We start from the raw sequence: 576,716 nt of genomic DNA on the forward strand, positions 1-576,716 counted from the left end.
GGTTCCAGGCTTTTTCCTGCATGATTGCAGGAACACAAAGCTTTTGCCAGGGATGATGCCGGGAATTTAATTAAAGTAATGAGAAATAAGACTTTTCTAGCAAGAGGTGGGAGTTTATTTCTGCTGGCCTACACACGGGTATTCTTTGTGTCCATGATGTCCTGGGATTCATCCACTGATGAGACAGTTATGGAAGCTTTTTCCTGGGATGCTTTGCTTCTCTAGGAGTTGTGTTGTTCTAGGGCTATCACAAAGCTCTTGGTACGTTGCAACATTGGCCCTGGATTCTGGCCACTGAACTTTAAATCCAGGCAAGTCAGATATAATTAGGACATCAAAGGGCTTATAGATAAATAGTGTAAAGGCCATGGCCAAGACAGCGTGCAGCTCTACTTGATAACGTAACACAGATATAACACTGCCTACATCAAATATCTGCGATTGATGGGAGCCAGGCCCACACAATAGCCTCCTAAGATCTCTGGTCCTGTCAGCTGCTGACCTTCTGGGTATCTGTCAAGTATCTAACTTTCCCAAGTGAGACAATGCAGTGCATCTCTGGAAAAGCACTTCAATATTCTCTTAAGAAAGTATAAACACTGGGCTTGGGTTGTAGCTCAGTGGTAGAGCACTTGCCTAACATGAGCAAGGCCTTGGGTTCAATCCCAGCACTGCCAAAATAAATAAATAAATTTATAAATAAATAAATAAATAAAGTGTGAGCATTATTATTACAAGGATAACTCCTGGGTGGGACGTGGAAGTAAGCGATGGTTACATGTGGAGAACATTCTGGGGAGAAAAAAATTCATCCTAGACCATCCCATTGGCCTATTGATGTCTGCATTTTCCCTTCATCTCCCCTCTACCCCCCTGGCTGTAACCAGCAAGGATCAGGTTGTCATATCTTTGGGGAAAGACGAACAGACCAAGAGAGTGACATTCAGTAGTTCTGAGATTGGAACCCAGGTAGAGCTATCAAAGTATTGTCATATCTATAAGGTTGTGAAAGAGATGAGAGGTGTACATGTGTACTGAGGTGCTGGAGCTTTGGATTTGGAATGTCCCCCCAAAGCCCATGGGTTGAACCATGGGACCAGGCTTGGTCCCTAGTTCTGGCACTATTAGAAGTTGGTGGGATTCTTAAGAGGAGGGGCCTAGAGGAGGTCTTAGGTAACTTTGGGGTGTGCCCTGAAAGGGGATAATGGGGCTCTAGCCCCTTTCTCTTCCTCTTTTTCTTTTGTTCCTGAAGTTTGTTATAGCAAAGGAAAGTTAACACAAGCAGCTTCTTAATAAATCTTTGAAATTAAAAAACAAAAACAAAAACATGTTTTGCAAGACATTTTTGAGGAAATAAACCATTCTTATATAGTTGTTTTTAGGTGAGCATTTACATAGATTGACACATCATTTTTAAAATTCTGATAATAAACCTATTTTTAAATATGCAGACTGGGCCAGTGATAGAAGAAATGTTGTCTAATGAGAAAGAGGCAGTGTCCCAAACACTAATACTAAAAACTCTCTGTTCATAACCCTCCAAAGGCTTCTTATTTCATTCAGTGTAAAATCCCAGGTCTTCACCTGTGGCCTCTCTCCTCTAGCCTCTCTCCCACCTCCAATGCTGCTCCTTCAACTGGCCAGGGGGCTCCTACTTTGGGGACATCAATGCTTGCTCTGTCCTCTGCCGGTGGGACCACCCCTCCCCAGGTTTCCCAGATCTCCTGCAGGGAGAACCTTCCTTCAAGGTCACATTTCGGGCTTTCCACTTGCCCCACTATGCTTTTCTTTTGAAATACCTTCATCTGGCACATGCATATCTACTGTATACAAACTTCACACAAAAAGCAAGGGCCCCTCTTGGTACATAGTAGGCACTCAATAAACTGCGAGCAGGACAGGCTGAGTGAACATCCCTCACAGAGCATACTGTTTTGAGGAAGAGATAGGGGAAAAGAAATCTATGCTATGGCACAGCAAGTGACAGGTAGAGACAGTTGTCACCCTGGAGCAGGGCCTGGAGAGGAAATTTGTCTAGGAGCAGCTTCACTGGGGTGGGGGGGGGCAGGGGTAGCTAGAAAAGGCATCTTCTCCTTCTACCTCTCATCTCTTCTTTCTTTCCAGAATTTTAGGCTGAACAGAAGCATTGGAATTTGGTTCCTTTTGGGAGATCACTTGACATTGAGATAGGAATTGGGGAATAGGAGAATTACTGAGTCTCAAAGGAAGTGTCTAAACTGACCAGTGAGTTCATTTCCATCCTGTTCACCGAGAACCCTCTGGTCCTGAGTCCAATTCCCCTTTCTTTCTGGGAACTCCTTGGTCCCTTCTTCAGAGACATCTCTTCTCCCATGCCAGTATGAATGTTTTTCATTCACTCTAATTTGCCCCAAATTTAACAATCATTGTTTTATCAATTTAATCAATAGTTTCTTATTTGTGTGCTATTTTTTTGGTCTGACTCCTTCTGTAATGTATATGATGATAATGATAATGTTATGATTTAGGGGTGTAGTGGACCTCATAAACACTACTCTTTTCTTCCTGGGCTCATCCTTTTCCTTCATTGAACTCCTTCAGTACTCCACATGCTCATAAATTATTCTTAAAACAGGATCAATTGGAAATGACAGACTAGTACAGGGACTATTATTTTGATAACAGGTTCCTAAACTGATTGAATTAAGATAATTTTTTCTAACATTTGTCTGTCTTCCTCAACATTTAGAATGGCATTTTACACAGTAGATGTTCGAAGAATCAATAATTTGATGTCCTTAACATGCACAAAAGGAATCAAATATATTTGCACATATATATGACTATATAGAGCTTTTGCATATTTATGTAAAAGTCATGTTCATAGAGGAGTAGTAATTAGGAGCATTTTGCTTTATAGTGTAGTGTTCTATTAAAATCCAATACTAGCAAGACATGTATTCCTGGAAGAATTGTTTCTCATTTTATATTGACTAAGGCTACACTTAAGTTGTTTTCAAGGAGTTTTCTTCCAAAAAAGACAAGAAAACATAACTTCAAGCCAGACACAGTGGCAGGTGTCTTTAATCCCAGCCTCTTGGGAGGCTGAAACAGGAAGATTGCAATTTTGAGGCCAGCCTGGGCAATTTAGCAAGATCTTGTCTCAAAAACCAAAGGCGGAGGCGTTGGGGATATAGCTCAGTGGGTAGAGTCTTGCCTCACAAGCACAAGGCCCTGGGTTCAATCCCCAGCAACACAAACAAACAAAAACAACAACAACAAAAAAGAAAACAAAGGCCGAATGTTCTCTCTGATAAGTGGATGCTGATCCATAAAGGGCATGGTGGGAAAAATAGAGGAACTTTGATTGGCCAAAGGGGAGGGAGGGGCAGGGAGGGGGCAGGAAAGATAGTGGAATGAGATGGACATCATTACCCTAGGTACATGGATGACTGCACATGTGGTGCAACGCTATATCATGTACAACTAGAGAAATGAAAAGTTGTGCTGTGATTATGTACAATGAATCAAAATGTGTTCTGCTGTCATATATACCAAATAAATAAATAAATAAATAGGGCTAGGGATACTGTAGCTCAATGGTAGAGCATTTGTCTAGCATATGCAAGGCCTTGGGTTCCTCCCAGCACTGCAGGGGGTGGTGGGATTCTCAGAGTTCAGGATGATGCAGATTGCCAGCTGTAATAACAAGAGGATTGGAATAATTATGGAGCAGTGCTGACAACATAAAGTCCCATTTTAAATGCTTCACATAATCCTCTGTCTTCACAGGAATTATCATTCCCATTTTACAGAAGAGGAAAGAGAGACTTACATTAAGTGATTTAAATGAAAATTAGAGCTGGGGCCAGAGCAGTTGGGAGTCCTTACTGGTCTCCCCTGGAGTTGTCCCTATTCACTGGGGGAAGATCATTAACCTCTCAGGGCCTTCTATATACCTTGGGGGTTATTCTGCCCTGGCAGAGTGAGTCCACATGGCTTTAGAGATTTATTATATATAATTGTTTTAGAATGTTCTAGGCTTAAACTGTCAAGCAGCCTGATTCTTCCAACTCCGTTGTAAGAATTGATTTCCAAATTTGAATCCTCAACACTTCATGTATGGGCCAGAACTGTTTGGGTCAGGAATCACTCCTTAGGTCATGAAAATGGTGGTGCCCAGTTCTTTGGCTATAAACTGACAGTTTCTTAGACAAGAGAGAGCCATTTAAATGGAGCCCTGGGAGCTGCCAAGAGTAAACTCTCAGCATGGAAGAAGCAGCCCCACATCTGAAGCTTTGCAAACAGACCTGAGCGCTGCGGAGATCTCTTTAAAACCAATTGCTCTGGAATGTCTTGGACTTGGCTTCCAAGTCTGGGCTGACGTAGCCACTGTGAATAGGCACCAGGGCAAGGACCAGGGGTGGCATGGCACACCATCACCGGCCTGGAGAGATGTATCAGTTGAGCCCTTTGTGGCTGCCCGGGGCCACTACTGTCTGGAAACACGTTTGTCCGAGGCACAATTGGGGACATGACAGACATTTCCTGTGACTGATCAGTTGCCTCAACTGCCATTAGTAGTGAAATCCTGCTTTCATTGTCCTTGGAAGAGTTTCAATCCCCAGGTGGGAGAGATGGGAACACCTGGTGGGTGGTGGCAGAAAGCAGAGGGCTGGGCGGAGGAGGAGCATGCGCAGCACCAGCTTTCTGGGAGCTCCTTAGGGACTTGGGACCCCCGAGATACCGTACTCTTTCCCTCTTTTTGCTACTGTTGTTTATACTCTGTCCCCCTCACTGTGTAGAAATATTTGATCTTTGACATGAAGAACTATAGAACTGCCCATCAAACACTTGATCATTGGAGGTGTTTGTGCCCACAGATTTGTCTGAACCGCTTTTGTGCTAGAGAACAACTCTCTGGTATGTCTTTGCCCCCAGGATCTGTACAGTTTGTTCTGAGCAGAGGATGAATGTGGATCTCAGAAAAGATGAATTTGTGAAAATAAATGGCGCATGGCTGCTTCCATTTTAATAAGTGATGTTTTCTTTTCAAATATATAAGCAGGACTAGAGACTGAACCCCGAGTTCTCTACCACTGAGCTACATCTCCAGTGCTGTTTAAATTTTTTTTTTTTTTTTTTTTTTTTTTTAGATAGGGTCTGCTAATCTGCTGAGCTTAATACGATCCTCCTGCCTCAGCCTCCTGAGTTGGGGGAATGATGGGCGTGGGCAACGCACTCAGCTAGTGTTACCCTTCCCCAACATTCAACAATATTTCACAATACAAAGGGTAAGTTTTACGAGGGAGGCTGTAGATGGGGTGTATTTTATTGTTCCCAGGGAGCTGCCCTGTGCAGAAGAGAATCTCACTGAAAGTTACAGGCTTACCCTGGGTCCCATAGGAAGGGACAAAGTTTTAACTCTACCAGCTGGTCCTGGTGGGAAATAGGGGAGGTATTCAGCCCCCATGTTCCCACCTTGGTAGCAGCAGGTATTGTTTTATAAGCAAATGCCCTGAGATAAATGAGCTGTTCATCAGAGAATATATCAAAAACTTTTCTTCACCTTACGGTTTATAGAAATAAATCCACAAATGCCACATAGACTTTCTTTTCCTTCCTTCCCTCCCTCCCTCCCTCCCTCCCTTCCTTCTTTTTTTTTTCTTTTTTATAAGGCATAGAAAGAGGTTTATTTAGGAAGGCAGATACACATTAAAGGGCATGAGCATCTGCCACCACATGGACTGTCCAGTCGGATGTGACTGTCCATAGACACTTTCTGCCTCTTCTTAATTTCAAAAACTTCCTTTTCTAAAATTGGCCAGTCTGTTTTTCTTCCAGACCAACTCAGAAGTGAATTATGTTATTTGATTTCCTGGAAAAAAAATTATGTTATTTGAGCTCTCCCTGAACTTGGTAATGGTCTAATGCTCCTCAGTGTATCACTTGATTCTGTGATTGATAATTAGACAAACCAAGTTGACCTGCTCTCCCTGTAAATAACCTTGTGAATTTTTGGAAAATTGATCTGGGAACACTCAGTTAGTGTACTGTCAAGACATAGCCTCTCTGTCCTGCTTGGAAATGGACAGTGCTCTTCTTCCAAAATGGAGATGAGATCACAGGATATCCAGTCATGGATACTATCTGGATTTTGAACATATTGACACATCTACAGCACCAAAGAAATCCCAACTTGAAATACAACTAGGGAAGCTATGAACTATGAAGTTTTTGAATTTTATGGTAGAGCCTTGTGTGGCAAACTGGGTGTCAGTCACCGTTAATGGACCGTGACCAATGGGAACCTTTCTGCCTCTTTCATCTTTACCCTGCAGGTTTTTTTTTTTTTTTTCCCTAATGAAAATGTGCTAGTGAGGAAAGAATCGGGATAATAATTTCCTTTCTTTCCCTTGTGTTTGCTTCGCCTGGCAAGTTCTCCTTTAATAAAAGGCATGATAAGCAAGTGTGAGAATATCTACCTTGATGTTTGAGACAAAAACATTCTCAGAGAATGCCAGACTTCCACGAGGGGAAATTGAAAACCGACTGACTCCCTTCCCCACCCAAGCAGGGCACCACCACTTTGCAGCCCCTTCTTCTAAGCCCAGACCCTTGAAGCTGAAGATTTTCAAAGAAGTAGGGTGTGTCACTGCAGCTGCGGCATCAAACAAAAGCAAACAGATTAAATTAATTTAGGCTTCAAAATCAGTCCCATTCTCTAATTCATAAAATACTTCAAACACCGCAAGAAATGTCATCTCCCAGATGATTGGGGCTAATCCACTTTATCTCTTTTTCCTCTTGCATCTGAATGCAAACTATCAAGACATACCTCACCAGTCAAAATAAACTCCTCATTCCAAATGCTTCCGCCAGCATCTAATAAGAGTCTTCTCCACTCTGTACACAAAACCAGCTCTGCTTCTAAGGCACTTTAGGAGCTCTGTGCGAAAGAGAGGAACAATGTATTCATTACAGTCTGTTAAGTTGCCAGCACTAGGCAATTAAAAGGTAGGGCTTGTGGAAACACTGCAAAACAGCACAGTTAGCCCTATTGTCTTCTCATTAACAAGATTGTTATTTTAGCTCTCCAGGTGGAAGCTTAAGAAACAAAACATTCCTGGCTCCTAAGGCACTCCAGGAAAATAAGGCGATGTTGACAGCTAGGACTATGCAAAGAACGGGTAGACTATAAATAAATTCGCATATCTTCGTGATCGTAATAAATATAATTCCACATCCATTTTATTGGAATAGATGCAGAAAACACTTAAAGGGACATCAAAGTCCTCCCCAAAGCAAAGCGCTCCTGTCCCCCTGAATCGGTGGAAGCTGGTGCTGCTAAGTAACGCTTCCCCCTTGGGACAGAGAAATTTGGAATTTTTCCTGCAACATGCTATGTTGTCGATTGCCACAGACAGTGCTGGAAGGAACTGCTGAGACTCTTGTTATCTGCTCTCTGCCCGAGATCTGCACCGCTTGGCAATCGTTTAAAAATGATGGCCCACGTCTTCACCATTTGCCAAGCGTGAGTACTTTTGTGGCAAAGAGGAATGCGGCTCTCTTTGATTCTCGAATTCCTCCTGGTTTCCCTGTGTGGGTGGAAAAGCGGCCAAGAATGTCAAGGATTTGAATTCTTTTCTGTTCTAAAGAAACAAAATGAAGCAATGTATCCTGATACAGATTTTACATGCAATGCCAATGAGCTTTAAGTTTCACAAGATAGATAACTTGGTGATTTTTCTTCTGATTCCTTGACAATATAAAACATTAGTTTCCTTTTTAGGTAAATAAGAGAAAGTCCTGTAAGAATAGAATTAAGAGATTTTTTTTTCTGAATTATAAACCGTATTTACTGTAAGATAAAAGTATAATTGCCATTGCTTAAGGCGTGAACAGTTTCAGGGAAATTTACTTTCCCCGTAAATTTCTCAGGGACCTGATATTTATTTTAACCCAAGCCATAAATTTCTTCAGTCTAACATTAGGTAGTGTGAAAGACTAATACGAACATCATGCAGTTTCAATGATATGCTGGTTGGCAACTCACTGTAATGGCCAACTCAATGGCAGTTTTAGGATTTTGCTAAAGAAGACCATGCAATGCTTTGTTAATTAAAACTTGATATTGGAAAGCACATAGCTTTTTTAAAAAATGAACTTTTACCCAAACAAAGCCTTAAATTAGTGGTTTTTCATGAAAGCCTCCTCTAACTAAACTGGAGAGAAAAAGAAAAACTGTTAGCTAGAGAGAACCAAATACCAAATACCTCGAAAATCAAATGTTTTGCTCCTTATTAAGTCAGATTTAAGAGCATTACTAAGTTGCAGCTGGACTGATTTTTCACTTTTTGGGAAGAGAAACAAGTCCGGGCATTAAACGTGTAATAGCAATTATCATCTGCATGTGGATTTAATTATGAAAAAAATAAGGTTTTTATTTTTCATAATTGTCATCATCATGATCCAATTTCCATGTCAAGCCTGGCGCTGAGTGGGAAGGATCGCAAGTGTCTTCCAGCTCTCTTAGCCTTCTTAGCCCCCCACATGGCACCCCTGTCTTCTCCTTGCCCAATATTTCTTCTTTTAGCTTCTAGTAGGACCTGCTAAAAACTGATTATTTGGAGGAATTAGTAAAACAACAACAACAAAAAACGTTTAAGAAGAAAAACAACTTTAATGAAGTCTTGGAAAGAGGACGTGCCAAGACCCAAGACTAGAATCCAATATGGGTAAGGAAGATAGTTCTTTTTTACTCTGGCTGTAACTCCAGTACTGGGAAGATTATCTGTGCTAATAGCAGAGGTGGGGTGGATCCAATTTCATTGAAGACAGTTGTGTGTGTGTGTGTGTGTGTGTGTTTTGCTGGGCTTAGGAACTACTCTGAATCAAATGGCCCTCCTGGTCTCTCTTTAATTTTAGACTGTTTATCTCTCAAAATGGATTAGAGATTGGTTATAACACACACATAATGGGGTAAAAACCAAGATAATAAGATTAAAAGAAAATAAGTCTGTAGCTGGGATTGGCCAACTTTTTCTGTAAAAGGCCAGAAAGTAAAGATTTTTGGTTGTGGGGGCCATGCTGTTTCTGTCACAATTCTGCCTGTCTCTTAAATGCACTGGAACATTTTTAATGGAATAATAAACAGGCAGCTGGCCCGATTTGCCTGTGAGCTGTAGTTTTCTCACCCCTGGTCTAGACTCAGAATATTAAGATTACACTAAGGAAAGTATATTTTTAGTGAGCCGTATAACTAGAAGGGACTGAATCATTGCTCTAGGGCATCCAAATTTAGTTATGAGTTTCCTAAAGGTCAAAGAGGAAAACCAGACTTATGTTTAAAAATCACACTTTCCAAGCTGGGCGCAGTGGTGTAGGAGGATCACAAGTTTGAGGCCAGCCTGGGCAATTTAGCAAGACCCTGTTTCAAAATAAAAAGTAAAAAGGGCTAGGGGGTGTGGCTTGGTGGTAGAGCACCCTTGGGTTTGATTCTCAATAAGGGGAGGGGTGGGGGAAGAAATCACACTTTCCATGAGATTAGCATGCACTGGCTGCTCTGAGAGGTTCTGGCATGTGGTTGTGGTAATCTAAAGTCCCTGAGGCATAAGGGACAAAGTCCACAGCATCATATTTTTGACAGCCAGTTTCATATAGCTGGCTGTTAGGCACCCCTTTAAGTGAGCCAAGGGCCTGGTTCCAAAGCATGATTTTGAAGAGCTGCTTTGAGGACGTGGGGCCCTTGTGTGTATGTGTGTGTGTGTGTCGGGGGGGCGTTGGGGGTGGTGATCCAGGCTCAATGAAACCGAGGTGAGGTGCAGAGACAGCTGATTGGCTACAGCTTGGTGTTGTCTTATTTGAACATGGTTTGAACACTTGGCCACCTGCTTGTCATTGGCTGAAGCTCTACTGCTATGATTGGCTGAGACTCAGCTCTTTGTTCCTCCCAAGTTCAGCTTTTGGGTACTAGGTTACTTTGCAGTTTGATATATAAGGACTCATGTTCACAGGATCCTCAGGCCAAGTTTAGTTTGATTTAACAGGTGTCAGGATTCTTCTTAACTATAAGGCCCTGATTGGACCACATATAATTATATTCCTGCTCATTCTATTGGGGTTTGGAGACCAACTGGGCTGAGGTCCCGATTCTTGCTTTACCATAAAACATAGAGGGAAGTCTAATGGCAATTATTTTCATGTCTTGCTATTACTTCACTCCCTTGGGATGGGGATATAGCTCAGTTGGTAGAGTGCTTGCCTTGCATACAGAAGGCCCTGGGTTCAATCCCCAGCACCACACACACTATATATATATATATATATATATATATATATATATACACACACACACACACACACACACACACACACTCCCTTGATTACTGGTATTATATTAATATCCACTTATTTAATGGTTTCTTGGTGCCAGGTACTTGGCTAAGCACTCACCTATATACATTATCTGGTTTACTTCACACAACTCCATTGGGATATATTCCACTACTATTCTTTCTTTCTTTTTTTTTTCTGATGATGGAATTGAGACTCAGAGAGATTAGTAGTTTGCCCAGAATCATTCACATAGTATATGGATGTGAGAGTAAGCTGATTCTTCACCAAGACTCTTTTTTTTTAAAATCAAATATTCTTTTTTTTTTTTAAAGAGAGAGTGGGAGAGAGAGAGAGAGAGAGAATTTTTTAATATTTATTTTTTAGTTCTCGGCGGACACAACAGCTTTGTTTGTATGTGGTGCTGAGGATCGAACCCAGGCCGCATGCATGCCAGGCAAGCGTGCTACCGCTTGAGCCACATCCCCAGCCCTCACCAAGACTCTTAACCACCATTCCTTTTTCTAAAAGTTTTTTAGTTGTGGTTGGACACAATATCTTTATTTTATTTTATTTATTTGTTTTTGTGGGGTGCTGAGGATCAAACCCAGTGCCTCACATATGACAGATGAGCACTGTACCACGGAGCCACAACCCCAGCCCCCACCATTCCTTTTAAGAGAGTTCTCATGACTTCCTGGATGTCTGCCCTGACCTTCCTGAAGTCTTCCTGGTGTTATGATTTCCTAGAAGACACTGCTACTAGTTACTTCTAGTTGTGGCTTTTCAGCTTCTAGAACCCTTATATAGCCTTAGTTCTCATATTATTTATGAGGATCTTGACCCTTTGGATAATCTTCTGGGCCCCCCTCTCTGCCTCTCAACCACCCTTTCTGGGTCACACTGGTCATTACTGGCACTTCCACCCCAGTGTTATGGTTTGTGTGTGAGGTGTCCCCCAAAATCTCCTGTGTGAGACGATGTGAGATGGTTCAGAGGGGAAACGATTGGGTCACAGCTTTAACCTAATCAGTGAATTGCTCCCTGATGGGAGTAACTGAGTGGTAACTGGAGGCAGCTGGAATGGGGCTGGAGGAAAATGTTCTTTGGGGGGGCGTAGCTATGGGGTATATATTTTGTATCTGCAGAGTAGAGTCTTCCTTTCTCTCTCATTGCTTTCTGATCATCATGGGAGCTGCTTCCCTCCGCCACACTGTCCTGCCATAATATTCAGCCTCACCTCAAGCCCCAAGGAAGGGAGCAACCTTCTATGGACTAAGACCTCTGAAACCATGAGCCCTCAAATAAACTTTTCCTCCTACAATTGTTCTGGTGAGTCTTTTAGCCACAGCAGTGAAAAAGTCGACTGAAACACCCAGTATGAACAAAGATTGGATTTTTAGTTCACATACACTTTCTACAATCTTTATAGCTGTGTTCTATATCGGGTCTACTAAAGGCCAGAAAAGTAAAAGACCTGTTCAACCTCATGGTGATACGTGGAAGATAATACATGTATTAACAATATCTTTCTTAATATGGCCATTCTGTTTGCATGTAACATCAATGGAGACTTTATAATATCGGCAACATTTCGCTGGCATGGCCATGCTTCCAAATGGAGAATGTTAGTAATTTTCCATGACCAGCTCTGGGTTACAAAGAATGTTATTAAATAAACCATCAAAGATATAAGGATTACTGAAATGACAAGTATTTTCTGTCCTCAGTGATGGAAACCAAATATGCTGTTCACATTGCAGACATATATAACCCATTGGACTGTTTCAGGAACACAATAGGGTGAAATCAGGGACGAAGAGAGAATGGAAAATAAAATCCATTCATTCATTCAGTTACAGATAGGCTGAGAGAGAGCCAAGGTCATAGCTAAGAAGATAATCGGAAGGCCAAGCCTAGAGAGGGGGAAGCAGAAATGAAAAAATGAGCAATGATGTAAAAAGCCAGAAGGCATTGAGAACCGCATGGAATGTGGCCTGAGGAATGGGTCAGGGTGAGAAGTTCAAAAGTAAGACTCTGGACTGTGAAGCACTCAACACTCATGGGCCACGGGGGCCAGCTTGGCTGCATAGAGCATCGCAGCAAGCGTGGCTTGTTGACTCAGGGGCTCCTGTATGGGATAATCACAGGTCACAAGAGTTATTCCTTGGCTGTATCAGTTGGTGCCTGACTTGATTCCGACAGGATCTGAAATCTCATTATAATGATAGATTTAGATACTTTCTGGAAATGGAATTGCTTATCTTGAAAAATTTCAATGGAGCATTACAAGTTGTGCCAATTATCTACTGGTTAATGACACCGTTTTGTAATGCTGACTCTATGCTTCAAAATGCAGAACAATCAAAACAGCCCTTGCAGACTTAAACTTTAAATAACATCATAGGGACCTAGTTAGGATAGAGCTTCTTAATGAGAAAGGTTGATCGGTTTGCAAAAGCAAGATTAAAAAAATATCATGGCTTGCTGGGAGGTCTGTTAATGTTATGCAAAACACAGTGGAATTTTTGAAGCTCCAGGTTTGGATAGACCCATGGGGGCTGCTCTGTCATGGGCTCTCTACCTGTTGTCCAGTTTTGAGGAAGCTGCATTAGGGAGAGTGAGGAAACCACCCTCAGCCCTTCAGGGGAAAACTTCTTCAGAGTGGAACCAAGTTTGGCAAGTCTCTGAGGTCTGGAGTGAAATACAATAAAATTTGCATTTATATAGCACTCCTTATGCTCTTGCTCTATATGTGCTATCCATATTAAATAAAAACACAATTAAGAGTTAGTTCTAAAATACCAGGTCAAACATATCAAACAAAATCAGGAATGGCAATTAGTGCTGGAATACCAGAACAAACAGATGGCTATTGAGTTTGGATTTAAGAAGAGAAATAGGATGTGCCAGCTGCATATCAATAGAGAAGGAATTCTGGAGCTTGGGTGACAAGGGTGGGAGGTTGGGCTACAGAAAGGGACAAGTTGGGACAGTGATCAGGCCTGTGCAAAGCAATGATTAGAAATAGTAAAAATTCAGTGCAGCCGAGATAATTGGACAGGCAATACATGCCAGCTACTATGCCCTGTGCTGAGGGTCCAGATTAATCAGATTTGGATTCTGTCTTTCAACCACTTTTAGCCCAGTTCAAAGGAAGAAAGCCTGTGTGAAACCACTTGGGGGCCCTTCCTTCTTCATGGCAGCCTAAGACTTTCTTCCAAGCATAAAAATAAGGCCATGATGTTCTACCTAAAAGTTGGGGGCGGGGGAAAGGCTCAGGTCTCTTCTCTGTTGTGGAATCAAAAAAAAAAAAAAAAAAACCTCTGAAAACCCAAAGGATTTTCATAAGATGGAGGTGAAACTTGGTGTGAATATTCATAGGATTCACTGTAGAAATACCAATGCGTTTTATAATGGGGTCTTATCCGAGACTCTGCCGGGTGTATTACATCCATAATTATGTATTATATAATTATATAATTAAGTATGTGCACTGAATTACTTTTGTCACATCCAAAGACGTCTGGACTCTGGAATACATCAAAGTCCCACATTTTTGGGTAAAGATATGACCTGTCATAAAGTGTTCTCTCCGCGTCCCTCTGTTTCCTCATCCTGCACTCCCTTTTAATTCAGTATCTGGTTTTGTTCCACGCTCCCGCTGAATTGCTCTCCCCAAGGCTTCTTTCTGCTGGATTCCACAGCTTTCTGTTTGCCTTTCTTCTCCTTGCTCTGGTGGCAAAGGCATGGTATCCCCTTTCTTACTGGCTGAATCCTTGCCTTCATCCCAGGACTCAGCATAATCTCCCCTCCCCTCCCTCCTTGACTAAACCGCTTGTTTGTTTGCACCCTTCCGAGGTCAGCGCTCCCTGCAAGGCCTCTCTCCTCGAAGGAATTCCCCGAGGGTTGACCTGATCTAATCTCCCCCCTCTGTTTCTCCCCTGGAGAGCTCATCCATTCTCGCCTGTCACCGCTGGGCAGAGGCTCCTAAATCTACATATTCAGATTTGACCTGTCACTGGAATTCCTGTTGCTGCAGATGTTTGCTGATCGCATTCTCTAATTGTCTCTGTAGCACCTCATTTTCAACATCTCCCTTCAAAAATCACACCCAGGCCTCTGTAGGTGTGAAGAGGTAGAAACTGGTAGGCTGGATCCGGGACTGCTGGACAGAAGGAGGGAAACGGGTTTTTGACTGTATCTGTTGTTGGACCTCTGCATGTGTTGCTTATAAAGAAAGTTTTCAAAAAAGAAAAATCATTCGACATTTTAGAAAAGGTAAAATTATGGAGACAGTGACAAGATCAGTGGTTGCTAAAAATCAGACGGGCAACACTAGGTAGGAAACAATAATTAAAAAAAATTTTTTCAGTTGTACATGGACACAATACCTTTATTTATTTTTTTCCTCTCTCTTTTTTTAAATGTGGTGCTGAGGATGGAATCCAGTGCCTCACACATGCTAATAAAGTGCTCTACCATTGAGCTGCAACCCTAGCCCCAAGAACACAGGACTTTGAGGGCAAAAATTATACTGTATGGTACTGTAAATGGGGGATGTGTATCATTATGCATTGATCAAAACCCACAAAATGTACAACATAGAGTGGGACCTAATTTTTTTTTAGTGCCAATAAATAAAGTTTTATTGAAATGCAGCTGTGCTGATCCATTTACTGATTGCTTATGGCTGCTTTTGGGCAGTTGAGATCACATAACAGACTACGACTTGTACAGTCTAAATAGTTATTATCTAGCCTGTGACAGAAAAATTTTGCCTTCCCTCTGATATGAACTATGAGACTCAGAACACACACAAAGACATTCTTATTGCTACTGTGATCTTTCTGAATGGATCAAGAAATTTATGTTATCTAATTGTCAAGGCCTTGGAGTTGCATGACCCTTTAGAGGTGCCATTCACGTTCAATATAATGGGTATAGTGCCCCCTGGAGGAACTCTGTGTGATGGAGAGGCCCCTGCTGAGAATGAGGATGCCACCGCCTTCTTTTTTTTTTTGACTGGGGGGCACTTTACTACATCCTTTCTTTTTCTTTCTTTCTTTCTCTATTTTTTAAATTATTATTATTGACAGGGTCTTGCTAAGTTGCTGAGGCTGACTGTGAACTTGTGATCTGCCTGCCTCAGCCTTCTGAGTTGCTGGGATTTCCGGCAAGTGCCAACATGCCCAGCTGTATTTTTAAAAAATTGATATAATAATTATATACCTTTAAGGAGTACAGTGTGATGTTTTGGTATACTTATAGATTGGGTATTGATCAACTCATAGCACTTAATTCCGATAATAGCCCTGCTAAAAAGTCCCTGCCTGGGGGCTGGGGTTATGGCTAGTGGCAGAGTGTTTGCCTAGCATGTGTGAGGCACTGGGTTTGATTCTCAGCACCAAGATCAATGAATAAAACAAAGGTCCATCAACAACTAAAAGGAAAAAAAAATGTCCCTTCCTGTTAGGGATGATCCCCTAACTTCATATCTATAGATGTAGATATAGATATATTAGGGCTGAGGATATAGCTCAGTTGGTAGAGTGCTTACCTTGCATGCACAAGGCCCTGAGTTCAATCCCAAGCACCACTACAACAAAAGGAGAGATTATACTCTCAAACTAGAACTAGAACTCACTTCTTCTAGAACTTACTTCTTCTCTTCTTCCCCTCTGCCTTCTTCTTAACGGAATTCTTTAATCAAATGAATTCTTACCCAGACTCCTCCACATAGAGTGGAGCTTCTCTGCAGGAAGCCAGGCCAGCCAGGGGCTCTCTCTCTGGTCCATGAGGACTGCAAAAAGAAATCCCCAAATTCCTCCAGCCCTGAAAGCTACGGGTTCTGTGGGACTAGGTTCCTAGAGAGCATCCCAAGCCCAGAGACTGGACCAGCCCAGAGCTTTCCAGAGAGCTTGGTGGCAGTCCCATCACATCTGAGGCCACATATTCTGGCTCTGTTAACCAGAATTTTTCCTGGTGCTCATGCTTTCCCTCAGGAAATTAAGCATCACCCAGTTGTCTGCTTTAGTAATAGTAACAGATGAAGTTTCCTGAAACCTTACTACTTGCTGGAGACAGGGGCTAAGACCTGGATGGGCCTTTTGTCATTTAATTCAGAACAGAGCTCAATGTGGTGGGGACTATAATTATTCCTATTTTACAAAGGAGAAAGCCCTAGAGAGTCTTTTGCAAGGGTGTGCTACTGTTAGGGGTATAGAGGCTGGATATAAAGCCAGGCGGCTTGATGTCAGAGCCCATCTGTAGCGGGTATCATGGATGCTCAATTCTCCTGAATTGCTCTTAAAACAACAAGTGAGTTATATCTACTTATAACTCACTTGCTGAGTAACTTTGGGCAGATGCAATTTTTTTTCTTCCTCCTCCTCCTCCTCCTCCTCTTCTTTTTCTTGTCCTGAGGATTTAACCCAGGGACACTCCTCTACCACTGAGTTACATCCCCAGCCTTTTCAATTTTTATTTTGAGACAGGATCTCACTAAGTATTCCAAGCTGGCCTTGAACTGATGATACTCCTGCCTTAGTCTCACCAATTACTGGGATTATAGGTGTGCTCCACCACTCCTGGTGCACACTTAACTGATTTATTGAGGGGGTCTAACTCTTCTTACTTGCCCTAATGGACCAAGTAGCATTTTGTTCATTTTGTTCTAAGCCTCCAGCAGCAGTCGAGGTAAGAGGGGTTGGGATGAGCATTGCTCAAAGACCTGTGTGTTAAAGGCTTGGTGTTCAGCCTGTGGTGCTATTGGGAGACGGTGGAACTGTTAAGAGGGAAAGCCTAGTGGGAGGTCTTCTGGTCATTGGGTCCTGCCCTTGAAGAGCATGTGGCACCCTGGCCCCTCCCTCTTCCTCTCTTTCACTTCCTGGCCACTATGTGGTGAACGGCTTTGCTTAACCATGTGCTCCCTGCCATAATATGTGCCAATGAAGACTAGGGGCTATAAATGCCATAGATAGTGGGGAGGGGCACATCTCTAAAGCATTCCCCAGGCAGTGGCCAAAGATTTTTAGTATGTGCAGGTAAAATATTCAGGAATAGTTTTGTTTTGGAGAATTTGTCTAGGCCAGTCTTTGTGGACTGAGCTGCACATTGACATCACTTGGGAGTCTTAAAACCAACCAACCAATGCCCCCCAAACAAAACAGTACAATACCCTAAAAGCAGTGTCTCTTTCTGAGTAATTCCTATTGTAATTGCTCCGGAGTGTGGCTGGGCATTAAGATCTTCAAAATTCCCCCTTAACTTTCTGTAAAGATGGAAATGTCTAATATTGTAGCCATTAGTCCTAGGTGGCTATTGAGTCGTGGAAATGTGGCTAGTTGGACTGAGGAACTGTATTTTAATTTTAATTCATTTAAGTTTAAATGTAAAACAGTCACATGGGGCTAGTGGCTTATGTATTAGCCTAGAGTAATTAGTGGGGGCTATCTATTGATCTAAGCTCACTCTGCATAACTGAAATTGTTTCAATTAGCCCTCAAAACAGCCCTGTGAGATAGATATTAATATGTCTGCTTCACTGATGAAGAAGGTGAAACTCAGAGAAGTCAGGCCATGTACCCATAGTTTTTCCACTAGGGAATATCAGAGCAGGAACCAGCCATGATGCTCTTGTTGCTAAGAGATGAATCTGAGGCACAGCAGGGCTAGTTTAAGGACTTTGGACTTCCTTGGCCATCTCATGAGAGTATGGAGAACTATATACCCTTACCAAGGATCCTGGCCCACCTGATATCAAACAGCTCATCAGAGAGAGTTTGGACCAGGTAGAAGGTTCTAGAATAAAACCAAGGACTGTGTTTTGGAAGGCATGGCGGTGAAGGCCCCACTGGGTCTCAGTGAAGAAGCACTTTGGGTTTGAGGGCAGGGTAGTCAGCAGAGGAGGAGGCACCTCCAATTCTCACCCAGCTTTACTGATTGCCTGGTGTGCAACGGGGATCCATCTTTGGGAATTTTGATAACATAATTGCCATATTTAGAGTACATGAGTTCATCCTATTTGTATTGGGGATCTTTTCTGGAGAAACTGGGACAATAAACAAGTTCTGCATTATCTATGGAAATGTGGAGGGGCATCCTTTAGAATTAAATGCTGAATGGACAAGGCTCCCATCCAGTGAGGCTGAGAGAGAACTCCCAGGAAAGCCCAGCAGGATGTAATTAGCATCCAGAGCTGATTCGCCAACACAGACACTGCTGCAGAAATAAGCAGGAGTGGGAATGGGGGGACTGGCGGGCCTGATATTTTAATGATTTTTTAAAATATGCAAGGTGATCACAATGGCTTTTGCTTCCTTAACTCCTGTCTTAGTCCATTTTCCGTCACTATAACAAAATAGCTGAGACCAGGTAATTTATAAAAACTAGAAATTTATTTGGCTCACTGTTCTGGAAGCTGAGAGGCCCAAAAGCACGGGGCCAGCTTCTGCTTTGCATCTGGCGAGAGCTTTCTTCCTGTATTATAACATGGTGGAGGGCATCATATTGTGAGACAGACTCGCTCACTTGGGTCTCTCCCTTTTCTAACAAAGCCACCAATACCATCATAAGGGTCATACCCTTATAACCTCATCTAATTCTACCTACCTCTCAAAGGCACCACTTCCAAATATAATTTACAAATATACATTTGAAAATTAGGTTTCCAACACATGAACTTTTGGGTTTTTTTTTTTTTTTTGGTACCAGGATTTAATTCGGGGGCATTCAACCACTGAGTCACATCCCCAGCCCTATTTTGTATTTTATTTAGAGACAGGGTCTCACTGAGTTGCTTAGTGCCTTGCTTTTGTTGTGGCTAGCTTTGAACTTGTGATCCTCCTGCCTCAGCCTCCCGAGGTGCTGGGATTACAGGCATGCACCATTGCACCCGGCCCAACACATGAACTTTTTTTTTTTTTTAAATATTTATTTTTTAGTTTTCGGCGGACACAACATCTTTGTTTGTATGTGGTGCTGAGGATCGAACCCCGGCCACACGTATGCCAGAGGAGCGCGCTGCCGCTTGAACCACATCCCTAGTCCCCAACACATGAACTTTTGAGGGACACATTCAAACTACAACGACCTCAGCCTCTAAAATACCTGCAGACAGCTTGTGGGATATAAAGGACCCACTTAGAGATGTTGCCTGAGTCGGTCTTCCCTGACACTGGTGGAAGCACAGTGAATGAAGGGTGGGGCCCATTCCATTCAGTGCAGACAGAACTGTTAGGAATGAAGATTTCAGTGAAATATTAGGTACCTGTAGACCCAGGGCAGGAAATTTGACCACAAACTCTAAGCTCTCTTTGCAGCTAGCTCAGTTTGGGTGAGAAAAGGCTTCCCTGAGGAAGGGGTAGAAGATTTATGGGATGTGATGTGGGTCTTGAAAAACTGCTCCAGGGCCACGCCGGTTCATAGTGAGTCCAGGACTGCGGTGGGATGAGGCTTTTCCCCTCCACTGACCCTCAGGGTGAGGATCCAACTCAAATAGGGCTCTGACATGTTGGGAAAAGAGTCTGTTTTTATAAACCCAGAAAGGTGATAACAGATCTGTATTAAAGTTCTCCAAAAGCAGACAAGCATATGTGTGCAAGTTAATTTCTCAGAGGCAATCTGGGGAAACTCTACAAAGGAGTGGGGAAGTGAGAAAATGAGGGAGGAAAGCCAATTAAGGGTATTTAGACAAGAGGGTTACCTCTCTGAGCAAGTGGGGGCTCAGTGGACTAGAAACCCCTGGAGGGACTGTTTGGAGTCATCCCACTTCAGATCTGGAGGCTGGGGAATTGCATCCAAATCCAATGGTTGAAGGCTGTTCTTACAGTTGCTGGCTGGGGCCAAGAATGCTCCTGAGACACACAGATGCAGAAAGCCCATGTATTCACTAAAAGCTTAAAACAGTGCATACTTATTATCTCAGAGTTTTTATGGGTCAGGAATCTGGGCAGGACATAGGAGACCCTGTGCTTTGGGGGTCTCCCATGGGGCTGCAGCCAAGGCCACTGAATAGGGCAGTGTGCCATCTGAAGGCGTGGCCAGGGGAGGGCCACTTGTGAGCTCACTCACATGGTCATGGAGGGCTCATCTCCAGAGCTGATGGACTGGGAGCTTTGGCTGGGTTCTGTCCTCATTCTCTTGCCACTGGCTTCTCCCAATCTCACAGTTTGCCTTTAAAGCATGCAAGAGAATGTTCGAGTAAAATGAGAGTTAGAATGTTTAATAACCTAATCGTGGAAGTAACATCCCCTCGGAGTCACCGTATTCTATTGTTTTAGAAGCAGGTTATTCAAGGGGAGGGGATTACTCAGGCCATGAATATTGGGAAATGGGGATCATGGAAACCGTCTTAGAGGCTCCCAACCACCACCAGCAAGAGCAGAGGGAAGGTGAGTGGGAACTGGTGGCATTTTGCTTCAGGGCTAAGCAAAATCTGCCTAAGAAGAGGCGTGTTGGTGAAGAAGGATAAGGGGTGAATTGTCTGTGGGTAGAAATAGGCTGAGGACCCTGGGGAGCCTTTAGTCCTAGAAGCGGGGAGTCGGCCATTGGCTGGTCAAAGTAGCCCTTGGCATCACCCTGGCTCCTGGGACTGAGTATGACTAGGGCATGAGTGACCAGGGTTGTAGCCTGAGGGGCCCTCCACTCTCTGCCTGGTTGTCTTTCTTATGTTTCCCTGGAGAACTGTCCCCAGTGGACTACAGAGAAATACACAGAAGTGGCTGAAGGGCATGGAGAGGGAGGTTACCCTTCCACAAGGTCACACAGTTGGGAAATTAATCCAAATTGGATCTCATCCTGAAGCCTGGTCAGTTCTATAAACCCAGTGATGCTCCGCCCCACTGGCTGCCCTCGGGGGGAAGGAGACCTTGGGCTGGGGATCATCTTATGCCTGCTCCCTCCAGGACCTATAGGAAATTTATACTTAGATGAAAATAAATTCTATTTCCCAAAACTCCCTTAGTTATTCTCCTTCTGAGAAAGTCAATTCCCACTTTCACAAGACCAGCCCCCAAAGAGAGAAAAGCAACACTTTTCCAGACTCATTCTCCTGTTTGGGTTTTAAAGGTGGGTTCTCCAAGTTGCCAGGTGTCTCTGGGTGTGGTCAGTTCAGAGCAGACATGGGAAGGGCGAGGGGAGCTCTCACCTCCCCCAAAACTGCCTGTCTCTTAACCTTGTGCAAGAGCCCACAGGCTCCCATCCCCTTGTGACTGTCAAATTCCATCAAATGGAATCACCAATCAAATCAATGACCCACACCATCTTCAGTGAGCAACTCCCCAGTCAAATCTCCCCTACCTGGGTCTTTTTTTTTTTTTTCTTCTTCTTGTTTTGATTGGCATGAGAAGTGGGAAGGAGCCTGGTGCATTTTGTATGTCCAAGGAGAGAGAGAGTCAGTGTGGTCCTGGGCTTAACGGGAAAATTTATCTTGCACTTTTATGGTTAGATGATCATAGTGGATATAATAACAATAACTTAAAGCAAAAAAAATGCATATTGAAATGTTGAGGGAGGACGAAGGGACAGTAAAGGCAACTAACAATGACCTCACAATTTGTTCTATTCTTTCGCTCTGATGATCACATTTGATTTTCAAAAAAATGTCGTGGTGGAGCCATTAATATACCCAATTTATGGATCCAGAAACCAACTATCAAAGATTACCCAATGCCACACATACTAAATGGAAAATTTGGAATGAGAACCTTGGTATTGTGCTTTCTATTTGTTTATCGACACACAAAAATTGTCTATATTTAAGATGTACAATATAATTTTTATATAGGTATGTATTGTTACTCCAATTAACATATTGCCTCTTATATTAATTATTTGTGGACTTTTTTATTAGTTACACATGACAGTACAATGATTGTGACAATTCATACATTTGAATCAGATGGGGTATAATTTCTCATTTTTCTGATTGTACAGGTTGCAGAATCACACTGGTCATACAGTCACCTTTATACATACAGCAATCATAATGTCTATTTTATTCTGCTGCCCTTCCTATCCCCCCTTCCCCTCCCCTCTCCTCCCATCACATCTCTCTACCCAATCTAATATGATACACTTCTTTTTTTTTTCTCCTCACAACATCATACATGTATTCTGTATAACATGGAGGGTCTCCTTCCATCTTCTGTGCAATTCACCTTCTCCCTCCTGTGGATGTTTTTAAAAATTAATTTTTTTTTCAATGCTGGGACTTCTAACCCAGGGTTCAGATGTGCTAGGCAAGTGCTCTATCACTGAGCCACAGTTCTTAAGTGTGTGCATTATTTGTGTGTTGTGGGAACACTTAAGATCTACTCTATTAGCGATTTCAGGTACACAGACATTATTACAAACTATAGTTACCATGTTGTACAAGAGATCTTTAGAGTTTATCTTTTTATTTTTTGATTTTCTTGGTACTAGAGATTAAACCGAGAGGCACTTACCCCCTGAGCCACATACTCAGCCTTTTTAAATATTTTATTTAGAGACAGGATCTCACTTAGTTGCTTAGGGCCTTGCTAAGTTGCCAAGGCTGGCTTTGAACTTGTGATCTCCTGCCTCAGCCTCCCTAACCTCTGGGATTCACATTTGTGCCTCTATGCCTGACATAGTCATATTTTTAAAAATGTTTTTATTAGTGCTGGCCATATTCATCGTTTTGAAATTATTTTTATTAGTGCTGGGTGTGGTGGCACGTGCCTGTAATCCCAGCAATTGGGGAACCTAAGGCAGGAGGATTGTGAGATCAAAGCCAGCCTCTTCAACTTAGCAATGCCCTAAGCAACTGAGTGAGACCCTGCCTCTAAATAAAATATAAAAAAGGGCTGGGGATGTGGCTTAGTGGGTAAATACCCCGGGGTTTAATCCCAAAATTTATTGGTGCGTCCTGGTCATATATAACATTGGGGTTCATTTTGACATAATCATACGTGCCTGGAATGCGCCATTTCAGTCCCATGCTTGTCTTTCCTTCCCATCCTCCCTCTCCTTATTCTCCTTTCTCCACTCCACTGGTCTTTCTTCTATTTATTTATAGCTTTTTAAAATTAATGCTTCATAGATATACATAAAAGCGAAATTCACTGTGGTATATTCATATATGTACAAGGCATAATTTGGTCAATTTCATTCCACACTTCCTCCCTTCCCCTGACCCTCCTCCCTTCCCTGACCCTCCTCCCTTTCCGTGTCCCTCCTCCCTTCCCCTCAATCTCCTTCCCATGCTCCACTGATTTTCATGGGATCTCCCAACCCCCTTTTCCCTTACTTTGTTCTAGCCTCCACATATGAGAGAAAACATTCCACCCTTGACTTTGTGGGTCTGGCTTATTTCCCTGAGCATGACGTTCTCCAGTTCCATCCATTTACCAGCAAATGTCTTAATTTCCTTCTTATGTGTGGCTGAGTAGAACTCCATTGAGTATATAGACCACATTTTCTTTATCCATTCATCTATTGACAGGCATCAGGGTTGGTTCCATAATTTGGCTGTTGTGAATTGGGCTGCTATAACCATCCATGGGCCTGTATCACTGCAGTATGCGGATTCTTTCGTATAAATACCAAGGAGTGGGATAACTGGTCACGTGGTGGTTCTATTCCCATTCTCTTGAGGAATCTCTACACAGCTTTCTAGAGTGGTTGTGCTAATTTGCAATCCCACCAACAATGTATGAGTGTACCTTTTCCCCCACATCCTCACCAGCATATTATGACTTATCTTCTTGATGATTGCCATTCTAACTGGAGTGAGGTAAAATCTCAATGTGGTTTTGATTTGCACTTCCCTGACTGATAGGAATGTTGAACGTTTTTTCATATATTTGTTGGCCATTTATATTTCTTTTTTTTTTTTTGGGGGGGGAGTACTGGGGATTGAACTCAGGAGCTCTCAACCACTGAGCCACATCCCCAGCCCTATTTTGTATTTTATTTAGAGACAGGTTCTTACTGAGTTGCTTAGCACCTTGCTTTTTGCCGAGGCTGGCTTTGAACTCATGATCCTCCTGCCTCAGCCTTCCAAGTTGGTGGGGTTTCAGGCGTGTACCATCACACCCAGCTTCTTCATGCTCTTAATTGTTTCCTTTGCTGAGCAGAAGGTTTTCAATTTGATGCCATCACATTCATTGATTCCTTGTTTCATTTCTTGCCCTTTAAGGGATCTTGTTGAGGGAGTCAGCCCCTGTGTCAACATGTTAGAATGTTGGACCCACATTTTCTTCTAGCAGTTGCAAAGTTTCTGGTCTAATTCCTAGGTCTTTGATCCACTTTGACTCTTGTGCAGAGTGAGAGATAGGGATCTAGTTTTATTCTTCTACATGTGGACATCCATTTTCCCAGCACTATTTGTTAAAAAGGCTGTCTTTCTCCCAACTTATGTTTTGACAGCTTTGTTGAATATCAGATGACGCCATGTGCAGTGTGTCTGCATCTTCTGTTCTGTTCCGTTGGTCTTCGTGTCTGTTTTGATGCCAGTACCACACTGCTTTTGTCTTATAACTCTATGATGTAATTTGGGATCTATACGATGAAGCCTCCAGCATCACTCTTCTTGCTCAGGATTGCTTTGGCTATTCTGGGTCTTTTATTCTCCCACATGAATTTTAGGACTGTTTTTCTTTTCTAGTTCTGTGAAGAATGTCATTGGTATTTTGATGGAGTTTGCATTGAGTCTATATAATGTTTTTGATAATGTGGCCTTTTGGATAATACGATTTATTTATTTATTTATTTTGGCACAAAGGATTGAACTCAGGGGCACTTCACCACTGAGCCACATCACCAGCCCTATTTTAAAAAATATTTTATTTAGAGACAGGGTCTCACTGAGTTGCAAGTTCCTCATTAAGTTGCTGAGGCTGACTTTGACCTTGAGATCCTCCTACCTCAGCCTCCTGAGTCGCTAGAATTACATGCATGCACCACCATGCCTGGCTTCTCTTTTGTATTTTATTTTGAGACAGGGTCTCACTGAGGTGTTTACGACCTTGCTAATTTGCAAGGCTAGCTTTGAACTTGTGATCCTCCTGTCTCAGCATTCCCAGTCACTGGGATTATAGGCGTGAACAACCGCACCTGGCTGACAATACTAATTCTTATAACTGAAATTTTGTACACTTTGACAAAAAGTCCTCTCACTCCCATTTCCTCTAACTTCTAGCCCTTAGCAATCATCCTTCTACTCTGCTTCTATGGGTTTACTTTTTTAGATTCCATGTATAAATGAGATCATGCTGTATGTCTTCCTGCATCTGGATTATTTCACTTAGCAAAATGTCCTCCAGATTCATCCATGTTATTACAAATACAGGATTTCCTTCTTTTTTATGGCTGAATAATATTCCATCATATGTATATTATATTACATATCACTTTTAAATTCATCAGTCAATGGAATTTTATTTTTATATCTTGACTATTGTGAACAATGCTGTAAAGAATATCTGAGTGCGGATACATCTTGGAGATACTGATTTCATTGTCTTTGGCTATGTACCCAGAAGTGGGATTGTTGGGTGTTATGGTAGTTCTATTTTTAGTTTTTTGAGGAACCTTCATACTGTTTTCCATAATGGCTGTACCAATTCATAATCCCAACAACAGTGTACAAAAATAACTCTATTTTCAGGCCTCCCTCCAAATTCTGTACATTTTGAATTGCATCCTCTGACCTCTTTAATATAGTTGCTCATGGGGTCTGTAAATTATTTGGTCCTTGACCAGTTCTTATTGAGAACCTACTACTAGGAAGTATAAAGTGTAAGAAAGAGGGCAAAGACTTGCCCTCAAGGAGTTCATAACCTTTTGAGGTGATAAGATCTCTACACGAAACAATTAGAAAAGTATAGAGACAGACTCTATCAGCAGATACTATTTTACAGTAGCCTGTAAGTGCTGTATTCCTTGGGAGATGTGTAGCTTAATTGAAGATGCTTAACAAAGATTATTTCAATGGTTTACAGGAATTCCTGAGCAACTTAGCACAATTAAGACATGAATATTTCTCATGGCAGGATGACAAAACTTTCAGGGGAAGTGCAGTATCACCAATGTCCACCAGATGATGCCACTATTCAGTGGAATTCTAGAGTTGTGCCTTGGGGATGCAAGCACAATTGTGTTTGAGATAATGGCTAGAAAGATATTTCCACCTGTTACAGACATTCGTAAGTTTCTTACTGTAATTTTACACGGAGTTGGTGCATATTAGCCATTGAGACTCTAAAAACACAGAAGGTCTCAAATTCCTCTTAAGTAAATTCTGTACATGGACTTTATTTTCCTGGCGGAGTTCCACCACCTTTTAGCATTTGCTCTGTGCAAGTCAGGTGACTATGAGGTTAATAGAAGCTCAATTTCAAGATCTAGGCGTGGAGACCAAAACTGGTAGAGGAGACCACCACCTTAGAGGTAAACTTTTTTACTCTATTAGGCATTTACTCTTAGTAGATATGCAAATATATTCCCTACTGAAAATCTTGATAAACAACAGATTTAGCCCAGTGGATAAGCCAGTATGGACAGCTTGATGCAATTATCTTCAGCATTAATGAGCTGTGGCTTCCATCCTAATGTGTTGATATTTAGTAATCTCTGATAATGAAGGAGAATATAGCCTTTGAAGTCAAAATGTTCTGGTGTGGCTGGATATTTCTAACCATGAGCATTCATTATTTTGTTTGACAAATTGGCCTGCTTTGGAATATTAAACACCCACTCTTTAGAGGGTAATAAAGATGAAAGCAACTACACTCCTTGAGCTCACTGAGGGTATTTCCCAAGAATCCCAAAGCTCTTGCAAAGGTTTATCTGAGAGGGCTCATCTCTGTGAGCCTAGCGTCATCTCTCTGGAGGAGTCTGTGACAGGCATGTTCATTGGTGTTCTCATCTGAGGCCAGGAAGGCCTACTGGCTTTGGCCCAGCCTGCCTGAGTCAGCTCAAAATCTGAATTGTTCCACACAGACACTCCCCCTCAGAGGGCTCAAGGACAATGGGGTAATGGAGGGCTAAGACCCTGTTAGGAATGCCCTCCTGAAAAGCCAGATTGGAAGGAGATGTGACAAGCGTCCTCTATTTCACTCTTGTTCTCAGCGGGGAATGGGGGAACCCCTGTGGTTCTTCTTTTGTATTTTTGTGAGATGCTCAGCTCTGGCAGTGGTCAAAACATAATTTAGATGCTGTTATTATTATTATCGTGAGATGGGGTCTATCTATGTTGCCTAGGTTGACCTTGAACTCCGGGGCTGAACTGATCCTCCTGCCTCAGACTCCAGAGTAGCTGGGACTATATGCATCCACCAGAGCGCCTGGCAAGATGTAATTACTGATCCATCAGATTTCCGTAGCTAAAATCCACTGAGGAAATATCATGTTCCAGGCACCAGACAAACCGCTTTGGTTGTATTATTTAACTCTCACTGACATCTAACAAAGTTATATTCGAACTCCAAATCTACCCTGTCCCTTTGTTGGTACAGTGTTGATTTTGTGATTTCTTTTCCCTTCTGAGTGGCCTTGAGCCATGGGAAGGGTCCAGTTTCAAATACCAGGTGGAATTATGATTAGTCAAAGCCAAACCACTCCTGAGAGTCTTGTCCTCCTTGCCAGTAATTGGTTAGAAATGAGCACAAGGTCAGGGTCAACACAGGTGTGTGTTCATGTGGAGCACAGCACAAAGATCCCACATCTAAGAGGCACACATTTAATTGTAGACATATATGAATGTTCAGGCATGGAGATTCTGGCCTTTTGGCTGAATCTTAAAGCAGTTCTGTCTCCATTCTCTATCTGTGATGATGAGAATTTTTGTTCCACTCTAGTAACCATTAGTCACATGTACCTATGGAGGACTTGAAATGTGGCTAGAGCAGTTGAGGTACTGAATTATAAGTTGTGTTTATTTTTAACCAATTTAAAATTAAATTGAAATAGTCAATTGAAATAGTGGCTAAAGGCTGCCATATTGAACTGTGCAGGTCTAGAGATAAAGCCATAGTCACACCTTCCCATGAGGACACACATGTAAACAGTCATCTGAAGGTCAGGAGCTGGATGTCCCCAAGATCAGGTCTTGGTTGAGGAAGTAGTGCCTCCATTATGCACAAAGGTGACATGCAAGTCATCTGCAGCCCTGAATGCAATCCACATCTGGACTATGAGCAGGGACGAGAGACTGCTGGGAAAAGTTTTTCCAATTTGAATACGAAATGTGAAGACTTTTGCTCTCCTCATTCTTTTCCAGAGCATGTTGCCTTTATCTAGATGGTGCCTGGAATTGCAGCAGCTGCGGGGCTTCCAGCCCCAAGATGAAGTCAACACCCAGGGAAGGAAAGATTGAGAAGCTGAGAGAAATTGAGCCAGAGCCCTGGTGAGCTGGCTTTGGAAGCTGCCCTGATTTGAGACTTCTTGTCAACATGAGATAAAAAAAAAGCCTTCCTCTTCTTTCAGCCTTTGAGTTGGGATTCCCTATTATTTGCAGCTGAAAGCAACCTAATGGATGCAGAAAACTGCTTTATTGATCTTGTCTTACAGATGGTGTAATCAAGGCTGAGATGATACCAATTTCTCCAAGTCATCAAGCCAGTTCATGGCAGATTTGGGTGGGAGTCAAATCCAGCTGTGCCAGACTCCAAAATCTGAATTGTATTACCATCTGAATGGTATTACCATCTCCACTCTCAAAAGCACTACTTTGCCCTTTACACTATTTCCTGTGAGCATGTAAGTCCCTGGTTTGGTAAATCCGGTGTGGGTCTCATATATGAAAACAAACAACAAACTCAAAGTGATTTTTTTTCCTTCTACTCTTTATTCAACCTCTCTGTGTTTCTGTATGCAGCAAACACTTCTGCACATTCTGAAGGGGATACCAGCTGGGTGTCCTCTAACTCAATTCTGACATTATCGACCTGGAGATAGCGTCAGATCCCCCAGGTTGAGGACCCAGTTTCACAAGATGATCCCACTTCAGATTCTAATTGCTCCCCCTAAGTTAGAACCTATGCTTCTGACTGACCTGCTATCAACTGGGGTTCCCACAACCCCTTCCCTGGGTGTGATTAACTTGATAGAGTTACAGAACTCAGGGGAACCTTAGTTAGGTTAACCCATTGATTATAGAGGATGATACAAAGGATACAGATGAAGAGCCAGGTGGAAGAGATGCATAGGGCGAAGCACGTGGGGAAGGATGGACAGCTGTCATGCCTTCTCTGGGCATGCCCTCCTCCAGCAACCTCCGTGTGTTTTGCTATCTGGAACCTAGTCCTTTTGGGATTTGACGGAGGCTTCCTCACCTAGGCATGGTTAATTAAGTCCTTGGCCATTGGGGATCAACTTAACCAGTAGCTCTCTTCCCTTTCCTGGGGTTGGGGCTAAAAATCCTTCTGGTGACCAGTCCCCATCCTGAGGCTATATAGGGTGCCCCAGCTACCACTCATCTCATGACTATGCAAAAGATACTCTTATCACTCCAGAGAGCCTAAGGGTTTCAGAAGCTGTGTTTTGGAAAACATGGACGAAGACCAAATATCTATTTCATAGTGTCACCGTTGGGTTGACTTTGAGCTGGGGAAATTGCTTACGTTGGATCTGCCCTGTCTTTTGGGCTCTGTGTAGCCACCTGTGGCCAGGACATGAGGTGCACAGATACCCAGTCCTCTTTCCTGCCCCATGGAGGGAATGTCTGGGGAAGGTGGGGCTGAGGAGCATCACCTACTGCTCCCAATTCTCTGTAATCTACCGGCAGATCTGATTCCCATTGAGGGAGGGTTACAATTCCAAATTCTCAGTCATGGTCTAGAAAGTGCTGGAAAGTGTTGGACGTACAGCGTTTTTCAGGACTCTGTGGGAGAGAGAAGGAAGAGATGTGGCAGCAAGTTGAAGGGACCGAGACAAGTTCAGTGATCCTGAAAGTTAACTCCAGGGACTGGACATGGAGTGGGAGGGGGAGAGGGTGGCAGCTGACCGGACCTCTGACTGGACTTCTGGATCTCTCCACTTCTGACCTTTTCTCTCCCCAGAATTTCCTTTTTCCCCACATGTAGAGTTCTTATCTTTTTTGGGTCCCTGATGCCCACTCCTTTTGTGTGTGTGTGTGTGTGTGTGTGTGTGTGTGTGGTATTGGGGATTGAACCCAGAGCCTTGTGCATTCGAGGCAAGTACTCTACCAACTGAGCTATATCCCCATCCCCCACCTTTGGTTTTTTAAGACACCTCAAACTACATTCAGTTGGAAACTGGACCCAGGATTTCTCCCTTGTTGAGTGTGAGAGGTATTAACCATAGTGCATTCCCTAGGGATTCTGGACTGATTAAGGAGAGACACAGGCATTCCCAACGGGTCACAATGGGGAGCAGTTTGGATACAAGGACAAATGAGGTTTCCAACAATATTCTCCCAAGCTTGGATCCTGGCACTCCCTCAAGGAGAGAGCCTCACCTATCCAGGGGTGTGGCGAGTTGTGGCCTGCCTTGAGCAGGAACAAAGGACAGGTTTCTGGACCTGTGTCTTAGTCAGCTGTTTTGCTGCTGTGACCAAAAGGTCTGACAAAAACAGAGGAGGAAAAGTTTTGGGGGCTCATGGTTTCAGAGGTCTCAGTCTGTGGATGGCCAGCTCTCTTGGTCTGGGCTCAAGGTAGGGCAGAAGGGTGTGGTGGAGGAAAGCAGCTCAGGACATGGCAATCGGGAAGCAGAGAGAGCTCTTTCACTAGGGACAAAATGTCGTACAGTCACCATCCAGTTAATCCATCAGGTGGATTCATGCACTGATCAGGTTAAGGCTCTCACAATCCCATCATTTGACCTGTAAACTTTCTTGTATTATCTCACAGATGAGCTCTTCTGGGACACCTAATATCTAAACCATAACCCTGCTTGGACTTGGCCTGGACCTGTGTGAACAGCGTGCAAGCTAGAGCCACAGGAGCGTGACCGCCTAGGGACAGCCTGTCTGGGTGGGGTAAACCATGGACTCCCCAGTCTCCAGAACTAAATTTCTATTTATTTTTAAAGTAATTTCTATTATTAATAAATTACCCAGTCATCTAGGTGTGGTGGCGCACGCCTGAAATCCCGGTGACTCAGAGGCTGAGATGGGAGGATGGCAAGGTTGAGGGCAGCCTGGGAAACTTAGGGAGACCCTATCTAAGAAAAAAAAAAAGGGGCTGAGATGAGCTCAGTGGTAGATTACTCCAGATTCGGTCCCCAGGACTGCAAAAGAAAAAAGAAATTACTCAGACTAAGACACCAGGGATTCCCAGAGGGACAGAAAGCATGCTTTGTTTTTATGCGCCTAACCAGGGGCTGGAGTCCCTTTGCATTACCTGTCACTCTTCTTTTTCTTCGAACTTGTAAATTTACGCAGTTTTTCTGTGACTTCCCCTCACATCTTGTAAGAACCTTCGTGGCCAATGCTTTGAGTGAGGGGGAAGGAGGATTGGGGTGAAGCCTATGGAAGGGTCTCAACGTGCTCCCTTGCCCTTTGTTTTTGTGGGGATGCCACGGCCTGCCCCTTCCATTCTTAGAACCAAGGTTCAGCAAATGCCTCTTCTCCAGCTCCCTATGGGCAGCTCACATGCTGTCTGGAAGCCACAGAGAGTGGCCCGTGGCTGTGCCATCACCATCGTGGGGGCAGGTGAGAGACACCCTTTGTGTATCAGCTCTATGCTCCCAGACCATGTCACCTCAGAACCACACAGCTGGGGCACAGGGTCAGGGGGCAGGCCTCGAACCCAGCCAGAGTATAAACTTCTTAGGGCAAGATTGGGACAGTGTTTAACTATAGGATCTGGAAAATAGGAACGCCTCAAAAAGTAACTATGACGATTGAATGGAAGAATTCATACTCACAAAAGTACAGGTTGAGTATTGCTTATTCAAAATGCTTGTTTCAGATTTTGGATTTTCTTTTTTAGGGTTTTGGAAAATTTGTATGCATTTTTAATGAGCTATCTTATGGATAGTATTCCCCAGACTAAACACAAAACTCATTATGTTTTGTATGTACTTCATACACATAGGCTGAAGGTAATTTTATTCAATATTTTAAGTAACTTTGTGCACTCAGCAAATTTCAGATTTTTGGAGCATTTTGAATATTCAGATGAGGGGTGCTCAACCTGAGTTTAGAATACGCCCAGAATCTAGTAAGTGTTCAATCTGATGTTGTCATTATTATTAATATTGCTACTGTTACTTTGAGAGCACCAAGCATGGAATGACATTTGTACACTGAGACCCAAAGTAAATAATACACATGTACCTCCTAAAATGCCTCTCTGGAGGGCTGTGGCCTCATGATTAGAGAGCCTCTTCTGCTCCTCGATACTGAAAGAGGACCCTACTCCTGTGTTAGTTATTTCGTTTGTATAATCTCCTGACTGGGTAATTGTCCACAACCATGCTATTTAGAATGTCTACATGGTACATTGAAAGAGTGCCTTGTAATCATGGTGTACTGGAAAATCACTATAGCCTCCAGCCAATTATCACAGAATCATAGAGCCGAAAGGGACAGCAGATGCCATTAAGATCAGCATTGGATCTCCAGCCCTAACCTTGGGGTAGGACCCTATGCTTGACCCATGTGCCTGGACTCAAGCCTTGTCTTATCTTGAAAATGGTGTTTTTCTGGGGAAATTTCTTTTTAAAAATATGACCTTGAATCTGATCACTTCCCGAGAGAAAAAGCCAGCCCAATACTTAACTGCCCACAGCTTTGAATTAGCCAGAGCCGGAGTCTAATTTCCTATCGTAGATGAATGTTGCTTCCTTTGGCTTCATCCAGGGTTTCCAGCCCTGGCGCCATGGGCCTTTGCAGGGCGGACACTCTTCCGAGGTCCCAGCGGCAACAGGCCTGGGGCCAACTGTGCCCTGGAGCCAGCTGAGATTCCCAAGATTCATGCAGCCTTCGTTCCCCCCAAGCTGAGTGGGACAGAGAATGTCAGTTTCTTCCTAAATCCTGTGACCTGAGGGCAAACTTCTTGCATTGACTTCAGAATGCAAAGACATTGCTCAATCTCTTTGACCTCCTCCCCAGCACAGCCTTCAGACGAGGGCACGTTCAGAGCCACATTTTCTCCAGCATTTTCCCCAGGCCAAGGTCCTTCATTCTTGGGGTTCATTTGAACGGTTTCCATAGTGACAGCCACTTGTTGCATTTTGAATCTCCCATCGAGGCCCTTGCAGTTTGCCAGCTAAGCCACCGATCACCAGGCATTCGTGCCAGGTTAATAAGACAAAGTCTGTTTTATTTTGTCCTTTTTTTTTTTTTTTTTTGGTCTGCTTTCAGTTGGGGGCAGCCTAACAAAAGAGAGGGCCTTTTGGCTTTCAAAATTCATGGACCTCTGTTCATTATCCCAGGCGATATTTTGGACTGAACCAGTGTGCACTCTATTTCCATGCTGTCTCCCGGCGGCTGCTCCTCTGAGCCAACCATGGCAACAGTGGGAGTGTGTGGCCCTGAGCAGGCTGTGAGGGCTGCCTGGCATGTGGGGGTGTGGGTCACAGCTGACATGCCTCTTTATTTTAAAGGTAGGGTGATGGGGATGAAAACAAATCCATTGTGAGGCCACAGCCTCTTTTATGGAAGAGTAGAATTGAAATAATATTGATTTCTTTTTTAGAGAATCTTCTGGAAGTTTAATGTCAGTGACATTAATCAGACACCTGGAGCTCTGTAGACTTCCACCGCCTTGATGCTTCTTCTGTGTACAGACTGGAACTACCCGCCATTTCCCTGGGGTGTGTTTAGTCTGCTAGGTCTGAGCCAAGACCTGCAAGAGGCATTAATGATTCCAGTGAACAATCCTCCCCACCAGTAGAGTTAAAGAAAGAAATCCGATAAGGGGATCAGCAGATCAAAGCACACATCACCAACCGCTGTCCCTTCTTACCGACTTATGGGGAAATACTTCCTGTCTACACCAGTGCTTCTGTACATCTCCATGAGGTTTTTAAGCATAGGGAGAGCCTGGGTCTCTCCATGTTTTGCAAGTGTTGCTGCTGGATTATGTTGTTTGCTGCTATTGAGCTTTCAGAAGAATCTCTTAAGAAAGTTCTTCTGATCTGATGGATGGGCTCTTTTGTGTGTAGCTAGGACTTTAGTAGGGGGAAACCGAAAGGCAACAATCTTTTTTTTTTTTTTTTTTTTTTTTTTTAGGAGATACTACGTACAGAGCAGAAACCGACTGAGGTGCAGGGAAGAAGGGCTCAACCTGCAAGAGGCATTAGTGATCAGAAGAATGCCGGAAAGCTCTGCCAGTCTGGTAGCATTATGCGTTTTAAATGAATACTTGAAAAGGGAAAACAGAGGTACATAATGATCCAGAGCCTGGGGCTTCTTGGCTGCAAATATACCAAATACTTGAACAAATGAACACAAAATCAAGGGCAGTTTATAAAGCAGCATCACACTGCAGATCTGCTTTAAAGGCAGGCAAAAGAAAAAGAGGGAAATTATCCAAATTAAAAGTAAATGCTTGTAATGCAAACAAGAAAATGAAAAATGTAATGTTAGAATAAAGGAGCCCATGAGACTGTCTGGAATCAGTAACCCTGTCAGCAGGCTTGGCACACTGTGGGCCCTGGGCTCTCTCCAGAGCCTCCTGGGCCTTTGGGAAGTGGCTCCTATGTGAATAGGTTTGAATGACCTACTCCTGTCTGGGCCAGAAGATGCAGAGGTCTGGGCTGGATTCTTGGAGGGGTTGTTTAGTTCTAGGGCTTCCTGTGGACCTCGATCATTAAGGAATGCTTGTGTTTCAACATAATCCAATGCAAACTGGTTCAAGCAACCAGGAAACATTGATTTGCTTCCCAGGAAAACCCAGAAGTTAGGCAGGGCTGGGCTGGATGGATTTGCTGGTTCAGTAATAGCAAGGGCCCAGTTTCCTGCTCTGCCTCCAGTGGGATGAGATTTATTCCAAGGTTGCTTTTTCTCTTGGCTTAAGGTGAATGCCAATCACTTTCAGGGCTCAGAGAGTGAGGGCTTCTCACTTCTCAAACATCAAAACAAAGTTATGCATCTTCCTATTCCACCTTAGGTTTTGCCTTCACCCCTCAGGAGGGCTCTCGCAATCACTGTGGTCAAGGAAAGGCTGAGGGCTTATTGGTTTAGGCTTCAATTACTATCCATCTCTGAATCCATCACCTGGGCAAGTGGGGTGGAATTCTCATGACTTGTTTTGGACAATCAGGGTGATTGTCTGAAGGTGAGGGTGAGGGCCAATCTTACCCCAAACACAGGGCTTTTCCACCAGGAGGAGTAGAGCTCCCCAAAGAAAAATCAGGAGGGACAAGGATGGGATTGGAGGTTGGAGTGGACACTGTTTAAGCAACAAGCATATATCCTCCCCAGGTCTGGATACTTTGGGAGTAGGGAAGGTGAGGGGTAGAGGGTGGAGCAGCATCCTGAGCCCTAGGAAGTAAGCCTGGGAGTGAACCAGGGACATATTTTATCATCTTTTTTTCTTTCTTTTTGGGGCGGGGAGGGTGCTAGGGATTGAACTCAGGGGCACTCGACCACTGAGACACATCCCCAGCCCTATTTTGTATTTCATTTAGAGACAGAGTCTCACTGAGTTGCTCAGCACATTGTTGTTGCTGAGGCTGGTTTTGAACTCTTGATCCCTCTATTTCAGCCTCCTGAGCCACTAGGATTATAGTCATGCGCCACTGTGCTCGGCTTATTTAATTATTTTCATAGCTGAACCCTTCTTTTCCCACACAGGTGCTTTCTTCCATTTCTTCCCCCAAGAGGGACCAGCACGGCCTAGTAATTAATACTGTGTGATCCACTGCGGGCTTTATGGTTCACCAGTCATGTGACTGGGTGTGAGTTACTTAATATCTTTAGTCTTTAATTTCCCCACCTATAAAATGAGTTTAATAAATAGTGCTTATCTCACAGGTTTGTTATTATGATTAAATGACTTAAAACACATGAAACACTTGGAATAGTGTCTGACCCAAAAAGGTTTTAGCTATTATAATTCCATTAAAAGAATTTCCTTGTCAGCTGGGTGCAGTGGCCTCATGCCTGTAATCCTAGTGGCTGGGGAGGCTGAGGCAGGAGGATCGCAAGTTCAAAGAAAGACTCAGCAACAGCGAGGCACTCAGCAATTCAGTGAGACCCTGTCTCTAAATAAAATACAAAACAGGGCTGGGGATATGGCTCAGTGGTTGAGTGTCCCGGGCTCATTCCAGTACCCTCCTCCCCGACCCCGCAAAATTCTTTTTCCTTGTAATCTCCAGCATTAGACAAAAGTAGCCATTGATTGTCTTTGATGCTTAGCTCCCAGCACAGGGACTGCCCACGTGGAAGTCTCAATGCATTTGTGCTGAGGGAACAGTGTTTTAGTGAGCTTTTTCACCGTTGCAACTAAAAGACCCTCTATAATTGTAGAGGAGAAGAGGTTTATTCAGAGGCTCAGGGTTTCAGAGCTGTCCATCCACAGACAGCAGGCTCCATTCCTTGGGGCTTGAGGTGAGATTGAACATCATATTGGAGTGTGTGGCCGAGGGAAGAAGCTCACATGGTGATCAGAAAGCAAAGACAGACTCCAATCTCCAGATAGAAAATATATACCCCATAACCCCCAGTGAGCCACTTCCTCCAGCCACACCCCACCTGCCTCCAACTAGTTACCACTCGGTTAATCCCACCAGGGATTAATTCACTGATTAGGCTAAGGCTACAACCCAATCATTTCTCCTCCGAACCTTCTTGCATTGCCTCACATGTGAGCTTTTGTGGGGACTCCACGTCTAAACCATAACAGACTGAATAAACGAGAGCCAGTGGTTTAGGAGACCCAAGTATCAAAGTGTGGATGGACTTTAATGCACTGCAGATTTGCAACGTGGTGTGCTTCAGGTACCTTCTGGTTCCTTTAGTTCAAGCGGCCCATTACGAAGGCAGAATGGCCCCTGGCCCCTTTCCACTCCTCTTACTTCCCATGTCTCCCTTTGACAAGGCTCTCTGTGCTTCTCCTTATCCTCTGTCACTCTCATGCTCACATCACTCACAACCTTGATCACATTATTTCCCTCGATCAGAAAGTCCTCTGAGGGACTGGGGATGTGGCTCAAGCAGTAGCGCACTCGCCTGGCATGCGTGCAGCCCGGGCCTCAGCACCACATACAAACAAAGATGTTGTGTCCGCCGAAAACTAAAAAAAAAAAAAAAAAAAAAAAAAGTCCTCTGACTTCCTCTCGCTGTCCAAATTCCACCATCTTGCAAGACCCAGACCAGACCCAGCTACCCTCATGAGCCTTCCCAGCCCAGTATGGCTCCTTCTTTTTCTGAATTTCTTTCATGCTGTGCCCCTTGGGCCCTCTTTAACTTTAGCCTTGGCTTCAGAGACCTGTTTTCTGCAAGTTTCAACTCAAGCCAACAGTATCCCACTACAAATGCAGGTCTTGTGTCACTTCTTTTCTTCCCCAGGAAGTCTCGAGGTTCAGAGGAGCTTAAGTCACATTGAGATCCTGTTTCCCATCTGCTAGCATGGCTATAATAAAAAAAAAATGAGGTAATAACAAGTGCTGGTGAGAATGTGGAGAAATTGTAGCCCTCAAACACTGTTGGTGGGAATGTGAAATAGTGAAGCAGCTTTGGAAAATAGGCTGGTATTTCCTTGAAAGGCCAAAGAGAGCTGTCCTTTGGCATAGAAATTCCATTTGAGGTACCTACCCAAGGGAAATGAAAACTTGTGTCCACACAGAAATTTGTATGTTCATAGCGGCATTGTGTATAATATCCCCAAAGTGGATATTATGACCCAATAGCCCTATTTTTAGGGTCCATAGTTTCAATGCTCTTCCCATAGCCACTTTCAAGCTACCAGTGTAAAGCTGGGGAGAGATGTGTGGTAGCACACCATTATACAGCACTTCTACTTGCAGATACGCTAAACTTCCATTTTGCATAGTTAGCAATACCAGTTATTCTACTTCTTGGTATATACTCAAAGGACTTAAAATCAGCATACTACCGTGACATAACCACATCAATGTTTACTGCAGCTCAATTCACAAGAACTAAGCTATGGAACCAATCTAGGTGCCCGTCAACAGATGAAAAGATTTTTAAAAATGTGGTGTATATACACAGTAGAATATTACTCAGCCTTAAAGAAGAATGAAAATATGGCATTTGCTGGTAACTGGATGGAACTGAAGACTATCCTGCTAAGTGAAATAAGCCACTCCCCCCCCCCAAAAAAAACCCCAAAGGTTGAACGTTCTCTCTGATATGCAAATGCTAACATACAATAAAGGGTGTGTGAGGGAAGAACAGAAGTTTATTGGATTAGACAAAAGGGAATGAAGGAAGAGGGGGGATGGGAATAGGAAGGACAGTAGAATGAATTATACATAACTTTCCTATGTTCATATATGAACGTATCACCAGTGAAACTCCACATCCTGTACAACCACAAGAACTGGATCCTAATTAGAATAAATTATACTGCGTGTATATATGATATGTCAAAATACACTCGGCTGTCATGTACATCTAAAAAGAACAAATTAAAAAAATGAAGTGTAGAAAACTATCTAGGAACTGTAGGGGTGATTATTAACTGCCTGTGTTCTAATATAATTTATTTAATAGCAAGCTTGTATAATTTAATTTTTAAGTATTGTTATGTCTAACAGCTGGCTTACAAAATCCTTGGAAACTTAACATTCAGTCACAGACCAGTATGAATCAGCATATCTCTGCACCCTGACTTGGAAAGGAAATAAAAAGAGACCTTTACTAATGAATTTACCTCCAGAATTTGTCTCAGAAAGCAGGAGGTGAATCACTTTTGGAGATTGGATTACTCCCTGATGCTAAAGACCTGAAGTGAAAATACTTATCCACAGTTAGGAAGGAAGGTTCTTTGACGTACGTAGCACTGCCCGTTGGAACTTACTACCGTGACACTGTCCAGTAAAGTAGCCATTAGCCACATGCTATCTCCTCAACATTTGAAATGTGACTAGTGTGACTAAGGAAATGAATTTAAATTTTTAATTTAACTTTAATGTATTCAAATGCAAATTTAAGTGACTGCATATCATTAGTGGCTACCATATTGAAGAGCACAGCTTATACTTTGCCAGATACTTTTTTTTAAAACAATACTTTTAGTTGTAGATGGCACAATACCTTTACTTTATTTCATTTATTTATATTTAAGTGGTGTTAAGTATGGAACCCAGTGCCTCACATTTGCTAGGCAAGTGCTACTGCTGAGCCCTAGCCCTGCCAAATACTTTTTAGTGGATCTTTATTTTCAAATGGCATATTAGCTCCTTAGCTTCTACTACCAGATTCTGGCTGTCTTTGCCTATCCATTTTTATCCCCTCTTACTGTCGAAGGTAGTTTCTCCATCCTGCTCCATTGGTATTTTTTTTTTTTTTTTTTTTGCCATCCCTGACACACGCAGTTAGCTGATTTCACATATCTGGCCTTTGGACATAACAGTTTTGCTCTAATTCCCATATATGCCACTCATGGGTTGCACATGTACCCATGGGTTGTCACTCTCTTTGATTCCTGGTGGGGCCTGGTGTGGCTGGTGCTTTCTGGGGAGTCACCTAGAGATGCAAGTGGATTTGTTTGGGACCCTCCAGAGGGTGAGGGTAGTAGTTTACCAGACTGCCCTGCTGGTGCCTGGGCAGAGAGTCCCAATGACACGGGCACTGTGCTGTTCCACCACAGCACACTATATGGGCTAACGAGGCTCCCACCATCAGAACTTCAACCTTCAGCCAGCCACAGAGCAGGTCAGTGTCTGTTGAGGACAAGCAGCCCTGGTGTGTTCAGTTGATGTCCCAGATCCCCAGGAAGTAAGCACAAGCCCAGGTCAGGGAAGTCAGGAGCAGATGTGTTCATTTCAGCCAGGGGCTCCTGGTGGGGCAGCTTCTGGGGGAATCCCAAACCTTCTGCTTCACCTATTACTCTACTTCTGTCCATTGGGGCCTGGGCAGTAGTAGTGTGTCTAGACTAGCTGCCACTCAATTGCCTTAACTACATACATACGGGCGCTCTATGGGTCACAATTCCATTATTTTGAAATTTTATACATGAAAAGGTCCGATTGACTTCGGAATCCATCCACATTTTAGACATTTAAAGGTTACATTTATCAATAAAAACTATAAATAGCTATTAGAAGGCTTTAAATATTTCAACTGCTGAATGTTTTAGATGGGTATAAAAATGGCTTTAAGTTCTCCAGCACATATTTGTGCAGTTTCTTCATTTAAAACTCATAAAAGTTTTTCATTTAAATTGTTTCATTGTTGGCATTTTTTGCCATTATTGGCATAATTTGTTTTGAAAAGTTTATACTCTTAGATATAAGCTCAGTTTTCTCATTTAAATAATCAAAACGAGCCTGTGCATGCCTGTAATCCCAGCACGTAGGGAGACTGAGGCAAGAGGATTGAAAGTTTGAAGCCAGCCTGAGCAATTTAGTGAGACCCTGTCTCAAAATAAAAAATAAAAAGGGCTGAGGATGTAGCTCAGTGGTGGAGTACCCCTGGGTTCAAACACCAGTACCCGCGCCCCCCCCCCGCCCCGCCCACAAAAAAAGAAAAAAAATCAAATGATTTTGCTTGGAAATTTGTACAAATTCATATTTAATATATTCCCTATTAATTGGCATTTTCTTTTTCCTATTATAATTACAAAAGGTTAAGAAATGATTTTTTCACTAAATACTTTATAAGTAGCTCCTTCCCTTACTCCCTAGTTTATGCCAGCATACCAAGCCAATATTTTATTTCTCGGTGTGCCATGGCTTAAAAAGGATTGGGAAATGGTGTCTAGATTACCTCTCCCCCTTGGACCCTGCCTTCTAAATGCACTTTTATTTGTGATTTGTGCCTCCTGCTTTTGGATACCCCTCAGCCAGAAGTCTCTGGTTTCTGCTCTGCTTTTGTAGGGAGGATACGCTACTTGTAGTCAGCCTTCTGGATCTACTTGCTTCATTCACAGATTCAACCAGCCACAGATTGAAAATATTCAGGGAAAAAAAAATTGTGTCTGTGTTGAATATGGACAGACTTTCTTCCCCCTTGTCCTTATTCCCTAATCAATACAGGATAAATATAGGGTAACAACTTTTTACACAGCATTTGTGTTATTATTAGGTATTAAAAGTAATCTAGAGGATTAAAGTATCCAGAGGATGCATGTAGGTAGTACTATGTCATTTTATATAAGGGACTTCAGCATCTGCACATTTTGACATCCCTGGTGAGGTCCTGGAATTATCCTCCAAAGATACTGAGGGATGGCTGTATGTGCTTTCACGTGTGGCCTTAGTGTAGCTCTCATGTTCTGTATATTCATATCTTTCCTTCCCAGTGAAGTGGTCCATCTTAATTTTTTTAAAAAATATGTATTTATTTATTGGTACAAGGGATTTAACCCAGGGTCATATCCCCAGCCCTTTTTATTTTTTATTTTAAGAGAAGATCTTGCTAAGGTGCTTAGTGCTCTGTTAAGTTGCTGAGGCTGGCTTTGAACTTGCAGTTCTCCTGTCTCAGCCTTTCAAATCATTGGGATTACAGGTGAGCAAGCCATAGTGGGACATTTTTAAAGTGTACTCTATAAACTTGACACTTTTGGATAATTCAGTACTTTAAAAACTTGCAATAAGAATTATAAGATCCATGTCTGGCATGTGTGAGGCCCTTGGGTTCAATCCCTGGTACCTAAAAAAAAAGAAAAAAAAGTTACAAAATCCAAAACTAAGACACCTCAAATTAAGGAATGGATTTTTTCCCCCACCTTCCAATAAGGAAGGATATCTGCCTGTCTGTCTGCCTGTCTGTCTGTCTATCTGATGATCAAGGCACTTTTGCTTTTCTTCTCTGCCCTTAGTGCTTATGTGATTTTTCACTGACTCTGCCAGGGGCGCTTCCTTGCCTTGGGGAGGATTAAGATTATTACACAGAAATGCACAAAGGAAGAATCAATGTTACATGTTTGATATCCAAAATAGGATGTTTGAGTCCACAAGCAAGATGGTGGAAAGCCAGACTTTGAAATAGCGGAAGTATTTTCAAAGTTTCTTAAGCTCCCTTTAGTACATCAAAATCTAGAGACTTTTCTATAAGCCGAGTCTGTGATGTTCACGGGTGGTAGGAAAAGCTGGTGCCTCTCGGTCCAGAGGCTGTGGAATGAAGAGAGGTAGGGGGAGCGGAAGCCCTGAGTCCCCACTTTCCTCCTTGGTCCAGCATTCTGGGATATGGGGCTTATTTTAAGCAGCAAGAGAGGGAAGCTGAATGCCTCGGAGGTTTATACTTTTTTCCCATTTTGAGGTCTGACTCAGTCCTTTTGGGCTGCTGTAGCAAAATATCATATAGGTGGCTTAAGTGACAGAAATTTATTTTTTACAGAGCTGGAGACCAAGAAGTCCAAGACAAGATGCTGTCGATTCCTCGACAGTTCGCACATTGCCATCTTTTCTCTGTGTCCTCACATGGCAGTAGGGACAAAAGAAGCTCAATGGGCTCTCTTTTATAAAAGCACTAATCCACCAAGCACAGTGACACCCCACTGTGATCCCAGTTGTTTTGAGAGACCGAGGCAGGAGAATTGAAAGTTCCAGACCAACCCCAATGGTTTAGAGAGATCCTCAGCAACTTAGAAAGACTCAAAAAACAAAAAGGAGGGGGGTGTGGCTCAGTGGTAGTGCACCTCTGGGTTCAATCCTTAGAACATCATCATCATCATCATCATATTAATAATGGTGCTAATCCCCTTTGTGAGTGCTGTACCTTCATGACCTAATTACCCCCCAAGGCCCTACCTCCAAATATCATCATATTGATACTAGGACTTAACATATAAATGTGTGTGTGAGTATGTATGTTTCCAAATAAGATTACACTGACAGATTCAAGTTGGAATTTTGGTGGGAGGCAATGGTCAACCTATGGCACAGGTGGAGAAAATATTCAATACTGAACGTTACTTGAAAGAGACTGACCTAAATGAAATGGCCTATTTAACCTGATGAAGCTGAGATACCATGAATTGGCAAGTTTAAATAGCCTTCCCCCAGCCTGGCCATAGCTAACAAGAGGTTTATTAAACTGTTATAGAAAATGAATGAGTTATATTTTTGTATTTGTATCTGGGTAGGTTAAAATCGCCCCATCATTATAGATCTGGCTAGCTACTTCTCCAGAAGGAAATAAAGAAGCAGATACTACCAAATCAGTACAATTGAGGTAAAATATCACAGATAGAAACTGTACACTTGGAGTATAGGATGGGGCAGGAAGAGGAAACATGTACTAGAAAACATCAGTTTATGTGTTCTTAACTCTGAGTTTCTTCTCAACTGAGAAGGGAAAGATAAAAAGCCATAAGACCTTTTATTACTTTGTAAAAAGAGGCATACCATGTTGCCCAAAGATTTTCAAACATATTTTAAAGAGACTGAATATGAGAGTACTTTTGGCATTTATAGAGGGAAAGAGACCATTGTGAAATGTGATTTCTTTGATAGGAATTCTGCAAGAAATCCAAGGATTTTTTTCATGTGGCATTTCCTATGTAGAAATGGAAACTAAAGGAATACAAAATAATGCAGCTACTGTAGAGAAATAGTATGATGGTCTTTCAAAAAATTAAATATAGGAGTACCATATGAATCAGGAATTCTACTTCTGGGTATATACCCAAAATAATTGAAAGCATGCCCATGTTCATAGCAGTGTTATTCACAATAGCCAAAAAGTAGAAGCAACTCAAGTGTCCATCAATGGATGAGTGGATAAACATAGTGTGTTATATATTTATACAATGGAATATTATTTGACTTTAAGAAGGAGTGAATTTTTTAGAATTTTGTATTTATTTTAATTGACAAATAAAAATCATATTTAGTTATCATATACAACATGTTGTTTTGCAATGTATACATTTTTGAATGGCTAAATTGAGATAATTAACCTATGTACTGTATTTATCAATTTTAATGATGAGAATACTTTAAATTTATTCTTTGTAATTTTCAATAATAGATTGATATTAACTATATTTACCTTGTTGTGACTATAGTTACAACAGATCCCCAGAACTTATCCTAAGTGAAATTTTGTGCCCTTTGACCAACATCTCCCCCTGGCACACCCCCACCCTGGTAACCCTTCTACTTTCGACTTCTGTGAGTTAGACTTTTTCAGATTCCATATGAGTCAGATCATGTAGTATTTGTCTTATTTCTCTGCCTGGCTTATTTCACTTAGCATAATATTCTCTAGGTTCATACATGTTATTACAAATGATAGAATTTCTTTCATTTTTAAGTCATTTAAAATTCCACAATGTACAGAAACCACATTTTCTTTGTTCATTCATTCACTGATAGACCCTTAAATTGATTCGCTATCTTAACTATTGTGAAAAGTCTGCAGTGAACAAAGGAGTTCAGGTAACTCTAGTATATCGATTTCATTTCCTTGTAGATATGTAGCCAGTAGTGGGACTGTTAGATCACATGGGAGTTCTGTTTTAATATTTGGAGGAGCCTCCATGCTGTTTTCTTTTATTTTTTTGTTAATATTTATTTTTTAGTTGTAGGCAGACACAGTACCTTTATTTTATTTTTATGTGGTGCTGAGGATCAAACCCAGTGTCTCACACATTCTAGGCCAGCGCTCTACCTCTGAGCCACAACCCCAGCCCCTCCATGCTGTTTTCCATAATGGCTACACAATTTACATTTCCAACAAGTGTGTACAAGGGTTCCCTTTAATCTACATCCTCTGCAACAGTTGTTGTCTTTTGTCTTTTTGATTCTAGTTATACTAACAGGTGTGAGGTGATAGCTCCTTATGAGTTTAATTTGCATTTTCTGATGGTTAATGATTTTGAGTATTTTTCATACACCTGTTGGCCTTTTGCAAAGCTTCTTTTATGAAATGTCCATTCAAATGAGAGGGAAAAAATTCAGCCATATGGATGAACCTTGAGGACATAAGCAAAAATATGCAATACTTGTCTTTTTGTGTCTGCCTTATTTATTCCATTTACATGAGGCACCTAGAATATTTAAATTCATAGAGACAGAAAGTAGAATAGTGGTTATCAGTAGGTGGGGGAAGGGGAACAACCAGGAATTATTATTATTTTTTTAGGGGATACAGAATTATAGTATGGGATGACGCCGACAAGCCAACTTACTGAGAATAATGGGCAGAAAAATAGAAAACAGCCTAGTGTCTGGTAGTGTCAGTGAGTTCCGAAATCAATCCAGGAATAATGCTATGCCCATAGCTCCTGTTTTCTAAATTTTCTTTACTCATAAAAGAAAACTGTGTCATCAACTTAAGAATAGGTTTTGTTTTTACTATTGGAAATCTGGTTCTTTTTTTTTTTTCCTGGTTAAGATGGTTCTGTTACCAAAGAACAACCCTCAATGGAGAGCTTATTTCAAGATTAGGAAATATTAGTAAGTACAAGGATAAATCACTATTTCCTTGTTATCAATCCTTAATTTAATAGAAAACATTTAAGTTAAACTCACATTATCTGTTCAGTATATTAAAAATAGAATAACATATACACTAGTTCAACACATGTCTTGTCTAAATTGATTAGCTCTTTGATATTTTAGAAGCATGGGATAAACTCTGCTTCTTCTCACTTTTAAGCCTTCTCCTCTCTTGGGTTTAATATTCTCTCTTTCCCAGGTGTTTTCTTTCATGATGCAGCCCTTTAGAAATGCTCATTTATTCAGTTTTTCTAAACAGAGTTGCGGACTTCTTCCTTGGAGGGAGGCAGGTGAGGAACCCCCTTTCATGACTAGTTAAACTCAGTGACTCTCCCCTAAGCCTCCACTCCCAGCAAGAGGGGCACTGAGTTGGCCCCTTTCCATGCTCATTTGCTCATTGACTTTGCAATGGCCATGAAAGGCTAATTGTAAATTGATGGTCACCAACAAGAGACCATGTTCTGTGTTTGACGTTCTCCTTTCTGGAGGATTATTCCTTACCATTAACTTTATAGTGAGAATTTTCTTTAATAAATGAATATCTTTTTATGGTATTAATGAAGCTATTCAGGTTCTAGTACTATGTTAGTGAGGTAGTACATCATGGTGGAAGGGCATAACAGAACAAAGCTGCTCACCTCATGGTGGCCAAGAAGCAAAGAGAGGGAGGGAGGAAGGAGCCAGGACGTGTATGCCCTTCTGGGGCGTGCCCCCAGTGATGTTCTTCTTCCACAGAGGCCCCAGCTCCTAGAGTTTCCATCGTCTCTCGAATTAATCCATCAGTGGACTAACCCACTAATGAGGTCAGATCCTTCATGCCAATTACTTTCCAAGAGCCCCACCTCTGAATGTGGCTGCACTGAGGGACAAGACTTCAACACATGTGACTTTGGGGGAGATTTCAGATTCCAGTCATAACAGGTACTCTGGAAATAGGCGTTTCTAAATTAAAACTAAACATTGAACAAAGTGGAGGAGTCTCTCTCTCTCTTTTTTCCTCATCTTCAGATTGGCTTCATGGCTCAGTCAGGGCTTTGGGAGAATGGCGAGAGGTAGGCACTGTACAGTCTCACGTACTCTTCTCCAGTGAAGTGGAGATAGCTCTGGCCAAGCAGGAAGGGCACCTGATCCATAGAGGTCTGTGTTCAATCGACCAGTGGTTCTCAAAAAGAAGTTCTGCACTGGTGCATGCTTGTAATCCCAGCAGCTCTGGAGGCTGAGGCAAGAGAATCACAAGTCAAAGCCAGCCTCAGCAATTTAGCAAGGCCCTAAGCAACTCAAGGAGACCCTGTTTCTACATTGTTAGAGTCTGTAAATAAGTCAAAATAACACCTGGCATTTTGTCAGGGGAATGTTAAAGTTCGTAAACAAGTCTGGATGGTGCCTGGCAAAATGCCAGAGGGAGTGGTTTGAGAAGTAACAAAAGCGAGCCATTAAGTGTGGAGATTCCTGATTGGTTGACTGCTGTATCTAGTTTATGCTAATTAGATAAGCTGTGTGGAATGTATAAATACTGCTCCTGTCCTGCAATAAACGGCTCCTACTCCTGCTGTATCAATCTACACAAGTTATTCGTCCCCCCCCCCCCGTTATTTTGCTGCAGCCGGACTGCAGCAGATGGTGGCCCGTACGGGGAGCCCCGGGACACTCGGGGGTAAGTGACGAAAAATGCTGCCCGTCCATAGATAGGACTGGAGCAAATCTGCTCGTCCCTAGGCAGATAGGGCGAAAGGAAAAATGACAATTTCGAGAAAATGGAGAAGATTGATACAGTATGTTTGTGTCTTGTTTTTTCTCAGTGTATTGTATTGTCTTTGTGATGAAAATATGGAAGGGGTGAGAAGTAAATTACTAAGGGAAGAAGGCACCCCAGTGGAACCAAGAATAGTTAGGGCATGTGTCGATAAGAGCCCAGGAACTCTAGTCAGAAAGAAAAAGAAAGTTCAGAAGAAGAAAGATTATCAGAGGAGGAAGGATTATCAGGAAAAAAGTTGCAGCAAAAGGCTATTACTAAATACTTTTCATTACCGGAGGGTGCGTGAAGCGGAGAGGCGGCTGCCGAGTGTGCAAGCTGGTCACAGCGCAGCAAGGATTTTCCAAGAGGCGACTGGCTCTTCCCTGCCTCCTGGCCTGGGAGCTAGCTCTTCCACTGCCGGAGCCCAAATCTAGACCTGACCTGGAGGCACAGTCTCGCAGGCTCTTGCTCCCTGTGCCCAGTAGCAGTTTGAGTCCGGGACACTCCCCAGGGCCATCTGGGGCTGCCCAGGACGCTACAGCTGATGTTTGGTCATTTTCAATGCCAATTAACTACAATGGTTCTCCCACACCTGGAAGCTAATGAGTAATAAGCACTATTAAGGCTTATTTCAAATGTAAAAATCTTGAGATAATGTACTAAATTGTTCAGAAGGTTGTTTTCTTAGTAGAATGCTATAGGATTTTCTTTAGCCATCCGGAGTTCCTGCCTTCGTCCCAGTGCCGGTAAAGACCAAGGTGGAAGAATTTCCAGTGTTGCTGAGAACCGGACTGAGATTTCAGCTGAGAACCGGACGAGACTTCGGATCAAGCTAGCTGCCTGCAGAACTTACCTGGACTGTGATTTAAGCTAGCTGCCTGCAGAACTTACCTGGACTGTGATTTAAGCTAGCTGCCTGCAGAACTTACCTGGACTGTGATTTACCTGGACTGTGAGTTAATCTATTGAGACACTGCTTTACCTGGACTGAGACAACAAACTGTAATCTATAACAAATTGTAACTCGGTATCTTTGCTAACAGTGTCATTGCTGGTATAATTTTTCCAAGGGCTTCTTGCACGGAGCCATCAATTGGCTTGGTATTGTGGCATTTTGTATCCTCCCTTTCTGTTTGTAGCAGGTTATTTATGGTGTTTCTGTAAAAACCACTATGGTTGTTATTTAAATTAAACAAAAGGGGGAAATGTTAGAGTCTGTAAATAAGTCAAAATAACACCTGGCATTTTGTCAGGGGAATGTTAAAGTTCGTAAACAAGTCTGGATGGTGCCTGGCAAAATGCCAGAGGGAGTGGTTTGAGAAGTAACAAAAGCGAGCCATTAAGTGTGGAGATTCCTGATTGGTTGACTGCTGTATCTAGTTTATGCTAATTAGATAAGCTGTGTGGAATGTATAAATACTGCTCCTGTCCTGCAATAAACGGCTCCTACTCCTGCTGTATCAATCTACACAAGTTATTCGTCCCCCCCCCCCCCCCCCCCCCCCCGTTATTTTGCTGCAGCCGGACTGCAGCACTACATAAAATGCAAAATAGGGCTGGGGTTGTGGCTCAGGGGTTGAGTGCCCCTGGGTTCCATCCCCAGTATCTCCCCCCCTCCCCCGCCAAAAAAAAAAACAAGGTAGTTCTGTTCCAGCAGCATACTTGAGAGTTGGATGGAAAAGTGAATTCTCTGACCCCATCCCAACCTACTGAATTGGAGTATCTGGGGGTGGGGCCCAGGAAACTGTTTTAATAAACTCTATAGGTGACTCTTATGCACATGGAAGTTTGTGAACCACTGGTTTAAAGGTACCCAGAGACTATAGTATGAGATTGGCCCCTTGGAAAATTGTAGCCTGGGTGTTGACATTATCTCCACCAGAAAAGCAGTTGTTGGGAACATAGCCCTAAAGGCAACAGTCTTCAATTTTACTGAGACCTACCACTTAACAGCCGTGTGAATTTAGGAAAGCTATTTATTCTCTCTAAGCCTCAATTTTTTAAATCGTTTTTTATCGTTAAAATAGGTAGAATGGATATAAAATTTTAGATCACAGTTTAGGCATGCCAAAAATTAACTTCTTCTTCTTTTTTTTTTTTTGCTACCTTATCTTTATTGCTATACTTAAACCTCATTCTAGAAGGTGGGAAAAAATCCATAATCTTAGTCAATAAAGACTAATAATTATTCAAGAAAGGAAATGTAATCATAGTATACTACCTGGCCATGAAGCAAAATAGCATTTCACAAACAAAAGAATGTAAATATAAAGTATTGATTTAACTAATTATTATTTAAATAATTCTATCACATGCTTTCTATTTATACTTCATACATATATCGGATGGTTGGGAATGGGAAAGTGGAGATGGTGGAATGTAAGAGCTATATCTTGACTTATTATAGCAAGAAATCAATAGACAATGTTAAATGTTACTTATTATTATTTTTTAAAATTTCTTTTCTTTTGTGGTGCTGGGGATCAAATCCAGGGTCTTGTGCAAATTAGACAAAATGCTCAACCACTGAGCTAGAGCCCCAGCCCCCAAATAGTAAATATTGACAAATCAATAAATTACCATGTAAGTTTATAATTGAGATTAAGAAAACAGGCAGCAGGTGTGTGGTGGCACACACCTGTAATCCCAGTCATGTGGGAGGCTGAAGCAGGAGGATTGCAGGTTGGAGGCTAGCCTCAGCAATTTAGCAGGAAGTTAGTGAGACACTGTCTCAAAAAATAAAAAAGGGGGGATGTGGCTAAGTGGTAAAACACCCTTAGCTTCAATTCCCAGTACCAATAAATAAATTAAAATAAGATAAATAAGCATGAAAGCAAGGCTAAGGAGTTGAAATTTGTGACTTTCAAGATTTAGGTTGGGTCTGATCATGGATCCCACACCTGTAGCCCCAGCAGCTTGGGAAGCTCAAGATAAAACAATAAAAATGTCTCAATATAAAACAATAAAAATGACTGGGGATGTAGCTAAACAAAAACCAACCAAACAACCACAAAACAAAGATAAAAAAAGACTTGGGCTGGAGAAGGTTTGAAAGGATTAGGATTGTGATTTACTGATTTTTATTATAATTCTCTCAGTTAAAACTTAAAAAGCAAATCACAGCTTGCTTTTTGCTGCATCTACAGTAAGAATGAAGATTATTCTCAGCAGACTATGGTGGACATTACAGAAAATGTCAACATTACTCTGGATGGATGCACAGTTATCCCAAAAGGACCCCAGAAGATGCCTGCGTCGGCACTCCAATCACATCAGTGTAGAACTTGGTCTCCTTGGAAAGAAGAGGTTCCCTGTTGACTAATGGTGGGAAATAGAACGCTGTCTGAATTGTACACAACACGATGGAGTTACATGGGCCTTCAGGTACTAGGTGAGCTTTGTGTCTGCTGGTTTCCCCATCAGTGACATTCTTCTAAGAATGGGTTTCTTGTTGAAATCCAGAAATTCTTGGGTGAAAAACAAATCCTCATGAGTTGGATGAGGCCCGGTGTTGCTTGTTCAGTATCTCAAGACCAGAAAGATGAGTCAGTCCTTGAAGGAAATGACACTGAACTTATTTTGACTTCAGCAGCTTCTATTCAACAAACTTCAACAGTCAAATACAAGGGCATCAAAAACCAAAAAACAAAAACAAACAAACAAACAAAAAAACCCCACAAAAAACCAACCAACCAACCAAACAAAAAAAACAAAAACCAACCAACCAAACAAACAAAAAAAAACAAAAACAAAAAAATTGGGGGGGGCGGATAGAATCTGTATCTCTGATAAAGGAACAACTCAGCAGGTGGATGAATAAGACCTAGGGGTTGTCCAGCTACAGAAAAAAGGTCCCCAGTTGTTAAGACCAATTTGTGATATTATAATGATGCAATAAAAGATCTCTATGAATTGGGGGGGGGATAAAATCTTGATAAACCACCTTTTCTTCTCAAATTCTTTTTTTTTTTTTTTTTTAGTTCTGAAAGTGTATTTGGACCCGAGAGTAGACTTTTCTTCTTTTTGCATTCTAACGCTGAGGGGATTTGATGTAGTGTCTATGCATTGCTGCTGGACCCAGGGAAGGATGGGAACAGAAACACAGGGTGATATTTGCAAATGTTCTGTCCCATAGGGATAAAACAATGGCACCTACCTGAAATGGTTACAGTGCGTGGGTTTTTTTGTTTTGTTTTGTTTTTTTGGTACTGGGGATTGAACCCAGGGTCACTTAACAACTGAGCAATATCCCTAGCCCTTGCTAATTTGCTGAGGCTGGCTTTGAACTTGTGATCCTCCTGATGCAGCCTCCCCAGCCACTGGGATTAGAGGTGTGTGCCATTGAATCATCAGGTACCCTGATCATTCATTCCTTCAGGTGTGCATGGTTGAAAAAGCAAAGGGTCAACAGACTAGGACCCTTCTAAGATAAGAAAAACTCTTTAAAACCCTGCCACCCAAAGGAGCCTGCTCAGGCAGGGATATGCTCAGGATTCATTGTTGCTTTTTATTTATTTTTTAATCTGTTCTTCCCTCTTTGATCCTGTGCTGTTAACATTTCATTTGCCTCTGCAAACCTGTGTCTTGGTGGACAGTGTCCCTAGATACAGGTGCTTGGGTAAGCTAGCTCTTTTTCCAGTTCTGGCTTGAAAACAATCCATCCTCTTAGCCATTTAATGTGTTAAAATGCTCCCAGTACTTTGAAACAACAAACCGTCTATAGGATTATCAGTACCATGTCCTCTTTCCTCTGTTTGCCCAAGTAAATTGTGCATCCCTCAGCCGGTACCCTGAGACACTTAAAGAAGGTACATGTCAAATCAAGGACCCAGATGTACTGAGAGCTGGAATCCCAGGGTTGTAAAGAACTGGCTCATTTCACATCTTCATAGGTTTTTCACCTTTTAATTCATCTTTAAAGCTGGATAGTGTTGTTACCACCTTGCTGGCCACACCGAGCTCAATGCCCCTGTGGCTTGGTTTTTCTGTAGGAAGAGGAACCTCTTCACCTGGGATCTTGCCCTCCAGATATGGAAATAAGTCTTGTAGGTCATTCCCCCCACCCCCCACTCCTAGCAAATGACTTCTTGTGAATATAACAATGAAGCATAAGCCACATAATAGTGTGTATGCAAAACATACAGAGTATGAAATAAAAATTTATGGCAGGCTATTATTTTGGTCTGAGCTTCTGCACTGGCCCAACAGACCAACCCAAATGGACTAATTCAAGATCTATGTCACCAAACTGAATCTGAGCAGTTTAATCTGAACTTCCAAGAAATCAGGAGAATGTGTTAATCCTTACCTAAAGGTAACCAGATGTCTACCAGTCAATTATTTCTCTGTTACTGTTTCCCTGTTCCCACCTTATCAAGATACTGACTTTGAAACATCCAATCTACCTTATGTTCTCTTTTTTGCTTTCTTTAGCCCTTATTTATCGATAAAGTTAAACTTCTCTGCAGGGCTCTTTCAGAGTTTTCATTTTATAAAATAAGTTGCTCCTCTATTCTAGAATTGCCACTAAAACCAATTTAGATTTGTAAACTAAATTTGTCATAGTGTTGTCTTTTGATAACACTGAGAACACTGCCTCCCCCCGGCCCCTCAGCAGGAAGATAGAAATTTCAGCCATGATTTTGTTAGTGCTACTTTTTTTTTAATATTTATTTTTTAGGTGTAGATGGACACAACACAATGCCTTTATTTTTACGTGGTGCTGAGAATCGAACCCGGATCCTGCCCGTGCTATGCGAATGCTCTACTGCTGAGCCACAATCCCAGCCCCAGTGCTACTTTTTTAAAAAAAAATTGATTTTATTTTCTTTAAATACGCGACATTGGAATGCATTACAATTCTTATTACATATAGAAAACACAATTTTTCACAATTTTTCTTTGTCTATAGAGTATGTTCATGCCAATTCATGCCTTTAAACATGTACTTCTTTTTGCATTACAGTTCTTATTACACCTATAGATACAATTTTTCATATTTCTTTGACAGCATGGCCAAACATCCCATCCTGCAGGGGGCTCCTTGTAGGAGAGAGGTTTCCAATGCTGCAGGAAGAACAGCCTTTGGTAACAAACCCAACCAACCCCACCCCCTCCTGCCCCAGGAATGTAACCTGGGCCCCGAGCAAGCTCACTCCCCTGGCAGCCTGGTGGCCTGGCTCAGGCTGGCTCAGCCTTTTGCTTCTCTTGATACTTTTTTTTTTTTTTTTTTGCTGACACTAGAGTTTTCTAGCTTGTGAACTGTGTGAGGGAGGAACTCATTCCATGTTGGAGAGATACTAACCTAAAATTGGGACATACGCTTGACTGCCGGCCAAGGAATAAACACACGAATGGATAAAGAAACATATTTCAATTTGGGAAGAACTCTTGTCACAAATCTGTGAAGTTGATAAAAATAAAGAAACAGAAGAAGCTGGAAATATGATAGCGCCCAGTAAATGGGGCGCCCTAAAAATGCTCAACCTGCCAAAAATTGTAGACAGTTTGATAATTTTTTTTTCCTTCTCCCTGTTGTGTTTTTGAAAATGAATGTCCCTCCTCCTCTTTTCCCAGGAAATTGGACTCTCATCAGTGTTCTCTTCTAACTTCACAATTTTGCTTACTTCTTCTAAACCCATAAAAGCTAAGAGATGGTATATTATTTTATATTCTGAGCCTGTGATGCCATTTGTGATAAATTTTAAAACATTAAAAAACAATCCAATCAGACAGTGTGACACTACTAAACGTTGTTTTTATATTTAGTACATCAAACATAATGACTTTGCTTTAAGGAAACCAAATGATTGATTTTCTTCAGAGTGTATTTATAGCTAATGAATCTTTATGATCCTAAACTAACAAAAGGATTCCCAATGGCAAAGTTCATTGAAAAGCTAGATATGAAGGTAGAATCCAATTTATCTATACACTTATTAGGTTCTAAGAGTTTGCAACTTTGCTGATTTGGATTTAGAAAATGTTTCTGGTAGAGTCATATCAGGCATACAGGGGTTACTAGACTGGTCTGTTAAATTCTGTTTAGTTTATATTTTATTGTACCTATAGGAATATAGCTATTAACAATTGTTGGTGACATTTTAAAATAGGAAAGTATGTTCTGAATTTGGACAAGACTGGCTAAGAGCAGGTTTTGGTTAGCAATCCCAACAGAGATGGATTGAGGTCCAAGGGGTTCTAAAAGTTGGGGTAGGGGAAGAAGGGAATTAAAGAGCCACTTCCATTTAGGGAAACATTCCAGAGATTTTGGTTTAGGGCTACAGGGTCTTACAGATAGGTCCTCCACTGAGCCTGCCCAGTACTGGAAAATTTTCAGGCGGGAATGAGAGAATATCTGGGATATGGGGCTGCAGAGTGGGACAGAGGGACAGAGTTTCCGTGTATCTCTGTCCCTTGGTATCAGCAGCAAGTGATTCAATTTTGGAGAAAATAATTTGATATCTTCAAATGACTATTTCTTGGCATTTTTATTTTTAATGAGGAGTAAGATTTTTATAGTAGTCCAAAGCTAATTCTACCATGCTTGTTAAGAAAAAAAGGACTGCATTCTGTCTGCCATCTCACCAGGGCAAATTGGAACAGAATTGGAACTATTATTCAGGGAAGTGGAGATTATTTGGGCAGTAGCGATAACCAACCCAGGCAATTCAAGATAGGAGACTTGGCTTATCAGAATTATTAAAGCTGTGTAATGTTATCCATGAAACAAAAGATATATTTATCCCAAGAACCATTTCTAGTGTGGTTTTAATCTATCATAGAAACAAGAGTTTCAGGCATGTAGTTCTGATAAAATGCTACTAAAGCTACCAAGGCTTGAAAGGGAATTTAGAGTCGAACACCCTGCAGGCCTGGGTTTCTGGTGTTGTCAAGGTAACCAGAGTCTTCGTTTTTTTTTTTTTTTTTCCTGCTAACTTGAACCTTCCAAATCAACATCAGAGACACCTGGTACATTAGTTAGTCAGCCATCTGCCACTGAGAGAGGCAGTCTTTGGGGAGATAAATATCCCAAAAGAAAAGTACAGTTTCTCCTCTTTCCCCACTCTCTCCTCCACCCCCACTTTTTTTTGTGGTGTTGGTGGTGGGGGGGGATAATCCAGGGCCCTATGCTTGCTAGGAAAGTGCTCTATCACTGAGCTACATCCCTAGCCCAGCCTTCTTCATTTTAAAGAAAAAAGCTTGACTCTGTCTCTAAGCTCTTAGGTAAAAAAGTACTATTTCAGACACATACCTTGACCTTGGTACATGACCATCACCAGTCTGTACAATCACCCTTTTCTTTCCTTGAAATGACCGACTTTACCAAAAATAGGAATACTTTCTTGGCTTTCTGCCAACTGGTCCTGACTCTGACATAATGCAAAGGCAGTCCACAGGATAACCTACCTGGATCCTGGGACCCTCCTTCATTCTGTCCCCCAAGAAAATTCAGACCCACACAACAAAGAACGGGTTCATTAAATGAACACATTTTATTAGAGCTCTCAAGGTTCAAGGGATGCTACTGCCTGGGATGTGGGGATGGAGGCATTTTAATATCTATGCCGAGGGTCCAAGGCAAGAAACTCAACAACAAATAAAGGTAGAATATAATTGACGAGTATGGTGGCACATGACTGTAATCCCAGTGGCTCCAGAGGCTGAGGCAGGAAGATCTCGAGTTCAAAGCCGGCCTCAGCAACTTAGTGAGGCCCCAAGAAACTTAGTGAGACCCTGTCTCAAAAGAATAAAAATAAATAGATAAATGAATTAATAAATAAAATGGGCCAGGGCTGTGACTCAGTGGTTAATGCCCCTGGGTTCAACCCTGGTACCAAACAAATAAACAAAAACCCCCAAAGAATATAATTAAGGTCACAGGGAGGTAGGAAGAGTTGAGGAAACTGCTACAAGAGCTCCAAGAAATACCAGATGTCAGTCAGAAGGGAGTAGCCGAGAAGATGTCATGAAAGATGTATTTTTTTAAATAAAAAAATTAACAAGAACATAAAAACAAAAGTCGTACATATTAATGGGGCACCATGTAACGTTTAATATTTGTATACATTGTGTAATGTTTAAATCGGGTTAAACATATTTATCTCCTCGAATATTTATTGGTTTGTAGTGGTAAAAACTTTGAAAAAATTGCTGGGTACAGTGGGGCACACCTGTAATTCCAGTGGTTTGGGAGGCTGAGGCAGGAGCATTTCTAGTTCAAAGCCAGCCTCAGCAACTTAGGGAGGCCCTAAGCAACTTAGTGAGACCCTACCTCAAAATAAAGTATAAAAAGGGATTGGAATGTGGCTCAGCAGTTTAGCACCACTGGTACCCAAAACCCCAAAACAAAATAAAACAAAACCCCCCAAACCAAACAAACAAAAGAAAACTTTCAAAAACCTTTCTTCTAGCTCATAGTTTCTTATTATTATCTATAGTCTCTCTGCTGTGCTCCTAACTGTAGCTTAGTATCCTTTGATGTGGTTTTTGATAGGATTTGGATAGGAGAGGACATTATTCAAGAAGCAAGATAGAAGCAGATTCAGGGAACAGGTAAGTTCAAGGGATGTAAGTGACCAAGATCAAGTATTTGGGCTTAGATGTCAAGCCTCCAGGGTTTAAATTCTAGTTCTAGGATGGGAGTTTGGAAAGGTCTGTAGTTTATGCCTCTTTCCTTTATCTATAAAGAGGGGATAAAATGGTACCTATCTCTTTTTGCGGGCATGCTGGGCATTGGACCCAGGGTGAGGGTGCTTTACCACCAAACTACCTCCCTAGCCCTTTTCACTTTTATTTTTTAATTTTTGAGACAAAGTCTCTCTAAGTTGTCCAGGTGGGACTCAAAATGGTGATCCTCCTGCCTCAGCCTCCTGAGTGGCTGGAATTATAGGCATGCCCCACTGTGCCTGGCAAGATGGTAACTAACGTATTGTGCAGTATTGGGGAATAAATTATTTAACATCTGTTTCACTCTTGGAGTTGTTCCCACTTAGAGCTAATGCTTTCAAAATGTTAGATAGTCTTAACTGTTGTCATTCTGCCACTGGTGGAGTGTAGGAGAAGGTGCAGTGTTTATGAGACCATCCAGCGTTTGGAGTTCATTTTATGGACTAAAATTAGAAGATTTAAATATATATTTTATTTGCTAGGCAATAAGGGGGCTCCTAAAAAAATGAGGCGATAATAATAAAACATCAGGAAGCAACAACAATGCTGTGAAATTCATGTTGTTAAGTTCTTTAGTGTAGCCTTTTGTTATAGCCTCAAACTGCTAACAATGCTAATTTTTGCCTCCTGTATTAGAGACCAGGAGCTGTTGTGAGTTGAGTGGATACAAAACACCTGCAGGGAGAATTACTGGGTGCTCATCTTGTACAGGTGAAGAGAAAATCTATCTGGAGAGGAACAACTTCTATTTTGTCATATAAATAAAACCACAGGGGCTATGAATGTCAAAACCTGTGGCCTTGAACCCTTCTCGACCACAAGGAGCTACAAGACTGTACAATATATCATTTTAGAAAAAGTCATTTCTTTTCTAGTTTGTAATTTGTTCTGGGAGATTTGACTGATGACCCATATTTCAGGAAGTGTGAATGATCTCCAGGTTCTCCGATGAGAGAGCTGGGTCATAAATCAACACGTGTTTGTGGTGGAACACTTCTGCCTTGACATAGCCCCGATCCCCAATTCTGGGCGACAATAAGGTCAATTATTTTTTAACAGCTAGTCATCTGAACGAATTTTATTGACCCCAAATATTTTTATTGGCCATTTTCAGTTCAGAGATGCTCGTTAATCGGTGTTGAATTACTTATGCCACCCCATAGTCACATACAGGCCAACAGTTTCTGAGTTCCCCAAACATTCACTCTTCCAGTTCTTTTGACCTTTGGGTACATTGTTTCGATAGCTTCATGGCCCTTGTTTTGCAATCTCTGTAGGCCTTCTCCTTTCTCTCTGTTAAAGAGGTCTCCTCTAATTTTTAAATTTTAATAAAATACACATAAAATTTACTATCAATCTTAGCATTTTTAAGTGTATAATTCAGTGGTATTTTATAAAATAATCACCACCGTCCGTCTTCAGAACTTTCTTCTCATATTGAAACTCTGTGCCCATTGAGCAATACCTCTCCATTTCCCCTTGATCCAGCCCTGGTGTGACCACTCTATGTCTCTGTGTCCGCCTACTCTAGTTACCTCATGCAGGTGGAATCCCACAGAGTTTGCTTTTGGTGACTGGTTTATTCACTTAGCGTGATGTCCTCAGGGTTCATTGGTGTTGCAGTATGTGTTAGAATTTCCTTTTAAAAACCGTATTTCCTTGCATGCACGTATTGCAGTTTGTTTATCCATTCTCCATTGATGGACATTTGGGTTCTTCCACCTTCTGGCTCCTGGGAATAGGCTGCTATAAACACAGGTGCACTGCTATGGCTTCAACTCCTTGCTTGCTTTAAATTCTTCTGAGAATACACACAGAAGTAGACTCGCTGGAAGTAGGTGGCTTTTAGGTCTGCACTTGGCTGTTTCTTTTGTATCTGGCTCACCAATGCTACCACGTTAAAAAAATTTTTTTTTTGGTAGTTGTAAATGGACAGAGTGCCTTTATTTTATTTGCTTATTTTTATGTGATGCTAAGGATGGAATCCAGTGCCTTACACATGCTGCTCAATTGCTTTGCCACTGAGCTACAGCCCCAGCCCTCTACCACCACTTTTAATTGGTGGCATTTTAATACCCCTTAATCCCTCCCATGTTCTGACTTCACATCTGTCAAGCATAAGTTTACCATTGGGAGAGTCAGTTTCTTGACTATTCTTTCAGTTCTCTTGTAGAACATCAACCCTGCTTTTATCCTATGTCAACTTCTAGTTTCCAAGCCAAATTTTCTGTTCTCTTTGGAAGTTGAAAATCTTCAAACTACTATCCTTCTCCTTCCTCCTCCTCTTTTTTCTTCTTCTGTTACTGGGGATTGAACCCAGAGGTGCTATACCTCTGAGCTACATGCCCAATCCTTTTTTATATTTGAGGCAGGGTCTCTCTAAGTTGCTTAGGCTGGCCTCCAACTTGTAATCCTCCTGCCTCAACCTCTGAATTATTGGGATTATAGGGTTGTGCCCACACTGGGATCCCTTGCTCTCCTGGCTTCCTCCTGTCACTCCGACTGTACTGAATCTGTCTTAAAATGGCTCATCTTCTTCCTCCCTACCTCTTAAAAAATGAGTGCTCATTCTTCACTCCTCTTCTTTTCTTAGTCTCTGGAACTTCTCTCTGGAAGTTGTTTTCTAGTCCCATGGCTTTAGCGACTCCCAAATGCTGGTGGATCTTAAATTTATCGTTAACTAAGATCCCCTCTTAACTCCATACCAGCACATACCACCGCCTCCTCACCATCTCATGGATGTCAAATAAGCATCTCAGACTTTCATCTGTCTAAAATAGAATTACTGACTTTCTCACTTAAACCTGACTGCTCCCCAGTTTTTTTCTTTCTCAGCAAACGGTATCCCATGTCACCCAACTGCTCATGCCTAAAATCTAGGCTCTGACATGAATTCCTGTTTCCCCCTCCCATCCCACATTCAATTGCTCAGGGAGTACTATTGGCTCCATCCTCAAAATAGACTCCAAAATATGGCCACTTTTCATTTACACCATTCCAGTTCCCATGGGAATTGCCTCTAGAATCATCTTTCTCCTCGACTCTTCCAACTTCCTAATTGGTCTCCTGTTTCTGCTTTTGCTCCCTCAGTCTCAGAAACACTCAGTGGTGGTTTAAAGGTGGTAGTCAGACCATGTCGCTCTCCTGCTCAGAACCCTCTGAAGGCTTCCTAGAATATTTAAAACCAAGTCCAAGTTCTGTGGTGGGAGACATCCCTGCTCTGGCTGCTGCTTTGCTCTCTGATCTTGTTTCCTCGCCTCTTTCTGCGGCCACACTTCCCTCTCTTGCTGGTCCATCTTGGCTCAGGACTTAAGCCGTCTTCTCCCCTCTTGCAGGAATGTTGCTTCTCCAGATCTTCGTGAGCTTGCTCACGGCATCATTTCCTTAATGTTCTCTCCTGACTCTAGAATTCCTCCCTCCATCCCTCTATGTCTCCTTCACTAGAACGGAGCTCCATGAAGGTGTTTTTGCTGTCTTTCTCGTTCATTCCTGCACCACCCACCCAGCCCAGAAGTACCAAGAATGTGTCCATCAACTCGGGTCCTTATGCCTCTCAGCAATGCAATATTGTGAATCAGCTGACTTTCTTTTGGTCAATGGATCCTGCTTCCTTTGGACAGAAAACACAAAATAAAGCAAAATTTTAATAGTTTTTAGTTTTTAATGGATTGATTAAGAAGCCAATTTTCGTGAAGGTTGCTTTTGTTTCTCAACCCTAGTTTACTATTAGTTTCCCATTTGCAAAGCTTAAAATTCAAATGGGCTGGGTGCAGTGGTGAATGCCTTTAATCCCAGCGGTTTGGGAGGCTGAGGCAGGAGGATTGCAAGTTGGAGGCCAGTCTCAGTAACTTAGCAAGAGCTTGTCTCAAAATTTAAAATATAGTGGGCTGGGGATGTAGCTCAGTGGTAAAGTGTACCTGGGTTCAATCCCAAGTACAAAAAAGAAAGAAAGAAAGAAAAAAAAATCAAATGGAATTATTTTCCTTGAGGCAAAGGGGAATAGAGAGTTCTAACAAGTAAGAGACATTCAATCCTAAAATCATCATCCTCTTCAGAATAATTTAAATTTTAATAAACCATGTCAAACTTCAAAAGTACAACAGGGAAAGAGAACTAACATATTTCTTGCTTTTTTTTAAAGTCACTGAATTCCAGGCAATATGAGATGACATGTATACTCAGTTCATTTTTATAACAATATACTAGTGTAAATATTATTATCTCTTTCAGTGGTAACAAAGTTTGGTTGCCATAGGTCATAATTAAGGGCAGAACTGGATTTTTTTCTTTTTTTAGAGAGAGAGAGAGAGAGAGAGAGAGAGAGAGAGAGAGAGAGAGAGAGAGAATTTTTAAATATTTATTTTGTTTTCGGTGGACACAACATCTTTATTTTATTTTTTTTATGTGGTGCTCAGGATCGAACCCAGCGTCCCATACATGCCAGGTGAGCCACATCCCCAGCCCCAGAACTGGAACTTGGCCCCTGGCCTGACTCCCTCCCAAACCCAAGTTCTTTATATCTCCTTCTACTGCCCCCCTGGGGGAACCTAGGGGGAGAATCTCATAGGTGTACTTGAAGTTATTTTTATGAGCTATCAAAATTCTCATTTAAAAATGAAATTGAATGTTTGCATTTAAAAACCCCACAGCAGGGATCTCTAACCCAAGAGATGGAATTATCTGATGAACCATGAACCAGAGAAAGAAGAGTTGATTTGTTTTGGAAAATATTGTCTGACAACTGCAGTCACCCCCGGCAGGACACAGAGCTGCTCAATGTGGGTTAAATGTCAAGGGGAAGGACCTTGCTCTGAATAATTTGTGATGATGTCATAGGAGGCTCACTGTGTGCCAGTTAGGTTTACTGCCCACCCAGCTCCGTCCTATCACATGATTCCCACTTGACATGTGAAGGTATGTGCTGTGGTCAAGGTGACCAGCTGGTGTCTCAGAGAGATGTGACCAAATCCAGGTTCAACTGCTCCTGGGAACACCCTTGCCTGTTTGGATGGTTCCCCTCCTATCTACTTGAGAGACTCAGAGTAGAAATGAAACAACTGGGAAGAAACCATTGACAGTAACACCATTTATCCTCCAGTCAAAGGAGGGCTGAAAGAATTGCAGTCGTCAGTGAAATCAGGTGGGGTTAATAGCCTAGGAAGCAGTCGTCAGGGGTAACATGCTTTTCTTAAAAATTCTGTAATGCAGATAAATGACTAACTCATTTTGATTTTTTCTTTAAAAAATTATTACAAATTGGTAAAATTAAAAGATATTTTATTAAAATTAAAAAAAAATACACAGACGACATTTTAAGATGCAACAAATGATCCCAAATCTTAATTGCATAAAGCAACAAGTGTTGTTTTCTCACTCACACTGTAGGTTCACTGTGGGTTGGTGGGGGCTCTGCTTCATGTCATCATTGTCCTCATTCCAGAGTATAGGCTGTGACGGAAAGGAAAGAGTTCTGGAAGCTCCCACAGTTTGCTTCTACCTCCCAACCCATAAGCTACTGCTAACTCTTGGGTCTCATCCAAACACAAGGGCAGTAAAAAGTGCAGCGAGCTATAAATATTCCATGCACAAAAATGAATGATTACTGTAATACTGGAGTTAATGGTGAAAGTTTCATGAGGTGAAATTGTTTCTTCAACCTAATATCATCCATTATGGTATATTACCATCCATTATGGTTATACTTTAGAAATCATGAAAAAATAATAGGATAAGATTCAGTTAAATGTGTGATGACGGTGTTTCGTTTTTTAGTTACTTTGTTTTTCATTAAACATTTAAAAATGACTTTTAAAAATTATTCTGCTTTTTCTTAAAATTTGAATCTTAAAAAGTGCCTGCTCTATGCTTGTCTTTAGAGATAACCCACACTACAGATAGTTCTGGCAATCACAACATGGCCTACCTGCCTTTGTTCAAAGAAACAACCATTGAAAACTGGCTTATTAGCTCCCCAAACTTCAAGTCAACTGTAAAACAAAATGCCCTCTCTGGATGTGCACATGATCCTTTTCTGCTTTTCTAATTTTGGTCCTCAAAATCTGAACATTCCAGAACTGCCTTTTTTTGTTTTGTTTTGGGTAAACTTTGTATGGATTGTTTGTGTCAGGGATTGAACTCAGAGGGCACTCAACCACTGAGCCACATCCCCAGCCCTATTTTGTATTTTATTTAGAGACAGGGTCTCACTGAGTCGCTTAGTGCCTTTTGTTGAGGCTGGCTTTGAACTGGTGATTTTTCTGCCTCAGCCTCCTGAGCTGCTGGGATTACAGGTGTGGGCTACCGCACCCAGCTGAAACTGCCTTTTAACAAAATAAATATTTTAAAAATCAGTGCTTATCACAATATGGTGAAACTTACCTTTGGCATTTTTACCAGTGCTCTCTCTAAAAATGTACCAAGATAAAAAAGTAAAAAACTTCCCCTAAACAAGTGGTTTTGAATGATTCTCAATAGGATGGTTTGTACCAGAAATCTCCAAGAGAAACAGTTCCCTGAACCGGGAGACCAGTTTCCATGATCACAGGGAGAATCAACATTTCCAACACAAAATTAGCGTTCATCTCATTTGAATTAGAAATGTGCCATGTGACACTTTATTTATTTATTTTTTTTAAGATAGATAGATAGATAGATAGAGAGAGAGAGAGAGAGAGATTTTTTAAAAAATATTTATTTATTTATTTAGTTTTCGGCAGACACAACATCTTTGTTTGTATGTGGTGCTGAGGATCGAACCCGGGCCGCACACATGCCAGGCGAGCTCGCTACCGCTTGAGCCACATCCCCAGCCCGTGAGAGAGAGTTTTAATATTCACTTTTTTAAAGTTTTCGTCGGACACAACATCTTTGTTTGTATGTGGTGCTGAGGATCGAACCTGGGCAGCACGCATGCCAGGTGAGCTCGCTACCGCTTGAGCCACATCCCCAGCCCCCCATGTGACACTTTAAAAAGAGAATTTAACATCACATATTTATATACCTAACAGATAGTTATCTAAAATATACACTAATGTTAAAACTCCTAAAAATTTGGGGATTGTTGAAATAAACAAACAAAAGTTTATTTCAACAATGGAATCAGATGAGCTGAGTGGAGGCAGGAGGGTGTCCTGAAAAGGACTCCTTTACCCTGTGTAGGAGAGAGGATGCAATGAGATCAAGTTCACAGTCAGAAAATTCCCAGATAGTAACAATTTGTTACTGATTAGAAATGTCAACTATTTAGCTATTTTCATATGGAAATATGATACAAATTAAATTGGGTGAAATCAAGCCTGTGTGATCCTAGGGGAGGGAAATGTAAAATATTTGAAGGAAATAGAAGTGATTGGCAGGGTTAGAAATTTTATATTTAGCAGCAATAAAGAATTAGTAGCAAAATTTTATCTCTTTAATCATATCAACCCAAATCAACAAAACAATTAAAATGTGAATTTCATAAGAGAAGATGAAACTTGAAGAGTGAAAACAAAACAAAGACAATTTGTAATTTAAATAAGTGTATTCTCTGGGATGTAAAAAGGTTGAGAGTGTAAAAATACCTGGTTTCAAATAATTTAAAAATTTTAAAAGTGCATCTTTTTAAAAAATTTCTTCTTTTTAGTTATATATGACAGCAGAATGCATTTTGACACATCATACATACATGGCGTATAACTTCCCATTCTTGTGGTTGTACATGATGTGGAGTTATACTAGTTGTGTATTCATATAGGAGCATAGGAAAGTTATGTCCGATTCATTCTGCATTCTTTCTTTTGCCATCCTCCCTACCTTCCCTTCATTCTTCGTTGTCTAATCCAATGAACTGCTATTCTTCCCTCCCCTGCCCCCTATTGAATGTTAGCATCCACATATCAGAGAGAACATTTGGTCTTTGTTTTTTGGGATTGGCTTATTTCACTTAGCATGATAGTCTCCAGTTCCATTCATTTACCAGCAAATGCCATAATCTCATTCTTCTTTATGGCTGAGTAATATTCCATTGTGTATATATATAACACAGTTTCTTTATCCATTCATCTGTTGAAGGGCACCTAGGTTGGTTCCACCATTTAGCTATAGTGAATTGAGCTGCTATAAATATTGGTGTGGCTGTGTCACTGTAGTATGCTGATTTTAAGTGGGTATATGCTGAGGAGTGAGATAACTGAGTCAAATGGTGGTTCAATTTCAAGTTTTCTGAGAAATCTCCATATTGCTTTCCAGAGTGGTTGCACCAATTTTCAGTCCTACAAGCAATGTATGAGTGTACCTTTCCCCCACATCCTCATCAACATTTATTGTTACTTGTATTCTTGATAATTGCCATTCTGAGTGGAGTGAGATTAAATCTCACTGTAGTTTTAATTTGCTTTTGTCTAATTGCTAGAGATGCTAAACATTTTTTCATATATTTGTTGACTGATAACATTTCTTCTTCTGTGAAGTACCTGTTCAGTTCCTTTGCCCATTTATTGATTGGGTTATTTGCTTTTTTGGTGTTAAGTTTTTTGAGTTCTTTGTATATCCAGGAGATTAGTGCTCTGTCTGAGGTGGGTGTGGTAAAGATTTTCTCCCATTCTGTAGGCTCTCTCTTCATATTCTAGATTGTTTCCTTTGTTGTGAAGAAGCTTTTTAGCTCTATACCAGCCCATTTATTGATTCTTGATTTTAATTCTTGAGCTTTAGGAGTCTTGTTGAGGAATTCATTTCCTAAGCCAACATGATGAAAATTTGGGTCTACTTTTTCTTCTGGTAGGTGCAGGGTCTTTGGTCTAATTCCTAGGTCCTTGATCCACTTTGAGTTGAGTTTCGTGCAGGGTGAGAGATAGGGGTTCAACTTCATTTTGTTACATATGTATTTCCAGTTTTCCCAGCACCATTTGTTGAAGAGGCTATCTTTTTTTCCAATGTGGGTTTATGGAACCTTTGTCTAGTATGAGATAACTGTATTTTTGTGGGTATGTCTCTGTGACCTCTATTCTGTTCCATTGGTCTACATGTTTTGGAGCTGATACCCTGATGTTTTTGTTACTATAGCTCTGTAGTATAGTTCAAGGTGTCTGGTATTGTAATTCCTCCTGTAAAAGCACCTCTTAGTGTTGAATGTACCACAGTTTGAAAATAGAAACTTCAAAATAAATAATAATGGAAAATCTGTTGAAATGAGCAAGGCATGCTTCAGTCTATATCTGGAATGTCCCCCAAAGGCTCATGTGTTAAAGACTTGGTCCTCAGGCTGTGGTGCTACTGGGAAATGGGAACCTTTGAGAGGTGGAGCTTAGTGGGAGGTCTTAGGTCATTGAGGGTGTGTCCTTGAAGGGGATTACAGGACCCCCACTTCTTCTTCCTTCTCTTTCTTTATTTCCTGGCCATGAGATGGACAATGTGCTCTGTCCTGTGCCCCCACCATGATGTGTCATCACAGGCCCCGAACATTGGGCCAATAGTTCATGGACCGAAACCTCAAAAACTGTGAGCCAAAGTAAACCTTTTTTCTTTATAAGCTGATTATCTCGGTTATTTATTATACTATTGGAAATAGACTAACACAGGCAGCAAAGAGAAAAGACTTGCTTGCTCAGATCCTTACTATTTCATTCCATAAGGCCTCATGCTTTACTGCCAAAGGACATGCAACCAGAATGGGTACCAAAGTCTTTTTCCTTTTTTTTATATCCAGGGTTAAACTCCAGGGCCCTTGACCACTGAGCCACATCCCCAGTTCTTTTTTATTTTTTATTTAGAGATTGGGTCTTACTAAGTTGCTCAGGGCCCCTCTAAGTTGCCAAGGCTGGCTTTGAACTCACCATCCTCCTGCCTCAATCTCCTGAGCCTCTGGGATTACAGGTGTGCATCACCCTGCTGGGCACTGGGTACCTATGTCTGAATGTTTACATGCAAAGGGACCATACACGGATGGACATGAGGGGAAAGAAGCCAGGAAATCCATAGTGTTTTGAAATGTGAACATTCAATTCCCTGATACAACTTGCTTAAAAGAATTTTTAATGTGAAAAGAAATTAGGTATGACTACTGAATGATAATGTGGCATGCAGTGGCTGTCAGTTCTTGGATACACAGCCAGTAGTGGGACTTCTGGATATTATGGTAGTTCTAGTTTTAATTTCTTGAGGAACTCCCATGCTGTTTTGCATAAGAGCTCCGTCAATTTGCATTCCCCCTAACTGTGTACAGGAGTTCTCTTTTCTCTATGCTTTGTCAGTATTTATTATTGTGGGTATTTTTGATAATAGCTATAGAACAGGTGTGAGGTGATAGCTCATTGTGGTTTTAATTTGCATTTTCCCCCTGATTAGTAATGTTGAACATTTATTCATATACCCGGGGGACACTTGTAATGTTTTTATTTGAGATGTGCCTGTTCAGGTCTTTTACCCATTTTTAAATTAGGTTATTTATTTTCTTGCTATCGAGTTGAGTTATATATATATATATATATATATATATATATATATATATATATATATATATATATTTGGGTATTAAACTTCTGATCAGGCATATGGTTTGCAAATATTTTCTTCTGTTTCATAAGCTGTTTCTTCATTCTATTGATTGTTTTCTTTGTGCGCAAAAGTTTTTTTTTTTTTTTTTTTTTTTTTTTTTTTTACTAGGGATTGAACCCAGGGGCACTTTACCCCTGAGCCACATTCCCCAGCCCTTTTAAATTCTTATTTTGAGCCAGGGTCTCACTGAGTTCCTTAAATCTTGCTAAGTTGCTGAGATTGTCCTTGAATTTGTGATTCAGGAGATCCTTCTCAATCTCCTGAACCACTGGGATTACAGGTGTGTGCCACTGTGTCTGGCTCTGCAGAAGCATTTTAATTGGATCTGCTTTTGCTTTTGTTATGTGTAGTTTTGGGGGTCATATGCAAAATAACAACAATAGTGAAATGACAACAAAAACAATAATAATATTAATAATAGTCCATACAAATGTTGTGGAGCTTCGTCCCTATTTTCGCCTAGTAGTTAAAGTTTCAGGTATTATTTTTGAGTCTTTAATCCATTTTGAGTTGATGTTTGTATGTGGTGTGAGATAAAGGTCCAAGTTCATTCTTCTGCATGTAAATATTTTATTTTCCTTGTACCATTTATTGAAGAGACCATTCATTGTGTCTTATTGGTAAATTTGTCAAAGATCAATTGACCATAAATGTATAGATAAACTCTGGGCTCTTTATTCTATTCCATTGGTCTGTATGTCTGTTTTTATGCCAGATATAAACTGTTGAAAATAATAAATTCATTCAGTGAAGCTACTGGGTTCAAAATCAACATAAAAATTCAATCTTATTGAGAGAATATTATTAAACTCATTTAATACGTGAGGAAACTGAGGCTCCAAGCAACTAAGCCCCTTATCTAGATTTATATGGCCAGTGAGAAGCAAAACCTGGATTTGCATCCACAGCTCTGTGATCTGCAGAAGTCTATATGTTTTTTTTTTTTTTTTTTAGTAGCCAGGTACTGTCAACTTTAAGGTTTTCACATTATCAGTAGGGTTTTTTTTTAATTTTTTTTTTTTTTTTTTTTTAGCATTCACTGGTTTTGCTGGCTATATTCAACACCCTTAAATAAATTACTAGCTGCTGCTCCCCATTCAGGGTCAAACCAGATCCAGTTACCCTTGCAAGAAGCGGCTGCTTTGCCAATCTATGCCTGAGTTGTCCCTTGTGACTTTTGAGCTGGGGGCTCATGTTTTCTCTTCTCCTGGCTGGCCATGGATTTCTCTCTCTAAGACTTCTCAAGCAAATTGTGTCAAGGTCACCCCCTGCCACCTTGTGACCACCCCCTCACTTGTTATCTCTCTGGCGATGCCAGTCTCTCCGGGATGTTGAAAAAAGCCCTCCTCAATAAGTGAACACACCCTGTGCCCCGATGTGCATGACCCTTCCAGGAACATTGTATTTGTACAGTAGGAATGTTTGTAAATTAGCAAAAGTACCTTTTGATGGGGTTGTCTGAGAATGCTGTCTTTCTCTTCTTACTCTCTTTGTCACTGTTCCTCTTGAGCTGGGTGACACTGGAGTGGCCACAGACATTATGGGATCTGGCTAAGGAAAAGTAGAGCTGGGGTTTTGCAGGACATATTCTTCAGAGTCAGATGATTCAGAGTCACTCCATAGACAGACGGTCGCTGGCTGTCCAGGGAAGGAATGGGTTTCAGAAGCGCCTACGGCTCACTGGGCAGCATGCCTGGTTAAGGCAGAGAGCCAGAGGCTGAATGGCCATGAGAACCTGTCACATGGTATTGACCCTGCAAGGAGGCAGGGCATGGAGGAGGGACAGGTAGAGCCAGAAGCTCATCTGTGGAGAACTGTTTCAGCTATGGGCCAGCAGTTAACAAGTTTTCAATTCTTCAGGTATTTCAATGAAATTGATGCAAGTGCATCATGAGTTGGAAATCATGACCTAGACCTATGTGTCATATTTTTTAAATTAATTTTTAATTATTTCTAATCAGTTATACATGACAGCAGAAAGCTTTTCAATTCATTGTACACAAATGGAACACAACTTTTCATTTTTCTGGTTGTACACGACGTAGAGTCGTACCACATATGCAATGTGTCATATTAATTGATATTATTATAAATATTGCATTATAATTGTATTACCATTATATATACTATATGTAAGCATATATAGTATATATCATATACTGTATTTACCTTTCCACATGTATTCCACATCTTGGACAATGGGGCAAAATGAGTTTTAAGAAATATATATTTTTTAAATATTTTGTGGTATTTATCAGCTTTCAAAGATGTGATATTCATTGTAAATTCTTTTCTCATTCTGAATACTTTTTTTTCTTATTACCCAGAAGTTTATTAATCTTAGTTCAGTGAAGTTCTGCTATTTCCTTCTGGAATATCTTCATAGGAGTCTTGTTCTGTTTCTTTTTTTTAAATTAATTTTTTATTTATATATGACAGCAGAATGCATTACAATTCTTATTACACATATAGAGCATAATTTTTCATATCTCTGGTTGTATACAAAGTATATTCACACCAATTCGTGTCTTCATGCATGTACTTTGGATAATAATGACCATCACATTCCACCACCATTCATTCTGAATACTTTTGTGCTCCTTTTTGTATTTATGATTTTGTATACTTTTTTCTTGAAGAGCCCCTCTTAACCAAATTGTGTAAGTTTCAGATCCTATAAATATTAAGTCTGTCCCTTAAATTTAGTGAAAATTCTTTTCCAGAGGCAACTATACCAGAGAATCCCCACAAAAGTGAATTTCGTGAACACTCTGAAATGCTTATAAAGCAGCCCACAGAAACATATATTCTATATTTATATTGTTATTGGATAAATAATAATTGTGTAGAACAAACAAATTCTTAATGTGTGAAGACCTACACAAATTATATGTAAGGGAAGAACAAAGAAACCAAAAGATTCTGATTATTTAGATCTGACTTTCCAAGTTTTGGGGATTAGGACTTTAGCCAAGGGGAACTTGACATCTCCTTCATGGGAATGGAAGGATCAAGGTGAGTGGGGTGTGGTGGCACAGGGGATGGGTGTCCTACTCTATTGCCACTCACCAGCAGGTAGAAAGGGAATAACCCTGAGGATTGGGAGGCAGGGAGAAGCCGTAGTTTCCTTTAAAACTTTATTTTTATTTTTTTTTTTGTTTGAATAATACAGGATAATTTATTTATTTATTTATTCATGCATTTTTCTTTTTCAGTACTGTGGATTGAACCCAGAGCAACTCTACCATTGAGCTACATGCCCTGCCCTTTTTAATTTTTATTTTGAGACTGGGTTTCACTAAGTTGCTGAGGCTGGCTTTGAACTTGTGATCCTCCTGCCTCAGCCTCCCGAGTTGCTGGAGTTATAAATGTGGGCCACTATGCCTGGTGTGAGATGGTTTTTAAAAAAGAATCATAAACATATCAACAGTGGTTAATCTTGAGATGTTAAAATAAAAGTGATTTTTATTTGTTTCCTTTCGACTACATAGCTCCTGATCTTTCAGTAATAGCATATATTAGCAATAAATAAAGGAACCCCTGAATCTGATGCTTCTCCCACTGCACCCAACAATTGTGTATGTGTGTTGTGGGGGCAGTTATTATATGGGGAGATCACTTTCCTTCCTTCCCTCCTTGTTTTTTTCCTACAACTTTCCTCCTTTTTATTTTTATTTTTTTGCTCAGAATAAATGCACAAAGGCTTATTTAGGAACTCAAAGAATGCCTCATTATATACCTTTAAAAACGTGTGTTAGATTTTTTAATTTGAAAAAACCCAGATAGGAAACACTGTTTGACTGGCATTTCATGTGAGCATATATGAGATGTACGCAAAGGAGAAACTCATGGGTAAAGCACCAATTATTTGTTGAGAGAGAACTGAGGAACACTAAGGCAGAAATTAGGATCTAATTATCTATCTATATTATTGTCATTCAAGACATGAAACTGCTGAGTTTTATAATTGTGGGGAAAAACTATTCCATCTGTGACAATTCCCTGCCCGGGTTTATATTTTTTTGAACATCTAGGGGAGGTGGTTTACTGCTTTTTAGGAGGCCTCTTTCTCACCTCAGGAATGGTTGGAGGTGTCCCAGGATTGGATTTTCTTTGAGAACAGGAGGTACAAGACCAGCAAGTATATAATGTGTAGATATTTGCTAGTTCTTTATAAATGTCTAGAGTAAAAATAGAATACTTCATTTAAAGTATAGCCTCTATTTATATTCCCTCTAAAGATGGCTACAGACCTGTTTCTGAGGGTTTTTATTTACTCTCTGCGTCTCAGGCCGCCCCAGGCCTTCTCTGCCCTGCTTCTGTGCCTCAGGACATTCTAATTGCTGAATCCTAAAATGTACCTTGGCTAAATGCCTCATTAACACTCTCAGGCTACTCCTTAGCAAAGATAGTGTCATTTCCAGGGCCCTTAAAAATCTCTTGGTCAGTTCTGTACTTGCATACAGTAGGCATTCAGACAGTGCTGTTTTAAACATGCATGTTATAGATACTGCTCTTTAGGTTGCAGCCTCCCCCAGGCTCCCTAACCTCCCTGTTCTTCCTTCCTCAGCCCTTTCTTTTTCCTCTCCTCTCCTCTCCTCTCCTCTCCTCTTTTCTCTCTCTCTCTCTCTCTCTCTCTCTCTCTCCCCCCCCCCTCTTTTGCAGTAGTGGATTGAACCCAGGGTTCCAGGCACAGTATTTGTGCTCTACCTTTGAGCTACACCCCAGGCCCTCTATATCTTTCTTTCTTTCAGACAGGGTCTCCCTAAGTCTCTTGGGCCCTCAATAAATTGCTGAGGCTGGCTTTGAACTTGCAATCCTCCTGCCTCAGCCTCCTGAGCTGCTCGGATCATAGATGGGCCTCACTGTGCCCACTCCTTTCACTTATTTCTAATCCCCTCTAGCATTCACTTTCTCTGTGTAAATGATATATGGAGACCAGACACTCTGCATTCCAATTTGAAGGAGCCATATCGGTTTGCCACACATCCCAATACAAGTTCAAGGACATTAAACCATGCAGTGAAACTTGTCAAGCCAATCTTCTTCTGCATCTTTGGAGTATTCGTGTGTTAACAGGAGCTCCAGGCCATTTTAAATCCAACTCAGAGTGATGGTCAGCAAGAAGAGCATGGGTTATTGTGAGATTTAAGGAGATAGAAAATGGATAAATTCTAGCACGGTGCCTGGCACAAGATAGGCGCTTCAGTATTAATTCATTTCCTTTCTTTTGACATGGTGGTCCGGTTACATTTGTAGCTTTTACAGTGTGTAGCTCTGCTCCATAAAGAATCATTAAGAACTTAATGAGCTGTATTTCCTCCAATGCCATGGGCTGTGTCAACACAGTGCTAAACATTGTGACAATTTTTGGCTGAATTGAGTTAACTGACTGAATGTTTTGAAGTATTGACACAGCAGATAAAAGAGTGCGAACTGTAGTCAAGCCAGCTATTTGGTTTGATGAGAAACAGCAAATGCTTAAACAACAAAACTGGAGCCGAACCGTGAGAAGCTGGGGGAAGCTGTGAGTAGCCACAGGGTCCTGGAACGTACCTGCTCAGGGACCTGGCTCAGGAGGCATCCATGGGAACAAGAAGGCAAAGATACCCCTGGGTCACCCAATGAGTCAGGTGAGGCTGAAGGACCATGCTGATTCCAAGCCTTTTACCGAGGCACACCTGCACCTCCTTGCTCTGATCTCTGACAATGGGTAGGGGATATCTAGAGGGTGGTACCCCCAGAAGGGCTGGGTATTGGAGATCTTCGCAAGAAAAGTTGGAGCAAGGATTGTATTAATTGGGAAATATTTATTCATCCATTTGATTTTCTATTCCCTCCCTTCCTCCCTTCTTTCCTTCCTTCCTTCCTACTTGGGATTGAACTCAGGGGCACTTTACCACTGAGCCACATCTCTAGCCCTTTTTATATTTTATTTTGAGACAGGGTCTCCCTAAGTTGCTTAGAGCCTTGCTAAGTTGCTGGGGTTGCCTTTGAACTTGTGATCCTCCTGTCTCAGCCTCCCAAGTGGCTGGGATTATAGGCATGCACCACTGCACTCAGCCATCCATTTGCTTTTCAATCATATTCTTAAAGTTGAAAAAATTTTGTTTTAAACTACCAGCATATATAAATCTATGAGTTGTTACATATGTATGCTAGTTACAACATATAATAATACATTCATATTATCTGATACACATACAATATACATAGCATTATATATAGTTATACTTTTATTTCTCAGATAAAGAGATAATACTGTATGTACATCATATATAATTTAATATATACATTATGTATAATATATGTGCAACATATAGTATATTCACATATTGTACACATATATGTAAGATAACATTTATATCTTTCTCACAAATCTCTGTTTATATATATAGGTAGACAAAAAATTTAGTAATTTGAAAGCTTGAAATGCATTTACTAGCATGGATAACTTCACCTAAGAGCAAATACATGTGATAGTAACTTGGCACATCATTTCTGGAAAGTTTTTGACCAAGACATCAGTGATCAATTCCATGCTCCCTCAATTGCCGTGGGAGAACCCATGAAACAGGTCAGTTTCCATCAACACATTAATATTTGGTTTGAGGATCCGTCCCTAAGAAAAAAAGATCTTCTGCAATGGCCAACTTTGTTGACACAACACAATTTTACCTCCACAGAAGTACCGAGAGAGGTATTGGGGGTTGGTGTAGCAGGGTTTGGCGTCTCTATGTGACAGGAGACACAGCTAGTTGGAGGTGAGACTCTTCAAGGGGCCAGTCCAGGGAAGACTGCATACATCAGACAATTTAGGAAAATCACCTTTTAGGCTGGTTTTCATTCCAGGACTTTCCTTCCCCACACGGCATTGATTGGAATGATCAAATCACTTTGTGTAGACATAGACTTGAGATTTAGTCTATCACCTCTTCTCCCTTGTGGCCTTTATTTCTCCCAAATCTTTTTTTTTTTAATATTTTATTTTTTGGTTGTAGTTGGACACAATACCTTTATTTTTTTAAAATTTATTTTTATGCGGTGCTGAGGATTGAACCCAGTGCCTCGCACATGCTAGGTGAGCGCTCTACCGCTGGGCCACAACCCCGGCCCTCTCCCAAATCTTTCACATACAGCTCCTGCCAAAGAATAGCTCACCAAGGATATGGGTCATGGTGTGTGTGTGTGTGTGTGTGTGTGCACACAAACCACAGTATTTTGCAGTGTTTCCAAAGGACCTAGAGGGCATGCATTAAACAATAAGTGCAAACCATCTAAAATTAACTCCTGCTGGCAAGGATGGCTATAAATGTCAAGCTAAGGATTTTAAAGACTTACAGTAGCTCAGACATAGCTTGTACATTTATAAGCATTATTGAGTTGGAAGATAATGACAGTCACATGTGGAGAATAGAATATGACATCTTAACGTATGTTCTTCCTCTCTATGAGTCTCAGGAGTCCAATTATTGAAACTTAAAAATGCAGCACTTTACTGCATGAGAACAGAACCAGTGGGAATAATTAATATTAAAATTTTTAATCTATTTACAGGCCTTACAAAACCACATAGAATAATGGTATGGGGGGAGGACCTGCTTCACAAAGACATTTAATTGTGGGATTTCACTTTGAATTTTTGTTTTTAAAAATGGATGTATTCCTACTGCCTGCCATGTTGTATCTCCTCATGTTAATGTTATTTCCGGGTCTTGGTATAACGAGATAAATGTTGTCAAATCTACTAGCAGTGTGTGTTTTGGGCTGAAGAATCTGGCTTTATTAGTGAGGATATTTTTTCCTACAAGAAATAAAAAGTCTGACTCAAATGATCTTAAACAATAAAGATATTTGATGGCTCCTATAACTAAAGGTGAGGTGGGCCTTAGGGTCAGCTCATCCTGGCGAACCTGGCTTGGTTTGGAGAAATCCCAGCAGCTGTCCTCTAGCAGCTCCTGGCTCCACATCTATAATCATGAAATAAAAACAAAGATGCATATCAGTTGGGACATATTCTGATGAAAAAAGGGGGAAAATGGGGAGGGGAGAAAGGGGGAAAGAGAGAGTGGAAAGAGAGAGAGAGAGAGAGAAGGAAAGAATAAACCATATAGCAACAGCTTATCAAAAGAACTTTGACTTTTTTCATAGAGACAATGTGCTTTTTTTTTTTAAATACACATCTCCCTAGGCTAGAGTTTCCAGAGTGCACAGCATACATTCTTATACTAAAATTATTTGTTGTTTATCTGAAATAGAAATTTAATTCAATATTCTGTATTTCGTCTGGCCTCTCTCCCCCAAGGCTATTGACATAGCAACATGGCCATGATAGAGTCTGTAAAATGGGCTTCCAGAAAATCTTTTTAAAAGATGGACCAGCTGGAGGCATCCCAATACCTAACTTTAAGTCATACTGCAGCACTCTAGTAACAAAAACTGCATGGGACCGGCATGAAAACAGACCCGTAGACCAACGGTACAGAATAGAAGACACAGAGACAAACTTACATGGATGCAGTCATCTGATCCTTGACAAAGGTGCCCAAAACTTACATTGGAGGAAAAGAAAGCCTTTTAAATAAATGGTGCTGGGAAAACTCACTATCCATATGTAGAAGAATGAAACTAGATAGATCCTTATCTCTCACCCTGTGCAATAATCAATTCAAAATGGATCAAAGCCCTAGGAATTAGATCAGAAACTATGCATCTCCTAGTAGAAAATGTGGGCTTAACACTCCAGCAAACGGGCACAGGCAAAAATGACTTTCCTAAAGCTTAGGAAATAATGCCAAGACTTAATAAATGAGATAGCATCAAATTAAAAAGCTTCTGCACAGCAAAGGAAACAATTAGGAAATGTGAAGAGAGAACCTACAGAATGGAAGAAAATCTTTGTTAGCCACCCTTGTGACAGAGGATTAATACCTAGAATATATAAAGAACTGAAAAACTTAGCACTTAAAAAAACCCCAAGTAACCCAATTAATAAATGGGCACACAAATAGACACTTCTTAAAGAAAGAAAAACAAATGGCCAACAAATATATGAAAAATGATCGACATCATTAGCAATTAAGGAAATGCACATACCTGTAATCCCAGGAGCTCAGGAGGCTGAGAAAGAAGGATCATGAGTTCAAAGCCAGCCTCAGCAATGGCAAGGTGCTAAGCAACTCAGCGAGACCCTGACTTTAAATAAAATACAAAATAGGGCTAGGGACATGGCTCAGTGGCCAAGTGTCTCTGAGTACTAGTACTCTCCACCGCTCCCCCCAAAACAAACAAACAAACAAACAAAAAACTACAGTGAGATTTTATCTCACACAAAGCATAATTGCAGTCATCAAGAACACAATAAATAATATAGCCAGTTGTGGTGGCACACACCTGTAATTCCAGGAGGCTGAGGCAGAAGGATTGCGAGTTCAAAGGCAGCCTCAGCAACTTAGTGAAGATCTAAGCAACTAAGCAAGATACTGTCTCCAAATAAAAAAATAAAAAAAGAGGACTAATGTGGCTTAGTGGTTCAATCCCTGGTATCAAAAAACCAAAAAAACAAACCATATAATAAAGCATATAATATACATATATATTATGCATGTATAATGTATTATATATGATATAGTGTAATTTTGATTTGCATTTCCCTAATTGCTAGTGATGTCAAACATTTTTTTCAAATATTTGTTTCTCTTCTTTTGAGAAGTGTCTGTTTGTGTGCCCGTTTATTAATTGGATTATTTGTTTTTTCAGTTATTTGCTTCTATCCATATATATGTGAATAGAACTGGAGAACATTATGTTAAGTGAACTAAACCAAACTCAGAAGGTCAAGGATCATATGATTTCTCTCATATGCTAGAGAGGAAAAAGGAAAAGAAGGTGGGGGGTGGGGTGGGGTGGGGATCTCACTGAAAACAAAGGGAAATCTGTAGGGGGAAGAGAGGAGGCGGGAGGTGGGAGAGAGTAGGGAAGTGCTGGGGAATGATATTGGCCAGATGACATTGTCATATTGTGTTCATGTACAGATATGTAGCAACAAATCCCACCATTATGTGCAATTCTAATGCACCCCCCCCCAAAAAAAAAAGTGGAAAAGAGGAAAAAAAAGATGGATCAAACTTGTCAGATGCATCCTTGTGTTCTTTACCAGTTTGGCCTGCCGCACAGTGTGTCATTTCAATCTCTGAAATGACAAGTTTTGCAAAAGAGAGTTTATTCATGAAGTGGCCAAGCATGGAGAGCTGGTGGAGCAAGATAGGGTTAGGGGTATTTGTGGGATAAAGAGCAGAATGATCTGCAGCTTGGCGGAAGGTTAGCAAGAGTGATGTGATTGAAGATGTGTGCACGTGTCATCAAACTTCATGGCTCCTCATAGGACATGTTAAGAAAGTGGTGGCATTCGCATGACCTGAGGGTGGAGATTTGGCTTTCTGATGTCATTCACCAGACATTTACCCAGGCCCAAGTGAAAAGGTCTCCTGTTCAAATTGGTTTAAGCCACCTCCAAATTCCTGAAAAACAACTTAGCAGCTGATGGTTATCATGGTGACCCCTAAGCAGGCTAGTTGGGGGCTACTTTTTAGCTATGTGACCACTAAAATGGGTGATAAAAGCAAGTAACTAAAAGCAAACAAAGTTGGAGGGTTTATGCAGGTTTTCCTTCACTTCTCTTTGCCCTTCCATTTTCTTCCTGCCTGGAATTTGCAGATTCTCTTGCAACCTAGGGATTTAGGTCACACTTTAAGAATTGCAGAAAAGAAGGGAGGAGAGGTCAGATTCCTCAACCAGCTCTGGATCATCTACTCCCAGATTCCTTGTTGTATAAAAACAAACAATGAAGCTCCTATTAATTAAGTCACTGGAGTTCCGTTTCTGTTACATCCCGACAGAGGCAGTCCTGACCCATACAGCTACCCGCTGCTGGAAGAATGAGACAAAGACTTGCTAGTTGTTCACCAAAAAATTTTGTTTTCTTCTTGGCCACACAGCTAGACTACATTTCCTAGGCCCCTCCAGGAAGGTGGGAGCCCATGGCTGAGTTCTGGCTCATGGAATGTGAGCAGAAGGATATGTACCTTCCAGACCTGGTGCTGGCCTGCACCCCGTCTTCCCACCTGCAGCAAGAACACTGGCCCTGGGGAGGGTGGAGACATTGAATGAAAGCAGCCTGGGCCCCTGGCCCTGACCCTGTGACATTATCTGTCACAAGAGAGATGGCCTCAAGCCTAGGATTGCAAGCAGGAATCCTGAGATGCATCTTGTTTGATCATAAATCCTTTGCCCACTCCTTAATGAATGGAATGTGCTGATTGGCTTACACAACCCTTGGTGAATTCCTGGAGCTGGGTGTGGGGGCACTTTTCCCTCAAGGCCTGTGATCAGTCAGGTTCCTAGCAGGAAAGAGATGACACACTCAATTGAGTAATTGGAGCAGAGTTTAATAAAGTGACTATTTATGAAGATGGAGGGGGGCTGTTAGGGATTCCACAGAAGGCCACAGGACCTGGTGACTGGTGTCAGCCAAGGCTCGTATCCCTAGGCCTGAAGAGTGAATTGGTGAATGAATTCCAGAACCCAGAGATGAGTGTACCTAGTGCAGATGGTCTGTGGGCAGGGGCCTGTTTCTCTAGTCCTAGAACTATAGGTGGAGAGATGTTGCCAGTCTGTAAGGAGGGAGTCTGGGAATAACTCTCTTGGTGTGGGGCCCCCCCAGTTCCCCACAGCTTTCTTTCTGTGTCCTAAGTAAAAAAAACCAGTGTCTTGGCTGCACTGTGACCAGCCAGCTGCGGGTTTTTCCCAGCAGAATTGAAACCAAGCCAGGGCCTTGAACATTCCTAGGTGCTGATAAAAGTATCCAGGCTGTGGCCAAAACACTGAAAGACACTGGCCCTGACCCTGCGCCAAATTCCTTAAACCCTCCTGACCTTCTTGGTGTGAACCACGCACAGGTAGGACATCTTGCTCCTGCTGTCCATTGGCAGGACGTTGTACCCTGCTCTGTAAGCAAGTTCCTCCAGTTAATGCTTTGAACAGATAATCCTGGAATTTAGTGCTTCTTTCTTTGGAATCCCAATTGGTCTCATCTAGGGAAGGTTTGGGACACTCTCTTGTGGGAATTACCTTATCATCACTTTTGGGGTGACTCTAGCCTCAGGTGCAGCCAAGAGGAAACATTGAGCATTATCCTTCCTACCCAGTGATCTCCTGTGGGTGCTCCCCACTGGCCAGACCCAACTAGAAGATCAAAGTCACAAGAGCCCATAATGTGGTTCATAAAGGTCAGGCTCCCAGGGCAAAGAAAGGTGGAGAAGAGAGGACGGTGCAGGCTGTGTGTGCATGGAGCCCAACCTGAACCAAATCTGAGTTCTGTTAGGATGGCAGAAGGGGCTCAGGGATGGTGGGGAACAATCCACAGTTACCCCCTCCCTCACTGGTCCCCTCTCAGTCCCTGGGGGCTAAAACATGACGATCAACCATGGCCATTTGATAAGAACAGAGAAGGAATGACTTCTGAATTTCTACTCCCGTGTCATAAATCCCAAGTTCTGTAAGATGTCAACTAACTTATTTATCAAAGCATTAGAGTTGCCAGGACAACAGAATTTAATTTAGTAGTATTCGATTTACACATTTGCTTTAATTCTTCTGCCAGAGCTCCTAATTTATTTCTGTCTCCTTAGGATTTGAAAGTGTTCCGCTAACAGCAGTTATACTATCCATAATATCCACTGATTTATTAATATTTTTATGTAATTCAGTGACTTTTATTGGCCAGGACTTTTTGATCTCTTGTAATTTATTTTATTCTGGAACATCTTGATGCAACTGACACTGAGACAATGTAAGGTTTGTACTTTTTGTACTGAATGAATTCCCACATTGATTCACACTTGACGGCTAATTGTACATAATCTTCACATAATTTTGGGGCCTGCTGATATCAATCATGGCAGTCCTAGTAATTGATTGTTAAATTACATGCCAAATTGTTTTGAGGATCTTCACATATATTCTCCTGTGGAAGCTTTCCTTAATTACATGTTTATAAAGTTTTTAGTGACAATCATATTTTCCTACCATAGAACCTCTCTGTAAATGAGGTACAGCAGGTATTCCTAGTAAGTAAAAATTGGTAACTAATGCTTATTATTGAGCAATCATGGATATATTTAAATATAAGGTGAAAATAAAAATCATTTTTGTTCTATTGCTCAAATATAACTTTTATTAACATATTGGTATATGTTCTTTCAGAGTTTTCTCTAAGATTTACATATTTTTTTTCTTTACAAGATGGGATTTCACTGAATATACAGTTTGTAACTTTTTTTTTTTTGGCTTATACTGTGAACATATTTTTGTGTTAAAAAGCTTGTTTGGCCAGGCACAGTGGCACACGCTTGTAATTCCAGGGGCTCTGGAGGCTGAGGCAGGAGGATTGTGATTGTGAGTTCAAAGCCAACCTCAGCAAAAGCAAGATGCTAAGCAACTCAGTGAGACCCTGTCTCTAAATAAAGTACAAAATAGGGCTGGGGATGTGGCTCAGTGGTTGAGTGCCCCTGTGTTCGATACCCAGTACCAAAAAAAAAAAAAAAAAAGCTTGTTTGTTGGGCATGGTGGCACATGCCTGTAATCCCAGCAATTTGGGAGGTAGGTTGTAAGTTTGAAGTCAGATGCAAGCAATTTAGTGAAACTTCACCAGACCCTATCCAAAAATAAATAAATAAAAAGCAAAGTAAAGCATCAAAGCATACTATGCCACTTTTTATTTTTTTCCTATCAAGGATTGAACACAGAGGCACTTAATCACTGTGGCACATCATCAGACCTTTTTATTTTTTGTTTTGAGACAGGGTCTCACTAAATTGCTTAGGGCCTAGCTAAAGGGCTGAGGCTGGCTTTGAACTTGCAATCCTCCAGCTTCAGCCTCCCAAGCTGCTTGGATTACAGGTGTGTCCCACTATGCCTGCCGCAGTCTGGCTGGGCACAATCAGGAGCCACTTGTCAAAAGAAACTAACTTTATTTTTAGAACCACACACGCCAAACAAAACAGCCTCTCAGGAAAAACCCTCAGAGCCTCAACTGCCACCACCGGCTTTCCACAAGCCTCTCTCTCCCACACAAGCTTCTCCCCACCTCCCACAATCCTCCTGCTCTTGAGGCCGATTGGCTGGGTCACGTGGGCGGAGCCAAAAAAGTCCCCCAATGAGCAGCTCCGTGGTCTGAAAGGGCAGGGAAACAGCCCAATGAGCATCACCGCAGAGGAGCCAATCAGCTAGATGTTGCTGGGGCCGAGGAGCCAATCATCAGCTGGCAGCTGGAAGTTTGCTGGCAGCTGGAAGTTTGCTGGGGCCCCTTCGGCTGTGGCTCTCAACATCTCCCCCTCTCTGTTTAAACAACAAGCATGTGGCTTAGGGACCGTGTCTGTTAGGCAGTCCAATTCAACATATGGTCCTTACCCGTCATCGGATGAACTGACCTCTAGGCGTCAGCCTCCTGTCTTAGGTTGGTACCACTGCAATTGGATCATACCCGTCACTGACTACCGGTCCAGCATACAGCTATACTTGTGGATAGGCCTTTGCACCAGTGGGGGGGTGAGGTTCTTTGCCTCACCTCTGTTGGCCCCCAAATTTTAGACCATCACTAGTAGAGGAGGATGCAAAATGCCATGACATTAAGCCAATTGAGGGCTCCTTTGAAAAATTGTACCACCGGTGACATCATCAGCAAAAATACCCCAACACTACCACAAGTCGCTGCACCAACAGATAGTTCACAATGCATACAGGTGAGCTCACAATGTGTCCAGGCAAGTTCTGCAAGCAGTTCAGTGATGGCTGTTGTAGAAGCTGTAGATTGGTTTTATCTTTGACTTCACCAGCACTGGGATGAAGATAGGAATTCTGGCAATAATAGCTAAAGAAAAAATTATGTAACATTCCAGAAGCCACTAAAAGAAAACAATTTTCTTAACAATTTATATTATCTTTAAGAGAATTATTAAATATAATGAAAAGGAAAGGTGAAAGTAAACAAACAGATCTGTTAACCTTCTTTTTTGTTTACATATTAAAACAATCCTCAACAGTTGTTTACCCAATTTAAATTAAACCATATAAATCACTTGAAAAAAAAAATATTTGGATCCATTTTATCATGAGCGCTCATCATATATGATATATAGACATACGTACATTCAAACATATAACACAAAACACAAGTGTGCACACATAATATAATACATACAACACATAACATTATAGTAAAGGCCTTATAACTTTTTACAGGTGAAATCTCCATTGCAATGTTTAAAAACTCTATAGTCAAAAAATAGAACTGATCAGCAAAACATTAACCTAGGTCTGTATGAGCTCAAAAAACAAAATAGAACTTCATGATATGGCAAAGGGCAATAATAAAATAGACATTGAAAAAAGCATCCTGGTTCTGTTGCAGATGTAAGAATAGCCAAACTGGAGTTTTGGATATCAGTTGTTATGGATTTGAGCCAAATCATCTTCTTTTTGGTCTGTAGAAATCGCTTTAGTTAATCTTTCTGGAATCCAAATCGGCTGCTGTTCTCCCTGTGGAAACACATAAACAGACCCCCGACTCCAGACAATCACTGGGTCAGGACCTTGGTTAATCTCTCTGGAATCCAAATCGGCTGCTGTTCTCCCTGTGGAAACACACAAACAGACCCTCGACTCCAGACAATTACTGGGTCAGGACCTTTCCATTGTCCTGTTAGAATATCCTTCCAAAGTACCTTGGGCTTATGTACATTTTTTGGACACATATGCCTTTCCGCAGCACTAAGTCCTGATGAATCCAAATTTAAAAAGTTTAGAGTAAAAAGGGTTATTTTAAGTTTATCTTTGGGGAATATATACCCCTTCCCAATTCCTTCTTTTTGCTTTAATAAGTACATTTTAATAGTTTGATGAGCTCTTTCAACTATGCCTTGTCCCTGTGGATTGTATGGGATTCCTGTTATATGAGTAATGCCAAATGTTGAGCAAAATTGTTTAAAAGAGGTAGAAGTATAACCAGGGGCATTATCTGTTTTTAACTGTTTTGGAACACCTACAGTGGCAAAATTTTGTAAGCAATGAGCTATAACATCTTTAGTTTTTTCTCCGGCATGAAGGGAGCCCATCAAAAATCCAGAAGAAGTATCAACTGTAACATGCAAATATTTTAATTTTCCAAATTCTGGCAAGTGTGTGACATCCATCTGCCAAATATGGTTAGGTATCAATCCTCTAGGATTGACTCCAAGATTAACTTGTGGTAAAAAGGTCACACAATTTTGACATTGTTTTATTATTTGTCTAGCTTGTTCCTTAGTTATTTTAAAATGCTTTTGTAAAGTATTAGCATTGACATGGAACTTTTTATGAAAATTTATAGCTTCTTCTAGTGTAGAGAAAATATGTATGTCATGTGTAGTTTTATCTGCTAAATCATTGCCCAAACTAAGGGCTCCAGGCAATCCTGTATGTGCCCTGATATGTCCTATAAAGAATGGATCCTTTCTGTCCCAGATTAGACTTTGTATAGTGGAAAGCAAAGAGAAAACAGTAGAAGAAGGGGAAATCCTACCAGCATCTTCAAGAGATACTATAGCATTAACTACATACTGACTATCAGAAAATAAATTAAATACAGAATCTTTAAACATCACAAAAGCTTGTAAAACTGCATTAAGCTCTACCTTTTGAGCTGATTGTTTGGGTACTAAAAATGTAAAAGTTTGATCAGGGGTAACGACTGCTGCTGTACCATTATTTGACCCATCAGTGAATATATTTGGAGCATTCATGATAGGTGTTTTTCTTGTCATTTTTGGAAAAATTACAGGATGCAATGACCAAAAAGACAATAAAGGATTAGATGGTAAGTGGTTATCAAATGAAACATTAGATTTGCACATGATTATTGCCCAAGTATTTAACTCATTAGCTAACTCATCAATTTGATTCATAGTATATGGAGTAATAATTTTATGGGGATAAATTCCAAATACTCCCTTTGCTGCTTTTATTCCTTTGAGTATTAATTGTCCTACAGCCTCAGGATACCTAGTAAGAATAGTGTTAGGAGAATAAGATAAATGTATCCATAATAATGGACCTTCTTGCCAAAATACTCCTGTAGGAATATTTTTTGTTGGTAGTACAATAAATAATAAAGGCAAACTTATATCAATTCTATCCAAATGCATATTTTCCATATATGTTTCAATGATTTTTAATGCCTTTCTTGCTTCAGGCGTTAACATTCGGGGTGAATTTGGATCTGATGGACCTTTTAGGATATCAAATAAAGGTCCCAACTCTCCTGTTGGTATACCTAAATAAGGCCTTATCCAATTTATGTCTCCTAATAACTTTTGAAAGTCATTAAGTGATTTGAGTTGATCTACTCGTATTTGAATTTTTGGTGGACGGACCATGGTTGAGGATAATAGAACTCCTAAATAATTAATTGGAAAATTTAATTGTACTTTATCTATTGCTATCTCTAGATTATAATTTTTTAATAAGTTTGTAAGTGTGGCATAACATTCTAGCAATGTGTTTTTATCTTTGTGTGCTAATAATACATCATCCATATAGTGAAATATTTGTAGTTCAGGATTTTGATTTCTAAGTGGCTGGATTACTTTGTTAACATAAATTTGACACATAGTTGGGCTGTTAGCCATCCCTTGAGGGAGTACTTTCCATTCATATCTCTGATCAGGACCTTCATGATTCAGTGCAGGGATAGTAAATGCAAAACGTGGACTATCCTCAGGATGAATTGGAATTGAAAAAAAACAATCTTTAATATCTATAACTAAAACATACCAGGTTTTTGGCAAAGCAGACAACTGAGAAATCCCTGATTGAGCAGGTCCCATAATAACCATCTCATTATTAATGGCTCTTAAATCTTGCAATAATCTCCATTTACCAGATTTCTTTTTGATGACAAAAATGGGAGTATTATGGGGAGATACAGAAGGTTGTATATGTCCTTCTGCTAATTGTTGTTTGACCAGGTCATGGGCTGCTTGTATCTTTTCTTTAGTCAGGGGCCACTGAGGAACCCATACTGGTCTTTCTGATTTCCAAGTAATTTATATTGTCTCAGTGGCCCTTTCTGAAAATCCAACCCATGTCTGTCTGTTCCTTGATCTATTTGTATTGGTGCTGCTATACCTTGTTCTTGTTTTTCTAATCTTTTTCCTTTCCTAAAACCTTGTCTAGTCATAATAGTGGGTGCATTTTGGTTGATGTTATTTGTTAACGTCAAACCTAATTGATCTAGGACATCTCGTCCCCATAAATTTACGGGAAGATGATCCAATACATATGGCTGTATAGTTCCTTCACATCCTTCAGGATCCTTCCAATCTAATACCATTGCACTTCTATGGGGATTAGTTGCCACTCCTAGGCCTCGAAGCGTTTGAGTGGCTTGTTGTAATGGCCAATGTTTTGGCCATTCTTGACGAGAGATGATGCTAAGGTCTGCACCTGTATCCAGTAGCCCATTAAATTCATGTCCTTGAATATTTAGTTTTAGCATGGGGCGAGAATCTAAATTTAAAGAAAGCATAGCCCAATCTACACCTGTGGAGCCTAATCCCTTGGAACCTCTTTCTACAGTACGACTGGAAAATTTATCATGTAGGCTGGGTATTATTAGTAACTGTGCTATTCTATCTCCTGGTGAAATTACTGATATACCCTTTGGAGAACTGGCTATAATTTTTATTTCACCTTCATAATCGGGATCAATTACCCCAGGACTTATCATAAGTCCTTTTAGAGTAGAAGAGCTGCGTCCCAATAATAAGCCTACTGTTCCTTTGGGAAGAGGTCCTTTCACCCCTGTGGGAATGATTTGAACTCCCATCTCTGGAGTTAGTACTGCTCTGGCGGAGGCGCAGATGTCCAACCCTGTGCTCCCTCTGGTTTGTCTGATGAGGGATCTGATGGACAATGTGTCCTGGGCACTACCCTGATGGGGTTGCTGGGTTCCTCCAGTGCTCCGTATATTTGTGGTTTTGGGCCCCGGAGCATTGGGCCCCCCTGTCCATTTTTTGGCAATGGAGCCCGATGCCTTTCTCCACGATATCGTGGATAAACACCTGGTCCTTGTTCGTTTTTTGATAATGGAGTACCCTCTACGGTGGTTTGAGAACGGCATTCATTAGCCCAATGTCTCCCTCTACGGCATCGTGGGCAAATACCTGGTATTCTACTCCTTTGATACCTAGTTTTGTTAAACCCTCCTCCAATGGGGCAATTCCTTTTAAAATGTCCTGTTTGTTCACAGTTGTAGCATGTTCTTGGCCTGGCATCTAAAGCCTGTTTTACTGCAGCTGCCACAATTTGCCCTTGTTCATTAATGTCTCTGGCATCTAAAGCCTGTTTTACTGCAGCTGCCACGACTTGCTCTTGTTCATTAATGTCTCTACATAATTTAATATATGTGTTTAAATCTTCATGTTTCCATGGTCTAATGATATCTCTGCACCAACGATTTGCTTGCTCATAAGCCAGGTGTTTTAGTAATGGCATTGCTTGTTCTGTATTCCCAAAAACTCTGGTAGCTGTTTGAATAAGCCTATCTACAAATTCAGCATAAGGTTCATTAGCTCCTTGTATTACCTTAGATAATTGACCTTGTAAACCTCCATGTCCTTGTAAAGTCTTAATTGCATCTGCAGCAATTTGTGCGTATACGCCAGGATCATATGCAATTTGTTGCTGCTGATCCTCATAAGGTCCCTTTCGTAACAACATATCTAGATTTCTCTGAGGATAACCAGCTGCTGCATTTCGCCTAGCCGTCTCCTTGCAAAATTCCTCATTGGCAACCTTCCATAACAGGTATTGTCCTCCATTTAGCACAGCTTTACACATATTAGCCCAATCTGCTGGCGTCATGTTCAAGTTGTTAATGGATTCGACCATGCTTACAGTGAAGGGTGCTTGAGGACCATAGGTTGTTACAGCCTCTTTTAGCTGCTTCACTGTTTTGAAATTTAAAACTTGGTAAAATCGCTGCCCTCCTGCCTCAAATACAGGGCATGTTAATATTTGAGATCTTGTCTCAGGATCCCAACTATCAACTGCGGGGGTTGGGGGCCTCCCAGCATATGGAGGTGGCGCTGTTGGTTGGACACTTACGCCGTCTGGTGATAGAAAGGTGTTAGTAGCAGTATCCTGTAGAGGTGGTGCTGTTGGTTGGACACTTACACCCTCTGGTGATAGAAAGGTGTTAGTAGCAGTCTCCTGTTCTAACTTTCCCCCTGATGGCTTTTTCTGTTTTACACTTTCTTTCTCTGTCTGACTAGCTTGAGAGGCCTTCTCTTTTACTTGAATCATTATGTCTTCTCCTTCCTCTACCATTGTCTGAACTGAAGGCTTTGGACTAAGCAAACAAGATATGAACGTCCACAATGGCAATGTGCCAACTGGCAGAGTCCCTGGGCTTTTCTTTTCTATTCTTTTTAAATCTTCACCATGATGGTTCCATTGTGATATATTTAACAACTCCTCCTTAAAAAGCCATGGGCTACATTTTTGTATTGTATCAACGTATGCCCTGATTGTTCTTGATTTTACTGAGATGCCTCCTTCCTCTAACAATTTACTTAACACTCTTTCAGTTTGTTTTTTACTAATTTCTGATCCCGTATTTCTACTATAATACAACCCAACAAGATGACGCCAAACAAAACCGAGACAGAATGAAATAAAAAGGGAACAACAAAAAGTCATTATAGCCTTTCTATCCTCCTGACATGTGCATCCGTCCTTTCTCCCTATCTGTTCCTCAGACGTAAATAGTTTTTCCTCAGATGTGAGCGGTTTTTCTTCCATCTCACTCATCTCCAGGGACAGGCAACTTAAAACAAAAGTGAAGCAAAATAAAAGAGGAATCTTAAAATGGCTACCCATCCTCTCGCCCTGCCCTCAGGGGCGAGCAGTTTCACTTACCCTCAGTCGCTCCCCGTGCGAGCCACCAAATGCCGCAGTCTGGCTGGGCACAATCAGGAGCCACTTGTCAAAAGAAACTAACTTTATTTTTAGAACCACACACGCCAAACAAAACAGCCTCTCAGGAAAAACCCTCAGAGCCTCAACTGCCACCACCGGCTTTCCACAAGCCTCTCTCTCCCACACAAGCTTCTCCCCACCTCCCACAATCCTCCTGCTCTTGAGGCCGATTGGCTGGGTCACGTGGGCGGAGCCAAAAAAGTCCCCCAATGAGCAGCTCCGTGGTCTGAAAGGGCAGGGAAACAGCCCAATGAGCATCACCACAGAGGAGCCAATCAGCTAGATGTTGCTGGGGCCGAGGAGCCAATCATCAGCTGGCAGCTGGAAGTTTGCTGGCAGCTGGAAGTTTGCTGGGGCCCCTTCGGCTGTGGCTCTCAACAATGCCTGTCTCACTTTTTTTTTTTTTTAAGTTTTAAATTAGCATTAATTTTGCCTTGGATAAATCTCACTGGCTCTGGTATTGCCACTGTGCAAACCAGCAATGCCACTTTTAACAGCTGCAAAGTATCCCACTATAGATATACTGTAATTAATTTTAATACTCATCTGAATTTGGACCTATTTCTATTTATTTATTTTGCTATTACTTACAATGTCCTGAAAAAATTATTGTGCATTCATCTTTCAGTTCTTATTCAATTATTTTCTTTGGACAAATTAGCTATAAATAGAACAGCTGGGTCCCATGATAAAATGTTAAGGCTTTTGGATACACAATTGAAGCAGATACTGTAATCTTAGGTAAAATTATCCCTTTAGGGTCATCTTGAATTTGATATGTTTTGGATGTAACAGATATCTTTGTTATCACAATTTTGGATCTTAAGATGCAGGGGACACTGACACATTTCTTGTTCTCATATCTGGATCTAACTTGGAGCACACAGTGAGTGTGTTTGGTTGCAAGCAACAGAAATGATCTCTGACTGAAGCAGAAGAATAATTTATGAAAAGGTGGTTCTGACTTTCTGGAGGTCAGGACCCCCATGCAAGGCTAGGCAGCCAGGAGGAGGGATGAGACCCATGCCCCAGAGCTGTTCTGTTGAAGACCTACGCCTCCTGCCACAGAACTCTGGTAAATGCTGCAGCTCCATGATGGAACCCTCACCTCGAGCCACTGGGCACTCGCAGCTTCTTCTCCAATTACCATTTCTGAAAGTACCTGTGATTCTCCACCTGGTGGCTGCCTCTGACAAGGCACCACCAACCCCAGTGGGGCAGGCTGAGTGTCATGGAGTGACGGGGCCTTGAGTTCAATAGAGAATCGGAGGATATGTTTGTCAGTTTGGGCTGTGTAACAAATACCATGGCCTGGGTGCCTTCAACAACAGAAATTTATTTTTTCACTGTCTTAGTAGGTTGGAAGTCCAAGACCAAGGTTCTGACCTATTTGGTTTCTGATGTGGTCTCTCCTCCTGGCTTCTAGAGGAGCACTTTCTTGCTGTGACCTCATGTGGCCTTTCTTCATACATACATGGAGAGAGAGAGAGAGAGAGAGAGAGAGAGAGAGAGAGAGAGAGAATATGAGTGAGCTCTATGGTATCTCTTCTGTAAAGATATTAATCCCATTGGATCAGGGTCCCACCCTTATGGCTTCATGTAACCTTAATTATTTCCATACTACAAATATAAGGCTTTAACATGAATTATGCTGGGGTAGGGCTTCATCATATGAAAGTGGGGGGGGCCAGACACATATACTTAGTCTATAACATAGGATAAGTAGGGCTATAATTTGGATATTTAGTGTTGCCCAAAGTCTTATGTGTTGAAGACTTGGTCCCATTTGCAGCAATGTTGAGATGGGGCAGTGTTTGGAGAAGTGTTTGGATCTTGAGGGCTCTGACGTCATCAGTGGATTAATCCCTTGATAACTGAATGGCCTACTGGGCAGTGGTGGAAACTATAGGCAGGTGGGTCATGGTTGGAGGAATAGGTCACTGGGGGTGTACCCTTGGGAACCATAATTTTTCCCTGGCCCTTTTGTCCTCACCACGTCCCTCTCCCCGATCCTGGCTGCCCTGAGCTGAGCAGCTTTCCTCCGCCACACCCATCCACCATGATGTTCTACCTTACCCCAGGCCCAGAGCCATGGAGTCAGATGACCCTGGATTAAAACCTCTGAAACTGTGAGTTAAAATAAATCTTTCCTCTTTTAAGTTGTTTTCCTCAGGTATTTGTTACAGTGATGAAACGCTGACTAATACACGTAGTCTGGATTTATCCCGTGTGTGTGTGGAGGGGGTAACATTGAGGCTTATTCTATACCATCTTCTAGGGTCTCCAGCAGGTCCCATAGAGGTCATCTGTAGATGAAGAAACACTTTTGTTCCCTGAATGACCAGTGCTTCCTGACTTTAAATCTGACTTTAAAGTCTTATCTCAGGGTCAGCTTCTGGGGGCATCTGACTTGGCAGATGGTTTTGGGCTAAAAGACATTCCTGAGACAAGGCTGCTGCTATCAAAGAAGAAGCACCTCCAAGTGTCAAGGCTGACAGGCTCGGGTGACGTTACCTGCCTGCACAGTGGTGGCAAAGGAGCCTGGAAAAGCAAACCTGGTACAGGCAGCTGAGTTTTCTGGGCCAATGCATGGTGCATTGGTCTGCTTCCTGGTACTGGAACAAATACCTATGATCATCAAGTTCTGAAGAGTGATGGTTTACTTTGGCTCACGGTTTTGGAAGATTCATCCACGATTGGTTGGCATAGGATGGAGGAAGCCCATTCACCTCACAGCCAGGTGTGAAAGAGAGGAAGAGGAGAGGACTGGGATCCTCACATCCCCTTTGGGGACATAACCCCCAGTTTTCCAACTTCTTCCCACTGGGCCACCACCTCTCAAGATTTACTCTACCTCCTAACAGTGTCAGAGCCTGGGGACTACACTGCAACACATGAGCCTTTGGTGGACTTTCATCCAAAGTGTAGCAGGTGAGAAGGTCGTTAGATGCAGGAAAGCGCTTCAGAAACTGAGCAGACAAGAATAATAAACGTCCTCTTCAAGGGGCAGTCTGTGTATTTCTGTTGGGTTGCTCTATTTTCCTACTGTGAAAAACGTGTTGTATTCAGAGGTGTTGCAAAGGCCATTGTCAACATGTAAAATACTGATGTTTTCTTTTATTGGTCTTTATAATTCAGCTCCACTCCTGTTTCAATTAAGAGGGAGTAATAGGCCTTTACTGCAGTTCCACAAAAATAGAAATGATCCACTAGCCACTCTTAGGCTAAAAGAGAAATGAAGTGAGACATCTCTTCTGCCCAGATAAACACCCATGGGATTTCAGTCCTCAAGTGGGAGAACTTTTTATAAAAGCAATTTCTCAGTCTTTTTGGTACTAACTTATATGGAGGACTGTGGGTCCTTCAGGGAAAATACTTAGCTCAGGATTTCTGAGGTTCTGAGGTGGGTGCTTGTGGCCATCTGGGCCTGCCTAATGATGAATGTCTTGGGAGAGAGACAATTTGTTTGTAATAAGCGAGCTGCACCGTGGCATTCTTCTATCTCATCGAAAGCTTTTGTTGCAAGAGAACAGGTAGCATGTTAATCAATGCAGATTTTTAAAGTACCTTCAGGAGCTTAGGAACCATATACCTAATGATCTTATCCCCATTTGTGGAATATTATTTTTTTAAAATGAATATGCAAATATGCTTCCAATAAATGCCTTGCCAAACTTTTGAACTCAAATATGCCATTCCCAGTCTTTAGAGTTTTCTGTGGTCTTAGAGAGCTAGATAAACTGTCCCAGAGAGATGTTTACTGATGATACTATTATTAAAGAAAATATTTCAATATTTTAATATGTAGTTTGTAAAGTAAAGAAAAATTAGAAGATGAATCAACTCCATTCTGTCCAGACTGATATCAATTATCTTGTTATGTTTGTTTCAAGAATGTGAGTAGGTTGAGAAGAGAGCGTAGATAATATAAAGGGGAATTCCCAGGCTCTTTTTTATCTTAAAAAATAATAACAGAGGTTGGGGTTGTGGTTCAGGGGTAGAGTGCTTACTTAGCATGCATGAGGCACTGGGTTTGATCCTCAGCACCACATAAAAATAAAATAAAGATGTTGTGTCCACCTATAACTAAAAAATACATATTTTTTAAAAAAATAATAACAATGGTAAAAAGTAGCTGACTTTGTTAGTTTTCTTTGCTATAACTAAATGCCACAGACTGGGTAACTTATGAAGAATAAAGGTTTACTAAACTCATGGTTTTGGAGACTGGAAAGACAAAAAACTGGTGAAAGCCTTCTTGCTGGTGAAGACTCTTCAGAGTCCTGGGGTAGGGCAGAGCATTCACATGGTGAGAGGGCCACATGTATGAGACAGAGCCAAAGTGGCTTTTATCATATCTCACTTGCAATATGACCCATTGATCCAATGAGGGTGGAATCCTCAGGACCTACTTTTTTTTAAAAATTTTGATATTGGATATTGAACCTAGGGGTACTCTATTACTTGGCTGCATCTCCAGTCCTTTTTATTTTTTATTTTGAGACAGGTATCACTAAGTTGTTGAGGCTGGTCTTAAACTTGCAGTTCTCTTGCTTCAGCTTCAGGAGTCACTGGATTTATAGGCAACTCAGCTCCTAATTACTTCTTAAAGATCCATCTGATCCCACCTCTTGATACCTTACAACGAGGATTGCATTTCAACATGAGTCGTGGTGAGGATGTTCAAACTATATGATTCTGATCCAGCATCCCCAAACTCATGTCTTTCTCACAATGCAAAGGACAGTCATTCCATCCCAATAATTGCAGAAGTCTTAACCTGTTTCAGCATCAACTCAGAAGTCCAAAGTGTCATCCAGGTCTCAGGGCAAACTCCTTCGAGCTGTGAGCCTGAAAACTCAAACCAAGATATCTGCTTCCAAGATACAATGGCAGGACAGGCAGAGGATAAACATTCCTATTCTCAAAGGGAGAGAGAGGCAGAAAGAAGGAACAACCAGGCCCCAAGCAAGCTGAAACTAGCAGGACAGCCATTAAGTCACAAGAGTCCAGAATGCACCCTCCCACACACATCTGCATGTGTGTGTGTATGTATATGCCTGTGTGTGTGCATGTACCATTACAAACAATGGACTATTAATTTTAAAACTTATTACCATTTATAAAGTGATGTTCACATCTATTCACATTTAATCCTGACATGGAAAAAAAAAACTGTGTGAAGTGGTAGGGCAGATGGCATTCTCTCAGTGTCACCTGCATGGTCTTCCTCCTACTGCTAACATTGTTAAATTATCTGGTGTCATAAAATAAAGATGCAGGGAGAGATAGACATCATTTCAGAGTAGGATAGGAGTAAATGCAAGGTAGGGGAAGAATTCAGAGAGAGAAAAGGTTGAAATGCAGAAAGCCACACACTACTCTGCAGAATGTGCTTTCAAATCTATAGGAAAAAAAATATGTTTCAGCATATTTTCCCCAATTTGATGATAGTGCTAAAATTTACATGACATACCCAGAAACACTTTGTGAAATCAAGAATTTTCCTGAATTATCAATAGTAAAGATCAAGTTTTGATCAATCATGAGAGGAAAGAATTACAACATGAATGTTATTAAAGCATATATAACCAAGAATTGTAGGAAAAAAATATTATAAAGGTGTATTAGATACCTAATAATGAGTTAATAATAAACAATAATAATATTATATAGGTGTTACATAATAAATTATAATATTATAGTAAATTATAATTTACAGACTTTGTAAAGTCTGTGGAATTTGTACCTTTTTGAAATTTGTGACCTGTTGTAATCATTTTTTTTTTACATAATAAATATTCATGTTCACACCTACTTTTATATTTATACTTTTGTGTTCTTTGGCTTAAAGAAGTGCTCCAAAATTATATTAGCTGCAGGGCTGACAGAACCTGGATCTGCCCCTGCTTCCCACCCATGAAATGTTAACGTGCGAGTTATGCCTCACAGTGAATTCCGATGCACCCAGGGGAGAGTCTTTTTAGGTTGGGTCTTTGGAATTCTGCCTCTAAAAGTGTGAAGATCACACTCTGGATCTGGGTATCATGTAAGAAACAACTTTTCTTCCCACAACATACTCAGTAGAGACAGAGTCCAATACAGTTGAGGAAATTAGTCCTGTTTCCATGAAGAAGTGGACGTTATAGTCTATTTTGAACCTGGCAGGTCGTCAAAGGAATAGCCAGTTTGGTCTTTGTACCCTTGCCTTAACATTTGTCCCATTGAGACGGCAAAGAAAATTTTTGTTTCAGTGGGCTGATGGAATATATTTAAAGAGGCTTCCACAAGAATAGGCAGCGTTCAGGTATGCCACATTTGAAGATCCTAATGTGTAGTTGATAAAGACATGGGGGTTTTCCCCAGGGTTTGTAATAGGATGTCTTTGTAGTTATTAAATTGTTTAAGAGCTCAAAGAAGCTTACATATTTAAAAAAAATAATAGGGGACCATTTTAATTGGATAATTTTTTGTTGTTGTTGTTTTTTGTTTAGAAGGAAGGAATACTGTTCCTGAGAGAGAAAATGGTCATTCTCTGGAAGATACAATAACTTGGTTGCTTTTTGCAGGAACGGGAGGGAAAGGCCTGTCACAGACTCTGGACAGAGGAAGGGCTAAATTACCACCCTAGTGTAGATCTGGAGTGTTCCTCTGGGCCTGTGTATTGAAGGCTTGGTTCCTGCCCATGACCAGGAACCTGGAGGGTGGTGAAACCTTTCACAGGTGGGGCCTAGTGGAATGTTAGGTCCTTGGAGGAGATAGTGGAACTCTAGCCTCTTGTTCTCTTTTTGATTTCCAGCTGCCAAGAGGTGAGCACCTTGCTCCTCCACATGTTCCCTCCCATGATGTGTTGCTTGGCCATAGGCTTTAAAGCAATAGAACCAACTAACCATGGAATGAAACCTCCCAAACTGTTATCCAAAAACCTTTCCTTTTTTTTTTTTTTTTACAGGGGATTGAACTCAGGGGCACTCAACCACTGAGCCACATCCTCAGCCCTATTTTGTATTTTATTTAGAGATACTGAACTGAGACAACTCACTGAGTTGCTTAGCACCTCACCATTGCTGAGGCTAGCCTGAACTTGCAATCCTCCTGCCTCCATCTCCCAAGCTGCTGGGAATACAGGCATGCACCACCATGCCCGACCCTTTCCTCTTTTAAATTGATTATCTCAGGTGTTTTGTAACAGTAAGGGAAAGCTGACTAACACAGACTCTGCACAGGAAAAACAGCAGGCATTGGCAACTGGGGCTAACAGCAGAAAGGGGTAGAAGGGAGATCAGACAAGCAGTCCAGCAATGGGCAGGGTTCTACATGGTTTCTGGAGTAGGAATAACCAATGGAATTTCAGAACAAAGAAGAAAGATTTCCAAAAGTCAACTTGGAGTGTAGGTTTAGGCAACAGAGATGGGTGTCCCAGAGAACAGAAGAACTAAAATATCCAAGATTGTTAGCATCCCACTAGGTGATGGCAGTACTTTGGAGAAAATGGGTGTCAAATCTTTATCCAATGAGGTTCTGTGCAGAAAAAGAGCAGTGATCCCCGAGGCAAGACCAGAAAGCAGAGGGGGAATCCAGAGAAAACAGCACAGAGACTAAGCAGCTTAGGAAAAACGACAGTTTCCACCATTGCTATTCCTCTTTCCAGTAAAGTGATAAGACAAAGGACTTTGCATTTTTCCCGATTCATGGATGGAGTTTAAATCAATTTTATCAAGATCTCAGAAAAAACATGTGGACCCAGCAGGCTAAAGGATTTGTCACATGAAGCAACAGTTGTGAAAGATAGACAAGAGGGTGGTGTTCAGAGGCGTCTGGTGAAGGCAATGACCACTAGTATGCATAACTTTAGGCAGAACAAGATTATAATCCTCATTCTCTAGATCTTACTTTAGCCCCTTCTGCATTGGAATCATGACATAAAACTATGGGTCAATAGTGAATCGCTACTTACAAAACTTAGGAATTAATTCATCGTTATACTCACTTCAATCCCACAGAAGAAATCTTTGGAGACATATTGTGGAACAGCAGTTCTCAACTCTGGCTGCCCATCAAAATTACCTGTGGAGCTTTTAAATATACAAATGCCAGCTACAGGTTCAGAATTTCTGGCAGCAGGACCTTGGGCATCTGTATGTTTAAACAACCTTACAGGGAATCTGATGTATAGCCAGGGCTGAGCGCCACGCTGTAGAAAATCATCTGATAAAATTCACCAGAAGAGAAATAACCATTTTTTCACAAGTTGAAGAGCAAAATTAAATATGCCATGATTTTTTAGAGGAAACTGTGCCAATGTAGCCTCATCATGCTTTTAGTCTGTAAGTCTGAGATCTATCACAACTGCTAACTGGGAATGTGAGAAAATGAAATAACATCCTAAAAACTGCATTTCATGGAAAATGCTACAATGCATCTCCTCAGCTGCGAAGTGTGGACATGTATTAAAGGAAAGGTAGGACCTTTGCAGAGGACATTTTGAACAAGATCCTGAGCTTTTGGAAGAATGCTCAATTATGTTGGCACAGACTGGGTCAAAGTGACACCAATGAGTGGTTAAAAAAATTTCACCCCCAAATGAGTTAAAAAGAGTCTTGGGGACTGGGAGGATAGCTCAGTAGCAGAGTATATTCTTAGCATGTGTGTTGCCCTGGGCTCAATCCCCAGCATTAAAAAAAAAAAAAAAAAAAAAAAAAAAGGTCTTGGCACAGCAATAGACGCTGAGCAGTGTCCTTGAAGCCAAAAGACTTGAGAGATTCAGAAACGAAGAGCTGTTTCCAGCCTCAATTGTGTCAAAATAAAATCAGAGACACAAACAAACTCACAACTTTTTGGAGGGTTTTGTATACGTTTAACTTCAAAGGAATGTCTTAATGTTGGCTGTGCATAGATAGAGACCTTATGAAACAAATAAAACATTATCGTGCAGAATTCTTATGACTGATATCAAATGTCACCCATATTTTCATTTGATGACAGTATACTTCGGGAACTTTGAATTCACTTAGAAATAATGGAACAATAATAACATGTATATTTTAAACTCTAGGGATATTGGGGAGGAAGTAGATGGTTCTGTGATTTAAAAACAGCGAAGATGAGTTTGTTTTTCAACTCTCGGAATTACAGTTATGCAATTAAATGGCTGACATCCAGTGTTCAGCTAGTCTTTGAAAGCACCTGTCTCAAGTTTGAGGCTGCCTGGCAGGTTCATGGATGGAATGTATTCCGAGGGAATAAAAGTCCTATCTGGTGACAGATAGTCAATTTAATTACTAGAATATGTTGTGTATCTGGATATGTTGTGATTTTTATGCCGAACATCACCCTGACAATGTGGGGATTTATGTTTTTAGAAAACATCCTAAGTAGGGTTAATTTTATGGCTGTCACTCAAGCTGAGCCAGGTGTATTTCCTCATTTATTATGGTCTGTTTTATTTTTTTCCTTGTGGTTTAGTCTTGTTGAGTGAAGTCTCTCCAAAAATTTCAAGATCTTCCTTTTATGAGGATGGCTGTATCCACCTGACACTTCTAGTGTGACTGGATTAACTTAACAATAATCCTGATAGGAGAAAGGAGGGCGGGGCCAGACCTAGGAAATTTCTAATTTTATCTGTTAACAATTTATGAAACTCTAAAATGAGCTTAGCAATGGGAGTCAGTTTAGATTACTCCCTTGTTCTCCTCCTTTATGCCCCATGAGACTGCAGGGCCCACCTAATGGTCTAGCTGTTGACTGCCTTTTAAATCCATCTGCTGTAGGTGCTTTATGCAGACCAACCCATTTTCTTTTCTTTTCTTTTTGTTATTCCATCATTAGTTTCCCCCATCTAATTTCTCTGAAGTGTGGCTAGCAATCTGACCAGGTAACAGTTAAGATTCTTTTGGTTGCAAATAATTGAAAACCTGAACTAAAGTATTAAAAGGGTGGGGGGGGGGAGAGAGAGAGAGAGAGAGAGAGAGAGAGAGAGAGAGAGAGAGAGAGAGAGAGAGAGAGAGAGAATTTCTTTTTTTGGCTTGTAGAGCTGAATTGTGCAAGGGTTATTCTTCCAAGAGGTTTAATGTGTCCTCAAAGGATAGAGGTAGGAGTAGGACTTCTCCATTCTAATTTCTTTCTTTCTTTTTCTTTTTTTGATACTGGGGATTGAACCTAGTGGTGCTTAACCACTGAGCCACATCCCCAGCCTTTTTATATTTCATTTAGAGAGAAGATCTTGCCAAGTTACTTAGGGCCTCCCTAGGTTGCTGAGGCAGGCTTTGAACTCATGATGCTCCTGCCTCAGCCTCCCAAGTCACTGGGACTGCAGGCATGTGCCAATGTGCCCAGCTTAGGACTTCTCCATTCTTGACAACCACTTCCAGAGTTGCTGTGCACACAGAGCTGTCTTTTGATATTCTTAGAGGATTGGTTCCAGGACCCCTGCAGATACCAAAACCTAGGGATGCTGAAGTTCCTTATATAGAATAATATAATCTTTGCACAGAACCTGCATACATCCTATTGTATACTTTGAATCATCTCTAGATGACTTAAAATACATAATGTAATGCAAGTGCTATTAAATGGTTGTTACATTGTGTTGTTTAGGGAATAATGACAAGAACAGAGGGTTTGTACATATTCAGTAGAGACAACTTTTTTTTTCATAATATTTTCAATCTGTGGTTAGTTGAATCCATGGATTTGAAACCCATGGGTTGGAACATCAACTTCAATGGCTTTGTGAGACTTAGAAAAAGTGCTCTTTTCTTCTTCTGTAAACAGTATTTTAGTTACCACTGTTGAGAGCTGCAACCAAGTCAAGATGGCGCCTGGCATTTTGCCAGAAGGAGCGGTTGAAAAGTAATGCCAGCGAGCCATTAAGATGATGATAATTAAGTTAAGCTGTGTATAATTATTAAGATAATGACTGATTCTGTAACTGGATGATGCTAAATTGAAACAAGCTGTGTATTCAGTTGTGTATATAAACCTCTGCTGTCCGGCAATCAGGCGGCTCCTGCTACCTCGGGTACCCGCTACTTTTGAGTTCCCATTGGTTCTCGCGGAGTTTCGATTGAGTTCGTGTTGTGTTCCCGTGGGGTTCGGGAATAAAGTAGTTCCTGTTTGAACCTACAAGTGGCTCGTGACCCCGGTTATTTGTGCCCAGCCAGACTGCGGCAACCACAATTTATCTACTAACAATTATTACAAAACCATTCCGGAAAGTTATTCAGATCAATTATTAAAAATTAAGTCATAAAAGTAATTAGTTCCCACTTAGTTATTAGAAAAATCAAAATCTTTATGATATAATAGTTTGTTGTAAAATAGTTACACATCTTGCTTTTGGGATCAGTGCTTGGTTCAATAATTTGTTTCTATTAAAAAAGAGTTCTAGATTTGAGAGTATTTCTTGTTCAGTTTCTTGGTAGAAATGAAAATTTTTAAGGTTCATTTTTAGTTTTGATAAGATACATTCTTCAATAGGAAGAAACATTATAATAGCTTAGTATTTTACTTTTGAATTTGTAACATTTAAAAATAATATGTGGGCTGGGGATATGGCTCATTTGGTAGGGTGCTTGCCTTGCATATACAAGGTCCTGGGTTCAATCCCCAGCACTACCAAAAAAAAATTCATATAAAAAACAGCTAAATTTTGCTATTGAAGAAATCTCTGCAACAGGCAAACATTTCCATAATACTGTCCCTTGTCCACCATGAGTTCCTTCCAGGATCACATAAAGATTTAAGGGCATAACACAGGGAGATTGGAGGGTATTGTGCTCAGGTAAGCCCTCAAATCATTTGGCTATAGTTAGTATCAAGTATTACCAGATTTATGACTTGGAGTTCATATATATATATATATATATATATATATATATATATTTACTTTTATCCTTTTAGTTCTCAGTGGTTGTTTTTGAATTTCTATAGACAAAGGCTTTATGGTGCTGGGGATGGAACCCAGGGCTTCTCAAATGTTAGGCAAAGCCACTCTACCAGCCCAGAGCAGGGCTTTGAACCAGCAATCTAGGTGGAAGGAGCTCTGTAGGACTTGACTTGAAACATTGTTTACATAGCAAACTCAACCCTTCTTAAAAACTATATCACCCAAACTTGGGTGATTAGGGTGAGGGCTAATGAATATCACAAGTGGAGATGGGTCTTGAAACTTCCCCAGCTGTGGTAGTCAGCTTTCCATCACTATAACAAATACTTGGGAAATAAACTTACAAAGAAAAAAAGGTTTCTAATTGACCCATAGTTTTTGAGGTTTCAGTCTCTGATCAGTTGGTACTGTTTCTTTTAAATCTGTGCTCATCATGATGGGTGTTCATGGTGGAGCAAAACTGCTCTTCTTGTGGCTGGGAAGTGAAAGAGAGAGAAGGAAGAAGATTCTGGGATCCCAAAATATCTTTGTGCCTCTCCCAAACCTAAAGACCTACCCCTTGGCCCAACCTCTTAAAGTCTTTACAACTTCCCAATAATATTTTCCAGGGGACCAAGCCTCCAAAGCATGGGCTTTTGGGGGATATTTAAGGTCTAAACCATAGTTCCAACTCCTCACTCAACACAACCCTGCTGGATAAGGGCCTGATTTTTGGCTCTGGCTCTTGAAATTCTTTGCAGTCATCAGTCATTCAGCTTCCTGTCCAGTTCTAGCTACTATCGGGGGCTTTGCTCAGATGGCTGACTTCCTTGAATTACAAGGCTGCTGCAGCTTCCAGTCTCCACATCCCACATATTTCTGGCATGGCTCCTCTCTCCCAGGTCTCCCTCCTCTTCATCCTTGTAACTGGCTGGGCCCCTCCTGAGAGTACTGGGTGCCTCCCCAGTACTGGACATGTAATTCCTTCTGCTGGAATGTCCCGTCCCCTCTGGACTGCCCAGCAAACTTCTCCTTATCCTTGAACACTCAACTTGTCATCAGTTATGCAGATTTGCTGCCTCTGGAGTGAGGTCCCCTTCAAAGGTGGTCCTTTGGGGTCCCTCCATTGAATGTCATTGGTATTCAAGGTGTTTGTACAGACGTTCCCCCTCTACCTGCATTTTCACTTTCTGGGTTTTCAGTTACCTGTGGTCAAAGGAAGTCTAAAAATATTAAACGGAAATTTCCATATTTTGACAGACAGAGAGCAAAAGAGCGCATGCTAGAGAGATGACATTTGCATAACTTTTATTGCAGTGTACCGTGATACTTGTTCTATTTTGTTCTTGATCATTTTTGTTAATCTCTTACTGTGGCTAATTTATAATTTTTTCCCTATATACAACTATGTATGTAGGAAAAAAAATAGCGTATACAAGGTTTGGTTCCATCAGGCATCCGCTGGGGGTCTTAGAACACATGCCTTGAAGATCATGGGGGTCACTATATATTTTATGTTTTGCTGTTTTTAGATTTTAAGTGTCTTGGGGTCAGGAATTTTGTCCTATTACTTTTTATTCCTGGTGCTTATCACAATAACTGGTAATTAAAAAATACATCTGTCAAATTAGAGGGATGAATGAATGACACTCCTAGAATTGCCTTGCCTGGAAGCGTCTACCTATTCAGAAGAGGTCTCTTGAGACTCTGGGGATGATTAAGTGGCTCCTAAGACACCCTCTACTGTGTCAGTCATTAAAGAAACAAAGACCTTGGGGCCCCCTTAAGAAGAGCCATCAGTGACCCTCTTCTCTGTATTGTTCTAGCTAAGCCTGTACAAAGAAATTCTAAAGACTTGGCTTTACAGACCTTTCACTGTCACTCTTCGTGCCTCCCACAGTCCTCAGTTCTTCTGGGCCACTTCCAGTTTTACAAGTTGGGGAAGCTTTCTCTCCTCAAACGTTTGTGGGAAAGCACATTAGATCCACAAAGGGAAGGGCTGGGAACATCATCTTACAGTTGATGCAATGTGTTTCTTTCTTTTTTTTCTTCTTCTTCTTTTTTTTTTTTTTTTGATAAGAATGACTCACTGTATAGCATGCCCTCAGCTAAAAGCAACAGTGTTTTTTAAATGTACCTATTGTCAAAGGCTTTGGGCATATAGTCAAATAATTACATAATGGAATTGCAGAAGCCAGTAGCAGGTGCGGGATTCATAGTTCCTGAAGACATCTCTCCTACATACACCAAAATAACAATACAGTTCCACTCAGTAAGCTCAGTAAGCAGTTGTCCTGGCACTAGGATGGGACATTCCAAAGATGACGCTTTTCGTTAATGGGGAAAATTCTGGATCTGACTTCCTAATCTGGTATTCAAGGTACTATAAAGAAGTTTCAGCTCATTCCAATGCTGAACAGTGGGTGAAAATTCAAACTTCAAAAATAGGGGCGCCAGAGGGGCTGGGGTTGTGGCTCAGTGATAGAGTGCTTGCCTAGTATGTGTGAGGCCCTGGGTTCGATCCTCAGCACCACATTAAAAAAAATAATAAATAAATAAAATAAAGGTATTGTGTCCAACTACAACTAAATAATAATAATAATAATAATAATAATAAATAAATAAATAAATAAATAAATAAAAATAGATGTGCTGGATTAAAGTCCAAGTTCTTGCCTTTTTAGTTGTGTGATCCTGGGCAAATTACTTACAAATCCTGGGCAAATTCCAGGTACCTTATTTTCCTCAGCAATGAAGTGGGTTTCACCATCATAATATTATTGGGTTATGGAGGAGTACATTGGTCTGAGCATCTGAAGTGCTTAGGTGGGTGCCTGGCACGTAGTAAGCAACCTTGAGGTGCTGACTGATGCGAGGCCAGATTTAAGAATGCTTGGGGCAGATTCCCAGGTGGGAAGTTGGGAAGACTAAGAATATCTATGGATGTCCCTGAACCAGATACTGAATACATTTAAAACGGCATTGCGAGGAGCCAGCGCCGTGCCCCTATATGGACATGCTCCTGAAGCTGGCAGGCAATGTATATCTTCTTATATACAATGAAAGGAACACCCTTGAAACCCCTGACCAAGGAACGGCTCGGCTATGGGAGCAGATGGACTACAGGCTCCAGTTTACCTCTTCCGACAAATTCCTTAGCATCTCTCTATCATAGTCTATCTCCTGGCCAGCTTCCACTCCAAACATGATGCTACTCACTTCCTCATCAACACTCCTTCACTGCTCAGTGTACTGCTGTCTAAGTTACCCCAATTCATGGGACTTGTCTCTTTGGCATTAACAGATTCTGAGGGATGGGGCTAAGAACAGCTCCACAGCCATGGAAAAGACACTGGAACCAAAGGCTGTAACATCTCCCCTTCTTCTCCATACTACCTTGTGTGGTATACAACCTCTCCCAAACTCCCAGAAAGGGGAGAGATTGGGCAATGGGGCTCCTGGGCCCAGCCCTGCTAGGTGAAAGATTCTGTGAATCAGGAAAAGCAGATGGGGTTAAGAGCCAAATCAACAGGAAGGTAACCAAGTTTGGGCAGCTTGTAGGGTGCTGACATTTTTCCATATCTTCTACCCTTATCACCTTCTAGCTTCTTTTTGCTGTGTCTTTTCCTTATAATAAAGCATTCCTCTAGTCTAAATATTTTGTAATTTTCCTCCATCAATAGAAAACACTTACGGGCCTTTGTTTTTCTTTCTGTGGTGCTGGGGATTGAACCCAGGGTCTTGCGCATACAAGGCAAGCACTTCACCAACTGAGCTACATTCCCAGCCCCATGGGCATTTCTTAAAGGGTTTGTTTGTTTGTTTGTTTTAGTTGTAGATGGATACAACACCTTTATTTATTTATTTTATGTGGTGCTGAGGATTGAACCCAGTGCCTCACATATGCTAGGCAAGCACTCTACCTCTGAGCCACAACCCCAGCCCCACTTATAGGCATTTTTAAACACAAAGAGTTAACATTTAAAATGGACAAAATTAGCAGTGCCCATTTTTTTTTTCTGGAAAGGTAACTATTCTTGGTCTTCTGAAAGAGTAGAAAATTGAATTCTGAGAAGGTAATTGGGAAGCTTTCAGATATTGCTTCCCTCAAACACTGACATATAGCTGGCTGACAGAAAGGACATAGCTTTATTTACTTCCTGATTAAATTAGCATTTAATCTTATTCTATAAGCATCATAATAATTATTCTATGCTCTATGAGGACATTTCCATGATAGTAACAGTTTGGGTCTCTACATCTTTTGTTCTTAATGATCCTTTAAATATTTGCTACAAGCAGATTAAGACATCAAATTCCACTAAGAGATTAATTACATTGTTCAATTCACATCTAGTGAAATGGATCATGTACTTTAAAATAGTTTTGGATGACCCTGCTTTCCTAATTCTTATCTACTAATCAGAGAAGGAACTGTATTCTAGCATGTTAGTTTGTCTTTTTTTTTTTTTTTTTTGGTGCTGGGAATTGAACCCAAGGCCTTGTGCATGTAAGACAGGCACTCTACCAACTGAGCTATATATCCTCAGCCTTAGTTTGTCTTTTCAATCAATTAATAATCACATATTAAGTGCTGATAGTAGGCCAAACTCTGCGCTGTGGCAGCAAGAATTATCCATGATATCCCAACATCCCCCCAATTAATAACTTATTAGAGGAGATTGCTTCCATTTCCCTGCCCCCTAAAACAAAAAGACCTTTTAAATCCCAAATACCTCAATTCTGTGTGATGTTTGGAATTCTGAGAGATTTCAAAAGAGCATCTTGACTTAAGCCAGAGATGCTATGACGTAGGGAAGGATTCTGAGCTGGTGGTGCAGAATGAGAAACGTGGACAGTTTAGAAAACCCTCTTCAATTGTTGGGTGACTTTCCCAGTAACCCTGAGCACATGACCTCAAACAAGAAACAGCAGAATTTCTCATCCTTCTGGAGGGCTGAGTAGGAAATCAAGCTGTCAGAAGAGCCTCTGGAGGCTCCAGCAAAGACCTATTATTTTTGCTTCAGGTGGCTGTCAGCATTCTTTGGCTTGAGGTTGTGTGACCCTTCATTGCTTCTGTGATCACACAACCTCCTCCCCTTCTATGTCTTCTCTCAAATCTCCTTCTGCTCTTGTCTCATGAGGACATTTGTCATTTGATTCAGGGCCCACCCAGATAACCTTGGATAATCTTTTCATCTCAGGATCTTTGACTTTATTGCTCTTGCAGAAACTTTAAATAAGGTGACATTCCTAGGTGCTGGGGATTAGGAAACAAATATTTTGGGGGGCATTATTCAATCCACTACAGTTCTTTACAGGATATTTTCAATATTTTTTATAAAAAATATACTTAGAGAACCTTATACATTCTATTAAAATATAGGTGCTTTTCTATGCCCCTAAACCAACGGTCATCTTGACTACTCTGTTATTTCTCCATGCCATTTATATGAGTAATTAAGAATTTGTAATTTATTCACCAGTCACATGTTTTAATTTCATTTTGTATTTGCACATTTTGCAACTATTACATTTGTACATATTGCTTTTATAACATATGTTAAACTTTGAGGAGAAATAGATCAGACTTATAACTGGTATAAGGAATAAAAATTTCCAAACTGTGACAAGTCTCAGCTAGGAATGACAACTGTTTCTATATCGCACTTGTGAAAATGGTGTTGAGGCATTGGGATTTTTCTTGGTGTTCCAGACCACATATGTGCATCAGATTATGGGGTGAGGGAAAAGAAGCCAGAAAAAGTGTTAACATGGCAACTTCTGGTTTCTGATTGGGCATGGAAAGATCTGGAATAAGTTGCCGCTCCCAACCACACAACAACAACAACAAAAAAAAAACAACAAAAACTCAAATCAACTTCTCTTAAACCCATCCGAGAATTGAGGTCATAGGCCCTCTGAATTGGAGAGAAAGTCAGAGGGACACAGAGAGTCAGAGTGTGTGGGAGCAGGAGCTCCATGGACAGACACCTTCTCAGGACCCAGTACCATGGCAGGAAACCCTGACTTTAATTAATGAGTTGCTGGAGGCTCAGGGTGGGCAAGCCTGGAGGATTAAAACTCTAGGGGAGCCCAGTCGTATGGGGTCCCATACTTTGTGAATTTTACTTCTAGGAGAAATACCAGTCTTTGACAATGAAGATCAGAAGAAAATTCCCCTCATGATTCTGGGAGGGAGAGGGGAAAAGGGACTATTTTGAGGTAACCAGAGCACTGTGTTCTTCTTAGCAAGGTCTTTCCCCAAGAAAAGCTATTTTTACCAGAACCTAATTGAGGGATTTTGCAAAGCAGAACTGGATCACCCTGGGAGAAGGGCAGATCCCCAACCCCAACCTCTCCCCCCACCACCCCACTTCTTTTCTAATCTAAGGGGAGGATGTTGAAGACATCTGAGAAGCACCTCTGAAGGTCCGGCCAGGAGGCATAGGCTGATGGAAAGATGAGAACCAATCTTGGGACAATAGCCTGCTTCCCTTCCCACCTGACCTGCCACCACAGAGGGCTTCTATAGAACAAGGGAAATATGACTGAAAGAAATGTATCACTCGGACCTTATTTACAAAAAAGTTTCCTGGGAAACTCAAAGACAACAGACAAAGCAAAATCAAGGATGCCAGGGGAACTGGCACCTATAACTACAGGAAAGAAACACAACAGAATCCTCAGCCACACCAACAAAACCAAACCCCTCAGAAGGAAGGCCTCTTTACCCCCAGGCTCTTTTGCTTGATCCATCACACCCAGCTTCCAAGAAAAAAAATGACAAGGCATACTAAAAGATAAAAAACACAATTCGCAATACCAGATTTCAAACTGTACTACAGAGCAATAGTAACAAAAACAGCATGGTACTGGTACCAAAACAGGCGGGTGGACCAATGTTACAGAATAGAGGACACAGAGACCAATCCACAAAATTACAACTTTCTTATATTTGATAAAGGGGCTAAAAGCGTGCAATGGAGGAAGGATAGCATCTTCAACAAATGGTGCTGGGAAAACTGGAAATCCATATGCAACAAAATGAAACTGAATCCCTTTCTCTCGCCATGCACAAAAGTTAACTCAAAATGGATCAAAGAGCTTGATATCAAATCAGAGACTCTGCGCCTGATAGAAGAAAAAGTTGGCCCCGATCTACATATTGTGGGATCGGGCTCCAAATTCCTTAATAGGACACCCATAGCACAAGAGTTAAAAACAAGAATCAACAAATGGGACTTACTCAAACTAAAAAGTTTTTTCTCAGCAAGAGAAACAATAAGAGAGGTAAATAGGGAGCCTACATCCTGGGAACAAATTTTGACTCCTCACACTTCAGATAGAGCCCTAATATCCAGAGTATACAAAGAACTCAAAAAATTAAACAATAAGAAAACAAATAACCCAATCAACAAATGGGCCAAAGACCTGAACAGACACTTCTCAGAGGACGACATACAATCAATCAACAAGTACATGAAAAAATGCTCACCATCTCTAGCAGTCAGAGAAATGCAAATCAAAACCACCCTAAGATACCATCTCACTCCAGTAAGATTAGCAGCCATTATGAAGGCAAACAACAACATGTGCTGGAGAGGATGTGGGGAAAAGGGTACACTTGTACATTGCTGATGGGACTGCAAATTGGTGTGGCCAATTTGGAAAGCAGTATGGAGATTCCTTGGAAAGCTGGGAATGGAACCACCATTTGACCCAGCTATTCCCCTTCTCGGACTATTCCCTGAAGACCTTAAAAGAGCGTACTACAGGGAATCTGCCACATCGATGTTCATAGCAGCACAATTCACAATAGCTAGACTGTGGAACCAACCCAGATGCCCTTCAATAGATGAATGGATTAAAAAATGTGGCATTTATATACAATGGAGTATTACGCAGCACTAAAAAATGACAAAATCATGGAATTTTCAGGGAAATGGATGGCATTAGAGCAGATTATGCTAAGTGAAGCTAGCCAATCCCTAAAAAACAAATGCCAAATGTCTTCTTTGATATAATGAGAACAACTAAGAACAGAGCAGGGAGGAAGAGCAGGAGGAAAAGATCAACTTTAAACAGAGACATGAGGTGGGAGGGAAAGGGAGAGAAAAGTGAAATTGCATGGAAATGGAAGGAGACCCTCATTGATATACAAAATTATATATAAGAGAATTTGAGGGGGAAGGGAAAAAAAACAAGAGAAAAAATTAAATTACAACAGATGGGGTAGAGAGAGAAGATGGGAGGGGAGGGGAGGGGGGATAGTAGAGGATAGGAAAAGTAGCAGAATACAACTGTTACAAATATGGCATTATGTAAAAATGTGGATGTGTAATTGATGTGATTCTGCAATCTGTATTTGGGGTAAAAATGGGAGTTCATAACCCACTTGAATCGAATGTATGAAATATGATATGTCAAGAGTTTTGTAATGTTGTGAATAACCAATAAAAAAATAAAGTGTTTTAAGAAATAAAAAAAAAAAGTATAAAAAAAACAAACCACAATTCGAAGAGACAGGGCAAGTGTCAGAACCAGTCTTAGATAAGGCAGAGATGTTGGAATTATCAGAGTGGAAAATGAGAACAACTATCTCGATATGTTGATTGATTGGAATGTGTAATGGGAAAGGAAAAAAAAAAAGCCAGCATACAAGAACATGGTTAATAGAAGGAGAGAGAGAGAGAGAGAGAGAGAGAGAGAGAGAGAGAGAGAGAGAGAGAGAGGCTCTAAGAAAAAATCAAAACAAATGCTAGGAATCAAAAATCATGTCACAGAAATGAAGGATGCCTTTGGTGGAGTCATCAATAGATTAAACATGGGGCAAGAAAGAAACAGTGAGCTTCAAGTAATGTCAATCGAATCTTCCAAAACTAAAACTCAAGGGGAAAAAAGAATGAAAAAGACAAAACAGAATATCCAGGAACTGCGGGACAATTACAAAAAGTGTAACATATGCGTAATGGGAATACCAAAGTAGAAGAAAGAGAAAAAGGAATGAAAGAAGTATTTGAAGCAATAATGACTGAGAATTTCTTAAAATTAATGATTAACATCAAATCACAGTTTCAGGAAGCTCAGAGAACACCAAATAGAATAAATTTTTTATGAAAATTGGTACCTAGGCATATTGCATTCAAACTTTAGAAAATCAAAGACAAAGGAAATCTTGAAAGAAACCAGAGAAAACTATACCTGACCTCTCAAGGAACAAAGATAAGAACTCAATTGGACTTCTCTTCAGAAACCATGAAAGCAAAAAGAGAATGGAGTGAAATATTTAAGCTGTTGAAAGAAACAACTCATCACCCTAAAATTCTGTATCTGGTGAAATTATCCTTCTATGGTGGGGTAGAAACTACTGGTAGAACTTTTATAAAGGCAGTTTGTTGACAGTGGAACTGCTGTGCCAGAAATTTGAAAAGAAATTCTTCAGGAAGAAGAAAAATAACATATGTCAGAAACTTGGACCTACATAAATAAAGCAGAAGCGTTAGGGAATAAATAAAAGTAAACTAAAATATTTTTCTTTTTCTTAACTGACCTAGGTAATCGTTGTTTATTCAAAATAATAATAGCAATGATGCAATTCAGTGACTAGAGCTTATGGATAAATAAAATGAATGACAGCAGTATTACAATGGATGGGAAGGAAGAATGGGGAACATACTAAGCTGTTTACATGACTTGTGAAGTTGTATGGTGTTATTTTATTTTGTTTTTTGGTATTGGGGATTGAACTCAGAGGCACTTTGATCACTGAGTCACATCCTCAGCCCTATATTTGTACTTTTTATTTGGAGACAGGGTCTCACTGAGTGAGAGTTTAGCACCTTGCTTTTTGCTGAGGTTGGCTTTGAACTCGGGATCCTATTGTCTCAGCCTCCCAAGTCGCTGGAATTATAGGGATGTGCCACCATACCAGCTTGTATGGTGTTATCTGAAGAGGACTTGCATTAGTTGTGTGATGCAAACTCAAAAGTGACTACTAAAATATTTTTTAAAAAGTGAAATTGAGATAATATAGAAATAAAAGGTACAATGATATGTAATGTTTAAAGGAGAAAGCAAAACTAGTTGAAGATGAATAGAAACTAAGAAACAGGACAATGGATAGAAAAGAGTTATAAATATGGTTGATATTAATCCAAGTATGGAAAAAGTCTTGATAATTTCATAAGTCAAACTACTATTAGTTATATTTCCCACTTTATGGTTCTAGTTTTGCCATTTCCCCATTTTTCTTCTCTTTTAAGATGTGGTGCTGGGGCTGGAACCCAGGGCCTTGTGCATGCTAAGCAGCCATCCTACCACTCAGCTTCACTGCCCCTTCTCCTGTTTCTAACTCTCTGCCTTAATTTTTTCATCTTTTTTTTTTACAAGGGGGGAATAATAATCAATATCATAATGTTATAGGTTTGAAAGAGATAATATATATGTAATATATATAAACATATATATAAATTTATATATATGAAAATATATATATAAAACCTACTACAGAGCTTGTGGGAGAATTAGCACTCAATAAATGCTACCTACCTACTATTTTCTGAGAGAATTAGAAGAAAAATATTTATTAACTACCTATTCTGGGCTCGGTGGTAGAGCACCTGCCTAGCACATGTGAAGCACTGGGTTCAATCCTCAGCACCATGTAAAAATAAATAAAGCTATTGTGTCCAACTATAACTAAAAAACAAAAACAAACAAACAAAACAAAACAAACCACACACACACACACACACACTCACAGAAAAACAAAACAAAACAAAACCCTACCTATTCTATGTTAGACATAGTATAGGTGACATGCTGATACGATTTTGTTTATTTTCTTATATAAAAGTACCATAACAAAATGTATGTGTAGAAGATTCTGAACAGCAAATGTGTGTGTGTGTGTGTGTGTGTGTGTGTGTGTGTGAGAGAGAGAGAGAGAGAGAGAGAGAAATGCCACTGCTATGATTTACTTAGTTGTGCCCCCAATCAAATGTTGAAAACCTAACCCCCAACATGATGGTCTTATGATGTAAGGTCTTTAGGAATTGATTAGGTCACGAGAGTAGAGCCCTGTATTAGTTAGCTCTGTTACTGTGACAAAATATCTGAGATAATCAATTTATACGGAGAAAGGTTTTTTTCTTCTTCTTTTTTTTTTTAATCTTTTTTTTAGTGGTACTAGGAATCGAACCCAGCACCTCATGCACATTAGGCAAGCATTCTACCATGGAACTACATCCCCAACCCATGGAGGAAAGATTTATTTTTGACTTATGGTTTCAGAAATGTTGGTCCCTGGCTGCTTGGCCTTGTTGCTTGGTTCTGTGGTGAGGCAGATCATCGTGGCAGGTAGCACACGGTGGAGCGAAGCTGCTCATCTCCTGGTGGCTGGGAAGCCAGGAGAGAGAGAGGGAGGAGGGGCCAGAGGCCCAGGATCCCCTCCCAGGGCGCATCCCCCAGTGACTTCACCTCTTTTCATGAGACCCCACATTTTGATTGTTGTGCCACCTCCGTGTGGTGCCACAGGCTGGCAACCAAGCAAATGGCCAACATGTTGGGACATGAAAGAAAGAAAAATGGAAGGCCACAAAGGTCAGATACTGGGACTTATCTAATGACAAAATCTATTGCATAAGCTGCTAGAATTTTATGAAGGTCATGTATGCGTCCCATGGAGCAGAAAGAGAAGTTGGAATTCTATGCGTTTTGCTTGGGGAATCACATCCTACAGGGTTCCCTCACTACCAGGAGTTCCAGGAAGGGGTGGGACCTGTATTTCTTTCCCTTTAGCCTTTGCCCAGAAGTGACCTTTCCGTGCCCTTCTGCTCTTTTTAGCAGACAGAACAAGGGCTGTGGCTTGCAAAGCTTGGGTGTTACCTGGTACATTCTTAAAATGTGAATAAAACAAAACAGAAGCCCACACCCTAAAATCTGTCCCAAACTGGTCATTGTTTCCTCTTAGCTCCACTGTTTTCTCTAATGGAGCACGAGAAGGACCATTTGAGTGACAGGTAGATTTGCCACTTTTCATGGCACTTGAGCCTGGTGGGGTGTCAGGCAGCAATTTCAAAAACAAAGACTTGTTCTGCTTTATAGAAGAATTTACTTGTTACAATATTATTTATTGTAGAACATTTGGAAAACAGAAGGGAAAATGCAAACTGTAATCCCACCTCTGTTAACATTTTTAGTGTTTACCAGTGTTTCCTCTGCACATTTACTTGTATAAAATTCCCCCCCAAAAGAGATCATGGTGAACACATGTTTTTATAACCTGCCATTTTCACTTAACAGAATATCAGAAACATCTTTTCGTATCATTAAGCGCTATTTAACATCGTGTTTTACCTTTTCACTTTAATTTTTAAGAGGTACCCTGTTACAGCATTACATTTGTGTTTTGTTTTATTTGAGCATTAATGCCTGTTTTTATTGGATGAAGCTGCTAGAGCAGAGGCAAGCAGCAGGGGCTCAGATTTCCTTTTTATATAATGAAGGCTCTTTTCTCCCTCCATTTCTGTGAAGCCAGTTCCCATTCATTTCATTTAATTCCTATTACTCATGCTGAAGAACACTTACTTGCTCTACTGCTAATGGGCACATTTGTACAGTACACATTTCAAAAATGTTGGTAAGAGCAGGCCGCATGTTTTCCCTGTATGATGAGTCGCTGTCAATGAAGAAAAAAACACTTTCCAGATTTTCCAGTGAAATCTCAGCTCTTCACTAGCAACCAGTCAATGTTTCAGCCTTGGTTGCTTCTGATGTCCTTTTGCCTCAGGACATTTTCTTTTTTTCTACATTATTCAAAGCAGGAAACCATCTTTTGACAAGCTTGAACCCACCCATAGTCCACTGAAAAAAATGAAAAGCGTGATCAAGGAAATATGAAAAAAAATGTTGGGGACGTGAACTACTAGCCTAGTTTTCATTAGGGTTAGCCTTCACGTCTTCACTTGTAAGAAACTTGCCTGGCAATTATCTTCTATTTATATGAAGCCTGCAAATAGGCCTTATTACTAGGAGCTCAGGCCACTAGTCCTGAGCTCAAAAAACAGAGTTAGAGTGTAAGGGTAAAAGAAATTGAAGTTAAAGCGTAAAAGTTAAAGGGTAAAAGACCGGGTGTTGTAAAGTTTCTAAGCTGCAAGGTCTGAGTTAAAATGTAAAGGATTAGGCATTGTTAGGTTTCTATGCTACCTGCAAAACCTGAAATTTCTGTAGCTGTTAAGACAATGCTTGGAACTGCCCAGTAAATATTTCCCCTGACTATTTGGATTGTTTAATAAGGGGTCTGTGTGGTCGCAAGCAGGCATTGCAGGGCCTGGACCAATCAGTTTAAATGTAACCCCCTCCTTAGGAATGACCTATCACTCCAGCCTGACCTGTTCCCGCCAATGAATGAACCAATCATGTTTAGGAGTTGTTGTTCAATTTTCCCGCGCCTAATGATGATTTGTTCTGATGTTTACAAAGCCCTCCGCCCTCCCCCAAAAGTGTACTTAAGCAGTGCTCAGCCCCTGCTCGGGGCTCTGGGCTGCTTTCCCTTCTTGAGTGGGCACATTTCGCGGTATCCTTACAAGAGGATGCCCCCCCACCCCACCCCATGGTTAGCATGCTCCAGGCCCTGGGTTCAATCCCACCTGACTACCCCTGCTCTGCAAAAACAAAAACAAAAACAAAACCCCGTTGAGCTAGCTGACCAAAAGCAGATTAAGCAACTGAATTAAATCTTTAGTACAAAACAGAACATTCTACTTTCGTTAATGACACTTGTCCTTGACATGGCTTTGTTGATTTTTCCAAGCACTTGTTTTTTTCTTAAGAAATCCATTGCTGGGCCTAGCTGACTTCAGCTGCACTTGGGGCTCAGCTCAGAGGTCTCTCTGAGTTCATCCGGCCCTCCCCTGCCCCGTCCCCTTCTGTTTTTCCTGCTTGGGGCTCCCTCTATTGTGGACCCATCCTCCTCTCCCATGCCTACTCCTATCTAAGCTCATGTCTTTCCTTTTTCACTTTAGGTCTTCCTTCTTCATCTTCTGCCCTCTTCTGCCTTTCTCTCCTGGGAACTCATTCATTTGCCTCGGCTATCACTTCCTTTCCTGTGTTGCTGGGCCCAGGTCCCAGGAGCCAGGGGGGAGGTGATCTGGTCAGCAGTTTGGTTGTCAGCAGAACTTGGTGCCATCCTGGCTCCATATTCCTGGTGGAATCACTCCTGGTGGAATCACTCCTGTGGGGAACCTTTCATAACATGCAAACACCACCCCTGTCCAGTTCTTTGACCCTGACCCTCCTACTTGTTTCTGTCTTAGCCTAAATGAGCATCATACCGTCCAAGTAGCAACCAGAGGCTATGAAGCATTTGCACGTGGCTCTGCCCAATTGAGGGGTGTGTTAGGAGTAAAATAGACACTGGGCTTTGAAATCTTGGTATGAAAAAAAAAAAAAAGCCAATGTGAACTATCTCATTAATTCTTAAAATATCAATTGCATGTTGAAATAATATTTTGGATAAATTAGGTTAAATAAAATATATTACTAAAGTTCCTTCACTTGTTTCTTATTACTTTTTAAAATATAGTTACTAGAAAAGTTAAAACACGTGACCCTTGCTGTGTTTCTTTTGGACAGCACACATTCAGGTCTTTGAACTGTCCCTCAGAACTAGCAGTTTTCCAGTCGATAAGGGCTTATGCCTTTCTTTTGTGGCCATGATGGTTTCCTTGTTTTTATTCATTTTTATATCTTAGAAATGGGAATAGTATTTCTTAGAGATAAGAATATAAACACTTCCACTAATTCATCTTAAAATTTAAAAGAAAAAAAATACAAGCAGCCATATCTTATCTATGATTAGATTTTAGACTATTATAATAACCAATTTTCTTTCCTTTTTTTTTCCCCTTTATTCTTTTGAGGCAGATTATCTTCTATTTATATGGAAGTTAGTATAACAAAAGCAAACACAAGTTTAATCAGTTTAAAGAGTAAAATAAATTATATTATTTTACTCTTTAAACTTGTTTTACTAAGTTGCCCAGGACTTTGCTAAATTGCAGAGGCTGGCTTTGAACTTGTGATCCTCCTGCTTCAGCCTCCCAAGTTGCTGGGATTATAGGCCACCAACACCAACATGATATTCTAGTTTTTAAAAATTAGTCTAGGCCTTCCTTGTTTTTGTTCTCAAGCCTCCCTTAATATTCTGGGTAGGTGAGGCTATTAAATGCCCACTGTGACCACCACCTGGGCGGAATGGTGTCCCTGTGGTCATGTGGTCCTAATCAGTGTCACTCTTCTCTTCCAATAATAGCAGATGGCTAAAGTGAAGATTCTTGAATAGATTCTATTACAGAGCTGATTTCCTTTGTTTAACAAAAATTAATTAATTATTTTTGATTTATTATTTTTGAACTCAAGGGCACTCGACCACTGGGCCACATCCCCAGCCCTATTTTGTATTTTATTTAGAGACAGGGTCTCACTGGGTAGCTTAGCAAGCCTCGCTTTTACTGAGGCCTGCTTTGAACTCGTGATTCTCCTGCCTCAGCCTCCTGAACTGCTGGGATTACAACGTGTGCTTTAATTAATTCATTATTTTGAGGCAGTGTTGTTCAGCTTTTCTTGGGTTTCTGCATCTGAGGAACAAAACTGTGAGTCTCTTTTTACTGAGAATACTTGAATAGGTCTCTGTTTTTAATAACCAAAAAAATCTATAGGAAATACTACCTTCACTGGGGATTCTTTTGAGAATTGATATCTTCTTTCCCACTGAAATGCTTTTGAATTTTAGGTATATTCCAGCCCTTGGTCTCCTCCACTGGTGCTGGGGACTGAACCTAGGGCCTTGTGCATGCAATGAAAGAGTCCTACCAACTGAGCTATATCTCAGCCTCAGAATTTTAGTCAACTTATTTCAACTCTGTTTCTTTTTGAAAGCTACCTAAAACAACCTTTCATTGATCATGGCTAAATAGCATAATTTATTTTACTCTTTAAACTGATTAAACTTGTGTTTGCTTTTGTTCTACTAAGAGGAAAGAGAGACCTTAATTTATCACTGAACATAACAATAATTCTTGCCCAGCAGGTTGGAAACCTACTTTTCTTTGTAGTTTTAAATTGATACTAATTAGTGAGTCAGAGTTTTGGTGTAAAAAAAAAAAATAAGAACTTACTACAAGGCATCAAAAAACAACTTATCTTGATTTGTGTCACTATTTTTATTGGGTCTGAACATTTTCCTTGATCTAGTTCTCAACTGATTATCAGCCATGCTGAGGGAGAATATTAACTTGGGCTTCCATAACAAAATACCCTGGCCTGGGTATCTTAAACAACAGACATTTCTTTTCTGATGGTTTTGGAAGAAAGAAGTCTGGGATCAGTGTGCCAGGACTGTCTTCCTGGCTTATAAATGGTACCTTCTGGCTGTGTCCTCCCGTGAGAAGGAGTGGGGGTGGGGAGAGAGAGAAGAGGAGGGAGGAGGGAGGAGGGAGGAGGGAAGTGAGAGGAGGGAGGAGGGAGGAGAGAAGGAGAGAAAGAGAGATGAGAGAGAGAGAGAGAGAGAGAGAGAGAGAGAGAGAGAGAGAGAGATGAGTGGCCCCTCCTTGTTTTCTTCTTACAAGGGCATTAATCTCATGAGCCACACCCTCATGACCTTATCTAAACAATTTTCTTCTACTGGTCCCATTTCCAAAAGCTATCATATTGAGAATTAGGGTTTCTATATATGGATTTTGAGGAAAGGGATACAATTCAGTCTATAGCAGTCAGTGGAGGCAAATTATAGTCTAAATCACATATAACACTTTTTTTTTTCTTATATGTGTATCTTAAGAAAAGTATTTTTAATGCAAATTTTATGCTGGTAGCTTGATATTTATGAAGTTGGCAGATAACTGGGAAAGCAGTCTTGAAATACACAAAAACGGTAATAATAACTATAATCATAGTTGTTTCTTCCTGTCTGATTAGCTTAAAATACACTAAGGAGTTTGATATTCTTTTTCACTGTGGTTATTCAATGATTAAACAAATATTTATTACGTTCTTAATGGGGGCTAGGCACTGTATGAATTAATTTTCATTTAAAAATATAACATAGTATGTGAGGTCCCAGGACTGGAGATAGGTATTTTTCAATCTACAACATTTCTGAGTCTGGTCAAGGGAGAGTGAAATCCCACCTCCTTCCTTGTAATTTCATGACGACAAGACTTTTAGAGAATCATTGCAGAACAATCCAAGAAAGGCATAAATTGCTATGCTAAGCTAAAGGTCTGGAGACAGATTCAAGAATTATGTTGAATAAATAAATAAATAAATAAATATTGAATAATGGGAATAAATAAATTGGCAAGATTCAATAACTGGACAGGGTGGCTTAGGGAGAGAGGAGGAGTTTGGGTTGATTTTCAGTGTTCTGGATGAAAAGATGAGGATGTTACTAGGTTGCTCTATAAAGGAGGAGAGGAAAATTCAGGGAGATTTGGAGAAAAATATATTGACTGTGTGAACAATCTAAAATGTTTGTGTCTACATGTGCAAAATAAAATGGAGACTACAAACAAAGTAAGTCCTTTCATTAGGAGGGGGAGGAGAGAAAATGAATGCTTGTTTTACTTCACTCACTTTGTTTTCAGGTCTTTCCTAAAAGAGAGAACATGGAAAAAAAATTACAGTCATTTTGACTTTTAATTCTTTTTTGAACTCCTGGAACTGACTATGGCTCTAAAGAGAAGAGAATGCACACAGAGAAGGTGTATTAGTTTCCTATGATGTCTGCACATGTTTTTGGTAAATTAGGGGTTTGGAGGTTATTTTGTGGGGAGTTATATCATCTATCAAGAAATAATATTATTATTTGAAGCTCATTGTTAGTTATCAAACTAATTGATAACACATATCTATTGTCCAGTAGTTTTGAAGGCCAGAAATCCTAAAATCAAGATGTTGGTAGGGCTGCATTACTTCAGAAGACTCCAGGAGAGAATCTGTTTTCTTGCTTTATGCAGCTTCTAGATGGTGACTACATTCCTTATTTTGTGTTCCCTTCCTCCATCTTCAAGCCCAGTAGTATAACATCTGCAAATCAAGTCTCTGACCTCTGCATTTGTTGTCACATCTCCTTCTCTGACTCTGACCCTTTTGCTTTCCTCTTTTGAGGATCCTTTTGATTACAGTGGCTGACCTGGCTAATCTATTTTAACATCCTTAATAATCACAGCTATAGGGCTGAGGTTGTGCCTCAGTGGTAGAGTGTGTGAGGCATTGGGTCTGATTCTCAGCACCACCTAGAAAAATAAATAAATAAAATAAAGTTATTATGTCCAACTACAATCTGAAAATATTTTTTAAAAATAATCACAGCTACAAAGTACCCTTGCAACAGGTGTTAGTCAGCTTTCTGTTATTGTAACAAAATGCCTGAGGTAATCAACTTAAAAACAGAAAGGATTTATTTTGGCTCATAGCTTTGGAGGTTTCAGTCTGTGTGGCTTGGCCCCATGGCTTTTGTTGGTCTTTTTTGTTGGACAGCACATCATGATGGAGAGTGGATGGTAGTGGAAGTACATTCACCTCATAGCCTGGCATCAAGAGAGAGAAAAAAAAATGACGAGGTGCCAATCTCTCTTTCTCGCCTTCCCCACCCCCCTCTTTTAAAGTATTTTATTTTATTTATTTTTAATTTTTATTTTCCCCATGCCACTTTAAGGACACAACACAAATTCCTTTCATGAAGTTTCATCTCTTCAAGCTTCTACCTCCCCACAGTGCCACAGACTGGTGATATTCCAGATCCAAACTCTAGCACCATGTAAAGCAATATATTAACAGGGGATCAGGAGGAGGAACTCTTTTGAGGGGAATTATTTTGTCTCCCATGGAGGGTCTGTTTTATCTTTATCTTGGTCTGTGGGGGTTGGGGGGAGAGCTCAGTCCAGAAGGGCCCAAATGAGGAACTGTTTTTCTTCCTTCTTTTCTTTTCTCTCTTTCCAAATCACAGAAGATTTTCAGTCAGATTTGCAATTATGAGTTGATGTGTACACATGTTTTTGGTAAATGAGGGGTTTGGAGCTTATTTTGAGGAGTTATATATCATCTATCAAGAAATAATATTATTATTTGAAGCTCGTTGTTACAGCATGCTATGGTGGGAGGGAACACTGAAATGATATAAATAAATCTTCAGTATGTTCACAAAAGCAGAATAATCCCTGAAACAGGGAAAAACAATCACTCCAAGAATGGCTTGGATTCTTGGGGGAGGGGTAATTCCTACTTCTAGGGGGACATGTGGTGACGGCTTCCTGTATATAGCCTTTCCTAACTCTCCAGGCTGATGGAGAAGTTCCTCTGTTCTTCCATGGTTTCTAGAGCAGAGTTTTATTTTAGAGAATTAATCACCTTATGGTATAATTTTGCTTACTTATTTATCCCACTGTATTTTATTACAAGTAGAGATCAGACCTCATGCAATGCATCCCTTTTGGGCTTGGCATCTTGCCTAACAATGATTATATATTGAATGGAAGAATTAAATTGTTTCTATAACAGCTTCTGAATCTTGAATTTCCCTTAATATGTATATGTAAAAAAACCCCACATATTTTAAAAATATGTATTTAAAAATACATATTTTATATACATATGCATATATATTAACTTTCTCACAGACTTGCAGGAATGCTATATTGGTAAATGAGATAATTTCTCTAAATTGTTTAAGATCTTCAGAAAATGCTTCTTAATATATACAGTGATCAAATAAAAGTCTGAGCTAAAATTTACTGTTTTCCTTTAGCTTCACCTGCCAAAGTTGTTGGTTGGTAAAACTTGCCTCCAGGATGAAGCCAGGGTGGACTTGAAGCAATACACACAATTTTATGCAATGCCTGATAAATGGAAGCCACCCAATAAAGCTTTATAGAATGAAAAGATGAAAGTTAAGTAATTAATAGTAAGAGCCCCACCTGCTTTTTCTTCTTCTTCTTTCTTTCTTTTTTTTTTTTTGTACTGGGGATTGAAGCCCCAGGGGCATTTAACCACTGAGACACAATTCTATCTCTTTTTATTTTGAGACAAGGTCTCATTAAGTTACTTAGGGCCTTGCTAAATTGTTGAGACTGGCCTTGAACTTGTGATTCTCCTGCCTCCAGCCTTCTAGGCTGCTGGGATTACAGATATGTGCTACCATGCCTGACATGGTCATTACACTTTTTTTTTTTTTTTGTACAGGGGATTGAACCCATGGGCACTTAACCACTGAGCCATATCCCCAGCCCTTCTTTGTATTTTATTTAGAGGCAGGGTCTCACTGAGTTGCTTAGCACCTCACCATTGCTGTGGCTGGCTTTGAACTCGTGATCCTCCTGTGCCCAGCTTGGTCATTATACTTCATACGATGTACAGGATATTTTTTAGAAAAGTAAAAAAGAAAAACATGCTGAATCTTGGGTGTAAATTAATTATTTCCTTGTTGTTGATGAGGGAGAAAAAAATTCCCCTTCAGTTCTCATCACTGTGTATTATTCAGCTTTTGCTGCAGTAACAAATAACAACCCAAATCTCAGTGGTTTACAATGACAATTATTTCTTCTGCCCATTATATGAGGGCTATAAGCTTGCTGTAACTACTGGGTATGGAGGGGCTTACTGAACTAAGTTGGGCACTCATATCTAGTTAGGTCTTCTCATTCTTGGACAAAAGTCAAAAAACCATCCATACCTAAGATATGCTCTACTCAAGGTTAAGAAGGGTTGGAGTTCAAAGGCAAGGAAGAACAGGGTGAACTATGCAAATACATGTAAAGCTTTGGCTCTGATACAACTTATTTCACATTCACTCACATTCCATTGGCTAAAGGACATCACATGGTCAAACTCAACATCTCTGCATTGAGAAGGGGAATGTACTCTGCCCACAGGAAGTGTTGCCAGGGTGACAGGGGAAAAAACCTGAACAAATAACATAACCCACCACAATTGTGTCATAGGTAACGTTTGTCAAACCACTATTTGGCCTTTTGTAATATTAATTACTCCTTCAAACTTTGAATTTGGAGTTCAATTTACATAGCCTGAGTAATAAGATGATTGTAAGGTTTTCAGTCAATTCTGTATAAATAGACCTCAGAGAGAAGAGTAAACAGATTTGTGCATTTTAGGTAAAGAAAGAAATGTAACTTTACAAATACATAAATGTTTTATGAAGACAGTGATGGTCAATTATTTTCAATATTTATGCTTTATGCTAGCAGAAAGGGATTTGAATTAAAGCAGACATATTGGAGAATAGTTATCATAAGGGACAATTTCTTGACCAGTCAAGTGCAAAAAGACATGGAAGGCAAAAGGTCTTCCTAGCGGAACAATTAAATCATTCATCTACTTGGAGGAAGAAAGCTGGGCCAGATGACAGGTTACTGCCAATTCTCTGTTTATAGTACTTTGAATCTGGAAATAAAGAAGTCCTTCTAAAGACAGATGGTATTAAAATTCTTCTTACATCAGAAAAAAATGGCTTGATGTAGAAAACAAAAAGAGTAAGAGACACAGGAAGGAAAATATAATTCAGAAAACAACACAGCACATTTCCTACTGGTTTTAATGTATTCATTTGTTTTATTCATACTTTCAGTAAACATTTAATTTGTACCAACTATGTCAGTCACTGGGGTAGGAGACTGGTTTGGTAAGAGATTATGGAATTTATAGTTAAAACATTCACTATAATCAGCTATAAATATCACACCTCACTACTATTCTGCCTCTGAATTTTATGCTCATCATTTAAGAAGGAGAATAAGATATTTAAACTGTATTTTATGATTTTCAGTTGTGAAAATCTAAATGCTGAAAAAAAAATCACTGCCATTCAGGAGATCATATAAATACTTTCTACCTCAAGCATTTTTAATGAGCTCTGAGGTGTTTGTCAAAGATAACTGGTCCTCTCTGACAGTAAATTGTCCTTTTATTTGCTTTTGAGGTGGGTTTGTGAACACAACAGAGGGTTCAGAGGCAGTCCTGCTCCGTGAATACTTTTAAAGAAGTTACCTCTTCTAAAAAGACAAAAAACAACATAGTATCATTTTGAATAAGTTCATCTGCACAGCCCGCCTAAGAGGCTCAGAAATCAAGTTTTCTCATGAAAAGATGCAGGTCTGAATTTTTTAAAAAAAATGACAGAAATCTTTGTCACAATAGTTGCTATGTGGCATTACTTAGACTTAATCCGTGTGCTAGCAATGGAATGTGTTTGCTTCTTTGGTGTGACCAATTTATGATAATCCTGACTCTTATGCAGTGCTTACCAAGAGCCAGGCAGGCTGAAGCTCTTGAGATTTGCTGACTCACCTAATCCTCACAATAGGCGTGGAGGCACTATTTTGTAATTCCATCGTTATCCCCATTTTGTAGATTAGAAAACTGAGGCATGGAGAGGCTAAAAATTTGCACAAGGTCACAAAATTAATAACTGACGGGTTGGGCTTTCTTGATAGTATATCTCCATTTTACTACCTCGAACAAAGCGAATCGAATAACCTGAACTCTTATTAAAGTGATAACCGTTTTGTTTGGCTTCATCCTACCCTTCAGCTTGATGCTCTGACTCTTCTGGTTTGGACCATGAGTTTGTTATTGCTTCTCTCAACGCAGATGAAGAACTTTTCGCAGCTTCTTGTGGTTCTTCATGGCACAACAAAACAGTGTATAACACAGACTTAAAATAAGAAGAATCAAGGGAGGCTTGACTCAGGCCTAAAAACCCGTCGTTCTCCAAGGGCAGGTGTAAAGAGTACAGGACTGGGAGCCAGTAAGGAAGCAGGCTCTACCCCATCCAGGGTCCAAGGGCTTCACCGAGGCAATCGAGGGCGCGTCTACTCGGAAGGGGTCAATGCGAGCCGGCGCGGATCTACCCCGGCGCCACAGCGACTCGAATCTCCGAGTTCCCGGCTGGTTTTCTAGCTCCCAGGCGCGTCGCTGCGCGTGGCCGGGGCAACCTCTGCCGGGGGTCTGGGTGCTGCTAGGGGTGCTGTTCCCCTGAGCTGCAGGAGAAGCGCTGGCGCATCCTGGCCCCGGGGTCCCTGCGTCCTCTGGGTGCCAGGGACATCAGCCTGGGAGTGGAGGTGCGCCCTGCTGGGGACAAGAGAGAGGAAGGGACCAAAGTGCGCGGCCGTGAGCCCTTCCCCTGGGTCCCGCCGCCTCCACCCCTCACCTCCCCCGCCGCCGCCGCCCACCTGGGCGCCTAGGCTGCGGCGGCTGCCGCGGGAGGCTCGCTCCCAGGCCACACTGTCGCCGCCCGCAGCTGTCTGCAAGCTCCAGGTCCCTGCCCTCCCCGCCCCCCCCGCCCCCCCCACCCCTCCTTGCCCTCCCTCCCCGGGTGCCCGACGTGCTCGTTCACTGCCACTTCGGTCGGGGCGCGCCGGTGGGTTTGGCCTGCGCGGCGGCGGCGGCGGCGGGGAGCGAGTGAGCGCGAGGGGCGGGCGCGAGTGTCTGTGAGTCACTGGTACCTGGAGTGCGAACGACGCAGAGCCAGCGGCGCGGAACCCCAGCCGGAGCCGAGCCCAGGCACCCGAGTGCCGGAAAGCGCGGTCGGCCCCAAGCGCCAGGCCCCGCCGCGCACCCACCTTAGCCCCCGCTGCGGCCCGCTCGCCCCCGGGCCAGCGCCCACCCCCCGATCCCGGCGCTCGGCGCCCTCCCGCCTGCCCGGAGGCGGCGTTGGGCTTGCTGGGGAATGTCACAGAGGCTCCTCGGAGCCCCCAGACACAGCCGCCGCAGCAGCCACCGCCCGCGGGAACCGCGACAATGAACCCCCAGTGCGCCCGCTGCGGAAAAGTCGTGTATCCCACTGAGAAAGTCAACTGCCTGGATAAGGTGAGCTAAGGGGCCCCGGGCCAGCCTGGACCTGCCGGGCGCCGGGCTGCACCTGCTTGCAGAAGTTTTGGCACCTGGGATGGAAAGAGATGAGTGGGTCGCTGTGTTTGTGTGTCTTGGCACAGAGGGAGGGAGCGCAAGCTAGACGCCCGCTGGAGTGTCAGAGACCATTCTTGACGTTTGTGATGTAGGAATTGGGAAATGCTTTTGGAGGGGTGCAGGGCTGCTGGGCATAGCTGCTGTGGAGGGCGCACGGCGGTGGCGACCCTCGGCAGCCAGGGACCAGGCTAGGCACCCGGGGTGGGGGCAGTTCTGCACGCTGCGCTCCCCCCCCCCACAGTCTGTCCCTCACTCCCCTCCCTAGAGACTCCCCACCCTTCACCCTCAGTTCACCCCCCCCCCCAGCCCCCAGCGCCTCCGGTGACCGCCACGAGGGGGAAAGGCAAATAGTAATTAATATGTCACCGGGTGACCGCTGCCGCATTGCTAAGAATAATCCCCACCGGAGACACGGCTCTGCATGGCGAATCGGACCCACGAGTCTCTAATCCACCGGGGTGGGAATTCCAGAGGAAGTGGCTTTAACCGGGTTTCTATAGTTCTGCCCTCTGCCCTTCTTGGGTATGGATGGCGTTAAACAGCCTGGGAGAGAGACCCGGAGTGATCTCGAGTGACTTGACAATTGAAACTAGCCAAGGCGTTCCCAGTGAAATCTGTGTTAGATGCTACGAATGTCTTATTTGAGCAAGCCATTATCCCAACAGTCATCCCAGTCCGACCGTGGTCCTGCAGTTTAGTGAAAGCTGGGCAGGGATGGGGTGGGGGGACAAGGCCACTTTACATAGTCTATCTCGTTTTAGAGCTCTACAAACACTGCGTTTAGGTACTTTCAACTGGAATCTTTTTTGGTTTTGAAGTCACTCCATGGGCCCTATTTCGCTACTGACTGAGCTCAGAGTTCCTTTCTGGTTGCTCACAGAAGTGCAATGTGGATAGAGCCTTGGCAGTTCTTCCATCATGAATCTAGTTGTGGTAGGATTAATTTAAAACTCGAATAGCTGCCTGCTTTATTTACTGAACTGAAGGCAAACACATTGCTACTTCCATGTATTTCATTGTAGTATTTTCAAATATAACTGAGGTGCACTTAAAAGCCTTCCTTCTGTACCCATCCTGACCAGAATTGGCATTGTACTAAAATTTTAAATATTTATTTTTTTTTTCAGTATTGGCATAAAGGATGCTTCCACTGTGAGGTCTGCAAGATGGCTCTCAACATGAACAACTACAAAGGCTATGAAAAGAAGCCCTATTGTAATGCGTAAGTATTGTCAGTGTGGCATACCAGGTGTGGCACAGTGTGAGAGCATAAAAGTCAGTGGCCCTGCCTGTTCTGAAGAATTGACTCACTGTGTCATCCAGGTGTGCTGATGGCCAATTACCTGTTTATGCCACAGACTCTGGGGCCATGTACTTTGTTGAAGGTCACTGCATTTGTGTCTTGATAATGTGTAGTGTAATTTGCCTCCATCTTCTACCAGGTTAGTTTTTGAGGTTCACAGCACTGTAGAGTTAGGGACATTTATTAGAAGCTGCAGAACTTACCTACTGAGAATGTGTGGGCTCTGACATGCATGTCAGGTAGATTTCCATTTTAATCATATGTCAATTTCCATTTTAATCATAGCATGTTGCCATCTTGCAATTTTATATCTGAACCTAGTTGCTAGGGAGAGTCTCACTTGCTTGGCCTTGGCTGAGACCACTTCAGGCTTCTGGGAGCTTAACCAGGGAACCAAAGATTTGAGACATAGGTATTTCTGGCTAGTTAGTAGTAGGTCTGCTGAAGTTGATTGGGTACTTCTGTCTGCCTGGTAGTAGGTGGAGATCAAAGAAGGTAAGCTTTCTTTAGCACACTTTCCTGTAGGCACGCTTCTACCCTATAATACCAAATACTTAGCATTAATATATGGCTTATCATGTGTTAGACCCTTCCTGTTCTGAGAAGTTTATGCATATTGATTCAATCTTTACAATGACCCTGCAAGTAAGAAGGCACTATTATGACCTCCATTTGACAGATAAAGAAACTGAGGCATTGAGAACATGAGCCTCAGGAAGGGGCTTAGATTACCATGTTGCCCAGAATTTCCAACTGTGTCTTTTGTGCCTTGAAGTACATATTTTTCACTTTTGTGAGCATCCCCCACCAAAGACTGTGTTCATCTGTGGGCTCTTGACTCTGTTGAGCCTTCCTCATTGAGCCTTCTTCCAGTTCCCCCAGGGGACTGGCCTCCCCTGGCCTACAGGTGGCAGAGGGACCTCTGGATTGGGGGCCTTTTGGCTGGAAGTTTGCCAGAGCTTCATCCTCATCTGAGTCTTTGCAGCAGCTTCACTCAGGTCTCCTGGGGATGGAGGGTCTGGTTCCATGCTTTACCCCATACTGGGAGTCTGTCCTCATTGACAGCAAAAAATAAATAAATAAATAAAATAATTTTTTTTTTTTTTTTGTACCAGGGATTGAACTCAGGGGCACTTAACCACTGAGCCGCATCCCTAGCCCTATTTTGTATTTTATTTAGAGACAGGGTCTCACTGAGTTGCTTAGGGCCTTGCTAAGTGACTGAGGCTGGCTTTGAACTCTTGATCCTCCTGCCTCAGCCTCCTGAGCGGCTGGGATTACAGGCGCACACCACCATGCCTGGCTGACAGCAAATTTTTGATAAACAAATGTAATGTGCAAGAGCAATGTGCAAACCTTTCTGTGTTTTTTTTAAGATTTTATTCTTTCTGTTTTTCTATCAGTTTAGTTAGTGCTGATAGAGAGAAACTTTTCAAGAAATCAGAAAATAGGAACTTGAACAGGATTCAGGACATCCTTGAATAAGTGAAACCCACAGATATTCCCCAAGGTCCTTGACATCTTCAGTCCTCCTAGATCATGTCTCTTATTGGGGAAATGTGAAACAAAAATGGGATTTCCGTGTCCAGGTCTCCTGCTTCCTTAAGGAGAGGTAAAAATGCCTGGTTAGAGATCAAAGGCAGGCGGCAGTGAGGAGAAGGGAAAGGGCCTGACAACCCATAAACAGGGTAATTGTTCTTTGGTTAAAGGAAAGTGAACTGTTCTTGTGACTGCTTCAGCCTGCAGCATGACTCCATCAGGCTTTATGGGCCACATTAGAATTCTTTACAGCTCACTGCCTGAAGTTTAACGCAAGTGATAACAATGCCTTTGGGTGCTCCTGGTAGGCCTGGAGAGTTTGGGAGGGAAGGGGGAAGAGGACGGGGCAATAATGGCAATGAAGATGCTAGATGGTGAGTTGAATTCAAGAAAGAAAAAGAAACGGCAAAAATAAAATGTACATGAAAAGATGTAGGTGAAGTGGAGTTATGGATTATATTGGGCCACTTGAAAACCCACTACTTTCTGCTTACTTTCAGTTCAATTAAAAAAGTACCAGATTCTGCAGTGAGTCATGGATGAGTCAGGAGAGTTTGCACTCTGACTCAACGGTGCCCCAAAGTGTTCAGATGTGGACCCCAAAACCAAAAGACTCTACTTACAAATAGGAAACACCCTACGGTATTGCTTCATAGGTCTGAGTTTTATTTGAAATACTTTACCCCTAAATCTAATGTTCAGATGTTCTAACATTTCTTATGATTCCAGAACTTTATGATTAGTGTTAAGTCAAATTTTTAGGGTGGCTTCCCAGGGTTTTTGCTTAATATTGAACCTGGTAGTCCACTTTATTGAGCAGATTAAAAAAAGGAAGACAGGAACCCATTCTCAGTGGGTGAATGGTCAGAAAGAGCTGATGTTTTATATTTGTTTGTTTTTGCTTTAAGTTCAGGTCATAGCTTGATATGCTATCTTCAAATAACAAGGCCCGGTGAGTCTGCAGTGAGGGTTCCAAGCTCAAAAGCATCTGTAATTCCTAACCCATATTTTTGTAAGAGTACGTGTTGTCATGTAATCTGGTCTGTGTGGATTACCCTCTGGGGATCTCAATGCATCTGCTCTAATTCAGGTGGTGTATGTCAATCAGCTGTTCCCTGTGGTCGCAGCCAGAAGGGCGGCCATAATTTCTCTGGGTCAATGGTGGAAAATTGATTCTCTAATGTATACTGCCCAGAGAATATGAAACACTTGCTGCCTATGTAAAGCAATATTTTATCTTTACCTAGTTTGTTTCAGTAGTCAATCCACATATATGCTTAAATGAAAGTGCTATCCCTCTGTCACTTTTTATTATGAATATTTTTGTACACATAAAAAGATTCAATGAAAAATACAGTCATCCTTTAGTATCTGAGGTGGATTGGATCCAGAACTTGCCATGTCAAAATCAGTAGATGCTGAAGTACCTTAGAAAAATGGTGAAGTATATGCATATAACCTTGCACACATCCTTTTATCTATAGCAAATCTAATATAACATGTCAAGAGTACATGTTATACTTAATACCAGGTAAATACTATGTAAATAGTTGTGTTGTTTAGGGGATAAAGACAAGGAAAGTCTATACATATTTAGTACAGAAGCAATTTTTAAAAGAGTATTTTTAATTAATCTAAGATTAGTTAAATCTGTGAATGTGAAACCTACAGAGGAGAGCCTTCACATCTGTATATCCTTCCACTGAGATTCAACTATTAGCATTTTATATTTTAACCTAATTATATGTAGAATTTTAAAAAATCGTTGGTTCACTTCAATTTCACATATCATGACATTTTTACCCCTAATAACAATAGGCACTAAAAACAAGGACATTTTCTTAAAGAATTATAGAACTGATTGTCACACCCAGAAAAATTAACCAAGATTTGATAACCTCTGTACCCTGTTCATGTCTACTTTGTCCATACTGTCTTAAGAAAGTCTTTTACAGCTCTCTCTCTCTTTTTTAATCCAGAATCCAATCAAGGTACATACTTTATGCTTTGATGTTATAAAATGGCAGCTTTTCATGGTCATTGGAGATTTGATATCAATTATTCAAATTCTGGCATTTCTCTTGGCTTACATAATCTTTGAGATCTTAGGAAAAAGGATTTTAGTAGTGTATGTGTGTGTGTGTGTGTGTGTGTGTGTGTGTGTGTGAGAGAGAGAGAGAGAGAGAGAAAATAACATGCATCATTAACCTTTAGAAGAAGTATTAAAGATATGTTTAAAAATTTGAAAGCATGAATGTAGACATTTAGAATTTTAAGAAAACATAAAGATTTCTTATTTTAATCCATACCTAAGGGCATTTCTTAATGGAATGCAATAGTGAGTATGTACTTTTTCAGTTTAGATATGTTGCTTGTTTATATTCTCATGTGTTTGGAGAAGAAACAAGTATTCTGTTTGATTTCATGCAAAGGAGAACATGTATAAAATATAATTTATGATATTTAAATTTGGATCTTTTGATAGAATGATCAAAGTAGAGTACACACTAGATGTAAGATCAGACATAATACACGTTTAGTTTCTAACACAGCAGTGCACACTGTTAAAATATTTAAAAACAAATGGTCTTTGAGTACATGCCATGTTTTCATAAACCTTTATGTTTCATAAGCAGGCAATGGATTCGTTAGCACAGTCAAGATATTTATTTTTTCATCTTAGAACTTGCAAAGCAAAGAGGACTAAGCAATATTCTTATTGCTGAGAGGTGCTGAGAAAATAACACTAGATGATTAGACAAAAAACATAGCTTGTATTTCCACGTGAATTGATATGTCAAGGTTAACTATAAACATTTTCCTATTCAACATGCCGTACAAAAAATATAAACCCCCAAGGCCATTTGTCAAAATTTTAAAATTATTGTTTGTAAAAATCAATGGCATTTGCAAAACATACATCTATTCTTCAAATTTCTGAGCGAGATTACCACTTAGAAGTAGCTACGCCAATGACTGGCCAGTGAACTTGACATTTGGTGACAGCATATTATCTTAGGTCTGGGGAGAGACCAAGTAATGAGCGATGGTTTAATATGACCTTGCCCATCTTCCCCTAAATCTTCCCTTCTGCAGAATTTTTTTTATTTTTGGCTGAACATTTGTCCTGATCTGTTCACATTTAATATATTTTGAATCCATGTCAAATGTATCTTTAATAATGGGGCTAGAAGAACAAATACCTGTGTGAAATGTGTTCTGTTATCTTTCCAAATAAGATTCCCTCTCACCAAAGAGTCTCAGATAACATGATTTTGTAAGACTTTTAAAAATGAAGCAGCAGGAGCTGTGAGGGCATCTTCTTTTTCTCTGGCTGTGCCAGCAGTCCTTCATGTGAATATTCATTGACTGTCTCCAACCTTGGAAGATGCTGAGCCTGAGCCGGCTGCCGCTCATTATGAGCCACCCAGAATGGTCAGTGCACTTCCGCCAGCCTGTCTTGTGGGTGATTATCTAGGCCAACATTCTGCTGGCTCTCACTTACCATTCTCTGTTGGTCACTCCTTGTTAGTACCTTTGCTGAGGTTATCAGAGGGCAGGGAAGAAAATGCAATAAAACATAAATCAGAGAGTTTCCCCACTATCTCATTCCCTTCTCTCAGTTTGGGCCTCCCAAATTTGGTTCTGTAACACTCCAAGGACTTGAGTTATCTTGAGGGGAATGCATGAAATTCCTGCTATTAGGTTAGCTGTAATTGCTTAAGAGTCTTTTTTTGAAGTGCAGTATGTTGTAATCCGAGCTTTGGAGCCTGACAGAGCAGGATTTGAATTCTGATTCCATCCTATCCTACTGAGAAAGTATCTGGATCCCTGAGCTTCAGTTTCTTCATTTATAAGAATTGAATGATATGTCCACATTCACACAGCTGGGTGCGGATTAATGAGACTACGTATGGAAAGGGTCCAGCCCAGTCCCTGGCACACAGCAGTCAGTAGACAATGGCGCCCCAATTTCCACAGTGGTCCTTTTAGAAAGAGGATAAAATGAAGAGGAAGTGTATCAAATTATAGGCCATTATACCTGGTGAACCATTTATACCAAAGTTTTTCACGCTGTGGATTGCCACCTATTAGAGGGCTATAACCAGAACTGAAAGAAGGAATGGGGTGGGGAAAGCATGAGAAGAAAATCTCAGAGTGCACTTGAGTAGTAAAAACAGTATTGTTTTGGGCAACATTTTTAAATGATATAGGTTTACATTTGTGACAGAAATGATAAAGGTACATCAGAGGATTATGATGTAGAAAATATTTTTATTGGAAGTGGTACATTAAAAAATTGAGAAGCACTAATTCAGTTCCATATTCTTAATGCCTCCATGTATCGGGATGCACTGAAAATTGTCTGTAAAATGATGCTGTATAATATACTCATGGATTCAAGCTGCCATTGCTTTTACATGTTTCTGTCTGTGCCAGCCACATCCCATCGAGCCCAACACAGCCATCCCTCAGGTCTCAGCCTGGCAGGCAGAGTCTGTACTGCACTGTGTGGGAACCATGTGTTTCCTAAGATGTATCCCCATCCGAGGGGCCTGTCTTGTTCATCCGCATGTCCCTAGAACCTGACACTTAGGTGTTCAATTCTTATTAGCCATGACTGTGCAGATTAAGTTAGCTTTGCAGAGTGCAGTTTCTGCACTGAACCCCGGTTCAGGATGAGGCCCAGGCAAGTTTCTTCTAAGAAGGCAGACAGAAGTTGAGCAATCTACAGGAACCCGGTTGAAGTTAGGCTTTGAGGAGCCTTGTATGGTGATCTGGTAACCAGTTTCCACTAAGTTCAAACACCAAGGGATAAAATATCTCTGTTGATGTGTCAGGCTCATGAATTCCAATCCATAATGAACATGATGGAATTTACTTTTATTGCTTAGGGGCTCAGTTTCAAAATATGACATTTAAAAGTATTCCTTTTTGATGCTTGTTTTTTTTCTTCTGGGTTTAACTGTATTCTATAGAATGGGAAAATAATTTTTTTTCTAACAGGAACTTTATACAGAATAGGGGAAATTTTATAAGCTTTAGCATATCAAACGATGCCTATAAGATATCTAAAGTGTCTATTCACTACCTTGCTTATTATAAATTGAAAGTTGTCTCTCTTTTTTCCCTTATAAATAGGAGAAAATGTTACATTGTTAAAAGTAACAGTTGCTACGAAAGGTTATTGGGGCATATCAGAGTTCTAGTTAATATCCATTATAATGTGCTTTACCTGACTAGCTAAGTTTGCCAGGCCTGGCCTTGAACTAGTAATCCTCCTGCCTTAGCCTCCTGAGTAGGGTATTGCAATTTTATCTGACCTTTAAGTTGTATACCTCCCAGAAAAAAAGAGACCTTTGCTTCCTTGTACTATGAAAGAAGTCAGTATTGTTTTTCTTTTTTCTTTTTTTCATTATAACTTGTTGGTTGAAAAGTAGAGGACATATCTGGAGCCACAAAAAAAGTTCTAGTATACATGAAAAATGCTCTTATTTTTCAGTTACTTTATTGAAACATTGACAATATCTAATGCATTTTAGTATTTTTTGAAATCATATTAGAGAACCATATTGACAAATCATTCCCTGAGTTCTGTCCCATCTGAGAATATTTCCAAAAGCTTCCCTAGATGCATAGCTTCTGCATCTTATGATGATGTATTTATTATGGAGTGATGTCAGATTAGAAAAGAGTTCAAGATGAAGCACAGCAAATATCTCCTGAATCATGGTGAAATGCAAGGTTAATGCAAGATATAGATGTGTGTGCTTAAAGGTGTATTGATTATGTGTCAAGGGGTGGTGTAAGAGTACATTTCAGTACGTCTTCTTTAAACGTTTTCAGATGAGTGCTTTACAAAGTGGTTCCTGGGAATGTCAGGGAGTAAGAGAAATACAGACATAGTCACGCGTGGCACACTGTCTTCCAAACCCTCAAGCCCCCTCAGAGTCTCTAGAGGAAAGAGATGTTGAATTTCTTTCCCTTTCTGTTTCTGCTTTGTAGTTAGCATTGCCAGACAGAACTAGGCTTTTAACAGTAGAGGTAGGATCTAGAATAATTTTTATGAGCTAGTATCTAGCACATTTCGGAGACTGAGTAAACAGATTATTATTGATTCTTCTGTGTTCAGGTTTGCTGTTGGAATTCAGCAAAATCCTGCTAATCAATCAAATGGTTCTGCAGGGCTCTCTACTTAAACTCAGGGGCACAGGTCTAACCATGAAAGCAGGACCAGGTTTGAATGGCCATGATTGTTCATTGCAGAACTGGAAACCCAGTATTAATTTTATTTATAGTTAGCTTTGCATTTTCTTAGTGGAGTCTTAGAGGAAGTGGCTTTGCATTTAGCTGTGTTTACCTTTCTACACTCTCTTTTGATTGATTCCCATAGAATTCTTGAAGGAATGAGAAGACAACTAGTTCTATGTGTACACTCCTGAATGGCACCAATCAATGATTAGACTGGTGGTCTGTTACCCCTCTGCTTCAGCTCAGCAGTCTAAAAATCCATTTAGACAAAAATACTTGATTAGCTCCCCTGATGCTCATTATCCATCAAAGGCAGGTGCAAACCAAACACAGGGAGCTTGGAGGAGTAGGAAGACTGCTCAGCCACGGGTCTTCAGATCTGGAGTGTAGAAGGGAGCTAAATGGTTGCTTGCTAGTGTTGAACATAGTCTTTAACATGACTTCATTATCCATTAATCGATCAAGTTTATAAATTCCACCAAATTCAGGCTGTGCACAAGAGCAATATCACTGAATAAATGTGCATATCAGTATAGAAGGGCATACCCTATACACAGGTGTTTTTTTTTTTTTTTTTTGAACTGGGGATTGAACTCAGGGCACTTGACCACTGAGTCACATCCCCAGCCCTATTTTGTATTTTATTTAGAGACAGGGTCTCACTGAGTTGCTTAGCACCTCCCTTTTGCTGAGGCTGGCTTTGAACTCGTGATCTTCCTGCCTCCTGCCTCTGCCTCCTGAGCCGCTGGGATTACAGACTTGTGCCACTGCTTTTGATGTGTGTTTTTGATGATCCGTTCATTTGGATCACCTGCCTTGATCTCTCATGGCAGCTCTCCCCACGGTGTCCCCAGGCTCCTGAGCCTTCCGCATCTCTGTCATCTTCCATGCTTCCCTCTGCCTTGTCCCTGTCCCCACCTACTCATTCCTCTGCTCTCACCTTGCTGCAGGCTCTTACCATGTTTGGCCAATAACCTTCCCATTGACCCCCTAACTGGTGTCTCTGTTCCAGTCTTTCTCCTTTCGAGTGTTTCTCTGGCCACCATGGTTATCTTTCAAAACATGATGCAGGCCACATTACTCATTGTGCAAACTCCTTTGATGGCAACAGAAAAAACCAAGACATATTGGGTTTTGACATCAGGAGCTTTCAGAACCTCCCTTCTTCTACCACTTTTCAGTTACCCTCTCCCCTCCAGCTCTGAAGCCTTCATCAAGTTTACCTGAAGTCTCAGTATCTCCTTACCTGTAAAAAGGGCATGACAAGACTCCATCTCATGGGCTTAAGGATTCATCTACTATTCAACTCAAATAGTAATCTTTGAGTTTCAGGCATATAGTAAGGAGTTAATAAAAGGCGAAATTTGCATCATTATTAACTGAGCGCAGTGATTTGAACCTTTATTCCTGCTGATATTATGCCTTCTTGCCTAAGTGTTTCTTTGATCTTTAAGACTCTGACTGCCTTTGTGAAGGTATTCTGAATCTTTCCTCAACTACTGAACTCTTCATGCATTCATGGTAGTTTTGTAATTGAGTATCCTTCAATGATACCACTTATTAAAAAGCCTGTCTGATTCTGTAGTTGTGCTCATCTACCCATTTGAGGCGATTTCCTGCTGAGATTGGACCATGTAAATTCTCAGCCTGGGGTTGGAGGCGAGTTGGGGGTGGAGTAAGCTGTAGGAGATTGGCTTCCTAAAGGGACTATTTCTGGCGAGCCTTTAGGTGCTCAGAGTGCCTGTCGAAACCACCTGGAGTTAGCACGAGCCCCACAAGTCCTGGGTGTGGTCCCCAATGAGACGGCCCTCACTTCAGATGCCACCCACAAGTTCAGGAGCTCTCAGGTTGCCCATTCCTGACCAACTGGCTACCAGTGGTTCATACAACCATCTCTGATGTGATAATTGGCTTGGTTGATTCACAGAGCCCAGGAAACAACTGCACTTAAGATTGTTTTATCATAAAAGACACAAATCAAACGAAGAGACATACAGGACAAAGTATGGGAGAGTCCTGGGCATGGAACTTCCCTCTTTGCTGTGTGGGATCAGGATTGGTTACCTGCCTGGCACATTGATGTAGCCATCATCCAGAAATCTCTGTCAAGCTTTGGTGCCCAGAGTGTTTATTGGGGGTTCATTCCATAAGCATGATTGATTAATTCATTGGCAACGTTAGCAATGAGGGAAGCTCCATGCCCAGGACTTTCTCATACTTTGCCCTGTGTGTCTCTTCATTTGATTTATAGTTTTATGATAAAACAATTGTAAGTGCAGCAGTTTCCTGGGCTCTGTTTAATCTCCAACCCCCTCCTCCCCTCCCTGGAAGTTATCATCTGATATTACCTTATCCAAAGCCCCAACCTGATCACATGGTTGGTCTTGGTGGAGAGACCAGCCCTCACTCAGAGCCATCTCGAAGACACATATTTGGTTCAAGCGGTTCTTGAATAATAGAAAAACATCCATTACTTGGGAAATTCCAAGTATTTAGAGTATCCCTCCCAGGAACTTGGGACCTAGGCCAACTTCTTCATTATACAACAGTTGTGCTCCACCCTGCCTCCCTCAAATGTACTGTTTGTTCACATTATGAACCTTCCTATTCCATTACAGCAAGAGTGACGATGTGAAGGCCACCATCTTTATTTAGTCAGTAGATGTTGGGTAAGATAAATGAACAGTTTGGTGCCTGCAAACAGGAGGTGGGTGGGAGGACCTAGCCACGGAAAGAACCTTAGAATAACTCTCTAGATTTGGTTTTTATAAACAAGCAAGTCTTTCATACAAGGCAAATTGTATTCTCCAGGGCAGGCATGGTTCTGATTGCCTTCGTATATTCCAATACTTGGTGTATGGGATGTTCCAAAAGCATCCCCTCGAGAGGGCAGATTTCGTACCTGGCTTTGTCAGGGGTATGATGAACCCTATTGGTTATCTGAGTAACAGAGCTCAGCCTTGTTCCAGGCATCCCTGGCCAATGAGAAGTTCCTTTCTTTCCATAAAGTTCTGTGTGATAGTCCCAGTTGGAGCTGGCCATGCTTAGGCTAATAATGCACATGACCAGTAGCAGGCACTTCTGCTTAAGGGAAATACTGGAACTTATAGCTAGATTTACAGGTCATTCACAGGCACCTGACAAAAAGGATGATAAGGGTAACGTCTATAAAGGTAGTTTATAAAAATTGCTTCCTTACACTCAGTTCCATGGTTTAGGCAAAGGGTCCTAAACACATTCACTTGCATATCACACATGTATATTTTTTTTCCCCTGAGAATAGGTTTCAATTACTTCATGAAACTTGATTTCATCAGGGATTAATGGATAATCGCTGATGAATGAAAGGTTTTTTATAGTCTTTTGTAGAAGAACTTAATTTTCTCTAATGTTCTGTCTTTCCATTTTCCCATTTCCAACACTTTATAAACAACTTATTGGGATCAGTGCTTCCCCCATCCCCGACCCCTCTTTATTCTGTTTTTCTCTCTCTGTTTAAAATATTTTCTGTTGCCAGTGACGTAGTTCTCCAATTTTCTTAACCTTACGTGAAATTCTATTTAAAAATTTCTAGATGCTTCAGGAACATAATAATTAAGGGTTATTCCTGTCAGGAATAGAAACACCATATTAGCACAGTTCTTCCTCCGAGACTGCTAAAGAAGGAAAATCCTGTTTAGAGGGTTTGCCTCTATGGTCTTTTTTTAAAATAGTAGTTATGTAATGTGAGGTTTAATTGGCCAGGAGTCGGGAAGCTGGTTTATTTGTGTGTCTCTTGTGAACTAAGCACCTGAAGTCTGGCCAGCGCAGGTACCTGGAGTTTCATGGGGGTCACTTTGCAGGAAGTGTCTTGTGCGATGGCTGTTGGGCAGATGTTGAAAGAAGAGCAAATTGTCATTTCTTTTATACAGTGATAGGTATATAACAGATGCTGAATAAATAGATGTTGATTGACTTTTAAAAGATTATTGATTTCAAATGGGATACAGCAGGTCTCAGAAGCCTGACTGATTTCTTTCTCTGCAGTATCCTGATGGCCCAGGAGAACTGGCCACCCAGGATTTAAAAATTAATTCCATAGCAGGAGGAAACAGGTGGTTACATAAAAGGGTGCCTGAATGGAGGAGGGATCAAGTAATTCTCAGAAGAGACCAACAGGGGAATATCTGTGAATTCCCATCGGTACCAACACACAGACACTAAAGAAAGCACATTAGATCCAGAAGCATCACCAGCCTGGGATGGGGATGGGCCAATATTAAATTGGGGCCACAGAGAGGTTTGCTGGGCTAAAAGGAACATGTCTGGGAGGTGAATCACCTACAGGAAGAAAGGAACTCCCAGGTAAAAAAATGTCAGGGAGCATTTGAATGAGATTGGAATGAAACGAAGGGGAAATAGAAGTGATTTCATGGCGAGGTGACTGTAACTTTTTTTCAGACTGGACATGTAATGGAGGCTCTTTGACATCTTGACACTTTGGCTTGGTGGGGTATCTGCTGAAAGTGTCAGAGAGAATATTAGTTGATTTCTTGCTTGCTTTGCTGGTGTTTCTCTGCTTTCAAGCTGCTTTGGACTTAATTTGGAGAACAAGTCAGAATTGGGTAGTGGGGTTGAAGTTGTGAGGACCTTGGGACACGTGGTTTCAGTTAGGTTGTATAAATGAAAGGAGGAATTGCTGGTCACACCACATCCAGACTTTAGGAAACATAGCCACAGTGTAGGAGAAGAAGGAAAGGCCATGTTTGTTCAAGAAACCCTAAATTCTGAGAACTCTGGATAGGAGCCATATACTTTTACTCCCACAGTATATTTCTTAGCTGACAGTTGGCCTTTAATAAAGATTTCCTGAGAACACAAAAGGAGCCGTGCTAGCTTTTCCTTACTATAACAAAATGCCTGCAATAAGTCAGCTTATATAGAGAAAAGATTTATTTTGGATCACCGTTTTAGAGGTTTTAGTCCATGCTTGTGTGGACCTGTCTGGTCTGTAGTGAAGTAGCACATCATGGCAGGGAGTATACAGAGTTGTAAAAACATTTAAATCATGGCCAGGACAAAAGAGAAAAAGAGGAAGAGCCCATGCCCCCAATGATCCAAGACCTCCTGCTAAGCCCCACCTTTCATTAGTGCCAAACTGGGGATAAAGTCTTTAACCTACAGACCATTGGGGGACATTTTAGATCCAAGTTATAGCAGAAAGAATAAAAAGAAAGGTGGCTTTGGAGAGAGAGAAGACTTTGAAAAATGAACTTCTGATAGAAAGAGTAGCAATTATTTTAGAGACAGAAAAAAGGGAAGAATACACCTTAAAAAAACAACAACAACAAAAAAAACCAACAACATTAAGGAATCCCTGGAGCTCTCTGAGCTCAGATTTGTACAACACACAGTTTAAAAGATGGATAGCAGAGTTCAGAAAAGGGCACAGACAGTAAGAAGAGGATCAGGGAAGCCCAAAGCCAAGGTGAGCTTGTGGAAAAGTCTAAAAACAAAGGAGTTTTCAAAGCCCTTCTGTTCTGAGAAACAGAGGTGAATCATGACTTGGGTAAGACATTGTGATAACAAAACTATGACAAAGAAAGAGAGTTATTTGAACCCTATTTAAGTTTCATCCTTTCAACAAAAAGAATAGAATTGCAACTAGGAACGGTCCACAGATATTAAGAGGGGCACTTAACCACTGAGCCACATCTCCAGCCCTTTTAACCAATTTATTGATTGAAAAATTTTTTTTAGTTATACATGACAGTAGAATGTATTTTGACATATTATACATATGTGGGGCACAACTCCCTGTTCTGGTTGTATGTGATGTAGAATTACATTGGTTATGTAATCATATATGCACAGAGGATATTAGTGTCTGATTCATTCTATCTTTCCTATTCCCATCCCCCCTCCCTTCCCTCCATTCCCCTTTATCTATCCAAAGTACTACCATTCTTCCCTACCCCACCCCCTTATTGTGTATTAGCATCTGCATATCAGAGAAAACATTCAGCCTTTGTTTTCTTTTGGGATAGGCTTATTTCACTTAACATGATATTCTCCAGTTCCATCCATTTACCAGCAAATGCCATAATTTCATTCTTCTTTCTGGCTGATTAATATTCCATTGTGTGTATGTACCACAGTTTCTTTATCCATTCATCTGGTGAAGGACATCTAGGTTGGTTTCATAGCTTAGCTATTGTGAATTGGACTGCTATGAACATTGATGTGAATGCATCCCTATAGTATGATGATTTTAAATCCTTTGGGTGAAGAGTGGGATACTTGGATCAAATAGTGGTATCATTTCAAGTTTTCTGAGAAGTCTCTATACTGCTGTTCAGAGTAATTGCACCAATATACAGTCCCACCAGCAGTGTATGAGTGTCCCTTTTCTCCCACATCCGTGTCAACATTTATTGTTAATTACTTGTATTCTTGATAATTGCTATCCTGACTTCCCAAGCCCTTTTTTCTTTTTTTGGGGGGGAAGAGAGGAGGTACCAGGGGTTGAACTCAGGGACACTCAACCACTGATCCACATCCCCAGGCCTATTTCATATTCTATTTAGAGACAAGGTCTCACTGAATTGCTTAGTGCCTCACTGAAGCTGAGGCTAGCTTTGAACTTGTGATCCTCCCATCTCAGCCTCCTGTGCTGTGGAGATTATAGGCATGTGTCACCGTGCCCGGCTCTCCCCAGTCCTTTTTAATATTTTATTTAGAGACAAGTTCTTGCTGAGTTGCTTAGGGCATTGCTAGGTTGCTGAGGCTGGCTTTGAACTCGAGATCCTCCTGCCTCAGCCTCCTGAGTCGCTGGGATTACAGGTGTGTGCTACTGCACCTGGCAAGTTACTGGGTTTGATCTCCAGTACTGGGAAAAAAAAGTGCAAGTTAGGATAGACAATAGTAAAAAATCATCAAGTCATTCTTCATTTGGAATAAAAGAAGGTTGAATCTCTAGATTCAGATGAGAGCATCTTGGTGACCTGAGAGCAGACTGCAGATGTGGTCCTGGGACTAAAACCATGGTACCACAGCTCTTAATAACATGAGATGTGTGAGGGAATGAGGGGAATGGGCTTTGGGGCACATGGGTTTAGTTACTTCCACTTTGCTATGCCTTAGTTCCCCTGCCTGTAAAACGATGGTGTTGTGTCTGCAAAACAAAGATGCTGAGTCTCACAGGATGGTTAAAAATAGCCTTGCCTACCTCTTCTGGTGCCCTTAAGAAATACATAAGATAATCTGCGTGAATAGTTGGCACAGAGTAGACACCATGCAAGCATTAGCTCTAATTATCATTGCTTATTCTTTTTGAGAAATTGTCCGCAAAAGAGAGCTTCGGGGATGGAAAAATTTTCCATTTAACTTTTTAGAAAGGGGATGAGACAGATTGTAGAAATTACAGCCTAATAAATGTGACATTAATTCCTGGCAACCTTCTCATATGGGTGAGCGCAGAGATGGTTTGGAAAGACTTCAAAATAAAAAGTCCTGATGGGCTCTGGAGTAGTTTGCTAGGCTCGCCATGACCAAGCACCATGAACTGCATGGCTTAAATGACAGCAATTTCGTGTCTCCGGGTTCTGGAGACTGGAAGTCTGGAATCAGGGTGTTTGAAGGGTCGTTTTTCTGGTAGGGCGGTGAGGGCAGCTGTCCAAGCCTCTCTCCTTGTGTCTTCATATCCTCTTTTCGTTTGTGTGCTTCTGGGTCCTAATCACCTTCTTTTATAAGGACACCAGTCCTGTGGAGGTAAGGCCAACCCTAATGACTTCATTTTAACCTGATTACCTCGGTGAAGACCTTATCTCCAAATAAGGTCATCCTGAGGTACATGAGTTAGGATCTAACAATATCTTTTTTTTTTTAAATTTTTTAATTTTTTAAAATTTTTTATTGTTGGTTGTTCAAAACATTACATAGTTCTTGATATATCATATTTCACACTTTGATTCAAGTGGGTTATGAACTCCCATTTTTACCCCATATACAAATTGCAGAATCACATCAGTTACACATCCATTGATTTACATATTGCCATACTAGTGTCTGTTGTATTCTGCTGCCTTTCCTATCCTCTACTATCCCCCCTCCCCTCCCCTCTAACAATATCTTTTTGAGGGGGCATCATCAATTCAACCTCTAATGGGTTCACTACAAAAAAAGCCAAGCAGAGAAGAACTAGCCTTATTTTTCATGGTACCAAGAAAGGAAATATATTCTCAGTGAACTTAGAATTTTGAAAAGCACATTTAATGTATATCAATTGTACCTCAATAAAGCTTAAAAAAAGGTTAGAGTTTTAAAAAGTGAAGAAGAAATAGAGACTTTCTCTGAATGACACGTTGGCCACCGTATCTTTCTTCATTTGACATATATTTTCAAGACTCACTATTCTTTTTCAGGTGTTAAAAACTCCTACCTAGGGTCTTGGCTTTGTGACAATACTACTACTACCACTACTAATATTCTTGCTTTGTAATATTATGATTATTTTTTGCTTCATAACATTTTATGTAAAAGCTTGTGAAACAATTAGGAGATTGTCTTCTGATGGATTGTTCTTTACTTGTTGGAGAAAGGTGTTAAAATATTTATAGGGAAATGAATTTCAGTTTCAAATGGAAAAGGCAAGAAGAAATATGGTTTAAAATTTCATGGAAAATGACAGTTCTCATCACTTTACTCCCCAAAAGGGGGAAAAGGAATCTCCTGACGGTGACCTTGGCTGTAGTTCAATGTAAATATTCTAGTGTGGAGATTTATAATCCTCATATGCCTGGAAGTTAGGATTTATATTCCAGTTTCAAATTTTAATAATTGATTTTGTCATGAAACTTTCTCTGCCAACTTCCCTTTCTTGAAACATATTATTTTATTGATAAAATTGCATTTTATCTATGTCTCGAGTTAGTTGGATAGATTCTGGTAACTGGCACTTTTGACCTAGCATAAGTAGTGGGCTCCTCAAGGCAATGCCTTCGTGAAGCTGTGTAGGTGCATCTTGCCACAAGCCCTGGGCTGGCCCTGCTTGGTTTGCATTGGCTGTGCCCTCTATCAGCCTGTTCTCCCAGGTGGACTTTGTGAGATATGGAGTTAGTGTGTTTTGAAGAGCAGCAGCCCTCCTCCACACTTGTCCCTGTCCCCTACCCACTTCGAAAACAAATCCCAAACACTCCTCCTCTCCCCTGCCATGATCAGATCTTAGCTTTTGTTGCCTCCCCAATACACCAATTAATTCTGTCTTGAATTAATTGTTTTTGCTAACTCATTGCATATTTGCGTAAAAGTATACTTGTACATTTTTTGCATTGTGCTTATAACCACGTGGGAAAGATGCCCAATGGAAAAATCTCTCCATGTCTTTAAAGAAGCTTCTTTGCCCAAATGACCCAAGAGTAATTCCTCCTCTCCCAGAATAAATGAATGCCTCTAGACTTTTCCTTTCATAGAGTTTCTACTGGTCCTTTCTATTTTTACCACTCAAGTGTCCAGAAATCCAATACATAGGGTATGATGGATATTTTTAACTTTTCTAAAAACCTTTGTTCTAAACTATGGGTCTGGGCCCCACTTGAGACTAGAGGGCGGTTACCCATGTGGTAGTTGAGAGGAGGCAAAGGCAGGTGGGCTGGGGCCAAACCCTCCTCTGGGGCCTCCATCCCAATCATGTGGTAGGTTGGTCCCCGAGAGGCACTGATTATAAGGAGGAAAAGGTAAAATGAATGTTTATAGAGAACTGGCCCAGCCCTTCCTCAGCGTCAGGAGCCTCCGGGACCAGCCGGGACTCCTTTTCCAAGACATCCCCTCCTTAGTTGGTTTTCCTTCTAGAACTGGGCAGTGCGCTACCTATTTCAGTATTCTAATCTTTGCAAATGTCACAGTTGGCACAGTTGTTGGAGCCTTAGCTACAAAGTGATTATCTGAGATATGAGTGTGAATTTTAAAGTTGAAGTGTTAAATTTTTTATAGGCACAGTACTCAATATTTCAAAAGTACTTCTGTATATTTTCCAAGCGGGAATGTGTTTCCAAATTATTTTAGATTTTTTGTATAAGATTTAGATTCTGAATAAGAGTTTGAGAAGAAAAAAAATTTTTTTTTCCTGCCTGTTAGGTTTAAATGTCAGCTCCTTAAAAAAAAAAAAATTACTCATGAAGAACATATCAAAGCGACTCTTGGCTGTGAAGATTTGTTTTATGATGTTGTTACTTAAGGAAAATGCGTGTATGCCGTCTCCCTAACATTTTGAATAGCGCAGAGAGTTTGTGCTGCTGTTTTCTGAGAGTTGTGCTTTTCTCATACCCTGTTTCATATGGTGGGCTTCTAAACATGCAGGTGTTGCTGGAGCCTGCCAGTGTGCAAGACAAGGTTAATAGTACAGCTTGTGATGTTGCTGCTGGCTTTCTCAACTTGACTTTAATGTTTGCTTTAAAGAGTAGCTATTCCCTGTCTGGTATGAACAATATGAAAAGTTCTCTGCCGAACTGGAGAATTGTTATCTTTTCGATTAAGTTGATTTTTAGCAAACAGAAACACTGAAGAAGGGGAAGTATGTTCCTGAAAAATGCACATCATGTCTGTGTTCATTCTGAACCTTTTCAGTTTTGCTTATTCTGTTTCAATGATGGGACTTTAAGTTTTGTACCATTGAATAAGCACAACACAGTCCTGTATCTTTTGTTTCAAGAAGTTAATTTATAATACAATAGCCTTTGCAAACTTGCTGTATAGTATAGTTGATATAAACTCAAGCTTCGAAGCCAGACTTATTTACACTTGAGATTTGGAAAGAAACATAGTGTCATAGTGTGGATCTTCAATGTCCCTGCAGAGGGACTGTAGGTTAAAGGTTTTGTCCTCAGTTTGGCTCTATTGAGAGGCTTTGGAAACTTTAAGAGGTGAGCCCCCAGTAGGGAGATTTTTAAATCATTGGGGGTGTGCCCCTAACAGGGGCTGTGGGTCCCTGATCCCTTCTTCCTTTTCTCTTTTGTTTCCTGACCATGAGGTAAGGGTTTTTACTCTGCTTATGCTTCCACTGTGATGTATTGACTCACCATAGATTCAAAGCAATGAGGCCAACTGACTATGGACTGAACCCTCCAAAAGCCTGAGCCAAAATCAGCCCTTTCTCTTTATAAGTTGACTTAGCTCAAGTATTTGTGATAGTGACAGAAAGCTAACACAGAATTATTTCTTCTTCAACCTCAGTTTCCTTATCTGTGAAAGAGGGTAATAGCAACAATTGCCTAGAGTTGCTGAGAGGTTTGCTGGAGATGTACATATACAGTGACTGATTCATCAGCCATTTCCATTATCATTGCACATTGATGACCTGGTTGACTCCTGGGGTGTGGTAGACAATTTGAGACAGTTCAGGGACTCTAGGCCAGAGGAAATCCACCAAGTCTGGAAAGGGAGGTTTCGACCCAGACTGGTCCTAAGTACATAAAGTGATGGTGTCTTTTTGTAGAGTTTTTCTCTTATCCATGTTGCTATAAACAGAGAAGTTGATAGTTCCCCCCCCCCCAAAGTCTCTTTTCACTTTAGAAGAATAAATAGGAAAAAATTTATGGTCATTGGACTCCTTGATCAGAGCTTGATGCATTCATTGATCTTTCTTCTTTATCTTTAAAGAAAGTTAAGTTACTGTTCTGAGGTTCTTGAATTAAGCATGGAGTTTGCACCTGGAACCAAGTGCAGTCCACTGTTAGCTGATATTTAATTGGGAAGGCTAGTTAAAAGTTTGGATGAAATTATACCTTCTTGCTTCTTATTGGTTTTTGTTGCTCTGGATTTATGTTGGATGTTTGTCAGTAGTGGATATCTTTGTCCTTGTGGCCTGTGATGTGAAGAATGCCCAGGGACATTGTCTGACATTGGGAATTGGAGGTGAATAAATGCTCATTGGGTGCCAGTGAAATTTTGCAACTAATGCATTTTAAGTACTATACCTGAGTCACTGTCCTTGAAGTCCAAACTATGCAATTAGTTTATGATCTTGGGGATAAAGGAGAGCCAGACAGCTGAGCCTGAAAGAAAATCCATTGTGATTGTCCTGTGTTGAAATCTCAAATTCTTTGGAAACTGACTGGGGTGGAGATAAAATCAGGCTTGACTCTGCCTACATGCCTGTCAAGTCCAGTAAGGCTTGCCTCCTCTGTACTAGTTCTTTTTTTTTGGAGTACTGGGGATTCAACTCAGGAGCACTTGACCACTGAGCCACATCCCCAGCCCTATTTTTTGTATTTTATTTAGAGACAGGGTCTACACTGAGTTGTTTAGCACCTCGCTTTTTGCTGAGGCTAGCTTTGAAGTCACGATCCTCCTGTCTCAACCTCCTGAGCCTCTGGGATTACAGGCCTGCATCATCATACCTGGCTGTCTTAATTCTTCATGGTGGGAATTTAGTTACTCCTACATTTTTTCAGTCAGTGGCAGAATTCATTTATTTATTTACTTAATATTGCTCCAGCATCTAGTGTGAAGCAGGTGCTGTCCTAAGCCCTGGGAATACAGTGGTGAACAAGGCAGATGAAAAACCCTGCTGTTATGGAGCTTCTATTTAGTGGGATGAAGTAGGCAAAAATCAATCAATCAATCAATCAATCAATCAATAAGCAATATTTGAGAAAGTGATATGTTCTACAGAGAAAACAAGCTGGAAATGGAGATAGTGGACTGGACAGGTGGCTTACATTTAGAATGAGTTGGCCAGAAACACCTGGTCCTGCGCTGGGGATATAGCTTAGTTGGTAGTGCGCTTGCCTGGGATATGTAGGTCCCTGGGTTTGATCCCCAGCACTATTAAAAAAGAAAAAAAAAAAAAAAAAAGAAAGAAAGAAACACCTAGACCCTATATTGGAGCAAATCTTGGTACATGTGTTGGTCAGTTTCATGTCACTGTGACCAAAATACTTGGCCAGAACAACTCAGAGAAAAAAAGGCTTATTTTGGCTCAGTTTCAGAGGTTCGGTCAGCGGTGGGCCAACTCCACTGCTGTGGGCCTGAGGTGAGGTGGAACATTCTGGTGGAAGGGTGAGGGGGAGGGAAGCATCCCTCTTACCTCATGGTAGCTAGGAAGCAGAGTGAGGGATGGAGGCGAGGAGAAGTGAGCCAAGGGGGAAGATATAACCCCCGAGGGCATGACCCCATTGACCTACCTCCTTCAACCACGCCCCACCTGCCTACAGTTACCACACAATAATCCATTCAAGTGATTAATGGATTAGTCCACTTCTCAGGATCCAGCTCTCGTAATCTAATCATTTCATCTGTTGCTACATTGACACAGCTTTGGAGGGATACCACATCCAAACTGAAATAGTGGAGATACAGGAAGGGAAGAGCAGGGGTGTGTTTGGAATTTGCAGGAAAGACCAGGCAGTCGGGGAGCCTGTGTAGATTGCAGGGAGAGGTGGGTGGAGGGTGAGCTGGGAGGGCAGCTAGCTAATGGGGAGGCGGGAAAGGAGCATGGATGGTGGGGCCTGGGAAAGGCCTGCAGAGCATCATGGGGCTGTGGAGTTGGAGTCGTTCCTGGTGAGGGGGAAGCTGCTGAGGTGTTAGCAGAAGAGTGACATGGTGTGTGACTTAGGGTTTTTAACAGGATCACTCTGGCTGCTGTGAAAAGAAGTGGGAACCTCCGAAAAAGGGCATTTTGTGTGTATGCTAATGGGATAGTCATGCCTGGTGTCATGACATCACCTTTGGTATAAGCAAGAGTGTGTTTTGCCATAAAAATGAACCCAGAGTTATCATGAGGCTGTGGACCTAGAGTGAGTTTTGTCCTCTGGAAATTGCTAGAACATGAGGGGCTGAGGAAAAGGACCACACAGGTGGTTTTCATCATGGTTTGTAACAAAGTCCCTACTGTTGGCTACTGCACGGTGAATTGCATGATGTATGTTGCTTTATGTGCAAAAATTTATCTTTTATTTCCTGAATGTTGGCCTAGATTGCTTTGGAGGAAGTCGGAAGTCTTCTAAGATGACTGGGTCTTGCTTATTTTCCTTCTTTCCCCTCATTCCATCGTCCATTTCCCTGCCCTTCAGTGATGACCTGGAGTTGGGGCTGCCCTAACAGACCATAATATTTCTGAGTGGTGGTCATTAATTTTCCTTGGCTTGGCTGAGGAAAGGTTCCTGTCACTTCTTTTGAAGGTAGAGTACCACCTTGGTGGGAATGAATTTTGACAATGAAACCTTGTTCTGTAGCCAGTACAGAGAGGTTGGCACAGTTCCACTTCCTGTTAATTTTTTTTGCGCAAGCTGGGCACCTAGGAAAACACGTGAAGAACGTTTTTATTCTGTGAGATACTAATAAACGCCATAAGCTAGTTGACCAATTTGTTGGCTTTGAGTATAACTTTTCCACATAAGATGTACAAAGAATGGGTCCTACAGAGGTTCAGTAGGAGCACATAAGGACTCTGTCTTTCAAACTTTTGAAACACGAACATTGATGCATGTGGATAACTGTTCTGAAATTTTCACATCCCATTTTTACATTAGTCAAACATCCCCACCATTTTCTTGGCAGTGCAAATGTTTGGGGCATTGTGGTGCATTCTCCAGCCTGTGTGCCTTCGCGATTCTTCCGCACACACTGGAGTTGGGCAGGCCCAGGGATGCAGCCTCACTGGGGAGTCCATTTCAGTTTTAATTGGTTGTAAAATATTAGTAGGAAGGCAGAGTTATTTCACATCGAAGTGATTTTTTTTTTTTTTTGGGAAGTGGCAAATTAAATTTTATGGGAGCAGCTGTTCTGAGCAGAATTTGTCGGAAAGTTGATGAGAAGTGAAAGCTTGCAATACTTGGGTCTAAATCCTTCGTTTAAAAAAGATTCAAGCTGCAAATAAACTAGGGTCTTAAAATATGGAAAAATATTTTTGTAAATATGTGTTTGAAAACCTAGGCTCCATCATTTTGCATTTCAGCTGAAGTCTTTCCAAAACAATCATTGCTCTCATTTGGCACTGGGAGCTGTTATTTACTTTAGAAGTCAATAATGATATGCTATAAAAGGAACATAACTTAGTAGAGAGACTCCCTGAGGGTGAGTATGCTGGATAAATAATGGGAGAAAGAGCCAGGACCTTTGCACATGTTCTACATCCTGGGACATCCCTGCCATGTAGCTTTGTCAAATGGGGGCCTTTTCATTCTTTGACTCTTAATTCTCAACAGGGATTCCTTCCCTGTTCTAACTGTTTTTCTTTACTTTATTTATTTGCAGTGATCAAACCCAGGGTCTTGTGCATGTTATACCAGTGCTGTGCTGTTGAGCTATATCCCCGGGCCTCTCTCTGTTTTTAAACTCTTATAGTATCATGTAGTTCTTCATCTTAGCATATATATAGTACTACTTTACCCTATAAATTGCATGAGATAAGGGATTACTTTATTATTATTTTTTGTTATCATATGTCACAGCCTAAAAACAATACCTGGCATGTTGATGAATCTTTGTTTCGTGAAGGAATCCATGAATGGATTGACATTGTGTAGTTACAGCATGGCCAGTTTGAAGATCAATGCATTGCAACCTCAAGTTCAAATGCCTGCAGGGCCAGGCAACCAAGATACATGAAGGAAGTAGACCATGGACAACCTGAGTTGTTCTGGGCAACCAGATAGATGTCCCAGACTGGTGCCCGCTGAGTGGATGTTCTCTTGCCTCTCCCTGTGGAGGCTGATTCTTACCCTAGGGGATCAGGCTTGGATTGTGGTACACTTGAAGTGCTGCCTGGGAAGATGGGACTTGAGGAGTGGAGGAGACTAGGAGGGAGATGCTGTGGAACACGGAGCACTATAGATGCCTTTTGAATAGAGGAAGAGAGATTGTCAGATTAGGAAGTGTTTAGGAAGAAAAATTAGGCAGCTCTGAGTTAAAATATGAAGGTAATGTACTGTCCACTTCAGCTACATGAATCAGGGTGCTGGGAGCTGTGTGACGGTAGAAGCACCAGTTTCCTATCTAAAAGCAGTTTCATAAATACAAAGAAAACATGTATGTGAAAAATAGATTTCTGGCCAGGTGCGGTGGCGTAAGCCTGTGATCCCTGTGGCTTGGGAGGCTGAGGCAGAGGATCATGAGTTCAAAGCCAGCCTCAGCAATTTAGTGAGACCCTGTCTCTAAATAAAGTATAAAAAAGGGGCTCAGTGGTGGGGTGCTTGACTGACAAATGAGATGCACTGGGTTCGATCCTCAGCACCACATAAAAATATGTAAATAAAATAAAGGTACTGTGTCCGTCAGCAACTAAAAAAACCAAAAATTTTAAAAAGATGGGGGGAGGGATGGGGCTGGGAATATGGCTCAGTGGTTAAGCGCCCCTAGATTCAATCCCTGGTACCAAAAAAAAAAAGTTCTGGAATTTATATTAATCTTAGTCTAAGCCTTTCTAGAAACAATAGAAATGGTGACTGGAGGAGGAAACCATGTGGTAAAGTCAGATTGCAGTGGGCTGAGGATGGAGTGGGAAGGAGGGAAGGAAAGCCAGTCAATGGAGGCTCCTCTTTTGAGAAGTTAAAAAAAAAAAAAAGCAAGAAAAGAGGCAGGAGAAGCAGCAGAGTTAGAGGAAAATACCAGAAAGACACAAGGGAGGGAGGCATTTACTCTGTCAACGAGGATCCCTTCTTCTGAGCTAATGGGTGAAGAGCCCGGTTCCTGAGGCAGAGCTGGTGAGTGATGGTGGCGAGAGACCTTGTTAGGAAGCAGGAGGAGGCCACCAGCTCAGGGAGGAAGGTGTGAGGGATGGGGGTTTTGCTCTGGGGAAGATGTGTGTAGGATGGTGTCCTAAAACCTATTTCCATTTCCACTTTTGCCACAGATTTTATTAACAGGTGCTGAAGAAATATTCTTGGAAAGATTGAGGCAAAGCTTTGCTTGCTTTTTCCTTCTGACTGAAAGCTCCACAGAAGCCTCAGGCACTTCTAAGATCTTGAATAACAAAAAGCACTGAGAACCACGCCAAGGAAGGATCTTGTGGACCCGGGGAAAGCCAGGAGCCACTATCTTTTCCATGTGGAATGTTGCATCCTAAAACCCTTCAGACTTATCACACAGGGCCCTGGTACCTTCGCAATCAGATAACTGTGTCTGAAATGGTTCTGAGCCTCATCAGTCACAAAGTAGCAAAAAACAAAACAAAAAAACCCCAAAACAACAACAACAACAACAACAACAAAAAACCCCAAAAAACGATGATTGCAGAAATTCAGGAATATCTTTGAGATGTGGTAATGCCCTAAGTTGGCAAATACTTTTGTAGCTAAAAAATATTTCGACTTTACTAGACCCTTACTATTTTTTTCCATAAGTGCATTTCACTCTCAGGTCTTTTTCAGATCGTCTCATAATAAGTCAACAAATCTATTTCAAATGTGTTTGTTCCTAAGCAACCGTTACTAAGAGCTCCTGTAATTAAGATGAAAGTTCCAAGGTAACAAGGCCCAAACAAGCACCATTTCCCCCATTTTCTGGTAATGCAAGAGGAGTAGGATGGATAAAGGTGAAAGGGGACTGTTTTGCTGGGAGTGCAACCTCTGAGATGGCCAACACAGTGCCTGTCCTCTGTCTGATCCCAGAGCGTGTGTGTTTTCTCAAAGGCAGCCAGTCCGTTTTTCCTGCTGTCTGGAGTGTCTGTCCCAGGCATGAACAGGCAGAGTGTGTGTTGAAGGCAGGTTTACTGCAGAGTTGTGTTACAACAGGGCCCTACGGTGATGAGCATCATGCTGCCCGGCACGTGCGGCCACGGGAGGGATGACTGGAGTACACGCCACGTGAAATCAACTTTCTTTGCAGCTATGACTGACCTAGATTAGGCGGTGATGCAGGTCCGTTCTGTTCTGCCTAACAACGCACAGTTTCTTTTTCTTTTGGTGATTTGTAAAGGAAGACTCAGATGAATTTTTCCCTATTCATCACGCCTGGCTCATAGCAGGCATTTAACAAATGCTCCTCTTTCCCTTCCTGCTTCATTTTGTTCCAGGGGCAAGAAGGGGGTTAGGGTTTCCATGACGACCTGTTGTTGAATGACCTCCTTTCAAACCTGTTGTTAGATGCCCAATGGGCCTGAGCAGTGGTCCAGAGAGCCAAGCCTCACCTAATGGAGGCTTTGCTGGTAAAAGAATATTCGGTCTAAGTCAGCAAGCAATCACTGATGATCCTCCAGCTGCCTAAAAATTTGGTGTGTCCCTACAGGGTTTGCTCGTAGGTTTGCCTCATTGCAGGCAGAGAGATGGCAGCCACCAAAGGGTACGGCCCAATGGACCTTGTTTTATTTTGGAACCAGGCCTTAGGTTTTTGGTCTTGGGGAGGTCAAAACCACATTGGTGTTTAATTTCCTCATGATTATCCCGTGAATAATAATAACTGCTTGACTCATATCATAGGATTATCCTAAGAATTAGATAAGATAGAATATATAAAGTGCTATGAGAAAGCGTGTATGTATTTGTTTATTGAACAAGTAATTATCAAGTGGCTCCTGTGTGTCAGGCACCAGTCTAGTTTCATAATATTCCATATCAGAAAAAATAAAATAAATCTATTTAATCTTCTTAATGGCAATTTAATATTCCACGATACAGGTGTTGTATAATTGATCTAACCATCTCTCAGTCAATGGACACTTCAGTAAAAAGTGCCACATGGAACATCTTTTATACATATGTCTTTGGCAGATGTAGGAGTATTTCTCTAGGACAGTGTTAGAAGAGATTTTGCCAAGTCAAAAGGCAAGTGCATATTTAATATTTTATTGGACAGTACCAATTCCCCTGCTAAAAAGCAACATCAACCTGCCTTTCCAGAGGACATGAGAATTCTCGTCTTTCCACACACCATTCTTAATTTTTCAAATTTTACCAATATCTTGGGTGAAAAATAATAGTAAATGATTGTCTAATTTTCAATTCCTTGGTCTATGAATAAGCATCTTTTAATGTTTTTGGCCATTTTACTTTCTATGTAATAGCCCTCTCTATCTCATTTTCTGCTGGTAGGTAGATCATCTTAATTTAAAGGGGCTTCTTATATATTTAAAATATGTTTACCTTTTTATTTTATTTAGTATACTTTTTAAAAATACCTTTATTTTTATTTTTATGTGGTGCTGAAGATTGAACCCAGCGCCTTGTACATGCTAGGCGAGTGCTCTACCCCTGAGCCACAACCTCAGCCCCTCATTTAATATACTTTTTAAAAAACATTTTTTTAGTTGTAGATGGACACATTATCTTTATTTTTAATTTTTATATGGTGCTAAGGATAGAACCCAGTGCCTCACATGTACTAGGTGAGCCTTCTACCACTGAGCCACAACCCCAGTCATCCTTTAATATGCTTTTAATTGAGATGATGGATCTGACACGAAGCACTATTTTACAGAGCAAGTGGATGGAACAGAGTCAGACCGTGAGCTCCAGGCCATTTGGCCAGTTAGTGATGGTACTAGGGCTGGACCTTGGCTCTCCCTAGTCCAGTATGTTTTGTTGGAGCAGAGGAAGCTCAGCAGGCTAGGGAGATGGGTTTCCTCTGTGGGGCAATTTGGTTGGCTGGAAGCAACATCAGAAAAGCCACTGGTCACACAAGGGGGCATGGCACCAGACACCAGCCTCTCCCCGTGCCAGCTGCCCTTTCAGCCCAACCTGCAGGAGTTACCTAATACTGGGAAAAAAGGGAAGGATTGAGGGCTATGACTGCCTCTTTGTTCCTTAGAGGGCAGATACAAAGGCAAAGGAGAACAAGAGTGAAGTCCCTGTGGGGTGCCACCTTTCTGCCTTCCAAGGGCATGAGATGTGCTACGGTTGCCTCTGCATGGCAGGCCAGGGAATGTTCCTGTTCTTAATAATCCCAGGAGAAGCAGATCGAAGATCCTCTCCTTATTTGAGTTTTCTGCTGCGTTTATTTGAATGATCACAATTTGTTTTTCCTGAAGGAATAATTACTGTTTCCCTTCTCCTTGCAAGGGAATAAACTAGTTGTCAAGTTTTTCTGGAATGGTCTTATTTTAGGCTTTTTCTTGTCTTATTTTGGCCTGGCTTGCGATGTAGGTTTAAGGGGACTAAAGTCCTATGGTGGAAATTCTGTGATTTTTTATTTGTTTGTTTAAGCTGATAGTGACGTGGGGGGCCATCTAGCTCAGTTGTCTTATTGAGTACATATGGAATCTGGGATCTTGGACAGTGGGGTGATTTGCCAAGATTATCCAGTTATTCCAGACCAACGATCAGAATCTTTTTTTTTTTCTTTTTTCTTTTTTTTATTGTTGGTTGTTCAAAACATTACATAGTTCTTGATATATCATCTTTCACACTTTGCTTCAAGTGGGTTATGAACTCCCATTTTTAGCCCATATACAGATTGCAGAATCACATCAATTACACATCCATTGATTTACATATTGCCATACTAGTGACTGTCGTGTTCTGCTACCTTTCCTATCCTCTACTATCCCCCCTCCCCTCCCCTCCCCTCCCCTCTTCTCTCTCTACCCCCTCTACTGACCTTCATTTCTCCCCCTTGTATTATTTTTCCCTTTCCCCTCATTTCCTCTTGTATGTTCTTTTGTATAACACTGAGGGTCTCCTTCCATTTCCATGCAATTTCCCTTCTCTCTTCCTTTCCCTCCCACCTCTCATCTCTGTTTAATGTTAATCTTCTTCTCATGCTCTTCATCCCTACTCTGTTCTTAGTTACTCTCCTTATATCAAAGAAGACATTTGGCATTTGTTTTTTAGGGATTGGCTAGCTTCACTTAGCATAATCTGCTCTAGTGCCATCCATTTCCCTGCAAATTCTATGATTTTGTCATTTTTTAATGCAGAGTAATACTCCATTGTGTATAAATGCCACATTTTTTTTATCCATTCGTCTATTGAAGGGCATCTGGGTTGGTTCCACAGTCTTGCTATTGTGAATTGAGCTGCTATGAACATCGATGTAGCAGTGTCCCTGTAGCATGCTCTTTTTAGGTCTTTAGGGACTAGACCAAGAAGGGGAATAGCTGGGTCAAATGGTGGCTCCATTCCCAGCTTTCCAAGAAATCTCCATACTGCTTTCCAAATTGGCTGCACCAATTTGCAGTCCCACCAGCAATGTACAAGTGTACCCTTTTCCCCACATCCTCTCCAGCACTTGTTGTTGTTTGACTTCATAATGGCTGCCAATCTTACTGGAGTGAGATGGTATCTTAGGGTGGTTTTGATTTGCATTTCTCTGACTGCTAGAGATGGTGAGCATTTTTTCATGTACTTGTTGATTGATTGTATGTCCTCCTCTGAGAAGTGTCTGTTCAGGTCCTTGGCCCATTTGTTGATTGGGTTGTTTGTTATCTTATTAACGATCAGAATCTTGCGCTTTCAACTCTACTAGGACTTGTGGTTGTACGGTTTAGGATCTTTCTGTTCTCTTCCTACCCTCTTCCTGCAAAATTTCTTAACCTTGAAAATGAAGCTGCTTGCATTGGTTTTGTTGGAGCATTGTGCTAAGCAGTTAATAAAGCCCTTTTCATGCTTACATTCTAACTCCCATTTGTACACGGTTTTGAAAGCTCCTCCTTTCCCCAGCTTGTTATGCTTATAACATATGCTTAGTTGGGACTTGGGGAACTAATGACAGCATAAGGTGATTGTTATATATCTCTATGCTTTAATATCTTTCCTTCTCTCTCTCACACACAAGGGTACATAGTCTATCTCCTATTTTCAGGCATGGGGATTTTTTTTTATTTTTGGTACTTGGAATTGAACACAGGGGTGCTTAACCACTGAGCTACATCCACAACCCCTTTTTAAATATTGTATTAGAGACAGGGTCTCCCTAAGTTGCTTAGTGCCTCTTTATTGCTGAGGCTGGCTTTGAACTCATAATCCTCCTGCCTCAGCTTCCCCAGCCACTGGGATTACAGGCATGTGCCATCATGCCTGCTGCCTGGGGGTATTTGAAATATTCAGTGTAAATAAATTCTATCATCATTTTAAAGAATTTAGAGAAGAAATCACAACTTCCCTTAGATGTTTGTTTTTATTTTTATTTAATTTATTTATTTTGTAATATTTATTTTTTAGTTGTAGGTGGACACATATCTTTATTTGATTTTTATGTGGTGCTAAGGATTGAATCCAGTGCCTCATACATGCTAGGCGAGTACTCTACCACTGAGCCCTAGCCCCAGCCCCAGCCCCTGTTTTTATTTTTAATAATTTGTCCTGTTGGAAAAATTTTCTTTGCTGTTGACTTTTGCTTTCTCAAATTCTGTCCTGAGAAATCTTAACCGGCCTGGCTGGGTAGTTTTGCTATGGGGTTTGGGCGAGGCAATCAAGACCACTGTCATGTTATCACATGGTACCATCAGAGTAGGTGAAGCGCCGGGAGCCTGTGTGGCTACAGAGTATGGAGTGGTCCAGATCAGGCTAATAGAGGGGCCTGGTTCTACTCTGGGTGAAGCTGTAAGTCTTTCTAAAGTTACTTGGTTAGTCTGTCTGGTCATTGTCTCAGAGAAGGGCCAGACATATTTTGAGCCAGATTATCTGTGTATCAGGAACACCACCAATGATGGGTAATATTACCAAGGAGAATGCTAAGAGAATTATTGTTCCTACAAGTTTCCCCACTGAATAAGGTCTTTTTTTCCCTGTTACAAGAGTGATTCAAAGCCCTTTAGTCTTGGCCTGGCTGGAGTTGGTGTGTGGACAGCAGGGGTGGGGTTGACCTTCCACCTAGGAGCCTTTGGTATTGGGCCAAGAGGAAGATTTTCCAGAAGAGGCATCTGTTGGAAATATTGTGGTGGGATGGGAGTGATCACTCTGTACCTCAAATGCCCTATTGGGTAAAACCTTGGGCGGGTATTTGTTGTGAACATCATACATTCTTGGGACCAGAGCCCTTGTTCCAAAAGGTTTAATTGACTTTGGGTTCAAGGTAGATTTAGGAAAGCTTAATATCCTTTAAGTAATGCCTTTTTAAATGTTCAGACTTTTATTAAGAAGGTGAAGTTTTCCTCTTATACATTTTATTTAATCCTATTATGGCATATACTTCTAGCTGTTAATTTTTTGTGCTTGTTTGTCAGTGGGTGATTTTTGATGTAAGATTAAAAAAATAGTTACTTTAAAAGTTAGTTTTTCCTCCTTTTAACTTTTATTTTGATATAATACTAGACATACAAAATATATTACAATGAGTTCCTATATACTTCATCCAGATTTTCCAAATGATGATATTTTAATACATTTCACTTGTCATTTTCTCTTTCTGTCTTAGTATCTATTTTTTTATGAACCACTGAAATAAATACAAAGGAGATGTCTCTTTGCTCCTAAGAAAAACACTTTGTAATTCCTACAAGCAAAGATATTCCCTCATGTAAATACTGTATAATTTTGAAAATCGATACCATAGTATTATCTAATCCACAGACTTTATTGAGATTTCACTAAATGAAACAATAATGTCACTTTTAGTCAAAGAAAACTTCAGTTCATGCAATTTATTGACTTGTCCCTTGGTCATCTTTACTCTGGAGCTATTTTTTCTTTTATTTCATGACAATGATATTTTTGAATAATATAAACCAGTATTTTTATGGAATAACTATTATTTTGCCTTTATTTGATGTCTATTTAAGGTTAGATTCAGGCTATGCTTTTTTTGCTGGACTACAATTGATATTAGTTTTAAATGGTACTAATTTTTAATATGGTTTGTTAAAGTTGGAAACTAGATTTATTTTCATCTCATACTTTTATTTACCTTAAATATATACATTCTGTATATAAATCTAATAAGTAATGTATAAAAACAAAACAGTTTCCAGGTGTTTGCTTTAAATAATGGTTAGTAAATTTAAATCAGACAGACTAAATTTCCATTAATCCTTTTGGTTTGTAATTTAAGCACATTTCCTTAAACATTTAAAGTTGTTTTTGTAAGTAAATAGATCCAGTTTGCTTTTAAATCACTTCGAACCTCCAATAAGGCAAACCTGAAGACCACAGCACTTTCCTAAGTACTTGAATTATTCTTGTCAACTAAAATTTAAATTCACAAATACAATAGATTCCTCATTCTTCTAAATATTCCAATAGTGTTTGAAAATACTGGTATTTTCATCTTTTACTCCGTCACAGGTTTCAAATCAATTGCATATTCTCAAAGATATTAGATTCTCCAGATTCTCAAACACTCCATACACTTCAATACCGAATTTACAAAGATAATTGCAAACTTCACACAAAGCTATTAATACCATGGATTTTATTTGCTTCAACATCTCTATATTTGATTCCATTCCTTTCCTAGAGCTGTTGAGACATTCATTTTGGGAAGCAAATCGATTGCAGGAGGTGGGCTGAGGTTTCCGTGCTGTGTTGAGGACTGGGCCGATAATATGTGCCAGTATACAGATGTTTATCTGGCAGAGATTTGGGGTTGAAGAGACACATGTCCAGCTTTCTTTGGGAACTACAGATAAATCCATTTTCTAATTACTATGGCAACATAAGGCTAAGCCCTATGCAGTTGCTATGACAACAGCAGTCCACACCCTTCCGTTGTGATGGATTTTCAACTTTGGTCTCCTGGGTTGATATTCTTATGTCCTCCTTTCATCTGATTTGGGTGGACATCTGTCTGTATCCTCATTAGGTTGCAACTTGATTTCCTCCACTGCTTGATTGCATTCTGTATTTCTTGGGCTCTTGGCAGCATCTTGTAGTCTTTTTTTCCTGATTGGATTTTACATTTTCTTTTGAAACCTTTGGCCACAACTCTAAAGATTCATGCTAATGAGAATGTCTTTCTCTAATTTCTTCATGTTACTTAGAATTATAGCCCTTAGAGCTTGACTTCGATTCCCAGAAAGAGGTTCACTAGTGCTATGTAACTTGATCATGAAAACTCCCAGGCCAGCCACCGCTCCTCACATCTGAGAGCTCTGTGTACATGCTGTAACTAGAGATGACTGTGTTCTTTTTTAAAATTTTGTTGTTGAATTGCTTTCAAAAAGATCTAAAGGCTAAATCACAATTGAACCAATAGAATCAAAGTAGGAATGGGTCATGTGTAAGAATATCAGTGTGTCCTGATAGTGACTTTCATTATGATGAACTATTTATACTTTGTTATTTTACATATATATATATATATATATATATATATATATATATATTTTTTTTTTTTTTTTTTTTTTTTTTTTTTTTTTTTCAGGCCCCAGGACCAAACTTGGGGCCTTGTGTGTGCTAGGCAAGCACTATGTCACCGCTAAATCCCCAACCCTGTCATGTTTGGTAATTCAGTTTCATTTTGCTTAGAGTGTCTTGGATAACAGCAGTGATCTCTGCTAAACTTTGTTCTTTTCTAGCTCTGTTTAGTGCGGTCATTTAAAAGTTTACATTTTGGAATTGGGGGGGCCTGGGTTCAAATTGTGGTTCTGGAGTTAATTAGCTGTGTGACTCTGGGCAAGTTGCAGAACCTCTCAGAGCTTCCTGTGGGTTCTATCTGCCTCACAAAGTTCTCATAAGCATTAAGTGGGGTGTTGCTTGCTGAACATCAGCATAGCCCCTGGAGTCTGTAAATGCTCAAAGAATCAACAGTTTTATTTGCATTTGGCCTCCTTGTTAGGTTTTTGTCACCATCCTTCATGTCTGGACTGCCTTCCCTGCTCTGACATCTTGTTGAACCCTGGCCCTTCTTTTGGTTTTTCTATAAGCTGGTCATTGCTTATATTCACTCTATATTCATTCTACTTGGTAATCACAGTGGAGACATCCTTGACAATACATTTATTTTAAACATTTTTTTTTCTCTTGTCTCCTTTCTCTTCGTTTACCCTCTGGGCCATCCCATGTTGAGCACAGAACTCAAAGGCCATGAACTCTCTCCATTTATTATTTCTATGTGTCCATCTGTCATCATTACCCTCCAGGAGGGGCGTCTGGCAGAGAAGAGCTGTTAGCTGGTTAGAGCTCACAGCTCCCGCCATCCCACCATGTCCAGGTCCTTTCCACTTCCAGTTACATTTTTGCTTAGGTGGTACCACCTATAGGAAGTGGCCCGGGAGGTCTCAGGCTCAGTGACCGCGATGTTGAATGGATTTCAAAGACTGAAAATTCAAGGAGAAAATTAGCAACAGTAGCCAGGGAGTGTTTAGATACTCAGTAGGAGTAAAGTGGATCAATTCTACAGATGTCACTGGTCCAGGGCAAAACCACGTTGGTCATGACCACTGTCCTCCCCAGCTTTTCAGAGTTGTAAATGAACAACACCAAGACTTTCTGAATAATGAGCCGTGATCACCACGCTCACAAGAATAATTCTGTGTAACTGAATGCAGGAAAGTTGTCAGATGAATATTTGTTAATTATGTATTCTTACAGTGTTGATAATAATAATTAGTTAAGTACCAAATGCTAGATACTTTGAAAAAAAAAACGTTTCTTTGAATTCTAACAACTCTTTGAGGTAAGTGTTATATTTACCTCCATTTCTACAAATATGAAGTCAAGTACATTGTCAGAGTCACATGGCCAATAAGTGGTAGGGAGGACTTAGACCTTTGTTTCCCTAAGACCCATGAGCACACTTTGATTATTTTCCTGTAGGCGTAGTGAATATAAGCAATGTTATAAGGAGTTGTATAATAGTCCTTTAGTGGAATTTTCCCTTGTCAAATAGAGAAAATTTTTGTGTCAGGGAAGTTAGTAGAAAATACTGATTCCAGTACTTGCAACTCTGAGACTGTTTTTCTCTCAATGTCCTTTAATCCCACTAATCCATGACTCATTGAGGTAGTAAGCAAGTCCCCCTTCCCAAGAGGAACACATTATATCAGTCATTTTGCCCTAGGTGTGAATTATTCTATCCAGATGGCTTTCCTAATAGTGAATTCAAATGTACTGTGTGAATAAAAGGTTTGGTGGTTGGAAGAGGAGAAATTGCAGGTGATTTTGGAACAGAGACCCTTTAGAATGGGTAGATTTGGGTGAATGTTATCCAGCCATAAGGCAGTAGGTGGTGATGGTTCTTGAGTGTTTAAAAAGGGGATTCAAGTGCTGGCAAGGATGTGGGGAAAAGGGTACACTTGTACATTGCTGGTGGGACTGCAAATTGGTGCAGCCAATTTGGAAAGCAGTATGGAGATTTCTTGGAAAGCTGGGAATGGAGCCACCATTTGACCCAGCTATTCCCCTTCTTGGTCTAGTCCCTAAAGACCTAAAAAGAGCATGCTACAGGGACACTGCTACATCGATGTTCATAGCAGCTCAATTCACAATAGCAAGACTGTGGAACCAACCCAGATGCCCTTCAATAGACGAATGGATAAAAAAAATGTGGCATTTATACACAATGGAGTATTACTCTGCATTAAAAAATGACAAAATCATAGAATTTGCAGGGAAATGGATGGCATTAGAGCAGATTATGCTAAGTGAAGCTAGCCAATCCCTAAAAAACAAATGCCAAATGTCTTCTTTGATATAAGGAGAGTAACTAAGAACAGAGTAGGGACGAAGAGCATGAGAAGAAGATTAACATTAAACAGAGATGAGAGGTGGGAGGGAAAGGGAGAGAGAAGGGAAATTGCTTGGAAATGGAAGGAGACCCTCAGGGTTATACAGTGGAGGGGGTAGAGAGAGAGGAGGGGAGGGGAGGGGAGAGGTGGGGAGGGGGGATGGTGGAGGATGGGAAAGGCAGCGGAGCACAACAGACACTAGTATGGTAATATGTAAATCAATGGATGTGTAACTGATGTGATTCTGCAATCTGTGTATGGGGTGAAGGTGGGAGTTCATAACCCACTTGAATCAAAGTGTGGAATATGATATGTCAAGAAATTTGTAATGTTTTGAACAACCAACAATAAAAAATTAAAAAAAATAAAAATTATATGATAAAATGAAAAAAATAAAAAATAAAAAGGGGATTCAGGAACTTGAGACAGGACAGGGATACAGAAGGAACAGGGAGGTCCTAGAGACAAGTTCTCCTCTCTCCTGCCTTTGCTGACCTTGAAGATTGCTGACATCAGAATCTTTCTTGTGATGGGGGTGGGTGTTTGCTAAGAAGTAGTCAGGACATCAGTCCTTGGATTTCAGTATTCACCAGACATATCCTATGCTTTCTGAAAAAAAAAAAATGGAGATTTCTGAATTCTCTATTATCAGAGACTGATTTAGCAAGAAGCCGGAGAAACTTGGACTTCATCAGTCTCATAGGGGATTCTATGCAGATGGTCTGAGCACCAAAGTTTTGGAAACTTGGGGTGGGAGTCTCTACCACTGGGTTAGTAGGCAAGTCTAATCCCCAACCCAGGAAATGATCCAGTGGCTTCTCTGAGGTTGCACACTCCCTGGCTGAACAACTGTTGGTGCCTGAGTAAAAGAAGGGCTTCTCTTGAGAACTGTGCTTCATCTAACCAATCAAACCTATTTAAAGCCTAAAAAGTTCTGTCTCAGGAACAAGCTGCCCTATTCCTCCTTACCTCTTTGCTAGTTTCTGGTGTCCTGTCTTGTATGGTCTTGGTTTGGAGGTAAGGTGACGAAGGAAGAGCAGCCACCATGGTGGCAGGATGGTCATTGGAAATGCTGGATTTCCAGAGCTGGGATGGGGACAGTCCCAGGCCAGCTGGGATGGCTGGCCACCCTCCTTGCATAGAAGCCCTCATTGTGTGGAGCCCTGGCCAGCTCCACTCTGCTGCTGAAGGCTGCGCCATGGTGTCTCAGGTCAGTGGAAGAACCCTGTGGGTATATTTGCTTTGCCTGTCAAAGTTGTTCCTTTTTTCTTTAGTAGAAAAATTCTTTGTGGTTTGGTTTCTTCGCCTCATTTCCTAGAGCTACAGGAGGCTGAAGGCAGGTAGCCTCACCTGGCCTGAGGAGTAGCTCCTCTATGCCTTATTTTTGTCAAATAGTATTACATTGAGAATTGGTCCTGGCTTTTTTCTTCTTTTTCTTTTAATTTCCACTGAGGCTATAACTAGGATGTGGGCTTCCTAAGACTGGAGAAATTAAGTCTTAAAACAGCCCCTTGGGAGGATAGGATGGGGAAGTGCCAGAGAACGGGGATCCAGGAGGATGGGCTGACCTGCTGGTAGGAGACCTTGTAGCCCACCTCGCCCAGTGGATTCCCTGTTTTATGAGCTGAGAGAGACCTTAGTGTATTCTTGCTGAATTCATTTTGGAGGAGGAAAGTGTATTTTCTTAAGTGAGGCAGGCCTCTAGGGTGGAGTTCAGGCTGTTTTGCTCTCAGCTTGGGCTCTGGGATGAAATAGGGTCTGTTACAGACAAAGCTCTGTTTGAACTGGAATGAGTCACAAGAGGTGTCCAGGGAGGAAATGCAGGAATTCTGGAACCGGACAGTGTTGCCCTCAGTAGAGATAGACTGGGTGAGTGATCAAGCTGAATAATCCCATTTTGGGTTTTTTAAAAAAGGTCTAAAATATTGAAGAGTGTGTGATGTGTGTGCACGTAGATAACTAATAGGGTCTGAAAGGAATTCTTTTTTTTTTTTTTTTTGCAGTACTGGGGATCAGACCCACAGCACATGCCAGCCAAGTGCTCTACCACTGAGCTACACCCCCAGTCCCGAAAGGAACTTTGAAGAGGAATGCTGAAAATAGTTTTAAGCACAGAAGCACTGTAGAATAAGTATAGTGTACCTTCTGGAGGAAAGAGAGCAATGTTTGGCTGGTCGAACACATCTTGACATTTGTCAGAACTCAGTAATCACCCTGTCCATGGTTTGATTCCAGGAAGTTTCCCTATCTAGCTACATTTTGCATTTGCTTGACATTAAAATGACATTAATTTGTAACTGCTAAATGTACACTAACTGGTGGCATAGTTGTGAGGGTCTAAGGAGAAAAATGTTCCAGAAACTTTCTAACTGGTAAGAAATCTCTTTTGAATAGAGACCTGTCCAAATCTGAATCATTAGGGATTCAGTATAAAAGATAGTCCTTAGAAGGGAGATCTCAAATTGCTTAGGATATGTGGGTTTACATTGATGGAATGTGTCTCTAAAAGCTTAGAAAGCATGTGCAGAAAATTCTGGAAAAAAAATCCAGCCCTCTTGACTCTAGGGTTATGAAGTATTGCTTTTTCTTTCTTTTTCTTCTTCTTTTGTAAATATTGTTTTAGTTGTAGTTGAACACAATACCTTTATTTTATTTTTATGTGGTGCTGAGGATTGAACCCAGCACTCTGCACATGCCAGGTGAGTGCTCTACAGCGGAGCCACAACCCCATTCCCCTTTTTTCTTTTGGTACTGGGGATTGAACCCGGGGACACTTTCCTACTGAGCCTACAACCCCAGACCTTTTTATTTTTTAATTTTGAGACAGGTACTCGCTAAGATGTTTAAGGCCTCATTAAATTGCTGAGGCCAACATCAAACTTGTGATCCTCCTGCCTCAGTCTCTCTGGTGGCTGAGATTATTGGCCTGCACCGCCATGCCTGGTATTATGAAGTCTTTTTAACACTGTAGCTAAATAACCTGAGAGCAACACTATAGAGAAAGGATCCAGAGAGTGCAGTATTCCTTAATTAAGTCTATTTTTTTTTTTTTTTTTTTGCATGGAAAATTTGTCACCTGGGTTTGTCTTAGGTAAATGTACAGGTCTGTGGAAAACCAATCAGAACATGAGCTTGTCTCCATGCCATTGATGCTCCTGCGGAGGTGGTGAGTGCTTCCAAAACCCATAAGAAAGTCTGTGAGAAGAATGGCGAGCACTGACCCCACAAGATGACACAGTGCTGAAGGACAGGAACCCTCCATGCCCAGGGAAAGCAGCATTGTGACAGGAAGCAGAGTGGCTGTGGTGGGCAGACCAAGTTGATTTTCCAGAAAAAGACTAAAACTCCTAGGAAGATTGTATTGGGTTGAGTGTGCCAAGCCCAAAGGCAGACCTATGAGAACACTGGTTCTTAAGAGATGCGAGCTTTATGACCGGGAGCAGATAGGAGGAGATGGGCTCGAGGAATCATCTTGAAGCTATGCTAAAAAGAAAAAAAAAGTTTGAAAATGACTTGTATACAGGACACAGGTGACCATCAGTATCCAGTGGTTCCCCTGCTGGGGAGCACTAAGGCTCTGGATTTAAGGAAATCATCTGGGAGAATCAGAGATGTTGTCATGGTAACCATGTAAACTATCCAGGCTCTATTATTTTGAGACATGTTTCTTGGGAAACTATACCTCTAGTGTTAATAGGATGGGACCTTTACTGATAATAATAGTTAGCATGGGTTGGGTGTTCACAGGGTACTGTGCATGGTTCTCTGTGCTTTGCCTGTATTAACTCATAATCCCTATAAGTCTAAGACGATGCTGTATTTTATTTCTTCTCATTTTAAAATCAGGAAGATCTGATGCACAGAGAAGAGAATAACTTGACTTTAATTCAAGTGGCTTGAAAATAGTAGAATTAAGATTGAATCTAGGCTGGAATTGTGGCTCAGTGGTAGAGTACTTGCCTTGCTTGTGTGAGGCACTGGGTTTAATTCTCAGCACTGCCTATAAACAAGTGAATAAAATAAAGGTCCATCCACAATTTAAAAAATTAAAAAAGAATAAAGATAGACGCTGGCTTTGGAGTGCATGCACTTCATCCCCACCTTGTGTACTGCCCTCTGTGCCATTGATTAGGGATCATAGGAAAAATTATATTTTACTCACAGTAGGCAACTCTTCATTGAGCTATCCTCCTAAGATACAGTACTTTCTTTCTTTTGTAATTTAATTGGTAGTTTTATTTTATTGAATACACACCTTCTTTTCTAACATCGAACCTGTGACTTCTGTTGAGGCAAAAGGTGTGTGAGGGCAGCAGCTTCACAAAACCAGAAAGTCATAAAAAGAAAATGGCAAAGAAATGAAGTTACCCCTACCTCACACCATATACAAATTAGCTCAAAATGGATCAATGACTGAAATGTAAGAGATGAAACTAAATCCTTAGATAAAAAAGAGGCATAAATCTTTGTGACCTGAGGCTAGGTAGTGGTTACACACACACACACACACACACACACACACCCCACATAGGAAAAATAAATTAGATTTCAAAATCACCTGTACTTCCAAAGATATTCTCAAGAAAGTGAAATGACTACTCAAAGAATGCAAAAAAATATCTGCAGACCATATATCTGATAAAGGATTTGTGTCCCAAATAGATACAGGATTTCTAAACTCGATAATTAAAAGGCAGATAGTCCAATTAAAAATAGGCAAAAGATTTGGATAGTTCTCCAAAGAAAATGTTAAAAAACACACTAAAAGAGGTCCAACATCAGTACTCATTAGGGAAATGCAAATTAAAATTGCTGTGAGGTACCACTATATAGCTACTAGAATGGATGAGGTAAAGAAGGTGGACCATAACAAGTGTTGGAGAGAATGTGGAGAAATTGGAACCTTTGCCCTTTGCTGTTAGGAATGTAAAATGGTGTAGCTATTTTGGGATATGGTATGGCAGTTCCTCAAAAAGTGAATGAAACAGAGTTACCATATGATCCATCAATCTACTCCTTGCTATATACCCCTTCATTAAAAACATATGTCCATAAAAGAACCCATACACAAATGCTCATAGCAGTGTTATGCACAATAATTATAAAGTGGAAACAATTCAAATGTCTGCTGACTGATGAATGGGTAAACAAATTTGGCATGTCTATACAATAGAATATTATTCACTCATAAAATGGAATGAAATATTGATACATACTGAAAAGTGATAAATTTTGAAAATATTCCATGAAAGAAACCCAGTAGTAAGGCCCCATGCTATATGACTCCACTGGTATGAAAAATCCAAGACAGGCAAATCCATAGAGACAGAATGTAGATTAGTGGTCAGCAGAGGGTCTTGGAGAAAGGCGAGAATGGAGAATGATTGCCAATGCATACTGGGTTTCTTTTAAGGATGATGAAAGTGTTCTGGAATTATATGGTAGTCTGGGCTATACCACTTTGAGAATATACTAACACCTATGGAATTATGTGGTTTAGGTGAATTTTATAGGATTAGGATTCCACTCAATATAAATAGATACATACATGCATACATACCAAAAAAAAGAAGATGGTGCCTAAGTGCAATAGCTGGAAATCTTACCAACTTCATTTTGGAGATAGGTACCAACAGGAGCTGGGACCCAGGTCCTTGCCAAATGAATTTCTTTTTCTTTTTTATTTCTTATTTCCTCTCTCGAACTTTGTGGATTGAAGAAATGCATAGTTCAGTGGGGAGGAAAGAGGATGGTGTTTTTATTTGAATATTGAAGTCTTGCTTCATGGTCTGCATACACACCAGAGCTCCATGTGTATAACAAAGTAACAATGGTTAGAAATGTTTCTCTCCATACTTTTAGTTTTAGGCTGTGCTGTGCTTTTCTTTCTCTTTTTTTGTTACTTCTGGGTATTTAGTTATTTTTATAGAGAAAGTCCTCATAGTAAACACAGTAAAAGTCCCCTGAGACCTAACTGTGGAAGATACATAGTGTCCTTTCTGTCTGGTTTTAATATTAGGGAAAGGCTGACTTCATAGAATGAGTTAGAAAGTATCCCTTTTATTTTTTGAAGGAGATTGTAGAGAATTAGTATCATTTCTTTTTAAATGTCTGGTAGGATTTACCAGTGAACACATTTAGCCTTGCACTTTCTATTTGGGAAGGTTCATTAAAGATTGATTCAATTTCTTTTATAGATATTGACCCATTCAGATTGTCTGTATAGGAATGGAAAAGCCCTTCCTTCATCCTCTTAAAGTTTAGGCTAGGTCTGAGGATTAAATTGATGCAATATTCACAGGAGAAAAAGATACATAATTACTTACAAGTTTTACATGGCGTGGGATCCTCATAAGAAAACGAAGACCTGAAGAAGTAGTTAGAGTCAGTTACTCATATATAGGATTGAACAAAGAAAAATTGTGAATAAGCAGCTAAATCATGCAGAGAGGTTTAAAAGATAACATTTTATTTAAATAGTCTGCACAGAATTCTGTTTTGATTTCTTATCCTTAAAGGTAAGGATGTTACATCTTTCGTGTATAGGAAGGACATCTTTTTACATGGGAATTTTATCTTCTTCTAAGAAACAGGGCAGAAGCCAAAGTGATCATTTTGTACCTGCTCATTTTCAAATGTCTTTAACTTAAATAACCAATATAACAGAATAGTGTATTTTAACCCCACTCACCTATTTTTTCTTGTGTGATTTTTGGCATATTGTAACTATCAAGGAATTGGTCTATTTCACTTAAGTTATCAAATTTAGGGCACAGAATTGTTTACAGTAGTCCTTGATTATCCTTTTAATATCTATGGCATCTGAAATGATGACCCCTCTTTTATTTCTGATTTTGATAATTTGTATCTCTCTTTTTCCCATCAGTTCTCTTGATTATATTAATTGTATTGATATTTTCCAAAGAACCAGTTTTTGGTTTTATTGTTTTTTTTCTCTATTGATTTCCTGTTTTCAGTTTCATCGATTTCTACTTTAATTTTTATAATTTCATTTCTTTTGCTTTCCTTGGATTTACTTGACCCTTCCTCCTAGTTTTCTAAAATGGAAGGTAAAATAGTTGATTTTAGATCATTCTTCTTTTCTAATATATGCATTCGATGGTTTAAATTTCCCTCTATGGCACATACCTGTAATCCCAGTGGCTTGGGAGACTAAGGCAGGAGGATCGCTAGTTCAAAGCCAGCCTCAGCAATGGCGAGGTGCTAAGCAACTCAGTGAGACCTTGTCTCTACATAAATACAAAATAGGGCAGGGGATGTGGCTCAGTGGTTGAGTGTCCCTGAGTTCAATCCCCAATACCCACCCCGCTCTCCCCCATATAAATAAAATTCCCTCTAAACACTGCTTTAATTGCATCCTGCAAATTTTGATAAGTTGTGCTTTCATTTCATTTAGTTCAAAATATGATTTCTCTTGAGATTTCTTCTTTGATCCACTTATTATTTAGAAGTGTGTTTGTTATTGATTTCTAGTTTAGTTCCACTGTGTTCTGAGAGTAGACATTATATGATTTCTATTTTAAATTTGTTAAGGTGTGTTTAATATGGTCTGTCTTGGTAAATGTTCCAGGTAAGCTGAGAAAAGTGCATATTCTGCTGTTGTTGAATGAAATGGTCTTCATGTCAATTATATCCAGCTGATTGATGGTGTTGTTGAGTTCAACTATTCTCTTAATGATTTTCTGTCTGCTGGGTCTGTCCATTTCTGACAAAGGGTGTTGAAATCTCCAACTGTAATAGTGGGTTCATTTCTTTCTCCTTGTAGTTCTATCAGTTTTTGATTCATGTACTTCGATGCTCTGTTATTAAATATATGCACCTTAAGGATTGTTATGTCTTCTTGGAGAATTGACTTCTTTATCACCAGGTAATGACTTTAAAAAAAAAATCTTTGATGACATTCCTTACTTTTAAGTCTGCTAGGGTCTAAAACTTCCATAGCTACTTCTGTGTTCTTTTGATTATCATTAGCATGGTATTTTTTTCTCCATCTGTTTACATTGAAACCTACATGCATCTTCATATTTTAAATGGATTTTTCAAAGACAACATATAGCTGGGCCTTATTTTTTTAATCCATTTTGGCAGTTTGTCTTTCAATTGGTACATTTAGTGCATTGATGGTCAAAGTGGTGATTGATATGGTTGGATTAATATCTGCCATTTTAATTTCTGTTTTCTATTTGTCATCCCTTGTTCTTTTGCTTCTATTTTTGTCTTTCACTTTTTTTCCTGCCATTTGTGTGTGTGTGTGTGTGTGTTTAGAAAAAGTTTTATTGCTTTTCTCACAAAGGAAAAACACAGGGGACTCTTGTCCCAAAGGCTGTGATTCTCTCATTTGTGTTTTTAATTGTAATTTTTAATGATTCCATTTCTCTCATTTCTTTGCATACCAGTTGTGCCCTTTTAAAGTACTTTTTTTAGTAGTTACCTTGGAGGTTGTAACATACAGTTATAACTTATCCAAGTCCCCCTTTAAATAACACTATCCCCCTTCATGAGTAGTGTAAGTACATTAAAATAAGAGTAATCTTAATTCCTCTCTTCAGTCCCTTGTACTATGTTCTTGTTCGTTTCACTTACACACATATTCACTTAGGCACATATACACACATATATAAGATCTATACCTAAGCACACATGATTGATTGAATGCATTGTTGCTATTTTATTTTGAACAAACTGTTATCCATTGGATCAATTAAGAATAAGAAAAATGAATTTTGTATTTTTATCTTTACTATCTTTTTTTGGGGGGGGGTATTGGGACTGAATTCAGGGGTACTCAACCAATGAGCCACATCCCCAGCCTTATTTTGTATTTTATTTACAGACAGGGTTTCACTGAGTTGCTTAATGCTTTGCCATTATTGAGGCTGGCTTTGAACTCACAATCCTCCTGCCTTAGCCTCCTGAGCCACTGGGATTACAGGCATGCACCAATGTGCCCGGCTTATTTACTCATTTTTGATGTACCTCTTCTTTATGTAGATTTGTTTCTGACTGTTATCATTGTCCTTCGCTCTAAACAACTTCTTTTAATATTTCTTGCAAGATAAGTGTATTGGCATCATGTTCCCAGAGTTTTTGTTTGGGAAAGACTTAATTTGTCCTTTACTTGATAATTTAGCAGGGTACAGAATGCTAGATTTTTTTTTCTTCTCCCAGTCAAAACATTTCCCTCCACTTCCCTCTTGCTTACATGGCTTCTGAGAAGTGGGTTGGAATTTGTATCTTTGTTCCTGTACTGGTTGTTTCCTCCCACCCCCGGTTTCTTTTAGGAGTTTTTGTTTTTTCATTATTTATTTATGAGACATATTCCACATCTCTTCAAAGGCTCTCTGAGACAGTGTTGTCATCGGCAGCCAATCAGAGAATGGGATCATCTGATGCACCCCCATCCTATGAATGGCTCTTCAGATAGTATAGGGCAGCTGTTAAACCTGCCTGTAAGTTTGTGAACTTTGGCTTCATTCATCTGGATTCTTTTTAAAAGTTCCCCATCAACCTTTCACCTAACAACTACCTATCTTTCCCAGGAGTGATAATATGAAAAATATCAAATTCCATCATTCTTTGCACATTTACTAGTTGGCATTCTTTATATGGATACATTTAACATCACCAATTATTTGATTATTTTGAAAAAATAGTTTGAAAAGGAAAAGAAGGACACATTCCTCAGTCTTTATTTATTAATTTTTAGAATATGCATTTGGGATCCTAGCAACCTCCACTTGGGTTCAACCAGAGTTTTTCTCTATTTTGGAGGCCAGGTGTGGAGAGATTGGGATGAACAATTTATCAACTCATTATAAATCCATGAACTTTATAGATTTGACATATTTGAATCAGTTGCAGTTATTTCTTTTTATATTCAAATTGTCATGTCTTTGGCCAGTGGAGCCTCCTTCTAATTGGCTTGTGTATTCCTTAGATACTACCATTAGTTCGAACCATTAATCTCTGGGCAGCAGTTTCTTCTTTAATTATATTAGTTGATTTTTAAGATCCCTTTTAGTTTTAGCTTCCTTTCTAGAGAAAAGATCCCATATTCTAACATGTTATACATTTAAACTTTTGATGTTGAAAATCTAGTATTTTTTTTCTCTTTAAGAATTCATCCAGTGGGTGAATCAATGCACTTCTAAATACAAAATATTTTTGTTTCAATATTTTAGCTTCTAGTTTCCTGACATTGACTCAGGGTAGTTTCACACTCTAGTTATCCAGTAGTTAGAAAACAAAACAAATGATACAAATATTTATATACTTAAGGATATAATGAGGCTTATTAAGGAATTCCCTAAGTTTGAAGATAATTATTAACTCAAATGCGATTTCTTCCCTTCTGTGTGGGGTACCAGGCATGAAGAATGGACAGCTGTACCTCATCCCATAGGCTGCTGAGGCAGAATGTGACCTAAGAAGGGCCTGAGGCCCTGCAGGGAGCTGGTTAGGGGTGACCAGAAGGCTGTGGAGCTGGCCAAGGTGTGCCAGGTGGCTGAGAAGTCAGCCTCAGTCCCTATAAGCCAAGAGCTGGAGCCTGTCCGTCCAGGCACACCTGAGCCTGATCCAAGCGACTGGGCCAAGTCCCTGAGGCTGTCTCTGAGACCAGAAGGTATAACCAGAGGGAAATATGGATTTAAATTCCAGGGCATAAAAGAAAAGTGCAGCATATCCGAGAAGTAGCTGAAAATGACTTTTTGTAAATATTTGAAGGACACTGTCTCATATCAAACCATATACAATAAAATTTTAAACGAGCCTGAGTTTTGTTTCTGTCTGTGCCCTGTGGAGCACATGTGACTTCAAAGGCAACTCTGGAGGGTGCAGGGAGAAAAGAGCACGCTTTTATTTCCACTTTTGGCACAAATCCACCAAACTGTTTTTGATGGCCAGGAAGCAAAACTTATATTCCCTCTCAATTCATTTTGCATTTAGCAGGTCCACCTGTGTTTTTCTACAGGGAGCATTTCTACCTCTTCAGTCTGTTACTTTGAAGCTTTATTTTGCAGGAAAAAGGCAAGAGGAATGCTGGCGATTTCAAATGAAGCCTCCAACAGCCCCATTCACTAAGTGTTCTCTCTTCCCACCATAAGGAGGGTCTTCAGAGTTCAAAACAGTTGTTTCTAAGACCATCAAGACACGGCACATCACTTTGATAGAAGTCTTAAATGTAGATAGAAATCAGCATCTGGTTTCATTTCAAAGTGTTGAGACCCTTAAGTAATGAGTAAATATGGCTTCAACCCTAATGCAGATGAGAGCGTGTGTGTGTGTGTGTGTGTGTGTGTGGTGCACGCATGTGAAACCCTGAGATCCCAGTTATCATAGAAATCAGAGATGTTGAGCTTGTCCTCAGAGACACCATCTCTCCCTCTCCAACGTGGGGCTGTTCATTATGTCTTGTTTCTCGGGATTTCTTTCCTCGTCTGTCTTCACCTGCCTGGTCTCGTCACCCTTCCACACCTGCACTTCAGTGGAGACTGATTGAGCTGTGTGGCTTTTATTTCCTTTGGCCTGTTTATTTCTGATGATTGTTTTTACTCTTTCCAAACCCTGGGCATTCGCTTTCTTGTTTGCAACTTGGCTTCCGGGGTGGCTGGGCGGTAGGTCTGCTTAACTGGTTAAAGAGTGGTCCTAAGGAGCTGGAGCTGGTTTTATTGCCTGACTGGACTTTTGACTGCTCATGAAGAAATGATCACTCTGTATGAACTTATAACCTCTATAAGAGAAAGAAAGACCCAAGTCTGATTATTATGGGTCACAAAATATTGTCAACTTTGAGGTCTTAGATTTTTTTTTATTCCTGTATTAATTACTAATAACTCATCTATCTTTTTCTTATCTTATGATGTTGTCTTAAACCATATAGGACAGTGATTATAATATTAGTAACAATTACATCAATATGCTAAAAGCTTTACTTCCTTCTATCCCTTCTTTGTTCATCAAAATAGGATCTTTCTCTCAGTGGCTCAGGGAGAAAGATCAGGATCAGGCAGGAGAATTGTGAGTTCAAAGCTAGCCTCAGCAAAAGCAAGGCTTGCTAAGCAATTCAGTGAGACTCTGTCTCCAAATAAACTCCAAATAAACCCTACTAGGGCTGGGGATGTGGCTCAGTAGTCAAGTGCCCCTGAGTTCAATCCCCAGTATTCCACCCCCCACCCCCACTCCACCCCTCTTCTGAAAATAAGCTTGGTTATGTGTGGAATGAATTCATGTTGGCCTTGTAAGTAATATTATGATCTAAAGCATTTACCAAATGGCCAATGCATATAGGTGTTATATGAAATTTTATAAATGCCAAGAGGTATTTTAGTTACATGCAAATATTGTCTACATCTAAATGCATTAAATCACATAGAATGTGGCTAGTGAACACACACACACACACATATACACTCCACAGATGGATGTGTTCCCCCAAATAGCTTACTGGTTTATTCTAGTTTAGAGAGAGAGAGAGAGAGAGAGAGAGAGAGAGAAACTTACATGAAATATTTATAGAACAACATAAGAAAATTTAAACCTAAATGTTAAATTGATTGGAAATTTACATATAATTGGTAGGAGAAACACATACGTGAACATGCACATATATATTTTAGAGATTATACACATAATTAACAGAATCCGGAGAATGAAGCCTAAGGCTAGATGAGTTGGGGATGCCAACATGAAAGAGCGGGAAGAATCTGGATAATTTGGGTGCCGGGAGAGAGGTAGGGAGAAGGAGATGCTAAGCATTTCGGGGAGAATTGGCAGGTTCAAGGACAGGAACTTAACATTGAACATACAGGGCAGGCCCGGATAACCTGAGCTCAGACTATTGTGACATAAAAGATTTAATGAGCTTTTTACTAATAGCTGCAGCGGATGGATAAAGTTGATAACTAAGTTTTAAAATATGCAGTTTTGTTTATAGTTATAAAGTAAGTAGCATATTATTCTTGTACGATAAAAGTAGTTTATTTGCCAGTGTTGAAAGAAAATTTTAAAATTTCACTTGTATTCACACATATCTTGGAGTGCCCTGAAATGATACAAGGCACAAAATTACTTTTGACTTCGCAGAAGAATATTTGAATACTGTAAGATCTAGAGGAATGAGGACTTTGTGTGCCTCCCACAAGGCACAACTTATCACAACTTATCACAGTGCCATGCACATGGTGGGTTTTTTAGTTTTCATTGAATGAATGCATGAATTTAATATAAAGCCATCCTTTCATGTTCTCCTTAAAGAGAAATGACAAGTGACACACAAGGGTACCGGAAGAAACGGTCTTCATTCTCCAGGGAAGGCGTTAAGCATTGATACATCTCCACTGATATGAGCTATTACATACATATTTTTTGGATGGTAATTAGAAGCAGCCCAAATGATTTTACTGATTGTCTTCTTGGCACCCAGTAACCTAGGACTTGACTCTTGATTCTACCATACTTACTAGGAATATGATCATATTCATTGGGGGAAAATTAGAAAATTAAAACAAATTTAAAAATATAGGTCAGAAAGCCTTGTGGGGTATATAAGTAGATGCTTTGTTACTGTTCTTTTCTCTCATTTCTCTTTTCCTTAGACAATTGATTGGTCCTATTTTCAATTGCTATCTCCAGGCAGTGTTGATTGGGCATTTTATACCCCGACACTGAACGTGTTCCCATCATTGCCATGTTTGGAACTATAAACCCAGACTCTATCTCTCCAAACCAGGTTGCTTTCCTATTCCATTTCTGTGGTAGTGCTGTTGTTCTAATCGCCCAGGCTGTAATTATCTCTGCATAGCCACGTGTCCTTGTGTTTATGAGTGGCCATGGCTGCTCTGTTCTGGATTGTGGGTAATTCAAAGGTGTAGAAGAGATTTTGAATCCAGTGAGACCAAATGTGTAAAAGCAAGTGTGGGGGAGAGAAGGAAAAAAACGGATACTCTTGGACTTTTTGATGAAAGATACAGATGGTATCTGACTGACTTCAAGGTACTGAGGTCGATCTGTTTCAGGGCAAGAGACATGGCGGGAGAAATCTCCACATTCCTTGGCCTGAAATGTATTTGTATATATGTTACCTGTTGACTTGCTTCATATCTGTATGCCAACATAGCTTACTATTTAAAGGAAGCCAATTAAATTTGTATTTCCCCATTACTGTATTTTATGTGCCAAACACATCGATTCTTAGCTCCATGTTTCCAGGCTATCTTAGTGTAACTGTTGATTGATGAAATGAACTACCACGTGCCACGGACCATCTTCCACATTGGCATTGAAACAGAGATGGCAATACTATTTAAGATACTGAAGACATGAGCCTGGCCTTGGGGTAAGGGGTTGGACTAGCTCTCCAGTGACTCCTTCGAACATTAAGATTCACAAGATGAGTATTCAGTGATTTGTTTCTTCTATCATATATTGTGCTGGTGGTAATGTGCACATATTAATTTTGGCCTTCTCTTTGGCACCTTGAAAGGCACAAGATTAAACACTTAAGAACAATATTCCAGGGTAGCACCATTGGCTGAATGTTCATGGAATACACTTAATTACATAATTAATTTTTTTTAATTTGCCCCAATATTTGATGATATGAAACTCAGTGTTAGGGGATAAACCCACAAAGTGCTGGGTTTGGCATTACCATAGAATTAGGGTGATCAATCGCCAAAGTATGGTAGCCTATGTTTATAAAGTTAAGTAGTTATAAGGACTCAGGGTATCTTTCCATAAGAGAAGTAGAAAGGAATAGAATGGAATACTTTGTCCTTCTTTGAACTGAAGCTATGTGAGACAAAGGATGAAAGGGTATAATTTTGGGGTACTTGATCTACACTGTTAAAGTTTCAGAGCTAAACATATTTTAGAAATGATCTCCTGGATTTTCCAGCCAGGTCCACTTTTCTCTCAAGGCCTCCCTTCCACTTTAGAGAGGAAGTTGAGGGTATTGAATGGAGCTTGAACATGTAATTCCTTTAGATCCTTTGCCAGTACCCCATCCTCATCTTGACACAAAGTACATGGTAAACATCCACAGCTTACACAATGGAAGAGTCCCTTTGAAGCAGATCAACCATAGGGAAAATATCTCCATACACTTAGCCAATGCAGAGCTGACTGCAGACTTCACTTGGGTGTGTGAGCTTCCCTGGAGAGCTTCCTACTCCAGGAAGCTGCTGCTTTCCTTTTCTAACCCTCTCGTATAGGTGTTTCTGGGTATTTTTTGCTTTCAAGAAATACTTTCGAAAAGTGACTGAACGGAGAAGGATGATGAAAGAGAAAAAAATCACTATTTTAGAGCAACTATTGTAATCAATACGTGGTGCAGGCAAGAGGGATCAGTTGGTGCTAAAAGCAGTAAGTGAAAGATTGTTGGGGAGTAGAATAGCCTCAAAGTGTGACCACTTGGAAAGCCTCACTGCAAAGGGAAGAGATACCTTGACAATGAAGAATACCTTAAATAAGCAACAGATCATCATGAGCACAGGAGCAAACTGATGTCGTTAGACCCTCTGGTTCATTCCCTGCACATCACGTAAGCAATATTCCTGCCTGCAGTTCTTAACCTGAATTGAATCAGGAGGAAACAATGGAACAAACCCCCAAATGAACACTTGTACTGGTGAGAAGTGACAGTCCTCATAGACCAGAAAGGGTGGGGGCACTGATTGTTATTTAAAGGAAAATAAAGAGATGTGACATCTAAATGTAGCCTGTGATCCTAGACTGATATCTTAGATGGCGGGAACAGCTATGAAGGGTATAGATTGGGTCATTTGGGGAAAATTGAAAATGGGCTATATGTTAGATCATTACATTGAATCAGTAATACAATCTCCAAAGTGTGATAATTGAGCTGTAAAAAAAAAAAGTCTTTGTTCATAGAATATTCACAGTGAATTATTTATAACTAAATTGACATGATTTTTGCTACTAACTTCCAGATGGTCCATATAAGAGTTATATAAAAATGTATTTGATGGTATTTATTATTGTATAATTAATAAAAATATATACACAATATTTCGAATGTAGCATATTAAGTATATTGCATATATTTGCATCTTTCAGATGCATGCTTGTGTATATGCATAAAACAAATCTGGCTCATGTTGACTGGTGAGTGTTGATGGAGGGCGTCTTTGTTGTATAATTATGAGACATTTCTAGAGGTTTGGAAAATTCCAAACTAAAAGGTTGGGAAAAAACTTTGGAACTAAAGATGAGTTGGTGGACAAAATTTTGAGCTGTTCGATTCAGGTTTATGACAAAATAGTTTTTTATTGCTATCTGAATAAAGCAAAGTTAAATGATGCAGACTCTTAAAATTAGTATTTGCCAACAAACCTTGAAGTGAGATTAATTCAGATAGTCCAGAATCAAGTATTTTTAGAGTATAGAGAAATAGCTGTTGGACATCTTCTTTTTCTTCTTTTGTTGTGCGTCCTGAGCCCACAGGATTGTTGTAAGAATGAAGGAGATAATGTATGTGAAAATCCTTTTGTAAGCTGTGAAAATAATGTCTCTAAGCCTCTTTGTGTTTAGGATGTAACTGGTGCTGAATTATAATACCCAAGGTTGTATTTTATCTCTATATGGAACGTACATTCATAGGACAAGCTTAATTAGTGGCTTTATTATGAATCATTCCATACATATGTGATTTACAAAAATAAATCTGCCTCCGTTTAGATGAGATTAATATAGTGTTTCCTATAGCTTTTCTAGAACAGCATCTAAACACATATAACAAGTATTTTTCTTCTTCAGTAACAAAACAAAACTTCAGTGGCATTTTTGTTCATTTAACAGTTGCACTTATGGAAAAATCTTTCCCCAGAGGTTGGAAAAAGAGCACATAAATGCTTTAACATAAGTCAATGGAACATTAAATAGAGAAAAGCTTGGGGTGGCTTGCTGTGCTATTATTATGTGATAATTTCTGTTTAGGTTTTTGACTATGTGTTCAGAACGTTATTGTTACACTCAATATGAACTAGAGTCATGCCTGTGGAAAACTTGGCCTGAGTAAGGATGGTGAACATTTTGCCCCTTCTCAGGGAGGCATGCTGGAGTATCTATAAAAGGATGATGATGTGATCCTGATGGGAAGAAAGCCAGATAGAAAACCTTAGCAGGGTTCCATCTTCTGGAAGTGTCATTCCTTCAGTTTCTGAATTTCATGGGATTCTTCAACTGGTGTAGGCAGTTCGGGGTGTGGCCTCCAGTGGGCACCATTTCCATTGGTAATAGCTGTGGGGACCCTAGATCAACCAGACTAACACTATGTTGTGGTTTTTGTCTCTTGACATAGAGGAGTTTGTCTTTCTGAATATTGAACCCAGGGGGCACTTAACCATGAGCTACATTCCTTGCCCTTTTTTTATTTTTATTTTTTTACTTTGAGAAAGGGTCTTGCTAAGTTTCTCAGGGCCTCACTAAATTTGCTGAGGTTGGCCTTGAACTTGTGATCCTCCTATGTCAGGCTCCTGAGCTGCTTGGATTACAGGCATGCACCACTGTGCCTGGCTATGTTAACAACTATTGAAAGTAATTATGTTGTACTAAAATCAACACTGAATGCTGTGTGGGAGTTTTCTCACTCAAACCTCATAGCATCCCTGAGGTAGGCATAGATTTCTGATATTCTATAGATAAGGTGGACTTAGAGGTAAATAACTAACATAAGGTCACACAGAAATAGTTGTGGCTACATAGGTACTTGAGCCTGGATTGCCTGACTCCAGAGCCCAGGTTATTTGGATTATTAATATATATTTTTAATTTAAATTCATTTTAACTGGCGTGTAGAAACATAAAAATTACCTGTATTTATGGGGTTCCATGTGATACTTCAATAATATCAGGGTAAACATACCTATTTCTTCAACATTTTATTTTTATTTGTAGTGAAAACATTCAGAATCCTTTCTTCTAGCTTTTTGAGATAGACAGTACATGATTATGACCTGGTCACCCTGCTCTGCAATAGCACAATAGAGCTTCTTGCTCCTACCTGACTATAGCAGTACTGTTTGATCCCATTGAACTTTCTGTATCCCTCACTCCTTGCTACTCTCCTCTCTGGCGACCACTTTACTATGCTCAACTTGTGTGAGATCGGTTTTTTTTTAGATTCCATACAGGAGTGAGACCATGCAGTGCTCGTTTTTCTGTGCCTGCCTTATTTCACTTCACATAACGATCTCCAGTTTTATCCTGGTTGTCCCCAAATTATAGGACTCCATCCTTTTTAATGGATGAATAGTATTCCTTTTAGTATGTGTACCACATTTTCTTTTCGATTTCAGCCCATTTTAAAACCAAAATGCTATGTATTCAACTAACTCTCCAAAGTTAAAAAAAAAAACAGATTAAGATGTTATGAAGACTTTTTAGTGACATCTGTCTTGATGTTTGTTTCTTGAGGCGGAGGTAGAAGGATTATGCGTTCAGAGCCAGCCTCAGCAAAAGTGAGGTGCTAAGAAACTTGTCTCCAAATAAAATACAAAATACAGCTGTGGCTGTGGCTCAGTGACCAAGTGCCCCTGAGTTCAATCCCTGGTCCCCCCCACCAAAAAAATAGGGGGGACCAGGAAAGGGATCAAACTTTTTCTCTCATCTTAAAAAACTAAAAATAACTAGGCAATATATTTGACATCAATTTTCAGATTTAGACGAATGGCACAAGACAGTTATCTTTCTGGAAAGGGAAACAGATGAGATTATGCTGCTTACTGCCTGCAGAGAGTTCCAGGATGCAGCACAGGAATGTATTTTCAGATTTATAACAGAGCCCACAATAAGTTCAGAGTTTGGAGGGACTGAGGCCATTAGAATTCACAAGACAGGGTCTTGGATTGGAGAGAGCCACACTCAGAGATAGCCCCGAGATCTGCAGAGTGAATGAATGGGAGGAAACTGCCTAAGGCCAGCAAGACAGGATTCAGAATCATCCAGGGGGCTCAATACCAGTTGAGCATTTCTTATCTGAAAAGCTTGGGATCAGAAGTGTTTTGGATTTTAGTTTTTTATTTGCATATACATATTGAAATAACCTGGAGAGGGGACCCAAATCTAAACACAAAATTTATTTGTTTCAGGCCGGTTACAGTGGCACATGTCTGTAAACCCTGAGGCTGGGGAGGCTGAGGCAGGAGGATCACGAGTGCAAAGCCAGCCTCAGCAAAAGCGGAGGCTTGCTAAGTAACTCAATGAGTTACTTAGAGTCAATTTAGAGACTCTGTCTCTAAATTAAACACAAAATAGGACTGGGAATGTGGCTCAGTGGTCCAGTGTCTCTGAGTGCAATCCCTGGTACCAAAACAAACAAACAAACAAACAAACTTTGTTTTTATATATATATATATTTTATACACAAAGACTGAAGGTTATTTTGTATAATATTTAAGCCTAATTTTATGTAAAAAACAAAGTTTTATGGTGTGGAATTTTCCACTTTGGGCATCGCATTAGTATTTAAAAAGTGTCTGGTTTTGGAGCATTTCAGATTTGGGTGTTAGGAAGGCTCAATCTGTAGTTTCTTTTTCCACCTCCCAGAGTACAAAGACCTCCTGACACACAGGGTGTCAGCTAGAACTCTTGGAAGACCATTGCTTCAATGAAGGGGCCAAATTAGCCCTAGATTAATGGCTGTTCCGGAAAATTTAAGAGCAAGTCATGAACAAAATTTTATCCAGCAACTTTATTTTATCCAGTTCTAGTTCAAAAATATTTAAAAGGATATTAAAAACTTCAGCACAACAAAGTAAATCCACAAAAGTTTTGGATATTGGAGCATTTTGGAGTTTTAATTAGAGATGATCAACTGGTAACATGTATGTGAGTATTTCCAAACCTCCCCAAAACTCTGAAATCTGAACAACTTTTAGTGCCAAGTGTTTTGGATAATGGATGCTTCACCTCTAGTAGGAAAGTTGCAAGTTCTAAAACCAACAACCTAAACTTCTATCATAGAGAAATAGAAAAAGAGCAAATTATAGATGAGGAAAAGAAATAATAAAATATAAGAATAAAAATTAATGAAACCAAAATAATTGGTGAAAGCAAAAGCTAGACTGAGAATAAGAAAATTGATAAATATCAACCCAGATATTTATGACTAAGAAGTAAGTGGAACAAATAACCAATACTGGGAATGGCAGACATGATATTTATTATAGATTCCGTTCTTTAGTTTTGTGGTGCTGGGGATCAAACTCAGGGCCTTATGCATATTAGGCAAGTGCTCTACCACTGAGCTACATACCTAGCCCTTATTACAGATTCTTTAGGGGAATATTATGAAAAACTCTATCAATAAGTTTTCCACATTCTATTCTTTTTTTTTCTTTAATTGACACATAAAAAATTGTACATTTCAATACATGTATGCACTGTGGAATGTTCAGATCAAGGTACACGTATCTGTCTCCTCAAGCATTTATCTTTTCTTTATAGTGAAAACATTAAATATTCTTTCTTCTAGCTTTTTTGAAATATACAGTACATCGTTGTTATCTATAATCACCCTACTGTGCAAGAGAACACCAGCACCTATTAACCAACCTTATCCCATCCCATCCATCCCTCCTCTTCTCCCCAGCTTCTGGGATATATCATTCTGCTGTCAACATCTATGAGATCAACATTTTTAGGTTCCACATATGAGTGAGAGCATATGTGCCTGGCTTATTTCATTAAACATAATTTCTTCCAGTTCCTTCCATGTTATCAAAATTGACCAGATTTCATCCTTTTTTTGTGGCTGAATAATATTCCAACACACACACACACACACACACCAGAGACAGCACAGATCCATTTTCTTTACCCCTTCTCCTTTTGATGGGCATTTAGATTAGTTCCATACATAGGCTGTTGAGAATAATGCTGCAATAAATACAGGGGTGGAGGTGTGTGTGCCATACTGATTTCTTTTCCCTTGGTTGCTGGATCTTATGGTCATACTGCCTTTATTTTGTGAGGAACCTCTGAATTGTTCTCCATAGTGGCTGTACTGATCTACATTCCTACTAACACACCTTTTATCAGTACTTGTTATCTTCTGTCTTGTTTCCTATGCTTTGGGTGTCATAGCCTAAAAAATCCTTGCCCATTTCAATGTCCTGGAGGATTTTCCCTGTGTTTGCTTCCAGTTGATTCATGTCTTGTTTTGAAGTCTTTCGTCCACTGCGAATTGATTTTTGTATAAGGTGAGAAATAAGGGTCTGGTTTCACTTTTCTGCACGAGTGTGTCTCATTTTCCTAGCGCTCTTTGTTGTAGAGACTGTCCTTTCCCTAACACTTCTTCTTGTCACCTATGTGCAAGGTCATTTGGCTGTAAATGCTTGCTTTTACTGCTGGGATCTCTAATCTGTCTCCTTGATCTGTGTCTGTCTTTATGTCATACCACAAGGTTGCCATTACTTGGGTTTTGCAGTATGTTTTGAAGTTGGGTAGTGTAATGGATTCTGCTTTGTTCTTTTTGCACCTGATTGCTTTGTTGTGTGGTTCCACATGAATTTTAGGATTTTTTTTTTTTTGTAATTCTGTGAAAAGTGCCATTGGTATTTTGATAGGGGTTGCATTGAATCTGTAGATTGTTTTGGGTAATGTGGACATTTTAACAATGATACTTCCTATCCACGAACACTCAATGTCTTTCCATTTTTTGTGTGTCCCCTTCAATTTCTCCCATTCCATGATTTATATTTTTTATTATAGAGATTTTCACCATTTTGGTTAAATTTATTCCTAAATATTATTTGAATAGTTATTATAAATGAGATTGCTTTCCTGATTTTGTTTTCTGATAATTTGCTATTGTCATATAGAAAGATTATGGAGTTTTGTGTGCTGATTTAGTGTCCTGCAATTTTTGTTGAATTTGTTTATTAGTTCTAATAGCTTTTTGGTGGTGTTTTTGGGTTTTTCCTATAGATAGGATCTATAGAAGATGTTGTCTTTTTTAATGTTTATTTTATTTTTTTTATGTGGTGCTGAGGATTGAACCCTGTGCCTCATGCATGCAAGGCAAGCGCTCAGCAACTGAGCTGCAACTCCAGCCCCCATAGAAGATATTGTCTACAAATGCTTCCTCCTTCTAATTTGATGTCCTCTCTTTCTTTCTCCTGCCTAATTGCTCTGGCTAGAACTTCCAACAAGTTTTTAAACTAAATGGAAAATTTCTTTAAAAGATATGCTAAGAGCACTCACTAAAGAAAAAATAAGCAAGATGAACATACTCTTATTTCTATTTTAAAAACTTCAGTATCGCTTGGTGTGATGATGCACACCTGTAATCCCAGCAGCTCGGGAGGCTGAGGCAGGAGGATTGTGAGTTTAAAGCCAGCCTCAGCAACATAGCAAGGCCCTATAAGCAACTCAGTGAGACATTGTGACTAAATAAAATATAAAAAAGGGCTGGGATGTGGCTCAGTGGTTAAGCACCCCAGGTTCAATCTTCAGTAACAAAACAAAACAAAACAAAAAACTTCAGTATGTATTTAAAACCATTGCCCCAAAGAAAACTCTTGACCCAGATGCTTTCTACTAAACATTGAAGGAAGAAATATCAATTCGGCATAAATTCATTCAGAAAATAGTAGGAGCCATGAGGGCAGAATTATTCTAATTCAAAGCCAGCTAAAGAAATTATAAGATGGTATCTTAGGGTGGTTTTGATTTGCATTTCTCTGACAGCTAGAGATGGTGAGCATTTTTTCATGTACTTGTTGATTACCATCTCACTCCAGTTAAGATTGGCAGCCATTATGAAGTCAAACAACAACAAGTGCTGGAGAGGATGTGGGGAAAAGGGTACACTTGTACATTGCTGGTGGGACTGCAAATTGGTGCAGCCAATTTGGAAAGCAGTATGGAGATTTCTTGGAAAGCTGGGAATGGAGCCACCATTTGACCCAGCTATTCCCCTTCTCGGTCTATTCCCTAAAGACCTAAAAAGAGCATGCTACAGGGACACTGCTACATCGATGTTCATAGCAGCACAATTCACAATAGCAAGACTGTGGAACCAACCTAAATGCCCTTCAATAGACGAATGGATAAAAAAAATGTGGCATTTATACACAATGGAGTATTACTCTGCATCAAAAAATGACAAAATCATAGAATTTGCAGGGAAATGGATGGCATTAGAGCAGATTATGCTAAGTGAAGCTAGCCAATCCCTAAAAAACAAATGCCAAATGTCTTCTTTGATATAAGGAGAGTAACTAAGAACAGAGTAGGGACGAAGAGCAGGAGAAGAAGATTAACATTAAATAGGGATGAGAGGTGGGAGGGAAAGGGAGAGAGAAGGGAAATTGCATGGAAATGGAAGGAGACCCTCAGGGTTATACAAAAGTACATACAAGAGGAAGTGAGGGGAAAGGGAAAAATAATACAAGGGGGAGAAATGAATGACAGTAGAGGGGGTAGAGAGAGAAGAGGGGAGGTGAGGGGAGGGGAGGGGAGGTGAGGGGAGGGGAGGGGAGGGGGATAGTAGAGGATAGGAAAGGCAGCAGAACACAACAGACACTAGTATGGCAATATGTAAATCAATGGATGTGTAACTGATGTAATTCTGCAATCTGTATATGGGGTAAAAATGGGAGTTCATAACCCACTTGAATCAAAGTGTGAAATATGATATATCAAGAAATTTGTAATGTTTTGAACAACCAACAATAAAAAATTAAAAAAAAAAAAGAAATTATAAGAAATGAAAATTTCAGAGCATCAGTCTCCATGAACATGGATATTAAAGTTTTTTTTTTTTTTAAACTTAGCCAATCAAACTTAACAGTGTATGAAAGTATAACACATCAGGGCCCAGTGAAGTTTATCCCAGTAATGCAGTATTGGTTTATCATTAAAAGAGAGTCACTATCATTCATATCTGCAGGCTAAAAGAGAAAACCCATATATTTATGTTAATAGACATAGAAAGAAACAACTATATTCATTTTCAATTCCTGATTAACATCTCAGCAATGTAGACATAGAAGGGATCTTCTTCATCCTGAGAAAGGACATCCATGGAAAATGTGAAGCTCACGTCTTCCTTAAGGGGGTACAACCAGAAGCTTTCTCCTAAGAGGAAGAATAAGATGTGGTGTTTGCTTTCATCTCTTGTATTGAAAAAAGTACAGAGATTCTTGTCAGTGCAATAAGGACAGAGGAAAAATAACAACAACAAAGGGTAAAACTGTATTTACTAACAACGTGATTGTCTATGTAGATAATCTGAAGACTAAAGAGAAAGAATTGAAAAGAAACTACTGGAACTAAAATGTGAATTTAACAAGGTTAAAGGAAATAAGGCCAATGTTTAAAAAGTTCCTTTCTGTATATTATCAGTGAAAAATTAAAATCTGAAATTGAAAAACCATTTACAATAGCACCAAAAATTATGAAATAGAGGTGATTTTTACCAAAGATGTGTAAGACTTCTATGTTGAAAACTACAGAATGTTGCTGAGAAAAGTTAAGGCCTAAATAAGTAGTGATGTATCCTCCTCATTAATTGGAGGAATCAATATCACAGGTTGAGTATCCCTTACTAAAATGTTTGCCATCAGAGTATTTCCAATTTTTTTTTCAGATTTTGAATACGTACATATATTTTATGGTTGAGCATCCATAATCTGAAATGCTCCAGAATCTAAAACTTTAAAAATGTTTGGACTAGGGATACTTAATTTGTATTAAGATGTCACATGTCCCCAGATTGTTCATTGTTCTATATAGTTCACGTGATTCCAATTGAAATTCCAGTAGGCCTTTTGTTTTATATAATTTGACTTGCTGATTCAGAAATACAATTTTGAAAAAAGAAGAACAAATAACTTGGAACCCTTATAGTGGCTGATTTCAAGATATTAATCAATTAAAATCATCAGGACAGTAAGGTATCAGCATCAAGTTTCACAACATAGCCCAGTGGAGAGCAATGTCTTCCCACGAAGATGCCAAGTTAACTCAGCTCAGGGAAATTCACTCCGCAAATATTGCTGGGAGGATTTTGTAGTCATAGATCCATGTGCATGAAAAATAAATAAATAAAAAAAAACCCTAAAACCCTGACCTCACACCACATACAAGAATTAACTTGAAGTGCAGTGTAGGTTTCATGTATGAGTTAAAGTAGTTAAACTTCTAGAAGAAGGGTTCAGTGACCATGAGTTAGGCAAATATTTTTAAACTATGGCACACAAAAACACAAAGATAAAGACGTGATTAAGTTGTACTTCCTGAGTTTTGAGACCTTTATATTTTCAAAGATACTGAAAAGAAAGTGAATTGGGAAGCCAGAGACTGGGAGAAGTTATTTGTATAAGATACATCATGCAAAGGATTTATATCCAGAATGTATAAGAAACTCATAAAACTCAACAGTAAGAAGAAAAATAAAGAACAATAAAAAGCAGGTAGAAGAGTTGAAAAAAACGTCTTTTCTTCAACACCATTAGTCATTAGGCAGATGCAAAGTAAAACCTTATCTGAGATTCTACCATGTTCCTGTTAGAATGGCTGCCATTAGGAAGACTGATCATATCAGGAGTCAAAAATCTAAAGTTTTAGATTCTGGAACTCTGATATGCTTCTAGTAGGATCTGTAATGGAAAAAACAATATATAAAACAATTTTGGTGTTTCTCAAGAAGTTAGATGCCATGCCCTCAGTGATTCCACTCCAAGATGGTTAGAAACATGTACAAACATTGGTGTATACCGACTTGTATGTGAATGCTCATAGCAACTTTAATAGCCCAAAATGGAAACAACCTAAATGTCATTTAGTGATTGGATGAATTTTGGTCTAGCCATACTGCAGTACTACTCAGCAATGGAAAGAAACAAAATAGTCAATACATTCAACGATGTGTGTGAATCTCAAAATAATTAGATTGCGTAAAAGGCGGCAGACAGGCTGTGTATACATTATATTATTCCCATTCGATAAAATTCTAGAAAAGTCAAATTAATATATAGCAACAGATAGAATCTTGGTAGTTCTGTGGGTTTGGGATAATTTGGAAGAAGAGGTATGGATTAGAGAGAGGAATGAGGAAGCGTTCATGATGGAAATGTTCATTATCTTGTGATGGTTTCATGGGCATACACATGTCAAAGCTCATTAAATTGTGTATGTCAAATATGTGCATTATATTGTTTGCTAATTATGTCTCATTAAAGCTGAAAAAATTATACAGAGAATTTTGAGACTAAGATCAGCTTGTGCATCAAGCAAGAATCCTAACTTACGTCACTGGTGAGATGCTAAAGTAGCATATTAATAGTTGTGGTCAAAGCCTAGATATTTAGAAGCAGATGAGACCTTAGGGATGACCTTCCTCATCACCACAGAGAAGTGGAATGATTTGCCCCGATAGTCACTTGTCATTCAAGCAAGCATTTAACAGAATGTTATTTCATGACACTCCCATGAAAATGTTCCAGAAGACCGTCTGTCCTGTCCATCTTTGAGGCTTCCCCTCTGTCTTGACAAGTGCACTGTACCCAGTGGTGCCCAGCAAATAGATGCTGGCTATTTGAAAAGCATGATATTTCCTAAACTGAATTATAGATGAGAACTGCTTCACTTTCTCGGTATAATGGAAAGAAACGTCCTGTAAGTGGTAGGTCTTATTACAGTTTCACTTATTAAACTTACTTGGCATTTCCTTTGGACACAAAGTTTTTCTTGTGGCATGTTTGACACTTCTTGGGTCTGGGTTGAATCTATGAGGTGGAACATCAATTACAGGAGTCCACATTTTTTAGGATTTTGAACTTGACTGCAAGTGACAGAAGCCAAACAACAGTGACTTTAACAAGGCAGATGTGTATTTCTTAGTCACCTAAGTCAGAGCCGAGGCAGTGACTCTGCTCTGGAAGCCATCAGGGACCCAGGCTCATTCTATTCTTATTTCCCCACCATTTCTAAGTCTTGCTCTTGCCTAGATGTTTCCCAGTGGCTCCTACCAAGTACAGTTTTCCTCCAACAAGGAGGAGGAATGAAAGCTACTGTTAGGGAGTTTCACCTGTCATTTCTGTACGGATTGTTTTGTCCAGAGCTGTTTCTTGGCCACATTAGCTTCAAGGGAGCTGGGCCTGAAGTCTTATCTTGGAAGAACTGAGAAGAGAGATTGTGGGGGTGACTGATAGTCTTAGCTACGAGGAAGCATCTGAGTATTGCAGGAGTCTTAGCCTTGCAGTTGAGTACAAACGGTGGAAATCTGTGATGCTGTAATACCACCCAGTCATTCATTTCTTGCCTCGATTAGGAAGTGACAGAGAGAGGACAGTCTGAGCCCTGTGGCTGAAGGGCTGGCCCAGTCTGGGACTCCATTATTGGCCCACCCACTTCAACTTCAGCTCTGTGAACACCAGGGATGAGCCTCCCTTCTCTAAAGTTACATTCTGGTGGTTATTACCTCCAAAAAGCTACAAAGTTTTCCCATGTAAGGTCAATATGTGGGAATGGAACCTTTGATTAGAAAACAAAAGCCACAAAGGACCTCTAAGGAAGGTCACAGAATACATGTTATTATTTAATAGTTTAGTCATTGCTGAATACTTTAAAACACCATTGGAAAACTCGATTTCTTGTGACTTTCTGAAAGAAGCAACTGATTTGCATTTTTGCAGGGAAGCCACCAGGTCACGGAAGGGTATCTAATGAAGCAGCTCTGTTCAACCAGATCGGGACCAGAATCAATCCTGGAAACTCAAATTATGGGTTTGTTACCCATTTCTTTGCCGATTAGGTCATATTTCTTTTGGAGAAAATTACAAATGCTCTAAAAGAAAAGAAAGACAATTTAAGAACTTTCCTCTCCAAGACCTATATTAATAGAATCTGCATTTCTCTGTGACTGCACCGAGGTTGGCCCCCCAGAGTTTGTGGGAAGCTGGACCGCCTCGTCCTCAGAGCCTCGCATCCTGCTCTTTATCTTTTACACGGGGTGCAAAAGGGTTGCTTAGCAACATTGATTCTTCCAGCTTTTAACAACTGCTGCAGCGCTGAGCTGACAATAAAGTGGAGTTAGAGAGTGAGATCCTCATTTTTCAGCTTCTTCACTGTGGCGAGGGAGGAATAAAGAAAGAAAAGGCAAGTCGGATGAAAGAAACACAATCAAGAGCACGGTTCAGAAAAGCAGCCGCGGTTGGTAGAGAGCATTGAGAACCACGCATCCCACGCATGATTAATAAATGTTCCTGGAGAGAATTAAAAGGGTGTAATCACAGCAGCAGAGGTTAATTAGGAAAAGTAAAGAGTCAATCAAACGAGATGGCCAGGCAGTCTGGAAATTGAAGTTATTGACCAACGGGGTGTCCGAGCTTATTTATCCTTTCTGTGTTTGGGGGGCACTTTTGTTTCTTTTCTTTCTTTTTTTTTTTTTTTTTTTTGCTTTTAGTCCAGGTTATTAGGCATGTTTTGAAGGATAAAAGGATTGAGGAAGGCTTTTTTTTCCCCCTCTCAACTCTATTACTGATCACCCTAAAAAATAGGTTCAACAAATTCTTATGGGCTGGGAACGTAGCTTAGTGGTAGAGCACTTGCCTAGCATGTGCAAAGCTCTGGATTTGCTCCCTAGCACTGAAAAAAGAAAACAAAGCAAAGCAGCTTCTTATTGAGTAATGAGTGTTTAAAAAGGTGATTGGGACAGCTTACTTTCAAAACTTCAGTGATGGTTTTATCTCAGGTGGCTTCGGTACTGGCAGAGTGGTTTCTAGGTAATTTTAGTGTCAGAATTTTGCCCCCACGGCCTGATTGGTATTCTTCTTCACCCTTTCCATTCTCCCTCCTGGAGACAAACTGGAGGCGCATGTGCTGACCACTCACATGAGGTATTTGCAGTCTGGGAGATTACCATCTTTCCTATCAAATGCAGTGAGAGTCCTTTGTAGAGCAGTTTTCTGAAGTGAATCAGATGAGTTTCTCAGAGCAAAAAGGAAGTCAGAGGATGAAATAAATAAAAGCAGAGAGGAAATTGAAAGGGGTGGTGGTGGGGGAACATATGTTTTCAGATGATATTTTAAAATAGATGGAGAGTTGATGAGACAGAGATACTGAAAACTGACTCCAGATGGCAAGAATAGCAATGGCAGGCTGGTGTGAAGGGACAGAACGCAGGCTGGCACCAGACAGGGGGAGGAAGCGACAGGGGAGGGAGAAGGAGGCCCAGGGAAGCAGGCTGTCAGTGGTGGGGGGCTAAGAGTGTTTGAGGTGGTGTAGAGGAATATTAGAATCCCGGACTCCACACCCTGGCCTGTTAGTTTAATAATTTACTCAGTAGGCTCATGTCATATAATAGACCCTTTCTTTTACGATATGCTTATGAAAATGGTTTGTTTCACTCTGACTTCTTTGCTAAGGCAATAGCTATAGGCAAAATGACTATTCAAGTCATCATCAATGAGTGGCCACAGAGGAAGTAGGCCCGCAGGGGAGTCTAGCAAATATTTTTTCTGTATACATTCGAATTATGATTATATGTATATATTGGACAATATTTATGCTTTCCTCTAATAGCCTTGTAGGCCTCAAAGTGACCTGAATTCATCTTCATGAATCGATTGGAAAGGGAGGAATTACTGAGAGGAAATTAAGAAACAAGAAACTCGTCTCATTCTGGCACTAGGATGTCCATAGGGCTAGGCAAATTCATCCACCATCCCCTGTGCGAAACGATACACTTTTATTTGACTAAGTGTTTAAATGCCAAAGGGTTTCACGATTGAATCTGGCCGTATGTTTTCATTCAGTGCACATTTATTGACTGCCTGCTGTGTGCCTGGAGAAGTTCTAGGGCTACAAAGAGGAAGAAGTCATAGTTCTGACGTTGTTTTTTGTGAATGAATGAATGGAAATGTCCCCTTTCATATGCCCTCTGCACAGATGAGAGAGAGAGAGAGAGAGAGAGAGAGAGAGAGAGAGAGAGAGTGTGTGTGTGTGTGTATGTGTGTGTCTCACCTGCGAGGTGCCTTTGGCTTTACCTCCTGTGGCTGTGTGTAAATCCACACCCACCACTTTTTTTTTTTTTTATCTTTTTCAGGCTGACCCATCCTTATTGATTTCTGCCCCTTTCCAATAACTGTTTCCATTTAGATAATTGTTGATACCAGTACTTAGCTACCAGGGTTACAGAAGACATGGAGATTTAGAAGAAGATGATTCTAAATACTCATTCCACATGGGGCCAGGAATTAAAATGGCAACAATTGCCTGGACCATTTAACAAGGAAAATAATTTGAATGCGGAAGGTGACTGCCCTTATGTCCTTAAAGTCTTTCTTCCATGGAGCTTTGACTATTAATATCCACAGAAAAGTCCAGTGTCTTCCTTCACCCGGTGGTCATTGTCCTGTTTCAGGAAAATGCCAGTAATTCCAGGTGTGGGAGTGCGGTGGTTAGCTGTCTTTGGGTGGCTCACATTCCAGTTTCTGAGGTTGACCCAGCTTTATCTTTTCTGTTTGTATTCCTCTTGGACTTTTTCATTTGTTCTTGTCGTTTGCCATGGAAACCTGATTGTAAATCTTTTGTTGGTAATGATGTAACCAGCATAGTACAGGCAAAGCCCAGAGCCTGACAGTATATAACATGACTCATTTAAGCAATGAAGAAACGCAGGCCGGCCTACTGCTTCAGGGAACAGAAGGGATGCACCATATGATAGAGTCCATATTGTTTTCTAAAATGCAACGAATAATTATTGTAAGTTTTATTTGGAAGTAATAAAGAATTGGCAGCTGTGTAGGCAAAAATTTCCAAAGTGAGGAGGTAAAGTTGTTTTTAAATAAAATAGAAACTAAAGACTATTATTATTATTATTATTATTGATTAAGGGAATTTGTGGGGAGCTCAGATGAAAGAGATGGGCTCAGAGTGAGGGGAAAAGTCTAGAAAAGCTAAGGAAAGATAGACTGATGTCAAGAAGCCAACCTAACTCTCTGTTAAAAGTACACACTCAAAACCGAGTAGCTCTAAAACTGTGTAAATGTTCTATTCTTTATAAACCCTTTGAGAAAAGAGCCTCTAAACAACTTCTTCAGGCTGATATAAGATACTACCCTGGAGTATTTTTTTTTTGAGGAATAAGTTTTTTAAAACATTATTTTTAATGGTGCATTATAATTTCATATAATGGGTTCATTATACCATATTTTTACATGCACATAACATAATTTGATCAATTTCATTTTCTAGTACATTCCTTTTCCCTTCTCTCTCTGGAAGACTAAGTTTTATATGCGAGTTATTTTGTGCCCAGCTCTAGCTAAAGAAATAATTGATTGAAGGTGAAGAGAGGAGGAGAGAGGGCTTTAAGGCAGGAAAGGACCAACGTCTTAGAATTTCAGTTCACGGTAGGTTTTATTTCTCTTGAGTAGATCCTCTTCCCCTGACAAGGTTATAATATTAGCAATGGGAAATTTTAAAAAAATTGACTGAATGATGTATTCTCAAATCACCTTAGTTTCTGGCTGTGTTCATGTATTTATGTTTGACAAATAATTATATACATTTCTCAGGTGCAATGGGATGTTTCAATATGTGTATACATTGGTGTAATGTTCAAATCAAGGTAATTAGCATATCTATCATTTTAAACATTTACCATTTCTTGCACATGCATGTGGCTTCATTCCCCCACCCCCCATAGAAAATAAAGCCCTCCAACAACAATAACAAAAACCATTTATCATTTCTCTATGATGAGACCAAACACCTTTCTTCTAGATATTTTGAAATATTACAATATGTTGTTGTTAACTCTAGTTGTCCTGCTATGATGTAACCAGCAAAAAAGTTAGCATTATATATACCATTGTGTGTGTGTGTGTGTGTGTATGTATCATTGAATACTCATCAGGAGTATATACACAATAACAGTAAAGCAAAAGTCAATGAAAAAAATGGAATGAATGAATGAATGAATAAATAAATAAATAAATAAAACAGATGAAAAAGTACAAAGATTTTATGTGACTGGAATTGTCAAATGTTGATTGTGGCCACCCAAATTTGTAAAGCTACATGGGAATGGTTTTATACTACCTACTGAAACATACTCTGTGAATTGTCAATTCCACTCCAAGGGTGGGAAGAAATAAACACATAACCCATCAAAGAAAAAAAAAAAAAGAACACCAGAATTTGTTCCTCCTGTCAAATAGTAATATTGTACCCATTTTCCCCTTACTTCTCCCCTCTGCAACCTCTGGTGATCATTATTCTACTCTCTACTTTTTTGGGGGCGGGGGTGGGGGGAGTACTGGGGATTAAACTCAGGAACACTTGACCACTGAGACCCATCCCCAGCCCTATTTTGTATTTTATTTGGAGACAGGGTCTCACTGAGTTGCTTAGTGCCTTGCTTTTGATGAGGCTGGCTTTGAACTCGCTGTCCTGTCTCAGCCTCCTGAGCCACTGGGATTACAGGCGTGTGCCTTGGTGCATGGCTACCCTCTACTATTGAGAGGACAAGTTTTAAGATTCTACGTATGAATGAGTGAGATCATGTGACATTTGTCTTTCTGTGTCTGGATTATTTCATATAGCATAATGTCTTCCAGGTTGACCCACATTGCTGCAAATGACAGGATTTCATTCTTTTTATAGCTGACTAGTATTGAACCGTGTATATGTGCCACATTTTATCTGTTCCTCCATTGATGGACACTAGGTTGATTCCATATCTTGACTATTGTGAACAGACATTTCCTAAAGGGAGACATACAAGGCCAACAGATCAATTAAAAAAATGTTGGTCAGCATCACTAATCATCAGGGAAATGCAGATCAAAATGACAACGTGATACCACTTCACTCCAGTTAGAATGGCTACTGTCCAAACATCAAAAGACAACAAGTGTTGGTAAGAATGTGGTGAAAGAGGGACCCTTACACATCATTGGTGGGAAATTAGTATAGTCATTATGGAAAACATTTTGGAGTTTTTTTTTTTTTAAAAATAAAAATAGAACTACCATCTGATCCAGTAATCCCACTATTGGATAAATATCCAAAGGAAATGAAATCAGTAAGTCAAAGAGACATCTGCATCCCCATGTTCATTGCAGCACTATGAACAGGATCATTTTGACATATTACATTTCTCTGAGGGGGAAATGATAATAAATTGATATGCCTGCCAGGTCTATCCTATTTAAAGCAAAAAAGCACAGCGTTGCCATTGTGAATCATGTTACCTTAGAATGTTGGAGCCAGAAGATAATCTGGTCTAACCTCTTCATTTTACTGATGGGGAAGCTGCAGTTTACCAAGGTTAAAGGACTTATTCAATCAAGTCAGAGGATTAGTGGAGATCAGAACCCAGGTGCTCTTAAATTCCAGCGCTGCCCTCTTTTCTATGGTCCTGTGAGTCCTCCTGGGGGAGGGAGGCATGGGAAGGAAACACCTGTCCCCATAGTCATTGTCTCAAGAACCTAAAGGGAAGAGCCTGCTCTGGCTGAGACAGAGTGAAGCCGACCAGCAGCTAGGACACAGGTAATGTTGGGATGTCCTCTGTCTCCAAATTCAGACCCCAGGTGGATCAATATATAAAATGTGTGAGACTGAAGAGGAAAAAGCACTCTTCTTTGGACCACACTGTCTTTAAAATCATACTCTGAAGTCATCTGGCTTCAGAATCCTTATGCTGAAAGTTAGAAGGGCATTTGAGGATTTGATTTTAAAAGGTAGAATTATAATAATATCTTAGTTTAACATTTTTTTTGTCAGGGTGCTGGGGATTGAACCTAGGGCCTTGTGCATATGAGGCAAGCACTCTACCAACTGAGCTATATCCCCAGCCCTTAGTTTAATATCCTTACTGCAGTGTTTTCTAGTTTATTGATTGAGAATTAAGGAAAAAAATCATAACTTGAGAATTTGTAGTTATTTTGGCCATCTTTCCTCGCCCATTTCTATTACTTTGATTAATCCCTCCTAGTGTTCCCTGTTCCTGTTATTCTCAGGCTAGAGTTTCCCCAACTCAATCAAAATCTTGACCAAATGTCCCCACATTTTACCACCCACGTTTATGGGGCCCTTCTTTCAGGGGAGGGGTTCTGAAACATTAGTGGACCTAAGAATGGTTGAGGGAGCTGATTTGTGGGCCCTACCTCTAGATTCTGAGATGAGGCTTTGGAACCTGGGAGGCAGGTATCCACTCACCACACAGCTTAGTGGTGTCAGCTCTTGAACACAAGGGCGCCCACGCTTTGGATAACCTTCATTGAATTTTTGGCAGCTCTGTCTGTAATTCTTTGTTAGTTTTTGTCAAAGTGACAGAAATTTATCTGAGAGAATCAACTTAAAAGGAGGCAAGGTTTATTTTGGCTTATGGTTTCAGTCCATGGTTGGTTAGCTCCCTTGTTTTGGGGCCTGTGGCAAAGCAGAATGTCATGGTGGAGAGCAGAATGTCATGGTGGGGAGTGCCTGGTGGAGCAAAACTGCTCACCTAATGGTGGTTCCAGGAAGCACAGATAGGAAGAGCTGGGGGCCCCACACTCCCCTTTAGGGCACAGCCCCAAGGACCTAACTTCCTTTCTCTAGGTCACATTTCTTAGAGGTCCCACTACCTCTCAGTAGCAACAAGCTGAGCATCAAACCTTTACACATGGGCCTCTGGGGGATATTCAAGATCCAGACTGTAGCAGGTTCTGTCTGTGGGCCTGAGTGTTTCTTCACCATGACTTGGGGGCGATTGGTGGGGAAGAAGTGTTCTAGACTCTCCTGCAGTGTTCCTATTCTGCCAGTTGATCAGTCTGGTTCAAGTGAAATTTGCTTTCAACAACATAAGGCTCAGAAGCCAACTGTAACCTTACTTTGTCATCTGACATTAACATGGATTTGTAAACCACATGTTATCACCAGAGGGACATTGGAGAAGGAGCAGGTTTTAAACAATAGCCGACTACAGGTGTTTAGATCTTTAAGGAGTCAAAAGAACAAATTAAGTTGAGTAATGATGCTTCCTGTGTCAAAGCACAGATAAATAGAATTTTCTGTAGAAAGCCTGGACTGGAAAATAGTCTTTCACAAAAATGACAAAATGTTTCCTGGTTCCAAGAATAAAAGAAGAAGGAAACAGCTATCTCTGTACAAAAGAAGGTCAGTGGGAACTTTAGCGTGATTCATGGAGTATGAGTAATGTGGGCAGCAGAACCTTAGAAAGCCAGTCCAGGACATTTCCCGAGAAGTGTATTGATTTGTTTAGTAGATTTTTCAGGAAAAAGAGCATTTTTTCCCTCTTCCAGTGGGTGAACTTAGATTTATTTAAAATCAAGATTTGCAGATACAGGAGCCACAGAGGCCTGCATGTCTTTTCCTTTGTTGATTCTACCAACTTGATCTTGAAGAAGTCACTTAAAAAAGACACTTTCGGGCTAGGGCTGTAGCTCAGTGGTAGAACGCTTGCCTGGCATGTGTGAGGCATTGGGTTCGATCCTCAGCACCACATAAAAATAAATAAATAGTCTGTCTACAACTAAAAATATTTTTTAAAAAAAGACACTTTGACCACCTTTAGTTGCACATTCTTTCTCTGGTTCCAGCTTGTTGGCAAGTGTGACGATTTGGAAATGCTCATTACTTTGCATGGGCTCAGCAGCTGGATAAACACCAACAGATTTTTCCAGGGCTGGTATAGGGGCTGATGAACTTGGCTCTCAGCCTCTGATTTCTTGCATGCTGTGCAAAGCAAGGAGGAGACAGAAGCAAGTTTAGAGAGAGACTAGGAGCCTCTTCTTCTGCCCATTACTTTCCTTCCCACCTCTGAAGTTTTGTCCAACTTCTGGTCCTCTGATAAAATGCTTCAGATATTCCTGGGTTGGTAGACCCTGGCATTAACATGTGTGTCTTTGCCAAGTACGAATTCTCACAGTCACAGAGGCAGACACAGCCATGTGAAGAGACCTAAATCTTGAAGACTCTTCATTTGGCTATATTAAAATGAAAAAAAAAATGGCTGGCTTTGGTTTTCGAATGAACAGAAATGCTGTTGTTACTTTCTTCTTGCATTTTCCTTTCTCTTTGTAGGTAAACAAGAAGCCAAAAACCAAATTAAAAAAAATGTAATACATTAAAAAAGGCAATCTATATTTTTCTTACTGTCATAATTCCCCCCTGACATCCCATCAGAGAGAATATGCTATGAATCCACTTTGGACCTTGTGCATATGGACCAGTTACTGCAAGTTCTAGAAAGACTTTGTTGTAATTTAATTTCATTGGTTGATTGGGATGGGCTCCTGACGGACAGGCCAAGAAAACTGATAACAGAAGCTGGCAAAAAGGCAGAGGCCTTTAATGTCTTATTCAATTCATTCTTCATAAGAAATATCAGATGTGAGGGACCTGGAACAGTTCCCAGTTTTGATGAGAGTAAAAAGAGGCAGAATAGAAAAAGAGTTAGACAGTGCTTTGAAGAACTGGAACTATTTGTATTAGTAAGACGTGCAGAGTATTGAAGGAGCTGGCAGGTGCCACTGTGGTGGTGAGCTGTTATTGTTATTTTTCCATTGTGGAGATAATGAGAAATTCCTGAGAATTATAATTTGTTCAGTTTTGTGTAGCTTAAAAAACACACAGCTAGGATAGATCATAGAATTACAGCTGTCACTGTTGTTGTCAGCTTTTCCATTACTGTAGCCCAATGACCAAAAGACCTGACAACAATTTTAGAGAAGGAAAAATTGATTTGGGGGCTCAGGGTTTCAGAGGTCTCAGTCCACTGAAGGCCAACTCCATTTCTTGGGGCTTGAGGTGAGGCTGAGCATCATGGCAGAAGAATGTGATGGAGGAAAGCAGTTCAGGATGTCAAACCAGGAAACAGAGAGAGAGCTCCACTCTCCAAGGACAAAATATATACCCCAAAGGCTTGCCCTCAGTGACCTACCTCCTCTGGCCATACCTACTTGCCTACAGTTACCACCCAGTTAATCTCTACCACAGTATTAACCCTCTTTCATTGTCTCACACATTAAACTTTTGGGATACACCTCACATCTAAACCATAACAGTCAGACTAACCACAAATACATAAAACCATATCAGAATAAATCATCAAATAATGTCATTTATAGAAGGAAATAGTAACCAACTGAATTTTGCATAGACTAAATAGCATTAGATGAATCTGTCTTCTATATATGGAAAGCAATGGGACAGTAATAGCTGTGCTCATGTTTAATATGCTAATGCTTTCTCTTGACCCTAGTAATGGTTCCTAACTGGATGAATGAATGTCACATTCACAGAACATTTGTCATTGTTCCCATGATCAAAAGGTCCATGTAAATAGCAATAGCTCACAGGGACTAGTTCTGCCTAATGTGCCTGTGGGTAACTTGATTAAGAATTTGGAACATAACTCATCAAATTTTCAGATTTCATGGCATTTCTGATACTGTAAAATATGAAAGAATTTGGCTTGACCTTAACAAATTGGAAAAATAACATGCTATAGGATTAAATTAGTTATGGATGAAAATGTCATTAGCAAATACGAGAGAGGAAAAAAACCTCACTATTCTATAGTCACAGTTTAAGCGTGAGATGATAAGAATCTCAGAGAGATGGGAACCAGTGACTGAATTTGGGAGAAATTTCAGAGGAAAAAGTTGAAGGTACCTGAGAGCTAATTGGATAAAGACGTGTTTTTGTCTTGTATTAACACTGTAATTTGTAGGCTGCCCGCTAGTCTTAAAGGTTATTTCATTGCAGTAGAAAGAAGGCAAAATCTAGCTAGGATCCTTGATTCATTCTTCCTTCCTTCCTTCCTTCCTTCCTTCCTTCCTTCCTTTCTTTCTTTCTTTCTCCCTTTATTAAAATGTTGCAGCCACATTAAAAACTTAAGATACTTGAGGAAAAGAAGCATCAAAGTTCAAATGTTCTGATAGGGAAATGTTATAACTGGGACATTATAAGGGGCACCTCCTCCCAACAATAACAGGATTGCCGGTGCAGGAGTTTAAAGGCTTAGCTCGTTGTGAAGTACTAACTTGTTTCTTTGCTTCTTGTTAGGGCATTGTAGGTGAGCCAGCAAAGGATGGTGGAAGCTTGAACCCAGGCCACAGTGAGAAGAGGGAAATGCACAGATATATTGGAGAGAGATTTAGGATATGGAGTTGACTTTGGGGTGTGGAGGAGAAGGAGCAGTCAAAGTAGTGCCAATGTTCATTTGATTGGGTGGTAGTGGGACTCTAGATTGGAGCTAGTATATTTTGGGATGGGGGTGGGTTATGAATGTGATCATGTTGAGTCTAAAGTGTCTGAAGGACATCTAAGTGGATCTGCTAGCCAGTTGGGTATGTACAGTTGTCCCCCCTTCAGTTTCTCTTTCTGTGGTTTCAGTTATCCATGATCAATTGAGGTCTAGAAATATTAAATGGAAAATTCCATAAATAAACAAGTCTCAATTGCAGCCATTCTGAGTAGGTGATGAAATTTTGCCTTATTGCTCTTCATCCTGCCAGGGATGTGAATCATCCCTTTGTCTGGTGTATCCATACTGTATACATTGCCCACCCGTTAGTCACTCAGGAACCTATTAGTTATCAGGTTGGCTGTTACAATATCACAATGCTTGTGTTGAGTAATCCTTGTTTTACTTACTGGCTCTAAAGTAGCGATGCTGTAAATTTTATTATATCATTATAATTGTTATTGTTAATCTTTTATTATGCTTAATATATAAATTATATGATTTATAAATTATGTAATATATAAATTATAATATATATACAAAACAAAAAACATAGGATTGTGCTATCTGAGGTTTCAGGCATCAACTGGGGGTCTTAGAATGTATTCCCCTCCTCCCCCGGGACTAACACATAGCTAAAGTTTAGGAAGTATTTCTAGACCAACATCAAATGAGAATTGAACTAACAATTATAACCATATGCTGTAATAAAATTGCCAGCATCACTGTTCTTGTGCTTGGGGGCCATTATTAAGTAACAGGGAAACCACTTGACTTTCTAATTCCTCAAAGCTGGCATTAGGCCCTAGGTGATGATGTATGACACAGATCAATTGGATAAGTACTACAATATTAAGAGAGACTACTTTTTTCATTGCAAAAATATATTATTGTAATTTACAGAGAAAGAACAAAGAAGAAATTGCTTATGTATTTGCAATTTAGAAAATAGACATAATGTCTTTGTTTATAACAAGAATCTGTTTGCTGTTTTATTAGGTAGAGATTCTTGGGGTGATAAACACTATTTGTAGTCAGTTTGCTGTGGAGCCCATAGCTCTTGAGCAACTTAAGTACCACATTGCTCAGCCTGGACAAAGAATTCCATTTTCCTGGAGCTCACAGTGCAAACAGAGTAATATGCAGTAGTTCTCCTTAGCCACGTTAAATCTGAAGCAGGATTGGGTCATTTGATGAAATGGAGTTTGAGTCAGAGACCTGGGTGGAAATATGAATCTGGGAGGCATTGACATAGAGGTAATTTGTGTACTTCACATATTTGCCACACTGTGGAAGGCATGATGCTACAAAGGGCTGATTTTGACTATTAGAACTATATATTTATATATATTGCACACACAGTTATCTGTTTTCATCCTATTTTAACTCTAATGGGAACTGTTCTGTTTTTTTTTTTTTAAATCCTGAGGAGTGTTTGATGTGTCTCTGGTTCAGGGAGGGGGGATGCAAAAGGAAGAACTGACTGAAGTCCTCTGCGTGTCTCGCTCTGATGGCTCCTGGCAGTCTCAAGACACCCATTCCTGCCTCTGTGGAGCTCAGCTCTCACCTTAAGCTCCAGGTCTCTTCTGCCACTGGGCCTTGGATGTCCCCACTGCAGTGCAAACTTCACATTTAGGACTGACCTCATGTTCCCCATAGTCCTGCTCTTCCTGCCTCTTGAACGTCAGCCTTGTCTAGACTGTACTGAAGCGAAATCCCAATGACTGCTTTCTCTTAACCTTCCCATAATCCAGTCCGATCAACTTGACCCCCTCAACACCTGTTGTGTCTCAATTTTCCACTCTCTGCTGTAACCACTCTCGATCAGGCACCATCTTTCCTAGCAGGGAGTGCTGTGTGACCTTCATTTTGTGCCACCCCAACTCACCTCTAGCATTTTGTCTGTGCTTCTTCTTGTGCCCCAAAGTCTTACCCTCTCCTCCTGCTTTATTTCCACCCACCCTAGCCTTATAGGGTAGTTCTCCCAGGAAGTCATCACTTAATCCTGAGAATTGGATTATTTGACTCTTGATGGAAAGATCACCAGCTACTATTAATTTTACCCACTGACCTCTCCTTTGGTTGTGGTTGTCTGATGGGAAGAAACATGGTCATTACTTTTTGTTGATGACACCTGTACCCTTCTCTTACAGTCACAGTAGTAAACTGTGCTCTGTTTCCTTCTCTTTCTTCCTTTCTTCCCTTCCTGGCTGTGCTCAGCCTGGCCACGAGACCTACTTTGGTGAATGAAATGAGGCTGGACAGAGGTGACGTGTGTCATTCTGGGCAGAGGTTTCATGAGCCAGGATGATATTGAGATAAGCAGTTGGGCCCTAGGGTCACAATTTAGATCCATAAATAGTTCATGGTGTGTATATAACTGAGTGAGGGGAAAAAAAAACCCAAAAAACTATCATCTGGGGAAGTTTGAGGATATTTTCTCCAAAAGTAAAATTGAACCCATCCTGGTACATAATATGTGCATAAAGTCGTTTAGTGGCATTTTGTTTTGTGAATGGTCAAATTCAGTATAAAAATTGATTAGCCCATTTTAGAATGTAGCAAAAGCCATTTAATTCAGTTTAAACTTTCAGTTTCTGTTCCTGAGTAATTTCCATGTAAGTCTTTTTTTTTTTTCCCTAAGGATGGATTTTGGTAAATCATATCGAAGGCACTCAACTATTGTAAAATCTCAATTATGTGAAGGCCAGGCTGAAAACTATGGTGGGGGAACCCATGAAGTAATTGCTAAGATGGCAAACAGCTGAAGTAATTGGTGTACCTTACAAATACCAAAGCCTGAAGACGTTATTACTTTGTAGGCACTGATTTGGAGATTTTTGGAGTTTTAGTCACACAGGTTCAACGTGCTTAGTTATCAAATTCCTCTGCCCTTATCAGATTAAAGAGTGATAATTAGGAGACTGTGTGTTTACTAAAGCTGAGAAATAGGGAAGTCTAAAGAAAGAAGAGAGACAGAACTGACGTGGTTTCCAGAATTCATAAGGCCTTGCCACAGGGAGTGCTGTGGGAATTCTGGCACACAGACCTGGACATATCTGTAGCCCAGGCCCTCAGTGTATATTTTATCAAGTAAAAGTGAACTTGGTTCATTAAGGAAAAAAGATTAGTTTTGTATTGTGCTCTATTAAGACAGGATTAGCTTACATAGTTTTTCATTAAGATAAAAATGAAATTATAAGAAGGTAATCTTTAATTTTCAGAAAATATACTGCTATAGTTTGAATCTTAAATGTCCCCAAGGGCCCATGTGTTGAAGGCTTGGGCCCCAGGGAGGCGCTATAGGGAGGTAGTGGAACCATTAGGAGTTGTGGCCTGGTGGGAGGTCTTTAGGCCATTGAGGGCTTGCTCTGCTGGGGATTGTGGGACCTTGACACCTTCCTTTTTGTCTCTATTGTTTTCTGGCTATGAGGTGAAAGACTTTGTTCTACAATGCCTCCATGTTATTATGTGTTGCCTTGTCACACACCCAAAAGCACTAGGACCAATTTACCATGAATGAAAACATCTAAAACTATGAGCTAAAATAAATTGCTTATTTCAGATATTTGTTATAGCAACAGAAAGCTGACTCATACACATACCCCTTTATTAATTTAATAAACAAATATTTATGGTTGACTACAATAGACATCATTCATCATTGGGGAAATAAAGAGATGGCAACTTTCTCTGTTCTCCAGGAGTTCGCAGAGATACTGTGGCATGTGTTTTACTGCAGGTGGGTCCATGGTGGGATGGAAGCTCAGAAGAGAGAGGGAGGCAAATTCTTGGTAAGGGAGATTGGTGGGGTAAGAGAAATTCCTTGAAATAGTGATAATTTTGTGGAGTCTAAATGGCTAGTTTAGCAGATAACCAAAGTGGTTGGGATTGGCTTTGGGGGCAGGGGTGGATCTTATAGGTAGAAAAGAGATAACCAGTGCTAAGGTGTGAAAGCATGTGGCAGGTTTGTGGTGAGGGAGGATGTACGGGTTCTGGAGGCCCGATGAGCTCAGGTCTTCCTGGGCTTGCCACTTCCCCTTCCAGTGGCAGACATATGAGGTGGTTGCTTAAGTCTTTAGCAAACTGGTATCTGTTCTTAATTTCTAGTTTCACAAGAAGTATAATTTCTTTTTATATATCTTCAGAAACAAAATTCTCTGGGTCATTCTTTTTCTTTGATATTTAGAAAAATGATTTTTATGGTGAGAGGAAACTGATAAGGAACATAGTGATACGGAAATTCCATCATCTTTTTTGAGTAACAGGGTCTTAGTACAATTGATGAAAAGAATTCAAACTCTGTCACATCATTAATTTCTCCTTATACAAATTGTGCAGAGTTGTCTAAGTTGTATTTTTTATTAGTTATACATGACAGTAGAATGCATTTTGACACATTGTACACAAATAGAGCATAACTTCTCATTCCTCTGGCTGTACATGGTGTTGAGTCACACCAGTACTGTTACATGTATAATGTAATAGCCTAAGTAGTATTTATTCCAGGGCAACTTCTAAACACTAAGACAAAAGAGCTCTGTGTTATAGTAGTACTAGTGACAAACAGCATATAGTTGGGCTCTTAAATTCCTGTGGAAATTATGATGTTATGTAACAAAGAGTATTGTCCCAGTCTCTTTTGCTTATTTTCTTTATCAACACCAATAGACCACTAAATTCTGCTATTTGAAAATGTACAGATTAAAAATATATATTTTATGAAATGTTGTGAAGACAAGGGAAAGTACATATACAGTTCATTTTAAGAAAATCCAAAGGGGGAAAAATAGATTTCTGTAAAGAAAAATCCCAATACACCTAAAATCGTTTTTCATCATTTTTTGAGTGATTTGTCTATCCTACAGAATAAGATGGAGAAGTAAATATATATATATTTTTTTGCCTCTTTTTAAATCTCCTGTTTCTCAGTTGCCAGGACAGTCTCCATTTATATATATTTTCATTGTTGGGCATTCCATATTAGAATAAAATTTTACTTTAGAAAGTATAAACTTTTTCTTCATATTTTTATTTTTTCCCCATATTTTTAATGGGTACATTCTCATTGTACACAATGGTGAGATTCACTGTTACATATTCATACATGCACACAATATAACAATATGATTTGGTCCGTATCATTCCCCAACTGTAAACTTCTTACTTTTTTATAGAGAAAATTGCTTTAGTGTATTAATGAGCCTTTATATGTTTATTGTTTTAAGATATGTGAACTGCAAATGTATTCTTAAAAAAATACAATGTCTCTAAAACAAGGAGAAGAAAGTGGATACGACTTAATAAAAATCTCTGAAAGTTGTTCCAGTTTTAGAGGAAACATAAAGATCTCAGGAGTAGCACATGCTGTGACGTTAGAAATAAATGCTTTGGTTGGGGGCTTGGAAGAAGCTCTTTGGGCACCGTCAGTGTGACAAGCACATTGACACTGCCACAGGATGGAGGAAATGGGATTGGCATAACCCTTTCACATTTTTCTGTACCAGCCCCCTGGTCTTTTTTTCTGAAAAGCATTCATGTGTGACAGACCTAGTCATGCATAACCTCCCCGCCAAGCTTCCTAATGAGTTGACCAAGAACCATGACCAGACCAGGTGGCGAAGCCGTGTCCGGCCTTGGCAGCCAGCAGGCTGCTCCGTGCTAGTGTGCATGTCCCTAGCATGTGGTTGGCTTGTATGTTGCTGGTGATTTAATAGGAGGGAGAAGACAAGGTTACTTCACTCGTGGAGTATTTCTTAGAAGTCTATCCTGAATGCTGTGACTTTTTAGTGACACATTGGTCAGCTCTCCTTTCGTCTTTCACTAAGCCTTGTCTCTATATTCTCTTTTTATACTTCCTATAACTATTTGATCTTGTTTATTGAGTGTCTGTTTAGCTGCTTGCAGAGAGAAATGAAGTGTAGATTCTTGCCCTTAAAATAGTTACAGTGTAACTGAAGAGACAAGGTGTATAAATGTAAAGCAATTTGTAAACAAGGCAACAATGTATACAGTTGCATCAACACCAGAATCATAAACCCAGACACCATAGCACAATCATTTGTGGTTAGGTTTAGGGAGTAGAGAAGTCTCAAGGCCACTCCCACCTCTCCCACAATAGCTACACAATTCCTTTTGGCAGCCCGTTTATGAAACCAGCTTGAGTCTATAGGTTGCTCTGAGGTCATCTGCACTGCCCAGCCTCTGCCCTCATAGCTCTCCTAACTTAAACGTCGTATTTTTATCCCCTGAATTTTTAAATCTTTTATACTCTAAGGAACTCTGATGGCCTTGTAAATGTTCATGTTTCTCCTTAGCCCACTGGTCCTTGGTCCATGAAGTAGCCAACAAGATAATGTACATCCTTCCTATATATCCCATTAAATTTTCTTTTTTTAAATAAATGTACTTTCAGGTCCTTTGTGATAGATAGCACCCCCCCCCCCCTTTGTGATTGCTCAAACTAGCAATGGAGTTGGGTGAAGAAATAGCCTCCTGCTGAATCAAATAATCTATTCTGCTGTTCCTATACAGTCTAAAAAACATTTTGGGGAATAATTTCAAACTTATAAAAAAATTAAACTACAATGAACTCTTTTTTTTTTTTTTTTACACCCCTTGAATCATTTGGGAATAAGTTGCCAGAATGATGCCTTATTACTACCAAATATTTGAGTGTGGAGTTTTTGCATGCAGGACATCTCTCTCCCACATCACCACAATGTGCCCATGAAAACCAGAAACTAATATTGATTTATCATCACTGTTATCTAATCCTCAGATTCCATTACAGTTTTGCCAGTTGTCCCTTTATTGCAAAGGGATTCAGTCTAGAATTATGTCCTGCATTCAATTGTCACGTCTCTTTAGCTTCCACTGACCTGGAACGATTCCTTAGTTGCTCGGTGACTTCCTTGGCTCTCTTGAAGGACAGTTAATGTTCCTCGATGCGGGTTTGTGTTGATGTTTCTCCATGATTGTATTCAGGGTAGGCGTCACCGGCAGGAATTTCACGGAAGTGATGCTGTGTTCTTTCCACTGCATTCTATCAGGTGACACATTTTGATTGGTGCCAATACTGGTGATGTTAACTTTCATCATTTAATTAAGGTCACATCTGCCAGGCTCCTCTGCTGTCAGATGACTTTAATAAGAATTTTGTGGGCTGTACTTAGAAACTATGTATGTATCCATGTTTTAATTTGTTTGTTTACCTATTTTTTTTTTAGCATGGACTATTTTATTTAAGGAGTATTTATTCATCACTATCATTATCTATTTTGATATTTAAATTGTTCCATCTCTAGCCAGTGGGAGCCCTTATAAGCAAGTTTCTGCGTCCTTTGGACACAATTCCAACACTCTTGGGGTTGGTTCTTACTTTCTGGCACCATAAGATGCTCCAGGATCATCTGATATTTTCCCTGACATTTCTCCAAGGACCCCTGGTTCATTTTAGTGAAGAATGGCATTTAGAAACCAAGCATTAGGATATTAAGTATACTTGTTGTTATTGTGTCATTGTTCCCAGATTATCTCAGTGGACAGAGCTAGGAAACGTAGTGTTTGTGTGTGTGTATTAAATATTAATTTCTATATCTATGTATAGATTAAAAATACGAGTTCACACCAATATCTGTTTCTACAGATTTGTAACTCCCTTTTCTCTTGGTGAGAAGCCTGATTCCTGTTTTTCTCCTATATTTTTACTTATTTGATCACCCCTGTGTCCCCATTATATAACTAGTCCTGTGCCCCTGTGGAGGTGGACTGAGTTTCTCTATCACCTTGGGAGCCCTGCCATCCTGTGACATCCATCAGAGCCTTCCCCCATTTAATGGTGGGCACATAGATTCAAAGCCCACTTAGAAACAAAGTACAACCAGAAGACTGGGAAGTTCCATTCCATTTATGTATGATGTGTCAAGATGCATTCTACTGTCATTTATAACTAATTAGAACGAACAAAAACATTTTTAAAAAGAAACAAAGTACAACGATTTCATATCACTTGATGTCTACCCATGACTATTGTCTGCAGGCTTGGAATGTGACTCTGAAGACAGACTGAATCAGAATTTGAAAAGTAACATGCATCATGATGTAAATATCTGGGTGAGCATTCTTGATTAGAGTCCCCCCTTGGCAGGTAGCACACCATTCCATTGAAGTTGCTGCTGCTCAAACAGGTTTGGCACTGCCTCCTTCTGGATCTGCTTTTATAACCACCTTCCAAGACAAACCAGAAACTAGCCTATTTTTTCTCCAGTTGCAGTCCTAGTTAAAAGCAATCAGAGCTACTTAAATCTCTTTGGGAAAATTTTTATTACAATTATTTATTTACATTCTCAGCATCCCCTCTAGACTGTGGGACCTCAAGAACTGAGGTTAACATCCTATTATGTAGCATCATGCAATATTTGTTGAATAATTCAGTGCATGAATCTTGTCTTTGATACAAACCATTTCCCTCAGCTTATGTGGCAGATTTAGTCCCAAATGACTCAGCTGTTCCCCAAAATGAAATCCACCCTCAGAGTATGAATATTTACCACAATTGAGAAGATTCAAAAAATATATATCTCAGGCATTGAATATGGAAGGAGAAATTTTCACAGTTTTTGGTAGTCTCAAGATCACAGAATATGTATATAATATTCCAAAGTATCTGTTTAGAAAAAAAAAAAATATATATATATGATCTATCTGTACGAATGAGTTGGGGCATTTGTTTAAAGACTAGTTTTATTAATTTACGGTCATCCATATTTATGTGCATCATAAACTAATTGCTCTAATAAGATTCCAGCCAGTAGAAATATCTCTATACGTTTTATACATCATGGGTGATGATTTGTGTTTGGAATTAGTGAAGGCATGATGTAATGCTACTCTCATCACTAAAGAACCACAGTACTTTTTGTTCAAAGCAAGAATGTAATAATTTTTGCAATACTATATATATATGAACATACACACACACACACACACACACACACACTTAGGGAATGATATTGGCCAAATTACATTGTTATATTGTGTGCATGTACAAATATGTAACAACAAATCCCATGATTAGGTACTACTACTATAACATCCCCCAAAATATGGAAAAAATTCCATATCTATATTCTGCTCCCCTCTATTGGTCATTGTTCCAGCCTTCTCTAATATCCTCTTATGACACAGAAACAGAGAGATCAATGTAGAACCCAGGCAGAGCTCCCCTGGGAGATGCAAAGAACCAATGATCTTGTGTCAACATATGTTGCTTTTTCCAGATGTTTACATAACTGAATCTTTAAAAAGTTAATAGTATTGGCCATTTCAAAGGAGGAAAAAAAACTTGAACAAATGAAGGAAAGTTCAGCCCAGTATATGTGTTTATGTGTTAATGGGGCATATGGAGCCTTATTGAGAGGTGGATTGTCCCACTTCGATCCTTACATTGGTGTTACATGATATTGACCTCTGTGTGTATCTATGTTCGGAGCCCTTTTATCACATTTCTTGGGTCAAGGTGGCATGGTGTTGGGGTCTTGGAGAAGAGGATGAGGCTCTAGTCCTGGATCCAAAAATTCTGGGTACCTGTTCTTGAGCAAGCACTTAAGCCCTGTATAAGGTACAGGGAGCTTTCTCTGCTCCAAAGCAGGATGCTCCCATAAATATGTCAGGAGGTTTAAATGAAAGTACCCACTTAACAATTTATGGAAATTAAAGTCTATTAAAGCACTGTTTTCCCTGCATTTTATATTGCACTAAAAAAAAAAAATCTCAAAATGAGGGTACGGTTTCCTTTTCATCTCTGCTCAGTTGTTCTCTTTACCAGGGTGGCACCCAAGAGAATTTCCCAGATTGCCATGCCTGATGGGAGGCTCTGACTTGAGTTAATAGGGAGGGTTTCACAGAGGCAGGCTGAGAGACCTCAAAGGAAAGGTTGGATATCTGTATTTGGAAGAAAGACAAGGGAACGCTGTAAGAGGGAGGACATTTATTATACAATTTGCCATTTAAATATGGAGGTGATAGGAATATAGATGTTCTGATGTTTCTATAAAGGCTGTCAGGGTTTAATGAAGTTCCTCATGGGGCAAGAGCTTATTATAAGGTTGGATCAATTGATACACCCATCCCCTGGATCAGAGAGCAAACTGGAATCAACAGTGCCACCTAGTGGCACCAGACTGTAAGCGAGTGGGAACACCAAGGCTGCAACTTATAGTGCTTTGTCCAAGGGTCTCTATCTCTTTCTCTCCCTAAAAATAAGATCAAGTATATTTTCCTTGGATGAATGTTGACAGAATGGTCTGGGACATGAACCTTCTTCTGGCATGCTGCAGAGTTTGGATATATAATTCTTCTTTATTAAGCAATCAAAACCTTTGAAGTCCTGCCCAACTGAGTATATCATAGGAGTAGATAGCTCTGCATGTGTATACAGGTCATTCATAAAAACAGAAGGATGGCGACTGTGTGTGTTGGGATTTGAGAAAATTTTCAAGGTGTATTTTCAGGGCTGGAGGGCCAGGATGATAAATACTATGGACAATGGTAATGGCATAGATGATACAAATGTCTCTATGTATGGAAGGAAACCATTCATATTATTACAATTTGTACCGTTTTCATTCTGTATTTATAGAGTTCTTGTTTTTCATATAAATGTATCAATTATAATAATTTGGATGATTTATTATATTAAAAACAACATGAGTTAGATGCCATTAAGCCCTTTGTAAATGGCACAAAATGTTACAATTTTTAGGATATTCAGCAACCTACTTGATTCTTTATTTTTCTATCACTAAGTATATTTTTGTACTTTTGCTGCTGTGTTTGTTAGAGGTCTAATTTTAGAAACAAAGTATGAGATGAGCTTCCAGCTTTGACTGTTGCACCCTCCCTTACTCTATCTCTTATAGAATGTGTTATCTTCTTCCTGTATCCACTTCCCTGACCCCCTCCTACAGAAACTGGTTTTCAGAATAGTACTGGTGATGAGAACCAGTGAGTCAGAGCTGGTGTCTCAGTGTCCCTGTCACAGTCTGGACTCTGCAGTATGCATTGGGTTTGATCTTTTGGTTGGTTGGTAACTAGACTTTTCTAAGAGCTAAGGCACTTTCCTGTGGTCATTAATTGTGTTGGGGAACCCATGACTTGCGCTATTGAAAGGGCCATAAATTCTTTTTTAAAATTTATTTTTATGTATATATAACAGCAGAATGCATTACAACTTTTATTACATACATAGAGCTCAATTTTTCAAATCTTTGGTTGTATGCATAGTATATTCACACCGATTCATGTCCTCATACATGTACTTTGGATAATAATGATCATCACATTCAATCATCATTAATTACCCCATGCACCCTCCCACCCCTCTGCCCTATCTAGAGTTCATCTATTCCTCCCATGCTTCCTCTCCCTATCCCACTATGAATCAGCTTCCTTATATCAAAGAAAATATTCAGAATTTGTTTTTTTGGGGGATTGGCTAACTTCACTTAACATTATCTTCTCCAGCACCATCCATTTACCTGCAAATGCCATGATTTTATTATCTTTTATTGCTGAGTAATATTCCATTGTGTATATATGCCACATTTTTAAAATTCATTCATCTATTGAAAGGCATCTAGGTTGGTTCCACAATTTAGCTATTGTGAATCGTGCTGCTATAAACATTGATGTGGCTGTGTAAGGGCTATACATTCCATTATGCCTTACAATTGTTGTTCCTAAAGTGTCAACCTCAGAAATTGTTTTTTTTCCAAGTTCTCTCAGATTCCCTTCTATTCTTTCTATACTGGTGGAGGGACCAGAGCTGGGGGATTTCTGAATGTTATGGAAAGTGAGGCACCAAATACAAAGAAGGGCAAAAGGGTGAATGGGGACCGACAGGGCATCACTCACATTCTAACTGGAAAAATGATAGTATGCTAAGTGAAAAAGCCAATCATAAAAGGACAAGCAGGATTCTGTGTGTATGAAATTGTGAAATTTTATTTTTAATATTAAAGGTACTTGAAAGCTTACTTTATTGTGTAGCACTTAGAAGGGTAAGTGAGAGAAAAAGCTTTTATTTCTTCCTTCTCCTCTTTTTTACTTTTGATAGAAAGGGGAATTATGATTCCCCCCCCCCCAGCATCATCCAGGAGCGAGCTAGATATCAACAATCTGCCATAATTTTGAATTTAATATTATAGCATAGATAATTTTTAGACTTGGGTGGCTGCTTTTTCTGTGTAATTATTGTGGTGAAATATAAATAACAAAGCAATCATTAATCATGTTTAAGCATACAGTTGGTGGAATTAAATACTTTCCCACCACAATCTCTGGAACTTTTCATCTTTCCCAACTGAAACTGTATACCTATTGAACACTAACACCCCCTCCCCAACTGCAAACATACACAATAAAATACATCCAAAACACAATCCTAAGTCCCCCCCGCCCCCAGCCCCTGACAACCACAGTTCCCCAGTCTCTATGAATTTGACCACTGTAGGTGCTACCTTACCTGCATGGAATCATGTGGAATCACATGGTATTGGTCCTCTTGTGACCAGCTTGTTTTGCTGAGCGTAATGATCTCAACCTTCTTGTCGTGCTAACGTGTTGTAGCATATGTCAGATTTCCTTCTTTCTGAGGTTACAATTATGTCATGTGTGAATCCATTCATCTGTCAGGGGTCACTTTGGTTGCCCTGATCATTGTAACTATTGTGAAGAAGGCTGCTATGAACATGAGAGTACCAATATTTGTTTAATTCTTTCAGTGTTTTGGGGTTAAAAACCCAGAGGTGTCATTCTGGGTCACGTGGTAATGCACAGGTAATGCATGAGAGTATCAATTGCTCCACATCCTCACCAATGCTTTTTTTTTTTTTTAATAATAATGATAGCTCTAAAGTGGTATCTCATGGCTTTGGTTTGCATTTACCTAATGATTAGTGATGTTGAGCATCTTTATTGCCATTGGTGTATCTCCATGGAAGAAATGTCTAGACAAGTCTTTGCCATTTTAATTTGGTTTGATGAATTGTAGGGGTTCTTTGTATTCTGGATATCAACTTCTTATCAAATATGCAATTTGCAGGTACTTCCTGAGTAGAGGTGAATTTAAGTGGATTGATGATGTAAGTGCATGGTTCTGTAGACTGAGAAGATCTCTGGGCTTGCGGTATGACGGGGGCTGTTGAAGCAAAGCCTTGAGTAAAATAGGGGTGGGGGTGGGATGTAGAGGGTGCCTTCTGGACAGACTTTTGGGCAACTGTATCAATCCTCCTGGAAAGACTGGGTCAGGGAGTTGAAAACAACCCTGATACCAGTTCCCCTCATGGTGAGAGGCTGGATATGTGAAGTCAGTACCATTTGGTGTAACCTCACATGTCACCAGTGTAGTCCCTGAGTCACCCAGTAATGGTGGAGCTGTTCATAGGTCTTATTATTTCAGGCTGCTGAAGAAAGCAAGCCACTTCTCCATTTATAGCTCCTCCTCTTAATGACAAGTCCTGGTCATTCTCCAGCTGTTGTAAAGAAGTGAAGAAACCAGTGGATGTCAGAGAGGGTTTTTGCCCTCACCATTTATGCAAGCCCAGTCTGCCCTCCCTCTTTGTTGATTCTGCATTTGCAAATTCAACCAACCACTGATTGAAAATACCAGGGAAAAATTGCATCTGTACCGAACCATGTGCAGACTCTAAAATTGTCATCATTCCCCAAACAATACAACCACTTACATAACATGTTCATTGTCTTAGTATTATAAGTCATATCGAGATGATTTAAACTACACAGGAGGATGTGCATAGGTTATAGGCAAATATTATGCCATAGTATATAAGGAACTTAAGCATCTGAGGATTTGGGGTGTCCAAAGAGGGTTCCAGAGCCACTACCCTGAGGATATGAGGGACAGCTATATTGTTGCTAGGCCCCTTTGTTAATTTGTAATCCAAAATGTCATAGTATTTCAACAACGGGCATGAAATTCTTATTTCAGAATAGGAAACATTTCTTTCATTCTATTTTTCTTTCTTTCTTGTTCTGATTTTTAAAATAGTCCTGAAAGAAGTTAAATGAGTAAATGAGAAGCAGCCTTAACTAGATATATGCTAAAATAATTGTCTCTCAGTTAACAACATCAAGCTATGGCAGGATTTTTTTTTTTTTTTTGCCTGTGATGAACTATCAGTCTCACTGGGCTTAGAACTAAAAAGAGTTAGGGTTGCATGGGGCAAATCTATCAATGAACACAAGCAGACGCTGTTAAAATAATAAATGTGCAGACAGGGTTGGTTCTTAGGCCTTGAAGGGGGAGGAATCCTGAAAGAGTGAAGACTTTGAAAAGAATTTTGAAAAGAAGGAAGTAGCGGCTATGGCATACAAAATGACAGCTGCGGTAGGCATTCTGTGGCATTATCATCTCTTTCCTGTTTTGTGATATATGTTAATAGGATGCCTAGGAATCCATTAAATGAGGCTGTTTTTCTTTGGAGCAGAGGGGTAAAGAATGCAATTTGATTATTGAATATAACGAAGGAAGGCCTTTTTCTAGGGCAGGGGCATGCATAACTTCTTGAGAGGAACCGGTAGGCCTTTGCAAACTGCGGTCCTTCTTTATAGAGGATGCATGACATGCACCTCTTCATCCCAGCACGGAGTAGACACTGGTGCAGTGTGCACCACAGTGGCCTCTCTCTGGACTCATTGAGTCTGTAACTAGAGGAGAGATGACCTGACTGACAGCTGAGTTCTGAGCTGTCTGTGGGAGTTGGCCTGGAGCTACCTTGGCACACTCTCGCTGTGTTCCCTCTTCTGTCTCTGTTTCTCTCTGTGCAGCTGACATCCTGATGGCCTGTCTTGCTCTGTGCAGTGTGCCTCTTAGTTATCCTATCTCCTGTTTCACAGTTTTTGTGACTGACTTAAAAGGGACACCTCCAATCTAGTGGGTTGAAGAGCTGTCCCCAAAAGGTAAATCCACCCAGAACCTCAGAAGATGACTCCTTTGGAATAAGAGTCTTTGCAAATGGAATTAAGGTAAAGATCTTGAGATAAATGCATCCTGGATTAGGGTGGACCTTAAACCCCCTAAACTCAATGATAGGTGTCCTCATAAAAGACAGAGCAGGAAAAGGCACACAGAGACAGAGGGGAAGGCCATGAGAAGTCAGGACAGGAACTCGAGCTGTGCATCATCAGTCACAGAACCAAGGATTGCCAGCACCTACCGTAAGCCAAGAGAGGCACTGAGCCAGTTCTGAAAAACTGCATCCTATTGAAATCCAAACTTTGGGCTTCTGATCTCTAGAAATGCGAAAGAATAAATGTCTGTTTTGTCTTAAAACTCTAAGTGTGTGTGTGGCAACCCTGGAAAATTGGTATATCTGGTACACTGGACAGGTTGGCTAAGTGGTTGTTAAATAAATAGATGGACGCAGAGCTTAGGGACCAGAAGAACCCCTGGCAATGCCTAGATCAGCCCTTAGAGTCACCTGGAGAATTTTAAAAAAGGATAAACGCTGGGAGTTTCACCCCAAAACCATTGAATCAGACTCTCTGGAGGCTGGGTCAGGGGATTTATATATTTGAAAGTTGTTCAGGGTTATTTAAACGTGTAGCCTGTGTTCAGAACCACAGATACCTTTCAGCTGTCCCATTGTATGGATAAAGAAGTGTAGACTCAATGATATTGCCCTGGGGATTAAAGAAAAGATTTTAAAAAATCCTTTTGTAAGGTCTGGGAAGAAGAAAAACAATTCATTCAAGGAGGACAAGGACTGTCTTTGTAAATTTAAACTTTAGGGAAAAAAAGGAAAGAACTTTAATCATTCATTTCATTTTTGGATTTTGTAGATGACATAATTAGGGGGAGACACAACTCATCTGCTAAGATTTCTCAGTGACCTTTGGCCAGCTCCTCTTTTTAGAGTGTTTGTTCATGTGAACCATATAAGCTTGTATGCCAGTTTAAATTTTTTATGATTTTTATTACTACCTAAATGAAGATTCTCTTTTCGTATTCCATTAAGAAATCTGAATAGAGCTTAGATTCCTGTACGGTAAAGGAGATGAATAATTGTGTTTGAAGTCTTGTTATGGGTAACTGTTTTAGTAAATTACATAGAAGATTTAATGTTCAGGGTAATTTTTTTTTTTTTTTGAAAGAGTGTTGAAACAGGACTTTGGTTTCAGAGATGTGGTATTAAATCTAATCGCCCCACTTAGGTGATCCGCCCTTTGGAGACTCATAAAGATAAGGGCAATGGGATAATTGGGATATTATGTACTCTTTAAAAACAGCATGATTTAGTCCAAGTAGGACTTGCTGGGGCTTTGAATTAATTCCCCAGGGAACAAATGAACAAACATATATGTGATATATTATTGAGGTATATATTTTGGTGCTTTGATATCTTGGAGAGACGTACATTAATCTGTCATTAATTTTAACCAGGGCAATCTGACGGTGATTAAAGCATATCTGGATAATCAGAAGCTAGAGAAGCCCACCGAGAGATTGACTTAAATGATCTAATCAGCTTTTCTTTTCATAGAAGACACAAAACTGAGGTCCTGACGACTCAAGGGCATTCACAATCCCTGGGCACTTTTCATAAGAGTCTGGGTATTTAGCCCCAGTGTCCTGGCCAAATTCCAGCTTGTGCGATGCCATTTTGCCTCCTGGAACAGTCCCCCTGCAGCTCCCAATGGCTACAGTATTATTCTCCCCTTCCTGTCCCGAAGTGCGAGGCTTTGTGTGGAGGTGGCTCTCTGGGCAGCAAATCGGATGCTTCATTTCTATTATGAGGGGCTGTGCTTCGGCTCCAGCAGTGCTTTCCCTGAGCTGCCATAAGTACGTGGTGAGGGGCTATTTACATGACTTGCGCTCCCAGGGGCAAATTGCAGAAGATTTATCCTTTTGGGAAACGTGTTTTAATCTTTTGTGAAAGACTAGGTTGTGATTAATGTAATGAGATAAAATGAGATAAAGATCAGATATGAATATATCATGTACATATTTATCTCCTGAGCCTTATTTTGTTCTATAGGAGCCTAGAAACAATTATTACCATCAAGAGTTCTATCCTCACCTTGGTCCACGCCAGGTTGTATTAAAATCTGTAAAACAAGCCATGTTTTAGTTTGCTGGGAAAATCTGAATAGAGATGTAAAAATGCTCAAAAGCGTGGAACACTTAATGTGTGAAATGATGAGAAGATTCAGGGGATTGGTTAATGGGCCCCAGGACCATTGAGAAAACTGTAATTCGGAGAGCAAGGGGGTGGTTCCTCTGGCCTGGGCAGTGGTTTCATAACAGTTAACCCGGACAGCTTGACAAGCTATTTCTGGAATTGTGTTTTTTTGGAACAATCTGTTCACTTAGGGGAATGTTGCAGTTGATCTAGAGGCTGTGGCTTATGTGACAAGATGCATGTGGGTACAATGCCACCATTAAGATTTATCTGCTTTTCATGAACAGGGCTGCCGAGGTACCATTGGAAGTACCCTGTTCCATTTCTTTCTTGGGGAAGGAGGAGAAACCAAGGGAGGTCTTCTGATTTCCTTATATTTATTTTATTGATGCATTGTAATTATATCACCATGGGATTCATTGTTACATATTTGTACACACCCATGACATAATTTGGTCAATGTCATTCGCCTGTACCTCTCCTTTCCTTCCCTCCTCCCCTCCCTCCTTCCTCTAGTCTACTGCTCTCCCTTCTATTTTCATGAGACCCTATCCCTTTTTTCCTTTTATCAAGTTCTATCCATGTTCCAGCAAATGACACAATTTCATTCTTCTTTATGGCTGAATAAAACTCCATTATGTAAATATACCACATTTTTTTTTTTTATCCATTCACCTGTCAAAGGATGCCTTGGCTGGCTCCATTACTTGGCTGTTATGAATTGTGCTGCCGCAAACATGAGTATGCTTGTATTTCTATAGTATGGTGAACTTTAATTCTTTAATTAATTTAGTTGGATAAATCCTGATGAGTGATATAGCTGGGTCACATGGTGGTTCCACTCCTAATCTTTTGCAGAACCTCAAGGAGACCTTTTTGAGGACTTAAGGCAACCAAGACAGTAAGTTAGGAGCAACATCACATTCAATATAAATTGGAAAATAGTCATGTAAAGATGATGAGAAAGTTTAAAGGGGATCAAGAAGGATACTCTGAATATTTCAAGTTTTAAAGAATGAAACTTACAATGAACTCGTTGCTTAGCCTATTCAGATATTCAAGTTTCCCTTGCTGTTATTTCCTCCCTTGACATTAGAATAGGACCTTTTGGTTGCAAGTGACAGGAACTCAGCATTAACTGGCTAATGTAGAAAAGAGGGTGCACTGGCTTGTGTAGCTGGCAGCTGAAGAGACCAGGCACTGGCCACTCCAAGGGCGGTCACCAGGATTAGCTCCTCTTCCCCTTTCCGATCTTTCCTAGGTAGCCTCTTTCCTCATGGTGGTGAGATGGGATTTAGCAGCTCTGTGCTTACATTTTGGTTATTTCAGCAGAAAGAACTTTGCTTGCCTAACAATTTGAATAAAATTTTCGAGATTATTTTGCTGGACCTGATTTTTGTCACATGCCCATCTCTGTAGCCAGAAGGATGCCATAGATGAATAGGTGAAGGTGGGTCACACTACTCAAACCAAAGGGACTGGGGTGCATTCTAAAAGAGAAATCAAGCTGGTATTACCAGGAGGGGGAATATGGATGCCGGGTACCAAAATACACATGTTCATCATGACATAAATTTATTTAAAAGTACCGACTTATACTTTCTTGGTCTTATAAAAGTGTTCAGTGCATTTGACTATACCCATGTAAATCAGAATCATGGAGATGGCCTTCTATTCCTGTTTCCTATGTAGGAGAGAAATTCAGTCTCAGGGTTCCTGCAAAGCAGTATTTCAGTTTCTAGCTGAATTCCTTTAGGGAGACTGTTTTTATTATTGCTGTATTAGTCATCTTCTCATCACTATAACAAACATGCAGGTAATTCGTGAAGTAAAGGGTGGTTTATTTTGGTTCATTGTCCTGGAAGTTCAAGTCCAAGACTGGGCAGCAGCGTAGTTTGGGCTTCTGGTGAGGGTGGCGCATCACAGTGGGAATGTGAGTGCCCACATCTGAAGACATCTGGGACCCTCAGTTCCTGATCCTTTCAGCTGCCAGGTACACAAGCTAGTACGTTCTCTTTTCTGCTTTAACCAGTTAATATTGAGTTTCTGTCACTTGCCACCAAAAAAGTCCTGGTCAATGTCAAAGGAGGAAATAATAAGGAGGAGAGCTTGGATGTCTAAAGGGGCTAATCATCTAGTTCATTTTAAGTTTCAATCTTTAAAACAGGAGGCAGAATGAGAGGGACAGACAAGTTCCACAGTCCCCAATGAGGACCTAAGGACCTTTCACCAAGTTTCTACTTCTTTGCTGCTGCTTTTTCCCTTCCTTCCTTCCTTCCTTCCTTCCTTCCTTCCTTCCTTCCTTCTTTTCTTTTTTTGTACTGGGGATTGAATCCAGGGACTCTCAACCACTGAGCCACATCCCCAGCCTTTTTTGTATTTTACTTAGACAGGGTCTCACTGAATTGCTTCAGGCCTCGATAAGTTGCTGAGGCTGACTTTGAACTTACGATTCTCCTGCCTCAACTTCCTGAGCCATTGGGATTACAGGTGTGTGTCACTGTGCCTGGCTCAGGTCCCTCTTCTTAAAGGTCCACAACACCTTCCAATACCACCACCCTGGAGATAGCCTTTACTTAGGGACCGGTTAGGGGACATTCAAACTGTACCCAAGCCATCGCACCTCATAGGGCAGTATATGCCACTTTCCTGGGAGGTTCCTCTGTCTCCTATTAAGACAAAGTTCCACCTGCTTCTCCCTTGACTTAGTTCTAATGGAACAGTTTCCTCTGTCTCTCATGTCATGAGAATTGTTGGATGTATGATGGATTTTTTTTTTTAAAAGATTCTGATGTTTCTTAATTACAGTTTGGAGCTCATTATAAAGAGTTTAATCACAAATATGAATTTTAAAAATAGTACTTTTAAATATTTATGTAATTCTGTTCTAAAAGTAAAGTCAAATTATTTCAGGAAACATAGGCCTTTAAAAATTATACATGTATATATGTGTGTGTTATATGTATATATTTCCTTATTTATTATAAGTATAGCAAGAATGAATTGCTATCCTTGTAAGAAATAGAGAATTTATTTATTTAGGTGGTGTGTATGCAAGTGTGTGTGTGTGTGTGTGTATATATATATATATATATATATATATATATATATATACACATATATATATATATACACAAATATATATATATATATATATTTGTGCATTCTTGATATTCTACAAGATGGAACAAATGGGATCTGACAATAATTCTGAAGTATTTATTAAAAAGTCCACGAATCTAAATATTCAGCTAAATAGAAAAACTACTGAGAAAATAATGTAAAAATCAATGTAAGAGGAAAATGATTTTATAGATCAGAAGTAAAATTTTAATATGCACTTGACCAAATAAATACTCTTAACAAGGGATGTCTTATTGTTCTTTGGGTTGCTAGAAACAGTAAATCCAAGCAAAGAATATTAGAATGTTCACTTTTTAAAAGAAAAATCCGAAGCTTAGCATTAAACTCCTTTGTTTGCTTTGGCCATTTACCTTTCTGGATCCGTCTTGCTTTCCTTTAGTTCATTATCTTAGACACATTTATCTTAGAGAAGATGTACATCTTTCTGTTTCCTATTTTTTTTCCGTTAAGTCGAATCTATCTTACTAAAGTTTGTTGTACTACTTAGCTTTTAGTTGACAATCATCAGCATGAATAAAATTTTATCAAGAATGAATTGCTGGGCTGGGGCTGTGGGTCAGTGGTAGAGTGCTTTCCTAGAATGTGTGAGGCATTGGGTTCGATCCTTAACACCACATAAAAAAATAAATAAGTAAAATAAAGGTATTGTGTCCATCTGCAACTAAAAAATTAAAAAAAAGAACTGCTCTCCTTATAAGAAATTTAGGCAGTTATTACAGTATTCATGAGAAGTTCATTGATAATATGAGATGATAAATAATTAGCATTTTTTTTCAGAATTCCAACATTTATGCCCTTTGTTCAGTAAAAGTATATGGGGAAGGGAAGTCAATATCTGGGTGTCTTTAAGAAGTATACGCTCCTAGAAGGTAGGAAGGAGAAACTAGGGGACTTGAAGTGGGTTCTCTTAGCCCGTGAGAGAGGAGAGGTGACTGAATGACAGGAGCGTGGTTCTTCACGTTGCTTCCATTTTCCATACAGTCAATGCTGACGTGTAAAGAATGATGGATCCTGAGTTGGTAGAACTGTCAATCTAAGAGGAAGGCAGATTGAAGATGAAGGTATGGAGGGACAAAGAAGAGCTAACCCAGAGCCAGGTAGAGCCGAGCTGTGCAGCTGCTGATGGCGAGAAGGGCTGCTTGTCAGATGTGATTTCTATTGAAACCCATCACCTGTCTTTGCTAATGTTCTTAGCTAGTGCAATTTCTTCTCCAGTGACTGTCCCAGGAATAAAGTGCCAGATGGAGGGAAAGTGTTACTGGGTAGGGTGATATGCTATTACTAGTCCCATCTGCTCACAGCCCCTAGGGCTTTTCAGCTGCGGGATTAAAGATTAATACAGAGTGACAGATGCAAGAGGGGCAATCCTCATACATAGTAGGTGCTCAATAAATGACATTAGTGGTGGAGGGGACAGGGTTTGCATTATGAATCGTGGGCTAAGGAGTTGGGGGCTTAGCTCAGCAGTAGAGTGAGTGTTTACTGTGAATGAGGCTGGGAGTTCAATCCCCAGCACCAAAATAAAAATAAAATCATATATTAAGACAATAGTGTATTTTCAAACAGTTTCTATCTACATTTCAAAAGTAAGCACTTTTTTTTCCTTCTAAACCAAATACCTTCTAAATGCTTAAATAATTTTGGATGTCATATGTCTCTTCTGCCTTTTAAAAAGAAGTTGAGGCTGTGTATCTAATTTTTTTTCCCTCTCGCACTCTTTTTCTCATCTCAGATTCTCCCTAAATATTGCAAAATTTGAAGAAAGCAAAATGGCATTTTAATTCCTTTGTTTATTAAACCGAAAATTGGGTGATCGAGTTCATGATTTAAATACCAAACAAACCCACATAGTTCTCTTTTCCTTGTAACTAAGGCATATGCTATGGGTCCAAATTTTCTCCTCATTCAAAGGGGATTTTCTTCTCCTTTATACTCACTTCCATGTTCTGGGAGGATCTTTTCCAGTGCTATCAAGAAAAAAACCTTTTGGTTCAGGAGACAGTGACGATGACCCCTTTTGGGGACAGGCTTGGGTATTAAGGAAAAATTACCTGTACTATATATTTGTTCCAATACATGTTCCCCAATCCCAGTTACAAAACCCCGACCCCCTTCTGTCTTCTTCTTTTTGCCTACCTCATTCCTAAAGATATTTCTTTCCTGCTTGCACAAACCACTTAATTTCCTTTTTCAGACTGCTTTTATTATCTGTTTCTACATCTCTATGGCACCAATCACCATAGCATCCAGTTCAATGGTATCTGTGCTAATTATCCTATCTTTCAAACACAATGGATTAGTGGAACAGAATGGATTAGTAGAATAGAATTTCTACTGCATTTCCAATGATGGGTATTTACAGGGAATTACTTAAATTTCAGGTAAAAACGGGGCTTGCAGTATTTTTCAAAACAGGAGTTAGAAACAAATCTCCCCAAATGATTACTTAGAAGACACTTAGCAATACTTAATAAAGAAGAAGAATGCGTTTAATTAGGATAAGTTTATAAAAACTTATAGTTGCCTTTAAATGGTTAATTAAACTAGCCATCTATAGGGAATTGTGTGCATTGTTAACTTGTTCTTAAGGTTGTGCCTTACCTACTGAATGTGAAATCATGAATGTTCTTTTTCTACATCCTTGGCCATTGTGTTTACCATTATTGTAATTGTTGACCTGGATTGTTTTTCTGAGAAGGAAACGCCCTTGCCAGATAAAAATCAGTGCTTATCTTGGCTTTGCAGTAAAATCCTAAAATTGTATAGAAGTTTGAAAGGCCAGAAGAAATCCGTGGAAATCAGAAAGGAAATATATGTATTTTTAGAGCATTTGTTTGAATGCAAATTGTTTTCTGACCTCTTTATTTAAATAGGTGCAAGTTTTCTATTTTAAGCCTCCGTCATTGCTGTGGTTTCAAAACAAGAAACACAGCAAAACAAAATAAAGCAAAAAGGCCAAGTGAAAAACAGCTTTCACTCCACAGATATATGTGTATATGTATATGTATATGTATATGTATATGTATATGTATATGTATATGTATTCCTCAGTGAGAGTCAGAGGAAAATATAACCAACACTGTTTTGCTAGGTTTGAATGGAAAACGGTGGTGGTCTCAGTCATGTTTCCGTGGATTTCATTTATGAGGCATCTCAGCTCTATGTTACTTACTTACTTATTAAATTTATTTAACTATGTTGTAACATTAGACTAAACTATTAGGTATCTAATGACGATTAAGTCATTTAATATTGAGAACTTGGAGCATTAGGTACTGTACAGAAGATGTAGCCCATGTCCTTAATGACATGGTCGTAAATGTGACTCATAAGGCTTGAGCATCTAGGATCAGAAGCAAGACTGAGTCATGGGATGGGGGGTGGGCAACAGTAGAACTGCTTGTGGGTGGTTGAGAGTCCCATTTAAATGTCCTCAGAGTAATTGATCACACCCAGTTGTGCTACAGACAGTCCCGGGCTGATGCCACTGTGGCCCTCAGGTACCCATACCCTTTTTTACAATCGTTATTGGTTCTTTTTTTTTTTTTCATATTCAACTTCTGCCTCCAGGTCTACTTTGCAAAAAAAAAAAAAAAAAATCTCTGTTCTGTGTTCATCTTTGCTCACATTTTAATCTCTTTTTTTTTTCCTTCTCTGTACCTTTTATGGATATATTCTTCTCCAGATTCAAATGCTTAATTGTTTTTCCTGGTGATATAGGCACACTATAATCCCAGAGATTCAGGAGGCTGAGGCAGGAGGACTGTAAATTCAAAGCCAGCTTCAGAAGCTTAGTGAGGCCCTGAGCAACTTAGTGAGTCCCTGTCTCAAAATAAAATATAAAAATGTTGAGGATGTGGCTCAGTGGGTAAGTGGCCTTGGGTTCAATCCTGAGTACCCGCCCCCCCCCCAAAATAGTGATAACTTCAAAGAAACATTTCAGCCCTAAGATGTTATGATTATCATGATGTATGGTAACATCCTAGTTGGCAACTCAAAGGGTTGGCCCAGTATTAAATTCTTCAGATAAAAATAAATGAACAAACAAAAATCCACAAAACCCAGTTTCTAACAGCAGATTTCTTGTGAGATTCCCTCTCTCAGCCTTATTGTGTTTTCCTTCTTTTCTCTCCCCCCCGCACTTCGGCTATCTCTCACCCTGAGATGCTATGATAGGGGTTTTCTTAGTTCAGTGGTTGAGAATTTTGCTGTATTGTTTTGTCCCATGGCACCTGCTGAAATCCCAAGGGGAAAAATTTAGCACACAAAATACAGTCAGTGTGATAAAATTAAATTCACAAACCCTGCAGCTGCTGTGTACACAGAACACGCCTGGACTCTTCATCACTGCCTGCCTCCGTGTTCTAGTTTTACATCACTGCTCTTTGCATCGGCTTGCATTTTGCATGTTAGGAGGGAGGAAGATAAATTTCAGGACGACCGTTCCCTCCCGTGGCAGCAGGCACATGAATTACATGGGCATGTGCTCACATCTACAGCTCGTGTTAACGTACCAAAACCAGGTGATTTAAAACAGTAGAAATGCATTGTCTCTTAGTCTGCGAGGCTAGAAGTCTGAAGAGTCAGCAGGTGCCACGGGGGAGAATCCTCCCTTACCTGTCTGGCTTCAGTGTTTCCTGCCAGTACTTGGCATTCTCGGCTTGTAGATGCCTAGCTCCAATCATGTGACCGTCCTCCTCCTATCTGGCTTTATAGCACCTTCCCTGTGTCCAGATTTGCCCTTTTCAAAAAAAAAAAAAAAAAAAAAAAGAATACCAGTTATTTTGGGTTAAGGCCCACTCTTTTTTTTTTTTTTCTTTTGGTACCAGAGATTGAAATCAGGGGCATTTATCCTCAGAGTCACATCCCCAGCTCTTTTTTTTTTTTTTTAATTTTTTTTATTTAGAGTCAGGATCTCACTGAGTTGCTTAGGGCTTTGCTTTGAACTCTCATCCTCCTGTCTCAGCTTCCTGAGCCTCTGGGATTACAGGCATGCCCCAACACACCCAGTTTAAGGGACTCATCTTAACTTGATTAAATCTTAGTTAAATCTGCAAAGATCCTGTTTCCAAATCAGGTCACCTCCTTCCGTACTGGTTGTTAAGACTTCAACCTCATGTTTTAAATGGGAAACACCAATGAACCCATAATAGCCAAGACATTGCTAGGAGAACCAAGGGAGCGTGGTGTTGTAGAAGCCCAGAATGTGCTTCGGGCCGGAATGATGGGTAAGATAAGTCAGGTGCTGCTGACTGACAAAATAAGGTGAGGACTGAGGATTGACGGTTGGGTTGAGTGACGTGGAAGTCATCGTCACCCTCGCAGTGGGTGGTTTCAGGTAAGTGGGGAGGATGAGAACTGGAAGGAAATTCAAGAGAGAATGGACAGAACACCTAGAGAAAGCAAAGGTGGACAGTTTTTATGGGACCTTTGCATATAGAAAAAAAGAGAAAAATGGAATAATGATGGGTGGGTAGAAGGAATTGTACAAAACAGCAGAAGTAAGGACAGATTTGTATATAAGCTAGTAGGAGGGACCGCTGCAGGAAAAAGGGGCCAGTTTTTAAACTGATGCCTTTGAGCAGGCAAGAAGGCACATGATATAACAGGAAACTCTTTGACGACTGTGTTTATCAAGACTTCTAGGGGATTCTGATGCTCAGCTAACATCGAGAACCACTGTTCCACATGATCTCTAGGATCTTCCAAAATTCTGTGTCTTGCAATGTCTTTTACTCCATTAGCTGAAAATGAAACACCCCTTTTATTTAGAATGATGATTTCATTTAGAATAATGGGTATAAAGAATGATTGAGATGGAAAATGGCCACAGTGTATTAGAGGAAGGTGTGCTGTAGGGAATGGGTGCTCTCCAGCCTTGCTTCAGTCTGAGCAACTTAATCAGCTGTACTGTCCCTTTAAACTACAATTTCTGTCATTTAGATACTCTGCCTCAGCATCGCCTGGGAGATAGATCAGGCTGCATCTCAGCTGCTATTTTTAGATGACCCTGCATCAGACCCTGGCAGAGTGAAGAGAGTGTCATGGCCACTTGAAATATTTGTATTTGGCAGGATTCAAACCTGATATAACAAATCAATGTCCTAATACCTAAATGCTATTATATCAACATTTTATATATCAAGTTTACTTCAAATGTGACCTAGTATTTTTCACGCAAACCCTCCCAAAGTCAGATCGCAAGTGTGGATGGCTTGACCATTGTATGCTTTTAATTTGTTCATTATAAATCGTAGCCCGAGGTTGGCGTTACTCTCTTAATGTGATTACTCCTTTGACCTCCTTTCATTCTAAACGAGACAGTTAACAATGAAATGATCTGACTTTCTTTCTCCAGTCAATTAAAGTTGTCTTTAATTTCCTTGATGTTGGAGGACTGAGAAGCATTGAGACAATGGAGAGTTTTAATCACAGCAGCAACTCACTTGAGTGGTAGTGAAATAACTTGGGAAGGAAGGAATGTTTGGCTAGCTCGGAGTGCTACGCTTCTCTACCTGTTAAAAACAGTTTGGAGATACTGATTGCACATTATTTAGTAGAAAAGTATGAGATTATTGAGGTTAGGTATCCATATATTGCCAGGATTAGTTTTCAAGAAGATGTTCCTTCTCCTTTTTTAAAGTAGTCAGAAACAAATTGAATTATCTTTTCTTTTTCACTTTAAAACATTTTTTATTTGTTCTAATTAGTTACTCATGACAGTAGAATGCATTTTGACACATCATACATAAATGGAGTGTAACTTCTCCTCCTTCTGGTTGTGCATGATGTAGATTCACACAGATCATGTAGTCATATATGCACATAGGGTAATAATGTCCAATTCCTTCCACTCTCCTTCCTGCCCCCAGACTCCCTCCTCTGGCTTCACTCCCTTCTGTCTAATCTGAAGTACCTCTATTCTCCCCCTGCCCCTGATTGTGAATTAGCATCCGCATAAGTTTATAATAATTTATACTAAAACCTTTCACATTTTTATACTTACCTTTTTATCCATTTATTTAACCCTCAGAAGCACTTAATATATAGGCAGATCAGAAGAGAAAATCAAGGCATAGGACCTTTGACCTGTTCACCTTCCCACCTGGTAAAGTAGGAGCCACACCTAACACCCAGGGCGCCCTATCTGAATCCTCATCTCACTGTTTGCATCCATAGTTAGGGGAAAGCTTTGGAAATGAACCAAATCATGTTCTAGAGCAACTTACAGTTTGACAGCCATTGAAAGGAAGTTTGAACTGTCTTTAAGTTTCTTTGAAATTGTGAGCCTTTAGTTGCTACTCTGAAATCACATAGCTTTGGGAAATTTTAAGAAAGTTTAGCTTGAGATTGATGACAAAGGCAATTTTGTGTTTAATGTTGTATTTGATAAGCATGCCCTAAAACATGTCCAGTTCTTCTCAAAGTTGATATTTTTAAAATGCACTGTATAACCTTATCCACTCTTGTGTCTGAAGTAGAAGGTTTTGGCTTGGAGTTTTCAAACGCGATTACCCTCCCACCCCCTTTTCCTTCCTCTTATACATTTTTAAAAATTTTTTTAACATTTTATTTTGTTTCCTCTTCCTCATGTTTTAAAACCCCATCTTTATAAGTGATTGAAGCTATCTTGTGTGTGTGTGTGTGTGTGTGTGTGTGTGTATGTGAATACTTTTGTTCATTTGCTTACTTTAAAAATGCTTACTTTAAAACTTAGAAGGAAACTTTGTTTAATAGATCAGTTGAAAGCCAAGTTTACCTTAAAACATCTTTTAAAAAGCTCAAAGAGCAAGAATGGACTACCCAGGTGTCCTACTAGGACAGAGACCATGGGACGCTCACAGGCAGAATCAAGGAGACAAATCTAACACCCTAACTGACCCAAAATGGAAGGAGCTCTGGTAGATTGTGGGGCTGGCAATCGGGTCTCATACCCTCTGGGATGAATGCTCTTCCTTTTGATAGTAGTTGTAATTAGCAATATTTCTGAGAAAACTCACCAAACTGACTGTAGTTGGCTATCAAGAGAACTTGACGTTTGCCTTGTTTTCACAATGGATGTCTGTTCCAGTAAAAGTAGGTGGGGAAGTTCAAACTTCCCCTTTTGGAGTTGGATTAAGCTGATTTTTAAGACTGTGATTTCCTATGAAAATCTGGGAAAGCAAAATAAGTCTGACTTTTAACATTCTTTTCAGGTCACATTAAATCATGCATAAATGAACAGTGGAGGCATTTCTGCGACTTACTTGGGAACTCAGGCTTGGGGATTTCTTAGGGGATTTATTAGGGGTCATTGGAACTCAACAGAATCTCAGATTTTGGAACTGACTCACGGAAACCTTGATCTCTGGCTGACATCCAAAGATCCCAATTGAACCATTGATGTTTCTTTGACACACCCAGGGCCCCTCTGCTGCCCTCTTTCAAAACCTTGCTTTCTTGGTCTCCTCATTACCACTTACTCAAACACATTGCCCAACCATACAGCAGAGTCAAAAAGCCACCCCTTCCAGAAATTGTCCTGCTGGTCAGCTGCCGTCTCCTTTCCTCTGAAACCCCATGTGCCCTTTGTACCTCTGTGTATGGATCACATCTGTGGAACCTTCTCCAGCTCGGGCCCTGGCACAGGAACTCCGGGAAAGCCCTCTCTCCTTTTATTTTGCCTTATTTTGTAGCTATTGTGCATTGGACTCTTTGCCTTTCAGCAATTAATAATGTAAATTGGGTTTTTAAAAATTTATTTTAAAATATTTTATTTTATAAAACTTATCATGCCCAAAGAAGATTATATAAATTAGATGCACAGTTGAAAGAATCCTAAAACCAACATACTTGCACCTGCCATTGAGCTTAAAGAGATTGCAGGTATTGTGTGAACCTCTCCCTGAACATATTTCTTCCCTCTTGAGAGAACCACCATCCTGAAATCTGTGTTGGTTATTTCCTTGCTTTCTTTCATAGTTAATCTACATGTAAATAATTCTGTGACTTGAACTCTTTCTCTAAATATTATGCTTTTGAGATTCATCCATGCTGCTTACTATGACTATATATCACGGCTGTCCTTTTCACTGTTGTAAAGTATTCCAGTATAGAATACATCCAGTTTTTTTTTTTTTTGATATGACAATGTGGGAGTAATTGTTCAAGAGTTCTGAGTCTGGATGATACACCTCACAATGCAATTGTTTGCTGTCTGCAGTTTCAGCCTTGCTAGGTTTGTTGTCATTTTATTTTCCAAAATAGTTGTACTAATGCAGTATCTTAGTGTCATGTATTTGTCCCTGTTGCTCCAAAATCTTTCCTACTGCTTTTGAAGGTCCTGGAGGACAGTTCTCTCTCTGTTTGCATTTCCAGGTATTAATGGAGACTCTTTCACAAATTTGGTAATATTGATTGTCTGAACTGATAATTTGGTTGGATTCAAGAATTGAGGAAGTTTCTCTCATCTTTGAAGTATTCTGTCTTAGTTTTTATTAATAAAAACACTGAGAAAATTCACAAAATGGAATCAAGTATTTGGTGTAAGTTATCACCCAGCCCCTTTCCACTCACTAGCTTCTTCTTTTTTTTAAATGTTTTATTGGTGCATTATAATTGTAATAAGAGTGGGATTCATGATGCCATATTGTACATGATATGACAAAATTTTACCAATCATATTCCCCAGGACTTTCCTTTTCTCACTGATCCTCCCTCCCCTTATCTGCTTGTTCTACTCTATTGCTTTACCTTCTATTATTATTTCATCTAGTGCATTATAATTATATATTACATATGACACATATATTCTGCATCTATCTGTTATATGTGCAGAATTCATTGTGATATATTCAAACACAATTTACGAGCTTCTTGATGGTAAAATAGTCTCTATTGAGTAAAACTGATAATTGTCTCTACGCTATGATGGAGACATGTCTAACATACTGTCTAGTCAATGTCAGAACTCCATATATACTAGTTGCTTTACAATTCCCATAGAACTCAGCTCTCCTGCTAATACAGGTCATTTCCAACGTGGTTCGTTGGTCTGTGCTGTGATGAGTTACCCAGAGACAACTAAGCCACGGGACAAAGTATGTGTCCATGTAGCCTCAGGGCAGCCTACAGCCAAGATACTCTGGCTGGTTTTAACGTGCTTCACTCTGGTGCGTCTACTTTGATTCGATTTGGATAATTTCTTTTCATCCTCACACGGAAACCCCCTGAGCTCGCTCATAGGATTTGTGGTTACTTTTGATGCTAATTTGGTTGGATCATCTGTGCTGCAGACTCATCGTGGAGTTGGGTGGCAGAAGCAGTTGCAGTTCATCTGACAAAGACCGTGCCAGACGCGGTGCGCCAGACCTGTTTACAGCATTTTACAAATGTTAATTCAGCTCTGGGAGGCACTTAGTGTTATTGCCATTTTGGAGATGAGGCAGGGAGGTTGAATAACGTGGCTGAGTGACATAGCTAGGGGTGTCAGAGCCCGAAAACAGTAGGATGCAGAAGTTAGAAGAGCAAGTCAGTGCCTTTTCATTTATGTCACCTGATTGTTTTATACTCTGATCTTTGTGTGTCAATGCAGTGCTGACACCAAACTTAAAAGACACCATGGTTGCTGGATCATGGTGATGCATGTCTGTAATCCCAGTGGCTTGGGAGGCTGAGGCAGGAGGACCATGATTTCAAAGCCAGCCTCAGCAATTTATTGAGGCCCTAAGCAACTCAGTGAGACCCTGTCTCTAAATAAAATACAAAATAGGGCTGGGGATGTGGCTCTGTGGTTGAGTCCTCTTGAGTTCAATCCCTGGTTTAAAAAAAAAAAAAAAAACCCATGGCTGACACCACAGACCACCCCACCCCACCCCCAACCCCAGCCCTGGTTCCTTTTAGTTCATGAATTAACAGATATAGAACATTATTGCTAGCTGAATATTAGTTTCATTGTAATGTCTTGAGGTCTCAGAATTCCTACCAGTACTGAGCGTGGTCAATATTTTCCCAGAAATTATGTATTTTAAAAGAGTTGCTTGGGCTCTTTTCCAATGTTGTAGTTTTAGCTCAAGTTATAACCTGTTACAATGTTTCTGATAAAATTGAGAAAGCACGTGGTTGTAAAATAGCAGAAGTTTAAAATAAACAGTACGAGTGATTTCCCAGGTATAATGAACCATGTGGAACTGAAATTGGTTGGATGCATTTTCTGGTTCAGTACAGAAGTCCGTCTTCTCAAAAGGAACACCACTTTGTTAGTTTATATTTTCAGCCCAGAAGTAAGAGCTCTTTAAAAACAACTTTGCTTTATAAAGTAATACTGAGACATCTAAATCTGTCTGTGTTTATAGAGCACTTATCTTGCAGTGCCTGGGTAATTAACTCTCAAGTTTAATGACAGTGCAATAGTTGGGCACTTTTGGAAACTGTAATTGTCCTATGTGACTTGGCGTCAATGCCAAGTCATACATTTCTTTTAATCCAGCTTTTCAATAAAATAAAATTTATTCAAATGACATTAATAGGGAACTCAGACAGAGCCGGCATTTCATAGTTTTTAAAAATTCTGAGAACATTTTGGAAAAATGCATTTGTGTTGTGGTTCTTCCCTTCATCTGTATCCAAGAGAATTTAAATGTAAGATGTGAATTGAAAGAGACTTAAAAAAAAAAAAAACTTCTTTGAATTTCCCACATTTCTTCCAAAGAAAACAGAAAAAGCTTATTCTCGAGCCAAAAAAGAAAAGAAAACAGACCCAGTGTCCTGCTACTGACCACTGTCACAGAGGTGATGCAGCTGCAGGACGGAAGGGGTGAGTGGCAGCTGGTCACCTACACGCCACCTGCCAACCTGGCTCAGCCTTCACTAGTGCTTATTGTCTTTCTTGTTAATAGTAAAGATAATAATAAAAATCGAAATGAAAAGCAACATTAAAAAGATCAGTTATCAGTGGATCTAAATAATTTTGTAATTCCTAGCTCCTTAGTCATTGTGCTATATTATTTATTATATAGCCTTGTATTATTATCAGTGGATTAGAAACTTATTTGAAGAAGAAATGTTGGGCTGGAATATAGCTTTGTGCTAGAGCATTTGTCCAGCACCCGCAAGGCCTTGGATTCTATCCCCAGCAAGCATGTATACACACACACACACACACACAAGTGTACACACACATATGTACACACACACACACACAGAGTTAGCAAAAATTTCCATTTGTTCTCATGCCCTGCTATCTGGATATTTGTTAAGTCCCACTTTATGCTCACACATAAACCTTCACATTGATTCAAGCTTCAGGCCACTCCCTTAAAAATAAAATGCTAAATATTTTATTTGCATATCTCCTTGGGAATTATTGTAATGAGGGATGATTCTATAAAGTCTATAAAGAAGCCAAGGCATTAGTTTATTTTTATATCTGAAAATGAAAACAGCTTTACTAATCTTTCCTCCTAAATACTAATGTTCATTATAAAGTTTTAAAATACTATCCAGGAATAAAGAAGGAAGAAAAAAAAAAACTGGAATTTCCCATCATTTAGAACAACCATTGGTAATGTTGTTGCCTGTTTTCTTCCAGAATTTTGAGAGTGGAAAACACCATGGGTAGATAGCCACAATTAAAAAAAAATGGAAAATGGAATTATTACCTCTTGGTTATAATCAGTCAACTTATCCCTCAGCTGTCCCCTGTCTTCCTCAGAAATCTCCAAACTACACATCTTGAGTGGCACAGGGTCAAGGTGGTTGGGGAAGAACCTTGCATTCTTTTTTATGGACCCCAGGTCTCTGGCAGGGCCTTCAGGGCACTAGGTGAGGACAGGCATTTGTGTTGTGGTTCTTCCCTTCAAATTCCTGTATCCAAGAGAATTTAGTGGCTGTGCTGGTGTGATTGTTGAGGCTCCAGTTCTCCCAGCTCTGGAGGAACCGACATCCCCACAGGTGGTGGGCTGGAAGGACCCATTCTGTCAAATCCCATCCGGAAGCTTAGAATGAAGCAGCTACTCCTGTTAGTGATTCCACTGGGTTCTCTCTAACTATTTCATCTTGGCTCTAGCATCTCTGTGCACTTTGCCATGGATGGCTTCTGTGTCCAGATGACTAACTGGGGACAATCAGCAGGTGACTGAATTTTCACATGTAGGGAATTAAATACTTAAAAACGGACGTGATCTGAACACAGAGCCCTGTCGAGTTCTGAAGGGATTCTTGCACAAGCAGGGCCATGGGGACGCGGTCATACTTGGGAGGAAGTTCAGGTTCCAGGGGTTCTTTCCTATCTCCAGACACCAGTGTCAAAGACACTGCTTTGTCCTGGCTTAGTGTCAGGAGTGCATCATTTCCTCAAGAATACTCGGTGTATTTCATTTGTGATGGGAGTCTCCACAGTCATGGAGGCCAAGTCCAGGAACAAAGACTTGACAGAACAAATCACTTGGTGACTTGTTCACTAAGGAAGGGAGAGAAGGTTGATCCACTGTACCAAGGTCCAGTCAGTGGGAATTCTGCCGTGCTGCTGCACGGTGGGATGATGAAGATAACAATAACCTACTGTACCTTTAGAAAACTAGAAGAAAGGATTTTGAAAGTTTTTTTTTTTTCACCATAAAGAAAAGATAAAAGTTGATAAGATAGGTGTTTAACCTGGTTTTAAACATTAAATGATATAATACCACGTTTCCCATGTGCAATTTTAATATTTTTATCAGTTAAAAAATTTAAATTTAAATTTAAATTTCATTAAAAAAAGTCATTAAGGTTAGGAAGCTAAAATGCTATGTGACCAGAGAGAACAGAAACCCAGGCAGTGGCTAGAATTAGAGTGTCCAGGGAAGTAGAGTGACCACTCACCCCGTTTGCCAGAGAATATTCTGGTTTTGGTGTTGAAAATCCTACTTCTTAAGACATCCTTCAGTCCTTGGCTCCTCTAGCAGGAAAAATTTCCTAACTAGTTTCCATGTGGGATTTGAGGTAAGAAAAAGGAGAGAGATGTAAAATGCTCTTCTCATGTGATCAGGATGCAGAGCCTGGGGAAGGTGATGTACAGACTTGGGAATTCTAAGAAATCCAGAGTGTTAATCTTCTTCTTCTTCTTTTTTTTTTTTTGGTGGTGCTTGGGGATTGAACCCACACCCTTGTGCATGTGAGGCAAGCACTCTACCCACTGAGCTATACCCCCAGCCCAGAAGGTTAATCTTAATGTAAGAACCACTGGTATGTACTGGAGAGACCGCAGGCCTCAAACCAAGAGGCCTCCACAACTTTGGACAGAATGTGTAATGTCTCTTTTTCTTCTTTTGTAAAAAGGGAAAACAGTACTGGTGTCTTCCATGTTGGTTGCAAGGATCCATGTCAGTGCCTAAATTTGTTGTGATGCCTATTAAGTTGTGATGATGTAATGAAAGATGACGGACATGAGGGAAAGTTTAAAAAAATTGTGAGCTGAGGTCAGATAATCCCAGTGGGAATTATAAAAAGTAAAACTGGAAAGAATTTATCATTTCTCAGGCATTTATCTAGGGTTGTCCAGGGAAAAGAGAGACTCCATCTGGTGAGTCCAAGTATTGATTATAAAGAACAGCATGCTCTGTTTTGAGATGGTAGCAGTTTATCAGGTAGAATTATTTAGAACTTAGAGCCGGAAAGGCCCTAGAAATTCATTAGTCCCTCTTTCTCTTTGCTCCATCTCTCAAGGTCATCCAAATCCTGCAACTCATCAGTATCCTTGATTTTTCCTTTTGCCTTCTAGAGAGATAAAGCCCTTGTTTGCCAGGAATAAAGTGTTTTGGAGAAGGGATTTTTATAGCCTGTTGAGGTTTTATACCAAATAAGTCATGCTTACAATTAAAAGGAAAATCATGGGAGGGAAACATTATGGTATTAGTTCCCTGTGCCTCTCGATGACCTCCCTCTCCTCACTTCAGCTAAGAGAGATGTGGAGATGCTGTGAAGAACCAGGTGACCTGTATCTCTGGGGAGGGGAGCCACAACAGTGAGCTGGCAGCAAATCAGGATGAAGAGAGAGTAATGGGCAGAGAGGGTGGGTGGCTTAATTTGGGTCTAAGGAAGAGCTTTTGGACATGGTGACTTCTGACAGGAGTCTTAAAGGAATGGAAAGATCTCAGTTCATACACAGAGGGAGCACATTAGAAGAAGCAAAGCTGCAAGGTCTAGGTGACACTCTAGGCCCTAGACTGACGTGGAGTCTCACCCTATGTCATGGTCTCTGGTGCCGATACAGAGTCAACCCTCTCATGAGTTTGGTTAGAATAGATAAATTAACTAGGTTCTCACCAGACCCCTCAATGAACGATTCCCATCTTTTCTCTAAAAATGTAGAGTGGAGGGCCCCAGATGCTGGAGTGGGGTGAGCTGGCAGGATCATAGCTACCCCCAGAGCCATAGTGAAAGACTGTGAAAAGCAAGTGCGGGGTTTACTTTTGTGGGTCACCTTGGCTTGGCCACAGCACTCAATTTCTGGTCAAACATCAATTTAGTTCTTGCTATGAAGATGTTTTTTAAAGATGAGATTAACATTTAAATCTGTTGACATTGTGTACAGTATGTTTCTCTCCATATTGTGGATAGGCCTCCTCTGATCAGCTGAGGGCAGAGAAAAGACTGTGGGCTCCCAAAGAAGGGATCCTGCCTTTGAACTTGAGATGGCAGCATCAACCCTTGCTGGGTCTCTAAACTGTAGCGTGGCCTGCAAGGTCCTGGACTCTCTGTCACCAGAATCATGTGGGCCAGTTCCTTAAAATGAATCTCTCTCTCTCTCTCTCTTCACTCTTCACCCTGTTGGTTCTGTTTCTCTGAAGCACCCTGAAATTTAGTCATCAACCATTGCAACATTACCACTTTTATATTTTAAAATGCACAAGGCACTTTATCTATTATTTATCTCCTATTTGTCTAGGTTTATTTATTTATTAAAGAAATGTATCATGTCCATGTAGAATGGTCTTGAAGGAAGAGGAGCACTTTGGGAGATTTTCTTAGTGGCAGCGTCAGGAGCTGTCAGGGCACGTCTGTATTTACATGTTTTCCCAGTGTGTTGTGGATCTGTGACTCTCCTTGGAGGAATTCGGTATTCAGAAGTCAATAAACAAATTACATTGATCTTGTAATGTGGGGCTGTCACAGTGACGGATAGGATACCAACTCCTTCAGAGCAGTGTGTGAGGGGAAAACAAGAGACTGGAATTGCCCAGGGACGTGGGAAGAATTCAGGGCTGCCCCAGTGGGAAGTTTTGTCTTGGAGAGCTGTTCACTTTGCATTGCAACATATTGATCTGGGGCTACACCAAAGTCCTTTGTTGTGTGTAGCCTCTGGGATTTTATCAGTTGTGTAATTATCCCATGGTGCTTATGTGCCCCATGAAGAAGGGAACCTGTACACTACATGATGGTAACGTGTGGGATGAGAGTGGTGCTCTTGGCAGATTGAATAATACTTGAAATTTATATATCCCTCCATAATTCATTTCAGCGAGTGCCTTTGACAACATCACTCAATCAGGCGGGAGAGATTGAAGTCCCTCTTTACCACACGAAGAAGGGCACTCGTTCCCTTGAGATGAAGTGACTTGCCAAGGTTACAGAGCTGGTTGCTCATAGAATAAAGAGAAGACTCACCTTGATTCATCCAGTAGTATTTTAGGTACCATGTTTTTGTAAAACTCCTGTACATTATTTGGTCCCTTGATGTACTTAGTGAATACTTGTTTTGATGCAACTTAATTTATTTGCAGGGGAAAAAGTAGAGTATGTTCAAGAAGAAACACTTATATGTACAAGTCTCATTTGGGGAGATGTTAAATATTCTTTAATGAGCTTAGAAGGAGCGTGAGTGATATTATTGATAGGTCCTTCTTACAGCAAGAACTAAAACATTGCAGAAACCCACAGATTTTTTTTTTGTGTGTGTGTGTTCTGTCCCATCGTTCTTATCGAGTGCCTGACTGCATACTGTCTTTGGGTCTGAGCTCCTAGGCATGCTTGAGTATTGGCGGATGCTTTGACAGAGGAATGTCTTAGTCAGCCCTGGTGTGTTCATGACCATGGTGAATGTATATAACATGGAGACATCTCTTACTTTTCTTCTTGAGGAGCATCAGTAAGGCACACCTTGAGTAAAAGCAACTGAATCTATGATCTGCTTTCCCCCCATAGTTTAAATTCGTGGCTTTTTTATTATCAGGATGTCTTTCGAGATCAACTAGCAGTGTGTCTGAAGAGGCTGCATGACTGTCCCAGAACATTTTTACTCAATTAAAAAATACACTACTATAAGAGACTACGAGCTGAAACTGTGTATGTCCTTGTTTTTTTTCCCCATCCGAAATAGATATATCTCCTCTTTAGTTATTTAAACAAAGTAACAAGTGATAAACATGGAGATGAGGTTTATAACCTGGCAGTAAAGAATCTAAACATTTTAAAAGCAGGAAGCAAATGAGAAGTCATATGTCTGCCTTTCTTTCTTTTTTAAAATTTATTTATTTTTGAGACATTACACTTGTATTTATGGTGTACAACATGATGCTTTGATGTGTCTACATTTGTGGAATGGCTAAATCAAGCTGTATAACTTATGCATGGCCTCATATACTTCTTTTTTTTTGTGTGTGATGAGAACACAAATCTATTCTCTTGGCAGTTTTCAAGTATGAAATAGGTTGTTATTAACTGTAGACACTGTGGTATTCAATAGAGCTCCAGAATTTATTCATCTTGACAACTGAAATTTTGTATCCTTTGACCAGTGACTCTACTCCTATACCCCCAGCCTCTGGTTATCACCATTTGCCCTGTTTCTGTAAGTTGGACTCTTTTAGAATCTATATGTAAGTGAGATCATGGAGTATTTGTCTTTCTGTGCCTGGCTCATTTTACTTTATGTAGTGATCTGGTTCATCCATGTTGTAGCAGATGACAGGATTTCCTTCTTTACAAAGCTGCATAGTATTCCATTGTGTAGGGATGCCACATTTTCTTTATCTCTTCATGCATTGCTGGACACTTAGGTTGATTACATGCCCAGATGTCCAGGCTATTGTGAATATGCTGCAGTAAGTATGGGAGTACAGATGTTTCTTCAGCATGCTGCTTTCATGTCCCTTAGGTATATATCCAGTAATGTGATCGCTGGGTCATGTGGTAGCTGTATTTTTAATTTTTTGAGGACCCTCCATACTGTTTCCCATACTGACTGTACTAATTTACATTGCCATTGGGTTTCCTTTTTCTCCGTGTCTTGCCAAGATTTATCTTTTATCCTTTTCATAATGACTGTTCCAACAGATGGGAGATGATCTCATTATGATGATCACTTGAATTTCCCCGATGATGAGTGATGAGCATTTTTGCCTATACCTGTTGGCCATTGGAGAAGCAACTTCTTTGGAGAAGTGACTTTTCATATCCTTTGTCCATTTTCCATCAGGTTAGTTGTTTTCTTAGTATTGAGTTGTTGGAGTTATTTTCTGCTTGCCTGCCTTCTTTCCTTCCTTCTTTTGGTTCGAAGGATCAAGCCCAGGTAAATGTGTTACTACTAAGCTACATCCCCAGCCCTTTGCCTTTGATCAATAACGATCAAATATTTGATCAATAATTATCAATAATGATCAATAATGATCAAATATTTGTTATTTAAGTAATTGTACATTTGCAGTGTTTCGGGGTGTCATGTGTGTTTGTGATTACTGAGGAAAATCACATGAACGCATGTGCTTTTGCTTTTCACCTGTTGGTCTGGCCAGAAAGAAAGAAAGAAAGAGAGAACATTGTTTCTTTAAATGTGTAAATTGAATTCTCAACAAATTATGATTGGTTCAATACTTAAGTGGTTAGATTTAATCTCTGAGCATACATTTTTAGATTCTATTAATTTACCGCTGTATATCTTATAATTCAGAAACCATAAAAAAGGTTACTGATTTTAAACCATGGCATCGAATGAAGGCAGTAATTTTCAGGACTTTTAAAGATACAGTTTTAATGTTAACAATTTATGGAAGCCTATGATTTTCCAGTTACATTTGAAGGAAAGAAAGCTTAATTTCCTTTTTAGCAAAATAGTCCATAATGCACATTCATCCAAGAATGTCTACATTTCAAGCCTCATCTGCCTTTTTATCTTCCTGGGATTCCAGTGAGCTGTTGACTGGGTTGTCCTTTCAGTTGGTCTTTCAGTCATTTATTCATTTAATGTTTGTTGTAAGCACCTTTCCTCACTCAGGCAAGCTCACAGGAAATTAGAGCCAAGAGTGTACACAAATGGGGACACAGTTGTTTTTGTCAGTGGGTTGTTCTTTGTAAGAACACAGATGAGGGATCAAAGGGATGTTTGAACAGGGTGTGGAAGGGTGGCTGGGTGTCGGTCATTCAGCAATCACAGAACCACCGCATTCAAGGAATGGTGGGAGCCCATGCATTGGGCTGGATGTCTCAGTGCCCAGCAGAGGATCTAAGAACAACTATGTGACTTTATTTTTCATCCTTTCAAACATTCCATTCCTATTTAAATGCTTAGGCTCAAGTATTGTGTGAGTCAACATTTCTCAGGAGATGACTGCAGAATGCCAGTTGTATAAAACATTCCTGGAAAGAGAAGACCACATCTGAAAATTGCTCTTGAAAAATCCTCTTTGACTTTGCTGATCCACCATTACCCAAGCATATTTGACAGTAAAACACTTTTTGGACTTTCTTTTTTAACATTCCATGGCATCTCAATTCTGTGGAACACTATTTAGGGGAACATTTGTCTGAAATCGCATTATCCAGCATCGGCTTTCGGTATGAAGAAATTCTCTCTTGTTTCAGGAGAAATCTGCAGAAAGAGCTTTTGCTAGTGGGGTATGCATGTTGTGGATCAAGACTAGTGGAGAAGTGTGTAACTCACTTGATAGTTCTTGTCTCTTTGAACAGTCATCTATTTTTATTTTATATTTGATTGATGATAATAGAAAAATACACAGTCCTAAATATAATTATGTGGTCTGGAGCATCTATGGTGAATAAATATAACTATTAGATGCCTTATCTTTTGTTGAAAGAGTGAAGGAGAGACTGCGGTGTTCTGACTTGGCAGATGTTTTAATGGGGAGTCACAGCTACAACATATGAAACCATCTCAATAGGAGAGGTGATGATATTAAAATATTTCCATCTGTAACTGCTTTTTGAATAAAAAGAAAATGTAGTTTATAAATAAGTTAAGAAGATCTTATTCCTTTATTCCTATACGTATTTGCTGAAATTCACATCACATGCGCACTATTTTGTAGAAGAGCAAAATAAAATTTGAAGAATGATATCTTACAGTTGTCCCTTTTAATGGGAAAGTCAGATATTCTAGGAAAGGAGCTAATTATCTTGTTCATTGTGCAGAGAAAGCACACTGAAAGATCTTGGATCTTTGTAAGATTTCAGGCTTTTCAAAATCCTGACAAGGCTGCTTCTAAATTAGTCCATGTTGAGTACTGTCTTTTTGTGGGGTGACAACTGGTTGGTGTTGTTCCACTTAATTGAAAGAAGAAAAGCATTTAAAAAAATGGCTCTTCCCTCTGTTGGATGAGAAGTATCACAGGGAAGAATGGAGTGCCTGATGGGAACAGGGTGTGGCTGGGGTGTAAGCTCAAACCTTTTTGAAGATGCACAATTTACTGTACCAGAGATCTCCTGCCAGATTTGATAGAAGTAGGTTATTCTGCCAGAAGTGGTGTAAGTAGATTATAGGAAACCTACTTACACCTACTTATATGGTGGAAACATTCCTTTCTTGTTTGTTTATACTGCAGTTTTTTCCTCTTCCATCCTCCTCCTCTTTCTCCTCCTTTATTTCTTGGAGATTTTTTTTTTTAAACCAGAAAGAGAGGGTCTCCCTCTGAGAACTTAAATGGTCCAATGGAGTTAACTGCTTTTACTGTGGTTTAGTTTCAAAGTAAAGTGAAGACTCTCTTTGAAAACTATTTGCGTTAATTAAAATTAATGTATAATTCTTAACAGAAAGAAAATTGCAGAGTTATGAGATTGTGGTCTGCAAAGAAGACTCTAGAGATATGCTGGTCAATGTTTAACAACAGGCTCTCTGGGGAACAAAATGACTGATTGGCAGTGTTAATCATTTTGGTGGTGAAAAAATACTGCCATGGTGGTCAATTTCATTCTATCAACCTGATAACATAGAAACTGTATCTGGTAGAGCGGCACAATAACACATACTTATACTGTGTTGTCTTTTACGAATACAGTAGATGTATAGAATTCCAGGAGCATATGTAATAATACACTAATAAAATAATGAGATTTCATTTTATCAACTTGACTTGTTTTATTACTTATTTGTAAATTTATATAGTTTAATTTTAAATAATGGCAGTACTTAGCAACTCGTTCCCAAATTCTGCAAAATTGAACAGTTGACCCCCATGATCCAGTTCGTGAGCACGGTCTAGCACCTCGCTTATGTGGTGGACCTGGGTCACATTCCTGGATCCGACACTCAGTAGCAGTATGATCTCTAAGGCACACTTTCCTCAGTCAAAAAGTAAGGAAGGGGAGTACCCAGGCCACATGGTTGTTGGGAGAATTAAATGAGATGTTGCAAACCTGGTCCTGGCACTAAAGTGGGTACTCAATAATCATACAGTTTGATTTTTAATAGTCAGGGGTACAGTATGGCTCTATGTATAAATATCTTTCTAGTTCTTCTATATCTTAGATGAATTTAACAATGGGCTAAAAATTAGTTTAACCTTATTTATTTATTTAGTAAAAGCAATTTCTCTCTTTAGTTCAATTTTTCCATTTTCTTCTTGGTTTCTCTGTGTCCTCTGACAACCTTCCCTCCCGCCGCCCCCGCACCCCAGTTGTCACTGACAGTGATGGCATTGTCTTTACTCAGTCTTGACAGTGCTATTGCAGTATTGGTGCCATGGAAGTATCTTTGTGAGCTTATGAAGAAGCATCAGTAGCTCTAGAGAGAAGCTGGCATGTTATTCAAAAAAATAATGCAAGCCCTGGCATGAGGGTTTCAGGGTTGAGGGTAAAGTTGATTACTTAAAATTGAAATACTCAGAGAGGTGATTACAATTTAAAATTTTAACATTAAATATTAGAACCTTTTCAAATAACGAATACAGCTAAGTGCTACCTCATTAAGTTGGACCTCATTCATTTAGAATCTGAAAATTCAGACCAAAGTCCTTAACTTTTTTTTTAAGCAAAACATTTAAATAATTTTTTTTTTTGGTCTGAACTTTCTGAATGTAGCAAGTGAGCAAAATCTAGTTTAAAACACAGAATTCAGTGTATAATTTGTGCTTCAGTCCATTAGACAATTTTATTGATTAGGAATGTTCATGATTTAAAGTAACAGAAAATTACCCCTTCAGTGATTTCAAATAGTTCTTAATATTTTTAGTCTCAGGATTCCTTTAAACTCTTAAAAATTATTAAAGATTCTAGAAAGCTTTTGTTTATGTGAGCTGTATTGATATTTACCATTTTAGCAATGAAAAGGTTTATGATAGTTACATTTATGTAGTAATCATAGTTGAATTTTTTGTGCTTTAGCTACAGATTAATTCTACCAAATTAAATTCTACAAAAATAGGTTTGGAAGTACAGATTATGCACACAGTTCTTGTTGCAGAATTGTTTGTGTGGTTTGGCCCACTGGAAGGAAACTTAATGGTTGAAAGTCTAGCTTAGTCCCAGACTAAGTTGTGCCACAAGTACAACTTTATTTTTCTGTGACAACTTCTACTTAAGTTCTCATTCTGGCTTAAAAACTTAAGTTTTTGTAACTTATTAAGTTTTATAAAAACTTGACATAAATCAGTGTGGGGTTTCACCTCCTTTTTCCTGGGATGTGACTAGTTATTAGGGGTTTATGTATAGCCAGGACTTGGCAACAGGTGCCATCTTGATTTTGTTGCCTGGTTCTCAGTTCTGGATCCATTCAGTTCACTACCAAGGTGTCCAATGTCCCTGTGTCCAAAACTTTATTCTCTTTATTCACCTTTTTCAAAAAACTTGGTTCTTTTCAGTTATACATGACAGTAGAGTCATTTGATAAAATTATACATGCTACATGCATGGAATATATCTTATTCTAATTAGAGTCCAGTTTTGTGGATGTACATGAAGGTGGGATTCACTCTGTATTTGCCTCCTTTCTTAACCTGAGTGATATTGTCTTAGAGACACTTACTTCATGGTGTTTTTCCCTTGAGGGACAGCTCGTGCCTTCTCTTTAATGGTTGTAGGCATTAGGTAAGATGAAGTAGAGATTAGCTGGCAACTTCTGCCTTCTACCTATTGTCCTTTACTGGGACTATGGACTCTGAAAGGAGTGCCTTGCCTGAGTGAGAAGTTGAGGAGTTGGAGATAAGGGGCAAAAACAGAGTGAAAATTGTCAGTTGGTATTTCAAAAACCTCTGCCCACATCGTCCTATGCTGTTGAACCTCTGCCACTCAAAAGGAGCATCCCACATGCCAGAGTCTTCATAATCTTGATATATGTGTATATATATTATATATTTATATCTATATCTATATATCTTGATAAAATATATGAGATATTTGAAATATATATATATTCTGCTTGATTCTGTTAGGTCTTTGGTTTTTGAACTGTGGATTGGATCAGGACATTGATTAGTGGGTCAAGATCAGCATTAGAAAGAAAGAAAGAAAGAAAGAAAGAAAGAAGGAAGGAAAGAAAGAAAGAAAGAAAGAAAGAGAGAGAGACGTGTACTAGAATAAGAGGAAATGTTATGGGATATTACACAAAGCAGGCCTGGGTATTATTTTGAAGCTTTCATTTCATGCACATCTCTGTATGTACTGAGCTGTGAGGTCAAAAGCATTTCCTACGGTGTGTCTTTTGGATAATTTTCAAGTGCCACTGAATTTGGTATATCACTTAGTGCTCTCCTGAATTTTCCTATTGTCATCGAAAATATTTTATATTAACTTTTTAAAATTTAGGGTGCATGGATTATAATTTTGAGACCCAGCCTGACTGAAAATGTCATGTGGTTGTCCTCATAGGTAGGGCAGAGAACTATTTTCCCTCCAGATTCCAAAGGCATAGTTTTGCTGATAAGAAGACTGAAGATATTGTAGCTTTGTGTGCAAACTGTTTCCCTCTCTAGAAACTCTCTGTGGATTTACTCAGTTTTTGGATTCTGAACTCTCCCTAGGGCATGCCAGCTAAGATTCTTTGCTCTTTCTATTGTGCACTTAGTTTGTCCTTTAGTGGTAAGGACGAAAGTGGTCCTCCATTTACTGTTTTGTTTGTTTGTGAACTTCTTATTAAATTGATTTGTCCACAGATTTCTTAACTTTTCTTCATATTGTTTATCTTTTTGGTCTCCTTTATAGCAGTTTTCTCTGATTCATCTCAAACAACCCTAGTTTGACAAATCATCCATTATTTTCTCTCTTCATGGCTTTATTCCAACAACCACATATTTGAAAAATTCCTTAAAAAACTTTGCATAGAGTAAATTTCCTTTGTTTAGGAATCTGGTTCTATGTTTTGGCAAACACACATGGTGGAATAACCACCACCATGATCAAAATATAGAAAACTTCCTTACTTCAAACAATTCTTCTCTCCTGGAACCCCTTTTGTGGTTAGCTCCCGCATCTCAGCCTGTGTGAACCACTAATTTCAACAAGTATATTTTTATTTTTTAATTTTCCAAGAGTTCTTTGGTGTTTTTTATTTCCATTTTTTCCCCTTAGTAATTTGTTCTTTATTGATTTAATTTGATTATGTTGTAATAGTCAACATAATGCTATGGCATGTCCTTTTCAATGTTTTTTTCAAAGTTTTCATGCATGAATTTCTTGTTTCTTCTGGGGCTGGATGTGTTTTCTTGTGTCCTCTTTCATTTACATTTTTGTCCTTTTCTTTCTTGCAGCTGGGTTTTAACGATTGGTGTGGGAGGGGGTCCTTTGTCTCTGTTTTTAGGAACGAAGAGGAGACTGAGCAGCACAGGTAGCTGGCATGATTTCCTCCTCTACTGGGGAGGTCTGGCTCCCGAGGAGGTCTTACCTTGGGCTGGGCATGCTGACTGTGGGCTTCTACAAGGGCTGTGAGTGGCCCGAAGCATCGACAGGCCAGCTTCCTGAGGTGCACAGGAGGGACTAGTGAGGGTGAAGAACCCCTCAAATTCTGGAACACAGTCAGCTGGTGAGGATAGGCTTCTTTGAATAGTCTGACCATTGTGCCCCTGGTGACATTTCTGTAGCCACCCTCTGCCAGGTGTTTTTGACTGTTGTGGTTTTTTATCAGTCTGATCCTGTTGACTGTCAATTAAGTTATCTTCAATCTTTTTACTCTCAATGCTTTATTCTTTTAAACAATAATCTTTCTCCTTCTCTCTGTATGTTTGTGTATAATACGTACATTTAAAATATTTCAGTTGGGCTTTGGGGGGTAGGAGCTTGGTTTGCCATTTGAGTTGGAAGCATGTGTGTGTGTATTCTATACACACATGTTCACATAAACACACACACACTATATATATATATATATATATATATATATATATATATATATATAATTTTTTGTAGGTAATATGTATATTTCTTTTAAAATATGGAACCTAGTATAGACCATTCACAAATCCTTCTTTTCTTCCTATACCATTAACCTGCAATGGAAAAGGGTTAAAGCTGACATCTTTCTCCTGATCCGAGGCACTGAACACAGCAGAAGTATAATGATCTATTGAATTTTAGCTTAATTATATAATCAATGACCAGGGAAAAGTGCATTTAAAGAAGAGCTGATCTATTCTGTGGTTAGACTCTGCCTTGAGGAAAGGCGTGAGACCTGATCGGTGGGTTGCTCTCAGAGCCAAGGACACAGTCATGGTGAGGTTACACACAGTGTTCTGTTCATTTTCTTTAATACATACTGGTGTGAAAGATGCCAATTTGAGTATAATTTCCTTTTTTCTCCCCTCAGTCTGCCCACCCTGGGAAACCACATTTAAATAAACGTAATGTGCACCATTTGAAACTTAACAAATTGAAGTGTATTGAACAGTGTCCCCCTCTCCCCACGGATAGTTCTCTAATTCTGTTGTGGAGGCCAATGGTTAAATAGATTCATCATCAAGGAAAATTCACAAGGAAATTCGCCCTGTGGTCCAGAACGTTTATCAGCAGTTGCCTAGATTATTGTCATGAGAAGAAGTTGGGTCTTTTCTGGACTCTGCAGAGATCAGTGTGATTAGTAATGTCTGTCCTGAGCACACAAGGTAGCACTTGAGCTAAGTATGCTCCACTATGCCAGCAGTTGTTGTTGTTGTTCTTATTAATTCTTAGTTTCCCCTAATTTATTTGGCTTATTTTTTGGCCATAAGCTTTCCTGTGAGACTATACAATTATTATAGAGAACACACAGCTGAATGAAATATTACATTTCTAGTTTTACATGAGTCTTTTCTGGTTGGTTTTTTTTTTTTTTTTTTTGGTACTGTGGATTGAACCCAGGGATGCTTTACGACGGAGCAACATCCTACCCGCTTTTCATATTTTATTTAGAGACAGGATTTTGCTGAGTTGCTTAGGGCCTTGCTAAGATGATGAAGCTGGTTTTGAACTCATGATCCTCCTGACACAGGTCTTTTCTTAAAAATAGAATTATTCAATGCTTTTCTCTTCTCTTTAGCCCATAAATTATTATTTAAGTAATTATTTCTTATCTATATTGGGAATTTACAATAGTCACCATATTATCTTTATCAAAGGAATAATATATATGTGTGTGTATAATATGATATTTTTGTGTTTCTAATGTTCTGTTCTCTTATAAGCTTTGTTTTGGTAGTTTTCAGACTTCAGTAATGTCTCAGGTTCTCAAGTCTCAAATCTGGGTATATTCTTGGCTGTAATCCACAGTGACTTTTTGGTGTTGCTGGGTTACACATCACAGAGTGCTCTATGTCACCTACTTCCATGTAGTAGATGTCCCATGATCAATACCAGCTCATTCTTAAACAACATGTAGGTTATGTGTGTGCCCAAGTGTGCGCACATATTAATTTCTTGCTTTTTACGCCATCATTCAAAATCTAGATGACATTTTCCAATAGCTGATAAGCATTTCACAGTGTGGTAGGTCGGGTTTGCCGTGTAATCCTTTTGATAATGCCTTCTTTTGTAAATACATGAGAGAAGTTACAATGGAGTCTTGCTGAGGAAGTAAATCAATAGGTGGCAAGTTGTTTGACCCTTACAGCCAGAAAGAGAGTTTGGTAAATTGTTAGACAGGTTATTGACTGCCCTTTGGAGAGCCAGGGGTTTGGATTCTGTAACTCCTTTCAGCTGGGACTTGTATTTCATGTATGAGGCCTACATTATCATAATCCATTTTTCGCTTTTATGTTATCTATCAGCTGCTCTTGTAAGCTGCCTTTCTGAAAGGCATTCCCCATTTACTTGCTCTAATTCACGGTCTCTCTTTTTTTCTTTTTTTAAATCATAAAATTGATGTTTTGCGACCAGCGGCGGTAGTGTGTGAGTTGTTTATAGAGGTGCTGTGGGGAAAAAATATTAGTGGTAGAATTAAGAACGAGAGGATGGCTGCTGAAGGGAATTCATGAAAAGACATCATCGCACTGATGCCATAGCCAGGTATGTGCAGAAGAAGCACATTAAACCTGAAAACCCTGGAAGAATGTCATGATTAGAATTATGATATGTCTTTAGCCAAGGTGCTAATGGTCCACTAACAAATTTTTTTCTTAAGTGGTTCTATTAGGTACAAGATGCCTGGATTGACCCTGCATATAAAAAGGTATTATTTTAATATGCCTCTATTAAATGGTGATCATCCTGGTAGTTCCCAGACTGGAATATCAGTGGAAATAGGTAGAATTGCTAGCATATGCCTTATGAGAGGATTCAGATGTTTAATGTGAGAACTTTTTCATTTATGCAATTTTACATACCTGAAAAAATAACCCAAATAGGATTATTTTTTTCAAAATGATTAATAAAATTTCCTAGGTACATTTCTCCTTAAGGGAAAAGATTTTCAGGTTTTCTCTCTTTCGAATAACATGCCATTTTTTCCTTTATTGTTCTTTAAACTAACAAACACAATACTTCAGGTACAAGGAATATGAGTTTTAAATGATGCTTTGGGGGAATGAAGTCTTCACGAAGAATGCCCTTGAAGAATGAGTGAAGAAAGCCCGAGGCTTGGCTTTTGGGGTTCAGGCCTTCTGCTAACATTGGGTTCCAGGTGGAAAAGAAAAAAATGAAAGGAAGAGAAATGACAAGTTCAGAGTCAGCCAAAGCCTTTGCAAAGGCAAGTTCACGGCTGTTTTCCATTCTTGCTATGGCAGCTTGGAGCTGGCTTCCGTTCAAAATTTCTAGGCATCGGAGGAGGTCTTCCTTAAACAAATCTGTTAACATTTTCATTTTCTGGAGAACACAGCGCTTCATAGATGTAAATTTATCAGTTCATATTTCTGCCTGACGTTGCTCCATCTCCCCAGCTCCCTGGGCCTCCTAGCTCTTGGTGGGTAGGTGTGGTTTCAGGCCAGCCTCAGTGGCTCTGCCTGGCTTCTGTTGTCCTGCTGTTTGTTCTTGTTCCCTTTGCTGGTGACAAGCTCTTTGTGCTGGGTGTGTGTTTCCTTCCTGGTGCAGCCATGGCATGGAGTGTTCTCAGAGTTAGCGTGTGATGTTCTCTGCCTGCCCTGTGCTGGTTCTCTCTCCCTCTCTCTGTGTCCCCTGCCACTGCTGTCTCTAAGCCTGCATCATGCCAGGTTCACACTGTTACCTTTTCACAGTCTGGTGTCCCTAGGCCAGCTATGTCCAATGGTACAGGAGTTCACAAATAAGGTTGGCACCACAGCAGAGAGAACTGTCCTTTTTAAAATTTTGTCCACTCTGATTCCACATGGGCACTCCGGTGTCCTGCCTTTTCCTCTACATGGGGACCACTGGAGCCAGACTGACAGTTACCCAGACTCAGCCTTGAGACCCTTGGGTGGATCCTGGCCAGGTCTGCTCTGATTAGTCAGAGGTCCTTCCTGATTGCTGAGTGCCATGATGTACTGCGGTACATAGTTTGAATGTCCTTTATGCATGGGGACAGATCTGATATTGGCACAGGTTCCACAATTCACATGTTGCTTACCTTTACTCATTTTGCATCTGCTTGTTTGACCTAGTAAGAATTGGGATTGGGGTGTGGAAATCTCTCCTTATTGGTAAATATGCTGCTTTTCCTGTCTTACCAATTTTACATTTTCTCCCTGCCATGTATACATACATGCCCACTCACTTGAAAGGCTTGAAGCTATAGTAGGTATACTTAGAGTTAGAATAATACCTTTATCAGTGAATTTAACCTTTCTAATTATGTGGTATCTCTATTTTTTTTTTTTTTTTTGGTACTGAAAATTGAACCCAGGGGGTGCTCTACCACTGAGCTATATCCCAGCTCTTTTTATTTTTTAATTTTGATTCACAGTCTTGCTTAAATTGAAAAGGCTGGCCTCAAACTTGTGATCTTCCTGCCTCAGCTTCCCAAATGACTGGGATTACAGGCATGTGCCACTGCTTCTAGTAATTATTTAGTATCTCTACTCTTAATGACACCTTTATTTAAATTGTTTTTGTCTTTAGTGCAATTATTTTATAGTGGAATTAAAAACTATGACAATATTTGTCTTTCAATGACCAAGTATTGCCCATTTAAAATTTTATGATAATTGTTTCCCCTAATTGCCAAATTTCTATTTGTCCTATTTATTCTGTACTGCTCCTCGGCCCCGCCCCCCGTCTCCTTCCTTTTTTATTGTATTTAATTAGATTTTTTGGTACTTTTCAAAAATTTTATTTTTTCTGTTTTATAGGATTTGAATTTATTTGGGCCATTCCCATTCTATATGATTATTGTCAAAATTTTACTACATGCATTTAAGCAAAATCTGAAATTTAATAATATCCCAACCCTTTTTATGAAGGACCTTAGAAAAGGTCAAACTGTTCTTTCAACTTCTGTAGTATTTTAGCTTTGTCTTAAAAAAATTCCCAGATACGAAACACTTTTATTATTCTACCATTGTGTAGGTATTTGTGCACATTTACATTTTATTTGCTTACTGATCATATTCTGCATTTTAGAGTTACTTTTCTTTCTTCCTGAAATGTGCTCTTTATAAATAGCTTCACAGATGATCTGATGGTAGTAATCTCTCTGACAGTCTTTTTATTTAAAAATGTCTTATTTTTCAATATTTAAGGATAATTTTGAATGATACAAAATGATCATTGTTGCAGTTGTTCAGATTAGGGAGAAATAGTTAAAATTATGTATGAAAACCTTCAATAATCTCCCTACATCCAAAACAGTTATACTTTTGGCTCTTGGATAAAATTACTCTCTTGGTTAATCAAATCAGAGTGTAAAGTTTGGGCCAAAGCAGAGTTGTCTAGTCCTTCTCCTTGCAAAGTTAGCACTGGCAAAGCAAGCTTTTACTTTTTAAATGTTCTTAAGAATTAAAGTTGCATTTTCTTAAAACATAGAGAATATACTAAGAAATGTTTAGACACTTCCTCTTTCATGAAGGAGACAAAGGCAGAGAGACCTTGGGGGTCCCCAAGACCTTCCCCAGGTTTGATCATTTCCTTAGGAGGTCCGTTCTTATCTCTTGGCAAAGTCAAACAGCCTGACCTCTCCCCTGGCTATATTAGGAGTCCTAACATAGGACAGAAGGCATGGGGGCATGACAAATGGATGCCAAGAGAACCAGGAATAAGTGATGGGGGGGCAGGACATAAAAGAAGCAGTGGATGATTGACTGACACATTCATAAATTTCCTGGAAGATAAAAATACATTTGTGGAAATTTGACACATAATAGATTATATGTCAATGGGATAGGAGTTTATTATGTGAAAAGATACCAAGCAAAACGGCAAACAGAAACTCATGCAGCACTCCCCGGAGAAGCAATGCTGCAAGCTTCCAGGGTCCTCTCCTAGCCGAGTCACATGCGATTCACTTAATTCCCTCAGGAACAAGTTGTGACAACACATGTCAAATGTTGCCAACTAGCGAAGCTTGTTAGAGACTCAGTGCCCAGGTTTTTCCTGGGAGTTTATTAGCAAATTCCAGACGCCCATAAGGAAAGCAGGTGTTTGTCTGTACAAACTGCTTTGGGCTCAGGGAGTCAGTCACTCTTATTGGTTAATGGTGGTGAAAGCCTTCCCGAAATTCAAGTTCTCAAACATCAGCCAGGGCCCAGTGTTGTAAGCAGGCCTTTCAAACGACGGCATATGAGACTGCTGAATTCACTCTTTCCTACAGAGGGCCCACAGGAAATCATGATATAATGATAGTTTTGGAAGCTAAATTCTGCTCTTGTTTTTTTTTTATTTTTTTATTAGTCTGCTCTTGGATTCTCTTGTTTGAGTATAACTGCAGCAGTGGAGATAAACAGAAAACCAGAGAGGGAGGGTTCAAGTGCCCTTGAGGCAGAGGATGGAGACAGGAGTTACTGCCCACAGGGTGGCAAAAGGGGAGAGGGTGGACTACTTGATTTTTGCGGGAGATAAGGATAAAACAAGAGATTTGCTAGAAAGGGCTAGCATTCTTAAAATTAGTGGCCTCCTACAACCCAAAATAGATGTATATCTATAAATGAGCTTCCTGAATCTTAGCGTGATTGACATTTCAGATAGGTTAGGTCCTTGTTGAGAGATTGGATGTCTGGTGTCCTGTAGGGTGTTTCCTAGCATTCCTGGATCTTCTTCATTAGGGGCTAGTAGCCTTCTCCTTTCCAGTAAATGTCCACAGTATCTACAGACATTAACTGCTGTCAAATGTCCACTGGGGCCATGGTTGAGAACCACTGCATTAACATGTAGGATTTAAAATAAATACATTTGTAAGGATCTTAGCTTTATGTGTCTCAATGGGTTATTAGTGTCTCACGTTGGCAGTAGTTTTCCATTTGTAAAAGCTCTTTCCTGTGTTTCCAGACACAACCTCATGAGAGAGTGAGGATTATTGAAGCCCCATTATACAGATGAAGGCAGTGAGACACAGAGGTGAAGTCACTTCACAGTAAAACAAAGAGAAAGTAATTAGTAATAATAATCCTATTATTATCAATGGTGGAAATTTGGTTGAATGTGCACTCTGAGCCAGTCATTATTGGAAATGATTTATGTGTTTTCGTTTTGTAACCAGCCTAGGAGCTATCATTATGTTTATATGAGGAAATCCAGGCCAGAAAAGTTAAGAAACCTACCCAAAGACACACAGCTGCTAGGTGGAAGAGGTAGGTCTAAACCCAGGCAATTTGGCTTCTTTTATACCTTTGTGAGCGCTGGACTCTGGGTAAGAAGTCAGCATTTGTAGGTTATCACTCTTCTTCCTAGTATTCTTTCTCATTCCCAGCTCCAGGAGGTTACCATTTCCTTATTCTGTTTTCTACACCCGCACAACTCTGCTCTAGTGGATTTCTATAACTTCTGTATTTTTTATCAACCAGGTTTAACAGAGAGAACAGTTTTGAGCTGGGTGAGGTGGTGTGACCTATACTCCCAGCTACTTGGGGGACTGGGACAGGAGGATTGTTGGAACTCAGGAGTTTAGGGCCAGACTGGGCAACATAGCAAGATACTATCTCATAATTAAAAAAAAAAATTGAAGTCATCTTTCTGTGACCTCACTTTGGTCTATCAGATTTAGCTTTCTGTTGTTATCTTGATTCTTCCTTTCATCATTTTGACATTGGCATTTCGTAGAAGTCTGGATCTGTTGTGGTTGTCAGCCCAGTCTCCATAGACACGCTCACCCATTCCTGTGTCCTTCTGCTGAGAGACTTCTGATTCGATGCCCAGACATTTCTCAAGGGCTGGGTGTGGCTCAGTATGAAGTGCTCACCTAGCATGCACAAGATTTGATTCCCAGCCCCTCAAAAACAAAACAAAAGAAAATATTTCACATTATCTTCTGGGTCTCTCGGCCAGCTCCTAATATATGTCACATTTCCACTGTTGTATTTTTATATTCCAAGAAATTTATGAATGTGTCAGTCTGTTATCCACTCTTTTATTTATTTTTTTTCTTCCACTTATTCCTGGTTCTCTTGGAGCATCCATAGGACACCCTATGCCCTGTGTCCTATGTTCGGACTCCTAAAAAGTGGCAAAAGGAAACATGTGACCCTTCCTTTTGGCGTGGTGAAGAAGTCCTCTTCTTTTCTTGATACTTCTACTCAAGATGTTGATGGTTGGGAGACCTTTTCACAACCATTTAAATGCAGCATTTGGAAGGAGTTAGAATTAATTGCATGGTTCCACCAATTAGTTTTAAAATACGTCACTTCTTTGTTCCTGTGATTTCATGGGAATCTGCTGGCCCCTCTGGTTTCCCTTAGCCTTTGCGGTAGTGGTGGGGGTGGTGGTGGGAGTCGAGACTGTGACTTCAGAGGGGAATGTTGTTGGACTAGTTTAGATGGACATTACTACATAGACGTGATATTGAGAAATCTAGTGTTTGACAGGATTTTCAGATGAGTTTGGCAGAATTAATTAGGTTTCTCCAGATATTGTAATTACTATTTTTATATAATGAAGTCCATGCTGCCATCTCTGTAATTACACTTATTCTACTGAGTCTTATGGTGCCAGCTCATGAGGCCATTCCACGTATTCTTGACAGGCATTTGATTTTTTTAGAGACCTTATTCTTTTGAATTTTGTTACCTCTGAATATAGCTTGGATCTCCCAGAGCCACAGGTTTTAAATTATTTTAGTACTCATGATTCCTTGTAGTTTTGGATATGAATGACTTCTTTTCTTCAGCATTTATTATTTTGGCTATAGTACTAAATTGAACTTTTCCTCCTATGTGAAACTTGTGAATAATTTCATCCTGTTGTGTATCTTTAGAGAAAAGTTCTGTTGTATGTGGCTGAAACACTATTACAAAATCATTACTTTTTTATTAATTTATTTTAATTAGGTATATATGACAGCAGAATACATTTTGATTCATTGTACACAGTTGGAGCACAACTTTCCATTTCTATGGTTGTATACCATGTAGCGTCACACCATATGTGCAGTCATACATGTACCTAGGGTAATGATGTCCATTTCATTCCACCATCTTTCCTGCTCCCATCCACCCTTCCTACTCTCTCTCCCCTTTGCCTAATCAAAGTTATTCCATTTTTCCCATGCTTCCCCCTTCACCATTATGGATCAGCATCCACTTATCAGAGAGAACATTTAGCCTTTGGTTTTTGGGGGATTGGCTTGTTTTACTTAGTATGATACTCTCCAACTCCAACCATTTACCTGAAAATGCCATAATTTTATTCTCTTTTAATGCTGAGTAATATTCCTTTGTGTATAAATACCATAGGTTCTTTATCCATTTATCTATTGAAAGTCATTTAGTTTGCTTCCACAGTTTAGCTATTGTGAATTGAGCTGCTGTGAACATTGAGGGGGCTGTGTCACTATAGTATGCTGATTTTAAGTCCTTTGGGTATAGACTGAGGAGTGGGATAGCTGGGTCAAACAGTAGTTCCATTCCAAGTTTTCTAAGGAATCTCCATATTGCTTTCCAGATTGGTTGCACAAATTTTGCAGTCCCACCAACAATGTATAAGTGTGCCTTTTCCCCCACATACTCGCCAATGTTTATTGTTGTCTGTATTCTTGATAACTGCCATTCTGACTGGTATGAGATGAAATCCTAGCAAAATCATCGCATTTTAGTGTTGAAATGGCAATTGGAAAATGCTCATTGACATCTTGTTATGGTTCTAGATATAATTGCAAGTTTGCACAGCTTGTTAATAAAAGTTCATTGCTCTGGTCATCAAGTCAACAGATCATGTCTTGTAAAAAACTGCAGAAACTTTAATTTTTAAAACTCTTTTTTTCAAATAAGCTTGTTATAGGATGCCAATATCAACCATTATAAAAGTGGCATTTTATTTATGTGTGTGTATTTCGTGAATCCAAACCCATCACACTTTCTCATTGTAAGGTGCAATGGTGATAATCATTAGATTACTTTTATGAAATGATACTTCACAATTAGAGGTATGGGTGGCAAGTGGAGTTTCATTAGTATCCAAACAAAAGTCAATTGTGCACCACAAAGAGGAAATTCATATATACACAATAAAGCACTTGCAAACTGTACCCCCCTCCCAGAAGTTTACTTCTCAATCTTAGTATGCTCTTTAAAAGTTAAATAGAATTTTTAATTAAGCATAAATGGCAAGAGAAGGTTGACTTTCAAATGAGTAAGCCTATAAGATAGTACAATAGGGTTTGAACAGGCTAAGGTTCTGCAATGCATTTGAGAATGAATTTAATTATGGTTTTAAAAATAGTCAAAATATATACATAAAATCTTTGAATGAAACATCATGGAACCATGAAGATCCGGCATTTTATTCCACAGAACATATTTCGAAAAACAAAACAAATCATGTGGAATTGTTATTGTAGCTTTAAAGTATAGGGCTAGGTAGTTACGATGTTTTGAAGTTTAGTGAAATTCAAATTTCAAGCTCTTCTCTCTCACTGAAGGACAGTTCAGAAGTAGCCACCAGAAGGGTGTAGCCTCAAAGTCAGAGAGACAAATTCTCTGACTTTAGGGCGAGGAGAGGTAGAGACCTAACCTACTTGAATGTATAACTCTAGTGTTGACCAAGGTTCAAAGCAATTGAGCTATCAAGTTTCTCATTGTGAGATAGAAAAAGAAAATGTCAAGAGAATATTATACAGTACTGAGGACTGTATGTGAGCAATGATCTCTTCACAGTCCAGTGGTTATAAAAACACAATGATCTTATATAACTTAGGTTATTTAAACTTTGAAAGTACCATGGCTTTATAACATAATCTGAAAATACCTACCAAGATGTCTCCAAATTATTATGAAAAAAATATGATTTGGATTTGTATATCCTCTATGAAGGCAAGAAAGTGGTGTAAGGGTTTTGAAGGATGTTAATTAAAATAGATTTGTTCAACAGTTACGGAGTTAATTTCAAGTTACACGGAACATTGACTTCCATGGGGCACTAAGTTCTTGAAGGATGCTGAAAAATACAAGAAATGAGAATGCATTTTCCTAGTATGCATGTGACTCAACGTGGCTACAGAATAGTTCACCTTTATTTCAGAAGGGCTAATGTACATCGAGTAGATTTTACAGAATTTATTGGTGCTGACAAAATCAGCCTTCTCATAGGATGTCAGGGACAGGGCTGCCAAAAGAACCTTCTACAAGGAGAGTAAACTTTGAAACCACAAAGTATGGAGAATGTCTGAGAAACATAGGCAGAGGCAAAGGTGGACATCAGCAAGGAAAAGGACTGGGGGAAGGAAATGGGAAGGATGTCCTTTGGGGAGCAGGTCTGAGCTCCATGGCTTTTGTGATGATGGAGTCATGATCAGAGGTCCCTTTCGTGCCAGTTGGGCATGGGAAGGCATGATTGGAGAGAGCTGCAGCCATGGGACAGTGTTAGGTCTTCACCTACACGTGGGGAGGAAGTGCTGTCTCTTTATCACCAGGAGTTCATCTCAGGACATAAAAGGCAGCTCTTATTATGCACATGTCGCCCACTGCAGCTGTCCTGTGGCCCACCGTGGGCTCTTAGGCTTTGCCTGATTATTATCTTTTCCTTCTCTCCCTCCCTTATTTCTTCTGTCTGCAAATATTTACTTGTTTGCTTATTTACATATTTCATTTATATACAAATATTTTTAATGGACACACAGTAATTGTGCATATTTATGGGGCACAGTGTGACCTTTCAGTACGTGTGTGCATGGTATGTCATTATCCATTTAAAGTAATTGGTGTATCATTTCTTCATGTTGGGAACATTCAAAATTCTCTCTACGGCTGGGCATGGTAGCACATGCCTATAATGCTAGAAGCTATGGAGGAGTTGCAAGTTCAAAGCCAGTCTCAGCAACTTAATGAGGCCCTAAACAACTTATTGAGACCTTTATTCAAAATAAAAAGTCAGGGGCTGGGGATACAGCTCAGTTGGTGGAGTGCCTGCCTTGCATGCAAAGGCCCTGGGTTCAATCCTCAGCACCAAAAACAAAACAAAACAAAACACCCCACAAAAACCCCACAAAATAAAACATCAAAAAAAAAAAAAAAGGCTGGGAATGTGGCTCAGTGGTTAAGCATCCTTGGGTTCAATCCATGGTACCAAAAATAAATAAATAAAACTCTCTACAGCCTATTTTGAAATAATTAATTGTTGTCAACCAAAGTTATCCTATTGTGTTGTGGAACACTGGCAATTATTCCTCCTGTCCAACTGCACCCCTGAAATCATTGTCCACCCTTTCCCCATCTATCCCTCCCTGATGCAAACATTTATTGAGGTCATACTGTGAATTAGACCCTGATAGGGACTGAAGACATAGACAAAACTGTGCTCTGACAAGGGACAAGATAGCCTGTTCTTGCTGCCATACAATTTTCACTGTACTGTGAGTCAGAGAGACATGTCAATCAAAATACAAATGAGTAAGATACTAAAATAGAGGAAGTCAAGTACATCCGGTGTCCATTCCTAACCTAAATTTGGGAGGCCAGGAAAGCTTTCTGGAGAGGGTGACATTTAAGGCAAGACTGGAAAGATAAACACAGTTATTCAGGGAAATGGGGAGGGAAGAGAGAGGGGTGTTCTAGGCAAGAGGAATAGCTTTCCAGGAGAGATGGGAAAGAGGGGTAAACTGCAGGGAGTGGAGTGGTGGCCCATGGTGAGGGAATGGAGTGTGAGTGAGAAGTCTGAAGATGCCTGGGCCTGGGGACCTTGGAAGACAGGAGGCTGGACTGTATTCTAAGATCTGTGGGAAACCACCAAAAGATTTTATTCAGAGAACAGTGTGACCAGATTTACATTTTGGAATATTTGCTTTGACAGCTCAGATCAGAAGGAAAAGACTGGCAAGTGTTAGAAGATAGATGTGGCCTAGAATAAAGAGGTATAGTGGAAATGGACGTGTGTGAAATTTAGATATATTTAGCAGACAAGTTAGTAAGTGATTGATTGGACGTGCGAGGAGTCGAGGTTACTCCCAGGTATCTGGAAGAGAGGAAGAAGAAGGCCAAGCAAGAGGAGAACTAGGACATGTTTGCTAGAAGTGTCCATAGGGAGTCATTATGACTTTGGGGAAAGAAACTTCTGGAAATAAGCTGCAAATCAGAGAGTTGAGGAGGGAGTTGGAGAGGAAATGAGTAAAGACAGTGAAGTTAGCCTCTTTTTATAGAAGTTTGGCTTAAGGATAGAATGATGATATACACGCTGGCCTGGTGGGTGGGTGAAGGGGAGGGATAATAAAAGAGAGGAGAGTTTTGAGCTTTGAATCCTGCTTGGAAGTAGCTAACACAATAGAGACACTCATGTTAAAATTTTGTGAGGAAAGTGGGGAAGTCCGTGCGATAGAGGATTGTGAGAATGGATGGGATCCAGAGATGACCTTAGCCAAGAGGACTAGTACCTCTTCCATTGTGACAGAAGCAAGGGATGAAACAGTTGGTGTTAATGATTTGTTTTGTAGCACAGTTATTTTAACTATGTTCTTTTAAAAATCTTCTCCACAGACACTACCCAAAGCAGTCCTTCACCACAGTGGCAGATACACCTGAAAATCTTCGCCTGAAGCAGCAAAGTGAATTGCAGAGTCAGGTAATTTCTGAAAGCTCTATTTTGTGTATATTGGTATAAAAGATTATTCTAACGGCCACTCTTCTAAAATTTTTGTCATTGTATTATTCATGCCAGTCACCAGCCAGCAGGGTGACTGACAGCAGGCCTGTTTGGGAATTCTGGGTGATAGTATTGAACATCTGTATTGTTCCTAGTCTTGGATCATCTTGATATTGTTGGTTCTGTTATTCACTTGGGACTAGAGCAGATAAATGAGTTCTGGTCAGAGTAAGTGTTTTCCAACAATATTGATATATTTGGCCCCAAATATTTAAAAACATTTTATAAATAGCTTTTCCACACCGCATATGTAGGGAAAACACAAGGTGTTAACTTGACCCAATTGCAGTGCATGTGGGGCTAACACCCCGTCTGTGTATCTCACACCAGCTACTAGCTTTGTTTTCATCCTGTCACTTTATTCATATTTTTTTCATATGTCACATTGACAGCATGAACAAAGATTAGAACACCACAATTGGCTCCCACTCAACCATTTTGGATGCCAACTTGCCTTCAATATGGTGAAGCACATCGGCTAAGACTAGGGTTTAGAATGGCAGGGTTTCCTACAGGGACACTCAATTGCTTTAAGAAACACAGGACATTCTTTCAAAGAAGGGACCTTGCCTGACAAGGTACGGGAAGATGGGCAACAACTTCATTTCAGTCCATTGATCAATGATGTAGTAAAGCCACACCAAGGAAGGAGGAAGGAAAGCTGGATGGTAGGCCCCCTTCAGCTGTTCATTAGTTGTGGCCTTGGGGCAGCTGCCCTGATTCTTTGTGCTTTTGTAAAGTAAAATGGTCTCTGTTGTCTACCTGCCTTGAGGTGGCTGCAAGTATCAAATGGGGGCAGTCAGGCGTGAAAGCATTTTGAAAAGTTAAAAAAAAAATTGTGACTGGAGAGTCTGATGATGGTTTCTGAGAATTCCTGGTGTGAAGAAGAAAAAGCAGAACATATGAATAGAAAGGTGCCTAGTTAATAGTCTTTGAAAATGTCAGTCTCAAGTTTTTCGTGAGAGTTATTAGCTTGTAATCACCAAGAATAAAATTATTTCCTTGGTGTCTTAATCACAGGGGAGATTGTGATTCCCTTCCTTCTTTTTCTATGGAACTTGGAGCCATTTCTAAGTCTATTCAATTACAAAAAATAGAACTCAAAGAAGGAGACTTGTTTGGGAGCCAAGGTTTGTTTTTCGTAAAATACTAATTGTTATGTTCTAAGCCATTACTTCTAAAAATTAAGTGCTGGTCAAAGAGATATACTGTTATGGAGGCCAGCAAGGATTCCCCTGCCCCTTTATGCTTCTGGGAGTACCACAACTTGGTTCCAGTCTGTGAAGATCCATGTGCCTTTCTTCCATATGCCAACTTAGCATTAATCAGAAAATTCTAGGTAAATACTTCAAACATATTCTGGTACTGTGCAAAATAATTTATAATTAGTTTATTCTCCCTTCATTGAGTCTGTAGGGCATTTATAAAAAACAAGAGCACTAACACACCTGGAATGACTACATTTAATTGAATGACTACTTTTAATTGAATTCACAGTAAGAACTTGGAAAGGGAGGGATGTGTGTGGACTGCGCTGGGTAGAGCTTCATGCTAGAGGTGGGGAACCCTTACATGTTCTCTCTTCCTTTATTTTTCTTTCTCTTTTATTCCCAGCCCTCCTTCTCTTTGAGAGGGTCATAAACACTACCAACAGTTTATACCTGGGGGCTAAATCTTCTCAAGCTTTGGGATCCATGTTAGGTACCAGGTTGTCATGATAGAATTGTATCAAATGAAAGAATAAACAAGGACACACCAAAGTGGATTCATGAAGGTTGAAGAGGATTTTGGTGTAAACACTGACTCCTTCCTTTTGAAGGCACACGCTCTTTTCAGGCCCATGAGTGGTTAGAGGTGCTTCAGTTCAGCTCAGAGGCAAGGGTTTGTTGATTTCCTACTATCTATGTTTGGAAGCGCAATGAAAAAAGGAGGTCATTGTTTTCTTAAAGGTTGTTTTCATGATTCCCCATGTAGCAAGCTTCAAACTTTGCAAGCCACCATATGCAGATACTTCTAGTTGGTGGGAGAAGAGGTAAGAGAGATATAGGCAAAGTATATGGGGTCACCAGCCAGTGGTCAGGAGAAGGCACTGGAGTCTCTTTAAGATTTTGCTCCACGTGGACATGGTGGCTCATGCCTGTAATCCCAATTACTAGGGAGATGAGGCAAGAAGATCCCAAGTTGGGGCAATGTAGCTAGACCCTGTCTCAAAAACAAACAAACAAACAAACAAACAAAAACCAAAAAACAAAAAACAATCAAAAAACTAAAAAGGGCTGGGGCTGTAGCTCACTGGTGGAGGACTTGCCACATATGCTCAAGACCCTGGGTTTAATTCCTGGTACTATGGGGGGGGGGGAGATATTTTGCTCAAATATGATCTTTAGAAAGAAAATGTAAATGTCATCAAGGAGGCAATATGGAGAAATTCTGTTCACTTCAAGAAACATGAATTGATTACCTATTATGCACAAGGAATCATGTTGAACACGGCAATATAAAGACATCTTCAACAGCCTTTTATTATTGCAAGCACATGATTTTTCGTGTATTATTTCATATTTCATCAACTCTCAAACAAACCTACAAGATATTTATTACTATTTATATGTAGATAAAGAACTCAAATTTTGAAGAATTTAAATAACTTGCCCTTGCAAGCTTAGCTGGTAAGAATGTGAACTTGGAATAGAGCCCGGATCTGTGAACCTCTGTTGTCCTAATTGTTCCCTGGTCTTGCTGCCCAGAAAAAGCCTACAAATGGATCAATAAGGAAATTATTGCAACACAAGGGATGCTCCAGTGTATTTAAAGGTAGGATTGGTCATAAAAGGGAAGTATGAAGAAATCACTGGTATTTTTTTCTGGATGAGAGGTTATACTTCAATAAGAGTATTTCCATTTTCGCAAAAGAGTGGAAAGATAGCTTTCCTAATGGTAATACTCAGTAATGGCACTTGATCTAATTTTAGCCCATTGTATGATTTGATTCTGCAACAGATCATTTCCTTAGAGTGTTGATATCTAGAATTGTGAACAGCTCACCAGTTGGGGTAGAGAATTGACTATTCATTCATTTTTTAATATTCCTTGTTTTGGTAATTTGTGATGGCACATGAAGCAAATAGGTTCATAGCTCCCAATCTTCAAAAATCTTGACATCTTTTAGAATTATTTGGTTAAAACTAGTTCTCTTCTCTCAGTTCATTAGTTTACCAAATGTGCAAATAGGGTGGAAAAGCGAAAATTAATTTTCCATCTACTTTAGAATGTTGTTTCTAATCACACATTGTTATTTCATCCTTTAGTTTTTCTTCCTTTTTTTTCCTTCCTTCCCTTTGAGAGGGTCATAAACACTGGAAGTAGTTTATACCTATGTGCTGAGTCCTTTAAAGCTTTTTTTTTTTTTTTTGGATCTGTATTAGATGCTACATTGTCATAGTAAAATAATATCAAATACTGAAGAATAAAGCAGCTTCCAGGAGTTCGTTTTTCAGAACTGGTACCAGGCAGTAGCGTACAGGCCTTTGTCCAGCTCCCAAACAACTTTTGGACATCTGCTTGGCCAGCTACTGACCACAGTGGATGTGGGCTGCCCTGGAACTTGGCCTTCAAGAGGAATAAAGGGTGGGGAAGGCCTTTTATCATCACTGGCTCCCTTTTCATCAGACATCACAGGATGAACTTCTTCAAAGAAATAACTTCAATGGTGCTTAGGAGCCCCGCTGGCCTGCGTAGCCCATTCAACAAGAAGCAAAAGTGAAACTTCACTCCCAGTGGGAATAATAACATCGTAGTTCACCTGTGAGGCGTCAGGGTTTTATTGCTTTCTTTAGGACCATTTATTGCTTTCTTTGGGCCTATTATTATTATTATTATTATTATTATTATTATTATTATTATTTTGTTGTTGGAAAGTGAGTCCAGAATTTCAAATTTCTGACTCACACATGGAACTTTTGGAATCCAAACTCTTTGTAATTTGGGGAATCCTTCAATTTTAAAAACTCAAGCCAGATGAAAAACCCCTTACAGTAGAAATGTCCTTAGCTTGTTATTCTAATACACTGTTGTTGAAAGCATTTCTTTTTCCAGGCTGCATGGCACACACTCTTGGAATCGAAGGCTCAGATGTTTTGAGTCTTCTAAGTCAGGGGTCTGCCGATTCCTTAAAGGCATGGAATTAGGAATTTCAAGTGGAAGCCCCTCGGCCAACCTCCAGAAAAGAGAATACCGTGGAGCTGTGTGGCTGACCGTGGGTGGGTGTGGGGGCCAAGCCCCTGCCTTCTCCACATTACCCCTGCTTCCTCATCCCAGGGCCTTTGGAAATCCTGGGCCTCTGGAGGGGACAGTTTGGAAAACTATTGCTCAAAATGAAGATGAAGTGTTAGCTGCTTCCCCACTTAGTTGTTTATATGATTGGCTTAGCTGTTTGCAATCATGCTGAAAATAATACGGATTGGGGATTCTTTGTGTTCTTAAATGGATTGTGGGTAATTTATGAGTACAGATAAGATAAAAGATTGAAGATGATTATGGATAAGATACAAATGAAACTAGGGCCTTTGAGTCTTTACTTTGCAATCTGTGTTGATCCTTTTTTAATCTTGCAAGTTTCTGCAGAGGCATATAAAACATGCTTTACAGGAAATATGATCTTTGATAGTGGTAAGGGTGAGAGGGTAACAAGATTTTTTAAAATAAGGAAGATGATTGTTAAACATCTTCATGGGAGGATTGGAGACACGTGTTTAATATAAGCATTTGGAAGTTCAAAAATGAGGTATTGTGGTGTGCTTGCCTTTTTCCTAACCCACCCTTAACCCCTTTCAGTATCTCTTCATTTTATGTTCCATTTTCAGAGGGTTTCTGCCTCAATTATCTGTCATCTAACCACCCAGTAAGGTGTTAATTACCTGCAGCAAGACCTCTGTTGGGTGGCAGTTTCATTTTAAAGAGCATCCACTGAAGCAGACTTCTTTGAAAGCAATAAATCCCTGACCAGGGACTGCAGTTACTATCAGATGATGACTGGTGCACCATTTTGAATAGCATCATCTGTATGTTTCAAATCCCATTTCCTGGTTCCTTACAATGTCATAAATTAGACCTAAATTGCAGTTGTCCCTGAGCACTGTGCCACATTCTATGCCATTGGGGATACTGCAGCGAGTGCAACCAGTCCCCTCAGAGGACTTATGGTCTAGAGGGAAAGAGGGTGATAGTAAAAACAACAGGGCTGGGGTGTAGTTCAGTGGTAGAGTGCTTGCCTGCCATGTATGAGCCCTGAGTTTGATCCCCAGTAATGGGGGAGGGGTGAGGAAGGAAATAGTAGCTCTGATAAGACCTGCAGAAAGAGCTGAGTGTATGTTAACTTTGTTCTTTTGGGGGTACTGGGGATTGAACTCAGTCAGAGGCACTAGACCACTGAGCCACATCCCCAGCCCTATTTTGTATTTTATTTAGAGACAGGGTCTCACTGAGTTGCTTAGTGCTTTTGCATCACCTGTATGTTTTTGCTTTTGCTGAGGCTGGCTTTTAACTTGAGATCCTCCTGCCTCAGCCTCCTGAGCCATAGGGATTACTGGCATGCTCCACCAAAGCTGACCTTAACTGTGTTTTAATTTAGTATTTTCTGGGAGTCGGAAGCCTGGTGCCTTTCTGCAGATGGACCCATCCTGGCATCTCAGAGTGCTTTGCTGCATCCTGCCCAGCCACAGACCCCATTTCTTCATGAGGGTGCATCTTGCCCTTCGTTTCCTCATCTTAGCTGACTCTACTCTTTGTTGGATCCTCTTACTGTCCCTTGTCTCATTGGGCTACTTCAGACTTCTAAACAGGAAGATAGACTCTTCACAAAGTTTTTGTTGGTAGTTTTTATGTTTCTGAGGATCTTGGACAAGAAAATGTTCGTACTTGCCTCTTAATTTTCTCATTCTTTTCAATTTAATTTTGACAGCTTTATTGGTCATGTCTTTAAAATTTTTATTTTTTTACCATTTGTGGCTGTCCTTGCAGCCCATGGCAATGGGATTCTTGTGTATCTAGAGGTAAAAGTTCATGGGAGAGAATCTTCAGCATGTTTCTCTTCAAGGTTTTGAGGCAGTGGAAATGATGAGGGATTATGTTTCACATCTCGGAAGGGATGAATGTGAATAAGAACTTCAAAGGAGAAATATGAATTCACTCAATGTGGTGCATGCCGAGCAGATGTTAACTCTAACCCCCACAATTTCCCAGAAGTCAGATTTCTTTTTTATATTTTACTCCTGGATAAGATGATGTAAGAGACAAAAATGTCAATAGCAAGAGTCAGGAAGACAGCCAAGATGTTTTGACTTGCTGTGTCATGACTGGGTTTTAGAGCCTTTAATCACAGGGGCCTGAAGTTCTACTCCTCACCCTCCTGAAAAGACCCATATCCTTTCCATGTGTTTCCAGAGTCTCAACAAAGTTGGTCTCTTGATTCTCTCCTGGCTCATGCTACCTGCCTTTCCACCATTCCTGCAGCTCATGGTGAAGGGCATGGATGGGTAAGCTGCAGGTTATTTGCTGCTAACAAGTAGACTGGAATCAGACAACTGGCCCTGGAATTAGGAATTTGAATACAAGCTTGTTCCTTCATATATGTGGGGTCTGCATCCACACATTCAACCTACGAGGGAGAGAAAATACTCAAAAAAGAAAATGATGTCTGTATGGAACATAAACTGGCTTTTCTCTTCCTCTTGTCACTTTTTCCTAAGCCACAGAGTATAACAACTACTTACATGGCATCTACATTGTAGTAGGTATTATAAATAATCTAGAGATGATTTAAAGTACATAAGAGGCTATGTTTAGTTACATTCAAATAGTATATCATTTTATGTTAGGAACTTGGACACATGCTGATTTTTGTACCCATAGAGGTTGGGGATGGTGCTGGACTTAATCCCCTGTGAATATTGGGGGATGACTGTATTGTCTATCCATTTTATGACTCTGAAGTCATGCCTCTAACAGCTGTGATGAGAAATTAAAAAAAATACTAAATCAATATATTTTTTCTTTCTCTCCCATAAATCATATTCTGCCATACCACCTCATTCATGGCCCTAGAGAAAGAAGCTGAGTGAATACCACTTTAGAAAGGAGGGAATATGGTCCCCTTAGAAAGGGAATACCTACCCCATAACTCCATCTTTTGGCTAGGATAGATTGTAGGAAGAAGGCAGAATAATCAGAGACTGAATCAAGACCACCCCTCTCGGCTGGCTGAAGTCTCAGAGAAGGAAGATGAGGAGACTGTTAGGTGGAGGAACAAGCCCAAAGCAGAGAAGAGCATCCCTGGTAGCCAGGAGTGGGCTGTGCAGCCCTGGGTTAGTTGGATGGACCTCAGTGAACAGCAAAGAGGGACAGAATCTACATGGAATACCACAAAGGCTCTTCTTCAGCCAAAAAAACCATACCATGAAGTCACCAGCCACAGTCTTCAGTGTCTGACACCAACAGGGTGTCCAGTGACTGACAAGAAAGATACCACTGAAGGACACTTCCCACCTCCCTCTGGGGCCACCAGAACCCTCCCCACTCACTCACGTTTGGAAGCCATTTTGGAGAGGAGATGGGAAGCAGGAAAATCTGAATTTACCAAGGTTGACTGTTTGAATCATTGACTGGACCGATTTTAATGCATGAAACTATGTTTAGTTCCTTCCACCTGAGTGTGACAGGGACTTGTGAGCAATCGCAAGCAATTATAAGAAATATTCTTCATTTTATTTTGTATCTGAATACATCGTAGGTAAATTGCTAATCTGTCACACACACTTTGATTTTATTTGGTAAAATATAGCACTTGACCAGTCATCAGGAGATCTGGGTTCTCTTCCCGCCTCTTCCACTAAGTGGCACTATGGGCACCACTGACCTTTCTCAGGGCATAAAAATGATGGGTTGTACTAGGTCATCCCTAAAATTCCTCCCAGTTTTAATGATCTATTTTGTATTTTATTTAGAGACAGGGTCTCACTGAATTGCTTAGTGAATTGTTCGATTTCAGAACAAAAAATGTTCTGCATAGCATCTCAAGTTAGTAATAAAATAACTTGAGGAAAAGAAACCTTTATTCTTTTCTGCCCAAATAGTAATAGCCAGACCTTGGGTTCCATTCCACCATTCCCTTAAAAGCTGTCTCCCTGGACTGGTCCTGGGTCTTGGCTGAAGGTCATGATCACTTAGATCCAGAGAAGTTGATAGACAAGTTAGTTTCACTTGGAAAATATGTCTAATTTTGTACAACACATGCTTAAAATCAACAGAGGACCAAAGAAAATAATGTCCATTCACTGAGAGCAACTAATTCTGGTTTCAGTCTGGAGTCAAGAGATCAAGCTGTTCTTCCCTGTGCCACACATCTGTTGGTGCTGAGCACTGTTTTACAAGGAATCACTAATGATCACTGCAGTAATACAACTTTGCCCCATCACCACACAAGTGAGTGGTGAAAACAGGAGAAATGGCAAACCGTTTGAAAACCAGAGTTGAAGGCAAAAATGCATTTCTAAGTGTTCATGTAAAAATTTTAATGCAGTGAGAACTGTGAGTCGTTTCACTTATCTCAGTTGTAAAACTTCTATAACTTATATTCAAGGTCATGTGTAACAGGGCATATATCTTTCTAAATTCTTCAGTAGATGTTTTTGAATTTTCTATGTGGCAATCACCAGAATAACTGTGCTCTTGTTATGCTTTCAGGAAATCCCCACCTATTTTAGTTTCTTTTCTTTATGAATTCTTATTTTTAAGTTTGTTTTTCTTGAATGGTTTTGATTTTGAGGGGACTTTTGAACTTTAAATGTTGGTCTTTACAGGACTGGGGATGTAACTCAGTGGTAGAACATATACTTAGCATGTATGAGGCCCTGGGTTTGGCTCCTAATACCATTGAGATGATAGAAAATGTTGGTTTCTTCTCTTTATAATATTTCAATCTGTTCTTTAGCAGCCCCATTTCCCATTTTTTTTTTTTGTGGGGGAGAGTACTGGGGACTGAACTCAGAGGCACTCAACCTCTGAATCACACCTCCAGTCCTTTTTTGAATTTTATTTAGAGACAGGGTTTCACTGACTTGCTTAGTACCTCGTGGTTGCCGAGGCTGGCTTTGAACTCGAGATCCTCCTGCCTCAGCCTCCCTAGCTACTAGGATTAGAGGTGTGCACCACCACACCTAACTCCCATTTCCCTTTTTAGGAACAGTTTGTTTTGCTGAGTCTGACACTTCAGTTGATTCCATGGACCCAAACAGTAGCTCAAAGATACAGAGCAGATAATCTAAAGCCGTCACATTTTATTAAATTAGTAGGTGCAGGAGGGAAACTGAGAATTTCTTAATACTCTTTTTTTTCTTTTTTAATTTTTATTATTAATACTCTTAATTAATTAAGAAAATAATTAACTAAGATTGATGGATCAGAGACTGAAGCATGACCTCTCCTTTTTCTGCTGGTTGATGTTGCCGAGAATGGAAATGAGAGAAGTGTATCAGCTGGATGGAAGAAGTTCAAGGCAGGTGTATGGACTGCCTCATCCTCTCCCGCTTCAGTGACAGACTTGGGTCCTGCACAGCATGGTGGGCAGGGTGGTCCAGCTCAGGTGATGAGTTGTATTTCCCAGCATCTTGGTTTCTCATGTGGTGTGGAAGATGGTTGAAGGGCCAGTATTCCTTGGGGGATGCCAAGGATGCTTTCTGGGGAGCTCCCAGGAACTAGCCTTTATTTCTGAAACTATTTTTAGAATGGAGGATGTGGCTCTAAAACCACTACTTCACGATGGCATCAGGCCACGAAGCCAAACTTGAAAGATGGTGGGTATTGGATTCAGCAAAGGCCTTTGGGGGCAATAACTCTAATGTCTACAGTACATTTTGGAGTACTGAATATTTTGACTCTCATTAAAGTCCATAGGTGCGTGAGTGATTATTATTTTCTTTATCAGAACTTATCTGGCCTAGTCATCATTTCACTTTTTCTTAAAGCTCTGTTTAGAGCTCTCACCTGACTTCAGAAAAACCTTTCAACTGGAATTCTGTGGGGGGCTTTTTCAAGAAATTCTCTGGGGAAAGATGACTATGGTAACTTCATACTTTAAAACATTTCCATTCAGGATAATCATTATGGTGTATTCTGAAACAGGACCTCTATGTGGACTTCCAAGACTATTGCTTGTACCTTTTTAATGAGTTTTTTTGCATTAAAAAAATGTTCAAATAGAGCAATTAGAATTTCCCTTCTTATTTTTTGTCTTCTGGTGAAGGGTCAGGATGATGGCAAATCAGAAATGAAAGTAACACAAATTTGATCCTAACTAGTATAGCAGTTCTGGGCCCTTTTTGATTGACACTCTGAATGTCTGTTTCGGTGGATTTTTTTTTTTTTTTGAAAGGGAATCTGTGATCTGTGGCTACCTTCTAAGAGAAATTCAAGAAGTATCTTCAGTTACAGAGTTAGCTTCCTCAGCACATAGTACTGTTAGGCAATAAATAGCTAATTATACTAAGAGTCAAATTCCATAAAACCTGAAGAATAGTGAAGCCAAGAATCCTAAACTGTTTTAATTCAAATAAACAATCTTTGAGCCCTAAGAGAGATTTTTAAAAATTTAATTCTAGAATGGCTCTATGGCTCACAAACCATTAAAATTAAAACTAAATTAAATTTAATTGTGTTTCAGCTATTAAGAATATATTATTTATAAGATTTCCCTTAAATTGGATAATTTGTGTCTGCAGCCATCTACCCTGGATGTGCCCGTTCCCATCTGATCTTGGAAGCTTAGGCAGGATCAGTAAGTCCTTGGATGGGAGAACAAGGTAATTTCCAAGGATCTGAAACTTTACATTCTAGAGCATTTAATTCTCTACAGGAGTGCCACTTAAGTCTTAGGGTTATGTGTGTGTGTCAGTATAATATGCATATATGTAGATATGCATATAATATATACAATATGCATATACATGTATATATATTTATACATGCACATTCTTATACATGTATGTATGTAGCTATGTATATTTATAAATCTATGTATAGTATGTATATATATTGTATATATATTGTATAAGATGAAGGGAACTTGAAAAATGATTTCCAGAAGACTGAGAAAACATGGATACCTTTTCTCTTTTGTTATCAATGGCAACATGTGCTTTAATTTACTGCTAGTTTTAAAAACAGCTGCACTTTTTTTTTTCTTTACTGCAGTATAAGTTCCCTGTCAAGTGAATCTTCTTTGCATGCAATTCCTGTGTATTTTAGTCTTTCCCCGTGTTTTAAGAAATAGCTAATGTGAGAAAAGTATAATAGAAATACTGTTATTTCTGGAAGTACAGCAATGAGATCTTTGCAAAATATCACCTCTTCCAGAGGACAGGACACCCATCTACCACTTAATAATAGGCATAAACGTAAATAAATAGTCTACCTGTTTGATGAGCCTTATTCTTTTTGTGTGGTTCGTCAACTTAATGTTTTTGGAACGTCTGTTTTCATCTCTGCCCTTTGTTTTAGATTTTAACTAGAAGCTGGTGGTCTTGGTAATTTAATGATTATTATTCAGTAACCCTGCCAAGCAATCATCAAAATTATAATACATCATTTAATGATAAAAGGGTGATAATGTATGAAACAAAGGAGAAAGAATAAAAAGTAGTTTCATGAAAATCAGGCTCTTAAAAGAATGAAAAATTAGATGTTTTCCTGAGAGGTGGACAGATGCCTGATCTTTCTTGGCACTAACTACAAATGGAGAAAAATCACAGCTTTCTAGATTTCAAACCTCTGCTAGCCAAGAAATCTCACCGAAGGCTCCACAAGCATTTCCTGTAATGGATTCTGTGTAAAGCTGCTTCAGTTATTTGTTGGTTTAATCTACATTCATTGAATGCCTCCCTCCCGGGACTCAGGGTGTGTGTGGAGGGGCAGCCAGTAGAGATGGTATGAAGTGCAGTTCAAGGATAGGACTGGTTCCTGATGTATATGTGTTGATTTGGTCTCCTCAAGAGATACTCTCTCAAATTCTGAGAATACTTTTTTTTTTCTGTATCTCATTTGGCGGCTTCTTCTTCTTCTTCTCCTTCTCCTTCTTCTTCTTCTTTTGGGAATGACCTTTGTTTTTATTTATTTGTATGCGGTGCTGAGAATCAAATCCAGTGCCTCACACATGATAGGCAAGAGCTCTATTACTGAGCCATAGCCCCAGCCCATGGCTTTTTCTTCTTTATATGGTTTGGATATGAGGTGTCCTTCTAAAGCCTCTGTGTAAACGAAGGAAGTGAAATGATTATTAGATTATGAGAGCTGTCACTTAATCAGTTAACTAATCCATTTGATGCATTAATTTGGGTGGATTCCTGGGTGGTAACTCTAGACAGGTAGGGCATGGTTGAAGGAGGTGAGTCACCAGGGGTCTGACTTGAGGATGATTTATTTTATCCCTGGTTCCTGGTGCTCTCTCTCTGCTTTCTGGCTGCCATAAGCTGAGCTTTCCTCTGTCACACCCTTCTGCTATGATGCTCTGCCTCACGTTGGGCCCAGAGCAACGGTATTGGCCCAATCACAGACTGAACTTCTGAAATTGTGAACTCAAGTTTTTCCTTCAGCAAGTTGTTCTCGTTAGGAATTTAGATCACATTGATGAAAAGTTGACTAATATACCTCTCATCTTCCTCTGAAATATTGACCCCATTCTTTGAGCCTCCTTTTTCTTTCCCTAGATGGATATCAAATTCTCTGAGAAGCTGTACTTTGGAGAAGACATGATTCTGTACCTAGTTTTGGAAGAAGCCCTTTGTATTTTTTTGTTTTCCCTCCCTCAGCAGCTGTGTCTTTTAGTAAATTATTTGTAGAACTTGGTCCTTGTTAAAACAATGGAGGTCAGACCTGTTTTTGATTGCTTTGTGGACAAAGGAAGCCTCATCCAATAAAAGCCATATTTGTTGTTATTTTCAGCAAAATCAAATTATGCCATCAGTAGTATCCCAACCCTCTTGTCATCCTCCAGACTGCACATGGGTGGTTCCTAACCCTCTTTGGGTCAGGGATCCCTTTGGAAATTCTGTGAAAGTCATGGAGCTTGCCCTCTGAGAAAAGTAGAGAAGTCAACTTTAGAATATGAGATGCCAACTTTAGAATGTAGTTTCTAGGGGTTCAAGGGATAGTGAAGGCCTTCAGTGGTACCCTGAAGATCCCCAAGCATTATGGGGAGTGGTCCGGTGGGTCCAGAGGCACAGGGAAGAAAAACTGGCTGGACTCACAGGCCTGGCAGACACTACAGACATTGCCACAGAAAGATGATGTATTTCCTGCTTTATAAGCACAATTTATTTTATCCTAAATTAAAATATTAACTGTTTCGTAAATATAATGTTAAACTGTTACTGCCTTTTTAAAAAAAAGTGATCTTGTAGTGACTGTTAAAACTTAAAAATACAGATTCTCTTAGATTCAGCAGTTCCACTCCTGGGTGTCTCTTTTGTAAAAACAAAATCATCAGCATTGAAGGCCTGTGTTCAGGCACCTCTATGATAGCATTGCTTCTAACAGCAAAAGACTGGAACCAGCGAGAAAAGGGGAGAGTGGAATATAGGATGATCATGCATATGGCAAGTATCATGCTGCCATTAAAAAGAAGGAAACAGCTATATCAAATACCTTGAGGAGGTACCCAGAGAGGGTGATTCAGTGAGAATCATAGATGCAGAGAAGTGTGTGAATGACAGAATCTTCCCTGTCCACACACGTGTGTCTGTATCTTTGCCTACATGTATCTGTCTCTTCTTATGCTTATATGTGTGTAGACAAAAATGTGGACTAATATAATCTAGGTTGTTAACATTGATTTCTGGGGCATATATGAACCGAGCATATAAAGGGAAAAAAATCATAAAAAGTAAACTACATTATATATAATGTCTCTATATATGTAATGTGTGTGTGTGTGTATTCATTTATTTGGGTGAGCATATATAAAAGGAAATAATGATTTCAAAAACATGTTGCTTGTATGTTTAGATCCCATTGTTTGACTTCTTTCACAGTCAGGGTGACACTGGAGGCTTACCATTCAGGCTAGGATTTGACTTGACTAGTTTGGCCAGCCTGAGTTCTTCCTATTGACTTTTTTTTTTTTTTTTTTGGTACTGGAGATTGAACCCCCAGATGCTTTATCACTGAGCCACATTCCCAACCCTTTTTATTTTGAAACAAGATCTCCTTAAGTTGCTTGGGGCCTCACTGAGTTGCTGAGGCTGGGCTTGAGTTTGCTAATCCTACTACCTCAGCCTCCTGATTCGCTGGGATTATAGGCATGCGCCACTGCGCCTGGCTCCTGTTGACTTCTTAGATGGATTTCCTGGAACTTATTACTCTAAAGCCATTCAGTCTGTCAGCAAATGTTTATTGGATGTCTTTTATGTCACAGAATGAGGTTTTGTGCTGGGGAATACTCCAAGAACTAAGATGTGAGGTGTGTGTTTGCACATGTCAGGAACTGTTTGCATGTGAACTTAATATCTTTTTTTGTGTGTATAGTGCTGGGGACTGAACCCAGGGTCTTGTGTAAGCAATTGCTCTATCACTAAGCTGCACTACCAGCCCTTTTTAAAAATATTTTGAGACAGAGTTGTACTGTGTCTTTGGAGGATTAACCTATGTCTATGAGATTGGATACCTGGAATCATGTACTATTGTCATAAGACTCTTAAAATTTTTACCACTGCTAAGCAAACTAAATATATACAAGAGAAGTAAACGTGTAATTCAGTTTTAAGACACTAAGGTATTTATTTGAGTCAGAAAATATACTTTAAATTTTTTAAAATATTGAAATGGCTTTGAATTTTCATTGTTTAATTCATTAATGATGTCTCTGTTTTAGAGGAGATTTTATGAAGAGAAAAGTTTTTCAGACAATACTGTTGTTACCAAATATGCCTAATATAATTTCTAAATATAAAGTTAGTGTAGGTCAGATAAAGAGATGAATGGTTAAAAAAAGAAAACCCTGCAATCCGATGTTCAAATTCAACTGTTGTTGACATAACTGAGCCAATCTATAGATGAATTTATGTATATACATACAAGAGAAAAAAATTCAGGTTATAATGCATTTTAATGCTTGTAACTATATGAGTGAAACAGAAATTTGTACCCATGATACATTTTTTTTGATTCTTGATTCTTTGAACTACTTTTGCTTTGTTTATATATTTTTATAATAGAGATAAGAACTGAAACTTTTTTTTTTAAGTATTTACAACTTATCTCCTTTCACATATTACTTCTCTGGGAAATGTAAAATTTGAGATTTATATAAAATGCCAAAATAAATAAAACAAAGTTTAATTTGTTTGAAAATGAGTGGTTGTGCCTGTATAGACAACAGCCTTCACTCTTCTCTGATTCAGTGGTGCTGTCTGAGAACCTTTTATCTCCTCAGCAGGATATACACAACCTAAGTCGATGCAGGAAACCCATGACATCATCCTCAATCAATAATCATTGATTGAAGAAAGCTGGTCTCAGAGCTATGCATTAGGTACCAGGAGGGAAGCAGAGGGAAAAGTCACCATTTCTGTCTTTGAAGAATAATCTGGCTCAGAAAATAGTTCAAGTGTACATGTTTTGACATGTTTCTATAACAAAGACCTTTTCAACTAACTAGGGAAATCAACATTAAAGTGATTAAAGGAGTGATTGTGGGACTGGCTAAGGGTTGGAGGGCAGGGACAATTGTCCTGTTCAGTTGTCAGTAGGCAATTGAACCAGAGACAAGACATGAAGGAGACATGAGCCAAATCTATAAAACTGTATCCATCCTAAAGGTGCCAGCTGGGTGTGAGAGGTCAGTCAGGTGAAGCTGTGCTCCTGAGAATAGGAGAAACATTAGTAGCAACAGCTGATATACTTGTCAGCTTTCCATCATTAAAATGAAATGCCTGAGATAATCAAGTTACATAGAGAAAAGTTGTGTGGTTTTTTTTTTGGTAACAGGGATTAAACTCAGGGCCACTAGACCACCGAGCCACATCCCTAGCACATTATTGTATTTTATTTAGAGACAGGGTCTCACTGAGTTGCTTAATGCCTTGCTTTTTTTTTTTTTTTTAATAAAGCTGGCTTTGAACTCACCATCCTCTTGTCTCAGCCTCCCAAGATACTGAGATTACAGGTGTGCGCCACACGCCTGGTGAGAAAAGGTTTATTTTGGCTTAAGTTTTGGAAGTTTCAGTCCATGATCAATTGACTGCTTTGGGTATGTGGTGAAGCAGCTTATTATGGCAGGAACACATGGTGATCAGAACTGCTTACCTCATCACCAGGAAGCCAAAAAGAAAAATCTTCAGTTTTTGGTGAGTTTCTGATTTAAAGAAAAATAATTTCTATAACCAAATCCAAGTAGATTTTTGATCTGGTAAATATCCTACAGTTTGGGAGTTTGTAGGATTTCACACAGTAGGTGGTGAATAAGAGCTAATGGCTGAATTCCAGTGTTTATCTTGCAAAGTAATATGCAATTCTGTATTTTTTTTTCCTGCATAAGACACAAAGCTCTACTACAATTATTTATGAATAATTTCACATGACTCATGTTGGTAAGACTATTGTAAATTAACATTTAAAGAAGAATGTTTCATCAACCTTAAAAAAAATGAATCATCCCTTCTTCCCACATCAGAGATTTTTCCTTCTTGTCTAAAAAGTACCTACTTCTTTTTAGAGGTTGACTTTTAGGTTGAGCTGGTAGTTTTCACCTCTGGAGAAGAAAAACAGAATCATGCTTAGAAAAACTCTGCTAGCCAAACAAATCACCCTGATTACTACATAAGGAGAAAAGGAGCTTACTATATATATACATATATATATATATATATATATATATATATATATATATATATATATATATATATTGTGCATGTTTTTAGATCAATGCATAAATGAGAAGGAAGTGATACTGGAAAAAAATGGAGAACCCATTTGGATTATATTTGGTGTAGTGGGTGTAGTGGGTACTTCAAACTGCTACCTAACAGAAGCTCTTATTTTTCATTGGAAAGCAAAACAAATGGTTGTTTAAAAAAAAAAAAGACTTTTGAAAGAGGGTGTTGGCTTGTTAAGGAACATCAAGCTTCTGCAATCTGGTCACATGTGGGGTGCTGTTAGTCACCTTCTAGTTACTGAAAATTGGGTTTTAACAATAATGGCATTATTTTTCTGTTTTTTTTTTTTCTGGAGAATCTATGATAGTGCCATATCATACCCTGCAAATTATTTATTTGGGGAGGCCAAGAAGTTATGTCCTTCTTATAACCTGGAAAATTCTTCTAATATCTAGTACATCACTTTGTGAGTGCTGGGGTTCCCAGCAGCCTGTCCTGGGGAATGTGTGACCCAGGGGCCTACTCCACCTCTTCTGATGTACCCAGCTTCCTCTAGTACTATGCAGCTGTTCTCCCCATGGGACCCGATGACCTGTCAGCTTTTGGTTTCTGGCTGTCGGTTCCTATCCCCTGGGGTAGGCAGTGGTTCCAGGCCTGGCTTTAGGCTTTCTTATCCCTGACAAGCTCCATCTCTCTGACACCTTTCCTGCAGTTTTCTGTAGAGAAAGTGGGATGTATAGGAACTAATAGGGGATCCTCTTTGGGTTCCAGAGGAAAGCACAGAGAAGCCCAGGAGTGTCAGAGTCAGTCCAGCAGGAGGGCAGATCTCCTTATTGGCTTGGCCACCTGGCCCTCTATCTCTACTCTGAGCTTCCAGTCTTTCCTCTGTCTTTGGCTCCCATGGTGGCCATTCATGGCCACCTGATTGTGGCTTTCTTCTCTGTCTTCATTGCATTTGATTTCTCTTTACTGTATTGTTTTTCTTCCACATCTTAGACTCCAACACAGCAGAGCACCCAGAGATTTCAGTCTTTTGCTAACTGAGAGCTATTTTGGCGTGTTGCTTTCTTGTTTTGGGTCCCTTTTATCTGTTTGAAATAAATATTTAATCTTTAACCTTTTTTCTTTTTTGTACTGGGAATTTAACCCAGGAGCAATTTACCACTGAGCCTCATCCCTGCCATTTTTTATTTTTTTATTTTGAGACAGAGTCTTACTAAGTTGCTGAGGCTGGCTATGAACTTGCAATCCTCCTGCCTCAGCCTACAGAGCCACTGAGATTACAGGAGTACACCACTACACCCTTTATCTAGATTCTTACCTAGATAATATTTTCTACAAATATTTTGTCCTCTCTTTTATAAATGCCAATCTCCTGCTTAACTCAAATGATCAGGAAGACTTCTCTTCAGATGTCTGTTACTTGCAGAAGGTCAGCATTCTGCAGCTCTATGTAGAAGGAGAGGAAGTTTGGCCAGAAAAAAACCCACTTTAAAAAAATTTGTTTTATACATAACAGTGGAATGCATTTTGATACATAAATGGAGTATAACTTCTCATTCTTTTGATTGTACATGATGTAGAATTATACGGGTTGTGTACTCATAAATGCATATAGGATAAAAAGCCACTTTTGATGGGGGACATAAGTAAAAACCATCTCCCCATCCTACAGCATTTGACACTTAACCATCCCTGAAACTGCATCATGGGGCCCAGCTGTAGCTTTTAACGTGGATCATGCCAGGGCACGTAAGCCAGTGCCGCATGATAAAGCAATAATTAACCTGCCCTGTGGTTTTCTGTTGTCCTTCTGCCTGACTTTTCCCTTCCCCTAGTGGCCAAAGTTTTCTGAAAGAGCATGATATCACTGCCACAGGCCACTTTCCACCATATAACAATTCATGCAGCAGTTAGAACTCCATTTTTTAAAAACCTTTCATCAGAGGAGGAAGTACTTTATAGTAAATGTCTGCATTGCTCGAGATCATTTACCCGTGGAGTCTTCATTAGATTCTTTAGTCATTATGGTTTGCATCATGTGATCTTTTCTCAAACATCAGCAGGGTGAACCAACGATGAAATTGCATTTCTTTGAATTAGAGTACAGATGATTATGGGAGGAAAAAAGACATTACAGGAAAAATGTTCATGTTTATGTTTGAATAAATGTGGCAAGCTTCACAGCCTCCAAGACAGTTAAAGAAGTGTTTGTATGAGACGTGGACTAATGTGTCGCATCACCTTAGCTGTGTCTCTGAATGAATGTGGGCACAGTGCTTGGACTCTTGGATCCTGTTTATAACATGAAGCCTTAGACATCTAACAGGTTTGGTATGCATTTCTTGTAGGGCTAGGAGAATACAACAGCTCATAGCTTTGATTTTGTCTTAAGGCTCTAATATACATTAGGCAATCTGTAAATGATTGTTGAAATAAACTGGAATCTACTCAGAGTGCCATCTACCCATCACTTTTTAATGCCCCTTCCAACCACCCCAACACACATGGGGGCTTCTCTGTAGTTTTTGGTAGGGTAAAGGGTAACCCTAGGATGAGAAAAATTTTAGCATCGCAGAGGATAAGAAACAGTTAAAGCTTCAGTTTGGAAAAAGAGAATTATTACTTCCTAGGGTTTATTTAGTTGGCTCTGACCCAAGACCTTGCTTGACCCTGAGTATCCAGCAGCCCTTCACTGGTTCCAGATGGCCAACCCTGTTTTGTGGTCAGCTCCCAGACCCTGTGGTGAGTGTGACCTGCTCCCATGTTGTCCTGCAATTGCAGCAGTGTCGCAGACCTCCTGAGCTATGCACTAGATAGACAGGAGTCCCTTAAAGGAAAGATAAAGTGACGGAGTTAAGTGACTTCATTGGGGCTGGTTGTGAATTCATATTATGGTTTTTATAGGTATCAGATTTTACATATTGCAAAGTGTTAAAAGAAAAGCCAATTGGATTGTTAATACAATATGCAGATAGGATAGTATTATTGCTTTGTGCTTTCTTATAATTTCTATTTTTTGTCATAGACATCTGCTGGGTTATATATATGTTTTATTATGGTGTCAAGAATGAGACATGGATATAGCACTTTTATTGTTCTACCATTTCTTCTCTCTCTATATATATATAAAGATGGAAGAAAAAAAAAATATATATATATATATATATATATATTCTTCCATCTCTTTTTTTTTTTTTTTATCTTCAGTCCCGGTCCCTGTTTTCTCAGTGCTTCCTGTTTGTGAGAGCTCAGGCTAGTACCGAGACTTTGGATTCTAGATGGTGTGAGCAAATGATTGCAAGCAATATCAGATGTCATTTAGTGGAGGTTCCAGATGAGCTAGTTATTTGTTAAGGGCACTTTGTCCAGGGTCTCATATAATCTTTACAACACCCTGCTTGGGTAAGTCTGATTGTTCTTTTGTAGATAAGAAGGAACCCAAGACTGAGAGAGGTCATGTAAAGTGCCTGAGGCGCAAAGCTGCTCAGGATTTTTTCCAAACTGGGCCCAGGACTTTTTGACTCCACAGCCCAAGATGTTATTACTTGGACAGGCTCACTGCAGTCATTATTCTGACATTTCTGTGACTTTCTCTACCATATTGTATCAGTGATATGACATTTTAGGTTTAAAAATGTTCCAAGATCTTATCATTAGGTGAAAATTTTATATTTGGATTTTAATATTGTGATTCCTGGTAAATGTCCTATTTTATTTTATTTTGGTGCTTAAATTGATTTTTATCATTCCTGAAAGTTTTTAGTACTTTGAATTGTTCAAATTATGCACTTTTTGTTTGCATGTCTATTATTTTACCCAATTACCTATTATTTTAATAGCTTTGGTATTTTAGTAGTTTTATCCATCCTAATTTGTATTGAATAAATATCCTCATGTTTTTTGAGCTTAATGATTTTTAAAATTGAGTTATTTGTATAGACTCATGCTCATACATCTAATTTTTCATCTTTTTACTTCTTTATAACACTGCTCAAGGTTTTGCCAGTTATCATAAAATAAATGAAAGAAGAACATTTCAAAAATGTTTTTACAAGTAAACCTGATCATACAAAGTACCTGGTTCTGTAGCAACTTGATTTTTTGTGTAATGACATTTTGTTCGGTAAGGAATTGTTAATGCTTTCATACAGAGTGTGTTACAGAATTGGTTGCTAATCCTAAACTCTTTACCTGTTAATTTTTTTAAAACAATTTGATGTCTTTTTATTTATTTATTTTTTAGTTGTTGATGGACCTTTATTTATTTACTTATTTTATTTATATGTGCGCTGAGACTCAAACCCAGGGCCTCACACATGCTAGGCAAGTGCCACAACTCCAGCCCTCACCTGTTAATTTTTATTGCCAAATATGTTTTCCCTCTCATCACTTCATGGTCTTTCTCTTCCATGACTCCTCAGCAACCCAGAGCACTCATTTGCCTTCCAGCTATTCCCATGCTGCTTTGGGGTGTGCTGAAGCTTCAGAGCATCATGAATTGAAGTTTCTGACTTTGCTCAGCATCTGATTGTCAAGTGAAGTTACCTAGGGAGAAGCTAATGTAGCCACTCATCTGATGGGTGCAGTTGACAGGGAACACAAGGAGTGCTCAGAGAAGGTTGAGCTTGGCTGCCTCCACTGGGCAGGGGTCACAGGATGTGGGGATTTTTCTCTGGGTGTGCATACTTAAACGTAAGTGAGATCTATTGTCTGCAAGTACCAAAGAGGATTTAAGGTAACTTTTAATGAAAAAACACTAAAAGGACATGTATGAGTTTAATCAGTAAGAAAATAGAGAAGGAAGTGCTTCAGTGGAGGAACAGGGCTTTGACAGGTGGCAGGAAAGAAGAAATGGCCCAGGATATTGCAGGTGGAGCTGGAAACGTGGTGGATGGGTTGGCTGACCATCTGTGGGCAGGTGACCCTACAGAAAATCTAGAAGAGATGAGGTGGGACTGCTTGTAGAGGACCTGGGTGGCTCACTAAGGAGGCTGGACTCCAACATTAGGTGGAGACATCGGCAAGTTCTTGGGCAGAAGAGTGATCTGCTGAAACTGATGTTACAGGAAGATGAACCCAGCAGCAAACGGATTTCTTGGGCAGTGATTTGAAGTTAGGAGCCCAGGTAGGAAATATTTGCTGTAGTGAAAGCACACGATAATGAGATAATTGAGCGGATGGAAGGGAAGGGAAGGGAAGGAGGACTCTGAAGGAGGCCCATTTGGAGGAGTGATTGTGTATGAGTGGAGAAGGTGGTGGTGGCTCTGAAATGTTCCCTGGAGGAACTCATGGTTGGTAAACCAGGGGGAGGAACACTTAGGCAACGTGTCTGGGTACTGTGATCACTGGTTTGAGGTAGGGGTTGTATAATGAAGTTGTGGTCACTTCCCTCTCCACCCCAGTCCTCCCTTGACAGTACCACAGGGAGAGGTGAAGGTCTCTTGTGATGGTTCTAGACCTGGGCAACTGGAATTATTGTTAGGACAGTGGCCAGAGATAGAAAGGGCAAGGATCCTGTGTAGTTCATTGTCTCTATAACCCCACATTTGTAAAAGTTTGAATGAAAAAAAGAAAGTGAAGAAGTGAGTTCAGGATCAGGTGTTCATTTGAAGAGATTTGAAGATTATTTAAGAGAAAATGACTTCCAGACAGATATGTAGGAAAAGGTCAAAGAGTAGTGACCAGAGCTTTCTAGAACCATGTTCTGTTACAGTATAGAAAAATGGAGTTTTGGAAAGAAAGTTTTTGATTCATGGGTATGAAACCCAAGTTTTACAGATTACACATAATGAGTTGTTATCCAGTTTTAACATTTGTTTTTCCACAATGGCCAAGGCATTGATTGATTGCACGTGCATTTCAAAATTGTTCTGGGGCTTACGTTAGAAAGAGAGCAGAGGGAAATCTTAGCCCAATATGGTCCTTGTTACTTTGCACTAATGTATTGGGCGTTGGGGCTGTTCTTTTGATTTGCTGAGCTTTGCCATTAGTGTTGACACTGAGATATCAAAGGTACCCCTGTAAAAGTTCTGTTTTTAGGCAATCAAGATAAAACTTTTAAGAAGGTAACTTATGCGGTTTAATAGCTTGGTTAATAAAGTTGGCCTTTATGCAGTATAACCCCCTGAGAACCAGTTGAATGTGAAGGAAAGAGTGAGGGTTTCAGAGCAAGTTGAACTTGGATTTCAATTTGTCTCCACCACTTAATAATCTTCCGCTCTGGACAGGTTACTTAACCTCTCATTTCACTTTAAAATGCTGATTTTTCTCTCTCAGAAGGTTATTGTGATGTTGCCAATAGTGTTTGTTTCACCAGATATTCAACAGGCCTTGGCACTTCACGGGTACCTAGTGCATGCTAACATAGTTACAGTTCTCAGGTTACTAGTCTGTATTTTTACATCACTGTCCATAGTGTTACTGAGGGGTATTAAAAATGGTGGCTGCTGTCCTTATTTTGGAGAGTGGAATGAAGATTGTGACCAAAAAATTATTCTGGAATTAATATCTAGAAGTTTAGTTTGCCTCACCTCCTGGGGTTTCCAGAAATTTAATGTGGGAGAAACTTTGAGGTTGAGTAAAAGAGAATGAATTCATCCTGGGTTAAAATACCAGCTCTGTCTTATAGTCATATGACTTTGGGGAGTGCTTTAACTTTTGAGTCTGTGTTTGCAAAATGTGCTTGTGGTACCAACATTGAATGGATATTGTGAGGATCACTGGAGAAAACTTGTCTAAGGAATTGAAGCCCAAGAGAGCCAGGAATAGATCTGGGGAAAAGTGGTTGAAAACAAAGCAGAATGACCAGGCCGGTACTAAATTTTTTAGGCGTTTCTGGCATTATTACTCCTGAAGTTCCAAAATAAAAAAAGAGGGGAAGGAAGGTATTACTTATTGATGGTTTTTAAGATTGGTGAAATTCTGATTCATAAAAAATAATGCATTTGATTATGAAATAAACTGTGGATTATTAAACAATTTATTAACTTGTTACCGAAAATATTTAAGGTGTAGATATAAGCTTGAGGGCCTAGAGAATGAGTCTCAGGAAAGGATAAGAGGTAAAGGTGTGCCAGTCAATTCCTTCCCATACCCACATTGTCCTTTTCAGTAAGGGGGATCTACCTTATTTTTTTGTGGGGGGTGTGTGAATGGTTAAATTAGTGGGATTTTAAAGTATTGAAAGAAACCAAACAAGTGAAATTACTTTTTAAATCCACAGAAACCTTGGAAAATCATCAAACATTATACATATGATGAAGGTACATTAGTTTCTGCTTGTGTTTCAACCAGGAACAAGATTTAAAATCAGACTATCAGGATAAGAACAAACGAATAAGAGTCTATTTGTGCTAAAGACAGTTTGAATGGCAAATCTCAGTTGTGTGAGAAGACATAATCTTTTGGGTATATTTAATGCAAAATGGACTAAGTTGAGAAGGAAATTGTTTTAATAGCCTGGGTGTTGCCTGATAATCTTAAAGCTCTGGTCTTCATAGTGGGTCACACACAGTGATAAAATAAACTGACTTTGTCTTGCTGTTTGTGAGGGGCATCTAGAAGACTCCCGCCTTCCTAGGTTCATGAATATGACTGACCCAAGAATCCCTGGTTAGTATCATCTGAGTTATGAGTTGGAATGAGCAGTTCTCTGGGTTTTGCTGGTAGGAATTAGTCGTGTAAAGGAATCTGGCCTTGGGAGAAAGAGGACTGCCTTTTTAAGATTAAAAATGGAAGTGCAGTTTTTTTTTTTTTAATAATTTCTAAGGGAAAAAGCATTAGTACTACCAAGGGTGAGCTGGTTGAGACAGCAGTGAGAATTGCCACTCACAGCATCTAGCTCCTTAGCTAGCCTTTCCCACTCAGAAATAATTATTTCAAACTGAGCAGCATTTGCAGAGAGTTCTGGAACAGCTTTGTCAGCTTTAGGATGTGTGAAAACCGCTCAAGAATAAACCGTAAAAGTAGATTTTGGAAATTAAAAAAAACAAAACAAAACAAAACTGACAGCTCTTCCAAGGATGTTTTGATGTGTATGGGTTTATTAACAACAGTTTACTAAAATACAGAACAGGAAAGTTGGGACTGCATCTGCTTTTTCCAGCCCCCTCCTATGTGTCTTGCTCTGATAGATTTGTCTCCTCCGTTACCGTAGAGCTGCTCATTGGTATTCCTCAGTGTGAGGTGTTGCCATGAACATCCTCATAATTACATTGAACTAGAGAATCTTTACTTCTAGGCCTTGATCAAGCTCAGGGGCCTTTTCCCTTTTATGTGGCAGCTTTAATTTTGTACAAAAATGACAACCACCGTCCCGTGCCTTTTGTCTCCCTGGCAGGGTGGCCAAGCAGCTACCTTCGCACCTGATGCAATTACTAATCTGTTGCCCTTCCCAAGAAGGCAGCACTGGCTGCTGTCCCCCACTCCATGGGACTGCAAGCATCATTTTTTATGTCTGTCCTGCACACAGGCTCTGACTGCCCTGGGCTTCTGCTCTCAGTTACCAGGAGGTATTGTGCATTTTTCAGAGGAGAAAAACCTTGCTTTCAAGATCATTCCCACTGTCCCAACTTAGGTCTTTGCTTCAAAGGTAGGGTGTTGCCTGTGCCCACAATAGTTTCCCCAACCCAAGATAAGTCTCTGTGGTTGCTCCCAGGAGATGTGATTGTAAATGCAGGGCTACGTGCTAATTACTTTCTTAGGCATCTTGGTATAACAGTGTGAGAATTGGCTCTTCAGAATCTGGTCAATGAAACAAAATTACTTTTATCCTGAATTTTGCAAGGCAAAAAAAAGACATTAAATTAATTACATTTGAATCATCTTCATATCCATCAATTACTGCAGTGATTTTGGGGGCTTAGATTAATGTGTGTTGTAGATGCAATTACTCTCTTTTTGGATCCCATAGATTAAATTCACTGAAAGATTCCCCTGGAGATGCTTTAGCTGTACTTTGCCTGTAGCTTCTCTTCCATGGAATCCGTTTCAAGTTCAAATACATTTTGTCTGATAAATTGACTACATATGGAGGGACTAAAGAGAGCAATTAAGTATGACATCAAATAAATGACTCAGTGACAAGGTATATTCCATTTAGGTCAGTGTAATTCAGAATGTGAGAAAACATGATTTAACTGGCTGGACTGAAGGATGGTTTAAATTATGGGATGGGGAGAATCACTTTGCATTCAGAGGTTTGGTAATTGGAGGTGTATAATATTTATTGTGTTTGCTGTGGGAAGATGCTGTTGAAAGACGGTTGTAGTTGTTTACGTGCAGCTGTTTAATTGACATTGTGGGGGTTTGGTCTAATCTTTATGCGTACTATGAGTTGCTATTTGGTAGATGAGGGTGAGTGGGTGATGTGTAGCTGAGGCCCACTAAACCATGATAAACCGATGTGTTTTCTCTTTAGACAGTTAACTGGATTAGAGAGGGGGCCTTCTGTAATTGGTTGTGGTGTTCTGCCTAATTCCTTACCACCTCCTTTTAGAAGTTTGTGTCCACCACTTTGCCATGTGACTTTGTAGGACCTTCTGTGAGGTGAAGAACCATTGCCACACTGATACTGGGCATGGCCATGGGACTCATGCTAGCCGGTAGACTTTGAGCCGACATGATGCCAGCAGAGGTGCTTTAGCTTGGCTTCTGGTGCTCATACTGCCCTCTGTGAGAGAGTGTTCTAGGGAGCTGCTGGTCTGGAGCAGAAATGAACCCACCTTGAAATGTAGGGTTAAGTAGGCTGTGATGGATAACTTGTGAACTCATAAGCAAGAAAAGTAAATGTGGATTATTATAAGCCACTGACTTTGGAGATAGTTTGCTTGGCAGTATAATCATGGAAATAGTTTATACAAGTGCATATTAAAAATTCTTCTGTCTTTGTAAGAATGTCAATGGGATGAACAAGCTCCTTTTACATTCAGATCCTTTTTTCCACCCTATCAAGACATGGATGTCATTCATACCTTGGTGGTATCCTTTGGCTATGACGCACCTAATTGACGGTGCCTGGGACACGTGTAAGTCCTAGCTGCAGGGGAGTTTGAGAGTGAATTTCCAACTTCTACCTTGGGGAAGCAAGACTTAAAAAAATGTGGAAAGTCAACAAAATGTGGGAAGGGTGTTCAAAAGATGCGAGGTTGTCATAAAGCATGAAAAATGTCCATATAAATTGCTAATGCATGTATCTTAGAATGAACTTTTAGTTACTATTAATTAGTATAGTAATTAAAAAAGGTAATTTATCCTATTTTTTAAAAAAATGAGTATTAGTATAAAATAACAACAATAAACCCAATAGAAACTGTGATCTTACGGGTATTTATTTTCAACTGGTACTTTATTCAAAATATTCCCAAAAAGTAAATAGCAAGTAAATTTTTTCCCTTTGTATCAAAATCTTATTGATTTAGATTCCATTTACTCAATATTTGTGATAATAAACTTGACTAAGTTGGTTTATCAGTTTCACAATATGGCAGTGTTTATAACGCCAAGTTAAACTCTCAAACTTTAGCACCCTCTAAAGTTATAGATGGAATATAAAGTTATATTCCATTATAGATGGTCCTCCTAAATTCAACATTCTCCATTTCTTGTTAAGTTAATAGCATTGTTTGATTTCCTTTAGGGTTTGACAGTCATAAATGTACCTCTAAAAGTCTTCTATATAAATTCTTCATTAAGTCAGAGACCCAATTCCCCATTTAGGTAATAGGAATAAAGTCTAGAACATTTCATTTGCTGCAGAGAAAATTGTTAAATGAACTAGTGTGAAATATCCCATATCCCTCTGTGCATTTTGTATATTAAATTATAGCTCTTGCATCCCTGTAGAGAAGAGCTGTCAAATGTCAGAGTTTGTGTTAGAGATACAAATTTGTTGTGTGGAGCACAGCTTGATTGATGGACAGCATGCTTGGAGTGTGCATGTTTGTGGACTGAGTAGAGGGGCAGGGGGTGGTGTAGCATAGGAGAGAATAGAATCTGGAGAGGTTGGAGCAGTCAGATCAGGAAGCAGGAGGGCAGAGGGGGTTTCAGAGCAATCAGAAACTAATGGATTATATACTGAATGTGGTAAGAAGTGGCAAGTATTTTTTTCTGGCCAGAGAAGTGAGATTGAAAGAAAACAGTTATTTTACTAGGCTGGCTAACCTGGATCTGGTGAGCCATTTTAACTTGCATCAATTTTTTATCTACTAGTGTCAGTTTGAAGATTTCTTAGGCCTGAAGGTGTCTTAGTTCAGGCTGCTATAATAAGATACCATAGACTGGGTAGTTGAAACAATATTCCTTACAGTTCTGGAAGTTGGGAAGACCAAGATCTGGGTGCCAGCACATCTGCTTCCTGGTTTGCCGATGGTGTCTTCTCTTCTTATCTTTAGTTGGGGTAGGGTAGCAGGGAGTTAAGGCATGTGTGCACAAGGGAACTATAGAAATCTGTTCTCTTCTTATAGGGATACCAATGCCATTCGTGAGGGCCTCACCCTCACAATCTGATCACTCCCAAAGGCCCTACCTCCAAGTACCTAAGATTAGAAGATTAGGCTTTAACCTATAAATTTAGGGAGTACATAAACATTCAGTCTACATATTGAGTATTGTTACATTCCAAAGCAGAGGATTTTAACTTTTGGTGAGCCAGGGATGCTTTCAGAAGTTTGAAACGTTTGTCTGCTTTTTTTTTTTTTTAATGTTTTTAATTGCATAAAACACAGTGGGTCATGCTGAAATACAATATATTAAAATATATATAGTCTACCAGCTCAGGGGCAGAACTTGAAGAACTTGTGCTTAGCTATTGTGCGGGGCCCTGGGTTTGATTCCTTAGCACCACAAGCCAAAACAGATATCCCTAACAACTGCTTTGTGATAGAAAATGACCTCTGATGTTTGTCAATGTTAAGGGCACAGGTTCTGCTAATACTTTATCAATACTTGGCAGAAGTGTTGAAGTTCATTTAGAAGTGAGCAAAAACAAAGATGCCCCCCTGTTCTCCATCTGAATTCAGGCATACTCTCTGAATTCTTTCTCACAAGCCCACCTTCAAGCCTGCAGCCCTCAGGGTAAGGACCACTGCTCTACAGGACTGACCAAATGTCTCCTGAGCAGGTGATCCTCTATGGAAGGGGATTCCCTCAGTTGTAATGGTTGTGCACAAGTGTCTGTGTAAGTGTGATTCTAGTACTGTGATTTTCATTGATCAAACTATCTGTGTCTCTGCCGGTCCTTCACTATGGCTGTATCATACTCGGGCTACCCAGTCAGCAGTTCTTTCTCCTCTGTCTTCTCACACTTCAGGGATTTATAGCTTCTTTTTCTTCTTTGTTCTTCCATATAAATTGCCAAATTCTAAAAAACAATCTGTTGGGATTTTATTTGGAGTTATATTGAGTGCATATATCAATTTGAGGAAGAACTGACAAGCTTTTTGAGTTTTTAAGTTCATGAAGATGGTATATATTCTCATTTATTTTGGTGTTCAGGTACTGCTCATTAAGATGAAAACATATTTTGAATGATCATCTTTGAAGGTCTCTTCTACGAAAACAAAAAACTTCCCCCCAAGTAAAGCCGATTATTCTTTTTTAACCTAGGTAAGTTGGGAGAAATAGTGCTTTTGAGAAGATTTTGATGGCCTCAAGCAATGAGTACTTATTATGCACACACTTCCCGAGATTGCAAATCTTCTGTTCATTTGTATTAAAGGCACCACTTTAGAAAATTGGCCATTTATTTAAATAAGAGATAAACTAGATTCTGGCAGCTTAAAATTCTTAAAGCATTTGCTGTAATTTCATAAAGAGAATATTTAGTATGAAACATCTGAGCAGTCTAAATTTAAGCAGACAATTTTATTTATTCATTCAGAAAATATTTATTGAGTATCTAATGTGCCCCAGGCATGTCTCTAGATTCTGGGATGCAGCCAAGTGAAGAAAGTGATTTAAGGGGGATGAGGTTGTCTTCGCTAAAATGCTTCTGAGAAGTTGATGGCTGAGAATTGCCCCTGGATTTAGCAACATGGAGTTCACTGGTGACTTTGCCAAGAGTGGTTTCCATGGTGTGGTCGCACAAAAGTCTGCTTGGAATGTGATCATCAAGGAAGTAAGAAGTCAAAGCTGTAAATTCAGACAACTATTGAAATAGTTTTTGCTATAAAGACCAACAGAGAGACAGCGTTTTGGGTGACAGAGTGTAAGGAGCATCTGCCATAAACATGCTGAGACATGCTGGGACTCACTAAGTTGCTAACCACAAGGAACAGTAGCCACTGGACTGCTTAGTCATTTCTGCTTGCAGTTGATAAGGAGCTGTAAGGGGCACTAGCCATAGGTATGCTTAGCAATGACTGGTTACAGTTGATAGGGAGCACAGCTCCGTGGACATGGGCAAAGAACATGTCCAGTTGCAATTACTTCACCTCAATGGACATAACCAATGGACATTGACTTTTACTGGGTGTAACCAATCACCAATGTACACCACCAACTTGGAACTGTATTTAAATTGCTTGTCCTGCCATATTGAAGAGTTTTGCTCCAAGGACATTGGTAGGACTGGCCACCTTGCTGTCTGTCCCTGGACTGACTGTACCATTCCCTGACATCCAGCCATCTGCTGGAGAGAACCACCAGATAAGGACAATGTCTGCTCTTTGGCCAAGAGAAGTCACATGGCGTCAGGGGGATTTTGGGGCTCGTGTTTGCCCTAGGATTGTGTGATTTGCTTTTGGTGTTTAATTAGTGTGCATTGAATGCTAGTTGGGGTGCTCCTGCATACCCAACTCTTTTTGTATTAATTATTTACATTTGATGATTGGTGTGATCGAATATATGCTTGCATTTAAAGACAATCTGCCTCCAAGTAATTATTAATAGTGTCGCTCGAGACACATAATAAGCTCACAGACTAATGGCAAGGGTCCATTAGAGGGAGGGGGCAATTTGATAATGGAAGAAAGAGGTTAATGTTTGGTGTGCTGTGCTTTACTGGACAGTTTCAGGAGGTATTGGACTCAGTCCACAGTGGAGGAATTGTCCTTAGGTAGGAACCAGGACAGTTTATTCTTTGAGTCAGAGAGAAGGCAGAGGCCTAGTAAAATTGTGTGTGTATATAAATGAGGCTTTTTCTCCCTGAATATCCCCTTTCCATGGTGAAATAAAAATTATATGGTTATACTGTACATTTGGAACAATCTCAAATATGCACACAGCTATGCAGGTATTAGAAATTCTCAGAGGGACAAGGAACTACCATATAGTACTGCCTCTGATGGGGACCCCTCATTTAGTAATAGGACTACTTGTTGTTGTTCATTTCCCCTTGTAGGGCCCATTCTTCATGCTTGTGATGCCAACAGGTGCAGAATATGTAAATAACCTGAAGGGATGTGTATTTAAACTTTCAGTTTTTGCATAACTACTTTTAAAACAGCAATAGTGGAAATAAAAGTCCAAAATTATTTAGGGACCCATCTTCTAAGGATATAGTGCATCTATGTTTTGATTTTTCTTTTAATATGCATAGATGCTTTTTTCTTTTAAACATCGTTTCCATCGCAGCTCACACATACCTTTGTATTCAGTGGTACTTCCTGTCCTGCTTACTGGACGTTTGCCTTGGACCAGTACTTGTAGATTGTGGAATATGTTTTGGAGATGGAGTTTTAAATTTTTTTTATTGTCATCAGACTTTTTTCATGACTTATGGACATGTCTGAATAACTGAACTGAGGACCAGGATTCAAGGAGAAATCTTGCTGATTATCCTGACATTTAATTAGCAGCTTAGATGAGGTTTCATGATAATAAAGTTAATCCATGCTTCGATATTTCTTGTGGGAGATAACCTTAGTAGAGTATTAAAGACTCTGAGTTTTAAAAAAATACACTTTTTGAACAGAATACTTTGCAGGTAAGTGTAGAAGGCTTGCCTTGCTTCCTTGCCTCCTATACTTGGAGATGGATGCACTTGAGATTGAAGACATTTTGGAAATGGGGAACATTCTTCTCTTTCTCTCTCTCTCTCTCTCTCTCTCTCTCTCTCTCTCTAGTGCATAAAAACCAAGGCTTCCTTTGGCATGGTAAGGAAGGGATGTGTTGAGCAAGTGCTTAGGAATGAATGGCAGGAGATTTCCCAGGGCTTCTTTTATACCCTTGTTATGGTTGGGATATGGTTTGAGTGTGTCTCAAAGGTTTATGCACCATATACTTGGTCCCCAATGTGGTGGTATTGATGTGATGGAGCCTTTAAGATATGGGTCTTTGAGGAGTGTGGTTAGGTCATGGGTCTCCCTCCCTTGGAAGAGATTCATGCTGATCTTGTAGATAGGATTAGTTCCTGTGAGAACGGATTGTTATAAGGGAGACAGGCATCAGAAAGCCCTTATGAGAGCCCAACTAGGGTTGGCTCCATCCTCTTGGACCTCCAAACTGTGGGCTAAACAAACCTTTTTATTTTGTAAGTTACTCTGCTTCAGGTATTTGTGACAGCAATACAAAACTAAGACACCCCTAGGATGAAAAGGGGACCCCAGCTTATAGAATGCCTCTAGTTCTTCTCTTTTGTAGCTTAACAAAATTTAAGTTCAGATTTTTGTAGGGTAAAAACTTTCATTGTCAAAACTTGATGAAACAAGAATACACTTCTTGGGTCAAATGGAAAGTTTTTTTAAAAAATTTTTGTAACAGTTTTCTTCTTTCTAGAAATAATATTTTTTGTTCAATATTTTATCTTGTTCTACATGAAAAACAACATTCCAGTTCACTAAATTATTTAGTTTTTTCCCCTGGACCTTTTCAAAGAAACTGACAACTATATTCTTCTGATAGCATAGAAACAAATTTGTTATTAGGTTGAAATAATATCAGGGTGGTTTGGTTTAAAATGAGGATGGAAATCAATGAAGCTTACACAAGCTTGATATTAAAGTTTTACTATGTGTTCTTTGTGTACCTGTTTTTAATATAATCTTTTAGAAGTTTGAAGAGTTGTTTTTTTTTTAAACTAAACTTCTGTTGGAGTTTTGGATGTTTGCCTGGAAAATTTCATTATTAGAAAGTGCTCTTTCCCTTTCTTTATAGGTTTTGATTAAAAATTAATTATTGAGTGAGCTGTTTAATATTTTTACCTTTTGATAAACTACATGGATTTACAAAATAGATAAATTAGAGTCAATGACTTTCTCTTTAAGAAAGCAATTGCTGTAGAAAAATTTTAAATCCCAGCTCCCTGAGGCATTTAAAATAGGACTTGATTAACTAAGGTGCAACTCAGAGTCAACTGTAAGAAACCAGTGTTTCTTAGTGCCTGATATGTTCAAGCATTTCCCCCTTGTTGTGTGTATCACGTGTAGCTTTCCTCTGGAGTGTGTCATGCACAAGGTAAGTGGATATGTCTCATTAGTTCATGGCTGGGCGGCTCAGTTAGCTTGGCCATTATATTAATGAGGCCAAGTTTGGGTTCTGTCCCTGGACAGGCCAATTACTTTAAATGTTCTCTTCCCCATACGCAATTCCACTGCAAAACTTATTCATTATGAATACCTGTGAAAATTATTTTGGACACAACTCTTTGCAATTTGAGAACAACTAATAAGTTTATTGCTATAGAGAACTGGAAGGATGAAGGATAGAGGATTTCCATGTTCAGTGTTACGGCTAACTAAGGATTAATCAGGAAGCTTCCTTTGCTTCACTGATGATTTTTAAGAATAATTTTAAAATGAACCAAGTCATAGTTGAAGTTCAGTGCATACTTTTGTGTTAGCTTACTGATTTTAGGTTTATTTGATGATTATTATAAACTGCCTCAGGATAATTGTTTTCACCATCTTTCTCTAGATATTTTATGAAAAGGTCTCTAGATAATTTTATAGAACAAGTCATAATGTCGTAATGTTCTATGAGACCCACAGAGATTAACTAATTTAATTTTCTCACCTTCTAAGTAAGGAGACACACTCTTCAGAGAAGCTGCTAGGGTCTTGCCACTGGATGTTTGGTTCAGTTCAAAGTTTGGAATCGAGAGTTTTTTTTTTTTTTTTTTTTTCCCTCACCAAATTGTCTACTCCCTGCTTCTGTTGCCCCAGAGCAGGGTCTTTGCCCACCCTATTATATCACTCTCCAATATTACCATTTTCTTTATTGAAATTAGCTTATTGTCAAAACATCAAATGAGTGTTCCTAGGTCTTCCTGTGATCCATTTTAACACTAAGTTTATTATCCATCTGCTGAATCCATGTAAAACATGGCATTGTTAGGAGATGATTGCCCTAATATCAGAATATATCTATTGTCCCTTTTCTCTTGGTTGCGGGGGCGGTTATCAGGAATTGCACTCAGGGGCACTTGACCACTGAGCCACATCCCCAGCCTTATTTTGTATTTTATTTAGAGAAAGGGTCGCACTGAGTTGCTTAGAGCCTTGCTTTTGCTGAGGCTGGCTTTGAACTCCTGCCTCAGCATTCCAAACCGCTGAGATTACAGGCATGTGCCACCTGCCCCGCTTCTCTTTTCTCTTTAATGGACATTTCTAAACACAAATATCATTGAAATATAAAAGTTCAAGTTGGTGAGAGAAAAACAAAATTAGTGAGAAAAGATTCTTTTTTTTTTTTTTTTTTTTTTTTGAGGAGAAGGGGATAGTAACTTTCAAATACCTATATTGTGTTAAGGGATGAAAAGATATAAATGAGACACTTGTCAGATCCTGTTAGGAATTTGGCACAATGGAGAAAATATCTTTCAACAGAAATCTGAAATCCGTAGGTATATACACCTAAATCACAGTTATCTTGTTTTCAATCTTCTTAGGAAATGATTCCCTCCTCTGGAAATAGTTTTAAAATGACATTCTGATGATATTGCCATTTATTATGATTAATAAGTATGGTTATCACTGGCAGCTTAAATAGTAACATCCCAGCAAATTCTTGAAAACTACATTTACAACTACAACAACAACAACAAAGACAAGATACCCTTGCTAAAATGGCTACTTCGCATCAATTTGTATAGGATCTGATACTAGTAGTTTATTTATCTGTATCTATATCTACCTATGTATCTATTCATTTAATTTTACTTCTATGCAGTAGTTTGTTGGGAACTCCTATTTAAGGATTTTTTTTTTTAAATGTTTAAACAGCATTTCATGATTTTTTTTGTTTGGTGGGGGGGGTTCTGTAAGTAGATGGTACATTCTCAAGCTGTATGCAAATACTTTTCCAGTATCCACTGGAAAGGATTATCTGAACTTCTTTTCTGTTAGTTTGGGTAATTGAGCTTTGATCACAAACAGCTGTGTTATCTTAGCCCAGCAGATGGAAGGTATGATACTGAGAGGAAAGTAATCTGGAAGGCTCTAAAGCCCATTTAGATATTTTATATGCAAACAAAATGTAGATGAGCACATCAGGGCTATTTTTGTTGCTAGTGCCAGAAATCTCATTCAGGCTAGCATTAGAGTTGTTGGCTCAGGTGTCTGAGGGGTCCGGGTAAAACTGGCTTCAGGACAGGCAGCCAAGCAGGGCTCAGAGGATGTCACCAGGGCCCAGTTTCTCTCCATCTCTCAATTCTGTGTCTGCTGGGGTGGCCCTGTTTTCAGATTGACTTACCTCCTGTGTTTATAAGGTGGTTACCGTACCTTCAGCCAAATAGTAGGTGACAGATCTGCTGCACAGAGGCCCCCAGTAACAGAGTCACTGGGTCTCTCTCTCTCTCCCTGATTGGATGTTATGTCATGCCTGGTCCAATCGTTGAGATGGGGATGCAGTACTCTGATTGGCCAATTCCAAGTTCTGTTATTTCCCATAGGCAAGAGATGAGGAGAGCTCAGTTTACAAAAGGAAGTAAGCTGTTCCCAAAAGAAAGGGTGATGGATACTAGGTGCTTAAGGAATGAAAAATGCTAATCATAATACACAAGATATTTTGTTTTCTACCTTATAAAATAATCATTCAAAAATTTTGCATTTCTTGTGACATGCAATAAGATTCATAATAATACTAGGAAGGGAGCCAAGAGAGTCAGATAAACTCTTTTCCTATATTTGTGAAGTCAACATCAAAATGCTTAAATGCTTTTTTTTTTTTTAAACAAAACAAAACAAAACAAAACAAAAAAACAAACCTGCCTTGCTGTTTAAAGCCACTTTAGACAGAATGTCCCTCTGGTGGGATGTATCCTTCAATCAGTAGGTCTGTTTTTTTTAACTTTGTGTTCTCTAGCCAGTGTTCCCTCTTAAAAAAAAAAATTGAAACATAATAGTAATACATTAGTAGTTAAAACCATAGTAGACAAAACCATACTTGCATGGAATTTGATTTCAGTTCCTGTTTTCTCCCTCCTCCTATTCTCCTTCCTCTGCCTATCTTCCTTTTTTCTTGTTTATTTATTTATTTTTGATGGGCTCTTTCTACATATACATAAACATAAAATTCCCCAATGGTGTATTTATATATAAATAACATGGTGTTGTTCAATTCATTCCATATTTCCTCCCCCTTCCTCATACCCTCCTCCCTGTCTCTTAATTTCCTGCTCCATACCTTGATCTTCCCTATATCTTTATGATATCCCATCCTCCCCATTTTCTTTCCTTTATTTTGCTCTAGCTAAAACCTATAACCTTTGATTTTTTTTTAATCTTAGCCAGTGTTCTTAAGGGCTAACAAAGATCGAGCTGGTACGTACAAAGTAAGACTGTTTTATTTATTTTTTGGCAAACACTGTATATGTCCCAGTACTTCTTGACTTACAAACTAGCTTATATTTGTTACTTCTTTGTTCTAATAGGTAAGAATTTAACGTTTTTCCAAGATTGATAAGAACGATGCTCAAAACAATCTGTTGAAGTCTCAGAGTTGCATCCAACAAACTGTTTCATTAAAGCTACTTCCTTAAAATGCCACTTTAACACCCAGGTGACTTAATTTGATAAGGAGATGTGGCACCATATTGCTCCCAGAGTTGCTCAGTTTTTACTTTTATGAGTAGTTTCTTTGGTTACTGGTTACACTTTTTCAAACTTTTGATATCATCAAGTATCTCTTTGTGGTTTGTAGTAACCTTTTCTAGTTATTTTAACTGATTAATGTCCCCTGAAGAGAATAGATGTGCTGACCAGTAACTTCATACAAACAAGTTGTATATTCTTTGGGGTTTTACTGATCTGTCTTAATTTAGAAAAGTAAAAGGATGTGGTGTTCTCATTAGGGTATTTAAGCCTGGATGAGCCTTTCTTGGGAGTGGGATTCAAAGGTCTCAAGCTGGGGGAGTGTCGGAAAAGCTGGATATTTATGGTACGATGAACTGAAATCTAATTTTGAGTCTGCCCTTTCATTGGAGGGTTGCCTAGCTTAGTACGTATTTCTTCTCCTAATTTCTTCTGCATTTCTGTATTTCCAGAAGTGTTGGAAGCTTGAAGCATTTAAACTGAAGAAAAACAGACTTAGGTTTCATACCATATTTCATTTTTTATGTGATATATTGCCTAAAACATTCTTTTTTGGCAAACACCCTTTTTCTTATTTGTTCCTGAGCAAACACCAGAGAGGGGCAGGGAGTTTCAGGATGAGTTACACATAAAATCGAGGATAGGTTTTTCCTTGCATTGCTCTGCTGGATTAGGAAATGGAACTTCATAACATGACTTCGTGTATCAGCGCAGACTGTAGTTGGCAGAGAACTTGGAAAGGTTCCATTCTGATGCCTTTGTTATGTTTGCCTTTTAAGTTTCAATGCTCACTGGAGCAGACAAACACCACTGATTCCACAATTTTTTTCACCCCTGGTGTGGAGCCTTTTGGTTGATTTGATCTCAGGCAGAAGAATGGGAGCACCGATTGGATTTGGTAGAATGAGTCTTTTATGTTGCCGGACCTCCTCCCTTTCCTGTGGGCTAGCAGGCCAGCAGGCCTGGAGTGGCTCCCCCTTTCCTGGGGGCCCAGCTCTTTGTGTGAGCTGTTATCCATTTCCGTGGATATGGTTTGTTACCTCTATTTGTACTATAACTAGAAATTTGATAAGGTTATGTGCCTGTCAAATGATTTAGATGTCAGGTACAGATGAAGCAAAGCAATTTTGACAAGTCAAACATTGGTGCAAAGGGGGTGGGGGCGGCGGGGATGACCCGCTGGGAGAAGAAAGTAAAATCTCTTACAGCCTCACTTTCTTTCTCTTTTAACTTTAGGTCACTACTTTAACCTCTTTAATTTGTCCCTTCTTAAGTGAATGTGACATGGTGACTTCCGGCTTCTATCTAAAGGGCAGGGAAAAGGAGGCCTGCCTTTGGAGGAGAGGCGCTGGCATTTAGGAAGGTTTGACACTGGGTATTCTGATAAAAGCATCCGGGCCTGGAAACTGTGTCTGTGACTGAAGCTGAGATTAAGGTCTGAGGGGACAGGGTTTATTAATGCCAGTGTCTGTTCACATGTGTGTCTTACAGAGAGTCTCGTATATTTGGTAAGCTCTGCTCCTTGATTTTAGGAATAGGTAGGGGCTTGGTGCTTTGTGGCACATATTTGGTTGGTATCCTGTGTTTTTGTCCAGGCAGTGACTTGATGAGTATCATTGAATGACTTGTCTTGTTGTCCATAGGATGAGGAGTCAGTAGGGCCTCTTGATTCATTAGATCTAAGTTTCTTAGAGCACCCCCATCAACCCTTTTTTTTTTTTTTTGAAGTGATTAAATAACACCTCTGAGCTTTCCCAATATCTAAATCTCTTTACAGCCCACACTAAATATATAGATTAGCTTTGGCTGCTATCTCAGCAGAAAGTTCCTCATTTTGCTGGTGATGGGTTGGCCAGTAGTGGCCCTAGTAAAGGTTAATGTGGCCACAAGATGCTGCTGGAGTCTGAGGGGGACCTCTAGTCTTGGGTACTGCATTTTGTGTAGTTCAGTAATGGATGTAGGTTTTTGAGCATAACTTGTCTCAATATGGGTTTCAGTATAGTCTGAAGGCACAATTCAAAGAAATAACAAATTTACATTCAGGGTAGTTTTGTTTGAGTTTATTTAAAGAACTGAAACACACACAATCCTCATAATAGCTTCTGCTATTGATATATTGATGGTGCTGACAAAGAGAAAACTCAGACCAGATGGTTTCCAAACAGTGGGACCACCTGGCTCATTGGCAATGCCAACTTACTCCTATTTCTCAAATAGCTGTATTCTCCTAGATGTCGAGATGTCTGAGTGAGATGTACATGGGCTTAGATACAGGATTAGCAGCAGAGGTAGAAACACCATGTTAACCTCAAACTGGCCCCTCTCTCCCACATCTATTATCTACAAAGTACCATTTTTTTTCTTCTTTTTCTTTTAACTATGAAATCTGCATTACCAAGAAAAATAAAATCTCCTCTTGAGACGTTTATTCTGGAAAGAAAAGAAAGGCTCTAAATCCTTTTGGGAAACTGACTCAGAAATTGATTCATCTGGACCCCGTTAGTATCTTTTGATGAAGGATTCATTTTAGGTCGGCAAGAGAATAATATAATTGCACCTGTAACACCATAAATTTATACTGAATCTCACAACTTGGCACTTAATGTAATATATTAACCAATGTATTATGCAATAGCTTTTCTAGTTATAACATTAATGTATCTAATTTTCCTATTGAAAAATCATAGTTTACATAAAAGTAAAAATATTGAATTAACCTACATACTTTTTGAAGTTGGTGCCTTAAGATTACAATTATTGTTAAGTTTCATTTTAAAATCATTACCTTAGTAACTAACTCATTTGATGCATATCGAGTATCTCATTGGTAGTATTTGTAACCATTAAAGATTCAATGATGATTAATGTATGTAACATGTAAGAACAGTTAAAAATTATTTACAATCTTGAGTACACTGCTGTTTAAAATTGAGTCTTTTTAAAGAAATAAGGGAATATTTTCATCAAAACTAGGTTTCAATGTAAGTGACAATCTTGGATGTTTACAAGATGGTTGAATTGGCATCTTGAAGCATGATAGGTTGGGAGAGAAACGACTGTAAGCAGATCTGGGTTTGAATTATAGTCTTTGGGCCTCAGTTCCCTGTATTAGTTGGAATTCTTGGCTGTAAGTGATTGGAAACCCAACCCTCATTAACTCAAACTAAGTGGTAATTCATTTTGAGGATATTTGAATACAAAATCCCAGGGCAGGAATGTGCCTGCTAGTTGACACCAGGATTTAATTGACACAAGGCCTGAACTCTCTTTTTCTGGTAGATGAGCTGCATCTAACCCTCTGGGTTCTGTTGGTGGCAAGCAATGGCTGTTGATCATTCCAAAGACTTGTATCTTACACTTTAAGTTTCCAGAGGAAGAGTCTCACGGTACATTTTAGGTCCCAATCCCCAAGTCTCCCAGACATCTTGACTTGAACTACTTCAGGCCAGATGATTACCTCTGGGCCAATCCATGGTGGTTAAGGAAGTGGGTCATGTAAGAAAATGGTGCTTCTTGGGAAAGATTAGATAGATTGAGGGAGGGATAGGAGGGAGGTGTGGGGTGGACCCAATAATAGATTTCCTATATATTTTTCAATGTAAAAAATGGCCAAATATCTCTTATAATAAGGGTGATCTTGAAGATGAAGCAAGAAGATTTGTCAAGTACTTAGTACAATGTCTGATACCTTTAGGTCTTCAGTAAATCATAACTGCTATAACATAGCAGGGAAGAGACATACCAGCATCTCTTAAAACTGACACTATAATCAATGTGAAGCTCTCATTGTTAGCTTAAGATGCCTGAGAAGCCATAATTCCTCACCTGATTCTTCAGCGTTTCTAATATATTCATTTTAATAGTTTCTCTCCCGTGGAAGATCTGAATTAGTATTTTATTTCTAGTTGTAACATAGATTTTTTTAATAACCTGTAGAAATTTCTGGGAGACTTATATTTTAGATGAAATTTTGTATTAAGGAAATAATCTTTTCAATTTTTTTGATGAAAATGACTTGCTGAGATCCATGGTTTTTTGTGTGTGGTGAATGCTATCAATCATAGAAGCTATTTTAGTATTGTTTGTATATACATTAGTTATAATGTATTTACTTTTATATTTGCCTTCTTTCTTTTTCATTTTTGTTGTGTTACACATTTTTTTTTTCCCCTTCAGTTTCGTAGAAGTGGAAGAGGTATGTTTTCTTTTTGAAAAACAGTCGGTGTTTGTCTGGGTAATGCCATCACAGGTGTGGGAGAGCTGTTAGGAACAGTTTTAATGACATTATCAATCTGTTAAGGAGCAAGCATATGTAAGAAAATTGAAGAATCGTCTGTCACTTTCATCTGCTATGACACTTTGAGATTAAGGACAGGTTATTTTCATTTTGTGACTGTTTTGGGTTAGTTTAGCTCTGTTTGTGTACAGTGCTGATTTATCCTTATTTCTTTTCTTCATAGTTGAGATGTAGCTTCTTTTCTGAATTACTAATTTCCTAATCAGTTGTTTCCTAGCTGGAAACTACTCATTTCCTAATACTTTATAATTCAAAATAGGCACATAAGAATGTTCGCTGTTTTTCTGTCCTTAATTTAACCTTACATGATACTTCTGATTCAAATAATTTTAATACATTCTAGTCTGTGTATGAATTAAGCTATTTATATTTAAAAGCCACACTCATGTCATAAGATGTGAGAGGAGCTTTCTCTAAAGGATTAGTGGTGAAGAGAACATGTTTGTCCAGGAGTCAAAATTCATAGATGTCTGAATTATTAAATTCTATTTGTGACATTCTTGGTGAAAAATATGAATTAAATCTGTATAATGTAGGTATGATTTTTTTTGCTGTGAATCAATATTTTCATCAATATTGTAATTTTGGCAGTGCTTTCTCCAGCCTGATCTTCATTAATTGAAATTTTATATAACCATTGCCTTAAAAAAACTATCTAAACAACATTTTTTTGGTGAAGTATAGTTTGTGTTAATTTTTACTTTGGGTAATTATTTTTGTTACTTTCATGGCACCATAGGATTCATTACAAATAATGAATTAGTTAAAAATTTAAGATGCATCAGTCTTTGGATATCCTCTACTAAGAAATATTTAATCAGTTCCACTTTCTTCTCTGCTTGTTTATGGGGTACTCTTTCTATCTTGTGTTCACTTTGATATTTTTCACTTTGCCACTTTTTTTTTTTCATTGTCAGATAAAGTGAAAGATAATGTCTGGGAAGTTTCCAGAGTGATGATGCCCCTCCTTAGCTTTGTGACTTCCTCTAAGTTCCTTTATCTCTAAGATGGGCCATAATGCGTACCTGCCAGGATTTATGTCAAGATACTATTTGTAAAGAAAATTTACATTTTTAAAAATTTCCTGTATTTATTTATATTCTATTTTGATCCAAAGAAGACGGAAGGAACTTCCATCTGCAGAGATGGCCTGGTGCCTGCATGGGCTAGAGGCGTGTTCTCTAGGTATTTGGTTACCATGACTGAGGAAACTCACGCCTAAGGTAGTGGAGTGGTGAGCACTTCTTACACACCACCTGCTGGCCTTCCCATCCTGGCTCTGCTCCACAATATGGAAAGCACTCAGTATAGGGCCTGGAACCAAGTAGATGCTTAATAAATGTCAGGCATTATAACCCTCATCTGGTTTAATCTCACAAAAGGCTATAAATGTTGCATTACATTTATGCGTATTTTGTACTTGAGAAAACTGAAGCTCAAAAAGATTATGTAACTTACCTAGGGTCACAAAGCTCATAAGTGGTGAAACCAGAGCTCAAGATGAATTTGTCTGATTCCTGAACCTGTGCTGTTAACCACTAAGTTACACTTGAGTGTCTTAGATGTGATTTTTTAATTATCTAAGCTGATTGAGAAATTAATTAAAATATGCTTTCCTTGGTAGGTAGAATATTTGTTTAGAACAAAATGTAGACCTCACTATTTTTTTTTTATGAAAGAACCCTAAATCTGATAAAATTGGGTTGTGAATACACATGGAAACCTGACAAATTTGTAAATATCACTAAGTACCTCTATGAATGTAATGGAAGGCTAATTTAAGGCTTAGAAATCTATGGAGATTATTTTTAATGCTTTTTAATTATGTTTAAAAGGTAATTATAATTTTAATTTTATTTAATTAACCACAAATTTATAAATTATGAGACTAATTTAGAAAAAAAGCAAATTTACTTTTGAGCTAATTTCCTTGACTTAATATTTGTTAAAATTAACTTCACCTTAAAAAAAAAAGCCCTCAATCAGATTTTCCTTTGTAGCATTTAGTTCTCATCTAGTATTGTGAGATTAACCAATTTTCTGCATTTTAGACTTTAAAAATACAAAACCTAATAGTAATCAATCATGAAATCGTTATCAAACCTTTAATGTATGCTTAGCACCAAGCAAAAAGCAGTGAGATAGAAAGAAACATATGGTCCACATTCTCTAGTATCAGAATCTAGTGAACTATACAAGAAGGTACGTAATTGAGCACTAAATTTTACAGATCAGACTTAAGAGTTTTGCATGTAGTTTTAAAATACTGTGACCCTCACAATCGCCCCTTGAAAAATAATGTGCACTATGTATCATGTCACGGGAGATAATGAAATTGGTCATTAATTTCACTATATCAGAAATGTATGAAATAAAAGCAGAATAACACAAATCAGTAATAAATGTGCCTGAAGATTTTAAGCTTCCATTAAACACATTCCAGCAAGCTTCTGTGAGTCTGAATCTCCTTCGCTGCTCTGCTTACCCTTCTGTCCCTGGGTACTTACTGCTCTGGCTCATTGTGACCCACTCCATGAATCCCCTTGAACTTCTACTCCTCATTCATCTGTGTTTGGGATTCCTTCTCTAATAACCTTTCACACTCTTTTTATTTTCCCCAACTTTTTGCTTCAAGTCCTTGTTTGCTGATGTAATTAAACAGCTTCATTAAGATACAGAAACATAGAGTGACTGACTTAACTTTCTGCAAATGGATGTGTACTAAATAGATGATTTGTCTTAGCTTACTGAAAATATCAGCTGAATTTCTAATTGCCATGTCATTGTCTATTCTTCCACTCATGATTTTGTTTTTGACCTCTGGGTAGAAGATAAATGTATGTAACTGTGTGTTGTACCTATACATATATGTACCTGCACACACCTGTCCATGAGCACATATATCCACACACATGTATCCACACATAGAATTTTAACGTGCACACATGGAGTGTCAATATTCTACAGCATCCAATATTTGAAAGAAATACATTTTTAACTTAGTTTTGAAGACAGACAGATGGAGTTTTCTATTGTGTGAAGTTCTTGCGTTTGACTTTGAGTGCATTTTCACAGTGCCTTTATTCAGCCTTGAAGGGATAAGACTGTGGGAAAATCAGACTGCATTAGTTCCCAGGTATAGCACTGTTTTAATTAACTTTTTGTTGCTGTGACCAAAATATTGACAAGAACAACTGAGACGAGGGAAAATGTCTTTGGGGTCCCCAGTTTCAGAGGTCTCTAACCATAGATGGCTGATTGCATTGCACTGGGCCCAAGGTGAGGCAGCGCAGCACAGGGGAGGGCCTAGTAGGGGAAAGCTGCTCAGATCATGGCAGGGTGAGGAAGCAGAGGGGGCTGCAGGAAAGATGCAATCTTCTAGGACATGCCCCTAGTGACCCACCTCCTCCAGCCATACCTGCTTGCCTACATTTACCACCCAGTCCATTCAAACCACGGTGGGCTGATTAGGTTACAGCTCTCACAACCCAATCACTTTACCTCTGAACATTTCTGAATTAGCAGGAGATTTGGGGGAACATTTCACCTCCAAACCATAACAAGCATACTCTCTCAGGTTGGCATGCATCTTAGTTCTGTCCTCTGTACTTCTGTGTTCTTCCTGTCCCTTTCTGACAGGAGTGTCATGGGAATTAGGGTCTTGAGGATGGGCCCAAGAACTCTTGCTATTTCCTGGCCCCAGGACTGTTTTACGATGGAGGACAGCTGAGGAAGAAGATCCGACATTGCCTGCCTCTGGGTCTCCTGGCTTCATAATGTTCCCCCACTGGGCTTGCAGACAGCAGCCAGGGGGAGCCTGTTAAGACTCCAGTCAGCATCTGGGATGCTTCTCCAATGACTTCCTGTCTTGGGGCAGGGGGTGGGGGTGGGTGGAGGTGGTGGGGGAAGCCAGTGTCCTCAGGGCCTGCACATCCCATGCTCACTCTCTGCCTTCCTTTTCTCCTCGCTTGGGAGTTTGCTGCATCTGTACCCTCACCTTTAAAGCTCTCTCTGAACATGTGTGTGCCTCCCCCAGGATTATTGCAATGTCACCCTCTCTTTGGGGCCTTCTCTGGCCACCCTAGGAGGCCAGTGTTCCTCCCACTGTGCACCCCACTGTCTTGCATTATGTTTCTCTTAGCACTTTTCACTCACAGGCCATTTTTTGGCTTAGTTGGATCTTATATTTTTTTCATCTCTCGTCCTGTAACATAAGCTCTTTGAGGGCATTGAGTGTAGACTGCTTTCTTTGTTGCATGGTCCCCATCCATGGGACAGCACTTGGCCATATTGTAGGTGCCCAATAAATAGTTTTGAAAGTCAAAAAGGATGGAATCAAGGAACATGTGAGGGGGAGATTCCAGAGAATGGCATTCCTAGAAGACGGTTGTTGTTATTCATGGAATCACTGTGAATCACTTTCTAAGAGACCAGACATGATTCTTCCATATCCAAGGCTGAACACAGGGGAAGGAAAGTATTATTATTATTTTTTTTCCTGGCTTAAGAGGCAGGGATTCCAAGGGAAGCTTATAGAAGGCTTAATAAATATTTACTATGTTAATGTTAATTTTTAAAAGCAACATGACTAGCAATTTGTTTCAAAATCTATTTAGAGCTATGAGTCTTAGCGGAATGTTCTGGCCTTTACCCACTCTCCCCAGAATCCCCCTTTCCACCAGATGTTCCAGCCAAGTGGAGCCATTTTCCATTTCCTAAGTATGAATTTCCTCTCTTACTTGTAGATCTGACAAGCAGTCCCTCCCTCTTGGCTTCAGATCCTCCTCCTCTCTCTCTCTCTCTCTCTCTCTCTCTCTCCTTCTTTCTCTTTCTCTCCCTTCACTTTCAGAAACATTTATTGAGCAACTCTGATGAGCCAAGGCTTTGTAGATAGGGTGTCAGTGGGTGGGAGTATGGAAAAGACAGCTGACTCCAAGGCTCCTATCCCATGTCATAAAGAAATGCTGGTGGGTTGGTACTGAGCACATGAGGTTTGGTTATGTACCACACCATTGAAAAGGAATAAATATCTTTTAGAATGCTGTGAACCATTTATAGAGATCATTTTACACTTTTCAAAACTAGTCACTTATCTAAGCAAGCCCAAATCAAAGGATTCTCATGTGTCTCATGAATGTGGCAAGGATTGCCAAATGGTAGTCTGCTCCAAATTGTGATTCTAGAATTGAATGTGTTTTTTTCTTTTTTTCCTCTTTCTTTGCACATTACTGTTTTAAAAGGTGAAACAGATATCAAAAAGAATACGTGATGGTGCTTTCTCTGAAACTGGCTTTAGGGATGTTAAGATTTGTCTGATAGACTCTTCTTATATTTCCATGTCTGCTGCCATCACAGAGCTGGGTCCTTCTGAGAAACTGAGGCAATGAAAAGACCCCCTCTTCAAACCCCAATTCTTGCAAACAAGTCAGAAATATTTCAGACATGTTGCTGAGAGTAACAGGAATGAGTTTATTACAGGGATAGGAAAAGGAAAAGGGGACACTCTCAAGGGAGAGAGTGGGTCCTCTCAGAGAGGAGAGGGACAATGTGCCTCTTCTGCATTCTAGTTTTATTGGGGATCCCAGAGAAGTTTACAGAGAGTCCCACCCACAACCACCTCTTGACTTTTGACTGACAGCAGAGTGACATCAGACTTTCAAATCCCCACAGTCATGGCAACTTTACGTTGCCTTGACCTATGCCGACCAGTTCTAATTGGATTCTTAACCATATGTTCTTACAGATTTATATGATTAGGAGGAATTATCCTTAACTCCAGATTTTCAGGATCTAGTCACAAAAAGTCTCCTCCTTCAGGATAACTTGGGTTCCTCTTATCAACATTATTTGGGGCCTGCATTTCTCTTGCAGTGTGACAGGTAGGTTGCTGAAGAACGTGTCATAACCTGTCCACTTAGGCCAGGCAGGGTTGCAGGTAAATTGCTTCTTGGAAAAGAAAGCATGTGGGGCTCAGCAGTGTGGGCCCATTTTATAGAATTATTCCCTTAACCTCCTGTTCTCACCATCCATATCTATCTGTTCTCTAACACCGCCAGCACAATCTTGTCATCTTTCTTACTTTTATTATTTTATGGCCCTGCACGCTGGTGCTTATTACCAGTCAAGCTAAATGGCTTCTCTGCTTAGTTAGGCATAAAACTCTGAGAAAGTGCCAGTGTTTGTGTCTTCACACGTGGCGGGAGATTGAAGGTTAGAGGGCTCAACTCAGCATTTTCTCTGGAATAAAAATATTGCAATTTATTGGACCTTTTATTTATGGGAATAAAGTAAGTGTTTTAGTATTTTAGTTGCGGAAGCTCAGTTCTTGTCCCCCGATGCCAATCTAATGATGAGGATGTGATTTTGACAAAAAGGAAAAAGCTTTCTTGCTTTGTTAGCAAAGGAGAAGCATAGGGGACTCCTGTCCCAGAGGTTGTGATTCTGCGCCTCAGGGGGAGCAGGGGGCTTTTAAAGAGGTGGTTCAAAGGTTACTTTCCACATGTTCACTGTTGGAGTTGTAATTCACTTGTTAATTTGGAAGATAGTCATTTCTGAGATCTTCTGGTGCCATCCCCAAAGTCTGGATTCAGGGATAGATAACTTGCCTAGAATGGGGAAGAAAGATAATCTTGTTTTCCCCAAGATCTAGGGGAGGAGAGATTAGGGAGGGAGAGGGAAAGAGGAAGAAAAAGAAATATATCCCTTAATTATGTATTTATTCTAATTAGTTATACATGACAGCAGAATGCATTTCAATTCATAGTACACAAATGGACCACAATGTTTCATGTCTCTGGTTGTGTCATCATACACATACCTAGGGTAATGATGTCATCTCATTCCACCATCTTTTCTACATGTCCCTTTTAAAAATAGGTTGCTGTGGCAGAGCAGCAAGGGCTATATTCAAGGCATAAAGTGGACTACCGTTACAAATTGAGTATTTAAGTACAGATGTGCTCAACAAAAAAAGTTGCTCCATGATCTCCTAAGTGAACTTTTCAAACTTATACAGAATCTTCACTTACAGAATCTCGTTTTTTTATAAGTTGCTTTATTATTATTATTAGTTTTTTTAGTTGCAGATGGACACAGTTCATTTATTTTATTTATTTATGTGGTGCTGAGGATCTAACCCAGGGCCCCACGCATGCAGGCAAGGGCTCTACCACTGAGCCATAACCCCGGCCCCATAAGTTTACTTTTGAGTGTCAGTTTGAGCCCTGTAATTCTGAACTTAAAAGGGGGATTCTTTTGCCATCAAAATCTGTTTCCATACTTCTTGATATTTAGGCTTAAGAAAATAAGAACAAAGTGATACGACTGTCTCAGTCATTAACAGGCACAATATTTAGCTGTTATGCTAGTAACATGAGATGGGACCCAGTAGGATGAAGCAATGACCGTCCCAGTAAATTTCAGTAAAATTCGACCTTACTGTGCTGTTACTAGGAAGAAAGTGGATCAAAACACTGGGAAGAAAATCATAGGTACCTCGGCATACACTCTGCCAAGGGCATGTGTTAGAGGCTTCTTAAGTCCCGAGGTGTGGCTTATTTTATAAATATTTTCATAAGAATTATGTACTCGCCATCTGGCGGTGTGGCTTTGTGTAATAGTGTCCATATGCTTTGCCTTATGAGCTAGAGTGAGAAGAACTTAGGTACAGGACTGTTGATTTTGTTTGTGTCCCTTCTTCAGAGAGCAGTTCAAGCTCAGGACAATGCTTCGTCATTGACAAGACAGGCCCTGCGGGGAGAAGATTTAACTTTGTTTTTCCCACTTTTCCTCTTCTTTAGTAGCAGTAATAGTGTTAATATTGAGGATGATGATAACTATTACAAAGTACTTACCTTTTCCCATCAGCCACGTACATGCGTGGAATCATTTGATTCTACCCCTACAACCAATTATATCACTTCTGTTGTTGTCACCGTTTGACAGATGAGACCACTAAGGCCCAGAATGATGAAGTAACTTGCCTGAGATTGCACAGATAGGAGGTGGAGTTGCTGGGTCATAAACCAGGTGGCCTGGCTATGTGCTGCTAAGTTTCAGGGTCCCTCTTGCTGAGATCTGTGATTGTGGGCATTGCTTCCAATCCTAGCATGTTTTTGGGCTCTTGCTGGATGGGATTTGTGATTCATCATCTATTTACTTTTCTTTTTCCATTTTTCTCCCCTTTTATTTTCCTCCTCCTTCTTAGGTCAAGTACAAAAGAGATTTTGAAGAAAGCAAAGGGAGGGGCTTCAGCATCGTGACAGACACTCCGGAATTGCAGCGGCTGAAGAGGACGCAGGAACAAATCAGTAATGTAGGTGCCTGTGGCTTAGTGACTTGGCAGCACTAGAATGTGTTTGTGGAGGGCAGCGTGAGTCTGGGTGTCTTGGAGGAGTGTATGTAGCTGTGGTGTGCGAGGAACAGAGTCCTCAAACAACTGCGCCTGTGAGATCCCTTCCCTCCGACTTCACTGCCATCTAGAGCCTATCAGTTACTGTCATATAGTATCTTACTACACTTTAAATAGTTCTCAGCTTTTGAATCTTTCCAAAATAGGATTTTTATAACTAAGTTAAAAAAAGTTTTTTCTTCCTTGTGGCTAAACATGCAGAATATATATTAAAGGTTAAGTATCTTGAAGAATCTTACGTTTGCTAATTACATGTATGAATAGCTTAATACTTTAAATTAGATATGTGTTGAATCATGCATTCTATCTAATTTTGGAGATAAACATTTGTATATATAGTTACTCTGGACTCGAAAGCTGCATCTTGTTTGGTACTATGTTTTCCTTTAAAAAGAAAATTGGGACTTGCAGAAGTTTAAAACATATTAGAGACAGGAAAATGTTGGTTTAGTACTTATTAAAGATGGCTAAATGATTCATTCTTAATTTTTTGTAACTCATATGTGTGATTGTTTCTTCCAAAGTACTGTATGAAATGTACCAAAATGTATTTTTTCTACAAAATTATTTCAGTGATAGATATCCAAGAGGAAATATGAATGAAAATCAATAGCTGCGTGATAAAATTAGAAGCAAACATGCAAAACTCATACCGCTTTTCATGAGAAGTGGATTTTGTGTGTCACATGTACAGATTTGAGAAAAAAATTTTAATTGTCCAAAGTTCAAAAACAAAATATTTGATTTCTAAAAAAAATGTATTTAGGGAGTGGGAGGAGGAACAGCACACAGTTTGTTTTCAAATCATATACCCTAAGGTTTACCCATTGTTTGGTCTTTAAATGGGCATTTTATATTAGTAAGGGCTTTTTCCTTTGAATAGAAAGAGTTGAATTTTAAAGACTCATGACATTTGTCGCTTAGTTTTCCTACTGCATTCCAACAACCTGCCAATCATGAACAGTGAAGACCACTCTTCTCATTTTCCTTCTCCTTTATTCTTTCCTTAAAAATCCACTTTTGCTTTTAAAAATGCAAATCAGAGACACATTCCACAAGCAGTGACATTCAGTAGCATTTCTTTCTTTTGATAATTTTTGGAAATTAAAAAAAATAAAAGCAATGCTGTAAAAAGCAAAGTTGTATCGTAAGTCTTCAACTATCATAGAAATTTATTTCAAAAAGAATCCAACATTTCTACTCAAGACATCTACATGACAGCTACTGGAAAGATTGCAGTGGATTCCAAGGTAAGCCTTTTCATTTATATTCAAATTAAGTCAATATTCATATTTAACTAGAACAGAACTGATCACATTTCCATCCTTTATCATTAGCAGGCATATACATTTTATTCAATACCAGAGGTCGTAGCCAGATCCCTTCTTAAATATGCAAAGATGCCTTATGACGCAGGTATGTATTAATCTATATTTATCATATACATAGCATTATATATAAAGCCCCAATTAGATTAAGCCTATAATTTAGAGAATGCTAAATTTTTAAAGCATATAATTTAGACATATGTGTATATATATATGTATATTTTATTTTTTGCTGTGTTTTGATGTTAGCAACCTTAGCAGACTTCTTTTAGTCACTTTGAGGCTTCTTAACATTTGGGTAACAGTAAAAAATACATAGATTTCACAATGTTACTGTTCAAGACCTACTCCTGAGAATGGGAGGCTGTCAATTATTCTGAGGTCTAGAAAATTTATTATTCATTTCTAAGCTTCTAACTTCATAAACTTTTCCCATTACCTCACTGGGTTTTCCATATTACTAAAAGATCTTTTCCTGTAAGAAATTGGGGATTGATCTGAAAAGTCATACTTTGGTTAGTCTGGTTTTCCACACCCGGGGAACAATATTGGCTCGAACCCAGATAGGTTTGACAGTGGCCTGGTGTCTGTTTTAAGAGGAAGAAGGTACGAAAGTATCTAGACTGGGAAAACTCTAGTATCTTCTTGCTGGAGATGCTGGGAGGGAGCTGACTCATCTTGAACATTGTAAGGGATGTGAGATTTGTGAGTCTTAATTAGAACTCCAAGTGCAAAAGTGTTGATCTAGGTGGGTTAACTAAAGTGTCTTCATGATCTTTATTTCCCCCTTTGTTCCATGTTCTTATATATTTTTTGTCCATTTTATCTTTAAATATTATATGGCTCATTCTAAACTGCCATTAGTCCCCCTTGGACTAATGGAAGTATAAAGACATAGAGCAGTGACAACTCCTAGGTGTTTTGGGTAATATGTTATGGATGAATGGGCATTTTTGATTGCTTGTGTCTGTGTCAGTGTTATGAATTTTTTTTTCAGTCACTTTCACATTCATTTGGGTAGGATTTGAAATCATTGGGATATGCCCCCTCAGCCTGCATATGTTACTGAAGTGTGGGATAAAGTACAACTATAAATTTCAAATTGTGTGTAATAAAAGAGGTGAGAGTGGGTTAGCCCTGCCTTCTTTCTTATGGAACCTATAATGACAGCGTATTGAACAAGGGAGATTTATTAAATCCTGCAATTTAAAATTCTTCTGCTACGTTACCCAGAATAGCTATAGAAAGAAAAAGAGAAGAGGTATGATTTTAGAATTCATTTAATGGTTGGGAAGAAATAGAACTTGGCTTCTGAAATAAAGAATTGTTCTTTTATTTTCCAATTTTGTTCTACAAGATTGTCTTCATCTTATTCAAAATATTACTATTCAGGTAGAGTTTAATAGTGGTTATTTATGAAAATAGAGTATTGGACTTGCAAACAGATTTTTATGGGAAATCAGGATATCCAGTCAAACCATTTAATTAAAGATATTATTTAGAAGTTCCGATTTTGTTTCAGATGCATCACTTCAACAGAATGCAGCCTGACAGCCTTTGTGGACAGCGTCAACAGATTTTCATAGCTAAATCACTTAACCATCTCCTCCCTCTAGGTCCCAAATTCTGTGGGTCATTTTATTTTGTTCCTATTATTATTTTTTGTAGTGTCGAGATTGAATCCACAGATTTGTGCATGCTAGGCACGTGCTCTACCATGAAGCCACATGGCCAGCCCCATCTTTGCATTTCCTTTAATAGTGTTTTAGGAAAATGTTCTTGAAGGACAGTGTACAAATATGAATTGAGGAATGCTATGCCCTTGGGGATTTTTATAAAACTTTTTATCTCTTGTTATTCTAGCTCTAATCTGTGTGGGTAATTCTAAAGGCATTTCTCTAGTTTAGAGTGGTTCACCTTCAGGTTTGTAAGTAGCACACCCCAGGTGCCCGTAGTAGGATGGTGTAGCAGCATCCTTGCCAGGCATCCAAGGTACCCAGTGTAGCCTGACAGAGATTATTGATGCATTTTCTTCTGCCTGTTTACACACCCATATAAGCTGCACTTTCAATTAGCTGAGACAGCCTGGGGATCAATTGTGATATAAAATGGTAAAGTCAAACCCCAGGAGACTTTTACAGACTTTGTGCTGTGGGTAAAAACTAGGTGTTTATTTTCTCATTTATTTTTGGGGAAAGAAGAATATCAGGTGAAAAAGGGAAAAATACCCAATGAGAAAATGATATATTTTACAGACCGACTGAAATAGTAAGTGGATCATTATTTGATTCGTCAGGATTTGTGCTTGTCCTTGATACACACAGGAAGTGTTTTTGCATGACTCTGCTGTGTGTCTGGCAGTACCCTCTTTGATCAGTGTTCTTACCATTGTTGTATTCTTTGCCTTGTCTATAATTTTGGTTATACATCCTGTTTCCTAAATACCCTTTTTTGCTATCATTTTCCATCAAGTGTATCCATTAAATAAGAAATTCTTGCTTGCTTTACAAGAAAAGCTAAGATTAGAGGTTTTTTTTAACATTATAGAAAAAAATCTTTCAGTAATTTGATCCTAAAGTGTAATTACTTTTAACTGTTTTTTGATAACAACCACATAATTTTTAATTGACTTCTTGGAATTTAAAATAAATTATATGCCCGTTAATAAGTTTGCATTGATACTGCTGATTTAGTTTCCTGAAATTTTATGAGTTAGCTTCAGAAATATTAGATTATTAGAACTAAACATTATGTAATAATTGAATACAGTGTCTACAGACTATTAAAAGATTTGATTCAAAGTTAGGTTGAATGTAAGGGTGAGCATGTGAGGGTAGAGATGATTATCTAGGGATTTGGTCTCTGTTTGTAATTTAAATAAATCATTTTGACAGAGACTGACTGTAACCATGTTCAGGCTGCTGACAGTGTGAAATTGAGTTGTACGGTGGACAGAAGACAAGCAGTCAAGAGAAATCCCCAAAGGCAAAATTTGTTATGTAATTGGGTCAACTCATGCATGAGAAATGCATGTTAATTGTAAACGGGTGGCAAAATTATCTTGTAGGAGGCAATTAGGTCTTATATGAATCTGAACAACTGACATAGGAGGTTTTCTTTTTATATTCAGCAAACATTAAAAGTTTTTTTTTTTTAATTTTTAAGGGGAGAAATGTAGGAATTAGAATAGCATTTAACATGGAAACAGACTTCTAATTTTTTCCCATGTACAAGAAACAGCTTTGATAACTAATGAAAATTTCATATGAAAGCTTCTGATTTTGAGTAGTCAAGTCTAATACACTAAGTAGTTTAAAAAGAGAATAGAATGGTAATATATGTGTTATAACTGGGCTGATTGACATAAATGACTAATTATGAGGTGAATTGTTAAGATGTGAGCCCTTGAAGACTCGTCGTTTTACTGAGGGAATCTCTATGTTGTTTTAATGGACTGTACCTTGCCTCCAACTCATTGCAACCAGTAACTCCAGTGCAGTCCCCAAGCAATATAGTGGATGCAGTCCCAAGCAATATAGTGGATCCGTCAGTAGCAGTATCTTTAAATCAGAGATCAAATATGTGAAAAAAAAAGCAATAGAGCAATAGTCTGTGTTTTTCTTATAATTTCTAACACATGGATGAATACTTCATTCATCTTTGGATCACTCTGACATATAGCATTCAATAAGATGCTCTGAACAATCTCTACCAAAGGAAAGGATTTCCAGAAGGAATACTTAGACTTTCATGAGAACAACGTATGGAAAATGACCTCTTGGTCCTTTCCAATTCGTGGTTTACTTTACACCTGGTTTTGCTTTATTTTTCCATGTAGGGCAGAACTTCAAAGGCCGATCTCTTCTTTTTTATCCTCAATTTTCTAACCCCAGTCACTTAAAGGAACAAATATGTCCCAGACCAGTAATGATTTGTGCATGGCTAATGCAAGAGTTGTGGTTATAAGATGGCACCTTCTGGAGAGAAGCTTTGGGAAGATGCCTCATGATTGTGGAATTAGCACATGCAACTTCTTGAAAATGAGAGATTAAGGAGGTGGCAGACGATTTGATTTCCAAAGATCTTCCTCTTATGAAGACTTTTTTCTCCATTCCTTTCCTCTCAGTTGCACTGAGTTCTTGCAGTAGCCTCCTAAGTGACCTTATCTCCTTCCAGGTGCTTTGTGCTCCTTGTATCTTAAACACCATCACCAGCTAAATCTTTCTGATAGATCTCTTTTTTCCAGAACCCTCATTATGACCCACAAACAAACCATCCTGGACCTCCATTTTGAGTAGAATCAAGCCTAATCTCTCCTGAACCCCTTCATTCTGCCTCTGAAGATCCTCCCCAATTGCTCCTAAATTATTTTCCACCTTAGCTTATCAACATTGTCCATTTCTTTTAGGCCTGGCTACTTTGTTCTGGACTTTTCCATGAATCATTCCTGTTGTTTAGGACAGTTTCTTACTTCAGTAACAGAATCCCAGCCCTCCAATCCCAGATGCACAAATACCAGCTCCAGCCATCTTCCTGGTCTCTGGATTATTGCAGTGGCTTCTGCCTTGTGCTGTCCTTTGGGCCACTCAGTGCACACATCATAGCCTACTTCGTGGTTTAATTAGCATTTCACATGTCTAAATATTTTACCTCTTGAACATGAAGGCCAAGATCATCCATGTCATTTTCAGTCTATTTTTTTTATCTCCAAGAATGGACAGTTTGGTGCTTTATATTTTATCTTTCTTGTTGTACTGTTTATTGTTTTTTTTTTCTCCTTCCTGCTGGGAATTGAACCCAGGGCCTTGTGCATGCAAGGCAGACACTCTGCCAACTGAGGTACATCCCCATCATTCTTGTTGCACCCTTTATTTAGGATGTGTCCCTGTCCCTTGCTTTTCTTTCTGGACTAGTCTCTTGACTGCTCTCACTCTGCTCCAGGCTGTTTTTCACATGGTTTCTTGCAAATTCTTCCTAAAGTACATATCTGATTATGCCACATTCTTCCTCAAAATCTGTCAATGGCTCCCTACTGCATTTAGGATGAAATAAGGAAACCTTTACATGGGATATGAGGCTGTCCCTGCTTCACAATAGTGGAGATCTCCAGCCTGGGTGCCTTCCTGCCCTCTGAGCCTGGTGCACCTCCACTTCTGCCTGCAAGCTCTTGCCAGTCTCCCATCTGTGCTGGCTTAGTGGTTCCCTTCTCTTCCCAGACCTTGGCCTCTATGCTGCTCTGGCTGACTGCTTCAGCAGCTGCATTATGAGTTTTCTTCCACCCAGAATGAACTTTGTGAAGATATGGCCTAGCATGGTGCCCAATTTGAAAACAAATAAATTGACAGGGTTCCTTACCCCCCCCCCCTTTTTTTTCAGAAGGATTTGCCTTTCTATCCACTTCTCAAGTCTAGGTCCATTTCCTAGGAGATGAACCACATCAGAATGAAAAACAGATCTGTCCTTTCAATGTAAGATTGTTAGTGCCTAAAACAGTGCTTGGAATATAGCAGGCACCCAGGAAATATGTACTGAATAAATGAATGTTAACTATTGTTGCATTTCTTTCTCATGAAACCCCTCTTTGCAAAAGAGCTTTGTTTTTCAAGATTGTTTTGAATTGTGTTATTCTTGTTTGTGCTGCTTGATACCTATTTTTCATTTCCTGCTACTTAAATATTCAGTGACTTCTTTAGTTTTATTGAAAGATTGTAGCAATACTCCCTTAATAAAGGGGAACCTATTGCTTCCTAATGTGTCACCTAAGAATTCCTTATATTGGAAATGCACACACTGGCCTGTTCTAAAATGTAGCCAAGGAATTTTTTTTTTTTTACTAACTTAAGTATCTAAAATATAGGACTTATATTAATCTACTTGAGCTGTCATCACAAAATACCACCAGCTGAGGGGATTAAACAACAGATATTTATTTTTTCATGTTGTTGGAGGCTGGACATCACAGACACAGGTCCACCAGCATTGGTGTCTGGTGAGGGCTCTTTTCCTGGTTTGCACATAGTTGCTGTCACCCACTCTCTGTGACCTCACACAGAGGTGTGTGCACACGGGGTCAAGGGGAGAAAGCTGGTGTTGATAAGGACATCAGGGTATAGGATCTGAGCTCTGCCCTTGTGGCCTCATTTAACCTGAGTTATGTCCTTAAAGGCTGTGTCTCCAAATACAGTTCACATTGGTGGCTTGGGCTTCAAAATTGGACCTTTTTGGGGTGACAGGGTGCAGTTCAGTTCATAATAGGGTCAAATGAGGGATAGTCTCCATGTATCATAGGGAAACTTTGAGGTAATTAAATGGCATGCATTTATGAAGGTGCTTTGAATAATCCAAGGTAGGATACAATTGGTTGCTACTATCATAAGTGACTGTCTTCAGTGGAGTTAGATGACACCACCCTCTGCTGCCACTCCTGGAAAACACCTACATTTATTTATTTATTTGTTATTTATTTATTTATTTATTTTCCTATTTCAACCTAAAGAATCCTACCCCCACTCCAAAAAACAAACAAACAAACAAACAAACAACAAAAAAAAAACCAACAAAAAACCCCACATCCTTTTAGATCCTATTTTCAATTCTTAAATGTCCCTTTCAGATATCTTTTTATTTGCAGTTTTTGAGCCATAGTCATTGACAAAAGAAAAAAAAGTGGGGGGATAACTTACATTAGTAATTGTGTTTTTATATTTTTTAGGTCTTAGTTGAATTATGTAGCTCAGAATATAGAATCAGCCTGTCCTGTGCTGGCAGTTTGGTCTGGACAGATGTGAATAAAAGGGTGGGAGACAGGAGTGAATGATAGGAAAGAAACAGGATCTAACAAAGGATAGCTTTTTGGAAAATATCTTAATTTCTAGTGCATTATGTAGATTTAAAACTTAAAAAAGCATCTGAACCTTTTCTCCCAGAGTTTATTAAGCTTTTGGAACATACCCACAGTGACATCATGAAATCTCACCTAGATATTTGTGGAGTCCCAGGTGTGACTATCATTAATAATTGTGCCACATGATTATGATTTTGGTGGATTGGGGGGGAGGTAAGTTTAAAAGTTTTTTTTTTTTTTAAGTTAACAAGAATAATAGTCAAATGTTATTTTAATTTATTAGAAGGCTATAAATCCAGGGAGGCATTGTTTGGGGATATATTTCAAATTCTATTGGTAATCCAAGCCACCAGTGTACAATTAGAGAACATTTCATGATTTGGAAGTTAGAAGCAAGAGTGTGGGATTTAAAAAAAAAAATACGCACACAGAGAGAGCTATGTCCTCTTATTTGCATTTCATTTTCCTAGAAAAATTATGTCATGAAAATTACATTTCTGGGTGTCTTTGCTCATGCTTCCTTCTGTAGTTTTCCTCTCTTTCATGGCTGCTCTGGTTGTCTTGTAGCTCTTTTCTCCTCTGCACAGAATCATGCAATGGTATGTATAGAAGGATGTCATGGTGAGGTCCTCAGACTTTACTGAGTTTCAAGGACAAGAACCAGGAAGTTCTGATTTCTTGATTTCCCATATATTTTTTTTTTAATTTTTCGATCACGTCCCATCTCACCAGTCCCTGTGGTTTTCAAAAAACGAGAACAGCTTTTCTGGATGCTTTCATGTCTACACTAGAGCATATGGAGTGACTGGGAAAGATTCAGTGGAAAAGGAGGTCCTCAGTGGACTATAAAGACATATTTGTGGGGGAAAGAGCAGGAGGGATGAATTTGGTAAGAGCAGGAATATCAGCACCAGCTTGTCGGATTTTAGGGAGAGATACCATTGTGATTCTCCTGCATCAGACTCTTGCGCTGTTGGGATTACAGGTGTGCACCACTGCACCTGGCTGAAAACTTAATTATTGACTTAAACTTCTTTAGTGTTTAATGTGTACTAGGCACTTTGCTAGGAGGCAGGGAATATGAAGAATAAAATAGACAGGACCACTGACCGATGAAGCTTATGGTTAGCCTCTGACAGATAAGCAGGTAACTACTGTAGCAAGTATCTACACATCTATTTGATAATAAATTTAATTATCTAAGTGTGATGCATGTTTTGATAGTGGAAACACTGTGTTAATAGCAGAGGGATGACTGATGCAGTTTGGGAGGCAAGGGCTGTGCACCCTTGGCATTACTATTTTAAGAGAGTTTTAAAAGCCAGTCATGGTGGTGATTGCCTGTAATCTCAGTGGCTTAGGAGGCTGAGGCAAGAGGATCATGAGTTCAAAGCCAGCCTCAGCAATTTAGTGAGGCCCTAAGCAACTTAGCGAGACCCTATCTCTAAATAAAATATTAAAAATGGCTGGGGATATGGCTCAGTGGTTAAGCATCCCTAAGTTCAATCCCTAGAACCAATGAATGAATGAATGAATGAATAAACAAATGAATAGTTTTTAAAGATTTTACTGAATCATGGACTTGAATAGTGATTTTTTTGCTGTTTGTTTTTATAAAAAAATTTTTTTGTATAAAAAATTTTTTTTGAAGTTTTACTATTTCCCTAAATCTTCTTTCCCTATTTCCTGTTTGCCTGTCAGTAAGGATTCCCAGAAAATACAATTCAAAATTAAATCAAACCACCTGAGTTGCTTAACAGAAACTTAAGTGAAGAAATAAATGTGTCTTCAACAAAACAAAAGATTAACTCACACCATAATTTTATACATAAAAATGTCGGAAATATTCAGTTGTGGAAGAGGATTGGTCAGCTTCTTAATTTCAGGGTGGTTAAAAAGATCAATATCTTACATACTTGCATACATTTATGATCTTTGATATATGATTTTGCTCCTTTGATTTTTGTTGTTTATGAAGATAAAATAAAAAGTAAAATTATGGACATTTTCATCCCTCTCTTGCCTCCAGTCTATATTGTGGTACTTTTAAATTGTACGTTTTTCACGGCAGGATCCCAACTATTGAGAAAGCATTTTGCCTTTGAAAAACATACGTACATCTGAAGTAGCTAACATAGAGGCGAGGCGTGTTTGCCACATATATGGAGAGTATGTATACACATGGGTTTGAGTGAAGAGTAGGGAAAGGACATGGGAACATTGGTTAGTTCTGTTTGTTTTCCTCCTTGAGTCTTCTTGGCCCAGTCTATGCTGACAACAAACCACTGGGACGTCCCCTCAGTGCTGTGGGATCTTTTCCTGCCAAATATTGTTCTCTTGCAAGATAATAGCTGAATCAGTGTGGCCCGAATCTTGATCCTGCTGAGAATATTAAGACTCCTGCGGGTTGTAGTACAGATTAGCTGGTGAGAGCTCTGTTGGAGAAATAAAGTGAGTTTCTCTAAATGAATTTAACAACTGCTGTGAACCTTTTTGTGTCCTCCAGCATGAGTGTGTGTGCTGGTAGTTAACCATTTATTTCCCTCATTTTCTCCAAAAGTTGCTCTCGTCCACCCCTGTGCATTTATTGCCAATAGGTTCATAACTTTATTTCACATTCATGTTTGGCCAGAGGAGCCGTTTGATACATTCAATTACAAAGGGCTGTGGAGTCTAAATCATTATTTAGTTGATTTCTTTAAGGAGGAAAACTGTATGTTTTTTTTTTTTTTGTACTTATAAAATGGGAAGGCTCGCGTGTCTCTGGTGGAAGTCAATAAACCACACCGCTGGGTTATTCAGCGTAAACTGATCAGTGTGTTTTATTTGCATCCTGGGCTTCACGCTATTGGTTGAAAAGGTGTGACATCTTTAGAAAGAGGCAGGACTGAGGACTAACCCTATTTATGTCACTCTAAGCCTCGGTTTCATTGCTTTTTGGCTTCTAGGGTGAGATTAAAACTAGTAAAGTTCTGAATTCCATGAAGACTATGGTGCTTCTTCCCTGGATGAAATAAATTCTAAAAATCAACAAGAATAAAACCAAACTCGAAACCACAGAATGCACAGATAACCTGAAAATGACTGGAAGTGTTTTGTGTCACCCGATTGCAATCTTCTAAGTTGGTTGAACTCTCCTCCATATGGGGGCCCTTTATCTCCCTAACTTGCAAGGCACGAGCTCAGTCTCCCTATGAAGCGGTCTTCCCATCCACTGCCCACTTTATTCCCATTTGTCTCCTGACACTTCTACCTTGTGTGTATGTGTGTATGTGATTTCTCAGTAAAAATGTCTGTGACTGCAATTTGCAAAGGCTAAGCAGAACACAATTATAATGAATAACTATTATGGCCATCAGTGCTATTTTACATGTTTGCTGACAGTCGCACAGATGATTACCGTGACTGTTATAATATTCTTACAAGAAATCTTTAATTAAATTATTATTTTTTTATTTGTTGCCACAATATACCAAAAAATGGGGCGCTGGCAGGCGGGAGGGAGGATGTTGGCCTAAGAGAAGCTTCAAGAAGACAGAAGCAGAGTTAGTTTGCCAGCCTTCCTCTGCCCTCATAAAATAGCCTCTGTTTGCCATCACCCTGCAGATGAGGATGTCAGACACAGGACCACCTGATCTTAAGCCTGTGTTTTCTGAATGCTTTGAAAGCCAGCTTTCAGCTGTCCTGATACTGTCAGTCAAAGCCTTGGCAATAGCACCAGGATGTTCTGACCTCTCGTCTAGTTTGCTATTTGTTTTGGATGCATGACTCTTAGAGTCACATCGGCCATTGTCAGAATGTGCAGTCATTCAGAAACAGACTTTGAAGGTGCATTTGAAAATGACTCCTAAGTATTAAACTGTAAATTCTCTAAGATATCATCAGTGATAAAAAAAAACAAAACAACCCAGCAGGTCAAGTGGACAAAAGAATGAATGCGTTATCTTTAATGTTAAATGCCAGCAGGATTTCCATGCCTAGCATCCTATTTTCAGGTTTCCAATATTAAGATTATAATCCCCTTTTAAATTGTGAACAATGTCACACATAAAAAGTGTCTGTCTGGGTTAAAGAGTAGTAATAATATGCACACCTGTGAACCCAGCTTAAGAAATAGAACATTTGTAAAACCTTTGAGGGCCCTTGTGTTTCCATTTATGCCTCAACTTCCTGACTGGTTACCAGGAATAAAAGGGCCACAGCTTCTTGAAAACACAGATTTTTATTGTGAACTGATAAAAAGACAAAAAGACCATGTAAAAATCCAACTCCCATATGTGAAAGCAGTATATGGATTTTAGAGAAAACATGATTGACTTCTTGAACTGTTAAAGCACACACAGTCCATAAGGGAATCCCCTCAGTTCTCTCACTTTCTTTATTTAGCCATTAAGACTCAATCATTGTGGTTTACTTCTATTAAAAAGTGACACTTTGATACTTGTCCCCCCTGTGTTAGTCAGTTTTTCATTGCTGGAACAAAATACCTGAGATAATCAACTTAAAAAGAAGAAAAGTCTATTCTGGCTCACAGTTTTTGAAATTTCAATCCATGGTTACTTGGCTCTGTTGCTTTGGGCCTGGGGCAGCACAATATCATGGTGGGAATAGATGGTGCAAGATGCCTGTTCATCTCATGACAGCCAGGAAACAAAGAGAAAGAAGGGGACTGGGGTCCCAGTGTCCCCATCAAAGGCACACCCTAGAGACCTAACTTCCTTCCTTTAGGCTCCATCTTCTAAAAGTTCCACTACCTCTGAGGAGTGCCACAGGCTGATGATTAAGCCTTTCACACGTGGGCCTTTTGGGGATATTTAAGATCCAAGGAACAATACCCCTACAAAGATGCCTACTGTGGGCCAGGAAGTCTTTCATGGTTATTGTTTCATTTGTTTTTTTACAACAATCTCTAGAAATAGTTTCATTGCCCTTATGTCATGGAGGACAGAACTGAAACTCAGGGAGGGTAAATAAATTTCCTAATGGCAAATGATCAATAAAGAGCAAAGCTGGGATTTGAGTCCAAGTTTTGGGTTTTTCCACCTGACTTCAAAAATGTAGCATTTTTTTTCTTCATACCAAGAGTTTGGGAGCATTACTTAAATGGTTTTTTTTGGAGTCCTTGTGCCATAGGGTGAATGTCAGAGATATTAGTTTTCTCTTGCTGGCACAGAAGCTAATTTATTCTTAATGGCATTTTGGAAGCCACATAGTGAGTATCAGGACCACATTGAGGAGTTTCAGATTTCTTTCTTTCTCTCTCTCTTTTTTTAACAGAGAGAGAGAGAGAGAGAGAGAGAGAGAGAGAGAGAGAGAGAGAGAGAGAATTTTTTAATGTTTATTTTTTAGTTTTCGGTGGACATAACATCTTGATTTTATTTTTATGTGGTGCTGAAGATCGAACCCAGCGCCCCGCGCATGCCAGGTGAGCACACTACCGCTTGAGCCACATCCCCAGCCCAGTTTCAGATTTCTTAATGCTAGGAACACCGCTCTTATTCCACAGGTTGATGCTCCCAGATGAATGTTCCTGTCTGTGCTGAAATGCAAGGTGGCTTTGAGTTTCCCCAGCCAAACCTTTCACATAAGGTAGATGCTTTTGGTTTGCTGTTGAGGTTTAATGGTGCTTCTCCTTCTGAATATGCCTGCCTTCCCCATCCCACCCTCTCGGAAGACACCTACTCTGTGCTTGGCACTGAGATAGTAGCTGAGGATACAAGATCTCAGCGCAGTCCTCCCCCAGAGCACAGAACACAGCCTGTGAAGTGTGTTAGGAGAGAGATGAGGTTTTAGGGGTGTGGAGAGAACAGAATTGACACCTAACCCTTACTGGAGTTTGGTGACAGTCACAGATGACTTAGAGAAGGTGTCAAGAGATGAGTTTCTAAGAGGGAAAGAGGCTAGAGGCAAGTGAGGAATTGGTGATGGTGAGTGTTGGGTGGCAACGAAATCGCCACGTAGGGGACCTGCGAATACAAGGACTCAAGAATGAGACCCTATGGTGGGTTTGATGAAATTCAAATGTTCATTTTATCCTGAAGATTTTGAAGAGTCACTAAAAGACATTTTTCTTTGCAGTAGGAGAATGACCCTAGATTTTAGGATCGCTGTTTGTTTAAGTGTTGGGAGTAGGTTATCTAATCCTGTTTTAAACTTGGCCCTTGGGTGGGTCAGATTTCACTGTCATTGTCATGGAATCCTGGGGCTCCTTGTGTCTGTCTGTTGAGGCTAGAATGATTATAACCCTAGTATTTCTGGGTATAGGCTTTTGGAGAATAAAAGAAAAAAAATCATGATTTCTTGCATCCCTGTATGTTTAAGTTGTGTGAATTTTCAAAAGTAACTTAGGCAGTTTTATTACCTTGATTTAGAATTGAATGACAAATGTGGAACAAAGGTGTCTGTATGGTATGTAAATAGGGCAGTGGTGTGCTCACGCCCCGACTGTGACACAAGCCTGGGTTAACAAGTCTCAGACACAGTCTCAGGTTGGCAGGTTTGAGAGAGTGCAAATCCGTATAAATATGTATGCCTTTAGCATTGCATGCAAATGCCACACTAGTTCTCATACAAATATGGAGAGAAAATTTTAGTTAACTGTCTGCAATGTGGGGAGTGCTGGTAACTCTATCATGATGTTATAATACAGGTTAAACCTAAACGGCTGTTTCTGAAAGTTTAGGTGACAAGTCCTACTTACTGCAGCTACCTTTGATTCAAAAATATAACTACCTCTTTACTCATTCAACAGGCCAGAGACTATCGACATTGATCAGCACAGGTCAATGCAGTAGTAGTAAATGGCTCAAGGCATGATCCTGGGTCCCTGTTCTCCTCAGGATACTATCTGTGGGTGTCTGCTTGGGAAGCTTATGAGAATGTCTGTTTTAGATTATTTAACCTTGGACTCCTGGAGACCAAATGCAGAGGAACAAAATCCTAGTCATTGAGTAGTTTTGAACAAATTAGTTTTATGTGTGTTAAGAATTGAGGACTTGATCCTAGTTAAAAGCAAAGGAAGTTAGTTTTGCATCATTAGAGAAACATGTAAGATACAAGAAATAACTTCCTACAATATGTGGATTATGTGGGTAAATTCAAAAGGATCTCACAACTTTTAAAATGACCTATTCTAGCAGAGCATTACATCTCCATCCCTATGCCTCTCTCCTCCCGCATCTTAAATGGAAATGATAATACTGGATGCTTATTTTAAGTTGGGAGGATCAATGAAAGCATGAGAGGAAAACCCTTGCGTGACTCAGAAGAAAGGCACTTAAATAAAAATACGAAATTGAGCTCCCTCTATGGAGATAGCTGCTCGAGGGGATGATTGACTTTCCTTTTTGGATTTTTATAATTTTATTAAAATATAATTGAGAAACATGAGTAAAGCTTAGTCTGGATGGAGAGAGCCAGGAAAACGTGTGTGCCCTGATGTAGGAGAGCAGAAACCGCGTATGTCATTGGGCTGCTCTTGGCAGGTGCTCTTTTGAATCCTTCCAGATCACACATCGAAAGCAAAGTGGTGGTAATTATTCCTGAGGAGTCCAAAATGTTATGCTTTGAAATGGGATTAACACTGGGGGGGGGGAAGTGGAGTGTTTTATGAAGGGTCATTTTTTTTTCTGAATGTTTTGTTCTTGTAAAGAATATTTGAGATGAGCTAATGTTGATGGCACTGAAAAAAGGGTTGACCTACCCTCATTCACAAGGTGGGCGAACGTTCAAGTCTATTGAACGACGTTGGATTACAAGGTCATTTTGAAGGACTGAATAGGCAATAATTAAAAGAGGCAGAAATGAAACCATAATGAGCAGTAATCCTAAAGAAAATTAAAACACAGAAAACACTGCATTATTTATATGGATTTAATGGGAACTTGCCAGGAGGAGGCAGCTGGCTTTCTGCTTTTTTGGAATGTTTGTAGACTGGAAAAGAAGCTGTCCATCAGCTTTAAGCTCACACTTAATTCTTGCTGTTGGGCCAGATCTAACTGTAAAGTGAAGCGGAGAAGAGACACAGTTAACTACGTGATTCGGGACAGAAAAGACATGCTCTGTACTGACATGGAGACCCGAGTTTGCATTCTGCTGATCCCAATCTCACCATTGCTATTCCTCATTTCCTAGCTTCTCTGCTCAGCAGAGAGCTGGGCATTGAGAGCTGATGTTTGCAAAGTGACAAGACCCGAGTTGTAGTACAGTAGTTCTGCTTCATTCATTTTATTGTGTCTTAAGTTTCTACCTGTGTACAATGGGCATAAAAATACTTGCAGAATTTTTATGAGAGCTAAATATTAACTCTTAAGAAATCAGCCAAAGACTTGGCATGGTGCTTAAGAGTGGATGGGTTTTCTTCTTATTATGTAAGAAATTATTTTTAATTCCTCTATTTTTGGAGGAAAGCTTTTGGCATGAAAATGCTTTAAAGAGTTACTCCATTCAGTGTTCGTATCAATAGCAGAAGTATTTCTAATCTTCGAATTTATTGCCATTTGAAAGTTTATTTTATTTTATTTGGATTTTCCAGAAGGAACAGTATTTTAATTACCATCACTCATAGTTTTGTATTAATAGCCTCATTAAATAATGTTGCAAAATTTTCTTGGGAGCTAATGTTCATTACAGAAATTTCACTGATAAGCATAGAAATTGGTCCTTTGAATGAGAATAAGCATATCAGCCTAATGATTCTCATTTATTCAAGGTGGAAAAATTCTTCTTATTAATTCAGCATGGCACAACATATAAGTTAAAAATGAATCATTTCCCAATTTGGCCTCATGACCCTAAGATTTTTAGATAATTCCCTACCGAAGTTTTGCTTCCTTACAAGCATTATGATGAACATCAGGCTTCAAATGGGATGAAGAGACTTGCATATTTCTGTGGGAACACCTATTTTCATTTAGAAAGGTGTACTATTTTATTTCTGCTTCTGCTTCATGAAAAGGCACCAATTCCAGATTAGTCATTGACCATTACAGTGTTGGTACAAAGAAGGGGATCTGTCCCAGCATCCATGACATTTCCAACTGGTGGAGATTTTTTTTTTTTTGAGAGAGAGAGAGAGAGAGAGAGAGAGAGAGAGAGAGAGAGAGAATTTTTTAATATTTATTTTTCAGTTTTTCAGTGGACACAACATCTTTATTTTATTTTATGTGGTGCTGAGGATCGAATCCAGTGCCCTGCACATGCCAGGCGAGCCCGTTACCGCTTGAGCCACATCCCCAGCCCTGGTGGAGATCTTTTAAGTCACCCACGGGGTGGGCTTGCTTCCTAGGCTGTCCTCCATTCTGTTTCTGCGTTTTTTCCCATGCATCTCTCAGTGACTTTGATAAAGAGATGCTGATGATCATCTGCAGCATTAGTGGATATTAGTATTCCTCATAGTCTCACAGGTGTCATTTGTCATGTTTAGTACAATCTTAGGCAGACTCAAAATTTTTGCCAATTTTTTTACCCAGAAATGAATTTATTTTGTGGTCATTGTTATAGATGCCCATGTTGTATATTATACTAAATCCGCATTTGAGAGAAAGTTATAGATGAGCCCTTGGGATGACTTTTATTTTGTGTGGGTTGTGCTGGGGATTGAACCCAGGGCCTCAGGCATATGAGGCAAGCATTCTACCAACTGAGCTATATCCCCAGCCCCCTTGGGGATATAGCTAAATGTCATTTTAGAGCACTTACCAAGCCATGTTGAAGACTCAGTGTTCTCTTTTCCCAGCCAGCTAGACTGTGCTTCCTTGAACTTAGGGAATGTGGCTGGTCGTAGTTTAAACCCCAGCACCAGACAGGCTGCTTCACACATATTAGCATTCAATACATGTATTCATGAATTGATTAAAATTGTGTGTGGCATTTGTTTCACTGTTGCATAACATGTAAGTTTATTTCCAGATTCTTTTCCGCTCAAAACTCTTCTGAAGCTCTGACCTATCTTGCCATACTCCTAGATCTCTCCTCCCATTTTGTTCCTGACAGAAATGTTGCAGTGTCTTAAAGATCAGTCTGTTAATGAGATATTAGGTGCATTGTAAGTGCTAATAGCTGCACCTTGTGTGAGTCAGGAGGTGAACAGCTGAAATAAATAGTCATTAAACCTGAGCACAATAAGATAAATTTCTGTCTGACATCACAGTCCAATGCAGGCTGGTAGCAGAGGGTTCAGCTCCATGCAGTCATTCTGCTATTCAGGCCCCTTTAATCTAGTGTCTCTGTTATCCAATTGGGACTTGCAATCCACAGGGTGAACTGCACTGGGTATAGAGTCAAGCAAAGACAGACCTTATAGTGTGGATTGTGAGAGGTTTTAGGGCTAGGCTTGGACATCATGTACCATGTCCATCCATATTCTACTGGCTAGTTATTTGTACTCATCCACGATAGGATGTTTGAAATGGGGACAAGCAATGTGCCCAGAAATGCAACAGAAAGCAGATCTTGCACAGGAGTCAGTCCTTGCTGTATGCCCTTTTATCAAAAAAATCTTTCTAGGCTAGGATTAAATAGTGTTGAGTGCTTTGTGTGTCCCCTTGGCCTCTGAGGTGCTTGCCCTGTTCTTCCTAAGGCTGAACTGGAGTTTCAGGGAGAAGTAGGCACTTTTACAAAAAAGCACAAAAATAAAGATGGAGGAACTTATAATGTTCCCAGTGACCATATACTGAACTGAGAATCCCTACATGGTCATGAGGCGATGACTTCCTATATACTCACACTCCCAAGATAAAAATGGTCATTGTCCCCATTTGAGAACTATGTCTGGGGGAAACAAGGGCCAAGTGTGTTATATCCAAACTTACTAAACCATGGGGCTTAATTCTGTTTCCTTTCATAACTTTTTGAAATTTATATTCACCTGCAATTCCTGAGGATGACTCAGACATCTAATGGTATGCAGGTAAGTTTTGAGGAGGATATTCTGTGAAAATTAATTTTGAGTTGTAGCCTTTGTGCAAAGCTAGTTCTTGAGGCCATTTGGTGACTTAGAAGTGGATATTTCTCATGAGGCCAGAGGTGACAATTTATAAATTTACTCCAAAAAAAAAAAAAAAAAAGGGCCAATTTGCTTTCAGACAAGAAGAAGCTTATATACATAGAAAAGTATGAGCAACTTAAAGGCTTCAGAGAGTTTGTGGAAATTCCCAGTCGAAGCCTACAGAATGGCAAACACATTGGGAGAATTTGGCTTCTTCCAATCTCTTGTGCCTTTTTTTTTTTTGTCCTGCAAACTCGTGTGTGTATTTTATGAAGTGTTAATGCAGTTAGTATCTAATGTTTCTAATTTATGCAATTGGATATTTCATAAATGGGTTTTCTGCATGCAAGCATTTGTACACATTAATATTTATGCAAGCATTCAAATCAATGCAAGGGCATCTGTCTGCATATGTGATGAAAATATGCATATGCATGAACATTTGTACCAGGGGATAAGTCCCCAAAGTTAGTGATTGCTGAGGTTACAGTTTTTGACTTTTGTCCTTTTGACAAAATTTTCTGGACTAGAAAAGGCATGCGGAAAAATAGCACAACCATGAATACTGACAAATAAAATGGTTTAACTGAATCTAATAGGTGTGAATGGCAAGTTCACACCTTAAAGCTCTTTCCATCAGTGATGGGATTTTTTTTAAAAAACAGTATTTTACAATATGTAGCAGTTTTCACAAAAAGCATTTGGTCTAATAAAAACACCAATACAAATAACAGAGTTAGTGGTGAAATAAGTTTGTAAGAAATATTTCCTTTTCTGTTCTTTCCTTCCTTCCCTCTCCTTCTTTCTCTGTCTTCCTTCCTACTTATTTCAGCTTGAATCTGATCTCTAGAAATAGATCGACTCAGTTGGGATGGGGCTTCCTTTGCTTCGTTTTAGGATGCCTGGAGGATTGTAACCGCAGATATAGGGGTGCTTAAGAGGGAAGGGTTTTGATCCAAGCCTTTTATGGTAACTTTTGGTATTTGGGGCCCATGTCATGGTAGGGGGCTGTAGCATTCTGTGTCTTGGATGGGCACAGGAATCTTTCCCAGGCTGGAAAAGCCCAGGGTCAGGAGTCTACTCTCCACGTAGTCTAATTAGCCTCCCCAGGAGGCCTGGATCCTCTCCAGACCACTGCTATGGATTCAAAGGGTTCACAGTCCTTGTTGCTTGGTGGTCTGCTTGGTCTTCACATCTTGTATCTTTGTTAATCTAGAGGACAATTTCTCTTTGATGTCTTATAATTCTGATTTGTCTGTTTATTAGGTTGAAATAGCAAAGTGTTTCTCTTAATTTATATACTTATTTATTTATATACTGGTACAATTTATAGACCCTGTGTTAACAATTTATGGTAGACCAAGAATAAACAGAGTCGATTTTGGAATATCAGTTTTACGGTTTAAAGATATGTTAAAGATTTCTTTCTTTCTTTTGTTTTGCACCCTGTTTCTGAGGAATTTCAAATCTACCAGCTGTTTGGAGGGGACTGAGAATTATGGGGTATCTTTCTTGTCATAATTAAATGACATCTTCCCATTGAGAGTTTGCTTCATTTATTTTGAGCAGAAGTGCCTAGGAGTTAATTTTTTGTCATGTGGGAAAGGAAAGGCTGAGAAAACAAATGACTTAGGTGTCGATTTGAAAGAAATTGCTCGCTCAGAGTTGTGTCTCTTTCTTAAGACCCAGATAGTATGTATTTTTCACTATATACTTGGGTCTGGGTGCAAGTTTTGTTTTGTGTTTCATATTATAGGGTAAGGCCATGACTATCCATGTAATAGATGTGGATTTGTTAGAATGTTCCACATCTCTGGTGGTATTGCCTGTGTTGAATGTTTTCCAGTTAACATCATTCTGGACAAATCCTATGGTATAGAATTTGGGTCCTGGGTCACATATGATCCTGTATGTTGGGCAAATCTTAGAATCATTCCTAAGGAAGATTTTTGTCTCCTTTGTTGGTATTTATAAATAAGTGACCTCTATTCACTAGTTCTAAGCAGAAGACATTCATTTAGTTTCAAGTCAGAGAGGTAGCAAGTGTGAAAGTTTTGCCATAAGAAGAACTTCCAAGTTGAAGGCATGGGAGGAATGCTAGAGTGAGCAAAGGGGAGAGTAGTATAGGATGTAGGAGGATAAACCTAAGTAGGGCCAGGAGAAAGAATTGGGATTGTACCATGACTGCAAAAGAAGCCACTGAAAGTTTTGAGGTAGAGATTATTAACTTTTATTTGTGTATTTAAAATGATTACCTTGGCTGATATGTAGAAAAAAATGAATTTTATAGAGCAGGAATGTGTACAGGAATTGATTATGCGGGATAGGTAAGATATGGTGGCTTGGACTAAGCTGGTAGTAATATAAATGGGGAAAAGACAAATTCAAGTTTTGCTTTGATGGTAGAGCAAATAAAACATGCTGAAGGATAAAGATATAATGATGAAGTAGAAGAAACAAAGGTATCTCCTAGAATTTTGGTTTTAGCAGATGGGTGAGTGGTATGGCCATTTAACTGAGATGAAGAAGACTGGAGAAGGAAGAAATAAGAGGTAGACATTATGTTTTGGTTGGGTATGAACATCCAGTGGAGTTGACCATTTAGCTCTTCTCCCTAGTACTATGCAGCGTAGGGGAGAGGGCCGGAAAAGAGGGGCCAATTTTAGGATCATGAGCACTTTGGTGGCATTTTAAACCCTGGTACATATGGGATCCCCTCATGAGAAAGTGTAGGCAGGGATGAGACTCGGGCCCAGGGCCAAACCTGAAGTTCTCCAACCTTTAGAGATTTGATAAAATGAGGAGAGGTGGATCTTGTGAGATGATCAAGAATTAAGGTGAATTTGGAAACAGAAACCAAGACAAGGGGTGGTGGATTGGAAATAGTGAATAGAGTTTACTCGTTTTACTGCAGAGGACTGTAGAGAAGTGGGGCTGAAGTTGGGGGCAATTTAAGGTCAAAAGATTGTTGTGTTTATCACTTCTGTGTTCCCAGTAACATTTAGTGTCTGTGATGTACTGTAGATGTCCACTTGTACATTGACTTCAAAGACATAGCTAAAAAACGTCTTGTTAATAATTTTATACTGATTACCTGTTGAAGTGATACTAATTTGGGTAGACTGAGTTAAAATATATTGTGAAATTGATTTTATTAAAGTTTTAATTGTTAAAAGTCGCTTCTAGCAAAGTTAAGCTTAACATGTGACTCACGTCATGTTTCTATTGAGCGGCACTGTCGTCAAGGGTGAAAAGCCCACAGTTTATACATACTTGGTCATGTCTGTGAGGAGGTTCCCTATCTCACCACAGTTTAGGAAACGAGGCCTTAGAGATTTCATAGTACTTAAAATTTCAAGGCTGCAAAACTGGATTTGAACCCTGGCTGTCTGGCTGCCCCCAGGCTGTGCCTAGACCCTACACAACATGGAAATCATCCTGTGCGTTCTTTCACTGGAGCTATTTTATGTTTATACTAGCAAAAGATATTTACATGGACACTTACAGGACATGTTTGGACTTCTAACTCAAGTAGTTGGAATTATGACTCTTTGGGTATGGTTTTAATGTACTGTTACTTAATTTGCTTTGATTGAATTGAGGATATACAGTTTATAGTTAGGCCCCTCCTTGTCCTTGGGCTTGAGGACTAACAGCCAACTCTTTCATGTTTCCCATTTATTACTCACAATGACCAGTGTTTGCTCCATTTAGTGGATTTACTAGCACCCAGGGCTGCTATGAACTTTTTCCATATTTGATGATGCTCTCCTTCAGCCTAAAGATGGTTAAACTTTCATTAAGAATCCTTGTGAAAAAAAAGGTCTATTTATTTTTAAAGGAATAATTTAAAGCTAATATAAATTTTAAAGGGCTAACCTGAAGTTTATAATCGAACATAATGTTCTGTGGGTATCTGAAGGTCAGCCCCTTCCCCACTTGAACCTATTATCCATTCCTCTTGTTCTTCTTCATTTCCTACCTCATTTAATGCCATCAGCAGACACCTAGGTGCCTGATCTTGCATCCCCCAGCCTGTGGCCATCAGTCATATGGACACTTATCTCCAAATCTCCCTGGTCTTTCTACCACGGCCCCCGCCTCATTCAGGCCTTCATCCTTTTCAGCTTCTCCTCCTGAGTTGTGATGGCTCCCCACTCCACTGTGAGCTTGTCCAGGAGGGGCCTTTGTGTCTTTCATCTGTGCATTTTATGACTTTCCTGAGGGCTTATGCTTGGTCAGCCAGCATATTCATAGGTCCTGTTTCTATTTTATTTAGAGATTAAACCAATCTGTGTTTACTCTCTGTTTTATTCAGCTTTTTCACTGCTGTGACTAAAAGATCTGATCAGAGCAACTTTAGGGGAGGAAAAGTTTATTAGAGGGCTCACGGTTTCAGAGGTCTTAGTCCATAGAAGGCCAGTTCCATTCCTTGGGGCTTGAGATAAGGCAGGGCATCATGGCGGAGGAGTGTAGTGAAGGGAATCAGCTCACATGACAGCAAGGAGAGAGAGAGAGAGAGAGAGAGAGAGAGAGAGAGAGAGAGAGAGAGAGAGACTCCACTTGCCAGGTACATATGTATACTCCAAAGCCACACACCACACCCCAATGCGCTACTTCCTCCAGCCACACACCCCCTGCCTTTAGTTACCACTCTATTAATCCCATCAGGAGATTAATCCACTGATTGGGTTAAGACTCTCCAACCCAATCCTTTCCCTTCTGAACCCTTTTGCCATTATCTCACACATGAGCTTTTTGGGGACAACTCACATTCAAACCGTAACACTCACTTTTTGTGTTTTCTTTTTTCTCCTGAATACTATCAGCAGAGCCTACTCAGCATGACCCTTCACCTGGATAATACAATTAATCCTGCAGCCCTTGCAGAATGCAAGATGGTACACCACCCCACGGACCTGCTCAGGTTGCTTGAATCCAACCAAAAACCCTCCCTGGCTCCTCCAACTAATGAGGGACAGATTTCTTTCTTGAAGCTTAAGACCTATAGTAATATGACCCTGAGGAATAGAATGTGCTAGAAATCCCTAGAACATAATATCTGATACTCTTATTGCCTCTGGACAACCTGTGGATCATTTTCATAGAGGTATACAGGTAGAGCATCTGGAACTCTGTTTATGAACCAGAGCTAACAGTAGGGAATTAAGAAATAGAGGGAAGAAAAGGGGGACTGTAAAAAGAAACAGAATTTCTTATAATCAAATCACAAGTTTGTTTAAGCCCTTTTAGAAAAAGACTAGTCAATTTTCAAAAAGAATAGCAAAAGAATCTCACTAATGTAAATCATACTTCCCTAATATAAATCTCACCAATATAATGTGCTCCATGTTACCATATTACTTCAACATTTTTTTGGATCTATCTCCAAATAGGATATAATTTCAGAAATGAGCCTATGTCAGTCCTTCCCCTGGTGAAAGGGAAATAGTTATTTCTGTCTGCAATGTAGCAAAAGATGCCAGTAGCTACTCAGGCAATTTTCTGTGCATTTGATGAAGAGATATTGATATTTTTATATGGCATATCTGATTTCATACGAGGCACAATAGAGAGTTTAGCTTAACAAAATGTTCTTTTTTTTTCTCTTTCTCAGTTTACTAGAGGCAAGACTCAGAATGGTGAGTCTCTATGTCACAAACACCCATTTACAAATGTCCTATACCTGTAGACGGCTGGCCTACTCTTCCCAGTTTCCTAACTGAATAAGAGTATTGTGAAAAATCTGAGAGCTTTTGAAGAAAAATCGAACTCTGAACTAGAGGAAGAGAAGAGTGCCAAAAATATCAGTTAGAAGGATTTTCTGGTACAAGTCAATAGCCAATATGGCTGACCCCCACCCCAAATTATGTGATCTCAACAGCTTCCTATTCTATTTAAAAAACATTTTTTTTTTTTGGTCATTCACTCTGGAATTCCAATGATGGGTTCAGCATAGTTAATAAACATCTCCTTTTCTAAATGTTAAGATTGAGTTGTTAGTCACTCACATAACAGCATGAATAAGATTGCTTTTTTCAGCAGGAGATAAGTCAGGGTAACCCCTCCAAAAGATGGTAAGTTTGTTAGTTGGAGTGAAGAAGTCCATCCTTTTGGGAGTAGACACTTTGGGAGAAGGGGATATGTAGAGGAGGACCAGTCAGAGTGAAGGATTTGTGGCAGTTGTATCCTGCAAACAGGGTTTGGGATGCTAGGTTGTAAGAGAGAAAAGACGATCTTTTGTTTTTCTGCAATGTTCCTGGGGGCCATCTTAATGCTGCTACCAAGGGTACAGCTATATGATGAGATGTTTTGCAGCCACTAAAGAAATAAAGTAGATTTATGGGTAAAAATAAAGTGCCCAACAGTTTTCATAGTACGTTTCCATTTCAGCATATAATTTGAAAGGTTATATATGCATATGAGTGTGTTTGAGTCTATGCAAAAAGTATTGCTGGAAGAAATGTAATGAATAGTGACTTTGGCTGCCTCTACTAAAGGACCTGGTTCTGAGGTAGGAGTTTGGGGAGGGGAGAGTACAGTTCGAATTTTTATAGACATTGCTTTAAATTTTTTTTTTTTAAAGAACTAGTAAATTTTTTTTTCTAGGATTATTTTTACCCCTAGGAAAGGTGGTGTGGGCTGGGAAGGGGGCGGAGAGTGGGGAGGAAGGCGAAGCAGAGAGAGGTCAGATAATCTCATTGCTCCCCCACTCCTGTTCTGGTACAAAGGTCAGGGCTCTTATACTCAGGACTCCTCAGTGTTACTACCTCAGCTGGGTTATGGCCAAGTAAGTTTTTCTAGGCTGACCTGTAACTGAACTATCACTTATGATCTCTTTCCATGGGGGAAATTCTACAGTGTTCCAGAGAGCACACAAAACCAAATTGCTTCCACCCATTCTCTTCTCATGTCTATCACTCCCCCTACCCCCAGACTAAAAAAAAAAAAAAAAGAATTTTAGACTTACTCCAAGAGGTCCTATCCATTCATATTCTCCATTCATTTCATCAGAAATGATTAAAAGAGTTTACGTGGTTATGTACTTGGCTACCTTCTGTGTGTGTTGTTTCTGACAAGATACTCACTGTTTTGCATCTTCCTTTCTAACTAGTTTTTATGACTTTCTGAAGGAGTGTGTTGCTTTTCTTTGTTGGCATGCCTCGTGGAGAGCTATAAGCACTCAATAAATATTTGTGGAGTCAGTGAACGGAGGTGTGGACATTGGAGCAGATCAGTTACTGTAAGCTGTTATAGATAACACTTTCATGGTCCCGGAAGGCACTATAGAATGGATTTGAATCTGGCACCGGACTCCTTAGTCTCGGCATTATTGACATCTTGGGTCAGAGAGTTCTTGCTTGTGGGCCACTATTCTGACATTATGGGAGGTTTAGCAATATCCCTGGCTCCTACCCACCAAATGACATTAAGAACCTCTATTTTTGGCAGTCAAAAATGTCCCTAGATACTACTAAATGTCTCCTGGGAACAGAATTGCCCTAGATGACAATTACCAATTTAGAAATTGGTATTCAGTGTCCAAAAATGAGTCTGTAATAAACTTCAAATTCTGGAGACCTAGGCGTGGGGACCAAAAAAAAGCTACAGCTTACATAGAGCCTTTATGCAAAATTAGCAAAGATGCCCAGATGAATTAGAGAGGGGACAGATAAAGAAGTATAGGTTGGATTTCATCCAACACTTGTTCCCTCTTTTATTCCTGCTGGGTTCCTGCATAGGAAGAGCTCTGAGGCCTAGAACTAAGTCAGGGTCTACCTATGTTGGTAGAGAACAGGTGTTGGGAGCCAGTACCTGGACAAAAGAATGAAATTCAGACTTTTGTTGCTTCTGTGTTAAATCAGACATGCTGTGGTCACTTCCAGATAGAATATCAAGAAAACATTTCTTCCACATATGAACGAGAGGCAGATTGGGCTTCTCAGAATACATGTATTTAACACTCATGGTAAGTGTTTCTTGAGCACCTATTACGCGCCAGGATGAAAATGCTTCTCTCCATTTTTCCCACCCTGATTTATGAAGTATTCTATCTCTGTGATTGGTATTATCATTTATTTTATATTATTGTGAATCTTTTCTGTTAACACAGAATCATCTTTTTTTTTAACTTCCCGACTTAATTTCTGAAGGAATAATCCAAGGGATGGCTAGAATTTTCAGAATGTTCCTTAGCAGTGTGGGGGTGCTCCTGGGGGCATGCCCATGCTGAGCGGCATGCTGGAGGCCCTCTCAACTCTTCATATATTTATAAGTTATTCTACAATGCTTTGGCACACGAGCTGCCGAGACAGTTTGTAGAATCTCCTTCCCTGGAGGTCTTTAAAAATAGAACAAAATACCCATCTGTCCATAATGGTTTTTGATGCATTCCTGCTGATTAGAAGAAATAGACTGGATTTTTCTGTCAAGGTTTGTTTCAGTCTTGAGTGCTCTTAAGTGTATGAGTTGGCTTTTTGGTGGGGGAGGGAGGGGTGAAAAGTGACACTGTATGAATTTATTGGTATATCAGTGTACAGATCCTGATTAAATAGAATGAGTTATATCTTTCTCATGCTTTTAATGTTTCTGAAGCACTTAGTGCAGTTGGAGCCTCCCAACAAAACAGGGTGAGGTTGGTAGGGCTCTTACTCCCATCCCTAGTGCACAGAGGAGTCAGCAAGACACAGAGATAGTCAGGTCCTGACTCTCTTCATACCTGGCTCCTGCAGAGCAGAGATGCTGTCCCTTGACACCTGTTCTCCAGGTGCATGCCTCCCTTGACCCTATGGCTTCTTCATGGGTTTTACTCAGTCATGCAGTGTCTAGACATTTGATTTGGAGTCATAAAGTTTTAGAGCCATAGAAATTTTGGGAACATACTTAGGAGACCATCAACTACTCTATTTTCCTTTACAACAACAACAAAAAAAATAATGCATTTTCACATTAAATTGTAGTAAGGTTTTTGGGCAACTTTATACAGGCATATTTGTATGTTCATGTATAATTATATATATACTTATTTATACATGTTTTGTTTATGTGTGTATATGTGAATAGAATATATGAATATAAGTATGTTTGCATAATGTGGGGACATATAGGTATAACCATATATACACATATCTATTTGCATATACCTGTATATAAATGTATGTTTGTGTGTGCATGTGTGTATATGTGCATATATATGTGTGTGTGTGTGATTGTGTGCCCATAGGTGTGTGCTTATGTGTATGTGTGTGTATGTGTTCACATATTGGTCAGAGTGGGGAAAGAAACAGAGTAAACTCAATTGATGGGAAATTAAGAGTAATTTACAGAGCTGTGGGCATGTTTAAGGGATAGTTATGTGCTCAGAGTTTCAGGCTGTCAGGAGTACCCTTTGGCTGAAGCCCGTGGAGAACTGGTATTGTGGAGGAGAGCCCACCAAGAGCAAGTCAGACCTGTGAGGATGAAACCACTACCAGAGTCAGGGAGGAGGTGGGGAAGAAATACCTCTGTCTCTCTCTTCTCCTTCTCATTTCTCATTCCTGCCTCCCTTAGCCTAACTAGGAGAGAGCCTGCAGGGAGTTAGTGCTGTATGCAGGGTATCTCCTGGGATTGGAGCTGGGCGGAGGAGAGAGACCATGGACCATGGAGCTTTGTTAGAGGCAAATGGATGATAACCTGGTGTGTGTGTGTGTGTGTGTGTGTGTGTGTGTGTGTGTGTGAGAGAGAGAGAGAGAGAGAGAGAGAGAGAGAGAGAGAGAATATTTTTTCTAACTTTACCTTAGACTTGAAAAATTTGGCATGGATCAGCATTACTCTGTATTTATTTAACAGCTTAAAGTGTCAGCATTGTTTCCTGAGGGAGGAAAAGGCATAAACTCACTTTCTCGGTGGTTATCTCAGACTGTTCATGAACAAAGATTGAAAATAGTCTTTCTAATATTTTGATTACCCATTGATAGTAGGTTGCCATTTCTTCTGGATGGATTCAGTGGACAGAGCTGGTAAACACATGTTTTTTGAAAGATAAAAATATAGTATTTTCAATATAACAATGCTGTTAGTACCCAATAAAGTGAAGGTAGAATGCCAAAATGCTAGAATTATTTTCTGCATAGTTATGTCACTTAAGTTGATATGTAATTCAACCTATTCATTTCAGTGTTATTTTGAGTTTTAGAGGTTAAGTTGTTTTTTTATTTATATTTTTTAGTTGTATAAAATGTTAACATGGTTACCCAAAATCAAAATTACAAAATGAAATATATTGGAAGAGATACTAGTTTTCATCATCATTTCTTTTTGGGTGTTTTTCCTTTTCTTGGTAAAAATTCATTTTTGAAGATCTCTCTATTAGCTTGGCTTCATCCCATCTTCATTTATTTGAACATATAAGTCAGAGTGTTTATATAACATGCATTCTTCCCTCTCTTCCCAAATGGTAACAGATAAGGCAAATCATTCTGTACATGTCTTTTTCCTTGATTACTGGATCCTATGGATCACTTATTAGGTGCACAAAGATCTGCCTTGTACCTTTTGACAGCTCCCTTATACAACTGTACTGTGATTTCTTTAGCCAGTCTCTTGTTGATGAGCATTGGGTTATTTCCAGTTCTTTGCTATTACTACTGTTATAATGAATCATATTGTACATTTATCATTTCCTATATATATGTATATATATATTATCAGAATAGTACTCTTGTGAATTGCTTTTATGAGGGAACTGTTAGGTTAAAAAGCAAATACTTATGTGATTTTGCTAGATATTGCCAATTTGCCCTCCTTTGGGGTTGAACCATTGGTGTTTCCATAAGTATTTTTCTTCACAGTCTCACCATTGGAGTATGTTGTCCAACTTTTGGAATTTTTACTCATTCAAAAAGTAACAAAGTGGGATCTCATATCGTTTTAATTTGAATTTCTCCTCTTAGCAAGGTTGAGCAACCTGTCTTATGCTGATGGCCCCTTGTGATTCTTTTCTCCTGTGAACTGTTCATCCATCTTTTTTTGACCATATTGAGTTGTCTTTATTTTCCCCCTTTTGCTTTGATTTTCCCCACTCCCAGTTTCAAAGTAATTCCCCAATGTTTTCTCCCATGGTTTCATATTTGAGATTTGGATTCCATTTAGAATTTATCTTGGTGTGAGATATGAGGAGTCGAACCAATTACTTTTCCTGTGATGCTCTAGCGTTATTTATTAAGACATCTACCATATTGGATGTCCTTTTTCATATGCACTGGCTTTGTTCTTGCTTATGCTATTTTATTTATTAATGCTCTACTAGCACACAGATCTGATAACAAAGACTATAAAATGTCTTAAAAATCTTTTAAAACAAAAGTAATGGTGCTGGGAGCTGTGGTATTTGCCTGTTAGCCCAGGCAGGAGGATCACAGGTTCAAAGCCAACCTCAGCAATTTGGCAAAACTCTAAGCAACTTAGTCCCTGTGTCAAAATAAAAAAATAAAATGAATTGGGAATGGAATTCAGTGATAAAGTGTCCTGGATTCAATCCCTAGTACCTAAATAAATAATAATAAAAATAATGACATGATTCCCATGACTATAGAAACATAGTTGCAATGAAAGAATTTTTAGAGATACTCCATGAATGGGCTGCTTTTACTCCATTTTGCAAAAAAAGCAAGTAGGGCTTAGTGGGTTGTACAGACTCCTCCAAGATTAGCCAGCTAGTTAGGAACGAAACCAGCACCTATGTTCTCAACCAGTGTATCACATGATTTTCTTAAAAAAAAAAAAGCGTGATGTTCTCACAAAACACAGACCAGCAAGGACCTAGACCCAGGCTGTATGTCTTCTCTTGCCATAAAATATTTTCTTGGTTTCAATTATTTTAAAAAATGCATGGTTTAGCTTATTTTTAATCATAATAATGTACCTTTTTACAACAACTAGAAACTTTTTGAAATGGGCAATAGTAAACAGTCTGGAACTATATTGCTGATGCCAGAAATGGCATCATTTCTTTGGTTAATTCCTTCCAGAATTTCTCTATGCATGATCTGGTGCTTTATTATGATCATGTTAAGTGGAAAGAATTTTGAGAGAATGACAAAATATTAAGTATTTCTTTACTACTTAAGTATACTGATTCAAGTGCTTGTAAGTATATTATCTGATTTATCACGGATCTTTCTGAGGATGTGGTCCTTGTTATTGCAGATTCATTGAAGAGGAATTAATACTTTGCTATGAGAAGTTAAATAACTTGCCCACCCTCACAGAATTGGTAAGTGATGGAGCTTAGATTCTAAAAACTATGTTTATTCCAACATCTGTTTTAACCACTATGTTCATTGTATCCTGCATATATCCTTTAGGACCCTGTTAATTTATTAATATCTAATCAGAAGTGTTCATCCTTATTTATTCAATGATCATATTAAATTTTATTTACGCTATCACATTTCTTTCAACACAATTAAATTACTTATACCAGATATTAAGAAGAGGAAGTTAGCTGGGTGTGGTGGTACATATCTGTAATCCCAGCAATTTGGAAGTCTGAGGCAGGAGGATCCCACGTTTCAGTCCAGCCTCAGCAATTTAGCCAGATCCTGTCTTAAAAAATAAAAAGGGCTGGGAATGTGTCTCAGGGGGTAAAGCACCCCTGGGGTTCAATTCTGAGTACCAAAAAAAAAAAAGAAAAATTGAAAAAAGGAGTGAGTTACAAATATTTTTCCTTCAGATATTACAAAAAGACAGAAACACATTAATTTTGTAGTTGTGCTGTTCAGTGTTTTACATGATATTCAGAGAGAGTTGACCTTCTGGGTTGACCCCAACATCTTCCCTGCAGGATTTTGATTTTATATCAAAATTCACACAACTACCTTCATTTTTCCTGACCCTTCCCACATTGTTCCAAATACCAAGTTACAAAAGAGACACATGATTCATAGTGATGTGTGGCTGACATGTGAATACTTTGGAGCTTTATGTCCAATCTGAAGTAAATAAAATACTTATTTCCAGAACCACCTCAGCTGCAGGCTAGCTCAGCATTGTGAGTTGCGTTTTCTTCTCTTGGTGGCAGGGATAGACACATCAGTAAGAAAGATGAAAACCATGGCCATTATAGATTTGTTCCCTCAGAGAAATAGTACAGAGGCCATTTTGAAGAAAGAAGTGAATTAAATGTGGCAGGCTGGTGTGAAATTGCAATATTAGTGGCTATTACAGACGATAATGCTTTGCCAACAACACTAAGTGTGATTTTTGTGTATGTGTACTGAGAGAGAAGGAAATGGTAGAACTTGGGCTTTTAAAGCTGATTTCTTTTTCATGTCTTTATTCATTATAAGCTGATTTTTATTAAAATTTAATACTGTATTTTTATCACGTTTGTGCTAGATAGATACTGGGTATTAGCCTAAACGAGGTATAGTTTCAATCCAGAGGTTTAAAATTTAGTGTATTGATACATCTGTTTTTCATCTTTTATGAGTTTTTTTAAATTTATACTTAATATTAGGATTCATTTTGACATCATTATAAAAGCATGGAATATTTTGCTGTAATTCAGTTCCCAATACTTCCCCTCCTCTCTCTCTTCGTTCCCTTCCCTCTACTGTGGACGCATCTGTTTTCTTCATATGGTTTCTTTCAGTAAATAAGTTCACACCCATTGCCCTGTATATTTTGTGTTGACCATAAATAGCATACATGTACTATTATAGATCCATAGGTTAGTTTATTTATTTATTTATAAATAAGTTATAAGATTATGATAACATTTAGAAATAAATTTGAACAACTCTGTTTAAACAGAACGTTCATTTACTTTCTGGGCATAATATTTATCTGTCTTAAAATTTAGAACTAAAAAAGTCAATAGAAATTGTAATAGTTTTCCTTGCATGTCAACTCACTGCGGGACATGGACCATATATTCTTTGTCAAATATCATTGATCCATCACTAGAGTGGTGGTGTATAATCAGACTGTTGCCTGGAAGAACTTTAGTTGGAGACACATTTTTATACCTAAACAGGGTTAGAAGCTTTTAATCAAGGGAATAAAAAAGAAAAGTTAAAATTGTTTTCATCAGAGCTACCAAAGAAAGATTTCATAACAGGACTCTAGATAGTCCTAAAATTTAAATTAAATGTGTAATAAGAATTGTAATGCATTCTGCTGTCATATATACATTAAAAAAGTTTAAAAATCTTTTTTCTTTTAGTTGTTGATGGACCTTTTATTTATTTATTTATATGTGGTGCTGAGAATTGAACCCAGTGTCTTAGGCAAGCACTCTACCACTGAGCCACAACCTGGCCCCAATTTTTTTTTTTTAAGAGAGAGAGAGAGAGAGAGAGAGAGAGAGAGAGAGAGAGAGAGAGAGATTTTTAATATTTATTTTTTAGTTTTCGGCGGACACAACATCTTTATTTGTATGTGGTGCTGAGGATCGAACCCATCGCCGCGCGCATGCCAGGCGAGCGCGCTACCGCTTGAGCCACATCTCCAGCACCCTGGCCCCAATTTAAAAAAAAATTTTTAATCTGATAGTTTATCTCTATTTCTGCCTTCCATTCTTTTGTATTTTTCCAAGTACATTTAAAGGTTGTATAGACCAAGATGTGGAGAATTCCATAAGCCAAAGGTCTTCTCATCATTCTAGAATCCTAAAATTTAGCAATTCATTGTCATTAAACATCGAGTTAGACTGGGTGGCTGGTAATTATCAGTGGTTTATTTTGTTTCACTTCTCACTCAGGAAATAAAAGGCTTACAACTTTTATAGACTTTTTTAGTTCTACATTTTAAAAATTTCTGAAATGAGAATTGAGTTAGTTAATAAGCGCTTATCACAATACAACAGTATTTTATCTCTTACTATGCTGTATATGTGAGTTATAAGAACATTTGGAAATAAATTTGAACAGCTCTTTTTAAACAGAATGTTCATTTACTATCTGGGCATAAATATGCTCTTTTAGCTTGCAGATATGACTTCAAACATTGACCTTAAAAATCTCAAAATCTGGTGGCTTGCATATAAATGTTTAAAAAGTATTTGTTGGTAAAATCTTATTGTCATAAAGAGTTCATTTATTTCTTCTACTTTTTAGGTCCTTGCTTTGCTATGCTAACTGTTAAGAATTGTAAAGGAGTTTTTCTCTCACTCACGAGAGACCTTGTTTCAGGAGTGTTCCTTTTCCCAGGTTAAAAGTGAAGGATCAGCAGTGTCTTGGGGGGAACAAATTGCCTTTCTTTAGGAGATGCCTTTGAAAATTATTCTGGGTACTTGCTCCTAGATCTGCCAGTGGTTCTCTGAACTCTGACTCCCCCCTCTGAACTGAGTCCAGGTTTCAATCATGACTCTTTGTCTATCTAACTGATGGCTGGTGGTGCTCCACTGGAACAATTCCATCTTGACTCAACCCATTTCCTTTTCTGAACACACCTCCCTTCTGCTCACAGTGGCTCTCAATACCTGCCCACTACCTTTCTCCTCTCATTCTTCACATCTTGTCACTTGTGCAGTCCACATCTTTAATATATTCCAAATCTCTATCTTTCATCATTTCCAGGGCCCTGGCCTAGGTCTTTACCTCTTACTTAGACAATTTGGCAACAGTCTTCTGATTTTCAACCCACTTCAGCTCACCCTATCTATCTACACTGCAACTGGATTGATCTTTGTGTACTAGATTTATATGTTACTTTCATGAGTAAAACTTTGTGACTCAAGGTTTCTGATGGAATTATATATAAAATATTTGCCTTGACGCTGAGGACTGAAATGGAGAAAACTATGTTATATGCATTTCCAAATAGGTTAAATGAATGAACCCCACTTGCCGGGTTTCTGTTCTCACGACTAAAAGGCTCAGGGGTCACTCTAGTTAAACTGGGCTAACTGGGCTGCACGAAATAACCACACAAGAGACACAAATACCTTTTTCTTTGGGGTTGCTGTGATGGCTCCTCTGACCTTAAGGGTCCGCAGAAAAAAAGAGAGAGAGAGAGAGCACGTGCTGAACACTTTTATTGAGGAGAAGCTATTCAAATGAGGCAAGGGGTCAGGTTTCAGGGGGCTGAGTCTATCTTCATGATGTCCACTGTCAGCAGGTTGACTGACACCTGGGTAGGCCACACCCAAGGGCACAGTAAGAGGAGGGGACACACACAAGGCACTTCCATGGAAGATTCTATCCTAAACAGGGCAAGGGGTTATATTACAAAGGAACAGGTGAGCATAGCTTCACCCATGGGGCTGTAGCAAGACACACCCATTTCTGTGACTGAGCGCCTCAGCACCCAGCTGGGGAGTGTAACTCAGTCACCGGTAAGGTTGGCCTCCCACACCCACTGTTAGGTGGAGCTACAATGCGCTAATGATTTTTTTTTTTAAATTGTTGCTTTGACGTTGGAAGCTGTCTCCAGTCTGCCTTTTGTATGCCTCATGTCACAGTGAACCTGTCTCTCATGGGGCCATGGTGTGGCTGTTCTGTTGTCTTTGCTTGGCACATGTCTTCCAATCTCCGATTTTTCTCACTTTGAAAAAAACAAACTCATCATAAGTGGACAATCAAAGACATTATTCATGAAACTTTAGAATCTTCCTGATATTTGGGATTTCTTCAGTTTTCTGCACTGTCAGAACACTCTGTACTTCTCTGATGATTTCTTTATATTCTCTAATTACTTTGTTTCTACTTCTAGATTATAAGAGCGTTCAGTGTGAAAGGCTGGATTTTTTTCCCCAGTTTTTTATTTCTTGCAATCATTTAACATTTATAAATTGTGCTCTGAATATTGATATGTTGAACATGCCATATATACGAACAAATGTACATTTGTATTTCAAACATATAATGCCATTGATTTTTTTTTCATAAGTCATCATAGTGTCTAAGTGTTCCTTGGGAGACTAGTAATACAACTGAAAACATCAAAACAGAAATAATATGAAATATAGTGTGTGGGTCATGTAGTTTATTTTTAAAATGTGATATTTAGTTTTTCACACATTCACATTGCAGAAAATATAAAATACTGTTATTATGAAGAGTCATGAAAGTTATTGTGATTTTTAAGAGACAGAATGTTAGTTAAATTTGAAGATAAAGAAAGGTAGTGCTTATTAAGATAATTATTTCTTTCTCCATTTGTGATAACATGAAAACTATTTTCTTCTATTAAGTCAAACTGCAAAGGTTTTTTTTTTTTTTTTTTTTTTGTAACAGATCTAGTGCTATGCTAAATATTTGCTTTTTAGAGCTTTGGACAGTGTAGTTGCCTGAAAAGCAAGCTTGAACTCCCCATGAGATCACTGTGGAGATAAATGCTTAAAAGCTTTTCAAAGCCATACTCTTGGCTCTATCAGAATTTAATTTCCCACTGATTATGTTTAGATCGATTTGGAACACATAGACATGAATATAGTATAAGCATGGTTACCTCACTGATGATTTTTCATGCCTTGGGAATACATCTCTTTTTTATATGCATCTGGAACTCACTTATATTTTCTTATGTATATGTACTTAATTTAAATATACTAGTTTTAAAACTCAACTATGAGAATATCCTTCAGTTGTTTAAAAACTGTGGTTTTTTTATAATAGTTATAATATTTTGATGTCTTTGGGGAATGGGTTTATTAGCCATTCAGTCATACCTGTTTAGATTTTGAACTATAGTCATAATAAAAGGGAGTTTTAAAAAGTGCATTTCAGCAATACAATTTCACAGAGTCAAATGCATATAGCAGGTTATATGGTGAGATGATGTATAATTACATACAGAAGATCTCGGATCAAGTCATGTTGATGCTACTTTTGAGCTTCAGTTTGGAGATCTCCAGTGTATTTACTTTCTAGAAGCTATGTGTCTTCTATATGCATCTTCCGTGAGATGATATATGTCAAGTGCTTATCATCATACCTACTGTTTCACATAGGTTACTTCTGTTGCCCTTTGACCAAAACAAACAGCAGAAAACACCAAACAAAAAAAGCATTTTTTTTAAGTTTGAAAAAGAATTTTCCCTGGATGATATTTTTATCTTTGAAATCTTTGTATCATAGTTTATTATAGTTAAATATTTCAGGTTTCAGAGTGTTTTGGATTTTGAAATGTTTGCATATATATAACAGGGATGAGACCCAAATCTAAATACGACATTCATTTATGTTCCTGGTATACCTTATACATATAGTCTGAGGATAATTTTATATATTTTTAGTGCATCTGTATTTTTTATGTGAACCTTCACATGAAGTCAGGGGTGGAATTACCCACCTATGGCCTCATGTAAGCATTTAGAAAGCTTCAGATTTTGGATTTTTGGATAAGGATGCTCTGCCTGTAGTAGATAAGTAGATACATATGGTAATCATACTGTCTTTGAGCTGGAAAGATTGGTTTAATTTGTGCAGAGGGAGAGGATTTTGAACCCAGGTCTTAGGATCCACCTAGTGTTGATGCTTTCCTCTGCTCACACGAAACATGACACTCCCCTTGTTTGCCTTTGCACATGAATCTCTGTAATCTCTGGTTCATTCGATGAGGTTCTAGCGGGCTTTGACTTTTCTCAATTCTTGGTCATCCTGGTCTGGTCTGCCGTAATGTTTTTGCCAGCCAAGAAAATAAAAGTCTGCTATCAATTATTGTTTGCCTATAACCTCATGACACTTCACATGTGTTTTATTCTTTGAATAGAACATAAAGAACTAGAGCAGAAGTCCCATTATTACATACTGCATGAGTTAGTTGTTATAATTGGTCAAATCGTGGTCCCCAATATAATCACTGGTCCTGTCTCTGAAATACAAACATTATTAAAGATTGTAATATAATTTATACATTCATTTTTGATGATGTTTTGAAAAATATTTAGTTCTTATATTATGAAAATGTTAACCTATGCATATTTAAACAAAGATTGTTTGTTTAAACAGATATTCACCCTTGCTTTGTTTTGGAAAGGTTAAAAAAAAACTTTAAAATGCTGAGCTAAAGTATAAATAAATAAATTGATAAATTAAATAAGGAACTAGTTGAAGTGTAAAATTTTACAATTTTTAAAGATTTATTTTAAAGTCTTCTGCAACCCTATCTGAGAAGATTAGATTTATAATACAGGTGATCTATATTTTTACAAAAATTTTTGTTTTTTGAGTTGGCTACATTTAATGGGCAATCAGATAGTCTTTAAAAGATCTCATAAAGTTTGTTAAGAAAATATAACACTATATTAAGTTTTTTAAACCCTACACTTATAAATACTTTGTTTAAAACGGGATAATAAAATTTAGCTATTTGCCCTGATTAAATTAATTTCTGAGCTTTCTTTAACTTCTGACACTATGTAGGAGAGACAGTAATACAAATACCAGAAAGAACTGACAAAGGAAAAACATGAACAGTTATTTTAAATGTTAAAATAAGGAAGCAGATACAACTTTGATCCAAAGTACATATAGTGATGTTTCTATACGGAAAAAAAACTTAATAGAATTTGATAATACTCTGCTAGTATTAAAGTCTAGTGAAAATCATGAATTACAATATCTTTTTTACTTCATCATTTGTCAGCAAAAATACTTCCTTTTCAGCCAACCTTAAACTTAGGTAAAATCCTCAGAGTAGGATTGTGCTTTTAAAAAGTTCACTTCTGAGGAAAGTTTGTCATAGAAAACCATAAAGCAGCTTCTTTGGCATTTAAAATGTTTAGATTTATAAGAAATGGAATATAGGGCATATATTAAAAAATATATTGCTATGTGAAATTTTCAAGTCAGCTTAAAGTAAACATGAAAGCAATATTTCTTTTATGTAGACATTGTGCAAATATTTTGGGGTGAACATATGATAATATGCTAGCCTAAATTGAGAGAATTCTCAAGTTTTTCTGTCAATTGTATTCAGTAGTTTTGTGTTAATCAGAGAACATGGTATAAAGGCCACTATCTAACTCTATTGCCAATGAACATTTACGACATTCTAAACTTTTTTGTGTTGGATCCCATTTGAGGAAAAGTAATATCCTTTTGAATATCAAGGCAGCTGTGTATCAAAGACAATCTATTTGGATACAACAAAATCTGCCCCTTATATTTATTACATCTGATTCACTTGTGTATACAAAATCTTGCCTGACTCCTGACTGTTAAGAATACCACAGTAAAACTTTATGATCTTGGTTTCTGGTGATCAATATGAAAAGTGCTGCCCAAAATAAGGTTGAAATCTTGTTTAGAGTGATTTCATCAGTGTACAGATAAGTACTAAGAGCAGAATAGGCATAATTGTAGACCTTGAAATGCCCATTTTAACATGGGGAAGATTGGCCTCAGGTGGATTGACATTTCTTGGTCCATTTAACATTAGATGTAAGCTTTTGTTACTTGCAGTACGTTTTGATGCTGTCTCATATCAGCTTGACAGAGGCTTGTCCCAATTCAGTGATTATGCTGTTTTATTTTTAATTGAAGATACATTTCTATTTAAAAACCCCTTTAAACTCTGGGAGAGATGAAAGTTGAACATTTACCAGTTGACTATTGCATATATATGTATCATTAATGAATTAAAATCAGAAAAATTTCTCAAGGTAGGTTGCTGCCAGATTAAGGATCCTCATAATGCTTTCCTTATTGCCTGCTTTTTACCACTTCTTCTAACTCCTATGGAGCCTCGTTTTCACAGATCACAGGGACCAAATTGTCTCCATTCTGCAAGGAGTACTTTCCTTTAAATAACCGCCAGTAATGGCAATTCCTTTGAAGCTGGAAATAGAAGGAGATGGTAGAAAATATAATATTACCACCATAAAGGAATAAAAGTCATTAGGTGTGGCACTACTCTGTTGGTCTAGTAGGTTTTACACACCTTGAAGCAGATAAGACCTGGGTTTGAATCTCTTACTGAAGAACTTGGGCGAGTTATTGCTCTAAGTTCCAGGGTCCTCATCTGTGAAATGGATGTTGTGAGGATTAAATGCAATTTTATATGTAAAGTAATCATTTATTGGAGGGAAGTAGGCTTTCGCAGTACTGGATAGGGGCCAGTAGAGAGGACTCCCCAAAGTTTTGGATTTACCTTCCTCCGTTTTTATATGCAGCTCATCTTTCTCCAAAATTTTCTGCAGACCTTGGATGAAGGAGGATACAAATAAAATTTAAGACCTTGAATATCATTTCACGTCACAGTTCTTTAGATTCAAAGCACTTCATTGCATCTGGATGTTATTCAAGATTCCAGCAGCTTTAAAGCATCCACTTTGCTGGCTCCGTGGAGAGAAGCTGGGTCCGCTGTGGAACAGAATGAGAAATACTCTTTTGCTTTATGGCTCAAGAACTTTTCTGTTGAGTATTAGAATTCTTTTTTTTTTTTAATTTTAAAAGAATCTCATTCCAGTGAGGCATTAGGTTCTTTAAATGATGCATCAATCTCTTTATTAAAATCTCCTGTTTTGTTTTCTCTCATATATGGAAGCTAGTGAGAGTAAAAGGGAAAAAGGATGCGGGGGAGGGGGGACATCATGAAAAGAGAAGGGAGACCAGTAGAGCAAGCGGGAGCAGGAGGAGGAAAAGGGGAGGTACTGGGGAACAAAACTGACCAACTTTTATTGTTATATTATGTGTTTAGCCCATAAAATGCATACAAGAAATACTTAAGTGAAATGAATGGATGAAGACAAACCCACACCCACCCAGTACACATTTACACGCAAATAATAAAGATTATGAAGGCCTCAGAGAGTAATTACCACTAATGTGTATGTTAAACCAGTTCTCACTCTTAGGAGGGTAACAATTATTTTAAAACATCGCTACCTTTACAACTGTGTTCATGAGATATTCACTTTAGTTATCGTTCCATTTTTATATTATATTTTGAGTTACACATGAAAAATACCTATAGAAATGATTAGAATAATAGTCAGGAATTAGTGTTTCAATAGTTCTGAATGTGTGAGCATTGGCAATATTGTTTTTCCTGGTTTACATACAGTATGATGGAATCACGATTTCAGGGTAGAAATCATTTTCAAATGTAGGTATGAGTAATTCGATGTTTAAGATTCAAGTATAAACATTGATGTCACTTATTTAGTAAAGAGTAGGAAAAGAGGTACATTTCAATAATAAAATTGCAATTATAGAAATGTAAAAGTGTAAAATTTATATTATAGACACATTTAGCAGAAATTTCATTTATTTCTGGGTACACATAATACAAGTGGATTTCCCCTGAGTATTTTCCTTCAAAGACATAATAGACCTGAAAATACTTTCTTCACTAGGAATTTTCATAATGTCCAGATACACAAGGAATATTTCATTTGGCTGATGATAACAGAGAGGGGTAAAAATTAAGTTCAAGGCATATAAAGGGAATAGAGTAGCTGCAAAGCTGCTGCTTCCACAGTTAATTGACCAGGAACTGTGTTATTTGTAAAGGGTTCATGGTTCAAACCAGCTTAAGCTTTTTGTGTCAGGATAAGTGATTTCCATACATTTACTTCATCATCCTCTCCCCTGAGGTCTCTGGCAAGATCCTCAGCTCCTCCTCTTCCCTCTTCTCTCCTTGCGTATGCTCCAGTGACATTGAACTTTTGGTCCCTTCAACTCTTGTCCCTGGGTTTTTGCAAATGCTCTTTGGATGCCTTCCCTGAATCCTATCACTTTGCTTAATTCCAGCTTAAATATTCTTTTCTGGCGGAGATCAGCCCAGTTCTTAGTTTCTGCTAAGTCTTCTTTCAATGAGCTCATGTAACTTTCCTAGTTCCCTTTCAGAAACATTTTATCACACTTTCTCATGAAAGAGCCAAATTATCTAATTTTGCATGTGTTTATGTAAGTTATTATTCTAATGGCCATTCTCACTATGCTGTAGAGTCTCTCGAAGTCTTTCCTTTGTTTCCTTGAATATAAGGACTTCATTATTTCCACAGTTTAATGTATCATCCCCCCACCTCCAACTGCCAAAACATGACAAAGACAGCTTTTCTCCATAAGTTACTAGGAAATTATTTACTTTATTATGTTTTCATAAAATTCATAAATCATGTAAACAGGCCATGTTATGAATTAATTGATGATCATCTATCTCTGAATGGGTTAAAGAATTGCCAAGAGTGATCAAGCCTGCTCTCTTTCTGGCTCTGGATATGGTGTTGACAGCCAAGCCAAGAGCTTCTTCAATAAATCCACTCTCATATTCAAGTTTTTCCAGATGTGAGAAGTAATTAAGTCTTTGCATTTATTGAAGCCTTTTATAATTTTCAGGCGGGAACTGGCAGCTGTGGTGAATTAACTCTGCTTGAGAGAGAGAGAGAGAGAGTGTGTGTGTGTGTATGTGTGTGTGCATGCGCGGGTGTGTTGTGCGTGTTTTTTGTGTGTGAATGTACATATGTACAAGCACACATGTGGCATTTGCCAAAAGTCAAAAGAGGTCAGACCTGAAAACAAAATAAAACAAAACAAAGCTGATTTTAATAGATGCCAAAAAATTTTTACAGCTATTTCACAATTGAGAAAAAAGAGATAGTTCTCTAAGACTCCCTTTCCCTTTCTATTTTTTGCTGAATGTTAAAGAAGGAATTGAGGATAATTGAATAAGTCACAACTGTTAAAGGATAAATTTTTAAAAATGAGTTTCCTAAAGCATAAACAAGCACATTTCAAAATTAATAAATGAGGGTACCAGTAAGATGTTACAGTTGGGTCAAAGGTACATTTTCAAAGCTAAAATGCAATGAGTAATAGGGAATGCTGTAGTAGATTTATAAATAGATGAAAAAGGGTCAGTCTGCAGGGCAATAATCAATTGTGTTCCCCAGGACACAGTTAATTTCCATTTCTGTGGATAAGGATAATTTGTATTATTTTTAGTTTTCAACAATTTATGGAATTTTAAAGTAGTTCCAAGGCAGTGAAAGGACAGTATGGTCCTAATGAAGCTCTAGATAAGATACCCACTAGTTTTTGTTGTTGTTGTTGTTTTATATGCCAATTTCAAGGCCCTTCATGATTATTCCTGACACATTTCACACAATAATCTAGAAAAGAGATAATTTTGGTGGTATTCAAACTGTTCTATCTGACTTGACCTTTTGGTTCTAGTTATAAATCTCATGTAGACCACTCAAACGTTGGGGTTCTACTTAGGGTTGGGATTGCAGGAGTGATCATGGTGTTAACGTCATTGAAATAACATCTCAAGTAGGTTGCAAATTAAACCAGTTCATTGGATGCTTATGTTAATATAGACAGTGAATAGGAGCACCTTTCTTCTCTCAATGAGAAAAAAATTATCCTGTTAATTTTGGCCTTTCCATCAAATAATTGTTATGCCCCCAATTATTTGCAGTTGCTTGTTCTTCTCTTCCTTCAGTATCTGGCTACATATGTAGGATCTATATGTGTGAAAATGGAAATTAAATATAAACAAGCCTATTAAATCTTATTTTAGTAGCACGAGTGGTAATCGTGATGATTACTAAGGTAGCTTTGTGTTCTTTTGATTTCTAATGAACAAACAGTAATGAAAGAGCCATTAAAAAGAAGATATGTTAATTAATGTAAATTATGAAAATAGACTGGGCTAATATTCAGCAGAACTCATCTCTTTTATAAAGAGGACAAATTGCCCTAGAGTGCTTTCATTTCTTGTTTCTTTCCCACTTATCTATTAGCAAAGTTCTCTTTTGGGCAGATGCCAAGTGATGTGTAAAGATGTGGCAAATGTAAAATTGCTTGGGATTCCATCAAGAAGTAGGAACTTTCCGAGGGACAGTGATAAATAAAACCAGGCAGCTAAAAATGAGCATGAAAAACTGTCCCAACAGGAAATTGAATCAGGCAAGTTAGTTCTTCTCTTACCTGATCATTTAGGATAGATATTTTATAATAAGAAATATTGAATTCATTTTAGTATAAAATCAAATCATTTTATCTCTGCAAGTTTTCCTTAACAGAGAAGCAACTTCCCCTCTGCTCTCTGAAGTTTGAGTCATTGAGTTTGTTGAGATAAACTGACAATAGACAGATTAACAGAGGTCAAGGCATACAGGTTACTATGTACATGGGGGCATCATGGAAGGACAAGTACCCAAAGGACAAGTATCCAATGGCCCGGTGAGATTCAGAAGCTTATATACCCTCTTCATGGGGGAAGGGCAGTTTTAGAGGAAATGATTTTCAGGGGAAGTGAATGGGCCTGGAGACTAATGGTAACTAGGACAGAATTTTCCTGGTTTCTTGGGGTGATGTTGGACTTTCAGTCTCTTCTATGATGTGACCTTACTCTTCCTTGGTTGAAAAAATTAACTGAGCAGTTTGTATTATCATTGGCAGGTCTAGTCTGCAGTAGATATAGGAACTTCAGAAGAGCCTCTTCCGGCATCTTAAGCCGAGAGGTGTGCCTTAGGCAAGTTCCTTCAATTTAAAACAATCAGCATACCAAGGTGCATATTTTAGTGACACCCCCTGGATGCCTTCATTTCAATTCAGGATTGATCTATTTGTTTATGAATTTACATTTGCAAGTCCCTTGTCATGGTGTTGAGGAAGAGCACATCTGCTATCACTAGTTATCACTAGGAAGAAAAGAAAGGAGAAAGAAGTGAAAAAAGTTTAAGACATCAAAAACGGGATGTGTGACCTTCAGGACACTGAGGACAGTCAGGTGCTCTGTGACTGCAGTGCTGGCACAGATATGTTTCCTTGGCCAGGAGCTGTGTTTCCAGAGAAGGGTGTCACCCACTTAGCAGTTACTATGGAAATACAGTTGCCTATGCATACATATCAAACTACAGAAAGATTGGAAGACCCGTATATCATAAAAACATAACTTCGCTCTTATCTTTAGGCTCTCAGGTTGTGGGAGACCTTTCTTACCTTTGAGAAGATATTGGTGATGCTGGGCATGGTGGCTCATGCCTGAAATCCCAGCAGCTCAGGAGGCTAAGGCAGCAGGATCGTGCGTTCAAAGCCAGCCTCAGCAAAAGCGAGTCACTGAGCAACTCACTGAGACCCTGTCTCTAAATAAAATACAAAAATAGGGCTGGGGATGTTGCTCAGTGTTCAGGTGCCCCTGAGTTCACTCCTTAGTACCAGCGCCCCCTCCAAAAAAAAAAAAAAAAAGATGATATTGATGGCACAGAGTCTCATCCTTTTCAATGAGAAAACCCTGCTTCTCCTGTAACTGTACCTTTACTGGTTAGTTGGAAATTGTTCAAGTGCTTTCCATTTATTAACTTACAGTAATTTAGTTTTTCTGTTTATGCAGAATTAGAAGCAGAGAAGGATTAAATAATTTCCCCTAGAGGATATGGTAGATCTAGATCTGGAGGTTGAAGGTTTCACTATAAGGAATGTGATTCCCATCTTGGTCCCATTCGGTATCACAGCATGGGGACATGACCAAAGTTTAAAAAAAAAAAAAAGACAACAAAAATGAAGTGCAGGATAAGTAACAGGGATTAGCAGCTATACAGATATTCCCTTCGGGGGTACCCCAAGGTAAAAATATGTACTAGAATACAACATTAAACTTGGTTTAAAAAAAGATGATAGGGAACTTTGTCCATGAAAAACACTTTTCTGATCCCCCAAGTCAGATTTTAGCGCTACTGACAGGAGAGCTTTGCTGTGATAAAGTGCAGAGCTTAAAATTTTTTAGAGAAAACTTGACATGAATTTTATATTATACTCATAGGTGAAAGGAAGAAAGATGCATTCAATCAAAAGTAATGGTGTATGCGGCTTGCCAGACAATCCATTAAAGAGTTCATCCAGCAAGTCTTGAATGATGGGATTTTTATTTCATACCTAATCTTAGCACAAAACATGTTTTATTCACCATTGTATCCTTCTATCATCAAGCAGAGTATCCAGCCTAACAATACTTGTATTTGAATAAACAGGGCTCTAGTTAGGTTGTAATTATAGAACTCCATTGAATAACTGTGCAAAGGAGATAGTTTATTTTTGCTTGGCTTTAATTTTGTCCTCTGTAAAAGAGAGGGCTGTAGGTATATCATTTTCTTTAAGGATCCCACTGGCTTTGAAATTCTGATTCTAAAATCTCAAATGGAAAATTTGTGTTCACAACGAACGATGTTGTATTTGGTTTTGCGTTTGAAACTTTTGTGCATTAAATCTCAACAGATTATTCTCCTGCAGCATAATGGAGAGTCAATAAGAACTCACTGAATGACTGGAACGAGAGGATGGCTGCTGCTCAGCCCTAATTTGGACAGTTCACCATGGGGAATAGACATCACAACCAGCAACGTTTTGTCATCTCAAATATGAGCCCAGAGGTGTGCCTTAGGCAGTTTTGGCTTGATTTCCTCTCTGTACTTCTAGAAGTTTATAAGAAAAGTTTTCAGAAATTGTTACTCCCTTGAACTTGTTTCCTCCCTAAAATTCATGTAATAGATCTTCTACAGCATATTACGATAGTCTTTTGGCAGAACCTTGAGGGAAATCACTAGAGTCCATGTGTTTTTCCCCTTATGCAACAAGTATAATGCCCAGTGAGTTTCCTTGTAGAATCTGTTGCACTAGGCGGGCATGACATGCCTCTTTTCAAATTCAGCATGCCAGGAACAGTTTCTTTTTGGCATTTTGCTGGTAAGCACCATATGCAATGTCATTAATTTAACCTGTATCAGAAACCATTTCATAGCCGGGCACGGTGGCACATGCCTATAATCCCAGTTGCTTGGGAGGCTGAGACAGGAGGATAGAAAGTTCAAAGCCAGCCTCAACAAAAGTGACGTGCTAAGCAACTCATTGAGACCCTGTCTCTAAATAAAATACAAAATAGGACTGGGGATGTGGCTCACACCTCCCCCCAAAATCATTTCATGACAATACCAATAATTCTTTTAGAACATGACATTTTGTCCGAATAGAGCAGTGTTTCCCTAAATAATGCTTTATAGAAGAATGAAAAAAGAAGTTTTCTGGGGTAACAGGTGTCATTAAAAAAAAAACGATAGATGAGATGAAATGGACAGGATTCTTGTTTGGGAAATGGCAGGTTAAGGAAACCTAAACAGGTCTATTTTTGGCTGAAAATCCAAATGTCATTATGGCATGTGGATTTCTAAGAGGCAGGTAGGGATTAGTATACAGGTCTCCCAAACATGAAACATTTAACATTTAAACAGAAACTTGTTTTTTTCCCTGCCAAATATTGTTTTGGACTTTTCCCTCATGAAACACAATTTGAGAAATGATCTATTTTTTACAATTATGTGGGATGTTTTTCTTGTCAGAATTTTCAGTTTAGGTAAGGCCAAGAGTTCATCCAGCAATTCTTGAATGATGTTTTTTTTTTTTTTTTTTTTTTTTTTTATTAAGGCCAAGGCCTTAATAAGTTGAAAACTAGATTGCATATCAAGAGAAAATGGTATTCTATTTGGCTGTTTGGAATTATTATTTTGATTAAAGATGCATTTTATATAAGCAGTTTCATTATTCACCATAGGGTATTTTTACAATATCTAACACTAATATGCTATTGCTTTGTAAAAATAAATTCACCTTATGATTAAAATAGCCAAATGAATAAATTATGCATTATATTGAGTCTTAAATTGCCTAAATGGACAATAGAGGATTTTTTGTGAGAAATATATATTTAGTAATATAACTGGTGACATATACCCCATAATAAATATTGTGATAGTTTATTTTTCCAACTTTTCCCAAGTGTATAGTAAGCACTGAGGAATTCACAAATAACTAGTGAATTTGTGAAAATTGACACATTGAGCAGAATCCAAGAGGATGATTATTTTTTGAAGCAGTGATATTTCTAGAATTCTTCAATGATATATCAACATGTATTAACAGCAACTGCACATGTTTAATGATGTTTACAATTAATACAATACAATGCTCCCTAATATAAGATTAACAGTCATAATTAACTCAGAATAGATTCTTTGAAGTGGTTCAAAGGGCTTTTCGTAATAAATTACCAGCTCCTAATAAGCTAATATAAAGTGGGGGATTTTTTAGGTTGTGGAAAGTATGTGAATGTCTCATAAAATGTTTAATTTAGGTTAATGAAATGAGTCTGAATGATCCAGGTTCCCTATATGGAATCAGAGCTGACATTCCAGAGAAAGCTTTATTTAGACGGAGTTGAGGAATCTTTGCGATAACAGGCTTTGGGCTGTGGTATCTTGAGCACCGTTAGCTGAGAAATTTTCCTAGACCCTCTAAGTCCTTTTTATACTGTTTCATGAATGAATTGAATTAGTGAAAGATAAATTTTCTCTTTTGGATTTCTTAACCAGTTTGAAGAATATTGTCTTTAAGTTTGTCAGATTGGATTTCGCCTGAGAAAGTGTTCTTTCCTCCTGTGAGGCTGACCCTGGCAGAGCCCTGGGATCCATTCCATTCCCTCACACTCCATTGAGATAAGGAGGGTGAAGTGTGAGCCAGGGGTGACGCCTGGCAAGGTCATTCCTGCCCGAGCACCAGAGACACATAGGAGCTCCAGTGTGCTGTGGTTTGTAAAAAAAAGATGCTACACTAGTGAAGTTTAAAAATATAAATATTTTGACAGGGTAAGAATGAGGGACCCTGCGTTTGAGGCTGGGAAAGAGGGAACCGAAGAGGGAAACTCAGAGAAAGAAGAAGATGAAGAAGACAAGGTACGTGAGAGAGAACTTAATGTACCCAAGAACGAATTTGTTCTGTAATGGGTGAGGACAAAATGTTCCTTTTTTTTTTTTTTTTTCTGAACAGGTATTCCCGAAGCCTGTTATTGAAGACCTAAGCATGGAATTGGCCAGAAAATGCACTGAACTCATTAGTGATGTAAGTGGCTCCAGTGACTTCTGTGTGACTTTGCATTGCAGGTGTGGAACAGTTATATCATCATAGAGCTGGGGAGAAAACCCTGACATCATTAGGTAACATACAGTTATTTTCCAGGCCCAGGGAACTAAGTCCAGAAATTTTAAGTGATTTCCCTAAGGTCACCTTTACAGAGAATTTCTGCTGGAACAAGTTTCCCCATTCATGATCCAGAATCCTGTCTCTCATGAATTTTGCTCTCTTTCTGCCATGAACTCATAAGGCCTTGGGTTGCAAAGCATATTCCATTTGAGAACCCCAAAGACTAAAATTAATATAATGACGTAATTTGGTTTGGAGGCTGTCTAGCTAAATCATTGTTAATATTTTTGAGGGCCTTTTGAAGAATCTGATGAATGCAATCATTTTTCAAACTAAGAAAAGGCATATACCTATATGCATATAACATCCATTTACAATTCAGGATTTATAAACTGCATATTGAAAATCCTGATCTAGATGATGATATTACTGAAAAGGAGCATTTTTTTTTCAGTAAATGGGATTAGTTGCTATTACATTTCAAGGTAATCCTGAAATTATTTGAAATGCACATACTACCTATTTAGTAAATCTGCAAACTAGAATTCTAGAAGCACAAAGAAAAACATTAGTCACTAGGGATGAAAATTCAGCTGATCCTCATAAACAGATGTGAGAATTGCTGGTATAAAGGAAATTTGGTTCCTGTAAACACATGCCTGTGTCTTCATTTAGAGAGATGAAGACAGTATGGTTATTTCTGTTGTCGGTAATGAGCAGAGTGAGGAGAATATTCGAAAAGTGTTTGTGTTCAAAGGAAGTTCATCTTGGGCAGTGGGGTACCATGCAGCAGGTCCTCTGAATCAATCTGCCTGAATCCACTCAATAGTAACCTTGGGAAGGTTATTAACCTGGTGGGGCTCAGTTTATGAACTGTAATATTTATAATAGTTAGATTAAATGCTAAGCATACTCTTTGAACATGAGTGTACTCAATAAATATTAGCTGTTATTAAATATCCCAACTAGAACTTAACTTTGCATCCATCCATCCAATTGTGTTTTATATATGACTCTTCATTTCATTCTGATTTGTCAGAAAGAGCCAAAGAGTGGTGATATGAATCATACCCTTTCCATATACTCGACATGGGATTTAATTAAATTTTAAATAAAGTATTTCTTTGTATTATTACTTAATAGTAATAAGCTACTTATGTATGTGAACGTTCTTTGTAAATTGAAATAATAATGGAATGACATTGACAGTTAGGATTTATTGAGTACTCTGAGCCAGGCATTGCAGCTTATGAGATAGGTCTTTCTGTTTTTCCATTTTAGAAGCAAGGAGACAGAGGCACAGAAGTTAAGTAACTTGCTGGATCACATAGTTAAGCACTGAGAGTTGAAAACAAAGCCCTCTTTTTTTCTCTGCTGTGTTATCTCTCACTGTAGATTTCCATGCAAAGTTTATCTTAGCTTTATCATTACTTATGATACTAATATTAGCATTAGTAAGGCTGTCATTTGAAACTGCAAATTCCTAACTCTGGAGATAGTTCCAGCTTTGATGTTTTTGTAGAAGTGTAATTATTATGGCCTCCCTTGTAATAGTTTCAATATACTATTAGGATTGAAGTAGTAACTTTAATTAGACAGTTTGTCGGAGTTATTTTGAGTCAGATCACTTAACAGTGACTTTAAAACCAATCTCTAGTGAGGTCTGATAGCCTTTATCATTTTGCAAAGGTCATGTTATTTTTTTCCCCTTTAGGTGAAATCAAACATATGGAAGTAGCTTCTATTTATCATAGATTTATGATATGTAACAGACATCTGTACTACTTAAATATTTAGAACATGATAATTTTGATTTAATTTATATCAGTGTACATGTTCATATGCTGTTTGCAAATAGAATTCTATACCTATCAAGATACCCCATTTTTAGAATTTTTATATTTATTATTGGGGAACCTGAAAAAATAATCTTTTTGTCTCCTCACCAAAAAAACAAAACAAAACAAAACAAACAATAACAACAACAACAAACTCCCACACACAAAATGAAAGAAGGAATTTGTACAGTCTTTTTAAGAATGAGTTTTAATTCTTCCTTGAAGGACTTGGCATATTGGATTCCATTAAACTTTTAGCTTTTGAGCCATTTGGTTAAATCTATCATTAAGTAATAACTTTCTTATACATTCTCAGTGTTATCAGTGTTTTAATTGGGAACAGATGAACTTAAATTTGAAATTCTTGTCTCTCTTATAGTCTCTGTGGCTACAGAGTTATCTAAATGCACTAATCATGAAGCTGGAACAGAAAAAATTGAGGCCATGCGGCAGTTAGACTGGAGTTTTAGTCGAGCCTGTATTAGATTTCTCGTTGTGCCATCTACTGGTGTCCTGCGTTTAATTTAGTGCATGAGTTCTGCACCCCCACCCCAACCTCCCCACCTCTGGTCTCAAATTTAAACACACACCTTCCAGTGTCTTGTTTTTTTTTTTTTTTTTTTTTTTAAATAATCCGTCATGTCTTAGACAGACTATCAGCTAACAGCCTCACAAGCCACAGATCAAGCCTCTTAGCCCAGGAGCTCCCTGAGATTTGACATAAGTCTGACTGAACCCCAAGTCTTGGCCATCAGATGTCCTTCCTCCCCTTCTATAAGCCAGGCACTCCAGGTGCATTTTAAAATTGTGTGCCAAGCATGTACCTTAAGTTCCGTAAGCCTCAGTTTACTGGTGTGAGACCCAAGGTTGAATGGCTTAGCCAAGGCCACCTGGTGAGGCTGGGGTGAGGACATGTCCAGAGCCTGGGAAGTGGTCACATTCCTCTGTGCCTCAGTTGTCAGATGAGAAGGGTAGTTTTTTGGGTTTCTCTTCAGAGAGCTGCCTCTCCACATGTCCTCCGCCGTCTGATCTTCCCTGTGTCTTTGTCAGGGTATGGTGACCAGAACTGCGCACAGCACTCAGCTGTAGGTGACCTGTGGTAGAGTGGGACCCTGCTTTGTTTCCCTCCCAGCACCCTTGGTGAGGCGGTTGAGAATTTCTTGGACTTGTTGGGGGTGCAGAATGCTGTCAAACCCATCTCTGTGGTGTGTCAGAGCCATTTCCATTTCTAATTTCTGACGTGTGGCTGACAGCTTAGGGCCCATCATCTTTTGATAGTAGTTGGAATTCTTTTTACCTCGCCAGGGCCAGATCTAATCTGTGCCTTCCTGCTTCCCCTCCTGGTCCTTTGAGGGCTTCTGGGCTCATGGCTTTCTGCTTGCCATTTCACTCTCCGCCAGAGCCAGGCTCATCAGCGGACCTGGGGACCATGCTGTGTCATCCCTTGCATGCCAGACCGTTTATACAAATGTTAAGTGAGATCAGCCTGGAGATCTGTCCTGGGAGGCCTGCGCGATGTTTAGAATCCTCCTCTGAGAGAAAATGTCAGTTTTTCAGGTCAAGTGGCTTCACTTTGGGGATCAGCATAGGCATTTTTCATGGTTTCTTTTTATTTTTTTTAAATCCTTTTTTCTTTTTTCCTTTCTTTGGCCCCACTTAGTTTCTGAGTTGCATCTGCTCTACCCACATTATGGGCTTTCCTTCTGTGTGACTCACTTCCCAATTCTGAAGGACACCTAGTGCTCAGAGGTGGCCTCTCTATTTAACCCTTTATTTCCCCAAGTAGGCATTCTCTGTTAGTCCTGTTTGTCAAATTCTTAATTATTTCCTGACATGAATTAAACCTACCCATTCTATTGAGCATCCAGAATTATGGCTCTAGTAGCCTTCTGACAGGTGGCCATAAAAAAATATGGGGCAGAGGGGAATCTTTTGTATGTTTTGTGTAAACAAGGCATAAAAAACCTTCTGCAGAACAAGTTGGGCTGCATCTGCCTGCAGCCTCTGACTCACTGTTGTGGTTTGAAGCTTCAGGCAGTGAGAACATCTTCCAGGCAAACACACACCATTTATTGCAGATAAATCCTCTCAAGGCTAAAAGTGTTAAATTCTGTGGTCACTCCTCCAGAAAAAGCCTGGACCCTGTAAGGAAACTTGGGAGAGTGACCTTGGCAATGACGTGTGCCCGGTTAACAAATAACACTGGAGCCACGTTTTTTCTTCCAGGCTTTACTGAATTAAATTGGTATGATTTCATTTGTGAAAAGACTTTCTAGATACTACCAGTTCAGAATGTTTATAAGAAGAAATATCCTCAAACCTTTCCATTTCTGTCATCCAATGTCATCCATTAGCTAATTTCATACTCTCTGGAAGAAACTTGACCAGGAGAAGGAAGCGATGCTGAGCTAATTTAATTGTAGTCGAGACATCCTGGGGTTAGTGGGTGGGTTCAAAGGAGAAAATAAATGTTTGGGGGCATCTTATTGATTATAAAGTCATCAACTTTGACCCCCTGTTATTTTTACTTTGAAAATATGTTGTGCTGTGTATAGTTTATAAGTGCAGATGGCTCTATCAGGAAAACCCAAATACAGTGACCAGTGACTTAAATGGGTGTTTTTTTTTTTTCCCCTCTTTATGCACAAAACCTGGATGGAGGTAGGTGGGTTAATCTTAGAAAGGTGGATGCTCTCCTCCCAGGCACCTTTGTTTCTGTCCTCTCACGGTTATTACGGTGGCTTAATGCCTGGTGTTGAAATCACTGCTGCTGCCCATTCTGGCATAGCAAGGCTATTAATACATAACGTTCTTTATTTGTCTGAAAACTCAAATCGCACACAGAGATTCATCAGAAATCCACACAATCCTGGGTGTGTGAATGCTAATGGCCTTATGATCTGAACAATGGAAGGGCAGTAGCAAATGATCTTGTTTTTAAATGTAACTTCAATTCAGAGATGCAAATGTAGGTATCTTTTTAGTAAAGACCAAAGAGAGTTAACGGAGCCCTCAATTAAGACTGAACTATTTGCCTGCCTAGTAAAGGAAGTAAATCCTTCACTCTTATCCAGCACTCCTATCCAGAACATTCTGTGTATGTCAGACTTTATCAGGAGGCCTGTAGCCGTAAGCACATACCGCAGTGGAGAAGAATGCGAATGTGATGGGGAAAAGATGTAGCAAAAGATAAAAATAATGAGTCAAACTTAAGCCTAATGATAGGCTATTTTTTCTCACACTTAATTATATAACAGAGATACTTTTTTTTTCCCTCTGTATGATCAAAATAGCCTACTATTTATCATACTGCCATTAACGATTTAATTACTAGTGACTGAGGAGGGCGATTTGCAGGAACCTAAAATTATGGCTAATCTCTGAGAAGAAAAAAAGTAATTTAGTGCTCAGATAAGATAAATATGTTCTCATGTTGATTTCATGAATAAAGCCAGTGTTTAATGTGGGAGGCATTAATATCTAAGAGCCGCAGCAGTGAAATAGGGGAATTTTGAAATAACTTTACTTAATATGTTTGTATCTGGTTATACCTCAGGTCAAGTAATGCCCCTCAAATCAGGTTTGCATATGGCAAAATCTCCAGGGAATGTTAGCATGTAACATCAATATTAATCACGTCCTCTAAGAACCAGGTAGTGTATACAATTAAACGTCACTTTGGGGTTATAATTAGGAAGACTATATAATTTATTGTCTGACTTGGGACAGTTTTTCCAGCCTGAGTATTTACAGTCTTGGGTAGATATATGACTTTATTATAGGGAGACATAACTTTCAACAAATTGCCTCCAATCTCTTGGCGAGGTTTTGCCTCCCCAGTTTTCAGTTTGTGTACCAATTAGCATGACGGTAGGATGACAGTTGAGGTCCTTGAAGTTCCTGACTTCTTTTGGCTTGTGTGTCCATGGGCTCTCCTCAAGGAGAAGGGAGTGGTTCATTTTGCTGGTCAATTTGAGTGAAGAAATGAACACGCTCAGCTAAACCTTTGGGGACTTTCTTTGGCTGCTCTGCCTGCCCCTGGCCAGGGGGTATTCTAGAATAATCTCTAGCACCTGGACAGATTCTGCTCTTGTTGTGGGGAGGGGAGAGGGATGAGGAGGTAAAGGGTGCTAATAAATCAGAAAAGTTTTATTGGTTTGGGGGATTAATTAGTAAACAGAAGCCCACAGTGGAAGCCCCAGTCCTTCCATCCAGCCTGTATGGGTGACATTGCTAGTAATAACCTCCATTTGTTTAATTTCTGCCTCTTTCTTCTTAATGTATTATGTCTGTTCTAAAGACTGCTTGTCTTGAGGTAGACGGATGTTTCTGTTTGAACACAGACTTACCTGTCAAGGTCAGTGTCTTAAAAATCTCAACAAACTAGGACACTTGTGGCAGTGAAATGGACCTTTTGATAATTATGCTGGGGAAGCGGGAACCATCCTCTGTGGCCCAATCTTCTTAGTGTTGCTCCTTAATGGTAACTGGGCCCTTGCTCATTGGAGGTAAGTCTTTTCTCACCCCACTGCATGGCTTTGCAGTTCTGGGTTGGATCTCCATTTATTCAATTTGGCTTATTTTGAGAATTGTTCCACACTTGAATATTTACTTCAGAAAATGGAATTTATCACCTCCATTTTCTGTTCAAAAAAGGTCATTACAATTGTTTTTCTTCTTTCTCATGTACATGATTCTCTCTCTTTTTTTTTTAGATCCATTATAAAGAAGAGTATAAAAAGTCTAAGGACAAATGTACATTTGTGCCTGACACTCCCATGCTAACCCATGTTAAAAATATTGGCGCTTTTATTTCAGAGGTAAGTTCTTAAAAACTTTCAAAATGGCTCGTGTTTTTCTATTTATATAGATAAAAAGTATGTGTGTCTGCATTAAAGTCGAAGAATATTTTTGAAGGCATCACTGAATGTTGGTAATATCTAGATTATTGTCTAACTCTATGATCAATATTAATTGAGATATTTTGCTATATTTGCTCAATACATTTTATTATATACTGTATGTCTATATTTTGACTCCAACTTTTTTTATACATAGTATTACTCTTGAAAAGGAATACTTTCATTCAATAAATAGAAAAAATTAGGAAAATGATTTATTTTTAAAATTTCAAACTATTGATTTCCTAATGGATGTATTAGAGATTAACAGTTGAATATTATTTTGGAAATAAGTACATCTTATTACATGTTTCCATAAGCCATAGTATCTCTGACAAGTAAATTTAATTTAAACTATTTTTGAGTGGGATAAAATTGAGTTCAACAGAAATTTCTATTCTGAAACCACAGAGTGAGAACTATGCTAAATGCATTTTCCAGCTGAAAAATTGTGTAGTTTTTCTGAGAGTATTTAGAACTACAGTTAATCTTGCACTGTAAAACACAGTGTTGACAATCATTTCTCTATTGAGGCATTGCTGTAGTCTGCACATAGATAAACTTGAAGAGAGCGGTTAAAATGGTGTTGTAAATGACTGACCTCTAGTGTTCCGAAAGTTACATTGGAAAAAGATCAACGTGGGGTTCTTCGTATATGATCTGGTAACCTGAAATGATTTTGAGAAAATCAGCACGTTTTCTTTTATTATTACCAACATCTAGAATTGTGGAGACAAAAGGCTCAGATAAAACAGATGCTCAATAAATCAACACCCAAATCAGGTTTGCAAGGACTCACCCACAAAACACAGTTTTGTTTATATCAGCTGTGTTATTTCTCCTGGGCAGAGAAATTCTTGGTGTTCCCAACTTGTGTTTGATTGATTTTCCTGAAGGAGTTAACTGCAGAGCAAAAAATTGCAAGTGGGTGATCTATTGTGTTCCCTTGAACCTAATTTTCCCAAGAGCAAGTGGTGAATGGGTGTTTGTCTTTTCCAGTAATGATTGAGCTCCCTCAGAGCCAGCACAGGCTGGGGGTGGGAAGGTGCATGAGCAGACAGGCCCCCTCCCACTACTGCTCACTGTGGCTCTCCAGGGGGGTCTAGAACAAAAGGGTGCCTGAAAAAATAATAATTATTATCTTATCGTACGAATTTGTAGGATTATGCAGTGTGATAATTTGATACGTGCATAACGTGGGTAAGGATCAAATCAGGGTCATTAACCATCTTCTTAAACATTAGTTTTTTTGATTGATCTGTAATAATTGTCCATATTTATTGGGTACAGTGTGATGTTTCAACACACGTACACAAGATGTGCTGATCAAATCAGGTTAATTGGCGTTTCCATCTCTTTTTTATTACTTTGCATTTGAATCCTTGAAGCTCTTCTAGGCCTCACTACAATACACATAATAGGTTCTGTAAGCTGGTCATCCCGTGGTGCTGTGGAAGGAGAGCTTGTTGTTTTTATTCTTTTCTAGTTATACATGATAGTGGAATGTATTAACATATTATACATACATGGAAGATAACTTCTCATTCTTCTGGTTATACATGATATAGAATCACATTGGTCATGTAATCATATATGCACATAGGAGAGTAATGTCCCATTCATTCTGCTATCTTTCCTATTCCCATTCCCCCTCCCTTCCCTTTACACCGCTTTGTCTAATCCAACGTCCTCCAATTCTTCCTTGTCTACCCCATTATTGTGAATTAGAGGAATACTAAAAGTATCCGAGAAATACTTCTAGCTAATTGTGCTTTGGTGCCTGCTACCCGGCCTACCAGCCTATCCCCATTCCTCCTTCCCAGCCTCTAGTAATCACTATTCTTCGTTGTTGGGAACCTGACAGTAAGTTTTAAAGATCTGTATTTTCTGGAACAACTCAAATGTCTCATGGTTCTCAGACTGCTTCTTCACTGTTCAAACATATGAACCTGTCAATACACACAAGTAGATTTATTTTTTAGAAACGTGCATGGGTTTCACTAAAAGAAAAGTCACAACATTCTTGCATATACCACTCAAAGCTTTCTCCATCACAAATTGGAAGTCTTTCTCTCTTCAGAGTACATTTATCAGATCTGGTATTTAAAATTCAAGTGCAGGTTTAATTTAAAATTGTTGAATCAGTGAGGTTTCTACAGAAAATTTTATTCTATTATTTACAGTAAAAAATTTAAAAAAATTAAAAAGGAGGGGGATTTTCATTTTCTTTTTATTTCCTCTAGGCAAAATACAGAGGCAATGTGAAGGTCAACCTTTCCAACTCTCTTTATAAGCAGATGCCTGCCACCATTGACAGTGTCTTTGCGAGAGAAGTTTCCCAGCTTCAGAGTGAGGTGTGTTTTCAAATTGGTATATAATGAGGTAGATCAAAGATATAATCTCTTTAAAGTTATTTAATATTTTAGGAAGAGTTGTTTACTCTGGGTATTAGACACTGAATGGAAACAGCTGGATTATGTGCTCTCTGTAGCCAAGTGGCAGAGGGTAAAAGGGACATGCAAGTTTAAATGCATGCTATTTTTCTGAGTCCCATTCATTGCTCTTTGTAGAGTCTGACAGTTTACAAAACTGAAATAATTCTGGTTTGTTGTGTAATGCTGGGGATTGAACTCAAGACCTCATGCATACTAGGCAAGACATCTCTCCACACCCTCCCCCACCCGCAACTTCTTAAAAATTTTGAAACTGGGTCTTGTTAAGTTGTCCAGGCTGGCCTCAAACTTGCCACCCTCCTGCCTCAGCCTCCCAAGCAGCTGGGCTTACAGATGTGTGCCTCCATGCCATTTTGAAGATGAAATTCTTATACCACCTGTTGAATGATTCTTATTTAACAATATGATCCCTAAGTAGAGAACATTTCGAGAGCTTGTTAAAAGTCACATAAAGAGATAACAATTGGACTTGATACCCACAGTTCCATGCTCCATCTGTTAGACAAGTGGTTTTTGAATTTCCTGATCTGTGGCTGGTGCTTTTCATTTAGGATAACTTAGGCTACCAGCAAGAGCCTCCATCAGGTGAAAGTGGCTATTTTAGTGATTCCAGGTTGCAGACAAACTTAAGAACCATTATCACGTAAACTCATCTTGAATCCACAGGAGTGTAAGGGTAATTTTTTCCTGTACAGGACCTTGACACATAAGGCATTTTAATGTGCATTTAATCTCTTGCATTTCTTAAAACAGAATTTTATAGTAGAGTACTTTGCTGTTTTCTGATTCATTGTTTGGTTTTCTTCATTGTGCAATCTGAGTTTTTAAAAATTATTTATTTATTTTTATTTAATCTGTTACTTGGCTAATTTACATGAGAGCAGGGACCCTTATCTGTCTGTTTCCCTACTCTACTCCTGTAATTGGAACCCTCCTGGGCACATAGGAACTATTCAGTATTGTTGGATTTATGGGCTTCCTTCTAAAGGATATGCTTCCTTTTTCATAGTTGGTATTCTTCATGCCACAGTGTAGGTTAGTAATAATGGAAGCAAATAAAAGTACTAGCGATATGTCAGGTGTTATTTCATGAATTTCAAATGTATTTATGTCATTTAATCCTCACAACAACCCCAGGAAGTATTCTCATTTTAGAGATATGGAGACCAAAGCACAGAGTTTTTAAGTAACATGCCAAAGGTCACACAGCCAGTAAACGGTAGAGCCAGCATACAAGCATGGGTAGTCTGGCTCCAGAGTCTGCATTCTTAGCCACACACTATCCCACATCTTTCCTACTACTTTTCTTTCTTTCTCTCTCTCTCTCTCTCTCTCTCTCTCTCTCTCTCTCTCTCTCTCTCTCTCTTTCTTTATTATGTGGATTCCTTCTCTAGAATTATTTTACTTTTAAATAGAGGATACCATGGTAATTATATAACAGTCTGAAAATCAATTTTGATTTTAAAATAGTCTTGAAAAATTCTAAGGATTGCTACCCTTTGCAGAACATCTTTAAATACCTCATTACTACAAATGTAAACATCCTTTGTGAACCCAACTTGGCAGTAAGCTAACAGCTGAGATTAGCTGAGATTTAGCTAAGCTAAAAATATATAATATCAAGGCTCTGCATGACTGACCGTAACCAATATATCCTTTGTTTTTCCTGCCAACATCTGGTCACCTGGCTATTTGCTGATAACATGGGCTATTTTATAAAGCACATAATTACAACACTTGATATAAGACAAGCAACAGTTATTCATTAAATAAAGAAAATTTTTTAGAGTCTATTTTTATATTTACGTGAGAAACTAACATTGTCAGATATTTGCATCTTTTCTCTTTTCTTTCTTTCTTTCTTTCTTTCCTTCCTTCCTTCCTTCCTTCTTTCTTTCTTTCTTGTACTGGGGGTTAGACCTAGAAACTTAAGCATGCAAAGTCAAGGGGTCTACCACTGAGCTACATTCCAAGCCCTTTTTATTTTGTTTTGAGACAGGTCTCACTAATTGCCCAGGCTGCCTGGAACTTGCAATCCTCTGGCCTCACCACACCTTTCCCTGTAGCTTGGATGACAGGTGTGTGCCACTGCACCTGACTCTGGCCTCAATTTTTAGTAGCATAAGTAGGTATATAGAATGTAAATACTTGCAATGTGGAATTTAACATGAAAAAAATAATCCCCTAATCCATTATGTATATTTTGGGCCTATTGTATTGCTTTTGATGGAATAGGATATCATGTACATTGTTACCATGTATGTATGCACTCTCTCTTTTTTTTTTTTTTTGGTACCAGGGATTGAATCCAGGGGTGCTTAACCACTGATCCACATCCCCAGCCTTATAAGGTGTTCTTGTAGGTATTTGATTACAAACAGCAAACACACTCGCTGGCTTTTTTTTTTTTTTTAACTCTACATTGAATTTAAGCATTAGAAAGATTATTTGAATTGTTTATAATAATTCAATAATTTGTAGATAATAGTTTGTTGAGAATTTTTATTACAACTCAGAATGCCATTAAAGTTTAGAATTCGTCTATTATTCTAAATTAAGTTACCACAACTCTGAAACATTTTGGGCACAATAAAAGGATTGTTTAATTATCACAGACTCTTGCAAATAGTTTTTCTACTTTCTTACATCTTATTGCCAGTAAATTTGTTCAGTTGGTAGAGTGCTTGCCTTGCATGCACAAGGTCCTGGGTTCAATTCCCAACACTACAAAAAAAAAAAATTAGAGGAGGAAAAGTTTATTTTCACTCAGAGAATGGTTGATCACTCCATTGCTCTGGGGCTGAAGTGAGGCAGATCATCATGGCAGAAGGAATCTGTTGTCTCATGGTAGCCAGGAAGCAGAGAGAGCAAGTGGGAGGAGCCAGGGGCAACATAGGATTCCACCTATGAGCACACCCCCAGTGACCTACTTCCTCAAGTTACACGTCCAGCTGCCTACAGTTATCCATTCAAATTATTAATCCTTCAAATGGGATGATCCACCCTGGAGGTTGTAGCTCTTATCATATTTGACTTTGAACATTCCTGTATTAACTAACACATGAGCTTTTCAGGGGGACACTTCATATCCAGACCATAACAGTTAAATTTATGCTTCCTTTAGAAAATGACTGATAGGAAGAAACACCTTTAAAACAGAGAGTTGTGGAGTTGGGGCTGTAGCTCAGTTGCAGAATGCTTGCCTAGCATGTGTGAGGCACTGGGTTTGATCCTCAGCACCACATCAAAATAGAAAAAATAAAGGCATCTGTCCATCTACAACTACAAAAAGAAAACAATTTAAAAAATGAAAGTTGTGAAGTTTCCAGGAGACCATTTTATCAGCTGCTCTCCATTAGAAAAATTTATAAACAAAGATCCCAAAGGAACCTGGCAATGGAATGGACTGTGACTTGAAGTGATGGAATCCTTCTTAGCAAGGCTATTTCAGGAAAAGGCTAAATAATGCCTTATCACAGAAGCAATACAGACTGCTCAGTCATCCTAACTGAGCAGTTTTATGGGAATCGATTGTTTTTATCAGTAGTATTTATGGGGCCCTGTTATAGGAGTTCAGAGGTGTTTGGTATGGGATTAAAAGTACATTTACCTATATAGTACTTACAAAGTGTATTAGAAGTTAAACTTATATACATCATATATATTCATACACATGAATATGTGAGATGTAAAATCTAGGAGATAAAATATATGATAAATATATACACTGCTTACATAAACATTTATATATAAAGTATGTATGACTATTGCAAGTTCCCACCACTCTTTGAGTGTCTAGTGCCATAGCAATCTGAGTTCTCAAAGCATGAAGAAAACAGTTATAATGTAGGGAAATACCACATAATAATGACAGATCCTAAGAAAATCAAATTTATCAGAGAATTTATTAGCTTGACATAAGTTTCCATTAGCTATCTTAAGGAAGAAAATTAATATGATAAATTAAAGTTCCGCTGCCTCCAGTTTGATGCAATCTTAATTCTAAAGTGGTGCTTAGTGGCATCTATAAATGAAATGACTATTTTAAAGCTGCAAGTAGAAAATTACGTAGGCTTTTTAAGAAAGCGTGCTTTTTAAAATTGTGCTTGATGAGTCACCATCTCTATGATCACTCACAAAATGATTAGCTGCGTTGGTCTTGGTTATCAAGTCACAAACATGACCATCAGTCTAAAATACAGAATATACCAGCCATCCTTCAAAAAGGAGATTGGCATATGTTAGCTCTTCTTATTTAAGAAGAAGAAACAAATCTCAACAGAAGTTTTTCCTTGTCTTTTAGACTTGACCATCCATTAAACTACTCCCCCTTCCTGTCCTCAGGGTTCTAATGTCATATGTAATGGAACTGAGATAATGGACTCTCTCACCCTGCATGGGGGTCCTTAAGAGGTTTCCTGTTTAACATAAGTAATTGATGAAAATGTAAAGATGTATTCATCAGAATTAGATATCTTGATGGAGTAAATTGATGGACAGACTGTAACAAGGTGTATTATACCTGGAACAACATAGGGGCTGCATTTGAGTCCTGGTAATCAACCAAACACACAGGACTGGATGTGGGAAGCCAGCTGAATAAGACTTAAGTGCATTAATTGACAGGAATATCAACATAGCTGTCAAAAGGAAGTTGTCATGACATGTGAATGCATTAATAGCATTTAGCAAGTGGAGGAGGATAACCTGGATTCAATTGAGTAATTCTAAATAGGATTAAGTCAGGCTGTTGTGGGAATGGGATGGATAAATTGGGATTTGGATTCAAGAGGGCTTCTTGGATAATCAGGGGTTCAACCCTTTAATCCAAGCAGCCTGTCTGGAAGGGCAGAAGTCATTGGTGGCTAGTCATCTGTCTTCCCACTGGAAATTCTGTGTTGTGAACTAGGCCTTTTCTCTGTGACTGGATAGATCCAACTCTGGACAGATAGATGGGGTTTGATCAAAGGAAGAAGTTTCAATCATAGCTTTCCAAATTCAGAGACTGTGATGTCCTAGGTTGAATTCTTTTTCAGTAGACATTTTTAAAGAAAAACAAAGTGGGGAGCCAGAGAGGAGAGTTAAACATTGGAAATTGGACTAGATGGCTTTTTTGGGGGGAGGGAAGGATAGAAAGATTCAATGGTTTTATTTGTAAAACTTATTTAAAAGATTAAAGTTATAATTTTAAAACTAAGTATATTATCTAAGTTAAATGGGTGTTTAATTCTGTTTATGAAAGCCCATGAGGGGTGTAGGTTTATGAGAATGTTGAATAAACTCATTTATTCATCCATTCACTATACATTTATTGCATTTCTACTCTGTGTCATTCACTGTGATAGGCACAGGATATTAAAAGATGTGTAAGATATAGACCCACTTCTCAAGGAGCTCATATTGCTAAAGAATTCTCCTTAAGTTTAACTATATTCTTTTTCATTGAAAACTAGACCTTATTTTATTCTTGACCACAACTGTTCTAGTTTTTCTTTTTAGGTTGCCTTTATTTTGTTTGTGCCTCATGATTTCTACTCCACTCAACTGTGTTTGTTACTAAATCCTTAATATACTTTAAAATTAATTTTGCCATTCTTTTCTTCATTTGTTGGTTTATGTTCACTCATGGTTATTCATTCATTTATTCATTCACTGAGCAGATATTAGTTGATGTCATTCTAAAAAAAAAAATCTTCCTTACACCCCCTCTCCACCCAGTATGGAGAAAATTGGCCCAGGTGGTTGGTAATGGAGGGTATTGGTATATGACATTCAGATCCCTGATGGAGAACAAGGCTGACATAACTGAGAATTTCATCTGTGTATTATATTTTCTCCCAAAGCTTTGGGCATTTAATGAGGTGTATCTTATATTATGGTTGTATCTACATAAAATCAGAACCTTTCATGTAAAAATAAGCAACTAACTTTTACATACTCTATAATTGCCCACCTCCCTGCATCTGCTCAGTTGTTTTCTCAAGATTTAAACCTTGAACATTTGTAACTGTGAAAGCTCTCAGATGTGGAGGATTTCCCAAAACTATAGGTGAGATTTAAGCTCGATGAATAGAATTGTGGATTTCATCATTTGTTCAAGGTTGTTTTGTAATAAATGATAGAGTTAGAATTAGGAATCTTAACCAAAGCACTGAGATGAAAGCATTATATATATTATCTTGTTACAGAGGCTCAGGCAAATTTATCTATCATTGGTGGTATTTAAATATACAAAATCCTTGTAAAACAGTGGAATTAAACAGTTAAGAATTTTATATACTGCTATAGGATTTTTAAAAAAATTGATTGATTGATTTTTTGGGCAGTGCTGGGGATCTAACCCATGGCCTTGTGCACACTAGGCAGATACCCCGGCCCTTGGCTACCTCTAAATGGAACTAATTGTTTTTTTTGTGCTTTTGAAGGTTGCCTATAAGCAGAAGCATGATGCTGCCAAAGGAGTCTCAGATTATGCCCACATGAAGGAGCCGCCTGATCTCAGACATGCCATGGAGGTCAACAAACACCAGAGTAACGTAAGGAAACTCATTCCTCGCCATTTTCTGGAAAATTGTAGCTAACTCATATTACAACTTGTGGTTATTGAGTTGAGATTTAAATATTACAACACTTCTATTCAAAAAAAGGACTTTATAGCTTATCAGTAAGAGGTACATTAGAATTATTCTTAAGATAGTCATTAAAACCTTGTAGAATGCTTCTAAATTGCCAGGTATTTTCAGGCATTAAAAATTTTGCTTCAAGAAGACCATTGGGTTATCAGCATTTCTAGAGCTTCCTTGACTTGATGTGGAAGCTCATGGTTTCCAGTCTAGAATCACAAAAATGCTGCAAGAAAGAGCATCAGCAACCAGTGACCCAGGGAAGAATCACCCATGAGCACTGGCTAGACTGTACCCCACTGCTCTTTCTTTTAAACTGCTTGTTGGCATCAAGTTATTAAACGTAAGGACCAACAGATAGGAAATATGGAAGCAACAGATGCCTAATGACGGACTTAGCAGCAGAACAAAGAGGAAGAAAGTTAGCCTGTAGAAAATGAAGTTTTTCTTTGGTTGTCAGTTCCCAGGCCCATGAAGGCTTACATACATTTGTTTAATTACCGCTTACTCTCCTGGTGTCTTAGAAGAATAATCTGTTCCTGAAATTGTAGTGGCAACTTGTCTTCTCGTCATGAAATTCTCTGCTTTCCAAAAGACATGTATGAACCGCTGGTCAGGTTCTTGATGGATTAGAATCAGTTAAGATAAGGTGCCTGTCCTAGTTAGATTAAGAAATCCCCTTTCTTGAAAAAGTTCCTGATCTATCTTTGTTATCTCAAAAGGAGGTTGTCACTTAGTCCTCCTACCAAGCAACTTTGCTGACTCTGTGCCTCCAAGGCCCAGAGGTACAGAGTGTTTCTCTGCAGTACGGCAATGACTATTTGGTATTAAATTGCATTAAATGTTTAAATTAAAAACCAGAGAGGAATTTAACATACTAACCCACATGTTTAAACATATGCTGATACCAAAGCATTTCTCTAAGATGCTTTAGGATTGACAGGAGATGAAGAAGCTGCAGGTCTGCAGTTATTATCAGGGCTATTATTTTAGGGAGGCCTTATAAGAACTGTTTGCTTACAGAATGACTATAATAATCCTAACTACCATTTACCCAGCTCAGCCATGCACCAGGCTCTGTGCCAAGACTTTGATCATTTCCGTTTCTTACAAAATCCCTGTACTGATTCCCATTTCTTAGATGAAGAAAAGAAGACTCGGGAATCAAACTCTGGAGTTCGCTCTTTTTGCTGTACCCCGCTATCTTCTTCTTAAAGGTCACTGGTAATTAGTCAAGATTTTAAGTGAAATTTTTAAAATGAGTAGCGTTGTGGGCTGGGGTTGTAGCTCAGTGATAGAGTGCCTGCCTCACATGTGGAAGGCACTGGGTTCAATCCTCAGCACTACATAAAAATTTAAAAAAGGTATATGTCCATCTATAACCAAAAACATTTAAAAAATGGGTAGCATTGTAAGACATCATCTGAGTTCAGATGCACTGCAGGAAAGAATAACGGAAACACCCGAGTTCCCACTATTTTGTGGCTGGAGAGACCTTGAACTCATATAAAAGTCCAAGGGTAGAAGGTGGGCTGGTGCCCTGGGGTGGAGACTGGTGTAACATGGATCCCTGGGAGGCCTTTTCTTACTCTATAATTCCATGCAATTCAAATAGGGGAGTTCCTTGTCATAGAACTGGGCTTATTATTTTAACTCTGCCTTTTCTTTTAAAAGGTCTTTGATTGAGGGAATACAGAATGAAGCCCTTTTCTCCTCCATTCAACAGTGTGTGCTCATGGGAGAAGGATGTGTTTACTTACACTCCTCTGCCAACACAGCCCAACCTTTGCATGCAAAGTTTGTACATATAATAGGATTTGGAAAGTGTTTAAGACTATTTACTTAGATTTAAAGTGAGAATGATATTTGTATTCTACCTGTGAAGTAGTTGATATTCCTCCAGAGTCAAGCCACTTGGAGTAATACATTTGTTGTCCCTACAATATGAAATTTAAGGATTGGTCTTAAAAGCTGCAAGGAGAGCTAGTGTGTATGTCTCCTGGTTCAGCTGGACCCACCTAATCTCTGTGAAAGACAAAACTCTTGTCTCCCATAAAACATCAGCCTGAAGAAACTTAGGCAGAGAATTGACTAGCAGAATTAATTGCCCTTTTGTGATGTGGAATGTCACTTTGCACTCTGGCTATAAGTGAGTGACTTAATTTCAAATAAAAATGTACCATCCATTGTGAATATGATTAACTGAGGAACGATGAAAGTCAGTGCCTTTGCTTACCTGGTTTAATTTATGTTGCCACCAAAATCAAGTCAGCTTTCTGAGTTCTGCTAGAGACCCAGGAAACTAGAATAATTGCAGATCAGAGCAAGTTAATTTTTGCCTCCTTTCTGATCATACCTTTTATTAAAATGGTCCTTAGTGGTCAAGAGGAGTGATTTTTCTTCAGAATCTTTCTCTCCCTTATACTTTCAGTGATGTAAATGAGCAGAAGAAGAGGAGAGGGATGTTTATTTATGAACTGATTTCTCACCTCTGAGTAACTGAAAGTTCCAAGGGGAAGAGTATTCTGGGGGCAGGGGTCTCTTGTATCACTCTAAGATTTAAAGATCACCAAAAGGGAAAAATTATTAGAATTTGCTCTATGCTAGTATATATGAGGGAAAAAAAATTTTGGAGTTAGAACATGCTCAAAATGCTGGCTGTAGCTGGGCACGGTGGCACACACAGCTCGGAAGGCTGAGGCAGGAGGACTGAGAGTGCAAAGCCAGTCTCAGCAATTTAGTGAGGCACTAAGCAGCTCAGTGAGACCCTCTCTGTCAATAAAATACAAAAAGGGCTGGGGATGTGGCTCAGTGGTTGAGTGCCCCTGAGTTCAATCCCTGGTACCATCCTGCGGATGACCTGGGACAAGTTACTTAATATCTCTATATCTCAGTTTTTTTTTTTCTATAAAATGGAGACAAGGACATCTACCTCCCCAGGCTCTCACAAGTATTAAATAATATATGTAAAGGGCTCTGCAGAAGAGACACTCAATAAAATATTGGGCCTACTTGGTCCTCCTCCAGTTTTTAAAGGGTGATTTGAGTGTTTAGGATGATATCATCATTCATTTGAAACAATTAAAAGAGAATTGGTTTATAAAAGGGCTAAATCAATATGAAATTAATATTAAGAAGTGTTTTGGTCAGAAGGGTGTATTTAAGAAGTTTCTGAACGTATCTTATTGACACTATAATTAAAAATTGATTAAAACCAGCCAATCTAAATCCTTTTATATCTTAAGGGATATATTCCTGCCAAATTTTACTAATGTAATGAGAGAAACTGGAGGTTTTCTGTTCTGTGACTTTCCCCTGAAGATGGACTTGTAATGAAAACCTCAATTACATTGTTAGTTCTCATCCATCTTATCAGAGGCCTGAAGTCCAATAGTTCTCAAGAAAGTCAAACAAAAAATCACCATTTTAAGTTTTATAAATAGTATGGTTTATACCAACTTGTGATGAAATCGGAATAGTAAACTTTACCTAAACACCATATTGGTAATCAATTCAACATGTATGAAAAAGAAAGTATTCAGCATGGGAAATAAGAGATTTAATGTTCTTTTTCAAGAATGATTTATGTACTGACTTAAAATTAATAAAACCTTATCAGTAGACAAATTTCTGTTTCATCAGAAAGTGAAAAACCTTAAAGATAAATCAGTAAAATAATACTGGAAAAACAATTACGGCTCCGTGTGGTTCCCCAGTGTGACTTATAGTAATAGCCTGTAAGGATTTAGTATTTCAGATACTAAATATATTGGTATTCTTGTTCATCTCCAAGCCAAAATTGTTAGTAATACCTATTCTGCTCTTTTCATGAGATTGTGTGGTTGATAAAATTAAGTTATGAATAAGAAGACATATACTAACTATAAAATGACATATAAACATTGGCAATAATAATAATAATAATGATACATTGTTTTAGATGTAACTTATTTTACTCCATCTTTTTAGACAATTAAAAACTTTTTTGTTTGCTCAATAGCATCAGAATGTATATTCACTTATATTTGAAAAGTTTATATTGTCGTATAGAAAACAAGATTTATATCTTAAAAAGGTTCATATTCTCTTATAAATAATAACATTTAAGTAAGTTTAATAAAAGACTTTCCAGGAGCTGGGGGTGTAGCTCAGTGATAGAGCCCTTGTCTAGAATGTGCAAGGCCCTGTGTTTGATTCCCAGCACAACAAAAAAACATTTTAAAAAAGAAAGAAAGAAAGAAAAAAGTTCCTGTGCCCCTGGAGTTCATGATGATAATAAAAGGTTTTCTTGATAATGATTGAACCTGGGCTTCAAGATTGTGACTCTATACAGGTTACACTCCTCACTTCTGTTCTAGTTTCTTCTCACCAAGAATCATTTAACCTTCACCAGAGCAATGAAAATATTGGTCCTAGCCCAGCCTGATCTCATTCTCTCAAGGCCTGCCTGCTTGTGAAATTTCAGTCCCACAGGTGTCTGTCTGTCTGTGGTTTCCAGGGAGGCTCCCTTCCCCACCCCCCAGTCTTCTCATCTCCCAGTGCTTTGCTTTCACCTCACTGACAGTCTGTGGAGGTTTTGCTTCTATCTAGTTTATTAACTCACCTACCAAGGAGTCTCAAATCACCATTTTATAAAAGTAGAAAGCCTGCTGGAAGGTCATTGCGAATCCTTAGATCACACACATGTATCTGGCTGTACCTGGGGAGTAAAGGCATCTGTGCTACTTTCAGAATCTCATAGGAGCCAGTTTAGTGGCCAAGTCTAACCCATGACTGTATATGGAAGGGGATGCTGGGGGATGTTGCTCCAGCCTGGAAAAGGAGCTTCAGAAGAGCCTGATTGAGTATAGACAACCCCACCCAACAGGGGTGGGGTGATGGTTTAATGAATTAATACACATAGAGGATCCAGAGCAGTGCCTAACGTGGATCACGCTGCAGGAATGAAGGAAGCATGCAAAGAACATGGCTGTTTTGAAGCAGAAGGAGATTCAAGGAGGGAACAAGACAAGATTCAAAGACCATGAAGTGATATGAAAATAAAGCTAGGGCAAAGGGGAACATGGTGAGATAAGGAAGAAATTCAAAGACAAAATTTGATGGAATACAATTCTTTATTGGAGGTTTAAAAAAAAAGAACAGATTAGATGCTGCAGAAAAACATGAAATGGATCTTGCTAGCATTTTCGACAGGAATCTAAAGTCCTTGGAGTAAAAGGAATATTTATTGGTATATGTATAGTTGTGCCTTGATATCCTCAAGTGATTGGTCCCAGGACCCCTGTGGACACTAAAAATCTGGGCATGTTCAAGTCTTTAATAAAACATGGCACAGTACTTGCGTGTAATCCGTGCACATCTTCCTCTATATTTAAAATCAACTATAGATTACCTTGTTATTCCTAAAACAATATAAAAGCTATGTAAACAGTCATTATACTGTATTGTTTAGGGCATAATGATGCAAAGACAGTCTGTACATGTTCGGTACAGATATAACTTTCTTTTTTGAATTTCTTCAATGCATGGTTGGTTGAGTCCTGGATGTGGAAGCCAGGGATATTGAGGGCAGACTGTAATTAGGAAATGAACACTAGCTCCAGGCACAACTGGTTCCAGAGCTGTCACAGTGTCACCCAAAGCCCTCCTCTGTCCCATATCTCACTCTACTTGCGTGGGGTGATGTTCCTTTCACACAGTTTCTGTGAGGATTCAAGATGACAGCTGTAACTTCAAAGCTTAAATCATCCTCATAGCAGCTGATCCCAGAGAAAAGTGTGAGCCAACCTCAGCCTCAGATCCACTGGATGACTCTGCCCCTGCTTGGAATATAAGTGTGCCTTTTAAAACCATGGTTTCTAAGTGGATCCAGAACCTGATTGGATGGTCCAGGGCATGTGGCCAACCCTGTCTATAGAGAGGCAGATTGAGGGTCCCTCCTGATCACCTGGAGTCAGGGGGACAGTTTCCAAATAAAAATTCCTAGGAGAAAAAAATGAATACATGTCTACTAAAAAAGGAATAGTTTAGGAAAATGACTCAGATATGTGGAAAGAGACAAATTCAGTTAAAGTAGAAGGCAAAAGGAAGTAATCAGGTATCTAAAATAGTAATTCTGAGTGTCCCTATGGAAGAGACCAGAATCATCATTTGCAGATGAAATTATATGTCTTCCTACTGTGAAAAAGATAAAGCTGATCATCTTGGATATAAGATAAATATATAAAAATGATCTTCAATGATAATTACTATTTTGCCTTGTGACAGACATATAGAAGAGAATGATGAGATGTCACTGAGATATATAATAAAAGAATTAGGGAAATGGAAAAAATATGGCATCTTCCCCTAGGGGAGTCTTAAGTATTGTTGAGATATTATTTTTCCTGAAGTCGTTTTGTAAGATCAGTGAAATACTCATTAAAATTCCAGTTGTTTCCTTTGTGGGATGTACTCAAATGCTTCTAATGTTCATTACTAAGAATACACTAGATAAAGATTAAGAATACACTTGACATAGAAGAGTAAGAAGGGAATTCAATTGAACAGATTTTATGGACATTTTGAAAAAAATCCATAGAAGTAAGTAAGTTCTTCCTAGGCATATTGAAGAGTCTAAAAGTGGAGACCATTTTAAAAATTTTTCTTTTTAGTTGAAGATGGACACAATACCTTTATTTAATTAATTTATTTTTTTTAATGTGGTGCTGAGGATTGAACCCAGTGCCTCACACGTGGTAGGCAAGTGCTCTACCACTGAGCTACAGCCCCAGTCTTAGAGACCATTTTTAATATCATTGGTTTCTCTTCCTCCTCACCTCCTCCATCTTCCGCCTGCTATCTTCTTTTTTTCCTTCTTTCTTCTTTTTTGCTTCTCTTCCTTCTTCGTTCTCTTCTGTGCTTTGAGAACATAGCCGGAATAAAACATTGAAGGAGATAACATAAAATCAATCATTGACTGTCAAGCTTATACCCATTAGCCCATTCTGGGTTGATGATTTTCAAGAATCTCTTCCTTTCTCTCTTCTTCCTAGAAACAATATTATTTAGATCACTATGTTGTCTTGAGAAGAATAAAAAATGGTGGCCAATCCACTGTTTCAATATGGTTAGCATTTAGATTTCAAATTGATTCAGGAAATACAGACATACCCACATGCACGTGAGCTTGCCTATACACACACTTGGACCTCCAAGCTCTTCTGCTACTTGACCATTGGACTCTTCCTGAGTTCTGATGCAATGCCAGAATGGAACAAATCCATACTGCAGACACATGAGGAATGTCAGATGAGTTCCCTCAAAGCTAAGGGTGATCTAGGTACAGGAAGATGAGTAACCTCCTCAGGAAACCGTGTTGCCATACCATGCATGTTCAGACATCCTTGCAAGAGTGAAACCAGGAGCTTGCTACTCTTGCGGGTCCACAGACGTAAGCCCCCTTTCCTGTGGAATATCCCTGAGCAGTAGCGTTCCAGAAGATCTGACTTGTGATCAGGCTCCTGCGCTTTTCTCCTGTGTGGCTCTGTGGTGTCCTCTTGTTTGAATGTACAGCTCATGTCAATCTTAATATTTGTTTTGAGTCACATATGCTGGCCTCTAATTTGCAATTTACATGGATGATGGGGCCCTATTCAAAGTCCTGCTCCTGCCGCCTTTGTGCTGTTCACCTCTCTTCAGCAGTCATTAGGCTGAACAGCATATAATTAGGTAACCCATGTAAAGCTGGGATTGCTGAAAGGTTGCAGTTCTTTTCAAAAAGTAAAGGTTTCCATTTTTACCCTCATTCTTTTCTAAACAAAAAGACATTCCCCCTCCCCTGGTGGTTTTCAAATGAATGTAGTAACTTAGAAACAGTCTTGGAGGTGGGTAATAATTTGGGTTTGTTTTCACCTGAGAGCTGGTTTTTGTTTACACAGCTTGTGTTTTAACTCCCTGTAGGCTGAGGTTGAGTTGCTATCATTTGTGGATGAGTGTGTTGCTTTGTGAAGCCAATGTAATTGGTCTATTAAAAAAAAAAATCCCTGAAGATTGAAAATTCACCAGACAATATAACTCAGTCACTAGCTTATATTTGTGTTTCTTTTACTACCTGTATGTATAAAACCTACCTGAAATTACTTGCTAACATAAAGCTTATGAAGTATTAATTCTGAGGGACTTAATACTAATTGTGCTTAAACACTATGTACTTTTCAGATTCACAGTTGTAAATGCAATTTAAAAAATGATCTTGGTAGTGAGGCAAAAATAAGCTTTCAAAGGGCAAATAGAAGAAGTGTACCTTAATATTTCATTGAAATAAAATAATGCAAAGGGAATCTGTTGAAGTATTAATGCATTATCATGTCTCACAGCTGATAATTGTTTTTGGAAGAAATAAAAAAAAGTAGGAGTGTTTTAGATCTTCAAGGTTGAAGAGAAAATAACAAGATACATTAATATTATCTAGAACACTGGTTCATAGTGATCAACTAGGGAATTCATTAAAATCAGATTCTTGGGCTCCATTTACCAAAATTTTATTCCAGAGGATTGTGGATAGACCTTAGGAATCTAAATATTTTATAAGTAGCTCAGATGGTGCTATTGCAGAAAGTTTACAAGCAATGTTAAAAATCCTTGTGCAAAAGGTAATTATAAAGTAGCCAATGGTTTATTTCAGTTTTCTACCTTTTTGTGCTCTGAAAAAGTAAAGATGGGTTTCTGCATGCTTTGCATTTTTACTTTAATGGAAAGTATTATAATAGATAAATCAACCACCTCTGGTAATATGCCATATAGACCCACAGCTGACAATTGCTTTGGCTCATGACAAATCAAGAATTTGGAAAGTGGGAGACAAGTGAGATGTTGACCATCAGACATGATAGCAATGTTATTCTGGTCTCTCCTCTATTCGTTAGTCAAGTTAACATAAAGGTACATGATCTAAAGTATTTAACATTTGGCAAAATTCATACATTTTTATCTTTAAATCTCTACTTTCTGTACTTTGGCTTGATTATGTCTAACATGCATAACATTCAGAGGGAGAATATTTCTTAATGTAATAATTCTTATTTTGAATGGATCAAGCTATCATAATGATATATGTATGGATGGTAAAACTATTGGTAGCCATGTCTAGGTCTCCTTGGAATGATCATTTGAAGAGTTCAGTTAGAAAAAGGAGAGAAGAGTGTAGTTGAGAGCCTCAACACCTTCCTTCCCCAAAGGAAGTGATTTTTAGTCTTCATTTGCTGGGACTTACGCTACATCCCCTGAGGTTGAGAATATGTGGTAGGCAAGTTGAAGTGATTGCTAAGTACATTCTGTATATGAACAGAAGCATCCACACTTACACACCAAGCATGCTAATAGGTATCTGTGAAAAATCCTTTGAGACTGGTTTGTGCCCTGTTCTTAGCCTTCTATTTCTTAGGTAATATAAATCCATTTCAAATATATATTTTTTTCATTTCAAATATGTTAATGTTAGTGAGCTATAGGTATACTGTGACGAGTTAATCTGTCTATGAAAATGAATGTTGTGCACCAAAACATGAAAAAAGCAACTCAAGGCCAATAAGTTCTCTTAGCAATTATGACAAGGACAAATAATGTTACAGACATGAAGGTTAGTAGCTAAATGAAATTACTAAGTTGTTTTTTTCCCCCTTGTTTCTTTTCAATCAAAACTGTCTCTTTGATCAGATTTCTTATAGGAAAGATGTGCAGGACACCCACACGTATACTGCGGAGCTGGACAGACCGGATATCAAGAAGGCAACTCAGATCTCCAAGATCATAAGCAATGTAATTCATCTTTTTAAATCTTGTACAGAAATGCTTTTTAAAATTTTTTTTGCAAGATACAAAGTACAGCTTTGGTATTTGGATGGTTAATTTAATTAGTGTAATTAATCAATCTGGATTAGTGACATCTCAATGTTTTTCCCTGAATTATCCATTTGATTATGTAATTATTTGGGTATATGCAGAAGCTGCCCAAATTGGACTTGACTAGGACTGTCTTGCTTTTAGAGGTATAAGTACTATGTGGGGATAAGATCATATCCAAATGTCTCACCCTAAAAGTTAGGGTTGTCACTTTTCTGGTCCAGTATAGTCTCTTACCTCACCCTGTTCCAAAGAACTTCTCTTGGCCTCATCCCATCTCAATGCTGTTAATTGTGCAGATTCTTTTCCATCAACGTGGTTGCATGTTTCCCCCCTGCTGAGGCTGTTTCTTATGTCTCTAAAATACTCTCCTTGGTTAATACCATTTGACTTCAACATACCAAAAATTCTGGTTGAAATGATGATTGAACTCAAACTGAATATTGGAATACCCTAAGTGTACCTTAACAATCAGTAATTACTAAAGTCAACTGCATGTGGATCAAACATGTCAGATCAGTTTCCAAAGAAAAACAAAACCATAAATATGAAGAATGCAGGATCTCTATCCAGAAAATTCTCCTTATGTATTTTTTTTTCAGTATTTGTATAAGTGATGATAGCTGGATGCTTAGTCTCAAAGTTAATAATTATTTTTACTGCTAAAAGTTAATAATATATAACTATACTGTATAATGAATTCTGGCTTTAGCAGTCTATATGTTAGTATTTGATGTGTTCTAAGGAATATGTTTTTAATGGGCTGAGGGTCTATTATATTTTATTTTGATTAATGTTAATGTAATTCATCATTATAAAGTAGAATTATTCAATATGTTCTTGTTAATTTTAGGCAGAATACAAGAAAGGGCAAGGAGTAATAAATAAAGAGCCTGCTGTCATTGGAAGACCAGATTTTGAACATGCTGTGGAAGCGGCCAAACTTTCTAGTCAAGTAAGACTCTGGAGTCATGATCCTACAATGACTTTATTCAGATATTTTGTTCCTAGGAGCACAGGAAAATATTTCATTTTTGATCATATCTGTAATTGCAAGAATAAATGGGGATCATATTTCTGAAACTTTTCAGATAGTATTGCAATAATCACAGATTTCAATAAAGAAAAAAATTAAATCTAATTTTAAGCATAAAATAAGTTTTCCATCCCACCCTCCAGCTCAAATCTAAAACTTTTGGTTTGGCCATGTTGTCACATTTCCCAGAATTCCCAGAAATCAGCAACAGTTGTGCCAAGTAATAGTATTTCTGTCTGCACACACAAACACACACACACAATCACACACACCCCCAAGTTTTTAACTTAGCAATAAAAATGCTAATTTCCCCAATTTTCAAATGCTTTAATCACAAATTAATAGAGGGGCAATGAAAACAGAGAAAACTTTGGAATGTTATTGAAAAACATAAAATAAGATCTACAAATGTATAGATTTTTTGTATATGTATAGATATGTTTTTGGTTGACAATCTTAATAGATAAAAATTTTGATTCTTCCAGAATTATCATATAAATGTCATTCACTTTCACTTAGAATCCATAGGCTCTTTTTCATTTTAATATGGATAAAATGATATTAATGTTTTCATGGAAAGGAATTACCTGAGGAAAGCCTTTAAAGGTATGAAGACAAAGATCAGTGAAGGGGAACTTAAATTATGAGTTACCATAAGATAATAGGAGATCATTGAAATGAAATCAGTATGGATTGGTGGACTGACAGGTAAAATAATCGGTAGGATTAGACAGGTAAAATAATCGGTAGGATAGAATCCTGAGATAGATTCCAGTATGTATAAGAATTTAATATATGACAAAAGTGTTGGCTCAAGTCAGTGGGAAAAAATTGGTTAATAAATGGTGCCACCCTAAGTAACTGTCATGGTGAGAACAAAATTGGACCCGAATCTTAGACCACATACAAAGCTGAATGCCAGGTGGATCATTTTATTAACAATAAAATAAACATTATTAATGATTTTTTTGTTTACAATAAAATAATTTAAAAATCTTAAAAGAAATTTCAGGATATTCTATACACCAGACAGGGCAATAGGATTGTGCTTTAACATGTCCAGAGATCCAGAAGCTATACAAAATAACACATTAACTGCATCAAAATTAAAACTTCTTTCAGTGGAAAAGGTGATGTTTTCAGAGTCAGTAATAATGTGATCAAACAGTAATTTTACAAATGTATAGTGTTCATAACTTTGAAAATATTTCTTTCTCAAGTTGCAAAAGTCTTAATTAAATTATGTTTCAGAATGCAGACATGTAAACAATAAAAGGCATAAAATCCAAGTGAGGAATGTAAGTCTTGAGCAAATGAACCTCTGTAGTATGCTCTTGGCTTGTGAGTCTCAATACTTAATATAACAGTAATGTCATATTTTAAAACTCATTTAAAAAACTCCATGTAAGTCCCATTAGAATCCAAACAGCCTTTTCAAAATTAGAATCTAATTATTTGAATGAATTGGATTTATACAGAGAAAGGAAGGTCTGAGAATAGTTTTTTTTTTTTAATATATAAAAAGGAAGAAAGAGCAGGGGTCTTCAAATATTTGGAAAAGTATTTATAATATATGTGATAAGAATATTGTTTATAATATGTAACTTCTTTGAAGAAGAAACAGAGACTAACATGCAGGTAGAAAAAGGAGAAATGGTGAATAGGCATTTTACAGCAAACATCAGTGCCCAATAAGCTTGTGAGAAGAAGCCGAGTTCAGCAGTAGAGAGAAAATGGCAACACAGTGAAAACAGAGTGTCATTTGTACCCATCCCCATTTGGTCTCTTGCTGGTGTGGAGGAGGAGGACACCAGGTCAGACTGTGTGGGAGGCAGTATTGAGCTGGCTTTGACAGAGAGGAAGAGAAAGCTCCCCAGGAAAGCTCCAAATAAAGGTTGGCAATGAAGGCGACAGAGGACAGAAGTCTGATAGCAGAGGCTCTGAGCAAAGCCCTAGGAGTCATGAATATAATCAGGAATCTGGGGGGAGATTTGGTGAGAAATGTGTCAGTGTCCTGCTGATTTTGACTAACCTATTACTTAGCAGAGCAGGTATAATGTGTTCTTTCTTGCATGTATTAATTTTTCCAACTTTTTTTTTTTTTTTAATAATCAGAAAAGTTCCCATCTTAGCCATCGGCTGTGTGCTGTTCAGTGGTGTTAAACACCATCACCATCATCCACCTTGGGGACTTTTTTCATTCTGAAAAGTGAAACTCTGTGCCTATTAACATTAGTCCCCACCCCACCTTTCCCCAAATAACATGTTCTATGAAAGAAATGGTAAAAAAAGAGAAAGTGATTTCCAAGTATAACCTTAGGGAACATTTTAGAGTTAAATACCAAGATGACCAACTTATCACCTATTAATCTAGTATCTCAAATTGCTTCCACTTTCAGCTAACAAATAAGTAATCCCTGAACATTTTAACAAGGAAGGATTGTGCAGACAGTATTGCTCAAGGTTAATGTGGCCACACTGTGCAGGCAAGTCTGGCCTTATGAGAGGTGGAAGGTCCAAGAGGCCAGTTGGCCTCGGCTGTGATAATCACACATGAAGTGATGGGTCCCTGAAAGGTCTCCATGGCTGTGCGGGTGAAAATCAGGCTTACCCCCGAGAGGCCAGGGTAAAAGATGCCTGAATGTAACTGAGCCGTGCGTCGGTTGTTTTATAATGTACAAGGTACTTTCACCTACAGATCAACTTTGTTTGTACTCAGGATGCTGCTCATGCTCAAGAGGCTGGGATGCGCTAGATGACACTCACTCAAAGGTCAAGAAGGGCTGTGACTCAATGCTCCTGAATCCCAGATAAAGCTTGGTGAGCAGACAGGAGATATTGGCTTTATTTTAGTTTCCTGCAGAGCTCCCTGACTTCTCGTAGCTCCACCCTCTCCTAGGGATGAAGATTTCCCTTCAATCATGCAGCAGGTTGTAGTTTAGTGGTTAAGAAATTGGGCTCTAGAACAGGATCACGTGGTCAAACTCTAGTTCTGTTGATAGCTTGTCACAAATTGCTTAATTTCTCTATCTTCAGTTTCCTCATCTGTAAAACAGGCGTGACAATATCTTCTTCTTAGGATTGTCTTGAGAGTGAGATGAATTACTTGTAAGAATACTTAAAAACCATGCCTGGCTGGGTGCAGTGGCACATGCCTGTAATCCCAGCGGCTTGGGAGGCTGAGGCAGGAGGATTGCGAATTCAAAGCCAGCCTTAGCAATGGGGAGGCGCTAAGCAGCTCAGTGAGACCCTGTCTCTAAATAAAATACAAATAAGGCTGGGGATATGGCTCAGTGGTTGAGTGCCCTGAGTTCAATCCCCAGTACCACCCCCTAAACAAGACAAAACAAAACAAAAACAGTGTCTGGCCCATGGTAGATTACACAACTTCTTAGGAGTCTCTTTACTATAGATACACAGAGTGTTTTCTCTTCTAGTTTTTTAGATGAATTCATACACAGAATGGAGCAGAAATAGGAACCTGACTCTCAGATTCCAGTCTTAAATTCATCCTATCCCAATTCTGTTGGAGAATCCTTAGACAAAAAATTTGGTGTTCAGCAATCAAGTGATCTACTGCTCAAGCACAATGTAATTGGAAAATGACATTTTATCCATCATCTTTACTTTTTTTGCGACATTCTTACTGATCATATGATGAATAAACTCTTGAGAAAAGAGGAAAGCTGAGCAAGACTCCTGGAATGAACTCATAGGTTTCATTTGTCTTCTCAGGTGTTTCAAAAAGAAATAAAGGCCCAAAGTGTCATTTCTTATTTTCGTGGACAACTTTGAAGATCATGTGCTCTCTTGCTCCTAAGCTAATAATAACACCACACAAATACATAGAAGGGAAATGAGGCGGGAATTTGTTAAGCAGGGAAAAGTGTTTAAGGAGAGGCAAGGTGCAGGGAGAAAAGAGCATGTCAGCACTGGAAGACCTCGAGGAAAGAATGCAATGACAAGGAGGTGGCCCTGGAATGGAGGGAAAAGACAGCTCCATGAAAAGAGGAAGGTAGAGAGCAAGTGGGCAGAGGCTCACGTCTTACCTGGAAACTGAGCTCTGTGCAATTTTACTCAAGAAAAGTAATGGGAACACATGCCTGACCCTCCTTATGTTAACTTGTACAATAGATTTGCTCTCATAGTTGAAAATGTTTCCTTTTTAAATTGGAAGATACATAAAATTATGACCAGGCCATAGAAATAAAACCAACTAAAACAAACAAACAAAAAACCCCCAAAAACCTCAGTGCCAAGAAAAAGGTTGGTTTCTATGTATCTCAAATATAAATAACTATTGACATCATCAGCTTAAAAAATTCTAAGAGTATAATTTGTTAATGTATTCCTGGGTTATCTTATTACTTTAAATTTGACTACATGATGAATGAATTGTTTAGTTCATAACATCAAGGAAAATTTGTGTATTTAGAATTATTAGTATTTGCTCTAAAATCGCTTTTGTTAGAAAGATAAGAATGGGTTTTAAACCTAAAAATTCCATTATGGATTGCTTTAAAAATTTAGTAATAAATATCGTCCTTAAATGGCAAAGGGTATTGATTGGTTTGGAGAATCTCCCATTCTCCCTTCCTGGCAAACAAATCCTCTGCCAACCTCCTTACACCCAAGTATCAGCTTAAATGTCACATTCCTGATTTGCAGATATAATTGGTATCCTTCTCCTCCCCTTTATTCTGTTTCCTTGTAGTTCTTGCCACAATCAGTAGTAGGCATCGATGTGCATGCATGCATGTTTTAAATATCTACTTTTTTAGAACCACATGGCAGGGCTTCTGTGTCTTTGATCTGCCATTAGAGAATAGCACAGATTGATTGTCAATAAATATGTAGAGACTGATCGGACACATTTTCTCTGGATTTTTTCACATTTGATGCAGAGTCAGTAAGATTGTTATTTTGTAAAGAAGGTAAGGGCAGAGTTAGCAATTTGTATAAAATTTAGACTTTAAGAATATGATTGATTTTAATAATGGTTCTACATAAAAATCGATTGTTTTTCATTCACCACTTATTATTTCATCCCAAATCAGAGGAAGTTGATGCCAATAGCTATATGATGGTGTGTTATTTGCTTAGTTTTCATTTTTAATGATCATTAGAATGAATTTATTAAATTATCTGTTTCTTTCCTAACATCTGTGTATATGACTACCATGAAAAGTTCTCATTTGTGGTCTAAATTTCCCTGCCTTGCTGGCTATTGGTGAGACTGAGCTACAGATGATGTCAAGGGGAAGCCCTCAGCCCTCGTGACAGTTTAACCAGTGGGTCTAGGTGTTTGGCTTTGCACTGTCAGGACACTGCTCTGTCCAGAGGCAGTTTAAATTACATCATTGTTGTCTAGGAGTTTCTGTGTTTTCTCCAAGTATGGGCCTCTGAAAAATCTGTTAAAATTCTTTAGGAAACTTTTAGAAGTTTGATCCTTTATTCCTATCCTGTATTTTTAAACAAGTGATATCAGGACCATTATGTATGATATTCAGAATATAAATAATGTGGATTATATGCAGTAAGCTTCATTTCAAATAATACACCTAGGCTTAAGGAGTATTTTTGCATCTTCAAACAACACTTATTTCTCCCTTTCTCAAGTGGTCTTATAATCCAAGGGGATACTGTTTGTTCCCGTTAGGAACCAGATACAGTTAAGACAGAGCATTGCTGAGATCTCTTAGGAGATGTGAGTGTGACTTAAGCAGTGGACACTCAGGTGTATGAACTGTAAGATGGAAAATAGGGTAATTTTTTGATTAATCGATTTTACTAATTGAGCGAGTCTGTGTAGCTCCCTAGTGAACCGGTCAAAAGTGGGGAGATGCCACCTACTCAAACCATGGGTCATTTTCTTGGTTCATGTACGTGTGAACCTTACACAGTGAGGCAAACAAGAGTTGTGTGTCAATGTCTGGTTTGTGTTTTCACATGATGCAGAAATTTTTATTTTATGGCTAATTAATTAATGAGGGAAACTCTCATATTTTTGTTCCTTGGGCGTGTTTTGAATCAAATCATGCAGAGCCCTGAGTTAGAAGGGTGAGAATGAGATCAGTTTTACGGTACTTTGCTTATTATTGCATTCCATATAAGGATATGAATGACAGTGATTATTATTTTTCAGAAATATGCATTTTCTTGGAAGAGCAAATGCCAGGTTTAATAACTGATAAGGAGCTGTCATTTTCATTTCCAAGTAACACCGCCCCACACATTGCCTCTGCTCCTCCTGTAACTGTGCTGGGAATTCCTGGGTACACAGAAACAGTACCATGGTCTCCAGGAGCCAAGATCATAGAACTTACTGTTGTTGTTTGGCTAAAGCATAACTAAGACACTCACGGTGCCCGAGGCTGGAGAAACTGAAAGGAAACTTGATGCAAGTCCACATTGTGCAGCTAGATCTGCTGACAAGATGTGAATGGTGTCAACCAGAGTTTTCATTGTACCCTGACTGGCAGGGAGAATGTTTGGCTCAGAAAGGGTAGTGTGTTGGTGAGTGTGGCCTGATCAGAGGCATCATGAAAGTGGAAACCAGTTATAGAATCTTCCAGAATCATTGGGTGAATTCCCTTTAAGCACCAAAAACTTAGGAGAGACAAAATCAGTCATTAAAATATAGTGAAACGCATCATAGCAGGGGGGTGGCATTGTGTGTTAGGACCAGGCTGGGAAAACCTTTGATTTTGTGCCAGCTACTCTGTAAAGTAGTGAAAGAAATTTATTTTTTCCCCTATTTGTGCTATGGTCCCTGATTTCAAGATGTAAAATAATAATTTTTAAATAATTCAGAACTTTTCTTATTTTAGAGAGGCCTCATCAGTTATTCAGGATAAATGTATTAGGCAATGTGAATATCAGAAAGTTGCTATTATATAATCGACCATGGAGAAAAATCTTTCCTGTAAACTTTTGAGAAAATGTTGTATTGTATTCCTAAGAAGATTTTTCACTAGCCTATTCTCATAGGTATCAGACACCGGTCTGCGAAGGAGACCCTCACTCTGTTATAGGCTTGATTAAAACACATGATATGAGCCATTCCCAAACTGCTGTGTAATAAAGACTTGTGCAAGGCAGAGTCTCAAAATGTATGAATAAACATGCATTACAAGAATATCATAAGAGAGCAGAATACTGTAATATTGTAAATATTGTAAAAATAGTGCGAGAGAACAAAACAGTTTGCTTTTGAGATCTGTACATCCTTTTCTGTCTTCATGAATCAAGGGCGTGCGAGATGTGAGTAACTAGGTTTATTTATTTATTTTGGTAGAGAACTCCTATATATATTCCAATTAGTTATTATTACATTCGCTAACAGATTTCTTTACCCATGAGAAAGATGGAGTCCTACAAGATAAGTTGAATTCTTTTGTTGTTGTTGTTGTCCTGTGAGTATTTAACAAAGAGCAAAAATAACATGGTGAATTTTAGAGATGGGTTTCTGGATGAATAGATTGTGTTGTTAAAGCAGAGAAATTTTAAAATAACATTCAATAGGCCCAGGACATTTCAGAAAATATATTTCTTAAAGATGAATTTTTGAACAAATGAACTATGGGAAACCAAGAGAAAACCATAGTGTAAACCATGCCCTTTATTTGGAACAATTCCCTTAGAAAAATTCATATTCAGATTCTGAGCCAAGGACCCATTTTCTAAATATGCTGGATCTTAAGATTTTTGTCCTGATTTCTGATTGATCATAGATTATAGGAATGTAGAAATGGAAGCTGACATTTAAAATTTTTGATATTTCAAGGCATAATTTTCATTAATAGGAAGAATTTGAGTTAATGCCTAATTGTGTTTATGATCAATGTTCAAGTACTGCATTTAAAAAAAATTTATGCCTCATTAAGCTTTTATGGAGGTCATGAATACCAGGAACTTAAATTTTGCTACTGTTCGCTGTTAAGGTAGTTTTATTTGATCTTTTTAAAATCAAGTGTGTTGTTATTCAACACAAATGTCCTAATTTATCCCATTTTTTCTTTTGTGACAGGTTAAATATAAAGAAAAATTTGACAATGAAATGAAGGATAAGAAACATCATTACAACCCTCTTGAAAGTGCTTCTTTTAAGCAAAATCAGCTTGCTGCTATACTTGCAAGTGATGTATGTTGTAATTCTTAGAAAATTATTTTCAATATCTTTTGATTCTTGTTTTCTTAGAACTGACTGTGTTTTAATTACTGGTTCTTAATCAGGATCATGTAATTTCCAAGTAGTCTGTACTTGAAAACACTGAAGCATATTTTCCTGAACCCTTTTTTTTGAGAAAAATATAGTTATAATTTTTACTATTAATGGTTACTGATTACTAATTAGTTAATAAGCAAGAATAGTATTGTGAATAAAATTATCATATCTAATTTAGAAATAGATTACAGAATTTTGTAGAAAAGAAGTGTGTATTATCACAAATTAGTAGATAGGATGGTAATTAACTCGTATAATTATGTCCATATCATTGGGTTTATTATAAAGTACTTCCAGGTACATGGACATTTATTGTAAAGAAATTTAAAACAATTAGACTGATAATGCTTATAATTTCACATAGCTTATGTAAGAGCTATGAAATACTTCTTCATAAAATTTATTTGCATTTCATGTTTTAAAAAATAATCAGGATTCATTTTATAAAATGTATGAGAAACAGGCAGAATATAAAACAAACATTGAAAACATTGATGAGTTTGCTATGGTTGAAATGTGTAGAGCACATTTTCAAGTATGAAAATGAAATATTATCAGATTGTTGCTTTGTTAGATCATAAAACCTTTCAATTCCTATCATCTCCTTGGGGCTTGGTTAATCTTACTTCCAATGAGGTTTAGAAGGTGTTGTTATTTGTGTTCACTAAACAACTTTTGTTCATCTCTAGCAGTCAAAACTTTTTTTTTTTTTGTGGTGGTTGTTTTGTCTTTTAGGACCACTGGGAATGTCAGATGATTTTTTTTTCCTATTTTATTTTTTAAATGTGTGTACAAACCAGGGAAATAGAGATGAAATATACTTAAAGGAACCTGGATCCAAGTGCTGAAAAATCCAGGCTTAGAATCAGATAGGTGGATTTAAATCCTGTTCCTCCCACATATTATCCCTTCATCATTCTGTGTCTTCATCGTTTTCTCCTCTTTAAATGGGAATAAAGTATCCACCTACTAGGGAGTCGTAGAGGTTAAATAGTTCACATATATAAAGTATTTAGAGAAGTGTCTGGAAGATAGTAAGTACTTTTTTTTTAAGTTGTAGATGAACATGATAACTTTATTTATTTTTTTATGGGGTGCTGAGGATCAAACCCAGTGCCTCACATATGCTAGGCAAGCGCTCTACCCCTGAGCCACAACTCCAGCCCTAGTGAGTAATTTTAATGCTTGTTTTATTAGCAGTTTATTATTTTTGTTTTCTAGTATGATATTTCCAAAACAGTTGGCAAAGTAACAACAACAAAAACCAAAATAAAACAAAAACAAAACCCAAAACATGTCTGTGTGGCAAAAGAATGAAAAACACCAGTAGCCTAAAGTTATCATGGAGCAAAATTGAAATACTGGCACAGTGTCTAAAGAACAAAGTGGCTAGTGTCTTCAATTCTTGAAAACAGAGTTTCTGTTATAATTACTTGATTCTTGTAACATCATTTTAATAAAACTTTTTACTCATTCAGTAGTGAATTAGCGCCATCTAGTGGCCACCTATAAATTCGTCTGTTAACCACTACTACTTTTATGATGTGTTAACAATAGTAATTGGCAATAAATGCAAAAGCCTATTCTCTTCTCCTAGATGGGTATTTTGTTCTATGTTATTTTCATAGGTGAAGTACAAGAAAGACTTGCAAAATATGCACGATCCGGTTTCAGATCTCCCAAATTTGTTGTTTTTAGACCACGCTTTGAAAGCCAGCAAAATGCTCAGCGGAGTAAGTGGGTCCTATAGCTCACCTGCTGTGCTCCTGAACTCACCAGCTTCCTAGACATGCCTGTGTGTCATTTCACCCCCAATACTGGCTCACTGAAAAGTAGTAGTCTACTTGCATCAATCCCACCAAAGCTGTTGATATACAAAGAGGTTTCTTGCTAGTTCTTTAGTTTCTCTTAAATCAGCTACTCTTCAAAGTGTTTGTGCAAGCATTTTTCCTGACTCCTTCTTCCTCTTACTTCATCCTTGTTCACACTGAAGCCACTTGAAATTCAGGTTCTCCTCCAGTCAGGGGTCTTTTCTCTGGTGCAGGCTAGTCCAGAGTGTCTGCAGTATGCTTTCAATAACATAAAATGTTGTTTTCATCTAAATTGTATAATCTCTGAAAATAAATCATAAAGGTGTTTATATTTCATTGTCACTATACTATAAGTCTTGTGATTTCCATATTCTGTCAAGGCAACTAAGCTGGCAGGGGTGAGTGTTTTGGATCCCTGGAGACTCACCCTCCTGGATGCTATGTCGACTTCTTTGGTTCTCAAAAAAGATCACTCTGAGCTGGGCACGGTGGCACATGCCTGTAATCCCAAGAGCTCCGGAGGCTGGTGCAGGAGGATCTTGAGTTCAAAGCCAGCCTCAGCAACTTAGTGAGGCCCTAAGCAACTTAGTTTCTTAAAATAAAAAATAAAAATTGACTGGGGATGTGACTCAGTGGTTAAGCTCCCCTGAGTTCAAACACCTCCTTCCCCCACCAAATTACCCAGGGGATAATGGAAGCTCATATAATTCAGGGTGCCCCATGATAATGATGAACTCTAATCTGACCTCAAATTACTTCATGCCTATTTTAATACTCACTCAAAATTGTCCTAATGTATTAAATAGGCACAGATCAGATAAAAAAAAATATTTGTTGGGCAATACATGAGAAGAAGTGGATAGTTGTTGCAGTAGATGTGTCCATAGCCATTGACTTAAAACTCTGTAGCCAAAACTTGGTTCCTAAACATATATCATAAGATTCAGCTTCAGTTAAACTTTACAAGTGTTTGGCTTTGATAGATTGAAACTTCTGTTCTTTATTTTGTATGTCTCCTTTCTCAGAAGTCAACATCACGGTCATCTTTCTGAAAGTGGATAATGCATGTAAATAATTCATACTCACAAGATTTATTTTAAGTTAACTTTTCTTTTCTTTTTTGTCTTTCCTTTAAATCACTGGTCCTTGGGCGAAAAGCAATATGATTCTTCTCTTTCTTTCTGTGAGCAAGAAAGGGAGATTCGAAGAATATTGTCAGGTTCAGAGACACTGAAATCCTATCATCCTGCATGTGAGAGCTCATTCCTGCACCTCTGTACACCTTCCTCTATTCCTTGGGTGTCTCTGTTTCATTTCATGTATTTCTTCTCAACTCATGGGCATGTTTCTAAAATTGATGGGTTTCTATGCTCTGAGCCCTCTGCTTTCTTTATAGTCTTTGGCCTTCAATTTTTAAAATTTTTTTTAAGGTGTAGTTGGACACAATACCTTTATTTTATTTATTATTTTTATGTGATGCTGAGGGTTGAACCCAGCGCCTTGCATGTGCTAGGGGAGCGCTCTACCGCTGAGCTACAACCCCAGCCCCTTGGCTTCCAGTTTTGATCATCACAGGGGTCTTTGACCTTGACTGTTCTCCATTCATACTCAGGTAGAATTTGCCAGGGACGTGGGGATTTATATGTAAATAAGCCAATAAAATGTGGTGATCATTTAAAATTTTGGCAACTAGATGAATGCATGCTACTCATGCATTCATTTTTCAAGAAAGTTGACTGTTAATGGAAGGTCTGCCCATTTTTATATTACAGAATAAAAATGACATCACCCATTTTAAAAAAAGATTGTTGACCATTATTTTATAACTGTGAAAAAACCCCAGGTGATTATAAGTTGTTTCTCTCATCTTTTCCAGAGAGAAAACCAGCAGAGTTATGTGTTATTTTAGACATCATTTATAAAATTTAAATCTTCATTCAGGTGTTGCCTTTGCCTAGATCATAGATTATCCCCCACCTCCACAGAAAAACTGGCTGAATGGTTACTTCGTGGGGAAGGAAGTTTAACTTAAAAATGTATTACTCTGAAATAATGGCTTACAATGTTTTATAATAACACATTGGCTCAAAGTTGTATATTATAAAACCTTATTTTAAACTTTAATATAAAGAGAATTAAAATTTTATTGATTGATAAAGGTGGCTTAACTTTATTAAAAGATTGAAAAAGATTATTCATTAACATTATTCTACAAATTTTGTCAGTTATACATGGCTGTTAGGGAATTCTTTTTAAAATTTTAAAAATTTGTTTTAATTAGTTATACATGACAGTATAATATACTTTGCCACATAATATATAATGGAGTATAATTTCTCATTCTTCTGGTTATACATGATGTAATGTTTGGGGAATTCTTTTTAACATCCCACATGGTGGATGAAATAAGCACCTTACAGCCATGTTAAATTGAGAATTTTTTTTTTCTCTGGAAACTGAAGCACTCGTAGTTTTAAGTATCTTTTATAATTTTTCGGTAAGTTGTGTGTATATATAGATAGATATATGTATATATAGGTAGATTTAATATATCTCTCTATATGCACAATATGTGCATATAATTGTGTTATTCTCTATAACTTCCACTAGGGGGCAACAGAGACTATTATATACCGAAGTACAAGACCATGTCTTGGAAATACCTTTTGCAGCTCTTAATTAAATAGGTTTTATTTTTCTTTTGTAAGAGTTTCTGAAATCCTAGGGGCTGGGGATGTGGCTCAAGTGGTAGTGTGCTCGCCTGGCATGCGTGCGGCCCGGGTTCGATCCTCAGCACCACCTACAGACAAAGATGTTGTGTCCACCGAAAACTGAAAAATAAATATTAAAAAATTCTTTCTCTCTCTCTTAAAAAAAAGAGTTTCTGAAATCCTTTGTAAGCAAAATAGATAATCATGCTGGGAACAATATTTATTGAACCATTTTTAGTATTATCCATTATTCCAAGTACAATAGACTTTCTGAGTTCTGGATTTTTAACTCCATAATGGAATGAGTTCTAGCTTTTTACATTCAAGGCACGATTGATTATTTTACAAATAGGTATTATACAATACTTCTTTTTTAGTAAAATAAATCCTAATAAAATTATGATGTTTCTAAGTATATTATTATTTTTTCAATGTTTTTGAATTTTTTCTTTTTATTTGTGGGGAGCCAAAATTTAGAAGTTGTTCTCTTCAATGGAGATGTACTTTGTGAATATTATCATGACCTTCCTTTCATACTTTTCTCCTTTATTTTATGGTTAGAATTTTGGGAGACACATATCTTTGCTTCCTAATTGACAGGAAGCTCTTGAGGCCGGGCTCCCTCTGGGGATCATTGCTTATGTCCCACATGGAGCAGCAGCTGTCCTGTGGCCGGTCACTTGGGCCTTCCATCCTTCCATCCCTGGTACTGGACTTTCTTCCCTTTCGCCTTCCCATCCTTAGAGAATTTCCTAAGACCCAGTGTAAGCTTCTCTATGACTGGCTCTTTCCCAATTCCTCTTTCCCATTGCCATTTTGACTGAAATCTGTTTCCTAATGAGCAGCCATGTCTCTGTAGCTTTGAGTCTCTGAGGGCTATTGCTTATAATCTTTTCTAAATAGGTTGACATAACCAAGTGTTCAAAGTCCAATGATAGAAAATCATGAAGCGATTTCTGTCTCACTACTGCCTATGGTATTTAGAGTCCTGCAGCAGCCAAATTGGGCATCCTTGTCCACTCTGTTTTCTTCCAAATTTACCATTTCGTCTATATGTCTAAATAGTAGGCTCATCCAATTTCTTCACCTTAAAAATTCAACCACCATGCTCAGATTTCTGTTTCTTTTACGGGTATCTCTACCCTTTCCTTAGAATTGGGGAAATTAGTTGAATTACTTTCCACCCTCTCATTTTCCTGATGACCTCCAATCTTCTTCATGGCTGAGTCTTTGTAGACAATATTTTTCTTTCAAGCCTCTGTCTTTCCTTCCTTCTGTTCCCTTCTTACTCTCTTTGCTTCTCTTCTTGTGAGCACTATTAAACATGTTCCCGTCCCATTAGGGCAAGGCACTTTGCCTGGGTTTCGTCCATCTTGCTGATCCACATGGGTCCCCTTACTAGCTTTGATGTCTCTGCTCTTGTGTTGTGAATATCCTTTTGGTTGTTGTTGATAGTTAACTGTCCTCAGAGTGTTTCCTGTGCTGTCCACGCTGACCACCTGGAGCTGGTCTGTCTCCCAGTCTCTGTTTACCTCAGTGTCAGACACCTCCTCTGTGCCAGTTGGCTACAGATGAAGACTTGATAACAGCGTTGCAGCTTTTGGTGGCTCTTGGCTTGTATATTTGTTTGCATTCCTAAGTATTAATTGCTCTGGTCACTCTCTTTTATCCTAAACTTATTTTCATGTTCTATGTTTTAGCGAGAATATAAAAAGCTTTTTGAGGAAAACAGAGGACTGTATCATTTTGATGCAGATGCTGCCGATCACCTGCATCACCAAGGCAATGCCACCCTTCAGAGTCAGGTGGGTACTTGTTGGGTACCCCCCCTCGCTGCTGGGACCACAGGACCATTTGGACACTTATGGCTAAGTCCCTCAACTGAGAATATTCAATTGCTAAAAAAAAAGAGATCTTGAGAACATAAATGTTGCTGGGGGGTGGTGGTGGGAATCTCAGTTACTATTTTCAATTTATTAGGATGAGAGCTGGTACCATATTTTGATATAAAACCATTTCAAAAAATAGCAGTTACTTCACATAATTTAAAAACTTCAAATATAAGAATTAATATAACTATAGTCTTAAATGATTTGAATTTTTTATAATGTACTGATTTGTTATTTTAGCTGCAAAACTCATTTTCCAGGTGCCAGGTTTATTATAATTTTTCAGTTCATTTGTGAGTGTTATTGAGAAGGCAAAATTGTGTGTTCTAAATTAGTGTTTCTTCCAGCTCTGAAATCCTATGTACCCTCTGAAAAAAACTTTTTAAAAATATCTTCTTCCTAGTATACTTTAAAGTCAGTGTCTACTTTTTTTTAAATTAAGCTTGCATATTTGTTAAATATGCCATTTCCAGTATTTGTTAAGATAAAGTTTTATGAAACACAAAGTTTATAAGGATCTTATGCCTCAATGTTTAGAAATGCACATTTTTTCTCTTTAAATTCTTCTTATTATTTAATTTTTTACCACAAAACTTCATCCTTATGTCACATGCTATCACACTTTCCACACTTTTGTTGATCATTCTGCCATTCTCTGTGACAAAAACATGGACAGAAGTAGGCATGTTAAAATTTGTTTTCTTTCTGTTGTCGGAAAGCTCTAAGTATTGAATGATTTCTTTTGGGTTGAATTGTCATAACATCATAATTATACAATTTAAGAAAAAATTCATAAGAATTTTAATGAAAATGCATTTCTGAATAAAAGTTTTATGTATTACCCATTTATTTTTTTTTTACATGTCACTAACACTAGCGATTCCCCTAAATAGCAAGAATAATTTGATTTTGAAAGACAGGATGACGAATTTTGGACACTTATTTTATTTTGCCTATATAAGGTCATTGTGTGTGTGTATGTGTGTGGGGGGGTGGTATTGGTGTTGTAACTCAGGGCTGTGGGCATGTTAAGCATGTGCTCTACCATTGAACTCTACTCCCAACTCTGATGTTAATATACTTTTTACATTTCTTTCAATAAAGGTTAAATACAAAGAAGAATATGAGAAAAATAAGGGAAAGTCAATGCTTGAATTTGTTGAGACACCATCTTACCAAGCTTCCAAAGAAGCTCAAAAGATGCAAAGTGAGGTGGGTCACTGGTTTGTTATCAATTATTTAATGCATCTACTTTCTAGACCTAGTGTCTCTACTCACAGGAGTGCTGTCTGGGTCTTTGAGTTTGGCCCTTGGTCTTACCATTTGTTGAATATGTTTTTTCAGGCAAGATGAGCTCCTAAAGTCCTTCTCAGCTCTTAAATTCTATGATTATATAGCCAACACTTTCAGATTTATCAATATAAATTTATGAAGAGCACCTAACTAAAAAGAAATTAAAGAGCTAATGGCTGTACTTATTTGTTCACCATGACAATAGAACCGCATTTATTCTGTGCTAGAAGTGTGAAAAGACTCTTATGTGTCAGCTCCTCTAATCCTCAAAATAATGACAAGAGGATGGTGTTCTCTCTAGTTTTATTAAATATCCACCAAAATTAATCATTTTAAGTAAAATTACATATCCAATAAATGCTGACGTTTTAGGACCTGGTCAAAATAAATATGATTCCTTTTTATTCTGCAAGCTTTTTAAATTGATTTTTTATTTTCCCAGTAAACATTGAGTTCGTTTTCTACTTAGTCTGTTCCTGGTCTAAGGTCATTACCTGGTAAGTCACATCCAGATATTCTTCAAACTGGTTTTGCTCTGACCTAGTGAAACTGCCTTTTTTCTCCCATTACTTTTTGGGGGATCAGACACTCAATGCTTTGTCTATAGCTGACATCCATATTCTATGGTACAATTGAATTATTACCTCAAAGAGATAGAAATAATGGGTAGTGGTGCCAGCTAATTACAACTCAGGGTTACATATTAGGCGTGCTCAGTGGGCAGATCTTTTCTCTGATAACAACATCAAAATGGAGAATCAATAATGTCTGGACAAAAACCTCTCCTAGGAGTTTCGTAAACATTGCTATTTGTCATGAGATGTTATGATTCATCTTCCTGAAGATACTCAGGCATCACTGTGACTTTCTGAATCGTTAAAGTGGCCTGATTTCTTCTTTAAGCAAAAGAGGAGAAAAAATGATTCATATTTTTCATGGCTCATATTTTCTTAAGTCAGTAAGTGTGACCTTAATTAAGAAATGTCAGCTAACTGTTTTTGACCAAATGAGCTGAACTAACAGAACTGGTAAATTTGGTCAAAGTTCAGAAACTGTATGAAAACTTAACATTAATGAGACAGGTTATGCTGGAATCAGCTGGGTGTGGTGGCACATACTTGTAATTCCAGCTACTTGGGAGGCCAAGGCAGGAGGATTGTAGATCTGAGACCAGTCTCAGAAATGTAATGAGACTTTGACTCAAAATAAAATAAAAAGCATGAGGGTGTGGTCCTGGGTTCAATCTTTAGTACCACCATTAAAAAAAAGTATATAAACATATGCATATATATATATATATATATATATATATATATACACACACATATATATGTTTGTATATATACATATATATATGTGTGTATGTATATTTATAAAATACTATATATAGATATATACATATATATATATATATACATATATGTATATATGTGTGTATATAGATATGTAGGGATATATCTATCTATATCTATCTATATTAATATATCTATACACACACACATACACACACACATATATATCAGAATCACTTTTCTCCATTTAGACAATGTATAAAGAATTTTACATGACTGTATTGTCTTCCACTACAGTCGTACCTTTTATGTGGGCTAGAAATAGCTTTTCAAGGATTTTCCCCAGTTTATAGAAATCATATTCCTTTGTTACTAGCCCACAACCCAGAGAAAGGTTTCCACTTTGCAAAGTTGTCATGGAAATCTCAGTGCATTCTCTAGAACCTTATGACCACATGAAATGGTTAAATGCATTTTCACTGGAAGACATGAGTATCAAAAAATTATGTAACTTTTCTGAAAATAACAGCAGGAGGTTAACATCACCCTTGTTTTCCACCTCTCCTCCTACTCTGCTCTCCACCTCCCTTCCCCTCTCCCTCTCTTTGATCTTCAGCCACAGAAACATTCATGTCCAGGACCCTCTTATCATTCTGATGTTGTGGTTTCTTAATAATCCTTCTTCCTCTTCCTCTCCCACCTCCTCCTCCTCCTTCTTGTCCTCTACCTGGTTAACAAATTCAGGACCTTCCGATTCCTGGTTGATCCATTCTGGTGCCATGTTTCTGAATTAGGAATGACAGTAATTTATGGTTGGGGATTTTGGCTTCTCTTATGCTTCACACAATTTATTCTTTCCCTCCTGCTCAGTGAGACGTATTTTCCCTTTAATTATAGCCATTGACCATTAGAATTTTTCAGGCTCCTTAATTATGCCTCTGCTCCACAGGGCTTCATGGGAGCAAAATTTTCCAATAGAAAATATCTTTGGGCCAAATTTATACTCTGAAAGCTAGAAAAATAAAATATCTAATATTATCTTAGACAAAGTTTGATGTGAAAATGACTTTAAATATAGAAGGACATGAATACAGCCACCTGTCTTAGAGATGGTTTCTATTCTTCAGAGATAGACTCCTCTTCTGAGGAGCCCCTTATGGGTAAAGCTATGTGCATATGATTTCAGGAAAAACCATCAGTGTTTTTGCTGTGATCTTTTATCATACTTACCTTGATTTCTCCTAATACCAGATATAGTTTAATCTGTGTGTTTTCACAAGAAATCTGTAAATCCATCCTTGAAAGTTCTGTCTTCTCTTTCACAAATATAACTCCTGGAAGAAAGCATACTGAAGGTTTTTGTCTTATTTCAGGGTAAAAATTGGCCAGTCTCAGGCATAATCAACTTTTCTTAATGACTTACTTTAGCAAAGAGATTTTTTTTTATTCAGAAGAAAAGTGCTCTTTGAAGTGAAATATCTAATATAAATAAATAAATACGCATACATATTTATATTTCACTTTGTAGAGTCCTTTCAGCCTGGAAATGCCCTAGATTCACATTATCTCAATTCGTTCCACATTTAAAAAAAAGGACACTTTCTCATTATTGCTCTTTGGTGTCTCTCTAGTTCTTAATTCAGAATGCTCCCAATGCATCTTCTTAATCAGATTCATAGAATATCCGTCATTGCCTTTCCTTATGACTGCAGACACAGTGTTCATGGCGTGACTGTATGGAGCAGAAATTCTAAGTGAGAGGGCAGCATGCTTCTCTCATCCTCCCTGATGGTTTGGAGAGTTTCTTTATGTATATAATTACTTTTCTCTGTAATAAATATATAATGAACCTGGAAATAGCTGCTCATTTAGCATGAATAACAATCTCATGCAGAATTCATTTGTTCTTGTCAGCTTTATGATGCCATTTGAATATAACATTTGGCTGGTAAAATCTGGCCCTTGTTTAGTAAATATTTCACATGGTTGGATATTTTGATGATTAAGGCAGTCTTTCTAGTCATAAAACTTGAGTTATGGGATTTTCAAATGCATAGCTCAAATGCTAGAATTTAGAGACTCATACCTAGTGGGTTCAGGAGCAGTCCAACGGGGCAGGTGCTATGGGTCTGGGCCCTCCATGATCCATGGTCAGCATCCCCCTTCCATTTCTTGTTGTGAACTCTTACCTAAAGGATTCAGGGTGAGGTTGTCCTCACATTGTAACTCGATCCATATCAAATTCCATAAATGGTATATAAATATTTTCAATGCCCAAACCATTGAACAAAAATACTCCCTTCCCCAAGCCTCCTTCATTAATTTTTGGAATATTCTTTCCTGAATTCACAAAAGACTGACAGAGATAAGGGTGCAGGAGCCATGACTATTGATGTTATTTTGGTTTGAATGGCCTTCCATGCCACCAGATTCTCTTCCAAAGGAGGCTCCCCATTCCCTTTGGAGTGAATTCAGGAGAATCCCATCAAAATGCCAATCTTACTGGTTCTTTCCCTAAAATGGGGGTGGTATTAATCACGGATTAATAAGATGTTGAACAGCTTCACTCAGGATGATTTGCCCTAGGAACGCAATGGTCTTTAATCGTGCTACTTATATTTGGGGGAATTGTGAAGTTTATAATAAAGCTGGAATTATTTTCCTGTTGACAAAATCTCTGAGATAGTAGAATTATATCACAAAACATCAATTTTGTTCTGGAAACACGTGTTCTTTTCAACAGTCACTAATATTTCCTGCATTTAAATTATGTGTTTTTATTTAACAGAAAGTTTACAGAGAGGATTTTGAGAAGGAGATTAAGGGAAGGTCCTCATTAGATTTGGACAAGACTCCTGAATTTTTACATGTAAAGTACATCACCAACCTTCTGAGGGAGGTATGATCTTTCTATTTTCTATTAAATGTCATGAAAGAAAATGGAGGAAATAACCCAGGAGATATTTACCTAACAGTCTTCTGCTAAGCCAGTGTTTGAGATGTTAGCACTTTGCTCTGTCCTACACTTTGACCCTTATTAAGAAAGTCTTACATTTTCATTAAAAAGAGAAAAGTATTAGTTAACACATCTGTTTAAAGTTGAGGGAAGAAAGTGCCTAGATTTCCTGAAAAGATTTGAAGAATATTCTAGTTTTGTGTTTTAATTGTAGCTTAGAAGCTCTGTATGTAGTGAGTTTTATAGCTTTATAGTAGTTAGTTTAAAATATACATACATTTTTTGAATATAGGTGGGCAAGTTTGATTCTTTAAAATGGAATTATTATAAAAACATGTATTAGAACCACCTTTTTTCCTGTAGTTTCCCTGCAGCATTCTCATGATATTTGATACCAAAAATGAGTTCTGACGTGTGAAAGTGTGGATAGAAGGTGCATTATTTATAAGTCTCTTATCTTCTATGTAGGGAAAAATTGTAAAGTTAGCATATAGAATAGAGGAACTCAGGTCTGTTTTTCATTTCATTCTCTGTAGGATTTCTCCCCAAACTTAAAGGTATATTTTGGCTCAGAATTAATATTTAAATGTGTTGAACACGTAAGTTTTCAAATCTTAACAAAAATATTGTGCTCATAGTGCAACTCTTAAAATGTTTGCCTTTTTTTTTTTTAATGGCTGAAAAATAACTTAGAGTTCTTTCATTTCTGTTTAAATAGATTCTCTTTATATTACAGGAAAGTTTAAGTGAATATATAATAATGGAATACATGTAATATAATAATTATTATATAATATATAAGTGGAATATATATGTGTGTGTGTATGTGTATATATATATATATATATATATATATATATATATATATATTACATTTATTTATTTAGGAAATGGAAAATGAAATTCCATTTCATTCTAAATTTTTGAACCAAAGAAATGATTACTGAAAGAAATATCTTAGGTCAGTGAAATACACTAAATCATAATTACCTGTATAGAGGCTTATCATTATGAACTTCTTTAGTAAGCAAGTGCCAACTGGCCTTTACCATGAACTGGTTTTAGAAATTTAGTGTGATTCATTGTTATAATTTATATTGTGCTGAAATACACATATAATTTCTGTAAGAATTCTCTTGCTACTTTTTCCTTCTTTTAGTGAGTATGATACAATTAAGACATTTTGAGAGAGAAAAGCGGACAGAGGCACTTTGGTCTTTCTTACTATTAGAGCCATTAATCCCATCCTAATGTCCCCACACTTATAACCTCATCTGAATATAATTACCCCTGAAGGCCCCACCTCCAGGTGCCATCACACTGGAAGTTAGGGCTTCAACATATGAATTTTTGGAGGAAAATTTAGATTATTTTTAGGAAAATAAACATCATAACAACTATGATTTAAAACTTTTAATTAAATTATAGAGATGACCAGCTTAAAAAACAGTTGCTTAGTGATATAATGAAATTGTAACTTCCCTTTCTAACTGTAAGCCTTTAGCTGGAAATGGGCATTGCGCTCCTTGCTTTATGGTTTTTACATTTGCTCTGCTATTTAGGGTCTCTGAAGTACCACTGGATGCCCCACGTGATTCCCCCCTCATTGCCCGTTGGCATCCGTAAAGCATTTACTTTTATTTTCATTTTGCCAAGATGGAAATTAAGGCTGAGTTCCTTAAAGTCCCCCTGAAGTTAACATCACCAAAGTAGTGAAAGAGCTCTTACTTAAATCCAGGTCATTTCACTCAGAGCTCTTTCCAGAAACACGTGCAGGTTGTGATAATATCTAGCAGGCCGTAGGTTGAGCAGAGGACAGCTAATTTAATTATACAGGACAAAGGGAAAATAACATGAAATGAACCTTAGAACTAACTGCAACCTGATTTCTTATCAGTGAAGGTAATTTCATCTTTCACCCAGCAAATTAGTTGTAAATGAAACTTAGAGTAGTGGGAAAAGGATATTTATTGTTTTCATAATACAATTGAGAAAACAAGCAATTTGTTGGCAGAGAATACAAGTTTTGTGTAAACATCTGTGAGAGGCATTTGGATCTACTTAAAATATGATATTAAAATAGGAGAAATTCAAAGTGTATATTATCAATATGTAGGAAATTATTTGGCTCTATGTTATTTGATTATCAATCATTGAATAAAGTGGAAACTTAAAAAAAAAAAAAACTTTGGCTACGGCAACCCTTTTGATTTGATCATTTTGTTTTGTTCTTTTTCAACTGTGTTCTTTGGGTAATTCATATTTACTAAACATTTGTAAAAAATATTTAACATAATTGTTAAGAAGCATATATTCCTAAGATCTTTCTCATCATTGAAAGGAAAAAACATCTTTAAAAAATTCACTGTGGTACCAAAACATGTTGGGAGAAAGGATGAAAGGGCAAAGATGGATAATATTGGAAGCCACTCTGAATTTGATAGAGTACAAAAATGACGTGGAAAGGGCATAGCAGGATGCTCAACAGTGTGATTTCTTCCTCCCTGGTAATATTTTCTGTCTAGGATCTCTAGAAAAGAATATAGAATCTCGGTTAAAGTGATTTCCAGTAAGTTACTGTCCTATCCTTGTCTTATAGAAAGAATATAAAAAGGATTTGGAAAATGAAATAAAGGGGAAAGGAATGGACGTTAATTCAGAAGTTCTTGATATTCAGAGAGCCAAACGAGCATCTGAAATGGCCAGTGAGGTGAGTGGATTTGCTTAACAACCCAGAATGGGTAAATTCTCTGCTGACTTCCTTACCGATAAACCTTTCTCAAAGATTATATATAGGGGCTGGGGTTGTGGCTCAGTGGTAAAGCACTTGCCGAGCATGTGTGAGGCACTGGGTTCGATTCTCAGCACTGCATATAAATCAATAAAATAAAGGTCCATTGACAACTAAAAAAAATTCCAAAAAAGATTCTATATATCTCACAACTTTCATGCACAGATGATAATCTCTAGCTCTATCCTAGTAGTCTTTCCCAGACAATGAATGAAAAATAAATTGATGTTCCCAATCTCCTTTCTATTCGGTCTGAGAACAATGACCATTTGCCCCATTTTAGAAAAAAATCTGTATTATAAATTCACCAGAATAGTTTTATGAGATTTGACTTGATCTTTTAAGCAAGTCAGAGGCAAAAAAAATTAGGAAGGTATGTTATCATGATCTGTCAGTCATAGCAGTTAAAAAGTTCCTGGCCTCCTGCTAGCAGCCAACTCACTCTCCCAGTCCAGCCCTAGCTGCTAAATGAGCCCAGTTAAACCTCTTGTTCAAAGTGGCTACTTCTCAGTTTATGTAAACTTTGTTAGAAGAAATGAATGTCTCCACAATACTTTTAGTCCTATAATGCTTGTATGAGGCTATGACTTTGGTATCACATGACGGCAGTTCTTTGAGGAGAAGCTAGCTAAATTTATTAGTAAAAGAGCTTAAAGTTTTGTTGCCATATACTGATAAACTGTAGTACTAATGATGATGATATTGTCCCTGTTAGTCAGGTCTCAAATGATAGAAACCCAACTCTCCCTGGGTTATGAAACAAGAAAAGTGTGTAAGCTCATAGAAATCAAGAAGTCCAAGATTGCAGGGTGCTGTGTTGCCTGCCTGTAATATCAGTGATTCCAGAGGTTGAAGAGGGAGGATTGCAAGTTTGAGGCCAGCCTTAGCAGCTTAGTGAGACCCTGTCTCAAAATAAAAAAATAAAAAATATCTGGGGATGTAGCTTAGTGGTAGAGCAACCCTAAGTTAATCCCCAGTACCAGAGGTAGGGTGAGGGGTGGAAAGAAAGAAAAGTCCAAAAAAGTCCAAAAGAGTTTCCTTCTGGTGGGCATTCAAATGATGCCCCTCTTCCTCCATCTCTTGGTTCTGTTATCCTCTGTTGGCTTCACACTTGAGAGGCTGTCTCCATGAGCTGATGCCTCTTAATAACAGAGTAGCTTATACTTATGACCAGTAGGAAGTGAGTAATACCAGTAGGAAGTGAGTATGTGTTTTGTAGTTCCAATGGAGGTTCTAGGAATGAATTTCTTGGATCAGCCTTTGTCCTGTGCTGACACTGGAGCCAATCATTACATCTTGGGTCAGAGGAGTACAATGTACTATTATTGGCTTCTCATGGTTACCCATTTGTTCAGTTAACTTTCTATGTATTTTAGTAGTATTTCAAGTACAAAATATTATCTGTTCATATGCATTTTTAAAAATCTTATATAGCCGATAAATTAAATGAAAACTTTTAAAAGCATTGAAGTGGAATTAAAAATATATGTGGGAACCAGGTGTGGTGGTGCCCAGTGACTTGAGAGGTTAAGGCAGGCGGATCACAAGTTAGAGGCCAGCCTCAAGAAATTTGCAAGACCCTCACAATTTAATGAGACCCTGTCTCAAACCAAAAAGCATGTGACTATATATTTCTGTGGTAATCCCCTTTGGGTGTTCAATCCCCAGCATGTGTGTGTGTGTGTGTGTGTGTGTGTATATATATATATATATATAAAACACATTTTTAAAAATGTGGGTAGTAAGAAGGTGATGAAAACCAATCGCTGCAAGATGGATGGATTGAGAGGGGTGAGAGGTAATTCTCCCAAAGAAAATCATGGAGCGTTTTGCCCGAAGACAGAAGGATGGTTTCCAGGCAGACATAAACAACAGGTATCTGCTGCGATGTCTTTGGCTAACAGTATCATCACATGATTCCTAATTTCTACAAATTCTTTCAGTTGGAATAATATATCTAGTCCACATTCAGAAGTAAATCTTGAAAACAGTTGTCAATAATATTTAGGAAAATTGTTGTAAGCTTTCAATGTGGGGGTTCAGTCAGTTACAGTTGAATGTAAGGTGTTGCATGAACAGAAGCAGATTAGGCATTATTAATGGAAGAAGGGCTGGCGTGGGGTGTATGAGTGAAAGATCAAGTTTTTTTTTTTTTTTTAAATCAGTATTGAGCACCCCCTGTGCTGGGCTATGTGCTATACGCTAACCCATTGATCTTCACTGTGAATCCCTCTTGGATCTTTTAGTATTCCTATTTCACAGCTGCGTTAATCAGAAATGTGAAGAAATATTTCTGTTGTCACACAGCGATGGAGTGCTGTCCTCAAAGTTGGTCCTCTTTCTACAACTTTAACCCATTTACATCCACATCTCTATCTTCCAGCCACTAGTATGATTCCTATGAAGACTCTCTTGGCAATTGCCTTTTGTACACTAAAAATCTTCAGCACTTTTTATACCCTTCTTCAGTGAGAATAGAGATTATGGTTTTAGGCAGTTCAGAAAATTCAGTTTCAGGTGAGATCATTCATGTGACATAGTAAGTTGTGTACCCTCTCTTTGAAAATATGGTTATTTGCCTTTTTGATCACTGACTCCAAAGGTGTGTTTATTCATGGAGTTTCTGAATGTTGTAAAATGTTGCTTTTTTACAGAAAGAATACAAGAAAGACCTAGAGTCCAAAATTAAGGGCAAGGGAATGCAGGTTGGCACTGACACCCTTGAATTCCAGCGTGCCAAAAAAGCTACAGAGATCGCCAGCGAGGTAAGCAGACAGCTCCTACCTACCTTGAAACTCGTCTTGGGAATTCAACAGATCAGATCAGCAAGTCAATTAGTCCATGGGATTTCTCAAAGCCGTGTGTCTGGTTGACAGTTTAGAATGGAAACCATTTCAAATCTTTATATTTATTCAGAAATGTATAGTTTTTGCTTTGCTCATATCCTTTAAATACATTCAAGGAAGCTCGAGAAAAGGCATTTTAATAAGATAAGGTCACATAGACACACATATTCCCTAATCCCTTTATTCTGTAATTCAACAAATTTCATGTTCATCCAGGATACGATAAATATTTTCAGAGTATGTTTTCTTTAGGACGGATCATATGCTTCTAGTCATAGTTATATTTCCAACCTACTGAGAAAAACTTGAAAACCACTTATTACATGAGAACAGTAGCCATTTCTATGAGATTACACATCCTTAAAATATCCTCCCTTGATTTCACCATGCCTGAAATTACTAGAGTCAGCATTTGGGCTTGAGGCATTAGTCATCCTGAAGGACCATATGTAATCATCCAGTACTATTTTCCTTTTCACATAAGACAAGTAAAGACAGAATATTAATTTAGAAGTTTTTTTTTTTGATGCTCTGATATGATAGATATCATAGAACAGAGTTGTAGGAGTCAGACCATGTATATTTTCAAAGGAAATGCCCTAGATTGGACTCACCTCTTGAACTTCCTCAGCAATTTAAGGGTCACTGGAGCAAGGCAGGGGTCAGGATGAGGTGATCCTGTAAGAAATATATGTGGAGAGAGAGTGGGGTGCCGGTTAAGGGGTGGGACTCACTCACCTTAAGGCAGTTAGGTTGGGATGTCAGTGGGGCTGCTCAGAGAGCTCTTCTGTGACTCCTAAAGTTAGACATAGCTGACTCAGGATTGACTCCTACCCTGGGAATCTGGAGAGCCAGGCGTAGCTAATTTGCCCACCATGGAATTCCTACTCCTTTGGGTGCTACCTAACTCCCAGGGTTAGGCACTTGCCAGGGAAATGAGTTGCTGTGATTGGTTTAGACAGAGCACCGGGAGATGGCACAGGATTCCTTACTAGTAAGGCCTTCCCTTAGAAATGGCAGTTGGGGTAGCAGTGAGAGGATGCTGAGTAGAAACTTGAAAACCTTCTCAGCCTCCTCCCCTAATTCTCTTCTCCTCCCGAGAGTTATTGTTATAAGTTGTAGAGCCTTCACATTTGTTTTTATTTATATAAAGTTGTACACAATAGACTTAAAAAAACCCCCTAAATGCAGTCATGCTGTAATCTTTGTCCTATGTTCATTTTTTCCCCATTCATTTACTGTTATGGTCCTTCTCCCATGTCACTTCATATAGGTCTCCTCCATTCTTATAAAAAATTATGTTCTATACCATGAATATGAATGTGTGCCCATTTACCCTTTGTTGTCCACATGGATTGTGTATAATGAGATCTCAACATTAGATGCCAAAACCAAAACCCTTAAGTTTCTCCCAGGTTCTCTTCCTGTCATTATCAAATGACACCAAACAAATCTTAGAAGTCCCTTTGAGTCCTCTCATTGCAAGTGTTGTTGCCTTTACCCCACGATGGTGTTCTAAATCCATTGAAATCTCCCCTGCCTCGTCAAAGCTGCCATCTCTGTCCCCAGGGTCTTAAAATAGCTTCTTAACCAGAATTCTGTTTCCATTCATGCCCTCTTATATACATTTTTAATAATAATAATAATAATTTCACAATTCTCTGATTTTTTTCTTATTATGAGGAGGGAATTACTGGACCGGAGCATGGGATGGGGTGAGTGAGAATTCAGGGGTTGGGAAGAAGCATTTGGAATCGTCCTCATGGGAGATGAGAAATGAAGGAACTGAAAGTATCCTTTCCCTCGAGAAAAGATTTTGTATTTCATCCTTTTGCCGAAGAGCAGGCTTCTAAGACATAGGCCTTTTCCAGAAAATTGGTATGTTTTAGCATTTAGGTTTTTCCTTAGTGTGTTCATTAGTTTGTTCAACAGTATGCTAGTTTTGGTTTTCTCTTTGTTCTTTGAGACTGTATGCTAGGAATATAATGCACATTTAGTTATTGGGGACCAAGAAGAAGATAGGCTCAGAGGAATCACCTGTATTGTGGTTATATTTTAATCACAGTCATGTCTTCTTTTGCCAAACAAACAGACTCTCAAGTCCTTTTCAACCAATGTATGGTACTTGCCATAGTTTATTTTTAATATTCAAGGTTTATTTTTCAAGTAGCAATGTAGTATATTGTTATGCCAGTGAACCCCAATAGTCAAACCTTCCTGTATCCATGGGCCTGACCATGGGACTTTCTTTACCAACGGGACATTGGCAAACATGATTGCAACAGAGGTTCTAAAGTGTTTACGCCTTAAGGTGTTTTGTTATACAACAGTAACAACTGGTGTAATCAGTGCCAGATATAGTCTATGTGCTTTAGAACATCTTTAGATTTGTTAGAAAATTGAGTGATGTACCTCTACCATGCAATTTGGTGGCATTTTTTTTTGTATGTTTGTTACTAGGGACTGAACCCACCAGTGCTTTACCCTAATTCTTTTTATTTTGTATTTTGAGACAAGTTCTTGCTAAATTGCTGAGGGTCTTGCTAAGTTGCCCAGGTTGGCCTTGAATTTGTGATCTTCCTGTCTCAGCCACCTGAGTCACTGGGATTACAGGTGTGCACTTGTCACACCCAGCTTGTTTTAGGGTTTAAACAGGCTTCCTAAAAACAGAAATATCTAGTAATAGGATATTATTATTTTATTATAAAATTAAACATTACTACTTGAGGTTTTATTTAGAAAAGTAAAACCGAGAGTCTGTTAAAAAACAGATAGGAAAAATACAGCATTTATCTAAGATTGAGATTTGTTTATAATGTATTTAAGGTCTTTATTTTTTTTTTGTACTGGGAATTGAACCCAGAGGTACTCTTACTGAATTACATCCCTAGCCCTTGTTTTATTTTTTTTGAGTCTGGCCTTGAGTTTATGATCCTCCTACCTCAGCATCCTGAGTAGCTGGGAATTACAGGTGTGTGCCACCATACCAGTCCTTACTTAAAGTTTAAAAGTTCTTAAATAAAATTTATTTAAAAATTTTAAACAAGTTATTTAGAACATCATAAATTAGCAAATCAGTAGTTATTTTAAAGCAATGAATCTACAAGTCTTAAGTATATCAACATAATAGGAAATATTGTTTTGGAAGAAATTTAATTGGATGTAGTTAATGATTTTAAAGGTAAATTATTTTAAAGAATAGCATACAGAAATCACAGACATGAAAGTGTACAGCTTGCTGAATTTTATATCAGATATAAAACGTAACAAGAGCCCCTAAAGACATGCACGTCTGTAATTATAGTGCTCATTATGTAAATTACATAATTTTAGAAAGTAATAGAGAATCCAAATCAAGCTGGCTTTTAAGAAAGCAGGTAATTCATTGTTCTTATGATTGAGTGGTGGAGGGATTCTTTGCAATGGCTTGATCTAGGGCTCAAATACAGTCATTTGCTACATGATGACTTGTGGTCAATAATAAACCATGTATACAATGGTGATCCCACAAGATTATAATGAGCTGAAAAATTCCTATCGCCCAGTGACATGTAGCCATCCTAATGTCATTGTGCAACAAAAAGTATAGCACATCCAGTTACATTCATTCTTTTTTTTTTTGGTAGTGGAGATTGAACCCAGGAATATTTAACCACTAAGGTGTATCCCCAGCCCTTTTTATTTATTTATTTTTTTGAGACAGGGTCTCACTAAGTTGCTTAGGTCCTCACCAAGTTGCTGAGGCTGGCCTTGAACTTATGATCCTCCTGCCTCAGCCTTCTGAGTTGCTGGGATTATAGGCATGTGCCAGCATGCCTGGCCATTATTCTTGATAATGATCACAATCATTACTGGTTTATGTATGAACTTAATACTGTACATCTTATTGTTATTTTAGAGTGTGCTCTTTCTGCTTATTAAACAAATTACTATAAAACAGCATGCTGTTATGCCAGCAGCAGCCTCATACCTGGTATTTACTGAGTTTCTGGATTGCACCCTTTTCTCTTATACTTGATTTAATCTTATGTCCTTTTGCTCTTCATGGCCTTGGGGGCAACAGGCTAGGTAACATAGCTACCATATTGCTCAGGTGTGTAGTAGGCTATACCATTTAGGTCTGTGATGAACACTCTAAGATGTTCACACAACCATGGAATTGCCTAATGGAACATTTCTCAGAATCAATCCCCATCATTACACAATATAGAACTGTAATGTGATTTAATTTCAGTTTCTCATTTTCAGTTCTCAGGTTTTCTTCTTTTGTTTGCAAAGAAACTTCCACCAGCTCCAGGGCTGAATCCTTCTTCATTTATGTCCAGAAGGAAAGAGAAAGTCCTTTCTGAGCTCTTCCACTGAAAAAGAAGTGCACCTACCCCTGAACCAATCATGGAGGCTAGGGATGGGGTGTTACCATTCATTTAAGCCCCATAGTGCCCAAACACTTGAGACAACCTCATTTTAGAATGGGGAACAGCAAGTTGCAGCAATTGTAAAAAGCAACAATTTACGATCACTTCTTATTGCTATTTATCAATTAGTTATATACTTACCAACAATTTATCAAATTTATTATATTGAAATACAAAATTTCCTCCTACCTGGCTCATTTTTTTAAAAAAAATTTAGGCTTGTAGACAAAAGCCTTCAGATTACTTATGACTAAGTCACTCCATATCATGTTTCTACCACAAGTTAAACTTTCTTGTCCTTTAAAAGACAAGAAGAAATAAAGGTACAACTTAATTCTATAGGACTTGGTCCTGGTTCAAAGTGACATCACGGTTTTTTTAGCACTGTTTTTGGAATGGTTGCAGAACACTAACGGCGTGTTTCATTTTCTGCAGAAAGACTATAAAAGAGATCTGGAGACTGAAATTAGAGGGAAAGGAATGCAGGTCAGCGCAGAGACTCTTGATGTGCAGAGGGCTAAGAGAGCCTCTGAGATGGCCAGCCAGGTGAGGAGGCAGCAGACACCAAGTTTCAAACACACAGAGTCCTCTCACATGGAGTCCTCTATAGAATTTCCAAAGCATAAATGTGACTTCCACTTGGGTGGCTTTGATGTTCAGATACATAAATACCTACCTTGTTATCAAAGGTAAAGCAAAGCACTAAGACGAATTTCTGTTCTTCTAGAAGCAATATAAGAAAGACTTAGAAAATGAAATTAAGGGGAAAGGAATGCAAGTGAACGTGGATATCCCAGATATGCTTCGAGCCAAGAGGGCGTCTGAAATCTGTAGCCAGGTTGGTAAAGAACGCAGAAGTTTAGAATAATGTCCTCTAATATCCGGTCACCATGTGCTTCAAGTGTCTTTATGATTTGTACATTTTTGAAGGCATTGCAAAGTCAATACACTCTGTTATGAAGAAATCATTGGCCAAATTAAATTAACCTTATTAATTAAAAGGACAACTGTTTTTTATTCAATTCAGGAGACTTCTGGAATGCCAAAGGCCCCCTGGCCCCCTGTTTTGAGTCCAAGAACATTTTGACCTTTTTTTTTGGACTCTGTTACATTCTTGGCTTGAATGTTCTTTGCTCATTCTACAGAAATGTAATTCCAAAGAATTATGTCTTTTGACCACTTCATGTGAATAGTCCATTGTATTAAAATATTCAGCTCCAAATCAAATGGTGGTGGCTAAGAATGCACAAGGTATCAGGTGAAATTTAATATGAAGTAAAAATTAAGAGCTAAGCTTTCTTGGTAAAATTTATATTTGCCAAGTATACCTTACCTGTTACATATCCTTAAAAAAAATTGAGAGAGACAATGACCTTAGAAGTAAATATGTATGGAAGAAGAAGAAGTTGCTTACAAAATCTGATTTGGGCAAGAACTTTCATTAATGATTAGTATTTGTGCTGTAATATTTATATAGAAAAGAATGAATCCCAATGGAAAAAATAGTAGAGGGGATGAAAAAAATTAAATGTTATAGAAAATTGCACAAAGAATTAAATTTGATTAATGGAAATGTTGAAAGTAATTTTTGACAAAATTTTGTCAATTTTTTTTAATATTCTGGTTAAAAAATAAGCAAGAACCCTAAACATCAACTGGTTCAAAATGGAAGCATCAAGATGGCAGAGTCCAAATGTCAAAGTATGTTTCTCATCCTCCTTGGAGTACAGCAACCAGGACAGTCCTGAAGTGCATGCTTTCCTGTCCTCAGTGTTCACTTCTTTGCATACAAAATTTACATATTTGCATGCAAAATTAGATAGTTTTGCCCTTGGGGATCTACAGGCTAAAATCAAACAAATAAAGTATCACGAACCATGATACGTACTACCTGAAAGCAGAAGAATCAAGAGTAAAGGTTTCCCAGAGGAAGCAGCTCCTCAGCTGCCAGATTTCCTGCCTGAAGCATTGAAATTTTGAGTGTGCCACTAGAGTACATCAGAATTTAAGGGATTTTAGGTACTTGAGGCTACAGTGAACTCCTTAAGAGAGGAATGACACAGTGCTGCAGTTCAACAGGAACAGCAGTTACTTTCCTTAACAAGCAGCAATATGCCATCATAGTTAACTTCACTAACCAGAGTCCTTGACCTTCAATCCTAGCTCTGACACTAACTAGCTGGTATATGATACAGATGGGGATAATAATAGGTACTGCTTGTGGGATTGGTTAACTAAGTAAATGTGTGTTGAGTATTACATAGCAAGTGTTATGTGTGTGCTGGTGCAAAGTATAAAGTATTGCCCAGGTTTTATTGGAATTTATTGTAGCTCATTGGGTGGATAGAAAATTGAAATTGTTAAAATCTTAACTATAAAAATACTGGTATGTTTTCCCAAATCATAGATCTTTATCTAAAGTAGAAAGCAAAGCATAAATCTGGAAGCATGTAGAGAAGTAGATATGGAGATCCAGACTATGTGGAGCAGGACCTGAGGTGCTCGTGGAAGAGCAGGTCCTAAGTTTAGGAAGAGCATAGAGGTGAGGCCCTCTGAAGTGTTGGAACCGACTGGAATGGGGCCATATCCTGACGGAGGTGAGGCTGTCCCACTTGATGGTTTGCTCACTGCCTTTATTTTTGCTGCTATGTCAACAACTAGTTTGAATCTTAAGATGTGACTTTGAATCATGTGCGAATGGAGGAGTGGGAAGAAATGGTCCCATTCTTTCCCTTCCTCTCTGTCTCACACACAAAGTATCAGATTTGTATTACTTTTTATTTTTAGAAAAAGTACAAAGATGAAGCAGAGAAAATGCTTTCTAACTATTCCACTGTGGCAGATACTCCCGAAATTCAGAGAATTAAGACAACTCAACAAAACATTAGTATGGTGAGTAGCGATTATAGGTTGAGTATCCCTCATATGCAGTGCTTGGGACCAGAAGTATTTTGGATTTTTAAAAATTTTGTAATATTTGATTATCTTCTGTATTTCTGAAGTGTCTGTTGTGATATTGCCTTTTTCATCCCGTATGCTAGTAATTTGAGTTCTCTCTCTTCTTCTCTTCGCTAGCATCGCTAAGGGTCTGTCGATTTTGTTTATTTTTTCAAAGAACCAACTTTTAGTTTTGTCAATTTTTTCAATTGTTTCTTTTGTTTCGATTTCATTAATTTCAGCTCTGATTTTAATTATTTCTTGCCTTCTACTTCTTTTGCTGTTGTTTTGCTCTTCTTTTTCTAGGATTTTGAGATGAAGCATGAGATCATTTATTTGTTGGTTTTTTCTTTTTTTAAGGAATGAACTCCAAGCAATGAATTTTCCTCTTAGAACTGCTTTCAATGTGTCCCACAGATTCCGATATGTTGTGTCTGTGTTTTCATTAATCTCTAAGAATTTTTTAATTTCCTCCTTGATGTCTTCTATAACCCATTGATCATTCAGTAACCTATTGTTCATTCTCCAAGTGATGTATGCTTTTTCCTTCCTTCTTTTATCGTTGATTTTCAGTTTCATTCCATTATGGTCAGATAGGATGCATGGTATTATCTCTACTCCTTTATATTGTCTAAGCGTTGCCCTGTGACATAATATATGATCTATTTTTGAGAAGGATCCATGTGCTGCTGAGAAAAAAGTGTAACTGCTTGATGTTGGGTGGTATATTCTATATATGTCAATTAAGTCTAGGTTATTAATTGTGTTATTGAGTTCTATAGTTTCCTTATTCAACTTTTGTTTGGAAGATCTGTCCAGTGGCGAGAGAGGTGTGTTGAAGTCTCCCATGATTATTGTATGGTGGTCTATTAGACTCTTGAACTTGAGAAGAGTTTGTTTGATGAACATAGCTGCGCCATTGTTTGGGGCATATATATTTATGATTGTTATGTCTTGTGGATTAAAAAATTGTGGCATTTATACACAATGGAGTATTACTCTGCATTAAAAAATGACAAAATCATAGAATTTGCAGGGAAATGGATGGCACTAGAGCAGATTATGCTAAGTGAAGCTAGCCAATCCCTAAAAAGCAAATGCCAAATGTCTCCTTTGATATAAGGAGAGTAACTAAGAACAGAGTAGGGACGAAGAGCATGAGAAGAAGATTAACATTAAACAGAGATGAGAGGTGGGAGGGAAAGGGAGAGAAAAGGGAAATTGCATGGAAATGGAAGGAGACCCTCAGGGTTATACAAAAGAACATACAAGAGGGAATGAGGGGAAAGGGAAAAATAATACAAGGGGAAGAAATGAAGGTCAATAGGGGGGGTAGAGAGAGAAGAAGGGTGGGGAGGGGAGGGGAGGGAGGAGGGGGGATAGTAGAGGATAGGAAAGGCAGCAGAACACAACAGACACTAGTATGGCAATATGTAAATCAATGGATGTGTAATTGATGTGATTCTGCAATCTGTATATGGGCTAAAAATGGGAGTTCATAACTCACTTGAAGCAAAGTGTGAAAGATGATATATCAAGAACTATGTAATGTTTTGAACAACCAACAATAAAAAAAAAAAAAAATTTTGTAATATTTGCAAGTACATAATGAGATATGTTGGGGAAGGGACCTAAGTCTAAACATGAAATTAATTTCGTATGATGTTTCTGGACACATAGACTGAAGGTAAATTTTATATCATACTTTAGAGGCATTGATGTTTTGTTTGACAACCTATCACATGAGGTTAAGTATGGAAGTTTCCACTTGTTGACACTCAGAAAGTTCTAGATTTTAAAGGATTTTGGAATTTTGGATTAGAGATGCCTGATCTGTATTTCTTTTCAGTTGCCCATTGAAATTTTTTATTTTATAAGAAATGGGCCTTTTCTCCTTATTGTCTTGTGTGTGTGTGTTATGTGTGGGGGGGTATATTTGAGTTTTTCCATCAAATGTATTTTCTTTACTTCTTCAAAAGTACCAGGTATTCTCATAAGTTATGACTTGTCATGATTGTTTTGGAATTCCAGATTCAAATTTTATATTAGGTACAAATGACAATTGTTAACTGAATTTTATAAGTTTAACTGAGGAAATAAGTTGAAATCTTCCATACAGATTTTTCTTGAGGAAGATGAAAATAGTCACATGTAGTGATTTTCTTTCTGCTCTTTGATTAGTTGCATGGATACTATATCTGGAGGTTTACTAGTTCATAACTCATTCGTAGACTTTCATATTATTATTTTGAGAAATAGAATGACTTCAGCTGGGTTCACTAAGATTGGGCCTACGTTTAACGGATGTATGAACCTGAATTCTATTCTAAAATTGTAAAAGTTGACCTTACAGTCAATTTCATAATGTAACATTGGCAAGTGTCTAATAAAAAAAATGTAAATTCTATTCAGTTTGAGGGACTTTTCCACTTCCTAAATTAATTGGCCAGTTTTAGCTCTCAGGGTATGCTGCTCAGGTACACAAGAGGGCATGCTGTGCTGAGAAATGGAAAATTCTCACTGGAAGGATCAGAGGATGAGTCTGTTTTTGTGTTTTGACTCCTGTGATTTTATGGCATTCCAGAGGTTTAGCTTTGATGGGGGGGGCAGCAAACATTTTTCATGCCTATTCTTCCTCTCTCCCTGGGATTCACTGGATCACCAAATGTCAAGAAGGGGAGTAATTCTGTCATGGGTTTTTCTTAGAATTACTGGTTTTCAGTTGAGCATTTTTGCTTTTTGGTGTGCTTTGTATCTGAAAGGGGTAGATGTTGGTAAGGATGGAGAGACATGGGGGAAAGTTATTGAATAAGGAAGAGGAGGAAAATAGACTTTGAATGAATGTTGCTATTGATGATAGAGCTAATATTTTCTTGGAAGAGAATAAGGGCATCCTTGAGCTTGGAAGGATGGTGATAGCTTAAAATTTTACACCACTTTTGAACCAAATGCTGATTGCTTAGTGAGCTTTTATAATGTATATTTTGATTTTTCTCAAATTTGCATGTGACATAATCTGCAGCCAGCGAAGGTACCTATCATGCTGTAGAGCAAGTATTAAAGGGTTTCTTGTAAGGTTGTGGAATATGGAATCCATGTTAGACTTTTATTATCATGATGGGTTATTTAATCGATGCATATAATGTTGGTACTCATAAATAGAAGCAGCAACTCACAGAACTATAAAACTGAAAAAATGGGTTTTCTTTTATAACAATAGAATCTAGGACTTGAATTCTAATAAACTTATAGTCTTCCTTTTCCTTCTTTTATAATAAAGGTATTTTATAAGGAAGAAGTAGGAGCTGGCATAGCAGTAAAAGGTACTCCAGAGATGGAACGAGTGAAGAAAAATCAGCAAAATATTAGTTCAGTAAGTTCTTGATCACATTAACTATCCTTCCTGGAAGCAAATGGAAGCTAGATAAGCATTTCTAGTTTTTTTACTCAGCCAGCTGCTTTTCCCTTTTTCCCCTCCGCTTTACCGAAATAAGATTTCATCAAATATCAAAGGCCTACCTTTCAGAATGAAAACTGGAGTCTTGTTCCTCCCAAACCTGCAACAGCTTTTTATTTTGATCAATCAGAGTAAAGAGAACATAGGTCATTTTAATGAAATCTGGGATTATGTTTCCTCTTCGGAACAGAATTTTCACTGTATTTAAATTGTGTAGAGAAAGGATGCATTTTAGTACCTCCCCAGTACTTGGAGGCAAGAAACTTTATACCCTGATAGAATGATCAAAGGCTCTAAAACATTTATTTAGTGACTTCAGTGAAGGTTTAGATTAAAAAAAAAAAAGAGGAGCTGGGGTCTTGGCTCAGCAGTAGAGCGCTCGCCTTCAATCTTCAGTACCACATAAAAATAAATAAAATAAAGGTATTTTGTGTAACCACAAAAAGAGTAGCATTTTTACCCATGTTGGTCACGTTTATATGCTTTTTCTCACACATATGCCCATATTTCTGTTTCTAGCCTCATTTATTCTCGATTTCTCTTAGCAAAGAAAACCACATGCCTTCACTGTAAATTGTAAAATAACTTACCCTCCAACTACTTTTGGATGGAGGGAAGGCTGGAAGAGGTGCTTAATGTTTTAAGTTAAATTTTCTTCCATTCTGTGCTTGACATTTACAATGGAAAATTGCTATCCTCACTGATAGGTATTCTTTCATGTGCATTTAATACATTGGTTTCTTGTTAATGAAGTAAAAACAGATTCTTTCCTTAAATTCCCTATCTCTTCATCTTCACCCTTGGAGACACTACCTTCCAGAACTTTCCTTTAAGTAATCCAAGTAGAACTGCCTTGATGAGACTCATCTAAGGGTAACTCTGGTAGTTTTATGGCTTCCTGAGAACAAGAATGTGTGCTGGCATTTCTGGAGAAAGTGTAGGAGGGGCAAGGTGATGCTGTAGTAAAACACACTTTAAAATCAAATTCTAAAACTTGTGCAGAATGCTATTGCAATAAAACCTTTGTAGCATGAATGAAGCTATTTCCTGAAGAAGGCTGGGCCTGGAGGCTGGGGGTGTTAATGAGTGCATATGAGCGTGGTGCTCTGATCCCCACATCAGACAGCACTTAGATCTGACAGAAAAAAATTAGTCTGGAAAAGAAACTTAAAATGTTTATTTCCTTCGCTTCCAAATGATAATATTTGAAATGTACCTATCAATGTACTGGAATATAAATGTTCTGTAGTGTGTGATTCTATAGCCTACAGTGAAATGACAGTGCCATTTTGATTAGTTTAGAGCTCTATGAAAAACTAAAATGTTCATCTTTAATCATGTTGAGCTTCTCACCCGGGGAAAATCACACAAAGTAGTACAGTATATCATTTCTTCCCCCAGCACCCCTCAGCCTCTTCTAGCAGACAGTAAATGCATAGCTCTGTATCTCCGAGGTTGGGCCATAAACTCCTGTTTAGTATTCAAATGCAAAGTTGCCCTTTCAAGATTAGCCAGATCTGTCAAACTGAGAGGTGATTCACTAACATTTAAACATCTCGACATTTTCCACCTCCGAGTACAAGCCTTTTCACTATTAGCTCTTTGCTAAGAACTGCTTTTGAATTTTATTTAGAAGTCGTCTGTCTTGCTGAACTTCCAATTTAACTGTTTCCGGTCTGGACTCATAGTGGCATTGTGACTCGTGCTAAATCCACAGGTGCTAAGACATAAATGACCTCTGAGGTATTGAGGCATGTGTTCATTATAACAGTCAACCTGGGTTGCAGACTTGGTCATTTTAAACATCACCAAGTGATTTCTAGAACATATTGTGTGTAGATTTAAGTCTGCTACATTTCAACTTGTACTCCTTAAGTGTAGCCTGTGCTGCCTTATATACAACAGGGGCACATGTTCTTTTTCTTGAACCCAATCTTCCATGAATTTTTGGATATATTAAAATACCGCCTAAAATGAGAACCCCACTGATTGTGTTGTAAGTTTAAAGAGCTGTTTCTTGCCATGTGCATCACTGTGTGCTGGTGTTGATCTGCTGGTAAACATTTGACAGGGCAGCTTTGGGATGAAGTTGATGCCAGGATACAGGGACTTTTACCTAACATGATTGCTGGGGGAAAACACTTCTGGTCTTTCCAGCACTGACCTTATAGTAATCAGGATACATTGGTTTTGCTTTCAGTACATTTTCCTCTGTCTCCCCTTTTCTCTTCTTCTTTTTTATTTTTTTGTGGTTGCTTTATCTCCCCCACCCCCATTCTGGATTATTTGTGTGCTCTCAGACAAGCGTGTTCCAAGACACTATGGCTAACTCAGTTTGACTTTTGCCTTTAAATATGTGTTAAACTCTAATTAACATATTAATAAATTGAAACTCATAGAAAATAATACACTATTGTTATTATTTAATTTCCAAGTTCTTTTGTGCATCTGCCTAATCATAATTTTTTTTAATGTTTATAAGCAACATTTGCTTATTTTAATTAAGGAACTTCTATAGTGGTAGATAGGTGAATAGATATAAATTTACTTGTATTTCAGGATAAAGAAATCCTGAAAGCATCAGATAAAATAAAAAACTGTGTTCCCATTGAAGGGAAAGTGGTATTGGAATTAAAAACTTCAATTATGTAAGAGTTACAAGTAAAGAACACTTAACTATTTTTTTTGTGTCGAATACAACTAATATTATATTTTTATAAATTATTCAGGTGAAATACAAAGAAAAGATTAAACATGCAACAGCCATTTCTGATCCTCCAGAGCTAAAGAGAGTTAAAGAAAACCAGAAGAACATCAGCAATGTGATCATATTTCCTTAAGTATTTTTTTCTATTTTATAGAATGCCAATATACAATGAATGTATGGACCTGTGCAGATAAACTGTCACTGGAATGTATGCCATTGCAACAGGGTCATTCCTTCAAAGTGCAGATAACATTTCACACATCTTTATGACTTCCCCATATAAAGCCAATGCTTCATGGGCTTTTGCTATTAAGTGTCTACTTTATTCTTGTTCTTGGGGGAATTTGAAGGTGAGATTCACTGTAAGGTCAGGGTTTGTGTTGGTGGATATGTTCAAGGTCTCTAGAAGAGACAGACATGGAATAAGTAACTGTTATGCATTGTTTAATTGCTAGCACAGTAGTCTTCATTGAGTGATCACTATGCTTTCTGAGTACTCTCCATGCACTCTCTCATTTAATCAAGAGAAATAATACCTCTTACAAAGTGCTATGGAAATACAAAGAAGGAAGATCTTGCAGAGTTAGATCTTGAAGAATTCATCATGGTTTGGGTTGGATTTTGTGAGGAAGGACCTTTTCTGATAAACCGATTATGGTCAGGCTCCAAGGCTCTAAGAAAGAGAGGAAAAGTGGGATGAGTAACGGGGATGAGGGGTGACAGGGGATGATGGTGGAGAGGGGAGCTGTGTTAAAAGTGATAGAGTTATAGCACCCAGTCCCTGGGTTTTTCTATCATGTGGTTCATGCGACATGTGGCATTTGAGATAGATATCAAGTGCCCCTGGGTACCCCGTCCATGACTTAGTGATTATATTGTTTTAATGTACAACTTCTTCTAAAAGATGAGTAACTAGTCTTCAATCTAGGGTAGACATTTAACACTATCTTAAAACAACCTTATTTTAAAAAATTAAGCCAGGCATGGTAGCACATCCCTGTAATCCCAGTGGCTCAGGAAGCTGAGGCAGGAGGATTGCAAGTTCAAAGCCAGCTTCCGCAACTTAGTGAATCCCTACCTCAAAATAAAATATAAGAAGGGTTGGGGATGGAGCTCAGTGGTTAAGCACCTCCAGTTTCAATCCCAGGTACCTATTTATATATATTTAATAAAAAGTTATGCTATAAATAATAGCATAGGTATTATTTATAGGTGTGGCATCAGAAAAATGGTGTGCAAAGGGCAGAAACTGAAGATAGGAATATGGACCCTATATGGTTGGTTTGACCCCACTCCAGACCTTATTTGCGGTTTAAGCCATTCGGCCCTGGAAGCCCCAATTTCCTCATCTATAAAACAGGGATTAGAGTGTTTAGGAGATATTATTGTAAAGCACATGGAATGTTTGCCACCAATAGAGATTAGACTGAAACTTTCCTCACTTTAAATCATCTCAGTCACAGAAATCTTCCTAAGCTCTCACACTACATACCATGGCACAAAGAAAGCCTATCATTGAGAACTTCCAAAGAGGTTACATCAGAAGGAGCCCAACCCTTTTTTGTGTATTTTCCAAGCTTCTCAAACTTCTTTTCCTTTGCCTCTGGAGAAACTGCATTTCAAGTTCATGTTACCTGCAGGTGTCCCACGCTCAATTTAAACTCTGAAAAAAATCATTAAGACTGTCCCGGTGGCATTTCTTGCAAAGGGATTTCAACCTCGAACTCTGCTTTTGCCAGTCAAAAATTCATTTGACACACGCCATTGTTTCTCTGTGTTTGATGATCATTTATTTCTGTGGTATTGTGGAATCGCTGAGAAAGCTGACTACAAACAATGGAATCTTATCCCCCAGCTAAGAAGGAACACTTCTGTGTAGCAGGTCAAAAAAATTTCCATAATGCTGGGTCAGAGGGTAGGGAATCCCAGTGTTGGAACTTTGCAGACAAGGGAAGCTGGAGGCTTATGGTTTCTTTAATACTGCAGTCAGACCCAGAAGTGGACACCTAGGATTTGTGTGGACACCTAGGATTTGTTTGTTTTTGTTTTTCTTTTGTACCAGGGATTGAACTCAGGAGCACTTGACCACTGATCCACATCCCCAGCCCTATTTTGTACTTTATTTAGAGACAGGGTCTCATGGAGTTGCTTAGCACCTCACTTTTGCTAAGTCTGGCTTTGAACTCTCCATCCTCCTGCCTCAGCCTCCAGAGCCACTGGGATTACAGGTGTGCATCACTGTGCCCAGCCTTGTCCCTCCTTTTTAATGATAAGAGTGCACAATCATTGTTTATCAAATTATCACCTTATATTTAAAAACACTTCAGTGCTAGGAAGCAACAAATCCACAGAAAAGACAATTCATTATTATGGTTAAGATCAAACTCAGATGGGCCACCAGTAAATAATACAGTTGGAAGAATAGCAATGAAAGGTTTAATTTAAAACATTTGACAAAGAAAATATGAGAGAGTAGGATCATTACAAAAAGATGCAGTCTATTAGCAATACACTGTAAAATCCTAATGAAGATTCTACTGATGAGTGCCCTGTGGTCACCTGACATTTCTATTAATCAGTCCCAATATATTGATTCACATTGGTTTCCTGTAATCACAATGCATTTTTTACCTTGTCCTCCAGCTCCAGTATAAAGAGCAAAACTATAAGGCCACTCCGATAAGCATGACCCCAGAGATAGAGAGGGTGAGGCGAAACCAGGAGCAGCTGAGTATGGCAAGTAGTTTCTGTTTTCTTTTATAGTTTATTGAACAGTCCATATTCTTATTTTTAAAAAAATGCTCACTGTGACGCTTTAAACACATTCAAATGCTCCTTTACCCAGACACACATTGAAGGGCACTATGATTGTCTCTCTCATGTAAGTCCCAGAACCTTGGGAGTATGAATTAAGTACCCAAATGTGCCAGGCATAGTCCTGATCATTGGAACACAAGGATGGATAAGACCCAGGGCCTATCCTTGTGAGTCTCATAGTTTATTGGTAAATCTTTGAAAATGTGTTAGGGTATATAAAGCAGGATCTGTTGTCAATTGTGGGAAAGAAAATATATCCATTAGAATAGGGTAAGGGAAATCCTGCTTCATTGGCAAGGGACCTTACGGACAAAATGGAAAACCATTCTTCAATCCTTCTTAATCTATTGAGAATAAAGCACTGATAGCTAACAATTGTGAGTCACCTCTACTCTGTTCTGGACCCTGTGCTGATATTTCACTTGAACCTGTGAGTTCAGCATTATTCGTTTCTCTGACAGGTGGACATGGGAAACCGAGTCTGGAGATCTGTGGACATGCCAGGGACCCACAGCGGGCAGGAGGAGAGTTAGAATTTGAACCCCAGCCTCTTGATAGTCAGAAGGGCCCCCCAATAGTTATTTTTTTTTCATTTTTTGCCCTTTTATGGAGTGTTCCCCCAATCTAAACAATAGGTATTTTCTTTCAAAAGCAGTGATTTTGAAAGGCTTCATTATTTAAGAGCATGTTGCCCCAGGTAGAGGAGAAAAATCAAGCTCAACCATATTTATCCTTCTCATGTCCCTGGAAGGTGGATGAAGTAGGAGATCTTTTGAAAGGAGAAGCTCCAGGGTCAGTGTTCTATTGTCCTGATTTCCTTCTGGAGTTTTCTAAGCATGCTCCTGTATATTTCCATTACTTTCATCTGTGGAATTTGCAGTTACTTTTGACATGGAACAGCCAAGTATTTACTGTCAACTCCTTTTAAAACAATATAACCAACATTTTGTGGTTGCTAAGTTAGACCAATTAGGATCTAGAAGTAGAAATCAACAGGAAGGTTGACGTAGAGGTACTATTAAAAAAAGTGTCTAAAAGGTGAATTTTGAGTCTCGTCGGTCCTCTGTGTCCATTCTTCTATCCAATAAAATTCTTATTTTTCCTCCACAGGTAAAATACAGAGGAGAGATTAAACAAGCAACTGCCATTTCCGACCCACCAGAGCTGAAGAGAGTGAAAGAAAATCAGAAGAACCTCAGCAATGTGGGATCTTCTCAGTGATTCTTTTTTTTTTTTATTTAAGATATCAAACTTCATGCCCATACATAGGTGAAGGGACTGTAGTTCCACGTTTTCAAAACTTTGAGTTGATATTCTGTTCTCGGTGGCTTAACAACTTCCCTGAAAGAATTCAAGGTCCCAGGTGATGCAGGGTTCCCTGTGCCACACCATGATGATTTTTTCCTTGTGGGTTGTGGATTGTCCTTATTTTGTCTTCATGCTGAACAATGCTGTGGTTCCCCCAAAGGGAGACAGGGTTACTTTCTGTCATCCTGCTCTAAAATCACTCTCTCCCACTCTCTTTTTGAGTTGCATATGTTCTTATTCTCCAGCCTCCTCCGGCCAGCCCCATTTCCCACTCTTTCTGATTATTACTGTATTTCTGGGCAGTGTCCCGGGAGAAATGATAAAGTGTGCTTGGTTGAACAGAGCACAGGAAACAGGGCCAATTTACGGCCCCCTGAACCGAGGCTGGCAGTTTTTACTTAGACACTGACTGGTGGTCTGCTCTAATTCCCCTTTGTTTATATAATCCATGGATGCAGTTCATCCAGAGAAAAATTCTTTTCTGAAGTCATTAACATATAGATTGGGTTCTTTGGAAAAGGAAATTTGGAAATCTATTGTATTCAAAGAAATCTTTTATTCTTCAAACACTTAAAGTCATTTGGCCAGTTTATGAAGCAAAGGCAGGTTATGGTTTGACACTTTTCCTAGCAACTATATTTTGGAGAAGTTAGATGTTCATGTTGTCCTTGATGTGACCTCATTACTTTCAACCAGGAACATGGTTATCGAGAAGGAGGAATGGAGAACTGGGAAGCATGTTAGCCTTTTTATGGATGACCACAGTCACCTGTTTAAACACATCTTTATAAAAAGTTCTACCATAGTTAATTCCTAAGAAACCACAACTGTGTAGGGCCATTCTATATGGGCAAGAGGACCTGTAACTAATATCCATGAGCCTCTCATAGTCCTCCATGTTTGAAGGCTTACTATAGATTTAATGATGCTATGCCCATATATTTGACTATGTCCACAGTGATTCAGACAAATGGATACTATTATGGGATGAAATAAACTTAAAGAAAATAGATTCTTTAAGATGAGCATGTTAAGTATGACGAAACTCCTGATAGTATGCCTTTTTTTTAAAAAAAAATAGATTTTCTTCCTTAGATAACTCTTTAAAACTAAGCACTGCTAGCCTCCTGTTTAATGGAATTGATTCACAGTGCTCTACTTTTTTGTTCTCTGAAATGACAGGTTTATTATAAAGGTCAGTTGGGAAGAGCTACGGCTTTAAGTGTAACTCCTGAAATGGAAAAAGTAAAGAAGAATCAAGAAAATATTAGCTCGGCAAGTGGTTTCATTCATTTTGGACTCTCACAAAGGACATGTCCTTTATAATTTATTTGCAGTCTAATTTTTTTCCTTGTGAAAATAAACTTGTGATATTTCCTTTAAGTATATGTGTTATTTCAAATGACTTCCAAAAGCCGCCACTGTACAAATTTACATTATCCTTTCGTCCTTCAATGGTATTTCCAGATGTGACTGACAGTTATATTTACAGTTTATTTAAACAACACTTCATGTTATTTTAGCTAGAATCTTTGAAAATGATAAAGTCTTGGATGCATAGGTTAAATAATTGTCATTTTGCTGATGTCTTTCATTGAACATGGGTTGTTAAGCACAAAGCAAAATAGAAAGTGAGTCATTCCTCCAGTGTGAGGACCTAGAGGAAAAATGTCTTTAAATGCATTTGATACAAAATTCAGTTACTCATGAAAGTTATTTGGGGTGCATATCAGTATCTACTTTGGATAGCATGTATTCTCTTAGTGATTATCAGGGCTTCAGTTCTGAATTATATGTATGCACTCAGATCTTAGTACTTGGAGTCCTGATCTTACACATAATTAGCTTCGTATATGGCAGTGACCTGAGGGTCAGTCGTAAAGAACACAGACCCTGTTCCTGGCACATTTTCAAGAGCACCTTGGTTGGCATCCAGCATTAGGGCTTCATAATTTCCAGCTATCTAGTGGCATTTCTGTCCAGAAATATTGGTGTGTCCAACATAAATTACCTTTAAGCTTTTGATGCTTAGAAGGAAAACTAGATTTGTTCTTCATTCTCTAAGGAGAAAAAAATTAAAGGGAATTAGAGGGAAACGTGGAATGCATTCTTCAACACTGTTGTGACAGGAAGTGAGGATGAAATTTAGAAACAAAAATAAATTTAAGTGCTGTTTAGTTTTAGACTTTTTCTGTTTAATTTAAATATAAGTTTTACTGACTATTTTGCTAGCAACTGTTGATCATACACATTTGCTTTCAATTAATAGATTTAAGTCAATTTTGCAATAATCTTTAAGGTAGATCTTTGAGAGTGGAATTTTAGTTGGTATTTTAGAACAAAATAGAATTCAAGAAAAAGCTACCCGGGAAATAATTTTGAATTTGTTGCATATGTTTGGCTCATCTGGAAAACTTAAAAATAAGTTATATCCTGGTTTTTGGCATTATAATTGTCTTATTAATGTCTACTGTTTACTTTGCAGGTAAAATATACTCAGGACCAAAAACTGATGAAAGGCAGACCAAGTCTGATTTTAGATACACCTGGTCTGAGACATGTTAAAGAAGCACAAAATCATATTTCAATGGTAGGGTAGAACCAGATCACTCTAACATGACTAAAAGATACTAAGGAACAGCAAGACCAGTATATGGATGGCATTAGTTCACTATTAATTTAGATAACTAATAAAGCATGGAAACTTGGATGAGCCTGTGGGTGGGGTTCTAATCACATTGGAATGTCATGAAAATATTAAGTCTAATAAAATAATTTTTCTCAGTGTCCTTTTTCAGTGTGTTTTTATTTCTAACATGAATATTACAAATGCATTTTGCAAAAGACATTTGTTTAACCTTCTTTTTGATTAATTTTAAGATAGAGTTTGGTGTGTTTGCTTCTCATAAAGAATGTGAAAAAGATGTTTTTTTTTGACAGTTTCGTGAAATGTAATTTATTTACCATAAAGTTCATCTATAAAGTGTTTTATTCAGTGTTTTATTCAATGGTTTCTAGAACATGAAAAATTGTAAATGTACATGTTGTAATAAATGTAATTTGGGTATATATATGGTTACAATTTTTTGTAACATAGTTTTTTTTTTTGTAAATAAAAAATTTGTAACTATATATACCCAAAATGTATACATCATTATCTGTAAATCTGTTAATGTAATTTTAAACAATACTGTTTTCTTGAATAATTGTAAGTAGCTTTTCACTTTACTGTATATTGAAGGTCAAGAGAGGAAAGTAGATTATATTTAAATTAGTGTGTTTTAGAAAGTAAATCAAATTTTAAAATATTTATCTTTTTACAATTTCTTACAGAAATACGTATTTATATATAATTTAAAAGAGACACCAAGCGTAGTGATTAAAAACATGGTGAAAATGTCTGCACTTGATTTCTGATATTGTTTTTAGAATAACTGGAAAAGATACATAAATGTAGAAAATAGCCCAGATGCAGCTTATGTAGTAACATGGATCATTTTGTCAAAAATTTCATTTTTGAGTTAATATTGTTTTTCCTTTTTCAGGTAAAGTATCATGAAGATTTTGAGAAGACAAAGGGAAGGGGCTTCACTCCTGTGGTTGACGATCCCGTGACAGAGCGGGTAAGGAAGAACACTCAGGTTGTCAGCGACGCTGCCTACAAAGGTATCCAGCCTCACGTGGTGGAGATGGACAGGAGACCCGGAATCATTGTTGGTAAGCCCATGGTCTTTCTCAGCAGGTGTGTGTGGTCAAAAATATTGTACTTGTTCTAAGCACTAGCCTTCTTATTCAGTTGACTTCCTGTCAAGTGTTTGATGTGGTGTCCAATTCAAAATGGACTGGTCAAGTGTTATTTTGGTATCATGTTGAATGAGATTCAAGGCATTCACCAGCTATAATTGCAAAGGCTCTCTATTACTTGGAAATTCTTTCTTTTCTTGGAAGTCTTTAATAGCTTTCTGGTCTTCTTGTTTCTATTTGTTAAACAAAGAAATAACCCAGACATGGGTGAGGGCGATGATTAGACAATTATTTTGTTTTCCTTTGGTTTGTGTCCTTGGTTAAGGTATATAGTACTGTAGACATTGTATACTTGAGTGGCAGGAAGAACCATACCACATTTAGGTCCTTTTGCCACAGACATGCCAGAAAGGTTCTGATGTATTACATAATATGAATCTTTTGTATTTTAAAAACATTAATTCTAAACTGTTATTATTTGAGAACCATCTGAACATCCCATAATTTAAGGAGGGGCCTACTCTTCCTATCTCTTAAGTCTCTTAGGGGAAATTCTAGGAGAATAGTGTTGAATGTGGCTTGAGATATGGACCAAGATCAGATGGAGTATGAAACAGGGCTATGAAGAAAAATTATTGATTTTTCGATATATATCAACCACTCTTGACTATTGTCTCCTTCTGAGTAGTTAGCCTCTGAATTTTTATAGCTATTTAAATTCTATAGGTCAAAGAATATTTTTGTACCCATAGTATGTAAATGCCTCTCTGTAATCTCAGTGTTAGATTTTCTTCATCTTTAAAAGTTAAGAGCTTGTGTTCTGAAATAGTACTAGTGAACGGCCCTTTAGAGGACAGTTGGGTGGGAAAGTATATATATCTTAGTACAAGAGTACTAAGGTCAGAGCATGAAGTGATGGGATGATTACCAAAGTGACTCCAAAAGTATTTCACAAAGAAATGTCACAAACACAATTGTGGGCAATTGATAGCTTGACTGATCTTTCCAAGTTGATTGCTTTAAAGGACTGCATTAAGTTGGTTGGATGAACTGTGATCTTTTCATTAAAAGTAATACAGAAACAGGGATTTCATCTTGTGTACTAATTAATGTCTCATAAGGGACAGTGCAGGAGCTGATTTGTCTCACTAGAGTGAGGATTTACCCCAGGGTTCTACAGAGATCAGAGGCCAGATAATGATGACTCATTGCTGAAAACCATGAAACTGTGTAGACCTCAGGCTCTTGGATCCAGTACTCATACCCTTTGAGATAGAAACTATTACTGTTTTTAAAATTCTAAGGTGTATAACTCGAAATTATTTACTTCCAGGGCACCCCAGAAGTCAGTTTATTTTCTCTGATTGGGAGAATCTCTTTCCATTGAGCAGTTGCCTATGAAAGCACAAAATGAAGTACATTCAACAAAACATAAAACTTTGCATGAGTCAGTTTCTGTATCATGCATGCAAATACAGGTTCTGAGACATTCTGGGTAATGCAGACTAAGCCCATTGTGTGGCTTCTATTTTTGTCAGAGACTGTGCTACTTACTAGTTGCATAATCTTGGACAAGCTACTCAATCTTTTTGTGTCTCAATTTCCTCATTTATAAAAGGAGGATAATTGTAGTACATACTTTAGAATATACGCAGTGTAAAGGAGTTAGGTTATACCCTCAATAATGCTTGGCATTGTGTAATATTAATTAAAACTGACATGAGCTTTCCAATTCCAATTTATTAATTTTTACTTCAGCCTCGTTTTTACCATATGTCCATAACTAAGGCTCTTATTTTCCAGGTGTATACCACTGTGCAATTCATTTTAGGACTGTAAGCTCATTTCAGGGGTGCCCTGTGATCAAGGGCAACTCATAAGTTTGGAAGTGAATTAATTTGGATTTTGCCTCCAACTGAAATAGGAGGAGGATACATAGACTTGGACAGTCTCCTCACTAACCAGAGCAGTGAACTGATTTGTGCTTATCGAGAGCCAGAAGCTGCTCTTGTTCATCTTTCTATCCCTCATGATTCTGTGCTGGACGCCTGGCTTTCAGCACTTTTTGATAAATGATCTTATATGGTTTCATTTACACCCACAGACTCAGGATGAAAACTGAACTTGCCATTACCTACATTCCTAATATGTGTCCTTGTTATAGGGAAAGAAAAAAAATCCTCTCACTCAAACACTTTGCCTGTTTCAGTAGGGCAAGGGTGATGGGGAGTTCAGGGGGCCGTGGGGGCTGCATAGTTGCCCCCCAGGGAACATGACTTGCGTGAAGGGTCACAGGTACCTCAGTGAGGGAGGAACCAGGCAACTTAACTTTGATTGCAAAGTTTCTCAACAGGTACATGTGAAAGTATTGTTCTCCGGATCCTGAAGCACAGTGGATTTGCTTTTTTTTTTTAATGGTTGCTCAAAACATTACAATGATTTGCTTTTTACTTCTGCCTTTTGCTCTATTCTCTTTTGGTGCTGGCTTTTAAAATTTCCTTCTTGATTTGTTGATTGCTTCCTCTTGGTGGAAGACCTCAAAGTTTGGCGCACAGATCCTGGCTCCATCTTCGACATCGATCCCCTGGAAGACAATATTCAGTCTAGAAGTCTCCATATGCTCTCTGGTATTGCTCACATTCTGAGTTCCTCTCCTTTTATGTGGTTTTGTCCTGAAAGTGAGTCTACTATGCCTGTAGAATTTCCTTGTAGCAACCGGGTAATGTAAAGTTTAAAGTTGAGAATTCTTAAACCTCCATAAGCTCTCTGCTACTTTAAAATACCATTAATTATTTATGAAAGTAAAACTTGCAAAGGAGCTTTTTAATAAATTCTAGATTTGTTTGTCCTCGATTCATTTAAAAATGTGTCTAGATCTTACTTACATTTGCTCTTGATTAGTGAATATTATTTAATAGGCTTTCTGGGCTTACAAATGCAGTTATTTGGATTGCACCAGGTTTTTATGAAATACACAGTAACAATATTTTAAAGATAGATTTTTAAAATAATATGTGGAATGGTAGAAAGGTTTCCTGTGTAGTGTCATAAATATCTTGAATAGACTTGCAAGAATTTGAAATTTCTCTCTGAGCTTTTACATGTAAAATGAATAGTTTCCATAGGAAGCTTGGCTTTTCATTTAGGTGGCATGTATATAATGAAAGGAAAAAATGAATAGTTTGAATATAGTGATAGATGACTTGACATTTCAGACTTTTCAGACCGTGTTTAGCAAATGAGGTCTGAAAAAGGTTTGACAGCTATACAGTTATTTTATACAATATAATACCATAGATTTATCATTAAAATCTTGCTCTACCCTCTGATTTTACTCTAAATTTAGTTGTTGATGTTAATAAAATTGTGGGTCCAATGTAATGTAGGGATTCTAATACTCAAATAGCTAATTTGATCCACACAGTTAGCTGAGCTGTGTCATTTAATTTTCTAAGAATAAAGAAAAGACAAGTACCGAATGCCTGGTGACATTTTTGGAAAGCAATTATTTATAACCAGATGTTATGCTTGATAGAAATTTATTAGTTTGCCAGTGTTTTCTTAGTCCTTGTCAATTTCCTATCCGTTAATATCTCCTTTAAAATCTAGACTTCAAATGAGTATAAATAACCTTTAAGTCATTTATGTAGTAGATTTAATGCATACTGAAGTTTGGGAATAGATGATTAGAAACTTACTGAGATTTTGGATTATTATTTAATAAGGGATTGTTTTTCTTTCCCACCGAGATTTTAATTAATGTCATTGTTCTTTGAGTCACTTAATCACATGTCTGAATATTTTCCTTCCAATGTAGAAAAGGCGAGTCAATATAGGAGACAGCGGTCTCGATCGCATTCGAGCAGTACTTTTGGTACAGGTCTGGGAGATGACAAGTCCGAAATCTCCGAGATTTACCCTAGCTTTTCAGGCTGCAGTGAGGTCACAAGACCGTCCGATGAAGGAGGTATCAAACCGTAGCCACTTACCAAAAAAATTAATTCACTTTAAAAATGTGTCACGAGAGCATTTTTAACATATATTTTTCACCTTTTCACAAACATTCAGTCTGATTCACTTGAAATTTTAACATTAAATTTACAAAGTTGAGTCTTTTTTTAAAAAACTACTAATTTGCATTTTTTGCATGTAAGTTTTTTTTTTTCCTATCTTCACAATATTTTTCCTATTACTATACAGGAATTTGTAACTATAATAGGGTCTTGGGGCTTGCTATGTGTCTGTTCCACAGGAGTTGTATGTGACAGATTTACACAGTCACAATGGAAACTTGAATTCTGCATAGTTTGTATCTGATTTCCATTAAGGGAAAAAAAATCAATCTTACTGTAATATTTGAGTAGCTAAGAGATTACCATGAATTGGCGCGTGTTTAAATATTGATATAAATTTGCAGACAGAGGTAGGTCTTGCCAAAAAGAAATTGAGTATGAAACTTAGGATATGAGATTTTTTGAAAATGGAAAATACTATTGATTTTTAATAATCTTCTATTTTATTTACCTACTCTTTTCCTGTACTTCTCCTCTTTTCTGCATCCAAGCTGTCAGATTAGATCATGATTTCTTTGGGGTGTTAAAGCTGATCCCGCTGATAAAGCTGTTCCTAAAGGACAAATATAAGTCGCCCCTCCCCTATTGCCCTTAGATTTTAGTGTAGTGAGGAGGGGGACAGGCCTGTCAGGCCAACAGAATACTGAATTTCCTTTTAAACCACAAAGGTCATATTGCTAAAATCCAGGAGATTTTGAAAATGAGCAGTTTAATGCCAGGGTGGGGGGAGGGATGGGGTTGGGGGAGGGGTGGGGTGGTGGGGCGGTAATAGGAAACTATGAAAGCTCTCGTCATTATGTATCCAATTTCTGCATTCATTTCAATAAAACCCCAATGAGCTTATATTCTATATATCTCAAATTAAAAATTCAGACTAGCTTTAGCCTTGTAGAAAGTTTTGAAGGTTGTCTTTTCTTTATATTGCCAAATAAATAGTTGTAAACCAATTTTGTTTTATTGTACTTACAATACCAATGAGAAGGTCTCCCCTTTCGGTGTATGATTTACTTACTGATTTTTTTTTTTAAACTTGGTCTTACAGATTTCCCCATTTAGTGTGCTTTGTGGTTTCAGAGGTACAGAATAATGTTGATGCTTGATGAGATAAATAAGCCCCAAGAAAATATACATACTCATTTGGATCAACCTTATTTAATATGACTCTGTTCAGTGTATTGGAGTTGGAGTCTTTCCCGAAGGTAATGCACCATAGAGTCTTGGCTTCAATCTCTTACTTCAGGTCTGTATACACCAGCACAGTATTCGTTCATTTGTTCTCCAAATGTTCATTGAGTGCTCGTGTACACTAGCCAAGAGTTTGGGTCTACATGCTTAGAGCAATGAGCACAGGAGAAATGGACTGGCTATACAGGGCTTCACATCTGGAGGGGAACCCAGGTAGTAAGCAAATACTTACCTAAATAATAAGTAATCACAGACAGAGTTCAGGCTATGGAGATGGGATGGGGGCTACAAGATGTGTAACAGGACAATTCCATCTGGCCTTGATGTCAGGGACAACTTCTTTGGGGAAGGGATATTTGAGCTGAGAAGTGAATGCCAAAGTTAATTAGACCTACAGACTTTGTGAGCAGAATGTTTCTGATAGGCTAAGACACCATGACAGTGTGTCATTAAGACATGCAAATGGAGGTGTCAGAGAAGCAGTCAGAGTTCAGAGGAGAAGGCTGCACTGGAGATAAATTTGGAAATCATCGTCCAAACCTGTGATCTTGATAAACTTGTGTAGAGAGGGAGAATTGGAGATATCTCCTGAAGACTCCTTAACAGTCTCTGTACCAGCAGATGATTCCAGGTGAGCTCTGATCTCATTACATTCTTTCTTCCAAGGCTGTAAAAACCTACTGCTGTTAGTTGTTTACGACCTTTTTCTTTTCTCAAAGCACCATTCCTTTTTTACTTTTCTTCCCCTAATTATTTCTAGTGAGAAGACTCTATATTAAGCCAAACAGGATGAGAAAATGTCTCCATTAAAAGAAAGTATAGATGAATCTGTAGCATTTGTATTAGAAGTTGATTCACAGTTAAGAGGGAATAATTACATTTGTCTTTGAAATGGGAGAACTTCAGTCTCTGGAGAAGGTGACAGGGGCCAGATTTTTTTTTGGCAGACACAGATGACTCAGTGACTCAAAAGACTGCATTGGTGAATTTTTGTCATGCAGAGTCACCTGTTAGAAGATGAACATCTTCTGACTTCAGTAATAGTTCCTAGTTTTGAAAGTAGATACTGAAGCATGAAGCAGAAGTTGAAATGTACCGGTAAGTTTATGACATCAACAGAGCCATGTGATACCCACAAGACTGTTCATTTGAGAAGAATTTAGGACATGTGGGTAAATGCTCCTAATTTCCTTTATCTGAAGTGAAACAAAGCACAATCTTCCCATGGCACCTCATGCCTACATTCAAATGACTAGTGACATAACGAACATAATACATGAAGGCTACCTCCCCCACTCTACCATCCTCCCAGGTCACTAAGTGGTAAGTGAAACTCTCCAGGCACCGAAGCCAACCTCTGTGGCATCAATCTCAGCTCTCATGCTTTACTCATACCCCACATGGAATCCATTAACAAATCTCGTTGCTTTCTCATGGCAGAAGCATCCAGAATCTGAGTGCTGTCCTTACCTCCATGGCTGCTACCCTCATTTCAGCCATTGCCCTATCATTTGGATGACCTCAGTCCCCTCCTGAATGGTTTCCCACTTCTGCAGCCCCCTGCTCTGATCAATTTTCCAGCTGTCAGGCAGAATCACCTTTTTGAAATAGCAAGGGAGAGAGGTCCCTGCTACCCTGCTTAGTTCTTATGTGGGCTCTTTGTTCGAATCTAGGAACCCCATGAATACAAAAGCTCATGAATGAGCAAAATGCAAAAAAAAAAAAAAGTTTTATTAAATGTCCCAAGTGAAATGACCAAAGCATGAAGCTTTTATCCTTTTTAGACAAAGGACAATATATTTGTGAAGGGATAGCTGGGGATAAATGAAGAGCTGCCCTGGGATAGTAAAATTCTTAGGATGCCACTAGGAGATGAACAGGGGGAGTAGAAGCCAGTGGAAGGTAAGGGTCACTTCAGAGTCTGTCCAGGTTCACTGAAGCCCCAGTTACTGGTATCTGGTGATCAAGGCTTTTTTACAGCCCTGGTATGGAAAGACACCATTCCCCAGAGCATCTTTAAGGCTTGCCCTTGCAGGGAGAGTCAGGCCATCAGGCCCTTTTGGAAGTTACAGGTCCCCCAGTGACATCAGCTATAAATAATCAACATACCCATGAGGCACATTTTGTCTTAACTCCTTCAAAACCCAAGTCAGATATAGCTCTTCTGCTACCATTTCATTCTGAAAAACACCCAACTCCTCACCATTGCCTACATGCCCCCTCTTTGATCTTGGGCCCTGTCTACTATTCAGCATTCATGTGCCATTCTGTCACTCACAGGCTGCAGTGACACTCATCTCCTTGCCTGATTCGAACTTTCCAAGGAAATTCCCATCTGGGGCCTCTGCACTTACTGCCTCAGCCCCTCTTTCCTACCCCAGGTATTCGCTTGCCCAGCCCCATTTTTCTTTTAGTTTCTTCTCTGTTGACATTTTATCAGAGACTCTATGTCCCAGAGACCGACAGCACCCTTCTCCTGCTATCTGTCCTTTCACCCTGCTTCACTGCAGCCGATGCCACCCGAGACATTGTGTATTGATGTCTATGTTTGTTCATCTCTTCCTGGCTAGCCTGTAAGCCCTGTGTGGGCAGGAATATTGGTGGTTTTGTTTTCTGTTTTGTGTACAACACTTAGAATAAGCACTCACCAAATGCTTGGTGGCAGAATGAAATGGCCAAATTAATATTTTCAAACCAAGTTGGACATGGTGGTGCACACCTGTAATCCCAGCACTGGGAGGCTGAGGCAGGAGGATCACAAGTATGAGGCCAGCCTCAGCAACTTAGTGAGGCCCTAAGCAACATAGTAAGGCCCTGTCTCAAAAAATAAAAAGGGCTGGGGAAGTGGCTTAGTGGCAGAGCACCGAGGATTCAATCGCAGTACCAAAACAAACAAACCCCTATGAATACAATGTAAATATATTTACTTTTGTGAATAATATTCTCTTATAGAAGACTTGGAAGGAAGTTCTTATGCTTTTGTTTTAATGATGTTTAGATATGTTTTAAGGACATTAAAACATAGCTTAAAAAGAAAAAAAAAACCTAAAGTAGAAACATTCCCAGTGGGGTTTTTTTACTTTTTAATTTTTCTGGTAGGGAAGAGAAGTAGTAGTATCCAAGACTTTTCAGAGACTTTGAAATGTAGGGTCTCCTTTGAAATGCATGCTCTGGAGCTCTGGTAAGGAGGAGTGGGTGGTATAGAAAGAGACTTTTATGGTAAGGACAGCTCTTTGATAGAAATCTTTAATGTCTTTAGAAGTAACAGTTAATCATATGCACTTACTTAAACTCTGCGCAAGAAATTGAAAAGTCTTTTATAAAAACACTTGTTAGGAGGAAGATGAAGAAAAAAGAAAACGTTCTTAAGTATTTCAAAATGCTACGTTTTCTTCTAGATTTTGTGGATTTCTTTAAATGTGGTTAGGATTTTATATAATAAAATGCATCATATCCCAAGAAGCTGTCCTTTAAGATTTGGTCGTCTTCTTGCTGTGGAGTGGCTTGTGTGACAGGGAGGTGATCAGGATGCTGAGCAGGGGGAGAGGAAACTAGGCTTGAATCCTGACGCTCACTGCTTGGATTAGGTCCACTAGAGGTCATTTGGCCTGATCAGCTCATTTCTCATCTGTGTAGAACAAGAATAACTGATATTTCTTCTTCTTCTTCTTTAAAATTCTTTTTAGATATACATGATAGTAAGGAATACCTGATGTTTCTTAAGCTAAGTGCCATACAATTAAGTTAATTTTTTCCTTTCTCTTTCTTCTACCTGTGAGAATGTATTTCTGTTCTGAAAGCAATCTGTTTGACTTTATGAATTGACTGGGCAGCTGTGAGTTCACAGTTTTGGGGTCCTTCTCATGAGATAGAAGAAATTCGGATTGTTAGGACAAAAGGTTAAAACATTTGGCTTATTCCCCAGAGGCAAAAATACAATGTGTTCATCTTTAATGTTGGGTTTTCAGAGCATTAACAGTTAAACCTTCCCCTTGAAGGTCTGATCATTGTCTCAGTTCTGTGTTTCTCATGATATTTTCTCATCTTGCTTTGATTCCTGAATATTTTCGTTCCCTTCTGTGATCCTCCTGGGCTTTCTCTATTCTCGATTCGACTCTCTAATGTATTAAGTTACCAAAGGGTTTTCATTTGACATCTCTACTGTGTTACTTTGATTCAATAACAGAAGCTTTTATTTAAACTTGATCCAGTTGTGTTTTGATTCTTGAATAGTATTATTTGAAATTATCTTTATTGCCTTTTGGTATTAGTTTAGTTTAACTTATTTTTCGTTTGACACACGGCTCCTCTGGTGGAAATAATCCTGCTGGTGTCTGCTTATTTCGCTGTGAGGTTGCCTTTGATCTTTGCGTTTGTCTTCACTTTGCCTGCACCGGGGCTCTGCCTCCTGGTATTGCTTTGTATTCCTTTGGTTTCCCTTAACTTGTGTTTTTTTTTTGTTGTTGTTGTCATTGTGAGTATTTTTATGTGTTCGAAATCTCAGCCCACGTTTACCCTCCTCAGTTGGAGCTCGTGTTCCATTTGGCTTCAGGTACTTTACGTGTTTCTGTTTTCCTCTGGAGCATAAAAGGGTATAGGAGTGAAATGAAAAACAGATGCACTTTTCGAAATAGACATTTTCAGTTTTGCAGCCTTGTGAACTTTGTCATTTTGCTGTGAAAGAATCTTATTGGAATGACCTAGTCCTGCCTTCACTGACCCAAAGCAAGTTTCTGAATTCTGTGGGGTTTAACCTAGCCTAGATGGGCTGGGCTTCTAGCACTGTATCTCACTTAATATGTCTTCAAAAGAGATTAACTTGTAAGAGTTGCTTCAGAACATTCTGGAACTCAACCTATCATCCAAATGGTGCCAAGAGGGCAGTGAGCTCATTAGGTAGCCATTTGCCCTCCTGTTTTAGTGGTACCCATTGCTCCATTTGCTCAGACTGCAAATATTGATTCTCTCCCGTATGTGTGAGATGCTGGGAACCCACATATAAAAGAAATACATCTATTGTCGTCAAAGAGCTCATCGTATTCTATTAGGTGAACCAGATGGCGAAAATCATTGTACTCAGGAAGGTGTCATGAGGGAGTATTATCCAGGATTAGAATTAGCCAGGCAGAGAACAGGGTAAGGAGTGTTTTAGGCAGAAAAAATGGCATAGGAGAGAGTGTAGCATATTGGGGACTTGGTGTGGCTTGATGCCTCTTGAGCCTAGGCTGTGTGTGTCTTCACATGGGCTGAAGAAGAGCCCAGAACCAGAGGGTAGGTAGGGCTGAGTTCAACCTCTGCAGAGACAGAATTCAGTTGCATGTAACCCCAGGGCACTTTTCTTGGGCTTTCTCCTGTTGGAGATTTACAGGCTCTTTAGAGGACCAGTCACCTAGACTTGTAGGTACTCTGAGTGTTTTCTGAGAATCTGGGCTGCCTTAGGTGGTTTAGATGCTACTGAGGGAATGACTACTTGGGCATTAAGAGAACAGGAGGCCTTCTTAGCAGTCCTCCAGAGGAGTCAATTGTATAGAAACGGCACTGTGGATTTTCATGTCCAACGTTACAATGTCCCTTATCCTTGACATTTTTCATTTAGGTAAAAGAGCAGAGACATCAAACCAAAGCACCTTCCTACTATAACGGCTTTCAGACTCCACATGAAATATCCAATTTCAGGGTGTTTAATGGGCATCTCAAATCTTATATCTGAAACCAAGAACTTATTTCCTATCTCCCCCGCCAAAAAAAAAAAAAAATCCTCGCCTGTTCTTTGTGTTCACCCCCCCAGCTAATATTGGGGAAGGAACCTGGGAATCAACTTTATCACCTTTCTTCCTCTCACACTTCACATCTGATCCATCTATAAAACTGATGGCTCTATCTTCAAAATCCCCAATCCAGTCACCTATCACCCCTTCGGTTGCACCCAGAGAGAATCACCATCCTGTTTCACTGTGATTGTAAAATATGCTCCTGGTCTTTATGATTCTATTCTTACCTGCATTGGGCTGACCTCACCCCATTGGCAAAATGATCCTTGAAGAATCTACACCTGATCTCATTACAGCCTTGTTCAACATATTCTAATGGCTTGCAGTCACTCTTAGACTTAACCCCAAATTTATAATCTACAAGGGATTGCATGATCTGGTGATAAGTCTCCCTCGTCCTTGATCATATCTCTGATTACATCTTCCATCGGCCTCCCGACTCTAGCCATACAGCCCTCCTGGGTACTTTAGGATGACAGAAGTCCTCTCACCCTGAGCCTTTGCAATCACTGGGCCCTTTTCTGGAATGCTCCCCCAGTGTTGTGCCTTGCTCACTTCCTTCGGGTCTCTGATTAGATGCCAGGTAATCATGAAGACTCTCCTGGACCGCTCATCCCACACACGCCCATAACTCCCTATTCCCTGCTTTATTTTTCTCCTAAACTCTTTTTACCACTGCCATTTTATTAGTGTTCATTAATTCATATAGTATCTGTCTCCCCCAGAATAAAACGCTATTAGAATATAATCTTTTTGTCTGCTTTCTATTTCTTTGATATAGAAATTCTGCAATCAGCACCTGGATTATAGATACCCAGTAAATATTGTTGAGTACATAAATATGCACAAGTCTAAGTTTAACCCAAAATGTAAAGAATTTGCTTTGATACCCATACCCAATCAATGCAACTTCACATTAGTTTTATTGTCTAATTAAAGCTAATTTGATTTGAGAATAATCATACCACTTGCAGATTTTTGCCTTTTTTTTTTTTTTAAAAAAAAAGCAATAATCTTGGGCTGGGGATGTGGCTCAAGCGGTAGCGTGCTCACCTGGCATGTGTGCGGCCCGGGTTCGATCCTTAGCACCACATACAAACAAAGATGTTGTGTCCACCGAAAACTAAAAAAATCCAACTGGAACATACTATTGTGACCGATGTCTAAGCCAGAGTCAGCCAATGATCTTTCATAACCGGGAAAGCAGTAAATGATTCCAATGTTAGTACTTCTGTTCTCATATAAATACTTCTCACCCCAATGGTTTATTTTTCTTGTGATTCTGTAGGACTCAGTAGGGACTCACAAAATAAATGTGCTCATCAGAATTCTAGAATCATCCCTCCTTTATTATGGCCTTTATCTCTTTTACTCTGGTTATTGAGATCAGGAACTCCATGGGACAGGGAGTGAATGTGTCATGGCTTTCATCTTGGTACTTTAGCATAGGACCAGGAGTGCTCAGTAAATGAATGATGAAGGGAAGGAAATACAGGGCGAGAGCAGCTCCTCTCATACCTAGGCACAGTGTAGGTCACAGGGATGTGTTGAGTTTCTCAGGACAGTAGACATCCTTAAAAGATAAAATTATCATTACATTGAGAACAGAAATATTAAGCACAGGTACAATGTAATAATAAGCTATTAATATATTTTGAAAATGATGGATATATATCTAACCAGTATTATTTCCAAATCTCTCAATATGAATAATATCTGCAAAGTCACAATTATTTGCCTAGTGTTTGCATTAATTTTTTTGTTGATTTTTCTCTTCTCATGAGTGAGAAGAGAAAAATCAACAATAAATCAGTTTTTATGATTTTATAGATGGCATCTTGCCACTGGTTCAGGGTTTTTGGTTTTTAATCATAAGCATAGCTTTTAAATTAGATAAACAGAACTGCCTACTAGATAATCTACTCCTGGAAAAGGAAACGGATTCACTGTTGGTGGGAATGTATTGTTACAGTCATTAGGGAAAACAATATGGAGGTTGCTAAGAAAGTAAAAATAGAACAACCATATGACCCAGCAATTCCTCCTCTGGGTATATAAACAAAGGAGATTAAATCACTTACTATGTAAAGCTGTCTGAATTTCCATGTCTCCAGTGTAGCATTATTCCCTCCCAATCATTAAGATATAAAAACAACCTAAATGCCAATCAATGGGTGAATAAAGAACATGTAACACATCCACATTCAGCCTTAAAAAATGAAGATCCTGATATTTGCCACAACAGAGATGAACTTGGAGGACTAACTGAAATAAGCCAGACACAGAAAGAAAAATATTGCCCAAGGTTATGTGCAGAAAAAAATATTTTTTTTAAAAAAAGAGTTTAAATATACAGAAATAGAGAATATTACAAGGGTTGTCATGATGGTGGTGAGGGAGGGGATGGGGAAATGATGGTCAGAGGGTATAGGCTAGCAGGTCTGCAGGATGAGCAAGCCTAGAGATCTAATGCACAATAGAAGGACCACAGCTAATAAAAATGTACTTTATTAGGGATTTTTGTCAGGTAGATTTTAGCTGCTTTTCTTATATATATACAAAGTAACTGTGTGAGATGATAGATATGTTAATCTACTTCATTACAGTAATGATTTTACTATCTATCTTTATATATCCTATACTATCATGTTTTAAACCTTAAATATACTATCTAATTTATTTTTTAAAAAAGGAAAAGAAAATACACTTCTGATTTAGAAGTATTCATCTTCATTCAAAAAATTTGCTAATATTTCTATTTTAGACACTAATTTAATTTTATCATTACTAATTGGTGACCCCTGACTCTACTTCTCTCTCCCCAAAATATCCAACTTCTTCCTAAAGGAGCGTTTCCAAAGAAAATTCATTCAACCAGAGAATCTCAGTTCTGCTACATCCCAACCATACTTGAGTATTGTTATGTTCAAACTGAATTTGAGACGTTTGTTCTTATCTCACCCAAACGCGATGTTTTGTGTTTAGGAAGATTTGAAGAGTTGATTATAAAATAAATTTCTGTGATAAAAGTAATCAATAAAAGATGACTTACTGTTCCTTTTTAATATGAAATCCAACTAGTAGACTATTGCATGATTAAACCTAAGCATCTAACCAGTACATAGAGCCCATGGAAGGTACACATTATAAATTATTAGAAAAATTTATTTCTGTTCCTCCGTCAAGAAAAACCTTCAGGCTTCTGCTTGAATTTGAAGCTTTAGAGAAACTCATATTCTCTCTCTTCATTGAAATGAAATGAAAGGTTGTAAGTTTCCCTTTTTGCGTGGAGGAAGGGGTCAGGTCGTAATGAGCAGCATTTGTTTGAGGATGCATGTCTGACTTCCATTGATTGGCCAAGGTTCAGAGGGTCCGCTGATTCTTCAAGTAGCAAGCAGTAGAGCATGAGGAAATACGTTTCCTGTGAAGCTGAGCTATTGGGAGAAAGAGAAGCTGTCTCCATACTCTACATTCTTTATTTTCTTATTCTTTGGGGATAGTGCATACGTGTGTCTACATACCGTTAAGGACCATGTGCCATGGAAATATCATTAAAGACTCTAATTTGGGACAGAAATTAGTTCCCTTTTTATAGCAATGATCCTACTTATATTAGTGGTTTGAATTAGAGTTACAAGTTGGAGAGTTTATCCCAGCTTAAATAGCTAAAATAAGCAGCATCTCTGAGAAAGAAAAAGAATGCAAGTTGAAATTCAAATCCAAATGCAGGGGTAATTTGGCTAGATTATTCTTAAGCAAAATAGCAGGCATTCTTAAACCTGAAGTGTCTAGTCCTACTTAAACCATATTATGTCTTAGTTCAGTTCTGTCAGAGAATATTCACAGACTCATTTTTTTTTCCTAGAGAAAAACCACTTAGCTTTGAAATCACAATGTACTGCTTTTCTGGGCTTGTGGGAATTATCAAATTTAACTGGCAAATAATTTAAGATGTAACTAATTTTATGTTTTTTCAGTACTTAGGAACTGTAGAGTCTCCAAAATAATATTTTAGAAGGACTTAGATAACTAAGCCAAACATATAAATAAGATGCTTTGAAATGTAACATGTAAGGTTAGATACAAAACTACAATGTAGGTATATTTCCTTTTGCCGTTGAAAGATGATAAAGATTCTTTAATTATTCAATTTATACTTTAAGCAATGTTATAAACCTGATTATCTAAATTTAGGGAAGAAAATGGTTCAATTGTATCTTATATTTAATTATATGTTCAACTAAATCCTTAATATGTCTGTGGCAGTAATGCTGATCACTATTTTGATGCTGTCCTGGGGTGCATTTTTTTGGGTATTGTACAAAATGATTTTCAATGTTGGGTGTCGTCATAATGGGGGTAGTCATTGCTCAGTTGGAAAGTAGTCAAAGTTGCATTAGGAGCTGTGATATTTATTGGACATAAACTTGAAATTATTCATATAGAGAAAGATGAATGACTTGATAATTTCCCTGGACAAAATAGAATGGTATTGTCAGTGGGAAGAAGAAAGAAAAATCAATCTTTTTCTCTCCCTCCTCATTCCCTCCTTCCCTTTCTTTTAGACTTTTCAGAGTCCAAAATGACAAAAACAAACAAACAAACAAACAACAAAAACCCTGTAATCTCTTGCTTCAGAAGTGATCTGAGCTTCCTTTTCCAAAAGTGAAGGAATGATTGCTACTATGGTCTCTTCCAGAGATGTTCTGGCTTGTTTGATCAACCACACAAGCGTCAGCTTTTTCATTGGGTTTATTGCCCAAAACTGAACCCCCAACCACAACATAAGCCAGTGACAAATAGAGGAACCTCTGTGAGCCTAGCAAGCCTGACTTGCTGCTCAACCTGAGCTCTTAACCTTCAAGTTGTTTGTCTTTCTCTCCCTCCCACTCCTGCCAGCCCCCAGCAGATAAGATGGACTGCCTTGTCTTCAGACTTCAGATCATGTCCTCAGTCACTCCTGGAAGTTTCTCTGCTTTCCAGACCACAGTACTCTTGCACTTCCTGAATCCACAGTGGTTATTTTGAAATGGATCTTACCCCGTCTTGCCATGTCTTCCAACATCATTTTGGTGTGGTACAGTCAAGAGTTTGGACCACTGACACTAAAACCTGGTTCCCAGCCAGCTCTGATTTCTACCTGGTTCCTTAACCTCACTAACCTTCATATACTATTTCTGTAAAATGAAGATCATGGTGACATTCACACCAGTTTTTGCACATGACATGCTAAATACAGGGCCTGGCACACTCTAAATAGGGGAATTGGATGTCCCAAATTGCCTCAGACTAAGGGTGTTCCTAGGAAGCCCAACTCTCTGTGCGAAAACTGGGTATGCCCTGAGCAAACTGAATTGGTCCCCCTAATTGTGAGCATTTATCTTATTTAACTTTTACTGTTTGCCTATTTTGTATTCTTGGGGAAGTGAAATCTTATTTACAAATTTTCCTTGTTAACTTCCAGAGGGCTATGCACCTAGGTGCTTAATTATTTTTATATAACTCGTATTTTCTTAAGGGACTGGTGGTTGTGCAATGATGTGAATGTACTTCATGGCAAAGAACTGTACACTTAAAAATGGTTCAGATGGCAAATTGTATGATATGTATACTTTACCATAATAAGAATGATTTGCAATCTTAAAAGGTCTTATTAGTTTTATAAAGTAGTAATATTCTATATTATTATATAGTAATTAAATTTAGTGAAGAGTAGAAAATTAACACAAATAATATGGTAGTGTAGAGGGAGGAAATTGTCAGAAATATAGCATTAGCTTGAGAGAGAAGTTTTAATTTTGCAAAGACATGTTTTTGTCTTCACATTCCCCCTCTCTTAATGGTGACCAGCTCCTACTCTGGTCAGCCCCTGGGAAGCAGGGTCCATGTCCCTTCATGGTCTTGTGGCACTTGTCTTACCAGGAGTGGTCATATTAACCTTCTAATTTCTCACTAATGAACTTCCTTTCAATTCGGGTTTCTTCCCACAGTTCCTTCACATGGTTCATGGACCCTGCTGGGGTGGAAAATTTAATATATGAAGTGTTGATGAATTTTATTTTTTTGCATATTTCCCAAGATTGAGCGATTAGTTTGGATTATGATGATGATCAGGTGTGTCTTTAAACGTGATGGTTTTTACTCACCTGTGGATCATATCATTTTTCTGTTAAAGTCTATTAATTCCTGGTTTATCATGCAGTAAGCCTGTTCCTTAGGTAGTAATCTATTCATAACTTGTCATTAAAAACCAACAAACTAAAACCTAGAAGTAATCTGGCTTGTTTCTGTTTTCTTCAGAGAAAGAAAAATTTTTATAGTGTTAAGAATTCTCTCAGACAAAGAAATAGCATCTTGTTGTTAGATTAGGGATCAACTCCATGGTTTTAGTGCCCATTTATGGCTTGTGGGGGGGACTTAGTTGCCATGAAGACTTGAAGCTCTGACATGAAACTCAATGATGTGTTTAAGAGATATTTCAGCCTAAAAGTCCACATTGTGGAACTATTTTATTACCAATTAGCTTGGCCACCTTGCTCATGAACTCGATGGGATCTAATTAGAATCTGTCTTATTGTTTAATATTCACTTTTAATGAGCAGCCCTTTATACTTTGTCTTTTAGCAATCCCTCTTCGATTGTCTAAATAAAGATTCCTGTGCTAAAAACAAAACAAAACATCAGAACATTAATTTCTTTGACACACATTAGCTGATAAAACTGGTATTAGAGAATAATGGTGATCATTTCGTTGGATCCTGTATCCTTTATTGGAAAACTTTTCAAGAGTGATTTTCTCCTTATACTGGATTTTAAAAATAAAGGGGAGAAAGCCCCCAAAATTATATTCTCAGTTTATGTTATATTTATAGTCAATAAAGACTTTTTTTGGACAAGTTGACTTTGACCATATACTGAAGTCTGTAGTCATTTAAGCCTTCCACCTTGTGTTTAATGACTTGAGACCTATACTGTGCCTTCCCTAGCAAAAATAATTGTTCTGTTGTCACCCTGCTTAATTTTTGAACTTCTATTATTTTTCACTATTATGTCAAGTTGGAGCAATACCTATTTTTGGATAGTTGTTGTGATAATTAAAGAGCAGCATACAAGCACTGTACATGTGAAAGGACACTTCCTTCTCTTCCTTGACCAGCTATGGGTGTGTCCCCCAAATTGAACCTCTTTGGGGGTAACTTTCTCCCCTTACTATGGGTTCATATCCTTGATCCACTAATTTTAATCTCTGTAAATTTGCATAGATCTTCTCCTTTTCTTCAGTTTCAGATTTTTTAAAATATGTTTTTAGTTGTAGATGAACACAATATTTATTTTATTTTTGTGTGGTGCTGAGGATCAAACACAGTGCCTCACATGTGTTAGGCAAGTGCTCTACCACTGAGCCACAATCCCAGCCCCAGTTCCAGATTTCTTAAACCTCTTAAAAATGTTTTCCTCCCTTCTCACCTTCTATTTTGTGATCTTGAAATCAACACACTTCTTTATTTTAGTTTTATTTCTTTCCACTTTAAAAATAAACATTTAAATGAAAATATCGGGGGCTGGGGGTGGTAGAGGCCTTGGCTTCACTCCCAGCACTGCAAAACAACAACAAAACCCAAACCCAAAAATTACATGTGTAAAAATATATGCAATATATATGGGATGTTTTTGGAATAATTCTGCTGTGTACTAGGAGGAGACATTTTGGTTTCATAAGAATAGGAAGACATCCCAAAGACTGCCTGAAACGCTTGGTGCTTTAGTTAGCTTCCAGATCTCTGGTCAATGATCTCACCAATGTGAAATGAAAGTTGAGTCAAACTTCTGAGCTTTGTTGTTGTCTTAGGTTAACAAAAGCTCTTGTTTTGTGGCTTTGATGTTGTGGAAATGAAACTGTCAAATTCAAGCCACTTGGGTTGGAATACCATTGCACCTTTCTTGTTCAATATCAATGCTGAAGAAATCTGACCACCAGTTTAATGAAAGGACACCATGTGTTTTTCTCTTTTCCAAGATGTCCTTGTTTGTTGCAAAGTTAGCCTGATGTCTTGCCTTTTGAAAAATAGTTTGCATTCTACATTTCGTGGAAGAAATCCCATATGTGGAATGACTATCTTTCAACTGAATTCTTAACAAACTGAATTTTTGAAGCCATCACTTTAAATTTCCTTTTGCTTGTTTTATCTGTTTCCAAAAAAAATCCATGAGGCATAACTACAGAAAAGCAATGTTTTGCCTCTTTTAGCATTGACATTTGTTTTTACTAAGTTGATTCCTCTAGGCTCTCAGTTATATTTTTCACAGCCCCTAATAGGAGCTTCTTATTGCACCAGGTATAAAGTAGATAACAAGGTTTTATAACCCCAAAGGAACTTTTTGTTAAGTAATTCAGCCAAGGAGAGAAATAAGAATAATCAATAAAAGCATGAAGAGAAACCAGTAGGGCTAGATGGATAAAAGCTATTCTGCAGTGTCTCATTCTAAATTCTCTCCCAGCTCTCTCCAACCCACACCTATTGAGGACTAACACATTACTTTCTTTATTTTACTCAATAACAATAACTACTGCTTCTCTTTGAAGGGCAGATTTCAGCCATTGAATATACACACCATTTTTGAAATCCCAAATTAGAGAATATAATTCAAGAATAGAACATTCTTGAATGGTCACTACCTACAGGAACAGAATTGGAATTGTGATTTATAAACTGTGAAAATAAATGTATTACAGATTCTGAGTTAGCATATTTTTTTTCAATGTCCTTTCCTGAAAGTTTTATTCCAAAATATTTTGAGACAGTTTATCCTCTGTACCAAAAAAAGTAAAGTTCGTAGTTAATTAGTATAACAATGGATTAGAATTTAATTTTCTTAAGTACATGAACAGAGGCATTTATATTTAATCTTTAGAATTTGTAGATAGATTCAAATAATAATTAATGAAGAAATAACTAGTTTAAATGATTAGAAACAAGTTTACAACTGCCAGATCCAGGTATATGGATAAAATCACTGATTTATGCTTGTCATTGAAAAGGCCCTAAGTATCCAGAGCCATTTGCTTAATTGGGTAAAGATCCAGTTTCCCAGGACCATCCTGGCTCCAGGACAGTTGTCTTTGTCACTTCTCTTATGCCTGGCATGCCTTGAACATGGTGGACAGTCATAATTATTAGCCATTACGGAGACTTACTATGTGTCAGGCAATGCAGAAGCTGTGTGCACATTAGCTAGTAAGTGTTTGCTGAGAGTTGAAAGTCAATGCAGTCTTCAATACACAAAGAAGACCTTCTACCTAGCTATGTAAGGGGACCTAAATATTTATGGAAATTTCTTGATTTTTCATTGTGAGTGGATTTTGACAATTTCCTTAACATCTCTTGACATGAAATATTTAAGTTGTGTTGATAATCTTGAAAAGTGCTGTTTTCTGAAGTATTTGGTGTTTAATGCTATTTTAATAACTTTACAATGTACACTATGTAAAGATCTTGGCAATTCCTCTTAGATGCCTTATCTTGACGTTAAATAAAATTCATACCAGTTTGCAACATAAATTCACTCAAGAACTATTAAAAGAATCCCTATTCAATATTGGGGGAACACAGCAAGGTTTTATAACTTTCTGATCAGTAAGATACTTTAAAGTATCAATGATCTTGTGTGTCATTAGAATAAATTTATTTGTGAAAAGTATTATAACACCCAAGAATTACATCTGCTGATTTCTTTTATTATAAAACCTGTCTTCAAAAAATCAACCCATTACAATTACTATATCTTGCAACTTGGTTAAATGAAAATGGCAAACTATTAGGGATTTAATAACACATATTTGGTATAACCTTTATTAATGTAATATATACTTTTTCAAAACAATGAAGGGCATGCTACTAAATTACCTTCATTTATAGCTGTTTTCTGGTTACAAATATTTAAATATATAGAGAAACACATGCAACTATGTCTTTTGATTTTGTTGAGATTTTATCTAACTTCTGTGTTGGTTTCTCTAGAAATCAGAGTTTTTTTCAAAGTTCTTCAAAACAGAAACTGTGTGTTTTGAGTGCCATAATTGGTGGTGAGGACAGCACAAACTGAGTAAATCTCATTTGATCCCTTTTTGTTTGTTTGTTTGGTGCTGGGGATTGAACTCAGGGGTGCTCAACCACTGAGATATATCCCCAGAACTTATTAATTTTTATTTTGATACAGGGTCTCACTAAGTTGATCAGGGTGAATTGCTGAGGGTGGTCTTGAACTTGTGATCCTCCTGCCTCAGCCTCCAGAGTCACTGAGATTACAGATGTGTACCATCACGCCTGGCAGATACTTTTTCTTTCTTTCTTTCTTTTTTTTAAAACATAGGTAATGTGTATGAAATTCTTTAAGTGGTCTTGTTCCTCAGGCTTTAGTAAAAAAAAATACTCAAATAACTTACTTAGTCATGACTTATAGTCAAAAAGGAGAATTCATGTATTCTATATAAAGTTTTATTTAAAGGGTATAAACTTTGTACTGATAATTACTGAGCAGTCATACATTATTAAACATATGTTTTGTTTATCATCTTTGTTAAAGTAACATTCAGCTGTATATCTTAGTATTGAAAGTATCCATTATATGAGAATCACTCTGAAAATATTGATATTCTGCCATTGGTTTGGCAAACTAATTAAATTCCTTTAACATTCTTATTTTTATTTTGGAAAATGCCTATAAGAATGACATGTACAAATAAAAACATGATTTTGTTAAGGGATTATTGGAAATTTTTGTTTTGTGTTTACATCATTTTAACATAGTATCTATAAGAGTAATAAAATATTTAAAATATAATTTGCTGCATGCTTAACTGATTTTTTAAAAAAAATGTCCTTAATTACTGAGATTTGGACTAATCAAGAGATTGCTTATAACACTGCTACTCAAATTTCACATGACACTGCCAAAAGCATTTGTTTTCTGAAGCTTCTAGCAGAGCATGAAGCCTCTTTGAGGGTTCATTGGGGAGGGGTGTTTTAAAGCTAACTCTGTGGAATCTGTGTGTGTGTTTCATGTGCAGCGCCTGTTCTCCCTGGAGCTTACCAGCAAAGCCATTCCCAAGGCTATGGGTACATGCACCAGACCAGTGTGTCATCCATGAGGTCTATGCAGCACTCACCAAATCTAGTAAGTGTCATTTAAAGTGTTCCTACCTGGTCTTCCCATTTTACCTCGAAAATACAAATGCACGTGGAATACATTTGAAATGCTGATGGAGCATTGGAGATCAATGGTGACGTGTTGCCATTTATACAACTCTTTCAAAGGAACGCCAAAAATATATAGGTAAAGCTTTCAGAAAGGAAGGCATTAGTAGGCATTGTATGAAATAATCAAACGTACAAGAAATCTATTAGTTAGACATCTTAATGTGATCATGATTGGTATTAGTCAATTATAGAATCTTCATTTAGGACTAAAAAGGTACAAATATTTAATGGTCTTATTAATGAGTTAACCTTGATGATCATCAAGATGGCCATGGAGCTGATATAATTCTACTAAAATAGCTAATAGGATTTTGAATGTTCCCAACACAAAGAATTGATAAATGTCTGGGGTGATAGATCTGCCAGTTACCCTGATCTGATCATGATGCATTGTAGACATGCTTCAAAATGGGCTGCACTGTAGCCCATAAATTTGTACAATTACTATGTGTCAGTTAAAGATGTATTTTTGGAGAAAAAAAGGTCTTCAAGTCCCCCTGTTGAAAATCTTGAAATCTTTGAAGTCTTTTTTTTTTTTTTTTTTTTTTTTTTTTTTTTTTGCGGGAGGCGAAGTAGTGGGGATTGAACTTGGGTAACTGATGATCATCAATTACCGGGAATTGACCATTGAGCCACATCCCTAGCCCTATTTTGTATTTTATTAGAGACAGGGTCTCAATGAGTTGCTTAGCACCTCAAGGTTGCTGAGGCTGGCTTTGAACTAAAGATCCTCCTGCCTCAGCCTCCTGAGCTGCTGGGATTACAGCCATGCACCACTGTGCCCGGCCATCAGAAATCTTGAAATCTTGATAGATTAATTCAGTGTCAAGTTTGGAAGCAGTACTTGAGGTGATCAAGTTATGCTTTGCCTCTCATACTGAAATGGCATTTCCCAGCCCTATCACAGTCCCTTGGCCTTTGTCAAACACTTAGGAACATGCCACTTTTCTAAGCTGTAAGATAATTGGTACAAGTGTCTTGATGTCCCAGCTGGTTTCCTCAGCCCATGAATGCTGTTTTTGAGATTTTTCTGGTGGTTAATATTAGCTAAATTCTTATTGTTAAACAAAAATGAATATAGGAATACTCAAAATTCCTCATTATAACAAGGATTTAGTTATATGAACCTCCATATTCAGAACATTTTTATATTACGTTTCTATCATTGTGATACAACAACTGTAAAGGGAGTATATAATTTTTTAAAAAATTTGTTTTACATTTTTTTTAAAAAAGGGAAACAGAAATTCTTATTACCTATTTAGGAAAGATTCCTTGACTCTATTAGGAAGGACCAGTAGCAGAGGGGCAGTGGGTTCAGGCCCTGTCTGCCGCTGTGATGGGTTTGTCATCTGGAGACTATGGAACAGGGAGAATCTACATAATCTAGTTTCTGGGACCATCTGAAACTGGGGAAGTCAGCTTTATTGTTTCAAAGCCTACCTTTGAAGGCTAGATGATGATGGTGACAATGACGACGACGACGATGATGATGATGATTGTCTTTCCTCACTGTCTTTTCTCGCTATTCTGTTGTCTTTATCTCTGCTCCGACCCTCCAATGTTAAGTTCCCCCCTTCCTCTTAGACTGATAAAGTGAAGATCAACACAATTAGATGTTAGACTCTGGTTTACAGATTTCCCTAATGCAACATCCTGGAAGTCCTTCCTGGTCTTGTTCTATGTGTGGGAGAGTCTGCTGTGGCTAGCATGTGTGGCTGTGACAATCCTGGTACTCATTGTGTCATTCCTTCTTGCCTCCTCAGAGGACCTACAGAGCTATGTACGATTACAGTGCCCAGGATGAGGATGAGGTCTCCTTCCGAGATGGCGACTACATCGTCAACGTGCAGCCCATCGATGACGGCTGGATGTATGGCACAGTGCAGAGAACTGGGAGAACGGGCATGCTCCCAGCAAATTACATCGAGTTTGTGAATTAATTCCGTCTCCTTGCCCTTTGAGCTTTATTCTAATGTATCCCAAACCCAATCTTTTTAAAAGATAGAAGACACTTTTAAGCAACTTGGCAATTATTTTACAACAATGTATCCTTACTTTGACAATTAGACACACAGGTACCAGGAAGGAGGAGTGAATTTTGGCTGACTAGAGCAGCATATTCAGTAATTCCTGTAAACAAAAATCATTACTGTCTGGAGACCTGGTGCTGCTAATTGTGTTTGTGGTTTCCTTTGATTGGTGATTGAACCCTTCTGGGAAATGTATTTTTGTAGACTTTAATAGAGACGTTGATTGTCCCTTCAATGTAATGAGTGTGTGAAACTTCTTAGCTGTCACTTTGGAATCACCAGAAGCCAATTCTCAACTCAGTAACACAGCCAATAATTTAAAAACCGTTTAGCTTTTGAGTCATTAGGCAATTTCCAGTTCAACTGAAAATTGCCTACTATAATAAAATGTAAGCAGTGGCAGAATGATAGTCTGCTTAAAATTTTATTGACTGGTAGCCTTAGGGACCCAACAGGAAATTTCCTGGATCCCAAGGCTGACTGGAATCTGTTTATTTCTCACTTGCACCAAGGCATATCCTACTCCCCATTTACGTTCTGTGGACTCAAGTACTGCCCCGTTCCACAGAACATCAGGACCAAATAACTTCACAGCTACTCTGTAAAGGGCAAAGATTAATGTCATCTGTATTATTTCCCTAGTAGTGTTTACCCTGTTGCATGTCACGTAGGTTCAAGTTTCTGTATCATAGACAGCTGCACTGCCCATTCCTGTTGTTAAAAGCAAACAGTGTGGCTGATATCCAAAGCCCTCCCCTGTAGCTGCCAGCGCATCAGAAAAACATATATTGAGAAGTTGCTTGAGATTTTCCTGCTGTATTGCACTGTAGTTTTGAAGGATTTACACCTTAGGAAATAGATGTATACTCTAATAAATAAGTGATTTAGGTATTTATTGAGCGGCTTTCATTAACTTAATGCTGCTGTTGATTTAAAAGTGAAGAAAACTTAATATAATCCAGTGGAAAAAATGGCATATAGAGTGTACTAGGAAAAACCCCAGCAAACAAAAGTTACCAACTCCATATAGAGATGGTCTGGTTTTCTTATTTTGGAAAATGGTCTTCAAATTCTGGAATGGGATTCTAGCCATTAAGACTGGTTAATCAAAAAGGCTTTCTTTCTACTCTGTGATTTTTATTTTCTAAATCACATTCATAGGAATGCCATCAGAGATTTTTCAGTACAAGCCAAACAGTTTGTCTACTGAAAAAGACATGGTTGGCATGTTTTGGGTGACTTTTCAGGCATTTGCTAGATTCACAGCCATAAGTGTAACCTTTGCTGGTGGGTGTTGGAATTTCTCCTGGAGCCTGCAGTCAAGGTCACCAAGAGTTTGGTGTCTGTTGACAATTCTGTGTTTTTCTGATTGTGCCCTTTATTGTGACGTGCAACAGGGTAGCATTTGTGTAGAATCTGACTCTATAGTTGTGATGAAACTGAAAAAAAAAATGAAATTGCAAAAATAAAATGTATGGGCATTGGGGACATATTATTTGATATATTCAAGGAAATTAACAAAACAACCTATAAAACAACTTTTCTTGAATGTTTACTAGTCTAAAGGCCAAAGCTGGTTCATTAGCACCTTGGAAGAGTTAGCACATATTTTTGAAAATCTATAATTTCCCCCCTTTTTTACATTAAAAGATCAAAATAAGCTTTATTGCACTAAAGCTGTTTCTACAATACATTGATATGCAATTTAAAAGAGAAAAATTCAGGCAAAGATCTTGAGGTATTTAGAAGAGGTTTACAGATTACCAGATAGCCAGTGCAACTGATTTTCTGTCATTTAAATGGCCAGTCATAATTAAACTGATTAAACTCTATATCTGTTTTGCTGTCTTGTATAAATGCACAAAGACAACTGAACTTGCAATAATTTTGCAAAAATTTGTGCATTAAAATCAAGGGCAATAAGCCTGCTTAATTTGATTAGATTAAGAATGTCTTTAAGTTTTGCCCAGGTGGACCTCTTTTTTTTTTTTTTTTTCCCTCCTTTTTGGTGATCATTTAAAAAAAAAAGTAGCCACTGATTAAATTTCGGACTTAATATGGCAGAACAGGTACAATTTTTAGTAAATAGCACATATATTAGGAAGTTCAAAGGAACTAACTTAAAATAATACTTGTCATCAGGAAAGTTACCATAAAGTAATAGTTTGATGGTTCATGTTTTTCTTATCCATTGACTTTAAAATCAGATTCATTAAATGTAGAAGTCAGTACATGTGGAATAAGTGCTCTAAAATTTTAAGTTTCATATAATGTTTGCATAGCAAGCTGTTTCAGCTTCAAGACTCTAGGAATTAAGATCTGATCAGAATTCAGCTAAAGGGCAGTTATTTTCAATAAAGACTGAGGCAGAACAAGATATTGCATGCTTTTGAGATTAAAATTCGATAATGGTATCGTTACTAACGCTTGTGAGGATATTAAGCATCTCAGCAGAATATAAGCAACACGATACCAAATTGCTACTTTTACAGCCTCATTTTTTTTTTTAAAAAAAGCTACATTCTCGAACAACTTTTCTACTTTCCATATGCCTCCTGCCCACCTTTAATTTGGCAACAGATATCTCATAAGTAACACAGCTAAGGGAGAATTTTAAAACGCGTCTTTTAAAAATCAAGTTAAAGGCGGCTGTGTAAGTGCTAAGCACAGAGAGCATGCACCCGATTCCTTAGTGTGCCCTCAAGCCTGACAAAAGCACAAGGAACAGTTTGATACACTTTTAAAAAGTTTCTGAAAACAAAGCTGTTTATGGATCATATTTCTCTTGAGAAAAGGATAGCAACAGAATATATTGCTTTCATTGATAAGTATTTGTAGTACATATGGTTTTATTTTATTTTACTTACTAATTCTTATTCTCTAGAAAGCTGTCTCCCCTATGGCAAAGTGAGTTCTTCATGTCTCCTTGTTATTGTGTGCACATCTGCAGCATAGCCCAGTTTGAAATATTTATCTGGTTGTCAGCCCTCCACAGAGGCCTGCATCTTACCATGCCTCCCAACCTCCAGACCACACAGGGACTTGGAAGCACAGTTTCTTTAAGCACCTTGTATGAATATGGATGAGATTAGACCAGCCCCTCTCTTGCTTCTACTTACATGGCTTGAAGATGATGAAGATGTGGTTCTGCCAGTTTTACCACATTCTTTCTTTCCTGGTCCTCTCAGTGTTGAGCCTTACAACACTCAGGGAATTAGGAAGAAGATTTTTTTTTTCCAAAAGAGTTAGTGGAAATTCAAGAGTTGTACCTCGTTTTCAAGTTCATCCATCTCCAATGGAATGTTTTTAATGAAAAGATAAAGAAAATGGATATGATCTTCAATAGCACATCCCTATAGAAAGTGGATGTGGTTTATACCAAAATCATAATTCAGATATATAAAAAAGGTGCCTTTTTAATTGCCCTTGTTTATCCATTATGATCTTAGAAAGAAAACTAAGCAAGCAAGCTTCTGCCTATTCTATAGTAATATTTTATTATATGATTCGTATTTTTGTGGTGGGGAAGTGGGATGCTCCTGACAGATATTAAAGGTGGTAGCTGATTGTATTTTACCTTTAAAGGTTTAGAACTTTATAAAATGCTGACTTCTGCTATCTATTTCTGAAACATTCTTTGTGGATTTATATATAGTTAAGATGTAATAAATGCTAATTTGGGGATTTAAAATATCTATTGTAAGATAGAATGATTATATTATGAGACTGAATTCACTACATAAGATGAACTCCATAAGTTAATTATACTTTTGCATCTGATAATCTGAAAGTGACTAGACAGGGGTTGTTTGGGGTCATATGACATGATGATGATAAAACTTTAGCTAAGTAAGAAACTAGGTAAACTAACTTAGGGATGCTGAAACGAGAATCTCTTTCTGAAGTATTCCATGCCCTTTAAGACCCTTTTGAGCAACTATTGATGATCAAAAAAGTCAAGACATTGTATGATTTTTTTATTTTTTTATGGTCATCATTCCATGAAACTTAGACTCCTGGAATCCACAAACCTGGAAGGATCCCTGGCACGTATTCTCCCTGGTTGTCCATATTACTTCAGTATATTCATGGGAATTTCATAGGCTCTTTTGTGTTTGATATGTGGTATCCAGTTTGCATAGTATAAACTGTAATCCAATTGTTGTTAAGAATGATTTACTTTAATGAGAAAAGAGAAAACTGCTCCCCAGGCCCATTCCTGAGTGTCCCTACCATGAATAGCTGAGCATTTTGGAAGCAGCACCCAGTATGTAATGGGCATGATATGTGTGGAATTGTCGGTCTGTGATATAAATGCACATTTAATCATTGTGTAGCTTGACTCCTGATTGCTTCAAAATATGTAGTGTTATGGTGGATTAATTTGTGAGATTGTACTAACTTTGAGAGCATAACAGTTGTGAAGGAAACAATGGTTTTCAAATGAAGGGGCTTACAGAATGATATGATGTTATTAATATAGTTTGGCTTTTGTTATACAAATTGTTAACACCAGCTATTAAAATATATTTTAGTAGAAAGGCTTTAATCATGTTTTTTTCCTCTACACTGTGAATCTTTTAAGCCTTGGTGGACTAGAGAAACATTGTGCTGCCCAAAGGACTAACCTATGCAAACGAGTTCACATTTCAATGGATGTCACAGTAAATGTGTAACAAGACATACTTTCTCCTGCATTGAAATAATACATTAAGCCTAGCCTCCAATATGTATAGTGTAGTCACTCACAAACCGACCATACTCATTTAGTATTAGTATTTGTTTCAAAGTAAATCTCTTGTTTCAAAGTAAATCTATCGAAACTACTTGAACAATGTTAGAATAAAAATGACAAACGGGTATATGTTGGCCATGGGTCCCTGCAAGTGGTCTCTGATGGTAGAACTGTGTTCTCACATGCACTCTCTTTAGGGTCTAAATATTCTGTTTCCTCTTTCTGTATTTGTAAAACATTATAATGCATTAATTTCCTATTACCCATTTGGTTTGCTTAAATAAATGCAGGATATAACAAAATGGTTCTACTTCTTGACTGTCACCGTGGTTTCTCGGAGCACAAGTCACTAGACACAGGGTCACTACCGAACCCGACTATAGCCTGGGTATTGGGTTTTAAACTCGTGTTAAACTGCATCAAAGCTGAATGCTGGTTTGGGCCAGTCATTTCAAATATGCCCCCCTTCCCCAACCCAGAATGAACTTAGTTTTAGGTGATAATAATATGATGCTTTTTCAAGCTTAGTATCTTACTGATTTCATATCAAAGTACTACAATCATGCATCATTGTAGTTAACTTCTTTCAGGATTGAATTCCTCACATGTCCTCACTAATACAATTCTAATTTTCTTGTTTTCGTAAGATGAAAGAAACAGCTTGGAGCAAAAAAAAAAAATGCACAAATTGAATACATGAAGTGGAAAGATACTCTGATCTCTGCTAAAAATGGCTCATTTGTTGTAGAAAATAATTGCTTCCCTCCTCCAATTTTCCCATAGTTGAAAAAGTGAGTTCCTATTTTTGCCCTCATATAAATTTCAGTAGATTAGGTCTTAGCCTTATCATATTATTTTGTAGAAGTTCCTCTTTGGTGCAAAGTCCTTACTAATTGTAAACTAATAAGCTTTATGGATAACACCTGCTCTTAGAATAAACACTTCAACCAATTCTTGAATTTCCTGTTTTTTATATGTCAAAAGTATGAATTGTATATTTCATGTATTATTAATCAGACTCATGATATTTGAAATTACAAAGCAGCACAGTTACTATTTATTTGAAGAATTTCCTATCTTTTTCTGCCTCCAAGACTTTTTTCTTTCATGATTATAAATTTGCTCTTTGAAACTCTGGTGGCAGAGGAAATAATTAACTTAAGAAGATTTTTGCTTTTCTGACCTTAAAAACGTTAGGTTTAGAATGTACAGTGTTTATGACTTTATCGTGCTACCTTATAAATTTGTGAAGTTGGTGTTTTGTATAATTGAGACGTGAATGATCACCAGAAACCTACCAAAACAGTGTTCTACAAAAACACTCAGACATAACGAAATGAAAAGTAGATAAAAGCAAAGTTTTGTTCCTTTGTTTATGTAATCTGCTTCTCCTACTCAGAAAGGTTGAGTAAGGGTTTTGTGGTGGCAGAAAACTGGACATGGTCCAAGGGTGAACGTCAATTTTTTTTTTTCTGTAGTTCCAAGAAAAGTTCTCAGGCCTTTGTCTATTATATTTGTATTTGGAAGCAGTAAAGTTTGGATGAAAAAATAGAATGAGGAAATGGATTTAGAGGGTAAAAAGTCAATATTAGAACAAAGGACCTAGTTGCTGATTTTTGTGTTTATATCATGGCATTTTGATCTTTGTGGCTTTTTTCCCCCGCCCTTGGAGTAGTGAACATAAAAGAAAATAGCAGGACTGAAATAGAGAAATGAGCAGAATCTGAACTCCTCAAACTTCCTTTTGGGACGACAGGGAACTTTAGTTATCAGATTGATCTGCCAATGAACTCCTTTGTGATTCTTGCTTCAGGACTGCCACCCTTCTTGCCTGTTTCTGGGGGGAGGTTGCTGTCCAAGGCCATGTGTCCCAAATCAATGTTCCTTAGGTATGAATAGCCAGGTTCTGTCCCACACCATATCAGTTCTCTGGTCACAGGTGACTAGATCAATGTGGCACAGGGGCAAGGGTGCCTGAGCCTGTCCAGACCTCCCGGAAGAGACCTGAGTTCAATATTCAGCACAGGTTGGTTAAGTGGTTGTATTAGTAAGAACTGAGACACAGAGAGAAAAACTGAAGGAAGCACCATCTGTGATGGAGCAGAAATTATGAGTGAGAAAAAGCCGGGAGATGGGGAAAGATATTTAGAGAAGACACAGGAAAATGTCATGTAGGTGGCTGTCAGTGGCAGGGGCTGTGGAATGATGGGAGGAAATGGAGTCTCATTAATGGTGGGTCCTTCTTGGAGCCACCAATTCCTGCTGCTCAGGAAGTGCCCACGTGACTTCCTAGGCATGGCAGCATTGCCCACCTTGGAGGTCACCTCCTGTGCTGTCCCTGCATGTCCACAGGGCCCCCTTGTGAGGCCAATCGCTACGTACATTTCTTTCCATTTTTGTACGTAAACCTTCTCTTCCTTTAGGTGTCTTTGAGGGCTTCTCTGCCTTGTCATTTCAGAAACTTGGCTAACAAAGCCCCTATATATCCACTGTCACAAGCTATAGGTTTTATGTTTTAATATTTGACAGATGAAATAACTTGACAAGGAAGATTACTTGACAAGGAAGAAATTTCCCAAATGTTGAAAAGATGTGCACTGTGTCCTCCCAAGGAAATACAAGATAGCAAATGTGACTGAAAGGCCAGTTGCATTATCTCAGTTAAAATGTCACATGGGTTGACATCAAATTTTACTGTTGTCTGAAGTTTTATTGTTTTTTTGTGTGTGTTATCTTATTTAAAATTTATTTTTCTCTTTCCACATTTTTTTAATCGGTGCATAGCATAATAGTTGCACATAATGATGGGATTTGTTGTTATTTATACATACATGCACACAATGTAACAATATAAGTTGGCCAATCTTACTCCCGAGCACTTCCCCACTCCCTCCCTACCTCCCATTCTATGGTCACTTTCCTCTACTGAACTCCCTTTTATTTTCTTGTTGTTGTTGTTGTTCTTATTAGTTATAAATAATGGTAGAATGTATTTTGACATATTCTACATATATGAAGCATAACCTCATTCTTCTGTTTGTACATGATGTAGATTACATTGGTTGTGTAATCATATATGCACATAGGATAGTAATGTCCCATTCATTCTACTATCTTTCCTATTCCCATTCCCCTTCGTCTAATTCAGAGTACTTATATTCTTCCCTATCCCTCCTGCTCCCCAGAAAGTGATTTCAGTTAGTAGTTTGAAGGTGATTTCCTTGGCCCTGTGTTTGGTATCAATAATTAATATCAAACAGATTTAACATTCATCTGTAGGTATATGCAAAGAAACAATTTGAGGACTTAGAGAATCTCTTCATTGATTTCTAGATGCTTGTAAAGAGGAAGGAAATGGCTGGGGCCACCTCAGGGAGTGTTGTAGCTTTGGTGTTACCAGTTGAAAGCTGAACTTTTTGCAGTGATATCTCTTGATTAAGGTGGAAGACGCAGTAGCTGCAGTTTATTCATTCACCATATATTCAGTGTTTACTCCATTCAGGGAACAGGACAAAGGAACTTTCCTCACAAAGCATTCTTACTGCTGGGGAAGACTGATATTAAACAACTAATTACGTATTTCTTCAATTGATTGCTTAATTACGGTCTAAGAGATGGAATGAAAGGGAGCATCCTGAGTTCTTGGAGCTGGGAAGGGGTGAAGTGTAGACTGGGGAGGGGAGGCAGCTCCTGGAAGACCTCTGAGCTATTGTAGCTTGAACTGAGCTCTAAGAGCTGCAAAGATCAATCAGCTCAAGTCCATTTTGGCTTTGGACACATGGGAAAATTTAGTCACCAGCAGTGAATGGGGCGGAAATGCCCCACCTTCTCTCAAGTTTTAAACAGCAAGAGTAAGTTTTTGTATTTTTCACAAAATTAAATTATTGGTGGACAATAGTCAGGATTTGCATGTGCATAAATTTTGGTGGACATTTACCCTTTTATTATTCTAATTATGACTTTTCCCACTGGAAAAAGACTCGGCAGGCTGCAGAGTTAATTATATAAAGTTTCACAGAGATGGAATACTTCCTTATTTGGATAATTGGTTATCCCATAAGTTTCCCTGTATCTTTACTTTCTCCCTTGAATATTTTCAGAAGGTACTTACTGGAGCTTATCGTAGCACTGTCTGCAGCGTAGCCTTTGATTAAAATGCTATTATGTCCTGGTTTAGACTTCACGGATTCAGGGATTGTCATTCCCATCTAATATGTGATCTGAGTTGGTTATGCCACATTAACTGAGCAATGCAGGGAAAAATTATTCACAATGCAAGAAAGCCATTGGTATTAATTTAGAATACAACCTTGCTCTGAGGTAGCTCATAGCTTTGTTTGGAGAACTCTAGCAAGAATTTTGAATATCCACCTTCTTTATAAGTCTAACAGTACATTTGCACCTTTTTCTTTGGGCCATTTAAATACTGATAACATTTGGGCCTGATTCCCCTACTCAGTGCCTAATAAGATACTTGTTGTGGGAATGATTTTCTTGTGGGTGTGTATATGTGTATATAAACCATATTCCCACTGGTTATGTCAATCTTGGTGGGACTGAGGGAACTGAAAACCTGTTGTATAGACTCATTATGTGTGACTCACCCATGAAGCCTCCTTTTTAGAAAAAAAGTCCATGTGCCATGGTGGTAGTGGCCCACTGTGGCTCCTTCCTGCCTGCAACTGTTCTCCATCTTCTGTGACATAGAAGTAGGGTAGAGATGGCCCCTATGATGATTTATTTTCAAAATGGGCAAACAAAAGCATTTATGGTATAAGAACAATTAATTGTATCATTTAAAAATTTTATGTTTGAGGCCTGACATGGTGGTGCATACCTGTAATCTCAGTGGCTCAGGAGGCTGAGGCAGGAGGATTGTGAGTTCAAAGCCTCAGTAATTTAGTGAGGCCCTAAGCAACTCAGAGAGAACCTGTATCAAAATAAAAAATATAAAAAAGGGCTGGGGGGTGTTGCTCAGTGGTTAAGTGCCCCTGGATTGAATCCCTGGTAACAAACAACAACAAAAAAATGTTTTATGTTTGAGAGACACTAAAACATTTCCAGAACTTTGAATGGGGCTGATATAAGTTACATGATCACGACTGAGACCGTCAAATGGTAGTTTCATAACATACAACCCTTGAGAATTTGACAGATTCAGTGTAACTATATTCACACAGAGAACAAAGATCTAGATGATGATGGATTGGGGTCAATGAGGGTGACTGGCATCAGAAGTTCCTAGAGCCAAAGGTGACTATCAGGTAATGATTGTCTGTAGTCAGCAGCATGGTTGGAAGGGAAGGACACAAGTGCTTGAGGTCCAGGCAGACCTGCATGCAGCTCTTGGTGTCTCACTTGGATGAAAAAAACTCAATGTTTTAGTTTTAAGTGGAATTGGATCTTTCAGAATTATTTTGGGATCAGGAAATAGGATCTCCATGGGTTAGCCTTATTCATCTTTTTATGGTTTTGCAATTTAGGGATATCCATAAATCATGTTGTACTCAGTTTTGCAAGTTTAGTTGATTTAGGAAGCACCTGGAAAATGCTGAAAATTGACTGCTGGGGTACACAGGGGTGCACAAGTTGGAATACCATTCTCGAAGGCAGATCATGTGATGCCTCCAATATTATGTGGATTTTTTTTTTAAGTCTGAGAAAGTTATAGGAATTGCGGGGAGCTTAGTAGATGCTCTGTGTTCTGTTGAACATGTGGGTGGCCACATCTTATTGAGGTGGACAAGTTTGAGTTGGCAATAGATCTGACCTTCCGTGCTCATCCTTAGAGCCGTAGACTTTCAGGAGAGCAGGCACCTTTAGGTTCAATCCCACCTTCAGGAAGACAGGGTATAATCGTGTTCATTTTGTAGAAGATGGGGGCCTGACGGAATGGGCGACTTTGTCACATTCAAATGGCACTTAGTTCAAATGGTGATAAAAGCTCAGCTCCTCGGTTCTCTGTGGTCTCCTCCTTTGCACTCCCTGCCTTTCGTGCTGCACTTAAATCTACCTTAAATAGGGAGGAGAATGAGCACCCGTCTAAAGTTGCCTTTTTAGGTCCTTTAATGTCCCAGGGGCTCAGAAGTAGCACAGCTGCAGTCCCAGGTGGGAGAGATCTCAGGAGGCAGACCGACTTGGATCACCTCAATCCCAGCAGGACACTTTGGAGCTGAGGTATTTGATGGTGTAGATGCTCAGATCACAGGTTAGAGGTCAACATCTCATGTCCTTGAAGACTCGGCAACTGCAAGTTAAAATAAAAGAACAGGGTCAGTTTTGATCAGTTCTGATCTTCAGGATCCTGATCAGAACTCAGAATTTGTTTTCATTTTCCACATCCAGGACTTTCTTCTCCTAAGAAAAGTTCAGTAGGGCAGAGGCTGACAAAGCTGCCATCTATCTAAGGTCAAACCCCTTGTGGTTCCGGCAGCTTCTCAACCTCTGGGCTTCTCACCAGTGCATTCAACTGTTATTCCAACAAGCATTTCTTATTTATTTATTTATTCGGTACCCAGGGATTGAACCCAGGGGCTCTTAACCACTGAGCCATATCCCCAGCCCTTTATAAAATATTTTTATTTAGAGACAGGGTCTCCCTGAGTTACTTAGTGTACCTTGTTAAGTTGCTGAGGCTGGCTTTGAACTCACCATCCTCCTGTCTCAGCCTCCAGAGCTGCTGAGATTACAGGTGTGTGCCATGGTGCCCAACCAACAAGCATTTCTTAAACACCTAATGTATACTCCACATTGTGAGGCCCTCAGGGTGTAGTCTTGGACCCCCAAGATGGATTAATGGCACAGTGTGGTAAATCAGCCCTTTCCTATTTGTGTGTGGTCTGGTTTTGACTCCCTCTTTCTTCTTTCCTCTCTCATCCCTTTAAAAGCACAGGCTGTTTCTCTTATGCTCTTCATTCTCTACCATTACTCACTGTATACATGTGTCAAATTATACTGTACTCCAAATTTGGGTAATTAAAATTAAATAATGAAGGGTTCATGCTCACTGTAGAATATTAAGAAGAGCATAGAGAACAAAAAAAAATCACTTATAATCTTACTGTTCAAAATTATGGCTGTTCATACATATACTTCTGGAGTATTTATTATCTATGTGCATATATTTTAACAATACTTGTTTGATAAACAAATGTACCTTTTCCCCATTTAACATTCAATAACAAAAATCTATTATTAAGCTATTTTTGAAAACATTCCATTATATGGATACATTGACTTCTCCTTAAACACTTAGATGATTTCCCTCTTAAAATGTTGCAGTGAATATTTTCAAATTATTTACATTATTATTTAATTGGACCAAATTCCTCAACATGGGATTTGAGAGATGAACCCGTTATTTTAAGGCTTTTAATAAATATTATTAACTTGTCATTCAGTGAGGTTTATTGGTTTAGACAATTGTTTCCCTTTTACACATTTTCAGTTCTGTGATGGCGGGTGAGGTTGGCCATTGGGAGCTCACCTTCCCCCCTAATTTCCCAGTGTTCCATTTCACTGCCTGGGATATTCAGCATTTGGGTCTGAAGGTTTTTTAAAGGTTTTTTTTTAATGTGTGGCTCAATGACCCCCAGAAAGTTTCCACACATGCACACTCCTACCAAGAGTTTGTTTCATGACGCCTTTTCTGACATTGGATGCCATCGTTGTTTTAATTTTCTTGAGCACCCCTTTTAATCTGGTGCATGTTAATGGCTTTATTTTTTCCATATACAACTGCTGTGTGTTAAAACCTAACAGACAGGAAACAAAGAGAAAGAATTTTGTGGGAGGAGAAGGAGCGGATGTAGTGAGGACATTGCCCCATCGCACTTAAGATTGAGCAAAGGTGAGGGAGGGGAAGAAGGAGGCATGGGGGCAGGAAAGATGGTGGAATGAGATGGACATCATTATCCTGGGTGCATGTATGACTGCACATATGATGCGACGCTACATTGGGTACAACCAGAGAAATGTAAAGTTCAATGAATCAAAATGCATTCCGCTGTCATATATTCCTAATTAAAATAAATAAATTAATTTAAGAAGGAGATTGCTTAAGTATAAAGGAAAAGACCCAGGGGAACTGGGCAGTAAGAGGATGAATAAACAGAGTGGGAAGCTTCAATGATGGAAATTCATGTCTGACAGCTCCAGGCTGGGAAGCCTGCGATCCAGGTGTCTGCAGGGCTGGTTATTTCTGAGGCTTGCTTCTCTCCTTGGTTTGCAGATGGCCACTTTTGCATGTGTCTTCATATGCTTTTTCCCTCTGTACCTGTCTATGTCCTATTTTCCTCTATGTTTAAAGACAGTAATCACATTGGACAAGGGCAATGTGAATATGTACTCATTTTACCTTAATCACCTCTTTAAAGAACTTATCTCCAAAAACAGTCACACTTTGAAATACTGAGGTTTGTGGCTTTAAGACATGAATTTGGGGTGGGTTACACACTTCAGGTCAGCACAGGAATAAAAATATCAGTTCTCGTGGGCAGCCAGATGTAATCAGTCTATCTTAGAAGACACTGAATTTAGAGATCATTAAAAATAAAGGGACTGTCTGAGTGTTCAGGGAAGGCATTTGAAAGATGAAGAAACTGAGATCCAGAAAGGTGAGGTTATTAACCCAAGGTCACACAGCAAGTTGTTCACAGAGCTTAGGTCAGAAGCTGAGGCATTTCATTCGACTCTCATGGTTTTCCTGTTGCACGCCCTGCTCAGGAAGCTCGGCTCTGTAGCTGGCTGTGCCCCTTTGTCTCTCCTCTGACTCTAATTCTTGGCAGTGACCTTGAGCCGAGCAATCCACTGCTACATGGCCCAAATCACTGTTGCTAAATCACACACTAGGGAGGCTGGCTTTCCACCTAAGCCTCTTTCAGACTGTCTCTCTTCTCCACGTGGAGTTGGAGTCAGTGTAGCTAGATCCATTTCACTTCCCTGGAGGACACCCCCACCAGCTGCTGCTCAGGAGTTGGGTTTATTATTAATACAATGTGCAGAAACTGTGTCCCCCTTGCCCTTCCCTCCCAGCTGTCCCCACCTCCATGGCCTCCCCAGGACCTCCCTTTGCACTCCCATGATACTTGGTTTGGGTCACATGATATTGTGCCTTAGCTTATATTTTATTCATTACATACTATTATCTCTTTGTAGTAAGTTCTTCCAGACATTTGCCTCCAGGAGATAAGATACTAAAATTACATATTAGTTGGTCCTCTTTTAACCCTATTAGATCCTCTCTCTATGACGTGAGGAGTTGGCTCCATCATTCTCCCCACCACTGCCAGCTGTTACCCCCACCAGAGGCCTAGAAACAATGGACTGGAACCTTTAAATCCATGGGCCAAATTAAACCTTCTCTGTTCATAACTTATTTACCTTGGGTTTTCTGTTATAGTGACAGAAATGTGACTAACACCTCCCTATGCTAATGTGGAAAATTATACAGAGCTAGAACTTTGTACAGGTTGAGTGTCCCTTACCCCAAATTCTCAGGAGTAAAAATATTTGTGTTTTGATTTTTTTTTCAGATTTTGGAATATTTGCATATACATAGTTGTTATAGTTTGGATATGAGTTATCCCCCAAAAGCTCATGCGTGAGACAGTGCAAGAAGGTTTACAGGAGAAACAATTGGGTTATGAGAGGCTTACCCTAATCAGTGAATTAATCCCCTGATGGGTATTAATTGAGTGGTAACTGAAGTGGTAGGGTGTAGCTGGAGGAGGTGGGTCCCTGGGGGCATGGCATTTGGGGTATATATTTTATATCTGGTGAGTGGAGTCTCTCTCTGCTTTCTGATCATCATGTGAGCTGCTTCCCTCTGCCACACTCTTCTTTCATGATGTCCAGCCTCACCTGGAGCCCCAAGGAATGGAGCCTGCTATCTATGGACTGAGACCTCTGAAACCATGAGCCCCCCAAATAAACTTTACCTCCTCTCTGATTGTTCTGATCATGTCTTTTTAGTCACCACAGTGAAAAAGCTGACTAAAACAATAATAGAATATCTGGGGGATGGGACCCAAGTCTAAACATGAGATTCATTTATGTTATACATACAGCCTAAAGATAGTTTTGGATTTTGGATTTTTGAGTCAAGGATGCCCAACCTGTAGAACTTAATAAGGAAACACAATAATGAAATAAAGAAACAGAACATCCATCTGTGTCCACCCTGGAGGTAAACTTATCTTCATGGTCTGAGCTTCAATAAGCATTTTTAATCAGATAGTTTCCAGTGTGCAGATTGGTGGGCTGACGGGGAGCTCATGGGGATGGCGTTTGATAGTGGAGGGATGCAGAAAAACAGAGTGAACAAGTCCGCAAAGTTACAGCGAGAAGAATGGGAACACCTTTACCTGTTAGCCTCTTGGAGGGTGTAACCAGTTGTTGGCCGCTGGGTGTCTTCATCTGTCAAATGGAGGGAGGTTTCCCTTTTGTGCATGCTCTTGTATATATTCTGCTTGTAAAGAACTTAACACCATGCTAAGCTCATATGAGATGTGTCACAAATGCGACACAAGCCACCAGTGGCCCTCTGTGAGGAGTGCCCTTGTCAATTGTTATAAAATATGAGACTTCTCTCCCATTTCCTCTCCACCAGGGTCACTGAGTAGTCAGTAGTGAAGGACTGGTACAAATTCACACACTTGTTAAGAATGGATTAAATACTGATTGAGTATTAATTAAGGATAATGAGATGATACAAAAGTATGTAAAGACAGCTCGGTATTTGGATGAGGAGAAGACCTGGACAGAGTGAATGATACTAACTTTTCAGTATTTAGATGTCTACGCCAGTAAATTTTGTCAAATTGATAGAGAGATCTGGTATATTTTTTTTAAATGTTGTACTTTCTAAATTACCATGTAGGATATTAATTTCCTAAGTGGAAGAGTAGTGGTACATGGTGACCTTTAAAAATGCGTAGCTAATTGAATTACTGGTAGTTAAACATTAATAGATTTAATTATATGGAGGTGACACAAGAGGGCAGCTGTGTACTATTTTTGAATACAGTTTTCTATTCTATTTCTAATAGGCTAAAATTGAGTATGGGAATAAGCATAATGACAGGAAACTGTCTTTAATAAATTTCCTAGATAGATGCAATAAAATTATTTAATTAGAACCCATTTAATTAATTATTTAATTCTGCTTTATATCATTCTTATTGACAACGGTTGGCAGGATGCAATTAACATCCTACTGATTAGCTATCCAGTGGTGACTCTGCTTACACAGAACTTTCTATTGATGCTTTGAGAATCATTTGACTGACCTGAGAGTGAAGTGGTGGGAATAGACGGTTCCCCTGAGAAGCACATGTATTAGAGTGAAATGAGTAACCTTGGAAGTTCTTAGCAACCCAGTGGGTTTAGACAGGGATTTCTCAGCACTTCTATTTTCATAGATATCTCAGAAGTTGGTTTAATTTTGGGACCTTTAACCCTAAGATCCACAACAGAGAAACTTCCTTCCTTCCAGAGGAAGTGGTCGGGCATCTGTGAGTCTCAATCCTGAGGTTCAGACAGATTCTGGACACTAAAATAATTTAATCTGAGCAAGGAGTCCCGAGAATGCCTAGAACATTCTAGATATGAATCATGTTCAGTTTAAGGGGCTTGTATAGTTGTGTGAGGATGAGGGGAGAAAGAGTTCTGTTTTAGCAGAGACCAGGTATGGAGCTGTAACGGATCCTCTGTCCTTCAACAAGCATAATATTGGCTTTGGAAAGATGCATAGGATGCATATGCTTTGTAAAAATAGGCGGATGCTAAACTTACAGATCCTTCTCCAAAGTGAATGCAGGTAGTTTGTTATTACTTAACTCATTTCAATTAGGGTTTATTACCTACATATGGAAAAGTCCAATTCCTGGTGGGTACATAGGGTCATAGGGTCTCCTGACAAGATCTAATTTATCAGGGAGGAGGAGGCATGGGGGTGTGGTCTAAGCACACAAGTATGGGCCCCAGTATGTCTCCTGAGATCAGGTGTCTTTGCCATGGGGTCAGTAGTTCATGCTATACCTTGACATACTGATTTGATGAATTCATAATGATACCAAAGGATCTGGGAATCTTCTGAGATGCAGTCAGGATTGTGGTATACCATGCCTGTGACTTCACAGTGAGAAAGTACAAAGGAACCAATACTGACAGCCAGGGCTGTGCACGCTGGAAGGTGAAGTGGCTTAGGGACTCAAGAACTGGCTGTGGGGGCTATTTATCCAGAAACAAAAAGGCAGGGGCATATGTCCTAAGATCTTAGTGTTGGTTCCAATTCTAGCACAAGGGACAAGATGTAAGTTCAGAAGTTCAAACCTGAGATTCAGAATCACAGGCTGTTCAAAGCAGCATGACACATGGAGACGTCCAATGAGAGAAGCAGGCAGGTGTTTGAAACCTCTGAAATGGAGAAGCTGGGAAAAACATCCAGACCAGAAAGCAAACCATGCCACCTCCCATCTGGATGTCATTGTTGACCACACATCAAGAAGGAGCTTGCTTTCTGTGTTGGATCAAAGTAATTTTCCTGGGAAGGACAAGAACATCCACAGATGCTTGTTTCCTCAAGAGCCTCAGAAACTCTAACACAGTAGTAAAATCTATATAGTAAAAGATTTGTAGCCCAAGATGAATGGGAAAGGAGACCAGCCCCAATTCACGCACGCCATGAGCTCATGTCTCCAGGTGCAGCCAAGTTCATCCCAGGGTGTTTGAAGGAATCTAAATGTGTAATCAGGGAGTTACCTCTGGGAATCTCCCCAAAAAAAAAAAAAGTTATATACAACAAAAGAAGAACTCAAGAATTGATGACAAGTGAATGTCATAGGTTTTCAAAAGGGGTGGACTCCAGAAATGACAGACAAATAAATTTGGTCAAAACGTTGTCAAATTATAGAATGAATGTTAAGCAGATGTCTTATGAGCACTTTGAAAGGAATGTGTTGACTGCCAGAGATGTGCGGTCACCACCAACGACCCGTGCCAGAGTAACCTCATCTTTTGTGAAAACATTTTACTGAGTTGGTAGAGCAGGGGAGTGACACAGACTTAGTGGTTTTTGGTTTTAGAAAACATTTGGCAAAAATCTGCCATGTCGAGATGCCATTATGGAAAATAGAGCAAAATATGTGTGGTATGACAGTCTTCTTGGATGACTGGGTCCCATTTGAAGACCATGCTCAGAACAGAAGAAAGTCAATTCAGTTCACAATGGCATTTGGTGACTGTCCATGTCGCCTCTTGTAAATCTTTACTAGAGTGTCCTTGAAGACACGGAAAAGAAGGCAATTGAAATGAGGACTGACCACCACATTAGTGCTAGTATCAACTAAGTTCCAAGTTCATGGACGTGACAATCAGCAACCGAAAATGATTGCTCAAAACCATTCTTTCCTCCTATACTGTTTAGTTCCTGGTTTAGAAACCAGGAATCTATACAAATTAGGAAACTGGGCCTCTACTCGTTTTGCTTTGGAACAAAACCTCCAGTCAGCAAAACAGCCAAATCTCGAAATAGTTGTATCAAGTAAGTTATGAGAGTTGGCTGAATGATGTAAAAAAGAATACATGCAGAACCCCGTTCCTGGATGGGAAGACTAGACATTGGAAGTATCTTATATCTTCCATAATTAATTACAAGTTTAATGGTTCCTAAGTGAAATTGTGACATAGCTCTCTCTCATTTTTTATTGGACTTAACAAAAAGATTCTGAATGCCATAAGATCTCTACTGATCCCGGTGCGCTTCAGAAATCAGTGGATGATAAAGGAAACACAAACCAGTAGAGGATGAATAGATGAATCAACAACAACAAAAAAGTTTTGAAAAATGTTCTTCCTTGAAAAAAAATCAAGGTACAGTCTTTTTTGAAAATACCAGATCACCAAAATAGAACTCAGAAAAAAGGTAAAAATTTAAATAATCCAAAGTAAGGGAATATAGTTGAATGTTTAAAGTTGAATATTTAGAATGAGGAAGAATTGCCAAATGCATTGCAATGGATAAGCCTACAAGAAAAAGGGCTATTGATTGGAGTCCAAGCCTTATTTTTCTTTTTATTTTTTTTTCTCTGTGCACCTCTGATTTTTATTGTGGGTTGTTCAAAACATTACAAATTTCTTGACATATCATATTCCACACTTTGATTCAAGTGGGTTATGAACTCCCACCTTCACCCCATACACAGATTGCAGAATCACATCAGTTACACATCCATTGATTTACATATTGCCATACTAGTGTCTGTTGTGCTCCGCTGCCTTTCCCATCCTCCCCCCTCCCCCCTCCCCACCTCTCCCCTCCCCTCCCCTCCTCTCTCTCTACCCCCTCCACTGTATAACCCTGAGGGTCTCCTTCCATTACCATGCAATTTCCCTTCTCTCTCCCGTTCCCTCCCACCTCTCATCCTTGTTAAATGTTAATCTTCTTCTCCTGCTCTTCGTCCCTACTCTGATCTTAGTTACTCTCCTTATATCAAAGAAGACATTTGGCATTTGTTTTTTAGGGATTGGCTAGCTTCACTTAGCATAATCTGCTCTAATGCCATCCATTTCCCTGTAAATTCTATGATTTTGTCATTTTTTAATGCAGAGTAATACTCCATTGTGTATAAATGCCACATTTTTTTTATCCATTCGTCTATTGAAGGGCATCTAGGTTGGTTCCACAGTCTTGCTATTGTGAACTGTGCTGCTATGAACATCGATGTAGCAGTGTCCCTGTAGCATGCTCTTTTTAGGTCTTTAGGGACTAGACCAAGAAGGGGAATAGCTGGGTCAAATGGTGGCTCCATTCCCAGCTTTCCAAGAAATCTCCATACTGCTTTCCAAATTGGCTGCACCAATTTGCAGTCCCACCAGCAATGAACAAGTGTACCCTTTTCCCCACATCCTCGCCAGCACTTGTTGTTGTTTGACTTCATAATGGCTGCCAATCTTACTGGAGTGAGATGGTATCTTAGGGTGGTTTTGATTTGCATTTCTCTGACAGCTAGAGATGGTGAGCATTTTTTCATATACTTGTTGATTGACTGTATGTCCTCCTCTGAGAAGTGTCTGTTCAGGTCCTTGGCCCATTTGTTGATTGGGTTGTTTGTTCTCTTATTGTCTAATTTTTTGAGTTCTTTGTATACTCTGGATATTAGGGCTCTATCTGAAGTGTGAGGAGTAAAGATTTGTTCCCAGGATGTAGGCTCCCTATTTACCTCTCTTATTGTTTCTTTTGCTGAGAAAAAACTTTTTAGCTTGAGTAAGTCCCATTTGTTGATTCTAGTTATTAACTTTTGTGCTATGGGTGTCCTATTGAGGAATTTGGAGCCCGACCCCACCGACTATAGATCGTAGCCAACTTTTTCTTCTATCAGACGGCGCGTCTCTGATTTGATATCAAGCTCCTTGATCCATTTTGAATTCACTTTTGTGCATGGCGAGAGAAAGGGATTCAGTTTCATTTTGTTGCATATGGATTTCCAGTTTTCCCAGCACCATTTGTTGAAGATGCTATCCTTCCTCCATTGCATGCTTTTAGCCCCTTTATCAAATATAAGATAGTTGTAGTTTTGTGGATTGGTTTCTGTGTCCTCTATTCTGTACCATTGGTCCACCCGCCTGTTTTGGTACCAGTACCATGCTGTTTTTGTTACTATTGCTCTGTAGTATAGTTTGAAGTCTGGTATCGCTATACCGCCTGATTCACACTTCCTGCTTAGCATTGTTTTTGCTATTCTGGGTCTTTTATTTTTCCATATGAATTTCATGATTGCTTTCTCTATTTCTACAAGAAATGCCATTGGGATTTTGATTGGCATTGCATTAAACCTATAGAGAACTTTTGGTAATATCGCCATTTTGATGATGTTAGTTCTGCCTATCCATGAACAGGGTATATTTTTCCATCTTCTAAGATCTTCTTCTATTTCTCTCTTTAGGGTTCTGTAGTTTTCATTGTATAAGTCTTTCACCTCTTTTGTTAGGTTGATTCCCAAGTATTTTATTTTTTTTGAAGATATTTTGAATGGAGTGGTTGTCCTCACTTCCATTTCAGAGGATTTGTCGCTGATATACAGGAATGCCTTTGATTTATGCGTGTTGATTTTATATCCTGCCACTTTGCTGAATTCATTTATTAGCTCTAATAGTTTCTTTGTAGACCCTTTTGGGTCTGCTAGGTATAGAATCATATCATCTGCAAATAGTGATAATTTAAGTTCTTCTTTTCCTATTTATATGCCTTTAATTTCTTTCGTCTGTCTAATTGCTCTGGCCAGTGTTTTGAGAACTATGTTGAACAGAAGTGGAGAGAGAGGGCATCCCTGTCTTGTTCCAGATTTTAGAGGGAATGCCTTCAGTTTTTCTCCATTCAGAATGATGCTAGCCTGAGGCTTAGCATAGATTGCTTTTACAATATTGAGGTATGTTCCTGTTATCCCTAGTTTTTCTAGAGTTTTGAACATAAAGGGATGCTGTACTTTGTCGAATGCTTTTTCCGCATCTATCGAGATGATCATATGGTTCTTATTTTTAAATCTATTGATGTGGTGAATAACATTTATTGATTTCCGTATATTGAACCAGCCTTGCATCCCAGGGATGAATCCTACTTGATCATGGTGTACATTTTTTTTGATATGTTTTTGTATCCGATTCGCCAGAATTTTATTGAGGATTTTTGCATCTAGGTTCATTAGAGATATTGGTCTGTAGTTTTCTTTCTTTGAAGTGTCTTTGTCTGGTTTAGGTATCAGGGTGATGTTGGCCTCATAGAATGAATTTGGAAGTTCTCCCTCCTTTTCTATTTCGTGAAGTAGCTTGAAAAATATTGGTATTAGTTCTTCTTTAAAAGTTTTGTAAAATTCTGCTGTATACCCATCCGGTCCTGGGCTTTTCTTAGTTGGTAGTCTTTTTATGGTTTCTTCTATTTCCTCAATTGATATTGGTCTGTTTAGGTTTTCTATATCCTCCTGACTCAATCTGGGCAGATCATATGACTTAAGAAATTTATCTATGCCTTCACTATCTTCTAATTTATTGGAGTATAAGGATTCAAAATAGTTTTTGATTATCTTCTGTATTTCTGAAGTGTCTGTTGTGATATTGCCTTTTTCATCCCGTATGCTAGTAATTTGAGTTCTCTCTCTTCTTCTCTTTGCTAGCATCGCTAAGGGTCTGTCGATTTTGTTTATTTTTTCAAAGAACCAACTTTTAGTTTTGTTAATTTTTTCAATTGTTTCTTTTGTTTCGATTTCATTAATTTCAGCTCTGATTTTCATTATTTCTTGCCTTCTACTTCTTTTGCTGTTGTTTTGCTCTTCTTTTTCAAGGATTTTGAGATGAAGTATGAGATCATTTATTTGTTGGTTTTTTCTTTTTTTAAGGAATGAACTCCAAGCAATGAATTTTCCTCTTAGAACTGCTTTCAATGTGTCCCATAGATTCCGATATGTTGTGTCTGTGTTTTCATTTATCTCTAAGAATTTTTTAATTTCCTCCTTGATGTCTTCTATAACCCATTGATCATTCAGTAACCTATTGTTCATTCTCCAAGTGATGTATGCTTTTTCCTTCCTTCTTTTATCGTTGATTTTCAGTTTCATTCCATTATGATCAGATAAGATCCATGGTATTATCTCTACTCCTTTATATTGTCTAAGAGTTGCCCTGTGACATAATATATGATCTATTTTTGAGAAGGATCCATGTGCTGCTGAGAAAAAAGTGTAACTGCTTGATGTTGGGTGGTATACTCTATATATGTCAATTAGGTCTAGGTTATTAATAGTGTTATTGAGTTCTATAGTTTCCTTATTCAACTTTTGTTTGGAAGATCTGTCCAGTGGTGAGAGAGGTGTGTTGAAGTCTCCCATGATAATGGTATGGTGGTCTATTAGACTCTTGAACTTGAGAAGAGTTTGTTTGACGAACATAGCTGCACCATTGTTTGGGGCATATATATTTATGATTGTTATGTCTTGTTGGTGTATGGTTCCCTTAAGCAGTATGTAGTGTCCCTCTTTATCCCTTTTGATTAACTTTGGCTTGAAATCTATTTTATTTGATATGAGTATGGACACTCCTGCTTGTTTCCGAAGCCCATATGAGTGATATGATTTTTCCCAACCTTTCACCTTCAGCCTATGTATGTCTTTTCCTATCAAATGCGTCTCCTGTAGGCAGCATATTGTTGGGTCTTGTTTTGTGATCCATTCTACTAGCCTGTGTCTCTTAATTGGTGAGTTTAAGCCATTAACATTTAGGGTTATTATTGAGATATGGGTTGTTCTTCCAGCCATATTTGTTTATTTCTGTTACTAAACATGGTTTGTTTTCCTCTTTGATTATTTTCCCCCCCCTTTACTGTCCTACCTCCCACTGTTGGTTTTCATTGTTATTTTCCATTTCCTCTTCCTGTAATGCTTTGGCGAGGATGTTTTGAAGAGATGGTTTTCTAGCTTCGAATTCTTTAAACTTTTGTTTATCGTGGAAGGTTTTAATTTCATCTTCCATCCTGAAGCTTAATTTCGCTGGATACACAATTCTTGGTTGGAACCCATTTTCTTTCAGTGTTTGAAATATTTTATTCCAGGATCTTCTAGCTTTCAGAGTCTGTGTTGAAAGATCAGCTGTTATCCTGATTGGCTTACCCCTAAATGTAATCTGCTTCCTTTCTCTTGTAGCTTTTAAAATTCTCTCCTTATTCTGTATGTTGGGCATCTTCATTATAATGTTTCTAGGTGTGGATCTCTTATGATTTTGCACATTCGGCGTCCTGTAGGCTTCTAGGATTTGGGATTCTGTCTCATTCTTCAAGTCTGGGAAGTTTTCTCGTATTATTTCATTGAATAGACTGCTCATTCCTTTGGTTTGGAGCTCTGTACCTTCCTGTATCCCAATGACTCTTAAGTTTGGTCTCTTAATGTTACCCATATTTCTTGGATGTTCTGCTCATGGTTTCTTAACAGTCTTGCTGAGCTGTCTATGTTCTTTTCCAGTTGAAATACTTTGTCTTCATTGTCTGACGTTCTATCTTCTAAGTGTTCTACTCTGCTGGTAGTATTCTCCATTGAGTTTTTAAGTTGGTTTATTGCTTCCTGCATTTCTAGGATTTCTGTTTGTTTGTTTTTTATAACCTCTATCTCCCTGTATAGTTGATCCTTTGCTTCCTGGATTTGTTTGTGTAATTCATTGTCGAAGTGATCTTTCATTGTCTGATTTTGCTGTTTAATGTCTTCCTTGATACTCCAGATCATCTGAAGCATGTATATCCTGAATTCTTTATCTGACATTCCATCTGCTGCAGCTGTTACCTCTTCTAAAGTTGCGTTGACCTGCATTGCTTGTGGTCCTTTCTTTCCTTGTCTTTTCATACTGCTTGCGTATCTTTCCTGCAGGTGCGGGCGGCGGCTCTGCTCTCTCCTTATTCCAATTGGGGTGTCGTGGCTACCACGCTGGCAGGTCACTGGGCCTGTTCTGGGCACTGGCGGCGGCTCTGTTCTGCCGCTACTCCAATTGGGGTGACAAGTGTACCCTGTCGGCAGGCCACCGGGCCTGATCCGCCGGTCGGTTGCAGGTTTGCCTACCCTGCAGGCGCGGGCGGCGGCTCTACTATGCCCCTACTCCAAATGGGGTGACGTGTCTGTCGTACCGGCAGGCCACTGGGCCTGTCCCGCTGGTCGGTCGCAGATCTGCCCACCTATCGGGCACAGGTGGAGGCTCTGCTCTGCCCCTACTCCAATTGGGGTGTCGTGACTACCCCGCCTGCAGGACGCTGGGCCTGTTCCTGGCACTGGCGGCGACTCTGCTCTGCCCCTACTCCAATTAGGGTGACGTGTGTACCACACCGGCAGGCTCCTGGGCCTGATCCGCCGGTCTGTTGCAGGTCTGCCTACCTTGGAGGCACGAGCGGCGGATCTTCCCTGCCCCTCCTACCACGCCTGCGGACCCCTGGGCCTGATCTGCAGGTTGGTCACAGGTCTGTTCACCCTGCGGGCACGGGTGGCGGTTCCGCTCCGCCCCCACTCCAATTGGGGTCACTTGACCACCACACACGCAGGGCCTGATCCGGGCGTGGGAGAAGGATCTGCTCTGCCCCTACTCAGGTTGGGGTGACGTGTGTACCACACTGGCAGGCCACTGGGCCTGACCCGCCAGGCTGTCACAGGTCTGTTTACCTTGCAAGCGCGAACGGCGGCTCTGCCCTGCCCCTCCTACCATGCCCATGTACCACTGGGTCACGGGTCTGCCCACCTTGCGGGTGCGGGTGGCGGCTCCGCTCTGCCCCCTCTCCAATTGGGGTCACGTGGTCACCACGCTGGCGAGCCGCTGGGCCTGCTCCGGGCGCTGGCGGCGGCCCGTCTCCTCCCCTCTGGCTCGACAACAAATTGAGGAGACTCGGGTGTCTGTGCCTCACCCCCCCTACCAGGAGACCAACTGCTTATGTTGCCGTTGGTATTGATGAAGTTCTCTCCTCCACCGCTTTCTGATGACATCAGATCTCTGCCATGTTGGTATCCTATGTGAATGGCAGCATTTCGTTCCCCTTGCCGGGCAACCAAAGCAACGGGTGAGTCCTGACCGGCCCTCAGGAGGACCCGGACCGAGAAGCAGTTTCCGCGGGCTCCTAGCCCCGGGCCAGGGAAGTTCCGGGAGCCGGAACTCGGCCGCTCCGTGCTCAGTGTAAGCTCCCATAAGTGTAGGCTCCAAGAAGCAGTCCCCGCGGGCTCAGTTCCGGGAGCCGGAATTCGGCCGCTTAGTGCTTGGTGCATGCTCTGATAGGAGCAGGGTCCAAGAAGCAGCCTCCGCAGGCTCCGCAGCCCTGGGCCAGGGCAGTTCCGGGACGGTTCCGGGAGCCGGAACTCGGCTGCCCCGCACTCGGTGTTCGCTCCGATAAGATCAGGTTCTAAGAAGCACCCAGGCACTGAACCCTAGCAATCTGTCTGCAAGCCGCAGGCGAATTGCAGCCTGAAATTACCTGTTCTATGGCTGAATGAGCTGCGGTCAGTCGAAAACAGGTATGGTGACCCAAGCCTTATTTTTAAAATCGCTTTTTATTCAACTTTGACATTCCCTTGTTAAACAATACTGAAAGAGTCTACATTCCACCCAGTTTTCCTCAACCTTGAGAAACTATTATAAAATATCCCCCGCAGGTTATTGCCATTGGTATGGTCAAGATACAGAAAATTCCATCCCCATGAAGCCCCTCATGTGGCCAGCTCACCTCTGCTCCACATCTCTCCTGCCCTCCCTCCTCCATCCCTAACCTCTGACAACCATTTGGCTTTTCTCTTTTTCTCCATTTCTGCAATTTCAAGAATGATATATAAATGGACCTGTATAGTTAGTAACTTTTGGAATTATTTTGGTTTTCTCAAGAGTCTCAAAATTCTAACAGAGTAGTACAATCTGTGTAATAAAGGAATCGTAGCCCAAGGTGAATGGGAAAGGAGAGCAGCCAAGTTTCATCCCTAAATGTCATCACCAAGAGTAAGAGTTTAAATAAATATAGACAAGATTATTCTAACACATATATGGAAAGTCAGAGACACTAGAATAGATAATTTTTTAAAGTAAGAGAATAAGGTGGGGGGGATTTTTTTCCCCCATTCAGTATGGTCTCCTGGATATTTATCCAAGTTGTTCCATGTATTAATAGTTCATTCCTTTTTATTGATGAGCAGTATTCCATGCTATGGATATACTACAATTTAAGAATTCACCCACCAAAGGACAATGGGTTGTTTCCATTTTTTTTTACATATTGGAAATTGAACCCAGGGGCACTTTGCCAATGAGCTACATTCCCCCTTTACCCCCCCCTGCCTTTTTTTTTTGAGGCAGTGTCTTGCCAAGTTGCTTAGGGCCTCACTAAGCTCCTGAGGCTGGTCTTGAGCTTGCAATATTCCTGTCTCAGCCTCCTGAGTATTGGAATTATAGATATGTGCCACCGTCCAGGGTGTTTCCAGGTTTTGACTATTATTTGTGTATAGAATTTTGTGCAAATATAAGTTATCATATCTCTTGTAGAAATGCTGGAGAGCCCTTTATTAGGCTATGTTAGTTACCTGTTTATTCCAGATGGTTGTGTCATTTTTATATCCCCAATAGCAAATATGAGTGAGCTAGTTTTTTTGCATTGGACTGTTTGGTTTTTTAACTGTTGTGTTTTGAGACACACACACACACACACACACACACATATTAGTTCTTTGTTAAATATATGATTTGAAAATATTTTTTTGTAGTCTATAGCTTGTCATTTTATATTCTTAACAGACCTTTATAAAAGTCTTTAATTTTGATGATATTCAATTTATCAATTTTTAATATTATTTACTTATTTATTTGTGGTGCTGGAGATTAAACCTATGGCCTTTTGCATAGTAGGCAAGTACTCTATCACTGCCAGCCTCAGACTCCAAACGTTTAATTTATGAATCATGCTTTTGATAGCAAGTTCGGGAAATTTGTCTAGCCTTAGATCTTGGAGATTTTTTCCTAAGTGTTTTGTGTTTTATCATTTTATATTTTACATTTAAATTGGTGGTTCATTTTGAGTTGATTTTTATATAAGTTGTGAGGTTTAACTTAAGTTTCTTTATTTTCTTTATGGATGTTCCTTTGCTCCATTGTTGAAAAGCATAACCTTTGTCTATTACACAGCTTTTGCATTTTTGTCAAAAGTCAGGCACACTTTTGAGAGTTGATTTATGGGTTCCTTATTCTATTGCATGTCTCTCCTTCCACGAATAACACTCAGTCTTGGTTACTGTAGCTGTATAAGTCTTGAAATTGAATAGACTGATTCTCCTACTTTACTTTCTTATTCTTTTTTTAAAATTAACTATTCTAGTTCCTATGGCTTTCCATATATATGTTAGAATAATCTTGTCTATATCTGTAAAAAATTTTTTCTTAAATCTTGAATAAGAATTGTATAAAACTTACATATCAGTTTGGGAATAATTGACATCTTTACTATGTTTTAAATCTTCCATGCTATGACCATGGTATTCTCATTACTAGTACATAGAAATATGATTGTATGTTTATCTTGTATCCTGAGAGCTTTCTTAACTCTTAAGTTTTATGAGATTCTTTGTAGATTTCTTGGGATTTTCTGTGTGCACAGTTATTTGCAAAGAAAGGCAGTTAAAATCATCCTTTCTAATCAGTTGGCATTTTATTTACTTTTCTTGCCTTCTTGCATTGGCTAATACTCTGTGTTAAATATGAGTGAACACCCTTGCCTTGTTGTTTTACAATAAAGGCATTCATTTTTTTCAATATAATATCAGCACTAAGTTTTTTCAGGTGCCCTTTATCAAGTTGTGCACATTTTCTTCAACTTCTGTTTTTCTTATCATTTTTGATTATAACCTTTGTCTATTGCACTGCTTTTGCATTTTTTATTATAAATGGGTGTAAAATTTTGTCAAATATGTTTTGGGCCTCTTGATTTGATTATATAAATTTTCTTCTTTAGCCTTTTAATATCATGAATGACATTGATTCTTTCCTGTTGTTCCAGGCTTGGATGAATCCCACTTGATCATGTCTAATTCTTTAAGAATACAATAGCTGAATTTTTTGGGACTATTTTAAAAAATATTTTTCATTTATATTAACAAGAAGTAGTTCTCTATAGTTTTCCTTCGTTGTCCTATTTTTTTTTTTCTGGTTTCTGCATCAGGGTAAGAGCAGCTTCATAAAATGAATTGGAAAGTGTTGCATCTCTGTCTGTCTCTCTCTTTTTATTTTTTTCTGGAAGAAAAAAAATCACATGGGACTGCTGCTAATTCTTTTCTAAACATTTGGTAATAAGAAAATGTTATTGTTTTGAACACAAACTATTGTTTTAATCAAGAGTGGCCTGGGGGTAGATTAAAATAATAGGCCACCATGCTGTATCATTAAACCTGGCATGCTTCCCAAATTTATAGAGGATTTAAATCTGAAAGTTAATTTTTTGTCTTGGGAGGATCAAGGCTCTGTTTATCTCAGAAGATAGATGTGCTCTTCCTCAGTATTGAATTCTCTGTCACAGTCACAGTGTTCTTGTTGTTCCCACCTCAGGGCCTTTTTCTTGCTTCACCTCTTTGTTCTTATTTCATGTCTTACATTGTTAGCCTTTAATGTCACTCAGTCCTGTTTAAATATTATTTCCTTAGGGAGGTCTTGCCTGTCTATCTTGCCTAAATACAATCCTTCCCACCCCACCACTCTGCCTTATTCAGTTTTACTTTTCTTCATAGCACTTAAGAAAGTCTCATTTTTTCCCTTTCTCCTTTTTCTCCTTCCATGTATCCTTCCTGATCATCCATACACCCATCCATTCATCTCTTTATTCTTATTTCCTTCCTTCCTCCCTTCCCTTCCTCCTATAAGAATGTAACTTCTCTGAAGGCAGGGACATAGTTTGTCTTGTTTGTTTTAGTTCTAGTGCTTAGAGCAAGTCGGTACTCAATACATGGTTCGCATGAATGACTAGATACATGCAATGTTCATCATTTCAGTTATGATTAATTATGAAAATTGGAAGAGTAACAAACTTTTTTTCCCCTTAACAAACGTTTATTTGACAGTTGCCGGAAATGCTATGGTGAGAAAAATGGTCTTTTCCTCAGGGAGCTTACAGATTAGTGAGGACATATGAATGTAGTCCATGAATCATTTTATACATCTATATGTCCACCTATCTATCTAGTTACACACTCTGTGCTCAGAGTCCAGAAAGATAAGTATATGGTGCTTTGGAAGTATGTGCTAGGAGGACTTGATCTAACATGAAGAAGGGCTTTCCTGAGTTGAGATCTAAAATGCGAAGGGGACAAAGATATAGAGAAAAAGGCTTGGGATGGAGGGAAAGACCCAGAAATAGGAGGAAGTGCAGCGAGGGGGCTGAGTAATCATGGGACAGGAAGCTGAGGCGGTAGGTGGGGGCCAGACCACACAGGCCTGGGAACCATATTGATGGTATCGGTCTTTGTCTGAAAAGGAGGGTAAATTATTAAATGTTTCTAAGAAATAAAATGGCATTATGAACTTGAGTTTTAAAAACTCAAGAATTCAATACTGAGGAAGAGCACATCTATCTTCTGAGATAAACAGAGCCTTGGTCCTCTTCCTGCTGTGTGTAAAATAAATAGGAGGAGGACAGGGAAAGAATGGGGAATCTAATTCCTAGGATGTAGCCACATCAGATGATGTGGCTTATATGAGGTGGTGCCGGTAGGAACATGAGAGAACCATGACATGCTTTAGTTCACTGTGACATGATGAAAACCAAGGGTATAAAATGAATGATGAAAAATTGGACAGAATATATTTATAAGAAGTACACTTTTTACTCATTTTGAAAACAAATAGTTTGGTATACACATAATTGCATCTAGGTAATAACAAGGCATGTGCTAGAGACCTCAAGCAAGTTACTTACCCATTTGAGCCCTAGATTCCCATTTTTTTTGATGAGGTCAATAATAACTGCTTTGTGGAGTTGTCGTAAGTAATGGTAGACACTACTAAATGACTCTAAATATCTGTTTTTGCTTTCTTCGGGGGTAAAATGGATTTCAGTCAAGTCAATGTTGGCACAATAAAAGAATCCATTTCCTGGGCTCTTTGTAGTTAGGTCTTGGGACAATCTTCTGATTACATAGGGCATTGGAGTTGGGTGGCAGTTTCTGAGACCCTCCCTTGAGAGAGAGCTGGCAGCTTCTCTTTGCCCCTTCCCCTTTTTCTTGCTGTCTTCAATATTGTTACCTAGAAGTAAAGGGTGTCCTCAGATTAGGATGCTGAGGGCGTCCTATGAATGCCCAGAAGGTGAGCCAAAGGGGCTTGACCTCCACAGAACCCAAGGAGCAGCGCAGGCCTGTACACGGTTTTCTGTTTTGTCATCATAATTTTTGCAAGACAGAGAAAAACAAACAAAGACTTTATATGGGCAGCCCAGCCTTACCTCAACTGTTCACAAAGATGAGAATTGTTACATATATGAAATGCCCAGCACATCACTAAGTGTTTTATCTTCCATGCCTCTCCCATTAAAAGAAGAAAAGAAAAACACTTCTAATACTGCCTCCCACTAATGGAGAATTAAATTGGATTCTTAAATTTTTGTTTTCCTTAGCAGAGGCTCTGAGAAACTGGAATGTATCCAGGAGAAAATGCTCAAGGTGGCGAGCAAGCCTGGAAGCCCCATTATACAAGGAACAGTTAGTTACTAGAATTCTGTTGCATTTACTGTTTTAAAAATAAATGAATGTTTGTGTCAGGCTTGGGAATCTCAGGCAAGTGGAGTTCTGCAACCCCATCTGTTGTGATGGGATTGCAATTGGATTAACAACAGACCTAGTAGGGTCCCTAGCTGGTACTTCCACCAAAGAAACTGGAGAGGTTGGGGAGGGAGTCATGGCGGCTGGGCTGGGAGGGAGGTGCCAAGAGGACCTTTAAGCAGAGAGGTTCTGTCCACCCGGTGGAACTGCAAGCGCTTTTAAACTAGCACAGAGGTCAGTGGTTTTTACTGTATTTTCCAGATCATGGTGGCAGGTCAGTGAAGTATCTCAAGGACTCCTATGGAAAAGAGGGGAGAGCAGAGGCCAGGTATATCTAAACAGATACCTGCTGCTGCCTTGAAGTTCTAGATGATACAACTTTGGAAAAAAATGGCCAGTGGCTTAAATGTTTTGAAAGACTAAAAGTACAGAGCTATTTTGAGCACTTAAAGTCTAAAATAGAGACCAAGAGTGAAGCCACACTACTTTCAGTTCAGTCTATTTCATTGTCTGCTCTCAAATAAGCTGAGTCTATTTGAATTTCCTTCAGACTTCAACTGGGCCGACTTGAGAAAGGAGTCAGAGCTATAAGAAAATTTAAGGTGTTTAAAACTCAAGTAGAAAAGTCCACCGGAAGGAAGCGCACAATCTCCATTCCTAAGTGCATACATATGTCCACATAGAAGGAAACGACTTGATAGGGAACCAGTCCAACCAATGGGTCTCTGTTGATGGTGACAGAAATACTTTAGTACATATCTTAGAACAATACAAACACGATCCAAGAAGAGCATTTTCAAACAAATAGCTTCCAGGTTTAGTCTTTTTTTTTTTTGTCTGGTACAGGGGATTGAACCCAGGGGTGCTAAACCACTGAGCCACATTCCTAGCCCTTTTTTATATTTTATACAGAGACAGGATCTTACTGAGTTTCTTAGAGCTTTGTTAAGTTGCTGAGACTGGCTTTGAACTTGTGATCCTCCTGCCTCAGCCTCCTGAGCTGCTGGGATTATAGGCATGTGCCACTGTGCCTGGCTCCTTCTTCTTGAATCTTGTTTGTACTATTCCAAGGTTTACATTTATTCAAGTGGCAAGTGCCCCTGGCAACACCTATGGTGACCTCTTATCTTGAGGGGCCCTTCATGGTTTGCATAATACAGATGTGACCTCCACCTGCACTGGCACCTTGTGGTTTAACCATTCTAAGTGACCCGGAGTTGTCAGAAACATGTTCATCTCCCTCTGCATGCTTTCTGCTTGAAAACCTGTCCCCTCCCCTCCTTAGCACCCTGTGTATGTTCCTGTCACACTTGAGCTGGCTTGTTGGTCCTCTTCACTGTTTTCTTTCTCCACTAGGCTGTGACAGCTTTTAGCTAGTATATTTTACCACTTTATCTTAGTAATGGTCTGGTACCCAAAAGATGCTAAAATATATTTCTTGACTTGTCAAGTGAACCCTCCAGCTCACCAGCCAGTTTCATAAAGGTGGAAACTTACCTTCAAAGACTTTTGTGGCCACTGGGAACACTGATATAAATCCAGCAAAATTCCCTGGAATTATTCTGAGTGCTCCCGGTGGTCTCTAGTTAGAGTATAGCTGTGTTGTCAACCAGAAGGCTCTAGAATCAGGCAGCCAAGTGTAGAGTAAATATCCCCAGAAGTACATCTAGATACTCGAGTCTTAGTTTCAGTTTTGTCTCCAATTAGCTGTGTGACTTTGAGCAAGTCACCCTACCCCTCTGTGCCTTACTTTCTCTTCACAGTAAGTCTCATAGTAAGTCAGGAGGGCACACTCAAGTGTCTGAGTAAAAATATTACAGGAAGGTGTATGAAGGATAAAAATAAACACATTATTGTTGTGTTTATGTTGATGGAGAGGACATTTTTTCTCTGGACCAAGGTGGAGAAAATTCTATCGAGAGGAACCCATTAGTTAGGATCTTCTGGTCTTTCCTTGCTTCTCCATGTATGCTACAGGGCCAGGAGAGAATTCTATGACTGGGAAAGGGGACAGAACATGCTCCACCAGACCTTCCCTTTTGGGTCACTTTTTCTGCAGGGAGCAGAATGTACCATCTTCCCACCCCCAGCCCAAAAGTCTGCCCAGCCACCCAAGGGGCTGGGTGGTTTGGGAGGTTGACTAATGGTAAAGAGAAGCCTTTTTGGGCACTGCTTTCTAACAACACGACCCAGTCACCTTTATCAATATTAAAGTTGCCTCAGCACCACAAAACCAAAACCAAAACATACAAACAAAAAACAATAATAGAAGTATTTGGTCTTAGTCTGTGTTGCTTGTCTTGTTTTTTTTATAGCAAGGGAAGAAAGGAGATTATGTAGAGACATTCTCAAGACTCCTACACCCAGTGACTCAGGAGGCTGAGGCAGGAGGATCACGAGTTCAAAGCCAGCCTCAGCAAGAAGCGAGGTGCTAAGAAACTATGTGAGACCCTGTCTCTAAATAAAATACAAAATATGGCTGGGGGCATGACTCAGTGGTCAAGGGCCCCTGAGTTCAATCCCCAGTACCAAAAAAAAAAAAAAAAAAAAAAAAAAAACCCAAAACAGCAACAACAACAAAAACCTCCTACAAATGGATGCATCACTATTGTCAAATGTGCTTTGTAAGGAAACATGGTGTGGCCCAGACCCCTGTAGACTGGAATTACCAAGGCCCCCATTTCTAGTTCAAGCTCTAAGGCTTACTTGCTTTGCTCTCTCGGCCAAATCCAAAGGCTTTTCCAGCCCTCAGTTTTTCCAACTTTAAAATGCAGTTGACGGACCAGTTGATTTTCATTCTTTTTAGCTCTAAAAACGTATGACTCTATGATTGCAATTCACCCAAAGAAAGTCCCAAATGGACTCCGAGTCTTTTATCTCTGGGTATCTGGCAGACATGCTTAGTCAACCAACCAATATCCATTCATTCTTCCTGCCTGGGAACTTACACATATATTCTTGGCTGCTCTGGGAAACTAGGAAGCCTTCCTCCTGCTTCCTACATAAAATCAATATTTAGAAGCCATCACAAACTAAAAATAATAATTAAAAAAACCCAAATTAACACTGGAAGCCATAGGCTAAAGCTGGTGGACAGACAGAAGGAGCGTGGGTTGTTCATGACATAGTGGAGCTGCGACCCAAGCCCTAAGTTGCTTGCCCCCAGACTTCTTTCTTGTGAAAAGGAAATTTAAAAAGTCACTATTATTTCTTGTCCTTGTTGCTAGTAGTCGAATGCAATTTATCAATGATACAACTAACTTGGATTTCTGTTGTAAATCCTTCAGAAGGATTCAGTCTAAACCTGAAGAAAGGTATGGTATACTTGGCTCATCTGTAGAACAGAAAGGTCTAGTTCATAGCCAGAAATCTGTGCTTTGAGCAGCAAAAGAAACTGAAATGCTCCTTCACTTTGGGGGACTAGTGCCACTGTAGAAATCAGAGAGTCTCAGTTTCTGTTGACCCCAGACATCAGTTAAGTATTTCAACCAGCCCCATTGAATGCTTTTTCAAACATCTGTAATAGTTAACAACTGTGGATCTGAACAAAACCTGTTGGCCAAAAATTCTTTCAGGCTGACAAAATGCACTAGTCTCTGCCAAACGTGAAATAACACTTAGTCATCTTCAATGAGGACTATAAAGTGGTTCAGTAAGTACTTCATGTGTTGTGCTCCATTATGAAGTAAGTAGTGACAGAAAAAAATAGACATTTCACTAAATTAAGCAAGTGACATTTCTCCTTAATATCCTAAGATGCTTCTACAAAGCTCTAAGACATAACAGAGGTAAAATCTGCCCTGCAGAGTTCTGCAAGTGTTTCTTCCACCAATGCTCTGGATGGCAACCCTGGCATTGTAGAAAACTGTCTTGATGTGGAATTGGGAGTTGTAGAGTAGAACCTCCATTTTTTCAAGTAGCTCCACAGCTCTAGGCAAGCCATTTAGCCTCTCTGAGCCTCCATTTCCTTAGTTGTATAATTGGGATGAAAATATTTATCTCATAAGGCTACTGTAAGGATCAGCTAATCCAATAGAGATAAAAATACCTGGCCTAGAATCCAAGGAGGAAGAGGTGCCATTTAATAAACACCATATTGAATCTGAGTTTTAGCTACCAGATGGGTTATCTAGAATCTGGAATTTCATCTTGGAGCATTGGAAGTATTGATTAGGTATGTTGAAATATAGTCTGACCTCACCAAGCATTCAATATTCAAATAAACTCTCACACTGTTGGTGAGGGAAGGCAGGACCCGAGGGCATGGGAATGATGTGACCCAGTGAAACTCTGGGGATAGTTTGATGATGGCTCCAATTTGGGTGTGTGCAGCTAATACTGTAAAGGACAGGATTCAGATTACATATTCAGTTTGACAAGCTTAATAATGAGGAAGAGAGTGTAATTCACTTTGAGAGGGAGGAGAGCTTGACCACCCGGTGTGTGGGAGGGCTGCCTTTGCACAAACAATAGAGGAGAGGTTATTGACAGCAGGCGTAGGGTGGGGTCTGTATTCCTGCAGATGCCCGGCCCAGCAGCAGGATGTGGTCCTGAGCAGACATCCTGCTTTCCAGCATCTGTAAGAGCCTTGCTTCTCCTTCCTACACAGACATGTTTGTGGAGGGGATGAAAAGGTTGAGATGAATACAAAAGCTCTGCAAGAATTCGAAACCCCAAGGTCAAGTACATCTCCCACATGGGTACTTTCATGGAATCCTCAAAACAACCCATATGTGCACCCAGGGAAGCTGGTTTTGCACCTTTTTAAGGTTGGGCAAGTTGAGATAGAGAGTAAACCATCTGGAACTGAGGCTAGATCCTAGTGGGATTTTGAGTCTATTGTGGAACTAAGATGTAGTGAACGTAAAGCTCATAACATATAGCATGGTGCTCCCCATGGGCTCATGCTCAGTAAGTGACCATGATTGCTATTAAGGAGAAAGAAGGACAGCCCTGGAGTTCAACAACTTCGAAACAGGGATATTCATGTGACCTGGTGATGCCCTTTCAGTTTATGTGGGAGAAGCCAGCCAGCTGCTTTCCATTTTTTTCTGAGGACAAAACAAGAGGAAATGGGTTTCAGCCACATCTGTACCTTCATTCCGTAGTGAGCTTTCTACTTATTAAAAAAGAAAGAAAGAAAGAAAGAAAGAAAGGAAATGTGGATAGCCTTAGGATGCAAACTCTGCAAAATCAGTCAATAAAATAAAATAAATTAATTAACGGCAACGAAATAAAATGAAATGATTAAATTAATGGCAGCAATAACGTGTTCCAATAATAAAGGAAAACCATATGTACTATGGAAACAGCATGTTTTCATCATGCTTGACTCAGGTGAGGACATTGTAGAAGGTGCAGAATTCTCATCTATTCTCAATTTGCCCCCAGCCCACCTACCCCTGCTTTTAATGAATACCACAGGAACTTGCCATCCTCCACATAAATGGGGTGAATGAATGTGTGTGTCCCTTGGAAAGCCATTCTCAGAGATTGCTGGTTCTTCTCTTAAAGTGATGGGTCTGCAGCCAGGCCTCTGCTGTGATAATGAACACTGTGGGCCAGAGGAGCTGATACTCAGCTAGAAGCAAAAAGTGGTGAGCCTAAGGTCCTGGGACCACAGTTCAGTGACCTCACTTATTTGCACTGTTTTGCTGATTCTTGTAGTGACCCCCAGTCCTCTGTCAATCTCTGTGAATTTCATCTTCTCTCCTACTTTTGCTAGTTTGCTCAAAGTTTCCCCTTTGTTCTCCTGTATCCAATGTGCCATTGAGATGAGTGCTTCATAAACTTTCCTCTTCCATGCAGCTAATTCAGATTCACCTACAAAAGGTCTGGATGGAGCCTAAGATTCTGCATTTCTAATATGCTGCCAGATGCTGCTGCTACTCCTGGTCCATGGTCTGGGCCACACTTTTAGTTGCAACGATTTGCTTAGGAGAAGAGTCCAACTTCTTTCCCTGAAACCTGTGGCCAGTTCAGAGGGCAGGACACACATGCTCCTGTAGTCCAAGAGTATAGGATGTCCATAGTGAGATCAGTACAAACCTTCCTTCTGAAACTTGTTTTGCACTGAAATAAATGGAGAACTCTCCCATCTTGGAAAAATTTGAAAATTCCCCTGTCTTCTGGAACTGGGGCAAGGGTTGATGTTGGTTCACCTAGAAATGAGTGAGGGAAGGGAATTAAAACTAGAAGCCTCTCTGACCCTTTGAATTGTGGAAAGAATGGTGGACAAGTCCTTAGCAGATAAATAATTGTTGCTTCTCGATTTCTCTCTCTTTTTTTGAGTCAAATCCCTCTAACATAAGCCACTGTAACACTTTCATACTTTTGCATTTTCAAAGCAAATCTTCAGCAAGGGTACCTTCCTTTTATACACGCACTTCATCATTAGGATGATTTTCCTGTTCTACATGCAACATGCCAAGAGAGAGTCTTCGAAAGGCCTTTTTTCCAAGAACGCATTTCCCCCCTGAAATATTCATTTAAGTAATTCAACTACCTACCCCAGGCTCATGATGAATTATTTAGGTAATTGCTTTAATTCTCTGCTTCATTTTGCTAATGTAGATCTGGCCTTTGCCTGTAGATTTATTGCCAGCTTCATGTGTTTCAGGGAACAAGAACTACTAAAGGGTTGATTGTTTCATTGAGGTTTACTGCTGAGGCATTAGAAATGGCTGCATGTCCTCATATCCTACAATTAGAATCTTTTCTGGGAGACTCACTCTCGATGCAGTAGAGAGAACACATGTGGGCATGGGTGGTGAGGGAAAGAAGATCTAAAATCACTGGAAAAAAGTTGTATGGAGCTCTAAATATTAGTGTTATTAAATATTACATTTCAATTAGGCTGTCACATGTCATTCTTCTGAAAGGCAATGAAATGTATACGTATGTTTTCCAATAACTTGCTAAAATGTGATGCATACTAAATGTTTCCTTCAGTATGACTTGATGCGTAATAAATGCCTACTAAATACAGTCGTGCATCTTTGCCGAAGATGTGCCAAGTCAGGATTGACTGGTCTTCGTTCTATTTTGTTTGTGTAATTTGATGTGACTGTAGCTCCAGGCCATGTGGGTGGCAGCTGTGGAGAGGAGGGAGGCGCACAGAGCCAGCACAAGAGTGATGCCTGAGTGTGGCTTCCTAAAAAGGCCTGGTGATTAAATGAGCCCACATTGGAAAACTCCTGGTGGCACCTTAGGTCCCCAAATAAGATAAATAAGAAATATCCCTGAAATTCAAGGGCATCAAATAACAAAACAGACAGTAGAATTATAAACAAAGGACTCCAGGGAGCCTCTGTGTTTCAGAAGCTGTTTAAGGACTCAGGTTAAGACAGGACCACATACATCTAGCTTGATTCTATCTCCTTCTTTTGTGCAAAGTAAACGGTAGGAAGTGAGCCAGGTTTTTGCATTCTTCCTAACTTTTCAAAGGTCCTTGCTCCTTGAAACACATAAACAGGGATTTCTTCTCAGGAAGAAGGAGGGCCTTCCAAGCTCTTAACCTCAAAACTGTTAAAATAGCCATATAAAAGAAAAAGTGACAAAGACTTTGAGAAACTCTATTTTTTTTCTTAAAACTACCACCCTGTAGAAATTGTAGTCACAGTCAGAACCACTGTAATGTTCGATTTGGAAAGTCTCCGAGTCCTTCATGGCATTACAACTAAGCCTAACAGAGCCTGAAATTTTTTCTTTTACCTCCAATGACTTCCACCCTTTGGGTATTGCAACACTAGCTGGTGAAACAACTTTTCCAGGCTCATCGACTCTTGCGTTAAAAAAGCAAAACTGACATTTGGATCCTAAATTAGTTCTTAACGCTGCAAATATTTTCTAGATGTCTGAGCCTAGATGAGGAGCGTCTTTCAGAAGGATTCCACCCTGACCCCATTATTTCAATTATTTTCAGTGGTACTCAGCATAGCAATGTGGTAGTCATTTTTATTCTTATTTAAAATTACTGATGAGCTGCTTATATTTACATGTGGCTGAAAAGGTCAGATTGGTTTCTCCATAATTCTTCCTGCTCCATTTCCACCGGCAGCTGTTACTTGGGATTCTGATAGTGACATTGGACTTTGTTTATGACTTTGCCTCTTGGACACCTCATCTACATTCCAGCTCTTTGCTTTCATTTGCTCAGTTGCCTCATCCAGAAACTGGATACCCTTCTTGACTTCTCCCTCCTTTTCCTCCTATCTAATGATCCATATAGAGAAACTAGTCCGTGATGCCATTTCCCTCAAAGGAAAGCCATTGCCTTTTGGATTGTTAAAGAAAAATCTGGGATGAGTTAAATTTAGCAATGTTTATTGGAGCAAGAAATAGGTTCTAGAACTGGACAGCATTCCGTAGACAAGCTGGATCAGAACACCCCACCCCATCTAATTTCCAGTCAGTGGAAAAGAAAGTGCCGATAACATCCTGATTGGCTGCAGGCTGCCTGATAGGGTCATATTTGGCAGTTCTCAACCTCTGATTGGCTGGAGGTTCTATTGGTATGATTGGCTGAGACTCAATTGTTTGGTTCCAAGAGTATATTCTAATTTTTCAGGTTACAATTTGTTTATACATCACACAAGGATATAGTTCACTAGGTACAGAGGTCACTTTGGACCAAACTGTCCCCCAAGAACAGAGACAGATTTAGGCCAAAATTGACTTGGTAGGATGAAACCAGTGTTAAATCTACTTTTCTCTCCAGTCTCACTTGTTCTCAGCTCTACACTCCTGCCAGATTCAGCTCTTCTCAGGGTCCCCAACATGCTGCATTCTCTTGCTTCCAGGTTTTCACTTATCATTCCTTCCACCCACAACTGCCCTTCTTTCTTTTCTTGGCTAAGTTGTACAAATTCCTTAGGTCTTGGTTTAGGTGGTACCTTTGCCACGAGGTCTACCTTTTTACAATTCCCCAACACACAAACATGTCTTCTTCACAAGGCTGTAGCAAGAAGCAGAGCTCAGCTTTACTCTAGGCCTGAGTCTAATGTCCTTGTTCATCTGCTGGGTCATTCTGCCACTGGCTGTACACAAAGAAGGATAGCCTTAGTCTTTGTCTGCTGTGGGGCTTGCCTAAAGAGGATATCGAAATCCGTCTTTTATTGTCTTGTTTTTTCTGCTTGCTGTTATTGTGGTAAACCCCATTTTCTATAAATGAAAAGAGACTTCACAGAATCTCTCCTTTCCCCTAAAAACTCAAAGATGAGCAACCAGGCTCTTGAAATTGTGGATACCTGAACTCTTCATGATCCAACCTTGATTTATAAATATTTATTTGCTTTATGGATTTTAATTTTATGATATATATGTGTAACTGAAAACTCAGGCATATTGTTTGACTGGGGCCACTGGATAGGTTAGTGTTTCCCAAGCCAATATTCTAAAGGATAATTTTCTTTTCTTTTTGGTACTAAGGATTGAACCCAGGGGCACTTAACCACTGAGCCACATCACTGGCCCTTTTTTAATATTTTATTTAGAGACAGGGTTTCACTGAGTTGCTTAGTGCCTCACTTTTGCTGAGGCTGGCTTTAAACTTGCAATCCTCCTGCCTCAGCCTCCCAAGCCACTGGGAATACAGGCATGTGCAACCTTGCCCCACCTAAGGAATAATTTTCTTAAGCAATATTTAATAAAGATACATCTTTGATCAAATATGTCTGGTAGTATCATATTCTACAATTACCTCTATATCGCTTTAGGAGGTATTCCTAAATTATTCTAGAATAGATAGCATTTTAACAAATATTTTAACTGTTTCAGGATGGGACAACTGGTTAGTGCCAAAACTGAATGGAATGCAGATGCTATCACTATAGCTATTTATACAGATTAGGCCAGCCTAGCCCAGGATCTTCCTGGATAAAGATTATAGATGTTTAAAAGATGGAGTCACTTTTGCAGACCATGATAGATACTGAGCCAGTCCCTTAAAACCTAATAGTACAGTAACAGATAAAGATCATCTGGAAGCCAGTCTCTGGATAATGCAATACCAAATTGGTTTCCTGGATAAGCCTCCATTTCAAAATAAAATTACTTTGAATTTCCTTCCTCTGTGTTCTCAGAGTAATCACAACACCCATCTCCTAGGATGGCACATTGAGATTTGAAAATCCATTTCTAATCCCCTTACCTGAGTATGGACATTTCACACCTGGCAGACAGACACCAGGCATTAAACCGTGATTTCCTGAAGCATGGTTTTCATTACCAGTCATCTTGCTCCCTTCCTTAGATTCAGGACTGCTTGGTACTTTGAAACACCATTAACTCCAGCCAATTTTATTGTGTAATACATTAAGGTAAAAAAAAAAAATTGAAGGATCGGTACTTTTGACCGTAATATGATGTGGTCCTAGTTATCTATGGGTATCACAACTAAATATCAGAATATATCAAAAATTATAAAAATGAAATTTAACATTGCCATAACTAGTGACTTAGTTGAATATCTTTGGTGCAGTCTTGACAATCTAGCCAAAAGGAAATTTAAAATCTTGAAGAGAAGGGATTTATATAGTCCGGTAAGAACAGTTGTATGTTGGCAGTCAAGATTAGGATGTCCCATATTGAGAATGAAAGCCTTGTAGTGAAATGAAAAATGTTGACTTGAAAGAATGCAGGGGTGGGAAATCATGCTCAATTGTAGGCCAAGGTATGTACACACACTGTAGGTAAGGAGATGAAAAATTTGCTTTCACTTAACATTTATTGTATTTCCACTGTGTCCTAGATTCTGAGACACAGATATATTGGGCAGAGATTTTGACCTCAAATAATTTATTTCAGATCATGTGCATTTAATAAAGATAGTAGTGAGAGGTGTTATAGGGAAGAGTGGGGCTGTGGAAGTTCAGAGATGGGAGCAATTATTTCCTTGTAAGAGGCTGGGTGGCCCTATGGAGGGGGAGGATAAGTCTAGGTGAATTTTATTACATGGCCATAAGAAGGAGGGCTTTCCTGAGCCCCCAAACCTGTGGACACTAGTGTACAAACAGCAGGAGAAAAGCTGCAAATGTAATAGTCTTAAAAAGTCATTTTAAGTAGTATTAAAGCTTAAAATTCTTAGGAAAAAAATTAATACAAAACTGTCAAGATTGCTTTATTGCAAACTAGAAAATATTTCTGGTCATGGGTTGAGAATCACACTAGTGTTAAGGTGTGCATTCTCCTTAAATTAATCTTTAGATATGATGCAAGTCTAATTGAAAGATAATTGACAAGCAACAGAAATTGACAAGCTGATTCTAAAACTTGTATGGAAGTGCAAAGGACCTAAAATAGTTGAAATGATGTTGTTGAATAATGAAGTTGGAAGATTTACACCACTTGATCTCAAGACTTTAAACTATGGTGATGAGGACATTATGAGAATGGCATAGTGTAGATGATGAGATAGAACAATCTAGAAAGAATCCCATGTTTTATGGTCAATTCGTCTTGACAAAAGTGCACTTTGATGGAGAAAGGTGTGGAATAACTGGATAAACTGGATAAATTGATGAGGAGATTGAAGAAGATAGAGACCGAGGGCCAGGGAAAGAAATTACTCAAGGTCCAACAGCTGAGTCAAAACTTCTACGGTGCTTCCTCTAAGTACTCTTGGGAAACTACTTTTGGTATATTCTTCTTTGTTTTATATATAATGTAACCTTAGGTTTTGAAACTAGGCAATTTTTTCCAATAAGTTTCTGGTACTTGCTTAATTACAAAAGAGTACTGAGATTTGACAATAGACATTCCTCCAAATTGTGCATGGCCACATCAGCCCTCTTCTGCTTTAATCAAAAGCCCCAATGGTAGGAATCTTGTCACTTTCTCACATGTGGTCTTTACAAATAGCACTGTCTTAATGCTGATTTATATATATATATATATATATATATATATATATATATATATATATATATATTTTTTTTTTTTTTTTCCTTTTTTGAGTTTTTAATTTCTACCATTAAGTTCCTTAAATTGGTAATTAAAAGAATCCTTCAACAAACTGTCAGTTTTTCCTATTTTGATAATTAAATGAATTATAATTAGATAAAAATGGAATTGAGTATTGAGGCAGGTGGAAAAGGATTGATTGACATTTTCGGGTCAGAAAACACTGGTGTCTGAGCACTATAGAGTTTTAGATTTTCTGAGAGGCTGAGTCCATGGGAAACTTAAGTTTTGAATATGTTTTGGGTACATTTTAAAAATGATTTTTAAAATTACCAGATAGAAACACATGTAGAGATGGCAAAAAGATGGGAAAGAAAAGCCTGATGATAAAAATGTATGTGAAGGCAGAGCAGACTGGGGTAGGAAGAGGGGTTTTAGAAACAGCAAGAAGTCTGACTCCTGGGCTTGATGGCTCATATCCCACAACTGCCTGGACATGGGTTCTGATGTCTCAGAGGAATACTGTGTGGAATTCCCCTCTTGTGTGGGACATTTCCTAACACTTTAGGCCTATAACATATTTGCAGGGCCAATTTCAATGAAAACAGTATACTAAATATGAAGAAAGAACTTTGAGAGCTCCTTATCTAACCAAATACATAATATTCATGAAGCAACTCAGGCCTTGATAAGTTAGTTAACTTGGTCAGCTACTGCAGCCAGGAACTATCACAGGGATAGAGTTTGAATCTTCTCTGCTAAGGCAATCTTGCATGTCGTGCATGGCCACATCAGCCCTTGTCTGCTTTAATCAAAAGCCCCAGTGGAGGGAATCTTGTCATTATATCATATCACTGTCTAACTTGGATTTTTTTTTTTTTCCTAGCATGCGATAGTTTTAGTGATGGTGGGATAGAATGTTAAATGGGACTTTTCTGGTCTTGAAGTTTCTAGATGAGAATAACACATTCTAAAGGGAAGTGCTGGCACCCCCATTGGCAGGGCTTGCTGATAGATGGCTAAGAACCCTGTGGCCACCTTTAGCCACATGGCAGAGAGCTGCCATTTGAGCATTTTCTATGCAGAGGATATCCACATCTGGTAACCACAGCATCGGTCCACACAGACCTTTTGTGCCTTTTTGGCTTTTGGCTCTTACAGTCCAACTCTTGAGGACCCACGATAGCTCCTGAGTGAATATTGTAGAGGGAGGAGAGCAAAAAATTCCCACTCCAAGTTTTTTAATATGGTTGAGCTCTGAACTGGGGAACAGGACAAACTACAGACAGGAAGACAAGTTGAAATTTTTTAATAAGCTCATAATAGGCTGTTTATTAATATTTATTAATACCTAAGTGTTTAGAAAAATTATGGGTTCTTTCCCAATCAGGGTGGGGAAGGAAGATATACCCTGAGAAAGCTTAAAGAGAATGAGGAAGAGAAATACAGATGCTGATTAATTCTACTAATAAAACCTTTAAATCTGACATCACTTAAAGGTTGATTGAAACTATTGCAATCTCTGGAGTCTGACTCTTTGCTTTATGTTTTCACTCAATTATTATTTTTGGTTGTTGGGGAAAGTGTATTTTTAGGCATAAAAATGCAATGATTGCACAAATTCTTTTCAGCTCTGGTAATTTGGTTGGAAAGCCTCTCTGTCTATGTGAATGTCGATGGTGGGAACATAGCTTTCTGATGAATTGTTCTCTTTTCCATTCTATAAAGAGCTTTAAAATACATTATTGTTCTTTCTTCAAACAGAAGTAGGTCATTATTTCCTCTACATTGTTTCCTCAAAAAAAAAATGAAGTTTGTTCCATGAGCTCTGCGGACAGGACTGTCAGCTCAAGGGGACAATCAAAAGTGCCAGGTCCCATTTGTTGTTTCTTAATTCAACAGATGGCACCGCATGGTCTTAAAGCTAAGGTCCCAGCTTTGCTACGCAAACTCCTGCCCTTTTCTTCACTCTGCGGGATTTTACAAATGAAGTTCCCACCTCCCTTTCTAAATATTTTCCATATGCCGGGCACAGATTTAGGTCCTCAATCTCCGTTTCATCCTAGGAGGCTGGGTTGTTCACACTGTGACAAGTGGTTGTTTTAACCTCTGGCTTCTAGTGGGGTCTGGCCATTGGAAAGCACTGTCTAAGCTTGGAGAACAGACTCCAAGTGCCATCTCCAATTGTGGGGTGAACCCCTGACTGAGGGGACGTCCCTGCCTGTTTTGTAATCATTCTTTTCTGCACAACTTTAGATCCAGGGGTGGTAGTGTACTGCTGGAACTAGTCCCAGGGCACTGTCCTCCTGGGAGGGTCCTCTGGATTATATTCTCAAAATACCCCATTTGAGAGAGCCATTTTTCCCCTGCTAGGACCTTGAAGCATACATTATCTTTTTAACATTTCTTCATAAGGAACCTTATGAAGAAAGGAGACCATACAGAGGTTCCACTATTTTGCAATGGCATTGGCATCTCACAGTGGAGAATGAACTCTACGGCCACCGCAGGGACCAGCTTGACTCCTCCTTCTACAATTGTGAACCTGTGTGACCTCGGGAAAATAATTTTGGTCCCATGGAACTACTTGAAAATTTGAAACAAGATGTTTTTATTTCCAGAAACAGGTTGATTGTTCAACATATATTATTTATTTGATAAATATTAGTTTACTTTTTCTTCTGTTCTCTCAAACCAAATTCTAAAGGCTAAGAAATGGTGCCCAAGGCAGTGAAGAACCACGGCGACTCTTAAAGTTATGGTGGCCAGCTCTGGGTTTTTCCCTGTGAGCTAGCTCATGTAGATTCTGATTTAACAAACTTATCAAATATAAGTTGCTAAATGTAAGGAGCTGAGAAGTTGAAAAAGCACTTTAGTCCACACATCTTAACTGGTCAGGAATTAAGATCTTCTGACTTGGGTTTTCACACACACAAAAAATGTCAAATTTAATTTGATACTTATACTGTTTATTGAAGGTATGAATCATAAACAAGAGGACATTTGTGTAACCCAAGTGGTATAGTTAAGTATCTCAGAATCATGGATTTGGAACAAAAATGAGGAAGAGGAGGCCTTCTGTTAGGCCCTGGAGCTAGTTCACAACAATGGCATGACTGGAATTAGTTCTTTTTTCAAAACATTGTTATTATTTTGGTTAGGGGGGAAAAAGATTAAAAATTCATTTCTTCTTCTTTTTTAAAATATTTTTTTAGATGTTGATGAACTTTTATTTTATTCACTTATTTATATGTGACATTGAGAATTGAACCCGGGTCCTCACACATGCCAGGCAAGTGCTCTTACCACCAAGCCACAATTCCAGCCCTCATTTCTGCTTCTTGGCACAGTTTTATGAGCTGGGATCCCTCCTTTTGTTGCCCATTGCATCTTTGGGCATGACAGGTATGGAGAGAGTGGATTTGTGAGATCCAGAAGTAACCAGTCAGTTCCATCAATTCCAAGAAAGAATTAGGAGTCTTTGAGAAGCTGTTGACCCACAAGTTTATTTAACTTAATAATCCAGTTTCTTGAAAAAGCTGCACGGTTGGGCAATTCCAGCTAGGAGACCAGGTTTTGGGATTTGCTAGTGGCTGCATCATTGCATTCATTTTGACAGACTTCCTTTTATCCTCCCATTCCTATTAGAAAACTGACAGTGTGAAGGTATCTGGAGAGATGAACATATCCAAAGGAAATGGGGCCATTCTGCTGCTGTTTCCCTAGTAGTTGCTCAATAAACTTATATTGGACTGAGTTGGAGAATCACAACTTCATTTTCCAAATATGTGACCTTATATCATAACAAACAAACAAACAACAACAACCACAGAGTAACATCATAAACATTCAACTAAGATATGTCTGTTTTGGTGACAGTATTATTATTTTGAATTTGGAATAAAATATAAAAGAGAAAATATTTTGGAGAAAATAAATTTGAACTTATTCTAAAATGTTGTATTTCACAGAAACGAAGGATGTTGATTTTTTTTTTCAATCACTTCTCCATTTCCAGTTTCACGATAATCATTAAAATATTGATATTGGTTCAAAATATTCTTATGAACTTACAAACATTGGCTTTGCTCCTTAATTCATCTGGTGGATTCTGGAAAGAACGTGTGGTCTTGAGTTTTTCATTGAAAGCATCAGTTTGGCTTCTGTGTGGATTCTTTGTCATAGCATCAATCTATTGAATTTGCAATATGCTCTCATACACATCCAGAGTGGAGTTGATGGACCCAGCCTCTTTAGGAACAGGAGACAGAACGTTGTTTGAGTCTTCTCCCCGCCCACACACACAAAAAAAAATACATGAAAATGGCAGAAAGCAATTGTTGTATTATATGTTCTGTGGGGTCTAGAAGTGGAAAGATCCTGTGAGAAAAGCTTATCCCTGTTCTTCAATATCTGCAACTTCAGCTGGGAGGATGTGATGACTGAGGCAGGATTATGTGCAGGCTCATTTAGTTGAAGATGGGTGGTTGATGCTACTGTCATCTGGGGTCCCTGCTGGGGCTGATGGCCAGAAGACCCAGGTGTTGAGTCTCCGTGTGGCTGTTTGAGCTTCCTTACAACTTAGCCTAGGTTCCAAAAGAGCCACGCAGAAAGTGAAATATCTGATAGTTTAGTGGTAAAATAGAGTTATGGCTATAGCCTACTAATGTCATGTATGGTGACAGACATTGGAAACATGGAAAGGAAGACATTGGGGCACAGAGGAGGGGCATGTGGCAGTGAAGGAGTCATAGTGAGGCACTGGTTGGAGCACTGATTGTAAACAGGAAAGGGCTTTATTTGAGGACATTGTTTAGCTCTCCTAATCATTGAGAGAGCTTTGGCAAAGAGATAAAGGCTAAATTTCCAAGAATCGTGCTCAAGAATTGACCTCTTGAGGAAACCACCCAGATGTAGATGTCATTAACTTGATTCTACGGCAACCACTACTGTTGCCAACAACATGCACTTCTGTCCTGGGAAATTCACCATTTAACAACCACTTCTACTTGAGTGTGTGTGTGTGTGTGTGTGTGTGTGTGTGTAGTGCTGGGGATTCGGTCATCCAGGGCCTTGCATGTGATAGGCAATTGCTCTACCACTGAGCAACATCCCCAGTCCCCGATCCTACTTCTGAAGCTAGACACATTTATTGTCATTTACAATTAAATGCAAAAACCAAAGCTCCACCCAGCCTGTTTCATCATTTGGCTCACATCAGTTACAAGTAATATATTACACAGAGAAAGGGGTAATTCCATTTAGGGTTATTCCTTGGGTCATGGTTTTAACACTGAACTTACAACTGCCTAGTTATACTTTAAAAAATAATTATGCCACACTCCAGACATCTTTACTCAATAGGTTTGGGGTACAGATTTGACATTCATATTTTTAAAAATTCTCAAGTGATTCTGATTTCCACACTTGGATTCTGAATCAAAGTGTGATAGTTAATTTATTTTGTGCGTCAACTTGTTTGGGTCACCCGGGGCCTAGATATTTGAACATGTATTCTGCGTATATCATGAGGGTGTTTATGGATGAGATTAACATACGAATCAGTTGACAAAGTAAAGCAGGGTGGGCCTCCCCCAATCAGATGAAGGCCTGAGTAGAACACAAAAACTGAGTTATGTTAAGTGGAACTCCTCTGCCTGACTGCTTGAGCTGTGATGTTGGTCTTGTTTCTGCCTTTGAGCTGGAATTGAAACATCATCCCCTCTTTGGTTTTAAGGCTGCTGGCTTTTAGATCAGAATTTACACCATCCACTGAAGCTTTGTGACTCCAGATCTTGGGATTTCTCAGTCTCCATAATTGGGTGAGCCAATCCTTTAAAAAAAAAAAAGTTATTTTTCTTGCTGTTTTTTTTCCCCCCTCTGGAGAACCCTGACTAACACACAAGGGCTTAAGGTCTCTTAGCCAGTTTAACACTAACATTCACCATAGATTTCAGCCCTCCAAAATAATGAGGTGTTACTCCTTTGGTCCCCTTAATTTTCTGCCTTGGTCCTGAATACGGAGAATGCTATGGAAAAATAGAGGATGGTGAGAGGGAGGATGACGGACAGGACAGAGTGTCAGCTCGACCTCAATTGCTTTTATGACGAACGACAGGGGAAGTTCTGGTGTAAAGATATTGACGTAGTAGCATTTCTGGTCCTAAAAGCACAATTTCACATCAGCCTGCATATGGCGTATGCTCATTGGCATTAGAATGCCAGATAACAGCTTGGAAAATGTTGAAAGATTCAGTGAGTTAATCCATTAAAAGCATACCCTATATCAGAGGCTCTGTAATATCTTTAGCGAAAGAAAAGATGTATGCTGGAAGATCAAAAAGGATCCTCAAGATTAAAATGAAGGTATCTAAGCAAAGAATGAGGAGGAAATCAGGCTGAGCATAAATAATGTGACATCAGATCTGTCTTTGGCAATGCAATGCTTTGCAATTTGTGAGGGGGATCTAGCAGCAAAATCCACATAATCAGCACATAGCTGTTCTTCTGATTCTGTTGGGAGAGACGCATCCTGTGATGTGATGTGGAAATTAGTTTTGCTTGCTCTTTACTTACGCTGGAAAGCCTATTGACCTGTGTGCAGCATATATTTTTATATTCAAACGGGGAGTGATTTTTGTAGTGTATATTAGAGACACTGTCCATAAACCACTTGTCATTTTCTGTTGAGAGGGTTCGCATTATTGAAACTAAAAATGTAAATGATGTCTTTTGTTTTTTTCCAGATGATTGAGCAGTTGCAGCTTTAGAAAGGTTTGGTTTACCCTGCCTCATACACTGAAAACACACACACTCACACACACACACACACACACACTCAGGAGCTCTTTTATGCTAACTAATTGTTTATTTGTGCATATGGGAGAGGAAAGTAGGAAGAAGGATACCACTAAAAAAAATCAACCATTTCATACTTTGGATGCCAAGCCAACTAAAAACCAAAATGTGACCTGAGTGAGCTATATGGTGGCTGATTCTCGATGAATTCAGTTTTCCAGTCTGTGGGTCAGCCATCCAGATAGCGTGAAGAGGTTCATTTGGCCCAAAGAATTTGACTGTTTGTAGTTAGCACTGTCTATGGAAAATTCTTTCCCCAGATATCAATGAAAATTTTTCATGAAATTAAAAATATTGAATTTTATGAAATTTTTGAATTTTGTGAGAGGTTATTTATCATGTTGAAGCTTCTGCCTATGACCAGACCATAATACTGCAAAAGATCTCTTTATCCTCTTATCTTTTTCATTTAAAATGTTTTTTTCTCACAGGTACATTTATATGTTAGATTAAAACTCAGGGTAAATGAGTTTATCTTATAAAATTCTAGTGAATTTTTAAATTTAATTGTTTTTTAGTTGTAGATGGACACAATGCTTTTATTTTGTTTATTTATTTTTATGTGGTGCTGAGGATCAAACCCAGTGCTTCACACATAGTAGGCAAGCACTCTACCACTGAGCCACAACCCCAGCCCGAATTTTTAAATTTATTAGAATTTTTTTCTATAGTGATTTTCATCATTAGAAGCTCTCAGTTTGGAATTGTTTTTGCTGCCAAAATATTACACTGGCATTTAAAAATTCTAATCGTTAAAGACACGCCAATTATTTGGTCTCCATTAGTGGTACATGGTGACCCATGAAGACCTATTTCATTGACTGGAAAGTTAACTAACAGGACTAGTTTAGACATAGCACTTCCTTGCTGCTAAGCAGGATAGATGCCTAAAGAACCCAAGATCCAAAAAAGCTGCTGCTTAGTGGACCTTGGGAGGGATTGTCCTTGAGAAATTACTTGCATGCATTTCCATAGGACATTTCTTATTTGTCTTTCTCATGTAGTTGTGGGGTTATTGGATCATTTCTGCTAGGTTAAAATTTGAAAACATGCCCAAATGCACAGGAGATATGAAGGTAATAGTACTTTGCTTGTCACAAAATACCATAGAGTAGGAGGCTTGCACATTTATCTCTCACAGTTCTGGAGGCTGGAAATCTACAATCAAAACCTCAGAAGGTCTAGTGTGTGGTGAGGAGTCACTTCCTGGTTTGCAAATGACTGTCTTCTTATAACCTCACAGGGCAGAGAGAAGAAAGAGAAGTCAACTCTCTCCTATCTCTTCTAATAAGGACACTAATTCCATCATGAGGGCTCCACCCTCATGACCTCATGACCTGTCTGCCTCCAGATATTACACAGGGGATCGGGGGTTTCTACATACAAATTTTATAGGAACAAAACACTTAGTCCTTAAGTCCTTCTGGCTTCTCTCTTCATAGAGATTCATTAACTTTGGGGGAAGGGTGTCAGAAGACACATACACAGACCCCACTGGAATGATACTGAGCAGACAAACGGAACTGTGGAGTGAGTGGATATGTGTGATTTTAAAACCTGGGAGATGGAAAAATAGATGAGGAACTGTTGGTAATAGTGGAACAAAGTCAAAGTCACTGCAGCTTGAAGTGAGTACGGTGAGGAGACACTCTAGAAAACCCCAATTTGTCCCAGAGATACCAGACTCAGAGAGAGCAGCCACCGTGCTGGGGAGTAGCAGAATCCCCTTGTCTTTTCCCACTCACCTGCAGCTTCTCAGCAATTGGGTGGATACTCATAGGACAGAGCAGAAACTCAAAGATGCCTGTAAAAGGACCATATTTTGTATCTGCAAGTCCCTCAGTGCCAGAGACTCCTGGTCCTCTTGTTCTGTAACAAACCCAGCAAACAGCAAACCCTATGTTTAGACACAGAGCTGCCAATCAGTCATTAGTAGAAAGAATAATGAATAATAAAATGATCACCAGGACAACCAGCTTTATCAAACATAAGCCCTTTACCATATTTCTTTAAGAACAGAAATATACATTAGGAACATGGGTGAGAACCCTTCTGATCTCATTCTTTCCCCTTTCCCCACCTCTGGAATAACCACTCCTCTGAGTTTCGTGTTACTCCCATACATTTTAGTACTATTAATATATGTAAATGTAATGGTGAACAATAAAAATATTTACTTGGCATGGTTTCACATTTTCTACAAACAGTATTATACTGCCATAATTCTGACTTATTTTTCTCATTCAGCATGTTAAAAAATGTATCCAGCTTGACACAAGTAAACATGGTTGGTTTGTTTTGTATGTATCAAAACTTATATTCTCCAACTCCCTCAATTTTTAAATATTACCATCAATGCTACAACCCTTATTCTTGTACAAATCTCTTTGTGCAGATAGATATACAGGCATGTTTTATAGTATATTCAGAAGGACAATTGATAATTCCCAGGTATGGATATTTTAAATTCTACCAAAGATGGCCTAGTTGCTCTTTTATATTCAACAATTAATGTGGATAAAATGGCATTTCACTGTTAGTTTATTTTGCATTTCCTTTATTATTAGTGAGATTGAGATCCTCTTTCAAAACTCTTCTATAAACTGATTCTTCAAGTCTTTCAAATTTATGAATCATTATAGTTTGTATTCCTTATGGGTTTTAGGAGCTTGATATTTTAATAAGTACTAAATTAAATATTGATAATGCACACGTGTAAAAAAAATGTATAGGAATTCTAAAAACATACTTTGTCACTAATGTTTTATTGGATACATGCTTAGCATATGTTGAGTCTCATTGAATGCTTTTTCTAAGTCTACTGAGATAACTTATTTTCCCTTTAAATTTTAATGTGTTTTGTTAATTTTGAATTATCCTGCATTCTTGGGATAAAAGCAAATTTGTATTGTTACATTGCAAAAAATTACTTAGAGTGTGAAGGATGTGTCAGCCTTTTAAGATCATATGGTATCTGGGAGGAGGGAGTTAAATTAGCTGTGCCATCATTTTTCCTCACAGGCAGAGAAATGACCCCATCTTTATACATCTTTGTAAGCATGCCAGTAACTGGATGTCCTGGTAAACAGATAAATGATATTTTCTTAAAGGTGTGTCTTTATTTTCATATTCCTCTTATCAAGATATCTCTAGGGCTGGGGTAGTGGCTCAGTGGTAGAGCGCTTGCCTAGCATGCATGAGGTACTGGGTTCGATCCCTGGCACCACATAAAAATAAAAAAATAAAATAAAGGTATTGGGTCCATCTATAATTTAAAAATGTTAAAAAAGATATCTCTAAGATAGTTTAGGATAAAACTGGAATTGATGGATTTGTAAGGTTTAGAGACTGTTCGTAAAGTGTAGAAATATCTAGGATATAAATGAAGATGTTTCATGACCTAAATATTCCTTGCTGCATGAGGTGATAATATATGTACCTCAGCAGAGGCTTCATTGTTACTGTGAGCCAGAGAAGTGGGTCTGGGGAAGGCTCTGGGAAAAATGTGGCAGTCCAAGACCTGCTTCTGCTTCTGTGTGCATCTTGATTGCTTATGTCTTTGATGATATGGAAAAGAATCATTCCACCTAAAATTTTTACTCATTTTTTTGCACAAATTTGTATTAGATAAAATGATCTATTCCTCAATATACTGTCAGCCTTCTGATCTCAGAATTATAGCCCCCCAAATTATGAGAAATAAATATTGTTTTAGCCACCTATTTCATGGTAATTTGTTACAGCAGCCAGAACCCAGGCAGGAAGAGAGTGTTCAAATCTCCCATGCGACTATGGATTTTCTACTTTTCCATTGTAATTGTGTCAGTTTTTGCTTTATGTACTTTGGCATTATGTCATTAGGTGTATGGAAGTTCACAATTCATGTAGCCTTCTGGTAGATACTTTTATTTATTTTTTTATTTTATTTTTTAAAATTTTTTATTGTGGGTTGTTCAAAACATTACAAATTTCTTGACATATCATATTCCACACTTTGATTCAAGTGGGTTATGAACTCCCACCTTCACCCCATACACAGATTGCAGAATCACATCAGTTACACATCCATTGATTTATAAATTGCCATACTAGTGTCTGTTGTGCTCCGCTGCCTTTCCCATCCTCCACCCTCCCCCCTCCCCACCTCTCCCCTCCCCTCCCCTCCTCTCTCTCTACCCCCTCCACTGTATAACCCTGAGGGTCTCCTTCCATTACCATGCAATTTCCCTTCTCTCTCCCTTTCCCTCCCACCTCTCATCCCTGTTAAATGTTAATCTTCTTCTCCTGCTCTTCGTCCCTACTCTGTTCTTAGTTACTCTCTTTATATCAAAGAAGACATTTGGCATTTGTTTTTTAGGGATTGGCTAGCTTCACTTAGCATAATCTGCTCTAATGCCATCCATTTCCCTGTAAATTCTATGATTTTGTCATTTTTTAATGCAGAGTAATACTCCATTGTGTATAAATGCCACATTTTTTTTTATCCATTCGTCTATTGAAGGGCATCTAGGTTGGTTCCACAGTCTTGCTATTGGGAACTGTGCTGCTATGAACATCGATGTAGCAGTGTCCCTGTAGCATGCTCTTTTTAGGTCTTTAGGGAATAGACCGAGAAGGGGAATAGCTGGGTCAAATGGTGGCTCCATTCCCAGCTTTCCAAGAAATCTCCATACTGCTTTCCAAATTGGCTGCACCAATCTGCAGTCCCACCAGCAATGTACAAGTGTACCCTTTTCCCCACATCCTCGCCAGCACTTGTTGTTGTTTGACTTCCTAATGGCTGCCAATCTTACTGGAGTGAGATGGTATCTTAGGATGGTTTTGATTTGCATTTCTCTGACAGCTAGAGATGTTGAGCATTTTTTTCATGTACTTGTTGATTGACTGTATGTCCTCCTCTGAGAAGTGTCTGTTCAGGTCCTTGGCCCATTTGTTGATTGGGTTGTTTGTTCTCTTATTGTCTAATTTTTTGAGTTCTTTGTATACTCTGGATATTAGGGCTCTATCTGAAGTGTGAGGAGTAAAGATTTGTTCCCAGGGTGTAGGCTCCCTATTTCTGGTAGATACTTTTAAAAAAAATTTTTTTACGTAGCATCTTTCTTATTCCTAATACCCCTTTGCCTTAAATTCTAATGTGTCTACTATTAGAATTGCTATAATAGCTTTCTTTTTTAGGGTATTTGTGTCCTGTATTTTTTTCCTATTCATTTATCTTCAATTCCTGTAAGAGTTTTGTTTTAGTTATATTTTTTTATAAGTAGGATAAAGTTTTTAAAAGTGTAATTATATGTTTAATAGTTTCAGTCTGAAATATATAGGATTTTTATACTACCTTGCCATGTGTTTGTATATTTAATACCTTTTTATTTTCTTTATTTCCTGGCCCATTTTGACTATTATTGGATGTATAAATTTTCTATATCCATTTTTTTTTAAATTTCCCTTAACTGATATCTGGTCATTTTTTTTTGTTGCTATTTTAGTGGTTTACCTTCATTTTAACTCACATATTTAAAGATAAAATTTTCAATCAAATTCTAAATTTACCTTTTCTCTTTCTGTATTTGAAGGAAAATTAACACTATTCAACTACCCATACAATAATTTTATTATTCTTACTTAGAGAAGAATTTACAACTACTGAACTGCAGATAGATTCTACCCACATTTACCAGTCTCATTTCAATACTTCCTGAGATAGTATGTAGAGGTTAGGAAGTTTTTGTTTATAAAGTAATGAAAACTTGGTGTTATGATTTGGTTATGAGATGTCTTGCCAAAGTTCCTGTGTTAATGCAGGAATAAAATTAGGTTATGAGAGCTTTAACTAATTAGTCCATCCTAGTTTGAATGGATTGACTGGTTAGGAAGTGAGGGCAGGTGGTGCAAGGCTGGAGGAGGTGGGTCACTGGCGGTGTGCCCTGGAAGGGTTTCGTGGCCCTGTGGCCTCTTCCCCAGTCTTTCTGCTTCCTTCCTGGCTGCCAGTGAGGTGAGAAGCTGCCCTTCTAACTTGGTGTTCTGCCATACCTTAGGCCCAAAGTGATGGTGCTGGCTGACCATGGACTTGCTCTCTTAAACCATGAACCACAAATAAACTTTTCCTCCTCTAAGTTTTTCTTGTTGGGTATTTTGTTCACAGTGACACAAACCTGACTAATACTCTTGGCTCCATCAATGAAGACTTATTATCATACTAAAAAAAAAATCCATAGGCAAGGTATTCTCAGGTTTTCATAGTTCAGTCATAATCAAATATTTTAGACATTTCTCTGAACATTTTAAATATACTTTACACTCTTTGTTGCCCTGTTAAAATTATTTCAGAGTAATTTTCATGTAAAGATGAGAGAGAAGAAAGATTTTTTCCCCTGTCATTGCATCTTTTTAAAAAGGAAGCTGAAGATGTTCCTCAGAACAAAAAAAGTAAACCAAAATAGAAGAAGACATGAGCTTATATGAAGAGTGGATCCTACCCAGGAGACTAACAAGGAGAAGTCCCAAGGTGATAAGGGGTAGAATCCCCCAAAAGCAAACCATCAAATTTGGAACAGGAGAATGAACAATTCCAGAGGATAGATTCCCCAGAAAACAGGGAGATTCTGGAGAAGGATTGGGTCATTCATGGGAGTACCAATGTGATGAATTATTTGGGACAAAAATGTATAAATAGAGTTAAACCAAGAATTAAAAAAATACAATTAGAAACTCCAGGAAAAATAAAAATCTATATAAGACTGAAAATATGATTATGTATTTATACTTGATTTTGTAGCAAAAATATTATATATTTTTATTTATATAAATTAATAACAAATTATCATTAGTAACTGAAAATAGCAATATAAGTATGATGGAAATATGGATAAGTCATGATGTGTTATAGTCAAAGAATGAGAAATCTTTCACAATGGCAAGTTTATAGATAATGTCTACCATTAAAAATCATACTATTTAAGAAAACAGAGATCAGAAGAATAAATAGTCTAGGGAGTTAAAAAAAAATCAGAACTGGGGAATAGGCCTAGGAATGATGTAAGTTGGGTAGAAGTCATTTTAAGACTTCTGATACCTTTGATTACTTCCCCCTTTGATTACGGTTGTTAAATTATGTAAATAAAACTTGAAATAAATCTGTTTATCTGAATTGAAAAAGAATGATATTATATCTTTCTAACAGCGCTACTAAAAGACATTACTAAATTGGAATTTCAAATGGAATTTAAAGTTAGGGCAACTGTAATCCCATAGAGAGTAGGGAATAATTCAGTGATTTAGTAGTCATCTCACTTTCTTCTAAAATACCAAACCTATGCATTTGAATGCAGTTATAATCTATTTTATGAATAAAATAGACATGTTTAGGTACAAATCAGGAAGCAACTTGTTTTCATTGGTCTTTTCACCTTTGCCTGCCCCATGACAGCTGAGCTAGATATTTCATAAAAACAGGTCCTTTCTAAGACTCTCTTCCCGAACTTACTTTCTCTTCAGACTTTTCTTGCCCTTCCTCCTTCTACTGCTGCCTCTTTTCTTCCTTTCCAACTCCTTTTTAAAATAAGTGAAGTAAGCCAATCCCAAAAACCCAAAGGCTGAATGTTCTCTCTGATATGTAGATGCTGATCCATAATGTGGGGGTGGGGGTGGGGAGAATAGAGGAACTTTGTGCAAAGGGAAGGGAGGGAAGAGGAGAGGGCGTGGGGGTAGGAAAGATGGTGGAATGAGATGGACATCATTACCCTTGGCACATGTATGACTGCACATGTGGTGTGACACTACATCATGTACAACCAGAGGAATGAAGAGCTGTGCCTTGTTTGTGTACAATAAATTGAAATGCATTCTTCTGTCATGTATAACTAAGTAGAACAAATAAAAAGAAAGAAAGAAATATTTCAAAAGTGTTTTGCATATCCCTATTTTGCCTCCCCTACCCCGCTTCCCCCCCCCCCCCCCGCCCCCCGGGAGCTGGTGCTGGGGTTGATACCTATGGTCTGATGCATGCTAAACAAGGGCTCTACTACTGAGGTAATTTTCAGCCTTATTTTTCTTTTTGAAGCCTCCTGAATGAGCTCATAAAAAATACTTAATGAAGAAATGGGACTCAATATGAGTAATATAGGAGAATAATTATATTTCTTCACAATATGCCCTGGAGAACATCTATGAGGCCTTGTAGGATTTTCAGTAACATTTAGGTTTTATATGGAATCTGTTTTCCATATTTTAAAAGGTTCAATTAGCTATTATAGAATTTAGTTTTGGAAACTTATTATGATTTTAAATTTTTTGATATGTGAATTCTAAAGAATCACAAGAATACATATTCAACTCTGAAAACAAAACATACTCCAAAGGTAAGTGAAAGTATCTGCAGATTATAATTAAATCAACTAAAAATTCGAAGAGCTAGAATTCCCAATTAGATGGAGTTGGAGATTTGAGCCATTAGGAGACTCTTTCACAAAATCTGAGTGGCCCGTTGACCTTAAACAAACATGAACCATATCTTGGCCTCTGTTTGAATTCCCAGATTATGTATATTAATGCCAGCATTAAAAATAGCAGTAACCTATACTGGTCTGATTCCAAAGTTAGTGGTAGTAATTATGCTTCATGAGAAAGTCTGGAAAGTGTATAGCACCTGTTGCAAGATTTTGATTTATAGTGCATTAAGTTTTCCTCAGATTTAAAATGAATCTCTTTTCTAAGGCTGCCTGGAAAAGCCATTCTTTTTGAGAAAGCTGTAATATTTATTTCTCATCTCTTTTTCTTCCTTTCCCTATCTTTTCAATTATGCATTATCCCAAAGAGGAGTTCTTATGCTCTAACTTTGGAGTAGCCCACTACTCTTATATGTAAACTATTCACTACCACCATCCCCACTAATAGTAATATTGATCATAGTGGTGACGATATCCCATCATATACGAGGTCCTTAATTTATACCAAGAAGGTTGTATATGATCTCACTTCATCCTCACAATTGACTTTTTTACTCATAGGTTAAAAATGAGAGAACTGAAGTGAAGCAAGATTTAAAAATGTGCCCAAGTTATGGAATTATGAAATGGCCAAACTAAAACCCAAATTCTTTCCTTTCCAAGTAGGAAAGCTAACATATTCCAATAAAATATGCTTATTGTAGAAAAATTCTTAAAGGTAGAACAGTTGAAAAAGAATAAAGGACTTAGTTCTGATGGATAACTGCTGATGATTTTCACGTGTATTTTCTTTACAAAATTTTGATGTGCTTTTTACATGAAGAAAAACAATTCATCTCTCATTTATCTTAAAGCATTCTCCCTCCCAGCCCCCAACTCTCAGTGTGGCGTGGGATTAGAACCCTGCAGTCTGGAGGGGACTGTGGTTAGACATTGCAGCTGTTCCTGGGGAATCTTTCACTCTCTGCTCTTCACCCTCTTCTCTGCTCCTGGCCTCTCCAGGATGGAAAGGGAAGGAGGAGAGAGGTAGAGAGTGATGGCATCTCAGGCAGCTGGTGGGGTCTGCAGCTCTTCCTTGCTCCACAAATGCCTGTTGGTTTTGGTACACATCTCAGGATTAGCTTTTTGTCTCATGGCAAGCTTGTTTTTTTCCCTTATGATGGAACCACTGGTTACTTTGACGAGTCCTGGCTTCCCCGAATGCTGAAGTCTAACACCAGAGAAGCACACGGAGGCAAGTGTACGATAGAAAGTAAGAGGCTTTGTTCACAGAAAAAAATTTTAATTTATATTTCCGTTTACACACCACTTTTTTAAATTAATTTTTTATTTATATGTGACAGCGGAATACATTACAATTCTTATTCCACATATAGAGCACAATTTTTCATACCTCTGGTTATATACAAAGTATATTCACACCAATTCGTGTCTTTATACAGGTACTTTAGATAATGATGTCCATCACATTCCACCATCCTTGCTAACCCCCTGCCCCCTCTCTTCCCTCCCACCCCTCTGCCCTATCTAGAGTTCCTCTATTCCTCCCATGCTCCCCCTCCCTACCCCACTATGAATCAGCCTCCTTATATCAGAGAAAACATTGGGCATTTGGTTTTTTGAGACTGGCTAACTTAGTAAGAGGCTTTACTGAAGGATAGTAGAACAGACTTCTCCCAGGAGGAAGAAGGAAGACCCAAAAGGCAGAATCCATGGGATGAGGAAGTCCCATCCCTTTTATATCTAAGGTTTTCTTGGTCCTTCTACCTTCCTGTCTTTATCTTGTTTATTTCCCTTTATCCAGCATGTGATGGGGGATGCAGCTGGGAAGGCCAAAAGGTGGGAAACAGGTGGGCCCTGAGAAACAGGTGGGCCCATGGGAATGGGGTGGGGGAGGAGTGATCTGGGCAGGAAGGGCCTATGTGAATTGATTAGCACTTCCCTATCTGCTGGGAGTTTCTTTATTAAGAGTTCTTTAGGATGGGCCAGGCAGCCTGGGACATTAACTTTTCAATCTCCCAGGTCAGTTTCTGATTTCCCTGGACTCGGATCCGACTCCATTTTCTCTATTAGACTCAGTATCAGACCCAATTTACCTAGTGACACCACCTATCTTTAGATCTGGTTTGAATGATAGGACTGTTTTCCCTGCTGGCTTTGAAACTAATGCAGTGTTGTGAGCTGCCTGTGGAGAGAGCCATGTGGCACAGAGCTGAGGCGGCCTCCAGCTAACAGCCAGCAAGACATGAGGACTTCAGTGTGACCCTCAAGAGGAAACGAAGGCTCTTCACACCTGCAGGAGACTGGAAATGCATTCTTCCTCCTCAGTTACAGCCCTGCAAAGGACTCAGGACAGCTATGCCTGGACTCTGGATCCACAGAAACTGTAAGGTAACAACTATATGTTGTTGTAAGAGGGTTTTTTTTTTCCTTAGAGATTTCATAAGAGATCCTCATAGTGGAATTTCTGAGCTGAAATTTTCTGATGTACTCTGATCAGTGTCTTGTTCTTATTCCTTGGAGATGAGGCCTTAATCTTCTTTCTGCAGCATTCATACTGCTGGTTACCCGTGATGAGTTCTGCTCCCTCAAATGTTGAAGTATAACATTAGAGAAGCATGCCGAGGCAAACATATATAGCAGGGTTTATTTAAAAAGGGGTAGCAGAGGGAGAAGGGGGCCATAACTGGTATCCTAGGAGTAGTTCTCAGGAAGCAAGGTGTTCTACCTCTTTTATATGTCTTAGGCTTCTTTGTTGTCCTCTTCTCTTCCCCTTATCTTTCTCCTTCCTGCATCCATGACTAGGCCCAGGGAATGCTCTGTGGGATGGAAAACAGGTGGGCTGAAGCAGGAAGGGCAGGATGGAGCAAGAAGCTCAGGACTCATTAATTAACAACCTTTACAACTCATTGTAGGGAGGGGCAATTCCTGGGACAGGTTACCTTAGCAACAGTTGGAGCCAGGCAGGTTATCTTGATAGGGTAGAGGAATGGCTCTGAAGGCATTTCAGTTCTTCAGGGGGCAATATCCAACTTCCCAGACTCACTCATATTGACCGCCTTGATCAGATGTGACTCGATTTACCTATCTATATTAACTGCCTGTCTAATTCTGGCTTCAGCATCACCTAAATCCCTGGTGGAACTCTTGGATAGTGTCCCTTTCAAGCATAAATCAAACTAGATAGCTTCTGTAGGGTTAGTATATTTTTTCTGCACATAACTTCATGCATGAAAAGGTATGTTTCTTTCTCTACAGCCTCTCACTTGCTCTATCAGGACCATGCCAGCAAGTTTCTTATGTTTTGGTTTTCTCCAGTGAGTGTTAGGTACCAATCTCTAAGTCACCTAAACTAAGGGACCCATAGCATATTCTTCCAAGATATCTTCCTCCAAGCTCTCTTGGGCCCTTTAATAGAGAGTGACCCATGTATTTGTGCATCTTGGCAAGCATCCAACCAGGTAATGTTCCCTTCTGAAAAATATTCCACATCCTAGGAGTGGTTCTCTGGAATTCTGGCTCACTTGCTTTGAGGTGGTGAGTAGGGACTTAAGGTTACTTCTCTGATTAAGGTTACCATCTTGATTCAATATGGTGGGCTCGAGGAAGGCTGCATTCCTAGTTGCTCTGTGGCTTGGGATTCAATCAGAGGAAGTACTGCTTTTTAGAGAAGAGGAATTGAAAGAGGGATTTCATTAAAATTCACCATTTGACAGAGTGTCTTAGAGACTCAGAAATTTGGGTACATTAAACAAAGAAGAAAGAGTACATAGGAGCCGAGCTGGTTGCGACAGTGGCAGCAGCTATAGCAGCCCTGATTCACCACAGAGGGAGGGAGAACACAGAGAGAAACACATTTAGTATACAAAAGCCTGAGATCAGAAAAGCAGCCTGAGCTTAGCTGATCCAGAGGATGCACTGTACACTTGTGCTTAAAAGTGTTCTGGTTTCACTGGTCAAGGAGAGTTGAGGAGAAACCATCTTGAAGGGGCCACACTGCTGCTACTGCTTTTGCTGCCAGGCGATCTGTCAGCTGTCTTGGCAAGTGCCTGCTGTGTGACATAGGGCATAACAGGAGAAAACAGGCACAGAGAGATTGTACCTAGGGGGATCTAAGTCAGAAAGGCAAAGGGAGCCCTTTGAATCCAGCATTTGAGTTCAGCGGCTCGGGTGACCAGCTGAAGCTGGTTGGGAATCTGAATAGGTAGGTGTGGATACTCTCAGAGAATAAGTGTGGGAAGGCTGTGTTCATGGGCAGCAGAGTGTGTGGAGGAGTGGTTCCTCTTCCCCGTGAGTAGAATTTTAGGGAGGCTCCTGAAATCCAGAAGCTCCCAGTTGCTGAACTGCCAGGCCCTAGAGGTTTGTGGATCTAATCTCCCCAGAGCTGATATCACCTAACAAAGCCCCTGAAACATGATTAGACCCAAGCCCTACCCACCAGAACTCCACTCCCAGAGCTCACAACAACAACAAAAAATCTTATTTTCAGAATAGTTAAGTAAATTAGAAACAGGACAAAATTAAACATTATAAATAAATCAAAATGGCAATAATAAATAAACGTTTCTTTTATAGTAACATTGAACATAAATGGTCTCAACTTTCCAATTAAAAGACATAGACTGGCAGCATAGATTAAAAAATATGACCCAACTATATGTTGTTTGTCAGAGATGCACAGATGTTACAGGAAAAGACAGCCACAAACTGAAAGTAAAAGAATGAAAATTGATGATGTACCATGTGAATGGAGTTCGAAAACAACCAGGAGTAATTACTCCTGTATCTGACAATATAGACTTCAATCCAAAATTAATCAGAAGAGACAAAGAAGGTCATTTCATAATGGTAAAGGGGAACAACAATCCAAGAAGAAGATATAACAATAATAAATTTTTATATCACAAATGTGGGCACAACCAATTACATAAAAGACATATTTCTTAAATTAAAGCCTCAGATAGATCCCAGTACAATAATCCTGGATGATTTCAACACATTTCTCTTACAATTACATAGGTCATCCAGACATAAACTCAGTAAGAACCTTTGGGCCTGAAAATATTATAAATCAAATGGACTTAGCAGATATCCATAGAATATTTCATCCAACAACAGCTAAATATACTTTTTATTTTCTCAGGAATTTATGAAACCATCTCCAAAATAGACCATACTTTAGACCACAAATAAAAGATATAATGTCTTATAACTTGTCAGATCATAATGGAATTAAATTAGTAATCAACAAGACAAAACCCTACAGAACACATGGAGATTAGACAATAAACTTTTGAACAATGAAGGGACAATAGAAGAAGTCAATGGAGAAATTTAAAAATTCTCAGACTCAAATGAGAATAGTGACACAACAGACCAGAACCTCTGGGACACTATGAAGGCAGTTCTAAAAGGCAGTTTATAGATATGACTGCCTACATAAGAAAGTAAAAAAAGATACCAAATAAAAAACCTAATGAGGGGATGGGGATATGGCTCAAGTGATAGCATGCTCACCTGGCAGGGGTTCAATCCTCAGCACCACATAAAAATAAAATAAAGATGTTGTGTCCACCGAAAAAAAAAAAACTAAAAAAAATAAATATTAAAAAAATTCTCTCTCTCTCTCTGTCTGTCTCTCTCTGTCTCTCTCTTTCTTAAAAATAACAAAAACCTAATGATACATCTCAAGATCCTTGAGAAAGACAAACAGACCAATTCCAAAATAAGTAGAAGGAAAGAATTAAGTTCAGAGCTGAAATCAATGAATTTGAGAACAAATAAATAGAAAGGATTGATAAAACAAAGAGTTAGTTATTTGTAATGATAAATAAGAGCCCTAAACCTTTAGCCAATCTAACCAAAATAAAAAGGAAAAAAAAAACCAAATAAATAAAATTAGAGATGAAAAAGGAGAAATCACTACAGACATTATAGAAATCCAGTAGATTTTAGGGACTGTTTTGAAAATTTATACTCCAATAAATTGGAAAACCTAGAAGAAATAGATACATTTCTAGACAAAAACAATATGTCATAATTAAATCAAGAGTACAGAGAAAACCTAAACAGAACAATAGTTTGTAATTAGATAAAAGCAGTAATTTAAAAAAAAAAAAAAGCTTTCCAACAAAGAAAAACCCAGGACCAAATGGATTTTCAGCTGAAATCTACCAAATCTTTAAGGAATTATTGCCAATACTCCTCAAACTCCTCCATGAAATAGAAAGGAATGGAATACAGAATTCCAAATTCATTCTGTATCACACTTACACCAAAACCAGGTAAAAACACATCAAGGAAAGAAACTACAGCTCAATATCCCTGATGAACTTAGATGTAAAAATACTTATTAAGATATTCACAAATCATGGTCAACAGCATATTAAGAAGATTGTACATGATGACCAAGTTGGTTTTATCTCAGAGATGCAAGGATGGTTTAATATACACAAATCAATAAATATAATTCATCATATAAATAGAATTAAGAATGAAAATCACTTAGTTATCTCAATAGATAGAGAAGTCCTTTGATAAAATTTAGTATCCATTCATGATAAAACACTGAAGAAATTAGGGATAGAAGGAACCTACCTCAATACCATAAAGCCTATATGTGATTATCCCATAGTAAATGGGGAAAAACTGAAAGCATTTCCACTAAAATCTGAAACAGGACAAGGTTGTCCATTCTCACTACTCTTATTTAATACAGCACTAGAAATTTTAGCTAAAGCCATTAAGCAAGAGAAGGAAATAAAAGGGCTAAAAAAGGGAAGAAGTGAAATTATCACTATTTGTCGATGATATGATCCTTTACCTAGAAGATCCAACAAACAAATAAAAACACCAAAAGACTGGTAGAACTAGTAAACAAATTTGGCAAAATTGCAGGTTACAAAATCAACATACAAAAATCATAGCTTTTCTAACAACAATGAATCTGCTGAGAAAGAAATCAGGAAAACCATTCCATTCACGATAGCTTAAAGAAACAAACGAACAAACACATATCTTGGAATAAATCTAACCAAGCAGGGGCCATACCTCTACACCTTGACAAGGGTGCCAAAAATATTATATTGGAGAAAAGACAGTCTTTTTAAACAAATGGTACTGGGAAAACTGGTTATCTATATGTAGAAGAATGAAACTAGACCCTTAATATCTCCTAATGCACAAAAATCAATTCAAAATGTAACAAAGACCTTGGAATTTGACCAGATATGATCCAACTCTTAGGGAAAAATGTAGGGTCAACATTCCAGGATATAGGTAGGCAAAGGAAACAACTTTCTCATAGGATTCCTAAAGCTCAGGCAAAATGTCAAGAATTAATAAGTGAAATAGCATCAAATTAAAAAGCTTCTGCACATCAAATGAAGCAATTAGGAATGTGAAGAGAGAACCTACAGAATGAGAGAAAATCTTTGCTAGCTACTATTTTGCTGGAGGAATAATATCTAGAATATATAAAGAACTCCAAAAATTTGACACACAAAAGTTAAATAACCCAATTAATAAATGGGGAAATGAATTAAAAAGACATTTTCCAAAAGAAGAAATATAAATGATCAACAGATATATGAAAAAAATGCTCAGCATCTTTAGCAGTTAGGGAAATGTAAAGCAAAACTATGCTGAGATTTCATCTCACGTCAGTTAGAATGGCAATCACTAAGACTACAAATATAAACACAAAGGGGAAGGATATGGAGTAAAGGAACATTTTACACTGTTGGTGGGATTGTAAATTAGTACAGCCACCATGGAAATCAGTATGGAAGTTCCTAAAAAGACTAAGCATGGAAACACCATATGACCTAGATATACCATTTCTTAGTATTTGTCCTAAAGAATTAAAGTCATCATACTGTAGATACATGCATACCCATGTTTGTAGCAGCAAAGTTCACAACAGCCAAACTATGGAACCAGATGTCCATCAGTGGATGCATGGATAAAGAAAATGTGGCGAATACACAGAATGGAGTTTTATTCAGCCATGAAGAAGAATAAAATGATGTCATTTGCAGGAAAATGGATGGAACTAGAGACTACTATGTTAGTGAAATGAACTCAGAAGGTCAAGGGATGTATGTTTTCTCTCATATTCAGAAGTGAGAAAGAAAGGTGGGGGCAGATCCCTTGGAAATCAAAGGGAGATCAGTAGAGGAAAGGGACCAAGGGGTGGGAGGTGGGAGGGGGAAATGTTGGGAGTGCTATTGGCCAAGTTATACCGTTATATCGTAGCAACAAATGTATGAACATAACAACAAATCTCATCATTATGTACAACTATAATGCACCAATAAAAAATGTGGAGAAGAAAAGGGTCTTAGCATGTTCTGTACTGATCGCCCCTCACGTTAGAATGCATGAACACTTGGCTCTTGTAATCTCAACTATGAGCCTTTAGCCAAAAAATCTGTGATGACAACACAAAGGACTTTCATTTCACACCTTATTGCATCTTCATCTTTCCACTTTATGGATGCTCATCTTTCTCCAGCATCATAGTTATGGGGTGGGATGCAGAGGGCAGGGTGAGTTTTATTTTTAAAGAAAAGAATGTAAACAAGTAACCTACTGTTCCTAAGGAAGGAGTCTTCCTGTTGATCTTTCCACAGAAGCTACTAACTTCACTTTCAAAGGACAGGGAAAGGAGAAAGAACTCTCCAGATGGGTGAGCAGAGTCTCGAGAAGTCCCTGGACTAAAGGATTGGAAAGTTCTAAAAGGCTCCCAGGGATCTGAGGTTGCAAGAGACCAGAGCAAACCCTGGGAGTTAAGATTAAGAATAAGCAAGAGGGGAAAGGGTAGTCTGTTTCCCGACTCCCTCACCAGGGCGGGCTGGACCAACTCTATGAGCACCTGCCAACATCCTTCAACTGTAGGTTCATTCTATGCTTTCTTATATTGTTGTATTGTTCTCAAATAAATAGGCCCTCTGACTCCATTGTTCCTTTTTTTTTTTTTTTGAGTGGAAAATCTCCATTAGTTGCTTTTTAAAAAAGTAGCGTTCCCATAATTCAGGTGAATACAAAGGGCCACTTGGAAATCACAAGAATTATTTCAAGGCAAGATAAAATGAGGCCCAGCCATGACAATACTTACCAGGTCATGCTCATATGCTAACTGTCCTTGAGTTCTGATGGCTCAATTGTCACTGGTATGGTGACTTAAAAGGGTTCATTTTGTCTTCAATTGCAATGTAGAACCAGAGCAGGGGACAACTAGCCAATATTATTTTCCACACAGTTGTATCCTGGGGTTTGCTAAAGTACTATCTGGCAGCCAAGAGGAATCCTTCTAGAAGCAGGCGTTCCAGGGGACATGCCTTGCCCTTTTGCACATATAGAACAGAGTGACTTCAGGGCTTTCTCTTTGGTTATTTGCTTGGATATTGCTACTGTGTGTTGCATGCACAGACATACTGTAGCAAATAAGTGGCCCCCATTTGGTCCATCTCTGAACCTGGGGCAGTGTGGAGTGTTACACACCATCACGTAGGTCTTAATAATATTGACTTTCAGGTCATGCAGTGTGGGAAATGCATACTGGAATCTTCTAAGGAAGTTCACCTTACAGCTTTGAATCTTGTCATAACAAACTTCTTATAGATGTATTGGAAAAAAATTCTCTTTAAAACTTTTGGTTTTACTTTGTTTTTAAGCTTAGAATATATGTCATGTTAAAGATTATGGTAGGTTTCGAGTGTATATTCCATCTCTCTTCTCATTTTCTACTCTATTGAAATTGCATCTGCCTTTTGTTTATTATTATTATTACAAAGAAACCAGAAGTTGAAGAAAAACAATGAGATTTTTTTTCTCCCATTGGTAGAAACTGTCCTGCCCAGGGTGCTTCTGGGCTTCTCTTCATTTTTATGTTTCTCTCTGAGTGTTTTTTTTTTTTTATTGTATGCAGTTGATTAATGTAGTTGACTACTAATCAATATTAGCAGCCAGGGTAGTACAGATATTACTGCATTATAAATGATTTTTAAAGATATGATCCAAGAAGCAATCACTTTTAGGGCTGTATTTGTTATCACAATGTTGACAACCTTGATATCAGGATTTTAATATCCGGTAGGATAATGAAATTTCTATCCAACACAGAATTTCTCTGCCTTGGTACTGAAATAACCGAATATTGCTTCAGGTTGGTGAATGGTGATATTTTCCTGGCCTCTTTTCACATAAACATTTTTAAGAGGGTTTCTTTTTAAAGCCATAAGGATTTCTTAGACGTGAGGATAAAATAACAAAGGAAAGGTGCTTATCTGAAGAGAAAAAAATTGTGTTCTCTTAGCATTCTAGTTGGCCTCCTGCTCTAAGTAGATATGCCTCAGGTTATGTATGGGCTGTTGGTCTCTTGTCAGCAGCTGACAGGAACTGTGACAAGGATCTAAGGAAAGGGCCTTTGTGCAGGTGAATGCTGAAGAGAGGCTCAGAGGGAACCTGGCTGATAAGATTGTTTCACGGGAGAAAGAGAATCACAGGATCTCAAATATGTATGAATTGCTCCGATTGCTAGGGCCTGGGAGGGGAGAAGGCCCTCATTCCATTCCTCTTGCTCCAGGTCTTTACTGGATGAACTCACTGATGGTTCAGTGTGTTTAAAACTTTTTGTTGTCTTAATTTTGTTTCATATGTTAATGAAAATAAAAACAAGAAGTCAATATGTATAGATCCTATTTGGTATCACTAGAAAGAACCACTAATATTTTTTTGGTAGTGGGGGAGGTACTAGGGATTGAACTCAGGGGCACTCGACTACTGAGCCATATCCCCAGCCCTATTTTGTATTTTATTTAGAGACAGGGTCTCACTGAGTTACTTAGTGCCTTGCTTTTTCTGAGGCTGGCTTTGAGCTCATGAGCCTCCTGCCTCAGCCTCCTAAGCTGCTAAGATTATAGGCGTACGCTACCATGCCCCACAGAACCACCAATTTTTATATTCTGGAAATTATTATTGTGGATGCTAGCCTTACACTTTCTAATTTATGATATGATTTGCTATAAGTCATTAGTGATATTAGTCAGTGAACATTGTCTGAGTCTCAACTATGTTCAGTTCCCTAAACTAGACACTCCCCACCCCCAATTCCCAGCTTGGATCTACTGGCACTTAAATACCTGATACCCACTTTTCTGCATGGGTCTAGTTTCTGGAATTGCATGTAACCTCACTAAACTAGACACCATGTTATCTCTTCTTTTGGTTTTCCATGACACTGTCCACAATAAATATTGATTGAACTAAAGGAAAACAAAAACCAAACCAAACTTCCATGCTGGAGAAACTTGCTTTCCAAGTATCAAGGCCTGCTCTTCCCCAGTGAGTCTTGAATTGTTTTCTTCTCTTCCAAGTGGTTCACTTCATGGTAATATAAGCAATAAAAAGATCCCGATAGCAAGTGGTGGGTAGGAAAACTCCAGGAAGTTAACTCAAACTCCAAATGTACTGTAAAACACCACCCTTAAATGAATGAGATGCCAGGAAGGCTTTGCTCAAGTCCTATTGATAAAGATAAGAGTGGCTGACAACTGTGTGACAGGCTGAGAGCATATAACAGTTGTCATCGCATCTGGGATCTGAAAGGTTCATAATTTGCCTAAGGCCACACAGATAGTAAGGAATGGACCTCGGATACAAATCTACAAGCACCTGCTCTGGAACCTGCCCTCCATCTACTACACACACTCAGGGTTTCCTTCCTGGAAAGCCCTGGAATCAGAGTGGGTCCTCAGAAAGCTGATCAGGCAGGGTCCCTCTGAGAGTGGCTGGTACTTCCCAGCACAAGTCACAGCTGAGGATTTGAACTTCTGCTCCCCTCCTACTGACACAGAATGGTCTGGGGTGGGGGTGAGTAACTACTTTGGGTGAAGTCCATCAGTTGTAGAATAGCAGTTAGTCATCTCCAGTGAACAACAGTAGATTTGAGATATAAAAGCAGAAAAGCCTGTTTAAGACTATGAAAAAGAGAAAAAACAAAACCCAAGAGCCCAGAAGCCGTTCCATAAACATGTTTTGATAGATGGCAGGAGAAGAAGGATGTTATACTTAGAGAAGCTCTTTTGGAAGTGAGTTTTGGAAATTGAGTCAGTTTGGTGTCCTAGAAAGAGGAGTTAAAATTCACGAGTGCAGGAGAAACTTGGAAATATCCTAAGAGACAGTGTAATTAAACACAGCAGACTTCCTTCTTCTAAACAGAAAAGCAAAGAAAAGCGGGGTGGCCTGTGGATGTTTCCATCTGAACTTTGAAAATCCTGCTGAAGCCTAAGAGATTAGGGAGTCCTCAGCCTGAAAAGATTCATTAGTTAGAGAGCCAACCACGGTAAAATGTACCCATGACCTCAAGAGATGACTATGGGATTTAGAGATATTAAAGGGATTTTTTTTGAAAAGATACCAGAAAATTTAGGGATTATGAAAAAGAAGTTGTGAATGATGGGTATTGTCATGGGAACGATGACTATGAGGAGACAGAAATCAGAGGAAAATAATGGTATTCTCTATTAGCAGGGATTTTAATGGGTGAGAAAAATGTGGAACATGGGGAAAGAAATACCTGTTCAACCACTACAATGCTTACCCTACCAGTAGAAAGGGCTAAGTCATAGATGGGAGGAATTTAGTATAAAACTGCTGATGTCGTGTGATGCTGTGACAGGAAGCTGCACTTGTCTGTGAGGTTGTGAATTTTTTTGAGCCCATTGGCAAACCATTGATATGGTTGATGCCATATCCCCAGGGGACAAAAGTCCTCTGGAACACTGGCCCGTGCACCAACTCTGTCTCTTTCTTGTATGTGATAGGAACACAGCCATCTTTATTAATGAAGAAGTAAAAATAATGTTCTAGATTTCATATAGGCTACCCAAAATGCCACCTAATTTCTTTAAAACTATAATGGAAACTTAATTACTGATGAGAAACTGGATTATGTGAACAATTTGGACATCGGTACAAGGGTCATCTAGGTCTGTGGTGTAATTTAGTGGACATTCTAACCCAAGATTGAATATGCAGAAGAAGACCTGTGTTTGCCTGGTTAGTGTAATAGAGTTAATTGGCATATCTTACTTTTGGCCCTTGAATTTTTGAATTGATTTCATATAAAATGAGTTTTGACCTTTTAAAGCTTGCAAACATATGAATGGCTTTCATGACTTATCATGTTGGGGCGGGGTAGCTTTAAGAACTCACTTCCTATTTCCCTCTGCTTCACCTAAAGGCCAGTATAGCATAAAGTTCTCTGTGGAGCAAGAATGGTTTCTACTTGGCCATTAGGGACCATGAGCATGTATAGAATAGAACTGATCCCTGCTCCAAGTCTGCATCCCCTCGAGCAAGCCACCCTCCCAGACCCCTCCTTGACTGAGGAATAGGAGGGGAAGTTCAAATGTACCCCACTGAACATTTTCTTTACCAAATGATCTTTGTCAAACCCAGGGTGGGATGGGATGTTGTCCTATTCACAGGAGGTTTATCCCATCAGAAATGCTTAAAGCTCTTTAACCAGATACTAGATCCAGGTTGGTATCTGATATCTATCAATTCAGCATGTTAAATTTTGAGAATAGGAATTAAATAACACACAAATAACCATATTATTTTACTTTATGACATCTTTGTTCCCAAACACATCCTGTTCTAAATTTTTATACCTGCCTAATTGAGAAACATAAGCATTCTAATACTTAACACTTTTATGGAGTCTCTCCTTTTAAAATATGCTGGAGTCCCCTGTGGAAAGTTAAGCTGTTTTTATAACTCCTGATTTCAAAGTGTCCTCACTGAAACTGGTATTATTTTATTTGTTCTTGCCCATTTTGTAATACATGGCTCATTCTTTTTTGAAGCAATAAAGGAAAGGAAAATAAAATGGAACATCACCTGTACTACTCTTCATCTAAAGCCATTACTTTTTACCATGTTGAAATTACTCAGTCCCAAACCCTGAAAGTACTATTTTAAAATAAAGGGATTTATTTTAAAAAGTGCAGAAAAATGATTCAAGCTATAATTTTATTTACTTTTTTTTTGTAAACACACGCATAATAGCTTAAAAGCTCAGACCTCAATAGCAGAAATCAGTAGCTTGGGGATTTGTGGATTAATGTAAAATAATAATTGCCAAGGCTTAACAACATCCAAGGAAGTGAACACAATGATCCAGGGCTGCTCCCCACAGGCAGGAATCACTTCCCGGCACATACAGGAGGCCGCCTAGCTGCTTCCTAAAAGAAGCCCACCTCCTCCTGGTGCTAGGATTGAAGGACTTAATCTTTCATTGAATCAAAATTTTTCCTTTGCAACTTACACATTTACAAATTTATAGAATCAGTTGTCTTTCTTTTCCTACCTGGATCTTCAAATAAGTTTACTTTTTCCTCTGCAAATATCCTGAATTACTCAAGGTGGTAGCTTTCCAAGTTTTTCTTCACTTGTGTATGAAAAATACATTTTATAACTCAACCCCTGACATACAAACATACATAGCTTCAATAAATGTTTCAGGAAACAGTACTTACAAACATTTTTTTTAAAAGATTTTTTTTAATTGTCAATGAACTTTTATTTTATTTATTGATATGTGGTGCCAAGAATCGAACCCAGTGCCTCACGCATGTTAGGCAAGCACTCTGTGGCTGAGCCACAACCCCATTCCAACAAGCATATTTTTCTGATATTTTAAATTCTCATGCTTCATTAAAGTTTCCTGATCTGGAGCCACTGGATTATTCACAATCTACTAATGAATGGGTGCTTGGTTAGGGAAATGCTGACCTCGGCAATCTCATCTTAGTCCCAGAATTGGGACACACCTGTAGCTGGAATCCAGAAATGGAGCCACAGGCTTTCTGACCTTCAAGGTGAAATCTTGACTCTATTTTTTGATGTATATTTGACACTTCAGAGGGAGATCAATGAACTTATATTGTAGCCATATCTTATAGGCCTTTGTGACCATTTAGCTACCTGGGGCTGAAGAAATGAGAAGATACTGTCCCCAAAACCAAAAAAAGAGCCCAAAGTAGCAATAATGATTTGTATGTGGTGGGATAGTGGTGCTATGGGAAACTCACAGTTTAAGAACCCTCCTTATGGCCATCATTCCCATATCTCCATTCCAGGAGTACAAGCACTACCCTGGGGTTAGGAACCAAGCCAAGGGTCAGAACTACACCCAAGGTCCAAGTTCAGTGGCTCATCCTGAAGTGGAGCCAATGGTGGTAATTGTCATCTTGGAAGTCCACAATTCAGGAGGTGGCTTATGCTCCTGGTGACTTCATTATGCTACAAGTAGATACAATTACTTGATGAGCCACTCAGCACTTAATTGCTGCCTCCAATCAGAGCATGTTTAATGATGGCCATACAAATTAATTAGTGCAATTGTCAATGCTGAGTCAGCCAAAAGTAAAGTGGAAGGGGTGAAGAAGGAGACTTCTGTCCTTTGAAGAAACAGAAGAGTTGTTTCCAGGAGAAATGGCTCTGAGAATGATAAATATTGTGCAAAGAAAAATGAGTGTTGCTTCTTTTCACACTTAGAGTAATTATCTGTATAGTCATTAGGTAGATTGCTGCAGGCACTTGAATTAGGAAAGATTTCAGTATATTGTTATGAATTATTAACATAAAAAAGAACGATGACAAAAATTGAGCTTTATAACTGTTGCAAAGTATAGGTATATATCTGACTTTTGATGTGTTAGGCTAAAAAAGGCAGAAAAAGAGACCACAACCTGGGGTAGCTAGAAAGGATCTTAAATATTATCTAGCTCATTCCTTTTGGCAGTTGGAGTAAGCACAGACCATTTTTGGAAAGATGTAGGAAGAAAAAAGTCAACTTCAGCAATAGCATATTGTTATGGTTCATGCCAGAACAGAAACTCCCTCTTTTAGTGGCCAAGAAAGCCCTACCTTACAAGTTGCCCTGCACTTATCCTTTATTTCTTATATGGCTTTCAAATTTGTATTTCATTTTTTAATTTGACCGTCTTACTGTTCTCTAAGTAGCTCACCTAGCAGCAGTGGGAAGGTGATCTGATTTTACCCAGCATGCCAGTTGTCCTGGGCTTCCATTCAGGGTAACATTTGTCTAAATCCTTCTAAGCATAGTTTTTTTTTAAAAAAAATAGTTGTTTCCATATATTTCTTATTATTGTTATTATTAACTGTATTATTAATAGTCACATTTAAAGTAAGACTAGAGATTGGGTAGATCTTTGCTTCATCCTTCTAACTTCTGCTAAGGTCTCATCCTCCTTTATGTTAAAGGTATGGGTGAGAGTTCTCATCTTAATCACATTAATTCATGATTAAATATAAAAGACCATATTATAAGTCTCTCTGTCTTTTTATGAGACTTTCTAGACTGGAGATATCTAATGCCTCCCCTTCAATAACAGTGTGCCAGATGTTTTAGTTAACTTTTCATTACTGTGAACAAAATACCTGACAAGAACAACTTAGAGAAGAAACATATCACAGTTGGGTCAGGAAGGAGAGAGAGAAAGGGGGGGGCGGGGGACAGGGCTGAAGGGAAGATGAACCCTTCCAGGGCATGTCCCCAGTGACCCACGTTCTCCAGCCATGCCCTGTCTTCCAAAAGTTACCACCCAGTTAGTCCATTCAAAATAGAGTGGACAGATTACGTTACAGCTTTCACAATCATTTTACCTCCTGAACATTCCTGCATTAGCACAGAAGCTTTGGCATGACACCTCATTGTTAGAGTCTGTAAACAAGTCAGGATGGCTCCTCATGACCAACCACAACCCCAGTCATCCAGTGATCAACCAAGTGCTGCTGAACCCAAACAGTGAGGGGTGATTACTTGCTTTCTGTTTCAGGTGGTGGAAGTATTTGACACTGTTTATCCACTTGCACTAGTGTATCAGCTAGTTGTGCTACAGCCTTGTTATGTCTTTCAAGGTGCATAAAATTATCAGACTAACAGTTGGAAGTGGAAAATTATAGAATGTGTGTGTGTGTGTGTGTGTGTGTGTGTGAGAGAGATTTGTGTGGGATTCAGAGGTTGAACATTCCTGCCCCAGAGAATTTAGGGAGTGGTCTAAATGCTTTCACTACTATCTTATCACTGTTATTCATTTTATAATACATATCTAAAACAATATTTTTGTTTGATAAGAAGAAAAATATTTTGTGAAAGTTAAAATGGAATTTTACTTTTCTTAGGGAAGTTAATGATGGATATGCAACTTGCATTTATGATCTACTAAGCAGAACATAGGAATATCAGTGATCACATGAAAACCAAGTCATAAGACTGCTAAATAAACTTCATTATCTATTTAAAAATTAGTAGTTATTTTGAGATTATGACCATAGAAGGCATGTCATCACATGCCCCACAAAATATGTGCTTACATGTCACTCTGAGAAGGTAACACCTCATTTAGATTAAATGGCTATTCTGAATTATTTTGCTCATGCCCTTGACGTTTGGATAACCCTCTACAGTAGGGGCTGTTTCTTAGGACCAAGGATAAGACTGAAATAGACCTGCCCTAACAAAAAATAAAATGAAACTTAACAGGATTTAAAAGATCACCCAGCAATTAATTGCCAGTCAAAGAATAAAAGTATCTTTTGAAGGAAGAAAACATGGTCAACTGTTTATTATGTATCATCCACAAGGTTCAGTATGTATTCATAATGTATTAGAGTGTCAAAGCAGATGGAGAATATTATTCATAATCAAGAAAAAGCAGATAATAAGATAACCTAAATATTGTAATCACAATATAAATACTTTGAGGCTTCTCCACAAAAATGTTTAAGGATTTAAAGAAAAAGATGAACATAATATGTGAACCTCTAAGGAAAACTTTTCTTTTTCTAGTTCTTTTTAAATTTTTTATTGTTGGTTGTTCAAAACATTACATAGTTCTTGATATATCATATTTCACACTTTGATTCAAGTGGGTTATGAACTCCCATTTTTACCCTGTATACAGATTGCAGAATCACATCAGTTACACATCCATGATTTACATGTTGCCATACTAGTGTCTGTTGTGTTCTGCTGCCTTTCCTATCCTCTACTATCCCCCCTCCCCTCCCCTCCCCTCCCATCTTCTCTCTCTACCCCCTCTACTGTCATTCATTTCTCCCCCTTGTATTATTTTTCCCTTTCCCCTCACTTCCTCTTGTATGTACTTTTGTATAACCCTGAGGGTCTCCTTCCATTTCCATGCAATTTCCCTTCTCTCTCCCTTTCCCTCCCACCTCTCCTCCCTGTTTAATGTTAATCTTCTTCTCATGCTCTTTGTCCCTACTCTGTTCTTAGTTACTCTCCTTACATCAAAGAAGACATTTGGCATTTGTATTTTAGGGATTGGCTAGCTTCACTTAGCATAATCTGCTCTAATGCCATCCATTTCCCTGCAAATTCTATGATTTTGTCATTTTTTAATGCAGAGTAATACTCCATTGTGTATAAATGCCACATTTTTTTTATCCATTCGTCTATTGAAGGGCATCTAGGTTGGTTAAACAGTCTTGCTATTGTGAATTGTGCTGCTATGAACATCAATGTAGCAGTGTCCCTGTAGCATGCTCTTTTTAGGTCTTTAGGCAATAGACCGAGAAGGGGAATAGCTGGGTCAAATGGTGGTTCCATTCCCAGCTTTCCAAGAAATCTCCATACTGCTTTCCAAATTGGCTGCACCAATTGCAGTCCCACCAGCAATGTACAAGTGTACCCTTTTCCCCACATCCTCACCAGCACTTGTTGTTGTTTGACTTCCTAATGGCTGCCAATCTTACTGGAGTGAGATGGTATCTTAGGGTGGTTTTGATTTGCATTTCTCTGATTGCTAGAGATGGTGAGCATTTTTTCATGTACTTGTTGATTGATTGTATGTCCTCCTCTGAGAAGTGTCTGTTCAGGTCCTTGGCCCATTTGTTGATTGGGTTATTTGTTATCTTATTGTCTAATTTTTGGAGTTCTTTGTATACTCTGGATATTAGGGCTCTATCTGAAGTGTGAGGAGTAAAGATTTGTTCCCAAGATGTAGGCTCCCTATTTACCTCTCTTATTGTTTCTTTTGCTGAGAAAAAACTTTTTAGTTTGAGTAAGTCCCATTTGTTGATTCTGGTTATTAACTTTTGTGCTATGGGTGTCCTATTGAGGAATTTGGAGCCCGACCCCACAGTATGTAGATCGTAGCCAACTTTTTCTTCTATCAGACGGCATGTCTCTGATTTGATATCAAGCTCCTTGATTCACTTTGAATTAACTTTTGTGCATGGCGAGAGAAAGGGATTCAGTTTCATTTTGTTGCATATGGATTTCCAGTTTTCCCAGCACCATTTGTTGAAGATGCTATCCTTCTTCCATTACATGCTTTTAGCCCCTTTATCAAATATAAGATAGTTGTAGTTTTGTGGATTGGTTTCTGTGTCCTCTATTCTGTACCATTGGTCCACCCGCCTGTTTTGGTACCAGTACCATGCTGTTTTTGTTACTATTGCTCTGTAGTATAGTTTGAAGTCTGGTATCGCTATACCGCCTGATTCACACTTCTTGCTTAGCATTGTTTTTGCTATTCTGGGTCTTTTATTTTTCCATATGAATATCATGATTGCTTTCTCTATTTCTACAAGAAATGCCGTTGGGATTTTGATTGGGATTGCATTAAACCTATAGAGAACTTTTGGTAATATCGCCATTTTGATGATGTTAGTTCTGCCTATCCATGAACAGGGTATATTTTTCCATCTTCTAAGATCTTCTTCTATTTCTCTCTTTAGGGTTCTGTAGTTTTCATTGTATAAGTCTTTCACCTCTTTTGTTAGGTATTTTATTTTGTTAAGTATTTTATTTTGTTAAGTATTTTATTTTATTTTTTGAGAATATTGTGAATGGAGTGGTTGTCCTCAATTCCATTTCAGAGGATTTGTCACTGATATACAGGAATGCCTTTGATTTATGCATGTTGATTTTATATCCTGCCACTTTGCTGAATTCATTTATTAGCTCTAGTAGTTTGTTTGTAGACCCTTTTGGGTCTGTTAGATATAGTATAATATCAGCCACAAATAGTGATAATTTAAGTTCTTCTTTTCCTATTTATATGCCTTTAATTTCTTTCGTCTGTCTAATTGCTCTGGCCAGTGTTTTGAGAACTATGTTGAACAGAAGTGGTGAGAGAGGGCATCCCTGTCTTGTTCCAGATTTTAGAGGGAATGCCTTCAATTTTTCTCCATTCAGAATGATGCTAGCCTGAGGCTTATCATAGATTGCTTTTACAATATTGAGGTATGTTCCTGTTATCCCTAGTTTTTCTAGAGTTTTGAACATAAAGGGATGCTGTACTTTGTCGAATGCTTTTTCCGCATCTATTGAGATGATCATATGGTTCTTATTTTTAAGTCTATTGATGTGGTGAATAACATTTATTGATTTCCGTATATTGAACCAGCCTTGCATCCTAGGGATGAATCCTACTTGATCATGGTGCACAATTTTTTTGATATGTTTTTGTATCCGATTCACCAGAATTTTATTGAGGATTTTTGCGTATAGGTTCATTAGAGATATTAGTCTGTAGTTTTCTTTCTTTGAAGTGTCTTTGTCTGGTTTAGGTATCAGGGTGATGTTGGCCTCGTAGAATGAATTTGGAAGTTCTCCCTCTTTTTCTATTTCCTGAAGTAGCTTGAAAAGTATTGATATTAGTTCCTCTTTAAAGGGTTTGTAAAACTCTGCTGTATACCCATCCGGTCCTGGGCTTTTCTTAGTTGGTAGTCTTTTGATGGTTTCTTCTATTTCCTCAATTGATATTGGTCTGTTTAGGTTGTCTATATCCTCCTGACTCAATCTGGGCAGATCATATGACTTAAGAAATTTATCTATGCCTTCACTATCTTCTAATTTATTGGAGTATAAGGATTCAAAATAATTTCTGATTATCTTCTGTATTTCTGAAGTGTCTGTTGTGATATTGCCTTTTTCATCCCGTATGCTAGTAATTTGAGTTCTCTCTCTTCTTCTCTTCGCTAGCATGGCTAAGGGTCTGTCGATTTTATTTATTTTTTCAAAGAACCAACTTTTAGTTTTGTCAATTTTTTCAATTGTTTCTATTGTTTCGATTTCATTAATTTCAGCTCTGATTTTAATATTTCTTGCCTTCTACTTCTTTTGCTGTTGTTTTGCTCTTCTTTTTCTAGGATTTTGAGATGAAGTATGAGATCATTTATTTGTTGGTTTTTTTCTTTTTTTAAGGAATGAACTCCAAGCAATGAATTTTCCTCTTAGAACTGCTTTCAATGTGTCCCATAGATTCCGATATGTTGTGTCTGTGTTTTCATTTATCTCTAAGAATTTTTTAATTTCCTCCTTGATGTCTTCTATAACCCATTGATCATTCAGTAACCTACTGTTCATTCTCCAAGTGATGCATGATTTTTCCTTCCTTCTTTTATCGTTGATTTTCAGTTTCATTTCATTATGATCAGATAAGATGCATGGTATTATCTCTACTCCTTTATATTGTCTATGAGTTGCCCTGTGACATAATATATGATCTATTTTTGAGAAGGATCCATGTGCTGCTGAGAAAAAAGTGTAACTGCTTGATGTTGGGTGGTATATTCTATATATGTCAATTAAGTCTAGGTTATTAATTGTGTTATTGAGTTCTATAGTTTCCTTATTCAACTTTTGTTTGGAAGATCTGTCCATTGGTGAGAGAGGTGTGTTGAAGTCTCCCATGATTATTGTATGGTGGTCTATTAGACTTGAACTTGAGAAGAGTTTGTTTGATGAACATAGCTGCACCATTGTTTGGGGCATATATATTTATGATTGTTATGTCTTGTTGGTGTATGGTTCCCTTGAGCAGTATGTAGTGTCCCTCTTTATCCCTTTTGATTAACTTTGGCTTGAAATCTATTTTATTTGATATGAGTATGGACACACCTGCTTGTTTCCGAAGTCCATATGAGTGATATGATTTTTCCCAACCTTTCACCTTCAGCCTATGTATGTCTTTTCCTATCAAATGCGTCTCCTGTAGGCAGCATATTATTGGGTCTTGTTTTGTGATCCATTCTACTAGCCTGTGTCTCTTAATTGGTGAGTTTAAGCCATTAACATTTAGGGTCATTATTGAGATATGGGTTGTTCTTCCAGCCATATTTGTTTATTTCTGTTACTAAACATGGTTTGTTTTCCTCTTTGATTATTCCCCCCCCTTTAGTGTCCTACCTCCCACTGTTGGTTTTCATTGTTATTTTCCATTTCCTCTTCCTGTAATGTTTTGCCGAGGATGTTTTGAAGAGATGGTTTTCTAGCTGCAAATTCTTTTAACTTTTGTTTATTGCGGAAGGTTTTAATTTCATCTTCCATCCTGAAGCTTAATTTCACTGGATACACAATTCTTGGTTGGAACCCATTTTCTTTCAGTGTTTGAAATATCTTATTCCAGGATCTTCTAGCTTTCAGAGTCTGTGTTGAAAGATCAGCTGTTATCCTGATTGGCTTACCCCTAAATGTAATCTCCTTCCTTTCTCTTGTAGCTTTTAAAATTCTCTCCTTATTCTGTATGTTGGGCATCTTCAATATAATGTGTCTAGGTGTGAATCTCTTATGATTTTGTACATTCGGTGTCCTGTAGGCTTCTAGGATTTGGGATTCTATCTCATTCTTCAAGTCTGGGAAGTTTTCTCATATTATTTCATTGAATAGATTGCTCATTCCTTTGGTTTGGACCTCTATACCTTCCTGTATCCCAAAGACTCTTAAGTTTGGTCTCTTTATGTTATCCCATATTTCTTGGATGTTCTGCTCATGGTTTCTTAACAGTCTTGCTGAGCTGTCTATGTTCTTTTCAAGTTGAAATGCTTTGTCTTCATTGTCTGATGTTCTATCTTCTAAGTGTTCTACTCTGCTGGTAGTATTCTCAATTGATTTCTGTTTGTTTGTTTTTTATAACCTCTATCTCCCTGTATAGTTGATCTTTTGCTTCCTGGATTTGTTTGTGTAATTCATTGTCGAAGTGATCTTTCATTGTCTGATTTTGCTGTCTAATGTCTTCCTTGAGACTCCAGATCATCTGAAGCATGTATATCCTGAATTCTTTATCTGACATTCCATCTGCTGCAGCTGTTATCTCTTCTAAAGTTGAGTTGACCTACATTGCTTGTGGTCCTTTCTTTCCTTGTCTTTTCATACTGCTTGCGTTTCTGCCGCAGTCCGGCTGCAGCAAAATAACCGGGGGGTGACGAACAACTTGTGAACGTTGATACAGCAGGAGTAGGAGCCGTTTATTGCAGGACAGGAGCAGTATTTATACATTCCACACAGCTTATCTAATTAGCATAAACTAGATACATCAGTCAACCAATAAGGAATCTCCACACTTAATGGCTCGCTTTTGTTACTTCTCAAACCACTCCCTCTGGCATTTTGCCAGGCACCATCCAGACTTGTTTACGAACTCTAACATTCCCCTGGCAAAATGCCAGGTGTTATTTTTGACTTGTTTACAGACTCTAACATTTCCCCCTTTTGTTTAATTTAAATAACGACCATAGTGGTTTTTACAGAAACACCATAAGTAACCTGCTACAAACAGAAAGGGAGGATACAAAATGTCACAATACCAAGCCAATTGATGGCTCCATGCAAGAAGCCCTTGGAAAAATTATACCAGCAATGACACTGTTAGCAAAGATACCGAATTACAATTTGTTATAGATTACAGTTTGTTGTCTCAGTCCAGGTAAAGCAGTGTCTCAATAGATTAACTCACAGTCCCGGTAAATCACAGTCCAGGTAAGTTCTGTAGGCAGCTAGCTTAAATCACAGTCCAGGTAAGTTCTGCAGGCAGCTAGCCAAAATCACAGTCCAGGTAAGTTCTGCAGGCAGCTAGCTTGATCCGAAGTCTCGCCCGGTTCTCAGCTGAAATATCAGTCCGGTTCTCAGCAACACTGGAAATTCTTCCACTTTGGTCTTTACCGGCACTGGGACGAAGGCAGGAACTCCGGATGGCTAAAGAAAATCCTATAGCATTCTACTAAGAAAACAACCTTCTGAACAATTTAGTACATTATCTCAAGATTTTTACATTTGAAATAAGCCTTAATAGTGCTTATTACTCATTAGCTTCCAGGTGTGGGAGAACCATTGTAGTTAATTGGCAATGAAAATGACCAAACATCAGCTGTAGCGTCCTGGGCAGCCCCAGATGGCCCTGGGGAGTGTCCCGGACTCAAACTGCTACTGGGCACAGGGAGCAAGAGCCTGCGAGACTGTGCCTCCAGGTCAGGTCTAGATTTGGGCTCGGGCAGTGGAAGAGCTAGCTCCCCGGCCAGGAGGCGGGGAAGAGCCAGTCGCCGCCGCCTCTTGGAAAATCCTTGCTGCGCTGTGACCAGCTTGCACACTCGGCAGCCGCCTCTCCGCTTCACGCACCCTCCGGTAACGAAAAGTATTTAGTAATAGCCTTTTGCTGCAACTTTTTTCCTGATAATCCTTCCTCCTCTGATAATCTTTCTTCTTCTGAACTTTCTTTTTCTTTCTGACTAGAGTTCCTGGGCTCTTATCGACACATGCCCTAACTATTCTTGGTTCCACTGGGGTGCCTTCTTCCCTTAGTAATTTACTTCTCACCCCTTCCATATTTTCATCACAAAGACAATACAATACACTGAGACAAAACAAGACACAAACATACTGTATCAATCTTCTCCATTTTCTCGAAATGGTCATTTTTTCCTCTCACCCTATCTGCCTAGGGACAAGCAGATTTGCTCCCGTCCTATCTATGGACGGGCAGCATTTTTCGTCACTTACCCCCGAGTGTCCCGGGGCTCCCCGTAACGGGCCACCATCTGTAGAAGGCCGGCTGGCTGCAAAATAACCGGGGGGTGACGAACAACTTGTGAACGTTGATACAGCAGGAGTAGGAGCCGTTTATTGCAGGACAGGAGCAGTATTTATACATTCCACACAGCTTATCTAATTAGCATAAACTAGATACATCAGTCAACCAATAAGGAATCTCCACACTTAATGGCTCACTTTTGTTACTTCTCAAACCACTCCCTCTGGCATTTTGCCAGGCACCATCCAGACTTGTTTACGAACTCTAACATTCCCCTGGCAAAATGCCAGGTGTTATTTTTGACTTGTTTACAGACTCTAACAGTTTCTTTCTGCTTGGTGAAACTGTTGTGTTTTTGAAATTTTTTCCCCCTATATATTTATATTGCTCTTGTATAGTTGAAAAGTCTCCCTTGCAGGGTTGGGCGGCGGTCTGCTTACCTTGCAGGCGTGGGCGGCGCCTCTCCTCTGCCCCTCCTCCAATTGGTGTGACTTGTCTACCACACCCGCGGATCGCTGGGCCTGTTCTGGGCGCGGGCAAAGGCTCTGCTCTGCTCCTACTCCAATTGGGGTGACGTGCCTACCACCCCGGCCGGCCACTGGGCCTGTTCCACCGGTCGGTCGCAGGTCTGCCTACCTTGCGGGCACGGGTGGCGGCTCTGCTCTGCCCCTACTCCAAATGGGGTGACGTGTCTGTCACGCCGGCAGGCCACTGGACCTGTTCCGCTGGTCCGTCGCAGGTCTGCCTACCTTTTGGGCGCGGGTGGCAGCTCTGCTCTGCCCCTACTCCAATTGGGGTGACGTGTGTACCACACCGGCAGGCCGCTGGGCCTGATCCGCCGGTCTGTCCCAGGTCTGCCTACCTTGCAGGTGTGGGCGGTGGCTCTGCCCTGCCCCTCCTACCATGCCCGCGGACTTCTGGGCCTGTTCTGCCGGTCGATCGCAGGTCTGCCTACCTTGTGGGCACAGGTGGCGGCTCTGCTCTGCCCCTACTCCAATTGGGGTCACGCCGGCGGGCCGCTGTGCCTGTTCTGGGTGCGGGCGGCGGCTCTGCTCTGCCCCTCTGGCTTGATGACAAAGTGAGAGAGACTCGGGTGTTTGTGACTCACTTTCTTTACCAGGAGACCAACTGTTTCTGTCACCGCTGGTATTGATGAAGTTCTCTCCTCCGCCGCTTTCGGATGACATCAGATCTCTGCCATGTTGGTATCCCATACGAATGGCAGCATTTCGTTCCCTTTGCCGGGTGACCAAAGCAACGGGTGAGTCCTGACCGGCCCTCACAAGCCCCGTCTCAATCCTGTTGCCACTGCCTATGAAGGCTCGGTTGGTATTTACCTCCACAGTATTCAGCAGGACCCGGACCGAGAAGCAGTCTCCGCGGGTTCTTTATCCCTGGGCCAGAGCAGTTCCGGGAGCCGGAATTCGGCCGCTCCGTGCTAGGTGTATGTTCTGATAGGAGCAGGCTCCAAGAAGCAGTTTCCGCGGGTTATTTAGCACTGAGCCTGAGTAATCTGTCTGCAAGCCGCAGGCGAATGGCAGCCTGAAATTACCTGTTCTATGGCTGAATGAGCTGCAATCAGTCGAAAACAGGGATGGTGACATCAGCTCTCCAAGATGGTGGCCGCTGGCTTCCTCTGTGGTCTGACCAGTGTGGAGAACCGAATTGGACCGCTTCCTTCCCCCGTCTCAAAAACCCTTTTTCTAGTTTTAAAAGAAATTAAGAAAAAATAATAAGTGATTGCTTACTAGGTTTATAAGTGAAAATAAAACATATAGTGATGTGTTATTAAATGTTTAATAACTGGCTCTTTGAGGGGACAAGTCTTGATTTGTAGACTTGACAAATTCCATGGTATAAATCCTGTTACTATTATTCATTTCAAGTTAAAAATTTTTATATCAATCTGATTACAGAATTCCCCCAAATTTATCAATCACATTATGTAAGCCAGCGTAAGGCAGCTCCAATGAAATACTGAAAACATATGAGAACACTAGTGAAGGAAAAGGGGCCATGGAATCATATTGTTTTAAATTTCTTATATTTTATGTTAAGTGGCATAATGCTACCTTTAAGTGCACTATACAAAGTTAGGCATTTATATCAAAATACAAAATGGAAACATTAAAAACAATACAAAGATGTATAGCTAACATATCAATAGATGATATTTAGTAGATTGCTAAAATAATCTCATATAAAGTGAAAAAGAATAGAGAAAATTGGAACAAATAATATAGAATAGCAACATGGTAAACTTAAATCCAGCTATATAAATAATTACATTAAATTTAAATAGACCAAACACTCCAGTTATTGGTAGAAATTATCAGATGGGGTGAAAGGCAAGATCCAACTATATACTGTCCATATGAAATTTACTTTAAACACAAAAATACAGATCAGTTGAGAAGAAAAGGATGGAATAATATATATCATATGAAGGAAAAGCTTAAGAAGATTGGTGTAACTAAATTAATGTCATTAGATTTCTGATTTTCCCTCTTAGTCTTTATCTTAGCTACAATAAATACCTTTCAAGTTAGTCTAAGGACTCAGAAATATAAAGACAAGATAGATATTAGGATAATATGTAATATTAGAGATTTAGAGAGATGTTTCTTAGTTATTAGAAGTTTTGTTCATCAGAAAGACATAATATTCACTATTTATGGACTTATAATTAGTTGGGAGTCTTTAAATAAAGTACTCCATGAATAGATCATCAAAAAACTTGAGTTTTAAAGATTTTAGCTGATTCTAATTATTGAAAAGGAAGTTTCCAAAGAGAAAGGCATTAAAACGTACCCTTGCAAGACATCACTTAAAAGATAAGAGCTCAAGTAGTTACCAGTTTTTAAATTCTATAATTGTTCTTTGGAATATCTTAATTTATAACAAGACCATTTGGATAGAATGTCTGTTTTTAATTGGATAAATTTATATTCTTTAAAAGAGGAAGCAAAATTGGAAGGATTATTCAGTATCTACATTGGGCAAAATGTTCAAAAAAATCAGTAAATAGAGGCAATTTATTTCACATTTTAAAAAACTGAAGAAGAAATGTGCTTAAAATGGGTAAGATTCAGTATGTATGAGATTATTAGGGCTTAAATATTTACATAGTTCTCTATGAAAACCTAATAATGAGAATATCTTCTATTTGGCAGAACTTCCTCTGAGCTTACAGTGCACTTCAGCACTTGGCCAGAGTCAGTTGAAACAAACAATTTCAAGTTTATTAACCTTAAAATAAAACTTTGAACAAGCTGAAAAAAGTCTTATAAACAAATAACAAATAAGAGACTGATAAAAACATATTTATCCAACAATTACCATTGAGCAGTACTTAACACAGATATGCTGATTAAAAACTACTAAAAGTGCATGAAAAAAGCTTATTTTAAAGCAGATAATCATACAGAAGTGTTCTATTCTTTTGTAATATACATAATTGTTTTTATTAGAAATAATTTTATTTTTTTCAAAAATAAAACAATTTTACGGGGCCCACCAGTAGAAACATTCATGAATCAACAAAAATTTATTTTAAACAATTGTTTTATTGTTTCCTTTCACTCTGAAAGTTTTCCTACTTTGGATAACAAGTTATAGGTATCATGTACCCAGGGGATAAAATTAGTCTGTCAGCCAGCCACTTGGTGCTTCTTGGGTGCTTATTAAGCATCTGTTTTATGTATTTAAAAAGCAAATGCATCTTTTCCAACCCTTCACCTATTCAGGGATGCTTTGTTTATTCATATAAAAGAAGCAAGTAGAAAATAATATAATAGCATAGCAACACATTTAGTTTAAACTTAAATTGACAGCAGTATAAAAAATGATAGTCTGAAGTAAAGTTTGATGCTCTGTGACCTTTTTGTTAGTTATTCTAATGTCAATTATATTCACCATTTTCTCCTATTGTTATCAAGGTGACTGAGAACTGTCTTTGTGTTAATCCGTGGGACTGTTCTTTGGCCACGAGTAAACACTATTTCTAGCCTTCCAGGCCTATGTGTCCTTTGATAACTAAGAGTTTCAATTGTAAATGACATGGTTTTCTTTATTTCTCTTCATGTATTAAATATTTTGAAGACTCGGGAGGATGTGCTTAACTGTTCAAATTTGCTTCCCTATAATTACTGAGTGGATATAATGAGGATTAAGCAAGAATAAAAAATAAATTATTTTATCATATTCAGGAGTTTTTTCTTAAATTTTTAGTTATAATAATTTTCCCAGATATTTCCCTTTAAATCATTGAAAAATTAAACATGTCTATATTTGTCCCTAACACTTTAGTATAAATTATAAGGGAGTATAAAACTCCTCAAAGAAGGGGAAAATTTCTGAGAGGACAGAAGTTAAGGGGGAGAGCCGTTATGGAGGGACGGGAAGCAGAGAATGATTTTATCTGATTCATGGCTTTTCCCATGGTGAAATCTGACTTAGGTTCCCAGGGCTTTTGTCTGAGTTAACTCTGTCTTTGAGGTCAAACATCCAAGGTGAGGACATTTTCCCTCTTACTCTTTATCTTAGCTATAGTAAATACTTTCCAAGTTAGTCGGAGGACTCAGAAATCTGAACTAGATTCCAAAATGTAGTGAAGCATTTACTGACCCTGAACTGGCCTTTTCTTCCACATGTGCCCACCAGTGGAATATGTATTCTTATTTTTATTGTTTTGATTTTGAGATGGAGATGCTAAGAAATAGAAGGTTTCTAATTCAAAAGACTGTATTGTCTTCGTTACTGTGTATTGATTATATCCTTAAATATCTCTCAATTTCAAGCAAGTAAATTTCAACATTTCAAACCAGGAAATATTGGTATGTGGTAAATATTTGGGGGACATGCTCTATACTATTCTAGGAATGGGAAATCTTGCAATAACAATTCACTTAATGTCAACCAGTGTTTTCCCTAGAAACAAAGGTCTAGCATTCTTTCTAGAACTCAGTTTGGGAAATAATGCCCAAAGAAGTTAGATATTATGGGCTTTAAAAATAAAAGCTTTAAAAATAAAAGCTTCATCCCCTCTATTTATAGCCTTGCCCTCACTTTTCAATGTTTAGTTTTTTTTTCTGGGAAAAAAAAACCCCAAACAAAAACTCCTTTAAAGGTAAAATTTCACATATGTAAATAACATTAATTTCAGTGGAAAAGACTTTTAAAGCACTCTTGAACCCCCACATTAATACACACACAAAACTGAATCCTACTAAACCAGCATGATTACATATACAGTTCACGTGAACAATTATGGCTTCACAGACAGTGGCTGTTCTGGGATGATTCTGTTATAGGTTCTTCCAGGTTTTCAGATCCAGTTCTTATGCAGATGACTTACGTAGGGAGTCATGTGTAACATAGGAAGCTTAGGACAATGCTCACCCAAAATGCATTCATATGCCCCGATTCAAATGTTTTTGGTACTCTAATTCATATAATGAACCACTAATTACCAAAGTAATCGATATTAGGAAGGGGCTTTGGGAGGTGGTTAGTTCATAATCCAATCCCATACAAATGGGATTAGTACCCTTATAAAAGAAGACTCTGGGAGCTACTTTGTCTCTTCAAGGACACATTGAGAAGATACTGTCCATGAATAAGGACCTGAGTCATCACCAGATACCCAGAATGCCAATGCCTTGATTTTGATGGTTGTAGCCTCCAGAACTGTGAGAAATAAATTTCTGTTGTTTATAAGTTAGCCAGGTTGTGATACTTTGTTAAAGTAGCCCAAGTAAACCCAGATGAAAATGATACACAATGTCATTGTAATTAAATCCTTAATTTAAAAAAAAACTACAAATAGTAGAGACTAAAGAAATCAATGAAAACAGAGAAATCTCTATCCCATAACTATAAAATGAGCAAATCACGAGTATCCTTTATAACTATGAGGATGACAAGAAATGACTCATTTTACTGGGCTATATGTTGATATGTGAAATATGAATTTGTTCTTGCATTTGAGAGGAGATGTGCTGAAACTAAAACCTGGCATCAAATGATTGTCATTAATGGTTTTTTAAATTTTATCTATCTATCTATCTATCTGTTTTTTGTTTGTTCTAATCAGTTATATATAACAGCACAATGCATTTAGGTTCATTGTACACAAATGGAGCACAGCTTTTCATTTCTCTGGTAGTATATGATGTAGAGTTGCACTATATGTCCAGTCATACATGTATCTAGGATAATAATGTCTGTCTCATTCTACCATCTTTCCTACCCCCATATACCCTCCCCTTTAAATTTTATTTTTGATTAACATGTATAAATTGTACATTTTGATGGGGTTCAGTGTGATATTTAAATATATGCATGTAGTGTGCACTATCAAACCTAACTTCCCTTTGTTCTTCCTTCCCTCTCTTCCCAACCTCTAGTAATCACTCTTCACATTTAGGCTGACTCCCTTGCCCCCTATAGCGTTATTGAGGTAAAATTGAAGTACAATAAATGTACATATTTAAAGTATGCAACTTGATCAGTTTTGACATATATGTAACCAAAACAATCAATATAAAAGGCATTTCCAGGGCTGTGGCTATGGCTCAGGGGTAGAGCACTTGCCTCACATGTGTGAGGCACTGGGTTTGATCCTCAGCACCACATAAAAATAAATGGATAAATAAAGATATTGTGTCCATCTACAACTAAAAAAAATTTCCATTACTTTTTTTTAAAATTTGAAATTATGCAGTCTAGGTTTCCTGCATGTTCTATTACATTAGAAATCAATTATGTTAAGATACATAGAACCCCACCCTCTCATGTCAAGTATTTCAAAAATTAAATGACACAATTATAAGTATCTCAGAGGTCAAGAAAGAAAGCACAACAGACTTTGAAAGCAAGAAGATCCTGGAACAATGTATTTCAAGCGCTGAAAAATAATGGATTCCAACCAAGAATACTGTATCCAGCAAAATTAAGCTTCAGATTTGACAATGAAATTAAAATCTTTCACAATAAACAAAAGCTAAAAGAATTCACAGCCAGAAAACCAGCACTGCAAAGCATTTTGAGTAAAATACTACAAGAAGAGGAATTGAAAAATAGTGCCCAAAACTAACAGTGGGAGGTATCTCAGTAAAGGGGGAGGAAAATAACCAAAAAGTAAAAACTAGCCAAACTAAAATAAATAAATAAATAAACATGACTGGAAGTACAAATCATATTTCAATAGTAACCTTAAATGTTAATGGCCTAAACTCACCAATCAAGAGACATAGGCTAGTAACCTGGATCAAAAAAACAAATCCAACAATATGCTGCCTTCAGGAGACTCATATGATAGGAAAAGACATACACAGGCTGAAGGTAAAAGGTTGGGAAAAATCATACCACTCACATGGCCCTCGGAAGCAAGCAGGAGTGGCCATACTCATATCGAATAAAATCAACTTCAAACCTAAGTTAATCAAAAGGGATAAAGAAGGACACTATATACTGTTAAAAGGAACCATCCACCAACAAGACATAACAATTATCAATTTGTATGCACCAAACAATGGAGATGCAACATTCATAAAACAAACTCTCCTCAAGTTCAAGAGTCAAATAGACTGCAACACAATAATTATGGGTGACTTCAACACACCGCTCTCGCCATTAGACAGATCCTCTAGACAAAAACTGAATAAAGAAACTATATAACTCAACAGCACAATCAATAACCTAGACTTAACAGACATATATAGAATATATCAATCATCATCAAGTGGATACACATTCTTCTCAGCAGCACATGGATCCTACTCAAAGATAGACCATATATTATGCCATAGGGCAACTCTTAGTAAATATAAAGGCGTGGAGATAATACCATGCACCATATCTGATCATAATGGAATGAAACTGGAAATCAATGATAAAAGAAGGAAGGAAAAATCCGACATCACATGGAAAATGAACAATATGCTACTGAATGATCAATGGGTTACAGAAGACATAAAGGAGGAGATAAAAAAATTCTTAGAGACAAATGACAATACAGACACAACATACCGGAATCTATGGGACACAATGAAAGCAGTTTTAAGAGGGAAATTCATTTCTTGGAGTTCTTTCCTCAAAAAAAGAAAAAAACAACAAATAAATGAACTCACACTACACCTCAAAAACCTAGAAAAGGAAGAACAAAACAACAGCAAATGTAGTAGAAGACAAGAAATAATTAAAATTAGAGCAGAAATCAACGAAACTGAAACGAAAAAAACCATTGAAAAAATTGAAAAAACTAAAAGTTGGTTCTTTGAAAAAATAAATAAGATCGACAGGACCTTAGCCATGCTAACAAAGAGAAGAAGAGAGAACTCAAATTACTAACATATGGGATGAAAAAGGCAATATCACAACAGACACTACAGAAATACAGAAGATAATTAGAAAGTATTTTGAAACCCTATATTCCAATAAAATAGAAAATAGTGAAGATATCAATAAATTTCTTAAGACATACGATCTGCCCAGATTGAGTCAGGAAGACACACACAATTTAAACAGACCAATAAGAAAGGAAGAAATAGAAGAAGCCATCAAAAGACTACCAAGCAAAAAAAGCCCTGGACCGGATGGGTATACAGCGGAGTTCTACAAAACCTTCAAAGAAGAATTAATACCAATACTTTTCAAGCTATTTCAAGAAATAGAAAAAGAAGGAGCTCTTCCAAATTCATTCTATGAGGCCAACATCACCCTGATCCCGAAAACAGACAAAGACACGTCAAAGAAAGAAAACTACAGACCAATATCTCTAATGAACTTGGATGCAAAAATTCTCAATAAAATCCTGGCGAATCGAATACAAAAGCATATCAAAAAAACTTGTGCACCATGATCAAGTAGGATTCATCCCTGGGATGCAAGGCTGGTTCAATATACGGGAATCAATAAATGCTATTCACCACATCAATAGACTTAAAGACAAGAACCATATGATCATCTCAATAGATGCAGAAAAAGCATTCGACAAAGTACAGCATCCCTTTATGTTCAAAACACTAGAAAAATTAGGGATAACAGGAACTTACCTGAACATTGTAAAAGCTATATATGCTAAATCTCAGGCTAGCATCATCGTAAATGGAGAAAAACTGAAGGCATTCCCTATAAAACCTGGAACAAGACAGGGATGCCCTCTATCACCACTTCTATTCAATTTAGTTCTTGAAATACTAGCCAGAGCAATTAGACAGACAAAAGAAATTAAAGGCATAAAAATAGGAAAAGAAGAACTTAAATTATTGCTATTTACGGATGACATGATAATATATTTAACAGACCCAAAAGGGTCTACAAAGAAACTGCTAGAGTTAATAAATGAATTCAGCAAAGTGGCAGGATATAAAATCAACATGCATAAATCAAAGGCATTCCTGTATATCAGCAACAAAACTTCTGAAATGGAAATGAGGAAAACCACTCCATTCACAATATCCTGAAAGAAAATAAGATACTTGGGAATCAACCTAACAAAAGACGTGAAAGATTTATATAATGAAAACTACAGAACCCTAAAGAGAGAAATAGAAGAAGATCTTAGAAGATGGAAAAATGTACCCTGTTCATGGATAGGCAGAACTAACATCATCAAAATGGCGATATTACCCAAAGTTCTCTACAGGTTTAATGTGATGCCAATCAAAATCCCAATGGTATTTCTTATAGAAATAGATAAAGCAATCATGAAATTCATATGGAAAAACAAAAGACCCAGAATAGCAAAAGCAATTCTAAGCAGGAAGTGTGAATCTGGAGGTATAGAGATACCAGAGTTCAAACTGTACTACAAAGCAATAATAACAAAAACAGCGTGGTACTGGTACCAAAACAGGCAGGTGGACCAATGGTACAGAATAGAGGACACAGAAACCAATCCACAAAATTACAACTTTCTTATATTTGATAAAGGGGCTAAAAACATGCAGTGGAGGAAGGATAGCATCTTTAACAAATGGTGCTGGGAAAATTGGAAATCCATATGCAACAAAATGTAACTGAATCCCTTTCTCTCACCATGCACAAAAGTTAACTCAAAATGGATCAAGGATCTAGATATCAAATCAGAGACACTGTGTCTGATAGAAGAAAAAGTTGGCTACGATCTACATACTGTAGGGTCGGGCTCCAAATTCCTTAATAGGACTCCCATAGACCAAGAGTTAATAACAAGAATAAACAAATGGGACTTACTTAAACTAAAAAGTTTTTTCTCAGCAAGAGAAACAATAAGAGAGGTAAATAGAGAGCCTACATCCTGGGAACAAATTTTTACCCCTCACACTTTAGATAGAGCCCTAATATCCAGAATATACAAAGAACTCAAAAAATTAAACAATAAGATAACAAATAACCCAATCAACAAATGGGCCAAGGACCTGAACAGACACTTCACAGAGGAGGACATACAATCAATCAACAAGTACATGAAAAAATGCTCACCATCTCTAGCAGTCAGAGAAATGCAAATCAAAACCACCCTAAGATACTATCTCAGTCCAGTAAGATTGGCAGCCATTATGAAGTCAAACAACAATAAGTGTTGGCGAGGATGTGGGGAAAAGTGTACACTTGTACACTGCTGGTGGGTCTGCAAATTGGTGAGGCCAATTTGGAAAGGAGTATGGAGATTCCTGGGAAAGCTGGGAATGGATCCACCATTTGACCCACCTATCGCCCTTCTAGGACTATTCCCTGAGGATCTTAAAAGAGCGTACTATAGGGATACTTCCACATCAATGATCATAGCAGCACAATTCACAATAGCTATGACAGAGCCATGTGGAACCAACCTAGATGCCCTTCAATAGATGAATGGATAATGAAAATGTGGCATCTATACACAATGGAGTATTATGCAACACTAAAAAATGACAAAATCATAGAATTTGCAGGGAAATGGATGGCATTAGAGCAGATTATGCTAAGCGAAGCTAGCCAATCCTTAAAAAACCAATGCCAAATGTCTTCTTTGATATAAAGAGAGCTGTTGAGAGCCACAGCCGAAGGGGCCCCAGCAAACTTCCAGCTGCCGGCTGATGATTGGCTCACAGAGGCCCCAGCAACATCTGGCTGATTGGCTCCTCTGCGGTGATGCTCATTGGGCTGTTTCCCTGCCCTTTCAGACCACGGAGCTGCTCATTGGGGGACTTTTTTGGCTCCGCCCACGTGACCCAGCCAATCGGCCTCAAGAGCAGGAGGATGGTGGGAGGTGGTGAGGCTTGTGGTTGAGAGAGAGGCTTGTGGGAAGCCGGTGGTGGCAGTTGGGGCTCTGAGGGTTTTTCCTGAGGAGCTGCTTTGTTTGGCATGTGTGGTTCTAAAAATAAAGTTAGTTTCTTTTGACAAGTGGCTCCTGATTGTGCCCAGCCAGACTGCGGCAAGAGCAACTAAGAACAGAACAGGGAGGAAGAGCATGAGGAAAAGATTAACATTAAACAAAGACGAGTGGGGGGAGAGAAAGGGAGAGAGAAGGGAAAGCATATGGAAATGGTAGGAGACCCTCAATGTTACACAAAATTACATATAAGAGGTTGTAAGGGGAAGGCGGGGGGGAACAAGGGAGAGAATTGAACAACAGCAGATGAGGAGAGAGGGAAGATGGGAGGAGAGGGGAGGGGGGATAGTAGGGGATAGGAAAAGTAGCAGAATACAACAGTCACTAATATGCCATTATGTAAAAATGTGAGTGTGTAACCCATGTGATTCTGCAATTTGTATATGGGGTAAAAATGGGAGTTCATAACCCAATTGGGTCAAATGTATGAAAGATGATATATCATGAGCTTTGTAATGTTTTGAACAACCAATAAAAAAAAAGAAAGAAAGCACAGAAAAGTAAATAAAAAGTGCTTTGAAATAAGTGAAAATAAAAGTTTAAACCATCAGAATCTTTTTAAAAATTTTTCCTGTGGTTCTGGGGATTGAACCCAGGGCCTTGTATATGCAAGGCAAGCACACCAACTGAGCTATATCCTCATCTGGCAGGAAACAGTACTCAGATGAACATTTATAATTTAAAGTACTTATATCAGAAAGAAGCTAGAATAACAATCAAATTATTTTCAAATTATGTAGCAGGAAGGACAAAATAAGAGCAGGAGAAGAAATATATGATAGAGAGACAAAATAATATAGTCAAAATTTGATAAAAAAAATAAACCAGTCTAATCAAGAAAAAATAAGAAGACAAATATTAATATCAATAAAAAGGGAGACATCAAAATATCCCTATACGTGATAAAAATTATGAAGGTAATACTACAATTGTATGTTAACATACGTGATAGCTTACATAACATGGTCTGTACTAGAGAGGGATCTGTGTGCTGCTGAGAAGAGAACGTCCTCAATCATTGATGGATGAAATATTCTAAATATGTCTGTTAAGTCTAAATAATCAATTGTACTTTTTACTTCTGTAACTTCTTTATTTAGTTTTTGTTTGGAGGATCTATCTAGTGGTGACAGAGCCATGTTAAAGTTACCCAGTATTATTGTGTTGTGGTCTATATGATTCTTGAAATTGAGAAGGGTTTGTTTGATGTATGTAGAAGATCCATTGTTTGGGGCATAAATATTTACGATTGTTATGTCTTATTGATGTATAATTCCCTTAAGCAGTATGAAATGGCCTTCTTTGTCCCTTCTGATTAACTTTGGCTTAAAGACTGCTTTTATCAAATTTGAGGTGAGATATGATTTGTATTTTCAATCATTTGGGTTTATTTCTAGTTTTTAATTTGAATTAGTTTTTGTTTGATTGACTATTCCTTTACTGTAGTTCCTCCCTTTTCTGCTTTTCACTTTTTTAAAAAAAATTTATCTTCATGGAATATGTTGTTGAGAGTGTACTATAGTATAGGCTTTCTAGTTGCAAGTTCTTTTAATTTTTGTTTATCTTGGAAGCTTTTTATTTCATCTTCACATCTGAAGCTTAATTTTGCTAGATATAGGATTCTTGGTTGAATCCATTTTCTTTCATAGCTTGATATATATTATTCCAGGACTTCCTAGCTTTGAGGATCTGGGTTGAGAAGTCAGCTGAGATCTGAATTGATTTACCCCTTTATGTAATCTGATATTTTTCTCTCACTGCCTTTAAAATTCTATCCTTATTCTGTTTATTAATCATTCTCATGATAATGTGCCTTGATGTGGGTCTGTTGTAATTTTGTACATTTGGGTCCTTTAAGCCTCTTATATTTGATTTTATATTTCATTCTTTAGCTTTGGGAAACTTTCTGATATTATTTCATTGAAAATATTGTGCATTCCTTTGGTTTGTATCTCAGTGCCTTCATCTATCCTGTAAATCTTAAATTTGGTCTTTTCATGTTATCCCATAGTTCTGGGAAGTTCTGTTCATGGTTTCTTAACATCTTCTCTCTGTGGCCAACTCTATTTTCAAGATTATATATTTTGTCTTCATTGCCTGAGGTTTTGTCTTTCAAAGGGTCTAGTCTGTTGGTGATGCTTTCTATTGAATTTTAAATTTGGTTTATTGTTTTCTTCATTTTGAGGATTTCTGCTTTTTTTTCTTCAGAATCTCTGCCTTTTTATTTAGGTGACTTTTCATTTCCTATATTTTCTCTCTGATTTCATTTATTATACTGTCTTATACTTTGTAGATCAGTTTAACTATGGAGCCCATCTAAGCCTGAATCCTCACCAGTGTTTGTTATTTATATAATAACTTTTCTAACTAGGGTTAAATGATAGTAATCCAATTTAAAAATGGGCAAATGATCTGAAGAGACACTTCTCAAAAGAAAAAATAACAAATGACCAACAAATATATGGTAAAATTCTTAATATCACTAGCCATCAGGGAAATGCAAATCAAAACTACAATGAGTTCTATAATTCAAGTGATTTATCTTAGTGTACAATTATGATATTATTCATTTTACACTAAAATTCTATTTATTTTCCCATTTGATTCTTGCAGTGACTCTGGTGTGGTGTGTTGGGGCTTAATACTGAATTTTCTTAGTCTGGTCCCATTCATTGGGTATTTTGGCTTATTCCTAGACCCTCTGGCACTCTTTCTCCCCATCTCAGACTACAAAGTCTTGGTTTTAGATTCTTGAATATTCTCATTTATTTTGAATACATAAAAAAAGCATTAAGAGGTTCAAACTAAGCAAATCATGGGCCCTGGAAACCTGTACCTGTGTTTCTTCACCTGCAAAGTGGCATAAGTTAGGACTCAATTTAAAGAAATATTGTGAGGCTTAAAGAGTTAATTCTTGACAAACACTTATAAAATCACCTGGCAAATATATGACAGAAATGCCAGCTTTTACCATCAGACATCACTGCAGATAGAGGCCACACCCCAGCAGGTGCCCATCTGTATCCAAGAGATACAGGCCACACCCCAGAAGGTTCATTCCTGACATGACAGGGACCCTTTTTTGCTGGAACCCATGGTCAATGATGGAAACAGACCCAGAAAAGTCCATTGTTGTTTAATGAGGTATATGCAGAGATGGAATTATGTATAGAAGATGTATTTGTTTATAAATGGCTTTGTTGAGGTATAGTTAACATGCATATATTTAAAATGTACACTTTGGTAAGTTTTGGCACATGTCTATATTCTGAACCCATCACCCCAAATAGAATAATGCACATACTCATAATCCCTCCAAATATTCCTGTGCCCCTTTAATTCCTCTGACCCCTATTCCCAAATGACAATTGCCACAATCAAAATGAAGAACATGTTTGTTATCCTTCAAATTTTTCTCATGACCCTTTGCAGTCCACCCCTCTCTTGAACTGCATCTAGGCAGCCACCAGTCTGCTTTCTGTCACTATAGATTAGTTTGCATTTTTAAGAATCTTGTGTAAATGGAATCACGCAATAGGTATCTTCTGTGCTTGTCTGTTATCCAGCATAATGACTATACAGATCACTCCTACTGTTGTGTTTATTAGTATTTTGTTACATTTTATTGCTGAGTAGTATTCTGTGGAATGTGTATATCACAATTTGTGCATTTAATGGACATGCAAGTTGTTTCCATTTGGGAATATTGTGAATAGCTGTTGAAGTTATGCTCCTTCAACTTTGTGTGGGTTTAAACTTTTTATTCTTATGCATACTTACTCTACACAAAGGCTAGTTGGTTACTCTTTTTTTTAAAAAAATATTTTTAGTTGTAGATGGACACAAAACCTTTATTTAATTTATTTATTTTTATGTGGTGCTGAGGATCAAACTCAGAGCCTCACGCATTCAAGGCAGGCACTCTACCACTGAGCCACAATCCTAGCCCCTGGTTACTATTGAGTGTAGTTTCTTAACAAATGTTCTCAACCTATGAACTCTGTCAATCTGTAACTAATGGTAGTTTCCCTTTGCGTTTTGTCTCCAAGATGTTCAGGGTTAAATTTGAGGGCCTGTTATAATAGTCATGCAATTTGTTATTTTATGTAAATTTTGTGTGTTAATATCATCCCTAACTTATTTTACCTCCTATCATTAGTTGTAGCCTTACTCTTAATTTTTGATCATCTATTACTTTTTTAATTTTACTTTTTATGGGTTCCTTTTAGTTATATATGACTGTAGAATCCATTTTAATATAATTGTACAAGCATGGAGTATATCTTATTCTAATCAGAACCCCATTTTTGTGGATGTACTTGATTGTGGGCTTCTCTGTGGGGTATGCATATGTGTACCTAGGAAAATTATGTCAGTTTCATTTCACTATCTTTCCTTTTCCTCTCCTCCCTCTCTTCCCTTAATTCCCTTTGTCTAATCAACTGAATTTCTATTTCCTCCACTTACTGTGGGTTATCTTCCACATATCAGTGAAAACATTTGATGAAGCCACCATTTGACCCATCTATAGCATTCATCTATTAATTTTTTGGTAGATTGTATATTTTGTGATTGTTTTAAAGGAGAGAGAACATAAATCAAAGAAGTATTAAATTTGGAATAATTTGAAAGGCACCAGGAATTTTTCCATGGCTCCCAAATATTTTTTTTGCTACTCATCAGTATTATCTGAAAATTTTCCATTAAAGATACATTTCTCTGGATTAATAATGATTTTAGTATTTCTTATTAAAAGAAATTCTTCAGAGAGAGAAGACACCTTAATCTTAGGTCACAGAAGGATGAATTCATTTATCTGAACCTTTCCAAGTAGACAGCTAGAGGTTAGTGTGGACAGAAGAGAAGGTGGTATCAGAGAATAGAAATTACTACATGATGGAAGATGGAAAGGTATAGGAAAAGAATTTAAAGGGAGAAACAGGAGAAACATTTTGGATTTTGCTCATCTCCTTGCTAAGAAGCAAGAATATTATTTTCACATACCTTTTGCCTTTTTGGAGGAGACTCTTCACAAAGTAAGAATTCCATTAAATAATAATGACAACCAACTCCTCTTTGCTGAACTACCTGGAAAGCTTTGATTACTGAAGCATGGAAATGGAATTTGAAAAAAAAGAATGTAAAGAGGCCCAGTTTAAAGGCACCTCACCACAGAATGGAGATCATTTACTTTCATCCCATTCTACTTAGTACAGAACAGACATGTTGTTAGTGGGAGTAGGGACAACAACAACAACGTATGAACTGCAATGGAGAGAAAATCCTATTGATGTACTACAAAAAAAGTAGGCACCAGACACAATTGGCAATCATGAATACACACCCTAAGATCAATAAACTTGGAGAAAGTTCAATGTAGTGCCTGAAAGCAATTCTGAAAAGAAAGAGAGGAAAAAGGAGAGACTCTCCTACCCTCCCATTCCACCTTGCAACCAACCATCTAAACCAAACCACACAAACTTGAATGAAAAACTAGATGTCAGAAAAAAAATATTGAGTGCCGGGAAGGATGATTCAGATAGCAGGGGAAAAAATAGGTAAATAAGCAGCCAAATGGTAGGTTTAGAATGCTTGGCAGTTTGCACAGCTGTTGCTGATGAAAATCTTGTTGATGGAAGCAAAAATCCTTATGACATCAGGTTCTTGCAAATATTTTACCCTTTATGAAGGATGAGAGTTTAATATTCTTCCATGGCTTGCCAAATTTATGTTAAATGACTATATAGACTTATATTTGATTAAAAATTCATTTTTTTGTAGGTACCAAGAGAAAAGTCTATTAGGCAATTCTCCATTATAGAGGACGGGAGGAGGAAGGGAAAAATGAACAGTTGTAGATCCTTTGAGGCAGGGGCTTATTGATATGTTTCCTACATGAAGCCTCAGTGCCTTTTATCACTCAATACTGAATCTTGATCTCAAGTGGGAGGTGGCATTTCCTTTTAGAGCCAAGCTATAAACATTGCGTGCAAGCCATTCAACTACAAAACCTACAGGGGAGAAGCAGATGTGCATTATAGTGTTTTCTAGGGAAGGGGACTTGAGGGATAGTTTAGTTATACTACCCCCACAGTGTGAGAGCCTAAAAAGGCTTACAGGAAAGTGCTTCATGAATATTTATTAACGTAGTAAGTAAGGATGAATAAATGGGTCTCTCTATCTCAATATAGCCCCATCCTGGGAGAAGGGGAAGAGAACGTTGGAAACTTTTAAAGTCCACATTGCCACATGTGTCAGGGAGTCATATTACTCACAAATGGCACAGCCAGGCTGAATTGTAGCTATTTGCCCTCAAATCATAATTATATTTTACTACCCACTCAATTCTCGTTTGGTAGCTGCCACTTATTTTCATTGCCTGCAGAGACTCCCAGTTTTCTTTCCTTCAATTTGCAGGTGGGAACATATTATCATATACAAGCTGAACTTTGGAAAGCATGCCTCGGGTCTCTAATGTGTCTGGGATGCATTTGGCAGTAAGTTAGTTATTTGAGGGCTTTGCAGTCCACTGTCGAATGTTGTTCTTCTCGCCTTTGATCTCCCTCTGACACCTGTAAGTTTTCTCCTATTCTTTTCTCATTGACCTTAATGTCCCACCTGGTCCAAGTCCCTGCTGGTCTTCTGCTATTCTTCTGCAATCCTTATTTCATCATTTGCTCATTGAGTACTAAAATATTAGTAGATATATTTAATTAATTGTTCTCCCAGATAAAGGTCTTACTTTTAACCTCGAAGTCATTGTTTTGATACAAAGGAGTATGTATGTTTTTAGATATTGCATTAGGCTAATTGGAGTTGTTCTTGGTTGCTGGGTCTTATCACAGTCCCAATATACCAACTTTTTTTTTTAAATAGTTGTAGATAGCACCACATAAAAATAAAGGTATTGCATCTAAGTATCAAATCCAGTGCCTCACATGTGCTAGGCAAGTGCTCTGCCACTGAGCCCCAACTCCAGCCCAATATACCAACATTTTTAACTTGCAGTAATAACATATATTTCTGGATTTTACTTGGTTTTGTTTTTAAATCATGAAATTCACATTTTAAAATCTCTTTACCTTAGACTTTCCATTTTGCCCTGTGTGCCAGGAAGACATTGAAGATACAGAAAAATTTTGCTAACAAACCTTGAGGTTTAAGTTCAAGTACTGATACATTCTTATTTTCCCAGATGGAAGCTAAGATTGGGCAGCTCTTCTAATTTGAAGGTTCCTTTCCAACCGGATTCTTTTTCAATCCATCTTCAGTTTGTGTTTCAAGTCCTCAAATGGCAGAATTTTTAGTTTTTAAAAGAAAGGTAGTGAATCTGTAGGAATCTGCAGTAATTGCTATAATAAATCATTGAGGCCTTGCTAAATGCTCATTGAATTGGATCAAACTGGTGTATATATTGAGTAATTAAAACTTCAGTTTGATCCTCTACTCTTTTAAGATTTTTTTGAAATCATAATGTTTTTCCAGCCACATTCTGCCAAACAAGGTGATAAGGAAGGTTCTGGGGCCATATTTTTTTCTGGATATCTACAGCATATTAGTTCTATTGGATGATATCACTTCTTTTCTAGGTTCATTTCGGGTCTTTGCCTATTTATAGAAATGTTACTTCTCTAGCATATTCTCCCACTTCACAAACATTCTTGGAAAACAGTTTTGTCATCATGTAACTTTGCTTTGAAATCTCCAGGCTGTAGTCTGGGTCCCTCAAATGCCACAGCTGTGGCTTTCCCCCACAACATCTTGAAGAACCTTGGTTGTTCAACATATGGATGCTGCCTCATGGGTCTCCTCAAGTTGAACTGGTTGGAGTGCAAGACAGGCATCTAAACAACTCTCGTCATGTGGCATCGCACAACAAACTTAAAAGGCAGCATTTGTGATGATACATTTGCCCTGCTGTCTATCACGGCCTCTGATTACATGGACACAGTGCTATCTCAATACTTGTGTCCATCTTCGAGATTTTCAGGGAAGGTTTAAAAACAGTACTTGCTGATTTTCATATATGCTGCCTTATGCCTCCCTTAGGAGCCAACTGGTGCATAATAAGAGGAAATATATTGCGTCTCTCGGGGGCAATGGGATATTTTTACCTTGCTCTTTTCAGAAGCAGACAGCTACTTGGTGCATCACTGAAGACTAAAGCTAACAATTCATTTTCACAAGACACTGAAATTTCAAAGTACCCATAGCATGTCCTTTATTCTCCCAAATTCATGCTGGCAATAGTGGTACAGGGTTCTGATTGACAACAAACTATACACCATCTACTTATCTACTTTTACCAAACTTTGTGTGTAGACTGTAGTAAGAAAAAAATCCTTTGTACAACTTAAAAAATTAATTCACTTGTCAATTCTGGGAAGACTGGTAAACAGGCCCTTTTCTGCTTCAGTTTCTGCTATTAGTTTGAGAAGGTGTCTGTACTGGTTGCAGAGATAATTGGATCGAGGAGGGAGCTGGGGCTGAAGACCATTGACAACATTCAGCTCTTTCAGTGGCCTCTTGACAGATGTTAGCAAAATGTGAATTCCTAGAATCTGGTTCTGAACACCCATGTTTAAATATAAATACCCAAAGTAACCCCAAAGCTAAATATAAATTTCAGAAAATTGTATTTTGTTATTAGTATAGAATCACTGATCCCATTCAGCACATCTGATTTGGGGAATTCAGTGGGAACCTCTGCTCATCAATTTTTCATCTAAGAAAGGTCACCAGACTTAGTAAATAAAGATGCAGGTCACCAGTTAAATTTGAATGACAGATGCACAACGAAAAGTTTTTGACTGTATGTTGCATGCGCTACTTGCACAAATTTTGCACGGGGCATACTTCAATGCTAAAATATTCTCTGTGCATCTGAGATTCAAATGTAACTATATTTTTTTTCCTGACAATCTCAATCTTAATGTAACTAAGTAATTGGATCAAAACCAGTGCCGGTTCTTCTTTCTCTGTGCCACTCTCTGGTGATGGACATCTGAATATAGAAAGGATTTCTTAGAGCTTTGTGCTGAGGATAACAGAAAATTAATATTATTAGCATCTGCTAATAGACTAGATGTCTTTTTTTTTAAAAGAGGTATTAAAAGAAAATCTCACTACTTATCTACACAGTTCACTTCTACAATCCTCTTCCACTTCAATCTAACTTAAGTCATTAGCACACGATATTTTGCAGCTGGCTGAGCCAGCTGTTCTTACCAGGATTCAGGTGGGGATAGGAGGACATTTACCATTTTTATTTCTGAGTTCTCGTCCAAACCCAGATAAATAAACATGTAGCAGCAGATGATGCGAAGAAGCAAGGAAAAGAGTAGAAAACAGAATCTCATAATTTGGGCCGAGGTAAAATGCAAAATCTAGTCTGTGATTCAAAACCCTAGAATGGGGGGCCTGCCATTGGCTTTTCCCCAGGTGGGGTATTTTATATCTTAAGTGTGCAGATGTGTGAGGTTTATATCACCTCACAGCATCATTGAAAATGGGCCATTAGGGCCACTCAGAGGTATAAATTTGTCTACCAAAATGGTCAAATTACTAAATTATCCTCCTGATTCTCATGTTCAGCCCCATTTTATGAGTCATAAGTTAGAGGAACAAAACCATTACTTTTGAAGTTTCCACTGTTAACGTGTCCAGACCTGACACACTCAAGACTATACCTCTAGCCAAAATGCAGTCTATAATATCTTCAGAAACATCACTTAGTCCCTGGTCTTCTCGTATCAGAGGCTTGGAATATTGTATTTTGCACTGGAAGTCTAATGATTGTGTCTCCTGGTGGGACCCCTTGAGACCAATGGCAAAATTAGACCATCATTGTTATGACACCCCTGGAACTGGGTTGGACTTCTAACACCTGTTGAATGAAGTTTTCTTTAAAAAAAAGTTACTCACTTGAGGTCTTTTTCAAAAGAAATAAAAATGTCTATCAATATCAATCTCAATTTAAACAACCTTTGCTTTTTTTCTTATGAAATCAAGTTTAATCTTTCTGAAAAGCTAATGGAGGCTCAAGAACTATATCTTGGGCCTTCCATGTGTTCACACCGTATCCCTGGGGTAGGTTGAATATCATGTTGCACATTTCCAAAGGAGTTCTTGGTCAGGGGTCTTTGTTCTCCAGCTATACTTGAGAAGAACCGAGGAATTCCATTTCCATGGCTGTTTCTTCTTTGGGTTCCCCCAGGGATGACCAGAGTGTCATGGGGAGTTGTGAGAAGTAAGGGCTGTGTGCTCTACATGTCTCACATCTGCTATAAAAAGTCACTCCCTGTTTGCTACCAAATAAGGTGCCCCGTCCTTAGTCTGACTTAAGACTGAGAAAGTTCACTTGGTCTGTAGTGACATTTTGACTAGATAATACTTCTTTATGAAGGGTTACCCTGTACATTTCAGGATGTTTAGGGACCCTGAAATCCCTGTCATTCTGTCAACCAGATATTTCCAAATGCTCCCTCAGGATTGGGAACATCCCTAATCAGAACCACCCTTTCCTACTACCTCCTTATTCCACTGGGTAAGTTGTACACCTCTGACACAGTATTTGCTAATTTCTCTTGTGGGTATTAATGGAATATTAATTAAGCAACTTGTACAGCTCATTGGGCCTAGTAAATGTTTGCAAGTGCAAAATTGCCTCTATATTTGCACCTATCTCGCTCATGACTTTGTTCTTACCCTTATTCCACCTGTCTGGGTGGAAGATTCTCTTCAGACCCCCCACCTCAAAAGTCCAAGCCCTGTCTTCTTTCAGATGCAACTTAAATAACATATAAAATCTCTTTCAATCTCCTTATTCTCTAAATTTATCCCTGTCCAGAATCTATGTTAAGCACTCAAGGACTTAGTTGGGGAGACAAATGAAATAGCATTCCTTGTGTGGAATGATACTTACAATGACTAAATGAAGCCTTAGTGGGCAGGGACAGCACCAAAGAAAGTGTTCAGAGAAGGTGTTCTGCAAGGATGATGCTTGGGATGAATTTTGAAGGCAAAGAGTCAATTAGCCTAAAAGAAAGCCGATTCCAGATTAAGGGAAAAGTTATGAGCAAAAGCTTGGTGGTAGCAGTTCATTTTGGCAGAAGCAAGGGCGCATGTAGGAAAGTATTAGACAATGAGATCAGCAGTGCATCCAGAAGCCAAATTATAAAGGGTTTTGTGTGGATTTACTCTGTAAGCTGCGAGGTAGTTGAAATATTTTCTTCACTTTTTACCTTTTTTCATCGTAGTTATACAATCACCCTGTGGTATCCATGGGAGATTGGTTCCAGGACTCCAGGACTCCCTGTTGGTTACCAAAATCCACAGATGCTCCAATTTCTGATATAAAATGTTGTCCTATTTGTATGTAACCTACAAAATACCCCTGTATACTTTAGATAATTTCTAGGTGGCTTATAATATATAGTACAAGGTAAATGCTATGTAAATAGCTATATTTAGGAAATACTGATAAGAAAAAACAAAGTCTGTAAATTGTTCAGAGTGGATGCAATGTCTTTTTGAATGTCTATCCACAGTTGATTGAATCTATGAGCACTGGACTTTTGAATACAGGGGGCCAATTGTAATCACTTATTCATACATGTATTTTCCAAATGTGACCACAGCCTCCTCATGGGCAGAGACTATGTTGTCTCTGTGTTTTCTACAGACTTTACCAAAACATTTAGCAGATGGCAACTTTTTTTCAAGATTATTTTAGATTAATGAATGAATGATGTAATGAGTACCTCAGAATAGTTTTTCATCTAATGAATACATATTTCTTCCATTTTCATAGACTGATATGGGGATTTTGGGTTTACCTTTAAATCTATTTGTAATTAACTGTATGTGTGTGGATGCAGCTCGCTTTCAGTTTTCTTGGGCACTGATGGCCTGCTGTGAGGGGAAGCATTTGTTCTTTGTTTTCTTAATCATTTTTTATTCATAAAACAATGTGTTGAATAACTGGTTGTCACATGGGCAATGATAAATCCAAGGTAAAAACATTGACTACAAATTAGGACCTACCACTCAAATAGGAACCAGTCCTCTTTTCTTTGGAAAATAATCCTGGACCCTGCCTAGTTCTGTCACTCTCTCCTGAAAGGAGCCAGGCTCTGGCCAAATGGCTTCAAGAGAGAAAGGAAGCTCAGAAATGTGGTTCATTCATGGAAAAAGGCTTTGTCTTCAGTTTCCAGACTGTCAACATTCACACCCTGGCTTATCTCAGTTGACAGAAAATTGGAGGAGAGATATTTTCAAATCCTCTTGGGTCCCTAAGGCTGGAAAGTAGACAGACCGCTCCATTCCAAAGGAGCAGAAACGGTGAGTGATGAATTATCTTTTAGAACATGAAACGGGGCTCATTTCTGTCATGTGTCCCACTTACACTCCAAGTCTGAATGCTTGTTTTCTTCTTCTTTATTGAGAAAGAGGAAATAGCTGGAACGTCACAGGGCTTGGGTTCTGAAGGAAGGCAGCTAAGTGGTTAAATTAGCTGTATGTTTGCCCCAGAGTTTATGGGAAATCCTGTTGGGAGGAATTTTTATAGTTTGGATGGTCCAGATTAATTAAGCTGATTTCATGTTCATATAAAACCCACATAATGAGGTGACACTTATACAGATGTGCCAAACTTTGGTCACAAACTCATTTTGCTAGATTTTTCATTTTCTAATTTAAACAAATAGGGAGGAAAATAAAATAAAATCGACCTTCTTTCTGTTGGCTCTGTGCAGATTGGTGTGCCCAAGTGGAGGGGTTTGTCGCCGCAGACCTGTGATGGAGGCCATGTTCTTTGGTTTATCATACCTTCCCCCTGGTTTTGCTGTCTGTGATGTGAATGGAAAGACCTGAGAGCAAGAGCAAAGAGAAAACACCAGCTTATGCGATGCATGTGTTACGTATTGCCATTTGAGCTATTAAAATAAATGTCATGAGTGTTTTATCCAGAAATTAGGAAAGATTGGAGAGAGTTTGCATAAGTCTCTTTCCAATCTGATCTCATTACAACAAATCATTAACCAGATTGACTCACATATGATCCTGAAATACAGATGGATTTCTGTTAATATTATGGTTATTATACGCCAAGACGAAGGCAGGGTTTCTCAACCTCAGCACTATGGACATATTGGATGGGATAATTCTTTGTTGTGGGGGACTTTCCTGTGTATTAGGGGGTTTCAAACAGCATCCATGGCCTCCACCATTAGATAGAATAGAATGCCCTCTCTGTCCCTCATTCTCATTAATCAAAAATATCTCCAGATGTTCTCAAATGTCCTGGGGTAGAATGTGGGCAAAAATTTTTGAAGTATATTTTACTTAATGGGCATTTACTAAATAGAATTCTAGTCTTAAAACTGAACATGATGGTGTACACTTGTAACCTTAGTTATGTGGGAGGCTGAGGCAGGAGGATTGTAAATTCAAGGCCAGCCTGGGTAACTCAGCAAGACCCTGCTGCAAAATAAAAATTTAAAAAATGGACTGGGTATGTAGCTTGGTGGTGGAACATTTGCTTAACAAGCTCCTGGATTCAGCCACTAAATACCACAAGAAACAACAACAATAACAACGACAGCGTTAAATAGGTTAAGAAATCTATCTGCACAGCTTACAGTTTGCATGTGTGACTAATTAACCAGTGCCCATCATCTTTCCTTACAAAGCCAACATTTAGCTACACGTAGATGTTCATTTTGAACAAAGAAGAGTACTCAACAGTTACTGTTTTGAGGTGCTAACAGTCCCTAGTGGCAATGCAGTTGTGCCAGGGAAGTGGGCTAGGTTGCGGGAATGTCAAAGCAGTGCCTGGACACAGCATGGGAGACAGGACTTACTGGGAAAAACTTACAAGAGATCAGCGGCTGCTCCACAGACAGTTCATTTGCAATGGTCTGAGCTGGCAGCATGTCCATCCCTCAGGGTGCCTTGCTGAGCAGAGCCTTCCCTCCCTCAGGGTGTTTTGTCCAGTCGGTGGCCTGCTAGGCAAGCAACCCATGTCTTTTCCACGGTGCCTTCAGTTCCACACCAGTCCCCACAAGAGAGGGGTTTTCTATGCTAGACTGCAAAAACAGTGACATCTTCAGCACTAGCTTGCCCCGTTTGCTTGTATGACCAGAATCCCAAGGAGCAACTATCCTGGAGCACATGCAGGAAAGTAGTTTTCTTCAGATAATGCTAGATTGCCCTAGGTGGCAGTGGAGGTAGAGAAAGCCAGTGTTCTTCAAGATAATATGTACCCGGACTTTCTGGCCCAGGTTTGCTCCCATTGTACCCTTAATTTGGCTACTTTTCGGGGAACAGAAAGGAGGCATTTGGGAACATGTTATTTTATTATCCCCCTTTTCTTTAATGGCAATACCCTGACCATTAGTTAGCTAAATAAACTATTGCATTGCAATTAGAAGATAGGCTGGTTTCCAATTTGCCAATCATAGTAAACATTCTCCATGAGCTGAACAGCATATCCCAGCAAGCACTGGGGCAAAGCTTGCGAGCAAAGGGCGGGCCTGACCACAAGCCTTGATTTGGTGTGTACCAGCTCTGATGTTTTATTCAAGCTTGTTAAACTAAATTATGAAAGGGTTAACAGAAAGTTTGAAAAAGTTCAAGTTCTCCAAAAGATAAGGAAATCATGATGCATATTTATTTGCTTATATCTTGGTTTCTTTCAAAAAGGACTTGAGGTTTTATAATAAAACATAATTTATATTTATTACCTTTTTGCTTCAACAATCGCTTCTATGTTATGATTGATTTTTTTCTGTGTCCATAATACTTTTTTATTGAGATGTAATTCACACAGCAAACAAGAGTGCATATATATTCAAAAAACATAAATTGTCCATTGTTAAATATACACACACACACACACACACACATATATATGTGTGTGTGTGTGTGTATTTATATATATATATATATATATATATCAAGGGTATTTAACCTATTTTAAGGTTGTGTAGTCATTTCTGGAGATTTTCCCACTCCAAGGGAAACCCTATACCCATGAGTCAGTCACTGCTAATCCCTGGCCCTTTCTCTCACCCCCAGTCTCTTAGCAATCACTAATCCACTTTGCCTCTCAGTAGAGGCACCCCCTCTGCAGCTTTGTCAGTGATATCCTACAGTATGTGACCTTTGGCTCTGGTTGCTTTCACCCAGATCACATTTCCAAGTTTCACACTGAGCTTGAGACCTATTTCTCCAACCATTTGCTTCATTGGTCCACCTAACTCTCCCACTGTCTGGGTGAAAGGAAATGGAGCCCCAAAACTATTCCCATCTCAGTCAGTGGTGCCCAGTTACTAGACATACTCACAGTCCTCTCTTTCTTCCTTTCTGACAACATCCAATTGGTCAACAAATCTTGCCCACCCATGGTCCAGCTGCCTCAAGCGGACATTCACATTCTTCCTTGACTAATTTCACAGTCAAGGACTTAGCAGGTGATTTTTGTTTTCAGGATCACCACACCCTATCCATTCCCTATACTCTTTCTGTAGTGATCTTTTTAAAATTTTTTATTCTAATTTGTTATATATGATATCAAATGCATTGCAATTCATATTACACATATAGAGCACCATTTTTCATGTCTCTGGTTATATAGAAAGTATATTCACACCATTTGTGTCTTCATACATGTACTTAGGGTGATGATGTCCATCTTATTCCACCATCTTTTTTACCCCATGCCCCCTTCCTTTCCCTCCCACATCTTTGCCCTATCTAAATGAGTTCATCTAATCCTCCCATGCTCCTTCTCCCAACCCCACTATGAATAAGCCTCCATATATCAATTCAGCATTTAGTTTTTGGGGATTGGCTACCTTCACTTAGCATTATATCCATCCATTTACCTGCAAATGCCATGGTTTTATTCTATTTTATTGCTGAGTAATATTCCATTGTGTGTGTGTGTGTGTGTGTGTGTGTGTATATATATATATATATATATATATATATATATATATATATACACACACACACCACATTTTCTTTATCCATTTATCTACTACTGCAAATCAAAACTACCCTAAGATTTCATCTCACTCCAGTCAGAATGGCAGCTTTTAAGAACACAAACAACAATAAGTGTTGGTGAGGAGGTGGGGAAAAAGGGACACACACTTATTGCTGGTGGAACTGCAAATTGGTGCAGCCAATATGGAAAGCAGTATGGAGATTCCTTGGAAATCTGGGAATGGAACCACCATTTGACCCAGCAATCCCACTCCTTGGTCTATACCCAAAGGACTTAAAACCAGCATACTACAGGGACACAGCCACATCAATGTTTATAGCAGCACAATTCACAATAGCGAAACTGTGGAACCAACCTAGATGCCCTTCAGTAGATGAATGGATAAAGAAAATCTGTGTGATCTTTTGACGCTCTCCCTCTGTGGGGACACGTGACTAAACCAATCAGGGTTACTTCAAGTGAATTTGGCTGACTAAATAAAGACACAGACACAGAAAGTACCTTTTTGGGTTCAGTGACTGCTCCTCAGCCACAGCTCCCACAAGGGGGACAAGGCAGGCAAAAAAGAGAAAGAGCATTCTTTAGGCCTGGGTTTTATTGGGGAGAAGCCATTCAAAGGAGGCAAGGGGTCAGGTTTCGAGGGGTTGAGTCTAGCTTCATGATGTCTTGCTGTCAGCAGATTGTCTGACATCTTGGAAGGTCACACCCACCTCATGCTATGTAGGGATCATAGGCAGAGTGAGCGAAAAGGACACATACGTCACTAGCCCAAATAGAGAGGCAATGTCAGTCAGTCCAGTTCACTTATGTGCTCAATGCTCATCGTTCATACACACAGAGCCCATGGCTGGCTTGCCACATCCCTCTTCTGCCTAAATGCCTCCATGTTTGCCCTTTGCCCTCTGAAACAAGGCCCAAAGCCTCAGCATGGGTGGGAGGCTTCTTCTGATCTGCCTCTTTCCTACTGCTCCGGCCTGCTTTCTGACTTCTCTTTCCCATGTTCTCCTCACACTTCAGCTGTGACAAACCTCCTGAAATCTCTCAATACCCTCTGTGTTTTAACTCTGACCTTGTCTTAACATGACACCAGAACACACTCTTCCTTTGTTCTGGAAGGTTCTATGCCCTCTCTGGTGCCTCCCACCTTCAATCTGGGCAGCTCTTTCTCTTGTGCTTATATATTTCAGAGCAATTACCACACTGTAATCTCCTATTTCCCACCTGCCTCTCCCTCTGGATTGTAAGCCCTGGGGTGGAGGAATTGTGCCTTTGTGTTAGTTTTCTGGGACTGCCAGAACAAAACACTGCTGACTAGATGGCTTGCACACTAATATTTCTCACTATTTTGCAGGTGGAGCCCCAAGTCAAGGTGTCGACAGGGTTGATTTCTTCTGAGGCTTCTCTCTGGGGCTTATAGATGGATGTCTTCCCTGTGTCCTCCCAAATTGTACCTCTGTGTGTGTCCTAGTCATCTCTTCTCATAAAGACAGCAGTCACAGTGGATGAGGGTCCACCCCAGTGACCCCATCTGAACTTAATTATCTCTTTAAAATCCCTGTCTCCAAGGATAGTCATTTTTTGAGGAAATAGAAATGAGGGCTTTGTCATATGAATCTGGAGGGGGCACAATTCAGTAGCCTCCATCTTCCATTTTCCAATATTTAGTGTTTGAAGAGGATCTCAGTAAATATGAGAATAAATGAAAGTACAAGTGATTGGAGAAAAGGGTGGCCAGAAAGGACAGGGAAGAGAAGGAAAGTACTAGAAAAATCATGCCAGAAACCCAAGACAATGATATTTCTAAATTTTTGCATTGAACTTATTGCTGAGCTCAATTCTGATTTCCTGAGGCCAGGAGACAAAGGGAAAAAGACTAAGAATGATTTATATTTTATTAATATTAAGCATAGAGATTTAATAAAATCTAAGGAGGTAGATATATTTTGTAATTTTTAATTTCCCTCTTTCTTTAAGGATATTCATTTCTGACATTTCATTTTGGATGGTGTTTAAATTTAGAAAACCAGAAAAACTTCATGTTCAAGGATTTATAAAGTTAATTATTCAATTTCATTCATTCATTTACTGGGCCAGGTGGGGGAATGAAAATAAGTGGTATTTCCGTATAATTCACTTCTAAAAACAACCTTATTATGTCTAATTTAAGCAGGCTTGTCATCACATTTTCTGTTTCCACCTTCAGTTTGATTAAGTCCTCCTACTAGGGATTTATCACTGACATTTGAAAGGAATTGATGGAAAACTAGAACAAGAAAGGAAAAAATTCATTATCCCTGTGCTGTTTTCAGGAAAGAGTTCACACATATGATCGTGTCTAATTAAAAGGGTTTAGGAAAAGTTTTCTATTTTGGATGTTACTGATGATGAGAGAACCCCAGAAACTTCCAAGTGGTCCCCTAGGAACTTGGGCAAGGCAATTGCTCCATCAGGTGCTCAGCTTCTTCCTCAGAAGGACTCTGGAGTTTGGACCACACGGTCTAAAGACCATGCCAGCAGTATCTTTGTGATATTTTACAAATCCTAGAAAGCTGCAGAAATTAATATTCTCCATATCACTTTCATTTTAAACTAGCAACTGATGTTACTATTAATCATTTCTGCCAACTTTTTTGAATAACTAGCATTTGCCTGGGCTGTGCTCATGAGCACTTTGTATGTATTTTTTTTTCAATTCCCATCACTCATGAGATACTATTGTCCTTTTATTATATCTTTATTTTATAGATAAGATGACTGGGGTTTAGAAAGAATCAGTAACTTACAGCTAGTAAGTAGAGGTGCTTTCAGTTGAATGCTGGTGACGAGGTTCTGTGGTTGGGTTATAAGCTCTCACCATTATGTCATGCCACCCAGGGGGTAATACATACTTGGCTAGTACTGAGCTTAGGCTGGGTTTTTTAGAACGGAGTTTAGCAAAGGATGGTGCATATGCTTCTATTCATAAGACAATCTAAAATGACATTAGAACTTTTGAAACACAGCTGTCAAAGATCATGAGGAACACATCTGAAGTCAGAATTAAGATGACTCAACTGTCGCAGCATGCACAGATTGTGGAACATCCAGGCAGGGGGAGTCAGAACCACCTACCATAGTGTTTGGGCTTGTGCTGAATGATTAGAAAGGCCTGTTATGGGTAGAACTGGGTCTTACCCCCAAAGATATGATGAAATATTCACCACCCATGCCTCAGAATGTAACTTTATTTGGAAACAGGGTCCAAACTAGAATGGACCCTAATCCAACATGACTGGTGTCCTTATAATTAAAAGAAATTGGGTCACAGAGAGAGAAGATGATATGAAGACACAAAGCGAGATTGTAGCCATGTGGTTAGAATGAAGCACTTATAAGTCAAAGAATGTCAAGTACCCCAGCAAATACCAGAGGCTAAGAGAGATAACAAAGGATTGTCCCTTAGAGCTGTCAAAGAGACCATGGCTCTGTTGATATTTGATTTTAGACTTCTAGCCTCCAGAACTATGAAACAATAAATTCTGTTGTTTTAATTCACTCAGTTTTGGAACTCTGTTTCAGCAACCATAGAAAGCTATTCATGGTGAAGGGAGCCGAGCTCAGTACTAGATTGGTTGCCATGAATTGAGCACATTCTTATCTCAGTGAACTTTGCTCATAGGATAGAAGGAAGAGAGGGACCTGGAAGGTAAGAAAGCACTGATCTTTTAAAAGAAAGAAATCATTAGATGTTTTGCAGCTGCTCTGTGGCTTTGCATGGGTTCTGTTAGAAATATTGTTGATGTTTTATTAGGAACATTCCTGTCTATTAATGGGTTTGATTATTTTACTCTCTCAGACTTAATATAATATACTAATATCTAATTAGTAATTATTTTTATATTTAAAAGAGTTTTCTTTCAACGAAACTTCTGAAGAAAAATATGAAGGACATTTTTGTACAGCAGTCTGAGATAGGGCAAAAACCATGAAAGTGGTTTTTTGAATGACAGAAGTTTGGGGAAAGTTGTGTAATAGGATTATTCCAGAATTCCACTGATCTGAAAAAAAATAAAAATAAAAGCTGAATTTTTGTCTCCTAGATTCATTTGTGTTAAGAACTTAATATGTAAACTCTTCCATTGTTTACATAAACATTGTAGGAATAGAGAACAAGGAGAGAAAAATTACAAAAGTGATATAATTGGTGGTAGTTGGAGTTAGTTTATTCCTAAACACTAACTTTGTTTGCAGATCCTGAACATAAAATATTTTCTTTTTTTAACCTGATTTTTTGGTTTGTTTGCTTTTAAATATTTACATTGTTATAAATTTGTGATTTACTTGAATTAGATTCTTGTCTTGGGTAAGAAACTCTAGGTTTAAACTTATTCATTTAAAATGAATGGTGTTAAAGTAAATACATTACCAGTTTTCCTCCTGATTCAGTGGTGCATTTCTTTCTAATTACAAACACCTCTGGAAGAATCAAAAGACTTTTTGTTCTTTATACTTTAACATAAAGCAATTTTCTGAAGTCATTTCTCTCCTAAAACCCAGCTGGCAGAGTTGTTGAGGAGGGCCACAGACCTGAGCACAGACCTTCCGCTGAGGACTGAAGTCTCTTCAAGACAAGTGTCCCCTAGGATGTGGGGCTAGGAGAATAGGAAGGGTGTTATGGGAAGGATGGCAAGTTGAAGACTCAATTCATCTGTTTCTAAAGTTTGCCTCGGACTTGCCCTATAACAAGGAAGGGTGAATTGATTCAGACCCTTAGGCTTCCTTTTGCCTACAACCCCTTGGCCACCTATTTGTATCCTCAGTTTAGCACCAAAAGGTCCATTGTTGACCTTCACTGTGGGTAGGCAGGATTTGAAGACGTGTCTAGAAATATATGAGCTAACTGTAACATTTTTCATAATACTTGCTACAGCCTGAATATTTGTGGCCCCCCACCCCCAAAATTCATATGAGACCTAATCCCTAGGGCAATAGTATCAAGAGTTGGGGACTTTAGGAAGTGATTAGAATGGGATTAGTACCCTTATATAAGAGACTCAAGGGAGCTGATTAGCTCCTTCTACCATGTTAGGGTATAGCAAGAAGTTGACATCTTTGAGGCACAGAAGGAACCCTTACCAGACACCAGATCTGTTGGCACCTTATTCTTGGACTTTCCAGCTTCCAGAATTGTAAGCAGTGTATTTCTATTGTTTATAAATTACCTAATCTAAGATGATTTGTTATAGCAGCTGGGATGGACAAAGACAGTATCATACCTTCTCATTCACAAAGGCACTTGGGAGAGGCCTTTGGAGCATGGCCTATTCATAAACTTAGATCTACCTGCCCTTATAATGTCTTCTATGAACATGTCAAACTCTAAGCAAGCACAGTTGAGGAGCAAACATAGGAAGCAGAAATTGTATTTGCTTTATTCTGCTAATTTGTTCTTAATTTTCTTTTATAACATTTGATTTCATTAGTAATGCTCTTGGATCTGGAAACCCGATGTAGTCTACCATACGAAAGTCCAGATTCAGAAGGTGCCATATTTCTTTTTGATTCTCAGGTGCCTTAATCATTATTCTGTATTTCTCATTTCAAATGGTGATCCATTATTTATTAATTAATTTCTATCTCTAGGGTATAATTACATATAGTAAAATGTCATGTCACCATTTAACAAATGCATACAGGTTGCATGGTTACCACAATCAAATGAGGAACAGTTCTAGTGCTCCCTATGCTTGCTCAGGCTCCTATGTTCCCGCCCTAGCCTCTGGCCATCCCTGACTTGTTTTCTGTCCCCATGATTTTGCACTTTCCAGAATGTCATGTCAATTGGATCACATAGTTTACAGCCTTTTGAGTCTAGTTTCTTTTATTTAATATTAGAATGTTGCACTGGGGCCTATCTATGTTTTCACAGTATGTGACAGTGATAGTAAAGTTATTGCTGGGTAATACTAGTATTTTCTTATAGGTACAGTTTGTTTACCCTCTCACTAGGGTAAACAAAGGGCATTTGGGATAGTCCTCATTTTTGGTAACTGTGAATAAGACTGCGATAAATACTAGTGTATAGGGTTGATGTGAACATAAGTTTTCATTTTATTTATATTTAATGCAAACTATACGATTAAAAGCAGCTGAGAATCTCTAGTTATTGAAAAATCTGTACCAACTTAATCAAGCAAATGGAAAATAGGTTCATACCTGATAAACACATGGGGGAGCAGGGAGACAGAAGACTCTAATTAACCTAGTCCTTTATCTCTCAGCTATTGACTAAATCTACAAACATTAATTTTAGCAAAACAGGTTTTTGAAAGTGGACTCTTGAATCAAAGCAAATGGAAGTGTTAGGTAAAGTGAAGGGAGGTCCTAGAACAAATTGTGTGGAGAAGACAATCAGCCAGACGAGACGGTGCACGCCTATAGTCCCAGTAACTTGGGAAGCTGAGAGAAGAGGATTGCACATTCGAGGCCAGCCTCAGCAACTTAGTGAGACTTTGCCTCAAAATAAAAAAAAAAAAAAAGAACTGGGGAAGTAGCTCAGTAGTAAAACCCCTGGGTTCAATCCCCAGTATGTTAAAAAAAAAAAAGAAGAAGAAGACAGATGAATACTTAAATGGTTTGGCAACATTCATGAGGGTCCAAGGTCCACTAAAGCTACTTCTGCATAACTCAGAATAATTAGATGCTAATCAGTTTTGAAGAACTTTAAGTGTGGATTCCAAGAAGACAGGTGTGAAATGGTTTCAATCAGTTGGCACAGAGTGAGTTGTTTAATGGTGTCACAAGTGTCCTGATGTCCATGTGTCTATCCATGGGGACTTGTTGTGATTTCTGTTCGTCCTGTATACTGATCCCAGTGACCACAGTAAGAAAACTCAGTGAACAAGATCCTTGAAAGAGTAATATATAAAAAAAGATTCTTTCAGACTTTCTTTTACTTTCGTCTCTTCATTTTCCTAGGTTTTTATGCAAACTTCTTTAAATAAGGTACTTTCTACATAGGCATTTGTGAGCCATTGAGGGCAGAAAAGAGCATTATTCACATTTCTTTGGAAATCAAAGGCAAAGGAAATGTTACTTCTGATTCATGAAGTCCAAATCTGAGCCTTTTGTTTTTGTATCAGCTATGATGCATAGATTTGAAAAACTGTATTGAGTTCGATTCTCTCTTATTTAAAGCACCACTATTGTAGTAACAAATTGAATAGGTTCTAACACCTTCTTTTCACTTCCTCTAAAGTGTTTTCATTGCTAAGAAACTGTGTTTGCTATTAATTGAACCTGGTGTCCTCAAGCGGCTTGTCTAATGGCTTGTGATTTGCTTTTTTTGCTCTACCTCCAGGTTTTTGTTTGTCCTTTCTGCTTGCCTCTAAGGAAGCTGAAATGGATGCAGGTTGACTTGCCATCCCAGGATCTCTTTGAACATCTGTCCAATCATCTGATCATCCATTTCCTCCTCCCACTCACAAAATCCCACGGAGACGGAACTTTCCCAGGTTTGCACATGTGGTTGATGTTCACAGCTTGAAAGTGTCCAAGCTATTTAAGTTTGATTTTCATTTTAATGAAAGCTCCTAGTTTGGCCCAGAGATGAAAGCAAGGTGTTAGAAATTCCCAGATTTCTAGGTTGTTATATCACTTAAATATTAGTTCAACCATGGCTTCTCCATTTTTAGCACAGGAATATGTATTAATGAGCATGATTCAAAAATAGCCACCCTAAAATTTTACATGGTCCCAAATGTACTTTTAGTGTCTGGTTTCAAAAGTGCTTTTGAACACTTAAAATTGCATTTTAGTGGATTATATGGTAACCAAATAGTTTCTAAAAACAATCAGAAAAGTAGTGTGTAGTAATGTGAAAAGTTCTTACTATGCAGTGCAGTGTCTCCAGTTAAAGGAAGAATTCCGTGTGTGTGTGTGTATGTGTGTGCACATGTATGTGTGTGAGGGGTGGTACTGGGGATTGATTGAACCCAGGAATGCTCCACCACTGAGCCACATCTGCAGCCCTTTTTATTTCTTTTAGCCCTTCTTATTTTTTATCTTGAGATGGAGTCTCACTAAGTTTACCAGCCTGGTCCTGAATTTGTAGTCCTCCTGTCTTAGCCTCTGATGTCACTGGGATTATAGGCAAACACTACCATACCCTACATTAAGGTAGAACTCTTAAGCTGGGAAGTTGATCTGTTTTCTGCATTCTGGGTGGCTACTGTCATTATACTGGTCCCTTGCATTCCACCTGGCTTGTTATAGCAGTATTTGGAGGAAGATTTAGGAATCACAAAGCAGATAAAAGTGTTTTGAGAATGATGGAACTCATACTTTTTATATCTTTAGGACCTATCTGGCACAATTCGTGGCCCATAGATGGTTTCTAGTATATTTATTTGAAATAGAATTAAGTTTATGAAATGAGAATAATAGTTCACAATATAGTTAACTGAAATGCAGTCACATGGTAAGGCAGATATAATACATAATAATGTTCTGATATGAACCACTAAACTTTTTTTTTTTTTTTTTTTTTTTTTTTTTTTTTTTGGCTAATAAAGATTGTTTATTTCTCCCAGAGGCTGGGAAGTTCAAAATCAAGGCCCCAGTAGATTTGCAGTCCGGCGAGGGTCACTTCCTGCTTCATAGATAGCCATCTTTTCTCTACAACAATGGAGTTCCTTGGGCACAATCTCATTCACGAGGAGGACTCTGCTTTTATAACCTAATAACTCTCAAGAGCCCCACCTCCAAATACCATAACGTTGGGAATTAGATTTTTTTTTTTTTTTTTAATTTTTTATTGTGGGTTGTTCAAAACATTACAAATTTCTTGACATATCATATTCCACACTTTGATTCTAGTGGGTTATGAACTCCCACCTTCACCCCATACACAGATTGCAGATTCACATCAGTTACACATCCATTGATTTACAAATTGCCATACTAGTGTCTGTTGTGCTCCGCTGCCTTTCCCATCATCCACCCTCCCCCCTCCCCACCTCTCCCCTCCCCTCCCCTCCTCTCTCTCTACCCCCTCCACTGTATAACCCTGAGGGTCTCCTTCCATTACCGTGCAATTTACCTTCTCTCTCCCTTTCCCTCCCACCTCTCATCCCTGTTAAATGTTAATCTTCTTCTCCTGTTCTTCGTCCCTACTCTGTTCTTAGTTACTTTCCTTATATCAAAGAAGACATTTGGCATTTGTTTTTTAGGGATTGGCTAGCTTCACTTAGCATAATCTGCTCTAATGCCATCCATTTCCCTGTAAATTCTATGATTTTGTCATTTTTTAATGCAGAGTAATACTCCATTGTGTATAAATGCCACATTTTTTTTATCCATTCGTCTATTGAAGGGCATCTAGGTTGGTTCCACAGTCTTGCTATTGTGAACTGTGCTGCTATGAACATCGATGTAGCAGTGTCCCTGTAGCATGCTCTTTTTAGGTCTTTAGGGAATAGACCAAGAAGGGGAATAGCTGGGTCAAATGGTGGCTCCATTCCCAGCTTTCCAAGAACTCTCCATACTGCTTTCCAAATTGGCTGCACCAATCTGCAGTCCCACCAGCAATGTACAAGTGTACCCTTTTCCCCACATCCTCGCCAGCACTTGTTGTTGTTTGACTTCCTAATGGCTGCCAATCTTACTGGAGTGAGATGGTATCTTAGGGTGGTTTTGATTTGCATTTCTCTGACAGCTAGAGATGTTGAGCATTTTTTCATGTACTTGTTGATTGACTGTATGTCCTCCTCTGTGAAGTGTCTGTTCAGGTCCTTGGCCCATTTGTTGATTGGGTTGTTTGTTCTCTTATTGTCTAATTTTTTGAGTTCTTTGTATACTCTGGATATTAGGGCTCTATCTGAAGTGTGAGGAGTAAAGATTTGTTCCCAGGATGTAGGCTCCCTATTTACCTCTCTTATTGTTTCTTTTGCTGAGAAAAAACTTCTTAGTTTGAGTAAGTCCCATTTGTTGATTCTAGTTATTAACTTTTGTGCTATGGGTGTCCTATTGAGGAATTTGGAGCCCGACCCCACCGACTGTAGATCGTAGCCAACTTTTTCTTCTATCAGACGGCGCGTCTCTGATTTGATATCAAGTTCCTTGATCCATTTTGAATTCACTTTTGTGCATGGCGAGAGAAAGGGATTCATTTTCATTTTGTTGCATATGGATTTCCAGTTTTCCCAGCACCATTTGTTGAAGATGCTATCCTTCCTCCATTGCATGCTTTTAGCCCCTTTATCAAATATAAGATAGTTGTAGTTTTGTGGATTGGTTTCTGTGTCCTCTATTCTGTACCATTGGTCCACACGCCTGTTTTGGTACCAGTACCATGCTGTTTTTGTTACTATTGCTCTGTAGTATAGTTTGAAGTCTGGTATCGCTATACCGCCTGATTCACACTTCTTGCTTAGCATTGTTTTTGCTATTCTGGGTCTTTTATTTTTCCATATGAATTTCATGATTGCTTTCTCTATTTCTACAAGAAATGCCATTGGGATTTTGATTGGCATTGCATTAAACCTATAGAGAACTTTTGGTAATATCGCCATTTTGATGATGTTAGTTCTGCCTATCCATGAACAGGGTATATTTTTCCATCTTCTAAGATCTTCTTCTATTTCTCTCTTT

At 38.9% G+C, this 576,716-nt stretch overlaps 1 protein-coding gene across 9 annotated transcripts; it reads left to right on the plus strand.

The window, feature by feature from the left end:
* Window positions 1-124,274: 124,274 nt before the first annotated feature.
* Window positions 124,275-461,318, plus strand: Nebl (nebulette). 9 transcript variants are annotated; one of them, XM_058572293.1, is made up of 31 exons: window positions 309,553-309,718; window positions 339,648-339,714; window positions 354,617-354,771; window positions 357,036-357,123; window positions 357,218-357,289; window positions 363,924-364,028; window positions 366,353-366,463; window positions 372,988-373,098; window positions 382,882-382,983; window positions 383,921-384,022; window positions 392,133-392,246; window positions 393,959-394,063; window positions 398,553-398,657; window positions 399,846-399,953; window positions 404,115-404,225; window positions 406,882-406,992; window positions 409,728-409,838; window positions 414,770-414,880; window positions 415,062-415,172; window positions 417,122-417,226; window positions 420,552-420,644; window positions 423,458-423,550; window positions 426,079-426,171; window positions 427,363-427,455; window positions 428,743-428,835; window positions 430,046-430,150; window positions 431,106-431,277; window positions 433,839-433,931; window positions 435,122-435,271; window positions 453,402-453,508; window positions 455,358-461,318. In XM_058572293.1, exons 4-31 carry the CDS (start codon window positions 357,043-357,045, stop codon window positions 455,532-455,534), a joined length of 3,045 nt encoding a protein of 1,014 aa, XP_058428276.1. In that variant the 5' UTR covers window positions 309,553-309,718; window positions 339,648-339,714; window positions 354,617-354,771; window positions 357,036-357,042; the 3' UTR covers window positions 455,535-461,318. The 9 variants fall into 9 exon arrangements, with proteins under 9 accessions (XP_046278970.1, XP_046278967.1, XP_058428276.1 ...); XM_046423005.2 differs by lacking the exon at window positions 309,553-309,718 and having other exon boundaries at window positions 339,657-339,714; window positions 354,632-354,771; XM_046423009.2 differs by lacking the exons at window positions 309,553-309,718; window positions 339,648-339,714; window positions 354,617-354,771; window positions 453,402-453,508; window positions 455,358-461,318 and adding an exon at window positions 447,233-449,240 and having other exon boundaries at window positions 356,671-357,123.
* The last annotated feature ends 115,398 nt before the right edge of the window (window positions 461,319-576,716 follow it).

This window comes from Marmota monax, unplaced genomic scaffold (assembly GCF_021218885.2).
Source record: "Marmota monax isolate L192 unplaced genomic scaffold, Marmota_monax_Labrador192_F-V1.1 WCK01_AAM20220418_F8-fsc00098, whole genome shotgun sequence".
NCBI classification, from domain to species: Eukaryota; Metazoa; Chordata; class Mammalia; order Rodentia; family Sciuridae; genus Marmota; species Marmota monax.

What these genes read in the sequence shown, in the direction of transcription:
- Nebl (XM_058572293.1), top strand. Translation starts at nt 357,043, where the DNA reads ATGAGGGACCCTGCGTTTGAGGCTGGGAAAGAGGGAACCGAAGAGGGA. An exon ending in CTCAAAAGATGCAAAGTGAG is followed by an intron (nt 399,954 to 404,114) that starts GTGGGTCACTGG and finishes TTTATTTAACAG; the next exon opens with AAAGTTTACAGAGAGGATTT. An exon ending in ACCAGGAGCAGCTGAGTATG is followed by an intron (nt 426,172 to 427,362) that starts GCAAGTAGTTTC and finishes TTTCCTCCACAG; the next exon opens with GTAAAATACAGAGGAGAGAT.